The sequence below is a fragment of the Cinclus cinclus genome, chromosome 14 (assembly GCF_963662255.1).
Source record: "Cinclus cinclus chromosome 14, bCinCin1.1, whole genome shotgun sequence".
Classification (NCBI taxonomy): domain Eukaryota; kingdom Metazoa; phylum Chordata; class Aves; order Passeriformes; family Cinclidae; genus Cinclus; species Cinclus cinclus.
Window position 1 is genome coordinate 12857435 of NC_085059.1, and position 576716 is coordinate 13434150.

Genomic DNA, 576716 nt, shown 5'->3' on the forward strand with positions numbered 1-576716 from the left:
ACACATTCAGATCAATTTATTACCCTATACATAAGCACATTCAGTCTTGTTTTCTTTTCCCTTGGGACTTTTACATTAAGATGACTACTCAGACTGCTCAAATAGCCCAGTTGCAAATGCCCTTTGATTGAATGATGACTCAAGGAGACTCAAAGATTTCTTCTGCAGGGTAAGTCAAGGCAAATTGATCAGTGCTGTCACTGGAGAGCAACAGCTCCTGAAGGACTGGATTTAAAATGCATTATCTTTAATGTAATCAAAGGAGCGTTTAATCTAATTTTAAAATGTCTTGCAATATTAGTTAGTGCTATCATTTTAGGGTTTTGCAGGGACAGAAGTTAATCACACTGACTAGACAAACACTAATTTGCTTAATTAAGGCTATCTTGCTTTCTTTTTGTAATATTTTTCCAACTTGGTCTGCCCATATATTATTTTTAAATAGTAGCAGCATAGATGTAAATAATCTTTCATGGTAGAGCTTCTGAGCCTAATGAGGTATGAGAGAGAAACTAAAGGAAAGTAAGAAAACTAAAGAATAGAAATGTCTTCTTCTTACCACCTCATGACACATTTTAGATTTAAATGAGAAGACACTAAGCATTTCCATGGCATGGATTTTCCAGGAGCTCATAATCCACCCATGGATTATCCAGGCAGCATGAGGGAAATTTTGGTTTGCTGCCCAGCCACTGGTCCCAGAGCCTGTGATTAGGGGGAGTTTGCAGCCTTCTGCTGTTTTCCTGTGTTGGCTTCACCCTTTTAAAGGAAGGGGGTGAGCTGCAGCAGTGATGGTGGGGAAGGTCTCCAGAGGCAAAGGCCTTCCCTTGCCAAACAGCAGGAGGAATGCGCTGAGAGACGAGGCTGAGAGCCCTTAAACCCCAAAAATCTCCCTCCCAGAGCTCCCCAGGCCACAGAGCCCCATGCCCACACAGGGCACACAAAGACACACAAACTCCGACTGGCTTTTATCAGGCTGCTACAAGGCAGGCTTTGAATGCCTGGACTGAGCCAAGACCATGCATTTCCTCTATTCTTAGGTATTCCCACAGGCTCTAGAAAGCAAGGTAGCATCAAGCTGGCTCCTGGCTCTTCCTTACGACTTTCATTTCTGTGACACTTATTATCCTTCTGGTTTATCCACTCTTAGATGACAGCATTAAAGAAAAAGAAAAATTTAGAAACCAGTGAAAAGTGGACACCTGGATTTAAATAATTATAATTATTTAAATAATATTTAAATAATTTAAATAATTATAAGACAGATGAGGACAGGGAAGGAGAAACAGGGAAAGGATGTCTTGAAAAGTGGAGTTCTGAAGTGAAAGACAGTGAGTAAGATTAATATTATTTTAAGGATCATCCAATGTTTTTTTTCCCCATGTAACAATCCACAGGCATAAAATGAAACTCAAACCTTTAAAACCTTTAAAAGGGAAAGAGATGGAGTCTGAAGAGCTTCTGTACTTTCCAGATATCACGGGACATTAGACAGAAATCAGGAACCAACCACAACCTGGAGAAAAGATAACAATTATAGAGGAGAACCAGGATTACACCAAGGAAATAATGAATTAAACAGAGAGTTCTAATTAATGAAGCCAGGCCAGCTGGCTGTAAACCAGGTGAGGACATATCTTCCCTGCCCATCTGTAGGATATGTGGTTCCCTACAAAAATAATTTTTCCCTGTGTTCTGTCTTTCAGTGCAAGAACACGGTGTCCCCTGTGCACACGTAAAACCAGAATAAGCACAGGGAGCTTTGCAGGGTGGTTTTAGATTTACAGTTGTTATATAAATGAAATATATTTGTGATTTTTCTCCACCCATATTTTTCAGATGCATTTTTTTCCAAGAAACTTCATTGCCAGGAATATATATGTAGTACTCTGTCTTTAAACAAGTTCTACAGCAAGAAAGTTTTGTTTAGAGACAGTCCTTATTCTTTTATTTACTTCCTCTGAAATCTACACTTCACCCTACAAGAACAAGACTTAAACATAGTAAATTTTAGAATTTTAGTGAAGAAATGCCTATTAAATAAAGCATTTATTCACTAGCATAATATTATCAAACCACTGGCAAGACCCAAGATTTAAGAGACCAATGTAAACATTTTCTGGTATTTGTATGTCTGCTTCCCTATAATAATACTGTGTTTGAAGGTTTTCTCTTCAGTAGCTTGGGCACAGAGGCAGGTCTTTTCCCAGGATGTCAGTCCTTGTTCCACCATTGTTCACCTTCACACCAGCCATCTTCTCAGTCAAGCAGAAAAGTGAAAATGGAAGTAACACTTCGAGTCAAGAAAATAATAAAAACATTGAACATGACAATTTGGATAAAAGCATTTCTGTGCATCCTCCCTCTTTGTTGCAGAAACAAGAAAGAGGACGTGTTTGATGTGCCTTTCATTCAGAGCTCCAGCTGTGGGTACAGCTGCAAGAGGTGCTCCCAGAAAAAGCACTTGCAGAGGATAAAGAGCAGAAAAGGTATCCTTTTTAGATAAATTCCTAAAAATGCAGAATATACTCTTGTATATGCGGAGTACTAGTGCCCCAAGTATGGTTGACTACCAAGAAATATTTAGTCCACTCCCAAAATCTGTTACAGAGAAATCTTTTTGGTTTTTTTACTGATTCATATGTAGCTCTAAAATTTTCTCAGGAACTTCAGCTATAATGGATCTCTTCTGTCAAAAAGCACTAAAAAGGTTCAACCTGAGCTGGTTCTTTGGATCACTGAGGTGCAAAAAAGCATAGACTACCCCAGTTTGCTTGGGTTTTATTATAGGTTAGTAGCTAGTCATGCCAGTCACTTGACTTGCAATGCTGTTTCCTTTCATGACACAGAGTCTGAGGAATGAAAAAGAGATTCAATCTTGCTATTTCAAACAACTGCATAATACTATGAGAAAATATGTTTAGCATTAAATTTAAAAAAAAGCCAAGTTTTCACTAATTTGCCTTCAAAATTTCATTAAATTAGACAACAGCAGCTGCATTTACAAGCTGTCCCTTTCCCAGGACAGCCACTCCAGACCAGACTATGGACTTATAGCTCAGCATCACGATCATTTTGAGTAAACTGATTTTAAGGCTCTTCTTCTTGGGTTTGAAGGAAAACAAAAAGAAATAACTTATATAAACAACTTTTTTTCTCCCTTTTAAATTGAATAAAGCATCTTAACTCTTACCCTGATCTTTTGCAAATATCTTGCATGCGATATCACAGAAAAAAAAAGTAAAAAACATTCACTCTGTACTCTGCAGACTACTCTGTGGTCTGCAGCCATAGGCAAGTAATAAGCAACAAGGTTGCAGGATTTATTTGCAATAATCCCAGTTCCATGCCACTGACCACAAAAAAAACCCTCTCTCCCCAAAAAACCCAAACAACCCAAAATGCTGTCTGAAGTCTATATTTCACATACTCAAAGCAAGTACGTTGCACCTAATAAACTGAAAGGAGAACCAGAGGAAATTATTTCTGGAGGCTGATGATTTGGAGGTGAGCAGCAGCAAGGCCATCCCAGGAAACGGAATCAAGAAATGTGTTGAGGACTTTGAGACAGAGAAACTGAAAGGTAAGAAGAGAAAAACAGAATGCCTTCTCAGTGGGAGCAGACAGAATCTCAGCCAAAGTGGTCTCCTGTGTGCCAGTGGGAAAAGACCTTGTCAGACTGAAGCAACAAGACCTCAAGGCATATAAATTTCTGGCCTCAGTTTGATCACAAACTCCCTCCACAGCCTAAGGCAAGTCACTCCAGAGGAGGAGAGCAGCACAGGTTCAAATGGCACCTTGACAGAAAGCCTGAAGTCTGTGCAGGCTCCCACTGGATCATTTCTCTTGCTTCTTATGGAAAGTTTGCAGTCCAGACCACAGCTGGATTTAATGTTCAAGTTAGCTGATTATGACTTACTGTCCCCATCACAGACCTGCTCCATGCCACCAGCTCACCCCAGCTGGCAGTGCCATGAGGAACTTTGGAAAAATAAGATGGATAGCAGCAGCAGGACCAGGAGACCAAGCTCTGAGCCACAAATAAAGCAGAGCTCACTTAAGTCTGTCTTGCACTGAGCTGCAAAACTTGGGAGGAAGGAAGAGAAGGGGTAATGGTTTAAACTTTTATTAATTTATATTAAATAGAAAGAAGAATTTTTTCACAGTGAGAGTGGTAGAACACTGGCACCTGGAGAGGTGGTGGGTGCTGCATCCCTGGAAACATTCAAGGTCAGGTCAGACATGGATCTGAGCAACCCAACTGAGTTGGAGATGTCCCTGCTCTTTGCAGGGACATTGGTTTAGGTGAGGTCATTTCCAATCCAAGGTATTCTGTGACTGCATGATTAACTTTTCCTCAAAAGAACAAAGGGCAAGCTTGACCTACAGAGGTCAGATTGGAGGAACCAAAACAGAGCTCTTCCTAAATAAAGGTATGTTATGGTTAAAAAATAAAAATATCAAAAAAAATTCCAGAAAATCACAGGACCAAAGGAACAGTGGGAAAGGAATCTGGGAAAGACACAGGCCAGTAAAATATTCCTTCAGTATTGGACCATACTAAATTGGTTTTTTTGTACTATGCTCTCTTGGGCTGCTGCTGAGAATCCCTGCCTATGTTAAGAAGCAGAACTTCTGAAAGTCCAGAAAATTGACCTCTGGATATATGCACAGAAGAATAGAATGGAATGTATAAAAACAGTAAAGTGAGGAAACCTTCCTTTGGGTAGGTAAATGCTTTCCCATTTATTGTAACTGATAATCCAGTAGCACTCATGGAAGAGCATTTCTATCACAAACAAATAATTGAAACAAGCAATTATTTCTGCCATAGGGACTGGTCCCCTTTGCATGGGATCTGTTACAGTTTAGAGTTAAAAGAAGAAATTTTGTTGAAGCTTTTTCCACTTGCTTTACACACATTTTCTACCACAACAACATGAACATCTAGGATGCTTGATGTTTATTCCAGCTTTAATTTTCTTCAGAAATTCTCCATCTCTGTGGCAAATTTAAGGAGCAGATGCACCCCTGGGAAGGTTTCCAGACTGATTTTGAAGAAAGTGATATCTTCAATACTTGCTGGGTTGAGCTGGAGTTTCTGATCAATGGTAACACCACACGCAGGATCAAAGAAGAGCTTGCAGTAAATAACTGGTATGTAGAGTTGTGTTACATGGTTAGGGTGCAGATGGTTTCTGTATCTCCCTATAGACTGCTGCTGAAAATATAAACTGCTGATCTCCCTCTTTGATTATCACCCAGATCATCTATATTACCTTATCTTCTGATGCAGCTGAATGCTCTGCTTTATTATATGGGTAAATGATGAAAGCCTTTCCAAAAAATGAACATTTAAACATGTAAATGTTGTATGTACAATATTATTAAACTACTGTGTTATAATCCAAAGTCTTTTATACAAACTTTTATATCCCAATAATTCCTCTCTGCTTCCCTTGGCACTGCAAATAAAAAAGAAAATATCAGCTCTTTATTTTGCTTTTAGTGCAGGTACAAACTAAGTGTTGCAGAGCATTTCAAACACTGTAATATTCATTTATCCAGCTTATTGTATGTGAACTCCCACTGATTTTCATGAGGTAATGAGCAGAAATAATGCATTTGAGGAAATTCAGTTACAAAATTAAACTGCTCATTGTTCATCTGACGAAAAAAATTCTATCCCTTAAGCACAGGCAAACAAGAGGTTTGGGGATGTGGTTTAATCTCAGAGGGACTAAGTGAAAGCTGATGGAGATGGCACAGTTTTTCCTGCATAATCATGGTTTGCAGAAGAAAGCTGAGTTTTATTGGGTGCTTCAGGCAGAACTACAAATAGATGTTTCAAATGCTACTAAATGATCTTTCAACTAACACCAAAAAAGCATTAGTTTGCTATAAGAAGCCAAAAACCTGTAATTTCTAATACCAACAGAAATCTCTTATTTCGGTGGCCAATTGCCCTTTTCACCACATGAATCCATGCTATCTCTTGGAAAAAGACATTTTTTGAGGAGACTGTTTTGGTTTTAATTATGTAGGCAAAGCCTGAGGGTAAATTGTAATATAAATTGTAATTCATTCATTTTCTTTCAGCTCTAGAATTTGTTCCGGTGTGAGATTGGCCAAGAGAGCTTTTATTTCATCATCTTAACTATATTTCCTTTAGTATGGATTAAAGAGACTTTTTTTTGTTGCTCTTGTTGAACTTATTATTCCTGTGTTCAGATCAAAATTGCAAATATGAAGAGAATGATTTCATTTATAATAAAAGAAACATTAAAATAGATTATTATGTTTAAAATGTGTATTTTTTCTCTCAGAAATACATTATGAAGCAGTAATACTGAACTGCTAAGTCCTTCAGCAGAGCCTTAAAAGCCCAAATTTGCAGTTCTACCATGTGCTGCTGTATTGAAAGAAAAAATTAAGGGAAAAGAAAAAAAGCTGCAGTTTCATTAGAAAAAAGAAGGGATTACCAGGTTCTTGTGCACTACACTTACACCCAGAAAGTGCAATTCACACCCAGGGAAACACTTTCAATGCTGGCTTTTGCAAAGAACTATCTGATAAATTCAATTTGTAGAGGTGAGGGCTCTCATACCTTCTGAGAAGAATTCTGTTGATCATGGAATTGGAGATCTATAATCTGATGTAAAGAGTAATTTCAATATAACCAGATTTCCCAATTTAAAAAATATTGTCAAGAATTTATTTTTGTCTACCAAGCTCAAGCAGTTTTTCCATTTTTACTTTCCTCTTGTGCCCACTTTTTAATTTGGCATCTGAACTGACACATCTGGCTAGCCTTGGAAGATAGAGAGCATAAAGCAGGGATGAAACAGAAGGACACAGCACACCCAAGAAATCCCATCATTTTTGTCAGGGGCACACACTGATGCCAAGATGGGAAAAAAATCTATCCCATAATAAATCTCTGCCTGTCTTGTGAGCTCTAAAACACTTACTAAAACATTACCCACTGCCATTGCTATTCTGAACTGCAGGACCCAGGATAATCAAGGAAACCTGAGTGCTAAAGTAGAGTGAAATTATAGTATTCTCATGTAGCTCTTTTGTTGTATTATTTGAGGGAAAACTTAATGAAGGGCTTTCTATCAATGCAGAGACCAGGAAGTACTTTCAGAAGTGCACTTCATTTCTGACATCATGTACTAAGCCCCAGAATCAGATATTTTACAAGATTAGCACTCAGTGACTATACTTACCCTCATTTTAGTGGCATTGCCAATGCGATTGAAACCATTTGTTAAGCAATAGTAAAGCAGAACTCCATTGTTGTCACCCCAATGGGATTCTGGCTCTGGGGACACTGTCTCAAGCTGCCTTGTCCCTTGCTGCACCAAGGAGCCACTGCCTTTCCCAGAGCTCAGCCATCTGCTCTCCCACTGCTCCAGCAGCAGTGGAAAATTCCTTTTTGTCTGAAAGGGGAACTGCATGATAAATCTCAGTGACAGGATCAGGAAACATCTTAAACCAAATTAACAAGAAGCAAAGCAGAGAGAACAAGTTATAAATTGCATTACCTGTCCTAAGTGTTCCTCTGGTCCCAACTCTTGCTCTTTGCTTTTAATCTTACAAAAGAGTAGTTTGTGCTATTCGTTTCTTAAGGCTTCTTCTGCTTCTTTTAGGGGGAGAAATTCAGAAGCAGAGGAATTGTAAGGAGTGCTGTTTCCAACCAGATGCAATGGCGTGACCTATTCCAAACTGCAGTACAACCCTCAGCACTGAAATTATTTGCAGAAATAAATCAATTAAATACAGTTACCAACCCTTGGTAGCAATTTCTTCCAGAAAACACACACTCACCAGCCAGGAGATAGATATCAGGTCCTTTGCAAATCTAGAGGAATGAACACATGAGCCCACTAATGACTTATAACTCTTTCAAAGACGTGTGTGGTTTTTCTTCTATTTGCTGCAGGACCTCTTCCTTTCCTCCTTTGCTCTATTTTTCCTCCTTAATTTGCTAGACACAAACTTCCTTCCCGATATATTTTAAATACGGAAAACCCCACCACACATTCTATGATGTATCCAATACAATGGGAGGACATGAAGTCAAGAGCTTAATTTCCAATCACTGCTCAACACCCAACAATCAACACAACAGGAGGACAGTGCAACACAGTGAAATCCACGATAATTAACTGAAACCAAGTAATTTGATCTTTCACTGCCATCCTGAACACAAGATGGGATGACTTTTTGACATTCATCCTGTTCTTGGACTGCAGAGGGACTTGTGAAATCACTCCTCCCTAATTCAAGCATTACTGCAACAAGAATAATGTTGAAAAGATTGAAAGATACTTCTTGTCACTCGAGCTTAACTTGTGCTTTTCATCACCTATAAAAAAGCATCAAAGGCACTTTCTTCATTAAAAAAATAATCCCAAACTGCATCTATCAGTGCATTTGGAATGATTTTTTGTTGTTCAGCCTGAAATTCTATTTTCAACTGACTTTTAAAAGGTGTTCTCAGGACTCTCCCTAATGTTCTCCAAGCTATAAAGTCTAAAGATTTGATAACTCAAAGAGAAGATTCTTAGAAATCTGAGAAACACAAAAATGGTGATACACAAATGAAATTTTCCATGTTAAATTGATGATGGCAAATTCTCACCTCTTGCTTGCTATCCTAATTGTCAGGCTGTACACCTGTGAATAGTGGTGGGAATAATAAGCAAGAGGCACAACTAGTTAGATTTTCTTCTAAAGGATCCAACTGTTTCTTCCCTAAGAGGCATCCAACAATTTCTGCTAGCAGTACAGGACTATGATGGGCTAGGGAGTAAACGTTGTAAGTAGGGATAGCTTAGAAGGACTTTGAAATAATTTTCAAGAAACACTTTACAATTAATATGAGATGAAAGAAGCAGCAAGAGGCGCCTTGTGAGCAGGGAGGCTTTTGGTCTCAATCAGAGGAAGGAATTAGGGAGCTGCAGTGTTAGGGTACACCAAGGAAAGTCAGCAAAAACAGGGTGTCCAAAATGCACAGTGTGATACTGCTTAGCATTATTAATAAGGAACTTAATAAAGATCCTTGTCCTTAAGAAACATGTTAATAGTTCAACTTCCCAATGTCCACAGTTCACCTGAGCCCATTTACTGAGGAAGTGAATTCATCTCTTTATGGATTATTTGCCTTACTCCTGTAAAAACCGCCTTGGAATTTAATGTTTAAGGCAAGATTTCTCTTTTCAGAAACACCCACCCACCACACACTGAGTTTGCCAACAGTTAAAAAGACAATCTGTCTGTAAAATAGATAAATATGTTCTAAAGAAAAAAAAATCTTTCCATTTAAATAAAAATATTGCAGATCTAAGCAGTGTGATTTTTTTGCAATGTACCATTTTTTTGAAGACAAGCCTACATCTTGTGTGTACCAATTGCATGAAAGTTGTGGTTAAGACTCAACTGCAGAGCTTGATCTCAAAGTCTCTCTTATATCTTCCTCAAATTAATATTCTTTTCTAAAGTTGTTCAGCAAGTCTGAACAACCTCGTGCTTCTGTTGACTGCAACCTGAAATGTGAGCTTTTAAATATGGTTCTGTGGCTTTTTAATTCTGTCCATTCACTTTGGTGTGGATCTCCCAAGTACTCCATTTCAAGAACTGATTAAAATTAATTTTTTAATAAAATTAAAATTAAATTCCATTTCACTCATCAGCTATCATGGAAACTAAGCCAAGATGTAGCTGCAACACAGCTACAGAGAAAGCAGCTCATGGAGCCACACCAGATTCCAGAAGGTATTGCCACACAGGATGGTGTTTGCAGAATACAAATAGTTTTACATCTTACTCTAAACTACTCACTATGGCTGCTCTATTTTAGATTGTTCTTGCATTTAATTTCTCCAACTTCTTATTTTGACATTTGCGCTTCTTAAAACTATGCCTGAATAAATCTTCATGCCCTTTCCACTTGCTGTAATTAATCAATTTCCTGAAGAACTGCAGAAGAGAGCTTGAAAGTATTGAAAAATCTCCCAAACTAGACATTCTGTGAATACCAAAGTTTGAAAGAAAAAGCAGCAAACCAAAAAAAGCCACAGTTGAGCATGTTTGCAATTCTGTAGATATTCCTGGGATGAAGGGCTTGCATTTCACAGCCTCAGGGTTCAGCAGATAAACAGTCATGAAGTTCAGTTCACTTGTCCCCAGTCAGGTTGCTCAGGAAGTGAAGTGGATTGGAATGAGATTTAAAAAATTGTTATGCACTTCAGCAATGCTAACTGAAATTATTGTTAAAAAGAGCATAAACCAGTGATCATAATTTTTTAGCAATTCTTAGATTAGTAATGGCACAAAAATCAACCTAAATTTTCTAGCATACAAAGTGCATCTTTTTGCAGCTTGGACACCTCAGAATTTCTTGAATTAAAATTCATTTCTATGTTTATTTCAATTCCTGAATTATTGACAAGTGTTTTATTCAAAGAATATTTTACTTCTGCAGCAGCATATGTGCACAAATCTGCAAGACAGATGATGCCTGCAACATTGCCAAGTAGAATTTTGTCTGATACAGCATATTTTATTTTTGAAGACTGCAATGTACTGGTCTAAGAGAAGATCAGTTCCAAAATTCAGGATAACACCATATCATAAACTAACGATCCATCATAGCATACCATGGATGCATCATTTTTCATCTTCCTCCCTCCACATGATATCTATCTGGTTTAAAATAGTGAAAGAAGAAAGAAATTCAAGGTGAGATTTGTGTAGTTTGACAGTCTGTCATGACTTCTCCCATTGAAATTTGCATACAAATTTTTCCAATGCTTTTTTATTAAATTGAGAAAATGAATTCACATTTTCCCAGAAAATATATATATATATTATAATATAATAAATTATAAAACATGACCCCAAAGAAAAGGAAAAAAAAAAACAACTCTGCTATCTGTGATGGAGAGGGGGGGCATGCAAATTGAGATCAGAAGCCATTTTTATTGAGTATACAGGGTGTTTATATAGGGTTTTACTTGTATGGCACTTACATGGGGTTCTATTTTTTGTAACAATTTCCCATTAGTTACACATTCATCATGATACCACATCACCTGGTGACCTTACCACAAAGTTTCACAACATGTTTCTTGGTCACTTCTTGCCCAGGGAGCATTTCTCTCTGTCTGTCTCTCAGATGTTTTTTGCTCAATTAGGCCTAAGATATCAGGCTCCTTTATTAGTTCCACTGTACTCTCCATTTTATACCCTATACCCCACTGTTAAAATTATATCATCAAAATTACATTTGGAATGCAGTATTCATTTCTGTAGTTTACCCTTCCTGAAACTCAGATCTTCCCTGTCATGAGCACAGCAACGCAACAACAAGACAAAGAGATGTAAATTCACTGTACAACAACGGTTTCCATTGAGGTACCTAAATTCTGAATGAAGCCAATCAGCACATCCTAGGAGCAGGGAAATATTATACAAATCTCAGAGTGATATGGTGGGAAAGCAGTGAGGTAAAGGCTGTCCAGCCCTAGTTGGATCTACTTTTTCAGAAAACTTAAATGCTTTAGGTAAGTCAGATACCATTTAATATCATGCAACAGTTTTAAACTCAACTGCTTGGGTTTCCTTTCAAGGCGTGTTTATGTTACACTGAAGCTGTTTAAACGTTTTAAACCTCATCCAGCTATGAAAGCTTCTCCATTATTGTTATAAACCACTTAAAATGAGCCAGCCTGAGCCAGCAGCACTGGGAGTTCAGGTGAGAACAGCAAACCTTTTGCTCAGCTCGCTCTGCACCCCAGCAAAGGGGTGGGAGCTACCCAGTGACACCTCCCTGGGGCTCATCCAGGATTCCTGCTCCAAGGGCCAGTCAGGCAAACACATTATCCTGGGGCAGCAGAGCTGTGGTAACTGTGTGTGGCTTCCACCAAATCCACTCAGGGTTCTCATTTACAGCACCCAGATACTGCTTCCCAGTATCCCCACCAAAACAGCCTCCAGTAAAAAGCATAATGGTCTCATTCTTCGTGAAAGAAAAAGTATTCCTTAGTCCAATAGGCTCACAGTTGCTACAAACCAGAGCAATCCCTCTGACACCAAGGAGGATGAGTGACCTCACACCACTTCCACTGCTGCTGAGACACCTGGAAGATCCTACACTGCCTTGCTTCTAATTACCTGCTGCCCCACAGCTGGAGCATTCCCTGGTGGGGTTTTTGTTGTTTTTGTTTTGCTTGTGCCTTTTGTGTTGGGTTATGGTTTGGTTTTCTAAAGACAGTGTTCCCCTTTAAATCCCTCCATCCTCATGCCTGAAGAGATTAATAATTTCTCAGGTAGGTGCAAAATACACTGATCTGCTTAATGTTTGTGCCAGCTCCATCCTAGCAAAATCCATGCAAACCATGTGGGAAGGAGAAAGCTCTAGTGGAGAAATGAGCAACTTCCATATTGATTAAATGTGTCTCAATACTTATCAAAGAGATTGCTCATCATTTTGCTTTCACTTGAATACCCAGATCCTTTAAAACTTCCACAATCTAGATTTATATGTGTCCTGAATACATTCTCAAGTTCTGAGAAGGAAACCTACAGTTTGATGAATTTTAGCTCAACTTGAAGATTTTCAAGAGGTTTGATGCATTACCAGTGCCTTGATTTCCTCTGTCTTTGATGCTAATAGGAGGTAAAAGGGTTTAAGTAGAGGTACTTGATTTCTGCAGAACATACCCCACTAATGTGCCAATCTCACAGGCAGTGCAGTGAAACTTGATTACCATCCATGAGCATTGCTTTAGGAACATGAGATGGAAGTGTCTTTGATCAAAAATGCAGTCAGAGTAGGATTTTCAAAATATTCAACTCTCACTGAAATCCAAAGTCTACCCACTAGCTTTAAAGAAAATAGATTTAAACCATAACTGAATACCTTTGAAAATCCAAATCTGAAGTAGAAGAATTCCACGTGGTCACCACTCCCTAAAGTAAAAAGACACATGGAAATCAGGTCTGACTGAATCTGGAATTACTGGAATTTACCTAAAACCGCAATTAAATCTTTGCTGAGTTTCAGTTTGTTTTCAATTAATTTGTGATTTTTCCTTACTTCCCAAACGATGAGTTCTGGGAGCAGCTGGTAGTTGGACTGTCATAAGTGTTGTTTCCATAGCATTTCCAGTCTGACTGGAAGCAAAAACATTAGAAAGCTCATGAGACAGCCTGTTTCCAAGAGTTCTTAGGCAAATTTTGGCTGATCCACTATGTTTTGATGACTTTAGAAAAGCATCCAAACTGAGGCATATCTCACAGCCAAGATAAGACCAAACCCTGAAGAAATTTGACTGCAACAAGATGTGGTTTGAGAAAGAAAAGGATGGCCAAATATTTTTTGTGGTTTATTAGAAGCATTTAAAGGAAGGAAGACCAGAGATAATAAAAACAAAGAGATCCTGAAATATAAGATTGACCAATTGTTTCCCAGTTCAAGCATTCAAACATCACCCAAATCCAGACCCCTTGCCACACAACAGCATTGCTTTGGGCAAAATTAATGTAGGTAGGGTTTGAAGATGGGGAACTGTGTGCTGAGATCTCTGCTCTGGACAGGATATGTTTCTGTATGCAAAAGAAGAAAAATTGCTGTTTTCCCTATTTTACCCCAGGAAAGGGCGGCCTACAAGTTCCTGACACATTACAAATAGCATAGAAAAAGGCTTTTCCAGCCATGTACTAACAAGAGCAAAGTTGAAAATCTTCATTCCAGTGACAGAGCTTTTCCTTCAGCAAGTTGGGTATTAGCTGGTTATCAGGTTTTCCTTGAGTGCCAAATTGAAACCATACAAAAATAATAGTTCATTACTCCAGAACACTTCCAGCCAACGTGTCAAGTGAAGAGAAATTCATTATGGTGAGAGCTTGCAGCTTGAGCAGTCAGGGAAGTAATGGAATTTCCTGGAGTTGGAATGGTACCGAAAATCTGACTAGAGAGATGAGCTGAGAGAAAACTACCAGTTCAACTACAAGTATCTTTGGTCATTGTGAAGCCCTTCTAGTTTTTGGTAAGAAGTTTAGAGCCCTGGCTCTCTCTCTGCCAGACAGAGGAAAATATGGAAATAAGCTCCTTTCATACCTCACTTCATGCCATGGTCAGACACACAGAGCCCTCCTTCAGCACCTTTGAGAGCCCAGGTCTGTCAGGAAGGTCAGAGGGATGCTGCTGGAGAGGAGCTTCCAGCAGCTTTACCTCACTGCTCTCCCTGCTGCCTGGCCAGGGACAGGTCAAGGGCTGGCAAGAGCCTGTAGCCTTCAGCTCCTCCCAAAATTCCCAAAACACCTGACCTGCAATGTGATGTGTGCCCTAGTTTTCAGACCCCCAAGACTGCTTCCTCTTCTTTCTGAACAGAAAGGACACAGCTTCAAATAAGGACCTTGCTGCGTGTTCTTGGTGGAAGTAGAGCTACCTGCTATAGCTAGTGCCTCAATAAACAGAGGGGAAACAGCTACAAACAAATAAAAAATTGAATGCACTAATTTACCATGCTCTCCATGAAGTACTGAGTGCATCATTTTCTGTAAATCAACGAGAAGATAAATGCTAAGTGTAATTCCAACTTCTCAGCGCAGATATAACAAACTATTTTCTGGCTCCAAATCTCCAAATCTCAACCAGCCACCATGCAAGAAAATACATATGCATGTCAGTATTTCTTGTTTGATCAGTGTCAAGATTGCTTCAATTTTTTATTGCAAAAGAAGCTAAGAAAATGCATTTTAAAAATTCACTGCCAAGCATAGATTTAGTTAGAAGATCAAACTCCCAATCGATTGCGTCCTTCACGGTCACTGCAGCAAATTCAGGGTACCAGCTGTGTTTGTCACCCTCTCAGAAAGCAGACACGGTATATTACCAGATCTTTAGTTTTATTAGCTGCACCACAGGTCCCAGAGAGACCTCAGCTCAGTTTGTTTTTCTTTCTGCTGCATATAATGCCTCTGGCTTCTGCTGTATGTGCTACTTCATTCTGCATTTGAATTTCTTATTTTAGGTTCAGAAATTTGACACTCATTCCTCCGAATGGACTTCAAATCTCGCAAAACAGGCCAATCCTTGCACATAAATATATTGATTTTAAATACACGCTTGTATTTAGGAAGAACACTTTGGCTTTGGAGCAATATTCCCTGCTAATGTCTCATGATCCACGTAGTGACAGGAATTTTTCTCAGTCGAGTATGTGGTTACTCATCACAAGGTGTAGCTGCAAATTTCACACAGCAGGACTCCTTTGTCAAAACAATCCTCTGCTGCAGAAGTCTCTTCTCTGGGAACTCCACAGGGTTCTGGGTACTCTGACATTTCAATCAAATTCTCCCAGCTCACAACTCATTTTCAGCTCTCTGTGCTAAGCAGATTTGTTCTGGAATGGCAGAAGGAGACATTCCTTACTGCTCCAACAGCTCTGATGGACTGCTGCACTTAATTCCCCATCAATACACTCCATGGAAAGCAGTATGGAAATCAGTACAGATCCAAAGGCAGCTTGGAAAGTATTTCAAAGAAATAATTCAACATTTTGCCTGATCCTACCTGCTTTTCCTCAAATAGAATATATAGTCATAAGGTGTATTCAGTGTATTTGTAATCTGTGTGCAAGAATTACTGAGAAAATGTGCTTTCTGCCTGAAATCAAGGTAATTCCTCAGTTCCATAAAGAGTTTCAATCCTATTTATACTCTCCTTGCTTCCTTCTCTTATCAGGTCCTAAACTGGATGAGCTATCTACATGTTTCTTATGTTTTTTAAAGCTATACTTAATACTATGTCAAACTAGAGTCTGGCTGCCACCAGACTAGTTAAAACCCTGGAAAATCCTATCTCAATCCATCTAATTGAGTCTGCCTTTTCTTGTCCCTGCACATCAGAGGTGTTTCTAGTACAGTTCTTTTGACTTTGCAAACTGGTTGAAGTGGCATAAAAAATGAGACTGCAGTTGCCAGTTCTGTGACTTGCTACAGAGCCATGGTTGTGGAAACAAGGCACTATCAAAAAGTTGAGATTGGGAGTACTGATTGAATTTAGTCCTGAAGATTTATTTTTTGCTTTTGATTTTTAGATACTATAACAGTTATTTTTGTAATGAAATGAGAAAAGTCTTTAAACTTATAGGCATATACAGGATTGTAGCAAAATAAGGCTTGAAACATAGATTAATATCTGGAAAATATACGCCAACAAGTTTCTTTTGGAGAGGAGAGATTACTGGAAGTAACAATGAGATGTTGTATTAGTTTATTTCAACAGAAAAATGTGGAGAATAATGAAGAGGAAAGAAACCCTCACTTTGTCCATGAAAACAACCTGTATAATTGTGTGGTTTTTAACACAAAGAATAGTTGAGACAAATACCAGAAGGCCAGATACCATATTTTCAGGGGAAATAAAAATCACTTTCATTTTTCAAAAGGTTTTTTTTTTTAAAAGAAGTGGTACCACAAAATGGATGAAAGTGACATCAGACCCAGAGATTTTCTGGTAATCACTGGAGAAGTTCTTATACAAGAAGGCAATACAGCAAGAGTAGCATGAATTTAGGTGAAGAAAATCCCAAAGAAAATTGACCATGAACAAGGGAATTGAGATGAACACACCTGCTTGCTTTAGAAGAAATGGCTCATTACAAATATAATTTCTGAAGACTCATTGAGTTATCAAATTGTTTCAAGTACGGCAATGGGTATTTCTTTGTTTGAAAAACATTAAGCACTTGTGAGGCATAATACTTAAACAACAACCAGCACAAAATAATCTAATTATCAGATTGTCTAGCAGCACAATGACACATGGAGTTCAAATGAATGAAGAGTATTTTTTTCAGATTAATTTATAAGATGAGTGGCAAGGTCACTGCAAAAGTAAGAGTTCTTTATATATTTAAGGTTCAGCATTTCAGATGAGGTCACAGTTTACAACCCAAGGCTGAAAATCATATAGTATTTAGTCCTTTAGAATCTTCTATCAGTATCTTGCCTTTCTTTATTACTACTTTATTCAAGCTGGATTCTTATTGTAGTATTTTACAGTACTGAGCAAATACAGACAGGTAATAAAGCAGATTAATTTTGTAATAAGGGTTTTTTTTTTTATTTTCAGCATTGATTATTCAGCACTATCATTAGCAAGCACTTCTTTTTCCTCACTAAAAAGATCATGCAACTCACTGTATTAAACACAATTTTGTTCCAGTTATTCAATTAATGTCTGCACATATGGAAAGATTAGAACTTCAGACTAATCCACTTTACTGTAAGATTTTCCTCTTTTCCTCCATCATCCTAGCAACTTAAGAATCCATATATATTCCATGTCTTCTAAGTAAAATAAATGTATTTGAAACAGGAAAGTTAATTCAGTTACTGGAACTCAGTCTTCATTCACACTTAGTGATAAACAATATCAGACCAAACAGCTCTGTGCTTGAAGCCATCCATATTGCCCTTCAATACTCTTCTCATCCTTCAGACACAGATCCTCCTAGAACCCACAAGAGCAAATATTTGCAGGTGGGATCACTCATTACCCGAGCAAGCTCCGTCTCCTGTTCCATACAGGGAGTTTATTACACAGCACAGCAGCTCACTCGGGGGCTATAGGGAGAACCAGATAGCAAGAACAGGGATGGATGAATCCTTTAGACCACCTACAGATCTTGGAAGATCAAAGCTCATCTAGGATTGCTTCGCCAAGCTTGTCAGTCACTTCACACCTTCCAGAGGCAGAATTGCATTTTAGGATGTTTTATTAAGATTTTTTTAGATGTTGAAACATGTGTCTACTTGAAATCTGAAGGTAGGAGAGCTTTGCTTGAGCAAAATCAAGGTTTTGGGTTATTTTCTTTGATGAGAAACAGTGCAGAACTCAGGTAAGCCGCTTTGCTAAAATGTTAACATTTCAAAAACTGATACTGAAAGCCTTTAACTTGAAGTTCTCCATAAGAAATTATCCTTTTCTGATAATGGAAGCCTATTTCTGAGTAAATAACTCTTTTCCAGGTTCTTCTGTAGAACTCAAGCATTAATAGATCTTGATCATATCTTTTATATTATGAGCATATACATTTGGTCTATATAAGTTCTAGACTTATTTACATGAATAGAAATGTAGTAAAATGAGATTGAGAAATAAATGAAAGATGGAGAAGATAAGCTGTTGGTACAAAGCCTCCATACAACCTTCATTTCCTTTTAACTTTCTATGGGTACAATAACTGCATCTTCTGTGTTTTTCTCTGCTTTCCACTCCCACTTTATCTGCACAACAATGTGAGAGCTTTTGTCTTAACTGTGCTCTGAGACAGCTGACAGCAGGGCAAGTAAATTCCAAAATGGAACAGGTTTGAATATTGGAACATGAGAGTATTTTAAAAGAAAGAAATAAGATTATTTTTCTTTTCCCTTCTGACCATTATTTGTTTTTCACTGCCAGCCTTGGGGTGAAGCTTCTAAATGGAAAATCCCTAGTTCATGTGATGATATGTCCCCCCCACCTTTTCCTTGTTTGTCAAAGCCCTGAGTGTTTTGCAGTGTTATGTCTCTTTTATTTAAGATCTAGGATACTCCCAAGTAAGACAGATAGTCTGTTTTCAGTGCTGTGGCATGTGCCTGTTTATAAATAATGAGTATGACAGGCAGACTGATTAATAGGCATTTTCTATGTAGGAAGAGGCTGGAAAGGAGGACATTGTGTGGAATAATTATTAATGAAGTACAGTCAGCACCATGCAATGAATAAAGACTGTGCAGGGAAGAAAGGGGGGAAACATAAAGGGAAAACTGCCCAAAATCTTCAGAAAGACTGGAAAATAGGTGGTTAGGGAGAACAGCACAAAAGAGGGATAACATGAATGGAAGGCAGTGAAACTTGAGCCAGAGTCACATAAACTTAAGTCATGAGCACAAAGAGCCTCTCTTTGATTCTCTAAAGCAGGTAAATAACAGAGATGATCACAGCAGTACCTCACTGGCAAAATTGTATTTTATGTTTTTTTCCTGACCGAATTAATGAACACACAATGTATCAGTGTCAGTAGAGCCACAGTCTGAGTCTTATTCAGTCACTTAAATCTGCCACTCAAACACTGAATCTCAGTTTTCAGATTAAAGATCTGCCAAAGTGAGCACCTGCTGGCATTTCCCCGCTGCTGGTATCAGCATCTCACAGTACCTGCCAAAAAGTCTCAGGCTGAACTACCCTGTCTCAGACAGACCATACAGGAACTCCAATGACTGGAGAGGCATATTTATTCACAGCTTACCAGCAGCAACCTTTTCTATCAATTTAGCCATTCCTGACAAAGAAAATAGAAGAATTTTTCAAGATTCAGAATAACACTAAGACAGTCAGGTTTGCATCACCTGACACTTGTTTTTTTCATGTTTAAGAACCAGAACATGCAGTAGCTCACCTCTAGTGAAAACACTTGTCATGGTCATGTTTTAGCCATTTGTTAATAACTTCCAAAATTCTCAGTAATGGAAAAGAAGGAGAGGAGAGGAGAGGAGAGGAGAGGAGAGGAGAGGAGAGGAGAGGAGAGGAGAGGAGAGGAGAGGAGAGGAGAGGAGAGGAGAGGAGAGGAGAGGAGAGGAGAGGAGAGGAGAGGAGAGGAGAGGAGAGGAGAGGAGAGGAGAGGAGAGGAGAGGAGAGGAGAGGAGAGGAGAGGAGAGGAGAGGAGAGGAGAGGAGAGGAGAGGAGAGGAGAGGAGAGGAGAGGAGAGGAGAGGAGAGGAGAGGAGACCATGCATATGTTAAAGCAAATCTGAAAGTAATTCTAGCAGAGACCTGGAAATAATTAAAACACACCTATCCATGCTCACAAAAGACACCTTGTTGCCTGTATAGCTTGTACAGTGGTCCTTCAGCAAAGCACGTGAACGGAAAATTATTACAGAAATAAAACAAGTAAAATCTGCTTTTATTTTCATCACTAGTTTCCTACTAGTTATTACTTTCCATTGTAGTTTTTCAGAAGTAGAAAGAATAATACTGGTATAATTTTATTTTAAAAATGAGAAGTTCCTTTTTATGTGCATGTCCAAGGAAAACCATCCATGGCTAATATTGTTCATCACTGACTTTTTTAACAAGTAAGATTTTCACCCTCTAAAGAGGCTGCAAGTAAATCTGAAAATAGGGTTATGTAATGCCTCATTTTTAACAAAATTCTCTTTTTTTTCCTGAAATAATAACTTTTCTGTGAAACACTAGAATCCCCTGTGAATGGCCACTGTGTCAAGTAGAGACTCAGAACCAGCATGAGACCTTCAGTTCCTATTCCCAGTCACAGGGGATTTTAAAGTCCCTTGTCTATTGTTATGTCTTAGGAAAATAGTGGCTTTTTTTCCCCCCCGTTACCCCACTTACTAATAAAAAATGAGTATATTTGCAATCCTGCTTTACTGTGCTTTTCTCCAGACCCTCCTCTTCCTCACTGAAGATACAATGGAGACATATTGTTATTGTGGCTAACTGTGGTTGTTGGTGTGACCAAGGGACCCCCAGAGCTCTGTGAGGGGCTCTGAGCCCCCACTGCCCTGGCACCCTGAGCACCCTCACCCAGCACTGCCAGCCCAGGGTCAGTCCAGCAGTGCCAGGGCACCCAGCTCACTTGGATCGCAGTTGCTGAAAGGCAGCTTTTTATTTAAAATGCGTGAATAACTGAAAAGAACCTGTAAGCATGTTTACTCAACCTAACATCTGGATCATAAATAAAAGATGGCCAGATAATGGGATTTCTTTAGAGAGTAGGGAGCTAAGTGCCTTGCCACTAACTTATTTTAGCATTTCTCTGGACTGTAATTTCCAGCTCATTTGGTCATCAGCAATCCTCATTGTTTTCATGCTGAAGGAGTGATTGCAGTGCCCAGTGAAGTTTGATCCTTTTAGATCTGATTTGTACTGGTTTGAACTGTCTTTTTCTGGTTGAATGCACTTGGATCTTGTTTGAACTGGTTTGGTCTGGTTTTATCTAGTTTGATCCAGATGGAATATGTTGCTTGTATATAGATCCTCACTCTAAAGAGATCTTCAGAGCTCAGCTGGAAAGGGCTGCAATGGATTTTATCCATCTGTTTTCAAATTTATGTGTTGTTCTGCTTACACTGCTCACAGGTTTTTCTGTTCCATTTCATCTTGGTCCCCATGCCCAAACCCTAGGATTATTTTGTTTAATTCAATGAACACCTACCTCAGTGATATGTGGAGCCTGGCAAAAACCTCATTTGCAGGATATAATTTCTGTTTCCAGTGCCCAGTCCTGTCAATCAACTGGTCTCAGGCTTCCACAAAACTCCATCAGATGTTTTTCATGCTATCCCCTCTAATCAGTGTGAAAAAGAATTTTATTTCATCTACAGTGATTCCATATTAAATAAAGTTTGTTAAACCTCATTGAGATTCAGCAGACACAGATAAGACAAAGCCTTAATTAATTTTTCAGCATCAAGTCTTTCTACATCAGATTTATTTTAACTCTTTACCAGTTGGAAACTACCAATGTAGATGATCAAGGAGGCCATAATGCAGTGACTAGCCCTACAAGTAGATGAAATATGATGGGAGCAAAGGAAACTATTTTGCCTCCTTCTCCTATCCCTCCTTCTCCAGACCAAGCTGTTTGGTCCTTAATAAAGGATGTTCTTCCTGAAAACCTTCTCGCATTTAGCCCCAGATTCTTGTGAGGACTTTTCCTTCCCTGGGTAAGGACCTTCTCTCCTGCAATGCAGAACACTGTTAATACAATTTTCGTAGGATGCCCTGATAGAGTCAACAAGTCAAGTTTTCTTTGTTAGGTACAGGAAGTTGTCCATGCTAGGGTAGTCTTAGGAAGGCCCATGTCACCCCAGAGTGCTTACGGGGGGGACCACAGTGGGATGGGAGAGGAATGAAACGCCATCTAAAAATCCCATAAAATGCTCACTCGTGTTGTAATTCCCCAGAACCTGAATGTGCTGCTTCAGCACATGAGGCCCAAGTGCTTGTGAGGTGGAAGGGAACCTGCTCCTGATGTTTCTGCCCACTTTGGATCACTCCTTTCCTCTTTTATTTTTTTCCCCTCTATTAATTTTATCATGTATGTAAAGTGAAACTCTGAAATTCAGTTGTTTAAAGAGCAAAAAGCTGGAAACCCCATTGATATGGTGTTGTTTTAGTTTATTTGTAAGATCAAATTCCTGTTGGTGAGAAAGAAGTATGTGGATAAAGAGGATGGCACGTTCTCTGGAAGAAGAGCCTGCTCAGAAATGTGGAGTATTCACTGTTTGTATTTCATGTGTATATCAAAATCATAAAGTAACTCCCTCCTAGACTTTTTTTTTTACATTTCTTACCATTCAGCCCATTTCAATTTATATCTTTGTCCTATAAAATGTTAAAGCTTCTGAAAATTGCTTGGAAAGGGACCATATTACAAATAAAAGCATCACAAAACAAGATGAGCTGTATTTTTTTTTAACAGCTCATCATCAGTTCTCTCAAGAGAATACTTGTGTCTCTGGAAAGAAAACCACTTCAGCTGAAATAATTCCTCAGATTTTTAATTAGTACATTCCTCTTCAGGAGTCATTTTTTAATTGCGCATGCCTTCACCTGTCCTTCTTTCTTAATTCTTGAAAACAAACCCTTCAGAACTTCCAGCAGTGATGTGCTGTGCTCAATAACATTTAAAGATAAATCATAAAAGAAATAATAAAACTGACCAGCTCAGAGATTCATTTTAGAATTAATATAAAATAAATCCCAGCTACCTTTTAGCTCTAATTTTATTTATGTTAATGCAAACAGAAAAGAGTAGATATAATATTTCCCTGCAACCTAGAATCACTGAATGGTTTGGTTTGGGTTGGAAGGGACTTTGAAGATCATCTGCTTCCAGCCCCTTGCCACGGGCAGGGACATTTTCCACTAGATCAGGTTGGTTGAAATTCCATTTAACCCAGCCTTGAGCACGTCCAGCTGATGATGGGCTGACACAGCCTGAGAAGCCAAGAGAGGCCCCAGGTACTCCAGCACTCTCCTGCTTTTGAGTGGCAGCTTCTACCACAGACTGATGTCAGGACAGTGTTCTGTGTCACTAATTGCTCTCTCCTCTACAGCAGGTCCCATGAGGAAACCTTGCTGCCTCCTGGCAAAGAGTCTGTGACCTTTCCAGGAGTAGAGAAGTGCCTGTACATTCACTAGAAATGATACTCACCTGTGATTTTCACAGATAAACCGTCATTTTAAGTTATCATTTGGGAAACCTGAGAAAATTAAGTTAGAACAATATTAATATTTTATGTCATATAATGATTCCAGTTCAATACTGGAGATCTCTCAACCACTCTTCACACTGTGCCTTCAAATCCACAAGCAAAACAGTAAGGAGTTCTTACACACAAACATACATGTGGTGTTCAAGTAAATATTCTTCTTTGAAAGTATGAAAACTGTAAGTAGCAGGGGAAAAAATTTACTTAGAGAAAATGCATATTCCTCTTTTAAACTCCTATATAAGCTCCTAAAATCGGTCTTCCAAAAACTGATTTATTATTTCTGCACAATAGGCTGCCTGGCCTACTGCTGCTCAATGATTATTTTTATGTGAATTTCAAGTGCATCTCCTTTATTTAAAAATACATATTTTATTTTCTCCTTCATGCAGGAGTTTGCTGTTTTCTCAGCAGTAATTCCATTTGTCTGGGTGCCAGCACCACTGAAGCCAAACAAGGCTGTTCATTCTTCTGCAATTTGAGTCACAAGAAGAATAAACCCAGACACCAAAGTGTCTCTGAGCACTGCACACTAAAAGCAGCCACTTGAGGTATTGTGCACACTCACGCAGGTTGTAAGATAAAAATTAGAAACCCTCCAAATCCCTACTCAGAGACACAATTGCAATTCACCTGTGCAATTTCATCTCTACATCTGTATTGGTGTTACCGTAACTCCTAATTGCTCAGATTAATTCTTTATACTCTCATTTATACGTTAAAAATATTTTTCTACTTTTTTAAAAGAATATATTTTTTACAGGAAAAGTGATTGGACAAGGCTTTAACTTGAAAGAGTATAAATTTAGATCAGATATTTAAAAAAACTTTTTCCCTGTGAGGGTGGTGAGGCCCTGGCACAGGGTGCCCAGAGAAGCTGTGGCTGCCCCATCCCTGGAATTAATTGTCCAAGGCCAGGTTGGATGGGGCTTGAAGCAGCCTGGGACAGTGGAAGGTGTCCTTGCCCATGGCAGGCGGGTTGGATGATTTTTTAAAGGTTTTTTTCTAACCTAAACCACTCTATGATTCTGTGATTCCAGGGAAGAGCACATTGGCAGGCTTCAACTCCAGGACAATCGCCTTTGTTGTAGGACCAAGACAACTTCACTGACTTCATCAATTTTCATCTGAATCACAGAATCACATATCAGGAAATCTGGTTCATCAGCCTGATGTAATGGTATAGAAGGACTTTCAAGCAGAGTGATTCATCACAGGGACTGATTCCCAGGGCTCTGCTGTGTGAAAGGCTTGGCTGGATATGCTCCAGAATAGAGCAGGAGATAATAAATAGTAGACATGTTCAGTGAGCATCTTTTTATTTTTAAAGTCACCAATAAACACAATAAATATTTATGCTAAAACAATGTTTTAACAGCTTCTGAAAAACGAGAAAATCCCAGTGTTGGGTAACAGCTGGCTGCTTCAAATCTAACACAGCTGATCAAGCAAAGCTGATGAAATTGAGGAAAACTGTGAAGATTGGTCTCAAAGTCACACACACACAAATACAAAAAAAAAAAAAAGGTCTGTGGAGGAGAATTTCTGACAAAGAAAGTTTGATTTTGAGAGGGCAGAAAAAGAAATTACTACTTCAAACATCTCTTAACTGCAAAGAGATGACAGCAAATCAAGTGCCTGGTTGATGAAAAATTTGCCATAGATGAAAGGGATGAGTGGAAGGTATAGAGTCTCCAGCTGCCTGGTTTTGTCTGTAACTGCTGGTGGAATTTGGTCTTGGTCACGGGAGCCTTTGGAGATTCAGGGTGGGCAGGAACTGCATGAGCAGCAGGTGAGGCTGAAGTGGGGTGGATGAGGGTAAGACTTGATCTCAGGGCACAGATATTCAAGCATGGCTGCAACAGTGAAACAGCTCCTTGTACCTTGAAACTGGATTTTTAACTTTTCTTCAGGCTCTGTGTTCCTAAGAAGTCAGCAACATTGGTAACACCCAACACATTTTATATATCACAACTAAGGAATTAACCCTACTTAGTAAAAGTGGTTTTTTCTTTTTAAATTACCTTATTTTTCTACTTCTGCTTGACATAGAGCCAAATAGCTCAGTGTCTAATAAAATAGAAGCTCTATAACTTCATCTAGTTGAAAGAGCTAAAAAAAGTTAAAAATGTATCAGTACAGATTTTCAGCAGCCCTGCTTTTGAAAGTAAAGCTTTTACATTAATTGCTGTATCCACATGCTTACAGATTTGGAGATGTCCCAGAGAAGAGTTTCTAGGAATTGGAAGCCTCTGGCAGACTTCAGCAAAATATAATAGGTCAGAGCAGAAAAGTCCATTAATACTCTGCCCATCCCATTGTGAAAAGAAAAATGGCTTCAGTAAATGGATATTAAATCAAGACCCTAAGAAAGGGAAAAATTACATTACCTTCTGATTTCAAATCTTTACAAACAGGATAGAAAAATGGATTGCACACATCTTTGGCTCAGAGGCATCTCACTCCCTTTCAAACCTTCAAATTTGCATTTTGTAGGCAAATTTTCTAGTGCATTTTCTTGCACTTCAGTGGCATCCACAGAGCAAGTGAACCTGGGAGCTGACACACAATAAGTTCCATCTGAATATGATGAAAAAACTTCCTTACTGTGAGGGTGACAGAGCACTGGAAGAGACTGAGCAGGAGGATTGTGGAGTTTCATTCCCTGGAGATGTTCAAGAGCCACGTGGAGATGATCCTGGGCACCCTGTGACAGATGAACCTGCTTTGGCAGGGGGGTTGTGCTGAATGGTCTCCAGAGGTCCCTTCCAGCTTCAACCCTCCTGTGATTAAGGGATTTAAGAAGCTGGCAGGATCAGGACACAGAGCACATTGGGGCAGTGGGTTCTATTACAGTTTTCCAAGTATTTATTTTCAAAGCCTATGGTGACCATTCTGCTATAGTGGAGGTTTTGAAGAGATTGATGAATCTTGTTTACACTGGAAAGGATATATTTTTCTATTGCTGAAACCACACAGATTGCATATTAAAGCCACTAGTATTTAATATTTCATTTGAAAATTTCTTAGCTGTAGAAACTACCTGGCAAGTGTCCTTTTCTGTTCAAGACATACTTTAATCCAGAAGGCATTTTGGACTTTTGGTTCCATTTAAGTGGATTTTTTGCCATATTTTTATGAAGACCTAAAATACTGGCTTGTTATTATCCACCTTACCTCACGTGGAAATGAAAATCAGAAAATAATCTAGTACATGGAGACTAATCATCAAGTAAGAGGAAGATGGGAACTAGACAAACCAAAGTGCTCTGGCGCAGGACAAGATAAATACTTGTCCCCAGGGAGATGACAAGTTGTACTTTGCTTGGCAGCCAGGAAAGACACCAGTATACATCAGAGGAAAGAGCCCAATTAAAGCAATTAAAGAAACACTGATCAGGAGTTGACCAAGTTGAAAGCTTTTCAAAATGAAGAGTTATGTTCATGACTGATGACAATTCCTGTGTGCTGGGGTATTTAATATATTTTGTCTCTTGATACAGATTCTCTTTGATCAGTCTGGGAATAGTATGTAAGCATAAATATTGCTGTAATATAATTCATACAAGTATACTCCATTACAAGTTAGTCAAGAATTTCTACAGTGAATTTGGGTTAAGAGAATAAGTTAGAATAATATTTCTGCATCTTGTATCTTTCTTGGTAATAATTTGAGAGTTTTGTTACTAAAATCACAAATCTTGTTGTGTTCATCATAAAGGCAATGTGAGAAAATCAAAACTAACGGCTCTCTCAGTTTTGAATTATTTTTAATTCAGGAGAAAGAATTATTCCCCTTCCCAGAAACAGGACGGGGTGGATTACCTGTAGTTGCCTCAGGTGATAGCCTAGGTGCAATCACAAAGAGAAAATCCTTTAAAACTCTGCAAACGAGCCTGATTTCACAAAGTTCCTCTTTTTCCTTTTGCTTCTCCACACAGAAGCAAAACTTAGCTTGGATGGAAGTTGTTTGCATCTTACTCTAGTACATTTACCATGGCACAGCCATCTGTTTCCAGCCTGCTGGCTGTAATAGTAAAACACTGGAAAACAGGAAAACACTGACCCCACAGGCTCCCTGCATCAGTGGGGGACAGAGTGGGCTTGGGCTCTGTGCACTCTGTGTGCCATTTGAGCTTTACTGCATTGGCAGTACTGGAAGGACACACTGTGAAAAAGCCCAGCACTGAATATCCCACCATGCTTCAATAAGTAAGGAAAGGGAAGTCAGCATTATAGACTCTAAACATGCCATAAACTCAGTGGGAAAAACCTTTCTGATGATTTCCTAGGAGGTATGGAAAGGTTAATGCAATTATTCACTTATATGATTTCATTGCAGCTTCTTGTCCTCCTCCTGACTCCACCAAACCTCTCTCTACCCCAGTCAGAGCCAACCACCAAACCTATAACAAATCCTTCACATCACACCACTGTTTTGAGAGGGAGAGAGTCAGGCATCCCAAATTAGACAAAAGCATCCTTAAGCACTTGCTTAATTAAAACACTGAGTATTGGGAGTTAAATATGTCTTTAAATGCTTTGTTCAGTTGTGCCACAAAGCAGAATGCCACTTTCCAGACCAAATTTCAGCTATCATTTTCTTCCCTACAGCCTTGTGAGCAGTCTCCAGCCAAGCTGTTACACAGGTTCCTTGGAACACATCAGGACCTGATTCCCTGCCAGCTGCAGCTGCTGCAGCTTGGAAAATGCCTTTGACTCACACGCCAGCCCCCAAATAGCTTTTCCTGCCCCAGGGTCCTCTTCCACTAATAAACACAAATTACAGGGGTTTGCCTTTAGATTTAAATTTTCCTTATCAGCCTTATGGAAGCATAGAAACAACATCTAAAATTTTTTGGAGCAGTCATTTTCAACATGGAGATGTTTCTATATCAAACATTGTGCCATGGAGTATTCAAAGTTAAACAGTGCAATTTTTATTACAAATTTATAAGCTCTAATGCCTTTTGTCAGCTTCCCTTAAAGCACCAGCCTTTCTGCAGATTAATTGGGTTTTAACCAGCTCTCAGAGTACCAGTGAAAGGACCTGTGTTCCTTAATCCCACTGTAGCTCCTGTACTAGGGAAGGGGAAGAGTAAACAGTCCAATATTCAACAGTTTGGGGGTTTCTTCTTCCCTTGAAAGAGCAGGGTTTTTTTTCAAAATAATCCCTCTTCCCTATCCTTCTGCTTGACATACCTTCTGAAGATTCAGTATGAGCAGACTGAGAAGCACAGCTATATGCTCTACACACGGCACAGGTACTGCAAACATGTGGTTTCAATAATAATTCCCAAAGCAATTTCCAACATTTCTTTGAATATACTACACACAGCTTTTAAGGATTTCCATTAAGCTCATCTAGCAAGAAACAATCTACAGAACACCAGTCACCCACAAGAAAATAACAAAATCTACATAAATATATTGCAGAAAACATAATACCGAAATATGGATTTTTAATATTGTGAATCAGAAGATTTAAAAGGGGAGAAAGAAAATAACCCACAAAAAAAGTCAGAAAATGTCCTTTAGCAGTTAAGAAACACCTGTGATTAATTCTGGCAAGGCAGGTATTCTGGGAAGGGCTTGTGGGGGTTTTCTGGTTGCTGGCAGCTCTGTGATGATGCTTTTGGTGGTTCAGGACGGGATTGGGCTCAGTAGTCCCTTGGATGCTCAGCATGGCACAAAGCCTGGAGGCACTGACCTGCTTGCGTGGATGTGGTGAGCTGGATGAAACTGGTTGGGAACCCCTTTATTTCTGATTTAGGCACTGTCGAGTTTCCTCTACTTAAAAAGTGAATTATCCTGATTTGTATTCTAATAAAGCCTTGGTTTAGACGGAGAGAATGTTGATCTTTGCAGGGAGCTGCTGTTGCACAAGGCAGAGTGCTGGCCTGGGGTCTGCTCCCATTAGGAAGCAGTGATTGAATGAATGTTGCTTTTAAACAAATGTCTTACTAAACCTGATTTAAAATGTTGTGGGAGGACAGTAGGTAATGTGATCCTGTAATCTGACAAATTTTCAAACTAAATACAAAATTCTTAGCTCTGCAGGTTCTTATGGGTGTTTATGTATTGTATGCTCTAGAGCTACAATATTTCTGAATTGTAAGTGCCAACAGGAGAACACAAGTAATTTTCATGCAAAAAAATTACTTTGGTTGGTACTTTGTTCCTTTTCCTGTCACTTGGAAATGATAGTATTGCTGAAGACTGCAACAAATTAATGCATATTTCCAAGCTGGATGCATGTTTTTAACCATAACAAGGAATGCTTATTAGTTATTAAAAAGGGGGTTTATCAAACGTTGTTATATTTAGTATATTTAATTGGTATTAATGTCTGGGTTTCTTAAGGGGGCGAATGAAGAAACTGGAAAGTGACTTAATTTTAGGTTTTTCACTCTGTTTACTAAAACTGTAAATTTAAAGAAAAAAAGAATAGTGTTAAGGAAGAACATGGCAGCAAAAGCATCTGTGCAGCTGCACCTCTGTGCTTGAGCACTTGGAAGTTGCTGCTGAACAAGCAGAGGTTTGATGGCTCAAAATCAACACCAGCTTTGACTTGAAGAAAAGGGCTGGAGCAGCGAGGAGAATGCTGCCTTCCCCCTCTGGGCAATGGCAGAAATCTTCCATGGAGCTCTCAGCAGATTGTCGATCACTTAAAGGGAGTTTGGAGTTTTTGAAAGAAGAAAGAGGTTTTGGGAAATGAGGTTCTGGAATTAAGTTTTCCAGCAGGAATTTTAAAGTAAGTTTAATTTATAGAAGCAGTGACACAAATTGGCTGCTGAGGCCTGGATTCCAGGGCCTTGGAGGTACAGCTTGGTCCTGTGCTCCCATGTTGCTTTTTCCAGCTGCAAGGAAATGAAAGATCCTGGCTACAGCAAAATAGGGAAAAAAGTGAATACTATTTCTATAACTGCAGATTTTAACAGGCTCATGTAAAATGAGAGTTACGAAAAACATTTTTTGCTTTCTTTTTAACTTACTTTCTGGGATTGGTGTGGGATCATAATTGTAGATTAGTTTATTAAATCCTCCAAGTAATATGCTGTAGCGTATATTGATAATGCCCAGATGAGTAAGTAAATCAGAGGGTTAACAGCCTGAGAAGTTTTACAGTGTTTGCAATGCATAGCTGGTTCTAAAAGCTACTTCACAAGGCAGCTGGTGAGGATACAATGATGCTGCACAAGAAAAAGATTGCTATCCAGCTGTCAACTGTCCTACATGTTTTCATCCATCAAGTGCTTTAAAGGGGCACCTTCCTACGCAGCTGTAATTTAAGCCTCAGAGCTATGACATCCTAGGTCCATTTTATGCAAATATGTATTATCTATATGCCATAAAACCCTCTTGATCTCCCTAGTGTCATCTTGAAAATTGAAAAATTCAATAGATTTTTCTATCCCAACTACACAGATATATATAGAAGAGCATTTCCTGGCTAAAGAGTTCCCCTGAGTAGTAAATATCTACCGTTCTTTTCTTGGGTTTTCTTCCTTGCTTTTGCCTTTATGGATTTTATCACAGTTCTTACAATAAATCTTGTGTGCATTTGCAACAATAGCTCTGCAGAGAGATTGGTTGCTCCCTCCTTTCCAACTATTCCAACACTCAGGATTAGATTGTTCATAGTTAAGAGTAAGACCACAGACATATAAAATGAGCTGTCCTATTTTTCCTACTGTTGCTTTCATTAAAAATTCTTCCTGTTTCATTTTCTCCAAGCTTATCTCTGAAAGGCATACTTTTAAGAATATGTCTACTTTCATTAAAATAATACTTTTTGCAGTTAAACATAAATCTGGAAGTCTGAAAAGATCAGACTATCAAGATGAAAAAAAGCTCATTTTATCTCCCATAGCTTGTGATGTTCAGTAAACCTGCAAATGCTTCAGTAGCAATCAGGGAATAGTCCTAAGCCAATTTTGATTACTCTTGCAAGTGTTTTTAGCTGTATTTAAGTATTTGGATAATTTAATATGTGATGTCTAACAGCCATATCTGACTGCGGCCTGCCAAATATTCATTGAACTTACTGACTTCCTTGGTAATAAATATTCATGAAGCAGTGGTAACTGGGATTCATGTTTTAAGATTAGAATGAGTGTTAAAAGCCAGATGTTGTCTTGCAGTGAGCTGTTCTCTGCACCTTCCAAGGAGAGTGATGGAGCAGAGCTGAGGCAGCAGGAGCAGGGCTGATCTCTGCTCCGGCATTTTGAAGCTCTTGCCAAGAGACTGGATGGCATTTTTAAACATGAGTTAGCAGCAGGAACATGAGCTGGATTGGGAGTAAGTGTGTAATGCAAGTTGAATGCTATTGCCACAGTATTCCTAGCCTTTCTGATGATGCTTTTATGGGATGTGCTGGATCTCTGCCAACGTTGTGTTTATTGGGACCCTTGGCTGGAAAGGAAGAGAGCAGGAGGCTGGTCCCAGCCCATCCTGGCTCATTGATGTGATGATGTTCATGCCAGTGTGCACAGGGGCTACACCCAGCCTTTTAGTCTTCTGTGGCTTAACCTGATGTCCACAGAAGCTGAAATGCTGAGATAAACCCTGAACTTTGGCTTATGGTCAGCCTTAATAACTGACTTGAGTCTGAAGGACCACGGTAAATACTTCTGAGTGTATTAGTATTGACCTGGCTGCAAGATCAGTGCCTGTGGTTCAGCTGGGAATGGATTTGAACAAATCCGTGTGGCCCTGCATGTATTTTATAATACCATGTTTAATGAGCTGTTCATTCTCTTTGTTGCAACTGTATGAAACCAAATACATTGTCTGCTCCCAGAACAGATAAATCCTGGTGCTGTTTCTCTATTTAGCTGACACTGTCTAACAGCAACACTCTGCCCTTGCTCTCAAGGTGTGTGTAGGAGTCCTTCAGCTTAATTTTGCATTCTCTTAACACCATGCTTCTTTTAAATGTTTTCTGTCATTGTTGCAGCTTGTATTTTGTAGACCTGTGTCCATGCTGATACAGCCGGGTGCAAGGAACACAAATTCACCTCTGTTTTGCTGTTCATTTTTTTCTAGATCTCTACTGCAATTCACAAATCCACACCAAAGTCACTTTTCCACCGTCAGTACTTCCCAGGTTCTCTTGCCACTTACTTGGGAAGCACTCTTGACAGGAAGGGCAGACATTCTTGAGGAAGAAGTAGTGTGTAGGGGAGAGTGTTCACATAAAGCTGAAATTAGTAAGTAGATGAGTTTATGATACTCTTGAGTAAAGAGCTAATCAGTAAAAAGCACACTTTAACAAAAACACTCATCCTTTATAAGTGCAGGGACTTGTCTGTGGCTGGAAGAGAAAAAACGTGTGAGAAACTTGCTTTTGTTGTGTTAACAGTGCTCTTATGGTAAAAGTTAAGTTTAAAGGCAATCTTCGAGATGAATTTTCCAGAAATGTGTTGTAAATATTTTTGTACTTAGAACAAGCAAAATAAGTAGGGATGGTTACAGGATATGTTGTTGGAAGAATGTTTCTTTTCCACTACTGGTGTGGGGTATTTTTATGCTTTGGGGTTTTGTTTTTTTTGTTTTATGCAAAACAGCCTAAAGGGCCACAGCTGCTACCAATTTACCAATTGGACAGGCTGGCATTAGGGACGGTACACTGCTACAATGACTTTTCTCTTTTCTTTTTTTCTTTCCTCTCTCTCTTTTTTTTTTTTTTAATAAATATATTTCTACATTCAATGACATTTCTGAGACCCTCCCCAAGCAGTCTCTTTCTCCATGGAGAGGCTTCCTTATAGCTGTCCTATCAATGAAAAATGGGACTTCTTAAGTCTTCATCAAGTGCAGTGGATGGCCCATGCAAGCTGGGCCATAACTCTTAAATGCCATTTTGCAGTCCTTGTTTCACTTGGTATTTATATTCTAATGGTTGTATTCCTTTTAGCCAAGCAAGGCAGGTTACTTGTTATTCCAAAGTTACCAAAAACTAACTCCTTCTGTGTATCTGTCCTTCATTCTGTCTGTCCTGGGTTTTTCTTTGCAGTGAGACAGATTCTTCCTTTTTATGTTGTTGGCTTTGTTACTGGCTATGATATTCAACCCCAAACTGTAGATAGCCACTATAAAATAATGTCCTAAGCAGCTGTAAGCAGAGTGCGATTTCATTGCTTGCCTGTGGTGCATGCTGCTGTCTCCATGGGGTTTCCCTGGTACTGGGGGAAAAGCACCCCCACAGAAATGAATTTTCTTGGCAATGTCCTTGCCCATTGCACTCATAGCCATAGAACTGGTTAGATTGGAAAAGATCTCTAAGATCCTCAAGTCCAACCATTAACCTAGCAGTACTGGGCGCAGCACTAACCCACGTCCCTAAGCACAAAATCTACTTGTTTTTTAAATTGCTCCAGGAATGGTGACCCCAGCACTGCCCTGGGCAGCCTCTCTTGACCTCACTTTCAGTGAAGAAATGCTTCCTAATTTCCAGTCTAAACCTCCCCTGGTACAACATGAGGCTATGTCCTCTTGTCCTGTGAACACCTAGTTGTTCAAGCCACAGTTTTTGTTTAACTACAAGGGTAAATCATGCAGAGTCAATTGCATATGTTGTTCACTGATAACTTTTTCCAGGAAATCCATTCTCCTTTTTTTTTTAATTTCCATATAGTTCCTGAAGTGGGCTCTTTATCAATTATGGAGATTCTGGACAATAGCTCCAAAGATGGGGGAAGCTGCTGAGCCTTTTGGACCTGTTTCTTCTCCCACTTTCCTAACCACTAATGAACATTATCCAAGGAGCTTTTATTCCTGTTGGAAATATTTAATTTCTCATGTATGACTTGGGGACATAGTCAAAATGGGAAGAAGTAGAAAAACTACTCCAATGCCTCCCCAAACTACATAGGTGTTAATTTGTGCCTCAGTGGAATAACACAAATATTTGAGTGACCTTGTTTTTCCTTAATATTAAGGGAGTGGATCCCTGCAACAGCATAAGTGTTTTATTCCACAAACCTTGCCTGTTGGAAAGACCCATTAGAAAAATCAGCTCTGTATAAGCCTAGTAAATTTTGAAGCAATGGAAAAAAAGTGACTGCAGTAGTATCAGATGGCAAAACTCCAATTGTTTCTTTAGGATCAATATTTCAGTAATTGGTCCTGTTTCTCCATAGAATGAGAAAAGAGGGAAAACATGCCCATGTGAGAGAAGTGGTGTATATACATAGTAGAGGTGGTACTCACCAAATTTATTTAAAATTTCTGATGACCATCTTCCTATTTCCAAAAGTGAGAGCAGGAGTTTTTGTAGTAATTTTGTCATTTTTATTGTGTGTTTCGACTTGACATTATCCAAACATGTAATTTCTAGTATTTTTCAAGATGTGTGGGAGCATAAGCTCAGCAAATCTCTAACACGCTAACATTTTATACACCTAACTTTTATGTGCTGAAAATTGTAGATTTAAATTTATTGCTGCTATTTCAGTGTTTGGGTTTTTATTTTCTTTAAGTCCATCCAATCTGAGGTTCCCTTGCACAGATGAAACTAATTCTACTTGTTTTGCTGCTGGGACTGAGAGGGAGACCCATGGATCTGGTGCAGTCAAGCACTCTGTGCACTTGCATCCTGAGCCCCTGCTGGTAAAGGGAACATTTTTTCCTTCTCTACCATGTCTAAAATGGCTTTTCTCAGCCTCTTGTAAAAAGAGCAGGCTTTTATCACATCTCTTCTTGACCCTGCACATTCCCACAGGGATGCAGTTTCTTCTCATGGATGGCTGTTGCACAGAGCTATAAAATCACATATGGCCATACTCTGCCACCACAGCAATGTGTGTTTCCACCATGAGATGCATTTACATGAGACTGGCAAATTTCTACTAAATCATTACGTTTGCTTAATCCAGACCTGTTTCCAATTCCAGTTATTAATGTGTGTGCACTGAGCTGAGGAACACAAGGGGCTGTGTAAATGAATGTAAGGCATTTGCAGAGCACCCACTCCAGCAAGTTAAATGGAATGTGCGTAGGAAATATTCCCTTACAACTGCTGCATGGGAATGTGGTGTTCAGGCAGATAAAGCAGGCAGGCTGCAATCACCCCTGTGACTGCCAGGAGCTTGTTATAGATGGATTCTGTCCTGGGAGTTTAAGCGCAAAAATGAGACTGAGTTTTGTGGCTATTGATTTTGCTATTTGCTTCACCAGTCATTTAAATGAGTGTGGAAGGGAACTCTTGGGTGTTACACTGCCAAGAAATAATTTCCATAAAGTAATTGTGGTTTGAGTCATTACTAGGTATCCTGACTGAATTTCCTACATGGGAATTCAGGACAGAGAGAGGTACAGAATCCGTGTGCTTATTAACTTTCTGGCTTTCTAGTCTATTATTTCCTGAACACTGTTTTATAACATACTTTATGTAATTAGTGCAAATCCTCTTACAAAGACTGCTCTCCTTGCAACAAGATAATCTGAGCCTGGAAGAAACACTTCGGGTTTTGGTTTCTTAAGATGTTACTGCTTGGATAGGAAAATTGCTGGAATTTGATGGGTCCAACTGATGACAAACAGCCTTAGTTTCTCTTCCTTTTTTCTCCTCTTCATAAAACTATTTTACTTTATCACCAGAATGGGGTTTGAGATATTTGACCACACCTGGCTTTTCTGAGGCTTGTGTCAGCAAAAAGGTCTGCCACTGTAAAAAGCACAAATTTCACTGTAAAAAGCACAAATTTCACTGTAAAAAGCACAAATTTGCAGGATCTGGGCTAAGGCCAAATCTTTCACAAAGAGAAACCTCTCTACCTGCCTGGAGATTTGCAGCATAGAATACAGAAATAACATAGGTGAGACCTTAAAGAATAAACCTGCTGAGCTAGAGAGGTACTGAAAACTTTGGCAGAAATCTACTCTGTCCCAGTAGGTCACAGTGCACTTGTGGAGCTTGTAGTGTACAGAGACAAACAAAAAACCTAAAAAACCCAACCTTCCCACTCCCTCAAAAAAAACCCTCCTCTTCAACCAAGATTTTGTACAAGTCTGAGGCAGTTAGAGAGTAATCTCACCTATTTAGTAACAGACTAATTCAGTTCTTTTCATAAATGGGTGTTTTCTGCACATCTGTGTGGAATGAAAGGATACCGTGGCTCAGGTTGGTATGGTAGCAGAAAAAAAGCATGTGCTTATTTACTCATCAAAACTGCTGGCAGGGATTTTAAATTTAAAGATTCTGTCCATTGTTACTCCATCTTTAAAAGAGCATTCAATTAAATTGTCTCAAAAATGTGTCATTACATTTTTTGGACTAGTTTTCAGGTCTTTTTTAGATCAGAAGGATGCAAAGAAGTACATAGAATGTTAATTTTCCTATTACCTGGGGATCTGCAACAAGGCCACATTGGGAGATGTATAATTTAAGTGCATCAGAGGCTCTTTATGAAAAATTTTCATTGATTTTTAGCTACATATTCAAATATATTAAAATTAATATCCTGGACTGCCTTGCTGTATTTTACTGGCCTAACTTCTACACAGTCTGAAAGAAGACTTCTTCCTACCTCTACATCTTTTCCCTGTTATTACAGGAGATAGTCTTGATGTTTTTCCTGCTTTTCAAAAAACATACAGGGCATGATCTTGCATTTATTCTGCGAACAAAATGTATTTGAATGCTAGAGGAAAGCCAAAGCTTGTTTATTTAATCATGTTATGTAAATGGATTTCAGAAAATCTGAATGTGTATCGGTGTCAGTAGCATAAGCTTTATTATCAAAGTTTCATCCACCTCACGGGACTAATTTATCTATTCATCCTGGTTTTTGCCTGAGGAGGGAAGATTAGAAGAAAAGAAAATTTAGTAGGAGCTACTCTCCTTTGATCACACATTTTATGATATATCATATATGCTGCAGCATTTTAATGCCTAAGGTTTGCTAAAAGCTCAATAAATGGCTTCAATTTACAGGTGGCAAAGCAGACAACCTTTCTGTGGAAAAGATCAGTGAACTGAGTGTATGGTCATATTCTTAAATATAACAGATACAGTAAAAATGCACCCCTGATTATGGCAGGCTTTCCATGAATCTGACTTTGTAATTACTTCAGAATCATTTGCCTGAGATTTTAACGTTAAAATGGAGGTGTCGTGACCTGCAGAGTAAAGACCAGCAGGTAAATTACTCTGGTAGTCACTCCAGATTGTTAGATTGGATGTAAAAAATGGCCTTATAGCCCAACGCAAGCTTCTCCTTTTCCATTAAGTCCTTGCATGAAATTCTTGAAATGGAACCAGTTACAATTTATTTGGGTTTTTGTGTTTTTGTTTTTTTTTAAATGATCAGCTCAGCCACTGAAATAAAAACATAGAAGTAGACAGGAAGGCACTAAATCAAACTTCAGGTGTAAGGTAAAGTGTTGGGTCTGCCAGGAAACCAGAAATTTCTTTAGGATGGATGCCTGAGGATATATATACAATATTGTTTTCTTTGCCTGGAAACTAGATCTGTATTTACATATTCAGCTACTATTTTAATAATTAACAAAAAAGCATGCCTTTTATACATTTTAAAATTGTCCTTCATTGTAGCTTTTCTGAAAGCCAAATTCATCAGTGTACTGAGATGTAATTGACAAAAAATATCTACAGTAGATGCAAACCTTGTTTCCACAAACTAACTCAAACTGATAAAGCAATTTCTTCAGTGTCTATTTTCCCCTTCTATTAGGTCTAGTTCCACACATTTTTCTTTGGGTCTAAAGTCCACTGTTAATTTTTATTCCCTAGAAGCTTTTATAGTCACTGTCTGTCACTGGACCTAGCTACACAATTTAGCACTTTTAACCTTCTCTAATAAGTCAGTCCACCTGGTCTGCCTCGGTTTATGTTGCTCTCTGAGTACCTCCATTGTGTGCATCTCCTGTTAATGAGGTCAACTACTTCCAATACACTTGGGAATGAGACTAATTCTTTCCTGATTGCTGGCATGACTGTCTTGGTTTGAAAGACAAGTATTTGCTAAGGAAGGTAGCAGCTTCTCTTGGAATGGAAAATGTAGACCTTTTTCCTCTGAATTATTATAATTTTGAAATTAAGGGTTTTTCAGGCAAAGATATGAGGATACAAATAACAGTTCTTTACTAGTATGTATAAATAACACCCCCCTACAATTTAATACGAAAATTAAAATAAAATGCAGTGGTACAAAAAAAACCAAACTACTGACAGAGTCAGAATGCAACCTTACTCTCTCAGTCAGGGTGTTGGTAGCAGTTTGATCAAATGGTGGCTCCAGTCCTCCTGCAGTTAAAGCAGTGGTTCTGTAGAAGGGTGCAGTTTCCCTCTGAAGGTCAGGTGGTGGTGTAGATGGGTCTGGTCTTTCTCTGGGAATCCAGTGGAAAAAGGCTGCCTTGGTGTTCCAAATCTCAGATGTTATCTAGGCAGGAAATGCTTGCCCCACCTGGTTTTAACAGATGGTCTATTAGCAGAGGATATTCCCCCGGAGTTCTGAGAAATGGGTCATGGAAGAGATAAAGAAGACTGCTGCACCTGGTTTTAACAGTTGGTAATAGAAAACATCCTGCTGCTTACATCTTATACTGCAACCTAAGACAAGGACCTTTTGTGATGTGTTGTACTGGGACACAAAACAACTGTGAGGAGCAAACAAATGAGGAGCTCACAGCAGAATGTGTGTTACTTGTGATAGATCTGAGATGGGAGAGCTGATAATTCTGAATGACTGATAATCAAGTGTCTCTTGAAGCATTAGGCAGTCTTTTTTAATGTACTCTAGAGCCCAGTCCTAGAGGTGTCTGCAAGATAGAGAGGATCAACATATTAAGTTTAAATTAATAATTACCTGGGGAGCCAGCCAAAAGGAAAGTGAAGTCCTTAGAGTTTTTGGTGCTCAGGAGATCTTTGATTGTGCCTGAACCTGTACAGTTTTCCTAGGGAAGGAAATGAAATCTCAGTAAGTGAAGAAGAGTGGTTTTAAAATTTTAGTTGCACTATTTAAAACTACTTCCTTGTTTGTCTCATATTTGGGGTTTGGTAGATTACTCACCAGTAGTTTCCAGTAGTTTGTTAAAGTCTCCATTACGTTGTGTGTATTAATTTTCCATTGTATTTTCCATAACATGTTTTGAGTGAGCTTGGAAGAGTAAGGGTTCAAGGCCAGGCTGGATGTGACTTTGAGCAGCCTGGTCTAGTGGAAGGTATCCCATGACAGAGGGTTTGCAGAGGATAGTCTTTAAGGTCCCTCTCAACCCAAGGCATTCTATGAGATGGTTATATTTAGATGTTAAATGAGCCTGTTCTTGTTTTGTGGCAATTTAGCTGAACCCCTTCTCTTGTGCTGGGACAGTTCAGTCTCAGGGTACATGTTTGGCTGGTGACTACAGAGTTCCCTGCCATGGCATGTGCTGAGTGCCTGTGCTGTGGTGGGTCCATCAGCATGCCAGCACTGGTAAGAGAATGAGAAAGCAGTGCTCTGCAATCCACAAAATTCATTAAAAATTCTAAGGACAAATGAAACTACCTGGATGCTGAAAAATCCTGACATCTCCCTCTGAACTTTCACAGTGAAGGCTTGGGGATTTGTCCATAGATATATATATATATACATATATATATTTACAAAGGGGAGAAGAAAAAGAAATCTGAAGCTCTTCTGGCACGCTGGCACTGTCTGCTCCTGTGTTAGCACAGCCCTGATGGGTTGGCAAGCTGCCTGGAAGGAGCAGGCAGCTGCCTGTCGATCCTTCCACAGGCTCCATGCTGGGCAGGGGCCATGCCTGCAGCACAACCTCAGCTGCTCTGGCACCCCAGCACAGCAGCTGAAGCAGGGTTCATGTTTAAAAAATATTTTACTGTTGAATTACAGTTAATTTAAATAAAGTCTAGCTGATCTTCTTTTGTCCTTGCTTGTCTGGGAAAGGCAGATGGTGAGCCTTTGAGTGCTGCTCTGCATAGCAGAGCTCAGCTCAGTGTAAAGGTTGTTGAATTTGTCTCTTTTCCTCTTTTCCTGCAGTTTGGATTATGCTATAACTTTTTTTTTCTCCATATCATTTTAGAGATTTACTTCTGTATTGGTGTGATTTTGCTGTATGAAAGCGATGCACATGCCTACTTAATTTTCATTATCTGAATTCCTAGCACTATTACTCTCAAGATATTTTGGCTAGACAAAAACAACGATTTAAAACATAAAGCACCGTTTATAACCTATCTTCCAGTATTTATAAAATTTAGTAAGAATACATGCACGATGAATCATGGTAGTGTCTTCTGCAGACAAAGCTCCCTGGAAGAAATACTTGATGCATAGTCAAGCAGAGCTATGTTTATGCAAAGCAGAAAATACAGATACAAGGGTCTCTGTCTTAAAAGGTAATCCTGAGGTAAGACATTTTAGTTGGCTGTTTGTTTTAATAACGGGGGGAGAAAAGAGGTAGGATTTTTAAGGAACACAAAGCAGGGTTTGTGCTTATTTTCAGTAACACTGATGTTATATTTTGGCGTTGCGAAAGGCTTGTCTTACAAAATCAGCCCAAGTAAACATTGCTTACAAAGCTGTAATAACATCTGAAATAACACTTGATATGACTTACACCAGGCTGGCTTGAAGAGTACATGCTTCATTGATTTTCAGAGCTTATTGCTTGTAATATTTCTGCAGCACACTCATTACAACTCCTGGCTGTTATCGGGCTCGGAGCAGGCAGCTGTGAGCTGACAATAACATCTGATGCTGCAAACCCTGGCTTGAGAGAGATTTAGCCTTTTCAAAGTGATTATGTAGATCAAACCAGCGCTTTTTCTGTTTGGAATTCTCTTGCAGTGCTCTCATATAACATTTATACAGTATCTTATTGCTCATCTGAAAGGCAGCTTGTTCCAGGCATAAAGGTTCACATCTATGCTGCTTTTGTAAGAAATGAGTTGTGGGGAGGTTGATAATAAAATTAGTACTGCCAAGAACATGTTGGAGTATTATCTGCAATCTAAACCAGTTACCTGGATGTTTGTTTATTCTGAACCCAGGTAAATAACAGCAGGGTCTGTGATTTTTTCTTCTGAGCAGTGATTGACTTATTTTTCTACAACAGGATCTGGATTATGATCTACTTGGAAACTGGGCTGAACTCCTCTTTTCCATAAGAAAAAACTTTCCCTGAAAGTACAGCTACCACTTCAGTTCAATCAGCAATCTGCAGGAGTGAACTGAATTCTTGTGACCTAATTAATAGAAAATGTATGTTAAGTTATGGATAGCCTCATAAATCAAAACAGATTGTTCCCTAGAAATCTGTGTTGGTCTGGTGCTGTGAGTTGTCTGGCCTTTGAAGGAAAACAGATACATATTTAAAACTCGAATATAAATAACATATATTTGTATAATACATAATTATATAACATACAACATATGTATAAATTTATTAAAACTATCTGAACTCTATTATTTCTGAAGCATGGGTGCAACTACTATTTGTACTGATTAAGGTTCTGGTGTTATTCAGCTTGGAAAATGAAGTCAGTTTGGTTTAGACTGCCTTTAATCAATATAATGGAGGGTTATGTATTCTAAGAGTGACAAAGAAAAAAAAAATCAGTCAAAAATTTCTCTGCTTCTTTTCTACTACTATTGCAGGTACAATGTTTTCCATGAAATTCAATCTGTCACTAACACATTGCTATTTTGATTTAGGATGCCAGAGAATGTATCTGACACAAACAGCAAGAAGGAAAACAATGCCCACATCAGGGAAATCTATAATGAAGTGGAAACTCCTGATGGGCTGTCATGGGCAGGCTCAGACCTGAGCACACTTATGCAGATCCACCAGAATAAGTCCTTAGAGCTTGGTAAAGAATGTGACACCTTTATGCTGAGAGGTTTGTGCAGACAGCATCCCAAGGCTGCCAGTTCCAGGCTGTGCTATCTGCATGAAAGGGAAAGAATTTTTAGCCCTGGATAGAAATCTCTGCTACTTCCTCTGACAAAAATGCTTCTCTCATTCACTGTGCCTTGCAGTGATGTGTGGTGAGAGGCAGCAGTAATTCATCAGGGCAGGAGCTGCCTGTGGGACACAACATTGAATTGTCATTGTTTTCCCAGCTCTTAAAAACATGGTTTTGTTTTTTAAAATGTGCTGAAGATTGATACCAGCTGTCAAATCAAGGTGATGAAAAAGCAGGTATTTTGCCTAATTCTGTCAAGTTGTTCAGTTACTGAATTTCAACCCAAGCCCTTTGCTCTCCTACTCATGAATTTCTCTTAATGCAGCACAGAGTTCTCTGACGCTGCCAGCTCCTACGTGTGCTAGGCCCTAGTGACAGTCCTGATTTCTCACCTTGTGTTTTGGCAGTGATTGCAAATTTGAGTTAACACCTAAGGGGTGAAAGCCATGAGCTAATTGGGTTAATACTTTGCTGCCAAGATCTTGCCAAATTCCTTTTTGACACAGGAATTTGTGACTGCAGCCATCAGTGAAGACCCACCTCACCCTGACTGTGGTCAGTGATGGGCAGTCACCAAGTGGGTGGCACTTCCCTATTTCTGCACTGCTTAGGATTTGACAAGCCCTCTTGAATGCTCCAAAACTTCCTAATTTCCATAAGCTTCTTGGAGGGAAGAAGATGTATGTACAGCTCACCCTGTATATGCATAACTGTGCTAGAAAAGTTTGCGCAATTTTTAAGTGTTTTTTGTAGCTTAGCTGTACAAGATAAAGTGTTTGTTCACACCCTCACAAATATTCACATATCTCTGTTTATACACATGCAAATGTATAGCATGCATGCTTTGAAAGTGTAGTGTTCAGGACATATCCATTGGTAATGGAAGCCTTTTCCTATTAAACTTGATTTCTTTAAGGGAGGGGGGAACCGAAATGTGATAAACATGGATGCTAAATATAACTACCTCTTAGAGGGCACAGTTGTGCCTCTAGTTTGTAATACCAAGGAAAAGCTCAATGTCAGACTCCAGAGCAGCAAATTATTGCAATCATTTAAGTAAATAGGTAGGTTCTTTCATTATAGAAAGTTTCCTTGCTGAGCTAGATGTACAATATATTTATTTTTTCATGAATATAAATGTCTGCTTCTGATGGAAACAGTCAGCTGTCACTACACTACAAATGCAAATTGCAAACTGATGGCTGAACAATTAACATCTAGTGCACAGAGCTTTTTGCCACTGGAGGACTGTAATTGAATTCCTATTGCTGTCAGACAGGTTGAAAATTACTGTAATGAAGAGCATCAGTTTTCTACTTTACATCTCGTTGTTTCCCAGCCAAGGAACATTGGTGTTACCGAGGTTCCCACAAACAGATAATTGAATAGAGAGCAACAAATGACAGAGGAATGCTACCTGTCATTAAAGAGGAAAGTAATTAATTCTCTTTAGCTTGATTCCCACATGTCCGTGAAATCCAGGGATCTAAAATCATGGTCCTTCCCTCAGTGACCCTGGCTGTGTTGGTGTGCATGCAGAGTGCAATTAGTGATCAGACAGCCGTATAGCCAAATACTGGGTGAAATAATTGGATAACTTGATAAGGTTCCTCTTAATACAGAGGAAAGTTATGGTTGTGTGACATATGAAAGAGGATTTGAAGCAATCTTTGGTTATATGTGTGAAGGTAGTGGTTTTTTTTACTAGTGACTCCTTTAAAATATTCAAGGTGTGCATGGCATCTTGATTATAAGAAATCTGAATAATCTCTGAAGTGAGCAAATAAGGAAAGATCAACTCATTACTTAAAGCATGCATTAGTGCTTCTCCTAGTGCTTCTCCTGCTTCTTACATAGATATTTCTGCTTCTGATATTGCAGGGAAAAATATGGAATAGGGAGCTGTCTAATATTTGTTTCTCTGAGTTTCCTTTTTGGGGAGGTTATAGCCCATAATGAAAGTCTTCTGCGCTGCTCTGTGGATGCTTCCCTGCCATCTCAAACTTGAAATGAGTTTTGTAGTCACCATTGTAGGTGCCTGGGATGTCCCAGCACCCCTCCCTTAGTAATGTCTGAAAGCAAGATGTTTGCATCAGCTGGGCTGCTCCCCGTGTCAGGAGCTGGAAAGGGATGGGCTTCTGCAAGGCCTCCAAAAACTTTGTGCAGTGCAAAACTCACTCCAAGCCGTAGTACATGTATTGGACAGCTAAGGTTAGACTGTGGAAGTGTTCTCTGTGTTGAATGTTTGGAGCTTAAGCCCTCTGACAACAGTGGATCTCACCGTCAGAAATGCCCAGGAGGTGCTGCACCCTGTAAGAAAAAAAGGAAAATTTGGTCCAACAGGGTCCTCATACCATGTCTTCTTGATCTGTGCCAGCCTTGATCCATCTTGACCTAAAGCTTAAACAGATGCTTGTATGAAGATCTTGTCAGCTGCTGTAATTTCAGAGAACAATTGGCTTTGGAGATGTCAGCTTTCCTGTGAAAAGGGACTTGAAAAATTTTTGGCATCTAATATGGATTGGAGAGTCTATCAAGGGGATAGGGCTGTTGATGAAGCATTTTGCTGTGAAATCTGTTTGGCCAGGCCTGTCCCTGATGTAGCAGCAGCCTGGAGCTGTGCCTCAGACAGTACAGGTAAGGATCCAGCCGTATAAAAGGAAGCACCTGCTCCATCTAAGCAGCTACAACATTTTTGTTAGACGGTGTTATAAAGGCCATATTTTGTGAAACTTATTTGAATTTAAAATATTGCTGCTGTAATTCTCTGTTTAATTTTCAATTACCCCGCTCAGCACGATTGTGCACATATTCCAGTATATTAAATGTGAAAAGAAAATGAACATTCTGGAATATGAGCAAGCAACATGCTGTAATAGGCATTTTACAATTTAAAATAGTGCAGTAGAAAATAAAATTGAGGATTCTGCACAGCTATTATATCTATTTGAAGATCTTCAGAGGTCCTGCATGTATTCCATATGTGAATGTATATACCCCACAATAAAAATGAAGACAAAAAGGCAATTTTTCTGCTTACTCTGTAAGCTGCATAGCTTATATGACGATGAAGGGAAAGGACCCTTAGCCAGTCCAACAGAAATTATTCCTGAGTTTCTTATTTTCAGTCTCATATAACACAAATTTCTTGCTCTTGTGATCATCAGTGCTCAGAGCTCATTAGTACCCTGGTCATGGCTGAATTCACTCACTCAGTACCAGCAGTGAATCCTGAAAAGAAAATTGCCTGATGTTTACTTCAGTTTCCATAGTGGAAGTGTAAATCCATCTGGATGTTGTAGGGGAATTCTATTGTCACATTGAATATTTAGTACTCCTTAATAGAATTCAATGCAGTATTTATTATTTCTGTAGATATCAGCAGTTGGTGGGACCATGCAGCTCTTATTGCTTCAAGAACCATTAAATCAAAGCAGAAGAACAGCAGCTCAAGACAATTTAGTTTTTTTCTTTAAGGCACTCCAGCGCTGTAAACATTGTGCTAATGCAGAGATAGTAGTGACAAACAGCTTCCTTTTGGCAAAACCAAACCAATTGCAATCTAATAAATGTTACACACCAGCAGCTAAATAATTCATGGTATTGGCAGAAAGTTTCTGTTCCATAAGTCTTTTCAGTCCAATGGAGCAAGATGTGAATAGATCTGAGGAGCAAGATCCATCTCCTCTCCTATTAAGAGGTTATTGTATATTAATAAAAAAATGTTCCCACATACAGGGTTTCCTAGTGCATTGTATGATGTGCTTGAAAACCACATAATGTAGTCCTTGAAAATTAAAATGCTCTTTCTTTCATGGAATGGTTTCATCCCTGATGAATACTAAAAGTCCAAGCTCTGCTTCAAGTAAAAAAGAGCATTTTTCTGTCCAATTATGAACAATTTCTGTACAATGATGAACGTACTCAGAGTGGGTCATTTAACAGCAAGTTACACACAGACTGTACACTTTTCCAGGCTAATAGTTTTATAACCAGTAATTGCTTGATTTTGGTGCCTGACATCTCTCATTGAAAAATATCTTTGCTCGTGCTGAAAGAAGACCAGGATATCTGGAAAGCTCAGCTCTTTCTGGGCTGCTGTCAGCTGTAATGTATTCCAGGCTGGTGACACCTACCTCGGCAGCTATGGTTGGGGAATTCAAAGCATGTTGGGAGGATTCAGCCCATTTGACAAAGGCAAGTGATTGTGTTATCCTTTACTTAGTGGTATTCTATACCAAAATTAGAATAGACCCATAGAGTAGGAAAGAGCTATCAAGTAAGAAGTCCACTTATCCCAAAAATACTCATTCTTGCTTAGAATGGTGATTTTTCAGTAAAAATCAGAGCAGACGTCTTGTGCTTGCTTTCTCACTGGGCATCTACACTCACCTATAACCTTCTGCTTCCCTGGACACTTTCATATTTTCTGGTGTCTTTTCCTGATTCTGAGCCCTCCAATGATGCACAAAGGGGATACATGGGTGAAATTGTCTGGTTTGAGGGAAGGTTTGGTATGGAAAGTATTTTAAATGGCTGATTGTTGTGCTTTTCATTCTACTTTAGCACCAGAAGTTGTGCTGTGCCAGCCAGCCTTCCTGCTTTATGCTCCTGTGTTGCTTTTCTTCTGGAGAATACCAGAAAATCAAAGCAGTAGCAACTGGGGGCTAATTGGTGTAACCTGAAGAGTGTCCAGTTCCCATGGTGTGGCCCAATCTCTGTGAATAAGATAAGCAAATAATCCCCATTATGAAAGGATTTGGTATAACTTCCAGTTCACTGGATTTATTCCACATTGAAATGACATTTCATGTGGCAAATTTCCAGGAGCACTAAGCCAAACTTGCCTGCACGCTGCCTAACCAGAAAAGATCTGTTGTGATGAGGTGTGTTGATCAGATGCAGTGCCTGGATAGCAGTTCCTATCTCAGATAAAAAAAAAATCTGGCACAAAAATAAATGAGGGCTCCTTCCTGAAAATGGTTTCTTGAATGTCAAAATCATGTATTTGAATTCAGGTGGTTCTTGTTCTAGGCTTAATGACAGATAATCAACCACTTTATTTTCTTATAATAATTCACAAAAATATTCAGATTTAGATGCCTCTAAGAGGGGAGAAAAAAAAAATCTGCTTTTGGAACATTCTCTGCAAAGAGTAAGATAAAATCTTGTGGTTTATCCTTACTTCAGCTAGGAAAAAAGCCATTAATACTTCACATTCTCTTTTTTTTTTTTTCCTCACAAGAGACCTTTTTTCTCTAAAGGGAACTCCATCACTTTACAACAAGAACAACAGTAGTTTTCAACTTCCATGGTGCAATTCTTCTATAAACATAAAAAAATAAAAAATTCCTGAGGCGTTTTTGTGGTTAGACTACAGCTAGAGCCACATTTACAAGATAGAACTTCCAGATCAAACAAATAGATTCAGCTATTGGTGCTGTATGAGCTCAAATGTTTATTGACATAACTTGATATTGACCCCAGGAGAACTGTTAACTAAATGGACTCAGCAGTGAGTGCTGAAAACATTATCTGCAATAGATATATCCTTGTTCTGTGTTTGGTCTAATCAGCACAGAGAGCAGCTAAGTAAATATTGTTATCTTCACCACCTTCATCTGCATTTAAAAACATGTGAAAAGCTCTGCTGTGGTTTTGGTCACCACTGATTTTTCTGAGAAAGGTTTTTAAATTCATATTTAGAGCCAAATTTGCTTTTGCCGTATGTGTAAAGCCACTGATATCACTGCAAGCATTGATATGAAGGAATGAGTGAGATCCCTGTTTATAGTAGATTTGTCTATTGGTTTTGTGATCAGGAAAACTAACACTCAGCTTGACAGCCACGATGAATTCAATCCACAGTACTCTTCATGTTTTACCAAATATATTTACCAAATATTCTGATTATTTCTGCTGTAACAGGCTCAGGTAGGCTCACAGTTGCTAAAAGGATCTGTTGCACGCAGGTAATGTTTTTTGCTGAGATGAAAAGTGCTGTTATACCATGGAACTTTTTCTCCTGAACAGTCAAAAATACTCCCCAGGGACACTGGGTGCACTGGGTTCCTATGGATGGAAGCATGTTGAGTGGTGACAATCCAGCAGCTGTTGAATGAAGCATGCAGAAGGTACTATACCTTATTTTGAACCATTTTTAAATACAAAACGTTTTAAAATTATCTCTGCAGAGTTTCTAGTCATCTGTCTGCTCACTTTCCCCTTTTTCAAAGGTTCCTGGAAGTTTTAGAGCCTTTTCCAGCAGTGACAATGATAGAAGCACAGCAGTGACCTCAGGCAGGTTCAGAAGTGGGAGGGCACAAGTTGCTAAAATTTACTGGAAAAAAAATTAAGAAAAAAACCCAACACCACAAACGTAACCCTAGATCTGTTACCTGTGAGTGAAATGAGAATGCTGTTTATTGTAAGATAGTCTGGCATGTCCTGCTCCACGTCCTGAGTGCCTGTGCTGTACCTGCCGTATCTGCAAGAGCATTTCTGAATGGATCCATGCCCACTGCCCCAGGCACGAGGTGTCTTAGACATTCACCAGCCAGTGCAGCTACTTCGGGTGCTGCAGGGGCCAGGGGTGCTGTGTCAGTCCTGCTGGGAGTGCTCAGAGATATTGGGATGCTTCTGTCACTGGTAATTAACCCGGAAAGTCAGAGCCTGGTGGTAAAAGCAGTTACTTGTCCTGGCATTGAGCTGCCCAAGTGTTTTAGAGGTAAAAAAGAACTTGTGCTCCAAGTCATTACAGCAATCCTGCAGTCCCATCCTTCCCCAGAGGGAAGCAGGGCTGGAGTGTGAGCAATGCTTTGCCTCCTCTGTACCAGGGGTGACAGTAAAAGCATCCCGTGCCAACAGCATGGGCATCCTTTGGGGACAGATAATGGAGGGGGTTGTGTTTCTTCCAGCCACTAATCTCTCTGTGCCGTGCCAGTCACTGTTAGATGCTGCCTCTGCCAGCAGGCAGTCCTATGTCTTTGCCCCAGCAATAGCTGTAAAATTAACTTTCACATATCCAGAACAGCTTGCAGGGATTTATCCATGTAATTTCTTCTGACATTATTGGAAGATACATGATTAAAGCATAGCTCAATGGCCTGAAATTGTCCCCGTGGTGTTTTCACCTTATCCTGGCACCAGTGATGGCTCAGCATAGCCAGGGCTGTCGGAGGCAGATGGGCTTGAGGGCAGAGAAGTGACCTGCTACTTCTGCTCATTACAGAGATTTCTCATCCTGCTTGCTCTGGAAACACAGAACATGAGAACCTCTTTGCAAAATGATAATTAATGAGCAGGACGAGGTGTGAGAAGAAAGATGGATGAAGGGGAAGGTAGAGGAGGAAGGACTGGCAGAGCTTCAACTGTGGTTCCTTGGTTTTGTTCTGTTCCAGCTTAGTTCTTTCTGTCTTTTCTAGTATAAATTTGCAGTGAACTGCAGCCCATGCTGTGTGGCTACATCCTCAATCTGTGTGGCTAGCCAGAGAAAAGCTGCATAATTTCTAAGGCTTTAACCTTTCATCCATATTTTTTGTAAGTATTTGAGTGAGCAGTCAACAGGGAATTCAGAAGCACCAGGACAACTCCTAAGAAAGATAAAATAATTGTCTCAAAACAACTCTGCTCCTCTGCCCACTCACATAAAGTGCTTGTATACTTCTTTTGGGGAAAATAAGATTCTTTCAGCTACCTCCTCTGCCTGGAAAATACATGCTGCTGCTGCTGCCACCACAGGGGTTGTTCACAGCAGTTTTCTGTCACTACAAAGAACAGGCAACACAACCCTAAGGAAAGCTCAGGGGATGGATAATCTTTGCCCTCTTGAAATAAAAAAAATACAGGACTTTGAAAGACCTCATTCCCAAAAATAATTTTCATTCAAAATTTGGCCTTTTGATGTAATTCAGATTTCAGGATTTTTTTTTTCCCCGAAAAGAACATTGGACAAAAAAAATTTCCAAGTAGTTTCTTTCTCTTTGCTCAGTAATAAAAATTAATGTTATCATTGTTTCTAATTTTGAAACTGAATTACAAAACTGTAGCTCTATAACTGTTGCAAGCACTGTGTACATTATTAACCATTTGTAATATAACCAGTCTATTTTATATTTTTGTAAGGCAGTCCCTTTGGTCCCATCACATCATCATAGCAAAAGTAATTTCAGACTTAATATTTGCAATTGTAGAACGAGAAATGAGGGCTTCCCTCATGGCTTTTAACCCTACATCATATCTTCCTGAAGAAAAGGCACCGTGTGCCTGGAGCAGCTTGGGAGGCGTTAGCTAAGATGAATTCAAGAATTGGTTTGGAGTTTCTCCCATCCTGAGGAGTTTCCAGCTGCTCCCTGTCTTAAAGGGTCTCTGTGTTACCTGTCACCTGTATGTGACAAATTGCCACATGTCCTGAGGACATAAAGGTGCCCTTGTCCTCCCCACCTGAACTGCAGCGGAGATGTCACCTCCTGTTCCCTCCTGCCACTCTCCAGGGTGTCACTTTCCTGTCTGTTCTGGCTGGTTCCTGCCACATATTGGCTGAAACGGGAGGAAGTGGAGTGCAGTTTGTGATGCGGAGTCAGGCATTCACTTTTAGAAAAAGGCTTGAGAATATTTTCAGTCAATTCATTTTTCTATTCTTCCTCTATGAAATCTTTCACTATAAACATGCTGATTTTTCAGGAAACCAAGGAAAAGTAGTAAAAATGCATTTAAAAAAGGAGACAAACCACAATGTACTGAATCAAACATTAAGCTAAGGACACAATAGATTCCATAAGTTAGAGACAAACTTCTCAGAATATCTTGCTGGTATTTTTCCCTTAATATAATAGAATGTTTGTGTTTAATTATCTGTGGTGATAAGTGAGATCTGTGAGAGCTATTAGAGACATATTGTTCAATTTTGCATTTACCCAGAAAGGAGATAATGATACCAATTTCATGTACATGTTCCAGTTTTGTCATTCTTTTTCACTAGAACAATAATCCAGGAGCATTTCAGAATTTTCCTTTGGCTTTACACCATCCACTATAACATAAAGAACAATCGTTTCCAGAGATAAAAAATTATCAAGCATAAAGCATGGGAGCAGAACAAGGCAGTGGCAGTGGTGTTCTGGCTGGTCAAACAAAGAACAGGTTAAGATGTTGGAGTGGAAAAATATATTTTAAATGTATTCACAGCATCATAGCTCTCATGAACTGACAACTGTTCATGGTGACTTCACTTCCAGAAGTCACCTCTTGCTTTTCTCTCACAGCTTGTAACCTGATTTTTTTTACTGTGTGGTGGTTCCCTAGGCAGCACTCTGGCAGCTCTGGGCTATAGCTGGTTCTGTCACTTGGAAGTAAAAAAAAAACCCTAATTATTTCCTGGGTCTGCACAGGCTGGAATGGAAACTTTTAAGAATTTGGCAAGTTCCAAAGCAGAAGGTGAGGTGTACAGTGCTGCAGGTGTCTGGTGGCTCTTGAAGGTCGGGGGTCTCACTTGTGCTGTTGTATTTTAGCACAGGTAACAAACAATGTGTTTGGAGCGAGAGCAGGTCAGGGATCACAGCTCTGCTCCTAAGTGTTGTCAGAATGGGCTTTTTCACTAGTTAAGACACATCCAGTTCTGTGACAGCTACTCCTTGGAATACAACACAGCCTAATTTTCTAAGCTGTGAAGCAAACTGTCACAGTTTGGGTTCCTCCTACCTTTCCAATCACAACACATATTGTATTAGTTCAGGCATGATTCACACACTGAATGTTTATGAGCTCCCTCAGAGTGTGTTTTACTCAAACAAGCTTTTGATAGTTGCTAAAGATTTTCAGTAGTAAAAATATATTTGTGATTCAGGCTGTCCCTAGGCTTGTTAGAACAGCAGAGCAATATGTGTCTTGAGATTTCCTGGGCAAGAGGTGCTTTCCTCTGAAGAAACAACTCATTCTGCTAAAACTTCTTTTAGAGACATACCCAAACAATTAATATGTTTGTTTATTACCATAATTCCCACAAGAAACAGTACCAAGAGGTTTTAGTTGACTTAGTTACTGCTCTGGAAATGCTAAACAAAAGCAAAACTCTGACTCAAACCTGAAGGCTGGGGTTAAACCTCTCTGAATCCTGGGAGCCCAGAGCAAGGTTTGCTCTTATTTGGGAAACTGTCCAAGCAGAAGGCTTTTAGCCTAATAGAAGGACTTGTTTCCATGTGCCCATTTTCTTTTGCTCCTTCTGTCAGGAACGTCTGTATTTGTTCACATTGTATTATGTCTGGCCCCGGGAAGAACTGCCCAGGCCATCTGGAAAGCAGCTTCAGTTTCACATTTCATTTTAATAGCAAAATGTGAAGGTATTGCAATTCACATAATTCCTGTGTCTGAGTTCTGTTTGTGAATATCTCTGCATATAGAATCTACAGCAGTACATAAACCACTTCTTCTTTTACCTATAGTCCCAGCACCCTTTCTGGAGAACTTGTGTCAATCTCTCTCTCATTTGAAACGAGGAGATCTTTGGGGTCATCATTTTCTCACTCTGACATCGTGTGTTCCCAAGTATAACACAGTTTTCTGGCAAAACTTATAGGGTCATGAAGATAGCAGCCTTAGAAGAGTAACAACATTTCTTGTCATGCCTTTTTCATCATCTTGTGAAGTTATTATGACCACCCATTACACTGATTTTCCTGTGAGTTTTTGCTGGCAGAAGTGACTTTGCATCACTGCTCCGCCCCAGGCAACTCCTCTGGTTTTGCAGATCCCCCCCCAGAGCAGTGAGAAGTGGATCCAAGCAGGATCAGCCTTTTGTAGACAATGGCTCAGGCCTGAATTTGAAGGAAAATGTGCACAAGCGTAAGCTCAGACATCTGTCAAACTCTCCCACAGTCTGTCAGCACTGTGGAGCTTTTTATATATTAATCAGTGTCAGAGGAGATCATCTGGTCTCAGGAGGGTGAATGCAAGTGTGAAATTCAGCAATGCCCCCTCAACACATTACAGAATATTGTACAGAACATGAGTAAGAAATTAATTTGGCATAATTTGAAAAGTTAAGCAACTGGTCTTGTGATTTTGTGATTTCCCCCTGTGGTAGTACTGGCCAGTTACTTAAGAGCTGCACTCTGTGGTCCTTGTGGGTCCCTTCCAACTCAGAATATTCTGTGAATCTGTGAATTGTGCCCACCCAAGATAGGTAATAAGACCTGCAGGACTATGAGGTTACAGAATCCATGCTGGAACAGTAATGCACCTCTTGCTATGCATGAAGCATCCCACGGATCCTTATCTCAGTGGCCAACCCCAATTCCTGGCTTCCATAATGGAATAAGCTTTCATAGAAAAAGGTTTTCATTGTCAAAATCATTTTTTTGACTCTGTACATCTACCTGTTATAAATTATCACTCTGACAAGGATAAAATCCCTTTAAATCCCAAATGCTGTTAAATTACTGACAGCCTGAACTCCTAATTCACCTGTCACCCAAAAAGAATTTTGTTTAAAGATGAACATCTGTCACTCCTGTGTACTATTTTATGTATGAAAATCAGTAAAAGTTTCAAAAATAGCTGTTAAATCACAGATTAATAGATTTCCACATCTCTCTGCAATGTTACAATTAATACTCTTTCTGGACTTTTAAGAGGCTGAGCTCTGCATGTTTCTGTAGAAAGGGGCACATCCAGGTGATCAATGTTTAATTTTACTTACATGATGCTAATGAGCTGTTACCCCTGAATGGGGAATAGGAAGTAGAAGAGAGAATAAGGAAAAGCAATAAGGGATCCTTCAGCTAAATATAGTGTGGATTTAGTCCATTGAACTGAAGTGTGCAAACAATTAGTACAGACATGTGGAATATGTGACAGCTTCTTTTCTGTGCAGCATTAACACCAACAGCTTTATCTTAGCAACATGTGAAATTTAGTGTTATTAGCAAATGAGTCACTGAAGTAATGTATTCTAGAACTAAAGAAATTTAAATATGTAGATTTTCAAGAGGGGGGTAACACAATAGAAGATGTGTCAGGGAAGCAGTTCAGCAAAGTAATGCTGCACACATCCCATATTCTGAAATCATGTATGGTAGATAACACATTTTTGTTTTCATCCATATATCTAAAAATTAGCATAAGAAAACAGACTTATAGATACATGGGGGTAAAAGGGGCATAAAATTCAAACACCAGTTTGGGACTATACATCCTGCTTTGTACTACTTCAAGTATTTTTAATAAATGTTCATGCTGAGGATGAAAGATGTATAACTTTTTATACTTTCCTTGGTAAAATCCCATGTCATGATATATAGGCCACTAGAGAATGAATAAAGACAGTACAACTAGGCCTGTTTGAGACCAGATGATCTTGCTACCAGATAACACTTTAATTAGCAAGTGAATAATTATGAGTAATTAATTTCAATAGGATTATTTGTGTTGTAATACAATCTTAGCTCCAGTCCTAAAGATGAGGTTGTGAACATGATCTGCTGAACTCATCAGCCTTTTGTAAAAGCTGAAAAGTCCTCTGTGCTTGCAGAAGACAACTGTTAATTTTCAAATCATACAGCTGGACTTCTCATACCACTAATATTCTTATCAGATCTGTTATAAACCTTTTTGGCCCAGGGAGCTGCTGTGAGTTTCTGACCTGCACTACCCCTGCCAGCCTTACCAAATAAGAAAGTCTCTGGGACAGAAAAGTTTACCTCTCCTACTCTTTCCAAGATAAGATGCAGAGAGCAGGTTAAATAAGGTGGGGAAAGAAATAAGGTTTGCTGACACCTCCTTGTGAAGGTTTGGACCCCCTTTGGTAAGAAATCATTTGTGAAATGATTGCTGTTGGCTGCACAAACATTGCATGAGCTGCTCTGCTCAGAGGCAGTCACAAACTGCTCCCCAGTGCTCCTCTGCTCTGTTCTTCCCCTTCAGAGCTGAGTCACCCTGTTACTCCCCGAAGGAAGGTGTTCACCATACAGGAAAACAGAGCCTCTGTTGGAGGAATGATGCAGATCTTCATCTTACCTTTGTACTCTGCAAAGTCTGCGCTGTGTCTGGAGACTGCAGTAGCTGCTCTTTCTCAGAGGGAGCTGAAACCACCAGTGCCTGTGTTGCCCTGAAGATGTGGGTGTTGTGAAGCAGAGAGCTTTGCATTTGCACCTTATTTTGGAGTGTGATGAAGAGTGAGGAAGTATCTTCTGTTCTTTCATTTCAGTGTATCTTCTTTGCCTTGTGAGAACTTACAGAATATTCTGCAGTGACTTGCAATCCTTGTCCTTGCTAGTTTCTCCTGCTGGAAATGTCTTTAGTCATAAAAGATAAAAGCTTCTCTGAAATATATTAAACTATCCTAACCTTATTACATGTTTTAATCCCTCCAGCAGTAGATTTTTATTTCTGAATATACTAAGTATCACTGTATGCAGATCTGTAGATTCTTGCTGGTGGTGAAGAACGAGTTGCATTGTCTTTCCTTGGTAAAGTGAGAGAAAAACAGAACCAGCCCAGAGTGAATATTCTGTGCTGATAGACTCACTGATTTCTGTGAAAACAAGAATTATTTCTGTGTATATAACAAAAACTGATCAATGTGAAAGAAGACTTTGCACTTTGCAATGACAATGTCTCCCCTGAAAGGGCTGTGTGCTTTGCTGGCTATTCCCTGGGTGATTACAAACCCTGAGAGAAGCACACCCTGGTGAAAATCCCATGTCTTTCAGACCCAGCACTCAGTGTAACATGTTGTCACAACTCTCCTGCTAGCACAGGAGGGGTCCCGTGTACTTCCCAAGCAAGCAGGATGCCCACAAGGATGAGGGCACAGAGCAAAAAACACCACTGGGAATCTGTCTAATGAGTCCTTCTGGTCTTCTGCTGGCCTAAAAAGCAATGGTGCCAAAAGAGTGGTACAGTCAGGAGAATTGTCCTGGATGGAAGAACGTGTTGTTCAATACAAATGTTCCTGCATGAGAAAGCAGAGGGAAGAAATGACCCCTCTGTACAAAGGATTGGAAGGAGCTCCCTGTTAAAGAACAGCGCAGTAGAGGCAGGGACAGCAATTCCTTTCTGCCCAGGCACAGAAGGACAAGTGCATGCTACCTTGAGCAGCTCAAAAGCAAATAAACACCTCACCTCACCTAAAACAACCACAAACCAACCCTCCCAAACAAAACTCCAACACCTATTCAGCTTTAAACATTACTCACACTGCTCAGGAGTTTGAGCAAAGGGAGAAGCAATCGGGCAGACCACAGGCTGCCATCCAATGCTAGCCTGCTCCCCTGGAAGGCTCATACACATCCTGGGTAACTGTTCTTATTAAATAAAATGTGATTTTTACTGAGTTTCTTCTTTACGCTCTAGTTTCCACTTAGGTGTACCAGCCATTTAGAAGGAAAAGCCTCTGTATTTTCCCCCCTTGAAGGTCACATCATTATATCAGATATTTTGTGCTCTTTGACATTTTTAATGAGTAATGTTTGAAAAGGCTGCTGTCTCTGGCTATTGTGTGAAGCAGTATCTGTGACTGACATTAGCAGAAAAGCTCTCAGTCCAACTCAGGAGTGATATTGCTGATGTGCCTTTCACATAAGGTGTTTTATCCCTTATTCTTACATTCAGATTGATGGATTTGCTGGGATTATTCCCTCTGAGCTAATAGCTACAATTTCTTGTACACAGAAAATTTAAAAGGAGTAGTGCATTTGATTGATTTGTTCAGGAACTAGGTGTGATTTTTGGGAATACATTTGAAGTGTCAGATGTTGAAAGCTAATTGTGTATTTAACTGCTGAGCTGCTCTGAGGTTTAACTTTAGGACTGAAGGTCAGATGAGTCACTAGGTTCACATGACTGGCTAAATGCTAACAAAGCAATTCAGCCCTGTTTTCTCAACTTATACCTGATTTTGTTCATGGCTGCATTTTCACCTTCTTCTTGCCACCTTCCTCCCTTAGCAAGGTGAACAGCCTTGCTAACAGTTCAAACTGAACTTTGAGATGAACCAAGTTGTCTTGAGAAATTGTGCCTGCCCCATCTCTGGAAGTGTTCAAGGTTGGGTTAGATGGGGCTTTGAGCAACCTGACCTAGTGGAAGGTGCACCTGTCCTTTGTCAGAAGGGGTGGAATAGGTGATCCTTGAAGATCCTTGACCACCCAAACCAATCTCTGAGCCCATGCAACTTAAGATTTTAAAGAAAAGTTGTTATTTTCCCAAAACTTGATGTCCTTGTTAAAATGGTACCCATGATATAGTCTCCTGCCCAGCCTATTGCCTGTACAAAAATCTTGGTTGGAAGATTTGTTTTGGTAGAAATTTAGTTTTGGTAGAAAATTAGTTTTGGTAGGCTTATGAGTTGGGGTGGCAAGTAAATCATCAGCCTTGAGGGAAGACTGCATAGCTTCTGGCCCACAGGTGTGTGGAGGTGATGGACTCAAGGTTGATTTACTCCTGGTGAGATCTGACCTCGGATTATTTACTCACCTGCATGCCTTCCCATCTTTTCATGACAGCCTGTCTGTTCCCTGCTCAGTTTTCTCTCTATTTTCCCCCTGGGTTACTTTTCACTGTTGTTTTTCTCACTTAACCTGAATGTTAAAGGAAAGACTTTCAAGGAATGATGTAGTATACTTGACTGTGTTTGGGGACAGAAGAAAAAGCTAAATATAGTTTTAGAAATACTTTCTTGTCCCATCTTTCATCATTCCATGGGTTTAAGACAAAACTGCAATTTCAATGAAACTCTTCATGGGTCAATGAAAAAAGAATTGAATTCCCCATCTTCCCCTGCAAGAATAAGCATTAAGCTGTAAAATGTCACATCCTGATTAGAATGCTGAGATCACTACTATCTGTTTCAATGTTTTCATGGAAGACAGCCACAGAATTATTTTTCAGAACAAATACTTGTTACAAAAACACCCTCAACCCTTAAACCCAAGAAACCCTGCAGTAATTCACTCAGTTACCAGTGGCTTTATGTTAAATAATTCTCAACTATATTCCAATAGCACCAATTGTGACATACTCTTTCATATGTGAGGAAAGTGAAGGAAGTGTTGCAAGAGAAACTGGACCAAAATGTTTTCCAGTTTATGTTGCAAATCTGTAGCTGGTGACATAGGTGTGGCTATGTGCCTACACACCTCATGTCATTAAAAGATTGCATTATTTAGTATACCTGGTATTGCTATATAAATCTGCAATTAATCACATTCTACTTCATGCAGTTACTTGTCTGTCCTTTGTTACAGTCACATTATGCCTATATCCCATATTTTTAGTTTTTATATGCCCCATTTTGTGTATGCAATGCCAGAACCAATTAGGAACTGCAGAGCTGTGCAGAAGGGCCAAAAGCAGAACTAACACCACGGCAGTTTTCTGTCACTGCCATGTCTTTGTGCTGGCACTTCTCTTTCAGTGTTGTACCACATCAACCTGTCTTGAGGAATCTGTTTTCTTTTATTCCTGTCCATAATTGCTATAACTTCAGCTGAATGTGATCAGTACTTTCAGGCAATTGTCCTAAAATTTTTAGTGCTTTTTCCAGATTTTTTTCTTTGATTTGCTTTCTAAATTGAAGCCACTTTAAATACCTGTGATTCAACTAGTTGTGATTTAGCAGTAAGATTCACTCTAATTTTTGCAAATCCTTTTACTTCTCCTTTGAAGCATTTGCCTTCAATTCTAGGCTCCTACAGTATCGATCTTTCAGACAAGGCAATGCCTCTCACCCTGGAAGGAATGCCTGTATCACTCCAAGAATCCAGATCAAAAAAGGATTTGGTGTTTTTTGGCAAGAAGTCTTGAGAGCACCCAGCTAAGAACACCTGTGCTATTGCAGAAGTGGGAAGGCAGGTTCATCTGACAGTGTTGTGGGGAGCTGAGCAGAAGAGGGAAGAGGAGGAATCTCCTCCTCCAGGCTGGCTGCTGTGAGTTGCAGATAATCAAACACATTCACATTCACAGCACTGGTTAACATGAAGAAAAGGATGTTTCAAGAATCAGTCCTGTCTGCCACCTACATTTGCTCTCTTCAAATTCCAGGAAACAGATTAATTCAAACTTTGCTGATAGATAGCAAGAGTCAAGTCTGTTATGACACACAGAACACGGGGAGCAGATGCCATCCTCCCATTTATAGCAAGGAGAAGAATAAAAGAAGCATCTCCACAAATTAAAAGAAGTGGAAGAAAGACCATAGGAAACACAAACTCCTCTAATCCTGGACCAGCCCAGAGCACAGGTGTTATTGGTTTGTCCTCTTGCTGAGGATCCCCACAGCCAGAGGGACAAGAGCAGGAGCAGGGAGGGAGCTGCAGGTGACATTCCCCAGAGATGAAGAGTTTGCAAGTGTGACAGCACCAGAGCACTGCCCTTGTGAGCTGCATCCCATCCCCCTATGAAAGGAGTAACATTTCAGTTCTGGCTCAAGGAAAAGTTCAGTTCTCCTATTGTAGGAGAAAAACTGGACCCAAAATTTTTTCCAGTCAGGGAGTCACTTTCCACAGCCCACCTTCCTTCAGGGGCACCCTGGCCATGGAAAACTGAATTGATGCTGAGCCCATAGTAAGGAGCTGTGATTGTTGCTACTTGTTCTCTTGCCTTGTGCTGGCTCTTCAACTCGCTGTGTATCCTGACTGTCATTCATGAGCTTTACTTCTGTTTTCTTGGCAATCATCGTGATAATTATTCATCTCTTTCATGCACATTGCACACACTCCTGAAACCTCAAAATAAAACACCTCAGTGATATGAATAGGAGGCACATAGGTGGGTCTTGTTCTTCATCATGCTCCTGAATATTTACAAGGTATTTCAAATTGAAAAATAAGTGCAGCTCACTAATGAGTTATAGCTCAATGTTTCCTCGTGGATATACACTTATAGATACATATTCTGCCTGTTGATCACTAAGGAAACGTCATGTGCAGGGAGGATCAGCAAAGCAAGGTTCAAATGTAAATAAGGCAACTTTTAATGATCTTTATTTATTTATTAAAAAATAGAAGAAAAACTTCTCATTAGATAAAAAAACCCAAAACCAAACCACACCAAACATTCTTTTCCCTACTGATGAGATTTCTTTTTAGTTTCAAGCTTTTCTGCTAGAAAAATAAGAGGGAAGATTTTGTAGCCATTAGTCTCTCCAGGGGAGCAGTTCTACCAGAATGATCTTCTAATGAGACTTTTGCCTCAAATTCTCTTTCCTGAAGAGACTTTATTCTCTCATCCTGAGCTCTATGAAATGGGACAAAACACAATCACAAATAAAAGATAAAAATCACGGGATTAATTATCCAGGAACTGCCTCAGTCATGACAAAACTCCATCTGGCAGTGACCTCTTGAGTCATGTGTGTATTGAAGGTGTGTGGGAGCTGCTCCTTCATTATGGAGCAGATCAGAGAGATGATATGAAAAACTCCCCAGCAGCAGCTGTCTGCTTAAAGAGTAGGAGATAAAGTAAGAACTGTCTGGCCTGTATCTTCCCTTTTAGACTTCTTCTTAATGGTGCTGAACTCAGTGTTCTGGAAAACCTCTAGGCACCCTTCACTCTGCATTACGTTTCTTGTCACTGAGTTACACAGCTCCTTGATCTGCAGCCCCATCAGGATTTTGTGAGACAACCCCGGGACTCAGCCAGCTGCCCCCTGAAGCCACCCTGCCATGGAGCAGCTGAGGTAACACACCTTGGGGCAGAAACTTGTCCTCTCTGACCTTGGCATTGCCATGGAGCAACACTAGGGGCTGGCTGGTTTGGGAAGATATTCCTGAGCATCTACCCAATTTTGTGCCAAGAATTGCTTTCAAGGGTGTGTGGCCTGTTTTTGGTAAAGAAGCAGAGAGGCAGGGTCTAAACTAAAGGTGAGCTAAAGCCCACCTGCTCCTCTCCCCACAGCAGCCCAACACTAAGCAGGCTGTGCTTGTTTGAAGTGGCATCTGCCAGTCCATGGGCTCTGGTACAGCTCTGTCTGCCAAGACAGAACCATCTTTCCTGGCCAGAGATGTGGTTTGGACAGTGCACAGGTACCCCTGCAAAATGAATCGTTCACTGCTTGCGAGAGGGTGTCAGGTGTTAAATCAGCCTTGTGAAGCCTTGTCCAAAGCAAGCTCCTGCCAAGGGTCGAGTGGAAATCATTTGTGTCTGGAAACAGCCATCTCTGCTGTCCAGGACCAATTTGTTTCAACTCTCACGGGTTTGGCCTTTCCAGTGACTCAGCCTTCCCCTCACCCCTAGGCACTCCTTGTATTTTTTCATGGCTCTATTCTTTCCCTCTAATAGAGAAGTGGACCACCTCCCTAAGATAATAAATAAATAAATAAATACATAAATACATAAATACATAAATAAATAAATAAATAACTTTTTTTGGTGCACTCTACCTGTGTAGCAGCAGCACTGTGGGAGATGTTATTTACATGAACTTCATTAATATTTATAATCACATTTACAGAGTTGTTCAGCAGGAGGCTTGATCAAGTCAGTAGTATGTCTGGAGATCAGTCTTTGGTATACTACTTTTAATGAGAATAATTTGCATTTTATAAAGTGCCTGAGGTAGCAAGTTTCAATGATTTTTCTTGGTGTTTAGGGAAATATTTGGATTAGTGGTTTCATTCCACATCCATTTTCACTTGTAGTGGCAGAATGAAAACATCCAAATCCAAAGAATCAGTCTGACAGGAACAACATGAGAATATGCTAAAAAATAAAAAGGGCATTTTCCTTGTAATCTCTATAACATGGCTAATGCAGAATTAGAGTTGGACTCTGATTCCTCTGAGTGTCTTTCTCTTTGTCATAATCCCTGGAGATAACTAGAAGGAGTAGTTGGAAATGCCTGGGGTCTTCCTCTGGTGCATTTAAAATAAGTTTTACCTGTTAAATCCACTTTTCCCTCTTCACAAATATTCATGCTCAGGCTGCTCTGGTCTCTAAATGTTCTAATTTCACCTGCCTCTGTTTGTGTGGCTTCATGGAGCCACTGTTCAGAACCAGGCAGTTTTCAGGACCAGCCCATCAAAGGCATCTTTCTGCCACTGCAAAAAGCACCACATTCACTTGGCTGCAGTTATTTATAGGCCCAGGCCTCCCCACAAAAAGTTAAAAGGCCAAGGAGTTAATAGATGCAGAGTGACTTCAGCTGAAGATGGTGAACAGAAATAGATCCGGAAAAAAAGCACATCAGAAACCTCTCTCAGTCATCTTGATCTCTGGGTAATTTGAGGGAAGGGATTTATAATCTTTTTATTCTCTTCTATTGGAAAAGACATAGAAATATGCTATATCTAGTTATATGCCCCACTGTTTCTCATTATTTTGTAGCTTTGTGATTTATTTTAGTCTCAAAATGCTTTTTCCCCAAAAGAATTAGCATTTTACCAGCAACAGTTTTTAACCTGGGCAACTGTTTTGGCCAGGCCAAAACAGCTTGGTCTGCAGTGGGATCACCCTGATGGTGGCTGTTATTTCTTGGGAGCTCAGAGTGTGACCTTTGTAAGTGATGTTACTGAGGAATTAACAACCGTGTGTTACCAGCAACACCAAATCCCTTGCTCACCCGGAATCTTTTGTGCTACCTGTGGATCCTGTGCATCCTTTGAGAGTTGGGGCACATTTCACAGAGCAACCTGTTGGCACAGAAGATGCCCAGGTTCCAGCTCTTGCATTGGCCACATCATTTCATGTTGAATTTTGACCCAGCTGCTTTGCCATAAAGTAGGATTTGACAAGGGCTTGCATCTTTTCTTACAGTTAGTGTGAGCCATAAACTTTTTAATGTACAGTTACCTGCAGCCATTCTCAGATGCTTGCTGAGCTGCCATCTCATAACATAAATGTTACAATAACTTCACTATCTACTAATAACAAAATTACAGCCAAATTCAGTGTGTATGCTTGTGGTTTTAATGTTCTCAACCAGAAAATCATGGAGATAAGGATTACCTTATATTGTTGTTTATATAACCTGGTCTTTTGGAATATGTGTCAGCCTATGGCAGAGACATTGGAATTAAATGATCTTTCTTTAATTTCCTTCCCACCCAAACCATTCTAGGATTCTGTGATGATTGTGGAGATTAGAATTGTTTTAAACAATGGTTACAATAATTCTTTTCTGGATAGACATTTTCTGTTCAGTTTCTTTGTACATTTTGCAGTCATTTCAACAATTGTTCAGCAAAAAATAAATGAAGGACTCATTGAGGGCTGACCTTGCAGAGATGAAAGGAGGAGGAATAAACAGGATCTGTGCCTGTAGGTGCTTGCAAACACTGAAACCTTGACCAAGGATGATTTAGAGCCTGAGTAGGGTTTATGTAAATGCTACAATTCTTTCGCATTCATACCTCAGTGCTTCTTCACTTCCTCAGGAAGATATTTTTGTGTCCAAGGTCATTAATCTCCCCACACAGTGTACTCTAAGGCTCGAGATTTGTTAATACATTTGGCAGTTTTGCTTGCTGCTCTTAAGCATATATTGAATTTTTACACAGCAGCTATTTGTATAATTTCTGTAACATGCCAGAACAACTTCCAGTTAGTGTCCAGAATTTTCTGACTGCCAGGAAGAATTTTTTAAAAAGAAGGAAAGATTTAAAAGATCTTACCAAAACATTATCTACAATTTCTTTCTCTCTTGGATTGAAATTTATCCTCTTGCTATTACGAGCAGCTACTAATGTACTTACTAAGTATTTATCTTCATGATTTGGATAGTTTGTTTTGAAGTTTGGGGTCTGACTCTTAGATATATTGGGGTAAAACCTAGAAAGTAATTTTAATGGCACTCTAGATGATCATTCTAATGGCTCTCATACCTTCCACAGAACTTCTCCCACTGCATTTGCTGCACTTTTTTTTGTGTTCACTCCTCTTCCCTCCCTGCCTTTGGTGCTGAAAGGACTCTGGTTATTGGGAATCCAAAAGGAAAGTTGATATGATACCTAGTGTGAGTGTAGTACAGTAGCTAACTGAACCTGCAATGAGGAGTCAAAGTACTGCCCAGCAGGAGGGACATCTGTGTCTCTTAGTCAGACCCTTCACTAATTAACCCATACTCCCTGCTGACAGTCTTTGTAAGAGGTTTTCCAATCTTCATTTTCATTCCAGATTTTCTTCTATTTCTATTATTGATTTGTCTCAGTTTATACTTCATCGAACAATTGGGTATTAATGGATGCTCTGCATTTCCAGCCATACTGCAGGCAGTCCTGGTGTAACAGCCAGGGGAAGTATTTTAGGTTCTGAATTCCAGTGTGAAACACACTAACTGTAGTCTGGAAACACACTTACTGTGAGAGATTTCAGTTTCTACGTGATTTTGTAGGAATCACCTGTATTCGCTAGTAAAATATGATTAATGACATCACCATTCTAAATCCAAAATGTGGGCATTTTCTAACACAGTAAAGAGTCATCAGAAGGAAAGTTTTAGACTTTCTTGTGATGATAAACAAAAATGTCCACAGGAGGGGAAACTGGTGGGAAATATGATAGCAGAAATAAATGAGTGTTTATAGTTGAGATGGAAAAATTAAGGCAAGTCTTAATAGGGTTTCACAAATGCAAATTACTAAGGCACAGTGGAAAATCATAGATGCACCTCATTCAGACAAAACATTTATATCTAAGTGTGAATTAAGACTTACACAGTGAAAACTACATTAACTAAGGTAGATTTTGACTGCAGTGGATTGCAGTGTTGTTTGTTGTCCACATTGTAAATAGGATGATTGAACAGTAGTCACAGGAAAGAGTTTCAAGGTCAAGGTTTTTTGGACAAAACTTCTAGAAAAGCTCTTTCTATTAATACAGCAAGATCAGAGAGGATATTATCACCAGACAAAGTTGCTTCTGCACTAGTACTCCTTAATCTAGGAGAAAAGGGTCAGAGGCAGTGACTGGAATCTGAAACTGAATAAAACAATGTAGAAATGTGATGGATGTTTTCATCAGTGTGCACCATCAGGAACAACATGCTGATGGTTGTTAATACCATCTTCTTTTTAGCAGGGTTTTGTCTACATCATTTCAACTCTTTACCAAACCATTATATGACAATAGGTTAATATTTTGGTAGTTAATCTATTAATGCCATCTACTGCAACTAAAGTGAGGGGAAATGAGAACCCTCACTACTCAGCTTTGAAAGAGGATAAATATGTTGTGAAGGGGGTGAAAAGTCTAGGATTCATCAGGGAGAAACAAAGGGGGAGATACCAATCAATATTGTCATCTGCTGTTTGGCATTATGGGGGTGTTTGTTCCTTTAATCATTAACCTATAAATCTACAAATCAGAATGAGAAACAACATCAGTATGATTAGAAAGTAGTTCCAATGGAGTCAGCAGTGCTAAACTGGTTTGCACAAAAGCTGAGGAAATGTGGCCCCAGGGACAGGGCTGAGAAGAGCTCAGGGTTTTCACTGTCAGAGTGTGTGTTTTGTGTTTGCCTTGCATGGAGAGGTCACAGCAGAAATGCACTGCGATATAGCATCATAAGTTAAGGAGCACTGAAAGGTATCTGAAAATGAAAGCAGCAAAGCTGCAGAAAGATTTGGGTGAATGTTTCACTTGATTCTCATCACATTCATCTAGTTAAGAGAAGTAAGTATTTTTATAATCAGGGTTCAAAGGTGACAAAAGCAAACTGCAATCAAAATGGGATCATTTCACTGGTGACACATACAAAACCTTGAAACACTGCTTGACTTTTATAGGAATCTGTAAATCAGACCTGGATTGCTTGAAAAGTTCAAGAGCCCTAGAAAATGTTTTAGCTAAATGCAGCTGAGTTTTATGATTTGTGCTTTTATGCACTGAGCTCTGAAAATGAGCAGTGCCATGAAGTTATTTCAGTATCTCCCTAAAGCACAACGTTGTACCTGCCAAAAAGAAAAGTAGGAACCAATGATGTTTCATTTGTCATCTCTGTAGATGTAGCTGTACTGTTCACCAGGGTGAATGCATGCAAAAAGACACAGCATTGTAAGGGCTGTATAAGTATCCCCTATGAAATTTTAAAAAAATAATCACAGAACAGATATTTGTCACAAATTTGTAACAATTTAATCACAACTAGAGTTTTTAAGGGCATTCTGTTCTTGGTCCTATACCAAAAAGCAAAATAAGTAGCAATACCCTTGAAATACTGATATTTTTACCTATTAGCAATTCTATAATATATTAACCGTTCTTATGTCACAAGGGGGTCAGGAAGTCTAGAAACTTAGCCTCTAACACAAATGTGCTGCAGTGGGTCCTGACTGCTTTTTCTACTTTCTACAGTATAGGAAAAAGGGGAGTGTTATATCATTTATTTACTTTGATCTATTAAGAAAAAGGCCTGCCATAAGACAATGCAGGTTTCATTTTACAGAGAAACAAACATTGTTACTGAACCACAAATAAAATCCCTACAGTGATGCCCTGATTAACTTTTAATATTTTTAAACAAACCAGCCTTGTGTGGAGCAAAGGACAATTTCCTTTGCTGCTGTCCTATTTATAAACTTTAAAGGCTTGCGAAGCCTCTTGCAAGCAGAGATGAGAATCTGAAATGTGCCCATTACAACCTGGCAATGTTCTTTCTTAGGTTTTACAAAATTTGAATGGGAATCAATTTTAAGTGCTGAAACATTTTGTGAATTGATACACAGCAGTGGTGTGCTGCCTGGTAAAGAATTCAAAAGAAGGAAGAGGTTTCCATGCCAGCAAATGTGTCTTTGGCTGTACCAGGGAACGAAGTGTACAGACCCTGACTATAATTTATATTCACCACAGGACCTAGAGATGTCAGGAGACATCATGTTAGTCAAGACAATTTAAATTGAAGCATTTGTACTATGCTTCCTTAGCCAGAATGTCTCAAGTGGGAAAAAACATGTTGAACACTTTAAAAAGGAGTAAAATTTGGTTTTATTTCACTGCAACTGTACATATCATTTGCAGGAAAATCACCAGCAATGTCTTTGTTAGCTTTATGCATTATTTGCAAACATCAATTCCTTTAAAAATCCTTTATATTTTCTAGATCATCATTTATGCCAACAAGATTCCCCCTTGGCTTAAATACATGCTCAGTCTGGAGGAGAGGAAGCTCAGAGAGGAACCTTCTTGGTGTCTACAACTCCTTGAAAGGTGGAGGGTGGTCTCTTCTCCGAAGATATATGACAGGAGGAAATTGCCTCAGGCTGTGCCTGGAGAAGTGTAGATTAGATAATTCAAAAGATTTCTTCACTGAAAGGGTCATTAAGCATTGGCACAGACTGCCCAGGGCAGTGCAGGGATCAACATCTCTGGAGGGGATCTACATAACAGATGTGTAAATGTGGCACTTGGGACATGGTTTAGTGGTGGCTTTGGCAGTCATGGGGGAACAGCTGGACTTGATGATCTTAGTGGCTTTTGGAACCTAAACAATTCTGTGATTCTCAGATATCCTCAGCTGTACATAAGCATTTGGTCAAGAGCTCTATAAGGACCCTCTGGGCTGACGCATAGAGGCACAGACCCCAGGGTAGAGATGAGTTCAGTGATGGGTTGGAAGGCAACAGAAAGCTGTGCAGCCTCTGGCACAGTGACTTATAAAGTCAAACTTTGGTTTAACATGCTATAGCTGTACTTACTTCTGTGGTAGGGAATGACGTGTACACAGAGAACTACTCAAATAAACAGCATGTGCATTTCACAGCAATAACTTGATTCGATTTACAGATGTGTTTCAGGAAACTGAACTGAAAGGCTGAAATTATGGTGACAGTCATTATTGACTTTGGCGTTAACTTGCTGGCATGCAAAAATTTGCTCTGTAGGAAGTAATTTAAAACCCATGAATGAAATTAATTTAATTTGTATTACCTGACCAGTAGACTTTATATCCCATCAAGATGTGATACAGTGTGTACTTAGGGGCAATTTTTCTCATGGTCATTTGAAGGAAGGAGAGCAGCAAGCAGAGATGGAAGTGTGGACATGTCAGAATTAATTTGAACCATGGTGCTTTGGCTCTAAGTTACAGCCACAGGTCAGTTCCAGCTTATAGGAACTTCTGCTGGGCCATGAAATTTCCAGGTATGGAAATAAGGAGTTTGAATAACAGCATGTGTGATTCTGTTATGAAAGTGTTCATGGCTGAGCAGAGCAAAGTGCCAAGGTCCTGTGCCCAGGTGCTGCAAATCCCTCCCATCACTGAGGTCTCCCTAAGCCTCCCCCAGCAGTGGTTCAGGAGAGCTGACCTTTAGACACAGCATTTCAGAGGTCCCTTCCACCCCTTTCTTTCTGTAATTTTATAAGGAATTGGCCCTTATAAGGGAAAACCAGCCACTTTATTCTGGGAGACAGACATCCATATCCTGGGGTGGAGATGAAATGTGATGTCAGATTTCTCTTGGTGCATATTCTGCCTGTGTATCTGCTAAGGCAGACAGTGAGGCTTCTTATGAAAATCCAATACAATCAGCTTTGTGACAATTTCCTTTTTTCCTTCTCACACTTTTCATGTCTCTCTGTCTCCTTTCAATACTCTGGCAGTTCTCCAGACTAGAAATTTGATGAAAGAGCAGGGATGTGTTGAGTATTGGCAAGGTTTCTCATCTTTGCTTCCTTGTTCTCTGCTTGCTTACTTGCACATGAGCAATGTAAAACCATGCCTCTGATTGGGGTAATGAGGACGTGGTATCCTGTCAGAAAAAGCAGATGCTATTCAAAGCTTCAAACCATAAGAGTATCTAGTGAACAAAGAGCAGTAATAAGTGTGTCTTCATGCACCTCTGAGCCTGTCACAGGAGTAAAGCCCTGGATATCATTATCAGTTTCCAGTACTGAAGCAAATGGAATTATTGGACATGTCCCTTATTCCTCATTATAGATTATGTCCTTTTATTTCTCAGGAATTAAAACATCCCTTGGAATCTGAAATCTGCTCTGAAAGTTGACTGCTTAGTGCTGTCAAACCTAGTAAAAGCCAAGACAGGTTTGTAAGCTCTTTTTGCCCTAGGATTTATGTAAGGTAGACATGAGTAAGTCAAGTGAACTCGCTCCTTAGGCAAGCATATCAAATTCTTTCAGGTCTTGGCCTCTTATCCTCTGTTTCTGACATCTTACTTTGGACAGTTTTCTCTGCTAGATATGAGTTTGAGAAATAACTCAGATGTGCAGAGAAGCAGAAATGTGCTGCTCCCTGCTCCCATGGAGTAAGAGACAGATCTTATAAGTCAGTTCCAGGTGGTGAAATGCAGGAATGCCCAGCTTTGCAGTACTCTTCCCAAAAGAGAACACAAATGAGAACAGGACTAGTAGGCCACCCTACCCCTCTCCAAATCAGTTGGAGAGTGAGCTCCTCCAGACTAATCCTTCACCTCTGCAGACTCAAATCTCTTACACAGCCTATAGAATTTAAACCTGAGCTGTGTGGAATACCTGCCAACACTGAAACACTTCATACAGGGGAAGATTTTTAATTGCAGGTCGTTGCTCTCTGTCCAGGTACATTCAGAAAATGGGTCAGCTGGGCTTGTGGCTGGAGAATCCACAGGTGGAGAGATCCAGGCAGTGGTGAGGGGCTGAGAGAAGAACTGGAGGATGATTACTCAGCTTTGAAAACCTATACTTTTCTTCCAGAAGCTCAGAAGTGGATACTCCCTTTCTTTAGTGGTGATGGATGTCATAGCTGTGACAAGGAGACAGCCCTGGTAATCAGAGTATGGGGAAAGTCTGTGTTAAGGAACTTTCCCTCAGGTGTCTTATTGATTGCTGAGGAGGGAGGGCTTCAGCATTCTGCCAGGCTGACACAGGCAGACCAAATCTTTTCTTCTTAGCACAATTTAAATACAGCTTCAACCTCATTTCAGCCCCTCTTCAGGCATCAGAGACATTATCCAGCAGAAAACAAAAGCTGCCCATGCCTGAGTAGTTAGCTCCCTCACATAAACTGCAAAAGGGATGGTTGATTGTCTCAGTGTTTAGGTGTTTTTTAGTCTCTTGTTTGGGCCTTCTGAAGAAGAGTTGTTCCTGCTGCAGCCATTCTATAGCAGAGGCATTAAAATTTTTCTTTGCTTCTTGGCTCTCTATTTGTACAAAACTTGCAGAGCCATTTTATCTCTGGGATAGCAACATCTTTGTCACACATCATTCATTTGAAGGAGAAGAAAGCAAAGCATAAAGGCTAAAAGGCATAAAAAGGTGAACTATGGGCAGGATTTCATTTAGCAATAAGACAGCTATTTGGATTTTGTTCTGTGGGCTTATTAAAAAATGTTCATGGTTAATTAATGCCAGCAACAACAAAAATTGGTCCAAGCATCACAATGACAGAAATTACAGATGAGCTTTCCAAGAATATAGAGCTTCAATTTTTTTAATAGAAGACAAGATTGACTTTTTGATAAATGACAGAGAAATTAGGATAGACTTTAAAGACTAGTTGTACTCTCTAGTTATGATTCTTCTTCTCAAATGAGAACAAAAAAAGAGCAAATGACTCTATTTTTCATGTTTCTCTTTAGTCTTGTTGTCCCTTAAATACCCTGTTCCTCCAAACCTTGGAAGCTTTAACCTTTCTAATTCAGAATCTCAGCAAGCCTCCAAGTTACCTCAAAAGTTACCAGGTGAAATGTCACATGATATATCTGAGAAGATTTTGGTATTCAAAGCTTTCATGAGATTTGAGAACCTTGGAAAATCTCATCAAGAAGGAAAATCTCATCAAGAAGTAAACAACATACGTAAAAATAAAAAAGGTTTCTGATTTAAAATTTATACTTTAAATTATTATATTATTATTATTATTGCTGTTGTTACTATTATTGTATTATTATAATAACCAGTATGGTAATCTCTGTCTAGAAGTTTATTTGCAACTTTCTGACACCCAAGAAAAGGCAGGCTGGTTGAATATTATACATTTAAAAGTTGAGTGTTATCTATGCAAGTTTCTATATGTTTTCCCTTCAGTAGGGACTATCCCTTTGGAAGTGTTGCTCATCTTTCCTAGATATTCAGTGTAATGTGGTACAGTATCAGGTTATAAAGTTAATATTTTGCTCTGGTGCTCTGTTAAACCTAAAATTCACCTTAATGAGACATCCCCACAGTGTGGCTGACACACAGTAGAGCCACCTGTACAAAAAATAGAGGAACGACAATAATTAACTGAGAAAAAGCAAACATCCTTGACAATCCTGTAAATCTGAGGAGTCTAATGAGAATAACAGAAGGCAATGAAATGAAAGGCTAGCTCAAAGCTGGAATGAAATTTGGAAATTTCTGAAAATGTGTATAGGCAGGCTCAGAGCTGAGATATAAATAGATGTGCTGTCTGCCTTCCTAGAAACCCAAGGGAAGTTGCAGCCATACTTTCTCTTACTGCCAACTCTAGAGCTTCTGCAAAGATGGCAATATTTCTGTGTGACACTTCCAGATAAAGTATTGCAGAAGTAAAGTAAACTGTAGATTTCCAGGCTGAAACACATATGTGAGATCCTGAGGCCCATGTAAGCACACAAAGGAAGTATTCTCCACCTTTCTGGATGCCAGTCCCTCATTTCAAGGCATTATTGCTCCTTCAGAAAAATTGGGATTTTCCTTATCACACAGCTCCCCATCTCCCAAGCAGCTCTGTCCCAGAAAGCTCTGGAAAACACTGGCAGGAGATAAACTTTTCCAGCTGATCCCTGTCTGAGCGACCTGCCCCAAAGGGAAATCCAGAGTTCATCTGTGCTGCAGAAATTGCTGTCCCCAAACTGCAGCAGTTCGACCTAAAACCCTTCTGGCCCCAGGCTCCCTGCTCTTGGCATGGTGCTGCTGTAACTGTATAGTCTCAGAGAGGCCCCAGATCAATTGTGGCTTCACACAGCAGAATTGGAGAGCCTGAATATAAATTATCTGTTCTGGACTTGAAACCACAAAGGTTTTATCTCCTGAATAACAGGCCCCCTATGGAACATGGGAGAGGGCACTTCATTACTGTGGAATCTAGGAAAAGGAGGAAAAGAATACTATAGTCAAATTTCTCCTGGAAACAGGGCAAGGGGTAGAAAAAGCCAAGCAGAAAATGTTTTTTTGCCTTTATGATAATTTCTAACAACTGTGGAATCACCAGTTTCATATTCAGTGGCAAGAGTGAAAACCATTTGCTAAAGCATCTCACACCATTTTGTCACTGCCCCTTCCAGGCTTAAGACAGGAGTGACATTTATATCCCAAAACTGAAAGATTCACTCTCTTACACTTTCAGCAGTATTAGTGTGTGCCAAAAACTATGAGATACAGAAAAATTGATTCAGGGATATTCTGCCAGGAACCCACTTATCCAGGGTTCAAAACCAGTTTGAACTTTACTCTCAGGCATAATTGTGGAAACCAAAATCATTATCAATACTTTATACATACTCACAGAATTTTGCTTAAGTGCAGTATGGTCATGTGCATTCAAAGAGGAGGTTTTTTTGTTATTAAACAATATATTTTTTGGTATGGCTTGAAAGGAGGTTTTTGAATGAAATTGAGGTCAGACAACAGGGTAACAGAGCAGCCCAGGGGCACATTCACAATTGTGCTGCCCAGTCACTGCTCCCATCTTACCTGGATCCTTCATAAAAGGAAAGAGAGCATTTAAGTTGACATATTGTTTGCAATAAGGAATTAATTTTTCAAACATGTATCCAGCACTTAAAAGAGTAATTTTGATTGCACCCAGGGAAGAGGGTCCAGATGGATATGCACTGCCCACAACAATTTGGATCACAGTGTGACTGCTGGCTATTAAATGCAAAATTTTAATTTGTAAAGATGTAAAGAGTGTCAGTCAGACACTTTCTGGGTAACCAAACTGCTGCTTTGTGTATATAAGCATTGAAGAAAACCATTGTATATGCTATGAAGCTTCAGTGAACCCCAAGGAATGATTTAATACATTATTAAAAATCCTCAAATTCAGAAGGAAAATATTAACCGTGTTTGGTGCTGGCGTTGAATATTTAATGAATAGAAGGGAGCAGAACAGTTTTGATAATAATGGAATTTCTTATCTCTTAGTTTCACATACTTCAAACTAATTTAAAAAATTAGGTAAAGGTCACTGTCTCTGCCCCTTGTTCTAGGTGGAAGCAGCATCTGGTTTCAGCTGATTCTGTGTAAACTGACAGCAAGTTGTTGACTGAAAAACTTTTAAATTATTTCTTTAGTTTAATGAAAATTCATCAATTAATTTGATTTCTAATTAAATAACTGAAATCAATGTGTCACCTATTTGCTTGTGTGTAATTTCAGATCTGTATAGTTAATATAACCCTGTTTTTTTCCCATAACATAACCCATAACCCATTGTTCTAACTGTAAGGTGACCAGCACATCTGGGTTATCTCCTCTTTGGGGAATCTATTGCTGCTCTCACTGGCACACAAAGAGGGGGCAAGAAGTTTTGCCAAGAGGAGAATAGAAAAGGTGCATGGCTTAGGAACGATTACTTCTCATCATTACCCTAAGAAAATGACTGCACTCTGGGCTAGACAAGCTCACTGAGTGAATTGGATATTTGGAAAGCATGAGAGACATCATGACAGCACCCTGCTCTGAAATCTGCCATGCTCCAGGATCAGGGCTGGAGCTGTCACCAAACCCTGGGGCAGGGGCTGTGCAGAGGTGGATTGTGATCCTGGGGAGGATCACAGTGGCTCTGCTGCTGACCAGGGCAACACGCTCTGCTGCTCAGAGAGCTCTTAGAGGAGCAAAGGGCAGGGATTGGCTGCTTTCCATCTCCAGGGAATGCTCTGCTCTGCTCTGGAAGGTCACTCATATTAATAAGATCACTGCCACTGTGACACTGTTAATAGCTTTGGCTCTCCCAGGACTTGTCAATTTTCTCCTGCCCATTACTTGATTCAGTGCAAGAGAGTAATTCTGCTACTTGCAGAGCTCCTTGGAAACCTCCCCAGGTGCCCCATGAGTGCAGTGCAAGGGGACAGTCACCTCACCGTGAGTTATACAGCCAGAGGCAGAGAGCAGATGGGCACAAGGAAAGGACAAAGAAGCACCAAGTACCAACAGCAGCATGGCTTGCTTTTTCATTTACTTCTGGTACAGGAAAGGGTCAGATCTGACAAATAATTTTTTGGGTGGAAGAAGCTCAGGAGACAGCAGATCTGGGTGTTTGAGTGATGAATGAAATGTCACTTAGCAGGGAAGCACAGAATTTTCTAGCACTTGTTTTGTCTAGTAAGGAACAGAAGTAAGCAGTGACAGATTCCCTGCACACCCATTCTTCAGGTGCTAAAAGATGATCAAATACACATCTCTGCTTGCTATGAAGGCTTCTCAGAACTGAGGAAATCATTGCCCTGCTCAAAACACCAAAGCACAGACAGGAGGCTCTGTGGGCAGCACCCCTAAACACCTGCTATATTTGAGGACTTGTGAATCTCTACATTCCATCCCTCTGACACAAGGTGCATCCCAGGCCACTGGCTGTGGGTTAGGCATGTGTAATTCAAGAGCTATTACTGCCAGTTGAACTGGAATTTCAATTTGTAATATCACTATACCCTTTGCAATACTTTTTCTTTGCAAACTGAGAAACACATAAGGAGAGATTTCTGCCTCTGTTCTGTTTTGTCTGGCAGGATGCTGGTGCCATCTACTGCTCTGTCCACCACTACCATATCTGAATTCTGAGACATTTGCATTCACCTCTCCCCTGCCAAACCTCACGGGACAGAAACACACTATCCTGCCAAGGAATATGTCCTTCGTAGTTGAGAAAAATTTAGCAAAACTTAGCTCTTCCAAATTTCTCCAGCAGGCAGTTTTTAAGTTTATTGGGGAAGAAAATATCCCCAGTAAATTAAAGAAACATTGTCTTACTGACTGGTATGTACGGTACAGCTATTACTACCTGGCTGGGATCCTACAGTCAGTACTGTGCTCCCAAAACCACCACATCATAGAATCACAGAATTACTTAGGTTGGAAAAGCCATCTAAGGTCATTAAGTCCAACCATTACCCCAGCACTTCCAAGGCCACCTCTGCGCCATGCCCCAAGCACCACATCCACACGCCTTTTAAATCTCTGTAGGGACAGTGACTCAACCACTGACCTGAGCAGCCTTCTCTAAGCTTCACAACCTTTTCAGCAAAGAAATTTTTCCCAGTATCCAACCTAAACCTCCCCTGACACAACTTGAGAGGGTTTCCTCTCGTCCTGTCACTTGTTATCCATGAGAAGAGCCTGCCCCCCACCTGGCTACAACCTCCTATCAGGGAGTTTTAGAGGGAGAGAAAGTGCCCCCGAGCCTCCTTTTCTCCAGGCTAAACATCCTCAGCGCCCTCAGTCACTCCTCATGAGACTTGTGCTCCAGACCCTTCCCCAGCTCTGCTGCCTTTCTCTGGACATGCCCCAGCCCCACAGTATCAAGGTGTGTCTGCCTCAGGACTCCGCAGGATCAGTGAGTGCAAACGGGGCTCGGGGAGCCTGGATTTGGTCCTGTCAAGCTGTGTCTTGATCATGCTCATTGCCACAGGCACAGAGAAATCTGTCAGGTGTAGTCAAGCTAAAAGCAGCTGGTTCCGAAGAAAAGTCCTGGAGCTGTAATGCCACCCTGCTCTTCCTGTTACAGTGTTAAAGCCACCTCTGAGAGCTCTATTGAAGAGTATGACACTTTGTTGTCTGATTAAGAAAATTCTGGGCTGCTGTAGAAAGATGACAGTGTATTACCATATTTTTTTGGATGTTCCATTAGCTCTGTAATTTTTGCATGGTGTATTTTTATCCCATTGCTGTATATTTTTAGCCATGCTTCCATTTGCAAGTGACACATAGTACGATAGCTGTCATTACAAGAACACTCCTGTCTGGCTTTCAGTTAATCATGCACTGTCCCCTCTAACATCAGTGTTTAATGTCTCACTATAATACCTGGGGCTAAAAATAACTTCCCCTCCTACTTGCAATGTGAAAGATGCTTAGTGCAGAAGTACAAGCACATTTAACTTTTGCAGTCACCAGATATAATGTTATATGTCAGGTCTGTCACCAGCACTCCTTCCTGCCAGCTGCTTCCCCACGATGTTCAGAAGATTGGATACATTGGCCTCCATAAAGGCTGCTGACTTTGATGGATGGTTTAGTCTTGTAGCTCTTTACAGGAGTCCAAAACAAAACATGAAAAAAATAAGTGAGTGCAAAAAAAAAGAAAAAAATGTAGCTATTTCTTTAAAAGATACTTCATTGCCTAGCTTCTATTGATATGGTCTGCATTTGCAAGGCAGAAAGCAGTGTTTATGTGTGACCTTTGTATTAAAAACAGTAGGAAAAAAAAGCAGTGCAGTATAATGTAAAAGTATTAGTGACATTGGAAGAAATGCCTTTTGTCATTAGGCCTAAGCTAAACATTTTTTTTCTGTCTGTCTAGTCTGTGCCAAGGGTACCTTAGATGCATTTGCAGTTAGATTTCCAGGAGATAACATGGGAAAGGATTTACTCAATACTGGAAAATTCAGAAGCATATGTAGTTCTAAAAGTTCTTTACCACTAAACTTCTCTTCCTTATGCTTTCATAAAGTGATACAAAGGCTGGGCCTCAGTGGAGCTGAAAGCTCACCCTGGGTCTGGGTGATCTCTCCTCCCTTGCTGAAGAGAGATTGGATTAATTCTTCTAAAGCAAAGCCAGCTGCAAGATCTAATAATTAATCTATAATTTGGTCTGACTGCACCACTTGGTTTTATAGTGAGTGTGCAAACACATCATCAGTTTTTGCTAGAGATGGGCTTTATTTGCTTTTGACAATGAACAACTGTTCTGTGAGAACAGTAATTTGTGCTTTTTCACAAAACTTCAGGAAATAAGAATCTGAACAGATTACCAACACAGATCATTGCCTCTGCCAGCACATGAACCTTCAGCTATTTGCTTGTCAGGTTCCTCAGGAGCCAGAGCCTCTACACAGGCAGCCTTGTAGAAAGAAAGAAGGCATTAACTCTCTGGTCTGAAGCAAAATTCAAGGAGATGTGCAGAATGCTAGAAAAAAGGCAGCTAAGAATGTAACCAAACACAGCAGTGCAGTGCAGTGCAGAGCAGTCAGTGCTTCTTACACCTCCTCAGGCACCCCCAGGACACAGGCAGTGACTCCTCTGCCACAGCCAACTGCACTTCTGTGGCTGTATCCAGCCTGCTTGAGTTACAGCATCACAGCCTTGAAAATAAAAAAGCCTTTATTCTGATTCTTTGCAGATTAAATACTCTGTGTTTCATAAGGTTTCATAATGTTTCCTTGTCTTCTAGGCCATCTGAGCATCCATCACCATCTGCATTATTACAGAATAATCAGTAATCCTTGGTGCTGCAGTAGTTCTGTGTTTGTTTTTCTTATTTCTCTTCACACAAAGCAAAAATTCCGAGTTTTCATTTCATTTTGATCTCCAAAACCTGAAGGAAAAGCAACCAAGCCCCTTAATTCTTATATCTCAAGCAATTGTACCTGTTTAGATGTTTCTTTGCTTTTCCTTCCTCTCCTTATTAGCCTCTGCCTTTCCTCAGATTGCTTCCTGCAGTTGTCTGCAGTCATGGGTAAAGCACAATTCCTATGGGTAAAGCATGTTCCAGGGGTTTTGTATTTGAAACTAGGTGTGTGAATTTGTTAGTATTTCTCCCTAGATTTCAGTTGTGCCCCACTAACTTTATTCTATCTTTCATAACTCTGCATTATCTGTTTATTTCTGGTTATAATTTGTTGGTAGCAGCTATTCTGTCACTGGCCATAAATTATTTTGCTGGTGTTTCAGTGATGCTGAGTACACATGTAGAATCAATACAGCTGCTGGGCAGCTGCTGAAAAGGCTGTCTATTGCTGTTGTGATTAATTAAGCTTTGAAAACTTTTAGAACTAAGTTTTAGAACTAACTAACTTTCTGATTTAGAAACTTGAGAATTTATAGTTGTTTTAAGATAACCTGAAGGGGAACCTCAAAGGAATTTTGAGGAATTCGTTGGAATTCCTCAAAAGAGAGGAAGAAAGACCTAAGGAAACTCTCTCAAGACTTCCCACTGTAAAGAAGAATTGGATAGCACTAGTGGCAAAGAGCCAGACTAGGTCATTTAAACTGTAGTTCAAGTGATGTATATTAAAGTAGCACTTCAGGGCTCCTGAGATACTTTTCTAGGTGGTGATGGTGGAATAGGAGCTTCTTTGAGGGGAGGTGGAGTGGGCATGAATATGGAGCCAGTCGTGGTTCACAGGAGTCTTGTGTCAGTGATGATGAACTGGGGGCAAAGGGAAATTTTCAGACTTTCATCTAAATCTGGACAATTTCTGGTTTATGATATTGCACCTGGACCCAAGTCCTGAGTATTTTAGCACCCCAACTGGCATCTGGTGAGTTCATTCTGTAATTTACTTTCAGTTGGAATTTTTTCTCTTCATTTAGGCTAAAAGTAAATATAAGCATGCTGGACCATGGTCTAGGGACCAAGTAGTCTACCTGACCCCTGTCAGTATCTAATATTGAAAATAACAATTAGAAAAACTATTTTAGAATGGGTTTGTTTTCCACTGGTGATTAGTGTTGCACGCATCGTGTGTGTAAGCATAAGACGAGGAGTAAAGTAAAGGCAAAACACACGTTGTACAGCCAGCAGTTTGTAGATACCTGGTTTACTGAAGGAATTCATCAAGAACCCCGAAGAGGGCACTGTTGGCTACCTTAAAGCTTCAAGCTGCAAAGAGCTTTCTATTCAATTCCATTCATTCCAAGTCTGCCCCTACAACAAAACCCTCCTTACATTTGGTCAGGTAATTAGAGGTAGTGCTGGAAGCCTTTGCCCAATAGCATTTACACATTGCTGTAACAGTTAATAAAAGTGTTCCTGGTTAAGTCAGTTCTAGGCAATGATAAACATATCTGTTGAGCTGGTTTTACTTTGAAAGCACCTGAGGGGAGGGCACACTAGGAAGTTTTTCTCCATGAGAACTTCCTCTGTGAATTGAAAAACCAATTGGAGAAGTCGGTTCGCTCTCTGAATCACATTTGAAGCAAGTAAACGCCGGGAAAGCTCTCTTGCATTTCTGGCCTTTCACGAGGTAACACTGACCTGGCCCGGGCCAGGCAGGGTTGGGTTCCGGAGGCTGCCGGGCCCCGTTTTTAACCAGGGGCCCCAGTGGCCAAGGGGAGCAGAGCCCATTGCTGGGATTCTCGCCTTTTCCCGGTGTGTCCCTGCCCTGCCCCGGCTCGGAGCAGCCCTGGGGTGGCCGAGCCCGCCCGGCCGCCCTCACGGGCTGGGGGGAGGCAGCCGGGCCCGGTTCGGGAGAGCCCCCAGGGCTTTGTGTGCTGGGCAGGGCAGAGGGAGAACCCCCGGGCTGCGGCTGGAGCTGGGGGCGGGCAGCGCCGGGGGAACCGTGGAGACACAGCCTTGGCACCCATTTCTCCTCTGGCTGCGCTTTGCAGTTTTCATCCTGACCCTCCAGTGTGGCCTGGGCGGCCTGAGATCCTGACACAGCTCCAGAATGGCCTGGCCCAGTCTCTGCAACTTCTGGGTGAGATTTTAACTTTTCCCATGATCAGGTAAGACTTACAGACCCTTAATCCTTCCTTGGGTGAGAGGAAGAAGAACACAAAGGATACACCGAAGTCAATGAAGTAAAAGCTGAGTTTCTAGATGGAAGGAGAATGAGGAGATGCTATGAAGGTTGGCTGAAATATCTTTTTGTAAAGTTATAGGGGTGGGCTGTACTACACTAAAAAAAAGTCCTTGAAACCATGAAAAAAAAAGACATTGCAGGGGGTGAAGTGTAAAGTGTTTGGAAAATCCTTTGCCCTGAGGGAAAAAGGGGGATCTCTGTTCCTGGGAATGATGTATGAACAGAAGTGAGCTAAAGAGAATTTTGCCTTTGAGCAGCTCATCCTTAAAAGTAACACGCCATGACTTTTTAACATGGCCCACAACTCAGCTCTGGGAAGGCTGTGAAGTGGGAAGAGTTTCATGATCGCAGATCCCGGGCGTCTGTTATTCGTGGAAAAAGTGAAGTCAGGAGAGCACTGGCTATTTCCCCTGTTGAAAAATATCCCTATAGCTGAACAAGAAGAAAATCCTCTACCTAAAGTGAACCGAAAAAGATTATTTAAGTGCAGAATTGACTGAAGTGTCTCTGTATATTCTTAAGCTGTGACAAAGGGGAAAGAGGGAGTGGTCTGAAGATCTGTTCTGAATTTATTATTTTCCTTTGTGTTGTTAATAAAGTTTTTCTTTATCCCCTGGTAAGTTTTAGGCCTGCTTTGCTTTTACTCCTAATTCTATTTCACAACAAAAAGTAAATATATTAGGGTTGACAAACCCAAACTACAACATCTGCCTCCTCTGAGCCGTTCTGCTCCCAAACGCTGCTGAGCAAGTAGGAGCCCAACTAATGCTCTGCCCGTTTGAAATTACTAAAGCAGAGGGTCCCTGGCCATGTAAGCACTTGGTCCCAGTTTTATGAGCTTTTCCATGGCAAGTTTTGTTTACAAAACTCAGGGGTGGATGTCGACGGTCACACGGTTATTTGAAGTCCCAGGACTTCCCCCCTTTACCTTGGAGTCCTGCCCAAAGCTGCCCCAAACACAGGTGAGTTGAGGGCTGCACAGTACAGTTTCCATACTTGATATTCCTAAATAAATTCTTCCATGTGTCTAAAGGAATCAACAGCCAGATACCAAACACAAAACTGAACTCTTCTTTTCACAGCAAGTTTATAAGCAAAGATGAATTTTGCTCTTAGATTAATCACTGAAATACAGGATGAACACACAAGAAAGCTCTGAGAATATGAATTGAATTCAAAGGCTTAGTTGGATGTGGGTCCCAAGAGATGTCTGTGTGGGGGAGGAAAGGTCAGGAGAAGCCTTTGCAAAAGATCTAGATCAAAGAGCTCACCCTTGCTGACAAATCTGGTTGCATAAAGGACAGCCCCTCTCTCCGAAGTTCAGGCTTCTGAAGTTGTCTTTAGATCTGTGAAATCAAAGGCAGTTTATTGATCATATGCCTTTAGATCACAGTCATTTCCAGGTCATCACCATAACTTTGAGCAGGTGGAAGTGAATGGGAGAATTTTCTTAGGTTTGCAAGGGGGAGAGTTGTGCATCTGTCTTGGTAGGGCAGTCAGTGCCAGAGCTGATGCCTTTTTGGGATTACCTGAAAACAGAAGCTAGATGAAAATAAGGGAATAAAAAGCAGTAATATTTATTGAATATTGAATATGCCTTCAGGTACATTTCAGAAAGATGAAGCCACCCCCCCCCCCCCCCCCCCAGGGGCAACATCCAAAAATGGACAACAGGTCATGGGGTTTTATACTTTTATAATTTTGCATATTGGGGTTAATCTTCCAATTACAGCTTCAGATGATTAAGTAATTTACCCCAAGTTTACTCCCCCCAAATCACTTTTGTTTACATTTCTTGGAGTGTGAGACAGTCAGATGTCCTTGATTCCCAGGCCTAGAGAGGAATTGTTTTGTCTGACTAAAATGGGAAAACAGTAGCTGACAGTCTATATGGAGTTTAGTTATACACTAAAGAATTACAGGACTACAAATATATGAAAAATATAAAAGCTAAAATCGCAAGGCATCATAGCCAACCCTGCTGAAAAGTTCCTGTAATGAGCTGCCCAAGCCCCAGGTCTTTCTTAGGCAAATGTCGCCTTAAGAGGATGATTTACTAGAGGTTGTACCTTTATGTTCAGATTAAAAATCCCCAGCACCTGTTGGAGATTATAGAGTGTTTCCCAAGCCAGATTTCTCCTACAAACCTCACCTATTCCAAAAGCACTGACTTTCCTGCTGCTGGTGTTTCCTTTGCCCTGCCTGCCCGTGGTGTGACTGACACAAACACCCTCAGCACACCAGGTAACCCCCAGGTTCAGCCCCTGCCATCCCCAGCCATTCTGAGGATGTCACAGCATGACACCCCCCATGCAGCACCTGGAGCTTCCCACACACAGCCAAAGGCTCCTTCCCAGGGGCATCCACATATATCAGAGCTTCTTCTACATGGAAGCATCTTCTCATGCAGATTAAGTATTCTATTTACGTTCTTTTTGTTCTTTTTCTGCCTACATAAGAGGAAGGAAGAGAAATAGTAAAAAAAATTCACTGCTCACAAGAGTCTCATCAGTCCCTCTCTTGCCCACTGATGGTGCTGTATGAATCTGTGATTGGTAAAGGACATTCATGTGTGACTTGATCCATTATTTTTGCCTGTATATAGACTTTCAACTTTGCAGGGCACCTTGACCACAAGAAACTTCATATCTCCCATGTGCTGTAAGTATTTGTCCTTCCACTTTGCTCCTGGGAGATAGATTGCTTTTGCTCACCTTCCTTTCAGAGGTAATTTCTGCTCCTGCATTTTCAAAACATGCCAAAGAAACATGATATCTTTGCTTAGGACATGAATACTATGTTTTCAGCTTAATTTAGGCAGGAAAGCAGTGAAGTATGTGAAGAAATCACTCATGAGAGAAAAGTGGTGGATATAAGGAGTTTTGAAAGCTAGAGAGCAGCAGTGTTCCAGCAAGAGAAAACCAGCAGGAAAAAGGAACATTACGGAGGGCAGTGTTAAATGGAAACCTGGCAGGGTCGCAGAATCAAGTGAGCATCTGAGATTAACAACAGGCTAAGAATTAATGAGCCAGCAGAGCTGTCCTCAGTGAGCAGCAGCACTGCCTCACGCTTCACGCATTGCCTCTTGTGCTCTCCTGCTCACCACACCTCATCTCCCATCGATGCAGAATCATTTTGCAAATCTATATTAAATCCAGGGAGACAGCACTTAATGGACAATGTGTTAGGTCATTCTGTCATTGAAGCTACAAAAGCCAAGCTTCACAGTCCTGAAGTCTGATGGTTCCCGGATGGGATCTTGGGATCCAGTCAACCCAAGCAAAAATCTAGAGAAATGGCTGGTATCTGGCAAGACAAATATTTGACATATTTGCATCCTCCTGTCCTGTGGGTCCTTGGTCACTGTTACTGTTTGCAGAGGACAAAGAAAGGCCTGAAGCCATTTCAGTCTGCAGTGATAGTCTATAGGGATTAGTCTGAGAAACTACAGATTTGCTGGACTGAAAAACAGAATTAGAGCTGTACTCATCACACGGAGTGTTTTAGATTTGAACATTTTAATATCACCAGAAAGTTAAATACATTTTAAATTAAATATTTCTTTAAAAAAAATGAATATGCCCTACAATGAGCCTAAACACTTAAATGTAGTCAGCTTTAAAAAGAAAAAGAAAACAAACAAACAAAAAAACAACTCTGGGCTTGCTTGCATGGGTATAGCTGATATACAGGTTGCTATGATGCCTTGGTTACTGGTAAAATGTGTGCAGACTGATTACAGTGTCATGTCTGAACCTCAATGAGAAAGTTTATCCCTGCTGATTTAATAAAGTCCATCCCTTGCATGTCTCCCTCCCCAGTCTTTCTTTGTGTGCTACATCCCCTTTGCATTAGAATTTTTCAAAAAATTTTTCTGAGCTTTTTCTATAATTTTGCTCTATCTTCCTGCTCTTAAAAAACCTGATAATTCTGGCTTGTAAAGAACTCAATTCAAAGTTGATGCAACAGGGCTTTAACCTAGGCACCATGGGGTGGATCCAAACGAGATGCAGAAGTAAAAGGTATATCTGAAACAGAGAGAGACAAACATTTATTCCAGGAGCTCTCCCAGCAGGCAGAGGTTGTGACAGTTCTCTGTATCTATAATCAAGGACTCGCTCATGTTGCTTTCTAAGTCTGCCATACATTCCTAGTGACTTGGGTAGGATAAATATCAAGAGCTTCTTGCATAACTGTGCTATTTAGAAGGAAAAAAAAAGAAAGTAATATAGAACAAGAAATCTGTTGTAGACTGTAGTCAACAACACACCAGAAAATAACTCATAGTGTTAAAAATGGCACCCCCAATTCAGTTTCTGAAAATTCGCAGTTTAAGAGTGATTTGAGTTTTCTGTAGATTTGCACCTTCCTCTGCTTCTAAAATGCAGAAAGTAGGAACACACTTGAAACCAACCCTCTGCTCAACACCAGATGCTCCCCAGTCCTTTCCCTCCTGTTTCTCTTCCCAGCTCAGGTCAGAGATGTTCTGTAACTCATACACTGAAGTCATGGAAACTTTTAACGAGGCAAATGCAGGCAATTCCAGCCACTGCCAACAACACAATAATCTACTAAAAATTATCAAGGTTATCACCAAAGCCTGCTTGATCAAAGCCTCTATTGAGAAGTGCCCTTTGGTGAGAATGAAAACACAGATCAGAGCCAGGTTTCAAAGTAGTTATTTGCATATTATTTGTTCTGCTGTTATACAATAACTCTTGTAGTCTCACACTCTGGGACTGGGAGATGAGTGGATTCCTCTGTTCATGAGCTATGTTTATACCCAGAAGAACCATGGTGATAATCTGCTCTGATCTGTGACGGAACTCGGCACAGGAACCTTCCTCTGTTTCTGTTTCAGCTCTCACCTTCTATCTGAGCTGTATTAATCTAATTTCCATGTGTGGGCTCATCTTATTTGGTGATGCCATAACTCCAGGCTGCTTACTGAGGGAAGTTAAAGAGGAGATGGCTGTGCAATCTCAATAGAAGATGAAACAATAGACTTCAAGGATCTAAGATGTTGTTTCCAACCTCAGAAAAAACTCCCAAATTAATTGCCCTTCACATTTGCTCTTGTTAAAGGTTAGAATAATCCATTCCCTTCCACTGCTGTAACCTAGCACACTGTTATCACTCCTAAAACCTTATTAAATTTCAAAATATGATTAAGTGGATTCTTAAGGGAAGCTGGTGTGGGGGGAACTGGGGTGTTTTTTTTCTCCTGAAAGGTTAAAATATTAATTTGAGTATCAAGCACACAGCTTATAGGAATTCTATTTTATGGTGGTATATGATACCCAGAGGCATTGCATATTAAGAAAACCCATTGATGTCTAGGTTTTAATAAACACTAAACTACTGCACTTGTGAAAAGAGTGTTTTTTTAACTGAATTATTCCATTATGATGAGAGAAGTATCACAGTGTTTCAACCTGCCTTTTTTCTAAATGCTGCCCATGGCACACTGTGACTTCTTGAGTCAGCTGCAGGGAGCTGTGAAGGGGACAGCAATTCTGTCTCATTAGGGATGGCAATCATATGAAATGGGATTTTACTCTGGATCTAAAGAAAAGCAGAATAGGTCAACATTTCTGAAGGAATACTCATGCATTTGTATATTTTTCTCCAGCAAAAAAGGAAGTGTTGTACTTCATGTCTTTCTTCTCAACTTGTGGATTCTATTTTTAAATGAAATCCAGTGTAAATGGCCTAGCTGTGGTGAGAGTGATGAGTGCAGTGGGTGGGACAAGGTGCTGGCATCTGGCACTGAGTGCTGTGGAAACAATCAGGGAATGCTCACCTTGCTTCACCGGCTGATGTGAGAGCCCACAGCTGCTCCATTACACCTGGTTCCTAATTATCTACAGGCTTTTGCCCTTTTTTTAATTATTAAGGCAGTGTTTAGATCGTGTGGGTACTCAGACAATGTGATATCTGTAGAATCCTAGGCTAAATCCTTTGCTTGATAATGATGTTATTGGGTGGCTTTTTTAATTTCTTTAAAAATCAGAGTGAGGGCTATTGAGCTGGGGGAAAGAGGAGAAGATGTTCAACCAGCACCTCTCATACGTTCATGAGCTGCAAGACAGCTCCCCGAAAGAGATCATTTTGTGTCAGGGGACACCAGATGAAAGGACAAGATCAGGAACATTGCTTAGGATGTCTAATGCCTTCCTTAATAGCCAGCTGGCTTCCCTCCAAGGAAACTCAGACAGCTGCTTTATCTCAAGGCCAATTTAATGCTCAGAACAAACTTGGATTTGAAGTGTTCTCAGAACAAGGGTAATGTGAGAGGACTGAGTGCATCACCAGCACCATTTCCAGCCTCTGAGAGCCACCTGCACGCTGCTCACAGCACAGGCACATTTGAAGGCGCAGGGGACAGGCTATGTGGCTAGTCTAAGATTCCCTCAGTGACAAGATGTTAATGCAGAAAAATACTACACTGTGGTATAAGGGAAACAAAAGGGCGAAGAGAAAGCAATTCCTGTCATCTGTGTTGTTTAAGTGTTGCCCTGGTACTTTAGCTAAATCTCAGTTTCAGAAAACACTTGACTTCAAAGTGACATATAAGGCAAAATTGCAACAATTAAATATTAAGTACTTAACTGCTGTTTCCAGCACCCTATATCTGTTCTTGCTGATAAGCATGTCTGTTTGCTGCCTTTCCACCAAGCCACATATTTCATTTCTTGAAATCTTCAGAGTTTGGGGCTATTCTGTTATTACTAAGTTATTTATTTTGATGTAGATTATGCATCTTCAGAGGGTGTATTTCATCACTGCTTCAGAACTTGTTTGACACTTTTCTTCTGGTATATCTGTCTCCTGAATAAGATATCTTTGACATAGGCTGCTATAAATCACAGATGGAAAAAACAGCATCAGGGACAATTTCTCTAAGGGCAGTGACACTGAAACCCTCTATGTACAGGTTTTGGATAAAGATATATTTTTAAATGAAGATAAGATTGTATTACTTCTAAAATGCAATGAGATCATTTGATGGGAATTCAGTCAACATTTATTCCATAACATTAGCCCCAGAACATTTTATAAGTGCATAATATTTTAGGACATCCATGTGGTCATGAGCCAAAAGCTGTGCTGAATTTGGAATCAAAAAAGCTGTAACTGGTATATCATTATTAATCTCTAATTCCCCATCTGCAAGGTGTAACAAATAAAGAATCCTGTGTCCTGAAACTGCATTTGACAAGTGGAAGAAAAATGTATGTCAGTGGTGGTAATGAGAAAGGGAGGCTGAAGAGAGAAAGGAATCTTGCACATGAAGCATCGTAAAAATGTTTTAACAGAATAAATGTGCATGAAAATTCCTAATATAACAGTATTAGAGGCAGAAGCCTCTACATTTCAGAGACTATATGAAGTGATTTGGATGTCAAAAAAGAAGTGACATTTAATATCCACTTTGCATAAATATTAACCACTGTACAAGATTCAAAAAATGGGAAGTATGGTCTATTTATTTCATCTGGCACAGTATGTTATAGTGCAACAATTTGCACAGTAAACTGTACTCCAAGAATGTCAAATTTATCATCTTGTCACGAGAATGTTACTGTCCACCAATCTGAGACCCAAAAGGCATAATCAGAGCTGTATCCAAAGAGAAAAGATTCAAATATTTTTTAGTCAATACTTGTCAAGTAAATTGGGTTTGAGAAGTGGGACTCTGTCATTTAATCCACTCTTCAAAGTATACATACAGCTAATAGAACAGAAAATACACTGCAGAAAGCTTCACGGGTCTCCTCTTCCTGTTTGGAACAGCTCTGGAAAGTGCTGAAGGATGCTGGTTGTGCAGTTACTCAGTGTAACCCCTGTGGAAGAGAACAAGCTTTAAGTGAAAGCTGGATTTGGGGAAAATTAACACAAATTAACATACATATTAATGCTTGGACAGCTCTGGAAAGGAGATGACATATGTGCAGATATTTTTGCCCTCCTCCCATGTCTGCTATTTTACCCCGTGATTGTGCTGACACCTGGATGCTGCACCAAGCCCCATCCAGCTGCAGGCAGGATCCTCCTCACCTGCTTCCTCTTTGGGAATGTGAGGATCTCACCTTGAAGCCAACCTTGCAGCCCCTTGTAGTTACAAATGTGACAGTCACTGTAATGGCAAACTTCCCATGGAGTTATTTCCTGGGCTGCCCTGCCATTTTTTTTGGTTTCTGTAATTAATCTTGGGTTTAGCTGCTGTAGCTCAAACAGCAATTGTCCTTTACAAGATTACACTGAATAATGATTTAACACTGTATTACACTGAGCAAAGGGTGATACTAAATACAGGCAAGTATGCAAACATTTCAGTAGGTAGGTAATCACTGTAGCCAGAAGAGTATATTTGCTAGAAGTTGTGCAAATATTTAGCATTTAAAGGTTGCTTCTGTTATTATACAGCCTTCTAATGTCTCACCAAATTATGCTCGGCTAGCCTGAAAACAGATTTTTTCTTCAGCAGAAGTCATGGATGCAAAAATTTAGTCAGCTTGGATAACTTGGTCCTCTGAAGGTATATGTGGTCTTTTCTGTAAGCGAGCACTTCAAAGCTCTTCATGAATGTTGCAGGATAATGGAGTCCAAGTGGAAAAGGACTTCAAAAGTTGTAGAATACTCTGTCAACACAAATCCTCCACACTGCAGGATTTTTATAATGACTTTTTCTAAAGAAACAAATTCTAACCATTGAAACATGACCTCTTGTAATACATAATCTTATAATTTCATGCGACAAGGAAAAAATAGATTATTTTCCTCACTGTTTTGGTTTCTGACTATTTATAATGACCAATTCTGACTTACAGCAGCAGTAACTCCAGTGTGCCTTCTCATATAGAGAATCAGACATGCAGAATTCTAATTCAGAATCGTAGTAAGAAAAGAGAGTTTTTACATCAAATGTATAAGCAAGCCTTGGAGTTCCCAGCCCTACATTCCCAAATCCTTTTTCAAAACAAAAAAATAAATCTGTTGAGACAGATCCCCTGTGTTGAAAGCTGTCCTGCAGCCACATCTTCCCTGAAATGCCAACAATTTCACGTCATTTGTCTCAAAAAGAGTTTGGATCCCCTAGAAAGTCCTTGCAATACTTAAATTGAAAGTACATTAATTACTTGTCCCGTTTGTTTTCTTTTTTAACATTTTAATGTAGATTTTTGACAATGCAGACTCCTCAACTGCCTTCAGTAAAACAACTTCTCAAGAGTTGTCAGCTGGAGGCATCACTAGGCTTTCTCAGGTCTAATTTCACGATCTTATAATGACCAAAGGCTATTTTCCCCGTGGAGTTCTACAGCCAAGATCCCAGAAATGGTATTGCAGGTCTAAGAAAGACAAGGAGGGAGTTCTTGCTCACCTGCACTGGAGCAAATCAGGAGTAGCTCTATTAGTGTCAATGTACCTGCATCAATTGGGAGCTGATGTAAGGAGAAAATAAACATGTGGGTTATCTCTCTACCACTGCCCTTTAATTTGTAATGCCAGAATTATCAACAAGTTCTCCTAATAATTTGTTTTCCACTGAAGATTAATGCTAAGTAATAGGGTTCAGGAGAAACTATTTTTATCCTGTAAGGCCTTCAATGCAATTAGAGTATTCTTCTGTAGGGAGTACTCTAGAGGAAGCAACATGGATGATTAGAGAGGGCACCAGATTTGGGAACTCTGTTAATGAGGTTGACATTAGTCTCTTGCACAATAGAAAAGTCATTTCAGTTCCCTACCCCAGCTTCTTCATCCAGACTGTCTGTAATGAGGATGCTCCTTGGCTTCCTTCAGCCCAGCACCTCTCCCTTTTATTCTGAATATCTCTCTCCCCTTGTCCTTGCTATGGTTTAAGCCATACAAAGAATAGTTTCTAAAATAATTTGAGAATCAAGCTCCTCAGAACAGCAAGATATTTGGGGATTTTAAAAATCATTAAAATTAGATTCAATTGGGTTGCCTTTTGGTTTTCTGAGGTATTAGAAGTTACTGGTATGGGGTTCAGGGAATCTAAGTAGTCTAGAAGATAGAAATTTGCATTTAAAAATAATGACAGCTAAGACTCTCAGGGGAGTTGGGAATCTTTAAAGGAAAGTACTTTGAAGTATTAAGAAATGTAAGAACTGAGAATTTGAAAACTACACAGTGCTTTTCTGAGAGACTGTGCAAAGTTGCTTCTTCTTTTCTAAAGATATTTGTGTCTTACTCTCAGAGGCCAAACTGTGTTTAGATTAACACCTGAGTATTTCTAAACAGCTGGTTGCAAATGAGGAGTCCTCTTCTATCTCCCCCACATATTCCATACACCACAGCTTCTTGGGAGGCTGCAGCCTTCTCCAAGGTAAATCAGAATTTACCTAGAGGCCACCCTGTCCAGCAGCACAGGGATATTATAACAAAGGCAGGATGAGACAAGGGCATGGAGTGACAGAAGGTAAAATGGCTTCAGACTGACAGAGGGCAGGGTTAGATTAAATATTAGGAAGAAATTCTTCCCTCTGAGGGAGATGAGACCCCAGCACAGGTTGCTCAGAGCAGCTGTGGCTTCCCCATCTCTGGAAGTGTTCACAGCCAGATTGGACAGTGCCCAGAGCAACCTGGTCTGGTGAAAGTTTTCCCTGTCCAGGGCAGGGGCTTGAATCTAAATGATCTTTAAGGTCCCTTCCCTCACAAATCACTCTATGATTCTAGGAAATCAGCCTAAGGGCAAACTGGAACCTTAGCAACCACTGGCTGCTAACACTGATAATTTCCAATAAAGGTTTCTCATACTCTCAAAGCTTTCTTCCCCGTAAGAAGTCTGCTGGGCTTTTATTCTGTGTTGTTTTCCAGATGTCCTTTATAGGACTCTGAAGTCTTTAGCTGCAGGTCAGCAGTGAGCCTTATTGACTCATCACTCTCTGTGACATCCCTTCCATAGGCACATTTGTGGCTGTGGATGCCCAGCATCAACAGCAATCTATATTAAAAACAGGAAAATATTCCATGAAGAGGGACCAACCTCTGATCATTTGGATATGGTTTCTACTTTTCAATAACAGTAAGGATTTGGACAAAAAAAAATAAAAATCAGTGCTGAATAGGTGGCTACAGAAGCTGATAACTTCCCCTACTGTTCTATTCGAAATGTGAGCTGGATTTCTCCTGTAAGATACAAAAATAGGCATTGTAATTATTCATATGTGTAGGGAAAGAAGGAAGATATGTGATCACTGAGCAAACTCTATTTTAGCAGCACCAGGTAAATTAAATGCTAAAATACATCTTTTTAGCCTAAATCACTATGTAGGTAAATAGTGAATCCAGAAAGGTTAATGTAATTTCACATCCATCAGTGGCAGATGGAACCAAAGGTTTTGATGAGTCATCAGAGTTCCAGCTGTGCCAAGAGTGGTTAAGGATGGTGTTAAATTTGATTCCTTTTTCTGAAAACTGAGGAAAGTTGAAAGCTGAAAGACCTGATTGTTCTTTAGGATGTAAGAAAACCAGAAGTTGCAGAGCAGCAGTTGCAGACATTCATTTGTGTTTGTGTAATTATTGCAAATTCAAGGAGATTCCTCAGTCTCTCTCCTTGGTGCAGTGATCTGTGGATGTGTATGTTCACAATTCCTCACTTTAATAGGATGGGCTTTTAGTAAAACAATGTGGTGACTGGAAGAGAGAAAAACCCCTGGGAAGCAGCAAAGTGCTGAGCAGCCTCACTCACAGTTTTCTGTTTGGCCATCCCACAGGAAGATCTCAGCACTTTTTATTTGAATCTCTGTTGTGAATCCCTGAAGACTTCATCATAAGGAAGAAAAGAAAAAAAATTCCACTGCTTGTCACACTCATTTTTTTTCCTGAGAGTCTCTGAGGGATAGAGTGTCTCTGCAAAGACAAAAGTAGAGCTCCTCCTTTGTCAAAAAAAAAAAGTCCAGAAAGTTAATACCTTTATCTCAACACACAGAGTACTCAATATCTCTAAGAGCTTTTTAAAATTTATTTTTAAATGGAGCTATACATTTCCAAAGACTGGCTCCTTTTGTGTGTGCAAAGGGCTCTTTCTCTGCTGGTGGAATTTACCGTGCATAACCTTTCTTTCACATAATAAACTCCCCCAGGAGAACAGGTCTCTGCTTTTGGAACCTTCAGCTCCACCAGCCAATTGAAGGGTCATCCTGTTCTGAAGGGACAGGTTTCTCGGTCTGCTCAGCTTTCCCAGTGTGACAAAAGAAGAAAGGACTAAGCAGGCAGGTTCAATAGGTTGAATTGTAATGTCAGAGAACACACCACCTTGTCCATGGGAAAACCTTAGCAGCATAAACTGTGCAGATTTAAAAAAAAAACCAAAAACCAAGCAAAAAAAAAAAACCACAAAAAGATATCACTCTAAATGATTAGAGTGAAATAAATTAGTAATGTTTTGCAGTCAGCTGTGTAGTTTCAATGACTAAGTTAGAGGAAAGGTCTTCACCCAGGTCATGAGACGCTGTACATAAGAACCATGTCTAAATGCGGATTTCAATTTTGTAAAATGTATTTCCCCTTTTTTTTAATAGATCACTAAGATCTGATATTAAACCACTCTGGCACATTAAGGTCTTGCCATTACTTAGAGAGAGAAGACCTAAGGGTCAAGTTATTCTACACATGTTGCAGTCTACAGAGATTTCTCTCTGGATTTTCAGCAGGAACAGCTTCACTTGTGAATTCAGAGTAAGAGGGTGGCTCAGTGACAAAGATTTAGGGAGCATCTCCCAAAAGGCTTTAGACAGACCCAAATACAACTGCTCCAAGCTACCAAAATGAGACTGGAGGCTGAGCCTGAGCAGATCCATCATGACTCTCAGCAGGAGCACCGTGCTCTACTCAGACAACAGCCTGAGCTCCAGCAGCCTCAAGGCATGCTGGCCTGAGGGAAGAAAGGACTCAGATCATCAGCTGCCGAAATGTATCTAGAGAAATGGGTTCTAAATCAACTGGGAATGCAAAGGCTTTGTTCAGTACTTGTGAAAATTCCTACTTTGCAAAAGCAAACTCTCTTAATAGTGACTCCTAGGGTCTCCCGGTCTCAGTCTTACTTTACCTTTAAAGTGCGGAAGTCCTGTCCTTCTCAAACATATTAAAAAACAAGGAGCTCAACTGATGTAATAAACCAGTGATTGCAGAGGATTTCATAAAGGAGAGCATGGTGATACAAATATCATAGTCTGATTAAGCTCTGATTCAAATAGAATTTCGAATTACAATGTTCTATTCAAAAGTAGTAGATGAAGACATACAGTTTTCACACAGAGTAGATATGACAGTGTTGCATAAGGTTGGAGTGTCTTTACTTCTAAAACTCTCTAGTATGTAGAATTTGGTATTTTCTCCCACAAACAGTGAGAATTTACTTCATATAGCTACTTCTAGGAAGACAAGTCACAAAACGTGAGTGAACCCAAGAAAAATGGGATGAAGCAGAAGTGGAGATTCCAGCATGGATGGCCTCTAGTTTTTTGTCATTGAGATTTACCCTGGTTGATCCAAACACTGGAGACATTGAAAAATATTTTATATCACTGTTTTAACTGTTTTATCAAGTTGGTTTATAAATTGCCTGATAAAGATGACTGGATCACTAGAGATTGCTTTCATTTGCAAGAGGAATGCATTCTCCATCTCCCTTTGCCAGCACTGGAGTCCTGTGGTGCTCTGCTCTGTAGCACAGAGGGGATGCACTGGAAGGGAATGCTCAGGTCAGGAACCGTTTTTCATCAAACTGAGCAAGCTGCCTTTGGAGGTGTTTGATGTATAGCTGGGATCTGAAGTGAGATTTCCAGTAGTCCAATGAGGACAGTGCTTGAGCAGCAGGTAACACCAGGCAGAATTACTTTCTGCAGAAAATATTAGGTCGTGGTTATTCTCTCATCCTGCCCGAAGGACATGTCTCAGCTGAGATTTTCAAAGAAAGAAAGTGTATGGTTTAAATCCTATGAATTAAAATATCTTAATGGAAAATTCAAGAAACTGGAAAGATATTTAGAATGTTGTGGTTGCCTGCTCGTGTACCAAACTTAAAGGAATGTATTTTATTTAAAATGCGCTTTTCTTGTTTCCCAGTGCACAGTCAGATTGGATGTTTTCTGTGCACTCTAGCTTTAGGGACTTAAACAATATAGATGTTTGGATGCTGGACCTAATTGGAAAGTGTCTTCACTTCCTGTTGCTGGTAGGAAGGCAAACTAAGACCCAGACAGTAAAGGACTGGAGAGGACTGGGTTTGGGACTATTCACCTCTACAAACCTTAGTCCATGACCATGTCTCTGATCAGGACAAAAACTTAAATATACAAGATAAATATTTGTGAATGACTAAAAGTGCATTTTGCCCCAGGGCACTGCTCCAGACTGCTCTAGTTCCACAGTGTCCCTGGCTGAAGTTGGCTCCATGGCATCCCTGCAGGGCAGGCTGTGTGTGGGCAAAGAGCCAGGATGGCAAAGGAGCTGATGTGATTTCTACTCCAGGCTTCATGGTGGCAGAGCAAATATATACTTTCTATAGCTCCCCAGTTTATGATTGTTCAAACAAATAGCTGTACCTATTTTATCTTCCTCTAGCTTCCCAACAGGGTACCTTTTTCAGTCGGAAGCAGAAATGTGCATTTCTAAACTACAGCGGGCTTATCCCTGGAATGAGGTCTGTGTGATGACCTTCCTCTAACTGTATTATTTTTTGCAGTATTTTCTTCAGATTGCAGCGGGTAGCAAATAGTTTTAGTCAAAGATTTCAAATGCAGTAATTTGATGTTCCAGATGGTGCTGTATGATGTTATTTTGACTTTGCTGCTATATCATTTTATGCTCTTTTTGAAAACTAAGTACATCATGGGAAGAAGTTCTCATTAAATTATTCAAATATTTTCTTATGAGTCTATAATACAGGTAAAATGTGGAATGAAAAGAATTGCTGGAGATGTTCTTTTTTATCCAAGAACTATGATTATCTAATAAACATAATATTCCTTGCTGAAGAAGAGATCTATTTATTAAAAAGAGCCATTGTTTGCTTTTCAAGGTAATGTCTTGGACTTTTGTTTGCTTCTTAAGACTGAATGAATAATGTGTATTTACAGTCACTGTGTATAAAGCTGCATTATCTTTCATTACTCTTGCAGCCTTTCTAGGGTGTTAGGTTGGGAAATGTATTGTAATTAAAAACGAGGAGCTGGCTTTAAAAAATAGTTATCTGTGGCTGTGCCTGGGAAAGAAACATTATTTCCTTTGTGACAAAAGAATAATAACCCTGGCAGATGGGTTGCTGCAGAGCTGGAAGAAAAGCTCTGTTAGAGTGGGACTGACAAAGCCATCTGTGCCGAGCAGGAAGTCCTGTTGTGGAGGTAATAAAAAGACACTGTTTCAGTTCAACTGCTTCCAGATAATCCGTACTTTAAGCTTGCCTTCTGACTTTCTAGGGAAATATAATGATGCCAAGATATTAATGGTCCTTCTAGCTTATTGAAATTACCTTGTTGTTGTTACTTCAGCAAAGATTATTTGAGAATTGAGTATCCTTCTCTCTTTGCTGGATTCTACCAGCACCTGAATTCCTTGGCATTAACACAGAGCAGGTCCAAAGAAGTTCTGTTGCAGTCACGGCTGTGACAGCTATAGATGCATCACACTGACACAGGAGGAGAGGAAACATTCCTGTATTTGCAGAGTAAGATGAGTCTTTGAGGAGGATTATCCTGAGCAAACTTCTCAATAGAACCTCAAAAGAATTGTTTCAATTTGACTTTTGTTCTGTTGACAATTCAGTGTTACCCAATTCTTTTCCTCTCTTAAAATAGATCAATGGATTTCCTACCAATCATTCCTCTTTTTTGTTTTTTTGGGGTTTTTTTCCTCTCCTTTCTTTTGCTGTGGTTTTCAGCTGATTTTGCCAGGGAGGAAGGGGTACAGATATAACTATTATGGTCTCCTCTGGCCTGTTTTACAAATGAGACTGATTGGAACTCCACTATTTGCTCTCTTTACTTTTATATTCTTATGGGGTTTTTTGGGAGATTTTTGGGTTTGTTGGTTTTTTGGGGTTTTTTTGGTTGGTTGGTTGGTTTTTTGTGTGTTTTTCTTTTTTGGTTTTTTTTTCCCCTAAAAAACTCCATTTAAAGGAGGTGAAGCAGAAAAGCTTATTTCAAAAATAAGTACTTAGAGGCTTTCCAGCCATGTGAAAATGAACAAAATCTAAAAACCTAAATCTTCAACAGGGAAATGCAAAACCATTGGCAATAAGCCTTCCCTTGAGAAGACAGAAAAGTGAAAACTGGAACATTTAGATAGAAATCCCATGGTTTCCTGTTGAGGAGGAAGATGATGCTAAACTCCAGACATGATCAGGGTGCTGCTCTTCAGGATTCGTACAGTCTGACCCAAGCAAACTGGAGCTTGCTTCTGATTTGATCTGAGCTGCAGCTCCATTATTTGGTTGAAAGGCAAGATATCAGCAGGGCTATTGATGCTGTGATCAACACTGTGTTTGAGAGTAGCAAGAGTCTTACAATAAACAGCAGGGATTGCTTTCCCAGTTTTGTGGAAACTATACTATACTATAGCAGCTTGCAGACATTTTCATTGTGAAACCCGACTTTTCCTGGAATTCTAGTCTCAAACCTGCTAAAGATGTAAACCTGGAAATCCTCCTGAGCTTGCATCCAAGGATGCTCTTTGGAAAGCTTTGGTTCAAAGCACGTGGGTTTGCACATCTCTTTTTTTCAGAGGCTGTGTATTTAAAGGGAAAACCACCCTCCTTGTTTGATTCCTACCCAGGAGATTCTGGTAGCTAACAAATCACTTCTAGGAGAGCATTAATTTATAAAAATAATAATGGGTTCTGGATAAAAATGCTGGTACTTGATTAATTATACCTTTCTTCTGGGTTTGTTAGAAGGAGCTGGACAGGAAAAGAAGAGTAATATTTTACAATTTAGTGTTATCATGTGTAGCTGAGAACAAACGGGCTCACAAGAGTACTTGAGTCTCACTAAGCTAGGTTCAAAGTTTTTGCTTATATAAAGGGAACAAATGCTTCAAGAGCACAAGAAGGTTTAGCTCTTTGTTTTCCTAATCTGTTTTCTGAGTCCAGACTCAAGTTTCTTTGCTTTGCATTGACCTTGATATTAGCAATGGTAAACAGACCAGTATAAATCACCTTGCTAAGACTAAGCTCTTTCAGGGTCCCTCTCATAAAACAGCTCTGGGGAGTCATTGCGTAAGTCTTTGTAGTCAAGTAAGTACCAAGCAGCCTTGGTTCCATGGATGAACAGAAATCACATTGTTATTTAATGGTACTAGCAAGGTTAATTAATGAAGTGAGATGATTAATTCACTGAGACATCTCAAGTAAACACAAGAGTTTGAGTTTAAGCTCTGGATGTGCCTCCACTGCTAAAGCCATTTTATTTTTATTTTAATAGGGAAGAGAAGGTAGAGTTGATGTTTCTGTCAAGAACGTGCTTGACTCAGCCAAAGACATTACAGTGGCTGTTAAGGTGCATTAGAAGTTCTGTCCATGTTGTAACATTCACAATTACTGTTTTCAGAGTTTGGATTTGCAAAAGGTATGAAAAAAAAACCATAGAAAATTAGATCCATAGCCTTCTGTTTCTATTACTATCATTGCACCATTTCAGTGAGGAATGTAAAAACTTAATTCCAATCGGTGCAAATGATGCCCCCTCAAGTAGGTAACAGCTGAGCTCCAGGTTCCAGCTGCCTGTCTGCCACAGGATGCGTGCTGTGAGTCCACAAAGGCCACCATCAGCCCCACCTAGGTCAGACATACAAAAACAGGCTGGGGTTCAGATGAGACATGCCATGACACTGTGTCAAGGAAAAAGTAGTTTTATAAAATGTCAAAAGAGACTGAAATGTAGCGACAATAAGTCCTCAGTTTGTTAACTCCTCTCACTCAGCAAGGTGGATCACTGAAGAAGAAGGTGGGATCCTTTTCATACTTAAGTTAACTATAATTCCCCCAGTGGTACTAGAGCTGATGTGTTGAAGCAGATGTTAGTGTTTCAGCTGCTTATTTGCTGCTTTGAGGCCTGACCTTTCATTGCATCCAACACAAAATTAATGGCACTTGAAATACTCAATGATAAATCTAAGGCCTTAGGTACTGACCTAAAACCCACTGATGCTGAGCCTGGTATTAAGACCCTCATGACCCAGTGACCCAACTGTCACTCTGCACACTCTCCTCCTGCTGCAGTAACCATGGATTATTCTGAGAATAGCAAGCAAAATTTCAACAAAATCGTGTTATTTTGGAGTACAATAGAAGCTGATTATCCATATGTCTTGGTTTAGTTTGTTCATTTCCTGGCCAATGCACCAAAAATGTTATAGTTTGGATTTGCCAATTTTAAATATATTTACCTTTTGTTCTGAAATGGAATTAAGAGTAAAAGCAAAGCAGGCCTAAAACTTACCAGGGGATAAAGAAAAACTTTATTAACAACACAAAGGAAAATAATAATAATAAATTCAGAACAGATCTTCAGTCAATTCCGCACTTAAATAATCTTTTTCAGTTCACTTTAGGTAGAGGATTTTCTTCTTGTTCAGCTATAGGGATATTTTTCAACAGGGGAAATAGCCAGTGCTCTCCTGACTTCACTTTTTCCACGAATAACAGACGCCTGGGATCTGCGATCATGAAACTCTTCCCACTTCACAGCCTTCCCAGAGCTGAGTTGTGGGCCATGTTAAAAAGTCATGGCGTGTTACTTTTAAGGATGAGCTGCTCAAAGGCAAAATTCTCTTTAGCTCACTTCTGTTCATACATCATTCCCAGGAACAGAGATCCCCCTTTTTCCCTCAGGGCAAAGGATTTTCCAAACACTTTACACTTCACCCCCTGCAATGTCTTTTTTTTTCATGGTTTCAAGGACTTTTTTTTTTGTGTAGTACAGCCCACCCCTATAACTTTACAAAAAGATATTTCAGCCAACCTTCATAGCATCTCCTCATTCTCCTTCCATCTAGAAACTCAGCTTTTACTTCATTGACTTCGGTGTATCCTTTGTGTTCTTCTTCCTCTCACCCAAGGAAGGATTAAGGGTCTGTAAGTCTTACCTGATCATGGGAAAAGTTAAAATCTCACCCAGAAGTTGCAGAGACTGGGCCAGGCCATTCTGGAGCTGTGTCAGGATCTCAGGCCGCCCAGGCCACACTGGAGGGTCAGGATGAAAACTGCAAAGCGCAGCCAGAGGAGAAATGGGTGCCAAGGCTGTGTCTCCACGGTTCCCCCGGCGCTGCCCGCCCCCAGCTCCAGCCGCAGCCCGGGGGTTCTCCCTCTGCCCTGCCCAGCACACAAAGCCCTGGGGGCTCTCCCGAACCGGGCCCGGCTGCCTCCCCCCAGCCCGTGAGGGCGGCCGGGCGGGCTCGGCCACCCCAGGGCTGCTCCGAGCCGGGGCAGGGCAGGGACACACCGGGAAAAGGCGAGAATCCCAGCAATGGGCTCTGCTCCCCTTGGCCACTGGGGCCCCTGGTTAAAAACGGGGCCCGGCAGCCTCCGGAACCCAACCCTGCCTGGCCCGGGCCAGGTCAGTGTTACCTCGTGAAAGGCCAGAAATGCAAGAGAACTTTCCCGGCGTTTACTTGCTTCAAATGTGATTCAGAGAGCGAACCGACTTCTCCAATTGGTTTTTCAGGCTGTCAACAACTAAACCAGTCTTCAACTGGTCCCATCAATTCACAGAGGAAGTTGCCATGGAGAGAAACTTCCTAGTATCCCTTCCCCTGAGGTGCTTCAAGCTAAAACCAGCACACCATATATAATAATGAAAGTTTTCATTTGTATGGAGAATGTAAGACAAAACTCACTGTTAACAATTGCCTCTAACTGAGGATTAATTAGTCACTATTGGAGCCTTAAGACTAAACTGGACTCTTTGAATACAAATGTCTTTATATTTTAGCTCAGTCCCAATTAATTTTTTTATTCTCCTTGAAGGGCAGCTTAGTAACCATTAAGTATCTTCTATTCCTAGAAGATAAACCAACATATGAAATGCTGTGTCAGCGAGTCAAAAACAGGAGGTTGAAGTGAATCTTACTACTGGGGGAATGAAAAGCAATCTTTATGTTCAGTGTTAATAGTCCCTCTTTGCCTGTTTAAGAGACCTTCTGTAGTAAAACCCATTAAACAGGTGATAACAACTTTTCAAAACAGGTTGAATTAAATGTTGAAATTTCAAACAGTGTTGAGCTTCTGTTTCTGACCGAAAAAAAATAAGTGGAAAATGAACAGAAACTACTTCTTATACCTGTGAAAGTGGTAGGATGGGAAAATTGCTTTCTTTTGTTAGTAATCAGTCCGTGGTTCAGCTACTCAGAAAGGGGACATTTCATCCACTCTACAAAGAGTGGGCAGAAATATCCAAGCACTGGAAGAGCTATTCTTGAGGGAAGGTTTTTAATTGTCTTTGGCTGAACACCCATCACTGTCTTTTGAACCGGGGAAATTATTTTTTTAGTGCCTTCACCTTTGCTTACAGAGAATATAACACCCTCCTTCTGTTCTACCAAGCACTCTCCATTATAGCAATGTGAATGAAATTTATAATGTTCTGAGTATCATAAAGTTAGGCAGGCTGCACTCAAGCCAGTTGTCATCATTCTTTCAGAAATAATACAATTTTAAATAAATGCAGCCCCAAGTGCTCCCTTTAGTTATCACCACAAAACAATGCAGGGAAATGTTGCTTGCTGCTGCTGACATGAAGACTGATGGAGGCCCATTGAAAAGACTGCTCACTTTCTTAAAATGCAAATACCTGCAGACCAGATCTGAAAGCAGCTAATGAGCAATTGCTCTTGGAAACATATAAGACAGAAGACATTCCATCCTGATCTTTTATATATTCAGAGGCATGACTTCTGGGTAATCCACCAGAGCCATAACTCACTATATGATTCATTAGGTGTTAAAAAAAAAATATTCGAAGTCATAAATAAGATGAAAAATGTGCAAACTATATGTGCAACTCTGATGAATCTGCAGAAGATGAACAAAGCAGACTTTCATGATCTTTAAAAAGTTCCAAAAACAATTTAAAAATTCCCAAACCACAACACTCCAGCACAGGGATGTCCCAGTTTCATAAACTGTTTGTCACCACAAATGTATCTGTTTAATTCTCAAGTAAATCTTCTGTAGTAAATTGTCAGATCTTGTGACTAAAGACTAAAATAAAAGCAAAACTTCTGAATAATCATACTATACATAATAGCTATTCTACCTAAAATGTTTTGCTTGACCAAGCATGAAGAGTTTTTTTCTGACAGCTTCCCAGATTCAGAAAAACTTCAATATATTATTATACATTTAAAAAGAGAATAATCTTGCTCTAGTTCTGAGTAACCATACAATAAACTTCCAGACATTGCACAGCAGTGGAAGATTCTCCTAAACACAGACTGCATCACGCATTGCTTTTTGAAGACTGCATCCATGCATCATGTGCAGTCTGTACATAAAACCACTGCAGCCTGTGCCTGGAAATATTGAATGTTCTGGGCATCCAGTACCCTCTTCTTCTGAAGAGATTTCACTTTAGAAAGTTCAGTATTTTAATGGTCAAAATCATTTTTCTAGTTTATGAGTTGAATTTGCTCCCATTCAGATTGCCTGGGAGCTAATCAGCACCAGGACTACTGAAATATGAGACAGAAGCTTGCAAAGGTGTGTGAGGAGGAAAATATTACAAAATGCAAAACAAGTTATCCAAAGTTCTACAAATTTGGTACAAATAAGAATAAATGAAAGACTGTAAGTTTTCTTATGGGAACTTTTCTCTGATTCCTGATAATGTTAATTCATAGAAAACCAAATGCTCTAGGTCAATATGCTTTACTGTTTGCTACATTTTTTTGTACGTGATTTGGACTGAGATCAAATTATGATCAAAAGGGTGCTCTTTTAATGACAACCATTAACCTTCAGCTGTACATCTACTCAGTACTATTATTTTGGAATTATACCGAGGGATTACAGATAAGAAACTCAAGTTTTTATTTCAACTAACAAAGGTTCAAGTTACATTTCTGTACTGTGTTACACCACTGTATAGAAATGGAAACAAAATAGTAGTGAAACAAAGAAAATGGTCAGAGGAGTGAAGAATTCCAAACCAGTATATCTCCTTATGTGCACATCATCACAGATACATACTTTTTCTAGGCAGTGTTTCTGCACAGCTAAAAGGCTTCTAGATTCAACTTTGGTCCATATCATACCGTGAGATTAAAGAAATGGGGTGTAAAGATAAAGCACAGGAATGACTTATACACTCCATGAAAGCATTTGGTTTCATATCACTGTAAAAGTCTTTTGATTTTGGAGAAAGGATCTAATTTCACAAGCCTTTCATGTAAATAATTCAGCTCTAAGAAACCATGCCAGGCCACTTTCTTTTTGATGCTTTGCAATATGTGCGCAATAGCAATCCTAACAAAGCAAAACTTCTTGTGCTTTTGAAAGCTGCTGACAGCTCCCCAAGAATATTTATAATTTGCCAAGAAGCCTGAGCCTGTTAACTGTATTACTTAAGTTTTTAATTTCCTAATCAAGATTTGCACATTTCTGAGGAATCAGTTGTGCACTGCTGTGACTTTGAAATTCGCCCCTTCGCTCCAAAGTGGATGCAAAAAGACTTCAAGGTTTCCAGCAGGTAAGAGGTCAATTCCCACTGGGAGCCTGTGGGTGTGATTCCTATTTCAAAGCACTGTTGCTGCCCCATGGATGGGAATATTCTGCCTGCTACACCAAGTGCCAGAGACACAGAGCAAATGGATAAGTAAATGCACACGGGTGCTGAGTAATCTGTCCCTGTGTCAATCCAGGCTCTGTTCAGATACTCTTGCACAAATAACCACCTAAACATGACAGAAACCCTGAATAGTACACAATGGAGGGAAACCTGTGCTATGGAGAAGGGAAAACAGCTCAAAGGAGAATTTGTTAAGTCACCATGGCATGGCAAGAAAAATATTTGGGCTCCTCTTCTGACAGATTATTGTACAGTAGAGAAAAAAAAAAAGAAAAAAGAAAAAAAAAAAAAAAAGCTTTACTGTGAATATTGTGAATAAAGAGGCCAGGAATTTAATTCTCAGGCTCCTGCAGGAAAGGCAAGCCCTACAGGAAAACTGCATTTTTTACATGGTCCAGAGCTGAAATGTTCAGGTTTTGATCAGCAATTGAATGCTTTGACACTGCTTTTCTCATGATAGGTCTCACAGGGCTTTGGTCCCTTTCCTGCTCACTGTGAAATAAAACTGTCAAATCTTGAAAGCTGCCATGAAACAGAATGTGCATCCTCCCAGCAGCTTCGCCTGTCACTGACATGATTATTTCCATGCTACACACAGGGTGAAACAAAGCTGACAGATGAAAGGATAAACCTTCTCTCTACTCTTTCCTTCAGGCTTTTGTCCTCACTTATCCTCACCTTTATCCCCTTTCACCCTTAGGTTATCATATAATATCATATATCAATCATATCATATCAATCATATATCATATCATATCATATTATAATATGATTTGATCAAATGATCATATCATTTCATATATTATTGTTTCCTCTTAGAGCCAGAGTGGGCCAGAGCCTTTGGGAAATTTGGAGGCTGGGTGCCTGTGCAGCTGCAAGCTCCCTTCTGACACTACCCCTCACTCAGACTTGTGGGTGGCTCCCAGTAACCTTAAGTGAGAAAGGGCTGCTTAACTGGTGGGTCATTTAAGCTAGCTGGACTGACCTTGAGCTCAAAGAGACAAAAGGAACAATTCTACAGTGTGACACCAGTCATGGTTGGGAGAGAAGTCCAAAGTCTACTGCTGACATATTTAGCTGGCTCTGAATTGTTTTACTTGGAAAGGTGAGTCAGGCAAGCCAGGAAAGCTAAATCAGAGGCTCTAAAAACTGTCTTTTTCCTGATGTTCATTTCTACTCATCATACCAGCTTTTCCCTTAGGCCATCTTGCTTATGTGTGCACTGTGTTACGTAGAAACCAAATGATGCTTTGAATCAATGATTTCCCTGCATGGCATTTGGAAGATTTATATCCTCTCTTATGTGCTCTTCCTGTAGTTGGGAGAGTCCTAGCCAGCCTTCCCTACTTCTTTCACTGTGCTGCTGCACTTTTCTTGTAACTGAGTCCAGTCTCTTGCCTGCTTCGTGGGGATTTGACTTCCCCACCTTCACGTCATTATCTCATGCCATTTTATTTCTACTTAATGGGGACAGTTGTGTGATGGCATCTACGCTGTTCCTTAATATTCACAGTGAAACCTTGTAACTCCAGTAACAGGCTATTCCTGGGCTGGAAACAGAATTATCTTACTAAATATTCCTACTCTTTTGCACTGCTTGTTTTCTCAGGAAGGAGCTTCATTCTGTTATCACAACTGAATTTTTCTATCAGAGTCCTAATATAGGGATCTTTTGATTTGAGATTCTCAGAATTTGAATTTTTTTCCCTGGTGCTGCATAGTTTTGACTTCCATAAGTTATCTTCAGTGAATGCAGTACTTAAAATTCCAGCAACTGTGTTAGCTCTCTTAGTTATACATATATTGAGAGCGGAACTCAATACAATTTCATGCATAAAAAGAGACAAATACCAAATTCAAGAGTATTTTTATTGATCTAAACATTGAGGCGTACCTGCCTTACAGAAAATATCTTCAGGCATGTTAACTCTGAGATGGGTGTGTGCTCAGAAGCATAACAGAATATCACAACGTAATACAGTCATTACAGGAAACTGTCTTAATGATCATGGATGTGACTACCTGGTAATAACATGGCATTCTCTACATAGCTAACAAAAATCCTTATGAGCTGCTGTGTGACTTATGCACACATTTTTCCTCACACACTGCAGTGAATCTGGACTGTGTTTTATAGGACTTGGCACAAAACAAAGCTATTAAAAGAGAGAGCTAGAGAGCCCACAGGGGAAAGGATCTCTGCTCTGCTCTGCTCTGCTCTGCCTAGAGAGGAAAAGAACCAGCTCTTGCAATTGTTTATGCAGCACATATGGGTCTTAGCTCATACACTGAAATGTTGATCCTTGCTGCCTCCATATATCATGTTATGTTGTGCTCTTCAGGGCTCATTCCAACTGGTTTGTGTAATTGGACAGGAGGATTTGGTCAAGGTAAAGGCTGGAGAATATTACCCAGTAGCCCCAAAGTGAGAACTGGGCTCAGGAGCTGCAAACTAAACAGCTCAGTTGTACTCATAGTTTCCCACATGGTCATTCCTTGCCCACTGGGAGACCTCTGGAATTCTGACACACAAGCAGAAAGCAAAATACCATCTCTGTAACAGCCTGGCTGCTGAAGCAATCCTCCTGTGAGTGCTCATGCAGGAACTCTGATTATACAGACATTGATTTGAAAGCAATGAATTTTGGAGGGAACTGTCTCAAGCTACTTATTTGACCATAACAATAGTTGTTAAGAATGTGTGCCTGAGGTGAACAAGAGATTGTAATGAATAATCTCCAGACCTCACTGATCGAAGCAGATAATAACCATAGTTGCGAGATGAGCTAACAGCTTGGGACTATCTTTTGTTGCCTAGTTAGGTGAACTGTGTCCATCTTTTCCTTTATACTTTCTGGCAAATGAAAGACACAATCTGTGTTCTGAGAGTTTCTGTGTGGGAGCAGAGGACTATGAAAATACCTGGAAGTATGGATTAGAAATCTGAGTGGCAAAAATACTTAAACAACTCAGTTTTTACTTTTACTTTTTTTCTTTTTTTAAGCAGGGCTTTTTAAATAATACCAATGCTGCTCTTTGCTTTGCTAATGACAGACTGCATAAAGAGCATATTTTAAACACCAGAGTGTTTCTCATGGGGTGTCTCATGCATTGGGCCCAAGAAAACATCCTGCTCTGTCTCCCCTGTCTTGGTTGAAATGATGCCAGGGATGATGGGTGTCAGAATTTGTCTGTGGGGTAGAGGTTTGAACTGGAGCAAGGGTATCATTAGATACTGTTAGATTGTGGTAGCCATATTGTAGCATTTCAATAAACATTCTCTTTAGTCTCTGGTTCTTGAATAATTTGCACATAAGCCAATAGAACAGGTTTATCTCCTGACAAAAAGTTGTGTACAAACATTCTAGGGCACAAATACGTGGGGAGGGGAGATGATAGGTCTTTTCTCAAAATGTTTTATTCCATTCTGTTGTGCCATGGATCCAGATAATGATGGGTTCAGGGTTTTTTTTCTCTTTAGAAAAATGAAATATATTTCTGTGGATCTTAACAATGAAATTTGCATTACAATGCACGGCCTTTCTAACCTTCTGCCTGCAGTGTTCCAACTTTCCTTGTTCATAGTAATGATTAAAAATCTCCCAAGCATACAGTATTTTTGGATGTTAAAAGATTTTATAAGAGGAAAATATTAGATTAAAATCTGAAGTTACACAGCATAAAAGGACAATTAAACACACAATTCTCACTTGCTTACATTTTCCTGTTTGGTGTATTGCCTCAGGTTTCATTGCTTGTGATCAAAAGATGAATACAAAGTTCAGACAGACACAAATAGGTCATCCTCTCTTGCCTGGTGGTATCAGTATTGTGCAGCTGTAGTTGAGGTTTGCAAGTTCTTTAACAAAAGTTCATTTCTCATTCAGAACACAGACAGATTTGTGTTGCTGAATCTCTTTCACATCCACTCACCACACAAAAAAGCATGTGCTAAATTGAGTTCAGCCCATAGCAACAGTTCTTCTGATAACCTTGGAATGCAGACTGCACGGACAGAGGACACTTTAAGTCTTTAGGAGGAATACTTATAAAATAAGCCCCTGCTTTTATAATAAAAGCCCAGTTTTAATAAAACAATTTCAGGCATTCTCTTTCAAGTAACTACTGCATTTATAGAGCCAGGTGCTCCTCTTGCTTTTATCTCACCACTTCTAGCACAATCTCAATTTATGGTTTCAAAATTTTTTCTTTCTGGCTTTTGTCCATCTCTCTTTATAATTGGGCTTCTACATTTGTCTCCATGTTTGCCATCATGAAATCATGAAAATTCAGTTGATGCTGCTGTTCAGATGTTGCAGCTTCAATTGCTTAATTACAGTGGTCCTGGGACTTTCTTTCCTATTCTTTATCAATCTAATCCAGACTTGATTCTGAGGAGAAGTAACAGTGAGGAACGACAAAACTGAGGTGAGATTTCACACTTCTCTCTCTGTTTTCTGGCTCTGAATGGTAGGGCACTGTGGGAGGCACATAGACACCTCTCTACTTTTCCTTCCCTTTGCTCAGCACTTGCATCATACAGCAAAAATCAGACTATCGTTTTTCTGATCAAGCTTTGTAACAGAGTTCAGCATTATGAATGTCTGCTGGAAGGATCCTGGAGTGGGCTTACACTGCTTCCTTTTGTTCAATACCCTGTGCCCTGCTCACCTTCTAAGTATTTTTCTTTGTCTTACAATGATGGTGAATCAGCTCCACAAAGGGAGATTAATGGATATTAGGTGATACTTGTCTGTGTGTCCCCTCTGGAGCTCACCCATAAGGCTGGCCTGAAAAACAATCCAAGAAAAAACAGACAAATGCTCTTTCAACAGATTATCATCTGCTCTTACTGGATGGAATAAAACAATATAAATAAAATGCTGTATCACAAAAATTTCCAAATATAAAAGGTGAAAAAAATCCCATTAAAGTTGAGCGTACATGGAATACTTTTAGAGATTTACCTACCTCTAGTTTCATGGCATATTTTTATCATTATCCTAAACAAAACTCTGACATGTTCAATCACAAAAGCCACTGAAGATATTTACTCTCACTCATTTTAATTTTACCCTTCTGAATTTTGTCCATCATGAAGTTTCATCCTGTTCTTCCCTTTGGATGCACTTCATTTTCAACAAAATACATTCCTATAAGCAATAAGGTCTTCCTATCATCTTGCACCTTAATATGTTGTGATCCATTCTTTAGGAATGCTCTGCATACCTTTGCTCAGAAATCAGTTATGTTGGCTCTTAGTGAAGTTGGTGTTTCTTATCTAAATCGCTTCCAAGTTCCTTCTGGGGTTTGAATACTTGAAATAGAGAAGTAGATCTCCAGCAGGCGTAAATCAACACATCACTATTGATTTTAATTATGCACAGTGTCTTCTTATATTGGCACACGATCCAGCTTGGATTTGTAGTACAATAGATGCCTTGTGCATTTCAAGGAAGGAGGCACATTTTTTTTTTTCTCCCTGGAAGCATCCAGCTGTGTTTCTTGCACCATTTTCTCCAACAGAAACATTGCACAGGGCTAATCAGAGTCTTGTAAATCTCATCCTTTAACAGAAGAGGTGTTTTTGTGATACAGGAGAGCTTCTTCCAGAATTAACTTTCCTGGTTCAAGATACAGTCATAAGCTTCCAAATCTTTATTCACACAGTGGTGGATCTGAGCCTCCCAGATAAAGTAAAAGCCTTTCTGCCAGCCAGTGTCTCTGGTATTTAGCTTGGTTCCTTCTCTTCCAGCCATGATGAAGACATGAGGACTTGATGAAGAAATGCTTAATATTTCTTCCTTAATGGTAAAAAAACCACTGTGGACTTGGACATGATTGGATAAAAGGCTGGTTCTAAATCCCTGCTCTGGCAGAAGACAAGCATGCCAGTATATTTTATGAGATTTATATGTTAATTAGACACTCATCAGCCAGCCTGAGACAGGAATTGTGTTCCCTGAAAAAGAGTCCAAATCTTTATTAGCTGCTGTGCAAAGTACCCCTGATTTGGTTGCTAAATCTGATGTTTACACATAGGAACTGACACTCAAAAGCATAAAAGTATAGAGAAGTTAAAAACAGCTAACTACCAAAAAAAATTGGTATAGTTCTCCATCTGAAAAGACAAAAAAATCCACTTAAGTTTGATGCTTTTAGGCTAGAGGAAAGACATTTGATAAAGCAGCATAAGTGATAGCAAAATTAATCAGCTAAAATTGTTTTTACAGTTAGAAATGACAATTACAAACAATTTATAGTCCTGATTAAAATAAACAAAATAAAAGAAACAACTGAAAATGAAACTCTCTTCTTTAAACACAGTTCATAGACAGAAAAAATAAAAGAGATCTTTGTTTCCTTCCCATGAAAGCAAAGAAGAGTTGAACTGCCAGTTCCTTAAGCACATTCTTAAAGCAGTTTCAATATTCTGGGATAAAGAGGTGACTGAAAAGTGATGAAGAGAGAGAGTAAGATGAGGGAATACATAGACTGGCACCTCTCTATGATGCAGCAAAAGCTGTGTTCTATTCTCTCTGGTCAATGCCTGCCATGAAATATGCATACCCCATATACTGGGATCAAATTCTGGGCCTAATTGTTATAGACTCTAGACTGAATAAAAAGTTTAATTCTGCAATCCAGTCTGATTATGTGCAAATTCAATGTGACACAGTCCAAATCTGAAACGTGTAATTAAAGGTCATATCAGCATTTCCTAGTTTCAGAGATTGATTTTTTTTTTCCCTAAACTAACTCAACTACTCAGATAGATATTAAGGAAAATTTTATCTTGGAGAACAATCACATTATTTTAAAATTGCTTTTAATATTCATATTTGCAGAGCAATGTTGACTAGAAAGAGTATAAACAATGACTTCAGGGAGGCTGTTTTCATGAGTAAGATTGCACCCTGCAAATATGAGATCTGGAATTAGACCTGACTGGCAATATTTTAAAATGCACAGTCCTGTCCATAATGATATTCAGCACTTTCTTTGACCCAGGTTTATTAAATTTATCATACGTAGCTGCATCACAGCAATTACTGGTGGGGCTGAAGACAGGAGATGGTGAATCCTAAACTGTGAAGCAGAGCAGAATTTTGAAGACAGGAACTGTGTTTAGGCAGATGTTTATTTCAGAGAGCAACTTTGCCATTCAACAAGTCCGTGTGTGTGGGGTGTGATGCCCAGCTGGATGGATGTGGAAGGTGCCTGCTGAGCACTGCAAGAAGGTACAGACACATGCTGCGAATGAATGCAGTGATGCTGTGGTAAAGAAAGTCACAAGGTACTTTGAGGTGAAAACTCCTGCTCTTTACACGTGATAGTGAGAGCTCAAACCCGTGAAACCTGGGGCTCCTGTTGCAGAAAATTGTAGATTCCCAGACCATACTTCCTAAGGCAGAACCTTCCATAAAAGAATTATTCACTGCCTACCTTTGCAAGCCTTGGACACAGCTGAACACACCTAACTCGGTCACTAGAGGACCCAGAACTGACCCAGTGGAGTTCCTCAGAAAAACTTTTACCCTCACATTACAGACTGGCACCGAGTCACACTTCTTTCCCATGGGATGAAACACAAGGAAAATGTCACCTAAGCAACAACTGCGATGCAAGACAAATGCCCAGACTAACAGGGAATTAATACAGTTTTCTGAAGGCAAAACTAGGCAAATAAAAAAACCCCATATGTTATCTCATGAGAGTGGAAGAGTAAATAAATATTATCTAGGGTTTACCAATCAAGAAAAAGGCATGAAAAAACCAGGCCATCAGCATTTCTGCTGCTTATCTGAGCCCTAAGCAGTCAGGCTATCCTATTCAAGCAGTAAGGTTTCTCTGAAGATATCTCTGAAGGTCTTTACTGAATTTCTGAGCCTGAATTACCTAAAATTTTAGCTGTGCAGCAGAATCTGGAAGAAGGAAGTCACTAACGGTCAGGCCTCAGCCCAATACTGTATCATGCTTCTTTGATATTCAACCTTAGCATAACATTTTCAAAATAAAAAGGCAAGTAATTCTCCCTCCTGCTAAGGAAAAAAGCTGCTACCAAGATGGAAATTGTTGTGTCTCCTGAGCTTCTTTTACTGCTCTGCTTCTCTTAAATACCCTGCCATGGTGGGAGGGGGAGAAGAAAAAAAAAAAAAAAAACAAATAGGGAAAAAAAATAGAAGCAAGAAAAGAAAATCCCTGAAGTTGCCTTTAAGTTTACCCACAAGGTCACATCTATGTTTAAGTTTTTTGCTGAAATAACTTCTGCTATTAGGGCTCTGGCAAGCACTGTCTCATATTTTATGTATGAATTCTGAAACCCCTGGTTGATGCTATAATATAAACACTAGTAATTATTTTTAATATTAAGGCTGAAGATAGTAGTCAGGTACTGGATGTAGACTCTGAGGCTGCCCTTGTCCTGAGATGTTTACAATCTAATTAGGAGTAGAAAGTGGTCTGAGGATCAACAGTCACACATCTGCATACACATATGCTGTTCTCCTCAGTTCCCCAAAGAAATGCATAAAACCAAATCCACACTTCATTTAAATCTGCATTTAGAGAAAATTAGATCTCATAAATAAAGCTGAGTCGATGGGAGAAAAACACACAAGCAGGATTTGCCAAGTTGCATGGAAAGTGGAGAATTAAGAACAAATATACTAAAAAATGTATTCTTTTATTAGGCAGGACTTGTTCACATAAATTAGACAATAATCAATGTGAGTCAAATAAGTACTTTGTTATAAATTTCCATCTTTAGCAAAAAGTAGACTTAGTAAATTAACATCAAAATCCCAAAAGATTCATACAGACAGATGCTAGGAAATCTTCTAGAACAATGATCTTAGTGTGCTTCAGACTTTACCCTGTATGATGAAGCCTGTGAAATAACAGAAAAAATTTAGCTAAAAAAGCAATGTAGAAATATACATGTGGGAGTATTTAATGATGACATAAGATAAAAATCTCTATGTTGTTTCAGTTTAATAAAAAAAAATTAAGAAATTCAAGTAATGGATGCTATAAAAACAATGGAGAATATGTGCCATGTAAAAGGTCAAAATGACATTCTGCCATCTTTAGGGTTTGCCAAAGCTGTGCTTAGATGTTGCAATCCTCAAGACCAGCTCTACCGCAACCTTGAACATGGAGGGGTCTGTCTTTAGGGGAAAGCAGGTTGTTAGGAAGTGTTGTCAGAGCAGGCTGTTTGCAGATAGGTGAGGCAGGCACAGTTTGTGCGAAGAATCTCAATCAAAGCAAACCCACCTTGGAACTTTCATCTCAGCTGCAACTCTTGCATGGCTTCGTGGCTCCTGTTCCCCCAGAAGCCCATCATTCTCCCAGCACAGCATGGCCCACGTGTCCTCTCTTCTACAGGTCATATTAAAACAAAATACAGGATAAAATAGGACTTTTTGGCATGAGGTGATGGGTACTTTCTTTTATATCAAAACCAGAAGTAGCTAAATGCCAAAGATCTTTGCTCTGATTCTAAGGGAGAACCACATTACCATGAGAAATCTTGCATATATATATAATTAAACAACTTAATGTATTGGATTACAGACATAAAATATCACAAGGAAAATTTGATCCAGTTGCTTTGACTTAATCCTGTGCCATTGTAAAATTTGGCTCTGCCTCAGAGTTTGGGAGCAGACTCTCAGCATTTTGGGTACGTATCTGGAAAACAAAAAGATCATCCAAAAGTTTCTGCTATTTGGCTTAGCGACCAATGAATGATGCAAGAGGTGAAGAAAATGTGACCTCCTTTTGTGTATGGAACTTTGCAGGTATTTATTCATTTATTTGTTTGTGATTCACCAGGAAAATCCTTTCCTTTTAAAGTGTACTTTCAACAGAAATTGCTGCCATACCCATCCTACATTAACATTCAGGATCTGCACTCATAATCCATTGCTAAGCAACACTTAACAAAATTGATCTTGCATTAAGCAAGCTCTGGAGCTTGAATAATACATTATTTCCTCTTTCTACTTAAAATCAGAGAAAACCTTTAGTTGCATTTTGAATGTCACACTATTAAAACTGCATTTTAAATACAGATTTTAATTGCTGGCAAAGTCCATTTGGATTAAGGATTGGATGAAAATTCACCATTGGTACTCTTTAATGCTAAGAGTAAATAAATTGCAAAAAATTGTTCAACCCTTGAAGAATATGGAAAAACTAAAAATGGAACACAGTGTACTATAGAGCAGGCATATCCTGTTTTGCATTCCAACACATCCAGTGCCATATCTCGTCAGTTTTTGTGTGTATTTTAAGCATCTCTGTCATTGTTTATTTGTATTCTGTATTAAGATTACACAACTGTGTGCAGTTATGTGCTGAATAGAGGAATTTGTGATTCCCATGCATGAATTTTATGTACATAGGAAATAACCATGCCTCTCTGAAGTTGTCTGAATGGCTGATGGAGATAGAATTGCATGCCTTGAAGTTGCTAGAAACTACCTGTTTTGTCTACTAGCCCATTTCTCTGCCACTGCAGGATAGTTCCCCAGAGCATATTCACCAATGCCTTAATCATCCTCTTCTTAAGAGTCTCAAGCAATGTCTCCTTTGGGAGTTTTCTGCACAGCCTATTAGTGCTAGACAGTGCTTATTTATATCCATCCTGCATTTATTAAGCCGGAGTCATTCCTGTTGCTATCCTTCCAACCCCCTGCTACACCAATGCAACAGAGAGTGGAAGAAGTGATTACTGAAGGTATAGGGGTTGGGATAAATATGTATGATTCCACTTCCATGAAATTATTAGCTATCTTAAAACTCTAAAAGTTCAGCCCTAGAGAATTTGAATTTATTCATTTTAATTAGATCACTCTTCATTCAATAGGAACTATATCTGAAATATAATCCCCAACAGGATCCAGACAAAGGGTTAATTTACAGGCATCTCTCAATATTTTTGCTTACACTCTATCAGTCTTTGTCAAAGTGTCCACTACCTATGATGTAACACCTGGGACTGATGTGAGGAACTTTAATCAAAGGGTCTTCCAAGAATCTGCACTTGGCATTTAGGAAATGTATGAGTCATTTAAATAAATAGAGAATATAAGGTATGTATCATTTTCCCAAGAGAATTTTTTGGTAAAATTAACCAGAACACTCCATGCTCTTGTCTGGAAGTTGCTCTTGTCTAGAAGTTAGGGTTTTTTTCTTATTTGCCTTCATCAGTGTAAACTTCATGCTGTGACTTAAAGAGGGAGGGACTTAAATTTTTTCTGTGCAGTTGAGAACAATTCATTACTCAGTGCTTTCCCATAAGACCTTAAATAACATTTTGCTTTTGCTGAATTGTACCCCATATGCTTCCCTGTCACTGTGTATTTATTAGGCATAAACAAGGATTTGTAGAGTCCTTGCACTTTGCAGGGAACACAAGCGTTTGCATCTACCCATAAGAAGGAGGAGGGAAGCTGTCACTGTTAAGCCAGCAAGAGAAAGCTGTGGGTGCCCTTCTGTCCTTCAGTCTGGGTTTCAGAGGCAGGGAAGCCTCGGGGGAAAGCTGTGGGATGCATCTGGGACCAAAACCATGGTGCTGGTTTTCCACCTTCTTCACCTTCATGTGTAGCTCTGTGTCCCTAATTAGTGCAGCTTTAGATTTTGAACGTCCAAAAGATTTTCCATCTCCCGTTGAATAAAATATCAGCAAGTGATTAAGCTAATTAGATGTTTTTTAATTTAATTTTAATATGAAGTCTGGAAAAAAGTCCAGTCTGTCTGGGCAGGCTCTTTGTTCTTCTTTGACACTTTCTCCCAGCAACCCCTTGGACTATGAATGATGGGAAATACTGGGCTAGAATCTGAAGCCACATTTCAAATTAATGGCTTAATCTGAAGCCACATATACCAAGCATCTTATTGAGCTTGTCGGTATTTACGTATGTAGAAAAATAAACTGGGACATAGGATTACCTACTTAATTGTAGTTTCTTGCAAGGATTATGCTGAGGGGGACAGAATAATATAGCTGTTATATACTTGTTTCTAGATATTGTTGTTAAATTCTCCTGTTGGAGAGGACAGCAGAGGACAGGCAATTCTTTTTATGTGGCGTCAGTGTGCTGGTAATTGTCTCCTAATGTGCTGTTTCACTCAGTGTGGTCTCTCTTGCTGGCCTAGGTAACAATATTTAATAGCACATGCTTCATTTGAGGCAAGACTTCAGACCTTTTCTTAGAGTTTTTAATGTCTAAAGTCACCTTTGTGTATATCTTCATGCATTTTTCTATGAAGCCTTGGGGAGTCACTATCTTTGCCTCTTCAACAATTTAATAATCTCATTTTTAAAAGTATATGGGCCAGGAACATGCAGAGCTGACTTGTGCTAATAGTATTAAATTTTTTCTTCAGGGGGAACTCAGCTGTATATTTGGAATTTGCAGTTTTTACTTCATCTGAGGTCAGACAGACTGGTTTTATGAACTGGATTCAGAAAAACATATATAACCAAGCAGTACACTTAATTCTGTTGCACTTCTGTCCTATATTCCGGAGTGTGTGTACGCAACCAAGAGCCCTGAACTTATAGATGAAGAAAAACAATCTCAAAAGATTATTTTTCAGGTCCTCTGGAAATGGTAATAAATTTTCGATATTCAGTTTGAGCTGGCAAAATACTTAAGAAAAGAGTTTGCTCTGTTTGAGATAAAAATATTACTTTTCTATTGGAAACTTGTTGTTAGGTTTCTGCAGACATAATGGTCTCCAGAGTAAGAGAACTGAAGTCTCTTTTTCCTTTTTTTCCTTTTCTTTTTCCTTTTCCTTTTCCTTTTCCTTTTCCTTTTCCTTTTCCTTTTCCTTTTCCTTTTTCTTTTCCTTTTCCTTTTCCTTTTCCTTTTCCTTTTCCTTTTCCAAGGCCTGAAACTGTCTCTGAGAATCAGATATTCAGAACCCTCATGCTAGACCTGGGACATCAGGTCCACAATTCTCAAATTTCTTAGAGCTCCCCTGTCTCCCAGCAGACACTGAGGTTGATCCTACCTGCACCTCTTCTCCTCTTCCAGCTAATGCCACACCCAGTGTCTCTCTTTCCTCCCTTCTCAAACTCTTCATGTCAAACACTTGGCCTTCAAGGGATTTGGTGCTTGTGTAAAACAGCATTTGGTTTCCATAAGGGTCCAAGTTATTGGCAAAGACAATTCTCAGGTTCCCTAGAGAGCTAAAGCTTCACACCTAAAATGTAGCAACAGGCAGAAAGAAAATTGTTTGCCTGTGTTATCTGAGAGTATTTCATTCCAGCACATCTTCACATTATCCCCCATAGGAAAGCATTGAAGCCACAAAAACTGAGGAGGGTTTATGAGTGTGCAAACCATTATGGCTCAGCTGTGGCTTATCTTTATTGTCCTCATCCATAGACATCAATACTTCTATTCTATTTTCTTTAATGAAAAGAAGTTTTAGTGAGAGCCAGAATATTTGGTACAATAAATCCTGAGTTCCAGTTGTTTCCACATTACTCAGCAGACTCAAATCTGATGATAACCATATGCAGCTGGGCTGATGCCAAGCCTGGCCTCTGAGCTGCAAGATGTTCTGGGACTCCTTGTCCATCAGGCAGCACTGGCTCCATGAGCTGCAGGAAAGCAGATGCTTTTGTAAGGATTTTAGTATGTGGTTGTATGAACAAGGGAAAAGGAGGAAGGGAAGAGTGAAGCAAACAAAAGGAGAAAGGGAAGAATGGAAGAAATTATTGTAAAGAACCATAAAAGCTCAAGACGTGAAGGCCATATATGGTTGTGTTAAAGATCAAAGAAAAATTGCAGCAAAAATGGGCAAATATGAGAAGATTTAAGGAGGAGAAAAGAAAATACAAGCACAATTAAGTCTTCTTTAACATTAACATTAATGCAAATTTAATGTATGTAGTTCTGCCATTAATGATGCTCCATCTTTCATGCAAATTTAATTTCTGAAAGCTGACTGTTAATGTAAGTGGTGTTATTTATTGTTTTCTGCTGTGGTGCCTGGCAGATGTTCAGAACAGATCTTACTGTGGTAAATATTGAACAAACCCATTTTATATTCCACATGTTAATCTCCAAATCTCCGTTTCTGTTCACGTATTATAGAAAGGCTTAAGGCAACCCTGTAAGACAGCTTGACAGTGGCAGATCATGCCATGATATTTTCCAGGTTGAAGAGAACTACAAAACTTCATACCAGTGTTTCATCCCAGCAAAGTAAAAAGTCTGAGGACAAATTTAATTCTAATGACCTTTTCCATCTGAAAATGAAGGCTGCATTGGCAGAGTTAACTCTGGCATTAAATGGGGAAAGCTCTTCGCTGCAATATTTATGTTAACTGATTTTTGTGATGTAATTACTAGTAAAAGTTCCAGTAGTAATAAAAGCCACTATAAAATACGGTTGCCATTTTACAAGATACTTTGTAAAATACTATAAAATTACTTTTGTCATGATCACCGTACCCACTAGAAAGATAAAAAATTGAAAGCATTTGCCAAATATGCAGGGATTATCTTCCCATTAAATACCTAGTCTTTAAATTGATGAATGTTCTGATATGACCCAACAAGACTGATTCATGTCAGTAAAGTTATTTTTTTTATGTTAGTCTGCAGGTCCTGAGGACAGCAATCACAAGGCCTACCTAACACCTAGTGTGCCTCTGGCTTTATAGGCTCTTTCTGGAGTTGATAACATCCTTCACAAAACAATCCACAGTGGCTAGGACAGACTTCAGCTCTGAGACATCATTCAGAAAGACTTGTTTCTTTTTCCTTATGACAGAGGAAATTGAGGATTAGCCTTAGAAGACACAAACATTGTGAATACTTGCCTCAATCTCATTTTTCAGTTTACAAATTACAGTTACAAGTGTAACCTGGTATTTGATTATACATTTTATGTGAACATGAGTCTTTTCAACTTTAAATGTATTTTTCTCTTCTCACTTCTAGACAGACGTGGGCAAGACGGCTTTGCAATTTGAGAAAGACTTACCTAAAAAACCACCTTCCATTTTTTAATGTGATAGACAATTTTACTTATTAATTTTTTGCTGTTCTTTTACTTGAATTATTTTGTCTCTTATACTCTCTACCATAAACTGTGTTCAGCTTTTACTTTGCCCAGGACTTGCCAGTATTTCAACTCACTTTAATCTGGGTTATTACAACTAATACACACTAGCAAATAGATTGCAAAACATGATGATCTTTCCAGATCATTGGATGTTTTTCCTTTCAGTGAAATCACTGACATTGGGGTTAAGTATTTCAGAGGGATGAGAACATGGGGGATTGCACAAACTGCAGTGTCACCAGAGTAACTGGGGACAGCCTGCTAGAAATGCCTAACTCTCCTGCCAGGGGACATATGGGCAGCACCTCTGGTGGAAAGCATTTAGCAAATTCTTGCAAAATTCCAGGCACTGTTGCAATAAAACATGGCTGTCACAGGGAGCAGAGGCCAGGAGCAGAGGCAAATAAAGAGGTCAAATCAGAACCTGTATTTGTAGTATTTTTAAAGAAGAATTATGGCCTGTTGTAAAATGAACAAATGTCTCAGGAACTTTGTATAGGCCACTGATCACTTATTGCACAGGTTAAACTAGGGTTTTTTTCCTGCACAGTTGCCCAGCAGAGTTAACAAAGCTGAATCTGCAGTTCTGAGACTCACAGGAGGAAATAAAACTCCTGTCTATTAAAAGGATATGGCAGTATATGGAAGACACAAAGGGTTGTTAAATAAAGGTCTGTCCCACTGCATGCACCTTTGTAGTGATATATTTTTAAATCCATTTAAATTACCAGAGCTGAATTTTCCTAATCCAGTCATGAAGGACTCTGGTGCAGTAGAGATATATACTTTAAACATTCATCATTGTAAAGATTTTCTTTCCTTAGTGAAAGTTTTTTAAAAAAAATTAAGTGAGTGGAAATGTGGCTCACAAGAGAAGGGGGAAAGCTATGAATAAAAGTCCACAGAAGCTTTTAGGTGACACTACAAAGGCTGCAGCCTCTGCCTCAAGAACTATGGAAGCAATCAAGGTGGTGAAAAAGTGAATCTTGCTGCCAAATATAAATGGGGGAAATAAAATCCTGCACAAGCTAAGGCTTCTGTGCTATTGCTATGGACTTCACCTTGCTGGGTACACAGCTGCTAGCTAAGGGCTCTGGTGTGAGACCAGGTGAAGGAAGCTTCAGGGAAAGCAGGAGTGCGTGACTTGGTTTTCCAGTCATCCTTGGTTTGTGTTTCTGCTGCTGGCAAGACTGGTGCTGAAGGCTCTGTCAGTTAACTGACAGTTCCAAAGTGCCCTATTAAGGCAACAAAGACATTCCTCTGTATGGGGAGTTTAGTTTTAGTCGAGATCAATTCCTTGATTCTTGTGTGTGTGAAATGCTTTTTGCACCAGAGGGCACTGCTTCCAGAACCTGGACACAGCACAGAGAAGTTGGCAGGGTATGGCTGTTAACACAACTTCTGATGAAAAGATTTATACAATTGAATTACCAAATAATACCCAAAATCAATACTGTGTCACTTTTTGCAACTCTAATAAAAACAAAACAAAACAAACAAAAAAAAAAAGTAAAGAAAGGTTTTCACCTCTTCAATATTTCTTCTAACTTGGAACAAAGGAGCTGTTTACATCCAAAATACCAAATACTTGAGGCATCCACAACAGGGAGATCTGCAATATTGTATTTTTTGGATGAGAATTAGAAATAATTATAACACAGTCCCAATATAAAAGCCAGCCAACAAGGGTGTTTTAATTGTAGTCATGGATGATAAACAGTGTGGAGGTGAAATGCTGCAGCTGCGGAGTGATAGAGATTGCTATCGGGATTAAAAAGGAAGGCTGTGTTTTACAGGATCAAGAAAGATTAGCCATGTGTTGAATATGGGATTATGAAGTAATTAAATAAATGAAGACACATTTCTGACACAAATTCTACATGTAAGAAAGTAATTACTCACTTTATATACAATGTTTCTGCAATTTATCATTCGGATCTGACTGGCAAGCAGAGCAGCCTATTGCATACTGAGCCAAGTCAACAGTACTGAGGTCACCAAAGGACTGAGTCTGGTTCACTGTGCTAACAAGTGTGTTTTATAGGGGTGAATTAACTGCTTCTATAAATATACAATGGGTAGAACTCCTGCAAGTTTGGGAGGAAAGAATTTTTTACCAGCCAAACCTAGAAATTAATGAGTTGAAGAATTGTTCAAGGAAGAATTGAGTTGGTCAGAACTCCAGTGGGATCAAGAAAGATAATTAGTGCATCTATGCACAACTGTCATGGTGCATAAAAATCCTCAAATATTTAGCAGGTAATGGGGTTTGTGTCTGATGGTGCTGAAACACAGTGGTATCTGGGGTGAAACACGAGTCAAATGGAACTATGTAAAGCTGAATGATCATGGATTTCTGTAAGGCCACAGGGGAAATCTCTTAACCATCAGATTTAAAATGGTGAAAGACCCTTTATGTCTTTGCAGAAGAGACAAATTCTTTATTGTTAAAAGCCTTACAGAAAAGGCCCATACAGAATAAACTGAACAGTACCCTTAATCTAATTTTACCTAATCTAAGTAAGAAGGGAGGAAGCCTGTGTTGTGCCTGCCAGGTAGCAGGTATATAAACCTTATCTCCCCCTGAAATGAACAGTTTATAGGATAGCCTGTGCACAACACAAAGAGATTTGAGAGGAGTATGTGCCCTGGGCCACCTTCAGCAAAACAGTACAGTCCATTGTAGAAGGGAGGGCAGAGCAAGACTTTTAGGTAAGGATTTGCATCCAAATCTGCAGGGCTTTGGTTAGGATTTCTTCTATTTGTTGCTTTTATTAGGTTATATTTTGCTCTCCTGCAGGCATGTAATTTTTCATTAGATTCTATGTGCACCAAGAGGAGGATTCAATGTGGGGCACTTACATGCACGTGTTTGTTCTCTGTTGTTAAAATTAGTAAAAATTCACAGACTTTTTAAAATCCCAGAGGATTTTATTGAGGTAACATCACATTTGAGAACCGTATTTGAAATTAGATTTAGGAATAGGTTTGTATCCTGGGTTCACAGCTCAGATGCATCAGTAAAAAAATAAATAAACATGACCATTTTCTGTACTACTAAAAAGATGCCTAATGTATCTGCCAGGAAATGCGGAATTAACCTTGTCGACAGTTTTTTTGAGAGAAAAGGCATTATTTACATGACAGTTTAATGAACCATATTTGAAAAATGCTATATGGAACAGTAGTCACAGCTGTATCTAAAATGACCATCAAATGTATATGTCTTCATTTCTGGGCATCATATATGAGGGGATGAGTTCCTAGATGTAGGAAACCAGCCAGCCCCTCCCTGACAATCAAGTTCTTTATTTTGTATCCCTGGAGAAGGTCTCCTCCTTTGACCCCAGTTCCTAGATGGATGTAGCTCCCCTTGTTTGTTTCCTTCCCCTTTTTACCAACAGGAGCTGGTTCTCACTACACTTCTGACGACCTGGGCAGTGTCTGAGCTATCTCCAGTGCAGGAGCAAAAACCTGTCCACAGTGTGGGATGTGCTGACCCAGGGAGGGAGCTCCTTCCCTGAAGAAACCCGGAATGACCTCTGGGCTTCGGAAATGTCACTGCTTCTGTAAATTGTAAAACCATTGACTCAAGACAGTCATACCATTCCCAAGGGCTTATGAAAGTGGCAGCTTGGTGGGGGTTTTACGTTTTTTAAGGCTACTATGACGTCTCTTCAGACTGCAGTGGTAGTGAAGACTTACTTCATTGAGGATTTCCCCCAAGAGATCGTCCCCAGATATGATCACAGGCACCTCTGCAGGTATTCTGACAGACCTTCTCCCCAAGATTCCTTACAGACCTTTTCCCCCGGAGTCCTCACAGCTTTCTTCTCCGGGTATCCTCACAGACACCCCGCCCAGGTTTCACTGAATCAGCGAATTGTTTGGATTGGAAGCGACCTCTGGAGATCACCCGGTCAACTCCAATGCCGGAGCAGGGTCACTTGAAGCAGGCGACACAGGAACGTCTCCAGATGAGTTTTGAATGTCTCCGTTACAGGGACACTCCACGCCCTCCCTAGGCAGCCCGTTCCAGGCACCCCTACACGTGAAGTTCTTCCCCACGTTCAGGTGAAACTTGCGTTTAATTATGGCCATTGCTCCTTGTCCGTCTCTGGGCACCACCGAAAAAAAATCCACGACCCTCGTCTTGGCAGCCGCCTTCGGGGCATTTAAACGCTCGCTCTCCTGTTATTGTTCAAGGCTGCCGCCGCCTCACGGCTCCCGCGGCCCAGCCCGGGCCTGCGGCGGCGCTGCCCGCGCTCCGGCCCCGCGCCCGCCAGGGGGCGCCAGACGGCGGCCGCGCCCGCCCCGCGCGCGCCCGCCACACGGACACGGCGGGCTGGGGACGCGCCACGGGCAGCGGCTCCGCACGGGCAGCGACAGACGGGCGGACGGACGGACGGACGGACAGACGGACGGACAGCGGCACCGCCACGGCACAGACACAGAGCGCAGCAGCACCGCACGGCGCGCAGCGGAACCCACGCAGCTCCGCGGCACGGCGCAGGGCTCAGGCACGGCGCACCGCGGCACGGGCGGCAGCGGGAGGACAAGCAGCGCACGGTGCTGGGAGCTCCGGCCGGCGGCACTGCCCGGAGGTAGGAGCTTCCTCTCCTCCCTGGCCGCCAAACTTCGCGGAGCCGGGGCTGGCTGCGCCCGCGGGGCGTTTGGCTGCGGTTCCGTACAGTCGTGCTGTTGTTCCCTGGCTGCTCCCCGCCCGGCCCTAGTGGCCCGTTTTGTTTTTATTGGTGTTATTATTATTGTTGTTATTGATGCTGTTCCCCGCCCCTCCGGGCTGGGCGGGCGGGCGGCGGGTCTCGGCGCAGCCGGCAGCTCCGCAGCCAGAAGTTGGCGAAGGCCGTGAGAGGCGAGTGACCCCAACTTGAATCCCCTCAAAACTTCCGTGCCCGAGGAGCCGCTGCTGCCCTTCTGCCCCTCGCCGCTCCTCTCTCCGCTCCTCTCTCCGCTCCTCTCTCGTTGCAGATGTCGGGGGTGCTGGTGATCGCTGCCTGGTGCTTCCTGCAAGTGGAGAGCCGGCATCCTGAGATCATCACGAGTAACAGCAATCATGGCAATTTCCTGGACAACGACAAATGGCTAAGCACAGTTTCGCAGTACGATAAAGACAAGTACTGGAACAAATTCCGGGATGTAAGTACTTCTCCCTTTACCGCATGTTTCTTGTTCCTTTGTCGTAGCATCCTTCCAGGGGGCTGCTGGCTGCGAAGAGCTGTGGGTAGAAGAGAAATGCAGCTTGGGCAACCGGTTGCTGCCTATGTGAAGGATGATCAGAGCTGTTTGGGAGCTAGACAGACAGTCCTAGCATTCTTGATTTACCCCATCGACTGGAGCAGGCTGGGCTCCGTGTCAGTCTCGCTGTTCTTATGTCTTCGATTTTCCTCTGGGGAGGAACTTTGAGTGAAGTTTTGTTGCTTGCTGCTTAAGAGTCTGCTTAACTGAAAAATGATGGAATGGTGTGCATGTAAGAAGGAATACTTACCAGTTCAAGCCACAAGGTGGTAAACAGCGAAGCTTTTTGTGCCTGCAGTTTTGTGGAAAGGATTTTATTGTCAATTCTGCTTGTAGAAATTTTTGAGGCTCATATAGTGTTGGAGGAAACAGTGCTTAAGCTCTTGTTGTTTTTGTTTTTTGTTTTGTTTTTTTTCTGCTGTCTAGAAAAAAGGGATGTCTTCAAGGTGTGTTATGATGTATTGCCTGTATAAAACAATTTCTTAAGCTCAAAATTAATTCTAGACTTCCCTTAGTTTGAATACAATTGTGCATTCAGCAAATGACAGCAGAAAGGGAAATGTAACTTATTAAAAATAAAAGTAATGTTAAAGTAGTTCCTTTTACTTCTGCTGTTTGTACACTGAAAAAACTTTTTTGGAGCACACACAGACAACCCTGCTTCAGTCTGCCCAAGACTGTGTAATGGAAGCTTTACTGTTTGTGCTGATCATGAGCACAGTGAGGTTAAATGTTCTTTATTGTCTGGGATTTGTGTGCCATGGCCACAGTGAGAATCTAGGAAAGGGAAGACTAGAGCTGGCTAGCAGTTCTGGTAGTACCCTTCTTTAAGAATTGGTTTGTTTATTTAGGAATCCTGGTCTTTTATAGCATATTAACAAGTCAAACTTTTATGCTCTGCTTTTGTCTCTGTGTTCCTAAAATTGTATCTAACTTTGCAAAGGGGGGGTCAAATTATTGCAGTTAAATGTGATGTGCCCCTGCTTAGTTTATTCTCCCCGTGTTTTTCTGTAGTTTTGGTCATCTCTGTGTGAGAAATGCTGCTCGGAATCTCAGCATAACGAAGTGCAGTCTTACCAATGGTATCAATTAACAGCTCTCTTGGAGTGTGTCTTTACGTGCAGTCACCAATCACATCCACCTACTGGGACTGCTGAGTTGTCATACAGAAAAGGGGGTTCCACAGTAAGCATGGATTCTTAGATTTGCCAGACTTTAAGGGAATCTTTGTTAATATCTGGTTTAGTCTTCTGGGGAGCAGAGGTTAAGGATTTCACTTGTTAATTTCTACATCCCACTTGACATGAGAATTGAGCAGCATTTGAAAATGGTACATTGAATGAAGGACTGACACATTAATCTGAAAATACTTCTAACTAGACACAGATTTGCTTCCCTCTTTATGTAATATTTTCCACTTCTCTCTTTCTTTGCTCTTTAAAACTGGAGTCCTTGCAACTTGTCCCCTTTCCCAAGAGACAGTCTCACAAGTCCAGAAACTGTTCCTCTTCTTGTGGAAAATATTAATGAAGAATACCTCTCGTATTTTAGGATTTCACAGCTAAGAATGCTTTCTTAGACCTTCTGAAAATGCTAAAAAACCCCATAAAGCCTCAAAACTTGTGTAGAAATAATCGTCCTATGAAAAACTAAAACCAACCTTAACTAGTGGTCTACCAAGCAAAAGCAAATTGTATGTAAAGTTCATGCAAAGCTTAGGTATCTTTCCAGCTGGCCATCTTAATGGTTTTATTTAATTACTTCAAAACTAGCATGTTACATATGTTTATTCATGAAACTGTTTAAGGAGCAAATGAACACAGATTACTAATCATCTCCTACTAAGCCTTTTCCAAAAAGAAAATATAAAATGTTTACATATGTAATTAAGCTCTAAATCATTTGGCTTCAACCAAATTGATTTACTGGATCATAATCTTCGATGAAAGGTTCTGTGTCCACAGATGAAGACATGCATAGGTAGACTTGCTGCCAGCATAGCAGGTGTAGCAGTGACAGCACACTTGCATGCAGAGATGTGGTTAGAAGCAATCTGGTCCTTGCTTCATGGCTGCACTGTTGGGGATAGATTGTTAAAATGTTTGTTAAAACATTTCTTAAAAGGCTGCCTGGTGAGACATATCATAACAGTATTAATTGCTATGGATGGACTTGACCAGCATTTTATGGATAAATGTTGATTTCTAGGAAAATTATCTTCCCTCTTCCCCTCATTGACAAAATAATAAACTTATTTTATAGACATCATGTCTACATGAGGTTCTCAGTGTAGGCTTTGCACAGGAGGCTGGAGTACAGAAGTGGTGTTGCAGTTAACACTTTTTTGGATCTGACACTGCTGTTACTCTAGGGCAGAAGCCCTGCTTCATACCTCATAAATCAGCAGAGGCAAGGTTGCAGTAATTAGCACAATTACCTTTAGCTGCTGTTTGAAATTTATGTCATGTTATATAAACATATTTTTTATGTTTATATAAATAATATTTACAAATATTTACATGACTGTGCCCTTCTGTATAGTGGGGGAAAACACTGAAGGTGTGGAGCTGAGATTTGACGCGTTTGGGTGTGGCCACTTTACCATCAGCACAAACATCTGCACACACAAATGTGCATGTAAATCTGTCATAATGTTGCAGTACTGCTTGGGTTGTTTACCCAGAAAATGTGTAATTGAATGTAAAATTTTAAATCAAGCTTTTCTCAGCTTCTTCAGTTATTATTTTCAAAATCAGTTGGATGGTCATCCTTATTGAGCTATGGGCCAATATGGCCCAATCTGAGCAGAAGCTATTGATTGATTTTTTTTTTTTTAGCATGATCCATATTTCTTTTGGGCAAAGGCAAGCAGTATGGTAGTTGTACTTAGGCTCAGAAGTCACTAGTTTTCAGTGAAAAGAGAGCATAGAAGTACACCTCATTTGAAATCTGCATTACAGCCACAGAATCATATTAAGTTTTTAAACGTGACTGAATTCAATAGTGTGAATTGTGTCATCATTTTCCAAAGGGCTCAAGGGATGTGTCTAAAACAACAGTTTACAACACAATCTTTTCATGTGATTTGAACACAATTTGTTGATTAAATTCTCCATTTTAAAATCAAACAGCTGTAAATGAATAGTAAAACCAAAGTGACTGATATGTTGTGAAACATTTGCTGTTGAAAATCTTTTATGCTTTACATCTTCCCAACATCAATAATGTGGTCAATCTGAACCTGTAATTCCAGTCTGTCTTTCACCCCATTTTTCTTGTCTGCCATGGACTTTGTGTGATACACGACAAAATCTTAGCTGTGTCTCAAGTTGCATTTTATAGCTGGGGATAATAGCATTTCTCTTCCTCACAACTGTATGTTGAAGCTGTAAATAAGAAAGGATGGAGCTCAGAATTTGTGGTAATATGGAATTTATTACTCACCTAATCCATGTATTGAATGTGGCTTGGTACATATTTAAGTGAACTAGTAAGTTTCTAAAACCTAAAAACTAAATCAGTGTAATTATTACTGGAAAAAGAAAAAAAAGTAAGGAAGGTGTACTCTCTAGGCAGGCCCTGCAGCTATTTCCCTTGTGCAGATCTGAGGCTTGGAAAAGCAGACATCAGGATTATGAAAGTCAAATTAGACCTTCTGATACCATGAACCCAGGTATGAAGGCCTCAGTCTTTTGATCAAACCTGTTGAGAGGGATCCTTTGGCTTGAGAGGAACTTCAGAATAGATTTGATAGCTGAATGTGAAGTGAATTCTTACGAGCCTTAGGAAGCATTTATTGTTATGGGAATAGGCATACATGTTATTGTAACAGGTCACACTGCAGCATCTCACTGTGTTCATTGAGGCTTGGCACAGAAGGCACAGAATAAATGTCATTTTAGTGTTAGATCTGTCTTTAATCAAAATTATACGAATTGACTAATTCTATTACTTCTACTTGGAGCTATGTCTATTACATTATTAATGCTTATATATAAAAAGGTAATAAGTTAAACTAGCCACGGATTAAACTGCAAAGAGGAAGAAAAAGGTTAAACGAACTAAGAGGATCTAGTATAAACCACATAAGGAATTTCTATGAAGTTGAAAGCTAAGAATCTTGGCATGAACTCTGGTTTCAGTGCATGTTTATGCATGGCAGGCTGCCAGACCACATTCTGAGCATTAACTAAGCTGTTTCACTAAATTTTATTGCTTACAGAGTTTCAGTTCAGGCTATCATGTTAAAAGTCCCAGGCATTTTATGCCTGGAATTGCTGTTGCTCTGACTTACTGGGGATAGATAGTTACACAGTTACACATTCATGCTGAGGATGGTTATAAATAGATTAGATAGATATTAGACTTGTGACAAAAAACACCAAAGTGACAATTTTATCAGCTATTAATGTACCTCACCTTTCTGAGTACATTCTGCAAATTCCTCCTCACACCTGATCAGAAGTACAGTGTTAGGTGACAAAATAAATACAGGATCAGGAACTGGGGGATTTGTATTGTTCCAGCTTTGCCACTTATGATTTTTGTCATTTAGCTCTTCACGCTTTTTCACTGTATTTCCCCTTGTTGGCACTTACCTTTTTCTGATTTTTTTAGCCCCCAAATTAGAAGTGTGGTAGTGAAACTTGGTGGCAGGGACTTGGAAAACATGACCAGTACTGAGAAAGGTTGGAATACCAAGCATACAGAATTGGAAGACCTTGGGAACTCAGGTAATAGAAATGAAATTTAAAAGTACAAAGTGGAAGGTCATGGAATTGAGAGCTAACACAATTTATTCTTGGTCCTGGCAGCTCAGCTTGAAACAGATGAGAGGGAAAACCTGTGTACTTTCATTGATTTGCAGAGTTATTCTAAGTTACAAAGGTAGTGCTACTCTGAGGAGAGCAAATATATTGTAGGAATACAGAAAGTGAAAGATTTCTGCTTCTGTTGAAGAAGTAAAAATTTACAAGGTATAGAAGGAACCACTTAATTATGAATATTGTGAGCACTTCTGACCAGTAAAATTCATGAAAGATTTTTATGGAATTGGTGATCCAAAGGCCTTCCAGCATCGTAGGAGAAAAGACCCTGTTTTAAAATAATATAATATATTAATTTACTCACACTAAAGTCATTACAAAGGAGTGGATTTTCTTCAGTGAATTGTGTCAAGAGGAGATGAATCAAGAGATAATTGGTGACAAATATAATCTCATTGATAAATTTAGGGATAGGGTTATTACTCCACCCACAGTTATGTTTTTAAAAGTTACCTAAATTAGTACTTAGTTTTCAACACGTAGTTTGTATCTCAACAAAAAAGATTTTGGTGTAGTGAAGAGCACTGGATTTGGGGATTCTAAAGGCCTTGGGTTTTTATTACATGTGTCTATGAGATACAAAGCCCCTTGCTGGATGTTGTCTTGCTCCTTGTCCATACAGTGTAGTGGAACCTGATCTGTGACACCCAAATATCTCCTGCTCTGGTGGGATTTTTGAGGTAAGAGGTAATTTCTATAGACTGGGGTCTTTCTGCTGTCTTTTCCTTGGCAGACACCTGCCTTCAATGGGTCTCCCTATCAGGGATTTGATATCAGATTTTAATTTTTTTAATGTTGTATTTAGGTTTACAGAAAGAATGAAGTATTTTTTGCCAACAATTTACTAACAGCACATATCTTCTTTCTTTACCTCAAATATAAGCACAGGTTTTTCTGTGATGCAGTTATTGGTACATTCAATACATACATTCCTGGAGAAACCATTCAGGTCGTGCTAATTATTTGTAGTGCATTTAGTCATAAGGAAGGTTACAGTACACTTGAAGAATATCTGCTGGCTGGGTAATGGATGTACCAAGTGTCTGGGTTGTGACAGGACACAGGCACCTCAGGCTGGCTTCCCAGGAGATTATCATTCCAAGCCCACCTTGAGATTTAATTGAAGGTGAAGACTGTGTGTGTATTCCAGCAGATCTGCAGTACAACAGAGTTGAAATGTGATTTATAAGTCTACCCAGGCACTCCTAGCATAGGTTGTCTCTTAGAGCAATTCTTACTTAAGAGAGGGACCAGGCTGGAATATAAATGTGATCCAAAAGTACAGCTGAGATGTACTTGCATGAAATTTAAAATAATAGAAAACATGAGACTGAATCTGTGCAAGTGTAATGCACAATAAGCTTCTTACAGCAGAGGAGATATGCTTTCTAAAAAAGCCCTTCTCAAACTTGACACTTTCCTTTTGCAGTGGACAAGGGGAAAAATAATGGCATTTATGTCAGAATAATTAACTTAGAAGGTATCGAGAGCCAGCTTTTTCTAATTAACTGACACTTATCCAGCTTCCCTAGGAATTACCTAAGACTCTAAAGTTAAGTAGGTCAGTTCAAAACTAGGGTGTTAGTTTCTGCATTATGTTTCAAACTATAACTTTAATGGTTTCCTCACTTACAGAAGGATTCTGCAGACTGCAGTTGCAAATCATATCCCTGCCATGAAATTCTATAGATTTAAAGTTTCCTCCAACATGTTTTATATATTTTTAGAGTAACCATTCTTGTATTCTACTGCTTGCCTGTCCTGTCCTCCCCCCACCCAGGTGGATTTCTTTTCCAAGGGCTTGTTTTAATCCAAATTTAAGTTGTAATTTTGTCAGATTCCTGAGAAATTCATGAAATAAAAAAATATAAAGGAAAAAATGCCACACAAATGAGCCATATGTCAGTGTAATATGAGTGGATTGAAAACCATTATAGGAGGCTGAGTTCTTATGTCAGTAAGTGTAAGAGCTGCTATCAAGCTCAGGTAAATGATGTGGTAAATGATACCAGTTTTTTTAAGCAGGTTGTCCAGGGTTAGGGTCAACAAAAACAGGTCCATAATTCAAAGGGGCCAAAAGTTACAAGTTAAAGCATATTTATGATGCCCTCTTTTGACCATCAGGGAAATAACCACTTTTTTGGGGGGGGGGGGCGGAGGTGGGGGTGGGATTTCTTGAAATATTAACTATTTGCTGTATACTCATGGTTTTAACCATGAGGCTAGAGATATGTAATTCCAGTCAGTGTTTTGAGGGTAAAATGCAAGCCTGTCTGAATTTGGGGTAGAGCAGCTGAGCTGCTTTTACAAGTAGGTCATCATGAGGAAACTGGAGCTCAAATATTACATCTGGGGTATGACTTTTCTGTACTTCCACCACTTAACTCTTCCAGCTTTAGAAAGGGACTTATTGCTGCAGAGTTACCAAGCCCTAACTCTGAGTAAGCAGTCTGTCATCAGCTAGATAACTCGAGCAGTTATCATTGGGGGATTTGCTCTAGCAGGTTGGCAGCTAAAATTGAATTACATGTTTGGACTGAACAGCTAATGTCTAATGACTTTCAAGGCTAAGATATGATTCAAAATTCAGTTTACAGATAAATTGCTAAGCTACTCAATAGTGGCTTTGACAGGGAGTAGATTGGTCTTTATCTGTCACTTCTGCAACTTCACTTGTAATCCTGGGTAACAGAAAATCATTCTCATTAAATAGGCACGTGGGGACATCAATTAATTCTGTGATCTTAGCTGTCCTCTTAATGAACTTTGTGTCATAAATTTACTTTACTGATTACTATCCCCCGGTTAGATAGAAAAATACTTTATTAAAAATTACTGTCAGAGTAACAATTTTCTGATTAGTTTTTGAAAAAGGTTTCAATATATCGTGGCTTACAGTTGAGTTCTGACTAATATGGGGATTGATAGATGTAAGTGATACTTGTCTGTCTCTGCAGGTTGCTTTGACATTGTCTAATCAGGAAATTCAGCTGTGTACCCCATTCCATTTGAAATTGCACAGCATAAATTTTATGTGGTTTTGAGCTTGGAGATCTGTCTTCATCCTTCCTTCCCTAGGTTCCATTGTCAGTTCAGAAGATTCCAGCACTGTGTTCTAGTGTTTGTGTATTGGCCTTTCTGGCCTTCTCTTCAAGTGGTAGCAGTTAGAGAACTTGAATCTTGACAAAAGATTGAGGCAGAAGGGTAAAAGCAGCTGCGGTCACTGGAATTTCATGGGGGTATGCTTAAATTTTAGAGAATTGGAGAGAGGCTGGAAATTATTCTTGTAGTATTAAGAAGAAATGAGGCTAAGTTGTTTCTTCGAGAGAGTAGAAAACATTGCTTTACGATAGCATTTCTGTGTGTACTAGGGATGTTGAAGTTCTTGGTAGAATTTGATTACAATTAATAAATATTTATAAAAACCAGTTCAGAATTCCCTGTGATTTCTTGGTGAATAACAAGAGTGTTGCACTTTAATATTTGGTGTGAGTCCTTCTGTCTGTGTGCGTGCACCAGTGCTCACTCTGGTGCCAGAGCAGAGTGTACCCTGGCTCTTACAGGGGTTTGCTGGGTGTCCATCACCGGCAGCAGGGCCTGGCCGTGCTGCCAGGAGCCACTCAGGGGACCTGTTGCAGTTGTCGAGATGGACATGACTGTCACCACCACCATTCTCTTCATTAAAAACTTCTCGTGCTTTCTCTCAGTGGACTTCTCTCAGGCAGCTCCACACAATACTGATGCTTTTCCTTATAGGCAGCTCCACGCAGCGCTGACTCCTTCCCTCCATCTCTCTGCAAGTTTTCTTCTTCCTTTTCCATGACTGGCTAACCCCAACCCGTTCCTTACCTGGCCTTTCCTTATCTGTTCCTTGCATGACTGCACGTCCCTTCCTCCTCACAGCACATCCAGCAGATTCCATCTCAAACTGCAGCAGACTCCGATTCTCCAACTCCATCTTACTCTTGACCAGGTAACCCACTCTTTTATAACACCCATCCTCATTGGACCAGCAAGGCTGTCTCCACTTCTCGGCAATCAGTACAACTGTAATTCATTGAGGAAAGTTGCCTTCTACGCTATCCTTACAAACCATCGTCCCATAGGGACCGGCCCGGAGCTGTCCGGGGCTGGATCCGCTCCGGGGACGGGACCGGAGCTGTCCGGGGCTGGAGGAGATCAGGGGACGGGACCGGAGCTGTCCGGGGCTGGAGGCGATCAGGGGACGGGACCGGAGCTGTCCGGGGCTGGAGGCGATCAGGGGACGGCACCGGAGCTGTCCGGGGCTGGAGGAGATCAGGGGACGGCACCGGAGCTGTCCGGGGCTGGAGGAGATCAGGGGACGGCACCGGAGCTGTCCGGGGCTGGAGGAGATCAGGGGACGGCACCGGAGCTGTCCGGGGCTGGAGGAGATCAGGGGACGGGACCGGAGCTGTCCGGGGCTGGAGGCGATCAGGGGACGGGACCGGAGCTGTCCGGGGCTGGAGGAGATCAGGGGACGGCACCGGAGCTGTCCGGGGCTGGAGGAGATCAGGGGACGGCACCGGAGCTGTCCGGGGCTGGAGGAGATCAGGGGACGGCACCGGAGCTGTCCGGGGCTGGAGGAGATCAGGGGACGGCACCGGAGCTGTCCGGGGCTGGAGGCGATCAGGGGACGGGACCGGAGCTGTCCGGGGCTGGAGGAGATCAGGGGATGGGACCGGAGCTGTCCGGGGCTGGAGGTGATCAGGGCTGTGCAGTGCAACTGAGGATCCTTCCTCTTGCTTGAGAGTCCTAAAGCTTTTTCTGGCATCCTGTACTACATGGGAAGCACTTTTCTGACATGGTTAGGCACATGGGAATGTATATCTAGATCAGACAGATGTGAAAGCAGAGGATAAAGCTGGTTCAGAGTTATCCATCAAGCTAATGCCAGATATAACAGCAAAATCTATGTCATGCAAGTCCCAGGACAGTGCTCTTCTGTGGAGCGATGAACTGTACTGGAATACAGAAAGACAAAACTTTAACAGCTCTGTCTGGATATATGTGCCACTATCTGACAGCATTATTTATTGGCCCAGATTAATTTCTTGTTTGATAACATTAACTTCACTCAAGGTATATAAGGGATAAATTTTGTTCCCCCCCCTTTTTTTTTAAGTAATGTCAGGGTAAGCAATCTTTTATGCTACCAAATTGTTATTTATTTAATGCTAGGTGAATAGCATATTGGAGGTGGACTAGGTATTTCCTGTTAAAGCAGAAATATTAGGCAGAGTGGATTTCTTGTATTTATTTTATTTTTTTTTTTGTTAAACTGCATCTAGTGGCACTCATGAGGCTCAAGTCTTTTACATCTACTGATCTTTTTAGAACTTGTATAAAAAAAACATTGTTTCAACAAAAGTACAACAGAATGCTACATTCAGCAACCATATCTATAAAAATATGATAATTAGTGCTTTAAATACAGACTTGTTTGCAGTATTCTGTAAGCATAACCATGAATCTCTATATTACGGTTCACTCAGGACAGCAGCATCCAAAAGGAAATCATGCCGCATTTAATTAGAATAAACTTCTAAAATACTGCATACTGTCAATTATGCATAAAACTGCAGTTATGCAGCATGAAGGAAGCTGGTAAACCAGATATATTTGCTCATAAGGAAGTATATAGTGATTCAGATCAGTGACCACAGATTTATTAGTCTTCATGTTGGTATAACAAAGTTAAGTTGGATATAACAAGACACTTAGGGGTTTGTTTTCATTGGAATATGAGGCAAGATGGACTGAAATGAAGATCCTTATGTGACACAAATGTCTGTTTTTGTATTTAGTCTCCTTTTATTAAGCCTTTGTCCCTTCTGATGAAGAAGTGCTTTCTTATGCATGTCTCTTATCGTAATAAGTTAAAATGCTCAGCAGAGGATAGTTTTGTGACTTGTAATGAACTTTTAACCTGAGATGAAATGTAATCCTTGCCCTCTGGAGATAGTGCTGTTGGAGATTGTGAGCAAGCATTTCCTATCTGTGTGCACTGCCTGTAAAAGAAAAAAAGAAGACTGAACGCAAGTACAAGAAACTTTAATGGGTATAGATCAACAATTTTTGAGCATTCACAAAAAGCTACTATAAACAATTTTAGAACCGTGATAAAATACACTGAAACTTCCCCTTGTAAAGTAGCATATGGAATCACAAATAGTCTTATCTTAGCATGTAAAGGAAAAAGAAATCCAAACAACTTCTTATGGGCCATATTTTGCTATCAGTATTTTTTTAGGTAACTGCATAACCTTAGCACCAGTTTCTGTTGAGATACCACATCCACACTTTAATGGCAGAATATGTCCTTGTGTAATCAAGAAAGAGCAATATTCTATTACAGCAGGGCAATGTACAAATACAGACAGATGTGGCATGTGCTGCAGTTTCCATTAGCAAAAAAAAGAAGCTGCAAATAGGAAGCAATTTTGAAACCTGCCACCATAATTGCAAACCCATTACTGATATATCAGGGATGGTGCAGTTGATGTGTTCCCTCCAGAATGACGCAAAGTTGTCTATAAAATTTGAACTCACTAAGGAGAGATGTGGATATAAAATAAGATGCTGTAGGATCCTTAAGGCATGGCTGATTTTAAAGCTGAAACTCCCTGAAATTGGGAGTTAGTGAAACAGCAATGATGGAATAAATGCATTTTCTTCAGTTATTTCTGTTGGTGCAAGGAAATAAAGTAAAACTAAAAAAAAAAAAAGAACTAAACCAAATAAAAGGCCCCCAATACAAAAAAATTCCCAAATCCCCAAAGCATACAATCTGTGTCAGAGGCAAATGAATGCTGGATAATTTAGTAGATCCAGACGGAGGAGTCATGACTGAAATGGAGACGTGCTCCATTAAGTGAGAAATCATGCCTGGAACAATCTTTACTAAAACCCAGTGATTTCTCCTCATGGAAAATAGCTGGCAGAAAGAGGAAATGAGAACGTGATATGTGTCTACATGTATAGCAGGTAATGAATCTATGAACACAGAATGGAAAAAAGGTAGATGAGGAAAATCATGTTTCACTTCATTAGAGGGAATTCCAAAATGGCAGGTTGATGATGGTGTTAGGGTTAGAGGGAGAGGAGAACAGGAAGGGATTTAGGAAGGATGCAGCTGAAAATTATTTAACTGCTGAGCAGCATCCTGGGAGACCCTGACTTGGGTAGCAAAGAGTTCTTGTGAGCAAAGCTGCCTGGCAAACCCCACTTCAGATGTGTGTGTGATTCTGCATGGTTTTAAGCTTGTCTTGCTGAGTATACACAGTACACTTTGGACTCCGAGCAATCACCAATGGCCTATTGCCAGATGAGAAGCTCTAAACATCTGCCCTTCTGTGGTCTTCCTACTGGGGACTTGGGTGGTATTGCTTTTCATTTGAGATAAACAACAAAGATGCATGGCAGAAAGAATATATACACTTTAATAATTTTTTTTCCTTGCAATGTAGTTGTGGATATTTGTAGCATTCATGATTAGCAGAGGAACAGATGGCAAAAGCTTGGTTTAAAACAGAGCATCCATCGAGTGATCATGTGCTGCTGCAAGCTTATTTGGGAAGGAGTTTGTTCCCTTGGATGATGCTCCAATACAGTGGTGCAGGAGTAAAGTAGGAAGATAATTTCCTAACAGTTGGTATAATTCAGCATGTAGGACATATATAAAGCATGGGAAGCATTTAAACTAACGAAATATCTCCTGGATGCTCATGTCTTTTGCTGCAAAAGGATGAATTTTAATCTTTACGGTTCTGCAAAGCTGAAACCTGTTATGTATGAATTTATGTATAGGGGAAGTACAGCAAAATGTCCCTAAGATTTCCCCATTTCTATGTCTGCACAGCAGTAAACAATTCAGTTGTTCTGTGTTCAAATTTCAGCAGCTATTGTACTGTAGCTTAATCAAAAAACACCCCCAACATAACAAATAAAAAACCCCTGGATATATATTTTGCTTGTGTGCTTCCAACATTAACATGGTGCTGCAATTTTTCAAAGCTGGAAAACATGAGAGAATTTTGTCAGCATTTCACCATGACACTTGTTTCACTTAGAAAGCCAGAGGGCAAAATAAAGTGGTTTCTTTTGGTCCTTGTAATCTTTTTGGAAGGCAGTGGTAGCCCGGCAGGCACAATCACTGAGATATGTATGAGGTAATGTTTGAAATGATGAGATTCTGAATGTACAGGATGATTGATTAGTTGCGTGATTCCGTGTTCCAAATTCAAAACTTAGAAATACTTGATTTTAGGGAGACGTCGGAGAAAGGAGAAGGTTGCTGATGAGAAAAATAAGCAAAATCTGTTTTTCACTGATAAAGTGGAAATACAGTATTCTCCATCCCAAAGGAGCTGAATGGATTATTGCAACCATCCAGTGTAGCTGAGATCACGTTTTCTTTTTTGCTTTTATTTTTTCTTAGAAAAAGATAAACAAAGCCATGTTGAGATATTTATCTCTGTGAGATAACCTGTATTTACCTTCAAGTCACAATGAACTGGATATTCTCTTTCTCTGTGAAATGGTATCACTTTCTCCCTGCACACTCTATGGATGCAGACAAAAATATTCCTATGAGAACAATAGTGCCATTCCCTCTATGTATGTAATATTTTGGGGGATATCTGTAATAGCCAATGAAATGATCTTTGAATAGTTCCTATTTTTCTCCAGATGCTGAGCAATAAATTTAAATATACTGTGAGTTGTGTTTTCATTTTCTTTCGTGAACTCCCTGTATCTCCTCACAGTAAATAGTTCACAGAATATAGTAGCTTTATGATTACTTAACATCTTTCTGAAATTTTCATATTTAATTTCCAAGCAAAACCAAGTAAAATTTATTTCACTGATAAAATTATATGTTAAAAAATTGCAGTTTCCAACTGCCCTGGTTTCTGCATTGACAAGATTGAATGAATTGTTAGTCCTTATTCAGTTCAACTGGTGGGTTTTTATTTTTAATTCTTGATCATAAAACTCTTGGGATGGAAACACTTCTGTGTTGATTGTACAGAATCTAAGAGTTCACTAGGGCCTGTCATCTTTGCAAGGATTGCTGACCAGTATAAATTTTATAGTACAAATAATTATTAGCTCCAATTGGCATGTTCAGTAGTAGAACTGAATTAAAGCCACCATGCCAATATGGGGTCTTTTGTCTTTTATGGGGACAATCTCTCTGCCTTCTCAGTGTGCTGCTCTTGTTAAGAGTAGTTTGCTCAGACTGCACAAAAACTTCAGCTACGTTTATTGAAAGAACAACATTTTCACAGGGTTTGACTTTTCCTGGGATTCCTGTACCTCCCTTTCCTTCTGTAGATTCCATAAAACCAGTTCAGATTGAGAAATAGCCTTTTCTAAGTTAGTTCAAGTACTTTCACTTTAGGGATTATCAAAACAGTCACAGCCATCTTAGTATTCAATTACAAGAGCTACAAAATCAATACCACTTCAGTTGCCCCATAGCAGAATTAAGCCCAAGCTGCTTGAAACTTCAGTCAAAAATGCTTCCTTCACCAAGAATTTCCAGAAACTATTAGGTTTTTACAGCCACTTGAGCCAACAGGCCAATGAGTGGTAGGAGCGTTGCCTAGTAGAGTTCCACTTTCTCCCTTGTTTTTGAAGCATTCAGTGGATTTTTAAGATGCCTTTCCTCATAGTGATTGCTGAACATCACTTCAGTGGCTCTTAGTTGCATGTTCATGGCTTCAGAAGATGCTTCTTAATTGCTGAAGATACGGAATAGACAGAATGATGCTGTATATATCACCCAGGGGCTGAAGTTAATGCAGCTGTGCTGCTCTAAACTCCAGGTGTCTTCAGGAGCTGAAGAATTACACAGTGTTCCCCAAAATGACAGGGCTTACAGCTGCCTGCTGGCTGGGGAATTGTTCCTCCCAGCTTAGACTGTAACTTTTACTAACGTGACTGTGCAAAAAGCTGAGGAAGAAATTAAGGCCACCTAATCCCCTCTCCAGTGCCACCAGCAGCCCAGCACTTAAAGCTGTGTGTTGAGTGGCTGTGGATGGTTGGAGAAAGCACGGGTGACATACCTCAGGAATGTAGAGAGAGTGGGAGACTTGACCTTTATTTTGAAAAAGATCATTAAGTGACTGCTCAGCAACACAGCATGAAAAATGTGCTTGGTATGGTGCTAGAGAAAACCAGTGAAATCCAGTGACGGGGAGTAAACAGCATATTGTTAACAACTGGGAGGAGTGACAGAAGGGAAAATAAAAAGGAATTTCATAAAGCAAATTTTCATTTGCTTCCTAGGGAGTATTTCTTTTTGGGGAAGGGCAGAATACAAGTTGTTTCTCACTTTTGTCCAAAACATTGTTTTAGAGTGAATTCCTGATTTGGGGGAACTGCTGCCTTTCTGAACTTTCTAACAAGTGCAGTGTTAAATCAAACCATGGAAGATTTGCGCCCTGCTGTGATCATTCAGCTCTTTCTCCTCCCACCTCCTTTCCGTATGTCAGCAGCAGTACTCAGCCTTTTGCTGGTTACTCTCCTGAGCGCTGTAAATCGCTTTTACTGGGCCTGTGCACAGAGACCACAGAGGCAGGGTATGCTTGGTGACTTTATATTCCTGCACAGAACACAGCAACAAGCCAGCCTTCCCTCCATGTCTTCCAGTTCATCACTCCTTGTAAATTTGACACTGATTTCACTTCTGTGCTTAGTTAAGAGCACTTCTTTTATCTTTTGTTTTCACATGAACACAGTACACAAATAGCAAATGCTAGAGCGCTGTGGGAATAGCTCCTCCGTCATTTCAGCCTCATCTTTTCTGTTACATAAACGGTTTTACTTTTATTTTCAGCTTCCACTTCTGAAAAGCAAAGCAAACTATATGGATTTTTAATCTCTACAGTCTTATTCTACCCTACTGAATATGAGAAAAATAAATCTATTTTTCAGAGATAGACCTTAGAGCATGCTTCACAATTTTATGACAAATTCCCAAAAGTGAAGCAGTACGAGCTGTCACCGTAATTTGGATAATAAAAACAATAAGAAAATGCCAGACTAAAAGTCATGTCCAACCTCTCTTAACAAATGAAATGACAAACTGTCAGCCAGAGTTAAAAATAATATCCAATATCCACAGACTCCGCTTTTATCCCTGTACCACTGGCAAGGCTTCTAGATTGGTGCCTGGGAGAGCATTGATAATTGGCCAGGATATGGCTGCCCATAAGTGGGAGAGGCTGTTAAATCATTTGGCACTTCTGGCAATTTTATGCCAAGAGAGCACTGGGATTTCTGTGAGTCTGTAGTGAGCAGGATGGCTGCTCTGGAAGAGGAATCCTAATGTACTTGAGATCTCTGTGGAAAGGATCCACTAGCATTTTGAGATGTTCTGGCAGCATGAAGCACTAATGCCACTATTACTGATATTTTGAGGGTAAAAAACCTGAGTTTAAAAAAGAAACAGTCAACCAACCTCGATTCAAACTGTCTCTGGCAGTTTGTTTGTATGAAAATTATCCACATACTTATTTACAATTACACAAAGCGTTGTTTAAAAATCTGAGTTTTATGCCTAAATGTAAACCTGTTTAGATAAATTTTAGTGTTTATTCTCAGAGAAAAAATCTATAGCAATTTCTTCCGAACCTGTATGCACATTTTATAAAGAAGTCATTGATAGAATGAATTTACCTTGTTTTCTAATAGTTTCTTCTTCAACAAAGATATTCAGAAGCAAAGCAGGCAGCTTTTTTTACTGTTCTCTTTGCTGTCAATTAGAGTAGACATACTCTATGATTCTATGATGTTATAGTTTCTATTCAGAAATAACTGTTATTCCATCTGCTCCTCTGCTGTATTTTGCAGTGAGTTAAGCTGTGTAGGATTCCCTTATAACATGTTGAACTCTCCCATGGAAAGAATAGACTGTGATAGCAGAGGCCAAACTTTCATGATTTCTGGAATTTTTGGAATTTTAATGTCATACTAGAACTGAAAAGAGTCTTTGAGAATGAAAAATGGGTGTTTCCTTATCTCAATTTTGAAGTGTGGTGCAGAGAAAGTGAAAATAATTAGGTGCTTTTCATATTTTCATTCTAGTGACCAGTTTTTTGACTTTTACCCATTTGGTGACTATTTTAACCTCAAGCTAAGTCCCTGAAAACCAGACAGAATACCTTCCAGTTTCACACAAGGTTAGGTCAGTATTTCTGAAAGGGCTGTTACTGGTATAGATTATCCTTCAGGCAGTGCTCTCTCCCTTTGGAAACTCTGCACTCACTTTTAAAATCCTATACTAGATGTACTCATCAGCAATATAGGCATAGGTGATGTGCTTGCTGGAAGTGATTTAGTTGTAAAATATTTTTGTTCATGTCCTAGATAAAGAGATCTTAGTAGAATTAAATCATCTCAGATTTTCAAAATAGGTTCTTTCTGTTCTTTAAGGTTTCCTGTTTTTTTCTCCAGGTTCCCAGGGACTCTCCTACACTTTTTTATCTCTGAAGTTGATTTTAAGCAAGAACTCAATTCTCAAGGAAAGAAAGCCTTTTAAAGGTTTCTCATAATAATCTTGCTAGTAAGGCGTACTTAAAAATAAACTGCTTCTCTCCTTCCCTCTCTTATGGAGTGAGCTGAGAGGACAACAGCTGAATCATCTGTCTGAGTCATGCAAACGGCTGTCATTGTTTGATGTAAAGATGAACTAAAAAGCTGTCATTTGCTTGGGAGTATTTTTATACTTGACTCACTTGTCCAGTGAAGGGGAGAGGTTTTTTTTAGTTTTGGGGTTTTTTTAAAAATCTTTTTGCCTCCTTTCACATGGAAAATTATAATGAAGCTATGTGTCATTGTAACGGCTATAAACTCTGCTACTGAAAAAGCTTTACAGAAATCTTGCACCTCAGAGCATTTTCAGCCTGAAAGTCTGGCTTTTTTTGCAGTTGTACCCAAGCTCTGTGAGGCCGTGTGCAAACAGACCCTTCCTTCAAAATGCCTGGGCTTGTGCAAACACCTTCTTCACCTGCCCAGCTGTGTGCTGCCTGAAATGATTCACTCATCTCTGGACTGGCCATGCTCTCACCCCGATGTCTAACAGTTGATCCTCAGGTTCATGTGGTTTTGCTTTTGCTTTCTTTCACTTTCCTTCCCCTCCTCCATCTCTCTTAGTCTGTCTTGGTTTATCTTTCTGTATCTCTTGTAGTTGACTCTGCAGCACCTTCTACTCTTTCTTCACTGCCATCTCTGTTGTCCGTCCTCTTTTTTTTTAGTGTTAGTCTTTCTCCCCTCATTTTATAATAGATATCTTTACTGTTTTCTTCCACTAAGTCCCAGTTCTTCCAAATCCTGTGAGTTTACTACCAAATATTGCTAGACACTAAGGAATAGCAGAACAGAGCTATTTTGTCCAAACTGATGATGATGTGTTCAGTCCGATTTTCATCTAAAATCTGGCACACTGAAAACTGATGTGTATGCCTACTCAGGAGTTCCTGTACTCTGGGACTACAGTATTTGGAAGAGTGAACCAGTACTGAAAAATTATATAACCTTGGAAAAAGTGCAGAGACTACTTCAGAGTTCTACTTTTTCTAGCAGTCTATCCATCTTGTAATTGTAAACATTTATTTAAGCTCCCTAATCACAGCTTCACCAAAAAACGTGGAATTTTTCAAAACTGCCTAGCTGAAGGAAAATCTCTACTTCCAATTGAAGAGACTAGATAGGAGATGAAGATGCAACTTCTTTTCATTGCTGTGTCTACCATAAAACTTAACACTACTGACTGAATGACAATTATTACTTTAATATCTCTGAACAAGTAATGGTTTTAATACATTTCTTACCTAAGGAATCTAATAATACAAATATCACATGGACTGGAAGGCTTAGCTGTCCAGTTTTTGTGCACTTAATGTTTTTTCTAGGACCCACATTAAAGCAAAGTGTCATAGTCTCTTTGAAGTGTAGTAATTTTGAAATCTATTACAGTTGATCTCAAAATATTAAAGGAAGAGAACTGATATTTCTACTTCTATAACTCTACAGGATAATTTCTTTATACTCTGAAAGATGAAATTTATGTCATTTAAGCTTTGAAGCTAAGCCCAAGTACAGCACTCTCCACTGTGATTTGCAGGCTGTACTGTCATATTTTTTCCTCATTTACCCCTAATCAACAGGACAAGCTTCCTTTCTGAGATGTGTCTCTCTCCAAAGCTGGTTGGTATATTTTGAATGCTTCTTATGTTTTGGAATGCGCTGGATTCCAAGGGAAGTTTAGAGATACCAGATTAGAAAGAGTTTGGATTCCTGAGAAAGTAGAGTATAGCTACCGGATCAGTACAATCTTTCCAGTGAGTTTAAAGCCTAGCTAAAAACATTAATTTTTCTGTCAGACAGGAGATCATTAACGAGTGTGATTTTGTCTGTTCTGCAAATAAATTGAACAGAGCCTCTTGGAATGTTGCATGAGGGATAAACACTCATGTAAAGTAGATATAGTCATTTAACACAGGATATAAAGGTATTGTATAAAGCAAGTTGCATTATGTGAAAGATCCATTTGAAACCTGAAGTTAATGTTTTGTATTGAGTATTTACCATTTTATACGTGCTACAAAAATTAATTTAGTTTGTAAATGTTATGCTCTCTTTTGGGAAGACAGTAGCCTGACCATTATTATGTAAAGTACTATGGAATTAAATTGCATGATTATGATTAAGTCAGTATAATGTTAGCTAATTTCTCTAGCCAGAGGTACTAAGGAGACAGCCTGGCTATGCAATGGTTTTAATACCTTGCTAGAAGCTTCAAACAAATTGTTGCTATAATGAAGTTGTGAAGTCCTCACCCTGATAAAGCTTTATCGTGTTCAGATTGAAGATACTGCTTCAACATATTTCAGAAATGCAGAATAACCCCCCACCTGGTTCTCTTATCTTCATGACTAGCCATGGTTTCTACTTATCTGATCTCTTGTGTGTGTCAAAGCAGTTTTCCCTGAGAGCCTGAGAAAATTAAATGTGAGGCAAATCACTGCCTCTCTGAGTCCCACTCTGGTTTTCTGAAAGATCTGCTGAAATTGGTGGCATCCTTCCACTTTACCTGTACACACATTGTGTAACCGCAGGGATGAAAAGTCAGTCTTATTTACAATAATTTTAATGAATCCTTATTTTCACATTCATGCTTAGCCTTAGTGCAACCAGCAGAGTTTTTGTAGACCCCAGTAAGCTGTTCAAGCAATTGGCCTCCTCACACTTTGAAGTAAAAGAAATCCATTACCTTTCCCTTTCTTTTTACCGGTTTTATCAGCCAGCTGAGAATGAGTTGTCTTTCTATTCAGTTGCCTTTTGACACTTTTGCTTGTGATTCTTGTGTATGATACAATAAGGTGTAGCAATCTGTGACATCAACTGAAGTTTTATCACCAGATTCCTTACTAGCAATCTCTTCGAATATGTCTAGTTGTCCATAGTTCTTTTTGCATGGTGCTTTTTCTGATGTGAGTAAATAGGAAAACTAGAGGAAAAAAGGCTAGCTTTGGCAAGGAGGTGAGGAGAATACCTTCCTTTCAAAGGAGTTTAAAATAAACTGATTATTCATAAGTTCAGTATGAATTCTGGTAGCCTTAACAGATATGTTAGCTATTGATGCCTAGAGAGGCTGTTCTGGAACAGAGACTACACAGAGCAAAAGGAATAGAATAGGTATTTGTTGAAAGGCCTTAAAAGGATACACCTTGGGCAGTGCAAGAGCCTGGCCAGGGCTGCAACCAAGTTGAATCCAAGATGGATGCTGGTCACAAGTTTTTACACTTCTGTAAGTTTTGGTTCATCTACATACTGGGGTCAGTTTTCCAACCACAGCCACAGGCTAAGAAGTCTCAATCCCCTGCCTTGCCCCCTTCCCTTAGCCATTGTTTCTGCTTTTTGGGTACCAGTTGTCCTTGACTGTCTAGCTGGGAATGTATTGTTTCTGTCTAACTATCCTGTGAAGAGAATTTACTACCAACTAATAAGAGATTTCAGAGTAACACACCAAGCTGCAGAGAATGTGAAAAATATAAAAGCTAAAACCCAAGGCATCACTATCAGTTCCTTTAAATATTCAGACAATGCTTGGAGTTGCCAAATTTGTAAATGTTTAGGTGTTCAACTTTAAAGAATAATGATGAATTCAGTGGGCTGGTTTGCCTTCTCCAAATTAGGGTCTTCTGTAGGTGTTTGCAGGATTTATGTTTAGTGATTAATTTCATTAGCTTATGGTTGAATTTTGATCCCAAATATCTAGTTTCTTAGTTACAAGTTTCAAAATCTGTTTGCCTTCACTGGAAATCTATTTATTTTGCAAAAGTAATTTAATCAGTCCTGATAAGAAGGCTTTGTAATAAGCAATCAGAAATGCTGTGTTTAGTGTGGTGGCCATATGTTAATGCCATAAAGTCACAAATAGATTACACAAAATAATACATGTGTTTGCATTCTGCAAAGAGTATTGATGAAAATCTTCTAGTGACTGACTTATTCCTAAGATTTCATAAAATTGTGAAATGCTTTACCTGCCTTTGAAAGACAACTGTCTGCAGGGTAAAATGTAGCAGCTGGTCTTACACACCAGAGTTAACCCATCCTGACCCTGCTAGGCTTGGAATCTGACAAAATCACAGTGGGAGGCTGTAAGGCTGCAGGCAGACCTGCAAATAAGCAGTATAAATTACTGTCAATTCCAAATAAATGACTAAGTGTTGTAGGAGATATGGAATGTGCCATTTTGTATTTTGTGGGATCACAAAATGTGTTTTATTCTTTCCAAGATGAGCTTGCCTTCTGTTTTAGTGGGATTGATACTTCTCTATGAACCTGCTTCAAGGGTTTTGATTATAGGTCCATTTCAGAATGACAAGGTGACATTATTTTCTTTCCCCATTTCAGTGTTGCTAAATTTTGAGTGCTGGCAGGGCTCAAAGATTAGTCACTGGGACAGATTTGCCATTATTTTCAAGCAGTCTGGTGACATACTGGTGCTCTGAAGCTTTCACTTTAAACAAAACTAAACCCACCTTAGTGGTTGTCTTAGCTCTTGTTTCATGGTTGAACACTTCTATAGCTGATATACAGCTGTCCTCAGCTGCTGATCAAAATCAAATCAAATACTTATTCCTGGACTTGAACCTCTCCCAGCATTTTTCAATTTTTACCCACTTACAGATGTAAGTTATTTGCAATTTTTAAGTGCCTGCTGTTTAAAGTTGAAATTGTGATCCCACTCAAGTCAGTTAAATTTACCTCTAGTGGGGTCATGTTTTCCACATTAAAATATTAAACATTATTTATTAATTTAAAGCTTCTTTCCCTTGAAAGACAGGAAAACAATCCTATCAGAAGGAGCCTATTTTTCTGCAACATGTCTGTACTTCTCTTTCTAAGTCGATAGCCTCAAGCAAAAAATGAAGAGGTATGGGCCAAAAAAATATCATTTCAAGTCAGAACACAAGAAAGCTGTTGCAACTGGCCTCTAGAATTTGTTAACTAGTGCAATTCAGGTTGTAGAAGAGTCCAAAAGCACACACTCATATATGTCATGTCCAATATAAACCAATAAACCATGGAAATAGTCAGAGCTTTTAATTAGAAGAGGGGGAGAAAAATGTCAAATCCTGAGCTATCTTAATGTCTCGCTTTGTTTATAATGTGTGCTAACTGTATAAGTGGATGTGAGGATTATGATTTAACAGTTTAAATCTGTTTAAATTTCCAGATCTGATCTGAAGGTTTTTTGGTATTTTTACTCAATCAATCTGTGTGTCTGTTCTGTCTGTTCAGTCATTTCTGATACAGGCAGTCTTCTCTATTGATTTTATTCCCTGTGATACTGTATTTGATCTGGCAATTTTTCCTGCTAGCATTTCATCTGATAACCCACTGAATGTGCCCCAAATAAAGTACTTTGCCCTGCTTCTGTTTGCATACAAACTGGATTAGAATAGTAAAGACAGAGCCCGACTGAACTATTGGTATTCTTCGTAGTCAGCTCCCAAACTTCCCTTGGAAGAGGTTGGTATGGGAAATTTGAAGCTTTACATCCAGGCTTCCTGAAGTTGTGTTATACTCAGGTACTTACTATAGAAGTTTGTTTTTCTAATCTTCTTTTAAAAAAAGTATATGCATTCTGATGTGTAGGGAATATTCCACAAAAATAGTTTTGTAATGTCACTGATTCATACAAAGAATCATTCTCTTGAACTTTAACTGTGAGAAATGTGCAAATACGCTGTTTTGTTTTCATCTCTTTGGAGGTGTGACTGGAAAGTAATGTAAAAAAGAACTATAAAGTAAAAAGCTTTTCATTCTTGTATCTTCTGGAAATTCTTGTTATGTGTTTGGTTCATTTGTGAGGACTTAAATCAAAATCCCTTGATCAGGTTTCCTTCTTCTGCTTTTTATGAATTCTTATCCAGGAGAGCAAGATGTTGCCAGTGACAGGAGCTTACCAGCGTGACTGAAATTGTTACGTTGGACCAATGGATTTGATTTGATGTGTTTGATTTCAACAGTTGTGTAAAATAACGTAGTGGTGAGACATTTATGGTCAGAAAGCATTAATTCAGTCACTTGCACTTTACTGGACATCAGCAGGAAGGGAGGATGATAAAGAAATAGCTGCATTTTCTTCTCTCTCTACTCCGTGTGGAATCGGTGCACTCTGGTTTTGGGCTGTGTAGCACTATCTGGTGGGTGGCTCCAAATAACAGCACTTGGGTTTCACTGAGACATCGGGAGCGCTAGGGAAGGAGATCATGTTAAGAAGATGGACAGAGTGGCTGTTCCTCATTTATTGATCTTAACTAGACCTAACCTCCATAGGTCACATTGCACTTGCTCTAGATTAGATTTTTATTTTGAAGTAGTTATTTAGTAGTTTATGATAGGAGATTTTTATTTTCCAATTAAATATCAGCATTGATGTTAATGAGTGATGCTACAGTATTCTGAAACACCTAACTTCTTAATGTTTCTCTTTTTCCTTCTTTTCCATGTATCACTCTTTGATTTAAGGTGGCTATTGATTTGTTATACACTCGTCCTTGGTGTAAATAGATAACCCTTAAACATCAGATACAGGGCATGAGTGACACTTCACATTGTAAGGCTCCTGCTGTAATTACCGGGAAACCTTTCCTGCACTGGAAAGGATCCTCCGATGGATTTCCTTTTGTTATAGAAACTCTTTTGTGGTATTTGTTGACAATGCTAATGACAATTAGCATGCTTCTCCATATCAATAGACAGTGAGGAGCCTGTCCCCAGGGTAGCTGGCCTGTTTGTCAGCCCAGGAGATGAGGGTGTGAAGTGAATCCTGGCAGGAGGCTGGACCTGGATGGAGTGCAGCTTTAGAAAGAGATAATGAAAGGGAAGTACCTCATTATTGCAAAATAAAATCAGATTCTTGCCACTTTGAAGTTCTTCTGGAAAGCCACAGAGGTTTGCAAGGAGAATTCACTGATGACCTAAGACAAAAGGAGATGGTTCCTTTCCCATAGGACATTCTTGTCAAAAGTGATCAGTGTTTCCTGGGCATTTCCAGGGAGTAATAACTCTCCCACCAAGTTCTGCTGTTGCAGTTGGGGCTGCTGCTGGAGGTAGGATTTTGTTATATGTGAGTGGGCAGCTGGAGTGGGAGTTGCTGTCTGAGTCAGTGACTTGCTGACTGGTTACCTGAGAGACTCAGTGCTGCTGCAATTGGCACGGAAAGACGTTTCAGTAAAAAAGGAGAAGGGATGTGTAGCTGACTGCTTTTAGTGAGAGCTCATTCCAAAGTTTGTCACTTTTAGTCTGACATGCTGAATATTTGTTGACCTTCAGAGGAAATAGCAGAGTTCTTTCTTTTACAGAGATTCTTACTGAAAAACTTTTCCCTGGGAGGGATTTTTCATACGCATTTTGCTTCTGCTTTGAGGCCTGATCTGATTGGCACATCATGCATGGATGCTGCTGCTTTAGGTGGCTGATTGTGTCATTGGCAAGGCTTTCTGTGCTCAGAAGAGATGCCCTTTCATGAATGTCCTTGTGAGTGTCCCAAAACAACAAATGGGGAACATCAATAAAATTTAAATCTTACTATCCATAGTGTAAGGAATTTTACCTTTGATGACACCCTAGTAAACCCTAGAGAAGAACCCAGGCTCATCTGCTAAACACTTTCTAATGCTTAGGAATCTGAACATAATGCTGACTAATATGCTACGTATTTTCTAGTTTTGAAGAGCGTGCCACAGGTACTTGATCTAGGATCATATTTTGCTTTTATTGCCATGCACTTAGAAATATATACCAGCCACTTAATTAGAGCCAGCTTTTAATGAAGATAATGAAAGGAACAGCAGTAAATAGAGCAGAAGCAAGATTCAAGTATTTCTTAGTGCAAGTTGCAGGATGAAGGCTTAAAAGCATCCTTTCTTGGTCCTTGATAGTGAGGCAGCTGTGTGCAAGGTCGAGGTTTCTGCCCCTTGTGGTGGCCTGTTCTAGTCCAGCAGAGTATTGAATCAGCCAGGAGGTGCGTGGGGCATAAGGAGAGTCTCACTGTATCCCTTGTGAATATGTCTCTGGCTGAAGACTCTGAGATTGCAAAAAATTTTATCCAAGAGATTTGGTCCTGAGGAACAAACTTTTGTCCAGATAAAAATCTAGTCATACTCAAGGCATACAGTGTTTTTATGTTAGAGGCACCAAATGAAGAAAATATTAAACCAGTTAAAATAAATACTTCACCTAGGAATCACTAGAGAGGATCCAAACTGCTACCAACAGACTGTTTGTGGCATCATGTATTATGGCAGAAATTCAAATGTATCAAAAATGCAAATTCAAAGCATAAGAAGCAATATTTAAAATCATTTGCAATGACCAATAGCTGAAGAGAGATATAACTGATTTTTACAGCAGCAAGTGTTTTGCAAGGTTATGGAGCTCCAAGAGGAGAGCAGTAAAGCTGTAGTCATTTTTTTAAATCAGACACAGATTGGCAAGACAACTCTGAACCCAAGGGCACAATAAATGAAACTACAAGGACCCACAAAGTTACTTTAATTTTGCTAGGAGTTTGGGTTAGTGGAAGCATTTTACACATACATTCCGAAGTGCGAGGATGAATATTCAGTTTGCATTCAACCCTGAATGCTCTGGTGGTGTTTGGAACTATTCAGGCAATGACCCCTGTAATTCAAGGGCTGAAATCTGCAAGCCATCACCATTGGCCTATTTTTCCTTTCTTTCTTTCTTGTTTTAGGTTTTGTTTGTTCTGTTTGGGTTGTGCATGGAGTTTTTGTCTTTGTTTCTTGAGGCTCCTGTTTTGTGATGGGGGTGGGGGATTGCCAAATAGAACATCACACGTTCTAGGTGTATTTTTTCTTGGTAAGTGAAGTGCACTATCACTAGGTGCATCCAGAGAAAGGTGCAAAGTTCATTGAATCTGGTAGAGAGCATATTGTGTGCAAGCATTTAGAAGATTGTAGGGGCTCTAGTTCAGAGATAATACAGTGTTTTGTTTGTTCGTCAATCTATCTGCACATAGAAGAACCCCTCAGCAAATTCTGATGGACTGTGAATTCTTCAGAAAGTGAGTCTAGAAAATATAGTAAGTTTTTTTCCTGAGCTGTGCTTTTCACTACAACAGTGACAATTTTCAAAATCTTACAAGAAGGCACCCCAGATACCATTTGACTTTCATGTAAAATACTGTTTCTTTACAGTGTGCTGATTTTTGCAAGGTTGCTGTGAATTTCTGTTCATTCATTACAATTGCAGAGTGTGAATAATGATGTATTTGGGGTGTTCAAAATTCCGAGGAAGTCACAGAGGAATCTATGGACTTCTCTAGAGCCTATGACCCCACTTGCACTGGATTATTTGAGAAACTTAAGAATATGAGGTGTGGGTGAAAGGAAAGCAGAAAGGGAAGTCTGTCATAAAAAGAACCTCCCCTTTTTATTTCTGGGAAAACTCCTAAGGCAAGAAACATTCTTTTGTAGTCAAGTTTGTAAAAAATGCACCACAAAAGTGGTAGTGTTCTGGCAGAGATATTCTGAGACTGAGGAAAATATCAGATTTCTCATCCTGATAGATTTAAATATGTTTAATCAAGGTCTAAATATTTTCTTGATTTGCAATGTATTTTCACACTTTAAAGCATAAAAATAAAGATTGATTCCCATTTTATTAAAGGGTCATTATGAATTCCTTTTAAAACAATCCATGGATCAGCACATTCCCTACTTATAGGCTACCATCTGTAAGTCTTACTGGATCTATTTAATTAGATTTCCATGCAGCATCTGTAGCAATGGAAAATGCAAATAAGCTTCATGATTTCTTGTGTATTATAAATGTCACACAACTAGTTGCTGCAGAGCAGATAATTCCTTTTGTAATTGGAATTTCTGTCATGAGTTGCTCCCTCATTGTTAGCAATTAGAGCTTGGTAAATAATTTCATATAATTTGGTTCAGTTTGAATTACCTTTACCAACAAGCTAGCATTTTTTTTAATCTTTTCTGATGTATCTTACTCTTTTTCTTTTTAGTTAAATTTTATGTTTTCCTTAAGCTGACTTATTATTCCTTTATCAAAGCAACTGAAATAACTGTGGTCTAGGAGAAGAAGAAGCAGAAACAGATCTGTTGTGACCCAGATGTAAGCTGATTCCGATTCATCCCAAAGCATTCCATGCTTGTGCAAAGACTGGAGTTTCTAAATGCATGGCACCGGATGACAATCTCTCTTTCATTAAAAAAAAAAAAAAAAAGAAATTCAAACAGCAACATAGGCAATATCTGGAAGGGTGATACCTGCATTTCAGTCTCTGGTTTCAAGGGTTGGTTTTATAGTTGTCAAGATTTTCAGTGCTTATAGATGAAGTCCTTTAAGTATTCAAATGTTACTTTCTGGGGATCTCATTGCATGGCAGCTGCTGCCAGAATCTGAACACCAGCACCTGGCAAGATTTCATTTGGTTTCTGCCTTCAAAATTTTGGAAAATAGTTGAAAATATAAGTAAGATGTACTGTTCTAAAGCTAAAAGGCAAACAGCCCTCTTCCATATAAAATCTATACATCATTTTGAAGTCCCTTCAGGTGACAGTTTGATCTCCAGATTTCTGTGACTTCCTGGTTTATGAAATTTAAATTAATATAATGGAAAAAACAAGGTTAAAACACAGAAGACTGTGAAAGATATCACTTGACTGTGTTGTTTATTTGGTCAAACACTGACATTTGAGGCTTAACTTTATTTTTTTTTATTTCCAAGAGTGATCTTTTTAATAAAGCCACTACATGAAATTTACAAACTGGGACCAGGTTTTCCTTTACATCGACACTGAGCTTCAGGTGTTGCCCCTGCCCTTCAAATGAGTCATTGAAAGATCAGGCACTGTGATCCCATTCTTGGAGAGGACCACAGGGCTTTTTTTACTGTTCTTAAGATGTCTTAACATGTTGACAGAACTGAAAATGTACTCAACACCCTTAATGAGGTTGGAGTACTGGAAGGCATTACTCTTACACCTCGTGCTTTCTCTGCAGTCACCAAGGGTTTTTCTACTTTGGGAATCTGAAGCAGAAAGATGATATAACTTTGGGTTTGACATTTTACTGGGTGAAGGGCAGAGCAACACATAGAATTCAGGTCTCTGCAGTGTGGTCCTTGCTGTATACTTGCTGTCTGCTGTTATAGAGGCTTTGCTCACCCAACTGCAAGCAAATTTGGGAACAGACAAATTTTACTTAACTTATATATGTTCTGCATGCAATGCAATTAATGCATTTTTCTTTCAGTTAAAGAAAGCCTCTGCACTTGCATCCTACTCTTATGTGACAATTCTGTCAAGCAATGGGAGATTTGCAGTGATGCCTGTGGGAAATGTTGCATTTATTGAGTGTTTATTACAAATTCCTTGCTGTAATGGAAAACTAGGAAGCATGGGAAGAATGCTGAATAGCTATAATAGAAGGAAGCAGACAAGTTGAGAGACACTGTAGGTAAGGAAACGCTGACTGGCTCTTGAGAATTACCACTAAAGCACTTGGAAGGCAGTTTTGGTGAGTGGGGGAGACTGAGTGTCCAGCTGATCAAAGCTGATAAGACACCTCTGCCTTGGCAAGATGCTGATTATAATATAGAAACTTGGCACTGGATTCTGCAGTTTCATGACTTGTGAGCAAAACAAAGGTGCAGTGGGATCAAAAATCCCAGTGTGCTCAATAGCTTTGATTTCCAGGGCAGGCTGTTGAATAAAAAGGTTAAGACAGACAGTTTTATAAATGGCAGTATCACTGACTTGGTTCTTATTGTATAGGCCACACATTAATCTCACACCATGGGGAGCATTAGTGCAACAGTCTCAACACAGTTCTTTTATAACAGTTCTGTCTTTTCCACCGATTAATGAATTTAGCATTAATCTGTTACTACCACTGGGAACTGAGGGGAATCAGGCATATGCAAGTTATCAGTTTCTATAACATTTCTGAACTAGGGATTATTTGTCTTTTGAGGGGTCATTTTATTCTTTCCTGTTTATTTTAAATATGTTGCATATGATTTATTGTGATTTATGGAGCTGACAAAAAATACAATGAGTAAGTTTCTATATCCATTGAATAGTAGCTTTTGTTGGAAGTAAACTATTATGTTTCAGGGTGCTTCTTAAGAAGTGCAATTTTCCTTCTTTCCTCTTGTGGCATTTACTTAATGATTTACAGATTTATTTTTGTAGGGGTTTTTTTTATTATTCTTTATGTAAGTAACTCAACTTCTAACTTTCTATTTTTCTATTGCTCACAGTTCTATACAACCCAATATACGGAAGGAATTAAAATACTCTCAATCCAACTCACTGTCAATGTTTTTAAGTCAGCGTAACTTCACTGTAATAACAAGATTAATAAAATCCCAAAGCAAAATACTAAAATGCTATTCTGTTGAATTAGGCTTGGATATTAGCCAAAAATCTGCTGATGAAACTCCAATAATCCTGCATTTGCAGAATGAAGTAAACCAGGTATTTTTCAGGGGCTCAAAAGACCCAGAGAGTGTGTTTTCCTGAAATTGTAATATGCTTTATTATTGTTGCATATTTCTGATTTTTCTGGAATCACATAGATTTTCATGATTAATATGGGTGCTCTGTAAGCCTGGAAAAATAACATCATGAAACTTCATGTGAATGTCTCCTGGCAAGTAGTGTCACTTGAGTGATAATAGGAAAGCCTTTGAATGCACAGAAAAAGCTGTTGTTCACTGGCATGAAAAGAACATCCATAATAATTAAGCCTATGTCTCTTAATCCTAATTAATTGTTGCAGAAGTTACTGAAAGGTAACTGCATTTTTTTCCAGCAGTGGCTTAAAGGAAAATATTGGTCAGCATGGATGATGTAATGTAGTATATTAAGACTTTTGGCATGTTCTAAGCTTTAGACTGCTTTGCTTATACCATGGTTTTAGCAGTATTCAGGCAAATAACAAAAATGAAGATCAATAAAAGCATTAGAAATAAATGTTATTCTCTTGGGTGAAGTAATCCATTGTGCTGCACCTGAACAAAGCCCACATTTGCAATACAGTTGATTTATAAGCATGATGGGCTGATTGATAGAGGAGTTGTCTCAGATATCCTGTCTTTAATATTAGAAAATCAATTCTATGGATGGGCTTGCATTGAAAAGAAGCTTGTGACATGGAAATTCCCACATAACACAGTGCTGTCTTCTGACCAGCCAGTGCCATTTTACTGTGTATTTCAGAAGATATTTAGTTTATATGCAGTTCAGCATAAGAAGCCAGAAGAGATCCAGTTTTTTGGAACTGGGACAAACACCTCTTAAAGAAGTGGGATTTTTTGGCTCCTGTAGGGAGCAGTTGCTGAGGTGATTGAACCCAGATGTCCAGGCAAATGGCTGCAATGCATATTCTTGGAAATAATGGGCCATGAGGGCAGTCCCAGAAGTTTGTTGCACATCACAGACTCATCTGACATATGTCTGTTGTCTATTTCTGTATATATTGGGCATTAATAATTCACATATGTGAAGAGTTGTATTTTTCTGCTTTGCGTGAGAGGTTGAAACCTTCCCACCTAAATGTTGTGATGATTCTATGATTCATGTCCTGATACAGATGCGTTCAACTAAAAGGATATGGGGTGGTTCATTTTTATATTTTTTTTTCTCTTTTTACTGTGTTTTAAAACTGCCAAATTGAGATAAGATAGTGTTGAAAATTTTAGTGGTTTATGTACTGGCAATTTATGACTAATGAAAACTTAGGTTTTCTCTTACAGAAGATGGCTCTGGAAAAGCCAGAACCCTAGAGGACCCTCAGACAGAATTTCTTCTTGTTTCTGGTGAGATGAGGGAGGGGAGAGACAAGAGTCAGAGGCTTCATGAACTACTGATGGCTCCTTACGGCTGAATTTTTTTGTCCTTTCTGAGTGCTTGCATGAAGAGTTGTGATGTGACTCCTGCTGAGCTATGCTCTGTGGGAGTTGAGACGTGATGTTCTTTTTCAGTGGATGTGGCTATCAATTTCTAAGCTTGATGCTTATGTAAAGTATGGCTTTTAAATATTAGGGTGGGTTTTTATTTTTTTTTTTCTCTCCGTATGATAGTAGTGCAGTTCTTTCAGGCAGGCTGATAGTTTGTCATCTTCATTTAACCATTTCAAGCTGGTTGGGGTTTTTCTTTGTGGTTATTTCTTTGACGGGAGGGTCAGGAGTATTGCTGGATTGGAAGACTGGATTGTCTAGCAGTGGTCAGCTCTGTTATACTCACATGTCCAATGTTTCCTGTGTTGGGATGCTGAAGTGTCCAGGGCAGGCAGGTGGGGGACTGCGTTCCAATACCCTGATCAAAAGTCCTGTGGTTTTGCTGAGTTTAGCCATCAAACAACAGCATTCTCATGGAAGAGAGCTCACATGGGCTGCTTGGGTGACTGATAGGATTGAAGGGGAGAGGAAGGAAAAATGATGCTTTCCATCACAGTTCGCTGATCAAAGGTAATGGTGTGAACCCTGACAGACAAGAGATCTGCTCTCTGTGAGAAGTCTGCCTCAGGAGCACTGAATTTCCTAGAAGATTATAAATTGAAATTGTTCTATAGCTTTGTTGGGTAGCAGAGAAGCCTAAGATTAGATGAACTACATTGTGCTGTTCTGAAATAATATTCCATAATGTTTTGTTCTATTTAGTGGGAAATGCGCCTGTTTAAGAAGGTAACAGTAACTTCAAACCCTGACCAGAGGCTCCTTGAAGGAGTACAGGTTCTGTAATATGTGGTTGCAGTAAAATGAATGGCCCCATTGAGGATATTTCTCTCAAATCCATGAATTAGAAGTATGAAAATTGCTAAATGTTTTTGCAACCCAGAAAAATGGAACACCTGTAGCATTTCAGATAGGCAGTTCAGAGAGACCAGAAAAGGGCAGAGGAATAAGTTTGCACGTTACCATGTATGTGTACAGAGACATGAGAGCCTCATCTGCTTTCAGATTTGAATCAGTGCAGGAACCAAACCTGCTCAGCATCCACTCAACGGTAGGGTTCTATATTTTTTCTCTATCACTGTTTCAGTATGTCTGAAGGGGTAAAAGACCTTAAAAATAAACAATAAATATTTTAATTGAAATGGGGAAATACTTGAATTCATTGGAGTTCTGGACTTCCAATTGTTCTAGCTCTCAGATGGCAGTGCACTGCTTTTTGTTCAGAATACCTTTTTATAGCATTTAAAATAACAAATAAATGTTAGTAGCTCATTGTAATATTAGTTGTATCATTGGATTACTTGGTTTCATTTATATAATGCAATCTAAAGGGTTACTCTCATGTGCCCACAGATGCATTTCTAGTCCTGCTGTTTCATGTACAACACAGCTGCTACTGCATTACTGCATTTTCCAATTAAGTGAAATCGGTTTCTCCCATATACAGCCTGATTAATCAGCTTGTACACAAAACTGAAACCAGGCTGTAACAAAAATGTGCCATCTTAACCCATGACTGGACTGAAGAATATCCTAGTTTTTATCTAAGGATTGGAGTATCAGCTGCAGGTTTTAAGTGTGGCTTGGATGGCTGTGTTAAAGCCATCCATCACATCTGTATAGATACAAGTTTTATTCTACTGTCTTGGCTGTTTTGGACCTGTTGTAGGGGTGATTTCCCAAAGAAGGCAAACATGCAGGTATTTCAGTCATGACACTGAGCAGCTCACAGAGGAGGTATGGCTTCATCAAGAAGGATAAAGTCAGGGATTTAGAACACTTATTTTCATTGCACATCCCCTCAGGTTTCCTGTATGACCAAAGTCACTAAATATCCCATCTTCCTGGCCAAACACCCTTGGAGTGGGACCTTGCCTGTAAGGGTGTACATGTACTGTTCATTTGTGCAGATTGCAGTGGTCACCATGACGTGGCCCTGTAAGTGCCTTAGATGGACTAGGCGTGTTCTAAGTACGTAGAGTACTTTAGGTAATGGTTTTCTCAGGCCATGATTGACTCTTATTCTCTGGAGAATTCAGTTTTTTCCATAAGCTAACATATCAGGTGTTAAAAGTACTAGGACTTTTCCCTGACCTTTCCTTTCCATACTTGCTTCTCATTATTCCAGCATTCCCTGTTTATCATTCCATAGTCAGATGAAACAATTGTGGTTCCAGCAGAAGCACCTGCAGTGATTAAGTGAAGAGCCATATGTTGGCTCAGCAGGGCAAAGTCACCTATAATTTTTTCTTTTTTTTTTTTAATGGGGGGATGGATCTTACTTTCAGGAAGCAAGTTGTATGGAAGGGTGGTGAAAATCCCTCTCCAAGGAAACTGGCATCAGTGTCCATACTGCTAGGCAAGCAGTGCAATCATGTTTCAGTCTTGCTTTTTCATTACAGAATTCTGCTGAGCTGGTGATCTTTCAGGCTTTAATAGAGCAAAAGATACACTTTAAATGCTATTCATCTGATCCAACCTGAGCAGGCTGCACTATAGCTGTACTTCAGCCAACTGGTTACACTTGTTTTGCAGCCACTGGAGTGAAACGGACAATTAATTTTGGATGTGGTTCATCTGACCTAATTTGGATAGCTGTGTTAGCATGAGATGAATGGGGCCTGCTTCAGCTTACTGGCTAAAGGAAACCTAGACACCAGCTCAGAGGGATCCTGCCTTTCAGGTCAATATTCAGATATCTTCTGATACAGAATAATGCTATTCTATTCTATTCTATTCTATTCTATTCTATTCTATTCTATTCTATTCTATTCTATTCTATTCTATTCTATTCTATTCTATTCTATTCTATTCCTACTTTAAGCTCAATCAACATGTAGTCCTGAACAGAGCAAGAGTTTTCTTATGAAAATGGCACTAAATATTACCAAGTCAGTATCTTTGGGCTGAAGAGTTTTTAACTTTCTTATAGGTGTTACAGAACATAAATTAGTGCAGCTGGGGTACTCAAGGCAGTCGGCAACATGGAAAAGACTGGTGCCAGGTTATAATTCTAATAAATCTTGTATTTAATATGCTGTATTGATCTTCTCTCTGAAACATTAATAATTTACTTACTTTGCAAAAGGGGACAAAGAAATGTACAACTCCAGTGGGAAAAGTGAAAGAATGTGGCCTTCCCTTTACAGTAATAGGATATTCTTAACACGTAGGCCACAGAAGGAAATATATTGGGGAGGGAATAGAGATAAAACATTTTCTCCTCTGTTATGCCCTGCTGACCCATGGGTTTTCTGATACAGATATACATGGGAACTTGGCATGTAAAAATAGACTTAATTTTCCACTCTAGAGTACTGAGGGAAATGACATCCTATCAGGTGCGGGACTCACCTGTTGTGGAGCTGCTGTGAGTATTGCCAGCTGATAACCTTATCTGCAGCTCAGAGGGGCTGCATTCACTCTTCCCATGGTGAGACTGAAGCAAAGGAGCAAGAATCTGAGAGTGCCCAAGAATTGCAGAGCTAAAGACACTGCTCGTGTGGAGAAGGCAGTGGGAATGTGAAGTTCTCAAGTGAGACTCAAAGTCCAGAGCTGAGATGGCAGGGCAGGGGACAGTGCTGCTCTAAGGAGAGCATGGATTGGGAGGGTTGAACACAGCCTTACCCTCGAGGGACAAGATTATTCAGTCAGGATCTGAATATGAAACTTCTGAACAGCACCTTTTTCACTGTCAGTTCTCCTGTTTTGCTAATTTGAAGGTGCTGTCCATGGACACATCAGGTAGCAGTTCTGTTCAGATAATACTGCATTTCATTCTAACAGCAAAGTAGCTCTAAAATTAAAGACTGTACCTGCTGGCTTTCCCTCATTTATATGGTAATACCGTTTAGGGAAAAAATAATCTTTGGTATTTTCATGGATTTTTGCAGAATTAGAAGAATAGATTAGAAATGAGAAGCTGAGTTAGAAAAATATACTTTAAAAAGGGATGGTGAAAAGTAGAATTCATTAATGTTATAATCTTTCTGTTCACGTGCTTTATAAACATGAAGTTTTGTGGTTATGTTCCATATTTCTGCACCATCTGGAGAGTAAGACTTTGAGAGCAAAAGTTTTTTACTTATTTTCATCAATGTGTCAGAAGTTTGCTTTAAATGCTTCAGGGAGAACAGTTTTCTGTCTTAATGAACTTGAAAGTGAGTTTTGACAGAGTCCCCCATTTGTCTAATAAGTACAGTTCCATAATACACTATATGCAGTTGCTGCTGAGAATTTCAGAAATTTGGGTTTCTAGTGTGCAGGATGGCATTTAAAAAGCAGCTGACTTCTTCTTAGGACATTACATGCTCTTTAACAAATTATTTCAGTGTTTCAAATTCCAGCTGAAAAAAACAACACATTTTAGCAGTAATAGCTTAGAACATTTTTAACTGGAATTCTTGTTCTACTCAGATTCTAACTAGAATCTTATTCTACTCTCAGTTTTTCTGAATTTCTGCTTATGTGTTTATATTAAAAAAAAATTAAATGCACAAATAATTTGTTAGTGTTCTAATGTAAATTAGATTGAACAGTCAGTCAGAAATAGCCATTCAGAAGTTGTTCTTCTGGAGAAGGCCAGCAAAGCACAGCACGGAGCAGTGTACTGGAATGAAGATGCTCAGTTGAGCACATTCCACCACACAACCAAGGACACTCGAGTCCAAAGTTAAATCTGACCAAATCAGGGGGTATACAGGTTATCTGGTTTGTCTTTGAGGCTCCTTCAGTGCCTCAGAATGGTTGGTACAACTATCTAAAAGTGCTTTTAGAGGTAAGTTAGTTGCACAGAGTCAGCTCGGGTGCCTGAAGACTCACTATGAATGTAACAGCACCAGACGCTTGCAGAAGGGATCCTGCCTTTCAGGTCGATATTTTCTTTTTAATTTCCTAGTCCTAGAGTTACTTAGTTACATTTGACTCTCATCTTTTATGTGTTTCGAGACTATGTGGAAAAAGTTATGAAGCCACAAGTTGGAAGCTGCTAGGTTTACATATTTATTTTTCTTAATGCCATAATCTGTAATTTAAACTTTTTTTTTTTTTTGGTGATTCTTCTTGAATTACTTTTTTTTATTTGTTAGCAACTACTCTATATTCTCTGAATGTTTAGAGTTATTAGTGCTTAAAGTACTCTCAGCTGGCACATATTTTTCATTGAGACAGTGGGATGGCTTTATCTGTTACATTTCATATAGCATCAGCAAGCAAAGCAATTGAAAATTTGGAGGCCTTTTGCAAAAGTCTTGGTGGATGGTCCTTGTACTGACAATCAGAGCACGTTTGGGGCAAGACTGCTTTTAAAAATATTTTTATGCTCTCCTTAATACCAAGTGCAAAGGGAGCCAAGTGGGGAATAATGTCATATTTCAGTTAAAAAATTAAAACCACAGCCTAGAAGCTGAGAGGGAGAGTTAGGTATCACATAATCTGAAAAAAAAAAGTTTAAATAAGACCATTAACAGATTGAGGCTGCTATACCAGGTGGGAAGGGAATTCCCTGGAGACAAAGGACTTTTTTTTGGATCACTAGGATTTTTCTGCTTATCTCACAATACATGTATCCAAACTCTGTTATTCTGACAGGAAAACTTCTTCTAAATGGACAGAATGACTTGGTGGAAAATTTGAGGAGGAGGCTTCCCTACTTAGGGAACCATCTGGTTCACAGTTGGAAGCTTCTTGCTCTACTCTCTTGTCTTTAGCTGCGATGACTGTTCTATATGTGTCCCAACACTGTACATCTGATAGCTACTGTAAACCAAACAGAATATAGATGTGTGAAACTTCTCTCAGAATTTTGATCAAAATATTTATTTTAAAAGTACTATTTGAAAGAGTATATTAGATGGCATTAATTTAATGATTCTGCATTTTGGTTTATTTTTTAACTGCATCATACTGTACTGAAGCATTCCTGTGGGTTATTTTCTTCTCTCTACGTTTAAGAGATTTGCTTCAACAGGCTCTTTAAGTCACAAAAGTAGCATCCTTACCCCTTTGAGCAGCCTTACTAAAGCTGGCAGCTGATTACTTACTTACTTACAATGCAATGGATAAAAAAACCCCAGAAAGTACTTGTAAAAAAATTCCAATTGCTTGTATGCAGCTCTTCAGCATCTTAAATAGCCTTTGAATGTCTCCAAAATTGTGAGTGATTTTCTGTTTTCTTGCCTGCTGCAATTCTATGAATTAAAATATTTTAAAAGTGCTGTGTGTAATGACAAGTGAATTATAACCAGTGAGTGAGGCGAGTCCACCATGACCTAGCCTTTTTTTTTCCTGCATAACAGATGCAAACCTTCATTTGTGTGGTCAACAAATAGAGCTATTTGGCTTTCTCACACTCTCTTGCTCTCTCTGTTTAAATAAAATTGGATTGTGGCCAAGCGAATCAATAGTTTAAATACTTTACTTAAAAGAAATAGAGAGATCAAAAAGCAGCTTTATAGCAGGGCAGACACGTTGAGAATTTTGTGCTTGATGCTCAGTCAGTCCCAGAGAGAGCCGTGGTGGTATTGCTAGAGCACCCAGGTACAGCAGAACAATGATGTCTGCAAAAACTTCAGAACAAGCTGTAGAAACCTTATAGTTCTGAGGATATTGCAGCTGGAATCAAATTCTTCCAAGGCAGAAATCCCAAACTTACTGGGAAGCTGAACAGAATGAGTGAGTTAGTCTCAGTCACCAGATGTGGATATGATGAAAATGAGAAGGGAATGAAGTCTTTGCTGGCAGCTGATAGCCCTGGTTTGAAGAGTTTAGAAGACTTCTTTCTTATGTTCTGTTTTTGTTGCACCATTTGAACGGCTGTAAGTGATGGATTTCTGGTTTGATTTAAAAAATCCTAATTCATAATTAGGGGTTTATACACCAGATACACTCTAGATTTGTTCAAGTACTGTTCAGGAGAATCAACTGAACCTGTAACTGACTCCACTTTCCTTATGAGCAGTTATTGCCCTTAGATTCTCCATAATGACTTCTCTATGGATCACTTGCTGCAGTTGCACTAGACTTCAATAAATTCAATCTAGAAAAAGCAGAATTATTGTAAATACTTTTCAGGGTCAGTTTACTGAGTAAAAGTCAGCTAGGTCAGTTTCTGAATTTGAAGAGGGGAAATCAGTTTCAGTGAACCCAAAACTTGGTAAAGGGCATTGTTTTATTTTTTAGAAAATCTATGTTACACTCTAAATTAAAAACCCCTCATACTGCCAGAACAAAATTTTATTTTTTTCTATGTTTTTTCTTTGTTTTTGTTTTTTGTTTTTTTGTTTGGTTGGTTGGTTTGGTGTGTTGTTTTTTGTTTGTTTTTTTTTTTTTCTTTTGGTCTTGCTTTAGCCTTTTATGTAAACTTTTCCTCTTCTTTTTTTGATGAGTCTTGTGGAGTTTGTAGTTTGTCCAGTTGATGAACACAGTGCTTATGTCTTCTGTGGGTTATGTTCTGATAAGTTTTACAGCTTGTCAGAAGGAGGGAGAAAATTAATGTCACGGATGCACATTCTGCACTGAACTCCATAAATGTGCTGACCATGAGGACACTCATCTTGTGCAGCTTCAGCTCAACACCACAGGAACACCTTCTCTAATGAACCTTAGAATGGAGCCTTCATGTTTTCTGGTGGCTGGAATTTAACCAATTGTTCAGGCAATTGTACAGCTAGGCTGGTAAATGGTAGGCTTAGAAGTGGCTGCCTGTGAAGTGAAATAATAATAAACCTCAGATTATTAAAGTTTAATCTCTTTTATTCCTCCATTCATTGCTTCTGGCCTACGTTTGGCTGGTAGGATACGAGAAACTATCAAATTTTTTTATCTATCTCTAATTGTACGCTGATCACAGTAAGTGCAAAAAGGAGTTTTGGGTTATGCTTCTTTAAAAATTATCTTATCTGAACAGAAATTCTGCCTGAAACTACTGGATATTATCTAAGAGCGCAAAGGTTAGATGAAATTTTTCATAAATTTGTGGTTTGGTTAATATAGGGATGAAATAGGACTGTTTTGTCTGATGTTAAAGTTGTGTGAGGCAAAAATGCATTTTAAAGTAACTTACAAAAATAATGTTAAGAAAACACAAGAAGTACATCATAAATTCAGTGCATAATGTTCCTGCTAACTTGACTGTTGACTGAAGATGAATGGATTTCTACCAAAGCAATTTGTTAGAATGGTTCTGGAAAAACAAAATTAGATCATTTATGACCAAATAAACATCTTTGATAACAGATGAACAGTATTAACATAGAATTATAGAGTAATATAATTGAATGTATTTTTTGCTGTGTTTGTAAGTGGCCGGTAGCCGTTTGTAAGTCAAATTTGTTTGGGGTTTTTCTGCAATTAATATGTTAAGTGCAGAATTTAGCTGATGCAGTAAAATGGACAAGCTGTTCAGTCTCACTGTGTGTATTTCAATGGGGCTAGAGGCAATTCAGAGATCTGTTCTCAACTAATTTCCAGAATTCAGTGGCAGCTCTTGAGAAGTGACTTAGCAGTCCAGTCTCATTCCTACAGATCATCATTACAGTCCCGCTTAAATCTTTGTCTGATGGAACTGAGAATAGAACTTGCAGCTGAATAATTAAGAAGTCATTGTAAGAATACCTAGGAGGGGTATATATATATATATGTAAATGCAAAGTAGCTTTTAAAAAGTAAAACCTTGTTAAAGCCCATCAAGAAAGCTGAAATAATTTGCATGTTTTTTCAGTAGAATGTGTCACATAACTTCTAAGCAGTATTTCTAAAAGTGTATTTATGTTGGCTTGCAATTAAACTTGAAATGTTGTAGCTGCAGCCTGTGCTACAGGCAAATCATAAAACTACCTCGGTGTGTGTTGTTCGAGGGGCAATTTAAAAATACTGCTAGTTGAGTATCAGCATATTGTTGCAAGCTCCATGGGATGTGGACTATTCCCATAGCAGGGGAAAACAGTAAATCTGAGGATGCTTCAGAAATATAGAGGAGGCTGCTGCCTCTGGTCTTAAGAAGTTACCATACCCAGAGCTAGTGTTTCTAGTCTAATACTAAGGGCCTTTCCGTTTTCCCTCTCTTGCAGTACTTCAAGATTTTCTTTGCCATACACCTTTTTGCTCAAGAAATTGCCCCATGAGCAGTAAAACTGATTTCTTCTTTGTGTGCACATATACCAATAGACCAGAAAGCAGGTTCCACAGCTTGCAATGTGCAATTTCAATGTATTTCAGTGTTAAACTTACAACTTCAGTTCCCAATGAAGTTAAGAGTTTTCCTACCTGAATTTCTTACCTTCTGTTGAGTTGTGCCTTTGATCTATGGTTTCATTGAGTTTCAGGAGTGAAAGAATCTCCCTGAGGCAGCAGTTGCAATTTTTTCCTAATGAGGGCAGTATGTCATTTACCCTTTTATACTTGGAAAACACTTGGTTTCCCTGAACCTTGGCTTTCCTGGAGGAGCTGAGGAAGCATGCCTCATTCTCTGTTACTCACAGCAGTGAGACCTTCTTACTTCCATTTCTCATAAACAAAAGTAAATTCAATTTATGCATAAGTACCCGTCCTTGGTTATGGCAAAGTCTTCCTGGACGTGTGTGGGAGTTTGGAGGCACAAGTGACTCTGCCATATGAAGGGTGATACACTCTTTTAGCAGTAATGATTAATGCTTCTTGAAAGAGATTTAACATGATTTGAAACTATGTACAGGTAACAAAGTTGTATGCAAATTATGAAAGAACAAATAAAATGATACACAACATTAGGTAGTAAGATGATAGTATTTGTTTTGACTCATTCAAGTACTGTTAAGAATCTCCAAGTAGTTTTTGAAAACACATCCATTTGCTAAATCCTCTGAGGGTACAAAACTTGAAAAACGCCAAACCATTTGAAATGTGCCAGGCACAAATGACTGATATCTCTGTCTGCCAAAATTACTCAGCTTCATTTGACTTTCTGAAATGGGGCTTCTGCAGCAATGTCTTACATAGGAGATGATTAATAGCATGAGGAAAATAAGGAGCTGGAAAAAATTTCAAAAATAATTTCCTTCTGTTGTATTTTTACAGGGTTAAAAAATTTATAGACATCCTACAACTGTTAGAAACCATTTCAAAGAAAGCTTTTTGCCCTGCAAACAGCTTCATTAAAAGTAAGCATAAAAAAACATCGACATTTTAGCAGCATCTTTTGAACAATAAGTCTCTCTTCTTGTACATTAAAACCTCAGAAACACTTTCCCTTGTAGTGTCTGGGAATTCTCTGTCTTTGAGGTAAGGATGACTCTATGTTTTTTTTATTTATTTCATGTTTAAGGATATTAACATATATTCAGGGTAGTGAAAACCATTTCAAATGCACAGAGCATCTTTGTTGTCATGAAAGGCTGATGTTAACTTCCTGCTGAAGTCTGCAAAACCAGAGCTCTTGAATTTAACAGAGCTCAGAGACGTGCTTCTGGACTTAACACTGAGTTAAGAAGGCTCTTCCTTGCCATGTTGGGCTGCAGCAATTTTTGCTATTTCTTGTTTTTTTGGAGGGATGGGTTTTACTTAGATATAATGCTTATTTATTTTCTTTCCACTACACAGGGGCTCAAAGCATGATTTGGTGATATAAATTTTAAAGTTCTGAGGTCAAGGTCCTGTGCTACCTACATATTTATTTATTTATTTATTTATTTTAAACTGCTGGAGTTTGCATTTTTCTTTCTCTCTGTTCTGTTACAGTTAAATTAAGAGGTTTGTGTTTAAATCTCGGAATATAACTTCAATTCAATGACTGCTGAAAAAACCCCATGGTTTACCATAGCTATGAAATCCCTTTTTTGAGCGCTGCTAAGTGATATACCTGAAAATCTTCTCCCTGTATGATAAGGACCTCTTGTTTCAGTAAAGTTTCAATAGAATTTCCGGCTTCTTCTGATCTTTCCAACCATTAAATCTTTTTTTCATCAATTTTTAAAACCAAGTGGAATATGTCATTCTTTGTGGAAAGACTAAAACTATTTTCTTAATGAAATCATCTTTGTCTGTGAGTACAAAGATTTCTTCCAAGTGTTCTGGCATACCAAAACATTCACATTTTTTTAAGGACAGCAGATGCCATCTTTAAGAAATGGTGTTTTATAAAAAATGTTGTTTTCAATCAAAGTGTGTTTTTATAGAAAATTTTCAGCCAGTCTAACAATGCATCACCTTAAGCATGTCACTGCAGTTTGGATTTGAGGGGAAAGAGCTTTCCCAAACTTTGAGGCAGTTTATGATAATCTTTCCATATTTCCTGAGGACAGAGTACATTTGACTACTGTTTATCCTTAATTTAATCAAAAATTCCTTCCTAGTAAATTACCAGGATAAAATCACTGACAAAGGTGACTAAGGCAGAAGTCTATTAGCTTTGTTTCTTAAGTAAAACATTTCATAGACAGAAGTTATGCTCTCAAGAAGGAGGAATAGTCATTGTAAGAGGAATTTCATCATTACTGAAAAGAATAAATTGGGTGTGTACGATGGAGAAGGATCGCTTCACTCATTTGAAGTCTCTCAATGCACTGGTGACTTTACCATTTCAGCAAAAGGCCAAAAAGCATGCATGATCTGAACCCTGGTGTCTTCATTACTGCAGCATATTATCCTGGCATATTCTGTACTAAGTGCCATTGAGCAGAGCCAACATTTTGGACTAGAATTCCTCTTTCTCTTTTTTTTTTTTTTTAACATTTTCTTACACTTGGTTGGTTCTTCCTTGCCCTGTTCTTGCTTTGACTTTGTCATTCTTAGCCCTCATCTTTTGCTTTCCTGTTTCTTTTATAGCCTTCTTAGCATTAGTTAAGCAATGTTAAGAAGTTTAAGCAATTTGGGGAAAACTTTAAGACTTGAATCTGATGATCAAATTGTCTTAAAAGTGAAAATTCAGTACCATTCAGGCCTTGTTCTATTACTCTTAGGGAGTTTGCCGTGCTGTTATAGGTAAAAATAAAATTATTTATGGAGACAAATCAAGTGTGCATCATTCTCATCCTTTGGAAAAAAGGCTAAATATCACATTATGTAAGTCAAAGAAGTGTGAGAATATTAATAACTCTGTCAATCAAATTAATGTTTCATTTTAAGCCATGTTTTACCTCTAATCTTAAAGCAGAGTTGTAATCCCCAGTTATAAAATATTGTTCCTCACCAATCCGTTCCAAAGCGCCTTTCACTGTTTTTTGTTCCTGTTTTTTAAATCAGGAGAAACTAAAGCAAAAGTAAAATTGACTGTCTGATCAATATTTGGCTTCCTCCCTGATGCCATTAGACTTTGCTTGTGATTGTAGTTCTTTGTTTAAAAGTGTCTTTATTAAGACAGTCATCTTCTCTTGGATTCACACCACAGTCATGGTCATCTCTCATTCTGTCCTTTCTGACTGCAGAGATGTGGGATAAGTTTTCTTCACTACCACAAATGAGCCACAGGGCTCATGAATATATGCAGAGGGCCTTATTCTACTCTAAAACAACTTCAAGCTGAAATCGTTCTGGAAGCCTTTCTGCACTTGCCCTTGAATTGTGCAGGATTCTGTGGAGAAAGCTGGTGGTGTTAAGGAGATGAATAAACCTCTGTAGGAGCAAAGAAGACATTGACACCTTACACAAGTGCGCAGTGATGCTGGTGGCAGCTGTGACATTTGCCAGCTCTACAGGGTTTGGCACCAAAGAAAGGACCTTTTCTAAGGTGAAGGTAAATTATACCTCTTAGGAAGAGCTGGGCTGGGATGGACTCTTACAGGGAATAAAGCTGGGTTAGGTATCTCAGATTTAATATCCTAGTCACCACCCTATAGTTTCAGCCCCCAAAGAGATGCAAGTTCATCCTGCCTCTGGTACTGTCCTCATGCATCTGTAATAATTTGGTGCCCAGTCCAGCTCAGGTGTGTGTGACTGGTACAGGGAACACAAGTAGTTGAAATATGTTGCATAAACACACTCACAATTTTGATTTCTCTCAGTTTACTGTACACTGTGAAAGTCATGAAGATTTCCATTGAGAGACCTGGGGCACTGTAATCAGCCTATCATGATAATTTGTGGTGTAACATTTTTTTAATTAGCCCCATGTCAAAGGAAGGGAATAGTGCCTTAGACATCTCCTCTCTGTCTTGCAATGCTCTTATGCAAGTCCTTTGGTTTTGTCAAACCTAACAGGTTGTCTCCATTGTGGAAGAGGGAGAGGGTTTTTGCACTGTGGGGATGTGTTTAGTACGAGCACTTAGGCTCCTAAGTGCCATTTAATGGGAAAAGGAGTAGCAGGTGCCCCATCTTACTCAAAGCAAGGTCTTTGCACATCACACTGGCATCCACACGCTGGTTTCCTCAGATTCATGTACAGCCTCCAGGCAAAAATAGTGTCTCTATGGTCCTATGTGCTCTGAAGGGTTATGTCTAGAATGATTATTATTTATTTTTGTATTCTATCCAGCTTTTAACACCATGGTGTTTCTGCATGTCTTGATTCCCAAAGTATAACTTGAGTCTGTGTTCAAGTAAATGTACCCAAGTTGCCAAGCATACATTTCATAAGTAATACTCAAGTGCTCTATGAATTTTGATAAAAAAAAAATTCCAAATCCACAACTGTAGATCATATCTTTTCCTGATGTAAACTGATGTAACTTAGAGAATGTATAATTCAGAATATTTCTGTTTGGAGTCAACAGGGAGTGAACTTAATAGGTAAAGGTTGAGAGACACAATTACATGGAACCACTAGACACTTTTGTAAAGGCACTTTTAAAACACTCTCCAGTTGAATTTGAAGGATGTTTGTGGCAAATCTTTTGAAAGGGTCGTTGACTGTACAAGGATGAAAGTTGTGGGCAATCAAGTTCTGTAATTTGTTTCTGCCTACTGAAGAAAAAGGGCATATGTTTCTACAGAAGTTTTTTGACTTCTCATAGTTTTGATTTTTATTTAACATACAGACTTTAAAGGAATCATTTTATTTTGGAACAAACACACATAAAAACATGACAGAAGGCTATTTCTCATAAAATAAATTACCAAGAATGCACACAGTCTTAGAATTTCTGCTTGTGAAGTACATGGCACTGTTTAGGACCTGAGCTTCAGTGTTCATCATAAACTGATTTTATTTGATTTGATAGAATATTTATTAATTTAGAGTAGACATTTATAGGTGGTGAGAAAGAACATGTTCTCTCAAGTTATTTGGCTGAAGATGGGGTTTAAAAACAAGTCTGGGGTGAAGAGGGAGCAAATAACTTGCTTAGCAAGTTGTTGCTGGGTTGTGACCTACACAGCTGTTTGTTTGAGAACTTTTGCCTATACTCTAATTTCAGAGATGATAAATGTGAAGCAATTAGCACTGATTCATGCTTGTAAGTGCTACTTGAGAGTTCAGTTGAGGAATTGTGCCTTTGTATGATTTTGTGTAAGTAGTGCTTCAGCATATTTAATAAGGTCAGTTATAATACATGTTTGAAAACTGCATAAATGCAATCAGGAAAACATTTCTGATTGCATGAATAATAGTTGTTGCATATGATTAAAATGCAGTAAATTATAATGAGATATAAATTGAACTCTAGAGACATTTTTACATTAATAAACTTAAAATCTCATGTATTTTGACTAAGTGTTCTGATTAAGTAGGCATTTGAAGAGAGTAAGGAGGGAATACCCCATTGCTGAAGAAAAGGCACTTGCAGATATCATAGAACTGATTTCTAGCTTGAGCTGATGACACAGACTAGGATGGATGGGCTTTGTGCAGCTGAAATGTAGGTTGTGCTTAGATAAATTATTTTGTGAAGAGGTTTTAAATCAAAGTACAATAGGGCTGGCAAGACCTTAAAGTTATTTGACTGACCCTTTTGCTCCAATACCTGTGCTTCTTCTGGCAAATACTTACTGAGTCTGTTAAAATGCAGAATATTCCTACTGTCTGTTGTTCCACAGCTTACACATGAGCTTTTTTCTTCTTGACTTAAATAAGATTTTCTAGTTTCTAGTCAGACTATTTGTGCTGGAATTTGATGTGATTGTTTCTCATCCTATATTCAAGAATATAAAGAACAGATACTTCCCTCTGCAGAAATCTTTTGGGGACTTTTTTTTATCTTACCTGCAGACTGCATGTGTTACAGGTTGAGAGGGCACAGTATCCAATTTTCTGCATTTCCAAAGTCACTTTGTGTTTCTCTCACTGCTGTTCTTTTAGTGGCTGTTTCCATGATACTGTTACATGCCCCAGCTTTCACTCCCGGGGCAATTTCAAAGGGCCATTGAAGAATTCAGTGTCCATGAACAAGTTAGTATTTCTGGTTTCTGGTTCACTTAAATTCCTTTCCACTTAAAACTGCCTGTTAATTGTATTGCCCATATAATTTTGATGTGCAGAATAAATGGGAAATTTATGTTAAAACTGTTTCCAGGTGTTCTGCTGCTTTAAAAAATCAAAAGAAAAGTACTAAAATTTCTTGAGTTTCAGTGAATTTTGGCGAGAAAAGTCTGTAAGACGTGGAGGACCAGTGTGTTGGGGAGAAGAATGTAGGGATGAGGATGTTAAATGTGGTTTCATAGACGGATGAGAGTTTAAGGAACTCTGGAGAGCAATTGGCTTTGTGCTTAGCCTCTAAAGAGGGGAAAATTGCATTGACTGAGATTGAAACTCCCTTGGGTTTCTCATTCAATTCCACCCTTGTACTCCCTGGGCCAATAAACAGATAAAGAAGAACTAATAAAAAAAGAATCAGGTTAAAGAGAGAATCTGTAGCTGCTAGTGCAGCTGCAGTTAAATCTTTCCTTGCATCATAGATTGCTCCCAAATAAAATCATTCACTCCAAGGCTATTGAAAAAACAAAATCATCTGCTTTTTAATCGTTGCTTGCTGAATTGTTGACCTTTGGCTGTGCTGAGGCAGGAGGACTGTGAAGAAAAATGCGGATTGGAAATAAGTCTACCTTCATTTTGAGGTGTGTTCCCTTCCTCAGTGCAGGAAGGAGCTGACAGCAGGTTTCTCAGAGCCACTCAGGTGGCCCCAGGTCTCTTTACAACCACCACATGTTACAGATGGTGTTGGCAGACCTTCAGGTGCTGGTTCTCTCCCTAAAGGCCTCCCCTGCCCTCTGTTATCAGAACTGTACCTTCCCTGGCTGCTCTGTAAAACATGAGGAGATCTGAGTTAATTTCTGGTTGTTTGCTTTTACCCTGACTCTCGCCCACTTTCTGCCCTTTCCTCAGAAAAAAACATGCATTGTCTTAAGAAAGAGAAACAAAGCAAAAAAACAACAACAAAAAAACTCTAAATGCAAACTGGCACCTGTACACGTATATCTAAGGGCAAATAAAGCTTTGTACTTTGCTATTTTTTTTTTTTTATTCTTACATTCAGTTGCATGACTACAAGCCTTTGCTTAGCTCACTGTATTTTCCCATGCTATGGTATGATGGCAAAGCAAAATGTAACAGAAGGAAGTTAATTAAAACGGAAACCTTTAAGTTGGAATGAGTTTTGAGTCAGACTTCTAAATGTTGCAGTGTATGTTTCATACACTTCATTCTGTGGACAGCTTAAATGTTATGAGGTCTGGCAGTTCTTTATTTCACTGCTGATTAGATGACCTGTGAGCAGTGTAGCATGTCACCCTTGCACTGGAGAAGAATTGGCACTGCCTGTGGAGTTGGATTCAATTGTTGGGATGTATGAATGTCTGCTTCCAAGTGCTTGACAGAGATAAATAAAGTGCAGAGTTTCTTAAAGAGAATCAATGGCAAGATGGCAGATGCTATTTTCTTTGTCTTTTTTTTTCTTGGGGGTAGTGTGGGGGAAGTTGCATTTTCAAAGTAACAAACATCATAAAGGCTTGGGGACAGCTGACGTGGGACTCTGACAATCTGGCTCATCCTGTGGGCCTACTGTTACATATAAGTTGCACTTGCTAAACAGTAGGAAGGTGTTTAGTTAGGTGTTTTTTCAATTTCCCGTTTCAATGCAAATTTGGGTGTAAAGTTGCTTTTGGGAGGGTTTGTTCTGGTGTAAATATGTCCTCAGATTGAAAACCCTGTGAGGAAGAAATGAGACAGACCCAGCACCTTCAACAAAATAGTCCACAAAGCCCCTCTGAAAAGTCACTTTTCAAACTCTGTTCCAGCTGTTCTAAATTTTAAAACCACAAGACAGTCATGCTATTCAGTGCCTTTAGAGAATAAAAAAAAAAATCCCACCACTACCAAAAATAGAAGCTATTGATATGTCAAAAAGTGTTAATGTAAACCACCTACATGTACTAAATTTGGTCTGTTTTAATTCTCCTCACTTTTCCCCTATTCCCCCACCATTTTTGAAGAGTTACAAGGTATGTGTCTATTCCTTTGCAACTCAAGTCCTGATGTGGCTGAGGAAAAGAGGATGGACAAGCACATCTGTCTGAAATGGACCTAGTGGGCAGTTTCCTATAGACTTATATGCTCACCTAATAATGAAAGTGTTCATTTTAAGCACCATTTCCCCAACAAGTATTTCTTATATATATATATATCTTACTGAAGATTCCCGAGCAAGTTAAGTTTATGTGGCCTGCCTTTGAGACCAGCTGGCTTGTGAGAGAATTTTTTCTGACTACAGTTCCAGAATCAATACCTGAAAAAGCAGTCCTGTATTTTCTTGTTCTGTGGACACTGAGGTCATTTAGTTCTTTCTGTGGTATCACTAAGTGCCTATTAAACTGGAGTTCAAGGTAGCTAGATAGGAGGCAAGAGATAAAGGAAAAATGTGTTTTAAATGCTTGATCTACCCTGGCAAATTTTCTTGAAAAAGATCTGCACAGGCATAACACATTCTGATTGGTGGGTGTCTGTAGGAACAAATGGAAGGAAACCCTTTTTATCACTTGCAGATAAATTTAGCTACAACATAAAAACATACTGGGGTGGGGGGGAAGAGAGAATGTATATTGAGAAGTGAGTGTATTAAATAAAACATATTATGGATTTTAACTGTTGGGTAAGAAAAAGGATTATTTTTCATATGGGTCAACATACAGAGTTATTTCTGCTTTTTCTAACAGCTCAAATATATTCTGTAAAAATTTTGCCATCAAAATTTGCTGCATATATAAATAGAAAAGGGTTATATGGAAGACTGAATCCAAGTGATTAAATGGCAAATTGTCTTGCCTTTTTCTAATAATGGAATAATCTAGAGGTTTCAGAAAATGAGGAAAAAAACAGGTTTTAGCTCCTTTTATAAGTAACTGCCTTTCTTAACTTCATCTTAGTTTTTTACATTTTCCTCTTGAAAACCACAAGTTCATTTAACCTAAAATCTCATGGGAAGGTTTCTGTTTCCACAGTACTGTTATCAGAACAGGATGAGATTTCATCTCAAGCTGTGCTGAGGAAGACAGGTGAGGGAAGAGCAATGATTGGTATCAGCTCAGATATTTCATGTCTACCTGCAGTCCTTCCTCTGACTCATTTGGGTAAAGGATTCAGGCTGTTTCACCAGACCTTCTCAGTGGAAGTTCAAGCCTAGGCAATTCCATGCTTTTTATTTTGTGTGTGCAGATCTGCCTCTCTGCAGCCCACCAGGCAGTGATGATGGTCCAGTCCAAATATTTGTGATTCAGGGGAGAGAACAGGTGGGACTGGAGGAGCAGAACTGCCTAAGCAAACATTGTCATAGAAAGAAACCTCTCTCAAGTTGGGCCCTGAATGCCAAATATATTTCTTCTTGCAAAGAACTGAACCCAATGCTCTGCCCATGCAGTAATAAATTGCTTCCTAAACTTGGTCCCCTTTGTCTCGCAGCTTCTCAAGGGAGAGTGGCTCTCAAAGAAGGACAAATTTTCACCTATGTCAAAATGCATTCTTTCTCTAACCATTTTATTCTAGTGTATTTTAATGTGAATATAGAAATATGTTTTTTCTCTTCTCATTTTGTCAAAATCCTATTTAATGTGGGCTTTTGGTGGAAATAAAAACTCTTTAGTTATTAACTAGAAATGTCAAAGGAAGAAAATCACAAAGTGTTGAAAAAAACAGGTCAGCTTTGGACCTTTAGAAATAAAAACAGGCTTTAAAGTTTTGAAATGCTGTCAAGAGGTTTTGCAGCCATTTTTGCTCTTCAGAAAATTCTTTATACCCTCCTCTTATCACTTGCTACAGTTTTTTCAGCTCCATTATGAAAGCTCATGGAGGCCAAGGGATGAGTGATTTCGCAAGAAGGTCATCCATCAACTTGTTCTTCACTCTCTGTAATTAAGCTAAGAGCACAGTGGGAGGCTCATCTTCATACTCTGACCTTCCTGCAAAAGAAGGGAGGTTATGAAATAGCAAAGCAAAGTTCCTTCCCCAGTGTAATCAAATCTCTCAGATGATGTTTATGGATCTGCAGCTTCTTACCAGGACACAAGACAGAGACCTAAACTGGAAGGTTCTTGAACTTGTAATAGGATGAATACATAAAAAGTCACCTTTTGGCAGACAGATACATTTCAGTGATGTTTTTTATTTAGGATTTTGTTATCTTTCATAAGCAAAACCCATTAAATTAGGCAAGAAGGTTTCTCAAAGATGGAATGGGGAGATAATATGGAACTTCAGAGAATGGGACAAAACCCACTTTAGTAAAAGACCAACAAATAGGTAAAGAGCATATTAATGAAGTGCATAGACAAGACTGAGCAGGAGAAAATGGGTATGTAACCAAGGCTGTCAACATGAATAGAATAGAATAGAATAGAATAGAATAGAATAGAATAGAATAGAATAGAATAGAATAGAATAGAACAGAATAGAATAGAACAGAATAGAATCTGAGAAAGTAAAACCCATGCAGAAAATAACAAATTAAGAACCTTCTATAAACATCCAACCGTATGTGTGGAAAAAGCAATTCAACAAACACAGGCAGGTTATTAGATAAAACACGGTGGTGGCAGTGGGAAGCAAGTGAAGCAGAAGTAATGCAGAGTAACAGATTTAGAATTTCAAGGTTAGATATAACTCCATAATTACAGTGTAGATGAGGTTGCTCTGACTAAGTTGTTTTCTGGTTTACCCATCTTCCATAGTAAATTAAATTCTACTTCTTAAACATTTTCACATCTAAGGGCATATGATATGGTCCATCCTTGAATTGTGTGTACTGAAACACACAGTGCATTTTCCGTCAGGATTTTCAAAGTAATCAGAATCAAATCCTTATGATTAGAACCTAAGGATGACAAGTTTCTGAAGGAGTGAAGAAGCAGACACTGCTGGGGTGGCAACCACATGATTCAGTGGATACAAGAGAAATCCTTTTCTCCCGGCAGAGAGGATGTTTGCTAGGCTCATGTATCTCCCTGTGCACTGGGTGTTCTCTGGCTCTCTGTTTCAGCTGTGTCTGGGGTCCCTGACCCTCATCTAACTCATGCTGCAGTGAGGTACCAGAGTCTCACTCTGTCTTGGTGTGTCTGTATTCTGAAATGTAGTTGTCTGATGTTTGACTCTTTTATGCTTTGCAGAGATGGAAATCTACTGCTAACAATTACCTTTCCCTGTTAAGATTTAGGGATACTGAGCCGTGGAGGATTTTTGTACAAGGTTATTCTTTGTGAGGTTATAACACACTTTAATAGGTTGCAATTGTTTTTACCAGAGGCTGTAAATATTAGAGAGAATTAGATATGCTGTAACTTTTGCGGGCTGTTAAAACAAAATTATAGGAGGAAGTGTGTAGGAGAATGCCTCCATGGGAGATGCATATTCTGGGTAAACAGCCTAATGGGAGGGCAGGACTGGGATGTGTGGGTTGTTTCCTCAGCTGTGGTATCTGCCCCGCTGGGTGACCTTGTCAAATGTGTTCCCAGTTTTGTACCTTGGTTTCCTCATCTGTGCAGCTGTAACAGCTTCACTTGCTCTGCAGTTCTTACCTAGAGTTGGAGCACACTGTCCTGCTGCTCCCAATCAGCTCAGTGTTCCTGGCGCCTTGACATGCTGTCTCCTGCTGGCATTTTCTTTGCCCAACAGTTGGTGGTAAAGGAAAGGTATTTGGAAGTCAGATTTTTTAATTTTTTTTTAAAGACAAATGATGCTAGATATGTCCCAGTTTGCAAATTGGCAACACAACAGTCACTACTTATTTTTAGTAAAGGTCTGGATCTTCAACTTAGGTGCCAACATACATAGACAAACGCTTATCAGGATTTCAAAACTCAGTCTATATTTCCAAACAGTCCCAGAAGCTTTCTCCATCTGTTTCCAGTTTCCTACCCATTTATTAACTCCAGTTCATGAATTCACTTTTATTTAAGAAATTGATACAAATCTGGCGGTGGTGTTCTCTTTTTAGAATGTAATAATTAAATGTATGCATCTCTTTGCACCAAACATTCATTTTGAAAATCGGGCTCAAATAAAACAGATTTCTAATGCAATACTTACGGGCAAGTAACTGAGGGGACAGAACTGAAAACAAAGCATTCTGAGGCCATAAAGCAGAACACGAGGAATTGTACAAAATACATATTTAACATGTTTGTTCTGAAATATTTTATTGAATAAATGTCAAGAAGGCAGATAGTAGATAGATTCCAAAACCCATTGTCTTCCTTGCCATTATTTTCCTACCTTTTTTTTTTTTGCCTTTTTATTTTGAAGAAAAAGCCATGTTCTATATATAAATATCTGAAACAGTTTTTATAACAAGCGTGGACAGATTGATAGAAGGTGCATTCCTTGGAGAATATCTGACTGGTTTTCCCTTGCAGCTGTTAGCAGTATTTGTCACTCAGATGATAAAGCTGTTCGCTGGCAGTTGGTTGAGAATACTTGACACTATTTTAATAAACATTGCATATTTCCCCTGTGTTGAAGTGGACTGCTTTAATCTGATGGGAGAGGTATTTGTTCCAGGCACAGGAAGGGCCCATGACAGTGGTGCCAATGTGCCACTTAGAGTCATACAGTGATGGACTACCAAGCCAGTCTGATGCACTTTGAAGAGGTCAAACCACTTATTTCTCTGAGGATTGGCTGTTTATTCATATTGACGAAGTGTAAACAAAAAAACAACAAAAAATAGTGAAAAAATTATCATACTAATTTTGTTTTTAGTTTTTTTTCATAGGATTTCAAAAGGAAAAAAAAAAGATGACAAACAAAAAACCTGAAAATTGTTATAGCTTTCTTGCCAAGTGGAACATTAATAAAAGGAGGTGAATAGTTTTGGAATAAAGTCTTCATCTTTAAATCTAACCTCTGGAAATGGCATGTCCTTTGTTGTGTGTATTACATTTACTGTGAAGCCTAATTAATAAATATAAACCTGTATGTTTCTGTGTCCTCTGTTTAGGCTGAAAAAAAAGAGATGAGTTTTCAGTCTAATACAGACATAAAATCCCAGTTTTCTATTTCTGTGGCAACGGAGTTTCATGTTGATTTAAAGTGACCAAGTAAACATAGCTTGAGCAAGGAATTTAGCCTAATCTGTGGTATTTACTTGGCATAAAGGAATAGCTGATATCCTGATGACATAAGCAGGGCAAAGCCAGCAATCTGAGCTCTATTTTACCCGTGTAATAGCACATACCATTAAATTTGGTGGCTTTGCTTGGGATTTAGTGTAGAATGAGATTGTAAATCTTCTAAAGAAGTGCAAATAGATGCAATGTTTTATCTGGAGCCTACAGAGCCAAACTTGTTCTACAGAATGTTGATATCCACAGTCCTCAGAAAAGATGAGGAGAAATAAATAGATGATGGGAGGTTGAATGTGGAAGGGAGCAGGACTGGAATACTTCAGTGAAAAGAGGAGAAGTTAGGAAAGGAACCCCTTGGGATATGCAGAATGAGAGGGGATTTTTGCTGAAAGTTGGGGCTTTGATAGCAGCTTCTCAACAGCTCCATGATGTGTGCTCTGTATTGTGCACAGACCATGGGGGAGAGTAACATTTGAATATCTGCTACCAAATTTGATGTCCTTTGTCTTCCCTCCTTGGAGCAGTGCATAAAGCTTGTCTGCTTGCTTCAGCCTCCACAGTGGTGTTTTGCTTATTGCCTCTTAAAACAGTGATCAGATAAGCAAGCATTTCACTTTTGTGACCTAATGGTGTGGCCTTACCTTAGAGGTGGCTCTTAGTGGTGTCTGAAACAAGTAACTGGGTAGAAAAAGTGACAGTTTCAGAGCAATGATTGATGCCGAGAGTGTAATGTGGCACCAACAGAAGGTATGCCTGGCTGCTAAGCAGATAAGGAGAAAGAAAGGCTGGTTTTTAAATGTTTATGTTTTTTTAAGTTGCAAGAAGTTATCTGCTTTTCTTGATACTATTTCCACAAAAAACAGATAAAGTAAGGTAATGTGTGTCTTAGATCTGCCCACTTCTGTCCTACCAAGAAAGTACAGGCTTGTCTATCACACAGCCACCTTGGCTTCAAGTCACGATAGCTGAATCCTCCCAGTTAAAAATCCTTGACAAGCCTCTGATGCTGTGTTTAATCCTAGCTTTGTTTTAATTATGATTGTGTATTCTACATTTCTGAGACTCGTGATTATAAATGTGAATAAAGCTTGTGAAGAAGTCACTTCAAGGTTTTATGGGTTTTGGCCACTGATGCATGTGACAAATAATTTGGTGGAGAAGAGCACAGTGCCTGTGTCTAAGCCTGGGGATTGCTCTGGCATCATGGAGTGAATCCCACACTGGTATTGCTGCAAGGGATCTTCAAATCCAAGCTGACAGCTCCCCTTGTGCGAGGGTTTCTAGCACAGGCACGGGAGGCTGCACTCTGCATCCTGATGTGACACCCAACTCACTGAGGCTGGAACTCAGGCCAGTCTGCTGGAGCAGAAACAGGTGACATAGGTGCAGCTTGTCATCCTCGAAACATCACATCTTGAGGAGAAGAAGCAAGCTTGCTTTCAGCTACCTGAGTTACCAGATTTGTTTATTTCAGGTGTTTGGATGAAAGGTTGGCTTTTCTTCCTTGAGGTTTCTTGTAATTTAATGTTCTGTTCAAAAATTATTTCTTTCCCTACAAAACGGAGGGAGGTGAGGGCAGGCAGAGACTTAGGAGGCTGTAGAGAGAATAACTGGATTGTCCAGAAGCTGAAAAATACAGTTATGACACAATAATGAAAAAAAAACCAAATCTGTATTTCAATACTGCACAAACTATGGAGTAATGAAACCTACCTACTGCACCTGATGACTCATTGGATTATGATCTAATAATAATAGAAACAAAAGGATTTCCAGACCACTGTAGTAAACTTAGTGATTTGGATAGGTCAGGGACCCTGAGATGAGCCCACAGGAGTTTGGATGTTTATCTGAAATGCAATAGGTTACTAATTCCTTTGGCATCAAAATTAGCAACACAAATCTAAGACATTTCCAACAAGTAGTTAATTCCAGAGATCCAAGATTGCTCCAGAGGCTGAAAATAAATTGTAAGGTTTTCTTAGTATATAATTCCTACTAAGTACCACCATCTGATGCTGAAGGATGTGACATCACCTCTGTTTTAAACACTTCAAGAGAGGGAGATACTGCTTTTGACACAACCTTTAAATGGCCATGTGATGTGCAAGGAAGTTACTTGAAAGTCAACTTAAAGAATAATTGCCGAGGTGACTCTGAGAGCTGCCATTAAACAAAGGATGAGCACAAAGCAATAAACTATTTGGATCCAATAGCTCCCATGAATCTGTCTCTTTTTAAAGCAACTATTGATCTTCACCATGAGACGAGGCAATCAGTCACTCTCTCACAGTCACACATATGCATGCAAGCAGTAATCGTATGGGACATCCAGTTCCCCAGAGGAACATCTGGTTTGGGGTGTGGGGGTTTTGGTGATTTTGTTAAATTTAATAAGAGCCTTTCCCAGATATGATCTCTTAAAAAAAAATTTACCACACAGGTGTTTTATAGGCACTTTCTGTTCTTTAAAGCTTGTGAAAGTTAAGGCATGGCTGGGAGGCTACTTTAAAAGAAAGATTGATTTTTAGGAAGATTATTGAAGTCTTAAATGCTTAACTGCTTTATTTCAATTTGATTATATTGAAATCACTGGGCTTATCCATTGGCCAAGTCAGAGTCATTTGCTTTTAAGAAAGATTTAAACACTGTTTGCTCTGCTGTCCTTCAAAATATGTCTATATCCTATGTTGATGCATTCTCACTTTGTGGGAGCAACAGACAATTAATTATCCACCCAAATCATTGAAGCTAAAGACATTTTCGTTTCCAAGCATCCATTAAAAAAAAAATTCCACCAGAAAAACTCAAACACTGGGGTTAAGGGTTATGATTGTTCTTTCAGTCAAGTGTAATCCCTTTAGCTGAGAATGTGCTCTTTAACTATGCAGACAAACTGGAACATGATGAATCTAGCAAATACCTGAAAACCTTTTTGCATCCATAATGCAGTTATATATCCATACAACCATGTATCCATGTTGTTATTCCATATCTCCCTACTACTGTGCTTGTGGTACAATAGACCTCTATTTACTTTTTTTTTTTTAATTGACAAAATGAACACTTTTTGGGGTTGGAATGCTTATATATATCTTGGGAGCATCGATAGTCTGTTATATATTTACTGCAGTATATTTAATATGAGAAAAATTTTTCTCTCCCAGTGAAGTTTCAGGCAGTCTGAATTTTCATTTTTGTCATTAAGAGTAGCTGACTTGACTCAGAGAAAATGTTTTGGGAAGAAAGAGTGATCAGAAAACACTGAGGACAGCACCTTGTTTCTGAAAACGCTTCTGCATTTCAAGAAAGAATATTTTGAGGCTATTTTGTTTTCCATGGACTATAAACTATGGAGTCATAATATATTGAAGGGTTTTTTTACATAGTTATTTGAACTGAAATCTTGAATTCCTGTAAATCAAAGATAAAAACAAATTTAAAAATGGATGTCTAATACAGCTATAGCTTTACTCCAAAACATAGAATCATGGAATGGTTTGGGTTGGAAGGGCCCTTAAAGCTCATCTAGTTCCAGCTCCCTGCCATGGGTAAGGACACCTTCCACTGAATGAGTTATTCCATGTTTTTCAAGAGATGTCTGAGTAAAAAATATTTTTTTTTATAAAATTATTTCTTAGACCATAAAATAAACTTTCCATTCTGATAGGACCTTCTTTTTTTTTTTTTTTTTTTTTTTTGTGTGTGTGTGTGTGTGTGTTTGAGATTTTGAGGTTTTCATTAGATCTAGAATTGCTTTAGAATCACAGGGCATTTGTAATGTGTTGCATTGTCACTCTGAAGCTTCTAAATAGATCACTGATCATGGAAATTCACAAGAGTTCTGAACATATTTTTATTCCTTATGTGTAAGAAACACATCAGACAGACTCAAGAAAACTATAATTAATTTTGCTGTGCTGTTAATATAAAAGCAGCACAATTTTAAAGCGATCCTTCCAGTATTGGAATCTGTGGACAAACATCTGAAACTTTTAATATTTTGGAAGCTTTAAGATAGCAAAGGGTGTACAATGCCTAAACCTTAGCTGGCATAAATGTAGAATTTGATCATCAGACACTATTTTTGGGAAATATTCCAAGCCCCAGTAGCATCCTGAGAGGGGATGAGGTATGATAAGTAATTACTCATTTTGCAACACTTTTAGAGGTTATTCTCAAAGCTGTGTTTTGTATTTTCTTGTTTCTCTAAACAACTGTCAAGGAAAGATACCCATCAATAAAATATACAATCAATGTCGACCTCAGGTCCCCTGGCTTCAATAAGACAGCCAGCTAAAAACTGTTCTAATTGAACTCTCAACACCCAAAGTACGCTGATAAGATTGGTGTCGCCTTCTGCTGAAAGATGATAAATCATCCCGGTGAAATCTCAGTTCATTCAAACAAAGGATATACAGGATTGGATTTTATTTTCTGGGAGAAAATGGGTGTATCAGTAAGAGTGGATTTCAAGCCAGAAGGTTTGTTGTTTTGGGCCGTAAAATAATTTTTCAAAGTAAAAGCCTTGGAGAATTTAAAATACGGGGTGAAAGTCTATGGGAGGCTCTGGTGAGGCAGGTTACTTTCTCTAATAATTGTTTCCTCTGCAGGACACTTTTATCCCCAGGGAATATAGCAAACACATTGTAGAGAGGACTTCCAGAACTGAGTTCAAAGCTTTCCATTTTTCATTTTTCCTATTGGAATTTATTTTCTAAAAAATAAATAAAACACATTAGGGTTTTGTCTTGGGGAATTCCATTTAATGTTCTGTACCCTTTAACATAGAAATGTTAAAAGCTGGGCCCTTGGAACGGTGCTTTGTTGGAACTGATCTTCAAATATGGTCCAAGAGGAGATCCAGCGTGGGAAACCAGTGCACTCTGGGATATTCTCAGTCTACACCTCCCAGGAGACAGCTGAAAGGCTGGAGTTTGGGAAGGATATGAGGCAAATGCACTGTAATCAGCAGCAGTGAGGGCCAGAGGTCCCTGCGTGTAATTCCTGATGGGGAAAAATCTGTTCAACCCTTTAATCTCATTTCACAGGATTAAAGGTCGTTATTTTAAATAATTTACATTTACATTTAATTTTAAAGCTCTTGAAAAGAAGATGTAGCAACAGAATGGGATAAAGCACTCTATATTCATGTTTGAATTCTAGAGACATTCGGAAGGAGGATGAAACATTCCTTTCTGTGCTGACCTAACAAAGGGGCTCAGAGCCATCCCTGTATTCACTGTCTAATTGTTGTTGGGAGTTGTTCTTCTCTTGGAGCTTTCTTGCTGTATAATTCAGAATGGATCGAAGCAAAAATAGTGGGGAGGAGAGGCCATATATCTAACCTCTGTAGGAGAAGATGAGCATATTTTTTAGAAAGAGAACCAGGGAAATACAGTGGATGTTCCCAGGAGAACTGCCCACATCCCCAGTGCAGAATGTGGGGTGGGAAATGAACCATTTGTGTCCAGTGTGACACAGATGTGACACATCCTGGTGTGTCCACATGCTCAGTGCCTTGGGAAAAGATTAAGATTTAGGAGTGTAATAGGCACATTTACACATCCTGAAGCAAATAATTCTGAAGATTATAATAATAATTTTCTGAAGATTATTTTTAATAATAATCTGAAGGTGTTTCAGCCCACCAGGACAGGGCCCTGTGCTCCTGACCCAGACAGGACAGTGGGATGCTCTAGCACAGGGAGACTCTCACTGACTCAGAGCAGGTTTTGGTTGTCTTGTGGGAGGGCATAGCAGAGAGTGAAATTTATAGGAAGCCTTCATTTGGGTTATTTCAGTCAATATTGGCATTAACTCTTTCATGTTACAGGTAGGACTCAAGACTGCACTGGGGTTTTTTGATCATAAGATCCCTCACAATAAAATAGCAATATGTTCAACTTCAAATGTATCATGTCACAAGTAGCTAAGTGCTTCAATTCTAGTACCCAAACTTAGATTTTGAAGCGGTATTTATTTACTTATTTGTCTAAAAATGTGGGGAAAACTTTTTTCTGCTCTAGTCTCCCATTTTCATCCCAGAACAGCAGGACCTGAGCAAGATAGAGGGGCTCTCTTGAGAGCAAACAAACCAGTAGCTACTCATAAATTGAAGATAGGGATGTAGTGGCCAAGACAAATAAAACTCACCTCATGACTTAAACTTAATTTCTTGAACCAGTCCTTTTTTACAGTCTCTTGGGAGGAATATCATCATTACGGAAAAAAAAGATTTTATTGGGGTTTTCAACACTATTTGACCTTTTGATTGAACATTTCAACTACTAACTTAAAAGCTGTGAAACAGTCACAGAGCTATTTCTATATTCACTGTATTTGTGAGTTGTCAGTGTGGGCTCTTCTCATAGACTGGGATGAAGAGTTTTATAAATGCAGGTGGTCTAACACAATAAAATATTAACTTTAGCACATGCCTTAATATATTAGTTATGTATTACATGTATCATTAATGCATTTAGTACAATATATATTAAATTGTATTAACCTGGATAACAATAACTAGAAGCAATTCTTCCTTTATTACTCAAAACTCTGGATGACCCTATTAATTTTGATTAGATGTCATCCATGGGTGTCTGTACATGCAAGGTATGGTGGAGAAAATAAATCAATTTTTAAGACAGAAGTAACCTATATTTAAAGATAGATTGCATGACTATTATCTGATGCTATGTATTAAGTACTGTTTTTCTGTTGCATCACATTTTACGCCCATTCTCTATGAGCTGCACAGATGAACAGTAAACTAAATTTTCTCTGCCCTGCTAATCATAGAACTGTGTGTTTCTGCACTGTTTTGGACAAATATTTTATGCAGAAATTTTTTCATTTCTTCCAGCAAACACCAGACTATTTAAGGAGAAATCAAATCTTTTCTGAGTTAGTGTTTAAAAGCAGAGAATGCACTTAAGCAAAGATTAGCTGTGTCCTGCTAAAATCTATCACCTAGTTATGGACATTTAACCTTCATATCCCCAGATGGTGAGGAGGTGTCTTATGATGTATTTTATGCTGTGTGCTCTCTGACTCCTTGGTTAACACTATTAAACTTCCAACAAAAATGTGTAAATATTAATGAAAGCCCATGTTACAGTCCGTTCGGGCTGTCTGCCAACTTATCTGTGTAGCTGGCAACAGAAAAAGTATCTGCCTGTCCTTTTGGATTAATCAATATTTAAGTATCTTATGCAAAATGAAAAATTTTCTACAGGAAAATAAACAATTCCAATGCAAAGCAGGGATCTGCACCCAGTCAGGGTTCTCCTTTAACCCCCCAGTGGGAATACACCTGCTCTTGTGGACTGACCTCTTACCTTTGCTTCAGCTACCCAGCCAACTCACCAGAAAAGCTCAAGCCTCCTGCAGTCTTAGTTACTGGCATAAATATCATGATGTAATTTGGGGGTTTGTTTTGGTTTGATTTTATAACTGGAATTTTGCTAAGGGTTAACCGTGTTTTGCTTTTTGAGTAGTTCTGGGGTATGGAAAGGTGGGAAAATCCATCCCTTAGTGGCTGCTTTGAAATGTTGTCTCCTCTTTTGATTTTATATTCTTTTAAAAAATCTTTGAAAATCCCAAAATATCATGTTTATAGTTTATTCTGTCTTCAAGAATTCCTAAACAACACAGCTTCTTGATTGATCAATAGCAAGAATTCAGTTCATATACCCAAAATCACCATCTTCGGTTCCTATAATGAAATAATTTTTTAGACCAGTTTTGACACTGCTGATCTGTGCTGCTGTCACTACCTGCAGCAGCTCAGTGGCAGTGTCTAGAACTGATGCAGTATTTCCATGTCATCACAGCCATTCCTCACTTACCACTGCAGCATGAATGAGAAATAGACACACAATTGCAGTCCTGTCAAGTGATAACCTTTGCCTTCAGTGAAATCCTAGCATCAGTTGGTCAGGATTCTTCCCTGAGTGTTTTGAGTACTGACCTCTGGAATACTCCTTCACAGGGGTGTGAGACATTGATTACCATGTGTCAGGGTAGCACAGGAGACTTAGTTTGGCTTTTCCCCATCTCGATAATCATGTTTTCTTCAGAGAATCTCTATAGAGTAAAAGATCTTCCTAAAGTGTAACAAAAATGCTGCATTAACTCCAGTGAGTAGCTAGAATTAAATCCTAAAATACTTTGTAAAATTTTAAGTACTTTTAAGATATTTAGGCTTCCTAGAAGCTAGCCCCTTTTTTTTGGTCTTGTTTGTTTGTTTGTTTGTTTGTTGTGGGTTTTTTGTGAGTTTTTTTTTTTGTTGTTGTTGTTGTTGGTTTTTGTTTTATTGTTTTTTCTAACTGTGTCAAGTGAACTAATTTGCCACAGAATGAGGAATAGTCCTACAATTCTATCATGTTTGTTCATTTTGCTTGCATCCCTTGTCAGCTGTGGGCCAAATGCCATAACATTAGACTCACAGGTTTGGAATTGGAGAAAATATGTAAGTCTACAGTGTCTGCATTGATAGCTAGGTTGGAATAAGCAAATATTCACTGAGCAGCAAATTAATGAGGCTTGGTTTCCTACAGATTTGTGCCGTGTGAAAGCTTTTCCAGCTTTCATAGAGGATCAGGCATATGAATAATATATATGTTCATACCACAGCCTCTCCCTTAGTATTCTATTAGAGACAGCTAGAAAAGCTCTCTTCTCATCCATTTCTCCTGTTACATGTGATGCTCCCTGCTCTTTCACCACACTGATTTAAAATCAGTCTGTGTATTCAGAGCTTGGTGGCTTATACGCAAACCCCAATGCAGAAAGAATGTTTAAACACCATATCCTTAGGAAAATATACTTAGTGTATATACTGCTTAGTGTAGCTGTGAAAAATGAGGGAATTGGATATTGGCTGTTAAGGACAAGTCTTCACTGAAAGGAGCATCAAACATTGGAACAAGCTTCCCAGGACAGTGGTGGAGTCACTGCCCCTGTAGGGGTTTAAAAGTGTAGATGTGAGACCTGGGACATGGTTTAGTGGTGGCCTTGTCAGTGCTGGGTTAACAGTTTGCCTTTATGATTTTAGAGGGCTCTGTTTTCTTGATTCTGTTGTATGTTGAAGTGTTGTAGAATGAGAGATCTGCAGTCCCAGCAGTGGCTGCACATGGTCCCTGGAGCTCAGATCACAGGATGTTTAGCTGTGATAGGTGGAGTGAAGAGCTGCAACAAAGTGCCCAATTAAAACTAAGCTTTTCAAGTCCTTTCTAGTGTTTCCCCTGAAATAGTCGCCCTACCTACAAGGTTTTCTTTCTTCTTTGTTAGTTTATAGCATTGAAGTTCTCTCACAGCTCAAGAACCTTTGTTACCCACACATTTATTATCTTCTCAGCATCCTGCAGAATAACATCCAGAAGCAGCTGCTTTCTGCAAACTGTATCTTATCTTGTATGTCTGAGCTGTTGAGTGGACTGAGAATGACTTTGGTTCAAAGGAAGGGAGGAATAAGAACCTGCAAAAGCACCTTTATATATGCAGCTGACAATGCATATTGTTCCATACTTTGTATCAACTATATCACATTTTACGTTTGTACCACTATTACTTTGGTACCATAATTGCATTTCATGAGTCTTCACTCTGATGTTATTAATGGCTATCATGTTGGCAAGTTAATTTGGATACAGTTATTTCCTTCTTCTAATACAAACAAGATTTGATTAATGAGAAACATTATGACTATTCAATGGGCCCATTATTGCAGTTGTGTGTTTGCCAGCGTGTATTGATGGCTGGAAGAGGCATTGTGTGGGTTTTTTTGCTTATGTATGCATTTATTTCACTTGCATTCTGTGTTTTAAATAACAGAGAATTGCTAAAGTAGGGAAGCAGCAGTAGAAAAAAGTGTTTAGAGCTAGTGATTAAGTTATGGGAGTCTGTTACACTCCAAGGTGTGTGCAGAGAATACGGAGACAGTTAGAAAGCCTGGTTATTTCCATAGTGTTTTAGAAGTTCAGTGTTGTTCCTTTTCTGAATTTGTGCCAGTGTCAGTGATGGAATATTGATGTTCTAATGCTAATACTCACTGGTACCTCCTGAGCTGAAAAGGTATCAATGACAACATTAATGTAAGTACAGAAATAGTCATCCTGCCTGCTTATAGAAAGGCTGAATTATGAGAAATAAATTGATTGTGTGTATCACGTAGGGTGTTCAGAGCTGAACCTGTAATCTTTCCAGTTCAGCCCACTCCTGTACCTTCATGGTTTTCTGACAGTTAAATCAAACTGCACTGCTTTTATGCTTGGTTTCTGTCCAACCTTCCTCCCACCCCCAGATATCTGGGTTTGATTTGTAGGAGAAGGTGATATATGCAGAAATCCTCCTATGGAAATACTTCAAGTGTTTTTGGTTTTTTATTAACAGGAACATTGCTAACTTTGAATCTTGGTTTAAAAATTGTCCTTATGGTTTCAGGGAAGAGAAGGTAAGAATATTCACTCATGATATCACTTTCCAGTGTTTCTGGTTGGAATCTTCAATAATTTTAGGAGTCTAATGAGGACTTGACCCTTTACAGCATCAATACATGCTCCCTCTCAGCAAGCACTGAACAAACCGTTATAAACTCAAAGCAAAATAAGAAGTTGTGAATATGAAAAGTGGAACAGATTCAAGGAATGCCACATCTCTGTTAATTTTCTGTACACCGCATAGCCTTAAAAGTAGAACAATGATACTGTGTCCCTTTCTGCCATGAATATATTTATTTTTATTTAATATATTTATTTAAGATTTATTTATCTATATTCTAATAGATGCTGATAGCTACTGCTCAATAGCCAAACTGAGTGAGAACATGAGGATCAGGAACACTTTTCAGAGTCTGCATGGTCACTCCAGTGTGCTCCCTGCAGCTCTGAGGCACGAGTATAATCCAGTGTGCAGAGAATAATAATAATACGTATGTAAATTCTAGGCAGTGTGATGTGTTAAGGTGAATTAGAGAGAAATGCAGAGGATCACTTTCCAGTGTCTTCTGGTCAGGGACTGCAATTTACAGATGCCTTGTACAATTTGAACAGCCAGACTGTTCTGATGAATTTGGCCCTTTAAGTATATAAAAGTATTGCGGTGGGTGCTATTTTCTATGCAATAGTGAATTGTAAGCCAAAACATAGTTTTAAGCAAAGAAAACACTCTTGTAATTTCAATCTTCTTAGATGGAGAGGGAGCTGAGTTCTTCTCTTTGTCCTTCTTGCTCAGAGGCTTTGCAGAGGGCTCTGAGATGGCCCCTTGGGTGTATCCCTGTAGCAAATTACAGAAATGCCTCTGTGCCTTGAGAAGTGCAGAGAGTAGCTCAGTACTGGTCAGTGCCACCTGGGCTTGAGCGATTCTCAGCATCCTCGAAGGAGATCCAGCTGATGGATAGGAATAGGAGGCAGGGAGCAGAGTTATCTCACCCAACATTTTAATCGGTGCAGTTCCTTATCCAGGAGTACTCAGCCATGTGAGTGCTTGTGCTGAGACAGGGGAGAACTGGTACAGGGAAAAATGGTGACAAAGAGAGTGGGGCTGGTCTTTTCCAGCCTGTGTCAAGTTCAGGCAGCTGTGTTCCTGCCAGTAAGGAAGTAAATATTGCCATTCTTCCCAATGCAATGTTATCTTGCAGGGTCTTCAGCCCAATCCTTGTAGAGTAGGACTCCTTGTAGATAGGACTCCCAGGTCTGAAAGAAGTAAACAGAATACAGCAGCAAAGCTCTAGCATGAACCTTTTAGAAGAACAAAGCATCATGAATAAAGAAGATGGAGGGTTTATTCCAAAAATTACAGCATATGGTTAATCCATTTCACCTCTGATGTTATCCAGGAATTAGGCTGTCAGTTTTGGCTAATCTATGGAGGTATTGATATTATGAGCATCATTCTACTGTCTCAGTGCTTACATATCTGTTGTATAGTGGGGAAGAAACATATCTAATTTAATTAGTTCAATTTATGGCATGAATGGGTTTAGGAATTATTATATAGTGGATGCTTACTTAAGGGAGACTTAATTATTCATTTCTACATTTGGGTGACAGTAACATTGCCTCACCAGAAATACATTCCTGTTAAGCTTTATAAGTATTAGTTTCTTCCACTGAGCTTTATAAAAATCTGATGAAAGAAAAATCTGATGCAGACACAGTAAATTACCCTGCTCCAACCTCACACTGAGATTGAGTTTAGGAATGATTAATGTGCTATAGATTTCTGTAGCAGGTCAGAAGACGCAAAGAAAATGATCCCCTCATTCTCACCAGGACACAGCAGCTCTAGTGTTTAATATGTTCATCCACTCTTTGTCTGTCTCAAGGGTATGAATTTGGAAGCCAAAAAGGCATTTATCTTTTTTCTGTGTAGAGAAGGGAGAGGATGACAATTAAATTACATAATGGAAAGGCTTAGCCTCTGCAATTTGTATTTGATCTAAAAACAACTATTATCTAAGAAAAATTGATCAAATTCTACTTTTGGTGATGTCATTACTACCCTACAGTGTTAACTAGACAACATGAGTGTGACTGAAGAATCTTTTTCTGGTTTGTTTCGTTGGGTGTCTGCAGTTTAATTTTACTGATTAAGAGCAAATCCTGAGAATTAAGTGGGTGGTTATTGGGATGAAGAGACTGTTTTCTCAACACTTCAATTCATGATGTCTCTCTCCTTCTGTCTTGTGTGAATTGTGGCAACAGTTTCCATTAGAGTTTGCTTAGATAAACCTAGAAAACCTAGATTTTGTAGCAGAATTAACTTTTCAGTACTAGATTAGAGTGCTTCACTTCACATACCTGGGACACGTCCTGTCCTGGGAGAGCTGGAAGTACTCTTGCCCCTGTATGGCAGTGTTTCCACAGCAAACTGAGACTTCTGTTCCTCTTGGGGCTTTTCTTTCTTCTGCCACGTGATTGTCTATAGAGCAAGTTGATGTTCTTACAGAACATCACAAAACCTCGGAGATAGATTATTCTAGTAAGAACAGCTGGGTGGGTTTTCCTGAACAATTAGTCGGGTTGTACGCAGGCAGGACTTCAATTCAATTGACAGACAGCTGCAAAGGTGCTTTTGCAAATATTAGAGGAAGCAATAACTGGTCTTTTCTCAAAATACTAAAGTTTTGTGTCTCAAGCCAAGATATATTAGGTTATCCAGGTAGTTGTTATTTATACAGTTTTGTTGGAATGGTTTAAATTTTGTGTCAGCCACTACCCCTGGAACATGATCTTCCTTCTATTAGCAATGATTCCACTCCCCATGGCCAACTTGAATCAGGAATGAGCAAAAGTCTGAAAGCCAAATAAACCTGTGTGTGTTGCATAACAGAACTCAAATAACAAGGAAAACTGAAGTGAACTTGGCTGGAAAACCTTTTCAAAGAGAGTGGAGGGCCCATTTGAAAAATCTTTTTGCAAACAGCTGACTTGCTCATAAATTCAGGCCCAGTCAGTGGCCGGGCTGCAGCAGAGCAGTGAATCTCCAGAGCTTCTGAGCTGTGTGTTGGTGTCCAGGCTCGAGAGAGCTCCCGCATCAGTACTGGTTGTGGTGCTGCTCCAAAATCCCCTGAGTATGTCACAGGCCTGTGCCAGCCAGTATTGGATACAGGGTGAGTGCCAGAGCTCAGTGGCCCGACTCTGGGGGAGACCTGTTAGTTTCTTTTAAATCTTTTCCACAAAAGAAAGACATTTTCCTTTAGACATACATGTTATAGGTATGCTTTCATTTTATCAAAATATGTCCTTTTGTTATCTTTTTTTTTTCCAAAAAAACCACCCCCACAGACCCAGATTTTTATCTGCTGCATTTTACATGTCTAGTTTTACTCAAACAATAAATATAATGTTTCAAATAAAAACGCTAAGGCAAATGCAGGACATATCAAAGGCATTCCTCGGAAATGTAACCTGCTAGCCTATTTTTACTTTCTTTTTGCTTTTTTTCTGAAGGAGAAGATTTGTTCCTGAAAAATATTTTTGGATCACTACATGGTGAACTCAGACACCGCAGAGTCAGTATGTAAAAACAGCCTCAGTTCACCTGCTTTCAAGGTTTAGTCACCTGTCCTCATCTGGATGTCAGAATTTCAGCAAATCTGTTCTATGGGAATATTTAGCTGCTTCTTGAGCACTGCAGTGCAATATATTCACTGTTCTGTCCTGGTTTATTTGTTTTAAACAAATTCTCTTTTCTTGCTTTTGATTGGCTAGTCATCATCAGAAATTATCTGTGATGTTTCTTGATCAAAAGTGGATGCTTCAGAGGAAAGGGAACATGATGTTGTCACATTATTTTTGTTGGGAAATATATATCTTAGTTGTTATCAGACATGATAGTCAAGGTTGTGTTAGGATCCAGTCATTTATGCTGCCATACCAGATGATCACGTCAAATTAATATCTTTAAAAAAAGTAAAAATAAACAGCCTTTTCCTTTCCCTTTCCCAGTGTTCCTCTCAGTAGCAGACAGCAAGCTATTGAAATGAGTGGAGTTTATGGATGGCTGCAGAGGATGTCTCCGTTCCCACCCTGTACATATCCATCAGCCTCTCTGCAGCATTTTCCTGCAGCAGCAGGGGAACAGACAATCAGCCCCACCCCAGTGGAGTGCTCTGATGGGATGGAGAGGCTGGACTATGGCTTTGTGTAGGCTTGGAAATGCACTGGAATAGGAAGTAATTTTGGAACTTGAGCCGTCAGAGGCGTTTTATGGGAGTAACCACCCCCTGCAAACACATATATCGAAACCCTTGGAGGATTTAGAGTGAAAGGAAATGTACTATCTAATTTTTGGTTGTTTTTAAGGCAAAAATTGCTTATTGCAAAAAATTCAGTACCCATTAAAAAATTTGCAGACTCTACCTTACCTAATCAGACTTCCTTACATCATCACAGCAACTCAATTTAGAATACAGTTGAACATAAAAAAACTTTTTTCATCTGTAAATCACTTTCAAGAGCAGAATCAATCATCATGCCACTCCAAAGCTCCAGTTGCTAAAGGGAATATTGAAGTAAACAAACAATGTTAAGAGCTTGTTTAGCATACAGAAGTGTAGGTCATCACACTTCAAATGGAAGAAAATGGTTTTAAGTAGAATTGGGTATTTTGTTTGTTTATATGAACTTGACACAGGAGATGAAAGGTCCCCAGAAAATCCCCCAGATTCTTTCTGAAATTATTTTGTTTTGAGTGATGAGCTAAAATAAATAATGTTGACATATAAGGCAGCAAGTATAGCATGATTCTTGCTTTGGAAGGATTTTTCTGTTGATTGTACATCCAGGCCTGCTCTATCCATTTCCCATCTCAGGATTTTTTATTTTGCTATGCATTCCAGAAAAGCTAAGCATACTCTATGACAGCCAGGAGAATATATATGATGTCTATAAATAAAGCAAATATTTTAGTTATCAACCTGCTGAGCTGCCGATATACCTGTTGTAGCTCAGTGCTTAGAGGTGTCTCACAGCACTGCACTCCAAAGAGCCAAGCAAGTTTTGATATTTTAAGAGTTGTGTTGAGAAAACAAACAAGGGTCATCTCTGGGATTTTGAAGGGTATTTTGGGGTGTTATGATTTATCAGCATTTGGATTTGATAATCTTATCTGCTAAAACTTGACTAGGTCACTTGGGATTAGCTGCTCCTGAAGGACTGTTTCCCAGGTGCAAGCCTGGAAAAGGAGGAGATATTTTTAACTGCTTAAGGAGAGAGCTGGGAAGGTGACTGTCAGAAGCAAGAAAACTGTTCATGTGGGAAAGAGAAGAGTCTGGTCAGCTACATGTGGAGAACAGTCACGCACATCAGGCAGAGGAGCAGACAGAGCACAGGCCATGTAGGTGAGTTAGAGAATAAACAAAGGCCAGCTGCTGCCTTTCAGGGAAAATGATCAGTTTTAACTGTGGCCAAGCTACCTTTGAATCTCACCATGCTGACTGTGGAAAAATAAGTCTCGAGATCAATGTTTTGTGAGCAGCCCATAAAACCAAAACCGTGTAGCCAAAATCCTTAGATAAGGGATGAGAGACCTTTCACTGCATTCCTCAATGCTCCCACTCACTTGCCCTTGGGGCCAGCCCAGCCCAAGCTGCCCAGGACTGCAGATGTGCCCTGGGGCAGGGCTCTGTGTGTGTTTCCACGCCTGAATTGCTTTCTGCAAAGCAGCAATGGAGCAAAGCATGTTTGCAACCTTCACCATCAAAGAGGAACCTGACTGTTTAAGTAACACATGGGAAGTGATGGTAGATTAGAAGCACTTGGAGGGTTTATTCTTAGTGAAGTGGAATTTTAATCCATTAAATTAAAAAATATACAATGTTATCGACTAACTAGAATGGACTGAAAGTAGATTCCGATATAATCAGTGTGGAAATGCTGGAACTGTAATAAATTGAGAAAGTTATTATGTTTTGAGCTCACTGACAATAAAGCTGTTGAGGTAGGTCTAGGGGAGGTATTGTAGCAAATGTCCAACTTTCTAAGGATAAGTTCTGGTTTTCTCAGAACCACTGGATGATTAAAACTTCAAACAAATAAACTACATTCTAGTTTGGCTTTCTCTAGAAACTGATGTTGTCTGGCTTTGAAATATAAAATAGGAAGCACTCCACTGCCTAGTTGATGAGTACTATAGGTTCAAATAAGCAGTTTTCATCAGAACACTGAAAAATAGGTGAAGAATATGAATGTGGTAGGATGGTGAAGAAAGGCAAGTTTGTGTGAACACTCCCTAATTAATGAATTTTTGGGAAATTCCTCCAATTCTTCTTTTATTATAAAGACAGATAAGAAATAGGCATGTAACTTTGTTTTACTCTACAACATAAGCAAGTTATGAATCACTGGTTTTGCCAGTGCTGTTGCTGCAGATTGCAGAAAGGAATCTTTCTATGCTTAAGCATAGAAAGAAGTGTTGTAAATTCTCAGCCATGACTTTCCATTATGTATATATAGAAAGAAATTAGGTGTTATTTCTTTATTATGTATTCTGTTCTCATTTCTGTCACTTTTACATCTGTACAAATCTGTTAATTTCAGTTCACGTACTCTTGATTTATATAATCTGTCCCAGTGAATGCAAGGTAAACAGAGAGAAATAGGTAATTAAAGATATCAAGGACATTTAGGAGAGAGAAATTCTGGTGACAATCCATCAAATGCATTGGGACGGACGGTGAAAAATCATGGTATTTCAGTGACAGCCAGAAGTGAAATAGAAGGCAGAATAGGAGTTGTTTTTTTCTGACATAAAGAATTGCCAGAGTGAAAGATAGTGAGAATACGTTGGAGATGGGATTGCAGAAAGCCAAACAGCCAGGCTAAGCTCATAAGTTGGGTGCATATCCTGAAGAACAAGCTAAAGATATTTATTTGAGTGAAAAAAGGAAAGAGACAGAAGAGGGTTAAATGTAAACTCTTTTACTAAGAAATGGACCATGGGTGGCTGAAAGCCATGGCAGAAATTTAACAGATCAGTAAGAGGAAAGGAGGTTTAGCCTGATTGAATGCAAAACTAAGAAGAAAATCTGAGCCAAGGTGAAGAAATGCAAGTAATAAGAAATCCTTTAGGTAGTTGCATACTAATGTTGAAGCAATAAGCTCAGGACAAAAGCAACTGCTAACAATCTTCAGTAAACACTCCTTTTGTTGCTGGAGTTGTCAGCAGTTTCGCAGAAATCTTTGCAGTGTTTGTAAACCACAGAACCACCGAACCTTGCAGAAAGAAATAAAAAATGTACAGGTAATAGTGCAGTTCTCTTTAATGTCAATGCAAACCTTTAGGAGAAGAGCTGTACAACTGAAGGGGCTCTTAGAATGAAGGTCTTAAAATCCAGAATTATGAAAATTTTTGATTTATTATTTTTTGCTTCCGCCCTTATTTTGAAATGTTGATGATTTTTTTGAGGCAGGAATGTGAAATTAAGGATACAGAACTAGATACAATAAGATGTAAACCAGTCAGTAGAGGCAGTTTAAAAGGAGGCAAAGGGCTGCAGTTGACAGTGTAATTGCACAGATATGGTAGCCAGGAAAGCACGCTACAGGGTCGCACCTTACAGTGACAAAGAGTTACACAGAATATTGAATATGGTTGTTTTAAGTTCTAAGTTTATTGATTTAGTGTGGGTTTTTCAAAAATCAAGGCTCCCTTTTTTTTACCCCATTTATAGATATAGAGAAGAGGGGACTCACTGAGACAAAACATGGCCAAATAAAGCTGTGCTGTTTCCTGCAGAGATGCTGGTGTGGGATGTATGTTTATTCATCCTTCTGAGCAGATGTGGGATTCATTGTGGCCATTTTCTTCAACCTTTTGATGGGTCTTGTCATGTTTAATGACACTTCATTTTTGAAAGGATAGCTGCTGATATATAATGGTGCCTTCCAGCAAATTTGAGGATCTACCAGCCTGTTTCAGAGGTGAACTACAGATGTAATCTCAGAAGAGGGTCTGCTATAAGGAAAAGAATGATTAAAAAGTGCAAAATATAGTCTGTTGGCAGATGGCTCTTGTGGTTCCTGCTTGCCATTTTACTACTGCATTGTACTTCACCTTCTGGATTCATCTCCCACTGGGTCAGACTTTCCCCTCACTTTCTCTTCAGTCAGTATTATTGCTCATCCCACAGCAGTTCAGCTCACATGATGTACATTTAACTATCCTCTTATTTAATCAGGATCTATTTTAGTCCTTGAAAGTCTTGAAGTAGTGTGCAGTGAGCACAGGGCATTTCTTCATTAGCATTTTTGTTTCCATCCCCGTCTACCTCAGAAACAAACCTCCCACTTGTTTCCAGTCACTGCACTCCTTCCATTGCAGAGCACATGGAATGGGTTCTTTATTGATGAAAGGAGAAAACAAGATGTGTTTGGAGATATGTGAACCTAATAGCTAAGAGATCAGTGCAGGGGATCAGGCTGGAGCTAGTCTGCTGTAAAGTGTGAACTTAAGGAGCAGAGCAGATGTTGGATCCTCAGTGTGAATTATCCTGGTTTGCTAATCCAATCCCCAGGCACCCTGCTCTTGTTGATGTAGGTGTCAGAATCTGCACTGTAGGAGCCTTATCTGTGTATCTGCTTTCCTTCCATAAGATACAGCTGCAAACCTGCTTGTGAAAATTGCCACTGTTAAAGGGTCTGGTCCTTCCTCTGTCACATAAATGCTTTTCAGCCATCACATGTTCTCAGTCCTCTGTTAAGAAGTGATACACTAAACCATAATTTGCATTTTATTAACTGATTGCAGGATTCCAACATGAAAACAAGCACGCGCTGTTTCCTTCGAACACTTTCCTTCCTTCAGTGTCTCAGCATGGTTAAACCATAATTTTCTAAGGACTAGACAAACTGGGAGATCTAGAAGAGTGTTATATAGGGCATATTTTTCCAGTTCTCCAGCAAATATTAAAATTCCCTAGGATATTTTTCATTCATCTGTTTTTTTTGTTTTTTTTCTCTTGAATTCAGATTGCAGTTTCCCTCACAAACATTTCTCAAAATACTTGGGTGAAAATGAGTTCACCTCTGTTGAAATATTCCTCCAGCTCATACTGTGTTTGACTGAGCTGACAAATGGCTTGACAGCCTTCTTGGAACCTGCCAAAATACAGTGTCAGGAATGACAATGCCATGCAAGGTAATAATCTAAATGAATGTTGCTGCAGCTGAGCAGTCACATTCCTGACTCTATATAATTCAGTTAGAACGAGGCAAGTCCCCACATGTTTGTTTGTTAGCAATTGGAAAAGTTTGGGCTGTGTTTCCCTATTAATATATGATTACAATTCATATTTCATGGTTAGCTTGGAACAAATTTAACACATTTCAAATTATTCCTTAAATAACGGTGCTGTATTTATCTGTTCAAACTCCATTGGAGCAAGAGCTGTTGTTACTTCATTTCTCAGAAATCCCAAAAATACATGAATTAGAAGTTTCATAGTATTTGTGGAGATGATTTTAATCTTATGGAGTATGGAACATTAGTGGGTTTGAAGTGTAATTTCCAATGTGAGCTGTCTGAGAGAACCTACAAATAGACATTACAGCTTTAATGCAGAACTTATCTTCTCTGCCTTACTAAAATGTGTCTCCATGCCATCAATATTTTAATGACACTCTATTATCATAGAAAAACAGAATGGTTTGTGTGGGAAGAGACCTTAGAGATCATTTCATTCCAACCCCTGGAATGGGCAGGGACACCTTCCACCAGAACAGGTGGTTCAAAGCCCCATCCAGCCCAGCCTTGAACATTTCTAGGGATGGGCCAGCCACAGTTTCTCTAAATTGCCAGGTAATTTAGAGTGTTATACCTTGTAGTGCATGTTTTCAGAGATCCTCAGCACATTTCTTTAATTCCATATCCTGTAGTTGCAGCTGCTCTCTCGAGTACACATTTCCTTTGATTTTATATCTCTAAGGTTTGGAGATTAACTACACTGCAAGTTTGAACTATTTTCTCAGTTGTTAGAATTAAATAACTAGTAGTACAAGACCTCAGGTGTAAAATTACAGCTGATCAAAATGAAAATGTTCTCTTTTTCTTGAAGAATTCTCTATGACCTTCTGTACTCTTTAGATGTCTGTCAATGCTGGCTTTTTCAGGTTCTATTCTTTGCTGAAATGCTTTTGGTTTTCTTTAGACGCATTTCATGATTTAATCCCTTCAAGAGTGAGCAACTACAATGTTTAGAGATCAGGAACAGATTTCTATTTACAGCTGAACAGTTCAAAAACTTTGAGATCTGGGAGCTCTATATTCTCTTGAGCCACAAGGACTTGCTTAGAAGGTTCCTGGGATTGGAAAATAAAGATTTGCTACAACTTTCTTTCTCACGTCATTGTTCACTTCATGCCACACTACATACTGACCTTCTGTCACTGATGCAGAGGCTCATGTTCTGGCAGCCTCAGGAGTGCATTATATCTTCCTGCAGGAGACTCTTTCAGATGTGTGTCCTTGATCCCAGTGCACGCTACTGGAAAAAATGAAAGGTCACTTAGTTTTCTCAGTTTTATCTGAACTTAGCTTGAGTGTTGCTTTATCATCATGATCACAGATGTAGAAGCCTAATACAATATATATTTCCTGTTTATAATTTATCCTTTTTTAAAGCAGCTCTGAACATGTGTCAGTAATTGATACTGAATGTTGTTTCTGGAGTGCTATGTGAAATTCTCTATGTACACAATTACAAATCTTAGATGATGAATCAAGTGTCAGTGCAAGCATAAATAAAATTATCAAAGTTTCTGAAAACATGTAACACCAGTGAATTACCTTTGAACCTTTCTGCTCCTTTGTTTGATATGATTCTGAAACGGAGAGTCCAAATATAGCAACATAATGGGGGTTGTTATTGACTTCAAGCTGACATTATAATGTAGGATTTGCAGCAGTACTTTGGGGTGAGCCCTTCTGGGGTAAGTGCTTAGTGTATGAGGGTTCACTGTCTCCCTCCCTCCTTGAGGAGAAGATATTGACATGGAGTAGAATCTTTATCCAGTAATGCTGGAGTTCCTGTGCTGCCAAGGAGTACCCTAGCAAAGAGAGGTCTGTCAATTAGAACACCTTCTTCATTGCAAACGCAAGAATTCTGTGGCTTAAAATGCTCAGCATGGATCTGAAGTTACCTTTGGACAGTGTTCTGAGGATTTCTTAAAAACAAATTATGCACAAATTGAGTGGTCAGGTGCTCTCTTCCACTAAAATAAAGTAGGCTCAAAGGTAGTGGAAATCTATGCTTGAAATCTATGTGAACATCAACAGCCTTGACATTTGAATCCCACTGGAACAGTTACTGCAGTTTAGCTATCTGATGCCTGAATCAGAGTATTTTGTTCCTTTGGCCTTTTTAGCTTACTTTTTTTATTATTGTTATTGATTACTTGAGCTGAATCCTTTGAAATACCATTCCAAAAAGAAGCCTGTTTCTTCTACAAAATATTATTGTTTCAGCCAGATCTCTAGTAGCAGTCACTGAGGAAAGGTAATTTGACATTGTTGCTTTACAACTGACACAGAAAATTAATTTCTTAATATTAATAAAAATCTTATTTAATCAGAGTAATAAATTAATGAGGAACTGTGAGTAAAAAAAGTTATGTTTGTGTATCTGCAGTGATTTTTCCGGACATGGATAGAGGTAACACAAGTCTGTCAGTAACAAAAGAGCATCATGAAGGACCCTCCTGAATGAAGGGACTCTACTTGTGTTACCTCTATCCATGGAAGTGTTCAAAGCCAGACTGGATGGAGCCCTGAGCAACCTGGTCTAGGGGGTATCATCGTGGGTTGGAACTGGATGACCTTTAAGGTCCCTTCCAACCCCAATCATTCTGTGATTCTGATGACAGAATCAAGCAACCCCAACTATTATGGACACTTTCATTACATGATAGCATTTATAAACTGAGCAAGGTACTTAAAATAAATTGCTGGGTGTTCAAGTTGTTGGTGACAGCCAAAGTGAGGAGCCTTTACCTGAGGGGGAGCAGCATTTCTGTTTGCAGCAACTGCTGCACGTTTTTCACTGGTTTGCTCCTTAACCAGCCCTCAGTTTTGCATAATGATTTTTGATGTAGTGTTCTTTTTTCTTTTTTCTTAGCATGGATAAAATGTCAGAGACAATTAAGAAAATGATGTTATAAACTGGAATGGAAACTGCACATTTGTAATGGCTCACAGGGTTTCTGATCTAAAATGTGTACAACCCTCTCCCATACTCAGCAGCTGGTTGTGTCATGGACTGGTTGCCCATGACTGCTTCTTCCTGATGCAGTTCTAAGAAATTTCAAATACTGGCTAAAAACTGACTAAGGGGCTATAAAGTTGTCCTTTTCAACAGCAGCACATTTGATTTCACCTTTTGCAAAGGTTTCTTCAACAGTATTTGGAACTCGATTTTCCTTGAAGCTACAAATGAAGTAAAGAGAAATGCCTGTGTGCTCACAGGAACAGTGCCTTGCTCATAATCCAGTATAACTCATACAGTCTCTTTCCAGTCATTAGTTATGCATTTAAATAAGTATTTGAAAGACTTGGGACATTGTAACTAATGTAATTGTCTCTACAGAAATGTGTCCCTAAATATCAAAGTTAGATAAGGTGATTTTATTCAACTGCTCTTTATTGCCTTGTATGTTTTGACCAATAGGGTTTGTATAGCTAAGTGGAACATCAGTATTTTATGCATAACTTTTATTTTATAACTTTGATATTAGGAGAATTATCACTTTATTTCATAATGAGATTATGCTCATTATGGTAAATGTAAAAAAAATCATATAACTCAGAACAAATTTCTGAAAACTTGTAAAATAAACCAAGAACTAGCAATGTACATAATCATTATGCAAATTGTTATTTGCTGTAAAGCAGTTCCCATGTATGAAAGCAGTGGTAGCATTAGGTTTTACCACGTGGGTGTTTTTCTCCAGATACAACCCCACAAATGATCAGCTAAAAAGACCCAGTGATTGTGTCAAAAACAGCTACTGCAGATATACTGTCAAAGCAACAAGGGTACTGAAAGTGAAGTCACATTGCCAATGGCTTTATAACCTTCAGGTTAATGTGTTTGGCTTTCAAGCTGCCTAAAAACAATTGCTTTCTAAGCACGTAATTTGAATTTTGACTGAAAATTAAGGTGTGGAAAGAGTTTAGCAGCTCTCCTTTCAAGGTTTTCAGTATTACCCCTGTTGAGAATATGATTTATTAACAATACTGTTCTCCCTGCAGAGAACCTGCAGGGGCCATTCCCCAATAGTATTTGCAATTATAAACTGAGATGAAGGCATAATGGTTTTGATAAGTAGAAAACAAGCAAATGATCATGTGAGGAAGCATCATTAGGCCAGGCTGTGACCTGTGAATCTTCATGTCACATGCTGGGCATTTCTGCTCTTTTTGTTCATTAGCTGGGACCTTGTAAGACTCACCAGAGGCAGTGAGTTAACCTGACTATCCAGCTGGGAGTTCATGCCTAGTTCAGAGATCAGAAGTAATGCTGCTTGGAGGAATTGCACCTGGAAGGAGAGGGAATATATTTTTATTACCTCTGGCTCTGTTTCTTCCTTGCTCTCTGACTGGGTGCTGCTCAGCTGGGGAGAGTGGGAGAGGGCAGTTCCCATTCCAGTGTTCAATCTGGCTTTGGAGCTGTGGCACCTATGACAGCACAGCACATCCAGCCCAGCCAGGTCAGTGAATCCATCCCTTGGGAGTTTTGCCTTTCTGGCCTTGTGAGAGCTGTCCAGCCTGCAGCATAACCTGCTCTGACCAGCGGGACACGCTAAAGTGTGAAAAGCTTTATGAACACGAAGTTAGGGAGAATTACTCAGTTCAAGCAGGGGTAACAGGCTCTTTAGCACATGCCAGTGAGAGGAAGAGTTCAGGCAGAAGTGCGTTGTAGCTCTGTAGTCAGTCTGCCAAAAGGGAGAGCAACGAATTATAAAACCAAGGCACTTGGTTTTAAAACTCTGCCACCCCCCTAGTTTTAGGGATTTCAGCACAAACCTGCAGAGATAGTTGTGTGATTGTCTCAGCCACCCAAATACATCAGCTCTTTCAGCCATGTGTGCTGGCACAGGTCTGTGCCACAGCAGCTCTGTAGCTGCTGGCTCACAGCTGGCCCTCATTCATCCTGCTTGGGGCACAAGCAGGGAACATAAGCATCTGTTTGCCCTCAGCATTATAGGCATATACTCTGGCTTCATTCTTTTGGATAAATGAAGAGTGGTTTAGGGTTCTTTAAGAAATATTTTTAATTCTTACTGTATTTGTCTTTTTGCAAAAAAAACCCCTAAAAATGTAAAAAAAATTAAAAAAATAGTAAACCTTCCCCCCACCCCCCCAAAAAAAAGCAAACAAAAACAACCAAAACAAAAACAACCGACTTCAAAACCCAAGACAGCAGCAGGAAGATTTTTATAAAAGCCCATGTGATTGAGTTGTAAAGAATGACAATTTGTATTCTGATATGGGCTCAGGGGTAAGGAATATATTTCATTTTTTTCCAAGTATTTTAATTCAAGTTTTAAAACTGTTGCCACCCCAGTGAATGATTGTCAGTATGGGTAAGAAAAGTCTATGCTGAAAGTTTCCCCTGCCACTTCCTCAGTATTGCTTATGAAAACTTCTGGAAAAGTCTTTCAGTAAAACAGGAGTAGCAAAACTTCTTTCCTAATATAGCAGAAAAAAAAACCCCAACCAACAAAAAAACCTTTTAATTTTTGAAAATAAGAAACCCAGTAGTATTCTGGGCCATTAATATGGCCAGAAGAAGTTGGGTTTGTACATTAGTGGTAGTTGAGTTAAAGTCTGTGTACTGAGAATTCGAGTCTTATGATAAATTTGAGACTGTAAGATACGGTCAAGGATCTTTTCAATGCCATACACATCTGAGGACTCACTAGGATGTTATTAATAAACCACTGTTAATGTACTTGCCATTATATATGAATCTAATGTGAAGGGTTATACTTTTATCAGTTTGTTACATTTTTATTAATGACAGCATTTTAGGCAGGTCCTGACATCTGCAGAGTTTTTATTACATGTGACACTGCTTCCTACTCCAAGGATTCTCTCAGTGTCACCACTTAATCTTAGGAGCTTTTTCAGTAAACCCAGGTATTCCTGGCCTTTCTGGGACATTTCTCCCTAAACTTAAAGCTTTCCCATGCAAAATTTAAAACTAAATAGCTCCAGCACCAGCATTACTAATTCACTAAGCCAAAGCATCCTGTTTGGATGCAGTTCTCTGATTCCTGAGAGAAATCACAGAATTGGTTAGAGACGTCTTAACAAAGAGATCTCATTGGGGAGCTTTGTTCACTGAAGTACTCAGTGGGTAAAATACATTCTCTTCTTCTTAAGCAAATAAAAACAATAAATAAATAATGTGTAATTTGCTGACACAAGCTATTTGCTTAATACAGGCAATAGGCTTTGAGGAGATATTTATGATAGGCTGGATTGACTTTAGCAAGCAGCAGCTGGTGCTTTAACACTGCTTGGTGTTGGAATGATCTTCTGCACTGCAAGGTAGAGAGGCAGAAAATGCAGCTGCATCTTTCTGGAGCTAATTTTGACAAAAGCAATGAGCTGGTAATTACCACTTTTTCCAGCTGGTCCTTATGAGGGTAAATGGTTTATTCATAGATGGAAGGTGAAAGAGGGAAATACTAAGCAGGCTACAAAGCAGTTTTAATAAATGTCTCTCCTGGAGGTACTGAGAAATTTAAACTTGTGTTAGCTAGGAGGGGCTGGGAAGGAAGATTGCTTCTTTGGGGGGTCTCAGTGAGTCCTGGGGTTACTCCTTTGTGTAGCAGTTTTCTCAGGAGGGGTCTGTGATGAGGCTTTCCTGATGATTCTGTACCTTGCAGGCTCCTCTAATTCTTGAGGCATCGTCCCAGGCCTTGGGGGAGCAAACTGAGCTGAGCTGGTTCTGAGAGGTACAAAGTCAGGGGAATGTATTCAGTCAGCATCTCATTTCTTCTTAAGTCATACAAATAAGTTATAAGCTCAATTAATGCAATAAATATAAATATTTATGAACCCATTTAGCTAATGTTTGGCTGTATTTATAAATAAGAGCATCCTGCAAGAGCTTCTTTTTGACAAGTAAATAAAGTCTAGAGAGTGTTTGTGTGTTAAATTATCCATGCTTCATTAACTCTTCCAAAATATCAAGTTTTAGGTAATAACTGAATTCAAAGTGACAAAAGAGTAGGATTAGTGGAAATAACTTTAATATTTAAACTTCAGGAAAACAAGAAGCTGTTGTTTACTTTCTTAGTTGGTAGGGGAAAAGGGGATAAATGTATTTGGTTTTGCTATTAATTTATTTTTTTTTTAAATCTATTGTTCTTATAGTGATAGAAGGGGTAATAGGAGAGAAAAGCAGTCTCATATTAATGTCCTGGTCTTAGGGATAATTTCTATTTGCTGATTTTTCTGAGGTGACTAACAGGAGATTGTAGTAGACTTGGGTCTACTTCAAGGCTTGATTTTTTTGCAAATCAGAACCCAACCTATGATTTCTGATGAATCTAAGTGTTCTGATGAATAAGATTTTTGAAAGTTTTGACTGTTACAAACTTCTTGTGAACATGCCCTTTGCATACTTAGTTTAAGATATGATCATTGTCTTGATTGACTTTGCTGATGGCTCATCCATCAAGCTGGCTGAATTTGACACCCACATATTAAATGCTAAAAAATCATTTTAGTCTTCTTAAGAAACAACAATTTATTATGCACGATGTGGCAGAATGGATTTTAGAACATGGTGCTAGTGATGCCAAGGTCACTGTTCTGATCCCCATGTATGCCATTTGCTTAAGAATTAAACCTCATGGTCCTTGTCAGTCCCTTCCAGCTCTGTGATTCTGTGAAAATGTGTTTGCTCTAATCTCTTAATTGCTCAAACTAACGTAATAAAAATGCAATGAAGAACGGAGGCCCAAGTCTAGCAATATATATTTGCTTTTATATTTTCTTTCATTTGTTTTGTTCACAGCTGATTCCTAAGTTAGATATCCTGAGGGTAAAATCTAGAAGGGTTCCATGATGCTAAGTGGTGAACAGATGCAGAACTGAAAAGGCAGGTCCTGTCTCAAGTCTTGCAATTTAATTGGGGTGGGGAAAGTCACTGGTGAACTTCTTTCTGTGTGGGGGGCCCTGGGCTCCCTGCCTTGCTATCCCAGGCTGTTGCCACCTCAGGCAGGCAATAGACTTTACAAAGGGGGCAAAAAAGAATCTTGCCAAAGATTCCTTACCCGACACCTAGTGACAAGAGAAGAGAACAGAGCTCTAGATTTCCTCAAGAATTGCATTGGGCCCCATTTGACAGGAGCTGAATTTCTTTTCCTGAAATTGGAAGTTGAATATTTAACCTGTGATATGAGACTCAGAGTCCTTAAGGAGCCAGCTGCAGAGGCCAATCCAACCCATCACTTTTCTATAACACTGAGTTGAGCTAAGGGAATCAGATCCAGCCTTGGCTTGCAGTATCAGCTCTTCTCTTTTCATGCATGCTTTTAGGTGTGCAGAGTCCCTTCAGTTCATTAAAAGATAGGCTTAGTCACTGAACCATGGGCAAAACCTTCAAAGTGTGAATTCTGTGGAAGAGGAAAGATTTTTTTAAAATACTTGTTCATCAAAAATATTTCTCAGTTGCTGTCACCTGCTGTATTGAAGTGGCCCTGTGCCTGGTTTTGCATTCCCTTCAAAGTCCATCCAATAAACAGTCTTTAAAGTCAGCTAGGAAAAAAATTTAAATCTCTCTTATACCAAGATTGTACAGATGAGTGTGTGAAAAACACTTTCTAGAAATCTTGCTAGCCAGAAGGGAATGATAAAGCCTTTTTTTGGTGCTCTACAAGAAAGAAACATATTCCTAGAATGGCATTTGGCTAATAATGCAGCAGATAAAAACTATGTCATGGCAGCAGAGGTGGAAAGGGCAGAAAAGAAAGAGAGAAAATTGCTCCATTTGGGGGTGAAGGTCATCTGAAATAAGTGATTTCACATTTAAAAGGCCACAAAGGAGATAATTGATGAATGTTAACCTAATTTTATATTGCTTTATTTCATTCTTATTTCTTTTCTCATTTGTAATGCTTACGTGCTCAGGAAGTTGAGGTAGGTTTCTCAATTTTAACTTGTAAATATCTATAGACTGAATAAAAATATTTACAATATGTAATAATTCATTCTATATTTGAAACTGTTCTGAATAATTGTTTATATTGTTATAAATGAAATGCATTGATACTTGTTAATAATTGTGTTAATATTGATTAATTAACATGTTAATATGAAAATTGAATAAGTTTCATTTGTTACAGAGGGCATAAGGGATTTTCAGCACATTAGTATCAACCCTAGTAGAACACTCAGAAATGCACAGATTTCTTTCTGTTGGGAAGGTCTTTTACTGAATGGGAAATTTAAATTTCTTTAATCAACTTGATTTATTTATATATATATATATAATATATATGTATATATGTGCTGCTTCTCTCTTGGAAGAAGTTACAGTGAAATGATCATACTCCTTGAGAGAGTTCCACCTTCTAACAAAAGTCATTTAGGGATATTGTTATAAATCTCAGCCCCTACCCGAGTACTGGCACAAAACCCTGTTTGCTTCTGAGTCAAAGCTTGAGGTGTGTACTTAAACGTGACACAGATTTTCTGCTCACCATATCCACAGGGTGAGTTTCACCTTTATGGTGCCATAATCCTTCAGACTCAGGTCTTGCTGCTATTGATGCTGAAATGAAGCCCTGGTGCTGTATTTTGTGGTGTTGTGATTTAATCCAGGTACCCAACTCACGCCCTCACCTCTCCGTTACCTGGGTGGCATAGGGACCAGAACTGGGGGGAAAAAATGGTAAACCCCATGAGTTGTGATGAGAACATTATTAATGATGATGATGATGATGATGATTATTATTATTATTATTATTATTTTAATACAATAATAATAATAATAGTAATAAAGACAAGTAATGCTAGGTACAATTTTCACCACCTGCTGAGCAGTGCCCAGCTGCTCCCCCAGTACGGACCATCTCCCCCAGCCAACTCACCCCAGTTTATATTCTGGGCTTTAAGGTGTGGCCTATCCCTTTGGCCAGTTTGAGTCACTTGTCCTGGCCATTCTTCCTCCCGGCAGCTCTCTGAAGAAACCCGGGAAACTGAAGAGTCTTTGGCTTGAAGTAAACACTCCTTAGCAACAACTAAAACATCAGTGTGTTATTGACATTATTCTCATCCCAAATCAGCACTGTATCAGCTGCTAAGAGGAAAAATAATTCTATCCCAGCTGAAACCAGGACAGTTGTCCAACTGGCTTAAGTTACTTTGAACTGCTATTGACTGTATTGTTCTAATGTATGTAGAGTCATTATTTACTCCTATGAATAATAATGGGATTTATATATTGAAAAATCTCAAAGGTTTTCTCTATTTCACCTTTTAGGGTTTTCTTCTCCATATTTTTTCTTGTGTATTTTCTATGTTATCACATTGTGGTTTCAGGCACATTCTAAAGTAAACATAATTTCAGTTTTCAAAATGGAATACTAAACAGGTCTGCATGAAGGAGAAGAGGAGGAATAATAGATCTACAGAAGAGATGGCTGTGTTGTAGGTATTTTTGTGAGGAAGGTGCATTTTTTTTGTAAAATATCCCTTTGACACTGAAATTGAGATAAATCCCTTTTCCAATCCTTATTTCAAAACAGGTTTCATATGCCACCAGCATAAGAAATCCTTGTTGGGAGTTGAATTATTTAATAATTTCTGTTAAATAAATAGATGCTGAAAACCCAGCAGCAAAGCAACACCTTGGAAAAAATGTAAGCAGGCAAAAAAAAAAAAAAAGAAATAAAAAAAGAATATTTTGTTGCTGAAGAAACTTCTGCTATAAAAGCTAAAAACCCAGCACATGCTGAAAAGTGATTAATGCTTGGTAAATTTAGCAGTACATCATCATCAGTTACAAAGCATTGTATAACCATGAGGGGGTTTTGTATTAGCAAAGCTGTGAAATTCAAAGGCAAGCCTGTGATTCTATTTCTGATGCCAACCCTGTACTTGTGAAGAAAAAAATATGGATACTTTTGATGCATCTGAAATAAATTATGGGTAATAGTCTTTGCTGTTATTGTGGAACATTATCACTGTCCATGGAGTCAGTATGACACTGAGCATGAACATACTGATTAAAAAACCCCATACATTTCCTCCTGCCAGTCATGCAGAATATTTTGATCTAACCCAGCATTTGCCCATGTTTGCCTGCTCCAGAGCAGGCAGAGAAGAGCAGCAGAACAATCCTGTCCATAGTGTTCTGAAAGGAACGTGAAGTGCATCTCCTGGTGTTCACTGAGTCTGTGGAGTCCTCCCTCCTGTAACAGCCTGTTCTGAACCCATAAAGTCGTGCCGACTGCGAAGCCTCCAAAATATTCCAGGCTAGGGTGACTGGATAGCCATGAGAGCATGTGAAATTCGGTGTACTGGAGATAAATGGCAAATGAAACCCTATGGAAGAAATAATTTAGATGTCTTATTCACACAGATGGGTTTTTAGTTACCGTCCTGGCAGGAAAAAGAAATCTCAGTGTCATTCAGCTTGATGAATACATCTCTTTAGTGACATCCCTCAGGAAATGAATATAGAATGCTGGCTATATTAAAAAGGAAACAAAGATTAATACACAGAAAAAATGTGACAGTTTTGTAGAAATTTTCTATGCTCCTCAAGTCAGATAATTCTCTTATCACATCCTCTTAAAGAGGACACAAGTGAGATACACAGAGTATGCTGAAACTGATAAATCAGTTGGCCTTAACTCTCAGTTCTTCAGCACTAGGGTTGATGGCACTCTGAAGCAGGGAAAACTTTGCCTTCAGATAAATGTTTGCTAAGTACACAGAATACAGATTGATCCAACACATGGAAGAGTTTCCCATTCTTTCTGGAGAGAGACTAGTTTGTGCCAATCATTATTTGGCCAGGCACTCTGACAGTTCCTGCCTTCTCCAGTGTAAAATCCAGTGAGAATTGTGCAGAACAGAGCCACAACACTCACAGCACAATGATCTCTTTACATCAGATTTCAGAAAATTCTTAAAGTTTAATAGTGGGAAAAGTGACTAAAATATTCAAAGCAAGCTCTCCTGGAAGTTGTACTTTTGAAGTGTAATATTTGCAGTATTGCTCCTGCATTTCTCTACATTCACAGTGGTCTGATTAACATGTGTACAAATGGATGTATCTTTGAATTTACTTTGCTGACCTTTCACCACACCTGGATGGTGTGGATCATGTTATACTACCTGAACAATATATTCTTTCTTGTCAAAGACTGTAAACTAACCTGAAATAATACAGAGTTATTATAAAATATTTAATAATGGGCATGCTTTCAACAACAATCCAGAAGACAAAATCAAGGTGCTGAATCCAAGGACATTTTTATTCTTTAACTTTTACCCTGCATTTACTACTCTTTAGGACACAACCTGTTGATAGTCTTACCTGATTGAAGCTAAACTGTTAGAATCAAAACACAAGTTGATTCATTTAGTTATGTAAAATAGTACTGAATATAATGATTTTATTTTTCCTGAGTTTTCTTTTTTTTTTTTTAATCCCCATTTAGGATGATTATTTCAGGAACTGGAGTCCAAACAAGGCATTTGATCAAGGTAAACTTAGTGCACATTTTGTGGTTGTCTTCTGCTGTTTTGTGATATCCCCATATGCTTTATGCCTCTCTTCCTCTGTCTGTCCCATGCATTAGTAGAGAGCTATATTCACACTTGTATCTCGTTCCCAATTTAGTCACAGCTTGAGGTGGTTTATGTGGAAGAGTTTGACTCATCTCAGTATTTTTTCACCGTGTTTTTTATTCCCCATCCATTCTGCTTTTTATTCAATGATGAAATGTGTGGTCAGAGAGATTCTCTGTAACCATGAATCTTGCTTTAATGTGCAATTTAAAACAGGGATCTTTGCATTCATTTTCTTTCATGTTAAAGGCTTTGCTACATTATAATGTTGTGAATATAACCACTGCATTTTCTAACACTCAAGGGGCCAAATCTTTGAAACTAGCTGTAATGCATTAATTTCAGGGCTGATTTTAAAAGGAAAATGGTTTTGTGTATATGCTGCTGTTTCAGATGCATGCTCTGTAAATGATGTTTGCACTTTGTCTTGGTGAGTGTTTAAGTTATGACAGAACTTCAAATATTTCCAGGCCAGCCACTAAAGGATAGGATAAAACCCCAAAACCCCATTCTAATTGTGTCCAGGATAGCACTGGATACAACAACCATACCAGGAAAAAGAAACTCAAGAAAATACTTATTGAAAGTCTCAGAAGGGGCTTTTGAAAATTTCCTTTCACATCTATTTCTGTATTTCATTGCCAAGCATGTTCCTTGTATTGTCTGTAGCTCACAGGAATATCATTTGGGTTAGAATTTAAGAGTGTAGATTCTCTGTCTTTAGGGAAATGGAACTTCAGTGCCAAAGGAAAGGCAAAGTTGATACTTTTGTCAAGACACATATCCACAGAGGTTTTCAAAGGCATTTGAGGGATTTAGGATTACAAATCCTATTGACTTCAAATAGAACTTGTACTCCTACCACTTTCAGAGGCCTTGTGACCCTCTCTCTTCCCAAGAGGAAAAACAAAAAGGTAAATCTTGGTGAAGTATTGCACAGAGATTTTGAACTGACATGCTTTAAAACTGTCCTGTTTATTGCGTTACTGAGATGTCTGACTCTGGGCAAAACCAGGAATTCTTGTAGAGAATCTAAAGTCATGCATGGATACCTTGAAGGGATATGTCAGATGTCTGTTAAGATTTCTGGCTCTTTGTAAAGAAAAGGATCATTTCCTTTTCAGTGTAGAATTTCTCTGACACTGTGGATGTCTCTGGTCAGGAAACAGAATGCAGATTGTAGGAGGCAGGTGCTCTGCCTTGCACAAAGATCTGTGCACTGCTTTTTTCTCACTTAAATCTTACAAATGGATTTTATTTGGCCAACAGATTGTTCTTTTTGACAGAGGTCACTACTCTTGTCTGTGGCAAAATTCGCCCTGACTCAAACGTTCAAAATAGCCACTCAAACATTTCTAAAGGGATTTATTGCACAAAAAAAAAAAAGGTTGAAAATGGTTGATTAGTTTAGTTACATATACACAGATCATGTGAGTCTTTAGTCATTGATCACAGTGTTGTCACCCAAAAAATGAAGAGAAAACATATGTTGCTGCTTTGGGCCCTATGAGTCGGATGCCAACAAGACTAATCCCCAGTTTACATATGCATATAGGTATGGATATGTGTGTAAATGTATATATGATACAATTGTGTGTACACAGAGGGAGTGGCAGTGAAATAGAAACTGCTGAGAGGAACGAAGGAAGGACAGAAGGAAGGGAGGGAGGGAGGGAGGGAAGCTTTCTTTCCCAGTCGTTGCCACCAGAGCTTTAATTTCTGTAATTTTCCACAGAGAGTAAAAAGATTAGTCAGAAGAATTTGTCCCAGCTCTTTTATGTAGCATGAGCTGCAAGACAATTGTTTAATCTGTTTTTCCTTTTTCATTCTCCCTCCCCTGGTATTTTTCCCATGCTGTTCTGTTTGGATTTGGGAAGTTTAAATGCCCCTTATGCTCTTGTATGGTTTTGAAGATAGAAAAGAAAATTTTATATTCTTTGAGATTCTGATATCCAGAGAGCTTGTGCAGATCCTGTGGTGAGGAGCCCTGGCTTGGTCCTGTGAATTCAATAGCTGCTCTGTGTTCTCACCATACAATTGTTATTTTGAGAGATATCCTAAAGGCTTCTTTTAACCTCACAAGACCAAGATTCTTCCTAGTTACTTAAGAGGAAAAAAAAAAAAAAACCACTTCTCCAGGGGGTGAATAAAAACAGATTTTAAATTTTACAGAAAATCTAAGTCTGGAGTCACCAAGCTGAAGCTCTTTTGTGCAAACACAAACTTTTTGGAACGTGTTTACAAGGTTTTAATATTAAAAATCTACTTCTCAATTCTAAATCTAAAATCATGCTTGAATTTTCTAATTGTGACATCTTCATGTGGAGCCAGACTGTAGAGCCAGGCTGAAAAAGCTGGAAGGGCAGGGTTGGAAGTAACTGAAGGCAGGAAGTACCTGCCAGAGGGATTTCATAAGGGCAGCTGGAGGATTCTGTATCTTTAACAGATTTAAAATCCAACGCTAATCAGAAGGTTTAAAAATCAGCAGAGTTCTGCTTCTAGGCTTGCACTTCATTTGCATTTTTTAAAGAAATCTGCTGCATCCAACCGTATTCTTTCCTAACAAAAAGGTGGCTTTATTCAGCAGGATGAATTATTTAATTGTGCACTGAAAAACAATAGCAATGTAATTAACCTGTATGCTTTCTGCTTGCAATGTGGAGAGAAATGCCTGAGTGTTTGTCTCAAGAAAATAAATACGTTGTTTTGTGAAAGAAGCATTCATGGCTTTCACTGAAATCACCTCCAGAGAGTGACACAAGATATCCTTTGGATAACAGGCCTGTTCAAGGGAAGTCAGCTTGAATGGTTCAACTGCAACTCAGAGGGCACTTGAGTGATCAAAGTTCATTTTTAGCTGAGCTACCAGCCCAGCTTTCTATTATCTTTAACTCAGGAGAAACCAATGCAAAAGTGTGCATCTTACTGACAGAAGCAAGCTAATGAATCAGTTGGACTGCAGAAAGCAGCAGAGTTTGTAGCCTGGAAATGATTGCTGGTCATTAATATTGAACTCCATTCTGTCACAGTTACAGAAGCAAGAAAGCAGGAGAGCAGAAGGGGCAGTTAGTCAGGATTTTGAAATATGAATCAAAGAGTTGGGTTTTTTTCCTGACAAGGTCATTTGAGACTTCTTAAGTAGCTTGACAGCATACTTTCCTGGTCTTCTTCATCCACTTGGGAGAAAGAAAAGAGGGAATAGGGGAAAGCTTTAGCATATCTCAAGTGAGAGATTTTGATGTGTCTCATATTCAGCACCTATTCAGACTTGCCAGAAAATGAGTCCATTAAGACTGTATGGATTATGTTAATTGAAAACTGTTAAATTTAAAAAAAAAAAAAGTTTAAGTTACTGAAAATTTCTGCTAGAAGCCACTCCTAAAATTGCTGGAAGCAGTTTGCAATGGTGTCCAATTTGCCCTATGACTTTTTAAAAGTATCTTTACGCAGAACATAGGAACTGTGGAAGTAATGGGGTACACTATGTATTGCAGATGCATGAGCTCTGAATCAAAACATGTTTAAAACATCGAGCTGCCATTATTTTTAACAACACAGCTGTAGAAGGATGCAGTAAGAGGGGTAAAAATTTGATTCTGTGGTAGTGCTGATTTTTTCCCAAATATGTGCACAAAGCCATCCACTGAACAGTGGTATTTTCTGTTCAAGGAGATGCAAGTTTCTCCCTTTCCATTTGTATTGTGACACTCTCAGATGACTGCAGAGGATGGAGCTGGCCTGAGTCCCCTCAGCTGCCCTAGAAACAGGGTACAATCTTACCCATTGCTTGGTAGCAATACCAAGTGTTCCAAGATTGAGGGAAACAAAAGTTCCTGATTAGAAATAGTTTGACCTTTCCCCTTTGTCTTCTGGCCTTTGTCTTTCTTTTCACTGTCCATTCCAAATCCTCTTCTCCAATAACTGAGAGATTTGGACAGGGATGTTCCTTCTCAGGGCTTTCATTATCTGCCCTTGGAGAGGAGGGAATACAAAAAAAAATTAAAAATTCAAACTCCTTATTCTACTGTATTGTGTAAAAATCTTTATCTGCCTGAATTGGACCTATCAATGGCTGACCCTAGTGTCAGACACAGTCATTTAGACTTGACTATCATTATTAATTACAGACAGGTACTCATTTCAAAGAGCTCCCCCTTGAGCACTGATGAAAGGCTGAACTAGCAAAATACTCTCACTTTTGAAGAGGAAACACTTTTGAGTGGATTGAGGCCTCCAATGTAGCATAACCTGACTTTCACAGCCCAGCAGCCCTGTGAAGTGAATTTGCCAAATTTAGAGCATTACATTTGAAGATAAATGTGTTGGTATCAATGCTTCCTCTCTTTGTGCATCACATCCTACCTGTGTCTTTCCAGTGTTCAAATCACAAATCCAGACTCCAGAAATGGGCTTCTACAGCTGTGCAGAAAAAAAAGTTTTCCTAAAATTCATAAGCCTTCTAAAACAAAAGGACTAAAAATGGGAAGCTGTGATGCAGGATGAAAAATCATAGAACTTGCAATTAGTTTTGAACATGTAATTTTCTCTTAGCCCAGTTAAGATGTTCTTTCAGAAAAGACTGAATAAATCCATCACAAAGAGATGTTTAGTACTGAACACATCTCTAGCCACAAATATATGTTAGTTTTATAATAAATGTTTTCTATTACAGTGCCTCAGATGGCAGATTTCAATTGAATAACTTATTTTGCAATTTATTTTTTGACTGTGCTTGAATTAGTTTTAGAGGCTTATTCATAGTACAAGTGCACATGAATTATGTCTGCAAATCTTCAGTAAATCAGCCAGTTTTAGAACATGTTAACTGAATCAACCAAAAACAATAGCTGAGATGCAGCACATGAAGTATACTGTCTCCCATCAAATGCATTTCAAGCACATATGGCTGCTTATCTCCAGGCAGATGCATGTAGTTCTTTTTGCATTCTAGAAGCGTAATATTAAATTCCTTATAAGCTTGTAAGGAACCAGTTTTGTCATTAAATATGGCACGAGAAGTGACAGCACTGGGGTCCTTGTGTGTGATTGCATTATGGCTGATGTGCTTTGAACAGAGACAGTGATCGATAGGCTGTTTGGCTGCAATTTTATTAGCACTTGGGGAGCACTTGTTAGTTTTGTCAATAATGCTGCTGGCTTGTTTTTAATATCTCTTACTTCATTGACTGTAAAGCAGACAGGACTTTCAAAGGGGAATTCATGCCCTCCCCATGCTCATCCAGCTTCCATTGAAATAAGGGCATTTTTGGGGAATATCACAGAACCCAACCTTGCTCTCTTTGGCATCTCTCAGGGAGCAGAGGTCTCCTTCACTGTGCTTCAATTCAGTATGTAGGAATTCATTTTTGGTAACCTATCTAAACCTTTAAAGATGAACTGTGTGTAAAATACATGCCTGCAAATCTTCCTTCCTTATTTGCTGCAAGAGAAACCCCAGTGCACTATCCAAACCACTTTGGTTTCTGTTATGATTTAAGGCCAGACCAATGAGTGGCAAAGTCTCCAGCTTTGAAATGTTATTTGACTTAAATATTGAATGGCATGGCATCTGCATGCCAGAGTGACCCTTGAATTACTATCCAGTCAGAAGAGTAGTTTGAACACTGTTTTGAAATGTTTATATGCTTGCCACTTAATAGGTGACTACTGACATTTGGTCCTAGCTATAAAACAGGAGCTCCTGTGGAGAACAAAAGTAGAAGGCAGAGTGGCAGTGGCCATAAAAGTGTATAATGGAGAATTTTTAGAAAGAGAAAAACATCAAAATAAAGAGAAGTTGTTTCAAATATAGATTTAAGTAAACTAAGAATTAGAGGAAGAAAAATAGGGATAATTAGCATTTGCTCAATGTAGAAAGCACAAATTAATTATCCAAAGGCAGGTGCTTGGCTAATGACAAGACTCTTAATGACTGCATGAGGAGAGGTTGCCTACAGAAAGTACAGCTAAGTGGACTCTTAAGGTTGAACAGGTGGTAGCACCAACGTAGAAAGCCAAGTAAAAAACAAGATGTTTGGGCAAGAATGTAAAAATAACAAGTTTTTACAAGTGTATTAGAAGAAAGAAAAAGAAATCAAGAAAAATGATGGCTCAGTGAGAGGTGGTCAGGTAAAGGCCCTGCTGAGTAAACCAAGGCTTTGACACCTGGCTTTGCTTTGGTTTTCACATAAAAGAGCTGCTAAGCCCAGGTGGCAGCTGTAGTTACCTTCAGCTGGATAAGTAAGATTCTGGATGAGGAAGGAAAGGACAGGCTTGGGTAAATTAGATATCTGCAAATCAGCTGAAATTGATCTGTGGTTTAAGGGAATTGGCTGAAATAATTTTACTGATATGAAAGTTATCCTTGAAAAGTTATGAAATTGTACAAGATTTGGAAAATACAAGAAATATGGTATTTTTGTCATTACAGAAAGGAAGAAAATGGGAAAATGCATCCTTTGACTTAAACCTAAAACACTGGGTAAAAACTCCCACACTAGGATAAATATTTAAGCAAATATTTATTAGCATCAATATGATAAGGGGGTAAATAAAACTGGCGTAGATGTCAAACTAAACTTAGTATCTTCTGTGACAATTATAGACCTTGAGACTCAGGGATAAGCTTGCAGCATCACATATCTTGACTTAATAAGTTTTTTGACATTGGTTTCCTGCCTTATAAGTAAGTTAAAGAATTGTTGTCTAAAATAAATAATTATGAGGTGGATACAAAATCAGTTGGAAAACTATGTTCTGGTAGTAGCTGTCAATGGCTCAGTGTCAGGTTGGGAGAATAAACTGAGTGTAGGTCTCTGTGATCTTTTTTGGGTCCAGTATTATTTACCATTTTTAACATTTATCATTATTTACCATTTTAATTAAACTATAGATGTTGAAATTAGGCTGTCAGTATAACGTAGCATGGAAATAAAATACTCAGTCACCTTAAGAAATTTAAGAAATGGTCTGAAAACAAAGGCTAAATTTAGCCTAGGCAGATACAAAATTCTTAGATAAGGTTAATCATCTGCACAAAACAGGATGAAAACCAATCAGTAATAAATTTGGAGGAAAGGGCTAGGGGATTATAATGGATTGCAAATAGAACATGAGTCAACAATGTCATTCTGCTGCAAAAGAAGGCAAATGTTGCATTGGCATGTGTAACCATGAGTCATCCTTCAGTTCTAAGCAGTGCCAGTAAGACCTTGGCTGGAATACGTTGTCCAGATTTGAGTTACCAGGCTTCTTGGGTACTATGAATCAACTGGAAAGTACCCAGAGAAATGTAACAGGGATGATCAGAGTTGCAGAAAATATCCTCTGCCGAGAAAGACTGACGGAGAGGAGCAAACTAACAAAACAGCAATAACAAACCAAAATAACCCACAAAAAAAAGGCATAATAATGCACAAAGCCTGTTTTCAAATATTTAAAATTAGCTGTAAAGTGGAGAGCTGATTCTGTGTCCATTGTGGATACAAGGGGGAGTAATTTTACACTGCAGCAAAAAAGATTAATTTTAGCCTTCATCGTGGCAGCAATATTTAAGCATTGGGACAGATATTTTAAAGAAGATGTCGAGACTCGGTTGAAAGGTGTTCTGAAATATGTTAGAAAAATGCCTTGCAGATAATGACCCATGGGTAGCTGGTCTAGAAATGGTGGGGGAATGGAACCAGCACCCTTCCCAGAATTGCCATTCTAGCTAGCACTGTGATTCTGGGATTGTATTTTGATTAATGAGAACTAGCTAATTCCATTGAAAGTGCAGAAGAAATGCTGAAGGAAGTATTTCTTAAAATAAATTTCCAGTCAAAGCAAAGAATGGAAAATAAATGAACCAGTATCCTTGATAGATGTTTTGGCATCACCTGAAAAAATACAGGTTTTTGTTTGAAGGGAGTAATGTTCATTGACTGCACAATAGGCACTAACCATGGTTTTCATGGGCTTGCAAAGCTCTGTGAGTGTAAACAGGGGCTGGCAAAAGGATTTTCTGACTGCTTCTCCCTCTCTCTCTCTCTTGCTTTCTCATATAGTCAGGAGGACTTCCTAGAGATGTAGTACTTGGTGTTAGTAGTTGGTTGTTTTTTTATCTCCAGACAGTAGTAAAGGTTGTGATCTTACCCTAAGGCTAAAGATTTGGGTGAAAATCAGTTACCTGTTATTTTTCAATTCACTTGCTAAGATCTGATGATAGATATGTATTTAGGAATTAAATCTCCCTCTGCTGTAAACCCAAGTGTCCAGGTCATGAAAACATTATGTGAACCACAACTATTTTACTTCCTCTTCCCATTGCTTCAAATTAAGCATATTTGCATGAAATAATTTTATTTCTTCTCTAAGCTGATTGTTTGCATTCTAGCTTTGCAGCCTTGGTCATTTGGAAAGTTACTTTAAACTCCAAACTGCGGATGCTAAGCAGTCCATAGTAAGCTGAATAAAAGAAGTTTTCAAATATATTCTGATGCTGTTCTGCACTAAAAAACTCCCTAAGCATAGAATGTTGGAAGTTAGTTTGGCAAGTGTTTTTTAGTCATTTGATCTCATTCTGTCTTTTCTCTGTATGTCTGCTGGTTGCAATACATCCCTGGACTTCACCATGGACACCTGTTTGTGTTGAGCAGTTATAGCCCAACAGCTTTGAAAGGCTTGTCAGATTTGCTTACGTTTCTTGGAAGTGTAGGGACACAAAAGCCCTATCTGAAGACAGAAATTTTACTTCTACTGCCCTTCTTGCAAGATCTGTTTGAGGGTTTCTTCTGTTTTACCAAGGGAAGATCAGTAGCAGCATTGTTTCGTTATGGATGTGCATCCTTGCACTGCCTCTTCTGCTGTAGGAGAAGGATGCGGGTAGATGAAGTGCTGACCCAAAATGTGGAAGTATTAGATTCACTTTAACCACAAGGCAAGGCAGTACAATAAAACCTGCAATATATGTATGTTCTGCTCCTGGGATACCTTTAATTTATATGCTGAGCAATCCAATCAGTCTCTCAGTTCCCATCTTATCTCTAACAAGTAAACAGAACTCTGTGATAAGTGGATGTACAGTAGAGTAACCCTAGGGGTCATTGCACATTATAGCCACCTTTAATGCAATGTAAGTAAGCATAATTGTAATTATTTTTAAGTGATCTACTTGTGTGTTCCTGGAGTTTATAGTTTATTTAATTGCTGGGGGTTAAAATTCATTAGAAGAGGCACGCATTCTCTAAGAGCAAATGTATCTTTTCTGGGAAAGCTCCAGCATTGAGGCTTGTTTCTCTCTTCAGTGGGGCCCTTGCCATGACCTTTCACTTTTAAAACCAGTGAAAGGTGGCTGACATAACCAGAAGACTGCAGAACAGAAAGGAAAGAACCTCTGCATTTCACAGTCTTAAACACAGGCATCTAACAAAAAACATCTGGTTCTTTCTCAGTGGATCATAAAGCTGCCCAAGGACTCAGCTAAAAGAAATCCAGTAGCTATGATTTGTTAATCCTGTTTTCAACCCTAGCGTATGACTATAGTCAATTCAGTCTAACCCAATGGATTTATTTAGTCTCAAAATTCAAATTATGTTTAGCTATCCTGAAGAAGATAAAACCATGAAAAGCCATCTTCAATTAGAGTAATGAAAAGCACAAGTCTATTTGAAAAATGCCATCAGGATGTTAATGTGAATGATATATCCAAGTATCAGAAACATAAATATATTGGTTGTGATAGTTTAGACACAAAGACTATGAATTATTATGTTTCTCATGTTTAGATAACTAATCAATAGAATTCTTAAATGCTACATTGATAAGTGCTGGCTATAGGCTGTACTTAGTTATTACCCATCCTAGTTACCTAGGAGCTTCTGGGACTTTGTATTTAGGGAAACATTATTCGTTTTCCTTGTTTCTATTTCTAAGGTGCTTTTTCATGAAGTGGCACTTCTAGTGTATTTTCCTACACAGGGTTGTGACAATAACATTTTCCCAATGCCTATAAATAAATTAAGTATACTGTGGCTTGAAAGAGAAATTGCTATCAGCTGGTGTTCCACTACCTACAAAACATTTTATCTTCTTTCAGTTCTATTACTTTTCTCTCCCTTGATTTTGTAGGGGAAGTTGTGTTCCCTCTTAGTGTCATGTGGTGCATTTGTGAGCAGCGTGCTTGATGTATGGGACTATCGCAGGCACCCCGTGTGGAGAGCTCTGCTTTGGAAATTGCATTGAAGATGAAAATTTTGGCAGATGGAGATGTTGATATGATTTGGATATAGGTCTGTTTGTATCAGTCAGTCAGGTACTTCATTTTTTAAGATGGGGGGAAAAAAATAAAGGTTGGAGATGAAAGAGAAGAGAGAGGCCACCTGTCTAGAGGAAGCAGAGAGCCCAGAAGGAGGAATGCTCTCCAGGGTTATATATATGGCTTTTATAAGAATGCAAGAAGCTATCTTCTCTTCACAGGCTGCAATTTTAAGGGAAGGACATAGTTGCTTAACTTTTCTCATCTGCACAGTTACTCAAGAGCTGGAATAGTGGTTCATTTTGTCTGTGGTTTACATTCGGAAGGTCTAGGTAGACCACTCTGAGGTCTAGCTAAGCATAACTAACCTTCAGTGGGCTAAAGTTAGATAGGACCAGGTGCAAAAAGCACACGGGGCCTCTTCTAGGCACTGATCTCAACTGAGACAAAGCTCATGTTAGTTATACACAAGATATTTGGAAACCTCTTTATCCACATTTTCCGAAACGTTAAAGAGCACCTAATTCTGCCAGGTTTTTAAATGAAGACAAGAACTTGGAGGAAATGTGTGACATTAAATAACCATGACGTGTGTCCCTTAACCAGAAGGATTCTCCTGGAACACACTCCTCAGCCTTTGTGTCATATCTGTGTAGGCCAGAGTATTTGAAAATTACCCAGTTTCAGTGGGAAAAAAGGATGTGTTGGAATAAAGGCTTCAGGAGCTGGGAACTTGTGGTAGTGTCCGTTTCACTGTTTTCTTTTGGTTGGGAAGGGATGAGGAAGAAAGAGAAAGCTGAGAGAAGCAAAAATAAAGTATGTAATAGATGATGTTGAATGCTATGAAAAAGGATCAGGTAGATTAATAATGGATTTTTTGTGTGGCAGTCCCCTGGCATAGCTGATTTTTGCCTGCCAGTTAGTATGCCATCTTTTTTGTCAATCTAGTAAAGAGAAAAGGGTCTTTTGCTTGCTTTTCTGAAATAACAGGAATTCTGTAATCTCTACAGGTATTAAATTATTTTTATTTTTTTAAATTAAAATATTGAATCCATACCCTTGAGACCTTAGTATAATGAAGTTTTTATTTCACTTCTAGTTAATATTCAGTATAAGGGGGAATGGGGTTTCAGGAGGTTGCTGGAGCAAGGTAGTACAAGATGGAAATAGAGCTTTTTGTGTGGTGGAGAAGGAAAGGAGTGAAAAATTAAAGGTCTATCTGGAGCAAAGGTGTTTTTTGTGAACAATTTTATTCATTTTAGGGATGTCTATGTTAAATTCTATTTCACTATCTCCCTCCATGTATTTGTGGAGTACATTGGCACAACAAGATGTTTCGAAAGGAAACTATTAAAAATTAAAGTCTGAAATATTTACAAGCTTGTTTTTTTTACAAGGCCCTAAATAATTATGGGAGGCCATTCTTGTATGTTGGCAATTTCCTCAATGATAAGAGCACTTAGTTTGAGAAATTAATTTTTGGTATGTTGACTAAATAAAAAAGTTCATTAAAGTCTTTGTAGGGTCTGTAATAGGGAGCTAATTACAATGTTTTTTCTTATATTTCACTTACGGTAGATGTGAATTAATAAATATTTTAATGAAACTTAGTAGCCTTTATTTTCCACCAAATGGTGTGAATTTAAGTGTCATCTCTGACACATAAAGAGCCTAGGATTGGATATGTGTGGTGAATGGATTTTATTTTAATTATAATATAATTTTCCTGTCTTAGCAATTCAAGTTGGGCATTAACTCTAAATTCATTAATTCCTTTGCATCCTTTTTTTCTTTGGGAGACAACTTACTAAAAATTTCTTTAAGCTTATAAAACTGGACAGCATGTATGACAAATAGATTTAAACCAGATTACCGAGGGACAGAACACAAAGGCAGAATTACATCAGTGTCAAATTCTGCCCTTGGTTATGTGCAGGCTCCTTGGTGAAGTTACAGTGATTTCAATTTGGCTCAGACTTGCCTAACTTGAATGGAAAATGCATATCCATTAGGTATTTCTCTTCTTCAGTCATTCTGATATAAACCTGGCCACTGGGCATTTGTATCATGTGCTTTTTCCTATCCATGTAAACATCATTACATTATGGCAATAGTTGAGCCAATTTTGTCCAAATTAGCTGCTTCTTAAGCTTTGATTAATTGCTTAGCTTGTGGATTTAGGTAATTTGTCCTGTGTCAGACAAAAGTACTAAGGTGCAAAAGCAGCGTTGATAATGTTGGTAGAATTGTCTAACACTTTGGGGGGATTAGAAAGCCACCTTCTCATCTCCTGCCTTCCCTTCACATGATAGCCAGAGCAGTGCTCAGATTCCTCCATCAGTTCTGCCGAGGGTTTTTGTGAGGGGTGACCTTGTGGGCTCCTTGCCTCTCTCATGTGTGGGTGGGTTAATTGTAGTGTCTGAGGTATCTGACTTCATTCTTCAAATGCCTGTAAGGTCATGGATTTGAAAGAATTCTCAAAGTGAATAAAGCAGATGAAGCAGAAGGATTGTGTGTGTGTGTGTCCCCCATTTTGTAATTTTTTCATTCAGTGTTGTTTTCTAGGGCACAATTTCATAGCAGAGACTGAAAAAGTGTCAGTAGTCCAAACATGAAAAAGTGAGCACGTGACCAGATCTGGCTTCTGCAGTTCCCTAGAAAATATGCCATAAACAAGGAAACTACAGATCCAGAGGGGAGTGATGAGCTCAGCATGATCCTGAAGTCTGACAGTTCTGTTCTTCTAAATGCTGTCTGATGCTGTTATGTGCTGAGTCCTTCTACTGAAGCAATTTCACACCTCATCTGCTAGAGATGAAAATGGCAGGGAACAAACTATAAATCCAGCTAAAACTTAGTTTAGTAGATACATCATCCTATCAGAATCTTTTCATATAAATTATTAGTTCATCACTTCCTCAATCCACTAAACTTGCAAAGCTTTGGAAATGACGTGATGTGTCATTATCTCAAGAAACTCTTAAGGAATTAAGTAATCCACCTCTTCCCCCAAGGCATCATCAACCCTGTCTGCATCAGTTCTGACTTTTCCTTATTGTCCAGTCTCCCCAGCAATTTATTCTGGTATTCTTAGCCACTGGAAGTTTGTTACCTGAACTTTCCTTTTCTTCATTTCAGACCTTTGAATTGAAAACTTTTGTGTTGTGTGCCATTGACGTGACAAACAACTGGGTGTCACCTTAAATTTAATGTCTTTTTCTTTATGTGAAGACTCATTATGTTTCCTTTCAGTGCTATCTTCTTAACCACAGATCTGTGAGTTCTTCCTCACAGATCATTTAGTGGCCTTATTAGCCTCTATCAAACAGATCAAAATGAGGTATTTCTAAAGCAAGAGAGCAGATACCAAGAAACCAAGGGTTTGGGAACTAGAAGGCCATCTTCTGTCACTCATGGCACATGTGTCCTGGTTCCAGGTGGGACAGAATTAATTTTCTTCCTGGTAGGTGGTTTATTGCTGTGGTTTGGATTTAGGATGGGAATAACATCAATAATGTCACCAGCGGGGAGACTGGGGGGCATGAGAAGATGACAGGGGACACAGCCAGGATAACTGACCCCAGCTGACCCCAGGGATATTCCAGACTGCATGAGACCATGCTCAGGGTATAAACTAGGGGGAAAGCATCAGTCAATGGGAGGTGAGACTTTGAATTTTACATCACCTGGGCAATACTACTATTATTATCATTATTACTATCATCATCATCATCATCATCATCATCATCATCATCATCATCCCTTCTTTCTCTGTCCTGTTAAATGTCTTTGTTGCAACCCATGGATTTTTCTCTTCTTCTGAATTGTCTCCCCCATTTCACTGCCGGGGCAGGGAGTGAGTGGCTGTGTGGAGTCCAGCTGCCATGGTGACATACCTGTGCATTTCCATGTATGTGTGGGACAATCTGTGCATCCATGGGCACAAAGATGAATGCATTTGGTGCTGTTTTTGCAAACAAGCAGAATCAGAGGAGCAAGAATGTTATACGGTAGGATTTGAAACAGCATTTTCACATTTAGTTCTTTCCAGCTACATGGAGTAGTTTGAAAGAGATTATTGTCACATCTTTCCAAGATGCAGCAGTGGTTAGGTAATTGTTATAATAAAGAGTTGCTGATAAGTTATCCAGGGATCACACCAGATGTTTTATGGGTCCCAGTTCCTTACTGCTAGGGTGTCTGGACATTGGAGTGTGCGTAGGTATGTGTTAAGATCTTAATTATTCAGTCTATTTGTAAAATTTGCACATGCAATTGTGACTGTAACAAGGTTAAAGCAGGGCAGACAAACTACATTTATAACATTCCTCTCCTCACCTTTTTCACCCTGTGTATTACACAATGTGTTGTGGGTCTGTTGGTTGGAATCTGTTCTATGCTGTTGGACTTGTTGACTGCTGGCATTATGGAGTTGGCAGAACTGCCAGAATCAAAAGTTTGCTGAGATTCTTTAGCACCTCTGCAAAGGTCTGTGATGCCAAATGTAACTGACTTCAAGCCTGGGCAGGTACTTTCACTCTCCATTCCTCTTTCCTTGTTCCACTTGTTTTGTGTGCTCTGAATGTGCAGAGAACTGAGGCAGCACTTCATGTAGGCACCCTGCTGTAAAGCTGCAGGCATGAAATCTGGAAAATGCAAAAGGTTTTTCCAAACTGGACTAGAAGTCACTGAGACACATAAAGAGTATCAGTCTAATGGAATGAACAGGCCAGCAGAATATTGTTTATTATGACTGCTCATGTTTTGTTTGACTGCTTTAGACATTTCCATGCTTGACCCAGCCACTGCATTTGAACAAAATACATTTGATTTCTCTTCAGTATAAACTTTGTTGTGTGTAAAGTTAAAGAGAACTTGGGCATTTCCTTCTTGAACTTTGGATTTTTTCTAGGACTGTATCTTCCATAAATAACACAACCCAGTGTTTCTATTTCCTATGCTTTTCACTAGACCCTCCAATTTTCAGTTTGAAACAAATGATGTTTCCACAGGACTTGAAATAATTTCAGCCTCATTGCTTTCCTCAGGTCAAATAATCCTTTAATCCATGCTCACAACCAATTGATCTTTTATTTTTTAATGTTTTTCTTAGTGGATGCCTATATTATGCTATGGTAGCGCAGATAAAGTATGATTGATCAGTTAATCAAAAGAAAGTTATTATTGGATCATTAATTCTGGCTACGTAGATGATTAAAAGTAGTGATTTTTACACCTAGGGCCAGTGATATTTTTTATAATACAGATTTAGAATATATTTATGCAAGCAGAAAATTGAATCAGCATTATCATCAGTGCATTAAATTACAGGATTTTATTAGAGAAGAATTCCCTTATAACAGTAGATATAGATATGGGGGAAAAAAAGGAAAGCATGAGAATTACCGTGAAAGGTTTTGCATCTTTAAATTACAATTTGATCTTTAAAATAGCGTGTGCCCAAAATAATTCCTTTTGTATGCTGGATGTCACTCCTATGTGACTTATGTGTTCTCAGTGTGCAAACGTCTCTCCCTGAGTCATGAGATGTTTATATGCTTTGATTTGTGCAGTCTGAGTTAGTATGGTCTCCTGGATCAAATTAAATAAAAGGAAGGAAGGTGAAGATTCTGTGCTATGTGGATGGCTAACTTTTTTTTTCTACATTGTTAGCAAGGAAAACTTCGATATGACAAATAATAACTGTTACTTAAACCTGACTCAGGGCAGCAATACTGTGAAGAGTCTGCAGAGCCTCATTCTGGCCATGCTGGAAAGTTCACAAAACTAGTCTCTAATTACAAATCCTGCCTATCAGAGAGAAGGAAATGCTTCATCATTTATATAGTAGTACTCTTGCCCTTGTGATTATCGTTTTTTTCTGCCAGATTATAGCATATCTGTTGGGAAAAGTGCTTTTGCAGACAACTTAAACTGTTTAGTAAGTTTAGTTTATGAAAAAGCAAGCTGGAGGGCAATGGATTGTATAGTATAAGTTCCTTCTGGTAAGGGAACTTAGACTGCTGGAGCAACTTTAAAGAGTAAAGTTATAAAAAATAACTGCCAAAAGTTAACACAGATTAATTCAAATTGGAAATTGCTCTCACATTTTTAGAGAGTACAAATAAAATATGCACCTTTGCTCTAATAGAAAACAGCCATAGAAAGTTAAACAAGATTATTTAAATCCACACTACTGGAATTTCTCAGAACAATGCACAGACCATGAGACAAGATGGTCTAATACTTCTATCCTTCACATCTCTGAATGAATTTCTTCCCTAACTCCATTAGAAATTAGATTGAGAATCATGAAATAAAATTTTCTTTTTCAGCTGTAATGTCAGCTTATTGGGAACCTGGGGTGAGATCATATAAACTGAGTTTTAGCTCCATGTGCATGGAATTGGAATAATAAAATTTTCTTTTTCCTCTCCTCCCCTGCTTAGTTTAAAAGTTCATGTGTGTGACCTCCATGAATTGTGTACTCTACATTTCTTTACTGGGGCTGCCCTCCTAGTTTCGGTAGAACTACTCAGGGGGAAAAAAGAAACAGTTGCAAAAATTCTCATCCCTTCTCTTTCCATGTAGTCCATCATCCTTCTCAGGTTCTGCTACCTTGATGGTCCCAAGTACCAAAACAAGAATCAAGGTTCAGTGTTCATTAATCAGTGCTCAGTAATGAGGTAGTTATGAGCTAACAGAAACAGGGGAGCAGGAACCCTCCAGGTGGTGGTGAAACAGTCACTGAGATCCCAGTTGCCATTTCACAGTCTTCCTTCTTCCCTCAGCCACCTGCTCACCCTGCCCTTTACTGATCAGTACCCACAAGCTTCCACTGAGGATGAAACCCTCCTGTTTGTCTCACATCCCTTTAGGGACTTCATCATTATTCACTGCCAGAGGTCCTTCAGCTCTTTCAGCTTCATGCCATTGCACTATCCCTTGTGGCCAGGTGAACTTTTGTAAAAACTTTGAGTTTGCTCATGCAAATTATATCCAATTTTTTATTCAAATGAAAAAATCTTGCACTTCTGTGTACCCTTCAGCTACTGCTTTCTGTAAGCTGATAAGAAAAAAACGATATCTTTTTGACACTGTTTGTTCTATGTAATCCTGCAGGATCTAAAGTTCGATGCCCAGTATGTTCTCAGGATGAAACACCAGCTCTCTTTGTAGTCAATGGGAATTTTGTCATCAATCCTAGTGGAAGCAGATTTTCAACCCAATGCTTACATTCTTTGTGGTTCTATTTACTTCAAAATTACTTATAGAGATTTTTAGGGGATGAAAGGGGAGATGATATTATTTGGGATAAAAGACAGGATTGCAATAAAGCAGAATGGTTGGCTTATCTGAATTACTTCAGAGAACAAAAGTTCCTGTTGAATCTCTGGACAAGGCTTTCTTAAGTCCATCATTTTTTTTTTTTAAATTTGGCCTGGGTTTTGGCTTCATTTTCTTTCAGAATTTCTGTTGCATTTTCCAGTACCATATCTTCTGGCTTCTGTGAATGTTGCTGTTTTGTCTGCCTTTTAAGCCTTTTCTTTCATTCTACTACTTTTGACTCTCCAACCCAACTACTATCTGTTTTCTTACTGTCTCAGCATGGATCCCTTTCACTTGTCAAGTGATGATATGTTCCCCATCAGCATGGTTGATTGGTCCCATTAACGCTTTTCCAGTATGTTTTTTTAGGAACTGCTGTGTGATCAGAAAGGTCAGATCAGCCCCTATGTTGTGGGCATCTGGTGCTCTTGCTAATATCAGAAGTAATCAGAGGAAATGGGCAAGATAGGATCAGGGAGCAGCAAGATGCTTCCATGACTGTAGGGCAGCTGGGAAATGATGAATGAACTGTTTGCTGTCAAACACTGCATATCTATATGGAGTCAGAAGAAAAGAATACTAAGATCAGCCTTTTATTTAATGAAGTCAGAACTGTATAATCCAGGGTGAAAAAATGTTGGTTCTTCAGCATTTAAGAAAACACAGCGAGTTTGTTTAAATATGATCTCACACAGTTATGCTCAACCAGCTAACTAGAAAAGCAATTAAGGGCAAAGCATCAGCAAGGAGACCTGCCAGAATGAAAATGAAACCGAAGGTTACTGTTGTTTACCTTCAGACCCTCTGAACTGAAATTATTTTCTGTTGTTTCTACATTCAAACACAAAGACAAGAGCAGTTCAATCTATTTTATATCTTTCCAGAGCTCCCTAATGAGAATGATAATTTTTCCAATCTGCCTTATTTTCTCATAAAGAAATAGAAAAGTAGCCAAAAATTATATATTATTTTAGTATTTTTCTTCAGTCGCAAAATTCAGCCCTTCCTGTTTCCCTCAAAATTTCTTTTTATCTTCTCCACCAAATTGTCACTCCAAACATCATCTGAAGTGCTCTGGATTTACAGTATGCTTTTTTCTGTGGATAAGATTTGGCTTATTATTTTGTCATATTAAGATGTGGTAGAGCTTTTACTTTAATGTACCACTGAAATGGGATTGTAACCAATTTTAACAAAACTAGATAATTAAAATAAGATACTGCCTGAATGTTTGGAGTATTTTTTGCGCTAGAGTCAATCACAGGGAAAATTATTTCTAATATGATTGCCACACACTGATTGCATGTAAATACATGTAAATATCCCTCATGCATTCCCCAGAACCTCTGTCTCACACTTAGAGTATCTAAAGGTGACCACAAAAATGAGGATGGGTTGTGTTTCATACTCAGACTGAATGGACTCCTCAAGGATAATCAGTACATTCTTTGTGCTTTTTTACTGAACATCTGTAACCCAGTTGTCTCTTCAGAATTCATAAATTAATTATTTTCTTCCAATTGTAAATCTCTCCAACATGAAACCATCTCACCAGAAACAAGGCCATTACCTTGGCTTTCTGGTCACCATATTCTTTCCCAGGAAGATGGGGGATGACTTCCCACTGCTTCCCCAAGCAGTTTAATCCAGCTGCAGAACCTGTGGTCCTCCTCTCCTTCTGAGAGCTCATATAACTCCAACAACTGTTTGCCCAGGCTAATCATAAACCTCTGCAGAAGGCAGTCTGATTCCTTGTGAAGATTCCTCCAATACCTCACCAAAGCCCCAGCACTGGAATTTGTCTGTTGTTTCTCATTCTGTACTCACAGATACAGAGAACAATCTTCAAGGAAAACTGCTTGCTTTATGAGAAGTATTTTCTCATTTTAAGACATCTCATGACTCCCTTGTCGAGTCTTCCCTTTCTCTAGTAGTTCAATCTATTTCCTTTTTTAATTTTCTTTGAAGTCATAGTCAAAATTTTATCAATTTTACTGTTCTCCCCTGAACTCTTATCCTCATCTTACCCTCATATCCTTTGTATCTTGTTTATACTTTTACCCAGACAGAACTATGTGCCAACTGAGGGTATCAACAATGCTTAATAGAGCAGAATAATCACCTCCCGTGTTTTAGTTAAGATTTTCCTTCTAATATACTCCGTTAAAAGAGTTTACTTTTGTTGCATCAGCTTGACAGTTTTGATTCCTATTCAGCCTGCAGCTTGTTGACACTCTGGGATCTCATTTTGTATTATTTCTACCTAGTCAGTCCCTATTTTGTGTTTATTGCTTTGATTTCTGATTTGTGATGCTGCTGCTTTGTATTTGTGTGTACTGACTGTTGCCTTATTAATTCCTCTCATTTCCCAAGATCATTTTAACTGTAACCTCCAGAGCATGACAGTTCCTTTCCTCATTTCCATGGATTATAAGATGGCTCCCCATTCCATTGTCCCAACAGTTGGGCTATGTTTTTTAGTCTCAAAATACCTCCTCATTTAACTGAAGCATGGCAATGAGCAAAATGCCCCTTGTGTGAAGACAGACTAACGTGAAAAAAAATGAAATAAACTCTACAGATGCCTGTGTTCATTTTAGCATATTTTATGCTGGCTGGGCAGTTTTGCTTAATGGTGTCGGGGGGGTGAGGATGGATGTTGTCTGTTTAGCAGTTGCTCTGAGTTATCCTGCATATTCCACATTCTCTGAGGGCTGAGCCTCCAGAGATGCCTGCCCAGCAGCCCAGAGGGAAGGAACAGATGTACCAGCTTCACACATCCATGGGAGCAGTTTGCTGAGCCAGGGTAATGTTTGTTCTGTTTGGCAAGGCGATTATCAAACTGGGCAAAACCCAGGAGCCTTGTTCTCACTGTTGGGAACTGAGCATCCTTCCTGCTGAGAGTGCCTGAACCTAAATCAAAGCCATTAGGTACTAAGTACTGACAAAGTGACAACAAGAAGTCAAGGTGGTTTTGTCAGATTCTTTTTTCCTAGTGAGAAACTGAGTTGCTGAAAACTTTTTAACACTGAGATATTTCATGTAAGGAAACTCAGCTGCCTGAACTGATAGCTGCAAAGGAATAGAATAATAGCTGCAAGTCCTGTCTTGGTACACAAAAGAAATTTGGGAGTGTGATTTTTGTCCACTGCCACTGTATCTGTGCTACCTGCAGGAGAACTGCTGTGGCTGGAGCTGTGGGCAGATTGAATGTGATCATTGGAGTCAGAACCAACATGTGCCTGTGCTGGCACTGGCATCTGAACCGCTGGACCCCCCCATTTCAGTATCAGCAAGGACAAAAATATCGTTTGTGGACAATCTTTCCAGATTTAGAGCTTCTCCATGTCAGCAAATTTCCATTTGAGAATAGTATGATAAATAAGATCAAATACAACTATGATGAAGTAAATAATATTTCCAGCAATATTTGATGTTTTTCTTTGCATGTGCCAGGGTTTTTTTTCCCTAGCTCTCTGCATGGGGAAGTCATGTCTGTGCTCCTCCCAGATGTTATCATGCAGTCTCTCCTGGGAGCTGGGAGTGTCAGTTCTGTAAAATGCACTTTGATCCCATGAGGTGTCACTTCAGCCTTTACTGAGAGCAAGGTGTAGATGGCATGTGTGGTAAACACTTTAATTTGGTCAATAGTTTAATTTGGTCTGCAACTTAATGACATTTGAAAGTATGTGTTGGCATTTCTGCTAGGCTGCCTGCCATCATTTTGGCCTTGACATGGCAAATAAAGGCTTAGTAACTCAGGAAGGAATTAGCATGAAACATGTCCATCAATCTCCATAAAGAAGCATTATGTAGTAGATTTTTATTAACTCTGAAGTAAAGGCAGTATAATTGAACAGAAATGTGTGCAGGAACTGATAGGCTTGTTTGAGAAATTCTCAGTGCTGCTGATTTTCATTCTTTTTGAGCAGAATTTTAATTCCAGCTGCATTTCTTTTGTTATCACTCCTCAGCCTGTAGACAATACTAAATGTTTTATTTTGAGAAGCTTTGCAGAAAAATCTGTGTTTCTTACTCCTCAAAAGGGGCTGACTGACCTGAAATCAGATCAGGTGCACAGAAGATTCATTCTATCACCCCTGTGCTGCAAAGTCACTTCTAGTTCAGCTGGCTGTTATTAGCCCTATCTAGCAAAATAGTTCACAGCATCTTATATTGATAGCAGCAGATAAATGTTACACTACTTGCACTTTAAAAGTTCATTCAAATTTTAGAAGCATTACTAGTAGATGAAATATCCCACAACTTAGGTATGAGGAGTATCACTAGAATTGATATTGCCTCTGCAAAAAAGATTTTGAGAATCTGCTGCAAATTTGCCTGGCTATTATGAACACCTTCTATTTTATAGCATTCTATACTGCCAAGCATGTACACTTTGGAAAAATTGGACATAAATTAGCCTTGTAAATTGTTTCATATCTTGTATTAAATGAACTGCTGAGAGTCTAATCAAAAAAAGCATGGACATAAAACAGATTCCCATTGATTTCAGAGGTCTTGGGTTCAGATCCTATGTGTGTGTGTTTGTAAAAGTCATATTGTGAATCCATTCAAGTTCCAGAAAATTTAGCTTCTGTCAGTTGCGTAACTTTCAAAGCTCTAGGTTTGCTCATTAGTTAGGGGCAGGATTACCTTGTGCATCATTATCACTCTTCCTCTCCATGCACAGTTCCTATTGACTACAATAGGAGTTCTCTGCTTGGAGAGGCAGAAGGATCAGCCTTAAAAAGGGGAATGAGCCAGAAATGGCCTGCTCAGCTTTCATTACTCATAGTGCCCTACTCAAACTTGGTGATTTTTCAGTCATTAGTTACAATTGTCAGGAAGTAAGACTGAATTAAGGATTTTTCTGTTGCTTCTTAGATGTTATTTTACAAGGTATCCTATAGGTTCTCCATTTTGGGGTCAAACTGTTACTACTAATTGCACATTTGTAACAAAATCATTGAGACTGCCAAATTTTGAGGAGCTCAGGTAATCACTGAATTTTTACCTCATTTCAAGTTCTCTCATATTCTGCAGTCCGACAGCTCCTTAGCTGAAATCCACAGCCTTGACATCAGAGTGAGGTTTTTAGTTGCTTGAGTAGATCAATGATTTTGTGACACACTTTTTAGTCAGATTGATATTATTAATTTACTTAAAAAGCTTATTCAGTCCCCGATATATTGCAACAAAATGACTGACCTCTATCTCTAGAAGTCTCTTTATTTCACTGAGAAAGCATCTTTAACTTCAGAATAAAGGAGCTGTGTTAACTTTTATATATTGCTACCCACCACCTAGCCATGATTTGTTAAAACTGCATGCTATGCAGAAAAAATGTCCTTAGGTTGGGAAGTGTCCTAATATTTAAACTCCACAGATTTTCCATATCCTTTTAGTAGTCCATAGTAACTTGCAACAGATATCCTTATACAAAGCTGAGCAATGAAAAGACAAAAATAGACAAAAGTACATTAATTCTTTACAATCAGATCATTAGACATGTGGCACATGAAACTTCTGATTATTAAATCCCATAAAAATATATTTCACTTGCAGCTCTTCCTTTGAAGTACCAGAGGCCAGATGCATACAACACTAATAACATTCAGTTAGTTATCAGCTTTATGTGGCACTTTGTAGAATTCTTCAATAGTGGGTTCAGGACCCTGGATGAGCCAATGCTGTGACCACTTCTGAGTTTTCCCATCAGCAAGTGTAGTAAAGAGATTGCTAATTGCTTTCATGAAATGCTTCAGCTTGATGATATGCACAGGTAACCATTTAGATATCTAGAATCTCAGCTCTCTTACAGGAGAATTCCCTGAATTTTTAAAGAGACATATTTCTTTTATTTTATTTTGTTTTGTTTTGTTTTGTTTTCAATTTTATTCATGATGCAGAATCAAGATTTCCATTTTTATTAGAGCCCCTGATGCCTGGTTTTCCTTTGATTGGTTTCAGTGCAATGTTATTTTTAAGCCTAAGTGCTTCTACCCTCATCACTCATGTTTGTATGTCTCAATGTTTTCCTTCCAAACATTCACTATTGCTTTCTTAATCCATCCTTGTTTTGTTCTGGGAATGATAAAAGCAAAAGCCACTTTACTGGTCAGCTCACTTGTGTCTTAATTTAATTAATCCTAAATTAGGTTGCCAAAACTCAGCACGTAACTCAGACTTTGGATTTGCAGCAGTTTAAGGTTTTCTAATTCCTGATATGTGCAACCCTGTTGTTCTCTTTCCCAACCCTGGCTGTGCATTCCTACAGATCACTTGAACTTTATCCAGCATGCCTTGTTTAATTTTTTCTTAACTTTCATGTGAATCTACAACTTCTGTCTATTCAAAAGCCCTGGTGGTTACTCACACAAGCCTCTACTGAGTGTGGTAAGTGAAATTAGAAAACTCCAGTCTCTGGCTCAAATATTCTGGAGCATGAGGCCAAAACAGGATCCAACAAACAGCAAGGAATGGGGGGAAAAAAAATTAACATTAGAAAGGAAGATTTCATTGGAAGTAGTGATTGCATGGCAACATGTATGAAATAGGTGCAATATTGAGAAAGAAATATTTTGTGCAGCATTTTGTAGGAACAGCTGTTTGCACTTTTTTCAGCTCCAACTGAGGAGCTTCTTATGCATTGTAGCATTTGGGGCTGCGCAGTGAGTGGTGTGCAAAGGTCTAACAAGGCACTGCTATGATATAATCTTTTATTACAGATATCATATTAAAAGAAGTAGTTCTTAGTCATTAGTAGTTCTTAGTCATTAGTAGTTCTTAGTAGTTCTTAGTCAGTAATTCTTAGTAGCTCTAATTTTCCATGCAAATTCCTCACATTCATCTGTGTAAGTTGTGCTCTTTCTGTCTTTGGTTAAAGACTATTTTTTTGATTTCAAGAACTGCACTTCTGCTAAAATGTGTAAGTAATGTGAATTTTTCCTGAAATAAATCACTCCTGGGATATTATTTGGATTTGAATTGAAAAAAAAATTATTTATGAGTGCAAATATCTTTTAATCACCCCAAATATAACTCATCTCAAATGCCATCTAACTCATGCATAGCCCAAGTGGGGCTGCCTTGTGAAAGGAACTATGGCTTGATATTTACATTTCTGAGTCTTATAAGTATAACTGCTAATTTTTCTTTTCTTTTTCTTCTTTTTCTTATAATAGAAACTTAAGAAGTAGGTCTTTTTCCCAGTGATACAGCTGAGGTCAGGCAGACTAGTTGCATGTGTTACATATATTATCAAGATACAGCTCATCAAGTGATAAATATGTAAATACATCAGTTTAAATAGGTCTGGGCAAGGAAAATTAGCATCTCAAAGGGTATTTCCAGGTGTCCTCTAGTGACCAAAGCTTCAGAAATGGGCTGTAGGAAGATAAGCTTTTAATTCTTTAGCATCAGATTTTTTTTTCCTGCTGTGTAAAGGGCAGCCAGAATGTGGGAAAATTAAAAGCTTGCAATTTTTTCATTGCTGTTAGAATTTCAGGTAAAATAAAATGAATAAATAAAAGGCACTCAGGGAAACAGTATTTGCATGTTTTCTAACTTGGGGCCAATTATCAAATTCAAATACTATACTGTGTCTTTTTCTGTATATATACTATACTGTGTAGTACAGCTCAGGAGAAAATAGGAGAAACATGTCTTGGATAAGCATTCTGAAAAAAAAAAACCCACTGGAAGTGTGATGATCTGTTTGGTTCAGGTGTATTGACTAAGCCTGTAAAATACACTTTTGGTTTTCCCTTTTTGTCTTGTACTGAATGTACTGCAGGTGCTTCTTTGGAATCAGTGTAAAATGTTCATCATTCTTTTTCCTCTTGTGCATTTTGCACAAATGTATTTTGCATTTTAGATACATGTCTAAATTACTTCTCTGATTTGAAAAATGAGGAGATATTAATTTGTTATTCAAATATCTGATAAGCACAGTGCTCAGGACTGGAAAGCAAACAGTTCCCAATTTACTGTGGCAATAAAAAGTGGATTACATTCACACAGGAGGAAAATACTCTATTGCCACTGATTTAATCTGGAATCTGTTCTTGGGTAGAAAAGAGATACTGATTTTCTACTGAAATCTGCTGCAAAACAGGCACATCATTATTTTACAGTTCTCCAAAAGTCCAAACCTTTGCGCCAAAAGAGTTCTGGCTTTTTTGTTGCTTATTTCACAGTAATAAGAATTCTCTTCATTAAAACTCTAGTATATAGTGAAAAGAATTTTTTATTATTCATAAATAATAGCTGTTGACCTGGAGAGTAGCCCATGAAATGAGTGATACAATGGGACTCTTGATTTTTAAAAATTTTATTTATATTTGAGCTCTTGCAGCAGCATTTTGCTGAATTGAAGTGTTAATGCACATAATACATTTGGCATGACAGAAGATCATCTCCAAACCATAAATCGGTTGCTTAAGACCAATGTTAATCAACCTGCTCCTCAGATTTGATTGAATTAATGAAAAATAAAAGAAACATAAATATAAATCAATGTTGAGACGGAAAAGAAGCATTATGAACAACTTCAAGTTGTTTGTAGATAGATGAGGAACGACCTGAGATGAGTGCATAAGTTGGTTGTCAGAATAGGAATAAGATAAAAGCAATTTGCATCTGTTCAACGTTTTATTCATCTGTGTTGCTGGAACTGTTTGTTCAGGTACATTAAGGATGAAAATGTGCAGACCAAATATTTCAGCAGGGAGGCAGTAAAATTGTGAAGCCTTGATAATAACTCCAAGAAAAAAAATTATGTATATATCCTGGCATATGCTTTTTGGCTGTTATCAGTTGTGTTGATTCCATGTTTCATGGAACAAAAATTTTTTCTAGTGGTTGTTTTTTGACACTAGGAGAAAGTTGTGGAAGCTTAAGCAGCATTAGAATAGTTGTTAATGGGCTGTAAAATCAAGAATGGGCAAAGGCAAAAAATGTCATTACAGGAAAAAATGCAATATTTTGCAAATGTAAAAATTGATTTATTCTATTTTCTTCACTTGCAGTTAGTTGATTTTAAATGGCTTGGGGGCACTCAGATGAGTAGGAGAGAAATTATTTTGTTTAACTGTCTTGACCATTGCTATCAGCCAGTAGTCTACAGTGTAAACAGCCTTCCCAGCAAGGTCTAGGTCTGCTCCAGAAATTGCCACTGCCTAGGTGGCAATTAGGCAGTAGGAGGTAGGGCTGTGCTTTGATATCCTCAGCTCGTGCATTTTAACTCCCTTAAATCAGAGCAGGATTTGAGGATGACCAAGTGCTGGATCTGTCCCAGCAGTCACACAGGTGTGGAGCTCACGCTCCTCAGGATCAGAGCTGCAGCTGCACTTTCTGTGTGTTCTCCTTCCTGGAGAGCAAAACTTCACCCAGCACTGCTCAGGGAATCCCAGAGCCAGCTTTTTGTACAGGTGAACGATCAGCTCTTGAAAATGCTGTTCACTTTTGCCTTCACCTTGCTCATTAGTCAAGTTTAGGTCTATATATGACTCTAGTGGTTTTCAGGAGAGGTCAGAATGTTTTTCCCAGAAATTCAGATAAATTAAGGCTATGTTATATTAATTTTGGATTATATGGAAAGCAACAAAACTTGTCTCCTATGATTTCTAAAATAATGTCTTCATGTAAATTGATACTTCAGCACAGCAGATGTTCTCAGGTAATGCCTGAGAGGTGCCTGTCCTTCAATTTTTTAGGATCGTATATTTAATAGTTCTAAAACCCTGTAATTTCTTCTGCTTTGCTTGTAAACATTTATTTAAAAACTATTGCTGGCAAATCCTCAAACTGTTCTTTCAAGTCTCTTACAAAGTAGTAAATATCTTTGATATGTAATAAAAGGATTCAGCATATGCATATGCAACCATATTAGCCAAGCTAAAAAGGATGGAGCTTTCACACCTTATGTCTCATCAGAAGATTCTTGAAAACATAAAATTCTTCGTGGGGGGAAATTCTTACTCAAGTGTTTGATTTTGACAGATGCTGTGATCTGTAGTCTTGAATGATAATCACTCTCACTGAAATCAACAGGAATATCAGTCGGCTGAGATGCAGTATTCTATAGGAGCTGTTCTCTGCACAACTAAATCAAGTTTGACTTAGGATGATGGAGATTTTATTGATAGCTCTTTCTGTCATTGTGTTGGGCATAAACCAGCAACGGACCTTATTTCCATGTCCTGGGAAATGGCTGTTTTCTCTAGCTCTGCAAAACAGACATCAGAAACTGGGCTTTGTTACTTCACTCTGTCTCTCCTTGAGTGCAAATAACTTTGCATGTTTTTAGAGAAAGGCTCCTTATTGGTTCATACCCAGTTTCAATAAGAAATTTTTGTTATTTTTGTTCTTTGGGCGAAGGCAAGATTTGTTTGGTTATCAAGTGATATAACTCATATATCCAAGTAATGCTGTCTTTAACATCTAGAGCCTAACATGAGAAAGGAAACATATTTTTAAATTTGGGTTTTGAACTAATTACACATGTGTAACCACCGGTATATTCCACCATCTAAAATATTTCTAAATTTTGGACTAGGAATGGGAACTCTGATTCTCCTTGGAAGGTTCCATATACCTTTGTAGTAATTTCCATATTTCTAGCATTGAACTCTAGCTAATGCAGTCAACCCTGCCTGGCAGCCTTTATGTCCCAGAATCAAGATTTTCCTTTGTGATGTACTGAGAGATAAGAAATCACCAGACCCAGGCAAACTTGACAGTTATGTTGGACTGCACTACTTTTAGAGAAGAAGGTATAAATATGCTTTATCAGCTTCCACAAATTTTAAACTATTTTGTGACCTACTTATCTTTCCTGATTTTACTTGGGAGTGAACTAACTCTTTTCTATAGCTGAATGGTTTTGATGTAACAAATTAATGGCAAGCAAAATTAGTATGTTAGATTAAAGATGCCAGTTGATTTGTAATTTGCTGCTTTTGTGACAGTGACAGATGAAGTGTAGGGACTTTCTTGGCTGTGTTGGCTGTTGTTCTTGGCTGTATGTTCTGTCAGTATGTGCAAACCTCACATTTGGAGAAACATTCATTCAAAGCATTACAGGAAAGCTGCAAGGAGTAAACAGTTAATTAACAGATAAAGAACCTGCAGATGGTGATTAACAACATGGCATAATATCTGGGTTCTGTGTGCCACAGGAAACTCACTGGAGGTTGGAAAAGGGTTTTCTGTAGCAGCAATTTACTTCTTTCAAAGGGGGACATTATGTGAGGTAGTAATCAATAGGGAGTACAATAACATGCCTGCCAATGTTAAGAAGAAAAATTCTTTATGGGGAGAAAAACCAAAGCCTCACTGTGGCACGGTTTTGATCCTTCTTATGCTGAGGAGAGAACATAGTGTTAACAGTGAGGCTGCTCCTACAGGTACATATAAACAAACAAACCAGAAAGATCAAACAGCACTAATGGAAAAGTACCAAAACCCAGCCTGTGGGCAGATGGACGTGAAACAGGGTTTATTTTTTGTTGAATATTCTTTGGAGCACAGTGAGTGCTGTATGAAAGGGCAAACAAAACGTGAGCAGAAGTGCTCTTACACAGACCACCAGCAATTAGCCAGCAGCATACAAAGGGATCCACAAAGAGCTCCAGGAGCACTCCAGGAGTATTTGCAAACCACAAAAATGTCACAAGATACTCAAGCCTCTGCAGTCAGGGACCTGAATAGGCACTAAAGTACTGTTTAGCTGAGCTGTACCAAGTGATTGACTCATGCAGTTTTCAAATCTCAAAAGATGAGTTAATTCCTGATAGATCAGTAATATGAACAAAGAAAGAGATCAAATGAGCATTCAGAGAACCTATCCTAAGTCTGTCAAGATCTCTAGACATTTAAAAAATTCTAGTCATCGGGCTCACACTGAATGCAGGATAAAAGGAGCAGAGGTAACTCATTAAGTTAGGGAATTAATGAAAACAGAAGAATTTAAATAAAATTAATGCATAAATAGAAACATATAATTAGTAGAGAAAATACAATTGAATACCTATGGGTAGTGGTAGAAAATAACATGAGAATGAAAAATAACCTGCATGGGGACTCCTGCTGTAATGGCAGTAAAACAAAGCAAACTCATAGATGGGAAAATTGAAGGGACAATACATGTTAGCAATTTAGTTTTCACACACTGATCATCAGCCAACACATACTGGAGAATGCCATTTGAGATTAGTCTGAGAGGTGGACAAAAATCAATACTGAAAACAAAACATAATAGCAATAATAGCGTGCAAGGGGGTGTGTAGAACTGATGGTATAATGTACAAAGATGTAGAAAAACAATGGATTCTAAATTTCCTAAGAGAGTTTCAGCACATAGTGGCCAGGCAGATGAGGAGGCCAAATGAGAATTTGATTGTTAAGAACTGATTTGATCAAGCTGTGAGGAACAGAGATGTCTCTTGGCATGCAGCTGCTGAATGAATCAGAGCTTCAGAGATGCCTCCAGTTGCCATCCAGTGACAGCACTTGTGGTCAAGATTCTTTTCCATATGACCAGTCAGCCAGTGGGCACATTCCTCATAAAACCACTAATGCATTCAGGAGCTAGGAGCAGAAACTAAAATTATCCACTGAAACAGGCACTTGAGTGAGAACCAATTAGCAGGACGCAAAAGGAATCCACAGCAAAGACAGCAGACTCTCTAAATACTGTCACCAAAGTGCCAACTATAACACATTCTCTTATCATCAGAGGAAGATTTTCCTAGATTATTGCAACAAATTGCCTGTAGCTGATACACAAGGCTTTGTCTAATGTGAGCACTTGATAGAATGTCCCCAAAAAAACCTAGTGGAAAAATGCTTCAGTCTGAAATAAGAGTGATGAATATAATCGTGTGGAGGCCTTTATCATAATCAATACATTTTTACCTGGGTTATGGCAGTAACAGTATAATAAAGTGCTGAATAAACAATCTCCCTATGATATTCATGCTTAATATTGCTTTTTTAGGTAAAATGACAGAAGTGTTTTTTGATAACTTCCCAGCAATGTATTATATAATATGCTGATATCCTTAAGCAGCAAGTAATACAGAGGAACATCAAAAATGGTAACTGTAGGAAAAGGGTTTTTGTGTGTAGAATAGACAGAGGAAAACATTTAATGTCTTTGTGTACATGAGCAGCGTCAAAATACCAAGCTTCAAAGAATTATAGCATCTCTGCTAGTTCCTCAGACTTACCTATTGACATTAGAGGGTCTGCTAGTAAAAACTCATAAGTGAAATATTTGTGCTAAGCCAGTCTGTATCTTCTCCCACTCTAGGAATAAAGGAAAAGGAAACTTTTCTCCTTGCCCTACTGTGTGTCCATACAAACTAGTTTTTCCTTAAATATATCATGTTGGGTGGAAAATGAAACATGAGAACTGTGTCACTATAGATAATAACAGCTTTAGTCTGATGGTATCACGGATTAAAGTTCTAAAATGAAAAATAAATCAATATCTCATGGGAACTCTGCAGTCAGATTACAGGGAGAAACAGGTGAAAAAAGTCAAACATTTCAGGAATGAGAAATCAGACAACATAATATGGAAACACTAAATCAAGGGTATAACATTTTTGTTTGCATTTTGCAATTAGTGTTTTTGAATTTTTAGTCTTTTTCTATCCTGACCTACTTGCAGGATTTATTTCTATAATAGTGGCTTTTGGTTACGTAGTCCACAAAAGCCCTCAGGAATTTATGGGTTACTTTAAAGGAGCCAGGAAAAGGGATCCACAGATAGTAAGCCTGCTGCTAAAAGAGTTAAATTTGCTTGTCTCCACAATGGAGCTTCCTTGTTCATCTGAAAACCAAAGACATGTGAAAATTGATGGTATTACAGCTTTGCTGTTCTCTAGTAGTGCAGATAAACAGCCAAATACATGGATTAAGGGAAGTTATCTGTATTTTCTCACTTCCATGATTATGCTGATCTCTCAAAATATTTATTTTTGCATCTCCTTTAACTGACTTCAACATTAATTTCTGTAAAGGCATTTTATATAAAGTAATGTAAGTTTAGTCAGGTTCAGTCAAACGTAGCATTTTGTAATCTTCTTCCCCAGGCAGGAATAAAAAAATCTCTTGATACTTACCTGAACAAATTGTTTTGAAAATATCCCCTGTGTGTAGTAATAGTGTTCATTTGTTACTTCTGTAAAGAAAATTGGGTATTCCTCTAGCAATTTGAGGAAATACAAAAGAGATTTCCTTACATTTCAAAATAATCATCTCCACTTGTACCGCTTGCAGCTTGGTTCCACCCATCACCCTCCCCCAAAAAAACTTTTGAAGTCTTTGGTAACATTGGCTTAAAAATGAAGCATACAACAAATCTAGATTTAAAATAAATACTCTGTATTGCTGAAGCATTTTTTTTTAAATATACTTTGATGATAATGACTTTTTTGTCACACTTTCCTAAGGTTAATAGAACACTTTTGGGGGCCATGTGTGTCAGTGATGAAGTGCCTTGACTTGGTGACACATACAAAGAGATTTTGAAATACTCAACTTTTGTATTCTTGCCCACTTTTTTAAAAATAGGTGTCCTTTTAAGCCTTTTTTTTTTTACTTCCTTCCAGTCCTAAGACCAGAAATACTGAGGTCAATGGTTCAAGTGTTACTAGTGTGAATGTTATATAAATCATTGGGAGATGCATGACTGGTTTCTGACAGTCTGCCTTTGTGGGCTTTGCCAGCAGGATAAAAGTGTTTGAAAAATTTGGGAAGTTTGCTTTACCATCAGTGTTTGGCCTTTTGCTCCATTGTGGCACTGTAGATTTGCTGGGAACAGAAGAGAGCAGAATTTGGGAATCCTTATGAGTTTTTACTGCCTTCTCCCACTCGTATGATGGGAGAAAGTCAGCCCAGCGTGTTCAGCTCAGGCTGTGCTCCTCCTCTGGTCTTTCTGGTCTGTGAGGTCCAACAGTATTTCCTGTGCTGCTGACTGCTCCTTCCCCTCTTCACACAATAAGTGTTGATGTTACTGCTGACCATCTTTGCATAAAGACTGAGGAACAATCATGTGCTCACCAGACTATCCATACAGAAAGCAGACATCAGTGCGTTACGAAAGAACAATTTTTGCCTAGCAGTAAGGTTTGTTCTAAAAGCTTTGGTAAAATTCTCAGTGGATTTTTTTTCTTATACAGCAATATACTCTTGGGATCTAGCTGGTTCTGCAATTACTTTGCACCTCTTTCTCCTAGGGAAAAAAGAAATAAGGATTAGTGTAATATAGCAATGCTAAGACAATTTGATGTCATTCTTGTGCTGTTTAAGTGATTGGAATTGTCAGATTTTTTTTTTACTTTAATTCCTTTTGATTAATTTCCCTATTTTATCCTTAAAGTATTTTTTTTCTTTTCTATAAAATGGTTGCACAATAACCTTGAATATTTAGGGACACTTTTCTGCTCTCAGTTATAAAACTGTAAATCCACAGTAACGTTCCACAATTTCAAGGCTTTGCTTTCAATTTTCACTGGAATATACAGAGTCCTGACTCTTACAGTAAGAGTAAAGGAAAAATAAAAACTCTGCGCTTGAAATTTTATACAATATTAAACCTACAATCCCAAGGTAGCAGGAATTCTGCTGCCAGCTCTGCTGGTTTAGATAGGAGTGTGTGACTAGATCCTCACAGTGTAAAGGTCTTGCTCAGAAGAAAAATTCCCTCCAGATTGTAAGCATCTCATTGAAGGAATTGATATTTCTCCTTTTTTCTTTAGGCTGATTTCTTGTGAACTCAAAATCTTTCCAATTAGTGTATTTATTGCTGTACCAAAGTGATTGCATTATACATTAGCTCAGTGTGGGAAGATGCATTAGGGAAATACACTGCTTTTATAGAATATATCTATTTTTGGTATGTTTTAATTCTGAAACTTTGAAAGGTTGCATTTTTGTTAAAATTACTGTCTGCATTTCCTATAGGGGAACAGTCTTTTCCCAAGATTTTATTTACATGACAGAAGATTTCCAGGCTTGACTTGAGCAAGTCATAACCTTCTGGTACAATGATTAATGCTCCTCTCTTCATATGTGCCCCCTCTGAAAATTAAGTTATATGCCAAAGAATATCAACATGCTGTTTGCAGTGAATAAATATTCCTGTTAGAAAAAAAAAATTTGCTTATGACTTTTGGAAGTCTCTGGACTTGTGTTTAAATGGACACAGAAACCTTATTGCCCTTTAAGTTAAGGAGGTTGACTGATTTAATGTCAAGAAACATTCAGGTTCTTTGCTTTAAATTTGTAAGTTCTCTTGTCTGGAGCCACAAATAACCTCCATCTCCAGGGCTATGAGACCAGTTTATCATCTTTATAGTTTTTAAATTTAGCCAAAACAATAAAAGCAAGTTCCAGGAGGAATTTCATTTACTGCCAAGTGACAAGAGCCTTTAGCTCCTTTCTGGACTCTGACAGTGGTACTCCTGGATAACAGAACTGAACAGCAACAGGTGTTGAAAAGCCTCTCAAGCCTCTCATTTCACCTCTCACTTTGAGCATTATCTGCAGAATGTTTAAATAACTTTTTTTAAAATTTTGAAACCTATCATTATACCATATCTTTAGGCATCTTTGGAAATTTCTCACTTGTGTTCTTCCCCCAACCTGTCACTTTGATTAAATAATTTAGAAATAATGTAATAATAAAAATGATTCCTCAGAACCATGTGAAATGGGTTTTTTCTTATGCGTATTTTGCAAATGGTGTTTCCCATTAAATCTCACTGTTGGTGTAAAAGCTTTATCAATAATATTTATGTTAACTCAAATATTTTCAGATGTCTTTTGCATTAAAATGAAAAAAAAACCAGACCACTTTCATAATTTACTTTTAAACTCTGTTTAAAACTTATTTCTTCTGTAACATGAAAACAATAAAATTCAAAGCAATGTTTGAAAAAGCCACAAAGAAAAATTTTGGAGTTAAGGAAACCCCTCTTGCCAGAGTATGACACAAAATAGGGCCTGGTTTTTCTCTTGGCTTCACATACTCCAGGAACAGGATGCTTAGCTCAACCTCAGTAGCAATTTTTCCTGAAAAAAGATTTCGTTATCAGGTCCCAAAGCTTTGATTTCACCTGGTGATCGATCAAGGTTTTCAGCAAAACACTCTAGCTAGAGCACAAATAGAAATCTGCTGGGGAACTTTTAAATGTATGTGGACGTGTGTGAAGTTTATCAAACATTGATAAGAAGACCAGAAAGAAATCTGATAAGATTGCTCAACTTTTCTTCAAACATAGTACCAAATAGAATGGAAAGAATTTTCATTAGAGATTAGGCAGTTGTTAAGAATAAGTCAGCTATAAAGTAGCTCTAATCAGTTCTTTGAAACAATTAAAACCAGGTATCATCTGTTCTTGGAGTAACACAAACCAGGTCAGGGAGAACTGACTTTCACCCCACTGCAGAAAGCAATCAATTAGTCAAGTGCTTTGATTAGTTGATGAAGAAACACCTAGGTACTGAATATGTATGGATTCCTAAATCAGCATCCTCAGATCAGTAGATGATTTCTTTCAAATCACTTGTCCAGCAAGTTTGAATGGTATACAGTTCATGAATATACATTTGTCTGTGCATTGCTACATTAAAACCCTGGTTCTGCTTCTGGACCCTTGAGTAGGAGGTGACTGTTCACAGTCAGTCTGTAGTAATAGCGTGTGATGTATTTAATTTTCTATTTTCCTTTCTTGTTTCCAACATATTCCAACACAATCATTTTAATGTGTGAGGTTTCTACAATCCCTTTTGCAGTAGACCTGTACCTACACAGGAACTCACATTTAGGAAAAATCTTTGAGTTTTGGCCAGGATGGTATTTTCATTGGTACCTGTGCTTTTCTTTAAAATCAAAGGAGTCCTGGATATATGGACTGTAGAAATTTCTGCCATAGTTTGTGCCTTCTGTATGATTTGCGTAGTTAATCTCTGTCTTGGGGGTTTGACCACATTCAGTCCTGGTGTGCACAGGCAGTGGAAACCCACGGGTGGGAAGTGACAGGAGTGGGGACGTTGCCCATCCCTTTACCTTCCTTTTGCATTCTCCCTGCTCTTCTCTCACTCAAAATCTTTGCCTTCACAACAAAGGCAGCCAACTCTGAAATCTGCAGATGCCATGAAAGTGTTGCAATCCAGTCTAAGCTCTGAGAAGCCTAATGGTGCCAGCCTTTGAAAATGTTGACCTGGAGAATTATTTGTCTCATGTTGAAAGAGCTGTCTGGTACTTACCAAGGCTCTCATTTGTGCTGCATTTCCTTCATGTCTAAAATAAGATTAATTATATCTTCTATACAGCTGACTTAGGAGGGTTTCAGTATGTTCTACTGTGCTTCAAAAACGTAAACTGCTCCCTCAATGTAAGCACTGTTACTGTGTCACAGTAAGTCCTTACTTCTGCTTCTGTCTCAGAGATTCTAAATGTATTTCAGTGAATGAAAGCTCCTGGTTCTTCTTTCACCCATCTGGTTTAGCTGGGGCTTTATACTGCCACAATCAACATTACATACCATTGCACAGCTATCAACATCAAATTTTAGCACCAATTAATTTCAAATGATAAAATATGAATTTGACAGCAGGTTTTGGATAAGATCATGATACAGCTATCTGGGACTTCTTCAATAAAATATAATTATTTACAAGAGAAATATTAAAATCCACATAAAAGGAAAGTGAAATACTATAACACTATATTTTTGTAAGCAAATATTACGCCAAGAGTACTTGAAGTTAATTCAGAAACAGCAGGGAACCTCATTAATGTTATATAATGCAGATAAGTATGTCTGATTTCACAGCAAGTATCTTTTCTTTTGGGTGTGTTCATGAAAACTGTACCAATATCTCAAGCGTTAGTTGCAAATATTCATTATCGGTATTAGCTGCCATGTAATTATTAGTATTCTATTGGTTCCTGTTTTGTTGTCTTGTTCATTACATTCTGAACACTTATAACACACTTGTCAAGCAGAAGTGCCCTTTGTACACCAAAGTGACAAGCTGACAAAAGAGTTACATGATGATTTAAGTCCTGACTTCAATGCAAGTAAACCCCAAAGGAGGGGAAAAAAGCAATCCCATGTCAGCAACTGTAACAGATACAAGCCCAAGAGATACCCCAGTGACACTCCAAAGGTTTCAAGACTTGCCAAAGGAGCCAATTTCACAAGAACCTCATTTGGCAGTGAAATTTGTCAAGGAGGGAATAGATTTTTCATTGAAAAAGTGACAGAAGCAAATTGACAGTCATGTTTTGGAGTTGTTAGGGTCTGCCATCTTAGAGAGAGGAGAAAACTAACAAAGTCGGAATGTTTCATCATTTTAAAACTGAGTGTTCCATTGGCTTATTTGAAAATTTGGTATTTTTTTTTCCATTATGTACCATCATTGTTAAACAACAATAATTATTATGTATGTATGTATGAGAATACATAACTATTATACCTATATAAAGAATATGAAGGTAAATATATATATAAATAGTTAAATAATAAACCAAAAGAACCAAGAAACTGAAAGCTGAAACCTTGAAGCACATTATCACCTGGGGAATAACAAAATCTCTGGTTATGTTGTAAATTTTAATTTATTCTGTAAGAATTCAGTTAGTGATAGCTTTTCAGAGGATCACTGCATTTGGTGCATTTGAAAAATAACTATATTATGGTTACAGAACTCATTGCAGTTGCAGCTTTGATTAAAAGCTTCTTGGATTACTGAATAAGTTAAAGGTGAACAAGTTATTTTCAGTAAGACTCACAGAGGCAACATGAGCACATAGTCATGTGCATCTTGCTATGCTTTGAAAAAAATAGAAGTTTCCAATTTGATTCACAAATCTTCCCCTTAATGTTTGATATTAAATGGTATTTGTTACAGTCCTTCAGATTTTTTTCTCTTGCATTGAGGAGAGCTTTGATGAATTGTAGTAGTCTCTGTCCACAAATCCCTGAAGCACTGGAGGTTTCCTGCAACCTTATAGGAAAATCAGGGGGCCCATCCTTGAACTGATGAAGAGTTCACAGAATGACTAGGTTGGAAGAGACCTTCAAGATCATCAGGTCCAACCCCTGCCCTAACACCTCAACTAGACCATGGCACCAAGTGCCACATCCAGTCTTTTTTTAAACACATCAGGGATGGTGACTCCACTACCTCTCTGGGAAGACAATTCCAGTATTTTATCACTCTCTCCATGAAAAACTTTTTCCTAATATCCAACCTGTATCTCCCCTGTCGCAGCTTAAGGCTGTGTCCTCTCGTTCTGTTGGTTTCTGCCTGGAGAAAGAAACCAACCCCACCTGACTGCAAACACCTTTCAAGAAATTCTAGAGAGTGATAAGGTCAGCCCTGAGTCTCCTTTTCTCCAGGCTAAACAACCCCAGCTCCCTCAGCCGTTCCTCACTGGGTTTGTGTTCCAAGTCCCTCACCAGCCTCGTTGCCTCCTCTGGATGTGCTCAAGTGTCTCAATGTCCTTCCTAAACTGAGGGGACAGAACTGGACACAGCACTCAAGGTGTGGCCTTGACTGTTCCCCTGATATTTCCTTTATAGTAGATTCAATTATTTGATGAATAAGTTTATTTTTAGGCTGGAAAAACACCCAGCTTGTGTAATATATACCAAGAATGAAAATTTCTATCCATTACCTGTTTTATTGTAGAGTAGGCAGTAATTGCAGTGCAAGTCTCACAGTTTCTTACTGGTATGTTTTACTAAGATATTTTTGTGAAAAATACACCAAGAAGAACAATCTGGGAAAAAACATTTTTTTCTTTTTTTTTTCATGTTTTTGTCTTCTAGAGGAAGTGTCCACTGTGTTACAGAAAAAAAGTAAATTTGTTAGAGTAGCTGTGGGGAAAAAGGCATCTCCCATCTTCACTGGGGAGTTTAGCTTTGACACATGAGGAGAAGAGGAGCATGCAACAAGCACTGGAACAACAAAAATTAGAAAGGAATGATAAATGAAATTTGAAATTTCTGTGCAGGTGCCCTGTATAATGAAAGTTTGCAGATAAAAGAAAAGGTTAAATAAATTCAGGGGAAATGCTTGGTTTAATGGTGTCAGGCTAACATGGAATCAAAGGTTTTCTTCTCTTGATACTAAAGTCCGAAAGTCCCAAATTACTATTAAAAGTAATGAATTTGAAAGTACTCCTGGGGAAAGAAATCACCCATGGGTGGGATTTTTGCTTCCTTCAAGAAAAAGGGTTCTTAGGAAGTTTAGTACACCCAGGAGAACAAACATTAAAAAAAGTCAGCTTTACTTATCTTAACTTCAAATTCACTATTTCAGAAAATAATGTTTATATGATAAATGCTTCTTCCAAAAGTCACAGAGAATGAATTGAAGCCTTTTCCCCATGGTGCTGTCAGGTAACTGTGATTTGTGGCATTTGTTTCAGCTGCAAAAATTCATAAAGACTTATCAGTGAATGCAGCTGCTTAGTCAAAACTATCTACAAAGCAAGGAAGCTCAGAACAGAAAATGTTATGGACCTTCTGGTATTCAGCTTCCTGAAATGTTTGAATTATGGATAATTCCTTTCTCAGGACTGGCGTCCTGCTGCCTCCTGTTTATCCTCTTATGGTATTTTAAGTTATCTTAGCATCTAATGAAACGAGGAGATTTGATTTAGAGAAGAGTAGCAGTGCACAGAGGGATCTGTGTATCTCTCTCTCCAGAAATGGAAAATTGAACAAGGTTGATCTGTGGGAGCTGAGCAGGTGTTGTAGGAGCTGGGAAACTCTTTGGAGGAAAGGAGAGCCCCACGAGATCCATTTGCTGCAGCAGAGTCCCTAAGGGCTCATGCCACGCTTCAGTTTTATGATGTTGTTCTTTAGTGATAAAAAGTAAAAATAAGTATTTCTGCTTGTTCCAGAGGTGCATTCAAATAATGTTGAGGTACTCATGCAAGGGAATATACATTTTAAAAATATGTGCATTGGATCATGACCTTGTATAGTTCCAGTTTACATTTTTATCCACCCATTCAGTGTTGTCCAGGCATGACTGGAGAACAATAGAACTTCTCAAGCAGCTCATACAAATCAATTTTCAGTTTTAAATGTATTCCAGGCTATTCTGTTTGGTCAAGAGCAAACCATTTGTTTCTACAAGGGAATTTGTTTCAGTAAGCATTTGCAAAGGTGAACTCCATAACTAGAGGATAAATGGAGATGAATCCATGCAGGATTTGAACACAGCCCATGGGGCCAGTGTTGACAGCACATCAGTGCTGGCGATTTCAGTGATGCCAGTTCATCCAGTTCTTGGTTCATCTAACAATTAATTAGCATGAAAAAAATAACAATAAAAGCAGCTGAAAAGAAAGTGCATATCTCAGAGGCAGATTTCAACTATGGACTCCGAGTGTGTTAGTGATAAAATGAAGTTGTCTTCAGGGAATTAGGATGCTGATGGAGAGGAAAATGTGTGATCATTTGTAAGGCAGCAGCCTGCTCAAGGCTTGTGTAATGGTTTCCTTATTCCTGTAGAATAGAATTAATTTGTCCTATCAAACACAAATCAGTGCTTGTCTGTTACAGACTTTTTTGTGATTCTTCCATGCGATCATAGCTTAACGTGTATAGTGAATTTTGCAGGACATAGAACTCAGTTACTGTAGACATTTGTGGTATTTCTGAAAAGCCTAACATGAACCATTATTTTAAAAAAACCCAAACAAACAAACAAACAAAAAAACCCTCCCGTAGAGTATATTTACTTAGAAAAAACCAATTGTTTTCACAGCTTATTTTTTCTTTGGTATTGCTTAAGAAGTATATCATAGAATAAAACCACTTAGAAACACTGATGCTATGGCCTATAGAAGTAGCAGAAAACTTCTGGATTACTTCTGGCTGAGAAAGGAGTTCAACAATTTTAGGCAAGGAAGCCATCATCTCTTGTTAGATTAATTTTATTTTTTTGAGAAAATAAGATTTTTTTTTAAGGAGAGTTTCATCTAAGTCATATCCAACTGCCCTTACAAGAGAGAATCCTGCAATAACTAAAATTTTGGCTGTCAAATCTTTCAGCTTAATAAAATATGATGATTTTACAGTGTCTGACACTGTAATATATGTATCCTTTGCAATCTCACACTTTTATATTAAATATTTTTGGAGTAGGCAGGAATGGTAATATGACCTGTGCAGAAGTGAAGTTCAGTTGCCATATCAATAGGTCTGAAGCTTCCTCAGGACAGAACCCACATTTCAGGGGATGCAGTCCAGTGCCTGAAATGTAAAATCCTCTTTCCTTCCCTCACCATCTTTTCCATAATGTACTATTGCTGTTTTCAAGAAGGAAAGCAAAACAAAACAAAACACCACTTGTAGAAAAGAAACTGAAGATATGTTATTTTCTACTGAATATTCTTTCCATATGTAAAGGATTTTTAAGCTACTCTTCATTCCAGTTTTCTCCTGTTAGTGCCACTTGAGGTGTATTACTATTCTATCCTATGTGTATTGTCAGTAAATAAATCAAGAAAATATGCCTACGTTTGAGAGCTGAGTGAAGGATACTGTATTTTTACTTATTATACCTCCTCCTATTCAAGTGTCTTTGTCATTTGTATTTTCTTTCAATCTCTGTTGAACATGATCAGAATTTACATCTGCTGCTAAAACAGCTGTGATGCCAAGATTCTTTTGGGGCAAATTTTGTGGTATTTTCACGAGTGTGCTCTCCAGACCACACATATCCCTGGTGTCTGCAGTTTGCAGTGAGTCTTCACATGGCATTTTGAGTTCAGAGGAATCTGTATATGAATAATGAATGCAGTACTCAGCATATATTAGACTATACTTTGAAAAACCTCTGTTGTGTTTTAAATACCAGTATAATTTTTTATTGTTTCAGTTGGGACAGTTTACACATCTTGAGTGTGTATAGAACCCCTTGGTAGGGCTGAAGTTTGTGTTTGAATTGGAAAAGGTTTGATCTGCTTGAAAAGGTTATGCTAATTAGGAGAATACCATGTATAGCTGTTGTATATGTGAGCAATCTCTTGAGGAAAGTTGTTCCAGCACCATGGCATTGTGTAAACATTTGGGAGGGAATGGGATTCCATAACCCCCCAAAAAATTACATTACTGCAATGCTAGTTATGGTGACTTCTCCTAGGAAAGCCCTGCCTTAAATCTTTGATCTTATTCTACCTATCTTGATCCCCCCCCTTTTTTTTTGTCTTTTGCCTCCCACCTTTTCTGTACATGTATGGCATTGAATATCATCATCTCCTAGATAATAGTACGTTATCACTGTGTTACAGCATCAGTAGAAGGACTGAAAAACAGCTTTAGGATCTCCACATGTTCTGTCAATGCAATGGCCCCCACTGTGCTTAGAGCCAGGTTTTACATATGCAGGAAAAGGTGGCCCTTTATGAAGCTGATCTGAAGCCCTGGCAGGCAGTACAGCTCCAGCCAGAGCTCTCCGATATTCTCCTACCCTTGCAGAACACCATCACCTTGCCAGGGTAAGGCAAGGAAAGGGGTGACTCTGGCTGGGTATAACATGAGTGATTTGCTTTGTCTTCCTTCTGTCCCGATTGGGCAGCTGCCATTGCCTGGCTGGCAGAGAGTCAAGTTTTTATATCCCCAGGAATCTCTGTAAAAAGGTTGATCTGTCATTTCACTCAAGGTTTGCAATATAGCACTCTCCAGACATCTGTTTTCACAGCTACACTCAGAAATAGCCTCTACTGAGACATTTAATGAAATTCAGTGAGCTATTTTAAAAATTACAACAAACGTTGAGCCACAACCTTTGGTTATCTGTGGAATATGTTGTAGCTAAGTAAGTTTGATATGACAGTCATTCCCATAATACAACACAGTGCTGTAGTAGATATGGAGGCAGGAGAGTTTGAGGGTGACAGGTTGGGAGAGGTCCTTGAGCCCCTCTCTTGAAGCAGTCAAGGATTTTTATGCCATTTCTAAACTCTTAGATATCATCTTTTACAAAAGAATGCAAAGACTAAAGGGCTACAGCTTCAGTAGTGCCCGCTAGGTCAATATTTTATGTTATGATATTTAATACATTTTTATAGACTTTGGTTCTCCAAAGTACTGCATATCTCCTTGGGGATGCAAAGTCCTCTAATGTCCACTGACATTGATGAGTTGAGGCTTTTTTAGCCCTGTATGTTCTCTTCACAAGAGCCCTCAGAACAGTTTTGTTGCTACACTCAGTCAAAGCATAGAGTTGAAGCTTTTTATATTCACCAGTGTGAGCAGGTCACTCCTGGTGTTAGAGAATAAGTTTCAAACACTGCTTCTGTTTTTGCAAGTGCCAATTACCATAGCGTTCCTTTGTTGTAGGTGTCTCTTCGTCTGTTCCTGAAATGGCATTAATCCACCTACTCCAATTTAATGGATTAAAAAGAGACAATCAGTTAAAGTAATTGAGTAAATGAGACCATCATTTCATCATCTTTGAATAGGGCAAAGCATGTGTCCTTTGCTGTAGGTCCTCAGGTAGCATGGTACTGTCAAACATTACATCATTCTAGAGCTGCTTTGTCACATCACATGAGAGGAAATAATCTCCAACATCATGGAGCAGAGAACATTTTAAAATGTTTAGGAGTACAACAAGTATGTAATTCCTTCTACCTCAAAAACCCATGGCAAATAAAAGATGAGGTAAGTCACCAAGACAAGAGGCTGTCTTGTGCTGTACATGTGCATTTTTTAGTATATAGAAATATGTATTTATAGATATTTTTATTTAAAATTCTCAGGGCTTTTAATCTTTACACTTCATAAGTGAACAAGAAAATGTCATCTTGGACAGCAATTATCACTAAATTTCTCACTAATACCCGATGAAGCTGTGCCAGCTGTGTGTCAAAAAATTTAAATCTGCTTCGTATCTGAATGGTTGCTGGCAGCTTTGAGCCCTTATAATGCTTTAAAACTGCAAAATTACTCTCTTTGCTTCTCTCAGAAGAAACCAGTTTGGGAAGAGTGTTATTCATGTGTGCAGTAAATTGATGGTCCTTGCATGGGAGTTGATGGAGAGTCATGCTTGTGAACTTGCAGGATAGGGAAGCCAGAGGTCAGGTGGGGATGACAGAAACAAAATAGTTTAGAGCCATGAGACCATTAGTAAATTTTAAGATTTTAATAACAGGTTTTTTTTCTCCTTTATACAAATTCACATCAGGTACCAGCCTTTCAAGTTCTTTGCAAAGACAAACCTCTCATTCCGAGCCTCCGGTACAATCAGTGCGCAAGTGTGAAAGCAGCTGGGACGGGCATGGCAAGTGGCATTTTAAGGAGCTGGTTAGACAAAAGGCTTCTTTTACCTGTATGTCCCCGTGGGGGATGGAGCAGCAACTCATTTCTAATCCTTCTTGACTCATTTCTCACTCTTCTCAGTGTGTGAAGTCCTTCCTGTTTGCTCTTCTCTTGCAGTAAACATTGGAGAAATAATCGTCCAGAGAGACACTTCAGTTGCAAAAGAATTTGAGCTCTCTTTCGTCTTTCTAAAGGGAGGGGAGAGAGCTTGTGGTCAACAACCTCAAAAGGCTCCAAAGAGCCCAGGCAGCTCCTCAACCTTAATGGGTTTTTAATGTCGTACTTTGTTTGTAGCTTGGAGAGCTCACTTGGTTGCCAAAAGGCTACACAGGTTCTGTAGCTGCACGTGACTTTTGCTGAGTATTTGGGGATTCTGTCTGTAGCTCCTAAGTTGTTATTTTTTTTTTTTTTAATTTTCAGTTGAGTAGATGGGGGCTCTGTTTCCCAAATGCTTTGGGAGAGAAGGTTTAGAATACTGGTGCCAGTATTTTCAGTTCCTTTGTTACAGAGGTTACAATTTTTTTCTTTGCTATTTACAACTATCTTGATACATGTATATATAATATATGTAAAATTAGATACTCTCTAAAGTTTTGGGAATAAGTTGAAAAAATTAAGGAGGATATTTTTTTCTCATATCACCAACAAGGTAACCCAGAAGAAGCAGCAATGCAAAACATCAAAAAATTGCATTATAGAAGTATCCTATATTAAAAATCCTGTCAGTCTAAGGGCAGGGGGAATTGTTTATTTTGAGATTCAGTTTTTAACATGATTTACTGATTAGCAAATTCCATGTTAATTTGTGTTATTGAGCTCGAGTTTATCTTAAATATTATGCTAGCTAAACCATATTTGTTATAACTTTTCCTCTGATTTTTATCATGACTAAGGCTTCACAGTGAGATTCCTTTTTTTTTTTTTATTTGAGAAATATTAGGTATATCTTGTAAACCACTAAGTACAAACAAGTTGTACAATTAGCTGTTTCTGATGATGATCTATAGTAGTTGCTCAGGTTGTCAAGAGTCAATTATATTTAGGTAAATTAAGGTTTAAGGCATATCTTATTCATCTTTAAAACTCATCAAATGCATTGCCCAGGCATTCAAGTCATGGAACTGTTCACATTAACTGTATTTATTCCTTTTAGAAATATTACTCAGAGGCTTGCTAAGTAGCAATATTGTGCTCTAATGAGCATATATATGCTGCAGAGCTTTTAGAGAGATTTAGTTCAGTGATTAGGACTCCTTGATCTGCCAATCTGCACATCAAAAGAAGCTATTTTGTTTTAATACTCTGTCTACCAATATTAACTTCACAGAAGAGGTGACCCCCCCCAACACACATATCAGTATGTTTTAAAACTATTTGAAGATTATATTTAAGCCACTGTAATGCTACTGTCTAAAGGCACCTCAGCATCTCATGTAGCAAAACATCCACAGATTAAAGGCAGAGAAGATAAAAGGCAAAAAGAATGTTACTAATAACTCTGGATATCTAACGGGCCCCATTTCCAGTCCAGTCTCCCAAAAATTACTGGGATGCACAACAAGCTCCAGATGGATTGGCTGCCATACACATATGGCTACAAATAACCAGTGCACGTGTTTGGGCTCTCCAAGTTGGTTTCCTGGCTTATGGAAATGGGATAGCTCACAGCTGTGATACAGAAACATAAAGAGATCCCAGTGCACTGGCACATCTCTAATAATAATTCAATTTTAGGTTCAGATGGGTGGCAGTGGTTGCTGGTCTTAACTGAACACTGCAGGGATAGAACTTCTTGTCCCATTTTATGCGTGTTTGACACATGCGTATTGTTGGCCTTTCCTGGGATATCCAGTTGTTCTTATGAAGAATTATAAACCCAGTGAAACATACAATTTTTTTATTATTATTATCTCTCTCTGTGAGGTTCAGTTTTGTCCCTTGAGTAAGTCAGCCACCTGCACAGCCTATTTGGGTTTTAAGTCAGCAAGGGTCTGTCATGTTGGCTGCAGGAAAATGTGAATTTTTTTTCTAAATTACACAAAAAAGTTCAATGTCCCCTTTTTCACAGGGGTTTGAGGCAGATGCATTAGAAAAAAAAAAAAATTTAAAAAATTGGACAATAAGCAAATAGGCAGGAATTTGCTTCACACACAGCACTGTCCTTTGAAGGCCACTTCAAAGACACCTTCAGAACCAGAGAAACTCTCTACAGCTGCAGGCAGCAGGGCCAGCAGGAATGATGCTGAGAAAAGAGGACCTTCTTCAGCAGAGCACACATGGATTCTTAATGTGCCAGTGAGAGGTTCGGGGTGCCAGTGGGCACCATGTGTGCAGAGAGCAAGTGAACCAGAAAGGAGCCACGTACAGCCACCCTCACAGTCATCCATCACAGCCACCCAAGCATAGGTGTACACATCTTCCCTTTAGGTCTTCTCCTGGGCTTTCACAATTAGCAGCTTAAACCTTGAAATGTTTAAGCTTTCAAATCCTTTGTGTGGTTAATTAGGATAATTCTGGGTATTCTTGCTGTCTGCATAAATGCTCAATGCTTTGGGGATTTCGTTAAGTTATTAGCTTCATCACTTTCCTGTGACAGTGATGCTGCAGTTCGGGTCAGAATGAAAAAAAGAAGCCCTTTTGTCTGTGAATTTCCATACAACAGCTGAAGTTTTGAATTCTGAGAAACTAAGCAAAGAATTGCTGTTTTCCTGATATTTGAGCTTCTGTTCATGTAAGCAAATGTCAAGTTTGAAGAAGGGCTTCTTGCACACTTGGAACTATAAATGGACTGTGTTTTTTCCACTCCAGGGAAGCTTGTTTGAACATCCCAGGGGGAAATTCTACTTGCTGTTTTAATAAGACTTGCCTGTGTTTTGCCTTAAGAGCAAAGAGTGTTGATACCAGCCTTAATCCTAAAGCATTCTTATGAAAGGCAATACATAGGGCAATGGAAAATGTGCTGCGCTGCCGGTGCCATCATGCTGAGAGCTCTCTTCAGTGTTTGTTTACCACCTGCCTTAACAGAGGAAACAGCAAATGGGGCCTTTGTTTTCAGTGACAGCAGAGATGCTGCTTTAATGTCATCACTGTCTTTCCTGTGCCTGACGGGCTCTTGCGAGCCGGCCATGCTGTCAGGCAGCAGGATCCCGTGTTTGGGCAGGAGGAGCACTGCTGAGAGAGGAATAGCTTCCATAGCAGGAGGGGTGGCAGCATGCCCACCTATTTCAGATCCATTTGAGGTTACTGAGCTCGATATTAAAGGCTCAAGAACGAGCAGCTTTGATGAACCATTGCTTTCATGACTTCATATTGATTATGGCACTGCCTTTATCAAGATACCAAGCTTTTGCGGACAGAATTGAAAAGAGGATCTAAGAGAGACAGCTCCCCATTTGTGATAGCTGTTCATATACTGACCTGAATCAAGGCTTGACACTGACTTGTGGCAGGTACTGTCCACCACCTTCAACAGTTGCTTGTTTCCCACTCCCTCAGGAATTGCAAAATTGGGCGTTTTAATATTTCAGTTGTTATTGTCAGGGTTGTGACCACAAGAAAGCTCCAGTGGTTTGAAACTTGGGCATTTTGCCTGCCATGTTTTATCCATCTGACAACTTGCTGTTACATAAAATATAATTGGAAGTGTAGTACTTCATTAGATGATTTTACAGTATTAGAACCACCCAAAAACTTTGATGTAGAAGATAACTAGAAGGAAATTATGAGGAGTTAAAGGATGGGTGGACAGAGAAGGATAATGAGTCACAGTCAGCAGAAAGTGTGAACTGTGGTAGTTTTCTGTCATTAATATCCAAGTATATTCCTGTTGCTTTTCTTCCACAGGGATGAGAGGAAGACACTGAAAAGATACATTTTCAGCGCCAGAGGTTTTCAGACAGTTACAAAAGTTGACAAATCGCAATGCCTTGATTTCTGAAAATTCAAGGTCGTAGAAATGAGACTGATTCCAAAATAAGCCGTGGTTTAAATGATTGATTTTTCTCTTTAGTCTGAAATATTGAAAGGAAGTTTTCGTAAGGGTAGATTCATTTCAGTGCTGATTTGAGGCTGTTTTCAAACTTCATGACTGCTTAGAAATGTATTGAGCTTCATCTTAAATTTAAGCATATATAATACCATCAAGTCCCACAGACACACACTTCTCCTTCAGCCTCTCTCCTCTAATCTATTGTATCATCAGGAGAAGGTAAAAACCATGGAAAGTAATTATTTAGTGTTTAGCATCCGTATCAGTCATGACCCACCAGAACATGTATCACCAGGTCACAGTAAAATTCTGCAGTTTTCATTTGAGGTAGCAAAGTGTTCTCCGGTTTGGGAGTTTGGGTTTTGTTGGGGTTTCGTTTAGCATTACCAAAACTATTTTTGCTTTATGTAGAATTTCAAGGCCACGAGCCATTTTTTATTTTGTTTGAATCATGTCCATATTCTGATCCTTAAGGACAATGTCCAAGGTGATGAGGAGTATACTGTGGTATATCTTGAAACCAAATACACCATTAATTAAGCAGATAATTGTCCATAGGTAAGGTCTGTGTGTTCATTGCTTAAGGAAAAAAATACATGATCGGGAAGACAAAACTAGGAAAGGGTTTGGCTTCAGTTTTCTATTGAGATTTTCCTTCCAGCTAATCACATATGCTATTAGAGAATTCCTTTCATTTAGCAGGAGATTGTTTTAGACTATACTGTATTTTAATAATCTCTTTCCTGGTGTTAGCACTGCCCTTACCGTGTCCCTTGCAGTTTGTCTGTGTTCTGTTGCTGACAGAACTTGCAGTTATTGTCTCTTATATTCATTTCCTGAGGAGGTAACAGGGTGTCAGCTCTTGTAGTAATTTTTAATCATTGTGTAGAATCATTTCTTTCTAATAAGGCAAGTGATTAATTATCATGCCCTTTTTATCAGTGTAAAGCTTGCCAGGGGTGCACTTGCTTTCAATTACAACCTTTCAAGGTTTTCTTTGGTAAAATCCAGCATACTTGGAGAGGCAACCCCATAGTTAGGAAACCTTTTTTCTGTACAAGCAATAATTATCTCTTCCATTATTGTTCTATTTATTTACAAATAAAGACCAAATATCCATAGTGGAATATATAAAAAAATAATAAGAAATTCCATTACCCCCACAGTGAAGAAAAAATTGACATCAGAAGCTGGATGGAAATGGAAATACACTATCCACTTGCATGATTAAATAATATGAGCCTTTATAAGCCTAAAATAAATGAATTACCAATATGAAATTAGGGATATGTTTCTCATTTATAGAGAGTCCTGAAGCAAGATGCTTTTGTCTTTTCCTAATAGCCTCACTTCAGATTCAATTGTTACAGATTACTGTGGAGATGGAATGGAACTGTGCAGTAGTACAGAAACAAGGCAGGAGAGCAGTGCCTGAGAATCCAAATAAAGCAGCAGGAATCTTTACAGAGAGTGTATGAATCTGTTTTATGACAAGCCATATTGCTTGCTTTTCCATAAATCTGTAGGAAGGTTTGGCAAAGGAGTTGAGGCAGTAACAGATCCAGAAGTACTGAGCATCTCCCATAATCAGTGTCACTTGGGGTGGCCACAAATCCATCCACAGCAAAGTTTTGGTGTTCCTCATGCTAATTAAAATTTCCATAGGCACATCAGGTAGCCCTGGAACAGTTCTCTCCTAACCTGTGTCTAGGGAAATAAAAACATATGTGTCCCTTACTGCTTTGGGAATTTTCAAGTGGACTTGAAATTGTTTCCATCTGCCTTCTGTATGCTCTGTTTCTTGAGATGCCCCTGGTTTAATACAAAACTTGATGAGCTCTTTAACCTGCTCAATGGAAATATCGACTCTTCTTTTACACAGTACTATGAAAGATTTCCTCCAGAGAGGGAAAAAGACACAGCCTGAGTGTTTGCATAAATATCAGAAGGATTTGGAGGGACACAAATCTCCAGCAGTAATCATATTTTTTGTTGCTATTATTATAACAAACTAAAAATCCTTTTGCTTATACAATTTTTTTCCCAAAGGGAACTGATCATGCACTTAAAAACTCTCAGTGTGTGAAGCAAGTTCATAAATAAAAAGACAACAGGAGAAAGAATGAATATTTATACAGTCAGCATTCAGGTCATTAATATTTTTTTTCTATCTATAATTGAAATAACCAACAAATAATTAATTTACCTATTGAGAAGATATTCTTAGAGATAAAGCCGCCCACTAGGCATGAGGATATGGTGATGCTTCTGCTAATCTTAAAATCTTCCTATCTAATTTTGGCCTCACAAGAAATAATCAGAAGGCATATTTCTCTAACACACTTTGAAGGGATCATTACTTAAAAACTTAGCATTTCATAATAGAGAAGAAAGTTTGGAATTTGATTTTAGTTGGAGATATGGAAAATGTTTTTTCTCAAGTTTGCAACTTCTTTTTGAAGTGTGCCAGTCATCCTGAATATGAAGCACGTGTCCAGTCACAGTACTTCCAAGAGCACAAGTGGTTTTTGTAATGGCATTGGCAACACAATTCACTTTCTTTTGCTTCCTGTACTTGATGTCCATTGAGTTAATTGTGTTCAAATCTGGCCATGATTTATTAATGTCATGTGGATTCTAGTTTACCTATTAATCCTAATTCTTTCTCCCTTCGATACTGGTTCTTTCCCTTTTTTTTCTTGTAGAGAGCGTACTGTGTGTGCAAGTGGTGTTAGTTCTTTTCATGAGTTCTGCATAGGGGTAGGAAATTCTCCCCAAATCCAGCGAAGTTTGCAGTTGCAGGAAATGTCTCTGTCCTTCTGTGTTTCCCCCAAGCCCCAGTGCAGTGTGGCAGGCACCACGCCGCTCCAAGCTTGGCTGCCCTGCGAGGCACCGCGCTCAGGAATTGCTGCCCAGCCCAGCTCTGCAGTACATCAGCAGGGAGCTCTGCCACGAGGAGCTGGGCTGCATCTCCTCCAAGAGTTACTGTCTGGCATTCAGGGCTCTAGTCACATTTCTGTGAATATACAGGGGTTTTTCTTGTCTACAGCACAAATAAAATAACCCTCTCTTTAATCCTGACACTACCAGTCCTTCAGCCAGCCAGGACGGGCCACTCCTGGTGACTGGGGTCTTTCTCATATGCACTTGCATCCAGAAATGTCCAGCTTTTGCAAATGCACAGTGCAGACTAAAATTTGATTAATTCATGATGACAGAGAAGCACATTTCAGTGAGCTGGCACAGAAATGGGAGCCAGGGACACTAGAATTCTCTATCTAACTCTACCTTTTTTTCTCCATATTTCCTTGCCTAAGACTGATAAATTTCTTGCTTTCATTTTCCCCACAGGCTAAAGTGCAGCTGCTGCAATTTTATAAGGTTCTTGAAGGATTACTTAAGAAATTTAAAATCTTCCTAAGATGCTAATAGTGTTAGGCTGTATCTACCAGAACAAACTACCAGTTCTGATACGTAACTGGAGTATAAAAACTCAGGTTAACAAAGTCACTGTAACTAATATAGTCTAAACAGAGAATCCATAATCCTGCTTACCAGGCTTATAAACCTCAACACTCAAAAGATACATGCAAAGACGGGTCCTTGATTTCAGGTACAGAGCTTCTTTAATAAGTAGCAATGGTACCTGATGATATATTTGCTGACAAAATTCAAAGCATGAGTGCTTTTCTATTTTTTTGATGAAAAAATGAAAGCTAAGATAACCCTCTCTTTCTTCTTATCTAAGGAAAACACTTTAAAAATTGCCCATATGAAATGGCCAAAGGACAGATTTTGTGAATTATTCAAGTATATTATGAGTAAATTGCAAGTAAATTATATGAGACTCCCTCTAGTCCTGTTTTTTTTTTTGTTTGTTTGTTTTTTCATGGTAGTGTTGTTAATTATTAACAAAAAGATTAAATAATTTTAATAGCAATACCTCAGTAACACAGGAGCTTGCCAAAGTTCTGTCTCTTTTTTTTTTTCATGTATGAATTGTTGCAATATCCTTAGGGTGTATCATCACAGCAGCAGGGATTAATCTGTCTACATTTCAGTGTCTGTTACTATGGATCTGATTGTCTGGATTCTGTTTCTCATATGTACAGACAGATACTCCAGGGTGTAATTCAGCTCATATTCAGATTGCTGTCAAAAAACAAGTCAGAAGAGTGGCTGGGTTTTAGATGCCTACAGAGTGGGACCTAACATTAAATGAGATGGCTTCCCACCTGGTATGTTTATGACTTGACATTTCCACGTCAGTATCATTTCCCAGCTGGTAGTTGTCAAACACTGAAGAGCTTTTGATTTTTCCTAGATTTAAATAGAAGTGTGAATGAGTCAGATTTAAGTGATATAGATGTTTCTGTTTCTTGTTTTAGTCTCCCAAATGGAGCAACTTACACTTTTGTCCCTTTGAATTATACAGACTGCAAGGAAATGTAGAAGAGAATGTATTAAGGGATTGCACTCCCTTGCATGAAAGGGCACCAAGTGCTTTAGATTGCTTCAGCTACTAGAAGGAGTGTTTTAGTTTGAAAGCTTGTTACTGAAATGGCAATTCCTTTCACCACAAGAAGCTGTGTCATACCTCTCCTATCACAGATTTCTCAAAGCAGGCGTTCAGCCAAACACTTTGGATTAGAGCTTGAATTGGTCATGTAATCAACTGTCCTTGGTAATTATTACCTTTTAATGAATTGTAATCATTGCAATGGCTTAGAACCTTGAAAGCCAAATTCTGGCATCTTCTAATTGCAGCCTGTTACTTTATTTTCATGTATAGGACTCATACATTCTGGAGAGTTAAAAACTGGAGACTGGGCAAGAAAATCTGCTGAGTTGAAACCTCCTCTTGTATCACTATTACATGCAAGTGAATGCCATACAATCTAAGCTTGCCCCTTTTCCTGAAACATAACCTCAGCTGTGCAACAAGAATATTCATAGTTCATATAATCTGGGGATTTTACCAACACCTTACAGCAATAGCATTTTGCTTACAAGATAAGACTATCCAATCTGTATATTTTTCCATTTTTTTAGCTCGTGAATATTTAAAAATTCTAAATGCCCTGCTGCATTGGAAATTACACAATTAGAAAACTGACCACAAGAATGTTAATTAGGGCCATAACCTGAGTAATTGTTCAGGGCTGGCCATACATCCTTAGAGCCTCTTCTAATCTGAGTTGCTTGGGAACTGAAAGTTCAATTTGTATTAATGAGGGACCAAGATGACAAAATGTGTATTCATTGACCAGACTACAGGTAGGAACATAATCACTTAAAGGCCTCTCGAAACAGCTGTCTGGCTTTACCTGCCACAGCTCACATCCATGCCAAGGTTCCATGGCTTCTGTGTTTGACACCTGCTTTGCAAACCCAGTTTTGCAACATGTTCCCAAGCCCACGCTCCTTTCCCAAGAGTTGGTGTGGCCACATCCTCTAACTGGAGTTCTCCCTTCTACTGCATCAATACATCTTCACATGTTGCAATAGGAATCCCTTCAGTAAATGCAGCTCATTCCTCTCATTTCCTCCTAGATTTCTAGGCAGCCTGTTGATCGCATGGATGTTCAGTGATGCATTCAGCTGACCAACTGGTTTTGGTTCTTTCAGAACAGTAACTTCAAGGCTAAGAGAAAGGCATTGTTGGTGCTATTTTATACATATGGTACCAAAATGAAACTCTAATTATTCTGTAGATTCAAGATCCTATTCCTTGAGCTGAATAGAAATCTCTGGATATGTTCACATGATCTTCAGATAGCTGGTTAATTCAGTTTAAGTTACTGTCTGTAGCTGAACTTCCCAGCCCTCAGCTGAAGCAGCATAGGGATGGTGTGCTGCTTGTGGTGTCCTGCAGTGCAGAAGTATTTATTCAGGTACCAGGGACAACTCACACCTCTTTTCATCTGCATAGTGGACAGATGGGGCTTTTGATTCTTAAGTGGCTTGGGATACTGAAGATAATAGATTTCACTAGACTGAAGTATTTAGTTGCATCAGAAATTAATTGTTCTCCTACAGTCTGAGAGTTAAACTCATACTGAGATAGAGATTCTGTTTTTTGCCTTTGTACTGTTTGCAGGGCCAGCTAGGAAATGAAGTATCATTTGTATTTGTTCCCTCTCAGAAAAGTAACTTGCTGGGTGCTAATTAATGAAATTCCACTCACACACATACCCACCACACTCACCCCACTTAAACGTCAGCAAAGTTTGCCAGGTCAATATTTCAAGGCAGTGCTGATGAGATAGGACGTCAAGTTAAAATAAAAGATTAAGTTGGTAAGTAAATTCAGCACTTAGTCACTCCAACTGGCAAAGTTGGGGAACAACTAGATTTTCAGAAAGTTAATTGGATAATGAATCCTCTGAGTTGTTTCAAGATGAGAAAGTCTTTCCTCAAAGCAGAGGATACAGCCTAGAGTTAAATTAAATGCTGGCTGCAAGCTGAATTAGCAAATGGGATCTGGGCAAAACTCAAGAGGGGAAAATTAGGGTTATTTTATGTCATCAAGCAGACAACCTGTGGTTAAAGTACCAAAACATACTGACATGCTGAGAAACAGTATTTATGGGGTATTTCAGTTACCTTTGCAAACTCTCAAGTAATGTGTGTGCTAGAGATAGGAGTGGGGTCAGTGAGCTCAGAGAAGACATAACAGTTAAAAAGAATCTCTGGTATTTCTGTCTCTTAGTACTTCTCTCTCATGAATTTCCAAGAGCATTGGCTGATTGATATTTTTTAGGTCTGGGCTTTTTTTCCACTGGAAAATGCACACTTACTGGTACATGAAGCCTTCTGTTCTTCACATAACATTAAGTGCTCCCTGGGGGCTGTTCATGTAGGAGTTCTCTGCCAAAGATTTGCCTCAGGAGTCTGCAATTCCTACAAGAAGAGTATGTATCTTTATTTCAGAGTCATCATGCTGGTTGATGCTTGCTCACATTCTGCTTCATTAACTCTTTCTCATTTGTTTCCTTCTCTTGCCAGGCCACTTAAGCCAGATCCCAAGTGTACCCCCATGAAAGCCTTTACCAGTTTCAGGCAGAAGACAGATGGCCTTATGCCCTATTCCCTCTCTCTGCAATGTACACATTTTATCTGGCATGCTTCTTTCAAATGTTTCTAAAATACTGAATGCACTCTATCCTGTCTAACAAAACAACAAGCATTGTGACTTGATTTTATTCTGGATTCAGAAAATTCTTAGTGCTAGGGAGGAAGAAACTTGACATGGGAGTGTGGACACAGCTTGAGATGTCTTTAATGGGTAGCAATACTCTGATAAGGACTTTATGTCTTTCCCCACTAAATCTGAGGCCGCACTGTGCATTGCATATTTTTACAATCTGACCTAGGATAGTTGGTAATAAACACAATTAATCTCAAGGAAATAGTAAAAGGAGTCTAGAAGATCTCAGGTGCTGATGGATAAAGTAACTCTAATTAAATGTGTAATCTAATGTGATAAAGTGGCTTTCAGCTGATCTTCTTGGGGAGGGCCCAAAGCTTCTGTTCTGATAGACAGCATGATCAGTTGTGGGTTTCTTCATCTCTGTGTGGGATCATTTCAGACAATATAATGGTGTGTTATATGGCAAATGATCAGTTGTGGTGTTGGACAAACTTGAACACCATTTGGAAGCTATGTGCATTATATAGATGTTAGCAGACATGTGATGTATTTATGATTTCTTCTTCCTACACTGCTTGTGTATATGCACGTGCATATTGTCATCTTTACATGAATTTGGGGGAACTGGTAAGTGAAGCATGCATCAAATCCTCTATTCTTTATTATTTAATTATCTGGTTGTAAGGCCCGGCCTTCCGCAGTTCAAGCAAATAACAGAGATGTGAATTATTCATTACAGGAGAATGAAAGATTATAGCTGTTCCAGTCTCCTCTTTTTGACAGCTCTGTCAAGCATGAGAGACAAGGATATTGGCACCACAACAGCACACAGAGATGTGGTCATTTACCCAACCTGTCCCTACTGTTTGGTTTGTTTGTTTTCTTTTAAAACATAGTGGGAGCAGTGATATGTACTGCTCAGCTATCAGCTCTTTCATGGTGGCAAGAATGTTTGTGTCTACTGTTGTTGTATTTTCATTTGTTACTTTCCGGTGTGTGTTTTTTTCCTCAGTTGTGTCAGCAGTATAATGAAATATTTTAATCCTCTAAATGATCAAGGCCACTGTGTAGATAAGCATTTCTCTACTTTGCTATTGGTTCTATCTTATGAGTCATTTAGCAAAGCTCATTTGAAAGCAGAAAGTGCAATCCTCATCCCAAAGAAGGCAAAGCTTCCACTGGTCTATTATGTCTGGTGTTTCATCATTAAAAGATAATTATCTGTAAAAATATGGCAATCGGCAAATTTGCACATTCTCTGATGGAGGCATTTAGTACTTCCTATGCAGGTAATGGCTCTTCATGGATGATGACATTTCTCTAACAATTTTTAATTGCCATTGAATGCCAGCAGAGGAAGTTGTGGATAAACAACATTTTAAAGGATCATCACTCCAGTTGTAACACTCTGAGATTTTAAGCAGGATGAATACCTTATTTCAGATTACCCACAGAAAGAAGCAACTATAAATTTATTTTATTTCATTATTAAAACTTGACAGTCCACTGTCTGTAAAAATACACTTCACTTCTCTGTATTTGTATCAAGAACCTGCCAAGCTTCCTCTTCATCTGTTTGATTTCTCAGGCTTCAAGGAAGTAAGAAGGGTCAATAGAGCCTTTTAGTTGAGCCTTTTGGCTTTGTCCTGCTTCATTCTAAAGTCAAATGATCCAGAAATCGACCTGAAAACATAGTTAAGTGATGTGAAATTTAGACATGCTAGCAAATTATCAGTAGGAGAACATGCTGAGTTTCAAATCATCCTGCAGCCTGGGAGACTGCTAAATTAATTAGCTTGATAGGAAACTTTAAGGAGGAGCCACTGAAACAATCCACTGGAAGGAGGAAAGAAGGATATTTCTTTGGAAACAATGACCTTGGCAGTTTGATACCTGCTATTCTGAAGTGCTTGCCAAGCCCTTGAAAAAATCAATCTTTATATTAATGTCAGCGTTCCACCATGCAGTTCAGCAGACTGGGACCAGTAGTAAGGGCTACACACTCACTAATGGCCATGTCCCACATAGAATCTGCTGTATTCAAGAAGCCCATTATGCCTAATAAATATCTTGACTGGTATTGTCTCTTCAACTCATGCTAAAAAACCTCCTATGGTAGTCTATCCTTTAGAGAAGAAAAAAACAAATCACAAAGATTTGTGGGCCATTTAAAAATCTATAGGGCATGAAATTGATACTTTGTGAGAAAGACAGAAAGGAATTCCCTCATTAGGTCTTGCACATTAGTACAAAGACTGTTACTATAGTTTAATCAGAGTTTTTGTGATAGTTCCTCATAACTCATTTGTACCAGGCATGCACATGGAATAATACACTAAAATACTGATACTTCTTTTAATTCTATTTTCTCAATGTCTTTTTTTTTTTAAATACATATGTACTGTCTAAGCAAGGGATGGTTAAAGTGAGTATCTGAATTAAATGCCCTGAACTGAAATGCTGACTCCCTGCCTCCAAATTGTGATGTATAACATAAAGGCTCTCAAGAGAATTACAAGGGCAGAATTACCTTTTTACTCTTTTGTTGATGAACCTAATGGTACCCATCACTGAGGCTGCCTCTGTGGCAGCAGCAGAAGCTGATGTGCCAGTGTTTCTTGTGATTGAGCCAATTGGACTGGAACTTAACTGCTGCTCAGGCTTATTAGTTTGTACAGCTGTTCCCCACCTCTGGATCTCAGGAAAGTTACTTTAATATCCCAAGTGTTGAAAAAGGGTCAGAGCACAGAGCATGAAGCTCTGTTATTTTTTTTCCCTTCTGCATTCCTGGCATGCTCAGATTGTCTTCAGTCTTTGCTCTGATGTGACTTAGAGTGGATAAAAATTTTTGAGTTAGGCTTTCCAGCATCTATATTCTGGAAAGTGCTGTGAAATCAGCTGGAAAATGATCCTACCCAAATTATAAATGTAAATTCAGTATTCATGCCAGACAAACACATTTTCTCTGAACAGATTTTAATGTTTGACTATGGCAAAATCAAGCTAAACTCATTTTCCAGTTCAGTGTCAGCCCAAATATCACAGGGGCTTATTTCAAACCCTATGGAGTAGGGAGGAGGATTCAGAAAGGAGCAGAGAGATGAGATATGCCCTTATTGAGAGTCTTTCTTACTGAACACCTTGCTCCAACCTCTTCTGGAAGTACAGAAGACCTCTTTGTAGTCATGTATTAAAATGGCAATTTACTGATTAAAAACAAATAGAAATATATTCTGCAAGAGAAGCAGGGGAATGGATAAATTGTGTTACAATAAAATTTATGTTTTCTCAACATCATAGAAAATTTATATAAACAGAAATTTTTTATCTTCGTAATATGAAGGTCACAATTGTGCTGTTTCTGTTCCTGATCATCATTTTTCCACAAGGATCTTGTTTGGAATAAGAAAAGTATTTGGGGCAAGGCCTCCAGATAAGTCTAGAGATAGATCAGACAAGTTGACTCTGGAAATAAAATATAATATATATCACCTGAAAGACAGTAAACCCTAGTTTCCAATTCCATTCTTACTTTGTGTTTGAATTATTCAGCTTTACTGATACATGCGGTTCCTTTTTATTAGAACTTTGTTTTATCTTTGTTCTAATAAAAAAATAACATGTACATCAGGAACCCTGAATAATTCAGTCTGACTTCATAACTCAGGAAGCTTACCCTTTTCCAAGGCATTTCTTGCCTAGGTGTTCCAGAAATCAAGCAATTCTCTTAAGAACAGTTGTTCCCCTGTTACAGAAGTCAGTTTTAGCTACCATGCTGAGTGCAAGGTTACAGAGTTTGCTGTTGTATTGCCTGAGGCAACTTCAGCTCTTTCTCTGTAGGAAAAGGACAAAACAACATTTTAGTTATTACACACAGTTACTCGAGGAAGGATCTGTTCAAACTCTAGTTCTTCATAGAGGATCTTCTTTCAGAATTATTTTAGCTAAATATTGGCAAGAGAAAAAGCATTTATCATCTCTCAGATGATATCTTAATCAGTGCATTTTTTTTGAGAACCATAAAGCATTTTAATTAAGCTATGAATTCCTTGAAAGCTTTCTAAACATTGGGTTTGCGTGTTTAAAAAATTATTATCATTTATCAAAAGATATATCAAGACACCCTGCAATGCACTAATGAGACATGAATTGTAGAATTTGTCAGAGAACTATATAAAGACAACTTTGATTAGCAGCAGCTCTCTAGAGGTAATCTTTTGTTGTTAAAAATTAATTTTGAGGTCTCAAACCCAAGATAGGAACTTCAGGTTGTATTAATTACATATTGGATTATGAGATGCCAGCAACTAAATTGTAGCAAAAAAAAATGTAGAAAGAACCCAATCTTGGCTTTTTTTCCTTCTGTACATAAATTCTGCAGTGTGGTACAAGTGTGACTTCATCTTCTCGTTGCTCCCATTCCACTTGACACTTCCAAAACTGCAATGCTAATGCTCTTCCTTGTGACCACTTTCTGTCTTCCAGCCCATTTGACAATCTGCTTTTTCCACTCCTGAGGTCACCTGCTAATTTTACCTTTTCTTCTCATTCTGTGCAGAAAAGTCACTGATCTCCTACTATTTAGAGACTCCCAGTCTCAAAACGTTTACATTTAGCAGAATTCCAGCAATTACTGATCAATTCCAGCAGAGTGGAGTTAATTTTTACAAAATGATTTTGTAATTTAGGAATTTTCATCTATATTTGTTTCACACTAGAGCTTCTGTATTGCACTTTGGAGTGAGGAATGGTATCAGATACTGGTTTTCCCAGAACTTGTTTCTGTTAAACTCATGCTTGAAAAAGGAATTCTCTTTGTTGTATTTATATTCACTATACTTTAGGACCAGGCAGGCTGGGTGTTTCTCCTTTCATTTATATCCCATTTAAACCTTTTCCAGATATCAATTATATGACTAATTGATTATCCATAGAGAAGCTTCATGTTTTCCTGCTTAGGTAATTTCTCTCAGAAGCAATGAAAATTCCACTAGGCAACAATCTATTACACCAGTCAGCCCCAGCCAATTTACACTTCTGATGTATTTCCTGTTTGTAGATTAAGTACAGCCCATGTTGTGCAGCAGCAGCAGAAGCAGCACTCATTCATTCAGTATTTTTTTATTTGGTCTCATGGCTAAAATCCCTATAATTTAATAATTCTAGTAGTTTCTTCTGACAATAAATTATTTACCTGTAAACATACAAATCGGTGATTTTTCCATTTCATCCCTAATCCAGAGGTGTTCCACGAAACACTGCCCATCTTGCAAGGTTTTCCATAGTGGTATCACCTTGGTAGGAACTGCTTCCACATGACACTACTGAAACTGCTCTTGTCATAATGAAATCACTCTTTCAGGAGCCTTTTATTTTAGTATTTGTTTTGCTCAGTGCCCACTAAAACTAATATAATATGGAAACAAATCTTCTTCTGATGGAGAAGATGAAGTGTTTTTCCCATGTTTCCATGGAGATAATCAGGCTGCCATAAATGAACATGAAACAACTCTTGGTTCTGCAGAGTTTGGCTGTTCTGAAACCATTCCCTTACAAGTCAGTCTCAGGATGCTTTGCTTGTGCTCTCAATGCCTTCCAAGAGTCCCAGGCTGATTTCTAGACACTGAGTTTTGCTATCTCCATTTTAAATGCTGAAAAAGATTCTGAGGCACAAAGTGACAAACTCATTTATCCCAAGGGATAAAAAAGGCAACGAGAGAGCAAGAAGACAATGTAAGTGTGTCCTTTCCTTGCTGGCCCTTTGACTAGGACAGCCACTGCCCATGCACTAAGGTGCTAACACTGAGAAAAAGTGCAAATTTGGGGATTCTTCCCTGACGTGTTGTTTCAAAGAATGTTATCAGTGTTCTAGCTTATTCATTAAGTAGAAAATCACAGAAGCATAGAATGTTTGGGGATGGAAGAGACCTCAGAGTTCATCCAGTTCCAACCCCCTGCCATACACAGGGACACCGTCTTCTACACCAGCTTGCTCCAAGCCCCATCCAGCCTGGCCTTGAACACTTCCTGGGACAAGCTTATAAATTTTATATGCAATGGCTGGCAATATTTGGAACCAAGTTCTGTTTCATTTATCCTAGAAAATAAGCAAAGGAACTTAATGGAAAAAGTAGAGTTTTTCTTATTTCCAGAGCAGAATGTCTTACCATGTTTCACATTTAAATATAGGCATGTGTAGATAGGCAGCAGAATTCCTTAACTGTAACAGCATTGACATTCAGTCTATCCACAAATAGAGCTACCTCCTCAGCCTTTCAGAGAATTCATACCCAAAATTTTTATTGCTTGCTTAGCTCTCCACAATGCTGTGTTAGGAAAGAGTTGTAATTGTTCATACTGAAATACTGATCTGTGAAACTAGTTTAGTCCTTTTTAGGCCTATTTAGTTTAGCCCTATTTGCTGATGGAATGAGTATTAACAGTGATGCAGTTTTTCTTCTGCATTACCTCTAAAAATAAGCATTAAAAGATATGCATGTTGTTCATGTTTTGAAATGAGATTTAATGACAAAAATACCGAATAATAAAATTTGATTGTTTGAATATTTTCCTCTGTGAAAAATACAAAGGAGTTCTACATGACTTAATATTTTTTCTAGTCATAGTTCACAGTATTATACTTCATTATAGCTTTTAATCAGAGGTGAAAAAGGGTCCAGTATCTTATGAGTTAACTATCTGAATTAAATCACAGCAGTTTTTTACCCATTATATTACTACTTCAGTTAAAGTATAAATTCCAACAACTTCTGAAGTATTACAGAAGTATTTCACAACATACAACACAACTTCTCTGTGAGCACGATAAAATGTATGTTTGTATTAATCTGAAATGGGAATGGTATATCTTTAATTATGCATGAATAATTTCAAATATTATTTTCTGAAGAAGGTATAACCTGGTTTGTTTTCATTGGCCTTGGGGTAAAATAATTTGTATTAAATGAAATCCCACTAAATAAATTATAATTCACTCCAGTGTAACAGAAAGCAGAAATAATAGATGTCGGTTCACGGGGAAAAAATTATATCCAGCATTTCAAACTTACCATGGGATTGTTAAATCCGAGCATTCAGCTATCTCAAATTAAATATACTTTCTTCTTTTTCATTTATTTATGATGGTACTGAGTTTTTTGTATGGCTTTGACATTATTAAACCTTTCTAGTTTTTATTTTCAGTATTTTCCTAGCAGCCAAAGGGAATAAATCTTTCAGGCCTTTGAAAGAAACAGAGAGTTCTATTCTGGCTCTGGGATCTGGAGGTTTAAGGGGATCAGATGGTGTCACAGGACCCAGTTCAATGACAGATGCAAAAGGCAGCTTCAGCTTCTTGCAAAACTTAAATTTGGACTTAGAGTCCTTAGGCAAGGTGTCACAAGCCAGCCCAATCTAGAGGTGTAGGGCTCCCAGTCTGTCTCTCTCTTTCCTCACGCTCATCTGCAGGAAATGGAATGTGAAAGTCAGAGGGAGGCTGTTGGCATTCCCGAGAGAGCTGGCTGGCCTTGGAGGCACCAGGGCCACAAGAGCAGCAGGGGCTCTCCAGCCTGCTTGGGCAGAGCAGGGAAAGGCGGAGCGGAGGAGATCACTTGGAGAGCCTGGACAGAGACTGTGTCCCCCCAGGGACGCTGAGGGGACACGGAGCTGAGCAGTGGAAGGAAAATGGTCACGGTTAGCTCTGCTCCTGTCCTGAGGATCTCCTACAGCACATCTGCAGAACTGGGCCCTCCGGGCAAGGCAGATGCAGAAGTTTCAACGTGTCCTCCCATTCTGCCAACCAAAGAGATTAGAGCAGGAATTTTGAGGCTGGACCATCTCTGAGTTTTGGGAACTCTAACTAGAAGCTGTAGAGCTGCTGGCAATAAACATTTGCCAAAATCCTCTGAATCCCAGAGGAACGGGGTGATTTTTATACCCCACTACTTCCTGAAATTAATAATTGAATGTAACATCCTAACCAATATCTTTCTGTCAGGGGCCTTTTTTAAGTCTGTTTTGCTTCAGCTCACTGGGATATGCAGAAACACACCCTCGGGTATGACACCTGCAAGAACAAATTATCCATAGTGGAAGTGCCTGGAGCTGAGGGGAGGGAGCATGCTAGCACTGCTGCAGGATCGTGCTCCGTTGAACTGATGGGAGCGAGCCATCCTGTGTGTTGGGGAAACCTTTACCTTGAGGGCAGGAGGGTTGTTTGTTAAGAAAGGGCACCTGTCCCTAAGGGCTGTGACTGATTATCATAGCCATCAGTGGAAGCACATTTCATAACTTCCAGTCCTGTCCTATTTCTCTTTCCTTTGTATTTTTTTTTTTTTTTTACTGCATTAGATTTCTGTACATTTGTCAAAAAAATTTAATTTAAATACAAGGGTTCTTATCCTTTGCTTCAGAAAGGAAATCTACAGAGTCCTTTGAAGTATCTTCTGCCTTGGATGGCCCTCAGCAATGTCAAAAGCAATTATATGTCAGTTATAAAATGTGATTTTAAAGTGCCTGTAAAAATTAAAATAGATGTTTCTGTGCACTGTATCAGAATCTTCAGCCACTCAGATGTTAGAGTGCTCCAAAACAAAGCTGTACAAAAATACTACACAGGGATGGAGCAAATGCTGACAGTTTGAGATGTTATTGCCTAACTGCCTTGGGAAATTTCATTTATTGAAAATAATTCACATAAATGTTTGAGACATTCAGTAATTAATTTTCAGCTGAATTGATTTCTGTATCCAAACAGCTCTGAGGAGGGAGAGACTTAAATAGCAGAGCTGGTGGTTGAAGGACGTGTTCTCTCCTAAACTTGGGGGTCGGCTAACACAAATTTTCTCCCTAATGAAGCTGAATGATTTATGCCAAGATTTGCAGAAGCAGAGTAAAACCATTGGTGTTATTTACATTTATATGGTGGGTAGGTCTTGTAATCTGTTGTTAAATAACACTTGGTAAGACCAGAATTATTAACAGTATCAACTCTGAGAACAGATGTTGCACTTGGCTCCAACAAAGAACAAAGTCTTCTGAATGGCTATAAAAGCCTGGAATTCCATCAGGGCTTCCTGGGAAATCTTGTCCATTCAAGGGGGATGGAGTAGTCCCACTGCACTTGGATGGAGCCACAGTGCCAGTCTAACCACAGCACATGGATGGCTTCAAGTTTACCACTAGAGCACTGGAAACTTACCATGCCTTCACAGAGAAGGGCTCTTTAAGTTAATATGCATTACCATGATCACCTTAAATATAATAGCATAAATTCATCATAAAGCTGATGAATCTCTAACTCTGATGGGAAGGCTGTGGTGTACTTCAAATAACCAAAATGTTAAATCCAAAGCTAGTCTTAGCAGCATGTGCTTTCTCTAGCAAAAAGAAAGAACAACTTGCAGGAATTTTTATTAACATGTTTCAGCTGACTTAGTGGCTCCTTCACGTTTGCTCTGTGATGGTTTTCATGGAAGCATAGAGTAAAATTCCACCAAGGCACTACTCAGCTGCCTCAGTCACTTTCTCTTTGGTCTTCACTCTGCTGGAAGTGGACAGATGATGCTGATTTGAAACCTTCCCTCCTAGATCTGAAGGGTGACATTAGATGCCATTTGAGCTTCATGCTGAGTGGGGAGGAAGAGTCAGAGCCTTCTGTCCACTACGTGCCCAGACCTGCTCATTTGTACAGATTTCCCATTCCTGCCTTTCCTTTCCCTGCCCATTTCCTGGCCCCTACAGCCAGGAATTGTGCTTCCATTCTCCCACCTGCTTGTGGAGTATAGCTGAAATCAGTAACACATAATGATGTTGAAATGCATGTATATAACGTAATGCATCATTTAATTGACTTAGTTTTATTATCAATCTCTTTTGTATTAAAATACACACTAAGATTTTTGCATTAAATACAGCAGGTTTCATTTTCCATTTCACAACACCTCTCCCAGCAGGTGTTCTTTTCTTATACAGTCAGAACTCTTCCAAGGGGATTGCATAAAAGTAGCTGCTCTTGACATTGCATTATGCAGGAGTATTTTGTCACTGAGTGATCATACTACTTATTGGCAAGCAATTTTAAAAACAAACCCCTCCATATTTACATAACACAGTCTCTTTTTGATTGTGCAGCTCATTTCAGCTTCACTAAACAGCTACATTTTGGAAATACTCTCTTCCCCTAAGGAATGGTCATAAAAACAGAATCAAGCTCATAAATCTTGTTGTGAACTACTTGTAGTTTCTGCAGGATTACATATCCATAGCTGTGAAACACTGAAAGTATTTATTTGTTATCACCCTTTTAAAGTCAAATGTGTGAAAAGCAAATTCACTCTGTTGTGATTAACACGGTGACCCACTGGCACAACATATGGAGCTACATTCTTACAGAGCAACTTCCCCCTGTACTGCCATTGACTGAACTAAGATTTTCCTGCATGTCATAAGTCTTTTTTTATTGTGGTAATAAATAAAAACATGAAATGTAATAGAATAGTATCTCAAACACTGTTGGTAGGTCTCTTTCCAACATTGATTTATATTGCAAATCCACAGCTCTGGGGAATGGTGCAAGGAGGGGAAAGTGTGTTCAGTCCTTAAGGGAAAGTTCTCTGGTCTGCTGTGTGAAGCTGGGACTGAAAGAGATTTGGGATGCAGTTGGTGTTTATAGACCTTTTGGTATTGGAAAGCAATGTCACCATATCATTAGGAAGTTTTTAGTAGGCTGATGCAATCCTGCAATCCCTGGTGTTTATCATCTACCAATTATTTTGGTGTCTTTCTGAGATTAGAACAAAAAAAAAAAAAAAAAAGGAAGGCTAAAGGAAAAGAATTCTGCACCTTGATTTACTTCTCCCCTTGCACTGTCAATTTGGGAAGAGACTTCTCAGCTCTGAGTACCAGGACAGCTTCCCAGAAAGCAAATATCAGCAATGGAACCTCTAGGTATGAAGTGAGGAAGAGTAAGATTCATGAGCCAAGATGAAATTTTTCTAATTTTCTATTTTTTTTCCAAGGTAAAAATCTTCTGAAAATTATTATAGTGAGATGCCCAGTACTATATTTTAGTTAGCTTCTTCCTGGGCTGGATCCTTCCCTTGGAGACCCAGTATCCATGGGAAATGCTCAGGACAGGAAACCATGGAGCCTGGGTTCAAAAAATGATAAGGAGGGTGACTTAAGTAGGTTTACACCAAAGAATTTTTGTCCAAGTGAAACATTTAATTCCAGTACTAGCTGAGTACATATCTTCCTACATAAATGTTGAATGAATGCTCAGCCACTCTAAAGTAGTTAGTCATATCAGTTTCACCTTCGGACTCAACTTAAATAAATAGTAAGAAAATGTTCACATCTCAAAGATTGGCTTAAGCTATATTTGTTATTACTGTGCAGCCAGATCTGAGTACAGACTCTCTGACACAGAGAAGGGATGGTTGTAGTTTTCCTTTCAAGCTGATAAAGTAACATCTCCATCTCACTTTATTTATTTATTTGTACTTTTAGCTCTTCATTTTCAAAGAGTTCATACTCATTGCTTTAGGACAAAGAGAACTGTAATGACAAATATGGTTGCTGTGTTTCATCTTATTCCCAAGGGTGTGTTCTTCTTCCAATGAGGAGCATCTGCTCCTAGTCATGTAGAAATCTGATTAACAAAGCATGATCTTTGATTAGCATATTTCAGAAATTGTTTCTTATTACAAGCTCTCCTTAGGGCTTGTGTTGCTTAGCAGTAGAATAATCTTCCACATGTATTTAACATACTGAGGAACTTTGCAGACATATAGATACCTACTTTGAACTTTTATGTTCATATGGATCATGCATTCTGCATAAGTGGGAATAAAATCTCAGTGAATAACAGTCCACATCATGGAGTTTTTTGCTTCCTTTTGACAAATCCACAGTTTGGCCTGTATTTAATAAACTTCTGTTTTGAACTGCATGTAAGGACTGTTTGTAATGAATAATAAATGATGCTTATATTATATGTTCCATTTAAGGGTTTTCATGAGGTTTTCCACCACTGACCCTTTATATTAAGGAGGTTTTTATGCCATAGGTATTAAAACTAATGGTAATGAAGTTGAATGCCTATGGGTAAGAATTAAGGAGAAGGCCAACAAGGCTGACATCCTCCTTGGAGTCTGTTATTGTCCACTCAACCAGGAAGAAGATGTGGACAACATATTCTACAAGCATCTTCTTGTAGGTGATTTTAACCTACCAGACATCTGCTGGGAACTTAAAACAGCAGAAAAAAGGCAGTCCAGGAAGTTTTTAGAGTATGTGGAGGACAACTTTTTTGTCACAGCTGGTGAGTGAGCCCACCAGGGGAGGAAGTATGTTAGATTTGTTGTTCACAAATAGAGACGGGCTGGTGGGAGATGTGGTGGTTGTAGTGGTGTGCCTGGGGCACAATGATCATGAAATTAGAGAGCTCTCTATTTGGTGAAATCAGGAGGAACATCAATAAGACTTTCCAACTGGACTTCCAGAGGGCAGACTTTGGCCTATTTAGGAGACTTACTTGGAGAGTTTCTTAGGAACTCTCCTTAGAGCCCTTAAGAACAAAGGAGTCCAGGAAAGGTGGGTGTGCTTCAGAACAGAGATCTTGAGGGCACAGGAGCAGACTGTCCCTGTGTGCCAAAGATGAGTCAACAAGGCAAACGTCCAGCATGGATGGGCAACGAGTTTTTGAAGGAACTTAGGAATAAAAAGAGGATGGATCAGCTTTGGAAGGAGGGTCAGGTCTCTCAGGAAGTATTTAAGGGGGTTGCCAAGTCATGTAGGAAAAAAATTAGGGAGGCCAAAGCTCAGTTCGATTGGCAGCTTTTGTAAACAACAAAAAAAATATTTTTACAAATATAAGGGTAAGACTAACTTTTGTTCTCTGCTGGATGCAGAAGGGAGCTTGGTTACTGCAGAAGAGGGGAAGGTGGAAGTGTTTAACGCCTTCTTTGCCTCAGTCTTTAGTGGGAAGACTCTTGTCCTCTGGACAGCTGTCCTCCTGGGTTGGTAGATGGTGTTAGGGAGTAGAATGTACGTACCCTCTGTTATCACGGAGGAGGCAGTCAGAGCACTGCTAAGCCACTTGGATATTCATAAATCAAAGGGACCAGATGGGATCCATCCCAGTGTGATGAGGGAGCTGATGGGCTTGCAAAGCCACTTTCCATCATTTACCAACAGTCTTGGCTCTCTGATGAGGTTCCAGATGAAGCTGGCCAGTGTGACACCCATTCACTAAAAAGGTGGGAAGGAGGATCCTGGTAATTATAGGCTGTTAGCCTGACCTCAGTACCCGGTAAGGTAATGGAACAGTTTATACTGAGTGTCATCACACAGTGCTTACAGGATGGCCAGGATAACAGATCCAGCCAGCACGGGTTTAGGAGGGGTAGGTCGTGTTCGACCAACCTGGACTCCTTTTATGACCAGGTGACTCACCTGGTGGATGTAGAAAATGCTGTGGATGTTGCGTAACTGTAAGCCTTTGACAGTGACTCCCACAGCATTCCCTGGAAAAGCTGCCAGCCCACAGCTTGGACAGGAACACTCTTTTCTGGTTAAGAACTGGCTGGATGGCCAGGCCCAGAGAGTGGTAGTGAATGGTGCTGCATCCAGCTGGCAGCTGGTCACCAGTGATGCCCCTCAGGGGTCTGTGCTGGGGCCAGTACTGTTCAACATTTTTATTGATGCCATGGATGAGGGTATTGAGTCTTTCATTAGTAAATTTGCAGATGACACTAAGCTGGGAGTCTGTGTTGATCTGTTGGAAGGGAGAAGGGCTCTGCAGAGAGACCTGGAAGGGTTGGATGGATGGGCAGCATCCAGTAAGATGAAATTTAATAACTCCAAGTGCTGAGTCCTGCATTTTCACCACACGAATCCCCTGCAACCTTATGAGCTGGGGATGGCGTGGCTGGACAGTGCCCAGGCAGAAAGTCACCTGGTGGTACTGGTGAACAGCTCACTGAACATGAGCCAGCAGTGTGCCCTGGTGGCCAAGAAGGCCAGTGGCATCCTGGCCTGGATCAGGAATGGTGTGGCCAGCAGGAGCGGGGACATCATTCTTGCCTGTACTCAGCACAGGTGAGGCCACACCTTGAGTGCTGTGTCCAGTTCTGTCCCCTCAGTTTAGGAAGGACATGGAGACACTTGAGCACATCCAGAGGAGGCAACGAGGCTGGTGAGGGACTTGGAACACAAACCCAGTGAGGAACGGCTGAGGGAGCTGGGGTTGTTTAGCCTGGAGAAAAGGAGACTCAGGGCTGACCTTCTCACTCTCTAGAATTTCTTGCAAGGTGTTTGCAGTCAGGTGGGGTTGGTTTCTTTCTCCAAACAGCAGCTGACAGAACAAGAGGACACAGCCTTAAGCTGTGCCAAGGGAAATATATGCTAGATATTAGGAAAAAGTTTTTCATGGAAAGAGCGATCAAGTAGTGGAATGGTCTGCCCGGAAAGGTGGTGGAGTCACCATCCCTGATGTGTTTTAAAAAAAAAAGACTGGATGTGGCACTCAGTGCCATGGTTTAGTTGAGGTGTTAGGACATGGGTTGGATTCAATGATCTCGAAGGTCTTTTCCACCCTAGTGATTCTGTTATCCTGTGAATGAAATACTGCACCCAACACATCAGTTGCTTTATTTATTATTTTCAATATTATTATTGTTCTCAGATTTTAGAAGCAAATCACCAAGGTATAGAAGGTTGAGGCCTAATTTGTAAAGAAATGGTGGCTAGGATTTCCAACCACAGTTTTTCCCATTGCTTTCCTTCCTGATGATTATTTAAAAGTTTTTTCTTTTTGGATAGACAATTTTTAAACTGCAAAATATTTGAAAATTTTGTTACTTTTACCAGTAATATATTGTGTAATGCTATTTCAGATCTGCATGCATTTCTGTTGCCTTAGAAGACCTAAATAGTTCCTGAAATGGATTCACCAATTAGAGTAAATTTTACTGTGAAAAAATGCGAACTATTGTAGCTGTGCATGATGTCACATAGACCATGTGGACCTAAATTTTGCTCCTTATTCATGCCAAACTACTATTGACTTTCCAGGCTAAACCTACGTCCCACTCCTCAGGTTTTGGCTGCTAGAACACTGAGCACAAGGCCAGGCTGTGCTCCTCAGCAGCCTAGTGCTCCTGGCAACTCTTAGCCCTGGGCTCTCAGCCAGTTTGCATCGTGATTTTTGTTGAAGCAGCATTTTGCATCAAGGATGTTTCACCAATGAAAGCAAACAATATGCATGGGCTCCAGCAACAGAGCAAGGCCAGCTGCAAGGGAGCAAAAGTTCTGGTCATTAAATTTGTGTGGGGGTATGACCTTTGAATTACCTCAGCCACTGAAACGATGATGAGGTGACCCTGCACACTCCAAGTGGTGCTCACTTATTAAAGGATTTGCAGAAGCAGGATGTTTCACTGGTTTGCAGTTTAAGAATATCCAGGTAAACAGCCAGCTCAGGAAACTGTGGCTTGCCATTTAAATCCCTGTCAAAGATCTGCGTCAGTCCCTAACTCAGTGTCCAGTGAGAGTGAAGTAAGAGCATTAAGAAGATGTCTCACTTTTTCTGTTCTGGGAACATAAAGGGCAGGGAAATGGATATTTCTCATCTGTCTGGCTTTAAAAAGACACCAAAAGGCAGCAGCAAAACAACCCTGAAGAACCTTGACAGCCTTTGGTCTTACCAGTGGGACAGACCCTGGCTTCTCAAACACTGCCTATGTATTTTCCTAAGGGCAATACATTGAATGGCAACACATTGAATGTTGCTGCCTTATTGTTTATGGTGTAGGAAACAGATGGTCTTTTCTCCTTCCTTGCTCACTTCAACTCTTCTATCAGTTTTAATGGTTTAAAAGAAAAAGCTTTTAACACTTTTGCTTTATTTTTACAATTTCCCTCTGTCTTGCACCAAAGGCATTCCAGTAAATACATATGCACTAGTGAAGCTTAATTTCCCATCACAAATGTGTAATGGGTGTTAATGTAGCTATGGCTGTTTAACCCAGCACAGAACAGCTGCAGCACTTCAGATTCGAAGGAAAATAGAAGAATCCTCTGCTTGTTGGAAATATATTTTCTCTCAGAGAAATCTGGTACATAGCAAACTGAAACTTCTAGTTCAAATAGTCTCCTTTGAAAATTGCTCTGATTATTCAGTAGAAATGGGAAATGGTTGTCATAAAGGGCAAATAAGAGCTTTATACCATCCCCAAAATGAAACCAAGAGTTGCCCATTTCCAAAAATGGACCAAGATGTGAGGAGGGATGCGAGAGGGAAAATGGGATTTAAAGACATTGAAGAGGAACAGGAAGTCAAATCCATGGCAACAGAATGTCCAAAAAGAGATGCTTTAAAAATCACTTTGCAAACAAAAGTGAAATTTCTCTGTGTGACTGGTATGGCAGAGACTTCCCTTCTGAAGTGTTCACATAACCATATTTTGAATACTTGTAATTCATCTTGGCAGAAAATGTCTTATTGCTGATTTTTAGAAACCTTCTTTTGTAGAAGAATGAATTTAGACAGATACCGTTCAAATGGGACAAGAGCCTGGACTTATTTGCTCTGAAATGGCAACTCACCATGCTGTCTAATCCCAACTCTGACAGTACTGCTGGTGGTGCAGGTTGTTGTATGAAAGCCAGAATTATTTTGTTGTTATTACTGCTATTCTACTCAAGCATTTTAAATACAGGGGATGCCTAGCTGTAAAAATTAAAAATAATCTCTAAAAGTATTATGCCTGTTTTACAGCATCTGTGAAATTAAATTTATTACCACTCTGTATTATATCAGTTATTAGTTAGCTTCTAAAATACCAGTAATTTTGTTATTTGAGTACATTTTATCCAAACATAACTTTTCTGTGAAATAAACAGCATGATATAGATTGTTAAACCAGAACATCATGCCAAAGTCTCATGCCTAATGTTAATGTGAATGCCAGTTAGACTCAGATCACTGTTTAGTAATCAGTCTTTAAGCTCTCCATCTACGTTTCTATGTAGACTTCTCTACTTCACATGCAGTCTGAAAACAGCAGCACATACTATAAAATATCAAAGTATGTGTTCACTCACGTGTGGGAGTGTTCATTCTAACCAGTTGCCCTCTGCCTGCCGAGAGAGACCTCCGAGTGCATTTCTCACTTTCTCTTATTAATGTTTGCTTTTTTATAGCCCTTGATCCATCCAAAGATCCCTGCTTGAAGGTGAAGTGCAGCCCACACAAAGTGTGTGTCACCCACGACTACGAGACCGCGATTTGCGTGAGCCGCAAGCAGCTGGTGCACAGGTGAGGAAACTTCCCCTTGCTTGAGGCTTTTGTGTCTGACACAGATATCCAGTGTGGGAGAAGTAAAATGAGAAAACTCCACAACTGATATTTAAAACCCCATAATTTTACAACATTCCTTTAAAGTTTAATTTCTGTTTAGAAGAAAAAAAAAAAAGAGAAAAACAGAAGTTTTATATTTATAACCGAGACTGTTTAAAAGATGACCCAGAATATGCTTCATCCTGTGGTGTGGATTGCAGAAGTCTGTCCCAGTTCTAGGAGGGATTTTCTCCCCCCAGAGGGCAGTAATTATGCATATTTTAAAAACTGAAAACATGAAATATGAAAACACTGTATCAGAGATATCTACAGTTCTGGTAACTTAATTAGAAGTAATTAACAGGATATTAATAAAGATTTTTTTAAAAATATATCAAACCTCTGCTTAAATTTGCTAAAGAGCTGTAAAGTGTCTGGAATTTTATAGAGCAACTGCTTGAGGAGTCCCATAACTACAGAAATCTCCAGATCAGATTGCTGAATGACTGAACTAAGAGCAAATGCACTAGCCAATACATTACAAGGCCAGGATGTTCAAATTAGACTACAGAACTTCCCATAGAGAAGATATGCAAATAAAGAAGAAAAGCCTACTGATCACGGATTGAGATATGTTACAACCAAGAGCTGAGAAATTTATAAACAAATGTTGAGATAAAAGACTAACTTCACCTTATTTTGAAGAAGAACTAGTAGAACCAGTAGGGAAACTAGAGTTGAGTATCTCCAGAGCATGACTCAAGACCCAGAATTAAACTTGAGGAATCAGCCCCTCCATTTGCCAACATATCTGTAACAGAATAAGTTGTGTACTGTTGTAATGAGCAACTCTGAATGCTTGGCCTGCACTTCAAGGAAAATACATTGTCTTGCTTTCATTATGTTTGAGTGATAAATCTGGGGACTGCTCTTCAGTTTCTTTGTTTATTATGGAAGAAAAAAATTACCTGTAACACAGCTCAGGTCCCCAAACGTTGTTGTCAGCCAATACTGTAGTTCAACAAATGTTTAAGCCAAACTAAATTCAGGATGATCTGATTTCCATGTACTACATCTCATCTTATCTTGCTGTCACCTGATTGAGGAAGCTAATCCTGTAAGAAAAATTCATCTTTGATAGATAATACAAAGTTAATGGTGTAATGTGCATGAGGCAGTGCATGCAATATTTGGTTTTCAGAATGGAATGATCCCTGGAAGGATGTTAGCAGTCTGCCATGTGCCATGTGCATTACATTCGAATGAAATTTTTGGCATTATGTAGTTTATATTCTAGTTAGGATGGATTTACACCTGCTTTAAGTCCTTGCATTATATAGTAGCCTTGTGATATATAGACATAGATGTTGAACCAAATGCTTTCTGAGTTATTTTCAGTATTTAATGTCTCCAAAGTCATAAAAATGTTCAGAGGAATGGTACAGATGAATTGAATATCCTTTCTTTGCAGAAACCAGGCTGCTTTTCATGTAATCTCTCTATGATTCCTCCACTGCCTGAAGCTGTTTCAGCAAACCTTTGAGTAGCGCTGTGACTGAGATGAATCAAAAAGTATTGAAAACTTACTTTGAAAATTATCCAAACAATTTCCAGCAAGTTTTGCAATGCTTAAAGAACTACTGCTGATGTGTGACAGTGGCACATATAACCCCGCAGTGGTTTTATTCTCCAGGTACCCAGCTACCCTGGCCTCAGAGGGTAGATAGGCCAAAGAGGGAAGTAACCAGGACAAATCATCTCTTGATTTCAATCAGTGGAGTGACACCCCCTGCAGGTTTTCATCTTTAGTCCCACTGCATTCTGGTTTTTTCTGTGCCTGAGGTCAATACTGCTGTACCTCTGACTCGAGTCATATTAAAGACTGCGTTAATCGGGAGTAAAGACTAAAAGGGGTGGAGTTACAGCTATTTAAAAACAGCAAAAATCTGAATATATTAGTGTGGGCACACGTAGCAACAATTACTAAATAACATGGTGTTGTTGTGATTGTTTTGCCCATTCACAGTGCTTTTGGGTGTGCTCAGGAGCATTTTCCATTTCATGCATCATTATCAACTTGCTGCAGTGGCTTTACACAGTATGTAGGCTCAGCAAAAAGTAATTGAGAGCAACACCTTTGTTACTGCTGAGCCTCCCAGGCAGAGCTGTGCTGGTTTGTGTCACCCGGTGCCTGGCTGGCTGGAGAGCTGTGGTTTTCCAGGAATAGTGTGTTGCAAACTCTGAAATCACCAGTGCCAGCACAATGCCGTTCCCATTTCATTTCCTTTCTGCTGGAATGCCTGCTTTTCAAACCACTGCAGGAGCTCAGTAGCAGGGTAGAAAATTGAGTTGCATGGAAATGTGTTGTTTAAGCTACTCAGACCCTGCCCCAGGGGCAGTCTGGCCTTTCCTGTTCAGCAACCTCCTCCTTCTCTGCTCCTCCTCCCCTCTACAATCACTTCATGAGCAGCCCTGGGTCTTGAATCATGGAATGATTTGGGTTGGAAGGGACCTTCGAGATCATCTAATTCCAACCCTCTGCCCTTTGGGATCTACTGATATAATCAGTTGATTTCCCAATTAACCTTGCTGGGTTTGTAATTTTTTATTCATTCTCTTGTTCCTTTTCATACTGATTCTGGAAATAATTGGTTTTCATTTGGTTATTATGTACAATTCAGGGAAAAGGACATAGCCCCAAAGAGAACTTTGAAAAATAGCATCATTTGGATTCCTGTTGGTATATTTGTCCATGTTAATTGTTTGTGTTTTATTTGTATGTATTTTCTTGAAGGACCAATCACAAGCAGAAAGAAGGGAGAACCCAGACAATAACAGGGGGAAATCACTGGGTAGTTTATTAAATTTTTTCTCTTTCTCCATGGACATTAACCAACTAATTTTTTCTAGTAAGCTGTTAGTACTTCAGAAGTTAAGGCAGAACATGTCTGAGAGATATTTCAGACAGATAATCGTTTTGTCAGCACATCCTCTAAGGCTTTTGCAGTACAAATTGGACAGTACATTTAGAGAAAAGGCAAGACTGAGTTGTAATTGAAGAGTGTGAAAAAGACAAATTCGGAGATACCTTCTTATATGCTGAATATTCCTTGATAGTCTTACGAAATATTTTGGGTGGATTAAAACCCCTTTCAGTTTGGACATCTATGAAGAGAAGTCTTTGTTAGTTCAGTCTTGCATGAAGTGCAGTAGTTAATATCTCTCAAAGTTGTCTCATGCATTCTCATTCCCATAATACTTTAAGCCATTTGTCTCTGCTGGTGCTAACAGTGCAGTGGATGGGAAGGAAAGATGTCACTCTTGGGCTCTTTTCAAAAGACCAGAATGAGAAGAGAGGATTGATGTGAAAATAATGGGCATATTAACATGTCCAGGGTTTGCAGCTTTGTTCAGTCCATTTGACCAATTAGTTCATCACTGCAGTGTAAGTCACTCACAAAGATAATCACGCATCTTGTCTGCTTCTCTGCTGTGTCTTGGAAATCCAGCTATTCACTCACTATTTCTTCAGGACTTTTAAGGATAGTGCTGCTGACAAAAGAGTCGGCTATTGAATTCCCCCCACCCCCCACCCCCATTTTGTTTTGTTTTGTTTTGTTTTTAAGATGAAACATCTGTTCTTCTAAATTACACTTCAAAACCTTGGTCTGATCAGCGCAGCAGTGTTGGCAACTACAGTTACCCACAAGGAATAGACAAATCTCCCTCTCTTTCTTTACAAATCCTGAAGCTGATAAACCATTTCTGGTTAGGAAGGACCCTGTTCAAAACAAGTCAAATAAAACATCCTCACATGTGAAATAGAGCGTTTTTGTAGCATTGCTCTGGTTTGCCAGTGAGTGCTTTAAATTGTATCCAAAAGGGGGAAGCAAAGCAATCACTGTCAGGACATCAGTGACCCACCTGCTTTGAAGAACTGCTGGAAGCATTACAGAAAAATCTCTGAGCACAGCAAATGCACTTTTAGGGATTTACTGAAAAGTTGTGCACATAAGCAAGGATTTGAAACAGCACTATTCCTCAATGTCTATGATTACATCAACAATCACCTTTTAAAAGGTGTTAAAATAGAGTCTATAAACCCAGTCCTGTTGTTTTGCTGTTCTCCCTGACTTGTGTGTGCCTGTGTTTTCTCGTTTGCTTCGCTGCTAAATGCTGATGAGGAGTTGGCACAGCACCAAGGGCTCCTCTGGGGATTACAGCTGCCTCTGCTGAAAACCCAACTCCCACATTCCCAGTGCCCTGACTGATCTCATGGAGAGCTTGGTGCTAAGCTCATTTAATTCTGCCTGATTTATGTGGCAATGTTTATCAAAGCCTGGTTAGATGAGAAATCCATAGGAGAACCAAACTTGGGCAATGATTAATTATCTTTGGATCAACTAATAGCATCAGTTGGTTCCCCAGTTATCCTTGCTGTGTTCATAGCCCTTTGCTATTCTCTTGTTCCTTAGAACACTGATACAGAAAATAATTGTTGTTCATTTGTATATTATATACAGTTCAGGGGAAGAAAAGCCTAGCCCAAAGGGTACTTTACATGGATCATAGAATCACAGAATATGCTGAGTTGGAAGGGATCCATCAGGAGCATTAAGTCCAATTCCCAGTCCTGCACAGGACACCTTAAGAATCCCACCATGAGCCTAAGAGAATTGTCCAAATACTCCTTGAACTCTGTCAAGCATCACTCTGCTGATATGACCACTTCTCTGGGGAGCCTGTTCCAGTGCCCAAACTTTCCCTGATATCCAACCTAAACCTCATAAATATCGTAATTACCTCATAAATATCATAATTATTTTTCCACATCTCCAGTGGTCTTGGTAAATTCTGGGATGAATTCGCAGTTATGAGTTACTTTTTATTGCAGGTTTGTTTATGAGCATCAAGTGAATTCTTTTGCAAATTAATGTTTTCAGAATTAAGGGAAGAAAGCTGCACAGTTCAGAGTCACAAGAAAATCTTTTGACCATTGTTTTATTATAAAAGAAAGCCGTTTCAAATAGGTTGGATTTTTTTCCCAAGTAACAATGTGACAATATTTACACATACCTGAAAACTGATTTGAACTCTCTAAATCTGACTTTTTCTAGGGGAAAAAAATAAAAATAATGTTTTTATGAAAAACATTTTATCTACCTCTAGTGCTCAGTATTGATTAATCTACTGGCATAGATTTTTGCTTCAGAAGAAAGAGCATTGAAATATTTGATTAAACACACAATCACAAGACTAAACAGATTGTATTAAGTTTCTTTCAAACAAAGTTATTGTACTGGGGAAATTGCCAGAATTTAGGCTTATTATTGCCAAGGGTAGCTCTGATAGAATCTTGGAGAGTTAGTTTAATCCTCAGTGAATGAAAGTTCTAGACATGAACAGGATTGAGTAAATATTTGTTGTTTGTGGTATTTTTTTGTAAGTTGTTAACTCTAGTGCATTACTCTGTAAAGACTGTTACTCTTACTAATATCCAATCCCTCATGGTACATTGCACAGTTTAACTGCAGCTCATGCTGTTTGTCCAGAAAGAGAAATGAGAAACAGGAAAATCAAGGAGAGAGGGGCCTTTGAGGTCACAGCCAAGTGCAGTAGATAATGTGATGTGCAAGGGCTGTGCAAGTGATGTGTGCAAGTCCTTGGAGGAAACTTGAAACCTTTTAAAAATATTTCATCTCCAGATTGCCTGACAACAAAGGTACCTCTACTACAGTGCAAAAGCTTGGGATTTTGCAACAGACAAGTAACAGACACATGGAAATAAGGAATGTTTGTTTTGTTATGGAGTCCAGGTTGCCTTTTAATAAGACAGAGAGCACAGGGTGTGATGTGCCATCAATCTGTAAATGCTCAAAGGGACCACTGACTATTAAGATAGAACAGCATAAGAGTCTGGCACTATCCTTTATTCCCCATTACAGTTATTTCTAAAATTTTGATTATGAAAATTATGATCTAAGCATGAACTCCCAAAGGTTAATAGCTATTCCTCCAAGACAGTCTCCATCAGTAACTGCCTGGGATTCAGTCCAAAGATGCTTGAATATTGGAACAGCACTCACTGGTTTTAAAAGCAGATATTACTCTGCTGAACAGGATCATTTGTAAACTGTGGGTCTCCCTCTCAAAGTGGTCCATTTCTCAGTTTCAGCTCTGCCTGCATTATATTGCTTTTAACTGAAGAGACTATGTGGAGAGGCTCTGGAGGGACTGGCTTTCATCCCAGGTGATGATATGAGCTCATTCGGTTCCGAGCCTTGAGTGACCTACTTGCTGCCAGGGGGTTCTGCACAAAAATCCTGCAGTTGATATGCTTTCTGGAGGAAGCTGGCTAAAGTCCTTTCAACAGATGAGAATTCTTGTTCCTTTTAGGCTGTTTTCTGGATTTCCCAAGCTCTAGGCATGCTGTTGACTTTGGTGTATTTGAAAACTCAGAGGTAAAAGACCCCTGAACTATTCACAGACTTACAAAAAGTCCTTCCTTGACTTTAAGTACTGCAGTCATAGTCATCTTTAAAGCTGAATTCAGATTGGATTACTGACTCGAACCAAAAAGAGCCCAAATTTTACACCATGCATTTTGGTATTTTCATGAATTTCCAAGCTTCTACAGAAAAATGTACTCATGAGAAACCATGGTCAGGCAGAGCACAGACATCTCCCATAGGAATTGCACAGGATTGTCACTTATAGCCTGGACTTTCTGCATCCCAAGGCCAGTTAGCCACTCTGTCTCTCCAGAGAACTGATTCATACTCCATCAGCTTTAGACCTCATTAGTATAATGCAAAGTGATGCAAGGTGCTTCCTGCACACGAGTAATTTTTGAAATATATCATAATGGACAGCTCTTTTATAATTTATAGATTTTAGAGTGCGTCCTCATCCCTGTCTGCACTGGCCATGCCAGTAGATGAACTTGTTCTTGCTGTCAGCAGGGGATTTAGGGTATTTTACTCCCAGGCACCAAGCACCAGGCTGCTGGGTGAACATCTCACTGCTCAGGTCATTGGCTTTTACCCTGCAGCTCCTGTCTCACTGTGCTCTGCTTTGCCCTGAGGCTGCTGCAAGCACGAGGGAAACACAATAGGTATTGAGACAATCTCCTGCTTCATTGCTCCTTTTAGACCAGTTTCAGAGCACTCACTGAAACCACCTGAATACTTCTGGGTACCTTTGCTATCATCAGAAGATTTTTATATTGAGCAGAATGAGAAAATAACTTCTTTTTTTTCCTGCACTTTAATTAACATTTATAAATAGTTTTTGCATTTAAGGATACTATTATTGCATGGGTTGAACACCTCTTTGTAATATTCCCACTCTTAATATTTCTAGTTGTACACTTTTAGCAGTATATAAAAATGGACTAGAAGTGCTTTTTTTGGATCATTAAGTCTAATCCCTCTGCAAAAGTATAAAATAAACTTTTTCATAAGCCTATCAAGTTCTATCTGAAAGATTATAAGGGGTTTTTGCCTCCTGTACTCCATTTGGATGAATCCTGAACATCTACATCTTTCTTGTTGGAAACCTGCTAATATCTAGCCTAAGTTTATTCAAATCCTAGTAAAACTTCTGGAATTTTCCTAAGTGGTTCCTCAGTATTTATTTTGAAATAATGACCTTCTATGGTTTTTCTAGATTTGGCAAATGTTCATAGTCTTTTCTTATAAATTAACCTCTCTTAAAAAGACCTTCCACTTGCCTGCTTCAGTTTTCCTTTGTAGCAGAGATCAGTGGGTTTGGCTGCTGAGATCAGTAAAGAAAGAAACCCAAAATTATCACTTCTTGATGTTTAATTTCTTTTTAGATCTTTGGTTTCGCAGTGACTCTTAGTCATCAAAATATGTTAATATTTTAATCTTTATTTCTTAAATTAATCCCTTCTTTTAAATGGCTGGTCTATCCATGCCTGCTTTCAACCTCTGAGGATTCTTACATCAACCCTGGTGGAATGGTGGAAGTCCTTATTCCAGGCAGGCTTTCACCTGACCTTTCTGGAGACCAGTTCTGGCTTTGATGCACTGTGATCTCTAAATTGATATATGTTGGAAATACACGTGCAGTTTGCTGCTTTAAGCACTCCTGCGTAACATTCTGTAATTGTTTCATCCTTAACAGAAACACACACTAATTACTTTTCTCTGTAATGTAATAATTTTTTTTATTGACATGATAACAAAAAGGGGGTTGAGAGTAGAGTTTGAAATAAATGCCATACCTAGTTCAGTATTACATATAAACTATATATAAAATGCAGTGTTTCGAGTTCTGAGCTCTTATATGTGAGCTAATGCACAATGATGGAAAATGCGTGTCTAAAATTTAATGCGTGAATGTAAGTTTTTGCAGCACATTCATGGGAAACACAAGCCAGCAGGAAAACTTAAATATGTGAAAGGTAAAATAAGGGCAATATTATGTTTGTTTGTCAGTGGTTTTACTGTCTCAGTGGGTTCTTTTGGCAACTGCAAAATTGGTCATATATCAACCTCTTGACATAGCTCTTATCAGCTTGTTAAGAGCCACCATCCAAAGCTAAGTTAGCATGCAAGAGTTCCTGTTTCCCTCGGGAGATCTGGCAGAAGGCAGAGTTAAAAGTTCAGTCACCTCCTCCATGCATGGCATTTGTCTGTTCCTGACTTGGATTGTGAGCTGTGATAGCATCAGGGATGTTGGCTTTTTTTGTTGTTCGTAAAGCTCCTCTTTCTAACTTTAAAGAGAGTAAGAAATGAAAACAGTAATTGGTATAAATGTCATCTGCTTGGCAAATGTCATGAGATTTGCCAGTAAAGGAATAGTGAACAAATGAATGAAATTGGAAGGGATTCACTGCCTCTGAATACTCATTCTCTAAGAAGCTGTTAGGCTTTGCATGTGGAGTAGACTTATAATTCTTGGATTTTCAATGCTTTTTCATCAGTCTTCACACATCATCATCAGTATAATTAAAATACAAACAGGTTGGTATAAGAGGATGAGGGATCCAGGAGGGCAGTTCCACAGCTCTCTGGATTCCTGTCAGCAGCACTATATTTGACCATTGGCCTTGGTGCTCACATGGGTGTATTTTTGCTTGAGCTGCTGTCTGAATTTTTCTATGACTACATTAATCTTCACATAACTTAATCTGCAATATTTGTGTGTTTACCACAGCCCAGTAAGTTAAGGATGTATTTCCTGTTTCACCTTCTTTGTTATTTTTATCAAAATCTTAACCATAGAATTGCTGAAAGCAAATTTTTGATAATATTTAATGTGTGCCTGCATTTTTGCTTTTTTATCCCTATCTTAAATCTGTTGAGTAATCCAGTCTGTCATAAATTACTATTTAATGTTCACAAATGACCTCCAATGCACCAAAAATTATTCTTTGTTTATACAATAATCTGTTTACTGAAGATTTTAAATTTATTGCTGTTTTTAACTGTAGAAGCCTCAGGACATGAATGTATTCAGTGGAAGTCTTTTTAGTGCTAATAAAAGCCATGCTTTTGTAAGATTGGGACTGATGTTTACAGTAAAGGAATTTTATTAAAGTTTTTCTTCAATTTCCAGCATCTTATTATATTGGAAGAAATATTAGGCATTTAAAATCTGCCTTTTGGTAAATGGCATTATATAGTCCAATTGCAGTCAATATTGCAAACAATATACTTTGTATGAAATTTGCAAATTAGGCATTAAAAATATTGGATTTCATTTGATGCTGGCCAGTTTGCTGCTTTTCCAACATGCTTGTGTCTTCCATGTGATGCAGACTCAGTACACACAGCTTTTAAACCAGCTAAGAACTGTTCTTTACTGTTTGCAAAACAGTTCTTCATTTTACCTTTGCGCTGCTGAGATTTGCCAGTTACTGCTCCTCAAGCCTTTCCCTGGCAGTGAAAGGCACCAATAACAACAGCCTGAAATTCTGATCAATTGGGTCAGACTCTTCTACACCTCTTGCTTTGAGTATCCACAGCTTCCTACCCACGTGTAGGGCTCTGATGGGGGTGAAGCTTTGGCTCCTCCGACACTGAGAGTGGTTTCCAGCAGAGTTCTACTAAATTTCACATCTCCTTCAACATCCTTCATTTCAGGCACAAAACTTCACTAGGAAAAATGATTAAACCATATCCAAGACCACCCTAAGGAATTCATCGACAAGTTTCATTTTTGAGTTAAAACTTGCAAAAAAATTTACACTGTGAAGATATTCCATAGAGGTTTGCCAGTTCCAAACTAGATTAACGACAAAGACATGAATGTCAGCTAAAATATGAAATTGAAAAATATAGTCTTTGGTGTTTGATCCCTTTCAGTGTCATGCAGTTCCATCTAATGGCGCTGTTTTGAAAGAAGTAGCACATGAAAACAATAAAAAGGAGCTTCTTGCATCGATCATTTTCTTATTTGGTACATGGTATGTTATCAAAATTAACTTTTAATCTATTACTTCCTGCTGCTTTAATATTTCAATTTCTATCATCCTCTTCTCATTAACAAGCTTATGATTGCCTCCTTAGTGCTCTGCCAGGGCTCATCAAGAGTTCTACCTACAGATTTTCAATTTAGTACTTTTGTAAGAGATTACTTCAACCAGTGAACCACAGATAACATTATTTGTGGACAAGACCCACCAAAGTACAGTCTGTTCAAAGCTCTGTATGTAGGCAGTACTAAACATTATGAGAAATCAACCAAAGTGTTTTGCTTTTTTAAATGTGTTTGCTCAGGTATCACTGTTCTACTCCCAAATTACGTGTTGAAAGGTGATGCTGAGCCATTCACCTTTTAGAATTTACAAAGAGTAGTGCCTTAGCACACTTTTGAAAGAATAATGCTTCTATGTCAAGGTTTAAAGCAATCTTGTAATATATGACAATTTAATTCCCATAAGTATCTTCTACATCTTGAGAGGTGGGGCAAAAAAAATCACGGACATGAGGAAAACATTCCTGCTGCTTGCAGGGGGTTGGACTTGATGATGTTTTAAAGGTTCTTTCCAGCTGAAACTATTCTATGCCCCTTTTATCTGTATATTCATTCTAAGCTGCTAAATCAGCTACAGCATAGAGCTGTCTAAAATAAATAAATAAATGAATAAATAAATAAATAAATAAATAAATAAATAGGAAATGGATCATGATAGATTCCATTACATTAATGGAGCATAATTATCACAAAACATTTCTACAGATTCGTGTTATTAAATATTTGTGAAATAGCAGGGGCAGGAAGATTAACAAGTTTTCAAATTAGTTAAGAGAGAATTATTAAGCCTTCATTTTGTTATCAATTATTGCATTTATGTTCTCTACTTTCACAATGAAATCCTAAGAGATTCATTGCAAGTAAACACAGAATGTTCAGTAACTGCAATTTAAAAAAATGAAAATTTCTGGCACATTCCATAGGGTTATTTCCTACTCCAACTAGTGGTTAAAAAAAAATGTGAAATCTTGCACTGCAGTCGCTGCAGTCAGTGTAAAATTGCCACCTCTATGAAATCAAATATTGCAATTAGATAAAGTGCTTAAAACTGTGGGGGTTTTATTATTCTTGGATTAGCTCTTCACTTTATAGAATTATCTGTGTAGCTTTTGCTCAGTTTGCACTTGACTCCCTGCTGAGATTTTTTTTTTAACATTGGAACATTTTGAGAAAGTGGAAATAGAAATAAGCTCAAAATGAAAATAAGCTTTCAGCTTTAAGCATTGAGTAGATATGTTCTGGAGTCTTCTGAGAAAATGGTTTTCCTCTAAATTCAACAAAACATTTTCTAGCAAAAGAAAAGTTCTTGACAAGAGAGTCTCTCACCTCAGAAATGTGTGTAGGATGACAAAGAGACCTTGAATGTAGGATGTGAAAAAGAGAGGTTCAAGCCTTGTCACTCAGGTAGAATAGTCTTCTGGATCTTCTGGTGAGAGGTTATGGACTTCTCTTTTCCCTGAAAGTCTGGAGGTTTTATTCCTTTCCTTTGCTGTTAACTGGAGAAGAGATTTGATCTCTTCATTAATTATGCCAAATTCAGCCTGATGGTTATGGCACTCAGCTTGCACTCAAGATTTACTGACTCTATACTACTGTTGTAAATAAAATCCACTCCCACGACGTACCAGCACACCTTTGAGAAGTCAGTCAAATCAGAATGGTGCTGTCATCACCTCCCATCTTCATGGAGTGACGAATTTATTTCATGTTAAGCTCGTGAAGAGAGTCAGTAACATACAGACAGCTTCAATTGACTCGAGTATTTAATTATCATTTGCACCTAGAGAAAATAAAACATTATCTTTCGTTATTATCTCTGGAGATAGAGTATGAATTTGCTCCTGGAAAAGTGTTGAGAGATATTTTTTCTCCTCATTATTTGGAAGAGATCCAGCATTGCTGCTTTCATATTTTATTTCTAACATGATAGCTATTAAACAGACTGTATTATGGCTTGTGAAAGATGAAATCCTTTGCCTGGGTCTTCACTGGTTTCTGATGAATGCCAACTACTAAAAAATCCTCCCCGGTCTCCTATTTTTTCCATTTCCTGGGACAGTATCTTTAATAAGTAATACTATTGCAAAGCAGGCTTTCCCAATAGCCCTCAACTTTTTTTTTTTTCTGTGCCAATGAATAATAGGCACTTTCTATCATTTTCTCTTTGCATACTTTTCTGGGGAAAGCAGATGCTTCAGACTGTTCTGAGGAGTTGCTACTACACCTGCAGAGCTCAGGAAGACAGCAAGCTCAGAAATCTTGTGAACACTTAGTGATGTGATCACTCTAATTACTGCAGTATTTTACTTACATTTTACTTTAATTCCAGTAGCAAAACTTGTCTTGAAACAAGCATTCTCTGACAGTCACTGTGCTTTTCTCCTGTCTAGGTCTTCACTTTGAAAATAAATTATTTTCTCTCTTAGTGAGGGCTTATGTTATCTCACACATCTGAATGAACATCCTCCTATACAATGTCATGCAATTTTAAAAAAATAACAGTTTTGTACCCAGAGGCTCTTTTACAACCATGTCAAATTTCAAAACTATGTTAATTTTCCAAAAAAGAAAAATACATCCAAGGGCTAAAATATGCTCTGCATTTCATTTAAATCTCAAATATTTTCATTGTATTCTTATTTGTCCTTGGAACCTAAACTATTGTGCAGCCGATTTTTTTAAGGGGGGCATGGAAGGACAGTCACAACAGTTTGGGTTTGGATTAGAAGTTTTCTACTACAGCCACAGTTCTGACTCAGACTGAATCAATAATCTGTAAATTTTTCAAGTAGCCACTCTACTAGAAAATAATAGTTTTGTAGAGGTCTTGCTGAACATATTTCAAGTATTGAAGTTATGCCAATTCTGCAAGTAAATCTTTACAAACTTTTTACTAACACTGTTTGCATTCAAATTTAATGTATTTTCTTCAGAATTAACATTCAGCCTGTCACCAATGCAGATTGCAGCCTTATGACTTCAGAATCTCTTACAATTCTGTCAATTTTTCTTCTGTTTCCCCTTATTTTTTCTCCTTTCACTGGCAAAAATTTTGAGTCTTTGAAATTTTTCTTTTGCTTACTAATATTAGTAAGAAACAATAGAGTCTGCTCAGTTCTGTTATTGCAACTGCTACTGTCAGCTTTATTATGATATTATCTAGGAAAACATTCTTTAATATGTATGGGAGTGAGACTTGGGATTTATTTGGCCTCTAGCTTTGATCACCATGCAATCCATCTCCTTTTATCTTCTTTTATGAAACAAAACAAACTATTCTGATTAGTTGGTTGTTACAATCAGTGATCTTCAACTCTGGAAAACTAATTTACCTTAGTAATAAAACATAATGTGAGTTTTTTGTTCATTTGCTTAATAAGTTTAAAAGTCAGGTGAACAGAGTTGGTTAAAAAGAAATGAAAACATTAATGAAGACTTAAACCTGTTCCTCTAGTCTTGCATCCAGTCCCTTGCTTTGCAATTCAGCAGACAGAAATACAGGAAACTCACACATCCTCAGCTTCTTCTTTCCTCTTTATTATAAATTCTGAATTTGTAGCTTATTGGCATTTAAATAGATGGTTCATGTTGAACAAAAAGGACACTTTATAGTTTTGCTGCATAAATTATTCTGTCCATTATTCATTGCCCTATGTTGTAATGTGTGTGCCATTATTCTGGATAGCTTTAAATGTCTTTCAAGTCCTTTGACAGATTTTTGTAATCTTAGCTACCCCGGTTTACCCAGAGCCCAAGACTGCCAAGCTGAATTACACCACAGTCATTCCTTCTTAGCACCTCATCCATAGTTAATTTTTTGAGCCTCTATGTTTTATCTGTGCATAAATTTTTCATTTGCAACAACACTTTATCTTAGCTCATAAGTCTGGGGGTTTTGTTAATTAGTTCCTTCGTTGGTACAGAAATTTTGCTTCATTTTGAACCAGCCGCCTGCCTGTGTAACAGGTTCATAGTCCTGTTAGAAACTCGTGTGGATGAAACACAAGAGCCTTTTAATTTCATAATGAGTTTCATCCAGCCCTGTGCAGCACGCCAGAAATGTGAGTGCTGAAATGGAAACCCTGCCCTCATAGCCGAGGAGAGAACTGCTCTGACACTGACACCTCAGGATCACCATCAAGATGAGGTAAACTGGCTGCAGATGCTTGTCAGGAAATACAAGCTGAAGTTTCAGTATTGCTGATATTCAGTGTTTAGAGGGCCCTCTGCTAAATTCCAAAAGATAGAGAAAAAGTGAGGATCAGTAGAGCGTGAATCTGAAGCACAGTTATCAATACAAAAAACAGCCTTACAGCTGCTATCATGCGACCCTTGGAGGAAAATTTAACCAGCCTCTGGCTTCCTTTAGATGGAAGGAAATTGGCTCATGAAGAAGGTATCTCAGAGCACGTAAATTAGTTTTCAGTTCTGGAAAGAAACAAACTCATGTTTCTATTTTACCTTTGCAAATATGTCTTGGCCTCACCAAAAGTATTATTTACTAACTAACACTAAATGTAAAAGTACATTTGTGCCCTAAGTAGTTTACAGACTGAAAATAAGAGAAGAACAGATTGTAAACAAATGAAATGGGAGAATGATTGCTTAGACAATCTGAAAGATTTTTACAAAGATATAGAACATAGCTAAATTCATTATTGCCTCTTGGACATTGTGGAAAGCAGAAAGATAATATGCTCCAGTTTGCAGCTGGGAAAGGGAGGATACGGTTAAAGAACAAGTCCAGATAACAAATGTGATGACAGGGAAACAGCAGCTGAAAAAGGAAGATGATGTGAGAAGAAATACAGGATATTTGGTCTTGACATAGCAAGCTTCTAAGATGTTCCTGAGAGGAAATGGCAATAATAGTGCAAAGTGATAGGATAAACCAGAGAGGACACCTACAAAGTTTCTCAGACTTCCAAGAACTCAAGTGTAGAAGGGTAAGAAGACTAAACCATTACAGGTAAAGCATCAAAATAACATTGAGACACCATTTAGAGAAAATATAGTACTTAATATGATACATCCTAGCAGAGAGGAAAGGAACAGGCAAGAGTAGATAAGGAAGTAACTGCTTCTCCAAGGGGCCTCATTTCTGAGGTTGAATGAAGCAGAAGAAAATTTCAGAAATAGGAGGGAAAAAGTATGAGGAAAAGGAGATTGAGAGGGAGGAGATCAGGGCAAAGCAGTCAGGCTGAAAGATTGAGATCAAAATGTTTAAATACAACAGTGAGTAAGAAAGGACACAAAGACACTCCAATATTTTCACAGTAAGAAAGGACACAAAGACACTCCAATATTTTCACAATTTTATAAAATTTTTCTTAAAATAGATGACCAGATCTTGGAAAAATAGGGCTAGAGAAGAAAGTCAGCTAAGCCAGTCAGGCAGAAGATAGATCAAAGTTTGTAGGATTTGAGAAAATTTGAGTGTTTTTTGAAGAAATGCAACAACGTTTGGGGAAAAATAATAGCATTAATTTACAGTGGTAAAGAATTAATGCAGTTCCTAGATTTCTACCACAACAGCAGAGAAACTGTGGGAGGAATAAGAATGGAGTCCAAGGAATCAATAGTGAGTAGCTGAAGTGAAATTTGGGTGGATAGAAGTGATGGAAAATAAGATGGCACTTTTTTTTTTATAAAACCTGTTGAAGTGCCAAGTAATGCTATGCTTTCTCTCTAAATATGCCACTGATTTAGTCTTACTTTCTCACACATTAAAATAAAATTTTGAAGAAGCAGATATAAAATGCTAAAACTATCCAAAGTATAAATCAGTAGCTACATTTCCTTTTAAGACCACCTTAACCACCATGGTAGAGGGGCCTATGGAGCTATAGAGTCAAAGAATATGGGAAGAAGGGATGGTTTGTAATGAAGAGGTGCTGGGCTTTCATGATTCAAGGTCACAGCAAAGTGAGACCTTAAACACTCAGTGGAAGTACCTCATGAAATGTACATCTTGCATTTTCTGCAAGTATGTCAATTGAATTCATCTTCAGATTTTCCCCAAAGGTGTTTCACCGTGTGCTGTCCCTACACTGGATCATGCTCGTTCAGTTTGTGTCGTAAATTCATGTGATTATGTAAATCCTGTCCATCAGCTGGGACCTTCCTGAAGCTGTAGTCACCTTTCATTAAGACACAGCCTGATAAAAGATGGGTTCATGCTTCTGATGGCCTCATTTGAGAAGCTGGGAATGGTATAGATATTATGAGCTCCATCTCCAGCATCCAATAACCAGACAGGCAGCAGTGAATACAGTAAGAAATTCAGCAGAATGTTTAGACATTCACAGTACTGAGCTCTATAAATCAGCAGTGCTGAATAAGCAATAGGAGCATTAGGCTATTTAGATGCTAAAAAGGATGGGATTTTAAAATTACTCAGCTCCTTATAGTATTTATAACTGGTTTAGTTTGCATGCACTTCACTAACATTAATTTTATTCTTATACAGGAAGCTGTATTCTGATTATTTCCCCAAACCTACCTTGAATAGTGAATTTTGACTACACTCTGGAGGTGGCTTTGGGATTGATTTTTTTTTTTTAATTGTCTGTTGTTTGACAAGCCAATTCTATTCAGAAATCACACATGAATTCTTAGGTAATCAAGGCTAATTGTAAAAATCCTCAGCAGCTTAATCTGCTGTAGCTTTCTTGAGAATTTAATAAGCCTATCTCATAATAAAATGTGTCAGAAGGGGCAAATATTTTGCTAGCACAGCTTGTAACTGATTGTTTGAACCATGGTGCCAAGTATTCACAGAACAGGAGTACTGTGCAGTCTTTTTTAAACAGAAACATTTGATTTACTGCCTTAAGGGCAAGAATTTTTACTATATTTTTAAATTCATTTACTTTCTCATCCCTACCAGCAAATTTTTTTGTTGTTGTTGTTGTTGGTTTTGTTTTTTTGTTTTTTCGTTGTTGTTTTTTTGTTTGGTTGGTTGGTTGGTTTGGGGTTTTTTTTGAGGATTGCATGTTATTTGCCTTAGGATAAGCAAAAGCAACATAATGAAGCAGAACACAGCTAAGCTGTCTGGGGATGCTTTGGGCGAGACGGTGGTGATTTTCTCCCTGGTAGTTGCAAAGTAAAAATAAAATTTCTGAACTTTTTTGCTTCAGAAAAAGGGGAAAAAACAACCAAATTCTCACATTTTGGGCAGTAGGGCCTTTTGGAATGTAGAATTAAGGATTGTGTTGCACGTGACGGAATAAATAAAGCTGGGTTGTAAACTGAGCCAAAGGGCAGGGAGCTGATAAAACCCCAGAGAGGGTCTGTCATCTCTTTCAGCCCATTTGTTTGTTCCATCAGTTCCATTCTGCCAAACTGCTCAGTGTCTGGGGAGACATAAGACATCAGAGCTTTGAATGGTGCTAAACTTCACAGACCTCTGCATTTGGCCAAGCCTGAGGATGGTTTGAAAGCTGTTCTGTCTTCAGCTTCTGGGAGATTCATCGGTCATGTTGGAGCTTTAAAGTTTTATTAAATGCTGGCAAGAATTCTGCCTTAAATTTTAGCCTTACTAAGTATCCTGCACCTGTTTGCACACCTGTGGTTATGCAGGGTTCAACACTGCCACTAGAAATATGAGCTGGAGCAGGGAAATGATGGGAATTGACTGCTCTGCCAGGTTTCGTAAAAACGATTTTGAACCTGTCTGATTGCATGAAACAGGGCATAGTAAGGGAGGATCAGCTTTCCTCCCCAAACAACCTGGCAGCTCAGATTAATCTCACGCAACAGCAGCAATTTAGCTTCCTTGGAGATCTTGGCAAGTTCTGCCAGAAGAAGGAGGCAGACCTGATCAATGCATTATTTTAATATCAAGATGATCAGATCCTGGGCAGAAAAGCTTCCTTTATCCTTTTAAAATGTATTCTTCTTTGGTAATGGGGTGAAAACCAATAAGCTGTCCTAGAAGGAAAGAAAGAGGGCAAGTGCCAAAAAAAATAGCACATTTGCTGCACACTTCACCTTTAAGTTGCTTAGTGCTAAGTTCTTGCATCTCATCCAGCATGTGAAATCCAGGACTGGAGATTCCTGCAAACTGAGGAGTGGTGAATAAGATTTCAGCTTTAATTACAAACTTCCTGCTATCTCCCCTCCTCCTTTGAAATTCAAGACACTTCATTTTATTTTTACATAGTTTGGTGTCTGAGATTCCTTTTTATGTTAGTGGAAAAATAATGATGAAAAAGAAAATAATTCTCTAATGAAAATTCATGAGAACAGGCAGAGTTTAGAAGCTGTGTTATTTATTCAAGAGAGCACAATTACTTCTAAGAACACTGGGATTTTATGTTTGTGTGGATTTTTTGCTTTGGTTCTTTTCCTTTGTGTACTTGGCCTGTTTTCATACCTGTGCAGCTGTTGAGCATATGTATTAGATCTAAAAGTTGAAAATAATTTAGAATTTAGATTAAAAAATGAATTGCCTATAAGCGCAATAATCTGTTAGCTAAGACTGTAAGTGGAACTTTCAAACACCATTTTTATATATTGAAGTATTCAAAGGCAGATATCCCTGTTCTTCTCTAGTGGCCTTAACAAACAACCTTATAATTTTTAGTCCAGGAATAAGTAAAGCCAGAACTAACATCTCAGAAAGATACTTGTACTGAGACCCTGGTACTGTGCAGAGTGAGTTGTCCTGGCAGTTTAAGAGTATCCATATTTAAATGACATATTATATCTGTCATAATACAGACTTTGCTGCTTTCTGAGTAGCCTTGCTCAAGTAGTTGGATTTGATGTTGTCTGACTGGTGTTGCTGGATCTCAAAAGTCTCCTGCAGCAGCTGCATCACCTCAATCAAGCTCACTAGAGTTTTTCTGGCCTTCTAGGCTCTCAGAATCTGTGTCAGCTGTTCCAAGTAATTTCTTCCTTTAAAACACAGAGAAAGTAAAAATAAAAAATATTCCTTCATCCTGAAGAACTGATAATCTTGAGGACCCTGGACCCTCAGGCCCTTTGTTCTCTTTCCAGAGTTGGCTGCCAGCTGGACCTAGTGGGATCCATGCAAGAATCTTCAGGGCATTTCCCCTGCAAGATGTGTCAGGGGGTGTTCTTGCAAAGCATACACTATGCAACATCTTTCAACCTTCCCTACATCCAGCTGACAAGTTCCTTCTGGAATGTTGTTTCCCCCATGCTTATTTTATAAAGTCTTCTTACTGTTGGTAAGAAACAGAGGCTTGACTCTTCCCTTGGAAATGAGTGTTTTTCACTTCACTGGGATGACACCTGGTACACTTTTACTTCAACACTTGAGATTTTTGCTTTAACTCTTCTGGAAATTTGTCATCTCTGTCTTCTGAGTACCCACTTCTTTCTGGGAATGCTCCAGTGGCTACTGGCTCTCTCTGGAACAGACTTAATTCCTAATATAATCTCATCAATGTCATTGTTTGAAAGAATAGCAAGTAAGTAGATTATCCATTTACTGTGGGGGGCCAGTCTTGAACGAGTTTCATTCTGCCAGAAGAGACCACAGTCATCACCAAGCCCCATTTTAACCTTTGCACATCTACCAGTGAGCAATGGCCTTTTTATTTCTTATGGCTCTTTTAAGCCAGATCTGCTGGGGAGAAGATATGAAGGTAGCAAGAAAAAGTAAAATCAATTAGGTGAAGTTATTTCTTAGAATACTGAAATCAGAAAAAGTGGTACTTAGTAGAGTGGGATGATGCTGAAATGCAAGGCTGTGTGTTATTATTCTTAGTATATGAAAGTGTAAAACCCAGGTAGAGAAATTGCTGTAATCATGTCTGTTCTCATTTTACAGTGTTTGTATTAAATAAAGAGTCTATATCAGATTCAATAGCATAGTACCTTTTTTTTTCAAGGTAATATGTGTAGACTGTTTTCTTCACAAATCTTGACTGGTAGTGAATGAAGGTATACACAGCTCATGTGAAAAATATGAAAGGTTCTAGAAATGAGGCCAAGCTCTTAACTCTAACAGAATACTAAAATGATACAAAGAGAGGAAAGAAGAGAACATTGCCATCTATACTGGCAAATTTCAGGTTTGTCATTCTTTTAACTTGAGAACAAGAGAAATAACTTATGCAAAAGAAAGATAAAAACAGGCAGGCACTGCTGGCTTTATCTTCAGTGTGATAAGCTTCCTTCAGGGGGACATGAACAAACTATGCATAAGGCATGGAGAAGGCACAGACAGTACATTTTAAACTGTTCCCACTGTCAATTGTTTCAGCTTCAGGAAGCCATTCAAGTCTGCTGTCAGAGCTCCTTCCAGCTTCTAGTACCAGCTCTGGTGCATTGAACTTTTCAATTTTGTTTTAATAGAGTTTAAAATTGTTCTTTGTGACTTAGGATTTTTTGTTTGATTTAAGGTCCAGAAAGAAAGAAGGATGAATGCAGTCAACCCTAATTTTGAGGAATGTCTCTGTGAGAGCCATAATTGAAAACTCTAGTACACAACTCACAGACCCCCAAAGACAGGTTTACCTGGAGAATCCTTGCAGTGTGTGGGCTCTCTTGTGGGTGTCTCAAACCTGCCTTCCAGGGAACCTGCAAACCCTGAGGATGGTGCCATGGCTGTTGCTTCATGAAAGAAGTCTCTGGGAGAGGGAGAGGGAGAGGGAGAGGGAGAGGGAGAGGGAGAGGGAGAGGGAGAGGGAGAGGGAGAGGGAGAGGGAGAGGGAGAGGGAGAGGGAGAGGGAGAGGGAGAGGGAGAGGGAGAGGGAGAGGGAGAGGGAGAGGGAGAGGGAGAGGGAGAGGGAGGGGGAGAAGTGAAGAGAAGAGAGAAGAGAAGAGAAGAGAAGAGAAGAGAAGAGAAGAGAAGAGAAGAGAGAGAAGAGAAGAGAAGAGAAGAGAAGAGAAGAGAAGAGAAGAGAAGAGAAGAGAAGAGAAGAGAAGAGAAGAGAAGAGAAGAGAAGAGAAGAGAAGAGAAGAGAAGAGAAGAGAAGAGAAGAGAAGAGATGGCCTTTTCTGCCATCAGCCCATCTAGGAGTGGCAATGTCGATAAAAGTTCAATAACACCAGTTTATCTCCATTAAATAATTTGGTTTTGTCAAGTCAGTATTTTGTACATAAGGCCTGTTCTATTTAAAAAAAAAAAAATCCCAACCAGCTCAATACAGTTCAAATAAGACCTGAATTAAGTAGTTGCATTATTTTAAGCCCAGAAAACACGATAGGTGTAAGTAATTGACAACATGAATTGAACCTACTTCTATGGTTGTGTAAGTCACTGAAACAGCAAGTTAAAGAACAAGAAGGGACAGTACCAATCTCACTATTTGTTTACCTGATACTTTCTGTCAGAAGACATTGTGTAACTTATTTGTTGGGGTTTTTGAGAAACTTTCTGCTGTTACTTGCAGCAAACCTTTGAAAACTCGCCTAACAAAAACTCATTTGGGTAAAGTGTCTTTTACTTGTCAAATAAAATTACCAAATAAGTTTTGAACTCCTAAGGAGAAACTTCTTTTTACTGTCTGCTTCATCCTGAAAGTTTTTCAGGACTTTCGAACAACAGCCTGCCAAAGGAACCTGATTTGTGATTGCATTAAACCTGTCGATGCTTAATCTGCTAATTTACTGTAGGTGCATTTGGGAATAACTGATCTCAAAGCCAAGTAACAGACTTTTAATGTACATTTTCATCTTAATGAAAAGTCTGAAGATATGTCAAACATAAAACTAAATGTAAATAAATCAAATTGTAAATGTAAAGAAACAAAACTTTTTTTTCTGCTAATACCTTTATTTTGACCCCTGGCTTTCTCAGAGGCAGTTTCAATACATGCTCTTCTGTACTGTTCCTGAGAAAATTGTTATGTCAAAGATACAGTTTCCTTAAATAGCTCAGCCTTTTTTTATCCAGTCAAGGGTTGATCAGGAATTAAGGCTTTGCATTTTTGGGTTTCATTGCTGGGTGTCTTTTTTGTTTGTTTTGTTTTGTTTTTTGTTTTGTGGGGTTTTTTTGTTTTGGTTTGGTTTTTTTTGGGTTTTTTTGTTTTTTTTTGTTTTTTTTTTTGTTTTTGTTTGTTTGTTTGTTTGTTTGTTTTTTGTTGGTTTTTTTTTGTTGGGTATATTATTTGTTTTGTTTTGTGTTTTGGTGGTTTTTTTTTTTATCTGCGTCAATTTAAGATATTTTGTTTGACAAAATTTTGCTGAATCAAACGCACAGTTCAAACTCCCAAGCAGGCTCTCAGTGCCCAGACTGATGCTCACAGCCAGGCTGGACATGGCCGGGTGATTCTCATCCTTGGGGCTGCCAGCTGCACCCAGCTGGGGCTGAGCTTCTGGTTGCACAGGGCATGCCTGGAAGCCATGAAATCTTGAGTGGAACCACTTTTCCTCGAGCTTCTGAGGTCTTTTTTGCATGGCCAAGGCTGAGTGCTGTTGTGCAGGTGTCTGTGGCTTTGGGGCTCTGGCTGCCCCGAGCTGCCAAGTACTGTCCTGGCATCTGGCTGGTGGCATCTGCAAACCTCAGGCACTCTCCCTGCTCCTGTGCAAGCCAAGCAGGTGTCAGCTCCCTGGATTGTCACAATATGTGGTGAGCAGTGTGTCTGTGTAATGAATAATGAACTTGACTCACTGTGCATTCTCCGTGTGTGAATTGTGAATGCTTTAGACTGCTGAAATTTCTTAATGTATTAAAATACCAAGAATCTGAATTCTGTAAAACTTACCAACTCCATAATTCTTCTGCTTTTTCTTGCATTGGTTCTCCAGTCTGCAAGCAAAAGCAGGCAGGGTTTGCCTGTAAGTCTTAATACTTGACCAAAACATTCATGTGTTCCAGCTTCTGGAATAGTGAAAATAGCAGTAGATCCTTTCAACTCAGACTCTTAAAGCAGGATTAAAGTTGGTTGTCAGGAAAAAAAAAAAAGGCCTAATTTGCTTTGGCCTGGCTTGCTCCTGACACATTCATTCTAAACCAAGATGATTAGCATAGCAGAGCATTCCCAGAGTATGTGAATGTGCACTTCTATTGAGAGGGGATTTGCTGGCTGCCTGCTTATGGCAACCAATGTTCTCATCTAGGTTTTAATTTGTTTGTATGTTTGATGTGTTGTTAGGAGTTATAGGATTGAAAAGCTTCCAAAATCCTATCCAGCCTCTCAAAATATGACTGTAGAAAAATGCATGTTTGTTTTTGGAAAATAGATGTTGCTTTTACAAGACAGGTGCTCAGCTGTGGTTTTGCTGGGAGTGTGGAACCTGGGTATCCAGTTAAAACTTTCAGCTGTTGCTCATTTGGCCAAGCTGACAAAAATTACTTTTGACTTGCTTCAGATAAAGTGGCACCTTACCATTTTGGAAAAGCATGCAGCTTTAAAAGAATATAGTAATTTTTGAAAGTGAGACTGTTTCTTGCAACAAAAATGGCTGCTGTGCTACTAGTTCCATGTAGCTACAGGAATTAGGGAGCTGCAGATTTCTTGCAGCACTCCTGCTTCATTATGCACAATGTATAAAGCCCTACTCAAATTGTTTCATTTTTGTTTCAAAATAATTAAATTCTTTGAGATCAACTGCAGGATAAATTCTTGTTACTAAACAGCACTCTTTCAGAGAATAAACTTCCTTTTATTATCAAAAGAAGATCCTGAAGATGAATGTGGGGGTTAGGAAGAGTAAATGTTTCCTTCATTGTCTGCAGGTGAAACACAGCAGATGGAGCTCAGGTGAAACTGTTCTGGTCCCTAGCCTGGTGTTGTCTTCCAGGCAGCTGCTCTGAGAACAGAGCTCAGGCCTAAGGCTGTGCATGTTCTCTATACTCTCAGTAAAATGATGGAAAAGGCTAGCAGGCTCAGTGAGAGGCTGGCATGTCTTGAAACAATCAAATTTAATTACTTTTTTCTTTTTAATATTTTTTTTAAGTGATGATGGGAGAGTGAAAAACATCATCAGCTCCAGAAGGATTTTCCAATAGGAATTGGCTGTGCAATATGTATCTTGAAGGGATCAAAGAAGGAATAAATAAGAGCAAGGAGGTGTAAGGCTGTGCAGAGATGGACAAGCAGTTCTGTTCTGAGGACTTTTCTTTTACTGTTATAGTGTAGAGTACCTGATATAGTGGTCAAATGCTGTACAATGTGTTTTATATTTGGCACTCAAACCTTTGATTTTTTTTTTAAGCATCAGTCTAGCTAAGAACTGCAATATATTTAATTTTGATGAGGTGCTCATTAGTTCACTCACTCCTCTTCATCCCCCACACTTTGTGCTGAAAGCTTTGATTATCATGGCACTAAATCACATGCTTCAAGTTTAAGATTTTAGCATTTGGCTGTTTTTCTGTAACTAATCATAAAATGTTCTTCTTAATAATTTTATGTACAGCAAAGGATCTATGGATCTATGGAGATCATGGAAGCTAAAGTCAGTGAAAAGTCTGGGTTATGCTATAACCTTCTACAGTCTCCAGAGAAAAAGCACAGCTCCTTTCATATTTGTCTCCAGACTCTGCTTATCAGTATCTACAATATGACATTCACACGTGTTTTTGAGTTTGTGCATTTCCACAAGTTAGGGCTGTAATTAAAGTAAATGAAGAAGTTTTCCTGTCAAGCTGAAAAAACCAAAAGTCATTCCTGTAATCCAAAGAACTCAAGAAAATAAGGTAATGGTTACATTCTGATAACAAAGCGTGGCTGGGGGCTGCAGAGAAATCAGTTACTGTGGAAAACTTAAATAAGCTGTTTGTACAGCCCCAGTGTAAGAGCCCAGATCCACAGAGCTGCTTTAGGAGGCTCAGAGCTGAGTGAGCACCTATCCACAGCATTTAGCACCTGGTGTATTGGTACCTTTCTGAGGCAGAATACATCAGAAGCACCAAGTGCTGCCTCTCTACGTTAAGGAGACTTCTTCAAAATAACAAGGGAATTTAGTCTTAAATACTTGGCTTCTATTTTCATAGTTTATTATATCATGATTGGATTCCTTCTGTGGACCCAATCTTCTTAATAGTACTATTCATTTCTGGCAAAGGTTAGACTTGAGGAAAACTAGGACTGAGATGAAAGAATAGAATTTATATTATTTAGCAGCTGAATGTGTCATTACATCAGAGCTGGTATTGTGTAGCAAATTGCAAGCTGTAGTGAAATTGCTTTAAAAATATATCTGTATGTATTTTTCTAAAACTGTGATAAAATCATTTAGCAGCACATTGAAATGCCTTTCTAGCTGAACTGTTATATCATATCTTTTTTTTTCCCCTATGGTACAAGAACAGATGGCAGTTATTTTTCTTACCAGTCTCCAGCAAAGCTGCTGCAATGCTTTGCCTTCCCTTGTAAATGCTTTCAAGTGAAAGACAAGTACACACGACCAAAATGAATCTGCATTGTAACACTGGACTGGGGCTTCTAAAACAAACTTTTAATCAGCTTACAACATTAGGCTGGTGATAATTACTTAATGTCCTATCAGTCAAGTAGTTCATTATGACAGGAAAATGAGCCATTAGAATCAATGGCACGTTTTGCAATAAGTTTTTGGAGCAGATGTCTTTCTTCATAGACATTTTTAATGCAATTCTATGACTTGAACACAACTGCAGTCACTCCCCAGGGGCACACACTGGTGGATTTGGAGATGCTCTCTGTGACTTTATGGCATTCCTGGGGCGAGTGTGATTAATTTGAGAACCTCAGCTGAGTGTGTCAGCTGGTGTGTCAAAAGGGCTCCTGCCCCTGCAGTGACAAAAGTGTTTAGTGATTCTATACATTGTTATAAATACAGTAAAAACTGCAATGGTTTTTGAAGGGTTTTGTTTTAAAATAATTTGCTACCTTAGTTTGGCAGCTCTGAGAAGGCCTGGTGAAAACTTCTCCAAGTATAACCTGGTGTAATGTTGCCTGCATCACCAGAAATGCTGTGTAGTTCAAGAAATGCTATATTCTGAAGTGAAATCATTTTTAGTTATAAATCTAAATGAAACCACCAAGGGTTGTAAATCTAGGGCTGCCTACCAATTTATGACTTTTTATATTGCCTGCTGTAATGTGCCTTATTATAAGAGCATTGTTAGGAGCTGTGTTTAATTTACTTGCTTTAAATTATGGTTTAGTAGACTTGGCAGTGCTGGGTTAATGGTTGAACTCGATGATCTTAAAGGTCTTTTCCAACCGAAATGTTTCTAAATGAATGCTCTACTGAAAATCCACTTTTATTCCGAGAAGCTCTAATTCTTCTGTTACATACAAAATTTTCAAAAACCGTGGTGTGTCTTATTTTACAGCCTTCGGCAAAAGAAAGGCAACTTGGCCCAGAAGCATTGGGCTGGAGCAGCCAACACAGCAAAGTGCAAGCCCTGCCCCGTGGCCCATGGCAGCGCTGTGTGCGGCTCCGATGGACACACCTACACCACCAAGGTAAGCTCTGCCTGGGGCCTCAGCAATCCCCAGCAGCGCTCAGCTGGGATGTGGGCTGAAGAAGAAATCCCTCTTCTTATTAGGCAGTATTAAATTATAGTCTTTGTTAATCTAGGAGTATTTTTTTAATGTAAAAATGCTGATAAATGTAGTCTTTTCCATACTTGACAAACAGCAAATCAGAATGCCAAAACACATTCTTGTGACTTTCCTTATTCATGTTTCTCTAAATAGCCTGTTCCCTTAATGAATTAGGAAACTTTTAATATTGATGATGCAACTGAGTAAAAATATTGTTTGATGAGATGGGCCTGTTTAGACAAGAGGATTTGGGGATAGTTCTCTTTATTTTTAAGACTTGGTCTCCAAATCATAAAATAACTTAGCAGAATCATTTTTCAATGATAGATTTATTTTTAATTGTCTCTTTTTTTCCTAGACTGCATGGGTAACATTTTACAATTCATTTAGCCCATGGTTTTAATAGGCTTGTGTGCCAGATGCAGCATATATGGTACCATAAAAAAATTCCCATAACCCAGTGGGGATAAATTGACTCATTGTTATACTGAAAATACGATCACCTTAGGGCTTGACTCAATAAAAGAAAATGTCTTCACAGCGATTCAGCATTCCAAATCTCCCATTAGCAAATAAAGCCTTCCATGACTTGGACACATGTCCCAAAAACAGCACTTCAGGCACTGGAAAGTATGTTTAGGGGCATATCCTTAATGTTCTCTTATCTTTATGCATGCAAAATGTTTGACAGACAGTAAAACTACCTTTAAAAAAAAAAAAACACAAACAGGAAAATAAAGCTATTGAGAAAAAAATTCTCTGCTGTGTTGTAACAGCTACATTATTTTCTCAGCTAGGCATCTTGAATTCTCCGCTTATTAATGGACACAAATATTAAAATGCTGCCATGCCTTGGTAATTCCAGCTACTCTCCTGTTCTGGCTCAAGGATTTGCACAGCCAGAAGGAGCAAATCAGAGCAGAAACTCTCATCTGTGGACACAGACTATAGGAAAAATACCCACATGTTGCCTGTTTGACAGGTTACTCTTTAATACTCTCTGGGAGTGTGCATTGCAGTAATTTAGCTTTGGTCTTTATGGTTAAGATGGGCTCATTTTTAAAACAACTTTTTCTGTCTGAGCTCTTGAGTCTGTAAGACGTTCTGTACTAAACATATTTCATTTCATATTCTGTCATGCTGTTGACACATTTCTGTGCATCTTACCTGCATCTCTGTTAGCTCCAAATGGGTTTTTTGCCTTCTCTATTTCCTGCCATAGGATCTAACTGGTTTTCATCAGACATACTACCACTGTTATAAATTCACCAAGCTATTGTGATTATGATATAAGCATGACAGCTACAGTGAAGACATGAAACATTTCCTGGTTCTGGCATGTTTGACTGTCAAAGAGACACTGCCTAGAAGTTGCATGTTTGGGTTTTGGTTTTTTTTTTCAAAGGAGATTTTTTAAAATATTTATTCTGAAAAAACTTTGTCTTATCTTCATTTATTGTATGTTTTACTATCAATTGCTCCTGTCTGAGCAAAATTCTTTTGTTTTTTTTTTAGAAGATGAATTTTGGTAAATAAGCTGAAAATACTTTAGGGAGAGCATTAAAGTAAAATAGTATATGTTAATGTCCTAAAAAGTAACATTTTTATGATCAGGAATGGTCATGGGTGTCTGGTATCTTTTACAAAAAGAACATGCTGCTTCCCTCAAACTCATGTTAGAATTCACCAGACAATGTGACCCCTTTTTCTTGCCTTCAAGTCACTAAAATCAAAGTTTTCTCAGTAATTTTCTTTCACATGCCAGTGCTGTTGGCAAGTATTTTTTGTGGCCCTGCAGTGCTGTCATGTTCTGGTACTGACTGTGAGGATGCAGCAGGGTGGACTCGGGTGCAGGCACTGCTTTGTGCAGGGATGTGTTTGTTGGTCCCTGGCTCTACCGTGTTGTGAACGTGCAGTGATGAGCTGGGCAAACAGGCGGATCCTTGCTAAGCTTGTAAGCAAAAAATGGAGAGAGGCCACTAAGTTTTAGGGGGAAAAAATCTTCTGAAACTGTATCTTGGGCTTCCCTCGCTGCTGGCAGCCAGGTGGGACATGCAGACACAGCAGCAGTTGAGCCATCCTGGCTGCAGGTGGGTTTGGCCTCTCCTGCAGGCACAGAGGGGCTGAGGTGGGACATGGGCTTTGGGCTCCCACTTTCTGGCCTGGCAGAGCAACATCACAGTGTTTCAGTGATGACCTGGAGCTGCCATCCTATAGCAGCAATGTTTGCACCAGGGCTGGCCCTTTCCATGCTTAGAACTGTCATCTGAGGGAAAAAATGAATGAAAAGGAAAAGACACAACAGAAGTGAGACTGACTGATGAAATGCAGATGGAACTTGGGTGTCCATAAATGCCCAGTAATTCACATTTAGAAACTGCACACATACTAAACATACATCTTACAGGCTCTCATTTAACCATTTGATCCTGGAATAATTTCAGTTGTTTCTCAGGAAACATTGGAGACCTAGAGGCAAGAATGTCTTGACAAAACTGGGGAAAGTCAACCAAATCAATAATACAAGGGTTATAGGGGGAAAAAAAAAACCAAAAGATAAATTAAAGTTCATTTTTGAGTTTACTGGTTGATGTAGACAGTGGTTCAGTATGTTTAACTCAGCCTTGCAGTTCTGCCAAAGACATTGAACCTTTCATCCCCACAACTAATTTATTGAGGGCTAGTCAAAGGAATCTTTTGTCTTTTTAATTAACCTTTGGAAAATATTCAGCAATGTTGATTTCCAGCACAATGACAAATGGTAAAATGTTAAAAATTATGAAAATGCCCTGCCCACATCTTGTGCTACAATGATTTAAGTGTCACCTAAACTATAGGGGACACAAGGTAATGAGAACTTTGATGGCTCTAAAGTTGATTTAGCTTCATGTGTGGGAGTTGTACTGCCTTAAAAAAAATCTCATCACCCTTTAGGCATTAAACCTTTTTGGTTATTTTTCTGAAATCTTGAAAATTTCATCTGGATTATTTCATCTGCTACACACAAGTGCTAAAGTGGAAACTGATAAGCCTGTTGGGCTGTAGTGTGTGGTGGGGTTTTTGTTATTTTCGTTTTGTTTTCCAGATCACAAACTAATTCTTCTAAGCAGTGGGATCCTTCAGTTACACCAATAAGTCAGCACTTCTGCATGACAAAATTTGAACACAGGTGGGGCCTGTATGTAATCAGTCCCTGTACCCAGTTTTCAGCAACTGAAAAATTAGTGGGTTTTGAACTTGCAGAATTTGTTTGTATTTCTGGAAGCTTTATAAATTATCACCCTTTCCTGTGAGCTTTGAACTCTAAGAGGCTTAGGTTTATCAAAGATTTCACTGATTTTTCTTTCCAGTTACTGCTTGAAATGCAGGTGTTTTAAAATGTACACCATCTCTCACAAAATAACTTTGTACAAAGAAGTTTCCTGGGTGCAACAGCTCTATTTAATATTGTGACAATACAAAGCACTTCCATAGGTTATTACAGGCAGAGTTTTCAAATCTCTTTAAAGTGCTAATGAATTAAGCTTATGAGGTACGTAGGCCCTGTAAAGAGCTCGATGTAATTAGTTAATGTTTTTGTGAGCAACACATTAAGAAGAATAACTTTGTAGATGTCAGTTTTGCAGGAACTTTAATTAAGCTTGTTAATAAAGCAATTACCTGAACATGACAATGACTATACTTAACCAGTCAGAAAATGAAAACTAGGATGATCTTAAATTATAAAATATACCACCTCAATGACTAATGGTCCCTTCAAAGATGGAAAGGTACATTGGCATAATTATTATGTTTCTAATTAGGTACATTGTTGTTCTGCAAATTTTAATTAAATCACTGTGAACTAATTAAGTCCATGATCATGTTTCTTTCTGTTTGAAAATGTAAAAGTCATGTCCTATTGTCATAATATTAGGTAATACATTTTATATTAAGGGATGTACAAGAAAAAGAAAAAATTTCCAACTGTCTTGAAACAGAAGAAAAAATAACAACCAAAATAATGAGACACTGTTAAATGTGTGCATTGTGAAGGCTGCTACATTTAATTAGGGCAGATCTGTATGCAGAAGCACAATTAGCAAATACTTGTTAAAGTGTCTAACTTTGAGTGTTTAGTGCAACATGGTTTGGTTTTCCATAATCAAACTATTGGCTGGACAACCTGTCCTCGAGCTCTGGGGTGCTGCTCCTCAGCTTTGTTTTTCCATTGCTTCTCCTCTCTGTCGTTGGTCTGAGGGATGTCATTGTCCTCTCCTGATGGGAAACAAGATATTCAGCAAAGGCTCAGCAAGAGTTAAGACTTCTTGTGTGCCCAGTTAGATGAAGAGTTAGGTTAAATTCTCTCCTAACTTTTAGCTTTGGTCTGGTTTTGTAAGGGAAAATTAAGGAAATAAGAGAGGAGGTGGGGAAAAGGAAAGTGAGACATAATAGTATGTGATTAAAGAATTCTATGGGGAAGAAAATCAAGTCATCCTTATGCATCTTCTCCGTGTATGCATTTTAAAGATTGTTAATGGGAGGAACAAGAATAAATTATTCTTTCATATATCTCAGTGTGGAAATTTATAGATGTTATGGGATGTGACCATTCTGAATGAACTTCCTACAGGAAAGAGATTTTGCAGCATTGTAACTACTTCCTTATTCTAGCAGCAGATTTTCAATATTATCCATATTTTTTTAATTTGACTCCATGTGTTGCAGGGGTGTTCCTAACTGCAGCAATGCATCTAATATGAGGCTTTTAGCACTTCTGACTTTATTCTCCCAAACAACTGCCGAGAAACTCCAGAGGACTGGGAGAACTAGAGCTGGCCTGATGTTGAGTACTTTTGTACATCCCCTCCTTTGACTGAGACACATCTGGCTCCTGCATTCCCACGAGGTAGATGTTACCTCAGCCTGTGCTCTGGGCCAGTGACACTCAAGTTGTGCAATCCAAAAGCTGTGTGAAGCTGTTATTGCATAATCAACTCCTAAATAATAAATTTTGTCTCTTAGAAAGCAAAACAGGCAGAGCTCTGTGCTGTGCATCCAGGGCTGCACAGTTTATTTGGCTTGAAGCATGAGGTGAGCAATGTTTTATGATCAGGTGTATCCTAAAGACATCCTGTTGTTTATATGGTGTTTTTCTCTGCATGGTCTCTAGGAATGAGCAGAAAATTGAGAATAAGGTAGATATGTGTTCTTCTGTACCTTGTTATCCTCGTCAGTGTCTAAAGTGATTTAAGTGTAAAGGGCATTTTTGCATATGCTTGAAGAATGGCATTTCTCTTTTGGTCAATTAATATGCTTTAAAAATGGCTCTCTGCATCCTACAGTCTTTACAATGATGCTTCTTAAGGGTGTCTTGGCCACAAATTAACAATCCAGGACAAAGATCTGTGCTTTCCCCTGATTGGGGTAACCTTTGTTAAATTCTGAGAGAGCTGGGAAGTAACACTTTTTGAACTCTGCTCACATAATCATTCAGTTCTGCAAATTCCTGAGCTTCCCTTCAAATCCCATTTAGTTTTGTGTTGAAGTGAAGAAGCTTTTGCTTTGCAGTGGTGTCAGATAGTAAATTCAAAATCCCAGACAATGCTCTACCAATTTTACATCCTAACTGGGAAAAAAATAGCCCTACATAACCACTCATCTGTGCACTGTGGCTGCTTCTGTGACAGCTCCCCAGCTAAAGCCCATGAATATATACATGTTTGCAAGGATTTTTACCTGGCATAATATAAATTGTGAGAACAGCCAAAATAGAGGCTTCTGCAGTGACTCAACAGATAGAGGAGGAAAGCGAAGAGCTCTGGGCAATTTTTACAGAGTAAGGGCTGCTTTGTCATATTGCCAGGTTTGAGATTCTGTGAATTAATGAGAAACTGCTGTGGTCCCAGACATTATATTCTTTCAGAGACTGCTTGTTGCTATCCCTTTAGTCTTTGGAGCAAGAATCTTCATGAACACAGTTCTGCAAACAGGGATTGGGAGGGGGGAAAAGTAGAGACAACAAAAAATGAACAAAGAAAGGAAAAACAACAAAAAAGGGGGGGGTTTAATCCCTTAAATAAGCCTCTTACAAAGCAGGTACTGATTCTTTTTGTTGGAAACTGGCTACTTAAAGCTCTGTTAAAGCCACTGGTCAGTGTTGGAAGGAGATGTGGGTTGCCTTGGTCCTACTGAAGCCTGGTGATCTCTTTGCTCCTGCATAAAGGCAGGACAGAGAAACATTGGAGGCATTCTGGGAACAGATTAGAATAAAGATCACAAGCTGGTTTTGTTTTTCCTTGCTATAAACTTTTTAAAGAGAGATTACATAAATTTTCACTACTTTAATTTCTGCTGGGCTCAGTGAGCAAAAATGCCCTGACAGAACCCAAAATTTATCCAACGTTGTTATCCAAGTTTTAGCAACTATGAGTTAAGCAAGCTGGTCTAATTGGGGTATGCTGATGTTTATCTCCTTTTTCTAACCTTGCCTAGCAGGGAAAAGATATTTTTAGTTGTTTTTCCGTATTCTAAGGTTTCTCAGTCCAGAAAAATTTAGCCTTGCACAGGCTGGGTTCTCTGTGATTAACTAATTCTGTCAGTTTCTAAATCCATATTTTATCTTTAATTCCTGAATCTGTTATTTTGCCATATTAAGGCTTGTCGGAGTGGAATGTTTTAATTATCAAGTCAAGCCTAAAGACTGGAGGAGATTACAATTAAATGTCTCTGTTAGGTGGGTTGCTGCAAGTGGTAATTCTTCTTTCATATTGTCTTGGTAACTTGACTATAGAGAAAAACTTCCCTAAACTCCCTAAAAAAATAATCTTCTCAATATATAGCTGAAGTAGTAGTGTATAAATACCGTGCTGGGAAAGGCAGTATGAAAACCTGTGCAGAATAAAACAACTTTCAGGTTTCCAACCCACAGCCCCCATTTCTGAGGGATAGGGAGAGGTAAAGCTTCAGGGAGCACAAGGCTGTTTCTGTCACTTCCAAATCCCTTAAATACTGTACAAGCCCATTTTCCCAAATGGTTCTGACAATACTCAGAGCTCTCTAAAGCAACTGAACTTGCTCATCTTCTAGTGCTGCAGAAGTGCAGGATTTTGGCCTGGTTGTCTTGAATTTCACCAGTGCTCACACAGCACAATAAACCCTAAATAAATTTTAAAAGAAGTCTACTCTTTTGGTAGTTTCATGCTTTTTTTTTTCTGTCATGGTCATTTGACTTGATCAGATTTCTTTGATAGGATTCATTTACATGTGTCTTCCTTAAATAGATTAGATTCATGTTTACCCACTAAGCGTGTCTGGAACCTAATTAGACATGCTGCATGATAATGTAGCTCCTCGTATTTTCATGTCAGCTGTTACAAAAAAAACAACAACAAAAAAAAAACCCTAGGAAAGGACTAGGAAGATGTGTGTGGGAGTGAGACATACATGTCTAAAATATAATGGCCAAGGTATCCACAAACAGCAATATTTTGGGATTTTGTTATGGAAATTTCTAGCATACAAAAATAATTGTAATAGAGATTTATGCTTCATTCTGGTTTTGGTGTTTTGTGGGGGTTTTGTTTCTTTGAATGGAGGGAAATGACACGTTCACTTTTTTTGCGTTGCAAGGGTTAGTGCTGAAGAGGGGCAGCTTCTTGCAGAGAGTTGGATCCCCATGCTTTTCTGATTTGCCCACATATGCTTTATTCAGAAGGATGAAATAATGTTTAGAATGTCACTGGTTTTTCCCCTTCCTGTTTACAAACTTCTGCAGTGTTGAAGACAATGTTTTTATTTAGGCACCCAGGTAAGTGCTGCCAATAATTAGAAGTCTGAATATGTAGTACTCCTGCTGCTGGCTGCTCATTATTCCAAAAAACTCAGAAAAACAATGTTTTTCTAAGGAATGTGTTTAAATATATGTGCTCAAGTCTTACTGAATTAAATAAAACTGAATCTTATTAGCATCTTGAAAACTGCAGTTCTGTTCCTGTTTTAGGCTGGAAGATGTAGACCTGTCAGCTGTATTTCACACAGTAAATGAACATCTTGTTTAGAACATCAATTCTCTAGATTTTACAGAAGCTTATGTTTTTTTCCTGGTGTTGCTTTATTTTGTGGCTGAATTTTTGGGAGGTGAGGGAGGGTGTATTTTTAAATCTCATTACAACATTTTATTAGATTTATAAAAAGTATTTGTTGATGAACCATATCACCAGCAATTACTTGCTTGGGCACATTACCCCAAAGGAGGGAGCACTAGAAGTTGTTAAAATACAAGCAGAACTTGGGGCTTTTTCTTTTCATGTGTCTGGAAGGAGCCAGCACTGAGTGACAGAAGACAATGTCCTTATTAATAAGCTTCTACATTAAAATTGCAGCAGAAGCACAGGGTGAAAGAAGCAGCAGTGAGTTGACTGTGACTTATGTACTTTGAGTTACTGTGTCAATAATGATGGATGGAGCAAACAATAAAATTTGACCTGTCAGGTTATGCTTCTGAGGGTAGAAGCCTTAAGGCATTTGTAATTGGCTTCAGCAAGTGTGCTAATGTAGGTGGTTTGGAAAATTAGATTATTTGAATGATACAAGCTGGTTTGCATTTTTAGTTTTCAAAAAAAAAAAAAAGACTGGAAACTCCAAGGGACTGAAGTCATAAGGCTTGCTCTTTGTAAGCTGTCTGTTGTGCCTGTATAACAGAGCAGGCAGAGGAGTCGTTTTCAGAGGAGATGTTCACAGTGTGTAGAATATGAATTATTTTAAATGATTTTGTGGGGCATAATTTTTAAACAGTGTGTGGGAGGTGCAATGCACATAGTTTCCATTACACACATAAATCTCATTATTATCTTCTTTGTATTCTACATCATGCTCAAATGTACCCCTGCATATAACAGGACTAGAAAACACTTCTTGGGGTTGATGTTACTCAGGGATTTGTCAGTGTGGCATGAAGTGCTTAAGTGAACACATTTCTCATAGCTGAAAATATCTGTGCAGTGTAAAAGCAACTCAAGTGGGTTTTAAATAGCTGTGCATAAAGTAATTCTATCATATTAAATATGTTCAGTTGGTGTTAGAAAGAGATCACATTGATATTATACACATAATAGTGAGGAGATATTGTGATAGCTGCTGCAAGTAGAATGATGTGCATATTTTCCAGTGAAAGCATTTTATAGCATAATGTCAGTCTGAGCTCCCAGAGTTTTCATCAAAACCAGTATTCTGAACTTTCACTGAATCTAAGGCAAAATTCAGAGCGAAATGTCACTTCACCCTCAAAATATTTGTACCTTGGGCTGAAAATCAGCTGAGAACCTGCCTAATGATAACTTGCATGTTGACAGTTCTTCCTGAGAAGATAGGGAGTGGCTTTGGGGGGATAGAGGTGGTGAGCTGTGTGGGTTTTTTGCTTGATGTGGTTTTGTTTGTTGGAGTTTTGTTCAAGCAGTGGAGGTGGGACAGAGTGCTCCAAATCATCAGAATGTGGAGTCATCCAGATTACCCTGTGGTAGTACTGTAAGGACTGGGCCATTTCTAGAGGGCTTTGTCTTTTCCTTCAAGGGCTATTAAAATCCTCCATTTCCCCCTCCCTGTACCTCCAGGTAGTCTGCTTTCATGTGTTTACTCCTTCCAAGAAAAGGAAATGGCAAGAGAGAGTTTTGATTGTGAAGGGGACCTGGGAGCATTTCAGAGGATGTCAGAGGTGGTTTTGGACTGATGGTCTTAGGAGAGGGTCTGTGGGAAGGAGAAAAAACAGTGCTGAGAATATTATAGTGGAAGGAGAAGACATAGGGAACATGGATTCATAGAAGAATTGGACTCCATTTCACTGTTTGCAGAAGAATTTGAACAAACTGTGCCTGTGCCCAGTCACTGGCAATTAGATGATACAAGTGGAACTTTTTGACTCACTGAGGGTTTTCTTCCCAGAGGTAATACTACACAAAATGGAAACAGAGAGCTCAACGAGTTGCATTCCCTTCATCCAAGATATTTTCATCAGAAGTAGAGGAGAGCAGAGATGAGAATTTAAAATACATGTAGTCATACTTTTTAATTTTTGTTTCCACATGCTTTGGATTGTTCTCCAATGATCTATACTCTTATTTTAACCATTTTAATGTGTTACAGAGAGAAATAAGTACATAAGGAGAAAGAATGTTGTATTTTTTAATGTGATCCTTCTAGTTTGCCATAATGTAATTGTACTTTTATAATTTTCCCTAGGAGAAAAAGGGTTTGTTACATGTGTTTGAGAGTGGCAGATATTTTTTTATTAATGGAAGCTATGTCTTCATTGTTGTTAGCTGTTCAAACTGAGAATGTGAAGTGGGTCATTTTGAGTCTTGGCTATACTCACTTTTTCTTGCAGAAGATCTTGATGAAAAGGTAGGGAAATAAAGGAGAGATGGAAGTTTCCAAGTTTTGGTTTCAGCAGTGCTGGTTGTGAGATCTCCATATGAATTTCTGCAGCTGGATAAAGCAGATATATCAAAAGTGCTATGGTAACCTGCACTCTCAGGTAAATAACCCCAATTTTTAAAAAAATTACTGAGATGCTGGAAAGGACCATTTCTTTTAAAAGAAAATATCTTTTAAAGAAATGTTTCTTTAGGTAACACAGACAGAGTAAGGAGCCTTTAGGAAGTTCAGCAGTTGAATGGAGATGGTGGTGGCTTTCTTCAGTAGCCACAGCCCTGTGTTCATCTCCATTGCATGATGAGAATGAGCTTTAAAATGTAAGACATTATTAATAGAATAGCAGAAGCTTTCAGAGGGGAGATGGCAAAGTTATGTCCTGGGGCAGTACATGGCAGCAGCACACAAATTCTCCCTGCTAGATTGTCTCCTGCAAATTGTATCCACCCCTGCCTGAGCTCTTGAGGGTGAACTGAAACTCCTGATGGGGCTCAAACAGCAGGGAAATATTTTTGTCCTCTTCTTGCATGTCTGTCTGCAGCTGTGTATCACATGGTTCTTGAAAATTGGCCTCAATATTTCATGTTGAGACACAGAACTCCTTTTCATGCAGACATGTAATCACACCATGTAATGCATATTGTCTTCCACCATGTACTGTTTGGCTTTAGGTGAATCTTTTGGGGTTTATTTTTCTCTATTATACACGGGCTAACTGAAGGTTAGTCCCAGCTGGCTGAAGAGGTGGAATCTGGCTATTTTTAGTAAGTCAGTAGATTTCCTTCTCCCACATGTGATAAAGCACAGGTTCCTCACACCTCCCTATCTTAGAATGACACAGCATAATGTCTGTAAAAACCTGGTTTGGCTGTAAATGTGCTGGAGTATCTCTCTCTCTCTCTCCATCAAGCTTAAGGTTGAGATCAGATTTGAAGACTTGAAGCCCACAGTTGAATTTCCAGTAGCAGATCCAAACACAATGATATCCTTGAAGCAGCCCCCGTGGAGTGTGGGATGCTCCCCCTTCACCCTGCAGCTCCTTTTGGAGGCTGGGGCAGTGCACAACACCTTGAATTTGGGCAGGTACAGGTGCCAAGTGTTTTGCTGTGGGATGATATCCAAGGATGGAGATCATTGGATATCTCCAATGGAGGGAGATATTACTATAGCCAACAGTAGCACATGGGAGTGAGAGGGCCTGCCAGTGAAATAAATAGAATATTAAAAGAAAAAGTTAAAACTGTTTGTGCCCCAACATATTTTGAACCTCAAATAAGTGTATAATCACTTATTTAGCTTCTCAAACCAATGGTATCCTCTCACCTGTAATCATGTTTTGCTATGTGTACGGTGCTTCCACCTTCTACTCAAAAGTGCTTACTCTTTTGAGTAAGATTCAGTGTATAAATAACTTGCAAAACTTCTTGACACAGGTCATAATCAACAGCCAATTTTTGGGTTTTGTGGGCTACTTTTTGATTTTGACCAACCTCTAATAGACTTGTAAATGGAAGTTCACAACTAAACCTGGCACAAATTGTTACCTACTTCTTTTAGCTGCCTCTCTAAAACTAACAAATGCAATTAATCAATGGGATTAATTATCTGAGGAAATGCCATCATTACCAGGCAAAAGCAACACCAGAACTATCTACACATTTCAAGCAGAATATCTAAACATGTAAAATTGAAATCTGCAGAAAGTACAAAATAATTAATTTCATTCACAGGAGTTCTTACTGGGGACTGTGTATGCACTGTTTGAAAAAATCTGTCTTATTGAATGCCAATTAGATTAGATAAACTTTTAAAAGCCTCTTGCAGATAAAGTCTTCAACTTGTCAATGGACTTTTTTCTTCTTAACTTCAGAATTTCAAGTATTTTCAGGACTCTCTTGCCTTTCACACCAAAGAAAAGCTGCTTGCTAGAATTCCAATTCTAAAGTCTCTGTGTTTAACATTCTCAAGAGAGATATGTCAGAGGCATCTGCCACCCAGGCGGTGATTGCTGCAACAACACTGTTTGTGTGAAGTTTGAAGATATTTACAGATGAGAATGCAGCCAATTTAAATTGCAGGGAGACTGAAATGAAAGGCTCTTTCAGCTGCTGTGCTGCACTAGGCTGGGTTAGGGTCTGTTTTGAGTTGGGCACCAAACCTGGGACCATCTGATGATGCACATGATGACCAACTCCTGCTGAAGTTGGTATCAAAAGTTTTTAAGTTCAAAAAAAAAATAAACAGTAGAAAATGACCACTCAAAGCTTCTGTGGTTGGATAAAAGAGGAATGCTAGCCTGTATGAAGACCTCTATTTTCAAATCTGAAATCTGTCATCATAAAGCCTATGTAGAGGGGTTAGTGCCAGAGGTATGTTTTATTACTTAAATCTATCTTGCACAAGCAACACTGAGCAAGGAAAACCCTTTTGAGTTATATAACTCTTTGATGGGAAGCCTTAAGGTCTTTCTTTTTAAGCCACTAAATTCTAGACCAGTAATTTAAAGACTGCACTTTTCCTTAAACCTAAAAGCATGTTCTAAATCCTCTTGTATTTAGTTTGAACACTTACCTGATAGGCCTGATACCATATTTCCAGACAAGAGTGACATCACCTGCAGGCACTCAGACTTGCATTTTGACACACATTTTTCCCTCTATGAGGCAACTCTCCCAGGTGATGGCACTGGGAGGCAAAGAATGTCACCAGCCAGATAAGAAATGGGGTCAACAGGAAACAGAGTGAAGACTTAGGCTCCTGCAGGAGGCACCACCATGTGTGGTGGCCAGGGATGTGTCAGCCCTTAAACCTTCAGGCACAGCACATTCAGCATTTTGACCTGCTGGAAGTTGTCAGTGTGACTAATCCAGAAGACTTTAACCAGTTGCTCTTGCCAGGCCCTGGAATTCCCACCACTTGTGCATCAGAGCTGGAGTGGGACTCTGCACCTGTCCACAAGGGAAGGCACAAGCAACCTTTTTGCATTTTGACATGCATGTTTGGTTTGGTTTTGATGGGATATCAGTGCTTTTGCTAAACTGTTGTGTAGGTGCTGGTGTTTAACAAAGGGGTCAGGTGGGGACACTTCAGTCTTCAGAGATGTTTGTGTACTTCCTTTGCAGCAGTAATTTTACTTACAGGAGCAACTGAATCCAGTCTTGCAGCTCTAAGTGTTCTGGTGATGCCAGAAGATATGGGTTGCAGGCTGAGGGCAGTTAACTGTTATGTTTTCACTTAGCTGTTTCTTTGGACCATATAGTGTCTATAAAAATAAAAAGAAGCTGTTCCTCGGGAAATGAAAATAGAAAATAAGGTAGGTAAAGATTAATTCAGGGGTCCATTAATTCTATGGATCAAGAATGTTGTGAGCTTATGTGATCATACACAGAGAGACCTTTTGCTGTCAAATACAGTGAAATATTTGATAAATACTAGACTGGTAAAATGAATAGTATATAAATGAATGGCTGCAACAAGAAGTTAGTATTAAGAATACCTGGATATTATCTGCAGTAAACAGCTTCCATCTGGCTAAGAGCTCACAGCATCAGAAAACATAGTAACAGGAGATGTTCTCTTGCCATTATTCAGTTAGCTCAGTGCAATTAGCAGGAAAGGCAGTCAGGATTTTTGGGGCACAAAGGCCATTTATTGGAGCCATAAACTAAGGTTCCAAAAGTGCCCAATGCACCACTATGAAGGTAATGCTGTGATCCCAGGGGTATTTGCCATAGGTTTGCTCATTGATGGTGAAATATAGGTTGATAAATTTGTTAAGTTTTTAGTCAGCTTTGTCAGATTACTGCAGTGATAGAGTATGAATGATACAGGGGTTTAGGTGAGGCAATAGCCATAAATCAGGACTGAAGGGTAAAAAACTCTCATAGATTTACAGTTGAGTGTGAATCATATTTCTGCTGTGCTGATAAATTTGGTATTATTATCTAAATTTGACCTCTTTCTGTTTGTTGATTCCATTAGAACAGTTTTCAGACCTAAATCATAACTGCAAAATAATAGGAGGTCATTTTTGAGCAACATCCAGGATGATCTGTGACTAAAGAATAGTGATTGTATTGACTGGAAAAGTCATGTGAGAAGAATTCTTCATATATGTCTGTGTGGAACAACCCCACAGACTGATGCAACAAAGTATTTGAATAATGGTCAGCAATAGTTTCCTGGTATTTCAACCTTACATCTCATTCATTCTGGTTTTCTATTAGTTTAACTTGGAGCATTTCTTTTCTGTAAGTAGACAGTTGCTGTAAAGTTGTGGCATTTTCCTTCCCTTTATAACTAATACAAAAATTGATTATCAATCTGGTTTTTGTCATTGTTTCCATTTTATTTAATGGGTAGTCTTTTTAATTAGTGTTTTTCTTTTGATGTATTCTCATAAACTTTTCTGTGTCGTCTGTGTGAATGAGCCCACAGCACAGAATGTGAAAGCTTGGAGTAAGTCTTGTGACTTTCAAAGCACTGAAGCTTATAAACTTCTGTAAAGTGACTTAGAAGAAAGCTTTCTTCATTACCCATGGTCATCTCCACAGTGCTGTGATCTCCACAGTGAAACCCAGTTCATCAGTATCTAAACTGTCACCATCTAATTCTTCTTCAGAGAAGACACTGCAATTCTCCAGCATTATATCTCACAGTCTACCAGTAAATTGAGTGACCCACTTACAGCTACCTTTGGAAGAGAATCTGAAAAGCAAGTTGATGCTGGAACTCCAGTATTTTCTTCCCTTGGGAAAAAATCCTCAAGACAAAGCATACACTGTGCTTTGAGGGTGGCAGATCACTCTGTGGGATTTCCTGCTTTGCTAATATGCTCAAGACATTATCTGCCACTGTAGGAGCTGGGAGCACTGTCTGGGGTTTTCTGTTCATTGTTCTTCTCTGGCTTCCTCATTTTACAGCTTTATCTTTGGGCTGTATCCTGGGTTTGGCAGAGAATCAGTTACCACCTAAGTCTGATGCACTCCAAGCCTTCTGTTTCCTCTCTACCAACAGTCATTTCCCTGCTTCTGCTCAGCTCTAGGATGCCACTTTTACAAATTTAAAAAGCTAATCCTTTGACTTTCCTGACAGGCTCTTCTGGATGCATGGTTTAAGTTTTAGTGACTTCAGTTTCACCTCTGCTTGCATGATTTTGAGATGGTGAGGAGAAAGGAAAGGTCCTTTCCTATTCCTACTTCCCTCTAATCAGGTGGTTCTCTTGATTTTGGGTTTTCTTTTCTCCTTGTTTTGAGCAGAGCTCTGTATCTGTAAATGGAGTCTGCACAGGCCCTGCTTCAGCCTCCTCAGAGCTGCACTAAACAACCAGCCATTTCTCTCAGTGTTAAAAATTATCAAAAAATTGTCTCCACTTCTACCCCCACCTCTATTTCCATTTCATCTCAGGGCACAAGACACTTGGCCATAAGATCAAAACATTTTTTAATACAGGTTTTATATTTAATAGCCAAATGCTTCCTTCTTACTGAGCATCATCTTCGCTATGGGAGCAGGCTGAAAACTGTGGGATGAGCTGAGCAGTCCTGCATCATTACACAGAGATATGCTGTGGATATAAAAAGAAGCAATGAATGCAGGGAAAGTATTTTCCTTAGCACATCCAGGAGGCCAGGAAGGAAAGGCAGTTTTATAATTCATGTTGGGTGCCCTTGCTGCTGATTGTAAATTTAGTCTTGATCTTGGCAAATCAGTCACACTTAAAGAGTGACAAGGAAATGTAGCACTGATGACAGCCTGTATTATGAATATTTTGAAGGTCTTGGCTAAAACACAGTTCTAGCCCAAAATATAGGCTCAAGGCCCTTCTAAACAGGCACTCTTGTCAGGGGAAATTGTGCCATTCTAATCTTTCTTAAATTAAATGTTTTTTCTATCAAGGGAGTTGTGCAAATCTGTCACATCCCCTCAGTTTCCCGCCGTCAGCCTGGGCATTGCTTGGGGATGGATTTCCTTGGTGAGTTCATGCACAGGGCTGCAGTTGCTTTCTGCACACTGCTGGAGTCCTTCAGCATCACTCTGACAATGCAGTTTACCCATTCTCATCTCATTTCAAACCAAATGATCTTGATCATGTCTCCTGCTCAGAACCTTGATGAGGAGAGCCCTCTCTGCTGAGATGAGACAACCAAGAAATCAGGAGGAGTGTAAGAGTGATGAGGCTTTCACCCATCTGCCTGTCCAAACTCTGGTCAGAATGAGAAGGGTCTGATGCCTTTCCTGATGCATGGAGGCCAATTCTCAGTGACTTGTTGAATGCCTCCCCATGGAAGTAAGGGCTCAGAGCCTCTACCAGGCTCTCCAGGGCAAACGAGTGGGTGCTGAAAAGATTACAGTCATTAAGTGATTGATTTAAAGCAACACAGCAACTCTTTATTTCAGATATTCTTCTCATAGCACCTTCAGCCAGTGTACCAAATACTGTAAATCAAAATATTTACATTATTTTCAACATTTTAATACAATTAATTCTTCAATATGTGTATGCATGCCTCCTATTGATTGTGAACAGCTAAAATAGGTCAATTTATGCTTCGATCTTTAGCTATGTTCACCTATCAAAATACCCAGTCTCCATAATGTTCAAGAGAAAAATTTCACTGTTAAAATGGCAAGTGAAGCTTCAAATGCTGAAGTTGGCCCTTCTGGCACCAGTGCAAAGGAAAGACAAGGAGTGCTATGAGAGAATGAGTCTGAAGCTTAGGAATCGTGTAGAAACCCAGTCTGAGAATTAAGCATCTGTTTTAGGCATTAAATGTCTGCAGGTTGAGCAGATCAAACCTCATTGGGCACTTGTTAGCAGTCATTGTGGGCATTAATTCTGAGCCTCAATCATTAATCAGCCAGACTGGCCTCACTTTCCTTGGTTCTTTGGGGAGCTGGACCCTTTCCAAACCCAGATGAGAAAGACAAGTCTGTAGTGACTGTCCAAGGCACTTTGTAGTGCTTGGCCAGTGCTGCCTCTAGGACCCAATTTTCCAGCCTCTCCTCTGAGCAGGTCCTAACGCTTAGCTTGGAGTTTCAATTGTGAAAGCAGGACTTGGACAAAGATTCCTCAAGTCCTTCCATTTCCAAAGTGGCATCCTCTGGAATATTTGGGTACTGTGGCAGAAGCCACGCACAGATTTTCTTCTACTGCAAGAGGTGATTTTGAGGCTCAGTATGGAAGAACTCAAGAAACTCGTTCCAAAAAAAAAGCAGTCATCTCTGACTTTGAATTTGGTGAGGCTTCAGTAGGAATTTGAAATACTGTTGCAATCTGCAGGAGAGGTGATGAAGTGTCATTTAGAAATGTAATTCCTGAGTTCTATTTAAGGACATTCAGGAATGCTGCAGACCTGTAAGGGGGAAAAACATGAAGGTTTTGTCTGGAACATCACAAGCAGCTGTGACCAGCTTTGAGCTCAGCAATTTGGAACAAATGGAACATTTACATGAATGGGGGATAAGTGCACATACCAGTAGATGAGCAACTCACTGGTCAACACAATGTACAGTACTAAACATGAGAGCTTTGCTTTGTTATTCTAGGAAATAGCTCTTTCAAAGGGAGTTTAAGTAAATCTCTTGATGATGAAAGCAGTTCAAATATCACTGGTGTATAACTCGCTATTTGATACTATGTGAAAAATACTCATTTATTATCTAGCTAGATCTTTTAATTCTTGAACTGTTTCTATTTTAGAAAAAAAAATCTTAGTTTAATGGGCTGAATCCCCTTCAAAAGGGTAAATACATTCTTCCAATGTTTTTCATGGACTTCTGAAGCACTAAAATATAACTTCAAATTGCAGTTTTACTTAGCCCTTTGTGGGGGTAAACTTTAGCAGCAACATTATTATATTCTTTTTTGCTCAGTCCTGTAATATTACACAGAAGCAGGAATAGATGGCATTTTCCAGTGCCAAAGGGTCTACTAATATTTATGAGGTCATTGTACTTGTCATGGCAGGAAAACATTTTTAATCTTCTGGAGCCTTAGAGTTCTTTGGGAGATAACATCTAAGTTTTGCTAATAAGCTTCACTCATGCTTGATGGATTTATACTGGCAAATAGAAAGATTTATGCCACAAACCTCATCTGCCCAGTGGCCACCTGGAGACTGAGAATATATTAGCCCTAATATTTAGTAATTTTGCTGATGTCCAGACTATGACCCACACTGCAGTTCTACTTTATGGTCTTCTTAAAGTAGAATTGGTGGATTTTAAGTTGGTATGTTAAATGCAGAAAAACTGAGGAGTTTTGATGCATTTGTGTGGTTCATTATGTGCAACTGTTAGCAGAAAGGAGGGGGGGGGAAATTTTACTTTTCTAAAAGCCCTTAGCAATTCAGCTGTAAGGCTTAGGGGCTGCTTTCACAGAATTTGTAGCTCGTGGACTTTTCCAACTTGGAATCATTTGGTTCCAACCATTCCTTTTTCTAGGAGACAACAGTTTTATTACCAGTCCTAGTTCCATTCAATGCCGTGCTGAATTAATGCAGGTACAAGCGTGAGACTTGCCCAGAACCCATTTAGTAGTCTGAAAACCATGGGTTTGTGGAGAATGTTGACATGCTTGTTGATTTATGTTTAAAGCAAGCAGTGGATTCTGACAGGGAATCTGTGGGCATCTGACACAAAGTCTGAGAACTACTTTGCTTGGTCAAGAGAGGTATTTAAGAAAAGCAAAGCTGCTTTATGAGGCTTAATTTTCAGCAGCTGGGAAATAAAAGTCAGAAAAGTAACCCTGTATTTGAGTGCAGGGTTAGTACTCTTCTCTGGTTAATTGGGTGTTGTCATGTCTCTGGATTTAAATAGCATCGCTCCCTTCAAACATCCATTATATTTTCTGCTGGTGCAGAACATTTGATATTTCCTGCTGCAGGATTGGCTGCACTTGAGCAGTACTGTGTATTTATACCTTTATACATACATAAGACTTTGACGACTTTGTGGATGAAAGGAGTTATATAAATGGTAATTTTATTGCATAATTGTCTTACTGAATAGTTTTGGAAGAATATAGGAGGATAGATGTAGTACATCAGGCAATTAATCGTTCTAGTCAATTAAACAACTTTGGGATTTTTTTAAGGATTAACAAGAATTTTCTGGTGTTTATAGAACATGCAATTTTTCTCTCACAAAGCCTGCTTGAATACGAATGTTTATTCCTTACCTTGTATTGCATCAAGGTGGCATCTTCCCATTAGAAATGCCTGTGAAGTTATAGAGTTTTTCTAAGAAATGTACTGCCCTAGCCTATGGTAAGAGTAGTATGTTCATTGTAAAGGGTTATATTTAGGAGATATGTATGTCACAGAATATTGTATTAGAATTACAAAAATGCTAATGCTTTGGAGGAAGTTCTTCTAGTCTTTAGATTTCTTCAAAGTCCATGACCTTTTCTTTCACTCCCTTAGGGACAGATGCCAAAGCTATTCAGACATTTTCACTTTCGAATTCACTGGAGTAGCAAAGATGAAATAAAACGTGTTGTAAACTAGAATTTTGTGTTTCTTATGTGCTTCATTAAACTAGAGGGTTTTTTTTACATGATCATTTGTCATCTCCATGTCAGATTTCTTGAAAAACATGTCAAATTAACAGGACATGTTTAATGCATTCCTGACATAAAGGTTAATGAGAATTCAGAAGGCAGCAAGAAGGAAAATATTACATAGATGAAAACTACATGGAAGCAGAGTAAGTTGTAATTTGGCTTGTCATAAACAGTGGTATTTACTTATTCTGCAGTGAATGAAATTAAAAATGTGTTGAACAATTCCCTCCTATGGTAATACCCAGTGCTCTCTGCCAGTTAATAGTGCAGAAGACCTAGAAGGTGGGTGCCCACTAGTTGAATTATTTTGCCAAAAAAATGTTTGAGATGAGTCAGACTGCATGCTTGGAAAGGAAAGAGATTTCTGTATCTGCTTGTATGAGACTGTGTAGGATCAAGGTCTCATGGCTGAGAATGGCAGAAGGAAAAGTGGAAATGAAGGCCAGTATCTTGGTCACATCATGATGAGAGTGGGTGCTGGTTTATGGCTGCTGCTTTCTGCCCTCACTACCCTTGTTTAGCCAGCCCACTTACTCAGAGGACTGAGAAAGGGCATGGGACAGGCAAGCCTTTGTCTTCCTTGCACTTAACCCTGACACCTCCAGAACTTACATTTGTATATGGCTTATGGAAAATTCCCAGAAATTCCCATGCCTGTCCTTAAAGCTGCTACAATTTTCACTGAAGGGGATAATGAAGGCATAAAACAACGAAGTTTGAGTAGCTCTGTGTCCTTGAGCTGCCTGTGGCTGGTGACCTGCCCCCTGCTGCAAATGCTTTTGGGCAAGAACAGCCCTTCAAAAGGAAGCAAGCAATAAGTGAGGATTGCAAACTCAGTTTTTGTTCTTTTGGGGAAAGCTACCAATCTTGATGATGGTAATCACAGGTCTGCTTTTCTAACCTGATTAGAATCACACTTGTGACTGCCAAATCAAACAAATTGGCATGTGATGGTCGGAACTTAAAAACTCATCAATTACGTACACTCCTGCACTAAGGACAACCTGATTGCTGCTGGTGTTAGTTCCACTTGCCTGTTGTACATTTGGTGTGTAAAACCAGTATTATTTTTAAAATCCTTCTTTCTGCAGTCGAGGTCAAAGCAGGAGAAAACTGTTCTTTACATGGTGAGTCATCTGATACAGTTCAAGCACCAAAAGCTGTGTTCTTGATGGGAAGAGAAAACAAGAGTATCATAAAGTTTATTGCACCAACCTGCAGCTCATTATACAAGCTTAAATACAAATATAATTTGCAGTAATTTAGTTACCTTGCTTATTCCAAGCTCTATGCCTGTATTCGGTTAACCTGTAAAATTCCTTATTCCAGTGTTCCAGTGCTGTAATGTAATGGTTGTAAAAAAATGGGGGATTAGCTACTTTTGGCTAATTGCTTGTAAGGGACATGTATTTCAGGATATTTTCCCCTAATGCATGGGTTCAAGAGGGACCTATGCCTGAGGTGCTTCAAAGTTGTGGTCTTAAATGGTCTCTGACTTTCCTGAGATGTGCCAACCATGTAGTACAGGAGAAGAACCTTCATATTTTAGTTTCAGAATTCTTATTTCGAGCTTTTCTTAGGAAACAGCTTATTTGAGTCATTTGAAACATCAAAGGGGGTATTTATTGGCTTGGGTGCATCTTTAATTTAAAGCAGATTTATTAAAGGCCAAAACAGGATAATACTGCAAAAGGATTAGCTGTGGTTGCTTGATTTCTGAGCAAGCAGTCTAATTCTGCTTTCTTTGTATGGGTGTCTTTCACAACAAGTCCATTCAGTGAGCATTGAACTAGGCCTGGGGTTTGGTTTTTCCAATATTTTTCTTTTTTTTTTTTTTAGTTTCTTGTTGTTTCTATTGTGTTCTTTAGAAATCAGAAACGTTGCTGAAAGCCTTAACTTCAAACTTAAGCCTGCTTACTCTCCCTTGGTTGCTATGCTCCAAAAGACATTCCTAAAGCTTCTTTGCTAGTAACTGTCAAATGTTTTGTTTCAGCACTTCTCTTAGTATTGGAGATTCAGGTTGGCTTTTGTTTTGATTGCAAAATAAAAATTCTGAGAAGTCAATTAAAAAGCAGGCTGGCATTCTTAGGACTTCAGTCTTGCTGCTAGTCTGAAAGCAGCCAGAGCAGGGGTGCTGCAGGATGCTGGGTATTTCATATTTGTGCTTCAGATTTGCCCTGTCTGTAATCAACAGACAAAAATCTCTCTCTGAGACCTGGAAGCTTGCTGGATACTGTACATTTCATACATCCATAACAAGGAACTACCCCTGCTGGGCCCACATCATGGTCAGTGAAATTGGGGCAAACGTACTGTGAACTAGTTCATCTAATAGATGTAATGGATAGGATGGGATAACTATTCTAGAGAAGAGGATTGGCTTCCTGAAATGTATTATCAGGGAGTAGGGAACTACTTGGAAACAGAAGAACCTTAGACTGGCTTTTACCTCTCGCATGCAAAGACAAAGTTTGATTAGAAAAGGATGACACATTTGAAAACCAAGCATGCATGCTGGAAAACCTGATGTTTCCAGTTTTGTAGAGGGACTTCAGGACTTGATGGTATGATTGGCCTATGACTGGCAGCACAAGTGAACTCCTGAGTTTGCTGCTTACTGCACCACCAAGTTGTCAAACAAACCAGGGTGCTCTTTTACTGTATCACTGTCCTTTTCCCCCACCATTTTTCAGAAAAAAGTGCAGTGAGTTCTAAGAAATCATTGCTAGTGCAGGATGTACAAGCTCCAAAGCCTTGGGTACAGCACTTGGTCTGACCCTTGTTCTCTACCTCTCCTGGAAGCCCCCAGACCTTTGTCTACATGGATTTTGTATGAGATGTTTCCAGATACTTCCTCCTTCTCCCCAGTAGTTTTATAATATGGGCCCTGGAAAGCACAAAATCTTGTGACCACAAAATCATAGAATATTTGGTTTGTAAGGGAATTTAAAGAGCATCTTGTTCCAACCTTCCATGGGTGGGGACACCTATCACTAGACCAGAGCCACATCCAACCTGGTCTTGAACTGGGATGGGCAAAACAACACTCCAGCTGTTACTCAATATTTGTGGTTGCTAGAGAAGAAATGGGCAGCATAGAACAAATTCAAGACTAATTCACCAGCATTTCAAGAGGGGAAGCAGGTGTAGTAGCAACTTTTCTTTGACTTTGATTTGTAAACTTTGATACATCAGAGAGAGGGTTGAGCTTATCCTAATCTTATATCAGGACTTATTCAGACTTTTCCTGATATTCAGTCTGTACAGCAGTGGTCAGAGTCCCATCCCCAATCACATCCTGTTGGGCATCAGACACCCCAGAAGTAACTGCAAATATAGTACTTAATACTTTGCAATTACTGATTGATAGGGAGAGCTGATAGATTTTTGGGATGCTAAGATATTGCCATCATACCAATTGCATAAGAGCCTTCAGGGAGCATGCCTAGCCTTTATAGTGGTCACCAGCTGCTGCTTTTGGTCCAGATATGGACAGATGGGTATAGGAATGACTGTGTAGATAAAGCATTGCCTCATCTGAAATCTAAACTGGTGTAGTCACCTGGCGTAACTAAATTGCTGTGTTTATAATGTGATTTACTGGGTGGAGACCCTGTGCTTGGGGATCTGAATGCCTGGTGTTGCCTTCCCTCTGCCATATGCAGGTGGTTGTTTAGCTGGTAACAGGAGCATCAATGTGCATAGAGCCACAGATCGTTACCTCTTGATTATGTTCACGTTATCTGATGTGTTGTCTCCATGAGAGAAATTAAATTGGCTTTAGTAATTTCAAGCAAGTAAAAATGACAAATCATCATTCTCATGTGATCGGTAAATGGCTGCAGAATGAGAATGCATCTCAATTACATGGCAAGTACATTTCAAGCAGCATCAATCACTCCAAATCTCCAATTGTTTTTCTGTGATTTTTCTTTACTTTTAATCTGAGATGGCTTTGGTCTATTAAAGGGGGAAAAAATGTAGCTTCATTCCCCTTTGAATAGTGCTATTAGCTATGAACTCTCAGCTCATGATTATGAGGCGTTAGAATATGGAATAATTTCATAGAGACAAAAGCAATGCAATATAAATCTAGAAATGAAAGAAAACAAATGCAGTAGGAAAGTAATTTTTAAAGTACGTTTCTTAAGATACAGCAGATTAGTGTACTGGAAAGCAAAAACTCACATGTGTAACTAGGAAATGCTCATCATTGGTGACCTGTCATGCAAATCATGCAGGGAGACAGCACAGTAGACATTTAGCAACAGGAAAACTTTTTGTGTCTGAATACAGAGTACAGAATATGGGATTACGTGACTGTGCATCATCTCCTCAGCACCTCAACTCCTGCATTTGAGCACAGGAGCCAGCTGGTACAGCCCAGAGTGTGAGCACGACTTTGGTACTCAAAAATGGTCACCAAAATCAAAGTGCCATAGCCTTTGCATGGTATGTAACAGGAGGAGGATGGGAGGACAGCAGGGTTGTTTGCAGATTTAAGCCAGGCTGGTGCTTTGTGTTAAATCTCAGTGAGAAAGGAGGATGGGTGTCTTTATTTATATAAGGGACCAAAGTGCTTTGTCTTCATTTCCCTTTTAACTCATGGTGGTCTCATCAGCCAGCGAAGGAAGAGTTGAAATCAGCATTGCACAAATGTTTCAACTAACTAATTGATTCTTCTGTCAAGTTTCAGCTCTGTTTGGTCTGTTCTTCTCCAGTAAGGACCCAAATTTCTTACAAGTTGATAAACCAACTGAGATAAGCCCACACACACCCCTTGACCTAGGTGTTTCCAGAGCTGGCATCTAAAGTACTTATAAAAACAAGTTCTATTTCTTTATGATGCAGTAGATTTTGATGCCTGGAACTATTTTCTTGCTTGTTCATAGAACAGGGAACCATTTTTTCATTGTCACATTGCATTAATAAATGGTCCCTTGAATGTCCTTCACCTAAACATCCAGTATTGTGACCTTGAATGCCATATCATCTAGCTCATGAAATCAACTGCATTTTTTTTAAATCTTCTGTTTCACATTGAGCTGATTGTGACTTGTTTCTTGGGGCAACGTGTTTTGTAATAAAGCAGAATTTTGTGCTTCGGTGGTATGCCCAGAAGTCCCCAAATTAGCTGATTCTGCTCTGTCTGTAAGAGCAGTTTGCAGCAACATGAGTACACGATCATTTGCTCAGTCAAACACTGAGATGGTTCAACATGCCTGCAAGCAGTCATCCTACCAACTCTTCAACCATCAGTCACTTTGGAAAGCGTGACTTTGGTTCTTTTTTCTTTTTTTTAATAAAAAATAATATTTACCTTACAAATTATTAATTTTTAAAATTTCTTTCTTTATTTATCAAGTTATGGACTCTTTTTAGGAGAAGAGCTGACCCTCTATGGAGCAATCAAGCTCTATATTTTCTAAAATCACTCTTTGTCTTTAGCTGCTGAAAAGAAGGAACTCCTTCTGTTCTCCTGAGAAGTTGAAGGCTATTTTTAGAGAGGTGTGTACAGTTCTAATTATAATGAAGAACCAAAAAATATGCAATTAATGCCACCCTGAATTGCATAATTGCTGCCAATTGCAACTCAGCTTGTTCTTTTCTGATGCCCAAGAATCAATTGTTTCTTCTTGGAAGATGAACCTTCTGACTTTCCTGTTTCTGTGGAGATGTTACTTCGTGGTTTAAACTTACACTGTAATAGTGAAAAACATGTAATCTTCTGACTGTATATGGGTGGCATCTAACAAAGAATGCAGCTAAAATTTTTAATAATTAAAAATATATTGTTACATTTTAAAATCTTAAACCTAACAATTCTAATCTTAAGGACCTGAGCCGTGTTCTTGGAGCACACGCAGTTGCTGATGTGACTGCCTGACTTATCTTGATATTTAAAGATTGCTGGGGTCTCATGCTTTCCTTCTGTTCCCTGGTAATTTTACTCAGCTCTCCCTCATTAAAGGTGCAGGATTGCAGAGGGCAGAGCTGTGCAGTGTGTACCAATTTCTGGAACTTTGCTTTGTGAGACCTTCTGGTGTTACTGCATGTGACTGCATAAATCTGTTCAGCCCATTTAATATCAGTGGCTTGGAACCTGGGTCTCTCTCTTCTTGACCCTCTGCCTGGAAGCCATTCTCTTATTCTAGCAGATTATGAACCACCAGCCTGCCAGCTAAGTGTGCAGTGAGAGACATTCTCAAATATTTGTTATTTACCTGAGATATAATAAGGTCCTTCATGTCACTTCTTGCAGAGAGGGGAATTTCTGAGCCCATCAGCTATAACATCTGCTTCAAAGCTAGAGTTAGCATGCATTTTTAAAAGGCTTTAATATGTATTTACACAATAGATTGGTTGTGTTAATTAGAGTTTATTCCACCACTGGTATGCATGCATAACTCCCATTAATATCAACACCAACTATGTATTCTCATAAGGGGAACATAGCTCCCAATTAGAGCTCCAGGATTTTAAGATATCTTTGTAGAGCTTCTATTGCAAATATTAAGTGTTGTGTGCTCGCCTGGTAGCTATTTCAACAGGGGAAAAAATTGTGGGTTTTTATTGTAATTATTTTTTTCCCTGGTCTCCCTTTTATTTTTGTTACAATAGCATGAGCCAGTCCCATCCTGGAGCAGTGCACATGCAGGAGACCTGGAAGCGGGGAGCTTTACTCTGTGAGCAGAAGGGTGCCCAGAGAAATGAGATGACTGCACCAGCTACCAACAGTGTTGGTGTGGCCACAGAATAGCCACTAATGCCACCAGAAACCTTGCCCAAACGGTCAGTCCTGGGCACAGAGCTTGGCCCATACTTTCAGTGTGCCAGGGCAGCCCTTCTCCTTCCCAACACCCAGGACAGTGGAGCAGAGCAGCAAAAAGGCAGCAGAGCCCACGGCAGGGAGGGGGAGTGCTAAGGGACCGCCCAGCCCAGAATCTGAGACTCGCCTCAAGACTTACATTAGTGTCTGTTTTTTTAATGAACACGAATTCATGTGGTTGACTGCTGTCTCTCAATCCTTATTTCAGGTTTTACAGAGTCTGAAATGTTTGGAGAATTCCTATTAAAATTTAATGCTTGTGTCCAGCAGAATGCAATGGGAGTGCACCATCTGACATTTCTTTTGGGATTTGTAGGAAAGATACTGAACCTTTTTTTGTTGTAGCAAGTTTTTTGAAAAAACCCACACCTGATCTGAGTGTGTTCCAAATACTGTATTTTTTTTCCCATCTGATGAAAACTGGAAGCAGAAGCTTATAAGGAAAATAGTGATAAGAGTCCCAGCTCAGGAAGCAATGGCAAGCACTGCTCTAAAGCTTGTAAACAAACAACCCCTCTCAAAGGGATGTCTGAATTCCAATGGATTCTAATTATCTGCTAAGACAGATAGGTAGGAAACACTACTGATACAAAGAAACTCTGGACTAAAAATATATATATATGCTATAATTTTAGGAAATTTTAGCTTCTGCCTGTGTCAGCCACTGGGTAAAAGATAAGGTAGAAAATAATGAGCTTTTGTTATTTGTGTGTGTAGTTTCAAAGAGACATATTGTGAGTGAGCAAAAGATGCACCATAAAGCAAACACTGAAATCATTCTTGGTGACAATGCAAAAAGCTGTAGGATGCTAAAAATTCAGTGTCTTCCAAGAGCACAGCAGGCAAGAGCACTGTTCAACAACAAGTTTAGAGACACTGCCATTAATATGATGCAATATCTCAGGAGTTTAATGCTTAATTACTATACTATAAAATTTAACTTCCTGTTTCAGTGTTCACTCTTTCTCAAGCGAGACTTCATATTTATCTTTGTTATGTATATTGTCTGCTAATTCCTACATACTCTCCTCTTTAATGCACATTAAATTAATGATAGAAGCAACAAAAGTTTGGAACCTTACACTTTCTCCTGTATTAGCATGACTGTAAGAAATTTTCATTTATAGATTTTTGGCTCATGAATCAATCAGGAGCTGGCCTTTGATGATTCTTGTGAGTTCCTTCCAGTTCAGGATACTCTATGATTTGATGCACTAAGGCCAAAGGGGGTCTCAGAGAGCCTCCCCTGAGGGATCCCTGGGTAAAGTGCTCTATACTCACCCCCTTCCCTGGAGTTTTGTTGTGGAGGCTGTGAGATTGCCCAGGATACTGAGTGCTCTGTCTGTCCTCTCTGTGCCCCATGAACAGGAGCAATGCTGGGCACACAGGGTGTCCCAGCCCCCCCGGAGCACCTGGAATGACATCTCAGTTACACTGAAAGGTGCTGCCAGGGCTTGGATGTGCTGCTGTACCTGGCTGCATTTTAAGCAAATCCATGACTTGCACTGGACTGTACCAAGACATCCGTGAAAACATTCAGCAGTCAAATATACACCCTTGCAGGAAAGATCACAGTAATTTATTTCACTGGATTACTTACTTACAGGTTAGATCAAAACCTGGCTGCCAGAAGTTGAAAGCCAGAATAAAGGCAGAGATACACTGTTTTATTGTATCATTAAAAAAAAAAAAAGAAAAGAAAAAATCTAGATTCTCTTCTAGCAGGGACTGGAGGCTGTAGACTAACAGACAAGAATAAAATAGCTAGGAATAAATTTTATGTAGCTATTTTCTTTCTCCCTCAAATGTGAATGCTTATGCAAAACACATTGCTGTAGATTCACTGACAATAAAGAGGGAATCATTATACGAGTAGTGGATTCCCAGGGGAACACTTTAACCAAAACACACTCTGCAGTAATTTCCCACATCTTAGTTGAATAAATTAATTTATGAATTTTCCATGAATATGTTCAACCATTTCTCCCCTCATATACTTTATTGATCTCCATATACATTTAGCAACAAATAACAGAGACGCTTTTCCATTTGCAGTAAAATAGTTTAAAGATGTTTATGTGGGCCTTGGGGTTCAGAGTAAACAAATGCAGTTCACACACCAGGGAGGCTGCAGAAAAATATAAAGCTTGCACGACCCAGGGAGCTCTACTAGAGCAGCTCAGCAAAGAGTTGAGGCATATCCAATCATATCACTGGCAAAATGAGTCCTCTGAAATGAGAGGGACCAGCCCCAAACTGTGGGGCTGCTCCCACTGAGTCTTGTGCACAATCACTGCAAGGAGCTTTGTGACTCATGTCTGCAAAATGTATAATGTCCCTTTGGTGTGGAAGACAGAGAGTTTTTCCAAGTACTGTGTATCATTTTATTGTCCATGGTCTGGAGAAAGCCAGCAGGCTACTTAAAGGCTGTGGATCCAGTGGCAGAATAATCCAAAAAGTCATTATTGCTCTACAAGATATCCTCTGTGGCCACTCTGCCTCTGAATATCACTTAGTGAGGCTTAGGCAAAGTCATTAAATCCAGAGCTGAGCTACTCATGTAAGTAATTACAGTGAGTAAACACACCATCACATGCGAAGTAAGGTATCTCCATGTTTTCCTTTAGGGAAGGAATAAAGAGTTGCATACAGTGATTAGGTGTTGAAAAGTCGTTGTTATTATTATCCTAATTTTTAAATGATGGAGTTCTTGAATCTTCATTCCCCAAACAAGCATGGTGGGAGTATAATATGGTTAATCATGAGTGTTAATTTACTCACATGTGACTGCAGCATTGTGATTCTTCAAGCAGGGCTCTCCTCCTTGCCCTCAGATAATACAAAGCCTTTAAGCAGTTTCCTTTTTTGTGCTTATGTTTAGCTTTTTGGTTGTCATTCTTATCAATCATATAGAAAGATGAGGAAAAACTTGCCTTGATGTTTCTAAGTATGAAGTTCTTCCTTTCTTAACTGCACTTAATAATGGGCTTGTAATAGGCTGGTGCCATCTTAAAGGTTGGTATTTGAAGTATAATTGCTAATGCTCAGATACATAATTTATACATATTATGAATATTAAAATATGTAAGTAATTGATGTTCTGTAAGGGATTAAACTATCAACTCCTGCTGCAGGAAGAAGATTTATGTCTGTGTTCTCAACAACACATTGACTATCAGAATATGCTGCAGAAAGTCATTACCTTCAGGACTAGGTGTTGTCCTTTCTCCTGTTCTCCTTTCCTTCTGATATGCTCTTTGTCTTTGTGTTCTGTGCAAAGTGTATCTATGAAGCAAACAGTTGAAAAATAAGTGCATATATTTCCTTCAGTCTTGCAAGAAATGGGTGAAAAATGTAAGCTAAGCTTGCACACTTGCAAGTTTGTGTGTGGCTGTGTATTTTCTAAATGAGAAGGGCAGGACATCACAGAAAGCATAGAGCTACCCTGATGCGTTGAAGTTGAGGATGGTGGGGGGATAATGTCAACAGAAAGGGACAGCATAATGGTCTCCTGCTGCTAGATTAAAGCTTGGGCAACGATGAGCTCTTTTAACAAAAACAAACACAGGCAAAGCCAAGATATTTGCAGGAGGTGTTTATCTTGTAACAACATCCTGCCCTGTTCTCTTGGCTTTCACTGTACCAGAATTACAGAAGATGATGCTGTGGGCTCCAGCAGTGGCTGTTGCCCAGTGAGCTCCAGTTGTCCACTGCATCCTCCATGGTAACACCATGGTCTCGGGCTCCATGTCCTTCAGCTGTGTCAAAACACATTGTGTCCCACCGTGGAAACATTGGCCTGCTTTTAAATGAATCACAGAATTATCTTCAAAAAAACTCAGATCAAAGGGATTTTGCAGCCCAGCATTCCCATTTTCCTTGGCGGGGGCAATCCCTGCAGGAGGAGGTGCAGCCTGGGTACCACTGGCAACACTTCCCTGTGTATCAAAATCCCTTGGATTCTGGTCTCATAAAAGCAGGCTTGAAGAAAACAAAAAATGGAGCTAAATTTGGTTCATTAGATGTCGAGCCAAAGAGAGCATTTGTGTTTTGGTGCCCTGTGCTGTTTTCTTTCACTTCATTTTATTACTACATTAGTCTGGTATCCAGCCACTGGTGCTGCTTGGCACAGAATGGGGAAATATCCATGGGGCAGTCACTGAAGAGAGGGCGACTACACAGGCACAAAGTTCTTGGAGGAAAGTCAGAACTAAAATGTAGGTAATACACGCAACAAAGGCCAGGAATAGTCAGTTTAAAAAGTATTTGTGGTAGAGACTGAAGTTCTGCAATCTATCCAATGCCATTACTGATAACACAATTTCTTATTTAATCCACAGCTCTTTCTTTATATCTTGTCCTAATTAGTATTCTTGCCTTTTTTTTTTTTTTTTTTTTTAATGCTTCTAGTGCAAGATGGAGTTCCATGCATGTACTTCTGGCAAAACCATTACAGCTCGATGTGAAGGGCCCTGCCCCTGCCTGTCAGGACCCGAAAGTTTAAAACACAAGATGGAAAAGACTGGTAAGTTGAGCTGGTAATGAAATCATGGCAGATAATTTGGCTCCTGCTATGTTCTTAGAAAAATGTAAGAAAGACTTTTCTTAACTTGAATATTTTCTATATAAGGCTTCCTGAGAAAGAGGTAAGGTACAACTAAGCATTTTCTCAGCAGGTAGTGCTTTCAAACACATTAACTGCTACAAAACTCTCTCTTACTTGAGAGAGTCTCATAAGGAATCTAAATTCTGGCTAATGAATCTCAATTTTGAATGAAAATATTTCAAATGGAAATATTGAAGAATTGCAAAAGAAGGAAAATAAAATATACTACTTCATGGTTCATTATTTTGTGAGTTAAAAAAATTCATTAGACTGTGTTAACTAAAAAATTATTTAAAATCACAGGTGTATTACATGCAATCTGAATTACCATTTTCATCTCTATTGTTATTAATGTTGGTATTAGAAGTCAAATAGATATTGAATAGAAAGATGTATCTGTGTTCACACATGAATCTCTTTCAATAACAAAGTCATTGCAAGCAATGCTGTGTCAAACTGGAGGCTGGAGTCTCAGCACAAATGACCTTTGTCCCTGCCAGCTCTCCGGTGAGTTCTCCCTGCAGGTCTGAAAGCCTGGTGAGCTCATTCACTCCCCCAGGTCCTTTCCAAGGAAGCAAGCACGACCTGTCTCAGAGTGACCTCATCCCAAGGGACTCTGAGGAGACTCAAAGCAGAAGTCCAGCAGCAGGAGGGGAAGTGTCCCAGCCAGGTTCTGTCTAAGGTTTCCTCCCTGCTATGAGGAAGGCCCTTTGGAAAGAATGAGTTGATCCTGGGGCTGCGGTTTCTTGGAACAAGTGCAGATGTTCTGGTGAGCTGGCGCAGTGAGCAGGAGCCTGGGTTTAAGCCCGCTTTTGAGTCCTGTTGTCTCCCCTGTCTCAGGATTGCAGAAAGTTTAACTCACTGACTGCTGCTGAGCTCCTGCCTGTATTGGGAGCGTCCGAAGCCCAAGTGGTGATTAGGCAAGGCTTGCTCTGTCATGCTGAGAAGTGAAATGTGTTTATTTGCCTTGTGCCTCACATGAGTGTAACAAACAGGAAGCTTTAACAACGGTCTGTTGGACCCAAAGTATTTGTGAACCTCTCCTCGCTCTTTGTCCTCCCCCCTGTGGACACGTTCTACAGGTAGCAGGCACAGAAACAGAGAAAAAAAAAATTAAACAACATTTCTGGTGAGTTCAGGCCCTATCACCTCAGCTGTAAACACTGATGATCCTTCTGGTGGTTCTCCCTGCACATATTGTGTACTCTAGCACAGCACCAGTTTTCACATTAGGCCTCCATCTACTTTCTAGAGCAAGTCTTACTGTAGCCTACAGTTTGAAAATTCAGGTTTAATATAATTTTTTGAAAATTGCAGACATTTTTCTGCACAGCTCTCAAACTTTGACCAAGTATTGTAGATGGTAGTGTTCTGAAATCAATATATAACTGTACTATTGCTTTGTGTGGCTTGAATCTTTTGGTTAGAGAATGACCACTGATAAATTGCCTTATTCATATTTTCTATTTCTTGTAGTCCTTATCAGGCTACAAGAAATATTTCTCTTTGTCTGCCCTTTCTATTTCTTTGCCCTTATCAGAAAGAGTATCAGATTAATAAATCTTCAGTGACATTTCAAGCTTACAATTTCATTCACACAAGAGAAAAAAGATTCTAATAACTCTTATCTTGATAAATGCAATTTGACAGGGTATATATATTATAAAACACAGGCTTTTGTTTTGCCTGTCTCAAACTTTAACTCCAGCCAACAAAGAATTAATTTAATGAATTGTGTGATCTGCAGAGCAACTTTCCGGAGGGCTTTTTCAAGAGGCCAAACTTGAATTAGCAATGCTTCTGCCCTTGTGCTGATGACAAGGATATTATTACTATTATTATTGTTATTATTATTATTATTATTCATTATCATTGTCATTATTAACTGAAATGTCTGCAAAAAGATTTGGAATTGAGGATCAAATAATCAGTAACAAAGGTGCTTTATAACTTGCTTTTCTTCTGGATCTTTCAATGTGACAGTAACATTTCAGTTAAAGACTTCCTTTGTCTCGCTCAGTCTCCTTTTTTCAGACATTGTCTCTTCAGTTGACCCACTGAGTGCAATGGAGTCTCAAAATGAATATTTCAAAGTTTGTCAGTCTTCTAACAAAGTGCTTCCAGGAGTTTCCATGAGAAAACATGAGTAAATTCTACACCAACATAAATTTTATGCAGGTGCAATTTTAGCAGCATCTGAACAGGGATTTAGAATCTGCTCTTTGCAGCCTGGGGCCCAGCCAGCTTTCCATAGTGCATGAGAAAATTATGAATTCTAGTTGGTGGCCACAAAAAAGTTTCCAGAGTGCACTGCCTTGTGTAAGTTTCCTTTTTCTGCTGAACAAGGAGTGTCACCTGGCTTTGGAGAAATAAGGCCCGAGCAGTGGCTAAGGTGACACAGCAGTGCTGGGTTCATAGCTGAATTCAGTGATCTGAAAGGTCCAACCTAAACCATCTGATGAACCTGTTTGTGAGATGAGCAAGTCCATTCCTTGACAGGAGACTCCCAAAACCTGGCCATGACATCACTTCAGTGACCTCCTCTTCCTCAGATCACCAGATCTCTGAGTTGGGATCTTCTGACTAGAATGTTGATTATGTGGTATCTTAGTGCCTTCTCTGGTGTTCACACAAAATTATTTTATTTCCTCATATGCTACAATAATATCATTAATATTGCTGAATTAGCCTAAAAATCAGTAGTTTGATTTCTCACATTAAAATTCATGTGAAAAAGCTCTGCAGACCACTGGGATTCATTTTTGCTCCTTATTTAGTTGCCAGGTTTGTGAAGTGTAGTGCTAAGTAAAAAATTATAGAGAGCTAAACCTCATGCCTCATACAGACATGGCAGTGGAAAACTACCAAGGAGAATAGCAGTGCAAGTGCTTCCTGCAAAATGGAAATGCGGCTCTTCAAGCTCACATATCAACATTTTTATGCCTATTGCACAACAAGGTTAAGCATATGTGGTTGCGAACTTCCAGTTTGAAGAAAGTTTGCATTAATCTTTACACATTCATTCAATCATATTCAAATATTATTCCGTGATAAATTACTTTCAGAAATTAAAAATTTAAAGGAACATTTGATTTCCATAGTGTAATTCTAAATGTCATGACCTTTTTTTTAAACGCTTGTGAATAAAATTGGCAGCAGCATCAAAGAAAAGCATTGTAAGTGTATGTGCTCAGAGGTAACAATGGACTGCAGTGTCTGAATCTTATTCCTTCCTCCTCCTGGAGCTCCTTCAAAAATATCCCAGCTTTAAGGATGAAAATGAAGACTAATAATTATGTTAAGAATTGGAATTCCTTTTACAGTGTTAACTGCTACTATGGAGACATTAATAAAATAGCACGAATGCAAGCAAAAGAAAACTACACCAGAATTATTACCTTTAATGGAAAATAACAACAATAAAATCTTTCAACCATAAAGTTAAATCTTTGAGGAGATGGCATGATCATGTTCTTCATTTTCTTAAATGGAATTTTGAATCAGTGCCTGAGAGGTAGAAAACAGGTCTCTGTGATGGTAGTGCAGGAAGATTTTGGAAAAGAAGACAAGCCCTAATGCTTTTACTCTTTGCTGTTTTAGGCCCATATAGACTCCTTTGATTTATCCAAACACTTGATATGGTTCACAATTCACAGCAGTATCCCAGCTTTACAATATGCTTCCATGATAGCTGCTGATTTTCAACTCAGCTACCCAGAGACAGAGGTTGAGCTGTAAACTGCCCTGAGGTTAGCTGCCCTTACAGAGTGTGTATGCCCTTTGATTTAATACCATAAAATGAATGAGGCTATAATTTAAACAAAAGAAAAGGACTAGAAACTGTCTCTAAATGACAGGAATTATTTAAGGCACAGAACCTTGTCTGCTGGTGGTTCTCAGGTACCTCTTTGCCAGAGTAAGTAGAGTCTCCATCAAGCAGAACTTATTTTTAGACCAAGTGAAGCTTCCAAAAACCCACCATAAATAATTTCAGATAAGAAACAAATGGTTTCAGTTCTTCAGAACCTCCTGGCAAAGGGAGACAGTCTTCCCTTGAACGTGCTGTTCATTCTATCCAAACACCAACACAGTGCAGTGACTGGGGTGTCTCTTGGCAGGTGTGAATTGGTGATTGCAATAATGTGATTCTGTCAACTTCCCCATTGCTCTGTGACTGCTGTTTGGTCTGTGTTAGTGGTGGGGGTGCTTGGGCAGGGTGGTAAATGTTTAACAGGCTGTCAGGGCTCTTTCTGACCATACCCTTTCTGTGCTTTTGAAGTGCTGTACTCCCAACAGAACAGATTTCATTTGTTGCCATTAGGGTTGCAGAACCACTGGAGCATGAATGGATGCAGTAATTCAAAGTAGGTTTATCCCTGTCTGTGCATTGTGTGCTTTTGACCTTGCAGAAATGCCCAAGGCAACTTCTAAGGAAATTCTGTTATCTTGATGAGGGGAATTATAAGGTCAATAGGCAGAAGGAAATATATTCAAATATGCCAAGTGTTGTTTAAATTTCTAAGGAGAACCCAGGGAACATTTTTAAGTTGCAGGAATAGGTCTTGGCAAGCTTGATCAAGAATCTACATTGTTTAGGGTATGAATTATAGCATTTAACTACCAGCCCTATTGGGTGTGATGGATGAGAAGGTCTAATATTCCTTTCCTATATAAAAAGAGCACTCAGTACAGGAAGTTCATTTGAAGAAATCACAGTCGTTTCCCAAATGAGTTCTATCACTTCTTGTGTCTGAATGGCTGACAACTAAAAGAATTTAAAGTCTTGAAATCCACTTCCAGCAAATATTTCAGCTTCAAATTGCTGTTTGCAGGTTTTCATAACTGCAGAGTACGTAATTTAAAAGTTTGTGAAGATGAAATATGAGTCATGAACATGGTTGATTTTAAATTGGTGCAGATTCATCAGGAAATGTTTCCTTTTGTGGCTTTAGTTTTGAAAAAAGGCTCTTCCTGAGACTGAATATCCAGGTAGATTTCAAATTTACTTACTTGAGTCTCAAACTCTGGAAATGATAAAACAGAAGTATTCAAAAATTAAGGTTACCCAGGGTTTCAAAGCTTTAGTATATCTCATGAAAACCAGGTGGCTTTCTCCTCTGGACTTCATCAGTAAATAGTAGGTTTGCTAGCTCTAAACTATGCAGGATCTGATATTTCTGCTCCAAAATTTTCTCTGTGAATACTGCAATTCAGTTTTTTAATTTGTTACATGATGAAATTAACTTACCCAAGTACATCTGAGTTGTGTAGTTTCTGTAAATAATAATTACTATTACCAATACAATTTTTCTTGCCTGCAAGCTTTCACACAAGCATATCAATCTTTATTCCAAAAGCATGGAAAAGCATCCCCAAAGCATGAAAGATTCAATTTTTTTTCACTTCTGCAAGATACTGCTTGTGAGTAGCGAAGTAAGTGACTGGACCAAATTAATATTTGATTAAAGAAAGTGAGGAAGCAGGCAAGGGCAGATACCTCTGCTCCCCGTGGATGGCTGCTGGTGTCACCCACTCTCTTGGAAGCAGAAGGCAAGAGCTCCAAGACTGAACCAACAAAATCAAGCTCTTGCAAGCATCAGAAGAAAGAGCAAAGCAAGAGCGTCTGGGGGTGGGTCCTGAGTTTTGTTCTGCTGCTTGACCTCACATGAATCTTTCTTTTGTGCACTGGACAAAAGCAAGAGCTGATGGGGGAAAGGCCAGTTATGGAATTCATGTGGTGTTTTTCCTTTCCCAAATACAACTGACTGTGACTGTATAATTAGACAACACAAACTGTGAATTATAAACTCTATCATTGAATAAACAAGTCTAAATTTCTCTTGCACCAGTATATGAGCACTGTATTTTAGAATGTAAGTGCAAACAGCAGTAATAGTATGATATAAGAGCTCAAAGCTCTGCAAAGGAAGAATACAGAGAGATTTCAAACATAGTATCCAAAATCAGTTTTCAACTTGAGCAAATGCTACTGGATTTTTTCACCACGATTCAATATGCCCATACTGAGGTTCTGAATTATATGTGCAAAGTATTCTTATAGTGGAAATTAAATGCAAATTTTCAGGTTTCTTTATTTTCCAACATAATTGTGTTGCAGAGGAAAATTAGCCCAAAAAACTTGGTTAGGCCTGAGAGTAAATTCAGGTTTGGATCTCTGGTACCTCGATGCTTTTCTTACCAAGAAGTATGAATTAAAATATTTTTTGTGCTATCAACAGTTATGCACAGAAAGCACTCAGGTACCTATGTGAAGCCTGCTTTGATGTGAACTTGAAAAGGAGACAGAATTGTCCCCTGTGGAAATGCTGTGTTTTCATCTGGCTCTAAGGTTTTGGAAGTCTGTGCAGAAGCATTGATTGCAGCAGGCCCCAGACAGATAACAAGATAGGGACTATACCATCCATTGACTAGCTGTCACTTTTTTTGCATGATCTTATATGGATTTGATCAAATTACAGCAGTCTCCAAAATATAGCAGACATCATCTGCTTTAGAAACAGCATTGACAGAAAGGAGGAGCAGGCAGCACTCAGAGCATGTTGTTCCCTTTGCTGCTTTCAGGTGCTTGCTGAGAGGACGCTGCTGTAGTAGCAACATCCCTGTCAGCAGGATTTGCCCTTTTGGTAAATGCATCTCTTTAGCAAGCTTACATGGCAAGAGAATAACGTTGAGCCAAAATTCCTGACATAATTTTCGAGGTTGAACCAGGACATGAGACATAATTCCTCATCATCGCTAAATAAGGACAAATCCCAGATGGCAGCAGGAGACAGGAACTGCCTAAAAATAACTCTGTTGTGGTATAATTATATTAAAAACAGTAGGATATTCTTTTTAATTCTTTTGAAATCTTTTGAAAGAGAACTTTGAAGGCTGTGTTAACTCCCTGGCAGCTCTCTGTGGCTAAGTCTTTATGTTTTCTCAAACATTTATAGCTGTACATTTGCCCAGGCTTGGCAGTAAATACAGGTTTCACCCCTTCCCAGGAGTGGTCACCTGCTAAAATATAAATAATATTGAAAAAATTGATTTGGTGTCTCATCCATGTAACCAGTGGCCGTGGATTGCTCAGATCCCCATTAAATTCAATACAGAATCCAAATCTAAATGGACCCCAGGTCCCAAGAGCAGTAGTGTAGGCATCACCTGGATCACTGACCCTGAAGATAACTTCCCACCTGGACACACAAAGGATACTGGATCCCAAAGGATACTGGGATGCATAAATCCACAAAAACAGTAAGAGCAATAAAAGACAGCTCAAAGGTTGTTGGCTTCATAAACAGTATTAAAAAAAAAAAAAAGTTTTAATGACTATTGATTTCTCTTCTTTTTTTTTTGGCATAAAGAAAAGGTTAGAAAATGACAGACGTAGTAAACACTTTGTGTCAGCAACTAACAATAATTTTCAGACAAGAAGTAATTTGATTTTGGATTGCCAACAGAAAACTATTGAAGTGGCACACTGTTAATAGAAACACCATCTAGTAACAGCAGGTGTTTGTGTGCTGATACTGATAATTAGAGCACTAAAATTTCTCTCATCATAAACAAAATCAAATAAATAAGACTGGTTCCATATAGCTTTTTCTTGTGGATATTGATATCTGCATTTTTGGGAATATTTCCCTAACATTTACTCTGAGAAAAAGTTTGTAAAATGTCTGGAAAACTGACAGTGAAATAAATTATAGTGCATATCACTGTGGTGTTGATGCCTTGGAGTGGCTACCTAGGACAGAGGCTAGGCAAGGTAAAGAGAATAAAATGGGTATTTATTAAAGGCCTTCAGTAGGCATACCTTGGGCAGGAAAATGCCTCACAGAGGCTATACCCAAGATGGACAATGGTCATGAAATTTTCAGACAGAAATAAGTTTGCTCTATTTGCATATCAGGGGCTAATCCTCCAGTTACAGCTTTAGATAATGAAGTCATATTTTCCCACTTGCTCCCCCAATTCACTTTTGTTTATACTTTCTGGTGCCTGAGACAGTGAGGCCTAGAGAGGAATTGTTTTGTCTGAATAAAATGGGAGAGCACTGACTGACAGGCTATTGAGCTTTAGAGGTACACACTAAAGCAGTACAGGATCTGAAAAATAGAAAAGCTAAATCCTAAGGCATCAATGTTAATATAAAAGATCCCGGTGTGAGGGAGGGGAAAAGAAAATAAACCTTTTTAGTAAAACGCAGGAGAAAAAGAAGACTTTTGATGTTTCAAATGCATCTTTTTTTCGGGTTTCTTGGTTGTTTGGGGTTTTTTTCTTGGTATCTTAAGGACTAAATTCCATCTTTAGTTACTCCAGTATAAATCTGGAATAGTTCCATCAACGATGATGAGCTGGTTGCTTTTGGTTAAATTATTCTGAGTGTATAGAGATATAAATGAGTATAGCCTAGAGATTAATTGATCATTCCAGACAGGTTGTAAATTTTTATGCAGCATTGTGGCAAATTAGTTCTTGGTTTCTTCAATTTCTAATTCCTTTTGGTGCAGAAGAAGGGAGATGGCATTTGTGATATCACCATCTCATTCCAAATATATATCCTTGTGTATTTTATAGCTTCCACTGACCCAACAGGGACCTTTCTATATTAATTTTCATCTGAAGAATTGCATTTTTTTGTAATTCAGTTTAATGGACTACATGTAAATCAAAAAAATAATGTTGTCTGTTTTCTCTAAAGCAGCTGTCTCAGATGTGGACTAGAATGAGAATCTTTACTAAATTACTCAAATCTGAATGATTTGGCTCGAGTCCATCTCTGTCAAACACGAGTCCAACATCCACAAGAAAACACTAAAATATCCTGCAGCACAAAAAAAAAAAAAAAAAAAAAAAAATTGGAGAAGCTTTTAGGCAACCACCTGTGACCCAAATATTAAAATAGCCAGATTTTAACATGTAGTAGTGTTTTCAGATACAGGGTCAAACTCTGAAGACTGGTTTGGTCAACTCAGAATTGCAGAATTACCTTCCCTGCAGGTGTCCTGATGCAGCCTCTCTGGAGCAGTCCTTGGGATTAGGAGCTGAATTATAAATCCTTAGACCTGAAAGCATTCAGAAAAGCCTTTATAATATTTCTGTATTATAACATTATAATATTTATAATATTTCTGTGTTATGATACAGAGTGGCTAAGCTTATGTTTAAGAAATCTGTTTTATCTGTGATGGTTTTCAAGCTCAGTCTTAACTATGTTTCTATAATATTGTATTCCAATTTCATTAATACTTTAGAAGGCTGTGTTTATGGGGAAACATTTCCCTTTATGAGAATATACTTTATACAGTGATATTACTATGTGTTTGGGTTGAATAATTTATAGTCTTGGCTCCATCTTGCTTGTCTGAAGGTGATTTAACTATCATCATGACCTATTTTCCTATTTGTTTACAAAGGTAGTTAGAGTTCAGGTGTTATCAGGCACAGACAACAGGCAGAAATTGTCCAAATTGTAAGTATGGTCTGTAGCAGCAAGTACTCGCTTATCAGGAAATCCCCTGTCAGCAGGAAAAATGAAAACTGGGTAAAATAAAATCATGTCACTGTCATTTCAAACAGCAAGTTGCCTGTTACAAAAGCCTCATTGATCATTCACAACTGAAATTCAGGTTTAAGCTCTCAGTTCTTGAAAAGGTTGCAAATGTTCATGGAGAGTCTAAGATGCAAAAGAAAAAGAAAAAGGAATGCCATCTTTTGAAAAATCCTGGGCATCTTAGTTGAGACCAGCAGAATTAGGCTTCATTTGGGACTAAGAAGTGACAACAAAATATATGTGTGTGTGTATATATATATATATATATATATATATCTGTCTTTATCAGAATTTTCTGAACACTTATGGTATGTGGTTGTTTATCTCTGTAAGAACTCACTGTGAAAAAGCAATGCCTATTGTATTTCCTAAGTGTGTTGCATCCTCTGTTAATGTTATACAGTAACATTCAGGTGTGGCTAAAAAAATAGTTATACCAAAAAAAGGTGCCTCATTCTGCTTTGTTGTTCTCATGATGGGATTAATTATCTCCTACCTGAATGTTTGGTTGAAATTAAACCGAGGAAAACACCAGAAACAACTTTGTCTCCGCAAGTCCCAGTGCCAAGGTACCAGTATAGCACATTTCTGATAAGAGCTTGTGAAAAATACTGAAGTCACAGGGACAGTTTGCAGACCCTGAGTCATGCATGAAAGCCAATGTTTGTTTCCAGCTGCTCCCATCCCAAAAAGGGGAGCCTGCAGCTTCAAAGTGCAGTAAGGTTGGCCTGTGTATAAAAACAGCCTTCCCTCATTTGCAGTTCTTTCCTCTGAGCCTGTTGGGCTGCAGAGGCACTTGAAGAAGCATCTCATATATGAAGCACCTTATCTCTAAATTAGATTAGTGCTGGGCAGTGGAGACCTAGTTTGAGGGAAATTGCCAAAGGCACAAAACTAACCAGTGTTATTAGCTATATATCATGCTTCCCTTTCATTCTAAATATTGACACTAGTATTCTGGACCATATAAATTTAAAAATCTTTCATAGAAATCTTGGTATTGTACATTTAAGAATATTACATTAAGCTTATATATTAATCACTTTCCTCAGTTTAGTAAAATCCCATGAGCAAGTAAGAAGTTCTGAACAAAACAAAAATATAGATATATATGCAGATCAGAATTTTTAAAGCAAGGGTTGTTTTTACCAGCAAATGTAAATTTTAAGTGTTTTGATTTATTTTTTAAATTGTATGAGGAGTATGCTATGTAGTGTATAGAGTAAGTACATTCGAGAAGGTTGTTACCCCAAAGGCAATAAATAATTAAAATTGATTTTTCAATATACAAGCAAGTGGAAGGAATTGTTATCTGTTCAGTTTACATTATGTCAAGAAGTCGAGTTGTTTGCAAAAAACACTGGACAGTATTTCACTTTTTAAAAAAAAAAAAAGTTCCTTTTTCTATTTTCAATTGGATGTCCTTGAGAGCTGGAACAATAGAAACGGGAATAAGTTCATTAGCACAAAGTGCATAATTATACACTTGGTGTCTAATAATATGAACATCTGCTTCTCTAAGTACCCTTTGGTTAGAAGTGTCTAGAGGAAAGGCCTGAGTGTGCTGGCTGGTCACAGAATGACTGTGAGCAGCTATGAGCTATGAAAAAGACTTACATAAACCTCAGGGATGTCAGCAGAGGTGTATCCAGAAATATTAGCAATACTTTACAGGACATTGGTAAGACTTTGTCTGCAGCTTCTTTTGTATCTTCAGATCAGCAATGCTCCATCAGAAAGAATTCCAAGATGAAACAGGAGACTGAGCGAGTTTTTCCACTGTTTTAGTCTAGAGCTGAGCCATTCCTGTCACTGACTTCCTTGTGCTTGGTGCAAAAACCAAGTAAAAAGTCCTGTCTCCTAAAAGTTAACTCTACAGCACTACTGAAAAAATGTGTTACAGCTACTTTGGAGAAGCTAAAGGTAGAAAGAAGCCTGATATAGATATTTAAATTATGCTATAAATACAGCTTTAAGTCAATTCTTTCAGTATGCATTAAGTAAAAAAACCTATTTTTACACATAATTTTTTAGATTTTTTTCTTCTAGTCATATAGTTTAGGATGTGAAATGAATGAGGAATTTGAGGAAAGGGGAAAGACATCTTCTGCTTGTAAGGGATTTTGGAAGAGGAGAGCTCATGTCAGTACTTCACACTGCCAAGGTTCTTGCGTTGTAAGGGCAACTTTGCAAACGTCTATCCACTCGTACCCAGGCTGATTTTCTCTCTCTTTCTTTTCCTCACTCTTTTTTGAAACTGTCTGTTAAACATCACTGGTTTCTATTTTTTCCTTACCATCCCTAACATAGTAAAGGAGACTGAGGAGTTTCTGTTCATGGGCTGCTGTAATTTCCATATGGTTTTGCAAGGCTGTACAAAGGTGATGTGTTACTGCTGAGTCTTGGGACATGAGGCATTTGGCTACATTCTTGTGACAAAGAATTCATAAAACAGAATTTATGCGGTGCTTTATGGAACCAGCTGATTAACTGCAGCCCTCAATAAAGGAAAGATGCCATGTGCAATTGAAGTACAGGTATAAAAGAGCTACAATAAAGAAGATGCAAGTGAAAACAATATATCGAGCTCCTGAGAAGCAGATTCATTGCCAGGTCTTTGCATTTCAAAAGAAATTCAGGACCTGCTGATATGTGGTGGTGTTATTTCATGTTGTCCGACAGCACTGTTAAGAGCAAGGGTTTGGAAATAAACTCCTCCTGACCTTGGGAAACTGAATTAATGTAGTTTATGTTTTAAGCAAGCCTGGATTTGTGTGTCACACTCTAAGAAATAGTGAAGGCCACAAAGTTGCTCCTGCATTTAACTTACTATACAAAGAGATTATTTTCTTATTTTATGGCAAACTGCTACCAGGTTCCAAACACGTTTCTGTTTGCTTGGGCATAGTTTTTATCAGCAGATGTCACAAGAAGTGCTTCTATTTGTAAATACCTACACCTTAAGTTTGTCAACAATTCCCAATAATATTGCAATTATTTTTCGAGTTCCAGTTTCTGTAATTGGAAATTTTGCACATATAGATGAGTTTGAGATTCTCTGTGGTAGAGTTACTGTGTATATAAGGATTGTTAGGCCAATTTACTTTTACTAATGCTAAAGGCAGTGCTCCTCTCACAACTATGATAGTCAAAAATACTGTGGTTTTTTTTTCTCCTGGTGCTCCAAATACCTGAATATGATTAAATGTGTTACATTTTGGACTGATGGAATCCCTGAGAAAAGTGATGCATGAATTTGGACTGAAATGCAGTTATTTTTCAAGTAGATAGTCAAGGGGAGAATTCAGAAGCTTGTTTCACTGGTATGAAAAGGCTCTGAAAGTAGCAAGAAAGCTTTTCTTCATGAAAAAAATGGAATTAGAGTTAGCAGTACAAACTGTGAATATTTTATCATGTCCTTGCCAAACATCTGTCCTAAAGGAGAGTTAACAAATTGTTTCAATCTTTGTTAAAAAGCAGCCAGAAATGCAAATGTTACATACTATTATATTACAGCTTAATATTCTTGATGACAGCATGACAAACTTCAGCCTGCTCAGTGTTAGAGCATTATCCTTGGCAACATTTTGACCAGTGCATTTTCTTGCCCTAATTCAGATGCAAGAGAACTCCAGTCTCCAAGCTCTTCACGGGCTTTGAGTAATTGCCATTTGCTTTTGTCCTTCACCTCTCTGCTCTTCTGAAAACAGATTGTATTCCACAGCAGGGTTTCAGTGATGAGAGGTGAAGTAAACCCTCCTCTAGCAATTGGATGCTTTGACTTACTGAAGTCACTGCTGCTTGAAAGAGAAATTGGTTTCCCTTGAGAACATGTGAGCAATAAAGAAAACCAAAACTGTAGATGAGTTTATATAAGGGCACATAAAATCCAAATTCCTGGCTGTAGACATTTTTGTGAGAAGCAGAAAACTGATTTACTTATTACTTGGGTGGCCGTTGTATTTGTCTAAGGCATTTTTGAAATCCAAAGGCTTTTAAAAGTGTTTATTTCCCTGAGGAGACAAATGCAGTATTCTGTAGTGCAAGTCAAGTATGCCAGCCTTTAACAAGATTATGAGAGCCTTTTCCATGGGTCTGCAGTGTGAAAAACATCCTTAGCTGTAGGTCACAATGAGTAAGAGGAGAAGAAAATAGCCAGAAGAGATCCAGCCAGCAGACTGGTTTTATGGGTAGGTTGTTAGACTGGCTGTAAAGGACTGGTTTCAAATTTAAAGTGGTGCCTGCAAAGCAGATGGGTGCACACATTCTACTGGAAATCCTCCTCTTAATGCTCTGGGTCAAAGCAGTTGCAGTATTCAGTACTTTTAGGAAATTAATTTTAATAAAACAGAGTGCCCTGGCCTTCTGCAAATGACTTATTTTCCTCCTTCAGAATACCTAGATACAAAGCAAAAGTCAACTTGCTTTACTTGAGTCCATATCCCAAGCTCTATATCAAGGCTGAAGAGTGGCATTGATGCTACAGTGATAATTGCTCTGTAAGTGTCTCAACAGAGAGATAAGGCTCAAGGACACTCACCTGCTAATTCAAGATAATAAATTAAATAGAAATGAGATGTAATTTATGTTGTTAATAAGCCTCGTGTCCTGTTAGTAACATGTGAATCTATGCAAAATTATTTGTTTTGCATGAAGAAATTTAATGCCACATAGCCTAGCTACAGAATGTCCTTAACAAATTGTATAATTTTAATATCACTAAACACAGTCGAAGTGTTTGAATATGTTCTTAATTCAATTCCTCTTGCTGTTGTTAAATACTAACCAACATTCTTGTTGTGGGCACTTTAACACTTTGTGCCATCAAACCCCTTTATTTGACTTGTTTATGCTCTTTGCTCATGTTAATAGATTCAACCTCACATTGCCTTGGGGATTCACTTTAATGCACAGGTTAACAAATGCAGACCCAGTTCCTGTGACTCACACTGCACACATCAGGAAACCTCTAGCAGAGGTTTAAAGCTCCAGCTTTAACTGCTGTACTCATCTTCCTTCCAAACCAAGAATTACTGTCCTTCATGGAGAAATGTTTCAGTTGGATTGCCTGAGGGCTCTTTTCCAGTTCTTTTGTGTAGACACTTACTTGCTCCTGTGACTATTGTGTCATGCACAGGCTTTTAATTTCTTTTCAAATTTTGAAGATCAACGTCTCCTTTACTTTATTTAATGGCTGTCTTGGCTGTCTTCTGCTGAGAAGTGCTAAAATAGTTTACAGAGACCATCTGCCCTCTTGCCAAACTGGAGTACTTGGGTTCTCTACATGGCTGAGACACTTGCCAACTTTTCCACTCACAGCAAAGTTTCTTCTACCTTTCCCCATACATTTCTAAATATAATTTAGGAATAGCAGACAGTTTCTTATAAGGCTCTGTCTATGGATAATTTCCATATTTGTTCTCTTTCACTCTCCATTTGATTCCACACTGACTTTTGTATATGGTTGTCTTATCTTCTGGCCTTCTTCCCCAAAACTAGTACTATGCAAATAATTGATTTTTCAGTTTACTGACTGGACTGGAGAGTAAGGATTTGAGAGGGTAATTCTTCATGGTAAAGTAAAAGACCTTTTAAAAAACTACTTTAAAAATGAAATCTGACAGTTTTTGAAGCAGAGATATCACTTTAAAATGAATGAGCTAAATGTCAGTATTTCAGTGATTCAGCTTGTCAACCCCAATTTGTAAATTATTTTGATCATATAAAACTACATTTTCTGAAGCACAAACTGTATTCCAAATAAATATTATTATTATTAGTAATAGTAATAGTAATAGTAATAGTAATAGTAATTCTTTTCTACCAAGGAGTGCAGTAGCATCTCATCATACTCTTTATTTTCTTTTAGCAGTGATTTTGCTTGTAACTCTCCTTGATGTGTATGTAAGCTTTTGAGTTCCTGTTGTACTTCAGACCATTAGTCATTGCATTTGTATTTTAGTTTCTTGTTCACATTTTTGATCTATCTCAGCTCTAAACAGTGAGAAAATCATGGGAAGTTGAAGGAACTTTCTGGAGAATAACAACAGCACATTCTCCTAAACAGCATCGAGCATTGGCAACTATCACAGCACACGAGGCTAAACGGGCCTGGTGTGACCATCATATATTCTTTTATCCCTTAGCATCCTGTCCCCCAGGCATTTGTTCATTTCCCTGGGTCTCAGGAGATGCCCATTAATCCTTCCTGGTTCTGCTCAGACGGAACCTGTTCACATGGTGTTCAAATGCAGGTTCGAATGTCCTTGTCACTGGGCTGAAAAGGAGCCAGCATGACAGCAAACTTCCATTTCTCTCCTGCACTGAAGTAATTTAAGAATAGTTCATAGTTGTTCTGTGCATTGTCAGTGTTGTGACAGCTTATCCTTCCACATCAAGGAGACATAACCAGCTCCTGCATCACCACATCAGTGATTCAAATTGCTCCTTAAATAGAATTTGCTGGTCTCTGTTGAAGTACGTGGTAATGAGTTCCACAAAGCTGCACTGATGATTCTCACTTCTCTGTGCCAGAAATTACTCTTGACCATATTATGAAAGGAAATGGATGGCTTTTTTTTACTTAAGTGGTTTGAGTACTTAACATATATTATATACAGTAAGTGGTATTATCATTAGAAAAGACTCTTTTTTCTGTCTGTTCACAACTGTGTAACTTCAACTAGACTTTACATTTCTCAGTATTCGTGCCTTGTACATAAACATAGGTCTATGCCATACACATAGGTCTGGCATAGGTTGAAGGCAATATAGGGAATACCTGTTCTCAGTGGAGCTCTCCATTCAGGGAGTTGTCAGTTGGAAAATCAGACAGCCAAGATCTCTGCCTGCTGCAAATCCACAGAGCTCCATTAAAGTCAGGGCTGATTTTTATCAGAGGGACCCATCTTGGAGCTTTCATACCTCCTCCTTTCAACAGAAAAAAAGCCAGCTCTGAAAGAGCAAGAGTTTAAAGCAGTTCACTTAATACCAATTTGTAGGGATCTACATCACTATTATATATGTTTAGGGTTCTGTAAATGTTCTGTTCTTAGAAAATTAGAATGATGTATAATTTGCTGGTTCCCATAGCTACACTAAAGATGTTAACCACTGTTAACATGGAATGTAGAGCAAACACACTGTTAACAAATGCAGGATTTGTACATGAATTCAAAGGCTTATTACCATGTTTCTCTTCTTATCTCACACCTGAATGGCATCAGCCTGGGAATTATGCAAGATTGAATTTTCACTTTTTTCAAGAAAAGTGTCCTTTGAAGCTTCCTGAATGTGGTTTAAATACCTTTGATACCTGAAATAATTGTCAAATAATTGTTTGGTTTTCAAAGTATGCCTGAAATTGGGAAAGGTTGCCAAGTCCATCTATTATATAGGATTAATTCAACTCTTTTCTGTATGCAATATGATATGGTTTTCATTGCATATTTTTCTACCATTTAGTCCATGGCTGAATTTTCTCACTCAGTACAGAGTGTTGTTGTTTTGGCCATGTCAAGTTGCAGAGTACAGGAGCCAACAATTCCATCATATTTCTCCAAAGCCGCAGAGCCGAAGAGGCAGTAAAATTGCAAAGGGTGAAAAAAATACCTCATGCAGGCAGAGCAGCTGATGTGTGCTCTCCTGAAGAATTTAATTCTGGTGCAGTCCCTGCCTCTGATTTCCTTTGCAATCTTGCTAAGCCAGATTTTTCATAAAGGGTCATTAGTTGCATCTTCTAATTTTCCAGTTTCCTGATTTGAAACCCTGAGGCCTGATTTGCAGAAGTGCTGAGCACTCACAGCTGAAGGAAGTGGTCAGTTAATAGTTTTCATATACCATGGAAAAGCAAGTCCTCAATACCTGGAACTAGATATCTAAACATTGACTAGTAATACCTTTTTATATTTCTATTGCTTTGCTTTGTAATTCAAATTGCTATATAATAATCCCTATGAATGGTATAGCAGCAGCAAACAGCACTGGTGATTGATTAAACAATTCAGTTTCTCTTCAGAATTTAATTAATCTTAGCAGCTATTTACCACTTTATAGGCTACAAAGAAATAGAGATTATTGCCACTCTAGTAGGGAATAGAGAGGAGCTTCTCTGCATGTTGGTTGTGGCTGTTCCCCTTTCTGAAAGTCTTCCCAGGCATGAGAGCAGAAAGTTAACTTGCTTATGAGTTTCCAATCCTTGAAAAACTTTGTTCCCCCTTTCTTAAGATGAATAAATAGGACATGAAGTTAGAGCTTCATAGAAGCTTTGAAGCCAAACTCAGCAGTGCTTCATTAAGTGACCTCTCCCCTGCCCTCACAAAGACCCCTTCTAGCCAGAGCAGCACTTCCTTCTGTATAATAGGATTCCTTCTAAAATCTCATTAGAGAAGCGTTTTCTCCCTCTTAGGTTTTGTTTTGTTGTTGCTGTTGTTGTTGTTATCATTCATTTCTAAGCATTCTCTTGTAAGAAAGGCACACTATATAAAATTTTGTTTCTTTGTACTACAGTGGCCATCACTTTTTTATTAATCATATGACACTTCTGCTGCCCTTCCCTTCCTTCTGTAAATCCATGAGAATATTTTATATTATCACTCCTTGTGACATTTTGTACCCTTTGTCCAGCCCTTAGAATTTTTTTGCTACTGGCACAGAACTCATTCTAGAAACTGACCTACTTTCTTAGCCTATCTCCCCCTTCCTTTTCTTGGGAGAATTCTTGGGCCTGGCTATGGGACAGTAACTCAGGGCAGCACCAGAAACAAAAGGAGATGCTCTGGTTTTAGTGCAATCCATTCAGATGATGGGTGATAACATCCCTGTTTTTCCATGCTCTCCTTGGCTGGATAGATTGGCTTGTCCCTATTTTCTTTCAGTACTTGCAATCCCCTCCTTTCTTGTGTCATCCTGTGTCCCTTTGCAGAAAATGCCGCCATGTCAAACAGTAAGAGAAGATGGTTACCTGCCACTTCTTTTACTCAGTGCTAGGTTCACTCTTGATTACTTTTAAGTTTCACACAAAACTAAAAACCCTAAAACCATGGTAGCAGGAAGAGGATTAGCATTGGGTCATAATATACTATTTGGGGCTCTCAGACCTTTCGAGGGTGAAGGAGAGTCATCCACAGAGTCCTCCACATCTACATCAAGAGTAGATTATTTCACACAGGATAAATACATGTGAACTACTAGCAGATAAAATTAGGGGCTATTACACACCCATCTTTTTCTTTTCCCAAATTCTTGTCACTGGCCTAAGAACGGTCATTGTCATTTCCTTTTCTTCCTGCTTTTTTTCTGGGCTGCACAGTAAGAGCACTGAATATATATAACCTGTAAGGCACTTGCAGTATGAAGTTAACCTTTTAAAGATTTAGTATTTTGATTATTTACCATTCCACCTGTTCCTCTCAGATTACCAAGACAGCCAAGGAACAGGAGTGACCAGGCAGTCAAATTGTAGAACCATGAAAAGGTCACATTAGAAACTGTATAATGCACTTAGTGCATATTATTCTGCTGTCTCTTAAAGACTTTATGGGGGATTAAAAACTTCCCTCTTGTGACAGATCATAGTGAGAACTGAAAATGTCACAACATAAATTGATTTTATGTTAATGATTGTAGCAAGAATGAGAAATTATTTGAATACTACTTTTTACACAAAACCTTCTGCTGCAACATTGCAGTGTTGTGCTGCTCTAGGTTTTAGTATTCACTGCATGTTCAGGCTTGGGCTGGGGACTGAGCACTCCCCATGCAGGAGCTGCACTCATCTCACCTTGTGCTTGGCTCACCTGTAGTTACAGAGCAAACAAAGAGCCTGAATGTGTAAGTTGAAGGAAGCCAAACCAATAGCTTCATTGCTGTAAGCCTAACTAGCACCAGCACAACTGCTTCTAACTGGGCTTGGAGGTGAAAACCAAGCAAATCAAAACCAGTTTCTCTAGATGTTGGGCTCCCTGGGAGCTTGTTGATGTCCATCCAGTCTTGCAGTTGGAGAAAAAGCAATTCTGAATTTAGCTTGGACTGTGCTTTAGAATAGAATGTAGATGTATGCAGTTTGGGTTCAGGCCTGCATTATTTGCGTACTTTTATTATCAACTTTGCTTATTCAGTACTCTGTTCACCTTTGGGAGAAGGAGGGACTGGCACCCTCCTTATGTGTTTCTGGGGATCAGAATAAAATGTGCACAGTGATGTGGATGATCTGATACTGTCCCAGGAGAACTCGGGGAGTTTCAAGTGAACAAGTCAGGCAGATACTGCAGTGATAGTGCTGTGTTTTCATCTGTCTCTAGAAGGGATTAACTTCAGCAGAATAAACACAAAGCCACTTTTACAAGTAGCCTTATGATATCTGTGTGATACCCAGTGCTGTCAACAGTTTTGTAAAACAGGTTGGATGAGAGTAGTTCACAGCAAGTGGTTGCTGTCCTAAAGCTGCTAGTGATCTGAATTTTACCCTTTTTTGTTGTTCTTAGATGGGTATTGAAACATCTTTTGTAGAAAAGGCTCAGCAGTGTTTTGGATGTTGCACACATACCTAGATAATAAGGAAAAGATTAGTATCACTTAACCTAATTCTAACAGGACATCAAGATACTTTTCCCTAAAGCACTTTCTAACCACTTATTCTATTAACTTTCTGTGAATTCCTTGAGAATATAGTACTGGGTTTATCTGCACATGGAATCATTCTTGAAGGAAGCAGATGTGTTGTCTCCTGTCCATAAATAACTTCATACATAAATAAGCTTTACTGACACACTGCAAGTATTCTGAGAACATTTAGTAAAACACCCCACAGATTTGCAGAAGAGATTTTTAAAAGCCTAGTAATAAATGACATACTTAAGGAACTGACATATATCTGCTACAAGAAAAATAAATGGCAACCGCTAACAGTGAATAGAAGTTCTCTCCAAGATTTGCCACCTGTATGAAAAACAGTATAAAAAGGGACAAGGTAGACAGTCAGATTTCAGAAGTACCTATTTAAGGGTGAAAGAAAGAAAAAAATTACCAGAGTTACAACTTTGGAAATGGAAAAAGGTAGTTTCATAATATAATCAAATCACAAACCTCATTTCTGATTTAATTTTTTTCCTCACTGTTAGCTACTGGAACTTTGGGAGTCTAAATTAAAGGGGAAATGGCAGACTTCAGTTGATTCTCTCAAGAACTATTGGCATCCTTAAAGATGTAACTGATTCTTTTAGTTGGAAAATTGTGGGAAATGCAGGCACTGAGAGCTCTCAGTGCCTTGTACGTAGAGGCTGAGAGATAGAGATGGATTCAATTGAACCAAGAGACCTAAGACCTTGGAGAAAGCTTGGAGAATTAGAACATTAAAGTGAAACAGACATAAAACAAGAATATAAGTTTGCAATTTAAGTAGAAATATGTTTTAAGCAAACAAAAATATGTATTATGTAAGCAAAGCAGTATGTTTAGACAGTAAAATATTTTAAAGTTTAGCAATAGAATCTGTTGTAAAGTTAGTTAGAACCTTAAGATGCATCAATGTAAGTTTGTGAAGTGTTATATGATTAGATGAACAATGACTCATTGTGTCAAATCCACAAAAAGCAAAGCAATTAATGACTGGTGTAGAAGGAAGCTAGCAAGCTTTGTAGAAGTATGTGATAGGTTAAAAAAGGCATTGTAACTAATAATTTGGTGGCTTCTGATATTATGGCATTGGATGTAACACCTTTAATATTTCACCCTTCTATGAGACTGACACTATGAGGCAATAAACCATCTTTTAAAACATCTCTCAGTTGTCCTTTCTCTCATAATACTATTCTTAAAGATGTAACTGATTATTTTAGTTGGAAAATCATGAGAAAATTAGAAGATTTGAGACAATGAATGGCATGGCAATGAAACAGGAGCAGAAGGAAAGTCTGTGTCTCCTCATCCCTCTTATTACATCCTCTTTCCTAAGGTGTGTTCCCATCTTCCAACGCACCTCAGTCTCTTTCTTTTTGCACTCAGTCACTCCTTGGCTGGCTTACAGGTGCTCTGTGTGTCAGCATCCTGCACTTATGGGAGCTCAGTCTGTCAGGATCCCACACTCACAGGTGCAGTGTGTCAGCATCCTGCACTTACACATGGTCTGTGTGTCAGCACCCTGCTTTTATAGGTGATCTGTGCATCAGGATCCTGCTTTTATAGGTGATCTGTGGGTCAGGATCCTGTTTTTATAGGTGATCTGTGGGTCAGCATCCTGCTTTTATAGGTGATCTGTGGGTCAGCATCCTGCTTTTATAGGTGATCTGTGCCTCAGGATCCTGCTTTTATAGGTGATCTGTGGGTCAGCATCCTGCTTTTATAGGTGATCTGTGCCTCAGGATCCTGTTTTTATAGGTGATCTGTGGGTCAGCATCCTGCTTTTATAGGTGATCTGTGGGTCAGCATCCTGCTTTTATAGGTGATCTGTGCCTCAGGATCCTGCTTTTATGGTGATCTGTGGGTCAGCATCCTGCTTTTATAGGTGATCTGTGCATCAGGATCCTGCTTTTATGGTGATCTGTGCCTCAGGATCCTGCTCTTACAGGAGCTGTGTGTCAGCATCCTGTTTTTACAGGAGCTCTGTGTGTCAGCATCCTTCACTGTCCTCTTTTCCCAGCTCTTATATCACTATCCCAGCTCTGGTGCCAGCTGATCCCCTGGCAAAAAAATGACACTCTTCTGAATGTGTTGTGTGCCACCAGAACCTTCATTTCATCACTAGCAAACTTCCTGAGCACATACTGATTGGCTCTTTCCTGCCCCACATCCATTTGTTTGATCCTAACTCTCTTCTCATGAGAACAAGGCTTTTGAAATGGATTCTTTCCAGAAAATGTCTGTCTGCTTCTCTTCTCTGTATGAGCTGTTCCTGCTCTGAAGCCCTGATCTTTCATCCTATTTATATAATCTTTATTGTACATTATCTTCATCTTAACTACATAAATAACTTGAGTAAAAGATCATATAATACATATTATTCACTTTATTATAAATATTCACTGATAAATCTGCAACAGATTACTTCCCAGTATAAGCTAATATTCTTTAAAGAATGAAGGCATGCCCATTAACTAAAACAAAAATTTACATGGCTTCAGCTTCAAACCTGGTGCAATTTTATCTGACTTTTGTCTGATTTTAATTCAAGAATTTGCTTGCATGTGCAAAGCAATTTCCATTAGTTTCTTCCCATTATCTGTACAGCCCTGTAATTGCTGCTGTCTATGAGAGAGTATGTATTAATATTTTGTTAGACAAGATTGTAACAGGTGACTTTTTACTTTGATTTTCAGAGACTCATAAATGTGATAAAGAATAACTTTTCCAAAAAGCCAGTCTCTTTAAATTTCAGGTCGGTGTAGCAAGCAAGCAGGACTCCTGATTTATAACATTCCACATAGAAAGTATTGTGATTAGACTCTTAAAGATGATGAAATATTGCCATTAATACACAAGGAAAATAACCAGAATATTTTTTTCAATGCAGAGCAAAGAGACCTGCCCACATCATGATATTTGGTGGCAGGCTTATTTGCACCTAATCACATTTGTTTCAACGAGTGGCAAATAAAAAAATTACAAACAGAACATTTTGATTTAAGCCGGTGACCTTCATTCCCAGAAAATCTCAGTATTTTCTGCTAAGAAGTTTATTCTCTGAATGGAAGAAAAAGTGGATTAATGTGCCAGCAGTCAGCAATCTCTGCATGTAGATACCTTTGGCTTGTAATTGTTATTAAACTGGTTCACTGCACCCTTCATAAGGTGTGGAGTCTCTTGATAGGGGAGTAAATAGACCTCTGTTTATTCTGAGAAACTTGTGAACTACTGTAATTCATTTCAGATTTACAGATTCACAGTCTTTAAATGGATATTGTTTTTTACAAAGAAATGAGCAGCCAATTTTTTAACAAACCAGTGCAATTTAATTCTTATAGAATTTATCTGCCTATGGATCAACAGCATAACACAATTTTAATTATACCAACCACACTTCACTGAATTCCCTCATTCTGTAGCAAAGCCTTATCAGACTAAAGGTGTGTGAGATGTGTTGAGCTCTGCTGAGCCCTAAGTCACAAGGTTTGCATTCCCATCATACCAAAAAAAATAAAAAAGAGCTGATCACTTACACTTATGTCTTGGGGGAAGTGATACTTACTATTATATAGAGAATTAATGGAAAACACAAACTACTAAGTGCCTTTGTGGTTAACAAATCAAGTGCAAAACCATCTAAAATATATGATTAGAGAAAAAGGAAGGAAGTGTTGAAGCAGATCAGCAGCACTAGGTTGAAATAATTATCGTCAGTTGTTCATTATATATTAATTCACAGCTAAGTGGATTTTACTATTTGCTTTGCAGCACAGATATAGTTCTTTGCTAGTAAGGCTTTGTATCAGTCCACTCACACATAACTGCATCGTTTTCTGAATACATAGATATGAATTAATTGCAGCTGCCTTTGTTGTATCTAAGAGGAAAGAATCTGCTGAAAGGAGATCCCATCCGATGGCAGAGACCTGCAAATGCTGTCCCTGTGTCCCCGGTAAATGCAGCAGAGCTGTCTCCTCACAGCAGTCAGAGTGGGGGGAAAGGACTCAGCATCAGTACTTCAATGGCTTCAACGCAGTTTTCCCCACTTTTAAAATAAACCCATGGAGACGAATTATCTGATTCAAGAACTATTTTCCTCTATTGCATTTAAATATATTTGAGGTGTTTTTTATAAAAGCTGTGCAACCTGTTTGCTGAACTGCCTTGCTGAGCACCTGTTGAACCTATAAATCAGCTCAAGCAGAGAAGTGGAAGTAGCAATTCCCATCTGGTTTGGGGCAGAATTGAGAAATGGGTTGAAAAGAGAGGCCTGAGGGGAAGACTTGGCAGTTCCTTGACACCAGTCCTGCAGACAGCAGGAAAGTCCCTGTAGCTGCTCCATGGAGATTTAGTTTTGTGGGAAGCAGTTTGGGCATGATTTTGGCACGTGTGACTTTAGAGAATTCTGTGGGCTCAATGCCACTGGGGACATAGGAAACAAATCTGAAGCAAAGCAGACTTTGTTATTTGGTTATTAAGAATACTATTTATTTTATTCTTTTATATAAAATCATTAACTGATGGTGGTAGTTTGTCTTGCTTTTGAAGACTAGAAATAGCTAAACAATTTAGGGGGTAAAAAGTAATTTCAAGGAGTTCTTAGGAAGATTTAGTCAGTGATTTTGATTTTAAATGCATCTGTAAGGGACTGGAGAGAAGACAATTTGAAAAAGATATCTCAGTCAATGTGCTGTCACCCACCATTCGTGCTCCTTGGCATCTCTTGTAATGTCTCCAAAGTTTGACAGCAGAAATGGTGCAGTACAGTCCTACAGTACTTTTCAAAGTACAGATGGGCCAAGCACAGATGGCTGAATTGCATCCTGTGCAGGCTCTTGCTTAAACAAATATAGAATAATTTCCCTGACACTGCTGGGGTGTTTTTCAGATTTACATTGAACTAAATCATGCCATGAATTTTTGATTTCCTCTTTATCATCATCCATCCCAATTAGTGAGTTTTCTTTCTGACACAATGCCAAATTGTTATATTCATCTTCATATCCTTTGCAAGATACATTTTATGCATCTGGAAGGGGTTATACAGTTCTCTATTTTAAGACACCTTCCTTTTAACAATTTCCTTGCTTAGCTACTGAAGTAGTCAGATATTTGGTATGCACATTTCATGTAAAAGGAATAAAAAATATGGTTTTCAAGCAAAAAGTTTACAACCTACATAAAGCAAAGGGAAGAAACAACAGCAGCACTGCTAATTAAAAATATGCCATCACAGGTCAACAGTATGTGAAGTCTTACAGTCAGTGCCTCAGACAAGAACTGTTGTGTATTTGACTGGGTTTTTTGTAGGCATCATGTTAAAGTTGAGTTTCAGAAATCTCTGAACATGACTTTGCAGGTGTTTACAGAGAGTTTCTGACAGATATGACAAGAAAACCTGAAGACACTTGTTTTGAAATTTAGTGACTGGGTAATAAAGGCTGTCATCGTTAACAAGGAGAAGTCAGTGATGGCTCTGTAGAGGTTTGATTAGAAGTGAAACAGAAACTGTAAAGGGTCTCAAAACTGAGACTTACAGCTCATGTGCTCTGTGTGGGGACTGGGAGAACAGTGGGATTTTAAAATGCAAGGAGCAGAGACAGCGTGGTTGGCATGAGGAGCTGGGCTATGTTATCTCTGTGAAACTGTCTTTGCAGAAGCATTTTGAAAGCATATGAAGAGAAGGTGGTAGGACTCAGCAAGGTCAGAGGAAAGGGCATGAGAATAGGCAGGAGGAGAACTGATAAAATCTGCTTACCTATGAGAATGGATTGGAAATGATGTTTTAAAGTATCATTTACTGACTTTGCACAACATTTAGGCAGAGATAAGCTTGAGACAGTCCCAGGAAAGGTTACAGCCCCACTAAAAGCATTCAGAAAAAGGATGGGAGAAAATCTGCAGTGAAGGGATTTGAAGGCCAGAGAGGAGCAGTGTGGAGCTCAGTTCTGCCTGTGGGGAAATATCAGCTGACCAGTTGGCATTTGTGAAGTGTATGAAATTTAGAAATTTCAATTTGATGGGAAGAAGTCAATCCATCCATCTTTCACATGTATGTCTTGAAAACTGAACTGAGTTTGAATTTGTGGACAAAAGGAAGGTGGGGACAGAGGACGTCCCCCAGATTGCTGCAGATAGCAGGAATGGGACCTGCAAGAAGACAGGCAGAAAAATGTGGGAGGCAGAAACCTGAGAGAACAAGATTCTTAAGAAAACTGCACTGAGAGTTGGAGAAATAGAGGAAGAGGACTTGGCATCAATGTTGGCTGGACACGGTCCATTTGGAATGGATGAGTCTGTCTTTACTGGTGTGCAGAATATGGATGCTGAGCTGGGAAGGAAATTCTGGTGGTGCTTTGGAGCAGGACCCAAGGCACCAGAGAGGGAGTTGAGTGAGTTCCCAGACAATGGGGAGGTCACTGGGACTTATGGTAGAACTGTAGTAAGTAAAGAAGAATGATTTCAACATTCTTAAAGGGAGAAGTCACAGCTATTCCTGTACTAGAGAGCTTTTATTCAACAGTTTTACAAATGTATTCTGATGGCAGGGACAATGCCAGAGCTGTAGCATTTGCCCAGACAACATCAGTATAACAAAAGATACTTTTTTTTTTTAATTTAGTAAAATATACCAAGCCATTTGAAAGTAAACTGATGGTGAGAGCAAGAGGAGAGAAAAGTGGATACCATTTTCATTTTCTAAACAAACAGAATAATGATCTTTAGAATTCAACACAGCAGCTGTTGAATTTTTCATTCTGAGATAGCATAAAAGATACAGACATACAACAAACACAACTCCTACAAAAGCAACTAGGTGAAAAAGGCTCAGTGAGATGTGGATAACTGAATTTCCTCTGACAGAGAAGTGATTGGCAGATCAATAGCCAAAAAATCCAGCTCTTGAGAAATATGTGAATATTCAGCTACAACTCTATTGCAGATCACAGTTCATTTCTGTGCATCCCTCCACCCCTTACAGGAGCTGAAGAATGAATTTATTAATCTTTGTTGATCTATTGACCTCTACATTTATGTCCTAGAGTACAGACTTACTTTTGAAAATCCCGACTTACTGTGCATGGCTACATATTCTATCACACTCTATATACAGTGCAACATATGGAGAGTTGATATGAATCCTTTTGCCTTTAAAAGTGCATAAGAGAGGGTACTGAAAGGGGAAAACAATCAGTTCTTGTTCAAAAGCAGGTCAGCTCAGGAACTGAGCAGCCAATTTGTAAGCTGTGAGACGCTGCCAGATGTAAGGGTTCCCTCCATGACCCTGCCAGACCTCCTCCACTCCTTGTGCCCTGATGTCGGGTCATATTCCACATCTCTCACCTAAAGGAAATCCCAAAGAAAAGTCTAGTCTTTTGTTGGGCTTTTGCTGGCTGGCTCCGAGCTTGGCACAGGCTACCCCGGCACTGAACTTCCTCCCCACTAAGCACTTGATTGCCACAAGTTGTGCTCCCTGCACACTTATAGCTGTGTCCTCATCACCCCCACCTCGGTGGTATCTTCAAGAAATCCTTTAGTCATGTTTTGTGCTGCTACCTTGTGACTGTCGGCTGTAAATACACCAGTGCCTGAGTTCCTGTCTCCTGGCTTTCCCACTCACCATTCCTCTGACACAGGAGAATATACAGACTTGTTTTCATAAAATGTGAGTGCTTGAGATTTTTTTTTTAATTACAGCTGAATTCTGTTACACATTAAAAAGGCCTTGTAGGATGAGTTAACATTTTCACTTAATAATTTTGACAGTGCAATATAGTACAATTGAATTAATCAGTTTTTCCTGAGTTTCTGTTACAGAGATTTTTGAGGGTCTCCGTTAAATCATCCTATTTGCAGACTGATTACTAGGGAGGGAATGCATCATTCTGAGTTTAAATTATCTTTCTGGGAACAGATATTAATATTTTCTTTTTTTTTTTTTTCCTGCAGAGACCTGTGGATATATTCAGCTCTGTGTTTTCAAAATGTTTTCTATTTTTGTCTGTTTAATGGAGCATGCCAAACATTCCTCAATTTTTGCACTTTAGAAATCTGTAGGAGTAATTTCTTTTCCTGCTATTTTTCAGAAAGAAGGATTAAGGATTTGCTTGACTTTTTTATTTTTTTTCAAAAAGCATAGAGTCTTTCATGCATGAGAAGTTGTTTCCTATGCTTGTCTAGCATGTTGAGCATGATATGTTACTTAAAGAAACCAACTTCTCGGCTATGCAGTGCTGAGATTTAGAAGCCTGGCAAAGGGTCAGATCTCTGAGGGACCAATCTGGTGGGACAAGCAGTGCTCAGAACTGCTTGCTTTCTAATGCAGCACAGCCATGTTTCATTTCTACTTTCTAGGAGTTAAATGGTCTTTTTACTGAGTTCCCCATGAGGATTCTGGCCATGAGATCTGGAGCACACAGGGTATTTTTCTGCCAGCTCAGCCCCAGCTCCTCGGTCCTCAGGAACAAGCAAGATGTCAAAGCTGTTCCTGTGTCTGGGACCAGATGCTCTCTGCCCAGAGTATGTACAGGTACTTTGAATCAGGAGCACGAGCACCTGACATTCGGGCTTGGACTCTTTTACAAGAGCTATTGAACTAAAATTTGGATGATTTAACGCCTGACTTGGGGACAGCAAAGTAGTTATCCTGCTGAAGGTCACATTCGATCACTCGAGTCATGATGAATATGAGAGCATAAGACAGCTCAGGGGAAATCTTCGTTGTTTTTATGAGACAGTCCAGGATCCCACCACACTTGTGGAATATATAGGTAAAGGGGTGTGCAGGGAATTGGTTCTTTTTCCCATGTCTTCTTTAGTAGAAAATAAAAAGGATCTATGTACCATATTAAGAAATCCAAGGTGTATTCAGCCTGGAGAACTGCAAACTCTGCTTTCTTTGTCACTGTGTGAAAAAGGGACAAGAAGGAAAGAGAAAAGGAAGTCTTTAATCCCTGTATGTGACAGTACTTAGACAGGTGCTTTCCAGATAAGGTATCAAACTGTCAACTACCACACCCAGTTGTGGTCTGCTCCTTAGTATGCAGTGGAACTTTGGTAGAACTTTCACATTTTCTCTGTACAGTACACTTGCTTTCTTTTCTCTCTTTCCACAATCTGTTGCTTTTTAATCAAACCAACAACAGCAAAGGTCAGGATTTATAATGCAATAACATTAGGTGGGAGTGCAAAGGGGGAGCTGGAACAGAAGCTGGAAGCCAGTCATAAGCCATGGCCAGCTCTCTTCTTTCTTCTTGCCGTGTATCACTTGTCCATGATCCTTCATGGACATTAATGTCCTCCGTGTCTACCATCTCTATACACATTGTTGGGAATATGTAATGTTGCTCTTAGTAACAATATTCCATTACTTTCTATCTCACAGTTGTCAATAAATCATCTGTTAAATGAATCAGGCCTTGTGAACTTGTACTGGCAAGATTGATTTTTGCATGATGTTTCTTTAGGAAATGAATTAAATCTTAGAAAGAAAAATGTGTGCACAGTGGCAGAGCACGCTTTCACAGAGAGAGTATGATGAATAGAAGGAAAATAGAGTACACATGCTTCAAAGAGCACATTCTTGTAATGATGCTCAGTACTAATATGATCTGAAGTAAAGATGGTAAGATCAGAAGCTTTCAAAGCAGAAAGATTACCATTTCCTTTGAAAGCATTATTTACTTCAAAATCCTGAGATACTTTTAGATATACATTGTGTTTTTCCATTGTAATTTACCTAAGTCTTTCTTTTTTTTTTTTTTTTTGGCTTTCCTCTGTATCCATCAAAATAATTGGGCTTTCAGCAGTGCTACTTACAGACAGAGGGTATGAATCCAAGGGGTGATTTTTTTTCTCTTTACTGCGTGCCTTTACAACAACTGAAGGAGGAAGATTCTCTTGCATCATTACTTGCATGGGGGCAGGTCTATGAGTCTGTGAGCAAGAATGAATATGTGTCCCGTTCACCTGTTGGTCCACATCCTTAAATCCAATCTCCTGTTGCTGTCAGAGAAGGCTTCAGGAAGAAAAAAGTTCTGGTGACTTCTCCAAGATTTTCTTAACATTAGAAGTGCTTTTTCTATGATCAGTTATAGAAAGTGTAGTGGGGAATTATTTTTGATCATTAGTACCGAGGCACACATAGGACAGCCTGTGGTTATTAACTCACAATGAAACGATGAGACTTTGTTGCCTTTATAGGATGACTGCTTTTGCTGACAGTGAAAGGGATAGTAAATGGTACACTTAAGTCCTGTCATCTGCAGATATTTTAATGTCCAGAAGTTGTGGCGAAATGGGAAAAGTACATTCCAGCTCTATAGTGAATTTAAAAAATTTAAAAATTGAAAGGTATGGAATGTGAAAGGATATCCCTGCATACTTAAGGAGCACCAAAGGAATAGTGAAATCTAAAAGGCATAAGACAACTTTTGGAGGAAGATTAAATAATATATTCTAAAATTATTTCAACATGTGACACCTGAAACTTTCAGCTACCTACATAAATTCAAAACCTTGGAAAATCAGATGCAAGCCCACAGCCTAATTTGAATAGTATGGTCTTCATGTACTGAAAGCTGGGATTTGAACTGGACGGTCTGATAAATAAAAAATCTAGGCAAAATACTGTTTTCACTAAAGGATGAATTCCTGTAGGTAGCTCTGTGCAGCGTTAGAGAAACCAGCACAGCCTTGGAGTTCCCAGTTTCAGAGTTGCCACTGATATCAGAGCTGCTGATACTTGCACAGTGTACAGCCTTATCCTGTATTCCAAATCCTCAGTCCTTCATGATGCCTGGCTGGACTCTTTACAAAATTTTCTAATTGCAAACACTGAGAACATTGATCCACAGCCACTCTGATTAAATAATTATTCTGAAGAGCACTTCTGTTTCCTGGCAGAGGATGGAGCTGGAAGAACCAACACAGATCTCCATCTATAGCCGTGCTGCTGCCCCCTCCCAGAACATTTCTCTTTCCTCACCCATTCTTTCAGCAGGTACAAGCCAGGAATTCAATTTTCTTCAGAATGGCCAAATTTTAAATTAAATTCAGATTATTTTTACTTTTGTTTAAGCCATCAGCAAGTCAGCATCTAGGCCTGGGAAAGGGGAGGAGGGGCAGTCTCCTTTCTATGCAGCCTTTTCTCCTATTCTTTCTTTTGCTCACAGACTTGCCTGTGCTTTGGGGAGATGATAATAATTGCATCTACAAAAGCTTACAACTGTCCTACAATGCCCTACTATCCTGTCAGCCTGGCCACTTTCAAAGCTTTCTCAGCCACAGTTCCAGGTTTTTTTACAATCAAATTCCTTCCACGCAAGTTGTTTTTATCTTTGGAATTGTACAGCTTATGGTTTTCATAATGCCACAGGAGGGTTTTGATCTCACTTGCTGCTTTTCTGTTATTTTGGACATTAGATATTTTACTAGTGCAGATATTTTTAAAAATAGGGATATTTTCAATAAACCATATCCTCAAATACACAAAACTCAATCCTGCCTCTAAAAAACTTTAAAAATACACAAATGCACATCAAGAGCTGAGAAAAGAATTGACATTTCTTTAAATGATTCTTCAAAACATGCATTGGTAGGAGAACTTTGCAACTACACTCCATACTTTTTTGAAGTTATTGATTCCCACAGCTTCTAAGCACCAGGTGCTCATTAATAAGCCCATATCATATTTTTCTTTACTCTGTCGAATGAAGTTTTGTAGCTACATGAGGTAATACATGTTACTGTAGGCAAATAACAGACAGTGAGTATTTTGAGCTGTTTTTATCTACAGCCTTCTCTGACATTCAGCTCATCTTAGCAATCCTCTTTTTAATCCTGGAGAAGTTTGTCTTGTGCTTTAGCAGCACTCCAACTCTTTGGTCCTGAAACATAGGCCAGAACAGTGTCAGTGACCACCTCAGCCAAAAGCACCCAAGTTTGTTAAAAATTGAGCCACTCAACCACTTTGCCAGGGTAGATTCAGGCAAGTTCTCAAGCACAGGTTCTGTAAGGGAGGAGGTACTTATTCATGTCACCACCAGCTGGGTTCTTGTCCTCTGGGGAGTTTCCACAGTCCCTTTGCTCACACCGCACGACAGAGTTGTCTGCCCAGAAGCCAAACCCCTGCTTGTGATGCACTTTCTTGTGTATCTAATGAGGAGTGCATTCTAATGAACCATCCCAGACAAGTGTGTTTGCTCACATACCGACTGCTCTTTGCTCCTGTTAACGGCACTGCTCTGGTGTACAAATGGCTCCAATAAAATCCTAGTCGGATCATAAATCCGTGCAAATTTGGTTCTCAATCTTCAGGACTATTGTATTTCCTTAGGGTGGTCTCTGCTGCGCTTGGCTGTTCCCCGAACGCTGGGTCGCAGCGCTGCACGTCCCTGTGCTGCATTCGTGTATTTCTGCCTTTGCAAGGTGCAGTAGTGCAGAGATAGTTCTGATTTCCTGTCAGGGGATCTTTGCAGTCCACAGGGGAGCTATCTTATCACATTTGCACTTTCTTATTGAATTTCAATCAGGTTTCCCAACAATTTACTGGAGGAATTCCTGTGAGATACCTTCAAATGCTCCTAGCCACATGCAGTCCAACAATTCCTTATTTTCTCTTGTAGGGTTGTCTGTGTTTTCTCTTTTAAGAATAATTCACCACATGACAACATTTTATATTAATGAAGCCCTGGTGGTATCAGATGTGACGACATTCTGTGGGGAACAGAGAAAATAAGCGCAGGGATATACTTAGTATAAAGTAAAAATCAGATTATGTGCAAAAAAGTTAATGAGGGGGAAAACCAGCTTCTTCTGGCATATGCTGACTCATGAGTACCTCTCTCTCCATCTTGCTCAAGCACAGGCAAATTGGATTTATCTGTCGCTTTTCAAGGGTCCCTCAGGGAGAGAATAAAGATGGTGAGCTCCAGTAAAAATTAAGTGAATCTACTCAGTTGTTTCCCCCTTTTTTCTGTTTGATAGAGCACCGGTTCCTGGAAGAAGGAGTCTTTCCCATCACTTCCTGGGTCCCTCTGCAGGCTTTAGGCTGTATCCGATATCCCGGCAGGGATTCTAGGAAGAATGTGGGGTGGGGTTTTTTCTTGTGAGAAAGCAGATCAGTCCTAGTGCTCACTGTCACTCTGAAAATGCCTTGTGCTAGATCCACTCAGGCTGCACAGTGAGAGCCCTGCTTTTGCCTTTCTGTACAATATTCTGCAGGTCGTTTCTTCAGGTAGAGCAGTGATCATTATTGTGAGGATGGAGAGCCCAAACATTACTTCCAAAACAAGCATATCCAGCTCACACTGGCATTTGGATCTTGCTGCCCATAAAATAATATTTTTTCACATTAAAGAATACATAAAAACCCCAGTGGCCAACTGGGAGCTCCTTAATTTTAGATTTGAATGAACTTAAAGAGATGGAGTAGTGTCAGAAGAACAGAATTGTGTAAAAGTAGTTTTATCCCATGAATCACCTTCATGTGTTTTAAAAGAACGGCATCAAATAATAATGAATATCTCTTTTTACTATGACACTTTACAAAAATTATCTACTGCCACTGTTTTGTTTTTTTTCAAATTCAGTTTAGATCTGTGATTGCATAAGGAACTGTAAAGATTAGAGGTCTCTTACAGCTCATTTTATATATAGTAATATTTTCAACTTCTTTTTGAGTAGTGGTGCATGTGCTTATGCTTCAACATAGACATTCTGTGAAATCACTCTGTGTTTTCACTTTTTTTCTCCTATATATCGTATTTTCATTTTTATTCTTGGCTGTTGCTTTCCTGCTCCAATTGGACATAAATAGATCTGCCCATTTCTTCTCAAATACTGTCAAATTATTTATTTTACTTCCTGAATTTTCCTCTTTCCAGCCCAAGGCCATTTTCTTTATGAAAAGTAGCAACTGCCCTTAACATCACCAGCTCAAAGTTATTTCAGACTTCTGTAACTCAGAACATTTTTACTGAAGATCAGAATCTCATAGTTCTCTTTGTTCAGCTAGTGGAGCAAAACAACCTCCTGGATGTAAAGTTCAGCAGGTTGTCTCTAACATTTTCATCTGTGGCTTTGGAAGGTCTGTGGGAAACAATTCCATTTAAAGCCCAAATATACACACTATGGTAGCCTATACTCTGTCTAAAACAACCGTCCCGCAGTTCCTTCATTTTAACCACAGTGAGTTTTGTTTCTACTCTTAATTATTCTCCCAGCTTTGCTTATTTGTTATCCCCAGTGCCTTAGAGTGGAATATGTGCTGAGCTGTCGGCAGCAAAGTCAAGTATCTGTGCAAGCCTCCCTTGGGCCGTGAGCTGTGTGTTTACTTTAAACACTGCTTTAAACTCAGAGCAGTGGTCAGTTTTTCTAAGAACTCTGCCCTCCTGCAGTGCTGGATGGGCCAGTGCTGGACGGGCCATGGCTAAAGCCAACTGGAGTCTCTTCTCTGAGATCTGTGGAGGACATCTGTTCAGAGTAGAGTGTAAAAAAACAAAAAGAGAGGGAGAGAGAGAGGGAAGAAGGAAGGCAAGAAGGGACATGATGACTATAAAAGCCTTTTTTTAATCGGAGCACTGCATGAACTGTGGGAAAAGTCCACTCACACATTTTTATTTTCTCTGCTTTAACTCTATTCCACTTTTTGGGTGTTATGACATAATGAATGAGGGCATTAGAGTGAGCTGGCAAACTAATTTTGGGAGGCTAAGAACCATGCAGGAGATAACATTTTAATTAGTACCTGACACGGCCAGAATGTCACAAAGGACATTACTCCCACAAACTTCCTGCTTGTCTCTGACAGTCCCCCCACCATCATTATAGTTTGGATGTGTTTAAAATAAAACTCCGGGCTTCTTAATCACCTGGCAAACTTTCCAGGGTTTCCACAATTAATGTGAGCACAAAAAGAGGTAGCAGTAAGTACTAGGAAAGCAGATGTACATTTTGCCTCCAGCTCTAGCAAGGGAGCTTTGTAGCCCTCAATCTTCATTCACACAGTTCTAGCTGAGCTTTGTGTTTTAAAAGTGCCATTTTAAAGAAGCTTCAGATCAAAGCCTATTTCTTCTTCCCAATAACTCAGCTGCTCCTGTAATCATCTCAGTCTGAACTGCAGGATCTTGGCGTCTGCTGCTGTATATATAAGACAAGGCAAAACAAGTGACAGAAGGATCAGAGGTGGTTGTCAGCATAGGTGTCAACCCTGTGGAAGAATAGCCAGCGAGTGCCAAAAATGCAGTGAGACAAATATATTCACATAGAGGTTTTTCATGAAGTGTTGGTGACTACAGGAGCGATTTTACATGTGAGCTGTTCATTGATTGGAACAGTAAAGCACGTTTGGAATGCACTACCTTTCTTTATAGTAACAGCAAACAATCCATTCCTTTCTACTTCATAAAATTATTGGCATAATACTTCATTTTTTATTGTTATAAGAAGTTGCCTGAGGCCTCGATGAAAAGAGCAAATTAGGGCATTACTCCTTCCAGCCACAAACAGTGAAATACTTGTGAAGGAGATTATCACCAGAGTTGCATCACTGAAATATCACATGTAGAACACTTTGGGAGTCATCTACAAGTCACACAGACGTGTGTGTGTTTATATGATCTGTGTGGAGTTGGATTGGAAGTGGAAGGTTAGCACAGTCCTGAATTTATCTTGATGCTTAATTTCAAACCAGCTCCTGCAGCAGCAGTGTTTAGAGCACAATTCTGCATTTCTGGGAGCAGACCCACCCCTGTAGCCCGAAAGATGCTACAATTTTTTAACTGCCTGTTTTAATAATCCACACATGTGAACACAATTATGGCAAGGTGAAATAGGATGGTGACTCACCTACAAGAAAATGTAATGATGTTTGTTGGAGAAAGCGTGGTTAAAATTGCTGCTCTTTCTTTTTACAAAGCATGCAAAATACAAAGATAATATAAAAATTAGTACTTGGAGCAAAAGATCTCCTGTCAACCTCCCTCCTGAGGTACATTTCTATCAAACCTTTTTAAGAAGTGTTGCCCCATTATCTTTAAATATGTTTTACCATATAATTTTGTTGAGTTAATCTTCAAAAATACAAAAATGAGAGCTTTTCCTCTTCTGAATTGCTGAAATAATGCCTGTCCTACTTCTAACTGGAGGAATATATCACTATTGGGCAATGTCATTTAGGTTTGTGCTATATCCCTATCTGACAGTGAAATTAAATATTATACTGCTAATTTTCACCACCAATGTATATAGATTAGTATCTGTAGAGCTGCAGAAGTCCATAACAAAAGCAGGCCCATAAAAGCTTGAGCCTTTACAGCATGCTAATGGCCTTCCATTAGGTCAGATTAATGCTTTCTGCTTGGTGAAAATAAGTATTTAGCAACAGTGCTTTCAGTTTGTGAGGAATAAATAACTGCTGGACCAAGTGCTTCACCCTGCGGAATAAATCTGCACTTTAGGTGCTTGTTAATAAATCACTTCTGCAGGATGATTTGTCACATGAGCAGATGCAGATCTGAGGATGTTGTTGGGCTCTCAGGTCTCACATCCTCCTCCTGCATTCTCATTGCTGAGACTCAGAGAAGGGACAGATTCTGCCCCTGCTCAAGGTCCCACTGCCACCTGAGGTGCCTGGACTGTGCTCTGGGGTCAGGTTGGTGAGCTGGGTGTTACCCAGCCTGACTCTCCATCCCTGGCTGGAGCAGCAGCCATCCCAACCTGCTGGTCCTGGGGAAGCCATGGGCTGTGAGCAGATCATCAAAGCCATCAGCGGGGAAGGATTCAGGAATTAATGTTACAGGAGGATATGATATAGGAGGATATGATATCAGATGGCTGCTAAAGCAGAACCTTTGTTGACATCAATAAAATAGCAAGGGTAAAGAACTGTGGGTTATTTTCTCTTTAAAAGGTGTAGGAAATGAATTGAGGCCAGGGTCTCTTTTCTCCAACAAGATACACAGCACTGAAGATGCCCATTTACATGTGTTTGCACTTGGGTCTGTTTCACAGCACCAGAGCATTAAATGGTTGTTGACACTTGACTGGACAGGTTTCAGTTGCAAGAGAGGGGCTGTGGAGAGATTCCTCCCTTGGTGATTCTCTTCAGTCTGGGTTTTTAAATCAGTGCTTCAAGCCATGTCAATATCCATATTGTTTGCAACCCCAGTGTTCTCTCCTTATAAATCTTCAAATAGCAAGAGACCCATTATCACATCCATTCCTCCTTCAGCCCTGTTCTTCTCATCTGAGAAATGTGACTTGATACTTATATTAATAGTGAAGAGGTACATTTGCACTGTATTCTTCATGAAGAGGGTTCTTAAAAATGCTTTATAACTCTTACTAATATAAATTTATATATAAGGATCTCAGATGAGGGGCTCCTCAGACCTGTGCTTTTTAATTGTTTGATATATATCTAATGGGCCCTACCACTAGAAATAAAACATTAAGTGCTCTGGTTCCTGGATGCCAGAGCACTGATTTGTTTGTATGAAACTCCTGCCCTATGAATATCAATCCACTTTGAAGTGTCCCAAATGTGCCCCAAACCAAACAAATTCAGAATGATTATATGCCTCTGATAGTGTTCAAATGAAATAAATAAAAATGAAATGCAGTTCCATTGGGCAGAAAGGCAGGATATTTTTAACCAGGCATGGTAGCATTAAAATAAAATTTAATACAAGAAATGTAAAATAAAAGGATACTTCCTCTATTTTAATGCGCAGGAGAAAGCAAGATTGCGGGCATTAAGTACTTGAATAGAAATTTAACTGAACTTTGCATTAAATATTTGAAGTCTTGTCCAGAAATTTATTATTCACTCCATATTAGTAGCAAAGTTGGCTCCTGTTTGACTCATGAAACAGCTTTTATTCTAGTGAAGAAAGACTGCAGTCCTAAGAGAACCTCAACATCATACTACTGTGGAATCATCCTTAAGCAGCATGCTTAAGGAATATCTCCGTTATTTACAGAAAAACTGTGCAGAATGCAGAAAACTCCAGATCTGGGCTTACTGTCAGTCATGCCCAGATCAAATTCCAAAGGAAATCTGCAGGGTTTTTGGTCAGTGAAAACAAAAGCAATAAATTCACCCAGGGTTCACTCTCAAACACTGCCGTCAAAAAAAAAGCTGTTTCTTGACATGGCTGAAGTTACAGACATGGAAAAACTGTAAAGGCTTCACTACAAATGGCATTTTACAGATCCTGACATGTTTGATTGGCTCAATTATACAGAGGGCTTGTTTCAAGTCTGTTTTACCATTAATTACTTCTGTTTACCATTAATTAATTACTTCTGTGCCACCTATGCTGTGCATTCAATCTTGGTTTGTATTGCAGCTTAAAAGCATGGATTCCAATTACCCCAGTCAATGCAGTTTACACCAAATGACCACTTTGTGAGATTTATTTTAGAGACTTTATTTGGCCCTGGGGAGTGCATCCTGCAGGGTGCTGAGGCTGGGAGAGGAGGTGAGTGTGCTCTTTGTTCCTGCCCTCCATACAGGGTGAGTTTGGGAGCAATTCCAGTGTCCCTCAAAGCATTTGGCTTGCTTTGGGCTGCTGTGGTGTCTGGAGTTGCCTTTGTATTTGGAAATACAAATCTGAATCAGGAAAATGGTTCTAGAAGGTGTTCTCTTGATTTTTTTTTTCTTTTTCCTGGGCCTTGACTGTCTGTGAAGTTCAGTGTACCTGTCCAGAAGACACCGTGAGGGGTCAGGAAGGCACAGGAATGTTTGTAGTCCAGAGTTCCAGCCCTGGCCTCCTAAAGGTGACCTGTGCCACAATAATTATTTAATAAGTATCAGGTTTGCACAATAGAACTATATTGCTCACTTCTTGGACAAACGAAGCCTCTTTTTTTTCACCCAACTTGGAAAGATAATTTACCATGAGTAAAAAGTGACATTAATTCACGTGAAAAAATAAAGTGGCAAGCTTTTTCAGCAAGGTAGACCACTTTACAATTAGTATTGCATTTTTTTTCAATTTATTTTACATTGATGGGATTTTTTTTTTTTAAGACCTGATTTTCCTTACCTGGACTCAGCTTTAGAGGCATAGTGATCTTCATATTTTTATCTTGCATGGGAAAATTTATCAAACTCTTTCAGTGTTACAGAAAAAAAAATAGGAAAATCTTTCATTTTCTCGCCCCTCAAATTTAGAAAAGGCTATAATTTCTATTTTTAACTTCAAAGTTATTCCTGTCCCAAACTGAAGTGTGAGAACAAACAAATCCTCAGAACAGCTGTGACATATCAGCAAGTTCCTTGTCACTGGAGTTGTGAGTTAAACCTGAGAGAGCTGTGGGACTCAAGTCTTCAATAAGGTATAAGGAGGGATACTATAATGTGCAGTGAGATGGAGAAGACTTATTGTGACTGTGAAGGATGTCTGCCTCTATGACATAAAATCTTGCTCTCTATTTCAAGAAATGTCATTTAAAATGCAGAATGGATGCACAGCAGGAATAATAAAATTATCTGAACATGTGAATTTTAAGCACTAAACATGATACAGAAATAAGAAATTTTTTTTTTGAGAGAAACTTATGGCTAATGCAGATTTCTTTCATAAAAATATTTGCTTCTGAAGGACATTAATCTCAGAAATTTCTGGAAAAATTAGATACTTCTCAGTAAAATTTATAAGAAAATAAATGTTTTACCTAGATAACAAAATGGAATTAACAACCTTCAGAGGTGGTAGAGTTTCACTTCTAATTCACTAGAACTAGAGCAACATAGCAAATTTTTTTTGTACATAAATAAGTATATATATTTTCTATTATGGCGATAATAGCCTTATACTAAGCCAAATGTGCTTATAAATTATCCCTAGCATCTTTTTCAAGTAGCATGTCTAGGCAAGGATGCCCCTCCTCCCCATCTGTTTGACTGATATTTTTCTCTGAAATCCTAAAACGTGAAAACATTTAAATTAAATAGTCACATAGCTCTGATTGCCAACCTGCGAGGAGCTCTGCGTGGCACTTCTTCCATCACCAATTGTATCAGCTTCCAAGGAAGTACTTGAGTACAACTTATAATTCATGATTACTTACAATTTCTTTTTATCTTGCATCCTTTTCCCTGACCTTCTCTTTTTCCTTCAGAGCTCTTAATGAGGAGAACTTTACAACCATAAACACAATTTTTCTAATGGACTCTCTGGGGAGAGGTTTTCCCCTGGTGCTCCTGACTCAGTCTGGTGTTTTGTTCTTTCCTAGCTTGCACAGACAAAGAGCTGAGGAATCTGGCTTCGAGGCTAAAAGACTGGTTCGGTGCCCTTCACGAGGATGCGAATCGTGTCATCAAACCCACGAGCTCGGAGACAGCACAAGGCAGTAAGAAACCCCTTTCCTATTGACCATGGGGTGTTGTAGGAGCTCCCCAGCCTGAGAGAACTGAGCTGAGCACGGCTGCTGGTGCTGCAACACCCTGTCAGAAGGTGCCAGTGAATAAATGCTGTTTTCTGAAGGAGCTGCAGTCCTTCTATCCTCTCTCTGGCCCAAACTGCTCTAAAAACTGGCAGTAAGAGACAGAGAGACTTCCACAAGTTAATCAGGCAAATAACTGTCTGAAGGCCGTGGAGATCACCTCTGTATGGATAACTGAAACTGCTCAGGGACTTTTCTCAAGGTCTGGGGTTAATTAATAAGGTGTGGTTTGTGTCTGTATGGTTAAATTCCATCACCCTCCAATTCAACGTGCCTGCATCCAAATAATTTCTTGGGGTTGGACTCTGGTCTCTGCTTAACCACCGGTTTTATGGCCAAGCATTTTCTGACATAATGTCAGTGGCATAAGATGAAAATGTGGCCTAAAAGCATAGGGAACGTTATGCCAATGTTGGAAAAAACTCACTTAGATTTACTTTAAAATTTCCTGCTAACACTTTATGTAAAAGAAAGAATAATTAAAACATCCACATCTGAGCCAAGGAGCTAGAAGAGTTAAATGGTCGAGAAAGCTGTAACCCATTGTGTCCAAGGTATTTAATAACACTATCTTTGCCTCCTTTGATGCTTTTTTTTTTAAAGAAAAGAAGAAAATGAACAGTCTAGAGGACATTTACTCTCTGTGGGTTAAGCCAACATGACTGATTTTGATGTCACTTAGCCACCAGGGAGGGGAAAGGTTCAGGTAACAGCATTAAAAGAGGTCATGCTCATAAGAGAGCAGATACAAATTCACTTTCTGTAAGGACTCATTAATTCTTTTTAACAGCATGTCCCAAAACATGTGGGCCCTTGGGCTGAAAAATAGGGTGCACAAGTTTTATCTAGGTGTGTGCCTCACTATCACTTCACTGATTCTCTGGGATGAGCTGTCTAAAGCCGGGGTCCAAACCCAGAATTTGAAGGCTCCAGTCAGCTGCCACGTTTATGGCTCTGGTCACCCTGTAGAGTCCCACCACAGAGGCTACAGGGGCACTAAAGCAGACCCAGAACATCAGGATGGGCATTTTCTATTAGTCCAGGTCTTCACAGCCACCCTCCTTTCTCTTGCATCTAAGCTGGGGTAACAACAGGTTGTCTCTTCCTAAACAGACAATATACCACAGGCTGCATTGCTCAAAACTATAGTCAAACCCAGTAATTTCATCACGAATCTTACAACTCTGTGGTGAAACAAGTCGTGTTCTGTGTAAATGATCTTTTTTCATGTGTCCCTTATTTTGTACAGTATTTACAACAAAGTTAGTATCTTTAAAACCATATGTTCTACTTATTTCTGAAACCGTGCTCCAAAAAAAGATATTCTCAAGCAGAGGATCTGAACCACAGTGTAAAAAGCAACTGGATGTACAGCTGATCATGGCTTCCAGATGTGAATTCATTTCAAATCCCTTGACAGAAAGCCTTAGAGGCTTTAAACTTTGAAGTCCCTTAGGCCCAGAATCACAGGAAATCTCATTTTATCAGATTGTCAAAAGGTTGTTTTCATGCAGATGATTCGTGACATCCTCATGATGACCTTGCCAGAGGCCAAAGACCAAATACAATCCTAAAGGTGTTGAGGGGGTTTTTGGGGGGTTTGGTTTTGTTTGGTTTTTTTGGTTTTTGGGGTTTTGGGGGTTTTTTTTGGCTTAAGCATTTCCCATGAGAAATACATTCCTGGTAATTCTGCACTGTTTGCTCTGATTCACAGAGGAGCTGTTATCTTTTTTTAGTTTAGTTTGATTCCTGGCAGCTTTTATTTGAAAGGCTGCCTGATGATCTTCACTATTTGATCTCAACAATGTTTATTTTTAGACTCGTGACTTAGCTTGGCACATTTTCTTCTTTTCTTCTGTATCAGTTTAAAAAAAAAAAAGACGTTTTATTTTATTTTTTAATATTATGAGTTTAGATGCCTAAACCATTTTTGAATGTCACAAAACTTGGGGTTGTTTTTCTTTTTGAGTTTTTGCAACATTATTCATTAATGTGCCAAATTCTGCAGCTCACATTCTCTCTGGTGGCGCTGAAAAAACTCACAGGGTGAGGACAGCACTATTTGGCTCTCTCCAACTTCAAACATTTGCAAAAATGAAAGACACCTTAAACAGGCTTCAGAATTCAAAGCAAAGCTCACATACCCAATCTGTAGAAAAGAATGTATGTGAATCCTGGCAAACAGGGCACGCACAGCTCTGGAAATACACTCTGATGTACACACTGCCCTTTTTATGGCTCTGCATGTGTTGCCCTCCTCACCACACACATCACTTCATTAAACTGGACTGGTTTGGTTGTGCCTGCAGAGTTTGAAAAGGCATGAACATCCTCAAAGTATTCCATTTTGGATGTGCCCCCTTGGCAGTAAAAGGAACTGATGGTGGGATGCCATGACTGTGATGCCTCGGACACACACTGGCTGTCTGGAGAAGGTCTTCCAGCAGAGATTTCTCTATGCTACATTAATTTTTCAGGATGTTAGTGTGAGTGTAAATAAGCATTTTGAGTGTATTATGTTCACCCCCAGGTGAAGAAAAAGTAAGCTCCTTTTTGGTTTTTATTGTTTTTTTTTTTTGTAACTCTCTTGAAAGGAAAAGGATGAGGGAGATTATTGTATTTAGATTTCAAACCTTCCTTCCCTGAGCTCTCTGCTCCCAGCAAAGCACTGTGGGCCAGGTACTTTGTTTCTGAAGGCTTTGTGCAATTAAAATCTCCTCAATAAATGATGTAAGAAACTCAGGGACATGCTTGGACGTAGGGAAATAATAAAACTCATTATGTAGCAAGATCAGATTCAAATTGCTCCTGAGCCTGTTGATAATTCGTAACATCCCTGTATTGTATCCAGAGAGTCTCTCTGGTTGGAGTGGGTGTTGTTTTCCTTTTACTAGAGATCTATGCAATATGAAGAATTTTTTTCTGGGGAATATTTCTTCTCCTTCTTCTTTTTTTTTTTTTTTTAAGCAATGGGGGAAATTAGGTTAATTATACCCCTGTTAATTTAATTGTAGTATACTTTAATAAAATGAAAATGGCTTGTATAAGTCAACTCTTGAAGGGAGAAAATAATTCTTTCATGCCAGAAGGTGTGTTTATTTTTAACACAGATTTTCACCTAAAGACTTTTTAAAATTTAATTCCATTTTAATTCAGAGGAGGTGGAGTGTTTTGTGCGTTAAAGGGATGAGAGACTTTTGCATGTAGGTCACCAGTTTGATTTCCTTCCATTTCTGTAGTGAATGAAAGTTGTCAGGATGCTGAACAGCTGTCAGTTGGAAAGAGGAACAAGATGGTCTCAGTCCAGGTCCTTGTGAGCAGGTGTCCAAATGAGAGCAGCCACCACTTCAGCTGACATTAATTGGCATCTGTGTTGGCAGCCTCTGCCAAGGAGCCAAGAGGGATGTGGAACCCACACCATTCTCCTGCTTCTCACCAAAGGCACTGCAGCAGTGCACTGATGAACAGAAAGATGCAGAGAAGTTCTCACTGAGATTGCTTATTCTGAGTCTGTTGTGCTGGAAATCCAGCCTCTTAATCAAGCACTGAATTCTTTACAGAACTATAGTATATGGTGTATTTCATCCAGAAAAATGCATCATATTTATAAATAAGTATCTCAAAATACTCTAAAAATAAGTTAATTCATTCAATATCACTTGGCCTCACCAGGCTGGTGGGAGCACAGTGACCTCCTGGTGAAGGTAAGTGAGCTTCAGAAAGCATTTTTCATCAGCTGGTTATGCCATGAGTCAGAGCCTGTGTTGAACATTTAGGGGACATTTGGCTTTCATTCCTGGTACTGGGTGCTAAGGGCATCCAGGATAGTTGGGTTTGGGCTGCAGATGTAAAGCTGCAAAACGTCATTTATGGGCAGTATTTTTACCAGGAGACAATATGAAGTGGAGCTACTGTTGACCTTCAATGACATATTGTTAGTGAAAATATTAACTTTCCACTGGTAACTATCATCTAGCTAAGGACTTTCTGTCACACCTACCACTTCAATATTTCAGGACTTCCAGATCACATTGTCTGATAATCCAGCACTGTTTAGTAAATGTAATACTTAATACATCTAATAAAAAATATATATTTATTAATATAAATATATTTTATGTAATATAGATAATACATAATAGATAAATTTGTATATATATAATTATTAGATATATAATACTTAATAAGTCTAATCTGGAACTCTGGTCAAAGCAGTGAAAGCTCCATTGTTGATAAGAAATTATAATCAAAACCTCTTCAGCTAATGTAATTAACTGTCTGTCACAGATCAGCTTTGTACTCACAGCAGTCACTACTGGTGATTTTCGCAGACAGATCCATGCTGAGGGCAGGCTGGTGGTGTATTCCCATTCTACACACAGGTGGAGATTTCCCAACAGGGAGGAAAACAAGACTCAGAAATAATCTATAGACACTGTCAGGGGCAAATTCCAGGATCTCCTCCTTCCTGCATTGATCCCTGCCAGTGAAGAGATGACCTTTAGAGACCCATCAGGCCTGAACAACACATACCATACTCAACTGATCATACAACACACCTTTCAGTTACTCATCTTTTGCAGCAGTAAGTACCACCATGGTGTGTAAAGTCCATTGCCAGAGAGAGCAGCTGTGAAGAAAAAGAGCAGACATTGGAAACTAACTCTTTTTCTCCTGAAAACTCTTAAACTGGGATAACTGGAGCTGATTCCAGCTCCACCATGCAGTTGAATGATCCACCCCTGCCTGATTGACTATTTTTAACCTGCCCTGGGGTGGGGAATCTGGCACCATACACCTGCACAGAGCAGGACTGTGTGCCCTGCTCCTGTTGTTCTGTAAAGGCAAAGGTGAGGAATCTTAAATCCTTTCACTTGACAAAAGATTGCACAGTGACCAAATCCTGCTTGCCTTCTTCAGATGGCATATATAATTGAAGTCAATATTTCTAATTGCGTCAGCAGTGCAGGCAGCTCCCCCCTACATCTATTCACACAGCCTTATTTTTTTCTATTGTGCTCAAACATGATTAGATAATGTTATGGGAGATAACAGCATAAAAATGTGATGAAATGTTCAGTATGATTTCTCTCTTCCCTGCCTGAGATGCCTCTAGCCCTGAGGAAATGGCATTACCTTTCTCCTTCCTTAGAGAAACATGTATTATAAATGACACAAACCTTCCCATTAGTTAACCCTTCTGATTGTCCCTCTGTGTCACTGACAACCTTCAGCCACAGCTGCATACAAAAAACACAGCTTCCAGCAAAAAGCTTCTCTCCTTTGGATTAATGCCTAAAATAGCAAGTAGGGTGCAGAGCTTGGACAAACTGTCAGCATGATTCCAGCAACATCTCAGCTTTCACTTCAACAAAGCAGCATCCTGAAAGGGGCATGTACAGCAAATAAAGCTAAGCTTAACCTCTTTCAGTGAAAGTTGCAGCCAATGGAAAAAGCTCATCAGGCTTCTCTACTTGGCCCAAGCAGAGGGAGCAGTGCACAGGCAGGTTATTGCTCACAGCTGCAGCAGTGTGAACAGCAGAGGCCAGGGGTATCAGGAGCCCTCTTTCCCTGCAAATCCACAACCAATGGATTCATGTTTCTAAGTCCTGGTGAAAACCGATACCCTTGCTATCAGATTTATTATCTCTGTATTACAAATATACTTCCTTATATTGTAGATAACTTGGAATTTAGTCTAAGCATTGAAAAAATACCATGACAGTGTGGATTTATAGTGCCTCACACCACTGTTTTTCTGGAGACTGCAGGATACTGGAATGTGTATCTCATACACACAGTGGGTATCTATATGCATGACTTGGGCTTTCTGTGATAACCACTGCTGCTGCTGCTGCAGTCTTTGAAGAATCTGGGCTATTAAAATGAATGATGGTGATGGTTTCCAAAGCGCTGGAAAAGCAAAATCCTGTATTGCTGCAGAATCCTGGAGGCTGCAGGAAGAAGTGGTGCTGGTTCAGCATACAAGAGCATGGGCAGCTCTGTGCAGCTCCAGCAGAAGCAGTGCCCTCACTCAGAGTGGTGTAAGGAACAGACACTTCACCTCTTCTCTCCCCCTGCCTCCCCCAGACAGCTCACAGCCCAGATCAAAGAGTTTGTTGTCACAAACCGCAGATAGGCCTTTGAAAAGTGAAAAGCAAGGATGAGAGGTAGAAGATGAGAGCACAGCAGGAAAGAATGTGATCAGGCAACTAGAAGTTAGTCTGGGAAACAAGATTTAAATTGCATTCAGACTCAGTCTAGTTTGAAAATGTAGTGGATGCAGCCTTTTCTCATCACATTTCAATTTCCTGGAACCAGGCCAAGACTCTGGGACTAAGGACTGAAGGAAAAAAAAAAAAAAAGCAAGGATTTTTTGAGTAGAGATAACTTTGAATTAGAGAAACCAATTCTGAGTCTCAGCCCTTTCCACCCCACAGCTCCCACAGAGCGTGAATAGTGCTCAAGTTTGTGCTTGGGCTTTAAGCTTTACACAATCAGTTCAGTCTTAGGATTTTGTTCTGCTTTGGGCAAGGCAGTTCAATGTTCAGAGTCCAGCCAAAAAAAGAAAAGTTGGCAAGGCTTCACCTTAGCAATGGTTCCTGTGCTGGGGGCATGCCAGGGTTCAGCTGGGGAATATTTGCCTGTCTTCTTACAGGATTTGACACCAGCATCCTACCAATCTGTAAGGATTCCTTAGGCTGGATGTTCAACAAACTTGACATGAACTATGACCTGCTGCTGGATCCCTCGGAGATCAGTGCCATTTATCTGGATAAGTACGAGCCGTGTGTCAAGCCACTCTTCAACTCCTGCGACTCCTTCAAAGATGGGAAGCTTTCCAACAACGAGTGGTGCTATTGCTTCCAGAAGCCCGGCGGTGAGCTCTGCCATTTGCAGTACCAAGAGGAGCTGGTTTGGCTCTCCCTGTGTTTCATGGCCTTCCTGTAGAGTTTGCTCATTGGCAGGCAGGTGTGCTAAAAAGCCCTTTTCCCCAGCGCCAGCGTGAAAGGGTGTTTTGGAACCGTGTTTATTGTCACAGATGAACTATATTAACATCCCTTGATCATTAAAGCAAACAAAGTAGTAAGTGTCAGTGCACACGCCAGAAATAAGCTTTATTGCTGACAGAAAGCTCAAGAATTTACTCCTTTATTAATGCAGAACTTAGCCAATTAGCAAGTCATAAATCAGAGAGAGCTGGCATAATGTCAGTTTGGTGAAGAGAGGTAGAATGTTTTAACAATTAAAATACCCCCCAAACACTACTCTCAACTACAGTGTGTTGGGTGGGTTTTTTGTTGTTTCTTTTGTTGTTTTTTTTTTCAAATTAGTGGAGCTAATGACATAAATTTGTTTTTGCAGTACAGTACCAGCATATGGGCTTCTCTCAATCCCAGGTGTACAGTAGCCTACACTTCATGTCAGTGGTGAAGCCAGTCATTACAGTCTGTCCTGTACCATCTGGAAACTGATTCTTATACATTATATTTTAGGTCTTCCTTGCCAGAATGAAATGAATAGAATTCAAAAGCTAAGTAGAGGGAAGAGTCTGTTGGGTAAGTTCGATTACTTGCTATTCATTTGCTCATCTAATTAAAGCTTCTGTGATTATTGTAACTTTATATGCAGTAATGGTTTTTCAATTAGAGACTAATGCTTTGAGTCGGGAATATGCAGCACCGAGTAGGCCTGACACTATGAAATTAAACAAATAATGAGATAGCAACACACAGAACAGGTGTCAGCGTGGCAACGGGTTCAGAACTAATTTACAGCTCTCCAGAAATGCAAAGCTTTGTCTGCACAGAGCTTAATACTGCCTTCATCACCTCACAGGTCAGAGTAAGTGGTGGGAGACTGCTTGGTAGTGAAGGCTCCCATTTTTGAAGGGTGACTGAAGGTGCACAGCCAATGTGTTCGTGTTCCCTTCCAGTTATGGTACAATGCAGGCTTTCCTTGGGGTTCAATTTTGCCTAATCACTCTTTAAAATACTTCAGTATATTCTGTGCATATGGAAACAGGAATTCATAACACCTCATTTTAGGCAGCCTGCAGGATGCTTCATGCTGTAAGATGTGGTCATGCCTGTCCCTCTCTCTCGTGCTTATTGAGAGCCTGAATTGAATCATGACTTACATTGCTCTGATGGAGGAATTTCTTGGTTTATTTTTAAAAATTAGGTTAAATAAATCCCCATCTGGCATTTTCCCATTTAATTGCTAAAAAATCAAATTGCTGAAATGAAAACATTTTAGGTGACTAATTCTCTACCCTAAAATCACCCAGTGATGTGTAGCCTGGCATTAGTGTGCTGGTGTCATGTCGAAACTTGTGTCCCAGCACATTTGTGCACACAGCATCCAACCCCTGAGGCACAGCAGATGAAATGTGTGCTGGACAGGTGAAAGCCCCCGTTAACAGCAAGCCCTGCACTTCACCCTTGAGGACAATGACTGACCTCAGCCCAGCTGTCAGCCCCATCATGGAAAATGTCAGGTTCCCACATCATCAGCACCTGCAGCAGAGGGTGTGCTGCTTGGTGCCTCCCACATTCCAGCCCGGGGTTCCTCCATACTCAGCAGACCCTGCAAACAGCTCAGCTCTGCCAAATCCTGCCATTCCCAGATGCCACTGCCATTTGGACTCAAGGTCCAGGTGCCTCGTGAACAATCCCAGTCTGGATTCATTGGTTAAATTAAGAATAAACATTCCTAAAGGTCGCAGGGACTGTGGTTTAGATCCATCATCCTTTCATAGCAGGTTCACGTGAAGATCAAGGTGTTTCAGAGTTACAGCTCCTGCTGTTCATAGCTGTGTGAGGAAAGGGAGGATTGATCACTTGGGGTATGTGTACTCCATTCAGTAAATATTCTGCATTTGTGTTCAAGGCAGTGTTGTGGCAGAGGAAGTCACAGTGTTCTCTGTCTCATGGGTGTCATGATTTTCAAAGCCAGCTAAAAGAGTAAGAAGCCCAGTTGTTAATAGATAGCTTTGACTGTCCCATATTTATTTTATGTTTTGCTGTTATTTTCTATGTGCAATAAATGTCATCTAGGTTGAAACATAAGTAGTTTATTCTGGTGTGGGGGAAGAATGATGCCTGGGTTGCAGGTAGTTCAACACACAGGTGGTTGTAGCACATGTCACTGGGATCTGATCACAGTAGCAGGAGTAAAATGACAAAGTAAAAACAGTAAGAATGGTCCCTTAGCACAGATAACTTCTAGTGAACTGTATTAATAAAAAAAAAAGATTAGAAGAAGAATGAAAGTGGTGAAGCTCAACAAATCAAGGTGTCAGGCATAGGTTGTTCCATATGCTAGAAAATTATAATACAAAGAGGAACTCTTTGCTTCACTTACCCTGAAAGTCTTCCTGCATAATGACACCTGTCTGGGAAGTTATAATTTGATATCAGAGCTATTTATACAGCAGAAAATATTATTTTTTCTCTTCGCTGACTGAAAAATCATTCAAATGGAAGCCCAAACATACACATGACTTGTACCAATGGTAAGGTTGGAAAAGAGAGACAAATATTTTCAGAGAAACTAATGTTTAATTATTCTCTTTCCTCCTCTGATCCTGACATAGAGAGCACAGCACTTACAGTCCGGGCAGCAGCATGAAGAATGGTTTTGTTAGCTTGTGTCCATTGATAAAAATGATGACTTCTGATATTTCCTTCTCTGTATGTTTTTCAAAATACATGACAATTGCAACAAAGTACTTCAAAGCCACTGCCATTAGATATGTTGAATTTGGAGGCTTTCAAATGAAGTCTAGCATTCCATGAATTAAAAAGTAAACAGCACTATTCATCTTTTCTTACCAGATTTATCTGGAGTACAATTAACTGCAGAGACTGTACTTTTAGAGCATACAGCTGTGCAGCCTGATAATGCTTCTCCCACACCGCTAAAGTAATAAATTTCTGCTCGCATCACTGTTTTCTCCTGTATCAACCCTGTGGATTCAGCTAATATAATAGCTCATACCAGGAGCTGTGTGCTGGCTAGCACTTAATTCTGACAGGCTTTTACCTGTGTGCTTCACTATCTTTATCATATAATTATTCTCCTCCTGTTCTCTAAGGAAGGAGAGTATTATATAGATAAGGAAATGATGCAAAAAAAAAGAAAAAAATAATAAATAAAAGAGGTGTAGGTCTGGGTCCATAAAGAGGAAACAAATCCAACAGTGCTGTTCAAGTTTGTGTGGAATAACTAAACCCTTCCCAGGACAAAGGGAGATGGGGAGGCAGGATTCAGTAGCTTGAGTCAGTTTGTGGGGAGTGACTGACATTTTGTGATGTCCAGGCTTGTGGAGAAGCACTGCCTGTGCAAGAACCTCTGAAGAGGAAAGCTCCAAATGTTCCCTGATGCCAAACCCAGAAAATGGTCTGTCTAGGTGCCATGCTCCAGGATAGCAGAGCTTGTAGCCAGCTTATTTCTAATGAAGACAGGCTGATTTGTGTGCAATTCACAGAGAGAATCACCACATTGTACAGCACTTGTTCCCAGCAATTCTCTATCCTCTCCAGATTATCACCTGCACCTGACACATTGGAGAGGACATGCTGTATCTTCCCTCTGATGGTTGGCAAATACTGTGACATTAGTATGCATAGCTAAATATCTAAAACTCCAGTGTTACATACAAATTTGCACAAATTTCCCACGCAGAAGGAAAAGTGCCTTCCACTCTTCACTGTGACCCAAAGTGTGATTCCATTCCACACACAGTTAGGTTGGCAGTGAGCCTATGCCAGAATTTATTTTTAAAGGCTTTATAGGTGACATGGAACATTTTCATGCTTTACAAGAAAGAGTGAAACTATGCAAAAAGGGCTGTTTCAAAGAAGGAAAAGGTTGCATTGCCCTAGGAAAAGAGAAAGCATGAGACACTTTAAAATGCAGAAGCTGTTCTCTGCTCACCCTGTAATGCCCCTGAGGTCCCCACTTTGATCCTTCCCTGGAGCCAGATGCTCATCAGATATAAAATGGCAGCTCTAGTGACAAGGGTACAGATATGCTGATTTACACCAGGTCCAAGTCAGCATCTGAGCACTTTTCCCAAGGTTGTGTATGGTTTGATAAACACCTGGAGTGCTTATCAGAGACAGGACATGAGCATAAATATGAAAAAATACCTTTCCTAATCAATATTGAAATAAAGTTTTGGACACAGGGTATTAACTTACAAAAACCTGCCAAGGCAAATACATAAATTTGTTATTAAAACTACTGTTATAAATAATAAAAATGAATTTTTGATAGTTGCTAGCATGCTTACATTTACATGAGCATAATGGTGGTACTAGCAAACCTGCTGTAAGATCTTTGACATTATTAAAAATTCTCACTCATGGATGTGGTCTCCAAAACTGATCTGATATACAAAGATTTCTGCAGATGTTCAAAGGTTTCTCTTCTCATCTCACAGACCTGTATTAGCAGCACTCAAACATTAGACAAGATCTGCAGAGCAATGAGTTTGGATATTCATATACACTTTGTGTAGCTCTGTGTGCATGAGACTGTCACTCACTTCCACTTTGATATCTTTTATATGGGAAATCTGATGACATTTGGGCAGCATCTTCTCATTCATTCTTTGCTGTGAGAAATGTAGTGGAAGTGGCCCCTTTGATGCATGTGCTGTCTGAATAGGTGCTACACATGGAACTAGTTAAAAAACTTTACTGAACCATCAGTAAATCACTGGTATCTTTGACAAAGGAGAAAAGCACTTTCTCAAAAATCGTTTGAGACAAGAAATTTGGGGGCAAGGGTGTGTTTATGCCATGTTTCAAATTGAAGCAATTGACAAAGATGGGAAAAATGAATGTACTGACCTCCAGGGGGAATAAAGCTAACTCATCTCGAAGGACAAGAGGGCTTTTCATATTGAAGTACATTTGCTGTATCTGCTGAAAATGGTAGGAACAATAACATAGGTTTCTCCTGAGAGTTTCCCTCTCTGCAGAAACCAGAATGAACCACACTCTACAAGGCTGAAATATATTGGTTTTATTGTGAGGCAAAACTTGGGCTTCAAATCCAAAGACTTACTGATTCAGATTCTATTGTCCCTCTCTGTAAAGTCTGCACAGTATTTCTTCTTTTATACAAGGGAACTCTCAGTAAGTAAGGGGATGTTTCTGAGATTAGTATGAATAGCAAGCAGATGGCAGATACCTTCCAGGAATAATTAGTGCTGTGGAAAGACTCATGTGATAAACACTGAAGGAGTGCAAATGGAGAGAAATGCAGAACTAATGAAGTTGGGGTAATAATCCAGTTGGGAAGAAAAGTTTAAAACCAGGAGTTAAATGTGAAAAGGCTCTAGGGGAATATCAATCATTCAGGGACAGACTGAACCTCTCTCTAGGACTGTGTGACACCCTCCTCCGTGTCCTAGATTTGAACAAACATTTATACACTGTGACCGGGGTGTCTGAAAAGAGTTAACCAGAAATCATTTCTTCCCCCTTTCAGACACCAGATAATCACATGTATTTCCTTTCCAACATTGTCAAGATCTTCATGTATATAAGTGCTAAGTTCCTAATACCCTGTCTGTGTGTTTGCTCCTGCAGAGGATTGCATTACTGAGCACACCTTATATTTTATTCAGGTGCTTTCATCCCCCGGTGCAATGAGGAAGGTTATTACAAAGCCACGCAGTGCCATGGCAGCACGGGGCAGTGCTGGTGTGTTGATAAGTATGGGAATGAGATTGCTGGCTCCAGGAAGCAAGGCACAGTCAGCTGTGGTGAGTAATGATCTGCTTTCCTCAGAACAGGCTAATTAACACTGCTGTAAGCCCTGCCATTGCTGTACCACCGAGTATGATAACAAAAGGGACAACAGGGAAACATGAGTATCGCAGCTCAAAGTGCTCCTCTGTTTTCCTACTCACACTACAAATGGGGCCCTCATGAGTCCTTTGGACAGCAGGGGTGCAGCACAAGTTAACAGGCAATAACTACTGTTAAGACATTTTTGCTATCAGCCTGCAAAGTACAGTTAGTGATATTTAAATTAAGGGTCTGGGGTTGCTCAACATGGTTATTAAATATACTGTTCTGTATTCTCTGGAATGCACGTCTACTGGAACTTCATATATAATGCCTTTCCAGACAAGGAAAGGCCTAAATGTGTAAAATTATATATATTACAACCAAGCCAAATAAAATCTCTGACAGGACAATATTATGTAGGTAAGTGAAATCACCCATTAGCTGTGGTGCCTAGACAAGGAAGATGTCACCTACAATCCTTCAGAGTGCTTTGGGGATGGTTGTGAGTGCAGCTTTCTTTTCTGAGAAGGAACAGAGACCTAGAATGCCCAGAATCACATCACAGATCTTGGATTCAAGAGCTGCATACACAGAGTGAAGTTTATGCACTCAAATAAAACCATTCTTTGGATTTATTTAGCTTGGTTTACAGAGGTCTGACAGAATGAAAGTTTTTACAAAGGAATAATGATTTTCTGGCCTGCATGCACGTGGTCTAGAACTTTCCAGTCAAGCCTCTAGGAGGAGGACAATGCATAGGGGGTGTTCTATGCATGAAAATTTTTCAGTCATTTGATATCTATTTATCCCAGTTCAGAATGAAAATTTAAATTTTAAGGTGGTTTCATGAATTGCTGAACATAACATTGCAAATGACAGTGGCTTGCATGACAAGAATAGTGATTAATGTGGAATTTGGTGTTCTGTGAGGAAATGACTTTTCCTGCTCATTTGTTTCAGAAGAAGAGCAAGAAACCTCAGGGGATTTTGGCAGTGGTGGATCTGTTGTATTGTTGGATGATTTGGAAGACGAACCTGAAGCAACAAAAAAAGACAAAGAAGGAAAACTGAAGATTCATGTAAGAGCAGCTAATGAAGATGATGAAGATGAAGATGATGATAAGGATGATGAAATTGGTTATATATGGTAGTGTCCATCATAATGAGGACTCACGTTTTGCACAATATTGCAACTCACATCATATCTCTGCAATTGTATCTGAGAGTACCTGGCACAAATATTCCCTCTCTACTGAGTTTAATCTTGTATAGTCTATTTAATTTGGATGGCAACCTTTTTTCCAGCAAGGACTGTTTGGAATACAGCTTTTGTTCTGTTGGTTTAGGGGATTTTTGTTCTATCCACAGGGGCAGTGAGTTTTGTTTCAAGACCATTTGGTGTCTTAATCGTCACTTGTACCACTTAGGAAATCTAGCCTGTGAAAGAATCCTGGAAGGGGCTCAAAAAAACAATACAAAGGCTTAGAACCCCCTCTCATGTCAGAGAATTTATGTCATAAATTGTTGCCTGGATCATATCAGAAAAAGTTTTTTCTTTCATGAAGAAGTAAAAGTAGGTGCCTCATTTTCTAGTCCATATTTATAATATCCCAGTGAATAATAAGTCTCTTTTGACATGCTGCCTACTACCAGGGGTTTAATCCAGAAGAAAACCCACTGGCAGGACTTTCCCTTCCTTCCATTCTCTGAGAATGAGTCCAACAGGCTTAGTCCAGCTCACACTTAAGGCAAAACTCCCACCAGGGCACAGATCAGCTCACTGACACTCTTTAATTCAAAAAGGAACGTGGCCTTGATCTTAAAAGATGCTAAGAACCTGCAGCTGTCATGGACCAAGCCCTAGAGGCAGGGGACAGAGTTCATCTGCCTTTCAGAGTGTTTAAGGGAAGAGTATTTTGTGAATTCGAAGCATCATAACCATCCCCAGAGCTGTTCCTCAGCTTCTGTCCGAGCTCGTTTGTACTAGGAGTTTCTCTAACAGCACACAGGCAGCTTCTGCTTCCAGCTCACACACCACAGACCTGTCTGTTCTCCATTTAGCAACCCTCCTTCCAAAGTTAGAATGCTGTCAAAGACAAACCCTCAAAAGTAACTGTCACTTATTTAATGTAAAGATACCTGTGTAAAAAAGCAGCTTTAGGTGGTGGTATTTCATAAGCATAACCCCTTGGCTCAGTGTGATGCTGCACACTCGTAATACACGCTCCTGAAAAAGAGTAGAATTAAAATCCAATCTGTGATTCCCTTGATACCTCCCATGTATTCAAAGATCTTGTATCAGAGGATATTGACATTACATTATTTGCAGTGTCCTTTCTCATGGCAGTTCTTGGATGCAGTAATGTGCTGTGTTATTATTTTTGCTGTTTTGTGAAGCAGTAAGAGGAACTTTAACCCCACTCTTGCATTAGGATGCAGGTGTAAATATTTTAGCAGTGCCTGTGGTTGGCCAGTGTTATTTTGCAGAATGAAAAATGTGTTTTTCAAAATAAAAACTGATTAGATTTTTTTTCTGAGTTAATGGTGGATATAGAGGTGGAGACAGCATTGAGTCACAACATGGTTGACTACATAGTCAGTTGAAAGCTGGAAAGTACCACACTGATTGGCAGAAGTCAGGTTTTTAGGTACATTAGCCTGGGGATGTTGGCTCTCAGCCCTCTCGGAAGCCAGTGCCTCCCTGGCAGCCCTCTGGGTAGGACCTCTGCTTTCAGATGTGATCAGAAGTGGAATTCCTTTCAGGTACTGTGTGCCACTGGGGCTCTCCTGTTTTCTCCTGTTTTATTTCCTATTTATCCAGATCATTAACCTGAGAACAAAGAGCAAGCCTGCATAATCGTTATTAATGGAGAAGGATGTGTAAAACCATGAGGAATTTGTTTCACGCCCCTGCATCCTCCCAAAAACCTGCCATCACAGTCCTTTGCAAAAGGCCTGCAATCTGCCCTGCCTCAAATAAGTCCCTTTGGTTTTTCCATAGCTTTAGAAAAATATATTTAATAATCATCTTCCTGCACTGCACACAGACACACACACAGAGACACACACGCACGTACACACTTTTTCTATTTGCCTTTCACAGAAATCCTGCCAACTTGCAGGAGGAACAGATAATCCAGCATTTCTGTCTCCCTAAATATGATTTTGTAAGAAGCAGTTGAACACCATCAGTAGGTTCTTTCTCAAATGTCCTGTCTAGTTTTCCTCTGGTGTTTTTTTAATTAACCCCATATTCTCTGGGTCTGGCTCTGTGGAAGACCTGCCTGAGGCACAGAGCTGCCATTTCATTCTGACATAAATCCAAGCTCCACAATCAGCAGATTATGCTTATCCTCCTGACTGGACTCACTCTCCACACAGAGCTAGGGGGGTTTTGGCAGTCCTGTGTCCCTCCACAAAGGCTTATCCTGGGCTATGCCTTACATCAAAGGTCACAGAGCAAATCCCTTCTCCTGCCTAGCACCTCCCTAGGGTAAAGTCTGTCAGTCTAAAGCCCTTGCAGGCAGTACCAGGTCTGAGGCTGCAGGGGGCTGTGTCCCATGTAAACAGGCAAGATGGTTAAATTAAAGCTGTTTAGTAAGCCTTTAAAAGTGAATGTGAACCTCTTGGAGTTTACACCCACAGACGTGGCAGCACCACCCACTGGTGGTCTCCTGGCTGTGATTTTTCAAATGCAATCCTTCCAAATCAGAGCTGGAAGGGTTTATATCTAACTGTACACCAGGGACTCTCTCCCAGACTCACCAGCTCAAACATGGGGTGGGCCCCAGTGAAAGAAGCTCTATGCCCAGCACAGCCTGGCGAGAGGACAGGTGCCTTGGGTGGCTCAGGTGGCCACGCACAGCACATCCCCCTGCACCCAGAAACACACACACATACACACAGCTGTTCTAAGCCTGCTGGCCTGGATCCAGGCAGATCCCCCTCTCCAGGTGACCCTTGAGTTACCTGCTTGACTCATGCAAGTGTTCTTCTGATTGCAGCCAGCATGGGAAACGTGCCATTTTATGGGCTGGGGCAGCTGGGGGGACTGCAGGGCATCAGTGCCCAATGCCAGGGGACCCAGCCAGGCAGGAGCAGGGCACACAGGCTGTTGTGCTTGGAAGGGAAGCTTGGACTCTGCTTTGCTTGGAGAGCAAGTTCCCAAATCCTGCAAAATTATTTAACAAAGCCCTTTTGTGATCCACTGGCATCCTCACATGGTGGGGGATCTGAAGCCTATATATATATATATGTATATCTCTGTGTGACTGTATATATGCATTTATGCACAAATATGTCCAGTCTGGGGAGATGCATTAAGAAAATCTTCTATATAATGAAACAGTGATAAAGAAACCAGCGATTCTACCAAGACCCAGTACTCTTCCAGATCAAGCCCCTTCCATTCTTCATGGTTTGTAAAGGATTTGATTTGCTTCCAATTTAATTTAATTCAATCCCTTTATTTTTCTTTTTTTCTCTTTCTTTTTCCTTTTTTTTTTTACAAAGCAGCCCTTACTTCCCATCTGAATCAAGTCACTGACCTTCCAAATATTTTCTCATTGTGAAAAATGGAATCTGAGTTGGTACATTCTTTTAGAGACACGAACCAAATGGAATCAGAGTTGTCCCATTGTTTTAGAAACACAAACCAATTTTTAATCTCATTTTCTTTTCATATTACAGTCTATGAGATACTGTTAGGCATTGCTTTATATTTCTTTCAACTACTGTAGTTGAATCAAAATGTTGAGTTCAGATTTCAGCACAGCTGGGTTTTTTGGGTCATTACTGGCCTTTGATGTGAACACAAAGAATACTCTTTATTTTCTTTGCCTTTTTTAAGCTCTTCTGCACTATTATTTTAAACCATTTGAAGTGTTTATTTAATATTTATTCTACAGTTTATATTGAAAATGTAAAGTTTATATTTAAAACAACACTGTTTGTTAGTGAATGCTTCTCTTTGCCTCTCCAGCCTAGTCTGTTAGTCTCAGTGTACATTTCTGGCATGGGAATATTTTGATATTAGGAGTTTTGTAGCCTTTTCTCCCTTGAGCAGCAGCTGACGTAGATCTAAGGTCACCACCTGACCCAAACCACCAGGTCGCCCAAGCTTCGCTTCCTCCATTTGTTGGCTTCTCTTGCAGTCCCTCCTGTATCCCATCCTTTCATCCACAGACTGCTTTGTACAGTTACTACACATCAAAAAGCCCTTTCTACAGTAGGTGGGTTTTGGTCTTTTTATACTTTTCTCAATGCTGTTGATGTCTGTTACTGTTCAATGTGTAGATCTGTAAGGAGAGATCCAAATATTACGTGTTTCAGTTTGATGTCCCTACTGTAGATGGATGTAGACTATCATAGTAGTAGAACTGCATAGTAAATTCTGAATGCTTTTTCCATAAGGAATTAAGTGGAATGTGAGCATTTTGCTACCTTTGGTTAACTGTAAATGCTTAACTGTAGTCTGAAATAGTTGCATTTTTGTCTGTCTCAATAAATTTTAATTTGTCTGCGATTCCTCATTGCCTGTCCTGAATTTTATTAAACTTAGGGAATCAAAAATACTGCACTACCTTGAGTGAGCATTTAATCATACATGGAAATGGATGCTTCTTTATGTATGCTTCATAACTTATACCTCTGTTCAATGCCAGCTGTAATCTGTGGAGTTAATGCAAGGTCTCCAGAAAACTCTATTTAAAGCAGAAATGAAACCAAATGGAATGGAATAACTGTACCAAAATCAGAACTTTTCAAATCATATTAAAATTTATTTTTAAGGAACTAGCAAGGGCAGAGGGGGAAGCTTTCATTTCTATTTCCTCTCCAGATTGTAAATGGTCATGTTTTTCTGTCTCTTCTGAAGGTATCCAGGGCAATTCTGCAAACATGCAGTGGCCATTATCTACATGATAAATGAAGGCAAAATTATATTAAATACAGTTGGTGGGAAGCCATCCTCATTGAGAAATATCTGGATTTGTGTCTCTATAATTAAATTAGAGCTCCTCTTTAGTATTATTAACCAATTTAAACAGTCAGCATTATTGCAGTGATAATTACAGAATTTAAAATATTATTTCATCACCTTTTCCACGTATGTGTAATATTAAAAGTACCAGGTGAAAACAGAAACCTGTTTGCAGGCATTTGCACAATTGTCATCTCATCAGGTATGCACTGGTTATATATCTGTCTGTACACCATTGGCTGAATTGGGTCACTGAGGGCAAGAACCTGCCTGAAATTTTGGTTCAATTGCCTGCATTCATTAGTTTATTTTTTACTGTGGGTACCACACATCACTCACAGTACTTTGCCTTACCTGACTCTGAGAACAACTGGGGTTTCCCTTTCCCAAACCACTCTGAGACTCTTTGAAGTGTTTGATCTTCTGTGCTGAAGTGTCTCAGCTGTTCCAGATGTCAGATGTTGTGTGTGGGCACCGAGTGCTGGGAGGAAAGCAAAAGAAATCCAGAGATTAAAGGTGTGTGAGTTGCAAATGAGGTTTTAGTTGTTAGAAAAGATTGATGATTGGAGCTCTATTTTTTTTTATTCCTTCTAGCTTTCAAATTGCAGGGACACTGCAAGCTTTGTTTTGTATTACACATGCATAGCTATGCACACACACCACTCCTTTCTAATTACAAATGTGTGTATAAATAGAAATATAATACATGCCTGTATATGTGTGTGTGTATATATATATATACACATATGTATGTATGTATGTCTTTAGACCCCCCCTGGGAGTGGGATATCCACTGGAGTTTTGGAATATCCACTTCTGGAAATTCCTTCTATGCTTCATATAAGGTTCAGCTTGTGTTTTATCACCCCAACTTTGCTATTCCCTCCTGTAACAACTTGTACTGGGCTTAGTGCTGAACTTTGGTTTCATACATTAAAATACTCATAGTAGATTATTATATCCCACCTGTCATGTGCTGATAAGCTGCACTGATTTATATTTAGCTTTTCCATGACTCTGTCCTCCATTTTCAGAGGAGAATCATGGACTAATTTCCATGAACTCCCTGCCAGGAGATACAGCCTTTGCTTCCCCACTGATACTGAAGAGTGTCTGTGGCTGAAATGTTGCTCCAGCAATAGTAAAATGTCATCTGGAGTTCAAGGTAAAATGTTAGCAGGGACAACTCTTACCTGCAGGACAGTGGAGCTCGTCCATACCAAATGTTGGACTTTGCATCCTCAGTAAAATCTGCAAGGCTGGCCAATACCAGAATACCAGGGGGAGGTCATACCTCTGCATGTAAAGGAGCACTCAAGACAAAGTTACAAAAACAGCCATTTTTTTCACAGTTTTCCAATATATACTTTCCTTATCTTACTAATTCTACTCTTCAAATGAATGCTTCTTGGTTTGTTCTGTGAAACCTCTAATGTGAGATGCGTGCATACGCTTACACACACACACACCTCCCCTCTCTCTCTCTCTTTTTGCTCCTTTTTATATCTTCTCTTACAAAATTTTCTTCTGAGCTCCCCAGCAGCTGTACAACAGTAGCATTACAGCTTTCACTGATGATTAGTTTCATTTTTCCTTAAATACTGACAGTCAGAGGGCGAGATATTAAAAAAGAAAAATCATGTCACAACAGCTTTGCACACTGTACAGCTTTTTGAATAGATTAAAAAGAGGCAGAGAGCTATTAATAAGCTTTTCACTTTCTGAACACTCCCATTTTTGGAATGAGACCAGCTCTATTAGAGGGGGTGAGGACGCAAAGAGATGGTTTCATGTAATCTTGGAAAGAGAAGGAAAATACTGAAACCACAGATTTAGGTAAGCTGTGAATGAGGAGGATGGATCCCCTGAGCATGGACAGAGAAGTTCTATCCACTTCTTCCAGCACTGAACCTAGTTTATTCCAGTGGAGAATTCCAAGTGACTGGAGCAGCTCGGGATCAGCCCATGAAAATCCAGAAACTGTAGAGGCAGGTTCCTGCTATAGGCTGGGCAATATCCAAAAACTGCTTGAACTGAATCCCTGAAAACAAGGCTTAAAGCACACAAACCAAACAGTGGCACTCTGGGAGGAAGTGAAGAGCAAGACCAGAAGCAAAATCTGATGTTGTAGCAGACTGTCAGCCCAGCAGTGAGGGAGAGGCACGTAGAGGCTCTGATGGGAGCATTCAGTGGCTCTGCAGTCACCCTCCCAGCTGTAGCTGTGCAGGAAACCCCTCTGACAGCAGCCTTAGAAAGAAATAGAGTTTCTGGCAGCCACTGCTCTTGAGTATCAGCCTCTTCCACATATCGCCATAAATTCCTGCAATTCCACGCTAAAGGCTTGGGCAGAGAGAGAGTTTGTAAAAAAAAACTTAAAATGCAGGGTCTTTGCCAGGTAGTAACTGTCTTTTCTCATCTCTAGTTACTCAATAAGAATCATTGCTGGAGCCAGACTCTGCTTCCATTCCCAGCCAATGCATTTGCAATCTGGCCCTTGAACATGGGAAAATCGACCCCAGAGCATATTGCTAAAGGAAAGGTCCATAAGCACATTGGTTTAAGCTTTGGAAACACATTACCTCTAAAATCATTTGGAGAGTTTAATGGCCTTGCAGGTTTGACACATATTTGTCTGTATTGAGTATCACAAATTTGCCTAATGCAAATATATTCAAGTAAGAGTGTGTATAAGTAGAAGCCCCAACACAGTTTTGCTCCATCACAGATGTATCAATTTATCACAACTGCAAAGAATCGACCCTAATAAATACTAGCCTAAAGTAAAATTAAATAAAACAGAGACTGTAACAAGATGTAAGTTTTCACAGATTAATATAGGCTATTGAAATACTTAGGGCTACAAGGGGCTGTTACAGAAGATCAATATCCCCATTGCTTTTGGTACAGGTCACATAGGAATCCAACACCTGCAGTGAGCTTTGGTGGTTGTTAGAGACCCTAAAGCTGCAGCTCAGCCCTGCAGCTCTCCTGGAACAGCGAGAGGAGCTGGGAGGCACATAAAAAACAAACACATCTGCTGAATGCCTTCCTCGTCATGTACAGCACCAGCCAGCTTGGAAAGGTGGGCACTGAGCAGTTACACAGAAGGAATTACCAGAGATTTGTTTTGGCAGGCAGGAGAGCCCAGTTTGGCTCAGCTGGCTATAGTGGTGGAGACAAACATCAGGCCGGTTGTTAAACTACCCAAAATAACTCCACTATCCTCTCAGAGCAGGGCTGTCATCCCATCTGGCCTCCAGCCCAGTTTCCAGCCTCTGGAATCATTCTCTCCAACTGATTCTTCTGTACGATTTGGAGGTTTTTTTCTCTTTTTTTTTATTTTTGTCCCCAAGCCCATGTATTAATTAAGTCTCAATAAAGAGCTGTATCATTGTAGAACAGGATATCAGATTGCTCATCTGTTTTACATAATTGATTAATTAATTACCTTGCTAATTGAGTCTCATGGCATCCTCTGTTATAGTGGAGCAAGGGTATGTCCCAAACCATTGCTTGTAGGACTACATTTATATGAGGCATTTTGGCTGCTCAGTCTCCCCTGGACTCTGGTCCAAGTCCCGCCACAGCATTAACCCACCAGGGCTCCTGGGCACTTGCAGAGATGCAGAATTACTGGGTGATCCTTGCTTTCACCTGTACCCAAAATTTCAAACTTTCTGCCCATTTTTCCTTTCCATACCCGCTGCAGAAGCTCTTTGTGGGTTGCCACTCTTGCTTTGCTCCCTCAGTCCCCACTCACATTGCATCACGTGGTGCAGCCCCACAGCAAAATTTAGTGACATTTTCACCACTTTGGGGAGAAGGGTGAGTGCCAGCATGGCTGTAAAAAATAGTGTCAAAGCAACCCTCCCCTCCACTACGTGAAAACTGCACCTTGAGCTTTTCTCAAAGGCACTGCCTTAGACATGCTGTGACCTACATCTTTTCTTGGGAGCCATCACAGCTGAAATAAGGCAGAACGTGATGGATTCCCTGCCATTAAATAGAAATGGACTTTCCATGGAAATAACCACTGACAATACTTTGCATTTTAATGTCATTTCTTCTTATAACCCCTAGACATGGAGCATGATGTATTTTTACCACACAATATTATCTGCAAGCCAGCAGCAAGGTGAAGGTTGCATTCTTTGCCTAAATTCTGCTCCTGAGGGTGCTTTCTAAATGAGTTTCAGTCTTACAGAGCAGCAAATATTTTCATTTAAATCTGTCCACTAACAAAATTTTTATTCTAATCCTAGCCCACTTTCATTTAATGTGACATGAATCCACAGCAACCGGGGATGTTCAGCCTGGAGAAAAGAAGGCTCTAGGGAGAACTTAGAGCCTCTTCCTCTACCTAAAGGGGTTCCAAGAGAGCTGGAGAGGGACTTGGACAAGGGCCTGGAGTGACAGGACAGGTGGAATGGCTTCAAACTGAGGGAGGGCAGGACAGGATTAGGTACTGGGAGGAAATTCCTCCCTGTGAGGGTGGTGAGGCCGTGGCACAGGTTGTCCAGTGAGGCTGTAGCTGCTGCATCCCTGGAAGGGTTCAAGGCCAGGTTGGATGGGGCTTGGAGCAACCTGGGATAGTGGAAGGTGTCCCTGCCCATAGCAGGGTGGAACTGCATGGTTTTTGAGGTCCCTTCCCACCCAAACCATTCTGTGCTTCTATTGGCCACCAAAATTTCAGGGATTTAGGGCACCCACGGTGGGCAGGAGAGCAGGAACCTTCCTGCTGTGCTTTGTGCCATGAGTGAAAGATGGCCTGAGACAAAGCAACCATATTTTGAAACAGCAAATTAAGGTCTGTCATCCCTCACCTTCATTTTCAAAAGTCAGCCAGGAGGCCAGGGTGTAAATCCACCAGCCCTCATCTATTCCAAATCTCTTCAGTCCATCCTCAGCCACCCTGGCTGCTTTATACTCTCAGCAGCAGTGACTGAGCTCATCCCTGATGCAGGCTGCATTCCCACTCATACTGAAGGGTCTTGGCATGGTCTGGTCTTGATGATAATTTAATCCCTAGGATCTGGAAGGGATTTAGGACCTGGAAACAGAGATGGGATAAAATCCTCCATGGTGGACAAGAAACTAACTCAATACGTGCATCTGCAGAAGAAGCTGGGAACAGTGAGTGTTTATTTTTGAATAGCAAGGATTCCTGAGCTGGGGGGAAAGGAAGAAAGTGCAGTCAATCAAGAGACAAGAGTCAGCCTTCAAAATCCCCTTCTAAATGGCTAAATCAGAAAGGAAAAATGCCATCCTTTTTTTCTTTTTTTTTTTTTTTTTTAATCTGTCTGTATCAGTGTGAGAAAGGCTGAGGGCATCACTCCTGTCAGGATTATTTGTAAGTTGGGGTGGAGGAAGGAAGTGGGCTGGTATCATGTCTTACTCCCACACTGCTGGTGAAGGTTTTGAATAATGAATCCAGGGGCTAATCCATCGTGTCTGCCATTTCAAAGAGCCCTGATAACCTCATGTCTTCTTGTTTTCTCCTTAAGGCTTTTGCAGATTTGCTAACACAAGTTTTCCCTGAAGAAGGATCACATTCCAGGCCTGAAATGTTCTGATTACTTAAAGTTTGTCACAACATAATTTATATTTATTGAATGTGGCTTTTATTTACACGTGTTCATTACTTTCTTATTTTAGTAGTTTATCCTGTATTCCCTACCCTGCTTTTTCAATTATTTCACATACTCACAGTTTATCAATTATATTGCCAAGATGCATTTAGAGAGAATAATTTGTTTCTAATGCATGATTTTTTGACAGCATGATTTGTTTTCATCTTTGCATTGAATCTTTAGATGACAGTGACTCTAGGGCAGAGAATAGAAAGTTGTGAAGCTTTTCTCTCTGAAGAGTTATACTCACACATGCAATGTTCACATTACATTGGCAGCATTTGCTGACCTGCTCATGAGTTCCACATTGGTTCAGCTCTTGGTTTAGTTTCCCTCCTCCCAGGGCAGTGTTAGAAAGTCTTAGAAATTTTAAGTGCTCCCTTAGTGCTGCTGCCCCACCAAGCATCATTTCTGGGTCACTTTGGAGGCTGCTCAAGCACCTGCAGTGGGCTGGCAGGGTTGCTGGCCCTGGCAGAGCTCAGGCATGGTGTTTGCCTCCTTTGGAGCAATCTGTAATGACAAAGATGACAGGCTTTGCCTGCCCCCATCACTGGAGCTGGCTGGGAAACAAATGGATCCTTTCGGGCAAAGTGCTGTCATGAAGAGGCTCTGTGCTCAGGTGGTTATGTGGTTATATTAAGTTCTGTGCTTAATGCACTCAGCTTTAGCCTTGTTAGTCCCTTTGCTTATTAACAGCAGTGAAGGGTTTTCTCTGCTGTCTGGCTTTTGTTTTCAGAGCTTTACAGGCTGGCAAGGCAGGAGGATTGTCTCCTCAGGCGGAAAGCCAAAAAGCACAGACCCTCCCAGCAAGGAAGTGACCAATATGTTTTCCTCTTCAGGACTCACTACCTGCCTTTATCCATTTACTAAAGCAGCCTGGCCTCTGCTGCAGTGGTGTCTCTCTAAAAAGCTGAAGCAATAACAAACATTTGCTAGTAATTGCTCTCTAAATGGTTTCTGTCCCAGGGCCAGAGCTTGGCAAGTGCAGATCGGCTGCCACCCATGCCTGTGTAAGCCACCACAGCACTTTAACAGTGTCATGGCACTGTACAGCTCCTTAGGACAGCTGAATGTGGGGGGTGTGCTGGAAAACACTTTGGCAGTGTTGATGCATCACTTTTCCCTTCTCTCTGTGCTCATTATCTGTCAGAGATGAGCCAGGCTGAGCTCTGGCTCTCTAGCACAAGGTCTCTCGTGGTTCCAGCATCCCCCAAGAAATACTCAGCAATATTAAGCTTAAATTTACCATTCTGCGACTCCAAGCAGTGACAATGCTAACCATGCTTCCAGTTTTGGTCTCGTCCCATGACCAGAGAAGGATGATGGAAGAAAGGACTGCTTTGGGTGAGGCTTATTTTTGGAGCCATGGCACATCAGGGAGGAATCTGGGAGTCTGCTGGACATGGCACAGTGCACAGCAGTGCCAGCTCAGCAGTGACTCAGGCTTGGAGAAAATCTCTTCACCCTGGTGCTCCGAGGCTCAGTACTCAGCAGAAATTCCTCTGTGGTTTCAGTGCCATAGGCCCAGACCCATTTTCCTACATGGTTTCTGTCAATGAACCCATACTGCTTCAGAATGTTTTGCTCCCTTGATCCAATTTATTCTGCCCAAGTTGCAAGGGAGGATTTATGGTAGCAAGGTCTAAAGCAGCCGTGTCTGACAGCCCATTGCTGAAAGCAAATCAGGCTCCTCAGCAAACCCCAGATAACTGGGCACTGCTGGACCTGTAACCAGAGGTGTGGCATTCATCTCCAGGCTGATTTTTGAAAAAGCCATCTAGAAGAGCCCTGAAAGGGCTGGGGAGGAACACAGGAGATGAGGAATGGTGAGACAATTGGTGTTCATCCAACTGGCTCTTTTGTCTGGGAGAGGTGAAGGTTGCTGGGTTGGTGTGGTGCCCTCACAGAAGTGGCTGAGAACAAAGTCTTTAAAGGTCTGAAAGGTCAAATCTGCCCCCACTGTTCTCACATGTGACATTCCTCATGTTCCTCCTTTTCCTCCCTGCCTCTGCCTTGCTGCCTGCAAAGCCCTTCCCAAGTGCCTCCATCCCTGGACCAAGGACAGATGGCTCCCAAAGATCCCATGTCAGCCAAGAAACATGGGCTGAGCTGGACCTTCTGAGCGTGCACCTCCAAAAGACACAGACCTGCCTTGCAAGATGCATTTCAAAACTAAAACGTTTTGTTTTTTTCTGACCTGAATGCTGCATTCATGGCTTGTCAAACCCATTTTAGTGAGCAATTCATTTCTGAAGGTTGAAACTGTCTTTCAGAAAGTGTATTTAAGTAAATATTTAGAGAAGATAAAAAGTAGTAAGAACACAACTCTGAAAGTATTTATGTGCAGAAATCAAAGCTTTTCACACTGAATTCAATAACTTGTTTTATATCCTTCTGAATTTGGAGTTTGTTATACAAAACTGGGAGGCAGAAGCAAATTTTGTAGGAGTTTGTAAAAGAGAGCATAATCACTTTTTAGAGACAAAAGCTGTAAATGTCTTGCAGCTTGTATAATAAAATTCCAAATGGGGCATCAGATGGAATGTTTCATTTCCAGCTTGGATACATTACAAAAAGGTCATTTCAGTTAAAAGAAATGTATTCATTCTTCGTCCAGGGCCATAAATCAGCGCAGGTCCACTGAAAGCATCTAATTTAAGAAGAGGGATATGTGTAGGACCTGACCTCTATTTTTTCAAATCAAAAGGAATCACAGGAGATTCACTGTCATCCCACAGTGCTTATGAAAGACATTTTGAACCTTTATCCTTTTTAGGGTTTGAGTAAAACAACTATTTTTAAAAGGCAAAGCTGCCACATGAGAGATGCGCAGTTCCCGACAGAGTGGTGTGGGTTATGTCTGTGTGGGATTTGGGGAACATCTCTGGGATGCAAACACAAGCCCCACCATCCAGCAGCTGTAGGACTCTCTCCCACCCTGTCTGCTTTCCTTCAAATTGGTGTAAATGCAGCTGAGAGTATTTCAGCACTAGCAGGGAAAGAGCCAGGACCAGCTCCAGCCCTGCCCATTCCAGGCTGACACGGAGCAGGACAAAGGAGCTCCTGGACATGGGGGTGCTCAGGTTGTAAATGCACCACTGCATTTCTTCTTCAGCTCTGCAAAAAATTCCTTTTTCTCAGTCTGGTGCTACTGGGGGTTTTACAGCTATTCCCACCCCCCTCAACTTTCTGCACAGCAAATTCCTGCTTTTCACCTTCAGTATGACTTTGTAATCCATGGCTGGATTCAAATCATCCTTTCAGCTTGGTAATGAATGGATTAACTTTCTGCTTTCTGATGAGTAATAGGAAAAATGTTTCTGAATTATCAAAAAATAATTGGAATTAAAATTGTAAATGGTTTCTACAAGGGAAGGTTTTGTAATTAGTTGAATCAGTGTGATGGAAGCTATTATAAATAACAAAAAAATGTGTTTACCTAATCACTGGAAAAGTGCACATTAGCTCTCTAATTAGAAGTCCCTCATGGCTCTACTACAAACTTTGGACACAAAATAATTTTTTTCATGCTTCCTTTAGCAGGCAAAGGAAACTCCATCAATTCTGTTTGTGCATTCCCACTACTGTGAAGGCAGCTGGAACTGAATTGCCAAATTCCCATATATTTTTCTCAGCAGGTCCCTGTGACTGTCCAGAGCCTTATCCTGAACCCAGCCTGCAGACTCCAAGAGCCAAATCAGTCTGTGCCATTCTAGTGCCAGTCCAGTGCAGAACCTGGGTACTACTGGAGGGACAGGGGAAGGTTACTAGCAGGTTCAAGTACACCCGGGTGCAGATGGATGGGATGGAGCAAAACCATGGCTGCTCAGGGTATTCTGCTGGTGCTTTTGCTCCAGAATAAATGCCATTTTCTGTTCTCATGAGCTGGATTGGGTTTTGCCCAGAGTTGTCTGGCAAATTACTCTAATGTCACAGAGTGGAGACTTCACTGTCTCTCCTTCCACACAGAAAGAAGCTGCCACAGGCAGAAAGGGGTTTTCCTTCTTGACACAGCTTCTCCTTTAACACACCCCTCCTGTTCTCCCAGAGAAGTCTGGGTAACAAACTTCTTATCTGGTGATTAAGTCACTCTAGAACAGGTGTTGCTTAATAAATTTGACTCATTTTGTGACTAGCAAACACAGATTTATCCTTGTCATGCTAAATAGATGTTTGAACCTGCTGTGTTAAACTGAACAGAAAGTAAGATTGTCTTATGGTTGCAGAGATAAATTCATAATGTGAGTGCTAAGTCTTTTCAGGATCCACTTTGTGTGATGAAAATCCACTTAAATGACTGAAAACAGGAAACACCATTTAACAAGTGAAAACACCCTCTACTATTTAAGGATAGATGACCTATTTTATCCACTTAAGAAAATCTCTTTTGTAGATACGTTTGCCACAGTATCAAATTCTGCAAAGGGAGTCTGCTGCCTTTCATAGAGATCATGGAAATTAAAGTTGCTGCTCTGCTGTGATTGCCATCCCACCCCAGCACAAACATTTGCCCACTTGGAGGCAACCAAACAGGTAAGTGCTAATGTCCTTTTCTTCTCTATCACCTGGTGGGTAGGCAAGCAGAGGAAATCTGTGATTGATGATGACTTCAGTTTTCCAGGATCTCCAAATCAATTTAAATATTTATAGTTTTGAGATGAAAAGAGGGAAAATACATAGCTTTGGAAATTAAGGTATTAACTTTGTTTTTCTAACGCTCACAGGATTAGCAGCCCCCACGGGAATACAGCTGCTTTCCTTATCTCCATTTCCTCCTTAAGATGCTCCCCACCTCAATGTCCATGCTGGGACACAGCTCCAGGCTCATGCTCCAGGTAGATCTATTTTGGATGTGGGAGCATACTTAACTGGCAGGATTGTCATCAGCACTGGGAAAACTGCTTGGTTCTGCCCGTACAGGACGTGGAAATGCAGAATCCCCTTGAGTAAAACAAGGAACAGCCCAGGAGATAGATCCTGCTGCAGACACATCCAAACCAGCACAAGAGGCTTTACTGAGCAGGAGATGGTCCCACTACCCTGCACCATGGGTGATGTTCCTTCAGGAAGGCGCAACACCATCAGCCTGTAGTGAGAGCTTGCTGATACAGAACCTCCTGTTGCTGCTAATTGATGTGTTTATCAGAAAGGTTGAATGAGGAATGGAGTCACAGGATAGTTCAGGATGGAAGGAACCTTTTAGGGTCATCTAGTCCAAAGCCCCTGCAATGAGCAGGGACATCTCCAACAAGAACAAGTTGCTCAGGGCCCCATCCAACCTGGCCTTGAATTTTGATTTCTTTGAAAATGCGAACAATGATACAAGTTGTAAGCCTGGATGGTAAATACCCTTTTTTGTGTGTGTGTGTGTGTTTTACTAATGCTGCTGGTTGTGGGCAGTAATTGCATGTTAATTCTCAGCAACTGAGGCTGTTGCATGCAAAATACACTTTGCAAGTCTGGGAAGAAATGTAGGTGCCCCAAATTACTGAAAATCTGAATAAGTCATTCAAGCTCTTACCTCCACATAGGAGGCAAATACCATGAAATCAATTTCTGTGCCCAATTTACTCCCAATGACACCTGCACACATTTTAAAGGGTAATTTGTCATTTTGCTCCACTTGTCACATTATTTCAGGTCATGGGACAATCAAGTCAAAAACTCCGGTTTGACCCTCTGCTCCATAATCCAGAAATGGAAGGTCAAAACACCCCTTTTTTTTCCCCCTCTCAGAAGAGAAGCCACAAGTTATAAATAAAAATAGATAGAGTGGGTAAATCACTCCTGGTTTTCTGTCACCATAGGCCTACTCTATTGTAAGCAACTCTTTTATTATCCCACAGCCCATGATGGGAAAAGACCATTTCATGTCCAGGGAAAGTGTGATGTGCCTCATGGCCAGTGGGTGATGAGAGGTGAACATGAGGCCTCTGGGTAATTTATACACCTCCTTGTTTATACAGAGCTGCAGCCTCAAAGAGCAGCAGCAGTAAATGGGTATGGAGAGAGTGACAGGATGATATTTGGTAATGTACTGAGCAATTTTGATGTAGGGGGCATAAAAAGAAAGGAGTAAGATGGTGCTAAATGCAGTCCCCATGAGACAAAATAATGGAGACAAACCAGTAAAACATATATATACATAAACCAAATAAAACCATGACACAAGGGGAGGCAGAAAAGGGGGGCAGAACAGATCAGCCCTTGGGCAGAGGATGAGTCAGGACATGGGGAGCAGAGGAGGATGAAGGGCACAAAAGGTATGGGTGATCCCACATAACCTTCACAAGGGTGGGCAGGAGCACCAGGGTGCTCACCCGTGTTTTCATCCTGCGTGGGGGAAAGGATGGAGAGGAGTGAGCTTTGTGAAGCAAAAACACAGCACAGCTATTGCTCAGCTGCAGCCAGAGGAGCTTTTATTTATCTGCCCCAAGCTCAGCATTTGCATCGTTCCACATCTGAAAGGCTGTTTCTATGTGCCAGTTTGGTCACTGCCCCCGAGCCCCTGTGCACAGTGCACTGGTGCTGAGGGCATGTGGGAAGCCCTTGCCAGAAAAGCCATCCCAGAACTGTGCTGTGACCCTTCCAGCCAGGACCTGTCCCTGCAAGGTCCCTCTCCCCCCAGGAGGTCACACATCAGCCAGGGGCAAGCAGTGACCAGGGCGCGCAGGAAGGAGAGCCCTGAGAACTACACTGTGTTCCAGCAAGGTCTTTAAACATCCAACAGTGCTTGTGAATCACATTTTATATCTAGATAAAGTTACACACATAAAATTGCTGTTATTCATCAGTGAACTCCTTTAATAATCAATTGCTAATTAAGTTCCACTGCCCTACTAGACCTAAAGCAAATCCCTTTCTGACACACTGGAAGCACAGCCAATAGCATTTATTGATTATGCTTGTCACAGGCACTGGAGAGGGAAAGGAACCTTTTTTTCTTGCCCTTTCAGGAGCTGTATGCCAGCAGGGTCTGGAAAACAGAAATCAGAATTACCAGAATAATTTGTGTTGGGGGTTGGTTCTTTCCCTTTTTCCCTCTGTGGATTTTTCCCCATTGTCATGCTAAGATACCTGTTGATTAGGCCCTAATGACAGGGGAAGGGGAGAGGGGAGGGAAGAGGGAAACCCCTGGAGATTCAAACAGGCAGAAGAGCAGACGGGAGGCTCTGGCTCTCCCCATCTCCCCTTGGAGTTGGGACGAGAAGGACGATCGCCGCCTGAGCCCCATCCCTGCCATCCCAGCGTCGGGAGCCATCCTCACTGCTGTGGGACCCTGCCCTGCTGCCTTCTCGCTGGAACCTGCCCTCATCCAGCACTCTGCTGAGCACTGGGACCCACACCGTGAGCGGAGGGCTCTCTCCATCTCTCTCTCTTTCCCCTGGGACAGCGCTGCCATCACCCCCAGCCCTCCTGCAGCTCTGCGGGACCTGCCCGCCCCCAGCACCGGGAACTGCAGCTCAGGGAAAAGGTGCCTGCAGCCAAAAAACACTGGGACTGAGTTACTGTTCTGTTTGTGGGTAATTTCATAGCTGTTGTTGTTCTTGTTTGTCTTGTTAGATATACTAGTAAAGAACTGTTATTCCTATCCCCGTACCTTTGCCTGAGAGCTCCCTTAATTTCAAAATCATAATAATTTGTAGGGAGGAGGGATCACACTCTTCATTTCAGAGGGAGGCTTCTGCCTTTCTTTAGCAAATACCTGTCTTTCAATACAGAACAATTTGTTATTACATAAGTCCTTTTGACTCTGTGTGTGAACACATTTTCTACAGGAATAAAAGTACCAGGAAGTATCTGGTACCTACCCTGACCAAGAAAAAGGTGGAAAGAAATCAGCTCATAAACACAGAAAAGCTGCCTTCTTTTCACTGGCTCTTGAGCTTCTGCTGGAGCAGCTGGACCAGTGAAATATGCTGTACTAGGGTGGCTTTTCCCCAAAGAGATTTGTCCCTAAAACCCTTTGTTTTGCAAGTTCTTCAAGTGTCTCTTTGCCAAGCCTGACCAAGGTCTGCCTGGGACCTCAGCCTGCAACCAAACCTAAGTGAATTTTGTGTTGAGACCTGCTCTGTTTATCTGGGCTTCTCCTTGCCGTTGACATATTAAACCCATAAATTCCTTCACTAACAAGAAACAATACTCCTTACCTATATTTTTTTTAATTATAACTCTTGTACTTAGAACAATTTAAAACTGAATTACAGTTGCTTTCTCATTGCTATCAATCAGAGATGCACTTCAATTCCACAGTGTTCTGGGGACCTAGTAGGTTAGAAAAAGCAAATAGGAAAATAGAATGAATATATTATTTTTGTTATTCATTGTAATAGTCTGAAAGCAGACCATGAAATCTGCTAAAAAAAGGTACTGTTTGCCCAGAACACAGCTCAATTTGCATTCCAGCAGCATGCCTCAAGTTTGTTTTTTTTTAATTTAAGCCCAAATTTCTTCTGTGTCAGACAGACTTTATGCTCTTTCTTGCTGATATTTTACTGTGGTTCAAACCTCCTTTAATGCTGCTTGAACATGGATGTGAATGTGAGCATGTGAGAGAGCACCCACCCAAAACCTCACCTGAATCTCTCAGTGTTTTACCTTTGGGCCATTTTCTGTTGATCTGGGGCCACCTGCCCACCTAAAAAGTACCCAGAAACACTGGGCATAATCCACAGTTTTCAGACAACATCTTATTTGTGACATTTTCCTGAAATGAGCCTTTTTTTCCTCTATATATTTTCTTTCAAAAACCCAGCTGTGCAAAACCATTACAACCATCAGTGATGCTCCAGGCAAACCATTTTTTTTTTTGGCTTTATTTCTACAGCAGGAGGTGATTACTGACAGAAGTTTTCTCATTCTTCCTGAAAATCAAGGCAAGTTTCCCATTGCCTCTGGGCATGAGCTTCCCAGCTTGGGAGCCTGTCATCTGATAAGGACAGAAAGAAGAATCTGGTACTTAGAATATGGGAAGAACACCTGAGTCAGTGTTTAATCCTGTACTGCAAAGATGACATTAGATCATTGCCTCATACGTGATGTAAAATCCCACACATCTCCTCCACTTTTTGCAAGTGAAAAAAAAATATGCTCAGTGTCTTAGCTGGTTTTCAGTTCATCCTTGTGGTGAATTATTTTTCTTTCATCAAACTAGAGAATAAGCTGCCTCATGATGTGATTACATGGGTCATCTCACCAGAATGACCGTGTTGGGCAATAACAGGGACACACTGAGATGTGGGGTAGCTGAAATAAATCCAACCTTCCTTAAATCCTGATCAGAAAATGATAGACTGGGAAGAGATTTATCTTTAGTACCAGGAACAGGTCCCAGCCAACTCCACCTAGAGTTGATGGTTGCTGAAAACACTTTCCTGAGGGAAAGTCAGAACCCTTGAGAAGGCAAAGTAACAGGAATTAACTCAAACAGTCCCAGGATGGGACCTTCTCATTCTCAGGATGGACCCAGACCTGAAGGGCCCTCCAGGCCCAAACCCAGGCTGACATCTGAGCAGAGTCCCTAACAACAAGGGCAGAAATGCCTCCAGCCCTTCTCCCCATGGAGGGGACACCCCGATGTCCCCAGTGCTGGGGCGGAGGTGCCAAGGGGATTCCTGAGCTGAGAAGGGCTGCAGGTCCCTTGCCTCACACCAGCCACTCCTATGGCCCTCACTCTGCCTACTCCAGGCAACCCAGATAAATAAAAATGAAAGCAGGAATGCCTCATTTCACCTGACACTGGGAAAAAAAGGCAAATTAGCTGACTTGAGCAACAATTAGGAAGCAGAACATTTCTCTGGGCATTGCTACAGAGGCTGATCATCCCTCAGAGCAGAAGCCATAATAGCTTTTGAGTCATTATAAGCACTGCACATTCAAGCAACAGTGATTTGCTCCAAAAAAATAATCTCAGGAAGGCAGGGAAAACAGCATTTATGTAAATAAACTAACCTCACTGTTTGCATACATTTGTATTGCACATGGGTGCTGTTTTTCCACATTTTTTTTCTCATATCAGAGAAAGAAAATAAGAACAAAAAGGATTAAACAGCTTCAAGAATTTTAATATTTCACTTCCATTTTGTGGACACTATTTTCCACCATCTGATACTGGATGCAAATAGTTGCAGCCAAATTCAGTTCTGTATTTACCAATGCAATTCCAGGTTGATATCCAAAAGACATTTACTTAAACCCAATGAAAACTGCATGTCAATCACAATGTCTGTATCAGAACCAGAGGTAGAATATTTTACAAAAAGCTCTGAGAAATTGCTGTTCAGGAAAAAAAAGGTGAAGGTGATTGAAGATGTTACTCCTAGCACTGTTCATAGCCACCTGTACTCCTGCAGCTGTTTAAAACAAACCAGTTTTTTTTTATTTTAAAAGGAAGCAAAATAAGAAGGAAAAAAAATTGAAAAAAAAAATAAAGAAGTTACTGAGAGAAATAGTAGAGACATGCAGTTCTGCAGGGCAGAGAGCTCACCTAACTGCACTTCTGCATTGCAAGACACCAACAAAACATGCAATTCCAGATTAAATTAATGCAGCCCAGTTTTGAAGTTTGTTTGTTTAAGTCAACAGGAGAAGTATTTTCAGCTGAACTGCTATTCCCTAAGGGGTTTTGCTCCAGTTTTCTTTGTTTTTACACTCATTTTAGTTAAACTGTTTCAGCTTTGCCTACAGGAAGAGTGCCTGGATTTAAAAATACCTTTGCTGGGAACAAACAAAACTGTCCCATGATGCCAGTTGTACCAACAAAAAGCTGGATTCCTCATGTGGTGGTACCCTCTGTGGGATCTCTCTTCTCTCACTGCTGGAAAAACAACCCAGCAATCTCCAGCTTTGCCAGTTAAGATGGAAATGCACTGCTTCTGGAGAGTTGTCCCTGCACTGTCTACCCAAGGTAACTAACCCCAGCAGGAAGTTTTTAGGCAGGTGAATTTCTCAGGAGCACACACCCCATACATCTTCACTGCCCATCTCACAGCTCCGGCGCGGCTCACCTCTGAGAGCTTCAGCACAAATTAAGGTGTCCAGGCAAGCTTTGAATAATTTGTTTCACAGTGTCAAGAGTCCTTGATCAAGGTAAGAAAACCCAAAGCCAAGCAAGACCAAGTCCTCACAAAACTCTTGCTTAATATCCGTCATGCTTAATGTCCCTCAGGGGTTCCTGATGTGTTGAGAGGCCGTGATAGATGAACCTGCAGATGCTGCAGCCTTTACTCCAGACACTCTGCCAGCTCAAAGGTCACCAACACACTGGACCTATGCCACGGGCTTCACCAGAGAGGGACCATAACACTTCAGTGCTTGGATGAAGCAAAAGTGCTCCAGCTCGGAAGAAGATCCACAGAGGTGTCCTCTTGCTGTAAAGCATCACCAAGACGTGGTTTGGAATGACTGGCAACATCACATAAGGGAGGATTTCAAAGGCCTCAGAAGTTTTGGAGAGAATAAAGCAATGCATCGGATTTGGAAAAAAAAATATCCAGCAGAAGTAAAGGTGTGCTGGGCATTCCCCTCTTCCTGCATGTCTCCCTTGAAGCATTGCAGACCCTGGAAAGATCAGAGCCTGAGCACACGGAGCCATGGAGCACTGCCCAGCAGCACAGCAGCACTCCTGTGCCTCCAACCCTGCTCTGGGGTTTCTGAACCCTGCTTTGGCACCTCTCTGAGCCAGCAGCCTGAGCACTTTTGCTGTGACACAGGACATGCAGTGACACCATCGGACCCAGCACCACTCCCAGCCTGGCCCGGCCCTGCGCAGAGATGTCAGAGGGCTCAGCAAGCACCAGGAGACAGCTCAGACACCTCCAGCTGCCAAGGGACTGCAAACCTGGACTCCTCTCATGCTATGGAAGATACAAATCCCTTTGTCAAAGTGGTATCACCCCACACCACAAGGATATTCTTACATTTGCTATCCACATGGGGGGAGGACAAACCACAGCTGTTGAGAGGACTGTAGAGAACCCTGCAGAGCCCTGCAGGGTCCTGCAGAGGAGCAGCACAAAAATGCAGTTCTGCAGCCACAGCATCCTCCAGACCTGTCTAGACTGCAGAATGCTCTGCTCACAAGTGGGAGCAGGCTTGAAAAGCTACAGCTGCAGTCAATGTGCTTTCACCCCACCAGGCCTGGGTGAAATAAACTCTTGCCAGTTTATTACTTTCTATGTATCATTTTCTATCAGATGGGGTTTGCAAATCTGAGATAACTCTATTTTATAGAGTAAATTGAGTTCTTGCCTATCTACATAATAAATATTACAACATCATCATTGTAATTTTAGGCTGGGAATGTTTATGTAAAAACATCATGCAGATGTGGTGAAAGGCTAATAAAGCGATGCTAATTATCTAATCAATCTTTCTTAACCTTTGTCTTAGACACAACATAGTGCTCATGCTAAGCCTAGATTCATTTTTCAGGGTCTAAATAATGTAGTAATCATAGATGTAATGTGTGGGTTCATTGGAATCTTCTCTTTAGATTCAACATTGTCAGTTTACGCCGAAAATTGTCTATAAGCCATCTGTTGCAGAAACCGGTCATTATCAATTTCATCAATCTGTTCCCAAATATTGCAGATGCCAGCCACTAGGAACCATCTGTTAGTGTCAAAAAAAAAAAGTAACAATTCAATAAGCAGACTATTTGGGGAAGAGGTGGAGAAATATGCTGCAACATTTGGCGTAAAAGGCAAATTTACTAATTGTTGCAGTTTTACTACTGACCTACAATTCCTTTTGGAGAGATGCTGAGCTCATTGATCAGCCATCAGTGGGAGGGAGACTTCCAGAAGACAGTAATAACCATCAGCAGTGATGGGAGTGGAGAACTGACACCTACTCCTGCTGTAACATATTGTCCAACAGTGTCCTGGCTGGTGCTGGCAGTGACTTTCCTGAAGTCACCAGTGCAATTAGAGCAGCTTTCACTGACTACCTGGAGCTGTAGCTTAAATAAAGACAGTCTGCATAAACAGGCTGAGATTTTATGTTCCTATGGGCTTGTTCAGTCTGAGAAATGTAGTAAATTCCACATCTCTTTTTCAAATGACCAGCCCTCTCTGCGCTGCTCAGAAGAGCTGGGATCCTCTGAATGCCCTAAAATCAAACCCCCTGAGCTTTCCTGTGACCTGACGAGACAAGCAGCTGCTGCAGAGACGGAGTTTCCTTACATATCACTGGAAGAGTTCCCAAAGCTATGCTGGGCATCCAGCTGGGGTTGGGAGTGTCAGTGCCCATGGTGGGGCCAGGACTGGGTGTTCTCAGAAGTGATAAGAGTAGGAGCCATGTTTTGGTCAAAAACCTTGAAATCCTCCATTTTATCATTTATACATCTGTAAGCTTGCACATTAACCATCCAGCAGAAACCTAGGTGTTAACCATCATGATAATGGCCATTTGGCTCTCACCAGCTTGCCTGGGCCTCGTGTAGCCACCACCTCCACCACATTTGCTTGTTCCTAAGATGCCTCTGCTGAGGCCTGCAAGCCCTGGGTGGAGAATTATGAGAGCTGAAAAGTTTTGTACAAAGAGAAACACAGGCTGAAAAGTAAGAGAATCCAAGATACAGCAGACATGCTGACACTGAAGTGCTGGCTAGAACCAGTTTCCCTTGCTAACAATTACATTTTCCCCTTTCTTGTCTTGTACATGGAGCAGCCTGATTTTATAAGTACCTGGCAGATAAACATGTAATGCTGGAATAATAAAGCACAGAAACTCAGAGTTAATGAACTAATCTTGCAGCAAGAGCAAAAAAAGCCCATTTGTTTTCAGACACAGCTTTCTCAAGAAAGAAAAGTCCCAGTTTGGTTTCAGTTTATAGGAGGATGTGCATTCAGAAAGTGCTTCCATTTGCAGGTCCTAATGGGCACTTTTATTTGGGTCAGATGTATAATTGTTTAAGCAGTTATTCTCTGAGTAAGATGCTTTGTCCATATAGTTAGTCTTTCACCTTGGCAATTTGGGTTAAATCCTTATCTGTCTCAATCACATTTAGAAATAAAAAGACCAAGCCTTTTCCTTCAGCCAGTATAGGCAGAGTCTGCAAAACTGCCCTGCCAGCTAATCACCATCTCCAGGTCTTGCAATTCCTGAAATATATTCTGCTGGACATTCTGTATCACAAGATCACACAGAGCTCCCTTTGCAAAGGTTCCAGTTCAGGAGAGCACCCATCATCTTACAGATCTAATGCTTCTCATGCCTGTATATCCATATGCACATGTAGATATAAATATATATAAATGTTCAGGTCCAAAGTGTTTTTCCTGGAGAAAGGAGCATGGAGTAGGCCAAGAGAAACAAGGGAGTGCATTCTTAGGTTAGAGCTCCTACAGCTCTAAGTTCATTCATCAATGCTGTTAGGGAATGAAGAAGTGCAAATATTTCCCTGAGGATGTGTTGGAGCAGGCAGGTAGGAGCCAGCGGGAGAAGCTGATATTTGTAAAAATTTGATAGAAATTAATATATTTGAGACCTTTGCTGGTAGAAGGAACTGGAAAAATTTAAAAGCTCAATATTCATATGCTGTGAGGCGAAAGCCAGACCTGTGTGGGATTATTACAAATGGATTTGGCTGTGCTAAGAGTTTTCAGTTGAGTGTTTATAATAAAGGGTAGCTAAACTCTCTTACTCACAGTTGAACATCAGCATGCAGGCCTGCAAGGGTAAATGACCTTTTTGAATGTTAATTATCTTTAAAAGGCCTGTTTGCCCAGAATTGTCTGAACCAGTTGTAACCAGCCAACAGGGTCACCGAGGAGAAATGATGGATGTCATGAAGAGTCATTTGATATCCATTAAAGGGGAGGAAAGTCATTAAAATATATTGGGCCCAGAGACCTTATGAAACACAGAGAAGGTAATTACTTTAGGCTCAGATTTACCTGCCTGGACTAATCAATAAAAAGACACCCTGGAAAGGAGAGAGGGAGTAGAAAGAACACATTTTGACATGTCTGGGAGGAACATCTGTCACCAGGGCAGAAGAAAAGGTCAATGCCTGCCCAAGTGCTAGTTGTCCAGCTGTGCCCGGCAAGGGGACAGGGTTTTCAGTGGGCAGCAGGGGCCAAAATATATCTTTTTAGAATCATCATGGGCCAGAACAACTGTGTCAGCACAGCCTCAGCCCTGGCTTTGGCTGGTGTGTGACTGTGGGACTACCAGGAGATGCTCAGGTTGCGTTAACTAAGCAGATGGAGGTCCCTAATTAGGTGCCTTCATTCTGCTGCCACTGTGTATGGACATCAACTGCACTCACAGGGGCTGAGCTGGGGGTATCAGAGCATTTCTGAAGCTTAAAGCACATCTTCAGTGGCTCAGCAGCTATGTGAAAGCAACCAAGCTGCTTTTTCAGTGTGGCAGTAAAGATTAACTTTGCAAAAATTCCCTGGATTATGCATCATCTGGGGCTCTCCATGGCCAGATGCTCAAGGCAGCAGGACTCAAGCCCTCACAAAAGTTTTCTGGCTTTTTAACACCCTGGTGGGTACCAAGCTCTTTGGAAAACCTGATCCCACCTAATCCCTTTTAAAATGTAACACCAATTTGCTTCTCCACCAGCATATGTGCAAATTAACTCAGCTATGGAAGATGAGCAGGAAGGCTTAGGCAGAGAATTGCCACGGGTACCTCGTACCCCAGAAGTGATTCTATCCTGGCTTCACCACCATCAGTGGGCATTTCAGCACATTTTTATCCAAAAGCAAAGTTGCTGACTTTATTCACCGCGCAAATCACTCAGGTTTTTGCAAAACAAAATATCCTCCAAGCTACTTCAGAGAACTCCATGTATCTTCCAAAATGAGACATGTTAAAAACCCACTAGTTAATTTTGTATCATTACTCACTCTAATTAAAATCTTTGTCAAGGGAATCTATTGCCTTTTTTCTATTTTCTACTCTGATGTTGCAGTCCTTGACATTACACTGTGGTCTCTAAAAATACAGAATATTAATGCCTCTCATTCTAGGAAAAATGTATTGAGTCTGCTCTACTATTTTGACCTTTTCAGTACATTGTATTTTGATTAACTGGCCAGCTTGCTTCTGCCCCACAGGTTTCCAAGGCTATAGGGGGACAAAGAGGTGGAAAAGCTACCAAATCACATTTCTAATCACTGGGAAGGTTAAAGGGGTGTGATCAAACACCACATCTCACAGACTGGCTGAGGCACAACCACACATGTAGAGGAGAGTTCTGGAAACCAGAACAAAAAGGCCCCACTGTCATCACAAACACCTTTTCCATCTTGAAATTCTGTATTTTTTTTTCTCTATAGCCTCTGCAGGCACTGCCTTTCCTGAGAGCCAATTAATTCAAGTCACAAATATCTGCCCTGAATTCTTGCAGGTAATTAGCACCACGGGTTATCAACAGGAAGCTGGTACCCACAGGCACTTCAGATAATTGTGTTTCAATATTAGCACATTTCTGCTTACCACAAAAGGTCACTTCACTTTCTCTTCTCTATTTTCTCCCTCTCTTTCACTAAATGAATGAAAAATAATTATCATCATTTTGAATGCTCTAAACACTTGGCAAAGGCTTTGGGCATTACAGGACAGACATGAGTGACATGGGCACTTCAGGTGGTTGCAAAATTATTATTTTCTAATCCTCAGTTTCAGATCTAAGCCTCCTCAGCATACCAGTGAATGGAAAAAAACAAACCCAAGTCTACTTAAATACTCATGCTCCTGAATTAATTTCAAAGAAAGGCAATGGAAAGCATACATAATTATAATGTAGCACAACTACTGGTCACTTTAACCAGAACCTGCAATTTAGGTAAAGCTGTACTTACTACTGCATGAATTTGAAGGAATTTTTACCTGTTACAATAAATTTTAAATGGTAACCATTCATTTAATTATATGATTAATTACTTCCATGGACTAAGTATTATACATTAAGGACTATGTAATTACTTTGTAAATATAGGATTATATCTGTCCTTGAAACAAGAAAACAAATTAAATCAGCCTTGCAAAATTGTGCTCCCCACTCACAGTGAGTGAGTAATTCTATTGCAAAAATAAATTACAAATCATCATCTTCTTTACAGAATGGACACAGTAAAAGGAGAGCTGGGGTGGTTTTGTGGCCTGGCCAGACAATTTCAAGGCAAGGCTGTATTAAATGTTATGTTTATGCAACAACAAAACCTTCCCTGCAAGAAGAATTTGAGAGCATGCAATAATTTTGTAGTTGCCTTGGACTGCTGAATAAACTGTGAATTGGAAAAGAAGACAATGGTTGTGCCCTGTTAAGCAGAAGTTTTGAATCACAAGCATCCTACTGGGAGTGAAGAGGGTAAGCTATGGCACCACAGCAAGTGTAAGCCAAATTTACCCCTTCACAGGGAGGTTTGCACACACACCCTGTGACACTGTGAGGTACCAACAAAAAATCTTGCAAATTTGCTTTCTGAATTACTGAAGATGTGATCTCATAAGGAGTGCAAGAACAACAGGGGTGCTCTGAGTTGCTTTGAGTTACTCCGTTTCTATCATCACTGCATTATTGCACTTAAGAGTTTCTTTATCGTATCATTAAAGTTAATGAAATTTTATAGACACAGAACTGGTGGGTGGTATAACAGGGAACATTAAAATCATACTCTCATTTCAATCCCTCACAAAACCAGAAAGCCAACCCCTTAACTGCTAAAGACTGCAGAGAGCTTGAGTAAAGAGACATCGTGGCCCTTAATAAAAATGAAAAGGGGAAAAAAAGTGACGCTATCTCAGCAGAAGAAAGTGTAGCCATAGTGTAATTCCCAGTAGCCTTCAGGAAATCAATACCCACTTCATATGGTAGAAAACTTTTCCTTTAACCTTTATTCAAGGTAGAGCAGCACAATCGATCCTGGGTGAGGAGCCAGTGACCTTCCCCAGTGACACAGACCCAGCCCGGGTGCAAAGCTGCCATCCTGAGTGTCCTCAGGGCACTTCACATCCAACAACAGAGACCCTGAAAAAGGGTGAATGTTTCTTGCTTGCAGCCATCCAAGAAACTCACTGCCTGCCTAAGAAATCAACAGACCACTCACACCCAACAGATTTTTTTCTTTCCTTTCCCCCCCTCCACTCAAAGCATGCTTTTCTAAGAGTCATGGGAGGCTTTATGCATGCTCACCTCCCACTGTGAAAGGCAGTCAAGGACTTTCTTCCTAAAGGAATAAAGCAAAATATCAGAACAGAAGGTCACCTTAGCTCACTATTTTGAATAAAGATTGTCTTATTAAACCAAATTATTTTTATTTTTAATGGGGCCGTTGGATCATTGAAGTTTTTGTTCACTGCTTGTCACTGCAGGCAACTGCTGGAGCAGAGTGAACATGATTCCCAACCTGACACACACCTAAAATCTTCAGCAGGAATCCTGCAAAGCAATGCCATCTGCACCTTTTTGTGGTTCACACCTCTGCTGCACCCTGGATAAAAGAAGACGAAATTATTTGCCCCCCCTAACATAAGGTTCCCAGTAGCCTATCCAGGGAGCACACCTCCTCAGCAAAACCCTCTGCTGTCCAAGTGTGAGAGTCACTGTTTAAACATTACTCTTCAAATTTCAACCTACTGATTTCAAATTTCATAATCTCACTCAGCTCATGATCTCCTACGACCCTTGATGGTGCAACTCACACACAACACCCACACAGGCTGTGAACTCCCAGATCTGCAGCCTCCTGTAAAAAGTGGAGTCATACAACAAAACTCATCTTCTGTGGGACTTCCATGGACCCCTATCCCATCATGGATTTTTTCCAGTTACAGAGAGGGTGCTGCTCTCTGTTCACAGAGAGATAGGTCAGAGGAGTGACTGAGGGTCTGGCAACAATCTGGGTGTCCACGTGCCTTAGAACTTCATTTTGGTTTATCTGATAATTCCTATTTGTAGCATATTTTCTTCTACCTCCAGCCCTGAGCATCTTCAGGACTGGTTGCACACGTGTGCAGTGTCTGCCGAAGATGCTCAGGTGACAGATATGCCTGTCTGCACACTGGTACTTGATTTTCTGTTACACCTGGACAAGCAGGAGGGGTTTGGGTGTGGTTTGGATTTCCTTCTGCCTCCTGAAATGTGTCCAGACGGACGTGCTGGTGATGGTTGCCTTAGAAACCAGCAGAACTTATTGTGCCTGGCCAGGGCAGAGTCTCTCGCGCTGCCAGGGCAGGGACGAAGCAAGGCAGGTACAAATGTTCTCGCTGGAAAGTGAAAGGTTTTTCTGCTCTGCACACAGCAGGAACTCCGCACGGAGTGACAGCATCAGGAGCCCAGCATCCACCAGCCCCTTTCCAGGATGGGGGATGCATTTCCAAACTGCTGCCAGCCAGGGTATGACCATCCCAGGAGGAGCCTTGTCTCTCTCCAGACAGAGGGGAGGTGGGTTTTCACTAAGTGAACATTTTATTGTATTAAACAATTTCCCCTCTGTTTTTATGTGGAAATACAAATTATAGGTAAGACTTACAGATCACTGTCTTGATGTTTATATGAAATGATCTACGTATGCAAAGGCTGCTGCTATGATAATTTGTATTTTAACTACCAGCATGGTACGGTTAATTTCAAGCTCTAGTAGAAACACACAAAAATCAATGTTTGATAAATGGAAAGAGGTTTCAATGAGTCAAGGAGGATTATTTCTGCACTTTTAAAAACTGTACAAGAGAAGTAAACAAAAAATGTTGGAAGCTATTTAAAGAAACATATTTGCCAATATCCCTTTAAGCAGGTTTAAAATTTACATATATTTATGCTGAAACTTTCCCAGGATATTTGAAATCATATTCATTATTTTTGGGGGGAGAGGGAGAGTGGGGCAGGAAGAGGTAAGAAAATATACAAATATTTGAAAGCCAAGTTTAGAATACATTTAAGTCCTTTTCAAATGCAGTTTAAAGGTCTGCAGTCTGTGCAACCGTTGCCTTCAGTGCCATTTTTGTCAGTTCAGTGCAGTATTCAAAATCCATTTAATGCCATGAAAAGAAGCAGCCTTTTTCATGAATTCTGATTTATTTAATATTGAATCCAAGTCTAACATGGCACAGAAGCAGCAAAAATTATGCTCAAAGCAACAACCAAACTTCCTTTCCACTCTGATAGGTGAACAAGCAGTTATTACATCTCTGCAGAGCCCCTTGCACACTCCATGTAGCTGACTTTCCCTATTAAGAAATGCAATTTCACTTGGGCGCTGCAACAGCAAAACATGGCATGTTGGGTCATGGCTAACAATGGAGACAGAACATGAACACAGATATAGCTAACTTTCTCATTTCTTCCAAGTGCAGCAGTAATTAAAATGGAAAGCAAGTCCAAAGCCATAGTTGCTGCCAAGCCCTGGCCAGCACTGAGTGATGCCAGTAGCCACAGCCCATGTAGGCATCGTGCCCACCCCTGCCTGAGCCCAGCATGGCCCCGAGGAGCTGGGCAACAGCAGGAACTGAGCATCCTCCCTCCAGCACCAGGCACACAGAGCCTTGCCCGGCCAGAGGCACAATTAGAGCACACTATTTTTAGGGGAGTCGGGCAGTACTACAGCCTTTTCTGACAATATGTTCAGCAGCTCTTTAGAATTGTGATTTTTTTTTTTTTTGGTTGGAAGACTTTTAAGACTAAGATATTTCAAGATTACCAAGTTAATCAAACCAGCTCTGCAAAGTCCAGCGGCTTCTAAACCTAAGACCAGCAAGTCCTTGCAAGGAGAGCTCAGCAGCAACCCAAGGTGCAATGAAACAGCAGCTAAGGGATGCCAAAGCTTAGTGATAAAGGGCTACCTGCCCCCGGCAGGAGAAAACATGTCTCATGATGAAGAGAAAAGACTGATTGATTTATCTTGATATCCTCTGCTCTTTAGTGAAACTAAAGAATTGAATACCAGCTAGGGTAGGGATATCAAATAAAGCAATGATTAGATCCATGAAACAAGCAACCAAATATATTGCTCTGAGCTCCAAAATTAAGTTGCTGACAACAGACAATTACTTATCCTGGCTTTTCTCTTCGTGTGAATTAAGGAGAGTTAACTTCACCAATGACATTAGTTACTTGAAATGGTGAGGATGTCCTGTAAGTAAATTCATTTTACATTAATTATGTAAAATTATTATTATTTAACTATGAATGTGTTTTGCTAGTTTTTGACCAGGAACAAGTCCCCTCTACCTTAGTGCACAAGGACAAATCCTCAGATGAAGCAGGGCAGCAAAGTCAGCAGTGCCACTGACACAGAGTATTTGCACTGTATTTTTCCTGGAGAGATACCACTAACAAAAAAGGCTGGCAAAAGGGTTCCAATACCAAAGCAATAAAAAGGTCCCTGTGGTGGGTTGGCAAATGTTTGTTCGCAATCATTCATATTGACAGCATTTGCGCCAGCTCCGTATCTTCTCTCCTTGGGTGTTCATGTAAATGTGGTTTAATCCAATAGCCCTGCAAATGTACTCCCCCAGCTCCCAAAACCAGCCCAGCATCAGCAGCCCCACAGCAGAGGCTGTGCCTCTGCCAGCAGCCACCGGAGCAGAGCTCCCACTTCCAACTGGAGGCACCCAACGCCACCGCGGTGCAAACTCAGAGTGCAGCCGAGCTAGGGACACCTGCACGGAGAAAAGGGCTGCAGGTCTCCGGGAAAGGAGCTGCTACAAAGTGTTTGCTCTGCTCAGCTCCGCAGGGCAGAGACAACAGGGGTACATCCGCAGGAGTGGTGCACCGATGGAGCAGTGCCTGGGGCCAGTCCTAGCTGTCCCATCGGTGCAGAGGTGCCTCCGTCTGCATGTCCCACATGTCCTGAGCCTAACCTCCTGCAAAGCAGCCCTGACTTACCCAGGGCTGAGACTGGTGTTTAAAATAAGGGCAGCTGTGAAAGGAAAATACAGATCAAGTCACACTTACTGGACAAATTCAGGTCCTGAGGCTACAACCTGCTTGATGTGATAGGGGTGTGATTTGTGAAGCCTTTTCTCAAAAGACATTTTTCCTGCTGAGATCAAAGTCCCATGCCAGGCAGGGAAGGGAAGCAGTTCCTGATTGTCTGCTGCCCTGCATCCTGTTCTGCAAAGGACTCCAAGTCACAACCCCCTTTTAAAAATACTCATCTCACTTCCCTCTTCCACCAAAGCAGCTACCGACATTGTTCCTGCAACACTGCCATAAGTACACCCTGTTGCTAAGGGCAAGGGAGAGGCAGAGAAAAATGCAGAAATTCCTCAATAATAATAGTAATAATGATGATGATTATTATGATTATGATAATAATAATAACAACAACAACAAGGATGTTTGGGAAATAGTTGTTTGAGTTTGTACAGGGACAGCTTGAAAAACAGGCAGAGGACTGGGAAGTAGACTGCTTCATTTTCTTTCCTCAAGGTTATATTCCTCTCTATTTTATCCACCACCATTGTAATTCTGTTTCTAAACCTAATAAATTTCCCACAGAAGCCCTATTCATTCTAAAACCTATGACTGCTGATTCAGGGAACTGTCATGTTTTTCCATGCCAGCATCAGTTCACACTGTACTAAAAAAAAGCAAGATAAGGACTAGAAAATAAAAGGCAACATTGTACTTTCACCCAAAAGAAAGAGGCAGCTTAGGGGGAGTTGACAATCTTATTTTGCTGATCATCAGTCTCTGCAATGGGTTCTGTGACCAGCTAATGAAATGCAGGCTGGAAGAACCAGGGTTTCATAGGAAATCTGACCTCTCTTACACTGAAATGTAGAGATAAACTTGGGGTGAAGCTGTATCTGTGCTGTGCTGCCCAGGCTGAGCAGCCACACAAATATAGGTGCTGGGGGTGGAAAGAACACAACCTTACACTTCCCCAAGGACCATGGTAAACATTGCCAGGAGCAATGTGACACTGGCAGACCAGAAAAAGGGGACTATTCTTTTACTTCTAGATTTGAAACAGATGCAGTCTGTATATCAGAAAGACTTGTATTTCCTTTTGTATGTAGAGAACAAGATACTCTGCCATTGCACAGCAAACGTGGTACCACCAAAGAGAGCCTGGAGCCCCACAGCACCCCAGCTCCTGCCACGGAAGGATTACTTCAAAGCACACAGCACTCCAGGCTACCCTGCCCTGGGCTTCCCTCAAAGTCTTCTAAGATGAGCTCAGCAAAAATGCTGGGTGCTTTTTGCTCCTGGCATCTGTTCAGGAGTAAGTGATCTGATACCGCCAAACTCTGTCATTTTGCCATCCAGAATGGGACACTTGCACTCCCTGGTTCCACAGGCAGCCTCACCTGCCTCCGGACACACCTGGTCACATTTTCCTTTAAAAAAAAACATTGATTTAGTCAGATTTCAAACATTGGTTTACACTGGCTCTTTTTCTCTTGGGTCTGCTCTCTACATGCTTCTCTCCCCTGAACCTGCCGTGTGTCACTGTGCCAAGAGAAATCATAATTAACACACATAATTAAATATTCAGCGGCCAATAGGCTGAGCAACAAGATTTGCTGTGTTTGTACATGTCTTTTTTCTAAGGTTGTTTCTCTCATCATAGAAGTCTAGGTATTCTCTTTGAAGCTGTTTTAATTGGGGAAGAGGTGGCTCTTGCCAGCTGTTAAAACATTGATATTTGCCACTGTTGAGATGCCTTTTGATTTGGTTTGTCTTTTTGCTGATACAATTTGCTAAGCGGCCAACTTCATCTTAATTTATTTATTGGCTCAACTCAAGCAACAGCTACAAGTTAATTACAGTTTGCTTTTTGCAACACAAAATCATGCAGCAAATTTTTTTTTATCAATGATCAAATCCTTGGATTACTCTGTTAATTGTGACCTGGATTAACTACAGGGAGTATTCCAATTTAGTAGACAATTTCCCTGGCTTATTTTTGCAGCCACAAGCCAGGTTTTGCTGGCAGAAAGTGAGGCAAAACCATTAAGTGTGCTCTGGGAATGGCATTTAATTTCTGTATCAAGAGTTCTCCATTTAAATCTGCCACCATTTCTGCTATTAAAAGAAGCAGAGCAGCAACCCAGGCTTTTTGTAATAATTCATAGCCTCCCAGCAACCAAGAGCATGTTACACAGAAACTGCTGCACGATCCATCTCCACCCCCCCATGGACTCAAGTTTTGTTGGCAGATTTGTCAGTCATGTTTATAGGCTCCTTTTTGCTGTACAGTCAGGAATTCTCATCCTATCTTGATTTGTGTCATAAAAATGTACCAGGACTGATATACACCCAAGGACTTTCTGTTGATTTGTTTCTGTCACACAAACTATGTCTAATTTATTTATAACTTATCTCATTCTATTAGATCACTTTGTAATCATATTTAATTTAGATTTATTCCTGACAGTTCAGGCTGGCTCCAGGCATTTAATTAAATTTTGTCCTCTTAAGCCACTTAGTCAGTCTAGATTTTAAACATGATGTCGTTTTCCCTTGGACAGCACTTTTCTATCCATAACCTTTGAATTGGTAATTTGTGCAATTGCATCTTACATGACATTTTCAAGAGCTCTCAATGCTGTGCAGTGTGAGCACCTGTGAGGAGCCCAGGGAGAGGAAGCCCAGCACCATCCAGCCATGCTTTGATGGGCACTACCATTTACACACCATTTTACTCTGCATTTTAACCTGAAATTGAAAGTACCGACTCAAACATGGCAGAAGGGATGAGGTTAAAAGTAGAGATAATAAAAATAACAAACTGTGCTATCAAATTACAAATTTCATTTGGGTTTGGAGGTTCATATTGAGAATTAAAATCTGTGCTTCTCAAAAATTCTAGTGTAAAAGTATTGAATGCTCCTAGAATGCAAGTTATTTCAGATTATTTTAATTTGATATTATTACCCTTTAGTAGATGGACCTGAATGTGTTTAGAAAAAAAATAAAATATATGACTGAAAATTAAGATTAGAAAATAAACTTAACTACAATTTTAATTAACTACTTTGCTTTTCTAGCCTGATTTCTATTAATAAGCAGAAAACCTTTGCATGAACAGGATTCTTCGCGATCTCTTAAGAATTTTCCTCTCTTGCTGATGACCAGAATCGTCTCTCTCCTTCTGCTGGTACTGACAAATTACAGTGCTTCAGAGAAGACACTTTAAATTTCTCTTTGTCCTGCAATTTGCCTCACTTTTGTTCCTCAGTCTTAAACAAAACCCTATGAGTTTCACTAATGCCTCGTCCTTTGTGCAAATCCTCCCCTTTAATTTCCTCCTGACACTCTATCAAGTCTGATATCACCAAAATGCAGATTAAGACATGACTCCATAATAGCCACACACCTCTGTGTGCTTTATTGTGGTCTGGAATTCCTAAAACACTTGGATATCCTGCCTGCTGCTTTCTTGCCCATGCCCAGGGCAGACCACATTGCAGAGACAGCTGGGCTAATCATAATGCAAATTCAGTGATAAACTAGTCACTTAAATTCCACTAATATATCTTAATTTTTCACCCAGCAATATGATATATGGTGCCAATATAATTCAATCTTCTTACATTTTTCATGAGTTAAATAAATCACATCAAGATAGAGTCCTTCAACCTCAGTATTTCACTCTGACTGCGAATCTCCTTCACACGAGTGCAGAGGAAACTCCACATCTCCCTTTATAGGCATCAAGGAAGTGGAACCCAAGGAAATGTGGACCCCAGGAACCAGCAGGTGATGGACGTGGGCAATCCCCCAGGTTAGCACTCTGTCTGTGAGTTACTATTTCAGAAATGGCATGAGAAGAGCCTGTCTGTAAGGAGCTTTCCTGCTGCTGCTCAAGCTCAGGCACTGAGCTAGGAATAATTATATCCTTTCCACAGTTCTGGACTTTCTTTTTAAAGCAAAGCAATTGTTTCAATCCTTCCTTCCCTCCCCTGCCCAATGGATTCGCAGCATCCACGGAATTGTCTGGAACCATTTCAGCATCAGCATCTTGCCTTCAGCACTGCTGGGCAGGAGCAGTGAATCCATGAGGGCATTCTCCCAGAATTGATTTCCGAAGGGTTAAAGAGGGCTCTGATTTCTTGTGTATCCTGACTCACAGCCTCACAAACCTGGGCCACCCAGGATTTCTCCATGCTGCTGTTGTTTCTGGGTTTCAGTCTTGTGGGACCCCAGGTTACTTGAATAAAAGTATTGTAAAAAAATCTAGTTTTCTCCCCATATTTTTCATGGAAAAGAATGAATGGACAGTTCCCATGAGTAAACATTCATTGTTACAAGCAAGGATCATGGAATGAGCCTTGGGAGGCACAAGCAATCTTGCTATCAGATCAGTCACTTGCACATCTCAACTTTCATAGTGGCTATTATGGTTTAGGGAACTACAGTTTTATAAGAAACTTCTTTAGCATTTCATATCAAAGTAATTTGAGATCATAAAAATTAGAGATCAAGAAAAATGTATTTCATATCCTCGTTTTCCATTTTTCCCTCTCTAGCAGAGGTCATTCTGCTACAGAACACTTTTTCTCCTACCTCTGGCAGAGCTGCTCTTTGTCACCCTCCTCTCATCATTTATTTTCAAAGCTGCTCTATAAACTTCTTATCAATGCATTTCTAATAATCTTAACAGACTTTTATCAAGGAAAATGATAAGTTTCCACTGTCAAGAGGCCATTCTCTGAGCCTCAAGTGCTGATATTTTTTGGACAATTTATCTAAAGTCAATTGTCTTCTATTGACTTTTTTCAGCTGCTTCCAGAATGACGACACTTTTTAGCTCTGACAGTTCATTTGGCTTTCTATGCTTTCTCTTTCTTTTGGTTTTTCCGTACCATCCATAAATCTTAAAGAAAAAAAACAAAAAAACCACTGTACTTTGCCAACAATTTCCCACTTCAAATGTCCTCCATTAATTTCTCTGATTCTGTTGCTCTCACTGCCATCAAAACCAGAAACAACAAAACATTTTTTAAAAGCTGTTGAGGCTCTTATTTGATAGCCCATTTAGGTATGTTTTCAATGTTTCAGTTTGTTGGACTGTGTAGTGTTACCTGCTCTCATTTAATCACTAAGTGCTCATCCTGGAAGATGCTGGAGCTGACTCATGGGCCACAGCTGCTTTGTACCAAGGGAAGCCAGCAAGGGATGGCTGTGTCCCTTGGGCATCCCCAGTCCTTTTATCCATCCAATTCCTCAGTTTCCAGCTGGTCTGAGGTCTGACTCTGTACACTCTTTGCTGCCTGCTCATTACAAACTCCCCTCATGCTCAGCAGAGAAAGATGAAAGCATCATTTACAGCCTTTGTTGAACTGGAACTGCACGTCTATCTTCCTTCTGCAACAGAATTTTTTCTGCAATATAACTCCATTTTCCTACACATTCTTTCATTCTTCATATACAAATTATTTGATCGAGCTTTACTCTATATCCTCTGCAATAAACCATTTCAGGATTTATTCCAACCTTATGTTGCTGCAATATTATGTTGGGAAGCAAATTTTTTATATCACTTTCTTATAAGACTGTCTGTTAAAACAGAGATCTCTTCTTCTTCTTCTTCTTCTTCTTCTTCTCCTTCTCCTTCTCCTTCTCCTTCTCCTCCTCCTTCTCAATACCCAGGGTTTTATTCTCTTTCCAGTTCCCATCACCCTTGACTTCCTTCCTTTTTTTCAGTGCCTTTGCCCTCTGTTCACTGGGGACTAATGAGGTCTTTCGTTGAGATCATTCTTGTAACACCCTCACACCACAGTTCAGACATCAGAACAGCTCAGCATTTCCAGACTCTCTGTCTCACACTCACTCCTGAGCCCAGATGTTTCAGAAGCCCCTGGCCCAAACCAGAACTCAGCATTGTGGCTCTGTGACCACTCACTGCTCCTCAGCCCAAGACCGAGGTTTGATTGAGGGCATGATGCCAATTAAGAGAAGAAGGAAACTTTTTAATTTGCTAGATAATCTCTCCCAAACATCTTTCACACCTGCATTTCCTTGGAAATTTCTGGCACATCTCAAATTCCTTGCAGCTGCCTGCCATGGATTTGTGCCTATTGATTGTAGCTGTATCCACACTGCTGAGAAATCCCTCTGCACCCCATAAAGGATTCTTTAGGTATGACTTGCAGTTGCTAATTTTAAATTCATAGCTGTCACCACTGAAAGACCTTCCTCAGCAACTTCTGCCATGTATGTTCCTAGCTATTACATCAAACCCTCCTCTGCTACCTAAGAACAGAACAAATAAATTCTAATCGCATTTACAAACATCCTTCCAATATTTGCTAAGTATTAAATCAAGTCTTTATATTTTCTCTTATTATTTCCCAGCATATTCTTAAAGCTCAAGGGAGCCAGAAAATGGGAGGGAATGTGCAGAGAATGCCAAAAGATAGCGGGAGGGGACTGCACATTTTTGATTCAAGAGAGAAATCAGCGGTTTGAGTGATGGCTGATAACAGACTGGATGAGGAGCCCAGCACCAGATTTGAACCTCATTATAGTCTGAAGCTTATAATTAGACCATGGCCTTGAGAATTATATTGGGTGAAAATATTTATTGTTATCGAAGAAGAAAATGTGTAGGAATTTTCAGCAAGATATATATGATAGAGAAGAGACTGTCTTTTCTTCACATAGATCTGTTTGGCAGGTGCTGGCACAGCCTCTTTCCATTTTAATCCCTCCTAGATCTTCATTGTTGTTTACTTATGCCACTGTCACAGCCTTGAAAAAAATCAAGATCTTATTCAGGAAGAAATTTTTCCACACCTCTAAATTACTTAGAAGCATGAGTCCCTTTTGCTTTTGATAGCAAAAGTGCTCCTAAGAATGCATGAAATCTTTAATCTGACAAAGTTGGCAGAGGAGCATGTCTGTAGTAGGTGGAAAACATTGCGGCAACAGTGGAAGCAAAAACACTCCTTCTCACTCTCAGAGCCACACTTGCCTCAGTCAGTGGCAAAATGCCTTTGCTTGCCTGCAGCTTAGCTGAACACACCTCCAGGAGAAAAGCTGAGGACAGAACAAGAGGTGGTGGTCCTAAAGCCACTACAGAAACAATAAAATGAGACCTCTGTTTGACAGACTGCAAAGTCAGAGAGGAAATGGGATCTTTGACATGCACAAAGCCAAACTAAACCCAAAAGCTTTTTTCCTTAAAAAAAGATCAAGAACCCCACACACAAACACGATTTCAGCACGCAAGGTGCAGCTGCACACCGACATGCAGATACTCTTGTTCTACCAGCTCCAAATCAGAAAGTTGAAAGGAGAATGCACTCAGTCTGGATTGCCAAATATATTGCTAAAAACAGCATACAAAACTGTGGAAAATATGTAATGCTACCAAGAGAATTCCTTCATTTTATCTGAACCATTCTTTGCAGTTCTCATAATTTTCCGAACTGAACACACCAGCATTCTGCATTGCACAAGGATTAACACATCCATCATGGTTTTTGTGTTCCTGAAATCATTGTTTCTACAGTGTATTTGGAAAAGAAGCTCACATCAAAAACGTGTTCCCAGTAGTGTAAGATGGAAACTGAAGAGTGTGGAAAGGTGCCTGGGCTATGGATGGGGGCAGAACCCAAAGTCCTGTACTGGACATCACCTGTAATGCCACACATCTTGTCCAAAAGTTACACAAGAGGACAAATTTATGGAGAGAAAAGGAGAATACTGCAGGGCTAATGGTAGCGAGAGGCAGAACCTCCCTCGTTTGTGAGGAGTGGCTTTCCCAGGCAGGCACTACCCACAGTGACAGAGGAGCCAGCAGCCTTTGGACTGCCCCATCCTCACCCACTCCAGGTGAATCTCCCTTCTCAGCTCTGTTGCGCCAACAGGAGCTGGTCTAAAGTCATAATTAGTGCCTTTCACAGGAGTAATGAACTCTGAGGGCAGAGAGAAGAAACTGGGCATTGGAAATGACAATCAGCACACACCACAGAGGATCCTTTTGACTATGTCCCCCACAAATGTTAGGGACTCAAGACATCTACTAATTACAGGGAACAAAGGACACCTAGAGCAAGAATGGTAAATTAAATCAAGGTTATTTCAAAGCAGCTGTAGTTCCAAAGCACCTGACGGTGTAGGGAAGGAACAAGGAAAATGGTCCTCATGATTAGAATATGCTGCCAATATTTTTAATGAACTTTTGGTTGTTTAAATTCAGATTTTATATTTGCACATAAATATACAGAAACAAATGAGCCTACTCTGGAAAGCTAAGCAGCCAAATCCTACTAATTCCTGCTAATAACCAATATTCCATTACAAGCTGCTGAAGCTAAAAAAAAAAATAGTGAGTAAACAAGCAAATAAGATAACCTGAAAAGCAGTGTATCACAAGCTGGTTTTTTGTGGAAGTTCAATGACTTGTAGCTGCTTGTGGAAAGCAGACATGTAATTTTCTACTCTGTCTCATCTGACAGTCAGAGAGGAGGAGGAGGAGAGAGCCAGTAGCTCATACTGCCAGAAATGCTCCATCCTCCCCACCAGGGCAGCACCGTGGAACTTGCTGCAAACTGGTGAGCAATGGGAGGGAGCAAGTCCTGGCAGGACAAGGAAAAACTTGAAAAGGCTGCAAATTCAACACCATTTCTACAGGTCACGTTACACAGCCCAAGAGGGGCCTGTTAGATCAAGTGACACAAAGCCATTAAACATTATATTTCCCCAGTGCAATTGGAGTAATGAAACACCTAGAGTTAGATGAGTCTGTGCTACTCTTGCCTGGAAATATCAAAGCTGCTGCTGCTGCTGCTGCTCGGGAGCTGTGCCTGGATTGAAGGGAGTGATACTTGTGAGCCAGCAGAGATGCAGAGCCTGGGGCCAGGTCTGCAGCAGAAGGACAGAGCCCAAAGCACAGCAGAAGGTACCCAAGTGCAAAGGGGACTGTGAGGAGCTCGACACCTCCCACCAAGCTCCTGGAGGCGTTCAGCTTCCCAAAGCGCCCTTGTGGGAGAGCCACATGCTTCCGAGGTGTCATTCCATGGATAATCAGAAGTGATGGGCAAACACACACCCCTGGGCAGCAGCTGGAGCCAGGGATGGAGCGGATGCTGAGGCAGCAGCATTCGGGCCACCCCTCGCTGTGAGAGGGCAGGAGCTGCGCTCCCTGCTCCAGCCAGCCCAGAGCATCCCAGGGCCAGCTGGGAATGACAGGGTGCCACATCCCATCCGTGCTCAGGTGCTAACAGACCTCGGGCTCACTCCCAGGTTCATTCCTCTGCATTAAAAGGTTCCACTAGAACAGGCTGTGGGGCTCACGTGAGGAGTAGGAGAGGTGGATGTGCTGCCAGGGAGCCAGAGCTGTGTGGCAGGTGCTGGGTACACATGTGCAGGGGCTTCCCAGACACTCGGGTGTTCCCACACACTCACAGCCCTGGAAGAGAAAGCAAAAGTGAAAATTTGGCCATAGAATGAGTTGGCCAGGTTTGATGGACGCTGAGCAACCCAGGGTAGCGAGTGGTCTCCTTACCCATGGGAGGGGGAATTGGAGCTAGTTGATCTCCAAGATTCCTTCCAAGCCAAGCCGTTCTATGATTCTACAGAATCCATGGAGTTAAATGGTGACAAGGAAATGCAAACAAAGGCCAAATGTGCCCAAAGCTGAGAAGCAGCCTCAGCAGCTGTTTGCCAGCTTCACAGGTATGAAACCAGCAGCATCAACACCCGGAGAGTTTCCAAAAAGACCGTTTTTCTCAGCAATTCCCCAATTAGCTGATTTGACACAATAACCACCCCAGTGCATCCCAAATCTTCTTTATAATAATGTCAGGAGCAAGAAGAGCAGGCAGGCTAGTGGGCAGTGAGCCTAGGGAGAGGGAAGGCTGGAATAGCCCCACTGTGTTCCCCTGCTTCAAACCCTCCCAGCACAGAAGGGCACATAATTTTCCACTTTCCATTTATGATTTATTTTTAAAGCACCATATAAATCTAAGTCTATGTGAAGCTGTTTCCACAAAAGTGCTGCTTGCCAACACTCCCTTTGAAGAAATATTTCCTCAGATTCCATTGCTGCCAGTTGCCAAACCATGAACACCCTGAAATAAAGAACCTTGCCCAGGTGCTGCTGCAGCAGCTACTTGTGGGACATAGAGATACCACCCAAAATTAGAGTGTGTGAGAGAGGGAGAGAACAAAGATATGGATAGGTCAAGAGAAGCAGAACAGCTACAGGCACATTTGCTCTCCTTCTCATCCATCTGCTCCCCAGGGATTCTGTCAAGGTCCTGCCCCACAGCAGAGAGCTGACAAAAAATAGTAAAACTAGGAAAATTTTCATTTATAGCTCAGGCTTTTTCTGTTGTAAAGAGGCCTCCTCTCTTGTTGTTGTTGTTGTTGTTGTTGTTGTTTTTTCAGTCGTCAGGATCTGATCACATCACTTTAAAAGTTTCCTTTTTCTCCAGGAAGATAACCCCCTGTCACTTTGTTTCAAGTGCTTGCACTTTAATATCAGCCACAGGCTACCTCAGGAACTATATAAATAAAATAAAAATATTTTAAAAGGCACATCCAAAAAGATGAGGAAGTCAAATTATTTTCCCCGCTTTGATGTTTATTTGTGTTTTGTACTGCAGGGTACAAATTATTTATGTTTTGTACTTGCTCAATATGCACAGAAATACCAGGAGAAGGAGTGAATACTGTTCAAGAAATTTAGAGGATGAAATGGTAAAAGAAACCACTTTGAACTCAGCCCAGTGGCACATTGGGAAATGCACCCCCTGGATCTGCACTTTGCCACTTTTTCCCAGCTTGGGTTTGTTACCACCAAGGCAGGATTGGCCATAAACACACCAGGCAGGCCTGGGATGTTAAGCTACTTCTTTCTGTCAGGGTTGCAGACACCAGTGGAGGCAGATTTGATACTGAGGAAATATGCGGCTTGGTTTTCTTCAGAACCCTCTGGATTTATAAACTTTAAAACACCCAAAATCTCATCTTTGTCCATAATTTAGAAAATTGGTCCAAAGTTGCGAGGGAAATGTGGAAGAGAGTTCTGTAACTGCACCTCATTTTTATGAACACCACACCAATGTCAATTTTTTGGCTAAATAAACTTAAGTATTGCAACTGTAAATTGAAATCCAAACCTTGGCTAACGTGAATTAGTGCTGGATTATAATGCTACATCATGATAAGCCGCTTCAAAATATTTCAAACAGATTTGGGAAGTTATTCTCCATTAGATTATAAATACTATTAAGAGATAACAAGCCATAAAAGCCCATCAAAGGGGATCTTCTGGCCATTTGCTATCAGAGAAGCTGAAGGGACATAGTTTACTGATCTAAATTTGAAAGCAGAAAGCAAATCACAGCATCTAGAATTATTATTGATTTCCAAAGTTATTAACTTAAAGGATTACCTTGTTCACTTCATTTTTGTTAGGGATAACACATTAGCTAGATATAACAAGAGATAAGACAGGCTATGATTTTAACTCTAATCATTAAGGGCCTTTGAAGTTATGCATGAAATTCCTATAAAGATATTTTTTCTCCCCAGAACAATACTAGGGACATAAGGGAAGAGCAGGGGGCTGACCTGAGCTGAAAAATGAGGCAGGAGATTTTGGCAGGGAAAAGCTTCTTGTCTGAGACACCCGAGCACTTCCCCATGTCTGCACAGGAGTCGTCTTTTTTAACAGTTTATGAAATAGTCATTATTGACAGATCCACTCAGGGTTATGCCAGCAGCTATGCAAACATGTAGTTAAAAAAGCAGCAACAAAAAATGTCCTTCCCAAATGAGCAAATCACAGAGGATTAATGAAATGGGGCAGTCAAGGCCTCCTGAGGGAACACCAGACTAAATTAAACTTGCCATCAGCTGATCAGCATGAAGTTTTCTTCTCAGCAAAACCCATCAAAAGAGATTTCACTGCAAAGCACTTCTTGGACAACTAGTTTTTATTAAAGGGTTCTAAAATGTTTTTCTCCTTACTCCAGCAAACATGTCAAACCTTTGCCCAGTCTTAGTGACAGCGTTTGCACTGACCCAGAGAGGGAAGGGGGCTCCCTCTCTGTGATTACAGCTGAGCTGTCATGCTGAGACCTATTTGGATCCTGAGAGATAGCCCTGTAAATGGGTCTGTATTTAGATTTTACTGCCTTGCCTCTGATACCAGAAATTTCAAAAAATGTGCTTCATGGGAAGGATTACAGCAGGATCTGCCTGTCCAATACCCCTGTAAGTACAATTCCCTTTCCCAAATTCCCAGTCTCCCTATGGGCATCTTGTCTCAATGGCTACAAATCTCCCATATAAACCACATAACAGGTAGTGACACATTTACAGCACTTTTCATCTTTACAGCATGGGGTGCTGGTCAGTTTTTATTACACTTACCAGACAAAGTGCTTTCCTTCGTGTCCACTAGAAAAGAGATTTTTTTTTTCCCCCAGACAATCTGTAACCATACAATAAAGATATATACACATTTTGCCATACTACAGTAATTGATAGAAAAAGTTAGGTCTAAGCCCAGTATGTTTCTGCCTCCATTCCCAACTAGTCCATCAGATCATTCCGAAAATGTTCTTTTTATGGTGCCTTAGTACTTGGCACCATCTAGGCCTGAAGTGCTCCCCCAAGGGTTTGCATTAGGCTCAGAAAGGATGAAAGAATGAACTAACAAGATCAGAGCTGTAGCAGGTTCAGCTTTAGGGGCCACAGCAAGTAAATTTCTAGTTTGTAACACTTGCTTATTCCTGAAGTTATTAATCACTCCTATGCTGTATTTATAGCTGGGCTGCCTGCTTCCCTTTCCCCCAAGCAAAACTGTCACTATTTTAATGCTCTAATAAGATGATTTCCTAATGTATAACTTCAAAGGGAAACTTTCTTCTTCTGCTTGATAGAGTATTAATGGGGATAACGAAGCATGGTAACATTGCACAGAACCCCAAGAAGCCTTTTGGGTCTCCAATGCAGAACAGTCCCTGGCTGGCAGCTTTTGTTCTTGCAGGTTATATAATAAAGCTGCCTGAAGGAAGTTCTCTGTCTTCTTTCCCAAATTGTGACTAGGGACTGGAAGTATTTACCCAGCACATTCTGTTCCCTTTACAACACCCAATCAAGGTTGTGTCAGGAGAATGAGTTGCAGAGGAGGCTCTTTCATTTCACACCTGGTAGGTTTTAGCAATGAGGCCACAAGTTGGGAGGCCAGAACAAAGTATGGCTTAAAGCCTCCTCAAGAGAGTACAGAAAGGATGTACCCCACCATGCCAGGCTGCATCTGCCAGCCAGACCCCTTGCAGAGGATAGTCAAGGTCACATACAAGCTACAGCCAAATATGCTTCTCTCTTTCAGCTAGGGAGGCTCTGGTGGAGCTCCCTCAGTCAATATTTGATGCACAAACGTGTCAGTTTAATCTGTCAAATACAACACATGCGCCTGTCCTGGGTTTTCAGCACCAGCCCATGCTCCTGCATTGAGATGAATTTGCAGAACTGCACTCAAAACTACTTGAGGAATTCAAACATGTAGGACGTCTGGAAAGCTGTAAGAGGAACTGTCAGAAGAAAAGAAAGCTGAAGAATAGCTCAGACAGCAGTTCTTGCTGGGGACTGGAAGCCACAGGGTGCCAATCATGAACAGACATCTGCATTGCACAGAGATAACAGAGGTGCTGAGCTGCAAGGAACATCATTTCAGATGAGACCTTCCTGCCTTATCGTGGCTGTTGGCTCTGATGCAAGGGGAAAAATGCAGTTTTGCTCTGTGGTGATTTATTCAAATTCCCATTCACGTCTCCATATTCCATAATTTCTTTTTTCAGCACTGTCAAGACTTCTGTGTCAAAGGAAGATGATGCAAAGTTTGAGAGAACCAGCTCTGCATGTGTGCTTCAAATGGGCAAATACAACACGGACTGGGCTGAGGTGGAGTGACTGGGTTACACCTTGGGGGTGGTGCTGAGCTATCACTGTTTAAGAGCTTTCTGTCTGATCTTTCACTGCTTTTGATCTGATTTCATAGTGACTGGTATAGCTGCTGCCATAGTGCCCAAACACTCAATTTCAGTTATTTATCAATATATTCAATATTCAATTATTTAATCTGAATAGTACTTACATGAAAAAAATTGATTCTGTGCTACTGGTGCCATCCTACAAGTTTAATATCACTCCTGGCAAACCTCAATGAGCATTTCAGCACCCCAAGTCATTACTCATAAAAGGAACATCAACTTCTGGCCTCTCTAATGAGTCCAGTGCTCCATCCTGCTGTGGTGGAGACAGAATCACCCCATGCCAGTGCTGTAGCACCAGCCTTTTTGTGTGGGAATCACACAATCCAATTGCTTATTCAGCCTCTCGCAGAGGAATATTCATTAATGTTTACTGATGTAGAATGCACACACTACATTAGTCACAATCCTGTAAGTAAACATGTTTTTCATCCACACTACATTAATCCTGAGCCTATAAATAAACAGATAGAGCACAGTCATAGCCTGCTAAGATACCCCCTACAGAAAGAGAGTTACTGTACCAGAATATAGCACAGAGCAGGATTGTGGCATTATTAAGAGGTCTCAGGTTTGGTTATTATTGTAAAATGGGAGGGTATTTAAAGGAAAAATTGGGATTTAGGTGGGTAGGTTGGGGAAATTTCTGTACTGCAGACTTTTAGAACTGTCTCATTGAAAGGTGTGATCTGCTGCCCACAGCCTTGGGTAACAACTTTATAACAAAGCCAGCTAAATAAAGCTTGGTGTCCCATCAGCGCCTAAAAGACTGGATCATGCACAGAAGTTTTTCCATATGATGGATATATACAGTGCCATCTTGCATTTACACAGTATCCCTTCTATTTACCCATCTTCCTGAAGGAAAAGCACCATGCTTTTCAAATTAAATATTCACAGGAATGACTTTACCAGTGGCAGCCAAATTGCTGCAAACCAGCTGGGGTGGAGAGGACCTGTTCCCAAAGAAGATGGCAAGGAAGCATAAGGAGGCAGAACATCCTCACTTAAAGTGGGATTTGAAGCCATTGGGAGTGGATATTGGTGCCTATATAAAAGCTGTAAAAATCAGTTCTTAACAATTCACTTTAGACACCAACCAGCAAAAGAAATGCCAGCAAAGCAAAGGAAATAAAAAGGAAAACCATTAAGATGATGAAAAGGTACAGAAAGAAAAACAAAATGGAATTGAGCCCCTTTAACCTCAAGCAAGTGGGCCTGGAAACTTGAAAATAATTCAATACAAGGAAAGAGAATGGAAAAAGGAAAGGGAAGGGGGCTTAGTATTTAATCTAAGTCACAGTTTCACTGGTTGTGTCTTATTCTTTAGCCCAAGATGTTTGTCTTTGCAATAAATAATAGTTGTGTTTTAACAGGTGATGGACCTATAATCAAGAGCATCTTACAAGCCTCTATGGCTGTGTACAACCTGAAATATGTTCAGGAGGCCATAAAAAAGAGAGCACTGAGCACTACTCAAATGGTTAGTAATACGATGCATTGGCTATTTTAATTTATTTTTCCACTGGGAGCTGACTGTTTATACAGAACACAAAAAAGCACATTCTTAATTTTTAATACTTCAAAGATAACAAGACAAAATTGGAGCAAGCTACTTAGGCATCCCCTAGAGATCAGGACCATTGTGCTCCTCTTTCCCCCATGAGGAGTGGACCAAGCCAGCAGCATTGGAGAGAGAGTGCAAATGACTGCTAAGGCAGGAGATTGACTTGATATGCAGAATATCTGAGGCCTGAGCATATTTCTCTCTAACATTTCCCTTCAAATGTTTTTACTGCATGTTATCCTGTAAAGGGCACTTAAGCAATCAGAGAAAAAAGTTTACTATCAGCTTCATTTTCTGGTTTTCCTTCTCAAGAGAGTGTAATCAAGGGAAATGTAATTGTTCATCAAAGACAATGTCTGCCTGGTGTATCCATCACATTTCCACTTCAAAAGCTTTCTAGTGCAGCTGTTGTTTGCTGTGCATTACCTTTACACTCACCATTAATGAAGTTGATTTTGTTATTAGAGACCTGGAAGCTGTAACAGGGGGTGATGTTTATGTCCAGAACATGTGTGCCTTTAATAGGAGATCCACCTCACCAAAAGCCAACACAGATGACTAAGCCAGTGGCCAAGGTATGCTGATTTTTGATTTTATTTAACAGTAATGAAATGTAACAAGTGCACCAGAGGGATGCATTTTCATAAGCAGACAAGCAGATGGGTGAAGAAATTTGACTTGCTATAAAAAGCTCATAAATGCCAAGCAGCCTGAAAGGTCCCATGGAAAGAGTCGTCGAATGCACAGTGAATTCCCTCGTCAAAGATTCCAGATTATACGTGGCAGTCACTCTCTGGCATTTCACATCCTACAGGTGATAAGCCTAACACATGGCTGCTGGAGGCTAGCCAGAAGCCAGACAGCACCAGACCACATTTTGCTTGAATTCCTCCAGACTTCCCTCTTTCACAGGGTGGGTGGAGTGCAGGTGAGGAGGACAGAGGTTTAAATGTGAATTGCTCATTCAGTTGATTTCACTCCCTTGTGGAAATAATGTTTTTCCAATAAAGTTCATTAGAACCTCAGAGGTTCTCTACTTCAAATGGTCCAGAATCATACATGTGCTAGGGGAGAGGTTAATATCAACTACCACCCAAAGATTAGGCATTAGACCAGCCAAGCCACAGCAAACCAAATCCAGGTTCTTCCCCATTTGCACTGCACCAGTCAGACAGACAGTTGTATCCTTTCCATACCTTAAACTGGAGAAATTCATAGTTTGATGGAACACAGTGGGACTTAGTTGTAAATCTCTTTTTGAGTTGAGATCTCCTAAATCTGCTATGACTGCATGTAGTTATGCTGCTAAATTTTAGTGGAAAAAGTACTTCACATCCTTTCTAATTGTGATCATTGAATCCATCCAAAATACCCACAACAGGCATAAAAGCAGTAAAAATGTCAGCGAGCAAGTGGGAGAGAGCAGTAAGTGGAGTATCTCTGTTCCCATGCCCAATAACACCACACTACCACCCACAGCAGCCCTCAATGGCAAATCCTTCTCATTATGTTCACAGCACACAGAACACAAATTTAACTTATCAAAATTACAATCAATAAGACATTTCTTAAATTACCTAGATTCAGAAGAAACTAGGAAAATTAATTAGTGCTGTTTATCCCTGGGTGAAGGCTTACACTGAAGGTCCAGATCAATACTTTGAATACAGATGCTGAAAGTCAGTTCCAGCACCCTGACAAGACTGGTGGATGGTGACACTTCTAAAACCCAGGTAGTTCTCTATCAATATTCCACAAGATCTTCATTGCTCTGGAATGCTTCTTTCAGAGCAGCAATCATGCTTAGCCTCCTTCAACATTTCCCCATACCAATCTGTTTCTTTGTTGTGCTCAAGTTTTTGTCTTTGGGATTTCACATGCAAACTGATTTTCCTGGTTATTTGTGTTCATTTGCAAGAGGCATAAGTCATCAAGAGCAGACATAGATGAGCACTCCTCTGCTCATCGTGGGTTTTCTTTTTAATACCAACACAGTGTAACAAGCCAACTTGAGAAATGTGTGTTTATAACTGGTCAGCCAGATGGAAAAATCTGATTTGCTATAAAAGCTTATAGCTGCTGAAAATCTTCAGGATTTGCTGGAAGGACTCAGCTGCAACAAATCATGCCAGGGTACTAAAAAGACTGATGGTGCTTTGTCCAACTGTTGTCTCAGCATCAGCTTTCCCATAGTCAAGGCTGCTTGAAGAGTGGGATGGGATGGGATGGGATGGGATGGGATGGGATGGGATGGGATGGGATGGGATGGGATGGGATGGGATGGGATGGGATGGGATGGGATGGGATGGGATGGGATGGGATGGGATGGGATGGGATGGGATGGGATGGGATGGGATGGGATGGGATGGGATGGGATGGGATGGGATGGGATGGGGTGGGATGGGGTGGGATGGGATGGGATGGGATGGGATGGGATGGGATGGGATGGGGTGGGATGGGATGGGATGGGGTGGGATGGGATGGGATGGGGTGGGGTGGGGTGGGGTGGGGTGGAGTCCCTGGTTCTGGGGAATGGGCAAACCACAGATGTTCCAGGGGTTTGTGTCAGAGCAACCCTTCTCTGAATACGCTGGAGGATTGGAGCATATTCCCATCAACCAGAATAATTTGAAGGAATCCTGCTCTGAGCACTCCAACATGGCTCTGCTGTGCAAACCAGGGCACAGGAAGTGCAGACAACCACAGGATTTGCTTCAAAAGAGCCTTGTCAGCCAAACCACAGCACAACCACAGTCAAATACAAGCACACAGAACTTTCCTGGGCAAACAGGAGCCTAGGAGGAGGTTCACAATCAGTGTGGAGTGTCTGTTAACTCCAGTTGGAACTCAACCCTCTAGAAACTGCCAACACCCTCTGAAATCCAAGTCCCTGCCTCAGTTACAGCTTCTGAGTGACATCAGCTCTTGAGGCCCCCAAAACTACCAAAGGAAGAGGAGATGCTTGTGCCAAAAGTTCTCATTTCAGAAGCTGTTGTCTTTCAGGGCCCCAGATCCAGCCTGTGCTGGAGAAGACATCCACACCATCGTGGTGGGTTTCAGACCTTGCAAGCACACAGAGACTCCTCTCAGCTGTCCCTGGGAGCTCAGTTTCCACAGCCCTTCACCTCCTCTACACCCCAAAGCCACTTGTTCACATTCTGCTTGTTGCTAATCTGTTTTGCAAGTACAATTCAAATAAACTTATCTACAGACTGCATCTCCCCATCATCTGCAAGCAGAGCACACAAAAATGTGAGGTTTTTTATTTAGCCTTCACAGGAAAAACATTTCTTTTGCACCTAAAATGAGATCTGCAGAGACACAAAAGATGTCCAAAAGCTGCCATGGGCTGCTAGTCCAGTTGAACTGGAGGTATAACTGAGCCAGAGAGTCCTTTCAAGGCTCTGGGAAATGCTTTGCCTCTCCTCTATGTAGTTTTTCTCCTGCTTCAGGCATCCACAAATTTTATTCTGCTGGGGAAAGAATTACTATTCACGTTATAGTTTATGCTTTTGAGAAAGGCATTTTTTTGTATTTTTGGCTCTGAGTGTCTGGAAGCCTGGATCATAAAAAGGTCAAGGTTCTCCAGCTATCCATGCTTGCTGTGATAAGAATAATGTATCTGTTCCATATAGATGAAAACAAGAAATACCCACTCTGAAATGTCAAAAATAATAATCTATGTAGGGTCATACTGGATTTTGACATAGTAATACAACAGATGTCCTTAAAAGCACTCTGGAAGCAGATTCATCAGCCCTAAACACTTACTAAATTAAGCTGTTGGGGCCACACCTGCATGTCTGCTAAATGGCAGGCTCCCTGTTTCATGCCTCAGTGAGAATTCAGGTTCCCTCTGGTAATGTGGAGAGCCCCAACACACAGCCATACAGTGAGAAGACACCAAACTCATCATCATGCCCTCCGAAATGACATCTGCAAGGTGGGCTCTGGAGTTTGGCTTCCCGTGGAAAAGTGCCACCTTTCAGAGCCTACTCACCTACTCACTACTCATCATCCCTACTCACCCTGCCTGTTTTCCTGAGGCTGAGGAAAGGGAACATCACTGAAAAACATATTCTGCTGCTTTAAAACCCAGCAGTGATGACTGGAATCCATAAATCAGATTGGCGGGTTGGTTCTTCCCCCCACTAGACTTGTGGGACTGCTCCAAGCATAATTAGGTTTTGGGTTTACAAAAAATGCCAGCATCTGTTGCCTGCTCTGTGCATGCTGCCAGTCTGAGGGGACTGCTCCAGGCTCACTACAGCTTTTGTTCTCACAAATAGAGAAAACAGTCAAGTCTGGAGCGGGGCTGCTGGCCAAGGGACTCTGAGACTCACATTATGTATGGGACTGGGAGCAGAGGAGGAAGAAGGAGAGGAAGGATATTGATCTCAGAATGCCTCATTCTCTGGTTCAATTTAATTTGATGAGTCTCAGTTTAAATTAAGACAGGGAAAAGTCCCAATAGCAGCTTCTGCCAACAATCCCATTATAAAATAATGCTGGTATAAAATAATCACAAACATATGCATATCTCTCTCTTTAAAGTCAGTTCCAAGAATTCAGAGACTGGCCAAGCCCCTTGCTGATTAACAAGGAAAGATCATTTAATTGGATGAAACAGCTTTCCTTCCTCATTCACAACAGAGAAATCCATCACAGCAATCACAGCAAAACAGCAATTCCAGCACAGCAACCCCATCTCCAGCAACCCAGCATGCAAAGGAAGGTTAACAGAGAGGGATCTGTTTGTCCTTCTCTTCCGCATCCTCAAGGAAACTCCAGGGGATCTTCTTGGGGACAGAGGTGCCAGCATCATCAGTGGTCATCACATTCACATGGCACCTCCACAAAAACATCAGGCTGTGAAGGCTTTAAAGGAGGCCTATGTGTTTTTTGATTCTTAACATGTGTCTAAAGACTGCTCTTCCTACAACAGCAGCAGTTGTAGGTCACTTCACATGGGATTGCAGTGCAAACAGATCCTGCAGAACCGTGTGCCAGCCCTAAAGCTTCTATCCAAATCCAGCTGAACTCCTAAGTACATTTGGGTTCAAATCCCTTGCATTCCATCTAATTTAGTGTTACTTTCCTTTCTAGATAAGCAACTCCATCAGTTCCTCTTGTTTCAAATCTGAACTCCCAACCTGTTTGGACTCAGTATCTGGATCCTCTCCCTCGGCACGGTGCCTCTTTCCTTTCTCTGTACATTACTGTGCTGCAAATGCACTGCTCATGCTTGATGAAGCACTCCTTTTCCTTCTCTGAAGCCCAGAAACATTTCCAGGATTCCTTCCATTATTTTTAAAGTGCTGCTTCACTTTTCCAAGCCAGGAGGAAATTCATTCCCATGTTACCAGCATCTCCCACACAGGGGTAACCCATTAGATTATTTGGTTGTAAATAGCACTGATTCTAACTCTGGGGACCATGTTCAGCCACCTCAAACTTGAACACATTTTTAGGAATACATTATGTATGAGAATACAACTACCCAAATGGAGTTAAAGAAAAAAAAAAATAAATAAAAGCTGACTGTTGAGAGGGAAGAGTCAAATTACCTGCCCTGCCTCGCACCACAGTTCCAACATGGGAAATTTATGATGTTAATATGAACATTTATTTAACAGCACAGGGGATTGGCAGGTGGTAATATATACTGTATACTGTCAGAAAGTGAGTGGTAAATTTTCAAAGACCTTACCATCAGGTGCCTCCTAGCCAGGAAGGACATGCACAGCCAAGCACAAGGTCAGGAGCATGAGCCTTTGCACTCAGTCTTTGCTACAGCCAATAGTAAAGAATTACAATAAAACCGAAGTGAGTTGTCATTCCATGAAACATGAGTCTGCCCAAGGAGAAAAGCAGTACTTCTGCAAAAATAAAGCAAAATCTACCACAAATTGTGTGTAGAACATGTGCAGTGTTGCTGGAGACTTTGCCCTTATACACCAGGCTCTTCAGTCCTGCAGGTTTTCTGTCAAAGAGCTTTGATGCCAAAAATACCAGGTTTGCAATTATACCATTTGCCTTTTTATTTTCTTGTCTACTTTTCTAAAAATGTAGAGGAAATAAATACTTAAAATAATTTGATGAAGGATTAATTAAGAAGCGCCTTAAACTAAAAAGAGTAAAAAGTCATTAAGTGGACATGTAGAGGGAAAATGGTAGCATGATATGCTACCTCCACATGATTAAGAAGTTAAAATGGTCTGTGAAAGAAATGTTACATTGAAGGCAAAAATAATAGACCTATTTCCAGCATATTTCAAACAAAAGGCTGGTAACAAAACTGGCCAAACATTTCTGAGATCAAAAGACAAAAAAACCTCCTGTGGAGCTAAAAAAAGTTTAAAGGAACATTTCTGCTTGCAGGAAGGAGGGTGACGGACCCCAGAAATGAACATTTTCTTCTCTCAAGTCTGCTCCTGACCAGTAGACTTAAACCCAGGGGAGACCATGGGGGATTCCCAACTGCAGGTTAAGAGAAAGCCACCACACCTGTAATCCCCAACCAAGCTCATTAGAAAAGGGGGAAAATAAACAGTAACACCCCAACCACATTGTGCTGCAGAAGCAAGGCTGTGTTAGGAAAACCTGGCTTTCCTCACCATGGCACAGTCCTGCCCTGCCTGCTTGAGAGGCAAAGCCATCACTGTTTGGGAATGATCCAGGATGACCAGGAGTAAGTGATGTACACAGGAAAATGCAGATGCCACCTTTGCTCCATGGTGTCTGTTAGGGGTCAGCTAAGCAAATCCTCATGGGAAAAGGACCAGGATTCCTGCAGGCACTCTCCAAGGCACAGACATGGTCATTGCTTTGATGCTCCATCGATTTTTGGTGCACAATGGTGAAGAGATGAAGCATCTTGAGAGCAGCATGAAATCCCTGCAGTGCCTCAGCCCTGGAGCGCTCCTCAACAAAGGTAATTACCTTTATTAGCAGGAGGAAATGCTCAGGCTGCTCTGGGGACACAACCAGCTCCTGGTCATTTTGAAGGGCTAATCTGGCAGTTTTGTCAGAGTCCATCAAGACAAAACTACTTGTGGAGTCAGGGTGTAATTGTTACAGAGTTTTGAAAAAGCCCTTCTTCCTCTCTGTCTCTCTCAGTCTAATCTTGTTCAACCCTCCAGGATCAGCCACGCCAAAAAGACACATCAAGTAAAGCAACATCTCTTGGGTTTGCTTTTTAAGGGACTAGATGCTGTAATAAACAACAATCCCAGGCCAAGTTTGGAAGCCTGCTGGTTCACTCATCCATTGAATTTCATGTGTGAAGTACATGCAAGATCAAACATAACCATCACAGAAGCCCTGACAAAGGCACTTTATGTTTCAGGAATAACTTGAGAGCTGCAGGAGGAGCAAAAGAAGGTGAAGATTATTGTGCAGTTGAATGGAGACTCAGCATTGCTTTGTACATTGCTTGTGGTGGAAGCGCTCCAAGACAATTCACTCTCCACCACAAGCACACATGAAAGGCTGTGACTTTTTCTAAAAATAAGAAAACAAAGCATGAATCTTGAGAGTTTTATGAAATCCAAAGTAGCACATACACAACAGTTGAAAGAAATAAGCCTTTGGCAGCTCCAAGTTGTAAAACACAGCAAAGCAGAGCCCGTGGTGGCACTTGATAAATCTTCAAAAGCTTTTTCATAACCTTGTGACACCGTGAGTTACAGTCTCCAGTGTGACACTTCGAGAAGTGTTGTTTTTAAGACAAAAAAAAAAAAAAGAAAATAAATTAGTTTGTTTTGGGGTTTTTTTACCTCTTATTAGAGGAGTGTGGCCATCCTGGAATGTTGTAAAGACCTTCTTTTTAGAAAATAACACAGATTTGTGGTACAAAAAAAAAAGATTCTGTGTATCTTTTGTAACATAAAATGAAAAAAAATCACCAAAACTCTGAACAGAGAAGTCCAAGAAGTACCAATATTACCAATATATTCTGAGTTTGCTAATAGATTACTACTGGATTTACAATAATAACAACAAAATTATCTAAATTCGTATAAATTACAGTCCAGCTGATGATCAGGGATTTATGAGGCAACACAAGTATTTAGAGGGATTTTACATCAAAAAAACTTTATGAGGCCACACAGAGTCAAAATAGAGCTCTGAAAATGGACTGGAAAACACATGTTAAGCATCAAAAATGTAAATGAGGATTTCTATAAAGCAAATTTCAATAAAGACCTTTAGAACACATTAGATGAGCTTTAAATGAGGGTAAATATTGCTAGCTTACAGCAAACAATTGATAGGCTTTAGGAGGCCTATGAGGGAAATATAAAGTCACTTAGATCTGATGTGTACGAACACCAGAAAAACATTTGCTGGCAAAATTTTGTTCATGCCAGTAGGATCACAATCAACAGCTGCACTGGCTAATCTGATCAGTGGGACCTTCATTTTATGCACCCAAAATAAACTTTTAGGTACCATAGTTTTCCAAGAGACACTTGTGAGACAAACAGTTCGTTCATATCAGTCTGGTATCAATTTTTAAATGTTGTTTTTATTTTAAATCCACTCTCGTCTCCAGTGGTTTGCAAGCCTATCTGTGCAAAACTGATGCCATCTTGTGGTGGAAAAAGACCCCCTTTTCTCAAGGGTTTCAGTCTCCTTTAATGGCCAAAATAATCCTTGACTAACTCAGTGTTACAGGAACAGTGACTTTATTCCAGACCAGGAATGTCTTCTCAGGACTCCCAGCCTTCAGAACTGTATTTCTATTAAACTCTAACAGCTATTCCAGCACCGAAATCAGTTGAAGTGTGAGCTTTCAGAAATTGAAACTGCCTCATTCAGAACTGAGTTACCAGTCGTGCAGCCACAGCTTTTCTATGGACAGCCCAAACCAAGGCTGCTACTCCCAGAACCACCGTATTTTATAGTAAACAACTCTATTTCCTTTCATTTGCTGTGTCTTCCTCTTGCAAAGTCATTATTTTCAGGCATCTGCACTCCTGTCCTGCTTTGACTTCTTTCAAAGCCACTATAGTTCACAACACTCCATGTCTCTTCTTCTATCACCTGTAGGAGTTTCACTGACTTCTAGATGTTTCACTCACATTTTTTCAATATTTTTTTCTACTCTCACAGTTTTTTCCAAACTATGTTTTCTGCATACTGACTTCATCTGTTTCATAGAAATCTGGTCTTCCTTCCTTCCCTCCATGTGTGAGCAGACCCTAGTTATGGGCAAAAAAGTTCTCTCCATCTCTCACCCCATCCTCCCTGCACTTCCCCAGGGTCACTGGTGCTGGGAAGGGTAATATAATTTGGATGATGTGCTGTAAAAGTGAGCTAATGGATGGAGTGGCCAGGAAAAGCTGGCACAGATCCAGCAGCTCCTTGCTCAAACTCTTTCCTCCACAGTGTGCAACTGCTCATCAGTCACTTTCTGGCTTCACCAAAACTCACACATAGTTAGTGATCAAGAACCTGCAGCTCCCCATCCCTGCTGGGGTACCCCATACCAGGGATTATATCACCAAAGAGCATCCATTCATCTGCCCTGGTGAGACCCTGCCTTGCTCAAGGATGTCAAACAAGTTCTCTTGTGTTTCAGGTTGCAGAGATGCCAGGCTTTTCTGAACAACAAACAGCTAATCAAATCTACCTGCTTTGTGAATGATTTAATTTGTTGTTCCTTTATTAATTATTGGATTTTGGTTTATATAAAGGCAAACAACATGTCATGGTGTGACACTGGCCCAACGCCAGGCACCCACAAGAGCCACTTGCTCACCCTTACCTGCCACAGCTGGGCAGAGGAGAGGGAAAAAACATTAAATGAAGAGTTCCTGAGTTAAGGTCTGGGAGAAAACACTCCAAGGGCAAAACAGGCTCAACTTTAGTTGCAAAGTGAATTTATTATAACAGAATCAGAGGAGGATAATGAGAAGTAAAATAAACCCTTAAAACTCCTTTTTCCCCCAGCCCACTGAAAGCGCAGGAAGGCAGGGTGTAGGGGTTTTGGTCAATTCATCACCCAAGATTTTCTTCCCCTGCTCTGGGAGAGGAGTGCTTCTCCTGTGAGGCCATGGAGTCCATCCCATGGGAAACAGTTCTCCATGAACTTCTTTGGCATGGGTCCACTCTCACAAGCACCTGCAGCAAACATTAACTTCTCCCACAAGCAGACAGTCCTCCCAAAAGTGCTGCGATGTGGGTCTCTTTTCATGGGGTGCATTCCTCCAAGGACAGGCTGCTCCAGCCTGGAAGCAGGGTCCTCTCTCCACTGGGTCACAGCCTCCTCCAGGCATCCACCTGCTCTGGCATGGACACCTTCCCCATGGGCTGTGTGTGGATCCCCACATCCCCTGTGGATCCCCATGGGCTGTGTGTGGATCCCCACATCCCCATGGATCCCCACGGGCTGTGTGTGGATCCCCACGGGCTGTGTGTGGATCCCCACATCCCCTGTGGATCCCCATGGGCTGCAGGGGCACAGCTGCTTCACCATGGTCTCACCACAGCCTGCAGACAAATCTCAGCTCTGGCACTTGGAGCAGCTCCTCCCTTCCTCCACTGACCTTGGGCTCTCCATGTTGTTTTCCCAGCCTCCTCCTCTTGTCTGGCTACAAAAAAAAAAAAAAATTGTCCCACTTCGTTTTGACTGTCTTCTTAAATATGTCATCACACAGGCATGACCAACCTCTCTAATTACCAACCTCTCTACCAGCCTTTGCCAGCAGCATGTCCATCTCCAGAGCCATCAGGGATCAGTTCTACCTGACATGGTGGAATCTGTTAGCAGTTTCTCACAGGAGCTTCTCTAGCCTTCCCACTACCAAAAACCAGGCCAAGCAAAACCAATACATAATATTATCACACAAATCTTAATCTTGTAAAGGCAGCCTCCCTTGAATTACTTAATAATTAACCTCTAGGCACAACACTCATCTTGTTTTGTTATGCCTTCATTATCATCAGATTCATTAATTTCATCCTCTGTGTGGTAAGACATTGCATGGTTAAAGGCAGCATTTAGTAATATTTAGAATCTTGCCAGAGTTCCCCATTCTCTGCTGAAGAGTTTGCAGAAGCGGTATTGCACCACGAAAATCAAGAAATTAATTTCTCCTTCAAATCCTTGCTAATAGTTAAATTACATTAATATTAGTACTTATTTAGTTGTAATTCCAGTACATGCTGAGCATAGTGAATGGCTTTCAGATGGATCATGAAACAACTTTGCCAGAGGGTGGCTGGGTGAGCATCTTCCTTCCTGCATGGCTGGAGAGACTGGGATCTGCTGCCATAGGGGCTTCTTGGCCCCTGGGGCAAGATATCCATTGGCTGAAACAATTCTGACAGCAGCTGAGTTTCTTAATTCTCCTGTTAGCCAGGACTCTGTAAGCAACTTGTCTTTGTTTATTCCATAATTCTTGGCAGTGTCTTGTATTGCCAGGTTGTATAATTCCTCTATATTCCAATTCCATTTTAAATAAACCCCTTTGGAAGTGGCCAAACAGAGACAAGTGAAGGATGGAAGCAGCCATGAAGGTTATGAGCTCAGAGAAACTCTTCAAGTGATGTAGGTGATGATTTCAGACACAGGAAAGCCATCATATCAGGGCTGGCATAGTCAACCCAACCCTTCCAGGGTAAAATCACCAAATTATCTTTCATCATAGCTATGACTGAGCAAAATGGGGTGCCATATTATTTATCTTTTTAATTCTGAGTAGTACCTGCTTGCAGAGCAGTTTTGATGAGATTTCCCCACCCTCTCACAGCCTTCCAGATGCCCTTCAAGAATTATAATATAAAAGTGAAGAGTCTCAATCTGTCTCAGTTTTATAAAATTTTCCATATAGCACCATCAGAACAAAAAGGTCCTGTATAAACATAACACATCAAACCAGATCACTGCCAAAAAGAACATTTCTGCGCTCTGTGACCATTGAGAAGAAGAAGTACTTGACTTATAAAAATGAAAAGAGTTATACATGTTCCAACTAGAGGCATGGTGAGCAGAACAGCCAAGGTATCAAGTACAGCAATTTTTATTTTTTTAAGATTACTAAATTAAATTTTGTGCTCTAAAGACAGTATTTTAGCTTCTTCGTAAGTCAATATATTTGGCAACAGGTAGAAATTGATACAACACCACTTTTATGTAGGAAGTGATACAGATGCCCTGCCAGCAGGTAAAACAGAGAAATATTTCCCTGGCATGCTGAATATATTTGGTAAAGAAAGGAATGGAGTGCAAATTTATGTAGACTAATTTAATTGAGGCCTTCAAACTGAAGTGCTAACATTTGTACAGCTTATGCTCTGCATATCTCTCTGTATTTTTAAGCTGCAGACAGCTCCATTCAACAGGACAAATATGAGTTGCACTAGAAGAGCAGGTGAAGTGTCTCTCTGGACATTGGAGCCCAGATACAGGATGGAAAATATATTTGGTGAAAGAGAGATGGTTATTATTCTAGGATTATAATGTCTGGTTTAGAGAACAAAGGTTGTTCAAATATTTAATTCTGCAAGAGGCAGATTTCAGCATCAATAACTCCTCAACGGGTCTGGCAATTCAAAGGTGTCCACTGACAGCTCCAGATCTCTTTAAAAAGCCAGCCTCAGAGATTTGCCATGTTACAAACCAGCACTTTCTGGGTGTCTTTGGGAAATTTCTCATGCTGGCTGGAGTTGGTGTTGAACTGAGTTAGTGGGGAGGGAGCTGTGCTGGTGTGCACAGAATCCTCAGTGCCACAGCAAGGACACCTCCAGGTGACACCTCCTGCCAGGCACAACTCCTGCATGGAATGTGCCTTTTCTTTTAAATGAATAAATAAGTAAGTAAATAAATAAATCATCCTGACTTCCCACTTATTTACAAATTTGCAGTCACATGGAGAGCTGGTGGAGCCTCCTGCTATCCCTACCCAGCTTTTAGCTGGGCTCTGGACCAGCTCTTAATGACACTTTTGAGTGATGGATTGTGGGCTGGCACTGCTGCAGCAGGGATGAGAACACAGGCTTGGCTGTGGACTTCCCCAGCACAGAATCATGCCCAACAAATTAAATTAAATTCAGTTTACTGAAGCCTGTGACCACTTAGGAACCATTAAAATGTCAGTTAATTAAAGCTGGATTTACCAAAGGTGATGAAACAAACTGTCATTTGTTAATCTGTCAAAACTGAAACTGAACAGTTTAGGGGATATTTTATGGTGATCAGACAATGGAGTAGGTTACATTTTTTCCACATTTACTTGCCTATGTAAAGCTGCTTCCTGACACAGAAGAAAAAAAAAGGTCTTTAAAATGTTAGTGAATCCCTCGAGAAGCCACAAATGGGACCAGGTTCCACTAATAATCCTATTCATAAATCACAAAATTTGGGGAATCTGTTGTAGCTTCATAAGATTAAAAATTTCAAGGAAAAATATTTAATTGAAATGGCTCAGTTAGTATTAAAACTAGCTGTACAAATAATCAAGTAACTGATCTTGATTTTACCATTTTCTTGTGAACAAATCCAGATAATCTCTCATTGAAAGAAACAGACCAACTGAAAAGGTATTTTCTAGACAAGGCCAGATTAGTGGAATCTGCCTGATTTGTTTAAATGGTAATTACAAAATGAGATCACTGCAAAAAGACACAGATTTCAGAACCAAGGACCTGCTCCTCAACAGCCACACTAAGAACCAGTGGTGTATGTGTGTCTCAACTCACATATCTTTTCAAAAAAACTAATTAAAAACGTGGCATGGTGTCAAGCTTTTGTGTAAGTCTAAGTCTCATTTCCATAAACTAATAGAAGCTTTTCTGGTTCATCAACAAGCCAGTGACAGCACAGGCAATCAGTGCCTTCCTAGGCAGTGCCCACTTCTGGGTTATGATAAAAAAGGGAGATGCTAATTAAAGATGCTCTGGGGCCTTATTTCATGAGTTTCAAATTAAAAAGTCCTCGAGGTAGAAGGCAGAATGAAACAAATAAGGGTCTTGGATTTTTACCAGGAGCAATTGTTTGCCCTGCAACCACCTGTATCTGCTTGACAAAATCATACTCTCTGACATCCAGAAATTACTAAATGCTATTTACAGAGCTGAGTAGCTTGTAGGTAAAGGTAATGTCATTGAGACTTGAAATTTAAATGTTGTTTCCATTAGATTTGAACCCTAGAATTCAGTTGTTGGAGAGCAGCGTCCACTCATCCTTCCTTGCCACCTGCACTCAAAGATCAGCAGTTTTGGCAGGAATTAGTCATTATATAGAAGGCAAATAGCCAAATTTCTCAGGCATCTTTGGCATGTCCCAGCTGGAGAAAGACCCTAAACCTCCCTCTTTTTTGTTCTCCATCAGTAAGGGATGATTCCTGCTTTGTGTTTCTTGCAGGGACTAGAATTAGCAGAAAATCAAACTTTAAGTGGGGTAAATCATAGTATTATTGTTTAGGTTGGAAAAGCCCTCCGAGGTCATCAAATCCAACTGTTACCCCAGCACTCCCCAGGCCACCACAACATCATGTCCCCAAGTGCCACCTCTGCACTGTCTTTTAAATCCCTCCAGAGATGTGACTCCACCACTTCCCTGGGCAGCTTGTGACAGGGCTAGGCTTTGTCTTCCGTGAAGAATTCTTTCCTGATATCCAATCTAAACCTTCTCCGGCACAACGTGGGGCTGTTCCTGTCATCCTGTCCCTTGTGCCTGGGAGCAGAGCCGGACCCTCACCCCGCTGTCCCCTCCTGTCAGGGAATTGTGCAGAGCCAGAAGGTCCCCCCTGAGCCCCCCCAGATGCTCCTCAGCACACCTGTGCTTCAGGCGCTGCTCCTGCCCTTACCTGGACATGCTCCAGCTCAGATATGATGACTCTGAAGAACTGAGCAGGAAGGATTTGTGTCACAATACTTTTCATCCCAATCGATACGCAAATTACAACACAGGGGTTGGAATTGTGCAGTTGTGTTGCTTGAGAAGAAAATGTTTCTATTTTTCCCCAAATACTGTTTTCAGGAAGTCACCCTGAATCACAAAAGGCTCTTGCTAGCCAGGCTCATGCTCATTTATTTGGCTGTGCTGACCCCCAGAGTCCAGTGCTCTCTACAGCACACCCCGAGCCAAATCCCATCAGGTTCCTCATCTTCTATCTTCCCCTTGCCACTAATTCAAAGAGATTTTTCTGGAGTGATTTCGCCCGAAGCCTTGGGGGTGACTGCACCCTGCCAGCACCAGAGTAAAACAGATATTAACTCCTCACTGACTCAAATTGCTGCATGCATTTGAAACTGCAGAATTAACTAGATAAAAGGGGGGAAAAATACGTAGGCATTATAATGAAGTACATAGAGAATCTCATGGGGAAGCTGTCTGATTATATCTAATATCTCCAGCCACACAGCTGGCAAAACCTGAATTATCACTAGAAAAGCACCTGCTGGGGCAGAAAGAATCCTTCATATCTGCTACTTGAGTCTGGAGAAAGCTGATACTATTTTCTAACATATATTTTTAGGACTTTCTAATTCCACTTTTCTGAAAAAACCTGTTTTCCATATTAACTACCAAATATAGCAAGCAGAGTTTATAAAAGATTAATTTGGGTTAATTATTCTTACGTAGTTGCTGCATAAGAGAAATTGTTTAGACTACAGTCACAATGTTAAAATCACTGTGGCAGGCACCAAAACTTCCCTGGTACAAGGGTACAAGAGGACACTGGAAGCTAAGTGATTCCTCACTTTCATTTCTTTCTTTTTTTTTTTTTTCTTTTGAGAGGAACCCCACTTCAATAAATGAACATTCTCTTGCACATAGCACTAAAAAAATCATAGGTTCCTTTACCCAAATTCAGGTCTCCTTGGAGATGAGGGTTTGCAGCTGTTTTTAAAGCAAATTTAAAATTCCTACATACTTTTTTAACTTTTAAAGCTCAATGCCACCTTCAGTCTAGGAAAAAAAAAATAGTTTGTCTTCAGATCAGAGGCATTTTTCACAACCCAGATGGGAATTATCTTCCTTCTCCCCCCTTCACAAATGACAACCTGATAAATCTCTTTTGTCTCAGTATATCTGCAAAGACAGGATCTTTCTTCTTGGCTGTGCTCCCCAGTCTCTGCCTGGCTCTGCACCACCAGGCTGACACTTGTCCCCTGAGCTACAGCAGCAGCTGAGGAGACATTTGTGAGCCAGGACATCATCCCTGAGTCCCCTTTGTCACCAACACGGGGGACATAGTTGTCACTGACACACAGGGGACAACGGGAAAGTGCTGAAGCGTAAAAGAGAGAAAGGAAAAAAACAACATAATAAATAATATCCTGGAAAGGAATCAAGGAGAGCTATCACTTGATGTATCACCCAGGACCATGTACTTCTCAGGAGCCCTGGATCAGCAAACGGGCTGATGGCACTGATAGATCACCCCTGCTGGGACAGCCCAGGGGGAGCCAAACCAGGACTCCACCTGAACCTGCATCCCTCAGCCCAGCACCTTGACTGCATCCAGCTCCCCAGTGAATCCTACTGCCAGCAGGATTGCAGTGGGGAGCATCACATTCCTTCTGTCATCATCTGAGGCTGCAATATTTTGCCATAAACAAAAATATTAAATGCTGGAACTCACTAAACGTAGAATAACTTTTCAAGAAAATATCCATCTCCAAGCACAGGTGAAGCCAAGAGAAATCTGCAGTGACATATCCTCAATGCATCACCTCCTTCTAGGAAAACATTCCTGCACGTAGGGAGGGATCCCAGAATTTCTTCTTCTTACAGCATGAACACTAGAGATGCAGAGAGGAAGCACAAAGGAGAGAACACAAGAATTCCCTGTGACCTAGCACAGATGCCCCAATGGCTGCACCCACCTGTGTCCAAGTGAGCCCCCCTGTGACACCTGGGCTGAGAACTCTGCCTGCTTTGTGCCTGCCATTGCTCCTGCAGCTCCATCCTCACTCACTGCCCCTCTCCTCTGGCCACAGGGGTGCGATGTCCTCTGGAACCGGCTCTGCCAAATCCCCCTGGCAGTCAACACCACTCTCCATGATTTCCACCACAGCAGCTCTCACAGAAACCAGTCCCTGTTTGCACTTGGTGGGACAAGATTTTTGGGACCTACTGGGTGTATGAGGTATTTCTTGCAAAGAAAAAATGGGAGGCAGTCCAGAACAGGGATCAAAGTTTCCCTGCACAGGGTGACTGGGGAAAGGGTGGAGGGATGGGTACAAGTGAGGCAGCCAACTCCTGTGCTTCAACCAATTGATCACAATTAAGGTTAAGTCATCAAGCAGGTGCTCCTCCTATAAGTAACTTGCTTCCACCTGGCTTTCCACTTTTTTTCTCTTTCCTTTAACTAAGATTGTAAAGATACTGGTTTCATTTTGTGGTAGATAAACCAAGCTATTCCCAATGTCACATACGCTTTCAAAAACAGAAGCATCTCTTAAGTTCAAGATACAGGTATTAAAAACAACTTATGTAATAAGTAACTCAACTGATTTATGAGATATAAAGTGCTCCTCTGCAGGTTTTTAAAATCCCCTTTTTCTTGGGCTGTCCATGGGTTGAGACTGGACCATGGTGTACCACATACCCTGAGCACGTTCTCCATCCAAAGTCAAAGATAAGGGGAGTTTTAAGAATAATAAATGACAAAATACTGTGGAAAGAGTATAATGTAACAGAGTATGAGAAAAACATTGAAAAGTAACATTTAAACCTATTGTGGTTAGGAAAGAAGAACAAATCCTTTGGGACAGGCATTCATGCTTTAAAGGGCCTTTTTAGAAGTTTTACTGAGTGGAGAAAAAAACCCTCTAACATTTAAGACCAGTAATTCACTGAACAATATGCTAAACGGAGGCTGTGGAGGTCTGCAGTGAAAGGAGGAGGCTCATGATAACAAATTTTGTAAATCAAGGCCAAATCAAATGCATTGAGTTTCAGCAGCTGTGCCAATTAAATCTCATTCAATTTGCTGAACAAGAACGTTAACATTAATCACTTTGGCAAATTTCTTAGAATATTTCATGTCACTGAGTAGTTAAGTGATTTTTGTGCTTGTTTACATTGCAGAATAACATTCTGTGAGGCATTATCATCAGTCACTGAGCAACTGTGGGGTGCTTTAGGAACCCTAGATAGTTCTTAGCAATGTTTTAGTAGTAGTCCTGTGCCTCCTAGATGCTTTTTCAAAAGAATCCAGTAGATTTTGTTATTTTTTAGCTGCAGTTATTCTCTGCCATCACACAGCACCCTTAGCAAAGTCAAATAACAAGCTTCCAGGCAGAGCAGAGGCAATTTTACCATCTGAACCCTCCACAGCCACATCCCATCTCAAACTCACATCACCACTGCAGCTCAGGGCACAGGGACACAGGGCATTCCTCTTTGGCCTTATTTATTCATTTGGGCCTACAAATGAACAGGTTCCTCTTCAATCAGGTGTTGAAGGTTCCATAGATGAGGTTGTTTTCTGCTCTACCTTCTGTTGGGGTTCTGGATGACTCAGGTACTGAATCACACAGCATCTCTGCTGCAGAAGAGACAGTCTCACCCTGGGTTACTCCATCATGTGAGATTCCCAACAACAAAGACAGGAGCTGCTTTTCTTGTAACCCTCCTGGGTGAGTTTTTCCCCCTATTTTTTTTTCCTTTCCTCTCTGCTTTTCCTTTCCTCACTGCAAAAACCTAACCCTTAGCCTTCTGAGATGAATGAGGCAAGGTGGTAGATACTGCTATACATGTCAGGGGTGAAATGTAGGGTGGAAAACATATCCAAAGGTGAAAATAAAAGATGCAAAAAGAAACAATAATAGCATTAAAAAAAAATCAGGCAGCAAAATCAAGGTAGTGAGATTTCTCCCTGGATTGACAAGGCTTTTCTTTAGCTGCAGGTTCATAGATTCATAGATTTATCCGTTTAAACATGAATAAAAAGGAGCCAGCTGTGTAAGAGAAAAGTAATTTTGAAATGAATAAGGAATGATTGCAAAGTCCCCCAGCTGCATAGAGCAACCCACAATATGTCATTAATTATATGTGTATCAGGTAATTAAATTTCAGGATCCCACATGGTAAATTTGATGTTGTACTTCAGTATTAACAGATGAGGGAGGCATAAGGAGCATTGCTGGAAAACCAGAGAGCTCAGTGAGATGTTTTGTGAGCATAAGGCAAAATGAGTTGGGTGACTTGGTTAATGTGTTACTTTATGGTGTTATTAAGAAATATTGAGCCCTAGGTGCTAAACTCTAATTTTTTGTGTTTTCTGTCTTCCCAGCTGCATTCCCTAAAAGGTTCTGTTTTCTGCTAATGATGCCCTGAACCAAGGGCTTCCTCATACCCAAGAGAAATGCTTTTAACTTCCCTTGGAAAAGTAGCAGAATAGAGTTTGGGCAGCATCAGAGCCTGGCATCAGGGCAACAGCTCAGCATCAGCATGTGTGAGTGCCACCACCCCACACCAAGGGGCAGAATAACCCCAGGACTGGCACCTGCTGTAATTAGAGGGGACAAATAAAGCCATGTGGAGTGATGAGATTGTTCCTCATTGTCAGAAACCAATGAAGTCAAAAGATACCCAGAAAAGTTTCATTAGTCCAGTTTTTTATTCAAATTAAATGATGGGGAACTACAGTGTGATTTTCTTTCATAATATAAATATGTCAGTGAAGAATGTTTCTTGAGTCGTTCATCACACTGGACAAGACAGCTGTCAAGAGAATTACTTTACAAAGTCCTTTGTCTTCCACACTCATACAAAAAAAAATCTTTAATTTAAAAAATGAGCTTAAACAGTCAACCAACTTGTTAAATATACTGTCAGCAACTGAACCAACAAAGTCTGGTTTACAATACCAAAAATTTTACCCAGGTAAATTATTTCACAATCATTCTTTAGTCTTAAGGGTCTTTATACATAAAATCTACAAATTAGAATTATCAATATGTATTTATCTATCTATTGTCACCGTAGAGGAAAATAATTTATAAACAAAGATAAGGGCAGGTAAAAAGAAGTGAATGAGCCCATATTCAGACCATGATGTCTAGCCCTCTCCCAAACACTGCAGCTTTAAGCAACAAATAATGTTCACATGAAAGTGATTTTTTGGGCATGATGTGGGCAAAGGAAGCAACTGCTTTGATAATATATGAATAATGCATCCCAAAGGTTAAGACTGAGCTGCATTCATCTGTTGAACCATCACAGTAGCTTGATGAAAAGCATTTATCTGTCGAGCCATCACGTTGCCTTGAGCAGGCATCACACCTCGCTGGATATTAAGGATTTTTCTCCAAACAATGCAAACCAGAGAACAGTACTAAGCTTTCATGGTGGTGGCATGCAAACGCTGCCAAGTGTAGTTATGGTAATTACTTGTTGTACACATCCATAAAAAGACACTGTTTGGATAAACTGAATGAACTGAAAATTGGTTTTAATCACTCCCAATTTATCTATTAGGCACCAATGGAAAAGATGGACTTTATTCAAACTTGTTTAAACAACAGATTGCTTGAGGCAAATCTACCCTGCATTGCAAGCCCAGCAGGGTGTGCACCACACGTGATAGTGTTGGGGTTGGGGTCCATCCTGGAGTGCTTCTCTGCAAGAGCAAAGCCCCCTTTAGGAAACCCAAGGACAGAGTGCCACAGGGTACTCTGTCAAGCACAGGGTGACCCCAAAAAGAGATTACAACACAAGGAGCTGAGGAAAGTGCTCATATTCACAAAGGACCAACATGGGGAAGAGGTCCAAGTTCGGTCTGTAAAGCTTTTACTAAAACTCCTGCAATAATTTGTCTGATTTTGGCAACCTGGGGGGTTGTGCCCACACTGTTGTGGGCAGAGTATCTCTGTCTTCAAGCAGCTCATGCAGGAGCCAAGAAACAGAACCACCACGTGACACCTTCTTTCCCAAACTACCCAGGAACTAAACTCATGGCACAAGAAAATTAAATCAGGGTATTGAAATAATTGTAAAATAACCAATAATCTAACAGCCTACTGGTGACTGAGATAATGGGTTTGAATTTATAATGTGGAACCCAGTGCTGTCCTTCTAACTTTAAAATCAACACAACAACTATCCCAGATCTTTCTTACAACATGGCATTTCTAGTGCAGAGAGCATAGAGTCACACCTACAACACAGCCAGCAAAAAACCCACACTGGAGTACACTAATTACATCCAGAAATGTCCTTGAAGACCATAAAAAGCAATCAAAAAATTATTTTAAATTGGCTTATAAAAATATTTACAGTAAAATTTGTTAGTGCTAATGCTACGTTTTCAATCCTAGAAAAAGGCAATCTGTAAAGGATCTGGCTCAGGTGCTGAAAATGGACATACAAACACGAATTCACACACCAAAGACAAATTCCAAAAGCATTTTGAGGGTGGGGGGGTACAGCTGGTTCATCACATGTTACGGTTGTTTGTATTGCATAGCTGGAAAACGAGGTCACTTGACTTGCATAACACTGCAACGTTTGGGAAGGAAGGGAGGAAATTTGTCTTTTGCCATCGAGGAGAACTGGCTGCAGCTGGGAACAGCATCACTCGTCCCTGGCAAGGGCTGCAAGTCCTAGCCCTGTCCAGCAAGCCCCAGCTCTGGGCCAGCACTGGGCAGAAATGCCATTTTACAAGAGCAGAGAAACACCAAAATCTGTTTTCCTTACTAGCAAGGAAGGTTTATGAACAGATGGAGAGCAGGGGATAAAATTATCCCACGTCAAGGTATACCCACTTTTCACATCTGAAAAACACAGCAAATTGCAGCCTTGCATCTCTCTAGCAGTACCTACAAATTTTTATCTCCAGCCCACATAAACTCATAATCCCTGGATAATATTCACCTTTGCTCCAGTGAAGCCAGAGCTGTGAGAATGTTGGCTGGGAACTGCTTACAACTGTTGAGCTGCAGTTGGGCTGTACAGTAGTTTATAGAGGAGTTTATTTAGCATTATGTCTGTACCAGACCTAACAAGGGCCACGTGTGCCCAAATGCTTGTCCAACCTTGTCCAATCACCTCAGCCTAACAACAGGTGCTATCTTGGACTGAAATGCTTTGTCTGCCCCATTTTATGCTTTATTCCCAAGCTGCATGGAAGGGAACCACCTTTTTGGGCCAGTGAATTTGAGTCTGTCCCAGCTGAGGCCTCATCACCTTCTTTATGCCACCATAAAGGTACATCTCAGGACTCTGACCTGAAAGCAGCTGCAGTCAGGGATACATTCCTACCAGCCTCAATGGCTTTTACAGTAAGCAACACCTCACAGGACAGCAGCATGTCACACTTATTTTGGCACATTTTGCTGCAGATTGTAAAACTCAAAGCAGAAGGTTTAAAGGGTATTATGGAAAAGACATTTTTTTTTATATTACTATTTCCAAGATCTCTGAGCTCATATACAGTGGAAGGGTAGACATAAAGAGTAGTAATGCCTTTTCTTTAGACAGTTTGCCCTTGTTTGTAAAAGCAAGAACATCCAAAGAGGAGTGGAAGCTACCTCACATTCCCCATGAAGGGAATGCCACCCCCTCTGCAGGGCAGTGACACAACACAGGCAGGGACTGTTTCCCCACAGTGAACAGGCACTCATCTTACAAGGACTGTGTCAACTCAAACAGCAAAGACTATGTATTTATAGAAATAACTCACTTCTCTAAAAGAGCAGCACAAGATGATGCAGCTTTGATCCCTCTGAAATACATTTTTAAGCATTTTTCTTTTTTATGTTGAAGGTCACACAGAGCAGATCTGTGGACATAGAAACCAGCATAACAACACTGGACAGCTGCCCACAACAAAAAGCCTCAACTGATCTACAAGGGGGAAACAATAAAAAAAAACAAACCCAAACAACAAGAAAACAAGTAGAGAAAAATATTTTCCTTCACTAGTTCCCTTTAGCTGGGGAGCTTCTGGGAGCTCACCTCTGTATGCAGAAGCATGTCAGAGCTCGTAGGGAGACACAAAAAGGTATTTTCAAGTCAAACATCTTCTTAAACAGAAAACTTTTAAGAATTTGGTATATAAGCAAGACAGGTCCCTTACATCTGGATCTAGATTTGTCTGTTTTGAATACTCTTATGAGTTCTTCATACTAATAAAGGAAGGATTTCAGTAAGGGCAAGACTAAAATAGCAATTACAGTGACAGTAATTAGTTAATCTCCATGCTCTGGAAGCATTAGAAGACTGCAGGTATTTTACTTGGCTCATTAATCCCTGCTTGGGTGACAGAGGGCTCTCGCTGTATGCAATCTCTACATTAATGGCACCATAAGGTACTTCTAGTATCTAAATGCTCTATTATGAAATGGCATTGAGATGCTGGACAGAGCAAGAACTGAAACTTTCAGCACAGCTGAAATGTGTGGGTTGGGAACATTTTCTATTCAAGCAACATTTGTTTCACAGGAGCAATAAACCCCATCGGAGCAGCATGTGTTGTGTGGGGCTGTGAAGTTTTGTGTGGCTCAGGTGCTGAGACCTCAGCCCTGGGGAAGGCACTGCCCAGCAGGTCCCGTCATGCACAGCACACAGCATTCATGGCAAGTAGAAAAACCACATGGTGTTTATTTCCACAAGCATTTCAGGGAAACATACAGCAGTCCAGTGGCATGTACACATGTATGACTGAGACAGAGTCACACTCGAGCCAGACCACCCTGTTCCAGTCTGTTTTTCTCTGTTGGAACTCAGAAGTTTCCACTGCCAGTATTTAAGTCCACCCTCCAGGCACAGTGAGTAAGTAGTTCAACCAACGATGTGCACGGAGCATCAGTAGGGAAGAAATCCAGAAAAGTCCATTTCTACTCACATGCCCAAACGTAGCAGTTTTGTTTCACACAAGAAATTCCGTGCCTGCAGTCCAAGCACAGTGATTATCTCAGGACACATGCCATTGAGAAGAACAGTTGATTGCACCACAGATAACAAGCAACACCTCATGTCTAGCATGGAACATGTCTCCAGAGGGATTTTCACTTGGCTATGCAATCCACTGCAGAGTGGATGATGCTTGCAACGTATCACTTGTCATACTAAGACATTAACAGCAATGAGATGGGTCAAGTCAGAGGTCAGTCATCTTCCCAACGCCACCTAGCTGGATCCACTTCACTTCTGCTCCTCACATTTGCTTGATTGCGTGTCACAAGGGTTTGTGAATCACAGCCACACCTGTTGTAAGAACAGACACAGTTATGGTAGGAGCAGCTCCTGGGCTATCACATGGCTACAATCATCCTGCAAAGCCAAAGGCCAGCAATGAGGGAGGTATCTACCACTTCTGTGACTGAAATCAACATAAAACATAAACATTGAAATCAACATAAAACATAAACATTGAAATCAACATAAGAAAGAAATATAACTAAAGCTTCAGGGGGCACAGCCCTCAAGTTTACAGATGCCCACTCTTCATTTACAGCAGCCCACCACTGCCCACTCTCCCATTGCCTGTTTACCTGCATAACTCCTCCCTGTGCTCATGCTGGTTGGTAACAACGTCCACTTGTCTGTGCTGGGGTTGTAGTACTCCACCGAGGCCAAATTGCAGGAACCATCATCACCTCCCACCACATAGAGGAGACCATTCACCGCACACACACCTCAAAGCAGAGCACAGATGGTGAGACATGGGCTAATTCATCCCCCACAGCATGCTGCTGCCACAATCTGATTCACTCCCAAGCAGATACCTCAGCTCCCATTTTTATCTTTTACAATGCTGATCATATACACCACAAGCACACACAGACAACTGAACCAACCACCACAGAAAGTCTCATTATGGTTACCTGCATTTCTTCTACACATATTCATGTCTGCTACTTGCTTCCAGGTGTTTGTCCCTGGGTCGTAGACTTCCACACTCTTCCTCACCAAGGGCCCATCATGGCCCCCGGTGGCGTAGAGCAGCCCACTGAGCACACCAACACCTGCCAAGCACAGCCAGGTCAGCCACAGCACAGGGACAGGGCTGCACGTCCCTGGTTCTCCTACTGGGCATGGCCTTGGCCTCTCCAAGGTACTTCCAAAAACATGGGTCACATATGCATCAAGATCACCAGGCACGTGGTCAATTCTGCACCCACCCACCCACCCCATGGCACTACAGCAACCTGCACAGTAATGCCTGGCAGATGTCCCCTCTTAGGAAGCTGTCAGGCAATCCAAGATCAGCAGTCTAGTCCCATGACATTCCTCTGCCTTTATTCCATCTCTTTGCACTTGCTCTCTGCCTCCCACCCCACCTTGTTTCCATCTGCCTGATATTTTCCACCATGGGACCCTCTGTTTTTAGCCTGATTCCCCCTTTCAGGACTTCTACTTTTGTTTTTCCTGCTGCCACTGAGTCACATGACTTCATCCCTTGGATGATGTTCCTCTCCTCAACAACTTGCTTACAGCTCTTGAAGCTGCCACTTGGTTCCTCTCCTCCCACTCCCACCCCAAAACCTGGCATCACTTGGCACAGACAAGGTGCCTCCAATGCCTCCTTCTCAGCCATTTTTGAAGGCCCCTGGCCAAATCTCTGGGAATGACAGGGATCTTAAAGCTACTTCCGCCTAATATTAAGTAATTTAGTTAATTAAAATGTTCACCAATCCACTAGAGTTAAAACTTCCAGCAACATATCTTCATTAATAGGTTCAAAGGCCTCTATTAAAATTAACAAGGTGGGATGTTAGTAAAACAGAAACAGATCTGAATCACATCATTTCAACCATGGGCATTAACTGGTATGCAGGAAGGAGAGGTACCCTGCCAGACTGATACCAACAGAGTTTTGACTTGATCCCTGTGCAAGGATCTTTCCTGGTCAGGAAAGGAGAGGACAGGAACAGCTGCTAAGACAGAGAACAGGCACAGCCAGGCTCAGCAGATCCATCAGGAGCATCCCCATCTGGGGACAGGTACATAGGTCTACCACTGTCACCTCTCCCTCCTCCAAATTATCTTAGCTTGCTACTGCTGGGTTTGGTTTTGGCCAGCTGTCTCTTACTGCACCAAGAGGTGCTGAAATCCTAGTAGGACACTGGGATTCGTGGTTCACCTCTGGCAAACTCGTAATCTCTGACTGCCATAAATATTCACCTTACTGGGCCACATCCTTGGTGTGGTTGAAATACTCCAACATGCACGACTTGGGAAGAGCAGAATACATCCAAATGTGTGTCCTGGCTCCTGAGCTGTAGCAGGTATCTCCCAGTTCACTGGGAAATGGAAAGTCACTTAACTGCATCTGAGTCCCCAGCAGCCTGGCTGTGCAGCACCTTGGCATTTGACTATATTCAGCTGTTAATGGAAATTCTATATTTGTAAGAAATAATTTAATGACTAAACTAATTTAGCAAGTAAGAGAGTAAAAGAGTCGGAAACACTCAAGCTTTTTCACAAGTGCCTCCTCGTGCAGTGAGACAGACAGGGCACACAGGGACAGGACATCCCCGCCAGTAGGGGAAGGGAACTTGCCAGTGGGTCCAGCAAACTCTGGGAGTGTTTAAAAAATGTGCACATGTGGCACTTGGGGACATGGCAGCAGTGAACATGGCAGTGCTGGGTTAACGGTGGGATCTGAAAATCCTAAATGTCCTTTCCAATCTAAAAAAATTTATGGTTCTACAAAACCTGGGCAGCACATCCCCACAGCTCCAGTGTCTCCAGGGATTTGGGGACACATGTCCTCAACCCCACTAGATGTCAGCACAGGAACAGCAGCACAGAGCACAGTGTCATTCCTGGAGCTGTACAGCAGATAGTGCTGCAGCACTGCTGCTGGCCAGTGGCACTGGGCAGTCCCCTCCAGCCCCTGCTGGAGGGGCATCTGAGGGACAAGCAGAGTCTGAGGAGTTCAGCTTTCAGGTGGGGAACAGAAAACTGCAAAGAAATTTGGCAGGGGAGTATGAGCATTCCTAACAAAGGACTTGCTATATAGAGAAACACTTGTAAAGCAGCACTCGGAGCAGAGTGTTTCCAACAAAGACAACTCACTAAACTCCATTTCACTACAGGCACCAAATTCTTGCTCTTTCAACACACTGCCAACAATAGGAGATAGTCATTCTGCTCTCCTGGAAGGCTGCACTGGACTAGGTCTAAGGATCAAGCAGACATTATGAACCTCTTCAACAGAACTCAAACTAACAGTGTGTCCATATTTACCCCATCTGGAGCTACAAAAAAGATGTGGAAAGAGTGACATGGTGTAGAGAGCAGCCTCAAACTGCCCAGCTCAAAAGGGAACTCCCACTACAGCTTAACCCACAGGGCAATTTCAACCCCAAAGAGCAGCCCTCAGGCTTTGCTGTGGTAACTACATGATGATTTTAAATGCAGTGGATAAGAGCTCTTATCCTTTTCAGAGAGGAACAATAACAGAGAAGACAAACTGCTAACTGGCCCAAGATCATTTAGGAAATTAGAAACCATCAAGACTAGAACCCGATCCTTTTACGACACGTCCTTTCCTCTAATTCTCCAGATCACCAACTCTTGCCAAAAAAAATAAACTAAAAACTAGCTAAGCAGGGACAATCTGCAATGAATTTTGTTATCCTACGCATCACTCAATGTGCAGATGCGGTTTGTGTTGCAAAGCACCCACTGGGTGCTTGCAGAAAGTTCCAGAATGAAAAATCATCTGAAACCCTGCCATGATAGGGAGAGCGAGGTATAGCTCGGCTTTCCAGTGCCCAGCTGTGTCTGCAGCTGGCGATGGAAAGAGAACTCTTTGCTTACAAGTGAGATGCATCTGCTAGCAGGGCTACTTAGAGACACCGAACATTATTTCATTAATCCAGAAATCAATCTCAATTTGGCAGATTTTGTCAGTCAGGAGAGCTGCTGAGAGCTTCCAAGCCGTTACGCTTTTACCCCTCACGGGAAGCGGGGCATGTAAGAGGTTGCACTTGCGAGCCCAGCAATGCCAAATCCCACTTTTCCTTCCTGTCTGCGAGCAGAGGTGGTGGTGCCCATCCCGAGCAGTACCTGCCCCGCTGCGCCGCGTGCTCATGTCAGCCACGTAGGTCCACTCGTTGGTGGCGGGGTTGTACTGCTCCACCGTGCTCAGGCACTGCCGTGATGCTCCATCATAGCCCCCCACGGCGTACAGCTTCCCTGCAACACACACAGCCAAGGCTCACGGTGCAATCACGGCCCGGGGGGACAGATCCTGCCTGAGGGCGGCTCTAGGGACAGCCTGAACCTGCTGGGATAGCCGGGAAACGCCTAGCAAAGGGATCTGCAGTGGACTCGCAGGCAGGAGCGACTGTTTGTAAAGCTGTTAAACTGCCAGCAACACAAGGATACAACACAACAGCTTAATCAGAAGTCAACAGCCCAGAGGGCTTTCCAGAATACTTGTTGGCCCGGGAGAAGAGGGATTATCAAAGCAAGTTCTGTTAATGGAGGGTTCCCCTCGTTCAGGTGCGCTGTCAAAAGCTGTCACTGCACATTAATTACAGCATCACATGAGAAATAAATATGAAATAGCCTCTTATAATAATATAATACCTGCAACGAAACCCAGACCTGATTTTGTATAACTTGGGTCAAATCAAACCCCAGAGATGCTGTGAGCACAGCTGAGGCTGGCTTGTCACTTGTGCCCAGTGATGACAGCACAGGACACCATGTTGTGAGGGTCTCCTGGACTATCCTGCCTCCCTACCTCAACTCACTGAAAGCTGAGTAAACACACACAAATAAACACACACTGGTAAACACACACTCACTGAGACCAGAGAAGCACAATCAGATATCATGGGACTGCATCACACATGAAACAAGGCTGATGCTCTACTGTGTCCTCTGTTCCCAGGCCTGACTGATTGTCTCCTTTTGCCTCCCTGTATCACCTATCAGCTTGTTTTGCATTTAGGCAGTTAATTCTCTAGGCAGAGAACAATTCTTCTTACTAAAGCAGCCAGCACAAGTCATTCAAGTTCAAGTCCAGGTCTCCTAGATGCTACCACAAACAGGAATTTTAAAAGCTCAACAAACATGTAGAAAAATTCTAAGCTAAATTTTTGTACAAAACCTAGAAATTATATCCATTGTCAATCCATGACAGCAGATCCTGGCCATGAATGAGCTGTGCAATTCTTTGCATGTACAAGGCTCCCACCAGCAGTTATCTTCAGCCTTAGGCTTTTGCATCCTCCTGTTTCTGGATGTTTGCAAGGCTACAAAAACAAGCTGGCTCTTTTCTTTCTCCTTCAGGCCCACCTGTGGTCTCCTTCTGCATCTTCCTGTCTCTAGGAGCATTTCAAATTCTTATTTGTGCTGTTGGTCCTGCCCGGAATTTGTCAATGAATCAGGCAAGAGTGCCAATCCAAGCAAGACAAGATCAATTTCCCCAGCTGGCATAGACTATTAGGTATTTTCAGTATATTTCAGATCATCAGATCAATTTTTGTCACATTCAGATGAACTCTGTGAATTAACTGCAGGCTGCAGCTTGTTCCCTGCACCAGTATGATCAGTTCTTGTGCCCATCACATGCCCTCATTATTTTTATCATGGACTCCAACATACACAACACTTATTTGTGCTTTCAAACAAAGCAAAGGAAAAGGAATTCATGAATTTTCATGAAAATTCATGAATTTTCCAGCAGAAAATCTGTCCAAAGACGCAGAAATGCATCTTTCAGGTCCATATTTAATACTTTTTCTGCATTTAGGCCACTTGAATAAATTCCAATGACTGACAGCAGCCCATCACTTCCCAAGCATGGGCCAATTTTGAAGGAGGTGCTTTTTCAATATGCAAATGTAAGTTAATGACCACTATTTATTCTGACTTTATCTCCCTTCTTCTTCTCACATAAACACATTTCACATACATATTTCATGTACATCCCACTCAGGTCAAATCAAAGCACTGTAAAGCATGGTTTATATGGTTTATGATAAGGGTTGTGCCAAAGCTGCTCTGCACTGCACTAACTGGAAAGTGCTATGCCACACTAAAGTTCAAATAAAGCCTTACACTTGCTTCAGAATATATTTTGTAAAAGAAGAAATGGTTCCTACTTAAACTTTTCATTCTCCTGAGTGCAAACCAAGCTGCTCATTTCCAGTTCCCTCAAGTTTGGTGATGACACACAGGTGCCAGCAGCTGCCACCATCCTCCCACCTCGCTCTGAGCTGCTGCAGCACCAGCCTTTGCTGTCATCAGCCCCTGCTCATTTAGGAACCACAGCAGAGCTGTGCCTGATGTCAATAAACACAGGTTTTAGCATTCCTGCCAAAACACCAGCTTGGGACTGTGGGACAAACTCTGCTCCTGTTTCTCTGGCTGAGCAGATTTTGATGGGTATTCCATCCACGCAGTGTCTGCCAGCACAACAGCATCAACTGCACAGCAGCACTGGCTTTCACCAGCCAGAAGCAGCCCAGGAAGAATTTGGATTCAAAGAAATCTGCACACACCTAATTGCATTCACAGGAGGAGGGGGCTGGTCTGATACAGGTTTAAGGCTCCTGGAAAGTTTGATTTTTCACCAAGATAAAGAGGAGAATGGAAAAAGTTGCAGCAATTACATCATATAAAATCAATCTTTCCCAACTGGTCTAGGGAACAGTTCTTGCCATTCCCTCCCACTGCAGGTAACTGCAAGTAACCATTCAGGTTTCTGTTTGACACAGTAACATTTGCTTGATGGAAATGGCTGCTGATTTTCTTACCCTCCACAACTCCAACTCCAACACTGCTTCTTCTTGTGTTCATGGGAGCCACAAAAAACCACTCATTGGTTTTATAGCTATAGGCCTCAACTGATGCCAGACCTAGTTAAAAAGGGGATACACAGGTTTTCTAATTAAAAAAAAAGAGAAGAAAAAAAGATTGGTGTTGCATTTTCATCTGCCTTCCACCTCCTCCCAAGCCCGCAATTCCCACCACGTTCGTGCAATCCCACTTCCTAATCCCTTGCCTTTTTCAGGCTGGGACCAGCATGTCAATGCCACTTCTTCAGTGGCTGGGAAAACCATTATCCCTTTACCCCTGCCCTGGGACTGCTGCCTCTCCAACGTGCTGAGGACACCAAGGGGAGCATAGTCCAAATTCCAAGCCCAAAAGCCCCGGGTCCTTTCAAGCATTACAAAACATCCATGCAAAGGTTTAAAAATTCCCCCAGACCCTGCTGCAATAGTTAGTTCAGGGCTTAACCAAGTGGCAGAGCTTTACAGCAGAGGCAGAAGTGTGAATCTAAACACGCAGCTATGCCAAGATAAATCCCAGGCACACACACCCTGTAAGACTCCTTGCTAGTATTTTATTCACGCTGATATGAAAAATTTAACTGAAACAAGGAAAACTCCCTTTTCAGCCCAGAAAAAGCAGAATCATACAGAGAACGAGGCTGAAAGAACCATATCACTAAAGAAAATGATAAGGGTGAGGGTTCTGTGCAATTACTGACAGGTCAGAACACGCACACCAAACCCCATTTCTGGCTCTTTCTCTACAGAACCATAGAGGAAGGGCACAGGAACCGCTCTAAAGCTCTGCAATCTCTGCAGGGCCTACCGAAAGCATTTTATTCTGAGGTCAGGCACTGCGTGGTTCTCGCCCAGTGACCTACCCGTGCTGCCATCAAAGCCTCCCACCGCGTAGAGGAGGTCGTTGAGCACGGCGGCGCCCAGGGTGCTGCGCCTTTCCTGCATGCTGGCTATGGACGTCCACTGGTCCTTCACGCCGTCGTACACGTCCACCGTGCGCACCCGCAGCGACCCGTTAAAGCCCCCCACGGCATAGACATTGCCAGCCATGAACACCACGCCTGAGGAAAGAGGACAGGGGTTTGACAGCAAACGCTGTCTAGATCCTGCTCGCCTGCCAGGGTGTGAAAGACAGGTGGGAAGAGCGGAACATGGGCAAGGCTTTGGCATTTTCTGCAGGTAAATAGCGTTGAAGTTGAGCATGATAAAACATACGTGTCATATGGGAGGTGAAATGCACATAAAAACATGGTAGCGTAAGGCACAGATGGAGTTCACACCTGAATGAGTAATTCTGTGAGCCAGAGGGAACACCAAATGGTGAGCCACATTCACAACTCTGTCAGATGTTTTCAGAGGAACACTCCCAACTTAAAGATCTGCTTTCCATCACCCACTCCTCCACACCAAGAGGGACTGACTCAGCTCCTTTGATTTTCACTAGGAAAACAGCAAGAAAAACTGGACCCCTGTGGGCTGCAAAGACAGCAACAGGGGAGGAGGAGGGGGAACACTGATGGAGGAACAGACAGGAGAGAGAGATGATGAAGAGGAGACAGTGGCTATGGAGGGCTGACAGGCAGGAGTAACACCACTAGAGAGCAGGACATCCACCTGAACAAGAAGGGAAAGATGTCTGTAGGGAAAGAAGAGGAAGGAATGGTGAAAATAAAGAGCTGCTTGAGGCCAGGGGCACAAAGGAAGCTAAAGGGAGGACTAAGGACATCCATCCAGGGCTGAAGAGCTGCATCAGGGAAAAGAAAGAAGGTTGCAGTAAAAGTTCCCTTTACCTGCTCTGCATCTCCGTGAGGGAAGTTCTGCAACCTGATCCCACCTCTCCTCCTCAAAATCATAGCACTCCACACTGCGAATGGCTTTGGGTGCTTGCCCACCCACCACAATCATCACCTGCAGAGGGAAGAGAAGAGCTAGAAAACCTCAGACATGACCCTGGGCAGCTGTCTCTGCAGAGAAATCATCACCACAACCTGATCAAGAGCAGCTGCCAAAAACATGTACTGAAGGCCAGCTAGAAGCTTCTGCAGAGACACTAATTTCAGGCAATTATATTTCAAGGGGGAAAAATTTCTATCCAGTTTAATGCATGCTAAATACAGCTACCCCATTTACCCTTCCTCACTGTGTTCCAGGTGGGCAACTTGCCCAATTTCCCCTTGAAAAACAAAACCTTTTGGCACCACAGCATACACAAGACTCATTGCAGAAGTATTTTTAAGTCAAGAAGATTCCAGCATAATTTCCACTGGTAGCCCACTGTTTAGTCATTATCTCCATGGTGGTGCTAAAAATAATCAATGCCACTTAGAAATAAAACGTGACAGCTGCAGTGCCACCTGCAGGGAAGGTGACACTCAGGGAAATCACCAGAACTGTTTCGACCCAGGAGGTCTGGGCTGCTGAAGGATGTGATCTGTCAGCTTCATTAAGGCTTTTGGCTGCCACGGCTATTGAAGCAAATGCAGGAATTAAACCCTGGTTCCTTACAGGTAGGGAAGAGCTGTGTCAAGGTGGTCACGGGCAACCTCAGGAATGCAAGAACCGCTCTGCCAAGTCAGGCTAAGGGTTCATCCAGCCCCAGACTCCACTAACAGCAACAGCAAGGGGTAGACACTGGTGGGAAAGTGAGATGACCAGAAGACCTGGGCAGCATGCAGTGCAGTCCTGCCCAAATCTGCCCTATCTGCTGCCAGAAGACAAATTCCCCACAGACACAGGTGCCAGGAGCCTGCAGCTCTGCACTCGAGGGTGCCCATGGCTCTGAGCCCCAGCTGGCACTGCAAACCCACACTGCACAGGCAACCTGCCCCCAAAACACCTGCACTGATGAGTAGCTGGACTGCACTTAGCTCAGCACACATTTCATTCAACCCTCCGTAGCCATCAAGAGGCAGAATTTGCTCCCCATATCACAGCAAATCAGCAGGGCAAATGTCACCCAAGACAATCAGATTTTTACAAGGCCAAGGAGCTAGAAACAAGATAACGGGGCTTCAAATACAGATAAAGAGTAGCTGGAAAACCAGCTTTGGCCTCTGCAAGGCAGATGGGAGTAGCTGTGGGGATAAGATCGTCACTTGAGGTCACTCAGATAAACTCAACTCCAAGCAGGGTTGCCTTAAAAGTAAAGAGCTAGACAGCAATATAAAGAATTTGAAAAGCATGGAAAGCGTACCCTGTTTGATCTACAAGATGAGAACATGATATTAGAAACCAAATTGTTTCTAAATTAACAGCCTGACTACTAGTTGTGTAACAGTCTCCCATAGCAAGCTGCAGGGCTTCACACGATTACAGAATTAAGGGATTTCATAGCAGACAATAATCCCTCATCAGCAGGACCAACAGGCCAGATGAAAGTTTCTCAGTAACAGGATTGCTGAAAGATCATCACCTCCTTCCCTTTCTTCACAGTTCAAAAGGAGGGAGGAGAGACCTGCAGAAGATTTGTGTCTGTACTCATAGGTCAGGCTATAAAAGATGTTGAGAACCTCTGAATTCACTGATTTCCTGCTCCTTTTATCCTGAGCTACTTTAGTCCTTGAACAAGGGCCATGTCAGCCCTTCATGATACCCCCAAAGCTGTGTTCTACCAATTTCATCTCAGCAACAGCAGGCAGAAAGGACACTGACTCACGCTGCCACATTTTGCAAACCCACAATTTGTCAATGGACAGTCCAGTATCCAAATATCAGAAACAGCACAGATCTCATACACCGTCCCACAGAGCAATCTCATTATTGTTTGTGCTTGGAAAAATAACACACTGTGTTTTTGATGTCTTAGAATCTCCAAATGTGTACCAGCAACTTCAATGGCAGTCTGCTGGCAGAGAGACGTTGTGCCAAACTGTGTTTATCTCTGGGGCACAGGGAAAAGTTCCTGTGGTCGTTTTTACCTTGACTAACAAAGGGGTGGCCAGAGCATCACACGCCTGCGGGATAAACGTGGGGAGTAAAAAGGATTGTTTATTCAGTTGCTGCTTTGAGTCTATTGAAATTTGCTTCAGACTTCCTGCCCACGGGGCTGGGGGCTGTTGTTTCCTGCTTCCCTGGCTTCTGATTATGGATACAGGAAACGAAGAGACACCTACTGTGACCTTCCTCAGCAGGACTCCACAGCACTCTAAGCAGGCAGCAGCAACCTCAGCCAGCCCTCCCAGCACTCCAGCAGCCACTCCACAGCTCAGCGACCCACCAAACCACTTGTGGCTGACAAAACGTTTCAAGAGCAAAGATACTCCTTCCCCAAAGGGTTTATCTAAGTTTATGCAGCTTAATTCTGTTTCCTTGCTGGGCATAGGCAATGCCAGAAGAGGGAGTAAAACACTTCCAAGCACAACCTCTGACTCAGTAAAAGGTAACACGGCAAGTTCTCAAGCCCCTGTGGAAGACTGAAAAGACCACCAGCACAGGGGTGAGGTTACATGAAGTGACAAGCTCAGATTACCTTTGGCAAGCTAACGGGAGTCCTTGGCTTTGTCCTGGGATTCTTTATTAGTTGCCTTTGATCCAGAGGAAGCAAATGATATTTCATGGCTTCGATAAGGAAGTCTTTACAGGTGTTGTTATTCTTGATTAAAGCTTCTTCTTCGACTGTCTGAGAACATGCACACACAGCAAAGATCATGTACACAGGCACAGGTCACAAGGAGCTTTTTAGAAAGAACACATAACATGGAATTTCCCTTCCAATGCACCAACATTTAAGAAAAATACAGGAGACAAACACAGACTTCCAGCTCTTCCCAAAGAAGCACATGCAGTAGCATCCAAGCTTCTCACTTTTTTCCAAGACCATTCACAAGAAGTGAGTATTTTAGCACCCTCTGCAAAACACTTGATGCAGTAGATGAGAATTCACCAGGAAACTGGATACAAAATAAGTGATTTCTTTTATCTGAGTCAGAATTTTCAAGGAGAGGCAGTATCTTTTATTCCATCAGAAGATACAGATGAAAGAAAACCAAAACCCTGATGGGTTCATCATGTGAATACCAATTTTATACCAATTGTATTGATTTTTTTACATGTATGATAAAAGCATAGTAGTCAAAAAAAAACATATGCCAACCCCTTCTTTGGGAATTCTCCGCTCATTTTCCAGGCCCAGATCCCAGAAATTAATTTAGGAAGAACAATCTCCAAGTCAGACTAAGTCAGAGAGTGCCTCCCTCGCCAGCCACACAGACCCATATGTATGCACAGTACACATCTTAAACCAAAATTATCACACATTATGTGTTTCCACTGATGTTTTGCCTGTGCATGAGAGACAAAAGCTACACGAGCTTGTAACACTAGCACTTCAGTATTTTCAGGCTGAAAAATCATAGATATTAACTTATCAATGTTCCCCCAAGAGGGACAGCAGCTCTGTTCTCAGCATTGCCTGGCAGAGCATGTGTCCCATTTTACAGGAAGGTTTCTGAAGCACACACTGATTTCAGAGTCCTCTCAGTTTTTGTTTTTATTCTTCTGTTTACAGACTCAGCAACAAACCAAATTACCCATCTCGGAAACAAGCAGCCAAGCCACTGATTAAGGAGCAACCAGCATCTTAAGTGCAAGTATTAATGACTTCTTTGCAGACTAACCTGTACCAGGTAATCTCTGGGCAAAAGGGGCAGGCGAACATGCTCCATCAGCTTAGCCATGTGCTCTAAGCGAGACTCCTTCTCATAATTTATCCAAGATATAACTGCTTCAAAGACCTACACAGACAAAGTACAATTAAATAGGGAAGAGAGAACATCCTTGCAGAGTCACCCACCCAAAATCGGAAGCATGGTGATGTTAGAGCATCGAAGGAAGGGGGTGCAAGGTCTCTATCAAACAGATGAAAAAGCTGTGACTGCACAGAGCACAAGCAGCACTGTAGCAAAAAGCTGAGCTGACCATGCATGTTATGTTAACAAGCAGCTTCATATCTAGATGTGCTGTATCACTCCCAGAGCTAAGTGCATGTCCAGAACAATCATATACCTCTTGGACATTAGCACTGGAAGGCAGCCAGGACACTTAATGAGCCTGCTGACATTTGCACTGCACATTATTCATTAAATCAGCCACAACAATTACTCCTGATAACAGAGATCTCCCTCCTCCAGGAGCCTGGCCACACAGTAAAGTCACTATGCTCATATTTAATCACTGTACCAGCTCTGCCAGCCCCCAGAAACCAAGAAGTCTCAAAGACAAGTTCCCCCCACACACAGGGCAAGCCCTGCCTGCAGCCATGGAGCCTCTACACTGCATGAATTTCACTGCTAAAAAACCCTCAGATACTCCAGCTGGGGAACAAGGGCACGCTGGACTTCTAGTCTGAACCAAAATCTAGTTCTACTTCCAGATCCAGCTGGTTGAGATAAGCATCCAGAGCTGGAGTCCGTGACGAAGTGCTCCCAAACAGCCCCATGGGCAGAGCCCTGGCGACGCACAGGCGCGGGAGCAGCTCCTGTGTGGGCTCCTGTATGAATATGCATGTGCTTATATAACTGGGAGCCTCACTCACAAAAGAAAGGCCTAAAAATGTCACCAGGAGTGGGAAAGGCTTTCTGAAATGCTCGGCAAGGCAGGAAGAGGGGCTGATGCAGTCTCAGATGCTGCACAGCAGGATCTGGATCACTGCAATGGAGTTTCCCCACCGAGAGAGAATTAAATTTTGACCCATAACTCACATCTACAGGCAACGCTCCCCAAGCTCTCTCACTGCCCAGTTACTCAGGGGAGGCTGAGCAGACACCCTGCCTGTCCCATGCTTGCCCCAAAAGCATCCCTGGCCCTTCCCTCCAGCATGCCAGGCAAGTGCCCCTGGTTTCAGCTTCCTTCTGGGGTGACCAAATGGTCAGGCCAATTTGCACAGATAATTCTTTCTTTCCATCCCTCCTATTACTCCCCAAGAAACCATTTTGTTTGGTCCAAGGTCACTAATATGACAAAATCAACCAAAAATGAGAGCACCATCTTTCAGTTCCCAACTGTTGCTGGCAAATGGATTTGCAGGAAGCCTTGGCAGACACATCCTGCCATGAAGGAGATGCAGAGCAGAAAGGGGTTTCTTCCTCCTGGGCTAAACTACATACTTTCAAAATGCAGTAAAGCACCAGCTTCATTTCCTGTACCAGCAAAGCACTTGCTGAACTGTTTGGAATTCAGGACACTGCAATGAGGATTTAAACAACATAATAGGGAGTGGTGTAATCAAATCACAGCAAATGCTGAGGAGAATAACTACTGCAGAGCCTTTAAGTATTTTTAAATTAAAATAAATAAGCAAACAAACATTTTAACTTTGGCTATGAGGACTTGAAAGTAGAAACTAGGTTGTTGTGAGATTTTTTTAATTGCAAATCAGTGTGGAAGGAGGATAAAGCAAATATTTAGCTCACAAACAGGCATTTCCTTAGCCCCTTCTGCACAAAGGCTGAGCTGCAGAACAGGTCACAGGGCTGGGACATACCCAGCTACAGGCCAGGAGGACAGGAACAAGTCTAAAGGAAAGTAAGGCAAATGTGCACCACGAATAAGCTGCTTCCTCAGTGCTGGAGTCCACTCCTGAGTACGGCCAGCACTGATGTTTCCCTGCTGTGCCTACTCTAAAAATAACTATTTTCTTGAAAAAAATCAAATTCTGGAGCCTTTTGTTGACTCTCATTCCTAATTTCAGAGAAGAGGGGAAATGCTTTAATCCAAGACAGCAATATCTCTATTTAAAGACCACATCTGTGTCCAGTCCTGCTGTGCTGTCCCTCCTCACACCATGCCCACTGCAGACCCTGAGCAGCTGCTGCTGCTACCCTGGGACTCTCCAGCCATGCAGGACCTGCTGCCAGGATGGGATGGACAAAGCAGCTGCCCACACAGTTTGATTTAGAGCTGAGGCACAGGCTGAAGTAGCAGCTGGCACCTGCACGGCTGCAGGAGCAGTCCTGAGCTTGGGAGAAGTAAATTTCCCACTCTACGGAGCAGAAGGGTAAAAGCCTGGAATATCCCCTCTCTGCATACTGCCTAAGGAAAGAGCAAGTCCAGATGTTTTCCCAGTCTCTTCAGCCAAAAAATGATTTGCTAGAGATTCCCAAGACTGAGGACCAAACCTTGCATCAGCTTCTGCTGTATGTCAGCAGCATGAGACAATGAATCAATTACCAGACTCTGTGTAGAATCCCCAATCCAAAAATCTCAACCCTTTAAAAAAATTTTCTTTAGCCACTGTTCTGAGTTGGCAGGAGACCATTCTCAAGTCCTTCCACTTCATACATCTTTAGTAAATAATTATTATTTTTATATGTTTTTTTTTAGCTTGCAAACAGTAAAAAGAGCCAAATAGGTTAGGTACAGAAAACATTAATAAAACTGTCTTCCAAGTACTGTACTCCTCTAAAGCAAAAAGAGCAAGCAGGGACAATAAATATCTGCCCTGTTCTGAAAAGTCCTGTGCAACTGCAGAGGCTGGTACAGCAAGGGGGACAGAAGCGAAAGGAGAAAGGATCCCCAAGTGATGAGAAAATGCTGTCAGCACATTATAATTAAAATAGATTTTGGTGCTAGCTGAGAATTTTTGTTGTCCTGATGGCCTAGGGGTATAAATAAGTCAAAATTGGTGAAGATAAGGAGGCCAATTGGTATTAGGCCAACTGGTATTAGTTATGGGGCGGCAGAGAAAGGAGAGAACACAAAAATTGCTAAGGCATTCCAAAGGCAATTCTTTCCCCCTGATCCTGGCAGGACTTGGCTCTAACATTTCCCAGTGATCCAGGGATGGAAATGCTCTGGCTCACAGGGCACAGTACATGTATGAGACACAGCAAGAAGAAGAAGAACAAGAAAACTCCTTGTGAAATCTGGCTCTGATAATTAAGCTGCCAGATTCCTGAAGGATTTTGCACATGCATACACACAGATATACGTGTGTATGTATAGACTGGTATATATACATATATACTTTTATATAATTTGTTTTATAATATGTATCTCAAACATTAGCAGAGAGGAACAATAAAAGTGAGGAAAATAGCTTGCCTGTCATGAAGTTAACATGAAACAGCAGCCTATGAGTCTGTCCAGCACTTCTTTGGACTCCAGCACATTTCATGTTTATGTTCCATTCCCATTTTCTGCCTCTCTCCTGTTATTCAGATCTGTTGTTTTGAACATGCATCTTAAGCTTACATTTCCTTCCACTGCCTTGCATTCTCAACAATCTGTTCTTTTACAAGTTATTTTACAGTCAGCTAAAGAAATACTGGGTTTGATTGTGTAAAGCTCAGATGAGGGAAGGAGCATTTTGATTCCCCTGGGCGCAAGGCCAATAAAAGCTTTTGAACAATGCTGCACAGGACTGGAAAAAATTGGTTACTAAACTTGCACTTCCCTTTGCAGGCTGCTTGGCTCAGGCAGAGTGATTCTGCTGTGAGTTCGTGCCATTTGCTGTTTCCCTTCCTGGCCCTGTCCCAGTGGCACCTCGCAGCCCCACGTCTGTGGAAACGTGCCCGGAGCCTCCGAGTTTGCTGGCTCAGGATCAGCAGGGACCATCCCTGTGTCCACACCTCACATGCAGCAGGATTTCTGGTGAGTTTTACAGTCCTCTGGGCCCAAGCACCTGCGTGTCTGCAGGTCAGAGGGGCTGAGCAGGAGGAGAGCACACATGAGGATGTGCAGCCCAGCCAGCAGCACCACCACATCCAGTCCAGTCTCAGCCCATCCAAATGCAGGCATCCAGTAAGGGCCCTGAAGTTACAAACCACACAATCCTCTAACTCTCCTGTAGCCTCTCATAAGCAACCATTTACACCTAGGAACATATTTCAGTGATGGACCTGGCACTGCTGGGTTAGTGGTTGGACTCTATGATCTTAAATGTCTTTTCCAACCTTAATGATTCTGTGACTTTACAGCCTCCCCACAGTGACAATTTGGAGATGAGCTGAAGGACTGGAGGCACATATCTGTCCCCAGAAACCTGCAGCAGGTCATACAAGAAACTCAGACCAGAGAACGGGGCTGGAGTTCACCAAGCACCATAAACACTGGCCAATATCCTCCCCATGACTCCAGACTATACAAGATGCACTGACCACAAAAAAACACAAAAACAATATCAACCAGTGCCTTTCCCTCCTTTTTTATTAAAAACGCTGAAGATACTAGGAAAATATTTCCTTCCTTCCTTATGGTTCTGGGCTTTTGTTCTATCCAACATGCAAGAGAAGCCAGTATTCCTCCCAAGTCTAATGAAATTCACTTTTTTTGAGGTTTTACAGCAGGTTTTAAATGCTTTACACAACAGCAGATGGGAGTTTCCTAGTTTTTCAGAGAAGGAAAGTAGTTGGTTCTGAGCCCCAGGGCTTTTAGCGTGATACGGATCTGAGAGTCATAACTTCCTACAAAGAACAACCAAGTGAAGGTCATTTTTATGTGTTTTTAGGATTCACATTATTTTAATTTTCCTTCCCACATGATCTCTGTTGGAGAATGGCCTGTAAGGAGCATATAATGGTAACAGTTCCTGGTGTAAGATCTAGAAACATTCCAGCATACTTATATTCACTCTTGCTATCCAATTTACAGTACCTTTTCTTCAGAGGAGACTGTGAGCTTGTCACTTGATATTAAACTGCAAACCTGGTCCAGACTAAGGCTAAGAAATTCTTCTCCTAGCATCACCTCAGGGAAGTGCTGCTCTGTTGAACAGAAAAGGGGGAACACAAAATTATAATGAAATACATGTTTTCAGTCAGTGCAAGGACTACAGCATTCAGAGAACAGCTTTGGTCACAGCTCTGAGCACCCATGACAGACGCACAGCAGCTGCAAGTGCAACACAGACAGAAGCCAGCCTCAGAGCAGGATAAAGAACCTTGATGTTATTTTAAGCAGCACCAGCCCCATGAAATACTTTCATAAATGCTACTCAGCTTTCTGAAAAGCCACTGAGAATATTCCAGTGGCAAATACAATTAGAAGTGGCAATTGAGGCAAGGGCCAATGTCCAAAGTAGCAAATAACCTGGCCACCTCAGCACCCACCTTCCCAGTAGTCTTCTCCTTTCCACTTAAGCCTGCAACTGTACAAACTTCTATTTCTCCCTTTTTTTGCCTCCAGATCCCTCCATACTGTAACTCTAGGAGCTGCTTGAAAACAAAAAGCATGTCACAGAATATAACCCCAAACTGGAAGAATTATGACTGAACATCAACAAATCTGTCAAACTTTATATCTTGCCAAAAGCCACACAAAATTATCACTTCCTAAAAAATAATTTCTAGGTCAAATATTTCATTAGCGAGTTGCAGCAATTTTAGTTTTGCAAGAATCTCTTACATATACTGCCAATTTAATCTCACCTGTCATTTGCTAAGTCCCATTTATCTTTGGCTGAATTACAGAAACATGAATCTCAGACACTTTATCTGAAGCATCTTCTTTCAAGTTCTAATTCTGTAGCTTTGAGAAGCTCAGACTCCTGTATCCGAAGAGCTCTCTCCACAGCAAAATCTGCCTCGAGTTTTCACATCTGCAGTGCTTTGCCTGACAAAAAGCAGCACCACAGGGACATGAGCTGGCTTAACTTCCAGAGAGGAAATTTCTGGAGTTTTCTCATATTCATTCCTTCTGGACTTGCATCTGGCAGCAGGAAAGTATTTAATCTCTCATTATTAGTTGGAAGCAAGGAAGAATATTTACTGATTTTAACAAAGGAACTGGTGCCTGCATCAAGAAGGCTGCTTCACCTACTAGAGTTATCCATTGGCCAGAACTCAGCATTTCTCAAGTAACTGAGCCCATGCACACATGGACTCTTGAGCTTGGGGACTTCTGTCTTGGTTTAAGGCTGTTACATAAACAACATAGTAAAAAGAATTTTAATGGCATTTTTATTAATGGAGTTCCATTAACATTACATGGGCTGCTGTACTAACTGGGACTTATGAAGGCAAATAAAACAACAAAGCAGACCTTCTAACTGCCAAACAACCAAATAAATATACAGTGAATGCACTGCTTGTTGGTTAAAAATTAAACAGGACCTGGAAACAAGGATAATGAGATATTACAAGCAAGCTTTTATACAATTAACCATTCCTTCCAGGGTACCTTTTTCTCCAGGGGATAATACAGCCAGAGCAACTGAAAAGGTTTTAGTTTTATTTGCAGCAGAACAGGGGAGGATTCAGTGGACACATTTTTATTCCACTGAGCCTACTTATTGTCCAATTAAGGACAAAACTGTTAAAAAGGAAAATGTTGCAGGACAGAGCAGGTGCTCTGGGAGACAGCAGGTGCATGTGTCCCTACACATATTATCAGAAAACAGAAAAACAAACTGGGAGAAAACTATCAGCTTCTCCCAAGCAGAGGTCAAGGGCAACTCTGCTGGAGGAGACTGGAAAGTGCTGGGGAATTCAGAGCTTGGGGCTGGCTGAAAAAGCTTTACATTTACGATGTAGAGGAGGAATGCTGAAAGTCATTGCCTGCACCTACTTATTGCAACCAAACACATCCACTCCCAAGGAAACGTGAGCCTATCCTCCCTTGGGGTAAGGGGCCATTGCTGCACAGATCAGGGCCTCGGACTGCACGGCAATTTTAGCTGAGTGTTCCAACTCCCACCCACAGGATTTAATTCTGCCCAGTGCCATTTATTCCCACAATGGAAATGCCCAGCAGTGGCTACTGCTCTCCCAGGGCAGGGTCCATGGGGAGGACCCCAGCACACCAACACCGAGCAGGTCAACAGGCACACCAAGAGCTTGCTAGGATCACACTCAGGAACAGTTTCGTGGGCTGAGATCCAGAGGATCAGGCTCTTTTACCTCCTAAGGTGCTCCCCTGCAACCAAACCACATTTCACAACTTCCAGCATCACAAAAAGTTGCAAGCCCAGAACTAAATAAAGTATTCCCTTCCTGCTCTAATACCAGGAGTCTGAAGAGACCAAGGAGGACGTGCTCAGGCTCGGAGCTGCTGTAGCTGGGGGCAGGGTCAGCTGCAGTCCCAGACCCCCTCCCTCACCTGCATAGGCGTTGGCCTGCTGCAGCAGCTCGGAGCAGGCGTGCACGTCGGCAAAGGCGCGGATGCCAAGGCAGTTCGTGGGATGCAGCTGGGACTGAAGGAAGTCACAGCAATTTTTTCTAACATCCATCAGTTGCAATAAACTAGCAGCTGGCAACAAAACCTGCAAAGGCATGAGAGAGGAATGAAAGTGAGCAACAAGGAGTGATTCACAGCTTGCACAAATTGGAGGCAATTCCCTCTCGGACAGGGACACATCCCTGTGGGGTTATGAGAAGCAAGGTTAAAGACTGAGTTCTACCCATATGCAGAAGATCCCTTTTCATGCTCTGAGACATGAAAATGGCTATCCTACATAAGTGAACAGCTTCTCCCCACAAGACCTGAAGGCAAAGTGAGGACAAGGTAGAAGCAACCACAAATGCTCCTGAATTTCTGGCTTTACTGCAGGTAAGTCCTGCAGACAGATTTTCTTTTTTCCCCCCAAAGGGCTTCATATATAAGCATTGCCATCAGATACAAAGCCCATAGCAGCCCAGCAGACATCAAAACCTTGGACTTTGTTACTTCCAACAAAACCTCATTGGCTTGTGAGGAGGGTACCCAAACAGTCATGTAAGACAGTGGGTGCCCAGAAGCTCAAGCAGGTTTTGGTGACAGCAAGGCTCTTGGGAAAGACAGGTCCAACTATTCAAATCAGCAGCTCTCATTTATACCTACACAAAATGCTGGGGACACTTCTGGATCACGGCTGCATCTGAAAATGAGACACTGCTTTGTACCTCCAAAGCTAAGCACAGAAAAAGAAGACAGAAATGGATGACAAATGTGACATCTGCTGGAAAAAAAACACCTTTAAGGCCAGTGAGAAGGACAGGAAGTAGAAAACAAAGTCCATCGGGACATTACAGCCCATGACATCAGCTACTTCCTTTCTTATGTCCAACAGCAACTGAAGACATGTCTTATCCCAGCTCTTTCATAGCTCTGGCTGCCTCTCACATGTCCTTCCAGTTGGGCTTCTGTGCTCACCATCTGAGCACACATACCTGGAAAATTATTGCAACCCAAAAAAAAAAGCAGCTGTTAAACAAAGCCAAAAGGTTAACAGCATTCACCTCCCTGGAATCCGATGGCAGCAAAGGGATAAAGATGTTCCCTCCCTGTCCCTCCCTGACTGACCACAGTCCCATTCTACACCAGGGCAGGACACTCACAACCTGCTCCAGGTCTTTCTAAGCAACTGATGTGTTCCACTCCAGCCCACCTGTATAGTGGCTGACTGCCGCCAAGCAGCCACCTCAACAGGCAACAACTAAAAAGAGAACTCAATTAACCCAGTAGCCTGTTTTGGCCCAAGCCTCTTGATGTCAGGAGCAGATTAATTTGTAGCTTTGATTAAGTCAAGATAGCAATGTTCTAGGAGTTTGAAACCTAGGCGTGAACCACTTTCTTTCAAGATGAACCGTTTCTGAACACCTGAGCTACAGAAGAGCTTTGAGTAGCCAAGTCAGACTCTTTGCAAACCATCTCTGGCTACAGACCAACCAGAGCCTCCTCTGTGCATCCCCATCCATCCAGGATGCATGCCTGCCAGTCCAGGTGGGCTGCTTACCTCTGGTGTCTGGGATGTTGCCTCCAGACCAAAAGGAACTCACTACCAGCACCACGTGCAACAGCCCCTGGACAAACCAGTGCTGCTGTTACGGCCTGTGCTGGCTTGACAGGCGGTGCAGAAGGAGTCTTAAACCACCTCAGCCTTCAAGAAAGGGACATCACCATACAACATTTCTCAGAAACAGGATATAAAAAGCCTTCCAGGAGATGAGGGGATTTTCTCTTCCTTATTTCCCAGCTGAACATCTCAACACTCATGTGATTCTTACCAGGGAAGGCAAAAAGCAAGCAAAGGATTTCCGTGAGAACAAAGTCTGTTTCCTTTAGAAATAACAAGAGGAAATGCCCTGCCTAAACATGCAGCAGGACCAAACTGCAACCCCATTAATATCCAGGCAAGTTACTCACATGGGTCTGGATTTGACTCTTAATATTTCAACTCCAACTGCCATGAACAATTTAGTGAGAGCTGGCTTCTTTATCAGATCTGCCTCCAGATCACAACCCACTCACTTTCTGAAACTATGCCAAAATGATCTATTACTACTGAGATTGACTGCTTTGCCTAATTTATGTCCAGAACCTCATCTATGGGGTGTGTTTCTAGATATATATATATAGATAGACAGATACATATACATACATATATATATATGCACACATAACATCGAGCTCACCAGCTGTGCTCTGCAGACTCCATACAAATTTCAAGTTTTACGCAACATTGCCTGTGCAATTACTCCCATAGACCTTTGATGTCTCTAAACTAGAAACATCTTTCAGCCAAAAGTCCTCTGGATATATAAGGTTCATTCATTAATGCTGGACTGCAGAGGTTGGGGTTAATTCTCTACTGTGAAAGAGGCTACTTACAGGCAGCCTTGGCCAAAAATTAACTTACATCATTCCTGCTCTGCAAAACTGGGAGGATTTCCCCTAGGCTGGGGATGTATTAAAGCTTATAAGCAGCTTTGACAATTTGGTCAAATTGTATGCCAAATAAAAGTACTGGCTGTAAGCCTCAGCTGCACATCCAGGGCCACAGCCAGGACTGCACATCTGCCCAAACAGGGAGCCAGCTCCCAGGGCACCCACCCAGGGGAACCCATGATCAGAGAAACAAATGGATTTTGTGTTTGCAAGGCAGGTAAAATACTCAGTTTTAAACAAGCTGTTCTAGATAGCACAAACAGGGAAGATAAAACTACATTAGTGCAACGTGGCTTTTGAGTACAAGGGTGGCAGTTAGGCTTTATTACACCCCAGCTGCTCCCAGGCAGCACATGGGCTCAACAACACTACTTCCACTTAAATGCTCCACCTGAGGTGATACAGCCCAGACAGAGGAAGCATCAGGGAGTCAAAAAAGTTGGGAAGCAGGCAGCGATGTAACCACTTCAGCTACAAAATCAAGACCTAATTGAAAAATTCAGGTAATTGATATGTTAAAAGCACCAGCTACCCCACACGTGGAGGGAGCAGCAGACCCTGTGGTCTGATGTGTGTTTATGATTTCCATTGAATCAACCCAAGAACATGAACATCCGTGAAGTTTCCCTGAGACACTCACTTCAGTTTTCCTTCCTTTTAACAAAACTGCATGACAAAACTTCCAGGTAAATAAATGTATCAAGCTCCACCTTCAAATGAATGAGGTCTTTATATCAAGCATATCAAAATTTACAACCAACCTTGACGTGGGATGCAACAGAGGAGGAACAACAGAAGGCAGCAAGTGTAGAAATCCCAGGATGGATTTTCCTGAAACTACAACACAACTGCAGTAAGGACAGAAATTCTGTCTCTGCTCCATGCCTTCCAAACAAGTGGGAGGTTTAATCCCAAGTACATGATCACAGGTAAAAATTCTCTATCATCCATCATCTCTGAGCACTCCTATTGCTGACTCTATACTGCCTTGAAATGTCACTCCAAGAAGGAAGTTCCAATAGATAAAGCATGATTGCATTTGTTTGGTAATTCTCACTCACGTACCCCAGCAGGGTTAGAAGAGAGTATTCCCTCCACATGGGCTCAAGATGAGCTGAGAATCCCCTTTGCCTGCATTGTTTGGGATGCAGTCTTGAGAAGGAAGTGGATAAACACCCCCAGGAACTCACTACACAGAAGATAACTGGAACTGACTGTACAGGCTTGGCCCTTTGTACACATATCTTTCCTTATATATTAAAAAAAAACAAAACAAAACAAAACAAAACAAAAGTCACTGTGTCATTTCATTGAACAATCAGCTACAGAAATACGTGCTTGGAAAAAGTCTCACTTCCTGAGCCCATACCAGACTATAAAAGCGAAACAAAACCAAAAAACGAAACAAACAAAAAACCAAAACGGGTTTCTGTTCGAAAAGAAGCAACAAAAGAAGTTGTTAACAGGCTTCTTGTTGTGAAGGGCTGGGCACTGCTCAGCATTCAAACATACTTAAGAACGTTCATTCTGCATTCCATGGTACCTTTCCTGTTCATCCTTTTCTCACTTCTATCCTGCTCTCATCTTATTTTTCTCACGCACAAGATAGTGTCTTTTCATTTATTCACAAGTTTTGATACCTTGGCTGCATCTGCTCAGTTAATGCCATTGAGCAACTTCTTTTTTTCTTTTCATAATTTCTACAATCACATTACCTGGCACCTGTACTCAGAAATTGCTTTTTCCAGCTACTGAGGAACTCTGAAGAACTCCTTTAAAATAGCACCCTTGCCCAGCTAGAGAATCAGAACGTGATAAGGAAATAGGAGAGCTCAGGAGATACCTTCTGGGAAAAGAGAAAATCTCACTGTGCTCAAGCAGGGCTGCAAACAGCAGACAGGCACTAAAGAGGTATCCTTCCAGAGGGATGGATGGATGGATGGATGGATGGATGGATGGATGGATGGATGGATGGATGGATGGATCATCCATCATCCGACCCAGAGCTGTGCAGCAGGAGGATGTGGTGATGCAAGGGACCAAACCTGCTCACTTCTTTCTAACACTGACACCGCTAATTCAGATGAGAGACTACAAGGAGCTTAATTTTTGTTGTTTTTAGCCTTCAGTTCATGTGAAACTTTCAAATCACAGAATATTCACTCGTGTAACCTTTTCTTCTTGTGGCTGGAGGTGAATATTAACCTGTTTCTAGCATTTTGTTCAGAGTAAAACATCCAGACAGAATGGAAATTTCTCTTTCTATTGGTTTTATAAGACAATTATATTTTTTCCATAAAACATTTGCAGCATGAACACTTTAAACATGTACTAAAATTTAAACTAGTTGGTTGATCTTACAGCAGATCAGCTTTATTTCTTAGCTCCCATGAATTAATTTACCTCCAGCCTGAAGAGTTAATCACAGAGTGGATATTGAAATGAGTGCTGCAGTAAAAGACCTACTTTATTAGATTGGGAAGAAACACTTAGTATTCAAAAGTTACATTTTTTTAATCTTACTGTCTGAGAGATTAAAGCCAAAATGTAGCCAGGGATCTACTTTAACTCCCTGCAATCCCTAGGTCACAGAAGGCAGGCTTTGGTTATGTTTTACTAAAAAAGATGGCTGACTAGTTGCTCATGAAAGGCAACACCTGGACCTTTCACAGACCTTCTGGGCTGGACAGAGCTGCCTCTCCATCTTGCTGCCGTTCCCACAGCACTGCTGACACCCAGGTGCAGCTGGAGCACCAAAACACTCCCTGAGGATTCAGCCAGGGTCAAGCCCAAGCCCCATCCAAGGCAGGCTCAGCAGATGGGATCCCAAGCTCTGCACATCCCATGTGCCAAGAGGGAGCTTCAGGAGCACCCAAGGCCGAGCAGCCTGGAAGGAAGGCACACCTTTCACAAAGCACGTGGATATAGCCTCCATATTCCCCACAGAAACGGGGACCAGTTGAGAGTGTGTAAATGTCATTTCTCCTCCAGCAATGGGAGATCCCAGAGGTGCAAGGAGCTCCACTCCAGCCCGCACTGAGTGATGCTGTGTCAGCTGCTGATGACCCTGATGTGGGTCACACAGCAGACAGCCAGGCCAAGCCACCCACAGCTGGGTTTGAGTCTCAGCTCCTTTGCCATAATGGCGCCTTGAAGGTCTCCTCACAGATGGTTCTCAGCCTCACTGCAGGGCAACCAGGCTCCACACTGCTACCAGTGTGAGTACAGCCAGGCTGAGAGCACACCAAACAGTCACATTTGTAAAACCAGAGGGCAGAAGAGGCAAAAAAAGGTCTCCACAGATTTAGGTCATGAAGGAGAGCAAGGGCTGGACTGCAAAGAGGGCCTAGCTCAGGGGGCTGTCCAAGCTCCTGTGGGAGCAGCAACAGGTCAGCAAGAACCTGCACTCTGCCTGAGGGATCAGAGCAGAAGAGCTCAGAGTAAGAACCTCATTTCAAGCAGAACCAGTCTAATTTTGCTGTGTTAATTAGGTCAACAAAACACTCTCCAGCATCCCTGACGCAGACTTGCTCCCCTGACAATGTCCAAGTCAAAGCGAGGAAGACAACAGGCTCAAACTGCCACTTGCAAACAAAAACTGAAAAGCACGTCCACACATAAGCTCTCAGCATCCCTCCCAGACATCAGTGGCTAAGTGCAGAGCCTTTTTCTTACCACAAATACAAAGAGTCAAAGAAGGAGCTTTACCAGCAGCCACAGCCACATGACACTGCAAAACACTCTCTTCCTGATGACCCTGCTTTATTTGAAGGCTACCTTTCAATTACTTGTTCCACTTTTGAACAAATATTTACCTCTCAGAAATTCAAGACAGAGCACACACACAAAAAAAAAGGAAGAATGTCCTCATCTGAACAATGCATTCTGTTCAAAGCTCTGTGAAACAACTCAAACTACCCAGAAGAATTTAAAAACTAACAGCCACATTCCTCTGCCATTGCCTTGAAACACTTGACTCACTGCATGTTTGAGTCTATTCTGACCTTCGACAGACTGACCCACAAGTCAGCACAGCTTCTTGGAAGGCAAATGCCTGCTCTGGTTATAAGAGCTCCACAGAAAAGCTAAATGCAACATGACTTCAGTGTGGGGAAAGCACTAAAGAGCCTCGAGACCAAACAGAGGCTGGAAGCGGCTCTTTTCAAGCTCAACCTTTTACTTTCTGCAGCCTGAGGAGATCCCTCACCCCTGAAGAACCTGTGCCTTTGAGTTTCAAGCTTTTCACCTGGTTCTCCACAGAAGCTGCTGAACCAGACCTACCTGCACGTTCTCTTCTGTGACCTCGATCTCAGCGGTGTATATGTAATCAATCAGCTTCCTCAGGGTCTGCCCATCGACATCTTTGATCTCAATCTTCTTGGCCTTGCTTTCAGACATGTCTCCTGAAATTCATTTCAAAAGGACAGTCACAGTTTGCTCTGCGGGACCTTGTTCCCACACATCCAGCACATTCTCCTGGTGTCTGACTACAAGACTGCCTGGCACTATCCCTCACCATTGAAGAACCACCAGTGAGATTGCCAGAAGCCTCCTAATGCCACCTAAAAAACAACTCAAGACTGAGGACACTGGTGTAAAACAACATAAATCCATAAATGCAACAAACTCAATTTCTTGGCAGAAAAGAACCTACCATGGTTCACTTGCATTCAAACAAATGTAAGAGCTAAAAATAAACTTCCAGTACGTCCTTCAGTCATGTCTCGGTACAGGGACAGACTCAAATAGACTGTGGATGTGTCGTACAAAGGCCTTTGAGAAATATATTTTTATATATTTTTTTTTAAAATATATTTGCTTTTTTTTAAAAAAATATACATGGATAGAATGAGTATGTTGCAACAGCTACATTAGGGTATTTTGTGGTATACCCTACATTAAAAGCATCAGGAAAACAGGCACACAGTCCAGCAGTTACACCCAGCATGCAGCAAGCTTCTCTCCTAAATTACCCTGCTGTAAACCCATGCATCACTTACACCTTGTGCAAAGCATGCACACAGAAAGATGCAGTTCTCATCTCTCACCTTCCCAACCTCACAGCTTTGAATCCAAACTGCATCCTTTCTCCAAATCCATAACTCAAAGGCACATGGAACTAGAGCAGAAATTTCATCCCTGAACATACAAGTAAAGCCCCGTAACTGTGTAAGAGCCTATTCATGACCCAGAGCTTTATGCACACCTCCACACCCCCCATGCAACAGGAGCACATCAGAGGAACAAAAACATGCAATGAGGAGGAGAAAGGACTCCCCATGACCCTTCCAGCATCCACACACATGGTGACCTCACCTAGGATTTAATCACCAGGCTCTCCACAGTAAAGAAAGAATAAACTCCCAAGCAGGAAGAAAATGATAGGTGGAAAAACAAAACTAAAGAAGAAATGTCAATTCTTAAACCTGGGCATGAATAATTGCTACTCTCAGAAATCTGGTGACTCAGTAGTGCTGTGAGATTAAGTGGAAAAATATTTCCTGCAGCCTATAGAAGTAATTACAGCCTACATCTCCGTGCAGCATTCCACAAGATGTGGCAGGGCACAGTAAGTGCACAGCACAGAGTCAGATGCTAATGAGGCCCAAGTTTGAGCAAAACCTGGATCTTGCTAATTGAACTTTGCTGAGTCTCCTGACGTGAACAAGAAGGCAAATAACAGGAGTGGGATGGGACCATGAGTGTTAGAACAGTCCACAACATCCCAAGAACTGAAATAATATTTGCCCCAAATTCAATTTTTAAAATTGAATAATAAAATGTTATTCAAAGAAGCCCATGAATACAAATGTACCAGTACAAAGAGATGAGTGACCTACATTTGGGAGGCCTTCAAAGCAGGTAGGACTTTTTAATTGACAAAATGTCATCTTCACACATTTCCTCCCCCCAAAAACCCCAAACATCTCCAGAGATGAAAAGGTGCTTCTGAGGACAGGGCAGTCCCCATCAGCCCTGGGCTCCACTTGCACCTCCTGCATGGGGAGGGCAAGTGGAGCCCAGACCCTGCAGGACCCTGGGTGCAGGGAGGGGCACGGCCACACACACAGAGTTTAATGCAGAAATATCTTGGAGGGACCAATCTGACAACATCATCTGTCATCATGGCATCCACGTGATACAAGCAACAAAAATAAAAGCTGTGTGGGCTTTCCCACCCACCAGCAAGCTGCCAGCCCTGCATACTAACAGCCTCCACTGCCTCTGCTCCAGGACCAGCCTCCTGGAGCACCTGGGACAGGAGCTCCCTGTGCCTTGTCCATGGTGGGACAGGATCTGGTGATCGAGCCTCTCCCACTTGCCACAGGGTAGACAAGTCTCCAGTGCTGTGGAATGGGGAAGAACCAGGAGACACCACAAGTGAACCAAGGCAGGGGTTGGTGCTGACCAGGAGTAGGCAACAGGCTGCCCCTTCCTCCAAGCACAGAGCCAGGGCAAGCCTCTGGAGCAGCGCTGTGGGCAGCTGAGTGCTGGATCATTGAGGGAACCTCATTTCACATCTCTTCAGAAAAAAAACCCTACGCCTTAAACCCCACAAAACACAACTCCTGGGGTGTCCTTCATAAGTCGTAAGACTCCAGCCCTACCTGATACCTTAATTACAGAATAAATCAAATCACTAACATCTCTCATATGTAAGGGCTGTGTGAGAAAGGGCTGCCTCGCATGAGGCACTGCACAGACCCCATCCCTGCAGCGCTGCAGCCAGGCAGACACCAGGGACGAGGTGTGGGGGAGCAAAGGCAGGCAAAACAGACAGGGTGGCTCTGAGCAGACCCTCTGTAGGGGACAGACTTTGCAGACACCAGCCCCTCAAGGATGAATTCAATTCCTGCACCACACTCAACATCCAGCAGTGCCTTTTCTGCTCCCCTCTGCTCATCAGGACAAGAAGAGAGCAGGGTTCTGTTTTGTCACAAGATAAGCTACACTCAAAACTGCAGCAGCCCACGGTGCTGTGTCTACCCAGCACAGCAGCCTGCCCTGCCTCCTACACATTGCATTTCCCAGTGCACAGCCACAGCTGTTTCCTAAGTTTGATGTTTGGCTGTTTCCTAAGTCATAGATGTGCTGAGGGAGAATATGAGTGCATTGGATAACAAAACCACAGCCTCTCACACATGGGGTGAGTGCTTTGAAGCAGCACGTAAGACCTGCAAAGGTTTCTGATTCCTCCTTCAGCATTTCCAAAGTTCTTAAGGTATCTTACAGGAGCAAACCTAGCAGCGTTACTGAAGTATTTGTTACCCTTTTTTAAATGATTGCGTTTTCTTCTAAATGTACAGAAATTACTATCCCAAATCATCCCCCCAGAGTAGTGCCAACAAGGACCAGAATCAAAATGTTCTAGAAAGCCAGCATGGAAAGGGACACTCAGGATGTGCCAGGTCCCATCTCTCCTTCAGCAGTGGAAGACAAAAATGGAAAATGTGCCTAGCCATTTTCAGACCTTCCAGGAATACTTCAAAGAGGAATGGCTAACCAGAGGATACACGATGGCTTAGGAAAGAGCCCCAGATCATCACAAGGTCACTCACAGCTCCAAAGTCAGGCCCAGCTGACAGCGACAGAGCCTGCAGAGCAAGCAGTAGGTGAAAGTGGCTGAGCTGTGGGTCTCAGTGTGGTTCCCACTTCTCACAGCTCTGCACTGATCACTCACTACTCACTCCTGGCTGCCAGCACTGCTGGGGGACCGCTCCAGTGGGAATTCAGTGTGCACAAAGCAGCTCCTGCAAATACCCGGCAGTGCAGCTGAGCTCGAGCCCTTGGCTCCATCACTGCTGTGCAGTGCAAAAAAAACAAGTTACGACGAGCAGCTCATGCTGAAGCTGTGGTTTTAAACTGTCCCCTTGCAGAGAGTGAACCCCCATGTAGCTGGAAGGAGAGCACACGCTTTGTCTTTGCAAGAGAGACGCAGACCTCAGGAATTTGGGGATAGCTGGACTGAAAGCAAAGGAAGAGCTGGTCTTTGTTTGACCCTCTGCCCCGGGGACTTGTCAAGGGGAGGGGACAGGCGGCTGCCGAGGCTGTCACCCAGCGCAGGGGAGCTCCGGAGCCAGCCACATGACGGGTTAGCTGATTACTGTTTAACTCACAGAGTGAGGGATTACACAGCCCAGAGAATTCCTGCATGGAAACATGAGCAGCCCTGCACCACCACCACCTTCCCACTCAGGTGACCTCCAAGGATCAGAGGGCTTTTCCAAGAGTTTTTTTTTTATTAAATTCTTCATCAGGAACAAGCATCACAAGTGCTCGACGTGTGCTCACACACAGCTGCTTCTGAGCAGTGCTTGCTCCTCTGCCTCACCACTGCAAACAGTACCAGCTTCAGGGTACACCCCCAGCAAACACTAATGCTCTCCACCTTAGCTCACCACACTGACAAAGCCACCATGGGGAGTGGCACATCTCACCTCACATTTTACACCTGAGGCTTTCTCCCCACCTCCATTACAGAAGGGAAAAAAGCTTCACTAATGACAAGCTCTTTCTTGAGAAATGCTGCATTCTGCTTCCAGCAAAACGAATTAAACTTGGTCTAATCTCAAGGCTTTTAAAAGCAAGAAACAAGGCCAGACCACAAGCAAATCAACATAAAACAGGGAAAAAACCCCTGAACCTCATTCATGTTGGAGCTCAAGGACAGTAACAACCACTCCCCAGGGTGCACATTTTCTTTGTATTTATCAGCTCCTATCCTGAAATGAGAGCAAAGAAAAGGAAGGAAGCTAAGGAACTTCTGACCACACTAATTTTACCAGACTGACTTAAATTAGGTGCCCACTCCCCTCCTTCAGGATTGCCATAGCTTTCTTGGGGGTTTTTTTGCTGACCCATCTGGGCATAGCCTTTGAAGGGCACCTGCTCCAGGGATCAGGTCATCAGAGCAGGAATTTTGTCCTCTTCTTCCTTTCTGTCATTACCAAAACACACTGGACTGCAGCAACTCACCCTGTTAAAAAGCTGGGCTGCTAAAACACACTGGGATCAAGGGAACAACAGTGTTATTTCAGGCAGCAGAAAAAAGTGCCGTGGGAGATTAAACATCTGTGACTGCCAAATCAGTATCGGCAGGACTGAGCCTTGAAACTACAACTCCTGTGCCAGCAACTTCTTTGATGTGCACCATGAACATTTAGGGCACTGAACACTTGCTTGATGATACTGTTTTCATGATCCAAGGTTTTGCTAGGGGAAAAAAAACTAACCCATAAACCAGTGAGCCAAACCCCACAGTAACCTCACAGTGCCTCAGATGCTATCTACTCACCCCACAGCCATACAACCACCCCACAGGAAATAGTCAAGGATGACCAGCATCATCCATCAAGTACAGCAAAGTGAAGACCGGTCTGTGCCCCTTCTCTCCCAGGGAAACCACCTCCTCCCTGTGCTGCATCTCCTGACAGAGACACAGCCTGAGGGCTGGGGACTGCAATGGCCCGTTCAGCCCAAGCATTGTCTGGTGTCAAAAGCAGTACCTGTAAACATGGCACAGAAATAAGGGCTGCAGGCTGCCAGCACCACCCGGTGAGCTTCCATCTCCACGGTTTCAGCCACAATCACCACATCACACAGGAGCCGCTTGCTGGGAAAACACCAGAGAAGACAAAGATCATTTCAGAACCCCCGGTCAGGCAAAAAGCCACATCACTACAGACTGAAAAAGTGGAAGACCCACCATTACAGACACAGCACCTGAGTTTCTGCCAAACCCCAGGGGAAGGTCCTCTAATCCTTCAGTACCAGCTCCTAATCACTGTTTGCCTGCAAAGCAAAGCCTGAATCCTCCTGAGGTTGCAGCTCTGCCTGTGGTTCTGCTTTCCCCAGGGGAAAAAAAAAAAAACCTGAAGCCAAACAAGGCATACATGCTGCCCGAAGAATAAAGGGTAAGCAGCTCCTTCATCTTTCAAAGAAGCAGGGCTTGGAGAAGGTGCAGAAGAATGTAAAGATTTGGGCACTACCTGGGGCCAGGCTCTAGTTGATCTGTAAGACAAGAAATAGCCACCATGCAAGGAAACACCAGCATCACTTTTATCTTTTCACAGGGAAAAGGTGGAGTGGAAAATGAAGTGATTCCTGCTCTTCCTTCCATACTTGTCACTAAAGAATGTGGCCACCAAAATATGTCCTAGCACAGGTAAGTGCAGAGGCTACCTCAGCCATCTGCCAGAGAGGAGGTACCAATCACTGGAGTTTATCCATGGGCCTGAGGACTTCATTTACCTCATGAATTAGTCTGGGATTAAGAGTCACTGGGATAAAGAATGGGGTTCCAGACAGAAACAAAAAAAAAAAACCTTCCCCCACTGACTCACTGTAGAGCTTTGGAAAAGTCACTTCATTAACAAGTGACCTTTTCTACTGCCCCACGTATGTCCTTTGAGGATTCATTAGTTAATGTTTGTACAGAGCTTCACAGATGCCGACAGTAAGAAGTGCTCAGCCTCCCAATAAGTTGGTTTAAGATGCTTAAGCATACAAATGCAAACTAAGGGTGTTCTTTTCAAATGTCAGGCCCAAAAAGGATCGGTGTCTGAAAATCTACATGTTGCCTTCTCTTTGGAAATACTTATCTCCACACTGAACTTTGTCTTTAGGAAACTGCATTATGTAATAAACATACACAGAGCTTCTAATGGACCAGCTATGTCTCTTCTCCACACATTGAAATATGTGAAAAAACAACTGTGAAATGGAGGGTTATAGTTGGAAAACAGGAAGAAAGTAGGTACTGGCAATCTGTACTCTACATTCATTCCAGTTTGGAAAAGAGAAGGAAAATGAGGGGAGCTCTTTAAGAGCCTCTTAATGGAAGCTTCCTCATTTCTTTTAGCTTATGTAAAAGGTGCTCTGTTCAATTCTTCTTTGGGCTATAGTAGTATAAAGTACCACTCATAAAATTAATTTCATCTACATTTGCAAGCTAAAAGCCTAAGTGGCACTTTGGGACATGATTTAGTGGTGGCCTTAGCAGCGCAAGGTTGAGGTCTTATGATCTTAGAGGTCTTTTTCAACCTTAACAATTCCATGATTCTATGTAGTATATAGGTTAAAGGCTTAGCATGATTTTTCTAGACCCTCTGAGATTTCTGGATGCGTGTGAAGGAAGCAACTATTATTCAACGCAGCTATTAACAGTGATTGCTGACAGCTTAGCAGACCCCAAGCTCAGTGTACATTCAAGAGATGTGAAAACTGTATATTCCACAACAGCAACAGGAACCAAGAAAAGAAAAAAAAGAGTACCCAGAAGATTAAAACATCATACAGGTGCTTAATGGCAGCTTTCATTCTTCTATATTTTATCTGTTCAGTATTGCCCAAGACACCTAACCACAGGCACTAAGAAACATTGTCTCCAGTTAGTCCCACTATGCTTCAATTAACAAAGGAATAATAGTAGCACAATAGATTTCTGAATATAGCTGCACAAACCTTTAGTTTCAGATCCTCTGCATTCAATACAAAGAAAGGGTCGGAAGGATGCCAGTTAAAAGTTTAAAAAAAAGAATTACAGCATACCCTGCTTCATGTAATAGTTACAATATTTCCATTTTGTTCCTATGCAACAGAGAACCACTGTGGGATATCTGTGGAAGGAAACATTGCTTATCCTTCTCCACACTAGAGAATGTGTGTATTAAGAAACTTCTTAATCCACGGAGAGTAAGTAGCTATTACAGCACCTTTTGATTACTTGGAGTGTCCAGAAAAGCAAAGGGTGTTAGCTGCTTTCATCACATCACCTCAACAGACAGGGAGCACATACGCTCATATGTGTGATATGCATACTTTCCATAAGAATTCTTTTTAAAACTGCAAGGATGAGTAAGTCTAATGAACTAGTCAGAGAAATGCTCACTGAACTTTTGTCTGGTTTGTAGGGTAACAGCCACCAAGAAACAACTCAGGCTGAACCACTGCCACCACCTTGCTGATGTGATGACAGCAGTTTTCAAGGCTGTGTTCACAGATATTTTTTCAGCCTCTGTTCTCCCTGTACCCACACAGCTGCGTAAAGACCAAGGTGTTCTCTTTTAACCAATATCAGTATTTTTCAATTTGCAGTAAGAGAGCTGACATTCTTCCTGAGTACTTGCTGGCGTTTTTTTGCCCCTTACTTCAGAGTGCTAAGCTCAGACTGAGTGATGCTGCTAGTTAAAGAGACTAAGAACAGTACATTAATAGTTTTTGGTCTGTAATTACGTGTAGGTGTCTTAATGTCTGTAATGTTCTATTATTGGGTTTCAGACCCTTATCTCAGTTAAGAACATAGTTTACAGCTGAATTTACTGTAAGTAATGGAAAAGACTAAATGAATGATCACCTATAAATGAAGGCTATGGCTCAGGTAACATTTTTGGGAAGACAGAGATCTGAGAATGGGGAGAGCAGCCCGCCACAAAAGGACTATATTTTATCTTCCTATTTGTTGATTAATCCTGCTGTGTTGACTAAACATGCAACCATTAGCTGTAATAAAAACGGCACAGACTATTTTGTATTTCTCTCAATCAGCACAATTCTGCTAAACCAAACAGGATGCCCAGTAAATCAGAAGTGTACCTCCGTAATTCATTCATGACCTTGAAAGCCTTTCTCATGTGAGAGGGATTGACTGTCACTGTACACTGGTCCTTTTCATCTTCAGCTGCCTCAGACGAACGGGAACTCTGCTTAATGCTAAAAACAGGGACAAAAAAAAAAGGAGTAGAAAGTTTGATTCAATGGCATTTTAAAAAGCAAGCATCCTAAAACTGCAGAACAGGGTATTAAGCAGGCATTACTCACAAGTCAGTTAGTCAGTTTAGGCTCTCCACATGAAGCACATCAAAGAATGCAGCTACTTCTGCATGGATGTTGAAAACCAACTCAGCCCACATTTCAGCCAGCAGGGAAGAAAAGAAAAAAGTGCCAAACACCTGAGGACAAAGCCCAGTCTTACAGGCTTCAGGCCAGGAAAGCAGTATAAGTTGAAATTCAAGCCAGAACATAATTGCCTCACTGAATAGAAATAGACTTCAGCACTGGAAACTACAAGAGTACCATGGATTTTTTTAACATTCATACAAGGAAAAAGAAGTTTACCCTTCCATGTCCCATCTGAAAAAGGCAAGATATGACTTGTATCTTCCACAGAGGCAAGTAGAAAAGGGCTATTAAAACTCCCTTCACAGCTGTCAAAGCTTTACTGAAGCCACTTTCCATTTCAGAAATAGGTCTATTTATTGCTACTGAAACATATGGAATGAATTATTAAACCTTTCTACCAGAACCACCAGCTACATAGGTAATGACAAACTAGAGGCACCCAGCTATGTGCTGTGTTTAACCAGGCCAACAGGTGCCTAAGGCACATACGTGTCCTCATGACTTTGTTGAGAGCATTGGCTCTTTACACACAATTGACAGCGGGTCAATATCTCTACCTCCCTGATCTGAAAGCCTGTGAAATCACTCAGAGCTAAAGGCTCCCACCTGTGAAAGGAGCAGCACTTTGAGGCAGGTCCCTGTTCTGCTCACGTCCATGGCTCACCCCACAAACCCCTGGCAGGCAAAGGTAGACAAGACAAGTGAAGGAAGGTAGTCCATGTCAAAAGCCAACTCCAAGAGAATGGCAGATCTCAGGAGGCAACTCCATCGCCCCATGTGCCTGACTGGAGACCTTCTCAGAGCTTTTCCTTCCAAAGAACAGTCTCCTTCTCCTTCGTCCCCTCCTTCCTACTACCCTAGTTGGGCTGGTATGATAAAAAAAGGCTGAATCAGGTTAAACCAGCAGTCTGGACAACCCAGCATCCTGGCTCTCTGGTGACCAGAAGGTGATGTCTGAAGAAGGGCACAGAGCAGAGAAATGTGGAAGGATCTTTCCCAGAACACCCCATCAGCTTCTGTCAAGGTGTGCATGCACGCACATAGGTATCTATATACATGCACACTTACACACATTGACTTTCCCTCTGAAAAACACATCACTCACTATTTACAACCCCTTGACAGTGTGAAGCCCTGGCTAATATCACATCGTCCCCACTGCCTGCTCCTGAGCAGTGGCTGTCACCATCACCGTGTCCCTTGACACCACACTCTCTGCCCCCAGCAGTCTTTGGTGGGCTGTACTCTCCTTCCTCGAGAAGCAAGAGGCTGAGCAGCAGCCAAGCAGCACACAGCTCAAATCCACGCCTGCATACTGAACAGCCTCCAGCTTTGTGCCTGAGACAAAGGTTAATGCCAAAACAACAGCCAAGTCCAATCCTTTCACTTTGCTCAGCGAGTGAAATATTTTCAGTCATAAGTGAAGCCACAAGGCTGAGCACAACATCACTCAGCACATGTCCCAAGGAGTGAGACAACTTCCCAGCCTCCATTACAGTTGTCATCCAGTTAGGTTACTATGGCAGGATAAAAAGAAGAAAAATCAGAAAGGAGAAAACCTCTAGTTAAATGTTCAGTATTCAAGAGACTGGTACCAGGCAACAACATAAATAGCTTTTCTATCCCTGAAGAAAGCTGAACTCACTCTGTGACACATGTACTGCCAGAGGTGTTCATGGGCATGGAGCTGTGCTGGCACTTGGCTCTTTCCCATCCCTGCCCACTCCAGAGAGGAAGCCTCCCTGCTTCAGGGACACAGTCAAGTCCAGCAAGCCTCAGTGCTGTGTCTGTCAAAAGCCCTCATTGAAACTTTAGGCCGGGTGAAGTTTGGCCACAGCTTTCAACACTCCAGCATAAACCCTTTATTTTTAAACTGCTAAACCTGCCCATGTGGCATGATTGAGCCAAGAAGGGAAAAAAAAGGCTCTGGAAGTGCAAATGACTTCATGGAGCTTTCGAGCTACAGAGTTGGAACACGTGCAGGAAGCAAGCAAAGTAAACAAAAAAAAAGAAAAAAAAAATAAAAGAAAGTGAAACCGAAAGAGAGCATCAGGGAGAGACACTCCCATTGCTCCCAAGGTAGGACAGCTGGATCACCACAGGACACTGCCCTGGGCAGCCTCACAAACACCTCACGGACCCAAAATCAAGCCATGCACACAGAAATCATGGGGAATCTTTAATAAGAACAAGCACACTGCTGAGATTTATTTATTAGCTCTCCAGTGCTGGAGACCAAAGATGTTCAAACTTTTCTTCTGCTGGCAAAAGATACAGTTCAAAGAACACAGCAAGTTTCACTGAACGCCAAAGTAAATGCCAGGTCAACAAGCCTACATAAAGCCTCAACTCCAACAATGTTTGTCTATGTACTTTAAAATTAAAAAAAAATTGCTTCAGGATTTTGGAAAAAGATCAATCAGCTCTTCCTAAAAAGCAGGAAAGATAAATTTTTAAAAAAACATCCTAGGAGACATCCTCAGTTTAATTAAAAGGGGCAGATTTCAGAATTTGCCAAAGGCTTACTATGAGAAAATACTGCAGATTGTCTGGTTAAAAACTTGTTTCAAAAAAGTTCAAGATATGCTATTTAAAGTTTTCTCCAAGCGACTCATATAATAAAAACAGATTTGAAGAATTAATGGCTAAGAGCCTTTAACTCACCTCCAGGACTGATTCAGCTACCATAGAATTGTGTTCCAGTAATGGACAGAGGATGATTTTATCTGGGAGAGATATTTTACACCTCCATGCACATACTCTCAGAGATCATTGACACATTTCCAACATAAAAATGCAAGAACCTGAATGCTCCAAGCAAGTGCACCCTGCCAGAAAGCAAAAGCTGCCCCTGAGAAGACCAAACCATTTACATTTCACAGCCTTTTCTGAGATTTGGTCCCCCATAAAGCTAAGAATTATTACATTTGCTACTGTTGCTATTTTAATGGATTAAAGCAAAGGAGGAATGCAGTCCTCTGATCAAAGACACCAGCCAAGAACAACTGGACATGCTAGAGCCCCTGCACCCCATGGCCACAGGGACATTACCCCCACGTTTGCCAATCTGATGTCCTACTGCAGCAGCAGGACTCGTGAGCCAGCTGCCAGGAGCAATTTGTTCTATTCCTGGGCTATTCGAGGCCGTGCACAGAGTGAATGGACAAATGATTTAATTTCCCTGGGCCAGATGAACATTCTCTTTACAGGCACAGCAGGATGTCCCTAAAATGAGCAGAGAGGCTCTTAATTTCAGACAGTGCAAACCCCACTGCTCCCTCCTGCGAGGCCTTTCATGATGTCCCCAAGTAGAACAAATGAACTCTGATTTGAGGGTCCCCAATTAAGCCAGTGAAGCTAATCACCACCCCGTTGATACTGTGTTCCTCCTCTCCAGGACCCCCTAGCATAGCTGGGCTCAGGTTGCCAGGGTTCACAGCCCAGCTCCTACCTGAGCGTGGCCACAACCCAGCTGACAGAAAGGTATTTTAAAAACCCATAACCCACAATTCTGCTGCCTGCATGTATCAACCATAAAGTTGGGTTGCCTTAGCTACCAGCAGTAATTACAGATGTCTTTGTAGATCATGTGAAAGAATAAAAGCCTTCCTTAGAGATAAACTGTCCCCTGGCAAGATTATTGCCGTGCAGAGAGCTGGTAAACCCCAGGAACAAAAATCCCAGCTCTGCCAAATCCAGTTCTGACACTGCCTTTAGGGAAGCCAGGAGTTCACCCTGGAGGAAGGGCAGCTCTCAAACGCAGTCTCCTTCAGAAGAGCGAGTTTCTGCTCACGTTTCTGGGAGAACAGCCTCCAGGCTCAGCTCCTAACCCAACACACCACCATGGAGCTCCCCCATCCACCAGGCGCTCACACTGGGGAGGTGATGGGACACCAGACATGTCCAGCCCAGCCACATCCCTCTGTGCATCACTGGGGGTCTCTGGGAGCTGCTCTCCCCTCCTCTCCTGCCTGAGCACCGCAGGCTGAGCTCTGCTCTCCTGGCTGGCCCCTAACACCACAGAGCTTCAGCACCACAAGCTTGGCCAAAGCCTCAGCTGGGCTCAGTGTCCTGCACGGGCAAACCAGCACCTCTACAGTGGCTTCATATCCCTGTATTCACTTAAAATAAACCAGTAAATTTAACCATAACTCTAACCATAAATTTTCAAAACCTGTGGAGCTTCTTTGTGGAATATGTAAGAATCACCACCAGAAAATGTTAATCTACAGTTTCTGAGAGGTTTGACATCACTCTGATCTAAAATCCTGACAGATGTCCAATAGCAGTTAGTAGTCTAGAAAACTTTAATACAAAGATCAGTGGAGACCAAAATATTAGTTTTAGTCTAAGCACAATGAAAAATCATTTTACTTTTACTGGCCTAATTCTCTGTTTACAATCAACACCCCAAATCACATGACAAATACATTATGCCCAATTGTTTTATTCCTCGAGTCAGGAAGACACAGTAAGGAAAACATGTCAGTGTAACAGCATAGTTATAAAAACCTCAATTTCTGAATTTGTCTTTAAGTACATACAAAGACATTTTAAAAATTGTGACTGAAGGGATCCACATACTGAACTGGGTTTTGAGAGGATTTCAGAGAAATACTTTAAAACATACAGGAGGCAGCGTAACACAAAGGATTATTTTTCTTTTAACAGTAATATTATTTTCATATTTTGTTGATTTTTTTCAGTGCCTACATCAACATGGAGACATTAGCTTAGAAAACACACAAGTGGCATACAGCAGATCCATAAAAGGGTATACATATCAAAGGACACCTCAGGGGGAAAAAAGACTTTGGGAACTAGTGAGAAGAAAAGTCTTTGCTGACAGTAATGGAAACAACACAAAATAACTCAAATATGACAATACCATTTGCTTTCAAAGGCAAATATTGTATTTCTCAAACATATACCACAGACTACCTTCACTCAAATATAAAACCACAGGTATTTTAACAAAAAATTAACATTCCAGAGGATTTTTTTCTATTCAAACTCAAAAACATCTTGCAAATTCAGAACTAGAGGATCATGCCTAACTGTAAGCCTTTACACAATTTCTCCATAAAAAAGAAGTCCCATCATTTTACTATCAGCACAGTAGAAGAAAAGCAGGGTTCTGAAGTATTTTATTGCCACATGTGAGGGTTTCAGATAAAAACTCCCTTGCCCCCAGCTGCTCCTGCTCATGTGCAATGACATGGGCACACGATACCACTGAACGTCCTGCGTGTGCAAGTTAACAGGATATTTGAGTCTGGGCAGGCTTGGGACCAGAGTCAGAGGTGAAGTGAGCACCGACACAGATCCCCATAGACTGTGAAAATGGAAAATGCAATAATGTTGAAAACCACGGGGAACTCTGCCATAATGAGAGTCACCAAAGGTAAAATTTGAGGACCAGTGTGCCCAACATAGATCTGAGCTGAAATGCAGGGCAAAAGCACACCAAAAAGCACAGACTGAGCCCGTGGTGCTCGCCCACCAAGGTCATTTTTGAACACCTCCTCCCAGGACTTGCTCCAAGCAGCCAAAGCAGTCCCAGCACAGCCCCACACACTGTGCCCTTTTGAACCAGAAAGCAGGTGAGTATTTCCAGCTTTTCTTGCCAAGAGTCAAACCCCACATCATTACTGCCCACAACCAGTTCAGGACCGCCTTCCTCTTCCCAAAAACTAGAAATGAAAGCAGCAATTTGGGTAATCATTCTTCCCTTCCAGAGGCAGAGAACATGCTGATGACCGGGAAAGTCATTCATGCCCTAAAAACAGATGGTCTAGAAAAAACAGGGTAAGGTAAAACAGTCCAGGTATTTTCCCAGTGCCTTTTTCACTGCTGTATCCCCAGAAAAAGGCCTCCAGCCAAAATGAGACCATTGCTGGTAGCCATTGAAAAAAAAAGTAACAAGCAACTGCGCCAAGGATGATCCCAGCCTGGGGTACCAAAACAGCTCTGTTCCACTTCCTCAAACACAGGCTCATTTATACAAATAAAGAAAAAAAAAAAAAGAAAATAAATCCCATTCCATGAGCTGGCATCTAGCATGACAAACTAAGATTTCAGGCACTTGAAATTAATTAATATTTGGACTAATATTCAGAGGTGACTGTTCACACCATTATGGGAAGCAGAAGCCCTACGATGAGAAATGTGGCAGGATTAAAGGTTTTGCACATTAAATACACAAACAATTGCAACCCTTGAGTCACAGAAGGGTAGAAAGCTGCCCTTTGGAGCTTGGAAAACAACTCCTACAGGCTGCTGCGAATGTTTTCCCTCAAGAGAAGGAAAATTTCCAGAATTTGGGGGTTGACTCCAGCTTTTCTCGTGTATAATATTTAAACAAAATGTCAGGGCTTGACAGGAGTTTAGTCCTACCAGCAGGTCAAGCCCCTCTCTGTTCCCCCTCCCCCTGCAAGGTCACCAGCACAAAAGGAAGTATTCAGCATATCCTATTCTTAAAAATATATTGTAAAAAATCCGGACCAGTTTAATATTTAGTTTGAAGAAGCACAAGTAGCTTCTGGTGTGCAAAAGGCACCTGACAGAGGGGAGTAATGAGGGCTGAGCCGAAACACTGAACATCTCTCTGGCATCCATGAGGTCCCTGAGCAGCACTAGTATCTTTTTTGAGTTCAGTGGACATTAGGTAGACTCGGTAAACACTTCTTCACGCAGGTTTTGGAGCAAGATAGCTGCCCGGCAGGAAATAAAGTCTATACTGCCCGGCAGGAAATAAAGTCTATACGGCCCGGCTACCGAGCGATGGAGAGGCGGGATGCCCTGCGCTGCCCGAACACCGCACAGCGCCCGGCTGCCACACTCACCGGCAGGAACACCGACCCCAAAGCACCCCCGGGAGTTACGGATTTCCACTCGTGACTCAAAAAAGCAGCGAACACCAGCGAGTCTGTCTTGAGCGGAATGCCGAAGCCGACTGCCTGAGGTTCCAGGCTCAGGCACGGCATCAGGCAGGGCACACACAAGCCCAGCACGCTGTGCCGGCGGGGCAGCTATTCACCTCACCCCCCTGTCCGGCATCTCACCCCCCTGTCCGGCACCCTTCCTCCTTGCCCAGCATCCCAGCGCCCTGTCCGCACCTCCATTTTAGCGAACACCCCCGACCTGCCTCCGCCAGTCCTTAATTACACCCGAGACCATCCCACGGAAACCCCTCCGTGCCTGGGTGCGGGCACGCGGGGCCAAGCCGCCTGTCATCATGACACTGCAACATCCACCAGCAGCACGGCAGGCGCCCATCGCAGAGCCGTTCCTGCCGGCGGCCAGCACCGGGACTCCCGCAGCCGCGCCTCGCATTCCTGCGCGCAGCCCCGCGCCGCTCGCACCCCGGGGAAGGGCATCCCCATCCCGCAGCGCCCCGGGCGGCATAAAGGCTGCCGGCGGTACCCACCTCTCCTCCTCCATTGTGCGGGGCGGCGGCGGGGCCGGCTCAGCGCCCCGGGCCCGGCATGGCTGCGAGAGGCCGGCCCCGTCCCGGGCCGCTTCCTGCGGGAGCGGAGCGCTGCGTGCCGGGCGCGCCCCGCCGCACCGACTGCCGCTGCCGCCGCCGCGCAGCCCCCGCCGCTCCGCTCCGCTCCCTCCCTTCCCCGGCGGGGCTTGCGAGCGTCTCCGGGCAACGGCAGCACCGCCCCGCGCCGCCCCGAGAGCGCCCTCCGCCCCCGGGCCCCGCTGCCGCAGCCGAGCGGGGCAGGGGCGGCTCCGAGCCGGCCCGGCCGAGAGCGGGACCCGCCGACAGCGGCACGGGCGGCGCCCGGCCCCGGCTTCCATCCCTCCGCCCGCCCGCCGAACCGCACTACCGCTGCCCGGGAGTTGTCCTCCGTGCGGCCCAAAACTGCTTCAGTCCCTGCGATCTGCGGAATGGGCAAAAGTTTTAGTGGCCGAACAGCCCCAGTGCTGAGGTCAAGCCCGCGCACAGGGCAGCGCAGGAGAGGAGCAGTGGTGGCGAGGAAGGAGAGGGTCCCAGGCCTCCTAAGTGTCCCCGCTCCCACCGCAGAAAGCAGGATCTCGCTTGAGTTCCCCGATTTAGCAAAACCTTCCTGTCCTTTATGCATTCTATCAGGCCAAATACACTCTGCATAGGCAATATGGGTTCTTCTCAACTGCAGGTGCTATTTAGCCTAAAGTGCTGAACTAAATTACATTTGTCATTTTTATTCCAATTGATACAAATGCACATAGATCTACGTAAATCTTTTTTCCCCCCTCTCATTTTATTAAAAGAATTTTTCAGTTGTATTCTGCACCAGTGAGGCCTTAGAGGTTAATTGTGTTAAAGACAAGAAACATTTACCTTCTTCATTACCCATCCATTCACAAAATATTCTTGTGCAAAAGGAAGAGGTAAGTAGAAGTATCAAAAGATTTCTATTGGAAGATGCAATTTCATTTCTTTTGTAAGTAAAATTACCTTGCTCTTGTATGTTTCTTCTCAAGCCATGTCCTCAGCCCAAGTTTAATACATCTTTTTAAAACCTATCAGCAACGATGATTGAACAGATGCTATTGTACCTTCCACAGGAGGCTTTCAAAAGCTTGCTCAGAATCTTAACTGCACATCACCTTAATTCTTCATATAAGAAAACACTCCTGAAACTTAAAGGACTTTATCAAAGACACATGGGGATTGAGAGTCCTGCTATTTAAATACTTTTTGGCATCATACCCATAAACAGAAGAAATACAGATAAAGACATGAAGTCAAACCTCACACAGAATTCAGGGGAAATTCCTTCATTTCCCCTAGAGAATCCTGTTAAACTATCAGTTTAAAGCACCCAGAACCTCAAGTCCCCATGTCCAGTCTTACACTGTTGATGCACAACATACTAAACTGCAGGACACAAGCCCAAACCAGAGAAGAAGGCACTATATAAAAATAGTAGAATTTACCTTGGAAATGAGGGCTAGAGCTTGTTTCTGCTGAGTAAATCCCTCAGTAATCATAAAAAGTCCAGATACAAGAGCAAGTCCTGAAACCACTGCAAAGTGTCTGTCTATTTTTATTAACACTAAGTTTTTCAATAACAAAATATTAGGCTTTCACCTTAAAAATTTATATCTCACTCCAGTCAACCTGGGAGCTAAGCCCCTAAACTGAACCAAATCAACAATACCTTCTTATATACTTTTCCCCACAGGCTTGTGTACCACTGGATTCTACAAATCCTGAAAGGTACAGTGAAAGACAAGAGCAAACCAAATAATCCTTGCTGAAGTGGGACAAAAGCATGTTCAGGTAATCAGAGATGATCTTTAGAGCAGCCTTGCAAAATACTTGTGACTTGGTAACAACCCCAAGACAAAAACTTCTTGCTTGTTTTTAAGTGCAAAGACTGGCATCTTGAAAAAAACATTCAACTAAAAGGGATTAGTGACACCTGATGGAATTTTTCCAGCCTCTTTCAAAAATTCCTAGTCTCAAGTAGTCGAAAATTACTCCTACATCTAATCTACCTTCAATCACTGGCAACCATATAACCATAATTCTCAGAGTAGAAAGGTCCCCAAAACACCTGTTCCAGACAGTCCCACCATCCCTCAGCCCACCAAAACCTTTCCAGATTCCTGTGACAATCTTCAGATCCACAGTGAAAGACCAAACCCCCCAATTCCAAGGAGCCACAGGGAGATGGGAGAGAAAAGCATTGTCAGTGTCTCCATAGCAGCAAGGAATTTCTCCAGCAAAAGTAGCATGAAGGGAAGGAATAAAAACAATCCCTACCAGTCTGATCCAAAACTCTCTCCTGGCCCAAAGTTCAGCAGCTGGTTTAATGCTGAGGTTGTAAGGAAAGGACACAGAGAGCTTACAAGAATTTAATTCTGTGCAGAGCCCCAGTACAATCAGACAACACCTTGTCAATCTCCACAGCCTCTGCAGAAGCTTGGAAGGTCACTTTGCCTCCCAAAAACCCAGCAGAAAGCAAATGGCATCCAGTTGGAAAAAAATCCTTCCTAGCTCTGCAAGGCAAACTACAAGAGTCCTGAATCATTGGATCATCCAGTGATCCAGCCTGAATACAGTGCCAACAACAATTCAGGAACACTTCACTCCCCTGTACATACCTGTTTCCAGGTATATACCAATGTTCAGGCTCCAGAGATCCGTATCATTAGCAATTTCCTATCTTTAACAGCTCCCCTGTTTAATTGCATAATTCCTTCCATGAAATTATTAATCAACTTTCTTTAAAAATCCATGGTTTCAGCATTGAAGAGGTGGGAAAGGTGTAAATAAAACACTGCATTCACAGAACCTTCTAAAGCTGCATCTTCACAGCCTAAATTATTTTTCATTGGGGTTTTTTGAGATATAGATATTTATAGATATGTTGATATATTAAAATGTTTATTTTTATTAATGCATATATTAAGTATATATATGTCTTTGAGTGACCAAACTGATCTCACCCTGAAGCTAGTCCTGCTTTGAGAGTCCTTTGAACCAGATCATCTCCAGGAGTCCCTTCCAAATAAACTTATTTTGTCATCCTAACTAAGTAGATACTCATTTAGATAGATCTGTATTTAGACCATATGTTTCCTTGGAAAAGGTTCACTAAGGATATTAATATAAGAAGAGCATTACATAAGCTATCTGCTGGAATAGCTGCCTTGATAGCTCCAAGGCTAATTGCATTCACTTGGATGTGGTACTCAGGTACTGCCTTCTCAGGGACCTGGAGATCTGTCTCAGCAGAGAAGTTCCGAGGGTAATCTGCTGCCCAGCCACTGCTAGAATTCAGTAACAAAACCAAATCAGCAGCTACAATTTACCTACTACAGCAGCTCACAGGAATCCAAGTTCTCGAAAGGCTCAAAAGGATGCTCTGGGAGCCCTCCTAGGTAAGGACCTTTCCAGAGCTGAAATCAGGGATGCTCTGGCAGCTGAAGCAGTAAGAGGCTCCCACCGGAGCACTGTTTTCCAAAGCATATGATTAGTAGAGCAGGGGCTGGAGCACCCACCCCACCATTCACCCCGGGATGTGCTTTCCGAATGGAGATGCTGGAGGAGCCACCAGCATCTCCAGCGGCGCTCCGGGCTGTTGCCCTCTGCTGGCACACATCCCACTCCGTCCTCCTGCTTGCCCAGGCCAGCACAATCCGGCTTCAGAACATTGTCTTCCTTCAGTCTTTTGTATAAACCACAACTCCTATAAATAGCGGGTTTATCCCAACAATTTCATAATAACATTACCACCTTTAGGGCAACAACCCCTGACCATCTTCACCCCCAGCTGTGGTTTCTGGGGCATCAGCCATCCCCCCTGCTCACCCTACACAGCTGAAAATGTTCTTCCTGCTGCTTTCCTGGACATCAGCCACGGACGTCACCCCCAGTCACCTATGTCAGGGGCACACACATTCTGCCCTGCAGTCACATTACATATTTATCAGAAATTCGCAGGAAGATTTTTCAGATATACTTTACTGTTTAGAATGTAATGCTCAAAATGAAATAAAAAATCAGGAAGAAAGCTGTAAAAATAACTTTTGTGGGCACTGGAACAAAGGCAAAGGCCAGTATTCAGTTGCCTAAATGCTACCAGTCTCTCTGCCTCTTTAGAATCTGTACCTACTGAGCATACAGCTCTTGCTACAGGCTCAGAAAAAGACTGAACTTGAGGAAAAGTTTAGGCCATGGACCAAAGAGTGGGATTTTTTAACCAAAATTTTTCTATTAAGATATAATTTTAATGTGATTCTTCATTTTTAAAATACAGCATTAAATGCTTCCTTATTACCTTCTGTTATAAGGGGAAATTATCCATATGCTTCATAAAGATATATGGCTTAATTAATGTTTGTATACTGTAACTTAAGAGAGAACAGCATAAACAAAGATATTCTCATCCAGGAGCTCCACACCATAACCCAAGTCTCTTGTTACTGCTACTCCCTGTACACTCATTGTCTTGCTCTCTTCTTGGAATTTCTTTAAACATTTCATTTCTTGCTCTTTGCAAATGCCAAGAAATGCAGTCCACCACCCTCATGTTGTAACATAATGTGCTGCAATATCAATACAAATGAGTGAATCCCACAGATGCCATACACAAAAACTTTGACAGGATTGTTTCTGCAGGCACATTATTTTACAAAAACAGAAAATCTTGTCTCAGGCAGTGTATCTTCCTCACAGGTAACAGACTGACCTTCATTATCTTGCCTGGTATTTTCTGGGCAAACCTCTTTTCCTGTTCAATATTCCATAGCTTATTCAGAGTGGGAACTGTATGTCAGGGGCTTGGCTCAGGTTTCTGTTCACTTACTCAACTTTTGTGGTGTGCTTTTCAGGGCTCAGCTTTCGCCTCCTCTCATTCACACAGAAGTGCACCCTGTGAAAGAAAAAGCCACACTTTAAAAACTTGCAGCACTTTTGGCACAGAGCAGCTCCAGCAATTAAACAAGCCCAGCTTTTCCTTTCGAATGTGATGTTTCTCAACTCCCTCTCATCTTGACTCCCCAATACATTAAAAACAAGAGCTCCCTGTTGCCACCACCTACACACAAACCCATTGTAACATTTCCAAAACACACGTGATGCTGATTCATCGCCAAGCTCACACCCCAAAGATTTAAAAGTAAAACTGATATGACACAGAGGAAGTTGAGGTGGGGTTTTTTTGTTTGTTTCTTTTTTTTTTTTTTTCCCTGAGCACAGAACTGGTGCTGGGTGAGTAAAAGAAATTTCCCATAACATCTGAATGATGTCATTTGAGGAAAAAAACTTGCCTGCATTTAAGACGGCTGAAAGTAATGGACATATGGGCCTGGAGGGAAAAGGCACTGCAAGGGCTGGAGCTGCTTGTGCTCCTAGGATTTCTGTTTTTCGGGACACACCTCCGTGAAAGTAACAGTAGAAAGCTGGCCCTACTCTTGCAGAATGCAGCTGCTGACCACCCTATGCAAGAGGCATTAGCAATGACAATTCCAAACATCCTGCAGTCCAGTAGTGATCTCAGGGACAAGTCCTGAACTTGCAATCAGTACTCAAAGGAGCCCTTTCCAATAAAAGGAGCATCATTATTACAGCAGTGGTGGAAAGAAAACAAGTCCAAATGAAATCTCACAGTGAAGGACTTTGGCTGAATTGGTTACCAGTAAACTTAAAATATTACTAAAACCTGAAAAGGTACTAAATAGGCACAAGGAGAGAATTGGGAATTTAACATCAGGGATCTTTCACAATGCTATAATCCAGCCCAGGAAGAGGCGATGAGCCCAAAATCAGAAGACATCCCTTCTGAGGAGGGAGGGGATCTGGAGGATGAAATTGGAGTAAACAATTTCAAAACACAGCTGATAGTGTTGTGCTTGTATACAATAACAAGGTCAACACAGCATCCCCCAGGGCCATGCCCTGCCCATGCTGCAATTTATTCATTGGGGTGCATGGCTGGGAGAGGGAGGTTTCCCACTGGAGCTGGGTTATTGTACAGTAAAGAAAACAAGATTATTGATCCACAGAGAAAAAATAAAAATAACTTAAACTTCTAGTCCCAATCTACTTGTGCGTTTTTCCTAGCATTGATTTAATCCAAGTCTGTGCTGCAAACAGGTTCAGTATTCCTGAACTTTCTTCTTCCCAGTCAGTGCCTGCAGTGACTACACTCATGCTTCCTTCCCCACAGAGTTCTGTGGAAGTGAATTTTCTTACAAAAGAGAGAAAGTCCATTGTAAAGCCACAGAAAGTAACAAAAAATTACAGAAATTACAGAAGAGACTGAGGTGGTACTCATCTTTTATACTGACCAGATTACAGACTAACAGCATGTTTTTGGATGTGTGGCTTTGCACATTTTTAAATTCAAAGAGCATTCCCAGGGGAACAGGGCTTCTGTGAGACAAACCAATTGGCAATTCCATAGTACAAAGTAGCATTTGAACAAATTATTTAGTTTCAGATTAGTCAGCTCATTTTGCTTCTAAGGAATTTTTCTGCAATGTTAATCAGTGATTGGTACTTTGATGGTGGTGAGCAAATGTGCATCTTGACACATTCCAGCCAGAAATGTAATTCCCTTCTAAATTGACATCGATTCCTCACTGCATTACTCATGAGAAGAGGTATTTATAGTAGTTTGATTAATATAATATGCACCAAAATTGTATACAGCTCAACATAGCCCATTAAAAAAAAAAAAAAAAAGAAGAGCTATTCTTTCAAATCTGTGTATTTTCCATCTGCGAAAGCATTTGGGAATGAAACCATAAGCATCATGCTAAGAGGGTTAATATCCAGATGCCTCAGACAGATGGCATTATTAGTCTGCCTGGGCCTGACATCTAGTTTTCCAAGTTAAGGAGCTTTGGCTCCTTGGATGGCTGACAATCTGAGAATAGCCAGTGCTCTAAGCCCGACGTTTACTGTTACAGCAACAAGCAACATTGCAGCTTTGCCTATAAGACTTTTGGCAAAAAAAAAAAGTTACATAAAGATCAACCAATTTCAGAATGTACTTTGAAAAATACTGTTGCAGTTTTAGTTTAGGACTCCTACTGGCAAAGGCTGAACCACAGAGAACAGTACTTGAATTTTGGTTTTTAAGCTGGCTGTTTTTGTTCTTTTGCTACAGCCTAGACCTGAAATGTACCATCTTTTTAACTGTTCAGTCTATTCAGCAGGTAGAACTACAGGAAACAGAAAAATCTGAAGAATGGCTCTCTTCTACAGTGAACTACAGCTTTACAGCTGTTGTTCTTTCAGGGTTCCCACTACCCCATTTTCCCAGAGAGACGTTTCTAAGAGGAATATAGAGTTTATAGGATTAAAATACTGTGAGAGCCACATGAACAAGAGGTACCAGTTCAAAAGTGACTATTTCCACCCATTTATATATAATAGAAACTGGTGAGAGTTCTGGGAGCAGAGAAGGTAAAAAGACTAGGATTTGTCAAGTGAACACCAACAAGAAAAACACCCAACTTCATCAGCCCCTTTACAAGTCCTAGGATACAGGTAAATAATACAAAATTCCCAGGAAAATATACATAGCAGAAAGACTTTCATCTTGTAATGAGAAATACACATCTGATACTCATCAATAGTAATGCTTACATTACAGCACAAGTAAATACTCATGAAAGGTAAGTGGAAGTAGAGGTAATGTCTGTCTGTGCATATAAATGCACATACCAGAAATAACAGAGCAGTAATGCTTCAACAGGAGACCTAAGAAATGCCCATCCACAAAAGCAAATAGTGCTTGTTCAGGCTAGCTCAAAACTCCCTGTGGCGTGCTTGCATTGTGAAATACATTTTCAAGTGAAGCAAGGATACAACTGTTTTATTAAGAAATACAAAAATAACAGACAGAAAACTTATCTTTAAGGGACACATATACCAGATCACAGAACCAGTTATGAAAAACATGCTAAATAACCCATCATTTTGTAAACTATGCCTCTGGTTAGTGTAAAAGACTGAAAATTGGGTGTTACATTTTTAATCGCCTAATATTAATCCAAGGTATTCCCCATACAGAGTTTGAAAAAGCACTGAAAATGCCTTCTCCCAAACAGCTCAGAAAGTAAAAGGTCTGCAACAATGTAAATGACATAAATGTAGTATAAACTGTTGATTACATTATAAACACTAATCCATAGTATCTACAACAGGTCAAACAATCCTAATCTACAAGTTTGGATAAATTGCCTTCTATCAGAAACCAAACCCTCTCAGACTATAGAATAAAAATCCCATTCTCACAAAACACACTATGTTCTGTTCACTGTGTGCACATCAGAGGGGTGTCCTTCAGGCTATGTTTTAGGGATTAATTAACTTTTTCATTTTAGAATAAACATTTTGAGGTATGCAGAGAAAGGAAGATGCCCTCTTTTCATACTTGAATAGGAAGTTGAGGTCCTTAGCTTCACTCTGTCTCAGACCCTTTTTGGCAGCAGAGGCAATGCCATGTCTGGACAGCAGCATGACCCAATAAGGCAGGGTAATAAATCAGTTTTCTGACCTACACCATCCAATTAGGCCTTCCAATGCTAAATGAAAGCAAAATTTGCTTTACAGGTATCTCAGTTGCAGGTTGGGGGGAGGAAGACACCATAAAGCATTTGAGAACTTTACATTTTTAGCCATTTTAAGTATTTCTGGTTCACAGGTCATCAAGTCTGTATGTGCCAAGTATCTGGTAAAGTTCAGGCACACCTGTCAGCACCCAGCTGTGCACACCCCCACCTGCCCACAGGCCTGAGCCCCTGGGAGCAGGATGGGACTGCCAGAGCCAGTACTGGAGCGTGGACTGCAGCTGTTGCAACATTCAACACAAACCCAAAAGCTTGCCCAGCTCTGGAGGGCAAGGACTGTCCACCCAAGTTACACTACAGAAGCCTGCAGGACAAGACACAGCTTTTGCTTTCCAAGTGTCTCACACTATCAGTGACCCACAGAGATTTACTGCCATTGAAGCTGTCTGAGCTGTTCCAAAACACCTTTTCAGCACCTGATGTTAAAATAAATACATGGGAGGTACTTCCACAGACTTGTGCAGGTATCATGGCACTACATTTAGAGGTGTTTAGCATGTTTCTTTTTAATGCAGTAGTAGTCAGTATTATGAAAGTGTAAGTTAAGCTATTTTCATTAGCCAAATAAAATTTACAAGAACAAATTATACTTTAGAATAGGCACAAACACCCATTGCTATCAAAAACTGTATGTACATCACAACACACCAAGTTCAGTGACACTGTTGTCTGAAAAGTTTGGGTTTGGGAATTCCATTTTGGTCATGCAAATTACAAAAATAAAACAACTCTGTTTTAAGAGAACTACTACATTTTTAATATATTAAATGTTGAAAGCAAACTAATTGCTCTTAATTTCTTTTTCTCGCAGGTGACGTCAACACAATTGAGCATTTAGTCCCAAACAGAAGGCCATTAACTTACTGAGATAATTTCAGACATAGGAACTTCAGAACTCAACTACAAACCAATGCAGAGCAAAGTTACTTGATTTCTATCTTCATGACCTTCCTAAAGCAATTGTGAAGTCACAAACTTACATGCCAGCTATACACCTTATTTCAGCTCAGTTCTTCCTATGCACCTCTATGCAGACAAATCCACCCAGGGCTCAGAAAATCATTAAATGCTTTCAAACACATAAGCAAATCTTTATCAACAAAACTTGTATTACTTGGAACTGTACTAGAAACAGGTTTATATTCTAAGAGTGTTGGAGTCACTGTGTCTTTAATGCCACCAAATACAGACCTGCACTTTCCTATATTCCATGGTACACCCTGGCATTGCTACCCCTTCCCTGAGCTGTGCCTAAAGGACCGTCTCCAACGTCACCTGCTGGGTCACAAACTCTCGCTCCCAAGAGACCAGGGGTCAGACAAGAGCAGGTGCCACCTACTCAAGCCACCAGAGAACATGGCTAAACAGGTGACAATCTTTTGAAGGTGACACTAGACAGCCTACTCCCTAATCCAGGTGCGATTTTTGGGATCAGCTCTTCATTCTAGCAGACATTAGTCCTACAAGGACTGTTGCATACAGGTAACAGCACATTTCAGCCTAACAGCTCCCAAATTGTTAGGTATCACACACAAAGTCACTTTTTAAAAAAACTACTTGTTTCTAGTATCAACATATTCTGTCACAGTACATAACATGGAAACACTATAAAGCTATAGTTGCTGCACAAATCTTTAGCTTCCTAAATCAAATGACAAGACACATCACAGAAGTGAATTTAACCATTTCTCTGCAAGTTCCTTAATAAGGTTAAGGCAACTCACCACTGCAAGGGACTAAATCGTACCCCCAAACTATCACATGACCTAGAACTCTGTTGCTCATTTCAGCTAAAAACAGGAAAACTGTGCTTCAAATGAAGTTCAAGGATGACTGTCCAACATGGTTGTAAAGTGCAAAGGTATGCAAAAGGAAAAGACTTCAAGCCCAATGAGCTGAAATAAAACCACCTGAAGCTGTGCACACACAAGAGCTGGCATTTGCAGTGTTTTACATACTCAAGCTGTGAAACTTGGCTTACAACAATCTATAAGAGATGCTGGTGCAGAACAGTGACTAACAGGCTTTTGAGACAGAAAAATTACAATATAATTGCAAATGGCAAGTTATTTGGAACCAATTTATAAAAGCTCAGCTAAGTCAAAGAGAACCAGTCTGTCCATAAGAGCCATAAACCACCACAATCAGGAGGAAACTCAGCTCTTAGTTTAAATCCTGATGATACCCAAGAGGTTGTCCTGTTTAAGATCACAAAGGCAATTAAGGTGATGCAGTTTCACTTCTAAAAGCAACAAAGCTCATTTCAATTTAAATCAAGTTAGATTGATAACAAATAGTAAAATACCTTGAAACTTCATGCAAAGTCCTTCAGTCCAGAAGCAGCAAGCCTTACACATTTAACCTTTCACTGGAATCAGTGCAAATTATATGCCTAATATCTTGCATATCTGGAGGAAAGCAAAAGGCAGCTTTCATGATGCAGTCCCATGAAACATCAGCATTCTAAGAGCTTAGAAACCTGAAGTCAAAAATAACTTTGTACTTTTTAAAAGCATGCCCCGCATCATATATACTCTCACTCAAGCATGTAAGGAATTCAAATCTTTTATTTGATATCCATAAACCCATAAACGTTGCTATTCTATATTTCTATGCAGGAAGGCAGTTTTCCCCTAAAACATTATGCTTTTTTAATAAACAACAAACTTTAATTCTATTGCGTGAAAGGGCTACAAATATACATTTTTTAATCAAGCAGACTACACAGATATCTTTGCTTTACAACTGGCACCTATGTTACTGGCACACTTGCTGGCTCACTTCTCAGAGCTCTTTGCCCACAGTTTAGATCACATCTTTCTGAAGTATGGGCAACTGCAATTATTTTTTTTTTAATTACATGCTGAGGCAGGTAATGCAAATCCATTCCTTTCCCTCCCCACCCAATCAGTAGTCAGGGACCCCATCTTGATTCACATGCAGATGTCACTGCATTCTACACCAATCATCTAGTGGCATAAAATAACCTTCCAAAGTGTGGCACAATTGTTAGCAAGCCAGTTTTACTCCTGCTTTAAGGAAGCCCACAGCACGGGGCTGCCATCCTGACAGCAGATGGAGCTGTGAGAGCTCTCGGAGAACTTTACGAGTGTAATCTGTTAACCCAGGGCTACGAAAACAAGTATGCCTTTAATAGAAGGGATAAATGTCGACCCTTTCCTGGAAGGAATCACACACAGACAAACCAAGAACTTGAAAACTAAGCAATAAGAAATTCTGAACATTTTATATGAATGAAGCACATGCTGAACACAAACTATTTCTTCAAAACTACACAGTACATACTTTGATGGAAAAATCTTAATAGAAAAAATTGACCAACCATGTCAGCACGCCAAACTGCCTAGTACAAGATGGTGGATGCACACAAACTGCCAAAGTGAGAACGAGTATTTAAAAAACAGCCACATCCACGGATTAGTACTTCAAAAATCTCTTTGCCGAGTGTTTGAAAGCCACTAGCAAAAAAGTCAGTTAAGACCTTTACTGGCAACAAAATATTTACTACTCTAAGTACACAGAGATTTTAAAGCAGAGGAACACTTGCTTCAAAACTAGAAAAGCCTTAAAACCGCACGGAATTGATCCTAGGAAAAAAAATTAGACGTGTAAAGGTCAATGAACACAATGATTTATTTAAAAAATAAAAAACGTAAAAACCATTTTTTCCTCCTTTACAGAAATGTTAAAAGTCAGTCATGGGATCTGAGTAGCTTTTTGTAGAAAAAAAACGTAGTATCCAGGCATCGAGTCCTTACAACAAAGAACTTCCCCCCAACCTTCCCCAGTTTTAACTCCAGATCAGCAAGACACTTCCCACCCCGCACCCCCCAAAAAACAAATTAAAACAAGACATTTTTCGTTGCTAGTATAAAAACGACCAAGGTCCAAGTAATAATAAAAAAATAGAGTCCATCAATGACTGTAACACAAAATATGTGTATGTGGGGCCCAGTCCATCTTCAGAGAGAAAGAAGTGGCACAGGCAGCAGAGGCGACCCTCAGGGGGCATTTAGGAGCTGCTCCCACAGCAGGGAGGCATTTAAAAGGAGCTGCCCTTCGGCGAATGAGGGGAGAAACCATTTAGAAGCTGCCCCGTATCGAAGGGAGGGCTCTCCACGCCCCCCCTCAATGGGTATGGGCGCTCCAGCTCAGAAAGAGCCGCCCCCGTAGCCTCCCCCACCATAACCTCCTCTGTACGGTCCACTGTTACTGCGGCCCCCCCAGCTGCCGCCCCCTCCTCCACCTCCTCCGCCGCTCTTCATGGGGCCGTAGGAGGACTGGTGCTGGCTGTAGCTGCCGAACCCGCCGTACCCGTTGCCGTAGTCGCCGCCTCCGCCTCCGTAGGACCCGCTGCCATAGGAGCCGTACCCGCCGCCTCCTCCCCCGCCGTAGCCGCCGTAGCTGTTGTAGCCGCCGCCTCCTTTGGACAGCCCGTTGTGATCCCGGTTGCCGGAGCCGCCGCCCCGACCCCTTCCTCCTCCTCTGCCTCCTCGGGAGGGCCTGGAAGAGCCGCCGCCTCCCCCGCCCGCCTGGATGTCCTCCTTGGGCACGGCCTTCTTAACCTCCACTCGGTGGCCCTGGATCGGGTGGAACTTGACCACGGCCGCCTTATCGGCGGCGTCGTGGTTCTGGAAGTAGACGAAACCGAAGCCCCGCTTTTTCCCGCTCTGTTTGTCGGCGATGATCTCGGCCTTCTCCACAGGGCCGAACTGGCTGAAGTGCTGCACCAGGTCCCCTTCGCCCACGTCCCCTTTGAGGCCGCCCACGAAGAGCTTCTTCACCTTCGCGTGAGCGCCGGGCTTAGCCGAGTCCTCCCGGGACACGGCCCGCTTCAGCTCCACCGCGTTCCCGTCCACCGCGTGGGGGGACGCGGCCATGGCGGCGTCCGCCTCCTCCACCGCCGAGTAGGTGACGAAGCCGAAGCATCGGGAGCGCTTGGTCTGCGGGTTGAGCACGACCACGCAGTCGGTGAGGGTGCCGTAGGCCGCGAAGTGCTCCCGCAGCCCAGCCTCCGTGGTCTGCACGTTCAGCCCGCCGATGAACAGCTTACACAGCTGCGAGTTCTCCATGCTGCCGCCGGTGCCGCGCCTGGGCCTGGCGCCGAGACTCCTCCTCCTGTTCGGGGGCAGCTCCGGAGGTTTTTTCCCCCCCTGCTCCGTCTTGCCGCTTTTTCCCCGTACGAGCAACGCGACCTCACGGCTGCGGCGGCCGCCGGCAGTGGCTCCCTCGGCGCGACCCGGCGCCTCCGCTCCGCCTCACCTGACCGGCAGCACAGTCGGAGCGTCCCCGGTGCCGCCGCTCCCCCGGAAAGGCGGGCGGGGGTGGGGGCGACCACAGGCGCGCACAAAATGGCGGCAGCAGCTTCTCGGGAGCGCGGCCGGCGACTGGTGCCCACACAAAGGGGCCGCCGGGAGCCCCGCCCCCTGGGCCCACCCCCCGGGCATCCGCAGCCAACGAGAGCGGTGCGTCGGTGCCGCCCTCCACTCACCGTTAAGGGGCGCGGCTTCAGCCGCGATGGACGTGTGGAGCAATCAATTAAAGGGGGCGACCTCCGCAGAAGTCCCGGGGTTCGCCGACGACGGACGCGGCGGTCAGCCAATAGAGGCACGGGACGCGTTCCGCGCGCGCCGGGTGGAGGGGCGGGGCACGCTGCGCCAATGCGCCGGGCCCGCGGCCGGCAGCCAATGGAACGCCGCCTCCGGCGCGGCGCGCGCTCCCTCCTCGTTGACCCCGCCCGGCGGAGGGCGGGGCGCGCGGGAGCGTTTGAACCACGGGGACCGTTGGGCGCCCCCTGCGCGCGCCCCCGAGGGCGAAGCCGCGTTCCCGCATGAGGGGGCTCGGGGCCTCCCCTCGGAGCCCCAGAGCGCGTCAGGACCCCTAGCGAGCTTCTGGCCCAACCTCCCCGCTCCAGCACAGAGCACGTGGCGCAGGATCGCGTCCACATGGTTCTGGGCTATCCCCAGGGAGCGACATTCCACATCCAGTCTGTACTCGTCACCGTACTGTGAAGAAGTTCTTCCTCATGTCTAGGTGAAACTTTCTGTGCATTTGCCGTTGCCTCGTGTTCTCGTGGTTGGCGCCGTGAAGCAGAGCCCGGCCAGCCTCTTGGCACCGCCCCTTTGGTTACGGACGCCGCCGGAGCCCGGAGCGGCGGCACCCGCTGGGCACGGCCCCGGCCGGCTCCATCTCCGCTCGCTGCGTTCACGCCTCGCTCCTCGCCCACCCCAGCCCGCTCCTGACTCCCCTCCTCGGGGATTTAACCCTCCGGTCTGCCCTGTTTCTGTCTGCTCCCTGTCAGCGACGGCTCTTCACTCATTTGGGTCCGCCTTCCCTTGGTAATCCGCTCCCAGGTGCCCGATCTGAGCTCAGGGACACTGAGGAGCTGGAGCGGGTCCCGAGAAGGGCAGCGGAGCGGGGGCAGCGCCTGAAGCACAGGTGTGCTGAGGAGCATCTGGGGGGGCTCAAGGGGGACCATCTGGCTCTGCACAATTCCCTGACAGGAGGGGACAGCGGGGTGAGGGTCCGGCTCTGCTCCCAGGCACAAGGGACAGGATGACAGGAACAGCCCCACGTTGTGCCGGAGAAGGTTTAGATTGGATATCAGGAAAGAATTCTTCACGGAAGACAAAGCCTAGCCCTGTCACAAGCTGCCCAGGGAAGTGGTGGAGTCACATCTCTGGAGGGATTTAAAAGACAGTGCAGATTTAGCACTGGGGGTCACGGTTCAGTGGTGGATTTGGCAGTGCTGAAGGAAGGGTTCGATTCGATGATCTTGAAGGGCTTTTCTGTCTTAAACCATTCTGTGAATCTCTCTCACTCACTGTTCCTGCCACCGTTTTCTCCCCTGCTCCCTAGTCCTCTTTCCAAATTTATCACATCCTACTCACCCTTAAATCTCTCCTTAGCTCTGAAAAGGAGGTATTTTCTCAGAGAAATAATTAGAATTAGAGCTGTTCAAGAGTGTGCAAGACCTGTGGAATGACAAATAGTGGGATAATATTCCTTTGTTTCCTCTTACTTTTATAGTACAATGAATATTGCTGTCATGACTGTAGCATTACTTTCAACTTAAGAGAATTTTTCATGAGAAAGATTTTTTTCTTTGTTTTTTGGTGTTAGGCACTGTCAGGATGTAGTTCCACAGTTTCCTGAACTGATCCTGCGTTTTCCCCTGTGGCAGCATTGATGCTTCTGCATCAACACACAGCAATCCATGTAAGAGAACTGAGACAGCCATAAATAGTTTTATCATGATAAAGGACTTGGGTTTCAGCTGCCTCAGCTTTGTGAAACGTTTTTTGTGTGACCTGCTGGTGCTGGCAGGAGGGAGGAAGCAGAACTGCAACATCCCCCTGATACAGATCAATTGGAAATGCTCCCTTAGAGACACAGACACGAGAGGAACACTGACTCTGCTGGAAGGTTGGTTAACCACAGTCCCAGAGGAAATCCAGAGAGGCTGAAACCACCTCTTGTCTCTTTTGTCTCACAGGCTATGATTACCATTAACCAGTAGCATTGATATTTGCAATACAGTAATCTGATTTTATTCAGATTGGATTTTTTTTTTGTTATAGCCAAGTATATAGTAAGAGTAACCTATTAAATGCCTGTGTTTGACAATCACAAGGAAAGTTGTCACAGGTTTAGATCCATTTATCTCAGTGCATGAATTGACATTATCATTTTATCTATTTTAAGAAAAGGGAATATCCCATAATGCCGCTGAAATATTTGTGGTTTTAAAATAAATAAAAATATCCTATTGTATTGAATAAAAATCTTATTACAGCCTGTCTACAAGCTGCATATAAATTACAGGAAATACAAAACTATATTTTGCCTACTAGTTATTGTATGAGCTCTATGGCCCTTCACAAGATAAATTGTGTCACATAGAAAATAATCCATGAGAGTTTTGTGGATCTGTAGTAATTTAGAGCAAAAGGGGTGAAAAATTAAGAGGAATTAATTATGGCCTCAACAGACCACAAAGAAAACAAAGCTTGTTTACAGCACACTTTTTCTCCCTGAAAGCAAGACAGGCAAGCAGGCCAAGGAACAGATCAAAGAAAAACATCACAGCTTGCATCAGGAGGAAGAGATGAGGCTCTTTAAGATGTGAGTAAATCAGTAGGAAGAGTCAGCTGCGGACTCAGTTCAAGTGTAGCCCAAATTCTTCCTCTTCACTGACACTTTTGAGTGGTTGACTAATGAAAGGACATGGCCTTTAAGACACGCAAGCCTCACAGGTAGAAATGTCTCCTCTGAAAACGCACAAAGGCCAAACTGCATTTGGCCTGGTGTCCTTCTGTCCTTCTGTGCACCCGCCTTTCCCAGCTGCAGAAGTGCCCGCGTGTTGTTCGCACCTTCGCTCAAAACACTGCTCCCAGTTCAGTCCCACCCTGGCAGGGCTGAGAGCACTGCACACATCCATGTGGCCTGGCACATCCCTCCAGCCTCTGGGATGCAGGTTTCCCAGACGACCAAACATCAGCTTCTCCTGCAGATCCCACAGACCTTCATTCCTCCCAGGTCATCCGAGCTGCCTCGGAGACTCCAACGGGGCCTCTCCAACTCCTGTTAGATTCACGCCTGCTGAGGCACCCAGTCACCCGAGCTGTGCAGCAAATCGCCTGCTACACACATTCAGAGGAAGTAGGTGCCTTTCTGTGCTCCTGAAATGTGCTTTTTCCTCAAGCTACGCGAGCCAAGAAGAGACACGGGTGCTGCCACAGTGTGAGTGCAGAACCAAAGATGAGTCTCACTGTGAGATGTAAATCAAAAACACTTCAGCAGCCACAACAACTTCCCCACAGAATTTTTAAACTGCTTTTTGTTGTAAACTAGTAAGTGCATAATACCATCCTATGGATATAAAAATTCTAAGGAAAGCACCATGCAAAAGAAATACATGCTTTTCACTTTCTGACAAGGCACTGGTAGCATGATATTTTTTCAATTCTGATAGCAATCTATAGAATAAAAAAAAATCAGCAACTGAAGTTTCTGAAGTTAGGTGCTTTTTCAGATAAAAGCTCCACCTGTATTATTACCGAAAGGAAATGTATTTCACAAACCAGAAGCATTGGCCAAAAAATGCCAATAAAATTAAATGTTTTCATGGGACATTTTAATTAGTGTTTTAGGAGGAAGGAAAACCGAATTGTTTTCATGCATACACCTTTGTCATTATTCAGAAGAAATCATACTGCCTAGAGTCCACGGGAGGGCATTGCTGCTTAAGAGATTGAAAACCAGAACCATCTGAGCAGTCCCTTTCCAACACGGCTTCCTGTGTTACCATATATTCTTAGTAAAAGCTGATGCAAAGTAAATTGTTAAGGAATTCTTTCTATCACTTTTTGTCATTCAAGAAACATAACTTTATCATGCTACTTAATGGGTCCAAACTGCCAAGATGTAAAAGGAATAATGAAGTTTTGGAAAAGCATGAAGGCAATAGAGAAACACTATTAAGTCAGAAGTAGTTCATAGGTTATAAATATTTTATCTAAACCCTCATATAAACACAAAGTCATATATTTTTAACTAGTTTCAACTTCTTTAATCTAGTTATATCTGTGGCTTCCAAAGTTGACAGACATTGATTCTTTTTAAGCAAATTAAGTATATCGCTTGAATTTTTAATGAGTTTAAGTATTTTTTTATAGTGCAATGCTCTACACTTAGGCTTAGTTTGACCTTTCAGCAGACAGAAAGCATTCTGAAGCTACAGGATTCCTTCATGCAGACTGTTTGCTGAATTATTTCTGCATTCACATTGAAGACTATAATAATATCACCTTAGCTACCCACACATTTCACCAAGATTTTTCTAACTGTGCATGGGTGGGAGCAGTTGAGAATACAAGGGATTCAACCATAATTTCCCACATCACTCTGAGATACACACAGAGGCGAAGATTTTTTATTTTCATCATTTCAATGAGATATTACTAGAATTTTGGAAGACTCACTCCTACCCAAATCAACATCTCAGGCACAGCGTAATTGCATGGTTCATAGGGAGGCATTTTGTGTAAAAATACAGCAGCACCACAGGCATTCCCAGCCTGGCACCTTGCTTTAGTTATGGGTGCAAAAACTTCTGAAAGAGAGAAAAGAGAGAAAGAGAAAGCTCTTGCCTTTTTGGCAAAAGTTTCTCTTTCATTCTGTTCTGCTGTTTGCACTTTCATCTGCATAAACATCAAACCTGTGATCTTACTCTGGAGACTTTCATTAATTAGTACAAATCAGGGGAGGGTTTTTTGCTGAAAATATTTTAAAATACTGAAAGGCAACTAGATAGACTTTTACCTCCCTACAGTCTGAACATTACATTCCTCAGGATAAAAGTCTCTAGCTAAATTCAGAGGGGAATAAAAAACTACCCCTCTCTTGTATTTGCTTAATGCAAAATAAGATAACCTACAGATAAAAAGGTAACAGAATAACCCACAGATACTATTTCTTCCATAAGTAGTATCAAAGTTTATCTACTAAACAAAATCTTCCTAGAGCCCTTTTTAAGGGGAGTTTGCAGAAGAAAGAAACACACCTTTGTGAAGGGTGAAGTGGAAAGTCATCAGATAATTGAATTTGCACCCTTTTCTTTGGACTTAAGTTACCATTTTTCCTTAAAATATGTCCTCCCTCCTCTTCCCTCTGAAGTTCAATTTCTCTTTTCCTCTTTCATCTTTTCACTTTTTTCTTTAATAATTAATTATTTCATTTCTTCTCTTTCCTAAAATTTTATAGAAAAGGAGGCCATAATTTGAAGTGATGGAATGAAAGTAAGGCAGCAAAATACAGTCGCAAAAGTCAAAATTCTTGTGAAGGATCAAAGAATTTAGAGATGCTGTGACAAATGTGAGAGGGGAGAATTTTCACTGTATCTTACTCTGAGATAACCAGGATCCTGTTTTGCCAAAGGAAGACCTGGAGCCAGCAAGCGTCTCAGCCACACTCAGATCTTTTTCACCTGCAAATTTTTCATTATTATTTTCCAATTCAATTAAAATCTACTTGTGTTCCCCCCCCCGCCCAGCTATTCCTAGACTTCAACTCTTTCTCATTCCACAGAACACAGCAGGTAGAGCTGTGCTGTGAAGCTCAGTAAGTACCTGCCTGAAATGAGCTGAAAGACATCCACGCTATTCAAAAAAATTTAAAACGAGGTGAAGTGAGACTTTCTAGACAGAAAATAGCAATCTAGAATTCATGTTTTTAATCCAGAAAATCAAAATGCTTGTTACAGTTTGAAACATGCCAGAAAATTGCAACAGACTGAGATTAATAGGAAAAACCTTTTGAAAACGTTTTGATTATTTAAGTATTTCTTAATTAACGATTAGGACACTGAAAGATGTCATGCCATGAGAACAGCAGGGTTTGGTGCTCACAGTGTTATAAAAACACTATAGAATGGGAAAAAGCAAACCAGAAATACAAATTGTCATATTCCCCCCCAAATCTGTGAGCTATTGAAATAATTCACTTTTTGGCAGAGATGACTTTTGGTAAAAGTGAGTTGGAGAAGTTCTAGAAAGCTACAAAGAATCAGGGTTTGGAAAGTAGAATCTATTATAAAATATGAATTTATGCAGTCATACTCCTATTACAATTACTCACATATCTTATCTCTTTTTCAGTGAGAAAAGTAACTTGGCTGACCCAAAAAATTAAGATGCTAACCTTCCATCCAGGGAGTGTATTCATCTCTATCTCAGCTCTATGCCAACTGAATAAGATCCAAAAATTAGCCAACAGTTCATGGCATGACACAATTTTAAAAATTAGTATGTTATTATAAGTAACTCATTTATAGTTATATCAAATTTTTAAACAGATGACTTTTCATTCTAGGCATGAGCTAATTGAGAATCAAAATTGAGATGAGGCATCAAGGAGATTGCAAAGGTATCCTTTGGAGCTATGCAGTATAGTGGAGTGAAACCTAAACTCCCGGTAGTGAACATGAATTATTTTTGTGACAATTATTTCCAATTAGGAAAAAACCTCTGAGTCATGGAGCAGTGTTCAACTTACACATGTACATCCATGGAGAAAAAGTCCCAGTGCACACTTAGCTGTTGCTAGTTTGATCACATTAGGACCTATTTACTAAGAATCCTTTACTAGGGTGTTGATCTCTCCAAAGAACAGGAAAATGAGAGGGAAGTGTGTTTTTCCTCCATCACAGCATATTATATTACTTTTGTGACATTAACCAGCACATCCAACACTAACATATGAGATTTCCAATTATTCTTGTTTATTTTCCTGTGCCTCTTTGAAGTGCTATAAAGAGCAGTATTTATTAGGAAGCAGTAATCCAGGAGAGAGATTTGCGGGTGTTGGTTGACAAGAAATTCAACATGAGCTGGCAATGTGCGTTTGCAGCCCAGAAATCCCACCTTTTCCTGGGCTGCCTCAAGAGCAGCGTGACCAGCAGGATGGTGGGGGTGGCTCTCCCTCTGTACTCCACTCTTGTGAGACCCCACCTGCAGTGTGCCTCCAGTTCTGGAGCTCCCATGTGAGAGGGATGTGGATCTATTGGAGCAAGTCCAGATGAGGCCATCAGGGCTGCTGATGAGCAGGACTGGAGGGCTGGCAAAATCTGCTATGGAGCCAGGCTGAGGGAGCTGGGAGTGCTCAGCCTGACAAGGGAGGGCTCCAGGGAGACCTCAGAGTCCTTCCAGTGCCTCAAGGGGCTCCAAGAGAGCTGGACTTGGACAAGGACATGGAATGACAGGACAAGAGGGAATGTCTTTGTAGTGACAGGGTGCAACGTCAGGTGGAATTTGGGATGAAATTCTTGACCATGGGGGTGGTGAGTCATTGGAAGAAATCACCCAGAGAAGCTGTGGCTGCCCCATGAACTGTGCAAGGCCAGGTTGGAAGGATCTTGGAACAGCCTTATCTAGTGAGAGGTATCCCTGCACGTTGTAACTGGATGAACTTTAAGGTCCCTTCCAGTCTGTGATTCCGTTACCCTTCAGAGAAGTTACAGGTCTCTGAACAGCTCTTGGCCAATATGCTGTTAAAGAATTCCTTTATGTGGGAAGCTGAGAAATTGTACATGTACATCTCTACTAAATCTTGCTTTCTGAAGAAGGAGGTTGCAACAGGCAGAAACAAGGACTGCTGTACAGTTACATAAGAAAAACAACTAAGCAAAAGCAAAAATTTAGAGTGATCAACCATCAGCAAAGATTCCTGCTGGCCAAGGAATCATGTAAATGACAGAGCAAAAGGTGAACTCAAAGGAGTTAAATGTTATTTTTTTACCAACAGGTTGTTGCCAATGCCACACAAGTTATTACAAACTTTAACTTTTAAAACCCATGATGGCATTTCACCCATCACTTAATACTGAGCAATTTAGAAATAACAAGAGCATTGATAAAAAGTAAATACAATTCTGCTCTCCAAACCTTTTTTACAAACAGAGGCTCCAGCATTTGGCTGAAGAAACACACTGTGAACCCTCCTCCAGAGCCACGGGTCCCACTTAGCATACATACCTTTGACATCAGGATTAAACACACCAGGAACAGCTACACCCACAAGCCTTTGATGCTGGATGTGATCTAATTCACAACAGGTTACAACACAATTAAATCTACACGAGGCAGCAGGTTGATACAACTGTAAAACCAATGGATCACATGTTAAAGACTCCACTTTTTCACAAATTAAGGACTGCATACAGAATTATATTAGAAACAGAGGCATGTGTAAATAAGCAACATGGCCTATGAAATTTATAAATAGAATCAGAACATCTTTTAATTTTATTGACTTACTTGCTTCATAAATAGATAATGCATTTTTATGGCTTGTTCTGGTGCTTGTCTATCACATTGCATGTTCAGGTCCTGATTAACTTCCTGAGGTTACAGTACAATCAGAAGCAGAATTTCTAAAGTACTTTGGCAAAGTTTTGTTTTTATAATAATTTTGACATTATCAAACCCAGCAAGTTCTAGAAATGCTTTAGAAAAATATATTCACATTGCTTGATTGCAACATTTTTGGTTGAAATATCAGAATTCCCAGACCACACCTAGAATAAAAAGAGCTGGGTTAAACTAAAGAAAAAGAAGTTTTACAGGGAGGTGTTAAGGCAATCTTTCTAGCAGTCTATTAGGTACTTGAATGCCTAACCACAGATGGTTGAAAAACAGTCTGGACAAGTACATCATGAATAGACTGAAATATATGAAAAGCAGGATGTTTGTCTGGCTGATCACAAAGGCTCTCTCCACCTATTTTATTCAAATACTATAGCATGACAACCAACAATATTTTTAGATAATTAGTTCTGAATTGCACTTCAGAATCAATCTGTATTGCTCATCCCAAAAAATCCTACTGGTTTTTGAAAATCATTCTCTTAAAGAAAATCAGACTGGTTTTGGAATATATGATATTGGAATTTATGTGGACCCAGGTAAAAATGCAAGAGTTTATACAGTGACTTACCAGATGAAGGTCCTAAGAAAAGCAGTTCTTTTTCCAACTCCATAAATGTTCATTCTACATATTTAGTGACTAAGCTGAATTTTTTTTATAAACATGTGACTAGAAAACATATGGATTCTTACTGAAAAAAACAGTAATAAAAATTAAGCCCCTTTTCACTATGTGCTAGTACAGTGTGCTGTGCCTTTCTTTTCAGGAATATTGTTTTTAGCTGAAAAGTATAAGCTAAAATATCAATTTATAATGAAAATCCGATTATCTTAATTGCAATAAAGCAAATGATACACTTAATAGGATGTGCATGCTCTTTCCAAGCAGCTTATTGTATTGCTGTCTCAGTTAAAAAAGCAATATGCCATCTGCAGATGTGTATGTATGAAATCCTGCAGAGGGAAAACATTTGAACTACAGAACAGATTAAATAATTGAAAATGAAATTGCATGATAAGGTGTTTGAAGGGGTGGAGGGAAGCAGCAGAGTGGAGGAAAATCCATCCCCATGACTACTGGTCCTTCCTCCTCTCTGCTCGCTGCTGTTCGCCTCTGCTTGGATTCCAGAGCTTGTTTTATTCCTCAGCAGACTTCCTACAGCCTGGCAGATTGAGTACTGTTGGAAAGTGGGGATCTGTGGTTTGTTTCAGACAGAGAAGAAAGGAGAGTTTAAGTATTGCTTTAGGAGACATGGCTTTGCTCTGGATTCTTTTATACAGAAAGAAGATGTGTTTGCTGGCTCTGAGAGAAAAGAAAAATTGTTAAAGGCATTGTGGATATTACTTGAATTTTTCATCAGGTAAGAAGTTAGAAAATCCATAAAACTATGACAAAAGTTACTGAAATATCTTTTAAAGCACTATTTTATTCTCTACAGCCTATATTTAATATTGAATGTAAATTTTCCTCCACATTTTATCTGTGGAGTACTTAGGAACTTAATAAAGAATATTTGTAATAAATAAACAATGTTTGTAATTGAAACATTTACTGGTCACCTTGAAAGGATAGGACTGTTCATCTTTAGCATAGGTAAGAAAATACTTAGGAAATAAAGCCTTTCTTTCTAAAACTCATTTTATTTTAGACCTTTTTTTTTGCTTATGAATGTTTCAGTTATGTCTCTGCAGATAGAGGAATGAAACAAGACTAAGGGATTTATAATAACTTAGAGCATTAAACTCTTACTATGATAGAGAATCTTTTCCAAAATGCATGGATTAGGGGTTGAAGTAATTAGTTCTTTTTGTTAAACACTTCAATTCTGGTATCAGCTGTAATTGCAATCCAAGGATGCTGATTCCAATAGCAATTATTTATTAGATTAAAAAATGCCAGTATAGTTCAACATGCTGCAGTAAATACTAGAGTAACTTATTTTTTGAATGCTGTGAATACTCCAGATGTTTACCAAGACAGGTATAATTGTTTTATTGCCAAGGAAATATTTAAATTGCCTCGCAGAATGGTGTGTACTAAAGACTTCACTCTTTAACTCCCAGCACAAACCAAAGAGTAAAAAGAAATTACACATTTTCCTGAGAAAAGGATAGTGTAGATGGAGAGTGTGCCTAAAACTCATGCAGCAAGTGAACCAGTTAGGTCAGTATGGGGACTTTTCCAAACAGAAAATGCCGCAGTAGCCCCATCATCCTGAATTCTTGGGAGAGGATATTCAGACTTTTCTATCAAACTGTGTTGTGCATCCACAGAGAAATAAGCAAGCTTAGTAAATAGTGCATAAAATATCAGAAATTTGGCTCAGCCTCGTGGCCTTTTGAGTCCCCACAGCTTCTCCTGTTCACATCAAAAGCAGGGAAGAGCAGAGTTTGTCTTTGAAGGTATCAGATCTGTGCCAGCTGGGTGGACACCACAGGCACTTCAGATAAAAATCACCCTTGGGGCAAAGCAGCCAGACTTTAGATCTTCACATTTCTGAATTGGCAGTAAATCTCACTGGGGCAACAACTGCCACTGTTGGTGGTAAATCCACCATTTAGTGCCTCTGTCCTTCCAGCACACATACATCCTTGGGTGTGACAAATCCAGCCAGGCAATCAGTGCTGCTCCAGGCAAAGGTGGGTGACAGTGCATTCCAGGAAATAGGTGGCCTGAAGGAGTTGTTGCCCAGCCGCAGCATCGGGTTCTGTAGGACATGGCTGTCACTTACAGTCCCTGGCCTCTCTCCCGGACTCAGGAGCAGAAGAACTTGTGGAGGCTGCTGGGCTCACAGTGGAGTACCCAGCTCTTGCTCTTGCCCTACTGAAGTAAGTACACCTGCAAGGGACTGCAAAATCTATCACAGTCACCAGACTCCCATAGTTTTTTGCAGCAGGATTGTAGAGTTTTCCATGACATTCCCCAATATAGCTTTAACTAAGCCAGGTATCTTTAACCAGCCCCATTCTTTAGGAACACTACAGGGCTTAATGCTAGCCCTGACCACAGTTTAAGCCATTTTTTGGGAAACATGTGGGTCACATATATCTACAGCCACTTCCCACTCCAACATGAGTATGCTGATTGAAAAGGGTATAGACCCTTGAAAAGGTTTAGACCCTTTTCAGAATGACAGTGGTAGCAGAGGCTCCAAAGGCGAGCATGATGTTTTTTGGAGATTTTTTAGAATCCTAATTTGAAGCACCCAAATTTATGTCAAACAGAATTATCAGGATAAAGCAGTCCAGGATATAACTCTGGCTGGAAGATTCTTTGGGTGTCTGTGGGAAAACAACTACAGAATCATAATTCCAGTTTAACCCTGGATTTAGTGTTTAATTTTGTACAGGCAGGCAGCCAAACATTTTTTTAATCCTTAGTGATTAAATAATGGCAATCATTTCTGTGCAAGGGCTGACAAATCTTCTACACATAAGAAGATTATTTCTAGTAATAATAAAACATCCACCTAGCCCTTTTTCTTTTTGTGAATCCTCTAACTTCCCACTGCTTCTTCATTATCCTTTCTCCACAGGCTCTCAACAACATTACTAGGGGTGAAGAATGATGTCCTTCCAGCTAGTTTTCCAATAATTTCACAGGGGAATTAAGGTGAGTTAAAGTCGAGTTTTGAAAGGTATATGTGTAGAACATATATACATTATCCATTCTTAAATTTTAAAATAACTCTAAATACTTGGGTTTTCCTTTCCCAGATAGAAAACAACCTCTTTCTGACCAGAGAGCTGGTAAAACTTTAAATTAACTTTTGCACTCAGTGATAAATTTAAACCCATCAAGATATTCTGTTGAACCTCAATCTTCCCATTAATATTAGTTTTAAGACCACAGAACTGTGTTAATATCAGATTTTTTTGCTTGACTCCTGTTTAAGTTAAGGCTAAAAGAGGAATAACTCTGTATAACTACAATGTGAGCATTATTTCATTTACATTTTTCCCAGGTTAGATTTAGGAAAAAGGATATACAATCTTTACTGCATCAGTAGAACATGAAACTCACTTTATGATATCATTCATAGAGGTTTTGAATGCCATTTGAGCTCAAGCACACATAATTTTGATTAATTCAGGAGGATTGAGTGTATTAACTCACATTGCTTTGTAGTTCTAAAGGAAATCTAAGTGTGATGTCTAAGCTAGCAGAGTGATGGCAGGACACAATTCTTCTTTCCTGGTAATACAAAAGCAACAGATTATCCTCACTGGAATCCATTAAACCTTCTTAAATCTTCAGCAGAGACAGATCTTAGAATACTTTATTCTGAAAGGGAAACTTTGTCCACAACTGCTAAAGGAGGATTTATATGAAAGTGACTGTACAAGTTTAGTCAGAGCAGCTATCACAGCTTTTTCTTGTACATGAGTTATAGATCTGTAGCACTGTCAGTGCAAAACCTCAGAAAGGTGACATCAACCTCCTTCCACAGAGACACAAACCCACTAATAATCATGTGCTTGTCCAGTACTGTAATTAATCATGTTAGATTTGCTCAAAGCTTTAAGGACACTGACTACAATGATAGACCCACAGTACTCACTGCTCTGAAAATCTTTATGCAAAGTAAATAATACAAGGTTTTGTCCATAGGTTGGAAGATGCTTCAGGATGGATAAAGCTGTTCAGCATCCCAATGAGATTCTGAATCAAACTATCTCTAACGTTAGCCTGTCTCAGTTTTTGAACTTTGATACGTGCCAACTTTCCTCCCTTGCAGAATTCTTGCTTATTACAGCTTACACACTGGTTACACTAGTGGGGCTTGTTGGAAATCTTTGCTTAATTATTATAATAAAGAGACGGAAAGAATCTCAAAACGTCACCAACATTTTGATTGCCAACCTCTCTGTATCAGATGTCTTGATCTGTATCATGTGCATTCCTGTCACAGTTGCATATACGTTAATGGACCACTGGATATTTGGGGAAGCAATGTGTAAAATAGGCTCTTTCATACAAAGTCTGTCTGTCACAGTCTCCATTTTCTCACTTGTACTCATTGCTATTGAAAGATATCAGTTAATTGTGAACCCACGTGGCTGGAAGCCTAGTATTTCACATGCTTATTGGGGAATTCTTTTCATCTGGGGGCTTTCCCTCATCATATCCACTCCTTTTTTAGTATTCCACCAAATAACAGATGAACCCTTCAAACATCTGTCTTTCCTCAGTGATTTCTACAAGAACAAAGTAGCTTGCATCGAAGCGTGGCCATCTCTTACAGAGAGACTGATTTTCACCACTAGCCTGCTGGTTTTCCAGTACTGCTTCCCACTGGGGTTCATTTTTATCTGCTATCTCAGGATATTTGTATGTCTTCGAAGGAGACGAGGTAAAATAGACAGGATGAGAGAGAATGAGAACAGGCTGAGTGAAAACAAAAGGATCAATATGATGCTGGTATCAATTGTTGCGACCTTTGCAGCTTGCTGGCTGCCTCTCAATATATTCAATGTGGTTTTTGACTGGAACTATGAGGCACTAATGAGCTGTAATCATAACCTGGCATTTACAATCTGCCACCTCGTGGCCATGATCTCAACATGTATCAATCCCATCTTTTATGGGTTTCTGAACAGGAACTTTCAGAAGGATTTGGTAGTATTAGCTCACCACTGCAGATGCTCAGCATCACAAGAGGAATATGAAAACATTGCCCTTTCCAACTTGCAAACAGATGCATCTAAGGGGTCTCTGAAATTAAATAATCCCCATGTGGTTATATAAAATAATCTAACTGCAGTTTCCAAAATTCTATATTTTATTGCAGATGGCCTTTTTCTGCAGCTCTTGGTCATGATACCACCAAGTTTAGAGGAAGTCTTTGCCATCTAGTTCAGCAAAACCAGGATTATGCTCCCATAGGCATACTCTTAACAGGTACTTTATGATAGTATTAATGATAATAAACCGCTTCCAACAGTCCTAAAGATCAATAATAATAAATTATGAGCAGTATTAACATCTGACTTTTTTTATCCACAGTTTCCAAGTCACTGGCACGCTACCTTAAATGCAATAAAATGTTTCCATTTCAGCCACTGAGGGGTTGTCCTTCCTAAACACCTGGCTTCCCCCAGGTAAACACTGAACACTGTAGTATTCCTAACTTCAGAAGCCTTTCACACACTGTTTTCTGGAATTTTTATTTTCCAACCCTATGTCAATACCCTCCCTGGTTAATCTGCAGTTTACAGGCAGTTCACACTGTAAGGAAGACCCTTGAAGTTATCCTAAGACTCCACCACCTTTCTTTCAGCCCCCTCATGCAGTTTGCTTTGGCTTAGTACCAGTTCAGCCCTGAAATTTTATTTTAATGGGGGAAAAGGCTAGAACTGGACTTTTATTTCTCTTCATGAACACAATAACAGAACCCATTTGACGTACTGCAAGTTTCACTCAGAATAATGTTCAAGATGAAATATATATTTAGCATTTCTCCTAAAAGCATTGCATTCTCCAAACCACCAGTAAAGATCATTGCTTTCTCTCTTACCATCATCACTGCTCCTTACAACAGACCTTTCAGAATCTCAGTTATCAAAAAATCCCACTATGAATTCAGAGTAAATTTCATTTTAGGCTACTTACTCAGATTTCTCTTGGAGTAGAAAATTAGGTTTGCATTTTAATTTCAGCAATATTTTTCCCCACATTTCTGAGCTAACAAGAGGACACACTTGAGCAGATGTGGTAATTTCTGTTCACAGAAACACAGTTTCTGTGTTTGAAAATAGTTTCTTTTGTAACACAGTGCGAAGAAGCCTAAAGGGATAATACTGAACACAAGTTTTCTTAAACTAAAACATTTTAAAAACCACTTTCAGTGCGGCCATAAAAAATAGCCAAACTTCTTCTTCATCCATGATATAGTGACAACATAAATAATCAGTTAATATTGAGCTGTTTAAATTCTTTATTCCAAAAACTCACCATGCTTCCTCTTGTTCAAATTAAATATAATTAATTACTTGTACTGCTAAAGTTCCTTTTTTTTTTTCTTTTGAGTTTCAAAACCTCCTGTTCTAACACTTTTGCTTAAGGTTCCTTGTAAACTATTCTCTAACTTCAGCAATTTATTAATGCCCCACTGAGGCAAAAATAATTTACATTCAAATTACAATGAGCTCCTTGATGACACAGCTGTGGTGAAACTCACCTTAAGGCTATAAAGTTCTCTTGGAGAGGGAATATCACTTTCTGTAACCATCCAGTTCCTAAAGGGTTCAGGCACGGTTCTCTTGTTCCAGCATTAGTTTAGATTGCACCATTCTGCTCATCAGAGGAGCTCTGTCAGAAGAGCCTCACCAGCTCGTGCAGATACTCAGGTTGTGTAAGTGTCCCTGAATCACACTGAGATAAAAGACCCCAGTGAAATCTCTTAGTATGGGCCCATAGAGGTCAAAAGGGCAGCCCCATTACAGGAGCAAGAATGGCAGAATAAGTGACATGGTAATCAAGAGTCTGAGTGATGGGTATGGATTATCTTTGGCATAATTTAGGGATTTGTTCTAATTAAATCAAATATCATCCATTTAGAATCCATTACAACCTTTACTTAAACATTTGCCTTGTGTATCAAAGAAACCAGGATACAGATAAATACCTGATAAAGGCCAATGATCAGACTGTTGAGAGTATCTCAGTATTAACTATTTCCATGCACTTCAACCCAGGTCACTGGCCTGCCTTTATTGCTGATGCACGTCATCTGTTTATTTAGCACATCAGGCACTGAATGAAGTTAAAAGCAGTAACTTGCAGTGAATGACACTGGAGCCATGCATGTCAGAGGGGCTGGCTGTGCTTTGGTGAAGGAGAGGGGATGGAGCTGCTTCTCTCACCACTGAGACTCCTGGGTAGCTAAGTGACTCACTGTCTTCACTGCACCTGGCTTGACTGAGAGCAAATCTGATCCAGGAACTTCACTTTTCTTGGGGATCCCAGTACCTGCATTGAAAACCATCTACTCCTGTCAGAAGGTCATTCCCTGAACAGCATTTTTACAAATGCTGGTGGCACACCTGCTAGAGGCTGGGCCATCAACTGTATTTCCCTGGTTTAGGAACACAAATCTCTATCACCATCTTCCTTAAATTGAAGTACACTCTTTTCAGCCCAGGCTTAAAGCATTTTACAAGCACATGACATTCTAAATTTACTCTAATTTATTAATATTAGCACAACAATTCATATTATTCTCATTGACAAATGTCTCAGACAGTATTTATTGTTTGAATCAGGCCCAGCTGAGATTCCCATGTGTGAACTTGGCCTAAGTGGCTCCCATCCCATCCCATCCCATCCCATCCCATCCCATCCCATCCCATCCCATCCCATCCCATCCCATCCCATCCCATCCCATCCCATCCCATCCCATCCCATCCCATCCCATCCCATCCCCAAGCTTACTTTTACAGCAGAGGTGGTTTTAGTATCATATCCCAAGTGGTTTTAAAACAGCCATGAAATGAATTTTGGTTCAGATTATGTGATGCTGATGGATGATCTCTCTACTGTCTCTCCATAGACGTGCTTGGCCAGTATGCATTAGACAGGCAATAAAAAAGAAGATTGCCATCATTTTTTGTAATACCAATTGTCTACTCCTAACATCCTGATCAGAGTTAAGTGCTCAATCTTTCCTCCCAGTCTGAAAATCTTGGTATAAGAGGGTTCTTCATTAGCAGGTGGGAGCTCTCTGAGCAATGACACTGCTTCAGAATCAAAAGTGAACAATAATACTTGTGCCTTGATTTCTCCTTCTCGTTTCTTTCTCACACTTTCATTTGACTCAAGTGTTGATGGATGCTCCATTTCTGTTCTGGGCATTCAGTCATCAAGTGTCTCCTTTAATGCTGCACTTGTAACAATCATGGTTAAGGGAGCAGAGGACCATGGCTGTCCCGGAGACATCACCCTCAGTGCTGCACATTCTCTCACTACATCCACTGGCTTCCTGTGCATCCTGATACTGAACTTCCAAGCAAGTCAGCAGGAGCCAATTGACTGTGACAGGAATAGGAACAAAGAGCAATTACTTGTTTTTAAAGCATAAGTATTATGGACTCCAACATGGTGTGTGACAGTGGTAAATGTAACTGCAATACCTAATACTTAAAGATTGCTCAAATTAAACTGGCAAATGTTGCCCTGTCTTGGGTAATGCTGATGACTTTATTTTCCCTTGTTTTATTGGTATAGCTGAGTAGAAAAAATACTAACAGCCTTTCTCATCAGAAAATTGTTACTTGATGCAACCAGCTGGAGGACTGTGAGCTTCCTCGGGGGAGCAGCACCATGGAATTAACTACAGAAAGCTAGAGGGGGAGCCTGAACTCCCAGATGCTATTTCAGTGTAAAAAGTCTTAGTTTTTAACAATAAAAACTGTGTCAGAGCTTTGTTTGAGTGGTTTGGTTATTCATACCAGACCAATATATTTATAAACATCCTTGTAGATGAACTGTGTCCTTACATGTCTGTGTATTTTATAGTTGATTGGTTTCACTTTAAGCAACTGCAACTAGGGTTAGATATTTGGATACTTGGGAACTGGCATCTGCTGTGGACATGATTCCATTGAGCAAAGACCTCCGTTGATTATTGACTGTAATCTCTGTCTGTGGACAAAAGCAGTGCCAGTGCTGTGTGTTATTTAAAGACTTTGATTTCTCCCATTGACTGACAAATAAATATTACCCTGTGTAAAGCCATCACCCTGCCCAGCTGGTGAATTTTACTGTCTGTAACTGGGATAGGAACCTTCACATTTAAACGGGGCACCAGAACACCAATAATCACCAGAAGGTCCAAAGAAAGATGCAAAGGTCCAAGAGAGATCCAGAGCCTGCTGCAGGTCAAAGGGATGCCCATGGAGCAAACAGAACATGGCTCAAGGGCACAAAGGTACTCAGGAAGGGATCTGACCAGACTTCAGATGTGTGACAGAGCTGCTGACCCAGTGGAGACAATTGAAAAGGAGGAGAGGACACAAATACTGCTCTGAAGAGAAGGAATGACCTCCAGAGATGTCCTGACAAACCCAAAAGGTACAAAGTACACTCCAGAGATAGCAGTGTGCTAAGGTGGCCCTTTAAAGCATCAGGATGAGAGAAGACAAAAAAAAAAAAAAAAAGACACAAGAAAAATCAAAAAGCACCAGGGTATGTGACAAACAAGAAAAAAAAAACAAATTATAGGAATAGCCAGCTCAATAAAAGAAGACAAAAAGAAAAATTTTAAAAGCTAAGGGTACAAGGCAGAGGAAGAAAAAAATTAAAACAGGGACAGAAAAATAGATAAAAGTAGACATAGAAAAGCAATTTAAAAATGAGAGGAGAGTGAATCTGTAGCAAAGCTTTGAGAAACCTCACAAAGAAGGGTCAGACAGGCTGCAGAATTGAACAGAACCTCATAGACTCCATAAACAACATTGTCCTTTCAATTCTATGCTAATAAGACACTCAGAAATATTCCACAATGGCAACTGTAAAATTATCTTGTCTGCTATCACTCATTTTTAAACAAGGTTCTTTTGGCTTCCATGCAAATGCACTGACTGATGCCTTTTATTTAATTTCCATTTCATTTCATTTAACTTCATTTCAATTCTTTCATTTCATTTCATAGATTTCTCCATTAGTCACAGGCTATTTACATAATGTGATGGAATTGGCACGTGTGGAGCTATTCTCTGCAGAATTCACTTCACCCTCAAACCTGGTGAGGAAAACCTGTTAATTCATGTAGATGTCAGGGTTGTGACAGCTCCATGGATTAGTTCTTCCAGTCAGGAATGGCTACTAGAGTCACAAGAAGTTCTGAAAGTTTGGGTTCCCTCCAACAAGGATCTTACCCCCGTTGCCAGCTCCATTTTTGGTTGGAGACTCCTGCAGTGGTTAATTGCATGGAATCAGTGCCAGCGGGGACTGGGAGAGGCACAGATTTCCCAGGCACTGGGAGGGAGGCATTTCCCAGGCACTCACCTGCAGGGAGTGCTGCACAACCTCCCCCTCCACAGGCTCCCAGGGAACCCTTACACTGCCCAGCACATTCGAATCTCTCCTGTCCTCAGTAAGGCCAACAGATTTGTCTACTGACAAGTTTCAAAATGACACTTTTGGGACTACAATTATTTGGGTGGTGTAGTTGTGTCAGATGTGTCCATGCATTAATTTCTACCTTGAAGCCATCTCAGGGTTTGCCATCATTACAACTACTAAAAAACAAGCCATGACTGTAGTCTGATCATATTCCTACATTTCCTGAAGTAGCTGGCCAGTGGAAGCTGCTCGATCCCCATCAAGTTATTTGGTTTGTGGGTGGGAGTGGTGTTTGGGTTTTGTTTGCTTTTCAAATAAATGCAACCACTATTTTCTTACACATGAGAAGTAAACCTAGGCAAGAATGAAAGTCAAGAATCTTTGCATGAATAAAAAAAAATAAAATAAAATAAAAAGAAGATCCCAGAACACTTTATCCAGAGTCAATTTCCCATTCTTCTGAAATTTCCTCAACAAAACTATCTAGCTGCCTCCCTTTTTACATAACCTAGCAGCAACCTAGCCTCGCAGTCCTTACCCATTCCCAGTGCCTCTTGGGCAGATTCCACTGCTAAAGGAGCTCTCTCCAGCTGCAGGAATGAATGCCAAACAGTCTAAATTTTGAGGAAGGGGCTTAACTCTGAAGTGGCAGGGAAGGAGCTGAATTTGACAGATCAGAACAGAGCAGAGACGAGGTCTCAACAGAGCTCAGACTCTGGAGGATTCTACAAGAAAATTGAGATAGAGTTTACAAGTCTCAGAGTAGATTGAACAGCATGGAAAAACAACAAGAACAACAAATATATATATGTGTGTGTGTGTGTGTGTGTGTGTGTGTGTTTTACTCGAGCAGTCCTTGCAGGGGCACAAAGTCATCAGGTACCTGAGGTGTGAGTGAGGGACTCCCAGCCCCCTCCTGCGAGGCTGGGGAGCTCTTACAGCAGGCAGCTGGGATAGCCCATAGTGGGTTGCTCCAGCTGTGCTGCAGGATGGGCTCTTCACACCCTCACGAGGCAGCTCTAACATTATTGCTATTTGAGGAGCTGCAAAGTAAAGGTTAGAGGGACCTCACCACACCCCTAGGGCTAGGAGGCATATTAGTCAGCAAATAATCTACTTCAAGATACTCAGGGCACTATCTCACTGTTTGTAAAGAGTATCTTTGCCAGACAGCCTAGCTATGCTGTCAGTGTGGATGATACCCTATCCAGCACACATTTACATTTGAGCATTTCAGAGGGCATTAAGTGTCTTAATGCTTCCAGTTCTTTATTCCCAGACCTTTCTGACTGAGTGAGCAGGTCAAGTTCTCACACCAAATGCACCGTGCACTCCTGCCCTCCCAAGATCTCCTTAGGACTGGTGTTAGCCAACATCAAATATGTGTCCAAGGCAGCCTGATCTTTCTCCTGGAATTGGTTCTCAAGGCCAATGTGTGTCTCCAGCTCTTTGTGGTGGGTGGGAGCAGGGGGGAACCGTGGAAAATGTCACACTCCAGTGGTTTTTAATGCCACCATCCATGTTAGATCAAACCTGAACCCAAGACAGCACATTCTGCAGGGGCATCCACAACCTGTGAGCACTACAGACCCTCCTGCCACCCCGCAGGGTCAGGCCCCCAGGGCTTGTCAGACAGAACTCCCAAAACCTAATGAATATTGAGGGCATAACCATCTTTTTAAATGCTCTTTATTCACTAAAACCTGCTAAAACTTTGCCCACATTTAGGCATTCAAATAAAGCCATTGACATACTGCGCTGAGTCATCAGCTGAAGGAAGCCCCATGACTGACCAGGAACAAGATTCCTGGCTTCTAATTAAAGATGAACTTGAGACTCCTTTAAAAAATGGCCACGGAATTAGCATTGAATCCAAAAGCAAAATCTGAGTTGATGGAGAGGTCAACAAACACAGAGAGATAATTACTGCTTGATGTTCCAGGAAACCCAAACTCTGACACTAAAAAAAAAAAAGAGGCCTTTGATGAATGATAACAAAAACTTTCTTTCTTTCTTTCTTTCTTTCTTCCCATCCCCATCACACAAACAGACCAGACAGAGACATACTGAGAGCATTATGCAAGAAAAACCCAACAATCATGGAAGTTCAAGTATCCTGTTAAACCTCACATCTTCAAACCTCACTTCTTTATTCATTGACATACATAAAAATTAAAATATTTCAAAGGAAAAGGGTGTTTTTTTTGTTAGCATCATTTACTTTGCTGACTTATTCATTTACAGAGTAGATTAGCTTTTGTTTTCAGCTCTTGCCTATTTCTAAGGAAAAATACAGAGTTTATCAAGATTTTAGGAGTATTCAAGCTATGTTAAAAGGCTGAGGTGAGTGCTAAAATACTTTGTGTGCTTCTGCATGGAGGGGATCTGCAAGCAGCTGTACAAAAAGCATCTGAGAATAGCAACAGCAAGTTATGAGCAAAGAAAAACTATGAACAGTCAAATTAATTTAATCAAGGGTTACTGGACATCTGCCACTAAGAAATAATAGATGCTTCTTGTTTTCTGGGAAAAGCTAAAAAAAGTCAGCTGCTAGTTTAACAATTAAGTAGAATTTTAAAATGTGTAGAATGACTGAACTTTCGAGGATTTGAAGGAGCGTCTTGATATTTTCTAATCTAAGCCTCCATGCTCAGTAAGATAAAATGCTTTTTCTGAAGTACAATCATAAATTCACATAATTAAAGCTTCACCAGAAAGCTGCTCCTGGGTGGGTGTTGCTGAGCTGCCACTGACCTCACTGAGATGTTTGGTGCTGTTCTGGTTCAGGATCTCTCCACTCTGAAGGATTACTTTTTTTCTCTGTCCCAGCTCATATTGCTAACAAACTGGGAGGTGAAGGCTCTCAGAAAACCCAAAATCTCCCAGTGGAGACAACTTCAGCTGCCAGCATGAAGGCAGCAGTGAGCAGACGTGATGTGGAGCTGCTGATGGAGGAGGCATGAGCCTAATATGTCTGGGCAGATGTGCAAGCAAAACAATATATATTTTTCTCTTTTTTTCATTCAACAGACCAAAGCAGGGCTGAAGCGAATAGAAATTAGTTTCCTGCCCACTTCATCTGTGGGATCCTGATGAGTTTGGTAGTTAATATTTCAGTACATGGTACAGATAGAGAAACAGACATCAGCAGAGCCCCCTTAGATGACCAGAATCTAGATATCCTGCAATTATTGGCATCTGTATTTTATATTAAATATATCTAGAGGATGCTTGTCAAATTTGATCTTCATTAATATCTGTCAACCTTTTATACTGACTTCATTTGTTTTACCTTAAGAGCAAGCGAGCTGGTCCCCGAGGCAGGCATTACTCACATGCCACCTTTAACAATCAGATTAGTTCCGTGTTTGCTGTAAAAGCTGAAGCCTCGGTGCTCAGCATTGAAATGAGATCCCCTGAACAGAGCACACAGCCTGGCCCCAGCTCTAGCCCTGTCCTGGAGAGGTCCACGCCCACCATATGGTGTTCCTGCTACGTCTGTGCTATTCCTACCTTCCAAAATTCTTGGAATTGTGATGGAAAGATTTATAAATAAGTTTTTGGTGTCAAGATGTCTGCTTGGCTCACCATAAACTTTTCTTTGCAGGTAGCTGAACCAGCACTGTGCTGTGCAGCCATCATAGTACAGGTTCACACACCCTGCTTGTCCTTTACCCAATTCCTTAGACCAACTTTTACCCACTTTGCTTTCTCTCCTGCTCTTCTTGCAAACCTGTGTGTCTGGATTTAAACTTGTTTTGGCTCTGACATTATTTAACCAGATGGAAAGAAAGCTAATTTACACTCTAGGCAATGAAATTAGTCCTTCACTCCTTGAAAACCTCATTCTATCACTTAGCCAACACCTACCCTCAGCACAAAGTGCCAGTTCTGCAGCACAGGCAGACCTGGCCAGCCCTGTGCCCACCAGCCCATGCCCAGTCCTCTGGGCACAGCTTCCACACAAAGTCAGGTGGAAAAAGTGGTACTGATAACTCCTTCTTATCAAAAGTGCCCATCCCAGTGTCAGCTTTAGGCAAAATTAAATCTAAAATAACAGTTCACCTACAAGCATTAATTTCTAGATAAATTGTTCGAAAGAATTTTTGGTAGACCAAACACTCCTTTCAAATCAAAGGATTAGGGCTGCATAAAACCCATTCTTTCTATCTTACTGTTCAGCATTTAGGTTAATCTCCTGTCTAGTTTTAACATCACAGCAGTCATCCTCTTGCAAAAATGAACACTTTCAGTGTGTGCAGCCCTAATCAAAAAGCCTTGAAAGGCTCCAGAATTACCAGGGGGGTGACAGAGGTACAATGGATTTCTCCTTCACACAGCGACAAACCTTCTCAAACGTCCCTAGCTGCAGCCAAGGCAGAAATCTGGCTCACATAGCACTGACTTCAGTGCACTGAGTACATAATAAATGAGCCACTTTGGTGCCAGAGGTAGGAAAAGTTATTATCTGGGATGGTTACAGAGAGAGGAAGGTTTCTCCCAGGCTGGGTTTGCACAATATGTATTGGAAATTGATTACTCCTGTCTCAAAGCTCATCACCCATTCCAGAATCCTCCAGTGCTCAGCTTGCTCTACCTGGATTTTCAGTTTCCCTTTCCCTCCTTCTCTCTACCACTCCCTTACTTACTGGGAAAGAATACAGACAGCATTTCTCACAGAATTTGGCAACAACATCTTCAGGATGCAAGGACCCAGCACCAGAATATAAAAACCTGTAATTCAGGTTTACCAATCAGGACACTGAAAATTGAAGGTTTGATTTGCAGGGGGGAAAAACATCAAACAAAAACCCAATCAAAAAAGGTCACCCCCTCCCACCCACGCGCCCCCCCCCAAAAAAAAAATAAAACAAACAGCAAGACAACACCAAATGCCACCAAAAAATCCACAGAAAGACCCCAAAACCCCACAAAAACCTAACAACAACAAAGACCAAAACAAAACAAAAAAAACACAAAAAACAATTACGAAACCAATAACAACAAAAAAAAAAAAAACAACAAAAAACCCAAACCAAACCTACAAACAAACTAAACCAAAAAACCCAACAACAAAACCCCAACCAAACCCACCTAAAAAACCAAAACCACAACAAAAACCAAAAAACCACAAAACACAATAATAAATCCCACAGACAAAAACCACAGCAAAACACCAACATGCTCTGGAACTTCTACCAGCCACCATGTATAGATGAAAAAGTTGTTCCATTCATTTAGGTAATTTTTTAATTAAAAAATAACTACTGAAGCGTTAGGAATCAAAGGGCAGATTTTGGCACCATTAAGCAAGTAGTGGGATTTCAGTGGCAGAATCCCTGCCCACTAAACTACCAAATACCAAACTCATCCTTTTCCTTCCCAGAGATTTTGGCAGCACCGTGCTTTCCACAGCACACCCGAGGCACTCAAAAAACACTGGGCCTGCAGCAGAGCAGCTCTACTGGGAATCCCTCAAAAGGCATTTCTCACTTTGTTCACCTCTGCAGAGGTGAGGCACACGTCAGCCAAGGAAGCTTCCTTCCCACTAACACCTCACCACTTCCACCAACAGGTTTAGCAAACTCCACATCCAAGTTCTCAGCCTGGTTGCACCCCTGGCACTGGGGCTGGGTCAGCACAGCTGCATCAGCTGGAAGTTTGGATCAGCATCCTTGTGATCTCTAGCTCAACTTCAGCTTGAACCTTCCTAGAGAAAGCAGTATTCTGCCAACATAGTCAGACAACTTTTCCCATGCACAAATTTTGTTCTTTCAATACTTCCAAAATGTGAATGTTTTGGATATCCAAAGAATACACGTTTGCAGATCAGCTCCCTCATTTTAAGTGTAATTAAAGGTCAGGACAAGCTCAGCTCTAGATCCTTGCCCAGGTTTATTTATTTTGCTTTGACTCCCAGCAGTGCTGTGAGAGCCAGCAAACCCTTTTGGGATGTTCCTGGAGTACCTGCAACACTTCCTGCACCAGCCCCATGTCAGCTCTTCTTCCCAAGAAACCCAGACCTCTGTTTGCCAATTTGCCACACCTTACACCAACAGTCCTTTAGACAGTGCTCAGACACTGCATTATTAATGTATTTATGCAGCTGCATTTAGACAAAACACTAAGAGAATCCAGATCAGCTTTGTGCATGAGCTGCCTGAGCTCATTGCTGAGTTCCACATCCTGCTCACTGTTCTGTGAGTAAAGCTGAAATGTCCATGTATTTTTCTCCTAGTGGCCTCAATGTAAATATGAAGAGCCTGAATTTATGAAACAGTCAGATTTTTTCTTGGCTCAGTTTTGAAAAGAAGGAAGAAAAATAACCAAAAACTCTCTCCCTGTCTCACTCTTTTATTGTATTGACATTTTGTCTTGTTATCTCTGGAGCCTCAGTCACAAGGCTTGTGGAATTGCTTCAGTCCATAATAATTCCTTGTCCACATCATAAACCCATTATGGCACAATCTGTCATTATTGGGATATATTTTCATTATTGTCATTATCTGCCATCCTTGTTTGGCCAAGGCAGCAGCTGTGGTGGTCACACCCTTAGTACAGGCTGGGTTGGGCAGCTTAGACAACACAGCAAGAGCCTGCACAAGGCATATCTTTAGCTGGGACAACTGTTCACTTTTTTTGAAAAAGGAGCACATCAACAAAAATTAAGAGGAGTGGTTATTTTATCATCATATTTCCTGCTAGTCTTTTATGGTACAAACTATTATTGTCTTGCAGAAAAATCAAGGCAGAATTATGCTTAGATTGTATCTAATTAATTTTTCATAGTAAAAACCTTCTTGTTGCCGGATGACTGATACGTGGCCATTTAGAAACCAGAAGGTACCAGTCAGAAAAAAACCCTCAGCTTTGCTCACTGAGCCCCTTTTTTACCTACGGCCTGCCTAGACAAATTGTACTGTGTATCTTTGAACAGGGAAGTCATTTAAGAGAAGCACAAATCTTTACAATTTTAGTGAATCTCTCTAAACATCAGAATTATTCTTTCTCATTCAAAGCCATCACTCTCCAGGGTAAAATACAGGAAAGACTGAATATTAACCTTAGAGTTATCTTTTACGATGTCAAAAGATCTTTGTGTCATCTTCATCATCTAACCTGAGGCCCTTGAGAAAGAAGCACTTGGGAACCAAGAGTCTGGGTCTGCTGTCTGCTTGGAGGCTCCTTTTGTCACCTCTAAGGCTCAGTTTGCTGGCAAAGGAAGAGCATCCCCAGCAGGACAGCTGAGCAAGGGACAGACAGTGCTGCCAAATCCAGCACAACCACTGTTCAGTCCCAAATTTGTCAATGCCTGTGCAGAGAGGAGCAAAGCCCCATCTCCCTCACAGGTGAAGCCTGGGCTTGCAGCAACAGGGCAAAGGCATTTCTGTCCTGTGTGTGCCAGTTACCTGCTGGCTAACATTTGAAGGAATGTCACACAGAAAGGGGGAAAGTGCTCCTTAATTATAGTCCTTCTGTTGTTCTACTCAGGGGTTTTATTAAAAGGGAAAAAGCATAGAGAGCAGCTAATCAGCTGCTCTTAACAAATGACGGTCTGGAGATTGATTTTTCAAGTGATTAGTGGTGCAAACACGCATTTTCACAGCTCAGAATCTTTGCATTTTTATCCAGATGCTATTTTCATTAACCAAGGAAGGATCAGAGAGGGACAGTTAACAGCCAACACCATCCTCAGGTACTAATGGCTTTCTTACCACAGCACACAAATTTAAAAACCTGTATTGCAGCTCTGTTTCCATAACCCCAGGAGCTCCACAGGTGCAGCTTAATTAGAAGCAGAAGCAGTTGCTGTACCTTTGCACGTGATTCTTTCATGATGAGACATCACTTGCTGGCCTAAACTCCTCCCAGCTTGACCCAAGCCATTCCCTGTCTCCAGCAGCATTTAGCACCACTGCCCCTCTGCTCGAGTTAGAAGCTCTAAGGACAGCAGCTGCCAGCAGCCTGTGGGCTGAAATAGGAACGGTGACAGATGACACATCCTGAAGAGAGCCAGCAACGAGCACGGTGGCATCAGACACCTCAGACATCCTCTGAGCTTGCCGTGCTCCTTCCCATCTGTGCGGGTCCCTCGAGGTGTCCAGCACTCGCAGCTGAGTGCTGCTGGGAGCAAGACTGGGAGCAGTGAGTGCCCAGAACCCACCAAATACACCTCCTGGTAAACACAAGCCACAAAAACTACAGTCTGCTGGATAGATTCATAACTAGATTTAATTTAAACCTCCAAAAAGGACAAAATAATGACTTGTCTACCACTTGTTCCCTAATTTTCTAAAGGTGGAAATCAGGCAGGGTTCACCAGTTCCTCTTGAAGAGAAACCCACTGACCAATGTAGGGCTCTCACAAAATCCCACATGCCCCAACCTTTACTTCCCAGCCTATGACACGAGTAACAGCAGCAAGCCCTGGCAACAGCCACGGTACAGTCTTCTGGACCCCAAATTACACCAGACATTGGTGCAATGAATCCAGTCAGGGATGTCCCTCCTCTCCCTTATGTAGCTTTAAAACCATGAAGTATAAATGAATATTTACAGGACCTAAATGTTAATACCTCATGCTTGCGCAGGCCCAGAGACAATCTCTCTGCAGTTCTCAGTGGAGTTAATTCATGCACTGTGGGCCCACGATGTTATTAAGATATGAGAAGGAATGCATTACATAAATATATATCCATCACAGGGAAGAGAGCAGCCAAGACCAGTTTTCAGTTTTGCTTCTGCACTTAGACATGCTTTGTAGATATCTTCCTTCAGCAAATGACTCAATCCATCACAATTAAAGTAACACAATATAATCTTTCCTTTGATTTAATTGCTCCCCTTCTGCCAAATATTCAAGTTCAAAATACATTCAAAGCAATATTTAAAACAGGAAGATTATTTTCAAAATTATCACAAATCTCCTAATGGGTTCAGAATTACTTGCTGAGAGTCTTGCAACGCATTGGGTTTTGGTACTTAATTTTAAATGATTTCCAAGGTATACCAGCATGAATCTGAGTTATTTCCCAGGGAACTCTAATGGACTTGGGTATTCAAATCCCTCAGAAGATCAATCTCCTCTCCCATGTGCTGCTGCAAACACTCTCTTTCTCCCATATGCTGAGGGCAGAGCTGCTCCTCTTGGATCCAGGACAATGCCCACAGCTCATGGGAGGACCAGGTCCTGCATCCTCACAAGGCACCAGCCCACAGCATCTGCCTGTCAGATATTTACACAGCTCAGAAGCAAGGCCACGGGGAAGGTCACAGATGAGGTCAGAATAAGAGATGCACAGAAAGACACTAAGTAGAAACTCAAGACAGTGTCCGTGGCTTTGGAAAAACACTCGGGGAGAGAGCAAGGACCAGCTACCAAAACACATAGCCTCAACAACTCTGCCTGGGAAAATTTGACCTGACAACTTAAAAGCTTTCACTAATAGTCCCATAAGCTTGCCACAGGTAAAGCACATGTACAGATAAGTTTGTTAGACAACAAACCAGAGCTCTGCTCAGAGTTTTGCTGCTCTCCTGTAACAAATGGCAAGTGGAGAAGAATGATTCAACATCACCACAATTAATGAATACAATCTCTTCCTGACTTCCATCTTCTGACTTTGTTTTCCACTCCTTTCCTTGCTGTACCTGCTGAATGCTGAATGTCATGTCCAGGCTTTGCTATGGAGAACTGCCAGTGCTGAAGCTCCTTAGGCAGAGAGCTGAGGACTTGTCAGACTGCTGGGCCAGCTGCAGACAGGGGCTGCGGCTCCTGCTCAGTGATATCACACACCCAGACATGGCCCTGGCCAGGGGAGCTGGCACAACAGCTCATCCCAACCTGAAGCTGCCCCTGGCTGCCTTCTGTCCCACCCAGCAGAAATCAAACCTTTTGTTCCTTTGTTCGGCTGCAAACCACTCAAACCACGGCAGTGCAGCACCCGTGAGGGAAAGGGGAATTACAGGTAAAAACCACAGTCTCCAGATGTCTATGAAGTTGCTTAGATAAAAATAATAATAATTAAAAAAAACAACAACAAACAAAATCGAAAACCCCCCCAACCAACTAACCCAAAAATAAAACAACAAGAAAAAATAAAACTCACAAACAAAAACCCCCACCTCCACCATGAGCTGGATTTTAGAGCTAAAATTCCCGGTACTGTTTCAGCGGCTTGGTGACAGCTGAGGCTGTGCTGAGGTACCTGAGCTCTGTGAGCAGTGCAGGGTGCTGGTGCCATCTGCCGTTCTGGCAGCCACAGGCTCATCAGGAACAGCAGCACAAAAGACTGAAACTTGGCTAATTCGTGTCCGACATAAATGAAAATCCTTCAGATGCCTGAGGGTCTCCTGTGGCAGTTTAGGGATAAAAGAGGTTTTAGGCAAAATTTATTTACATGGGAAATATCACATGTAAATCCTTGCTGACACAGTCTTGGATGCTGCGTGGAATTAGACACAATGCCATTCTAGAAGCAAAGAATGGGATAGAAACAGAGGTAGACACTTTTTGGGTGAAATTATTTTTAAACTCCTCATCCAGGAGTTTAACTCCTACAGCTCAAAAATCCAGCAGTGCCAAGCAGAAGAGCATGAAGCCCTTTTCTTAAAAATTATTTAGGACAAACAAAAACATCTCCATATATAAAACTAGAGAGAACCCCAGCCTGCTCTGATCCAGCTTCTCCACTGAAGGCACTTGCAGAGGCTCACAATCCCCACCTGGAAAAATGCCTTTCCAAGATACCCAGTTTGCACCCAGGCCTGGCACAGACAGCGGGTCTCAAGACATTGGTGTGAGTTTCACAAGAGATATTAATTTGCAGATCCAAATTCAGCTGCTTTGTATGAGAACCATTTTCACTGAGAGAGCTATTTATACTGACAATTGGGCTCTGCCTTAAGCACTTAAGCCTGCTGTCTAGCCAGAAAACAGGCTTCCCGCCAGCTTCCATGCCTCTTCCTGCACCTGCCAGTCCCTAAATGCTGATAAAAGGTGCTGTGCCATACATGGCATTCAGGAGGAGTATTTCTGCCAGCGCACAGGCAATACAACTTTTAAATGTCCTTGTTTATGGTCGTGAAAACCTGCAAACTTGAGGGCCAGAGGTGCTGGTGTGTCCATCAAGAGAGCTGCAGCTGTTGGGATGGCATCCTGAGCACGCCGAGGGAGCTCCTGCCAGAGCTAAAAACAGCGAGCATGGCCGGCGTGAGCCAAGTGCCAGCAAAGAGCCACACTCTGCACGTGTCCTGAGCATCCCTGGCTGAGGCAGCGAGGGGAAAAGCCTCTGCTTGGAGCTGTTTTCTCTGCCTCAATAATTTAACTCCATCTCCTAAGCACCAAGGATAAAACCCAGCCGTAGGAACCACTGTCATGATGGGAAATGGAATGAAAGATCGTGGGGAGCGCAATCCTGCCTGCTTCAGCGAGTGGGCTGCTTAGGGAAAGGCTGGGATGAAAGGAATATCTCAGCTGGAAAACCTAGACCCACATCCACGGGGGAAGCTCACATAAAACTCTTGACATGTTCTGCAGAGCTGCAGCCTGCAGAGGGCCCAGCTAGGGGACATATCAGTACAGTCTCTATAGATATCAGGGCAAGTGTCCCACCCAGGGCTGGCAAGCATCCAGCAATGTTCACCACTCCTCAAACTGCCCATGGACAAGTCTGTACGGCCCAGACTGGCACAGGTTTAAATTACAGTGGAAAATACATTAGATACATCAAAATACCTGAAATTAAACCCCAGGGAATGCTGCCAGAAAGCAGCACTAAGAGAGCTGTAAGAGCGCCCAATAAAGCTGTGCCTTTAGGCAGCATCCAGTAATGTCTTTATTGCAACACTCTGAGAGAACTTTAATCTGAGCCTAGACAGCCTCCCTGCTAAAATATTGTCCCTGGGATTCAGTATGTGGAGAGCAAGCAGGCACCTCTGCTAAGCTGCTTTCAGAAGTTAATACTGACAGATGACTGAGGATATCTGCCAGCAATGCCACGTCTGTTATGTAGCAACAAAGTTCCAAATTGCTCATGCTCATCTGCAAGTCCTTTTCCACCACACTTGCTCAATCCCCTTGAAGTCTGCAAATATGCACCAGAATAATTTAGAAGAGTATTTGGGTAATGTGGTCAGAGATAATCTGAATTTACAAGATGCCCATGATAAGCACCTAGGCTAAAACTACTGATCTGTTTGGCTCACTGAGAACATCAGATCATAAATGGAACAACAATGTCAGGAGAAAGGTCAAATGTGTCCCTGTCGTCCAAACACAGCCTTCACATAAACCTGCACTGGTCCTCTGAAGCCAGAGGAACTGTACCAGCCCAAATTCGGGGTAGGAGCAGTGCACTGTTAAAGATGAAGGCAGCCCAACCAGCGGTAGTCTCAGACTAGGTTCAGTTTGATCAGACTTGGCTGAGCCTACTGGTGAGTCCAGTTTCAGACAAGTTTGACTAAGTGTAACCAGCCAAACCTGGCAGAGTCTACCAGAGTTAACCACCCACGTGGAGTCCCCAGTGTGGGAAGACAGGAGGGGAGGCTTGGGAAGACTCCCAGGACCCACTCACAGCCCTTCCACTGCCTTGGGACATCAGCCAAGCTGCAACATCCTTTGGCAATGACACCTCCATGTGAGTGAAAACTCCCAGAGTCTGTCTTCAGCTCACAAATGGTGATGATCAACTTGCAATCATGTTCTCTGCCGTGTCTGAGGCTCTCCTGGAGGAAGAGCCCTGGCTGTCCCCAGCAATGGGCACCCCAGCCTCACACAGCCTGCAGGGAAGCTGTCCTGGCACACCCCTGCTCAGCATCCTCCCCTCCAGTACCCAGCCCCAGCCAGCCTGTACCTGCCACAGGCAACCCTGGGAACTCTTTGAAAAACACCTGCTGGGACCTGCCAGCCTACCTGGAGCTTCTCTCTCCCGAAATTCATGGCACTGCCAAGCTCCCTCCTATCTCAAGGTCCCTTGTGACACAAACACCAGCTTATGCTCAGTTTCTTCGCTCAAGAGTGGAAAGATGTGCTGGGTTTCCTCAGAAAGTGAAAAGTTTCTGCCTGAACTCTGAATACAACAGCCAGAATTTATGCAAATTAATTTTACTGTCAAATTAATTTTACTGTCAAAACTACCCCAGACACCAACTTGCCACTGAAGATACCTGGCTTCTCCACAGGGCACATTCCTTCATCTCCACAAGAAGATTTTTTGTTACCTGCACTCCTCATTCAGAAATCTCTCTGGAAAGAAAAAAAACCAATTTGAAAAATAGTCCCTATTCATCTGCCTCAGAATTTGTTGTATAAATTGAAATGTCACTTCAGAGGCCCTTGACAAAGCAATTCAGGAAGAAGGGCCCCAGCATTTGTGGCCTTTGCACCTGCTGCTTTTCCATTTTGGGAAGGGTGTAAGATGGCTAAAATAGTCAGTCTCTTCCCACCACCCCTGCATTCAAAAAGCTTCAGAAGTTCATCTGGAAATTACGTCCCCAGGAGGTGAATAATAGTTTAAATTCTTCAAGATGGGTTGTCTAGTGAGGGGATCCTGGTAAATCCCATCGGTTTGCAGCAGAATTTCTTGTCCAGAAGAACAGGAGAGCACCCCTACACCACAGCCCGTGCTGGGCTCAAATGCTCTTGATATGATTTGCAGTAACTCAAAAAATGTAACAACAGACATTAATAACAGCACCAGGAGAGATGCTTTAGCCAGAAGTAATTCACACCTTTTCACGAAGCTTCTGGGACTCGGTATGAATAAAGCAGGAAGGCAACTGGAAAAGTCTGAGAGCTTGTGCTTGCAGGAAAGCAAACTACAAGTCATGTTTTCAAACTGGGAATCAGGGAAATCCCACTAAAGGTAACTAATTATTCTGTACCTCACACTGCTGGGCAGGGTTCTGCAAAACTGGGTTATTTCCATGGGCACAGAACTGTTGAAGGCTGACCAAGCCAAGCCTGAACAGGATAACCCCAGTCCAGCTCTCAGCCATGGAAGAGTGCTGCTGTGGAGGCAGACAAGAACCAATTTGTTTATAGACACTTGCAGAGCAATGGGCAGCTTTGTTTGGGGATCCTACCCTTTGTGCATCCACACAAAGCAATTCCTCCGAGGGTTTGGGAGCACAGGAGCCCCCACTATACTGCTGCAGTGACACTGGCATAGACACAACAGAATGTCCACTCCAAAAATGCCCTTGCTGCTGCTCCCTCCCCACTGAAACCTCACTGAATAGTGCACCTTGTGTGATATTTAAGGGTATAATGGCCCTGCACCTCTGCCATCAGCACAACATCCCTTCAGCTCTCACAAGCTTTACACTACTAAGTCTGAAGGGTGGCTGCATGAGGCTGATCAAGCAAGCTAGGCATATGCTGGCTCCATCGAGGTATCTCCCTGCATTCCTAAGCATCTGGGAAGAAGCTCAGGTTTTCTTTATGTCCCAAGTGAATAGGAAATTCTTTACATTCCAGATCTGTATAGGAGAATCCTGCTTCTAATTAAGTTTTTCTACACTTCTCTTTCAATGTAGAGAGCCACAATCGACCTGAGCTGGCATCTTTCCAGCACTCAAGGCTATTAGCATTTCAAATTATAAGCAATTACAGATCTGGCCACCGTTGTATCTCACAACATTGGACCTGTTTTGTTACAGCTAATGGTGCCACTCTGTTGACTTCCAAACAGGCTGGAGGGAATAAATTGCTGCAGTTTATTCCCATACAGCTGACATTCCCGCCATGCCATCACTCACAAGCAGGGATCTGAACATTAGAAATGTAACCCACCACCCCAGACAGCCTCCAGACCTCAGACAGGAGCTACTGGAGAGTTTCTACTTCAAGACTCAGCTGCTTCAAAACTGCTGGCAGCAAGATCCCCGAAACCAAACTGATGGCTTATAGAGGTAAGCAACACTTTAATTTTGTAGCATATTAACCATGTTCTCAGAGTGTTTGAGGCTTTTCAGAGGTGAGGAACAGAGGCAGGGATACAATTTTCCTTTTCAGAGAGCAGAATTTCCCTTGCTGGCATACCAAGCTCTGCTCTAACCTTTAGGCTCATCAAGGATAGTCATTTGAGTATCCTGGCAAACCAGGAGCTCCAAACCCACAGCATCCTTGGCTCAGTCCTGCTGCCTGCACCAGCATCTCTTACACCTGCACCCAGGAATCCCAGGCAGATTGTACTTTCCAGAGCAAGAGAGGACTCCACTGCCAACCAGGGCATCCCAGCTCCATAGCACGGGTACAGGGGTTGAAGCCATGACCAGCTCTGCTCCCCTGAATATCTCACTTCATTCATGAGGTACTCTGCAAGCAGCCAATCCATCAGTGCTTCATTTAGTGTCCTGAGCAGAGAGAAGATGAAATGGTGCCCAAGACCCTCAGCTGTGGTGTGGGTTGGGTTGTGCAGCAGAGTACCCACAAGGCTCCAAAGCCTGCTCCTAAACATGGCTTGTGGGCAGGGGAATTTGGGATTTGGATTTAGTCTTTCACCCCGTGCTCCAGCGTGCAGCAGCTCAGGCTGCTCGGATTCTCTAACAGCACATCATTCACAGCCACAGAAGTTCACTGTCCAGCGCTGTGCTACCAGAACAAGCCACTGGCTATTCCTGTGCCCAGCCAAGGAGGAATGACAGCCTGTCTGTGCCTCTGCAGCAGGGCAGCAGCAGAGGGTGACCTCAGGCAATGGGCAGTGCCCTCCTCTCCCGGGCCAGCAGGGCAGGAGCCACAGCCCAGGCCATAAGGCACAATTAACACCTGGCCCATCATCTGTAGCCTTAATCCAGAGGGTTGTGAGAATGGCCAAGTGTGGATGGGAGTGTGGAGTCTACCAGCTCCGAAGGACAAAACAGGGGAGGATCAAGTATTTCCTCAGCAGATCAGGGGGTGAGGCAGACTTGAGGGCAGGACCTTCGTCTTGGAAGGAACTTTATTCCCTTTGTTGCCTGAGTATCTTCTTTATCATGTTTTTCTTTTTAGTTGCATTAATTAGTAGGTTTGGGGTATCCAAGAACTTTGTCCATAACGATGTTATCTCCTAAAGAAATTCCTCACAGTTACTGCAGAAGGTAGCAAGAAAATTGAGTGGTGTGTCTTCACTGCCTGAGAGAGGAACTTTGTCCAGTTCCCACAAATACTATTAATAAGAACTGTATCTCCCCTCTACCTCTGGTGCTAATTTAACCTATAGCATTTTTAAACTCATTTACTAACCAGCTCTCCTAGCAGAAGCAAACTTTTTTTTTTTTTTTTTTGCTGGGAGGGCGGGCAGACAAAGCCCTGACTTCCCTGTGCCTCGCAGTGCACACCTGCCTTTCTATTGCCATTCTTAATTTCCAAAGGTTTCAGAGGGCAGGCAAAGCCCCTTGCTAGGTTGCAGCAAGGCCTGCAACACAAGCTGGAATTCAAAGCCACTCTGGCATGGTTTTGTGACAGGTTTCCAATGCAGCTGGGTACACATTAAATTAGGCATTTCTGCTTTCAAGAGACTTTCCAATAATTAAGTTATATCAATTGCTTGTGGGACACTTGCTTGTGGGAGCTGAAGTTTGACACGTGTGCTACCTCTGCCACTCTCCAGAAGACCGAAAATTAAAGCCCTTCAGTATTTTTAGAGGTTTTCCACCCAGAAAGTTTGTCTTAGCTGCCAAAAAGTAGGTAATCCAAGCACACACTGAGATGACTGCCTAGACGTGCTCTTGGCAATTAGCATGATGTCTAGCAAATCAACTTTTCACTGTAGAACTCCTTTTCACAAGAGAGGAACACAGGGAGTATGACCAGAAACCTTTTTCACTAGCTGCAAATAGAGAAATAGATAAGTCATGTCTCACTTTTCTAAAGAACTGGCATTAAAATCTAAGAGTTTAGGCATTGCATGTCTATGGTTACAAATTTACAGCTCTGATTTATAACGAGTCAAGTGCAAGCTAAAATCAGGCCTGGCTTCCCAATGGCCTTTGTGTGGAAATGAACATATTTGCTTTAGCCATGCACTCGGGTTGCTCGACAGACCCAGAGTTTTGTATGACACCAGCTGCTTCCATATGAAATGCTGTCCATGGAGTTAAAATTAGCCTGATCCTATTTCTGGGGGGCTGGCTGTGCAGCCACTCCCCGTGTGCGCATGGCTGTGAGCAGTCACTGCCTGGCACCAGCAGGGCACACGGAGTCTGTGGGACCCAAATGCCAAATTCACTGAAACCAGCCTTTCCTCCTCCTTGGGCACGGGGTTCTGTACATGGCACTGTCACAGGAGGTGCTTGGGAGAGCTTGGATGGCACAGCCTTGGTGCTCGCTGGGTACAAATAATAACCATTAGAACTCATTTTTTATTCAAGAAACATCTGTGCAAGTTATTTAATTTTGTGCAACACTTTCTGCCAGCTCAATTTTTTTGTGAAATTGTTTGAGGTTTGTAAAGTTATTTCCCTATGAAAAGCTGCCTTTGACTTTGACAGGTTAATTTAGACAATTTGAACAGTGATGGTTTGGGGAATTGGCACCTTTAACTGATTCATAGTCTACACCTTAGTTCTATACACAGGCTTCCAAACTACAGAGTTTAGCAATATCCTGATTAGTTACTCTTTTAAAATGCATAATTTATTCTCTGTGAAAAAGCTTCCAGACAGGAACAGTTTTCTTTACCACATTTTACAGTGCAAGAGGTAGGTCCCTGCTTTGAGTTTTGTGGTGATGCTACAGCACATGCAACAGGCTGTTCTCCCTGACTTGGTTTTATGTTGGATTCTGACTCCCAGCAGTTTTGGATCATTACCATGAGCCCCGCTGCTGAATCAGAGCTCTTAGTATAGACTCAAATTCTCTTTTAGATGTTGAAGCTGCCCCAGTTTCTCTGGTGAAGAAATCAAGGATAGAACCTGAACTAGGTAGGACTGAGAACAAGTATTTAAGAGACACCAGTCCTGCCCCACTGCACAGTAGCCCTCCAGCCTCTGCAAGGCCTATGCAAAGGAAAAATTATGGAAAATGCCATCTTCATGTTGGCATCACTGCACCAGCTGCACCTCCTGCTCCCTCTCCGCCCCCCTCACACCATAGCCCTAACAGCCTGCTCTAACATCATTTGAAAGGTGCTGGAGATTACACTGCTGCTCAGGTGGCAGCAGAGGGAAGAGCTTTGCCCCAATTTGGGCAGGCTGGCCAGAGACCCCATCCTTCAGATGCTGTCCACCCCACTCCCAGGCTGCCCAGCCCACAGCACTGCCACATGTGACATGGGGGAGCCACATTTATACATCTCTGATGCCCAGCAATTGCTCCTGTGGTTCACAAGCTCACCACAAGCCCCCCCCCCACCCCCCCAGCTCCTGGGGGAGCCCCAGTACTTGTGTGTGCCTCTGGGAAGGCACCTCTGGCCAGAACCTTGCACCACCACCATGGGAACACAGGCACCAACTCTCAGCAGTCCAGACAGACAATTCTCTGGCCAGTGAGCTAAAAACATCTTCTGGCATGTCAGGGAAGCCAGAGATGAGAGAGCTTTAAATAGCACTTCTCACAGTTAACAGACTCCAGGGGGATCCTGGGCTCCCATTTAATTGTGCTCGCTCAGATCTCACCCACTGGCTTCACTCTGCTTGTGGAAGTGTTGGCACTGCCTGTCCCAGGTGGTGAGCAGTGCTGATGGAACTGGACTAGGACTAGATCTTTGGCCAGAATTCACTGAGGGCACAGATGTGAGGTGATGGGTAACCAAAGGAGTATGTGCACACTTCCCTGCCTGGGCATTGTCTGGGAGGAGCTCCCATGGAGCAGACTGTCACTCCCCTGCCCTTCACTGCAGCCTCCTGCATCGTGCAGCACCAGCATGAGCAGCTCAGGAGCCTGACAAGCCCCGGGACAAGAAAGCTGACATTCCAACAGGCTCAGGAGCTTTGGTTCATCTCTGGATCTGCCAGCCTTGATGATTTCACGTTTAGATGGCAGAAGCATCAGACCACCAGTCAGTAACCACTTGAGGCACACCTGTGTGACAGGAGATGACAAAAGCTACAGCAGGCACGTGCTGCTTTGCATAGCACTTTGGAGAAAAATGTTATGCAGGCTCTGCAAAAACTACCTCACATTCCTATTTGCATCTGAGTGCAACATAGCTACTGCTGTCACTCTAGAGACATCCCATTTGATGTGTTCCCATCTGAGGATGTACTTTACTTTTATTCCCATGCAAATTAAATCAGCTAAGTAAAATCATCATGTTTGGGGGACAGAAAAGGCTCTTTCTCCATTTTGGTAATTACTACTATAGCAAAGACATCCTGCGCTACAGGAAGCTGTAGCAGTTGCAATTCCTGCAGTGCTGCTCACAAAAATTCCTTCTTCCTGAAGGAGGGACACATGCAGCAGGTGCGGTCTGTGGCCAGTGGAGATCCAAACTTGGAAAATGCAAACGTAAGGGTAGAGCCACGGCAGCAGAATCATCTTTGGGGCTCCAGATAGCAAAGCCATGAGTCACTGTTGCATGCACTGATCACACAGTTCCCATCTCCTAAGCCTGCTGGAATGAGAGCCACCTCCTTGGAAGGTGTGCCCCACATGGAGCATGGGGCTGGACAGGCTTCTCGCCCTCCTCTATAGCCCTGTTAACTTAATCCTCCCAATGACGTGCAGCAGAGTCATCACTGGGCCACGGTGGGGAGGTCAATTTGCTCACTGGCTGAACTGTGGACAGCAAATTTTCTACCTTAAAAGAAATCAAGACCGTGAGTTTTTGTATTATGGCTGAGGCTCTGCTTCATCATTACCTGCAGGCACCCCTGTGGGGATGGGAAAAACACTCCCCAGCAGTCTGCAGTGAAAGGGAGAGCTGGGATGGGATTCATCCCCTCTTCAGGCACAGGTGGGGCTGTGCAGCAGGAGGAGCCGATGCTCCCAGCACGGTGCAGCTGCGAGGAGGGAACGGGGGCTTGATGGCTCAGAGCTGTACCCGAACAGTGCAGCCCAGCCCCACCCCAGTGCTCCAGCTCAGCATTAACAGAGCTCTTAGGAAGCAGCAATCCTGGAGACTATGAGAGTTCCCTCACGGCATTCGGGAAATAATTTCATCTAGCTTTGTTAAAGTATCCTAACTGCAAAGACAGCATTTACATGTTGTTGAAACAACTTTCTTTCCATGGCACCGAATGATCCATAGGATTCACATAGGGGACCCTCAAAGTTCACCATACACAGCCTCTGGGTTGTGCCTATGCCATGTGAATGCCAAAGACACTGCACAGGACAGCAGGCAGATGCTACAGGATGCCCAGGAACTCAGGTTGCCCAGGCAAGCAAATGCTGCTACCCGTATTCACACCTGAACATCCTCTGCAGGTCACAGCCATGGGCACCAGTGCCTTCATCCCAGGGCCTGCAGGCTTCACATGTCAGGCAGTCTGGGCTCAAAATCCTTCTAACATCGCTGTAATGCTCTGGCATGAGAAGTGGGACAGGGTTGGGGTTTTTTAATACGGAAGAAAGGAAGGAAATTAGCAGGATTTCTCTTTGACATGAATACACTTTAACAAATATGGAGCTTCATGACTTCAAGTGGAAGCTTAACATCTCTTAAAATAAGCTCTAGGCATCTTTTCATGTCGGTGTTTAAAAGGGGATTTAGTCACTTGGTTCTAGGAACTCCAGTTTGACTCAAGTGTCCAGTATCTGTCAGCAGTTCAGCTGTTATCCAAATAAGGGGAAGGAAAGCCAGGATTTTCCAGCCCTGAGAAACAGCTGTGCTCAGAAGAGGTATGTAATAGGAGGGATAAAATTAATTTCCCCTCAGTCCTGGTGTGTGAGCAGCTCCCAGCCACTGGATGAAGGACACATCCCTCCCAGCGTGTCCCATGGGGAGCCTCTCACTAGGCGGCCCCCAAGCCCTGCCAGGGACTCTGCTCTGCCCCAGGGACCCTCCAGGCAACCAAAAGGAGATTTGAAAGGACAGATATTGAGGCCACATCTCTTCATACTGCACTCGGAGTGGGACGTGCCTGTGAGCACAAGAGCCCTGAGTATGTGCACACCTGCACCAACAGCCCACGGGCTTCACAGCCACATGAGCCACACACTGGGTGTGTGTGTCCATCATCTCATCAGGGATGTGCCTTAATCAGTTCCAAAATTAAGCTTTCTATGTGCTCTTTCCTATAATGGGACTACTGTTACTGAAATGCCATTACATTCTGAGTGCTAGTGCTCTTTTCTTTGTGTCACTTGCCCTGTAAAATGGGGCAAAACCCAGCTTAAACTTAGCAAAGACTTTGGAGCATGAAACACAGTACACTCATTCCAGCAGCCATGCTGGTCTCCATGCTTGACAGTCTGCTAATTCCAGAGGGAGCCTGTCCTTGAAAGCCAGCACACCTCTCTGCCCTTCCCAAACATGTATGGAAATACCCACAGGAATACCAGACACAGCTTTTGAGATGTAAATCTCCAACCTGCTTCATGGGAGGCATTAAAAGCTGAATTCACTGAAAACAAGCCTCTGAAACTGTGCTCTCTGGTGCTACCTGTTTACCTGTTCTGAAAATATGCCGAAAAGAAGAGAGGTTTTTGAAATATGCTCAGTTGCATTTCTACAATTTAGAAAAACTCTCAGCAAGCTTCACATCCAACCACAATTCTGCAGTTTCTGTGAATACCTTATAGATGGCTACAATAACCTTTTGCAGCTATTTGATTATTTTCAGAATATCTCAGCTGATGCAAACTTGCCCCACTCCCCACCTGAAGAGCAGTGATTTTAATAAATCATTCCACAAATCACAAGTGTCTCTGCAACCCAACTGATCTTCTCAGGATTCTTGAAGTGTAGGAAGAGAAACAAATAAAATCACTCTTTTCTCACTTCCTGTAAAAGTCTCATTATTCACACTCTAGGAGCAACAGAGAAGCCACTTTCTAATCACACATTCACACCACTAAGGAACTCACAACTAGAGCTCACTACTGAAGTGGTGACAATTTCCCTGTTTAGCCATATGGCGCAGCAGAAATACAGCTCCAGACAGAGCTTGCTGCAGCCCACTGCCATTGGGAGAGCCTCGTTCTTTGCAGACCTACTCATATCTCTGTTAAGCCCTACAGAGTACGGCCACAAGATACCCAAGTGTCTCGCACACACTCCCAAAGCTTGAACACCTCTATGAAAATGAGTAGCACCATCAGGTACATGCAGATGGCTTGCTAAATGCATCGTTTTCAGAGCGATCAAAAGTTGGCTGTTATTCTGTGTGTCTATTCAAGCTTGTTTTTTAAATAAAAGACAACCTGGTACATTAATGTGATGTTGCAGTCTAGCTCTGCCTCACTTCTGAGTGTGAGTTTTTAAATGTACTCCTCCCCTCTACACACACTCTTTGCAATGCAATGTATTTCAGATCCAGCAGATGCTCGTCTTGTTCCTAAAACAGGTTTAATGTGTTTTCCATGATCTAAACACCTGGCAAAAGGGCTCAGTGCAGATTTAATACTTTCCTAGCCCCGTGTTAAATTTGTCCTAGTGTTGCACATAGCATAATTCTGCAGCCATGTCAACTATTCAGGCAATTCCAGAATGTCATCATTACGGTTTGTGTCAACAGTGTGATCTGTATGTACCTTGTAATCATTCTGGTGTTGGGTTGCAAAGGTCCTTGGACTCTTCATTTGGCTGAGTCTAATTCTGTCCACTTCACAAAGATCTAGAGTTACACTAAGTAAAGGCTGACATTTACATGAGACACTAGGACTACTAGAATGACTCACCAAGGTAAAACCTTGGCTAGATATTCTTTCAAGGGCGTAAATTGTAGGGTGATGACTTTTCACAGACTCATAAAATTACAGAATAGTTTGAGTTGGAAAGGATTGTAAAGACCATCTTGTCCTAACTCCCTGGCAGGGACACCTGCCACTAAGCCAGGTTGCCCCAAGCCTCATCCAGACTGGCCTTGAACACTTCCAGGGATGGGGCAGCCACAGCTTCTCTGGGCAGCCTGTACTGGGGCCTCACCACCCTCACAGGAACAAGATCTCCTAATCTTCAATAGAAAACCTCTCTGCTTAGCAAGGCAAACACAGACACAAGGGCAAGTCACACACAGAGCTCCTCAGGATATGGGATCAGCATCTCTGGAGTCTGAGAACTGACAGTTACAGAAGACTGGAGCATCATTCATGAGGAAAACAAGATGTGTCAGAGAGAAAACAGATACCTCAGAGTGACCTTCCAGTGCTTTCTTGAAAGCTGAATGACCTCCTCTCCTTTTTACTGCTGAGTTGGAGAGCCACACACCCAGGACAGTTTTGACCTCCTACAGAAGCCCACTGTTTTAACCACGTGAAACCAGTTAGTACTAACAGGGCTAGTCAGCATTGCAGCCAGTGTCCAAATGCTCTCAGGACATTTACTCTCCCAAATACACTCCACTCTTTAAAGCAGCACTAACCATCATGTTCAGTAGGCTTGAAAGTCTCCTGGTTTATAAAATATCCTAGCCCTAAGGTCATTAGGTCTCAATCAAAACCAGGGAATTCAAACTAAAGCAGTGACTGTCCAGCACTGAAGCTCATAAGACTTTTATCTTTTCCCATGAACTCTCCTTTACCTAAATCCAGCATTAACAGTGAGAGCATCCAACACACTGTGAAATAGAAGGACCACACAAGAGGAGGTGAGAACAGAGCACCTAACGTGAACCATGTGTGTGAAGGATGAGTTTGTCTACAGAGGTGCTGACAGCAACGTGGATTTCAAGGATGGCTTCTGGTCTTTAGTAGACACCTACAGCAGCTAAGAACAAACAGAATTCCCAGTGATGGGGTCTTCACTCAGCTGAACCGACAGGATCTGCTCTGATGAGAGGTTAACCCAGCCTTTCTCAAGCTGCAGCTGCAGCAGCCCACGTAGAGCTGCCTGTATTTACTGTGGGAACACTGACTGCCTGTGTGCCACAGGGCATCAGGCCAGGCACACTTCCAACCCTGACAGCCACCATCCTTGGCCATGGTCTCTGCCATGCCAGGAGGTCTTAGCAGGAATCATCGCATCGAGGAACTAATGCCATGCAACTGAGTAACTGTCTTGAGCACAGATTCATAAGCTGGTGCTATTCCTGCTTGGTGCTAAAGTTCAGTGCCCGTTTCATCATACTGGAAACTTGTCAGGAGCTGTTCTTATTCAGTTCAGTAGGGCAACTTCTCTCCAAGACCTTGCTCCTCATTCCAGATACAATGTGCCCAATGCCTCCCACAGCACCTCACTGTGCTGTGGTCCTAAACCACGGATGGTCACTGTCCCCTCTGATCACTGCACAGGGAAGCCTCTGTGCATGTCCTGTGTGAGTCCAGACTGACCATGGACTTGGAAACAGAGTGGAGCCTGGAGAGTGATGGCAGTTCTAAGGATAATGAAGTCCTTTGTTGTGTAGAAAAGGAAGGGGCAGTGATCCTCCAATGTAGTTCTGTTAATGGTGTCTCAGAGGCATGGGACACTCTTTAAATAGCTATATCAGTCCAGGAACTCCTTTCATAATCTGAACATGCCTGATTTTTCATCACCCTTTTTTTTTTGGAAGCAAATAGAAAACATACAAATCATCCAATATTCCAGGTCCTGAAAACTGCCTATACCAAGTGTTACTTGATAGGCTGGAAGGCAGCACTGCAATCACCACCACAGGAATCTGTGGTGGACTCCAGCCATTATTGGTTTGCAGTGGGAACCCAGGGCAACTCAAAAACATTGGTTTCCCAGGCACTGCTCCCACATCCAAGGATCTGGGAATATCCAGAAGCCCTTGCATCTCAGCATAGCCCTGTTGAAGGCCTCATGATATAACCTTGGAGAGGAGCCATCCTTGAACTGCTTGAGAGACATTTATAAATCAACAGCAACAGCTAGAAATATGAAGGCCATGGGTGGTCCAAGTCAATGGGTAACTGTGCCTGGGGCCCTCAGGGCTCAGTAGGGCACAGCATGTGTGAATGAGACACACAGCAATATGTTCTTATTTTAACAAGGTAAATCCAACTGGACTGCAAAAGATCCGTCACAGTAATTGGGTATCACTGTTTTGGAGAGTGCCGGAAAGCAGAAGAGAAAGAGAACAGATCTCAAATAAATTTTTTGCACCAAAGAGCTCTGCAAAACCTCTGAGGAATTCAGACACGTACATTGATTTTGTTTTATAAACGGGTTATTTGTAGCCTACTGACCTCTTCAAGGTAACTAAATCCCACTCTGCTGAGGTATCTCTGTCTCTCTACATCAGATACCCAAACCCTGAAGAAACACCCACACTGCTCTGACTTAGAGCACTGTCAGGGTGCCAGAAAACAGCAGCAACATTAAAGAGAGTTAAGGTGTCAAACCATGACCTCTCACATCTGCTTCTTCACAGAGGGCGAACACAGAGCCAAACTGCCACACAGGCAGTGGCTCAGGCAAGGAGCTCACAGGGGAACACTAGAACCTTAGCAACCAAGCATTCAACAGCAAACAAGAGCTCTGCAAATATCTGCCAATACCTTCAGGTGCTGTCTGCACGGCCACAGCACAGACACAGCAGCAGCTACCAGACAACATTGAATTTGATGCTACAAGCACCAAGAGCAGGAGAGGGTGGAAGGTGCCCTAAAGGATGGGGAATGCAAATCCCAGGGCCCACTTCTGCTCACAAGGATTGCATCACAGCACGGGACCTCCATGGCTCCTGCAGCCAGCAGTATGCCAGTTCAGGCATTTCCATGTCTTCTCCTGGCTGGCAAACCAGGCTCCATTTCCTCCCCACAGCTGTAGGCACACAGGCACAGGAGCATTGTGTCACACATGCTGCTGTCCCTCACCAGGGTCCCAGTTCCAAAGCTCACTCCAGAAGCAGAGTGTGTGACAACAGCAGTGCTGCTGTTCCTGCAGGGTATTTGTCAAGACTGGCCTTTGTCCTGGTACAGGTGGCCCCAGGAGAAGTAGGGTTGGTATCCTGTGGTACACCAGCAAGAGCAATCCTTTTGCAGTAGCAAAAGGGAAGAAAAGATGAAACCTGTAAACCTTTAATTACCATGGTGAGCTATTAAGATCTCAGTAACTACTTTTTCTGTGTCAATACAGTATGTTACAGTCTTCATGCAGAGGAACCTAACAGTTGGTTGATGAGATTCCATTATTACTTTCACTGAAGTAACAGGGGGTGTTTTTTAGACTTTCCCATCCAAATACAAGAAAACCCTAGTTGCAGCATGAAGCCAGGTTTCACATGTAACTTAGGTCTTTTATAGAAGTCTACATCAATGATCTTGTTAAAGCGTTGCTCTAGAGGTGACCTGAGCCTACTCTCAAATACTCAGGATGCTTCTGTTTCCTCTGGCATCTCTGTGTGACCCCAAGCAGCCTATGCTCAGTTCACAAAGCAGCCATTGCTGTGTTGTAAGGAAAAGGAGATAGTTCTAAACACACACTGCTTTATGTTTGTCTCTCCAGGTTCTTAGGGTAAATCCAAAGGCTAAGCCTCCTTGCAAGTCTCAGCATCCTGTTGGGGTCAGAGGAATGTCACAGTAAGTATAAATATTATTGGATTGAGTATATCCAGACTCCTAAAGCCTCTGTCTCCATGCTGCCCTGTTTATTTTTCCCCACACACTAGGGAAAAGTAGAGAGCCACCAGTGTTTTTCTGTCCATTGGTTCCTCAGCCAGTGCAGTCTCTCACAACCATTCAGTTCACCAGAGTTACACCACTTTAATTCAGCCTTCTCTATTGACACTCAAAGAGCAGGTACACATGTTTTAAATTATCATTTACAGAATTCTAGAAATATTTTGCAATGGTCAGCTCAGGCTCATCTTCAGCAAGTGTCTAAGAGGCAAAGGTCAGCATTAATATCAAGGTCTGGACCCTAAGCTCTTGAAAAGGGCTTTCTGGCTTGGAACATTTCCTAGCCAGAACTGGCAAGAATTGAGGGAGCAGGTTACAGGGCTGGAAATGCCCAAGGGGCTGTCACAGATGTATTTCAAAGGCTCATTTCAAAACAGAGAGCTTATGTTTAGAGCACCTATGTGGCCAAGAGCTGGAGAAGTCAGAACACCTAGAGACAGATTCACACCTTAACCCAGGCTGGGAGGGAAAGAGATGAAAGCATGGGTTATTTCAAAGATAACGTTGTAAAAAAAGGCCAGTGTCAGAGAAAAAAAAAAAAAAACAACCCCAGGCACTTCAGTTGTACATTTATGTGCAAGACACATGGTTCCAAAGCTAAATGAGACAGAGATGAGTGCACATCAACACTCCACCATGGAGCAAGGACATATCTTGCATTGAAAATATTTGATCATCTTAAAACTGCCTTTCTTCCTTAATCAAGAAAGCCTTACAGAAACTTCTGTGACAGCTGAGCTCTAACAGATGATGTCAGGACAGAATAGAAAAATCCAGCTCATTTCTCTACGCTCAGTCTCACTGTAGCAACCACAGACACGACACAAGCCAGGGAGTGCCGGACCTGGGATCAGCTAAACTGGGTCAGGTCAGAAGGGGAGGGACAGCAGCACTGATCTTACACAGAGACTATAAGATATGAGCAAGTAATTGGCTGAAAGTTCTGAGCAACATTTTCTGGTTATCAGCTCTTCTTCCCATTAACTTGGTGTCTGCAGGCCAGGGAGTTGTTTCCTCTTGAAACACCTGAGTGGAGAAGACTCTCCATGGGGTATTTACTAGCCCAGAACATGAACAACACATAAAACACTCTGAATCTTTTTATCCTTCAAAGTAAAGTGCCAGCAACACAGCTAGGTTTCTGCATGTGAAGAATTCAGTCTAGGAAAATCTCTTTTATTTGCCATCTAGATGCAGAGTCCCTCGCTGAGCCTGGCTGGGTCTGCCTATGGAACCACACCTGTGTTTACAAAGGTAAAGAGCACAAGCTGTCTGAACAACACAGTCTACCCTGCAACTACCAGCATTAGATTTTGCATTTTTTTTTTTTTTTGTTCCATCAGAATGTATTTCTAGGCTGGAACATTGGTTCATTTGCAATTCAAAAAAGCTAGCATACTTCACTGGTGATGCTATCAAACTAACATCTTAATTGGTAAATGATCCAGACAGACAGAACCACATAGGAATTAATCGCATTTATTTCCTGCAAAGGAGGCTGAAGTGGAAACTTCGCACTGTAACCACCCTTATTATGTTGCATCCAGTGGAATAGATGTTTTTTCCTGCATTTGTAACTTTATTTAAATGCACAAGCAAGGCTTTAATGGGTGCTGGTCTTCCAGTGAAAAAACTTCCACTCACAACCCACTGCAAGCACATTTAAAATTCAGACTACTATTGTAAGTGAAATGAAAATACAAGCAAGTCCATCTTCCTCGCTGAAGCGTGTATCATTTCCTAATAAATGCTTCAATGGGGAAATACTCAGATCAGGCATTTAACACAAATATTTTCTTCTCCAGGGTCTGCAAAACATAAGAGCTACCAAGGGTCAGTTGGTGGTATTTGAGTGTCGCATTCACTCCACACCCACCCTGCAGGTTCACTGGTACAGGGAATATGACCAGATCATGGATTCTGCCGATTTCCGAATCCTGCGGAAAAGTAGGTGTTGCTGCACCTGTTGGATGTACAGATATTTTACTGGGGAAGGGATAAGACAAGAGTGAGAATGGCTATAAAAATCAGGAGATGGTTCATAGAAGCAGAGTTAAGTTTAAAGTATCAGATGACCTGAAGTCGCAGGCTGCTGCACAGTCTGCATTTCCTCTGGCAGTGCATGAGTGGCTCAGGCATAAGGGGGCAGATTCCAAGCTGGTAGTTACTAATGACAGCCCTACTGAGCCATGGAAATAGCATCACTGTATACTAGAACTACTGATGAACCCAGGGGAAAAAAAACACAACCTCATTACAAATAACTTCTTACACTCCCAGGCATGAGGTCAGAGCTCCAGAGGGCCAAACCCATTACAGCCAACTCCAGAGTCAGTAGAGCTCTTTGAGCATCACCTGAGTGGAGCCCTTTGTGTATGACCTCAGCAGGGTGGTGTTTGCACCACCAGGTTCCCCAGCCACACCTGAACTTTCCCTATTCAGATGTTATTACTTGTGATGGACAGAAAGGGAGATGGTTCCCTTGTAACCAGGGTGACAGCTGAGGTGGGAGAGGGAGTGAGGGCTGAAGGGCTTGGGGGTTTTCCCGTTTTGACATTATGCTAATTTAAATTCTTTCTCTCTTATCTTGAGCAGAGGCTTGTTCATCAGCAGTTCCTGGTAAGTACACTGGCATTTTTTGATAGACTCCTCACCACACTCAGTATTTCCCACGTCATCCAAAATAAAGCAATAATGTCCAAAGGCTGCCAGAAGACAATAGTCAGTCAGGCCAAGAGCTTTCAAATTCTTAATTTTGCTGCATGCACTCAAAAGGCCCTGATTTTTTTCCACAACACTTGGAAAAAGGTATCAATCCTTTCACATTCCGCCAATGAGGAGTAAGAGTTTGGGTAAAAGTTTTCCCTGTGCTAAGAGAAATCATATCAAATATTCTGACCTATAATCTTTAAACTTTTACAAGAAAAGACTAAATTTAGAAAAAAAAAAAAAAAACAAACAAACAAAAAAACACCCACCACAAAATGTGCTTTGTTTCATTAATGTTACAGGAAGAGTCTTTAATCTTGCTCCTTCTAAACCCCTTGACTTCCTATGCCCTCTACATCACTTTTTTTTTGCACTTTATTAGTGTCAATCCCCATCACTAAGGGTCCTGTAAAGAGCAGTTTGTACAAATTAATATTTGCCTCTTGTGGTACATCATGCCTGAACCTCTTATTTCAGAGGAAGTCTGCACCCTGGTTATTACAGAAGCTTTTCCAGAAGACTCTGGAATATTTAAATGTGTTGCTGAAAATGAATTTGGGTCTGCAGCATCCAGTGCACATCTCTCTGTTTCCCCAGGTAAGCACACAGATTTCTGTGTTGAGCAACTAAGCACAAAAGGATTTGCTGGTGCTCAACATCAGGCAGAATTAGAGATATTTCCCAAGCAGAAGGCATGCCCAAACAATTTTGTAGGCTCAAGAGAAGAGAAATACCAAAAAAATGTAGTCTGCTTGGGTACATCTCAAAGCTGGATGCAAGTTGTTTTGTGTTTGTGCTCTTGGTCCTTCTTCCTGGGTCAAGAATGACAAGGTGGAGATGCTGTTCCTTCTCTCAGAGGAGTCTCCTCCCTGAGCTGCATCCCTCCAGGGATTCCACCTTGGCCCAACGCATTGGCTGTGTCTATACCTTGTTATTGTACCACCTGACCTGTTTGGCTCATGCTGGAAGCTGCCTGCAACCAGAACAGCACCTGGCATGTACACAGAGCTCACCAGCCCCGGCCAGAAGTCAGTTTTTGGCTCTTGCAGCTGTGCAGGTTTCAGTCTGTGCAGGGCACAATGAGCCCCATCCATCTGCTCAGGCATTCTAGTTTCCCATCCCCTGTTAATGCAGTGCTGTAGTGGTGAGCCACCACTGCTTCCTACCTGATGTGGGGGACAATTCTACTTCCAGGAGCTAAAGAGGTGGAAATCTTTGGAGGTGCTGCCCCCAGCCCAGCTGTGCAGGTCACCATGAAGAAACCCTCCTTCCCCAGGAATAGCCAAGCAGGAGCCAAGGACCGTGGGGCAGCTGCTCTGCCATCCTACAGCCCAGAGAGCCCCGGGCTGGGCACTCGAGCAGCAGCCACAAGCTTTGGGCAGAACTCCAAGAGCCAAGCTGAGGATTTCCATGGAGCTTATGAAAATTCACCTCGGGCTTCTCCTCTGCGGTAAGACAGAGAGAAAATCTTGTCCCTGGGTCAGATTTTTACAACACTATATGCATGAACTGTCCAGTGATCCCAGCTGCACACTCCAGTGCCCATTACCCTGGCAGGGATCAGGCACATGCAGTAAGTAGCCTGAGCTGTTTGCCTAGGTGACAATGACAATGTCAGCACCAGCCTGGCAGGTGACAGCACAGGCTCCATTTGACCAAGTGTGTAACCACCTAAAGCATCAGGGAAATGCCTAATGTCATTTGCAGGAGTACCTATCTGTGGGTAACTTAAAAGCATCACCCCAAATAATTGTCCTCTAGGAGACCTTAGCAGAGCATGAGGCAAAGATCACACAGTACCTGGGAAATCTCAAGGTACAATTCTGTTGCCACCACTTTCCTTGGTGGCTTTTGTCAAGTAGCACCACCTCATGTTTCTGTTTCCTATTCTGAAACACAACAATAAAACTCAAGATCCTGTAAGCGTGGCACAGACAGGACCTGCAAAGCTCCCTGTTGGGAAAAAGCACGGAACCAGTGACCCAGTGGATAGAAGGAAGACTGTCCCATGCCGTGGTAGGGGACACTCCCCGCTCAGGAGACATAGATTCTCCCTCAGTAATAAAGTATTCCATTTTGTAACAAGACTTGATCCAATTTCCATCCCAAATGCAGCTCTCAAGTCACTGCACACTCATTGCATTATCAGTTATCCTGTTTGATCACTCCAGAGAAACAGAACAGGTTAGAATACATAGATCCCTGTTTCTGGAGGATTTCTCAGGGGTTTATAGACATAATAATGACCTCAAATGGACAATTCAATCCAGCAGAGGATTCCCTCAGTCCTGTTAGTGACAGGGAGAGCTACGAGGAGGCAGAGTGTGCCTGCTCTCCCACTGAATGCCAGCCTGTGGCTGCAGTGATCCTGTTACAGACTGTGGAAACCCCTGTCCCTGACAAAAAGTACTCCCTGGCTTAGACACCATTTTTAGATGTACTCAGCCATTTTAACTAAACCAGTTATTTTAATGATTCTCAACACCCTCCTTCAAATTTTACCACAGAAGAGATCATGTTTCAGTACAGATGTCTCCACGCAGGAGAGTTACTTTTTTGCTAAATCACTGAGTAAAAATGGTTTTGCTTCAAGAACCAGCATGCAGATCATTAAGAGGAAGCTCTCAGTTTGGCTTCAAGCCTTTCTATGAAATCCAGGCTCACTCCAGGAAAAGTAGCTCAGATCCTAAGCAGACCCTAATGCAGAAAGGGATTTACCATGCCATCAAAATCAACTATGTAATAGCTTTTTAAAATGTAGGTGTTATATATATATATATATATATATATGCATGCATGTATGTATATAAATGTAAACAAAAACATTAGCTAGTCCAGACTTCGGACACATCTCAAAATACAGAGAGAAACCATCAAAATTTCTAGGTATACCCATATATGAGAATTAAAATGCCTTTAAATCCTACATACATACTGCCAGGTGCTTTGAAACATCATTATGAATGTGACTCAGCATTGTGAATGCTGCTGTTACCTCAAACTCAGCAATCATGGCTAATAATTGGCTGTAAAATAACTGTCTTGTTAGTCAGATTTAGTATATAATTCCCTCATGTGGTTGCAACTGTATTACCAAATGCAAATACCAACGAAGGCAGTGATGACAGACCAAAACCGTTACTGGGAATAGCTATAAAATGAATGAAATCCTTGTACCCATATTTTCCCAATTATTGCCTAGCAACAGGCACTCCACAAAAGCTAGAAAATGCCATTCAACAAGACTGTCACTACCAGCTACTCCTTTCTGAGCTCTTTACACCTGCAGCTTACAGTGTCCTCAAGAGCCTTAAAGAAGCAGAATAAAACATTTTTTTATTATTAATTTCATTAAAGAAACTCAATCCAAGCAAAAGAAGAGGCTTCAGGCACTAATATACTGCCAGGTATTTTAGGTAGCTTTTAAATACCTTAATTAATAAGCAACAGATCCTTAACTCCTTTTCTAGACATTTTTTGCTATGACTCAAGCAATGAGGAGAAAGAACCCAATCAGAAACAGCAGGACACCATTCTTAGAGAGTAAACTGAAGCAGGACAGAAAAGCTGATTTCTGACACCTCGCAGAGCTGGTCACAGCACTATTAAGTTACCTGGCACAGGAGATGAGATTTATTCCTCTGCCTTCATCAGTTCAGCTTCCAATTCTTTCACCTTTTTTCCAACCTTCTGGATATCACGTTTTTCTGTTCCTTCTCTTGTCCCGGTTGTGTCCGGTCTTTCAAGTGTATAAAACTCTCCTTAAATCGATGCCTTGCAGCCAACTTTAGTGCTAAGTTGATGTTGGTGGGAAGCCAGGGAGCCTGTCTGAGCACGGAGCCTGACCTTTATCGTGCTCACAACTTCCTGCAGGGCAACGATCATGATCCAGGTTCCCTTTTTTGAATTTTTTTACCACTTTTTTTTTTTTCCCCTCCCCTTAACGTAAAAAGGCAAATAATCTCTCTAACAACTAGGGAAGAATTCTCTTCCTTAATCACTTTCACACGAGGAATTTACATAAATTAGCGCTCAATTAACACCTGTTCTGTAGTTTCAGTTCACAAACGATGAGGCGATGTTTAAATACAAACACTAGAGGTGACTGACCTCTGGAAGGTCCCTGACCTGACAGACTCACGGGCACAGAGAAGGGAGATGCGAGGCAGCTGGGAGCCCACACGCAGCCCAGCTGCGGTACTTTCGGGTTTGGGGTGTTTTTAAACAATAGGCGACAGCTTCCGAAGTATAATTAAGGTATTTAAAACACTATAGTGTTAATTTAAGTGTAATTAGGCGTTGGAGCTGGTGATTAAAGGGATACGAATCGCCTAACCCGCCAGCAGGATCTGCTGCTGTTCTGGTGAAAACCCCACAGCTGCATTTTTTTCGTCCATGTAAACAGTTGTAATAACAAACACGAACAGCAAAATATTATTTTTTACCATAATTTTATCATATTCCTTCCCCAAGGCTAGCTTTGTCACTCAGTTTATGACTGTTCAGACACATCCGTGAGCAGTGCCCCAGCTCCGTGCAGGAGCGGAGTGTGCA

The 576716-nt window shown here is 40.5% G+C and overlaps 4 protein-coding genes across 5 annotated transcripts in view; 3 read left to right on the forward strand and 1 right to left on the reverse strand.

Moving 5' to 3' along the window:
* Positions 1 to 122262: 122262 nt before the first annotated feature.
* Positions 122263 to 394556, forward strand: SPOCK1 (SPARC (osteonectin), cwcv and kazal like domains proteoglycan 1). Its single transcript, XM_062501909.1, has 12 exons — positions 122263 to 122286; positions 122756 to 122923; positions 205505 to 205513; positions 209047 to 209092; positions 281455 to 281569; positions 308340 to 308472; positions 339765 to 339879; positions 380387 to 380503; positions 387255 to 387476; positions 388093 to 388155; positions 393240 to 393377; positions 394366 to 394556. The coding sequence occupies exons 2-12, from the start codon at positions 122756 to 122758 to the stop codon at positions 394554 to 394556; spliced, it is 1317 nt and encodes a 438-aa protein (XP_062357893.1). The 5' UTR covers positions 122263 to 122286.
* Positions 394557 to 466653: 72097 nt separating this feature from the next.
* On the reverse strand, positions 466654 to 523158 carry KLHL3 (kelch like family member 3). Of its 2 annotated transcripts, XM_062501851.1 has the most exons (16): positions 522131 to 523158; positions 514021 to 514086; positions 501407 to 501523; positions 498319 to 498425; positions 493094 to 493215; positions 486266 to 486428; positions 483824 to 483933; positions 478849 to 478965; positions 477702 to 477851; positions 475024 to 475141; positions 474097 to 474294; positions 473198 to 473299; positions 470496 to 470624; positions 467303 to 467443; positions 466970 to 467113; positions 466654 to 466682 (listed from the first exon to the last, which is right to left on the reverse strand). In XM_062501851.1, the coding sequence occupies exons 1-16, from the start codon at positions 522886 to 522888 to the stop codon at positions 466654 to 466656; spliced, it is 2571 nt and encodes an 856-aa protein (XP_062357835.1). In that variant the 5' UTR covers positions 522889 to 523158. The 2 variants fall into 2 exon arrangements, with proteins under 2 accessions (XP_062357835.1, XP_062357836.1); XM_062501852.1 differs by lacking the exons at positions 514021 to 514086; positions 522131 to 523158 and adding an exon at positions 509142 to 509155.
* Positions 523159 to 536368: 13210 nt separating this feature from the next.
* On the forward strand, positions 536369 to 537487 carry LOC134049703 (neuropeptide Y receptor type 6-like). Its single transcript, XM_062502302.1, has one exon. It carries the CDS (start codon positions 536369 to 536371, stop codon positions 537485 to 537487), a length of 1119 nt encoding a protein of 372 aa, XP_062358286.1.
* A 33157-nt stretch (positions 537488 to 570644) lies between these two features.
* MYOT (myotilin) overlaps positions 570645 to 576716 on the forward strand; it is an 18983-nt gene continuing 12911 nt past the window's right edge. Inside the window, exons 1-5 of the mRNA XM_062502210.1 lie at positions 570645 to 570707; positions 571259 to 571400; positions 572049 to 572072; positions 572640 to 572759; positions 573357 to 573612. Coding sequence (XP_062358194.1) covers positions 570645 to 570707; positions 571259 to 571400; positions 572049 to 572072; positions 572640 to 572759; positions 573357 to 573612 — 605 coding nt within the window. The remainder of the gene's footprint in view (positions 570708 to 571258; positions 571401 to 572048; positions 572073 to 572639; positions 572760 to 573356; positions 573613 to 576716) is intronic.

Excerpts from the sequence above, each read along its gene's own strand:
- SPOCK1 (XM_062501909.1), top strand. The coding sequence starts at position 122,756 with ATGTCGGGGGTGCTGGTGATCGCTGCCTGGTGCTTCCTGCAAGTGGAG. Across the intron at positions 308,473-339,764 it reads GACACACCTACACCACCAAG|TGCAAGATGGAGTTCCATGC; the intron begins GTAAGCTCTGCC and ends TAATGCTTCTAG. Across the intron at positions 393,378-394,365 it reads GCAAGGCACAGTCAGCTGTG|AAGAAGAGCAAGAAACCTCA; the intron begins GTGAGTAATGAT and ends CATTTGTTTCAG.
- KLHL3 (XM_062501851.1), bottom strand. The coding sequence starts at position 522,888 with ATGGAGAACTCGCAGCTGTGTAAGCTGTTCATCGGCGGGCTGAACGTG. Across the intron at positions 501,524-514,020 it reads AAGCACACCACAAAAGTTGA|CATTAAGCAGAGTTCCCGTT; the intron begins GTAAGTGAACAG and ends CCCTGTTTTTAG. Across the intron at positions 473,300-474,096 it reads AGGCTTTGATGGCAGCACGG|GTCTGGCATCAGTTGAGGCC; the intron begins GTAGGTCACTGG and ends CTTTTTAACTAG.
- LOC134049703 (XM_062502302.1), top strand. The coding sequence starts at position 536,369 with ATGGATAAAGCTGTTCAGCATCCCAATGAGATTCTGAATCAAACTATC.